Here is a 576,716-nt window from a genome sequence, read left to right on the forward strand (position 1 = left end):
TTTGGCTGGTCGTGCGTGTGCGCTCTTCTGTGTTTGCAGTCAGATGGCAGCTGGGTCTAGAGTTGTCTGGATGCTCAGCACTGGAGCACTGGGCCTCTCGCCGTCTCCATGGAGTCTCAGGGCCTCTCCTTCCCACCAGGCCTTAAGGTAATGAAACTTCTTACCTGGCAGTGCGGGGCTCCCTAAAAGCACATAGGGGAAGCTGCTGGACCAACTGAGGGCTCAGGCATGGAACTAGCACAGTGATTTCACTTGGCTAAAGCAGTCCCAGGGCCAGTCAGCCCAGGGGAAATAAACTCCACCTCTTGATAGGGGTGTGGGGAGAGGAAGACTGACGAAGAATTTACCGCCATCTTTCATCCACCACAGGTGGGATTTGGAGGGACTCCTTTTGCAATACCCTTCTGCTGTGGATTTCACCAAGTCCTGGTCCTTTGTGTTTCTGCATAGTTCTCTTGGGTTGCATTCTTATTCTTGGCTTGATAGTCCTTAGTATGTTGACATTACTGAGCATTTGGCCTTGCTATCTGTCCTCACTACTCCAGTTCATTAGCTGACGTTTCTTTTCCTTGGAATATGGCAAAATGTTCACGCATGTGTGTATACACGTGTGTGCATGCGCGTGTGTGTATAGTCACTAGGAACAGAACAAACGATAAATAAATCCGGAAAGGAAAGGAGTTAGGTGACATACAGCCCTCTTTGAGGCTGTAAATTCTGGGACTTCAAGCTGTTTTCAGAGGTAATGTTTGTTAGGTTCATAAGAAAAAAAATCTTGAGAGATATTGGGATATTTTAGTCAATAATTAATATGGCCTACTGGTTTCAGGGTCTGTTTTGAGTGGAGAACATATTGCAAGAGGAAATTCCCATCTTCCCACCCTTTTCATCAAGCTTATTAAGCTAATGATTTTATTTTAACAATGGCTTTCCCCACAGCCAGCCTGTCTTGGGTATAGACTGCCAGACATGGTTACTAAACACCCAGAGACTCAAGCAATTATAGAATATGCTATTTTTAAGTCTCTTGTATAGTCTCCTGGGCAATAAACCAGCTAACATCAGTCCCACAGCTTCTGGAAGCTTCTGCTCTCACCAGTGTGAGCCTTGACTTCCTTCGGGTACTTCTGGACACTTCTGCCCAGGACTTATCCAAGAGCTGGATGCCAAGGGGGGCAAGGGACACTCCTAATCCCAGGAAGGATTCTCAGGAATCTGTGACATCGTGGGCAGAGTCCCCAGCGCTAACAAGAGATGCTACTTTTCTTTCCCCGGTAGCTGTCGGTCTCTTTACCAACATTCTCTTCACTTGCCTGGTCCTTCTTGTGATCAAAGATACACGTGTGTGAGGCTTCCAAATTTAAAGGCTCCACGTGAGCCAGGTGGCAGCTTATGCCCTTGGGCAAAATTTCAAAGTAGGTAAGGTTAGTCATTGGTGGCATCATCCCCCTGTTGGAGGTCTTTTCTCCTCTGGACCTCTTCTCCCCAGGACCCTACAACCCCCTGACCCCATTTTAGTGTGAGGTTGCGCATCCCTCAAGTGCTCTCTGATCCATTTCATCACAGTCCCCATCACCACTTGTTCTTGCACCCTAAGGCTTTGCTCACGTATCCCTGCTTCTCTGGCCCCAGTAAGCATTTAAATTTGCAACTGGAGTTCAAGGCAATAGCCAGCCTTCCTGTCACCCTACTTCAGTCCTATTTATACACAGGTGATTGGCTGGTTAATGAGTACCCGGGACAGACTTACAAGGTGAAAATTCAAAAGCAAGAGAGAATGGTCCCTACTTCTCCCCTACCCCAGGACTAGCTCCACCTGGCTCCCACCCCAAACAGTGACCATCATTCCAAAGGGAGGTAATTATCCCAATCAGCCCCATCTTAGCAAATTGTGACAGAGAAATTCCCCTTGGGAGGGTGTCAGATCCATCTTCTCTGGATCCCCTGGACCTACACACAAGCTTTATTTAGCAAGTTATCCTCAGATAACCAGGAAGAAAATACATTGACACATTCTGGAATGTATTTCTTACAGAATTTGAATTCTCCACACCCCCTTGCTCCCACCCACAAATAAGGTGTCAACTGGGCAGCCACCGTCCAAAGGGTGTCTTTCTTCAAATTAGAAGCAAGGGCTTTTCTTTAGAGCAGCCTCACCCCACACGCAGGGGCATGATGGGATTTCAGCACCCCCATCCCCTCCAGTGGGCAACCTCGCACAGAGAATAGTCCCCCTACCGAAATCCCACAGCTCTGGACCCGTCGTCATGTGGCTTGAACACAAGTTTATCATTTCTGTCTACACCGCATCTTGTTCGAGAGAGGACTTGAGGCCATTTACAAGAATACACAAAATCAAATTGAAAAATTACGCATAAATAAAAATCAGATCCAAGGAAAATGCAAATAAAGGTAAGCCTATTTTTTTTTTTTTGATAAGGGAAAGTCAGACTTCAGATGTCCAGGCTGGAGCAGCGGTTCTTAACCACAGCTGCACACGGGAATTACTCAGGGATCTTTAAAAGTAGGGTATGTGGGTCCTGCCCCCCAGAGATTCTGATTTAACTGGTCTGGAGTGTGGCCTGGGCATCGGGAGTTTTTAAAGCTGTCCAAGTGATTCTAACCTGCAACCAAGATTGAGAACCTCTGGCCTAAGTGGAGCCTACCATTATCTTTTCATTTGTTTTAAAGATTGGCACCTGAGTTAACAATTGCTGCCAACCTTCTTCTTCTTTTTTTTTTATTCTTCTCCCCAAAGCCTCCCAGTATACACTTGTATATTCTAGTTGTGAGTGCCTCTGGTTGTGCTATGTAGGATGCCACCTCAGCATGGCTTGATGAGCAGTGCCATGTCTGTGCCCAGGATCTGAACCAGTGAAACCCTGGGCTGCCGAAGTGGAGGGTGAGAACTTAACCACTCCACCACAGGACCAGCCCGGAGCAGACCATTATTAAAATGAGAATACAAGTTCAAATCTGAGCTTCCCAGCAGTTGAAACAAAAAGAGAAACCAGGTGAGTTTCATAGCACGCATTGTCTCAAAGATGGGAAAGCTTTTCTGCCTCTGAAGAAAGAAAAAGTCTGAAGTCTGAAAGAAATCACTAGAATATGTATTCTTCCAACATTTTCTATGCAGTTGTATGTGTACATATTCCTTGCGTGACTTATATGCATTTGGATATACCTTCTTTTTTGTGCAAAAGGAGTCATACTATATTTGCTACCCTGCATCTTGCTTTCCTTCTTACTAGCATGGCAGCACATACAGATCTTAAACAAACTTCTGGCAGAGTTGATCTTGGAGTAACCCAGAAGACAATAGCTGGCATCTAATTACCCTTTGGTAAATTCTGAGAAAAATAATGCTGCTGCTTCTATCGTTGTAAATGGTAAACTGCATTCTCCGCTCTCTCCTGTCTTTTCTCAGCATTTCTGCCTCCTTAATAGCATTAGCAATCCTCAGAACACAGGGTACCCAGAAATCCGGGTTGGTTAATGGATGATGGCTTATAAAGTGCTTGCAAAACCTCTTTGATGGACTACGGATGTCAACAGTCATCACGTTATGGTTCTTACTTTCCAGGGACAAAACTGGACGCGTAATCTGTGACCATTATTCCAGAGTGAGGAACCATGTTACTCTATGTGTAACTGTAAGAATGAGTCTCCTGTCCATAGATAGAGCTTTCTATCCAGAAAGAGATCCCGTAGAGAAAGCCAGCCCCTGGGTGTAGCAGATGACTTCAGGAAGTTGTGATTGGATGTCACCATATCCCCTTATTTTGGCCCTAAGAAAGGCAGCAAGGGGGACAGGACACATATCCCTTTTGAAGCAGTTGTCCCATGAACTAGATATGTGGGCAAACTCGTCTTCACTCACCTCTTTGGGATGAGGGGACAGGGTGCTGGTGACAGCTGTCCAGATGCATTTCTAGCAGAAACAGTGCAGACACTCCCAAATGTCACTCAGTCTTGTCTTAAACGAAGACCAAAGGGTTCTGCTGAACACCTCCTGTGCCTTGGTGGCCCAAAACTTTTGTCTCATCATTTTTCAGAGTCTGCATAGGTCTAGCACAGAAAATAGAGCTTCCCCTACTTTTGGTGGAGATTTTAAAACATCTCCACAATAAGCATGAAGGCAAGCTTGACACTTGTAAGAAGGTAACTCCATATGGGAGAGATTGTGGTGTCTTTTTCAGCTGCCGCATACCAGTAAGACTGTGACAATCGGCAAGATGTTGAAATGCTTCCAGACCAATTAACAATCACCATCCTGAAGCCCTAGTGCCTCCTGCTGCCCTGGCTGCCTCACCCTTTCTCAGGCTTCTCCTGGCCTCCATGATCCAGACCTAAAGGGTTAGTGCCTGGCCCACTAGGCCTTCAGACCCTTGACCCATGTCTGTTCTGGTTACCCATCGCTGGGGCTTGGTGAGCTGTTAATATCCTACAGACCCTTCCTGCTGCAACCCCAGCATATGGAGCTGCACCTGGCACCTGGTAGACCCTCCATAAATATGTGTCGAGTGAATGAGTGGAGGCACAACTATATTCTTACCTTTTGGTAAGTGGACCATGGGGCTGAGCACAGGCCCTGGCCAGAGAACTGGCTGTTCTGCCAGAGAAGGAGCTAAACTGAGAGGGTTCGTTTACTCTTGAAGACTTGACACAACATCTCTCTGGATCAGAGGATGCTGATGGGCAGCCCAGACATGAACCACCCCAAGGAGAACCAGGCTCTGCCTGTGCTTTATCTCAGGGTCTCTGGGGCAGCCCTCAAGCATCTCCAAGTTGCCCACCCCACCACATCTCCAGGCTGAGCTCAGGATGAAAGTTGGGCACTGACAATGTGCTAATAACCTTAAACACACCGATATTAAAATCCCATCCAATTAAACTTCACTCTGTGAACATTGATGTTTGCCAGGAAATAAGAAAGACTCCTGTCCCTACCCCCCTCTTTTCCTCCTCTTTTTCTTTTTTAAAACACATTCAGAAGTGTTTTAATGGCTGTTGAAGGAAATTATTGCTGCAGCAATCACAGCTCTCTGTGTGAAATGCCTTCAATAGTCCGCAGACTCCCTCATGAGGGTGGGGGGGACATTTGGATATTAAAATGCCGCTGAGCTACATCTGCCGACAAGCAACCACTAATCATCTCTTAAGGCAGTGGGGGACCTACCCCAGGTCCTCAACTCACCGATCCCTTCCTTAGGCAGGTTGCAGCCAGATGGTGGTTTCTTAGGCAAGGACAATGGAGAAAGAGAAATAAAGAGGTGGAAAAGGACCTGGCAAGGGTCCAACACAGAAAGAACTGTTTGTTCATCGTCTCTGCTCGAGGTGAGAACAGACCTGCACGCCTGGCGTCCGGGAGGTCCAATTTTCAGTTAAGTGGCGCCTCGGAAGAAGCACGTGGCCTCATTTGCGGTTACATCCAAAGACTATGAATTCTTTTCTTTTTTTTTTTTAAATGCTCTTCTAAGTTGGGCAGCTTCATATGCTGGGTTGGGGATATAGTCACTGGATCCATGGGGTCCCCTCTCCTGCTTCTCCATCCTCCTGTGAGCCCAGGAGGCTGATAGGCATCAAGGGCCCCTTTTTCCTCTGCCTTCCACCTGAAGTGGGAGGGAGCGGCAGGAGTTAGAAAGGTGGGAAGAGAGTAGGTCAGGATGTATAGTTCCCAGCTCACTCCCTACAGAGACTCCACCAGGTTGGCAGCATCCGTCTTAGTGCCGGCCGCCATTCCTGTTGGATGGTCCTCTCCATCACGCCACTTGGATGTGGTATGGCTTCTGGATTCTGAGAACTGCTTTCTCCTCGCCCCTTCAGGCCTTGGGGAGGTAACAGATACTCTCCCATCCCGTACACACCATGGCCAGCCAGGTACTCACTGTCCCTTGTTAGTCTCCCCATCCCTGCCACACCTTTGTAAACTGCTCTTTATTGCACTCTCTCAAATCACCCAGCTTGAGTGTGCCATCTGTTTCCTGTGAGGCCCTGGCTGGCACACAGGTGCACTCAGGTCTTTAGGTACCTTCTCACAGACCTTCACACAAATTTTGCAATGTCATCATAACAATCTTCCTTCACAGAAAGGATGCTATATGATTTGCCCTAGGCCACTCAACTGGGAATTGTGACTCTAGGCATCAAAAGCATTTTGGTCTCACTTCCAAGTTCAGTGCTCATCACCCCCTAGGGTCTCTCAGACATCATGCGGATCTGCCTGTGGCTCCCTAAATCGTTACCTCAATCATCTCACATCTCCAGCTGCGTTATGAACTAAAATTTGCTTACCATTCTTTTTTCAAAGCACTTCAACACCTATGATTTCATTTGAGCCTCAGAACATGGATTTACTTGGATCCAAATCATTCCAAGGTGTACCAAGAACCTAAAAATTATAAGGCATCCAGAAAGGGGGCTGTTGGCAGGGAACCAAAGGGTCTTGTATCATCCTTTAGTATATAGACGCAGTGGGTGCTCAGGAAAGTCATGTGGAGGTGTGGCACTGTCCCAGCAAGTGGAGCCAACAGAGCTATAGTGCAGGCTATTAGAGGGGTCACCTTGCCTTGTCTGAAAGCCCACTATTCCTTTTAATATGTGGCATGATTCATCTGTATTATGGCAAAGCACACCTCCCTAAGAAAGCAAGCTTAAGATGCAGTGGCTGAGGAATACGGATTTTTAAATTTCTTCTCATGTAAGTAACTGATTTGAATGTTACAGGCCAGCAGGCCACTCTGCTCCATGCAGCCATCAGGAACCCTGGCACCTTCCATCTTGTCCCTGCATCCGCTAGGGCAGAGCCACCAAAAGTGTGGACTGCAGACAAGCCCAGTACACAAACTGCTTGGTAATAGTACCATGAATTGAGTCATGACATTGAGTGCAAGCTTTCAGAAACTTTTACCGCAACCTGACATTGCCATGACATCTGAGAGTAGGACCAGTGGACTCATCTCATTGGTCAGATTGTAGAACAAAAGTTGGGTCAGTGATAGATTGGGGGTGTGGTGGTGTAGAAATCCAGTTCTTCAACACAGGTAGTTTGAGAAGCACTGCCTTTGGGCTTGCTACTCTGTCTGGTCAATTTTGTAGCCAACAAGAAAAGGGAAAGGAGCATGGTAGAGGCACAATCCATGTCTTAAGATGCCAACCTAGGAAGGGATCACTGTCTTCTACTCACACTCCATCCATGAGAACTTTTCAATATGGCCACCACCCTTAGCCACAAGGCAAGTTGGGAAGTGAAGTGCCCAACTGGGCAGCTATATTACACGATCATCATGGAAGATGAGGAGGATGGACTTTGGTAGACAACTGGTTGTTTTTATCACATCATCCTTCCTTATCATCCATTCCTAAATACAATCTATTCCATTCCAAATCAGTCTCATTTTTTTTTACAAGCTTGCCTAGCAATTTTTCCTGCACTCTCAACTCTCGGTTGGGACGTACTGAGAATAATACCAGATCAGCATTCAAGGACCCACGTTCTGTTCCTGCCTCTACCAAAGATGGCTCCATGACATGGAGGAGGGTACCTCCCCTCTGTGCTTCAATTTCTTCCCCTGTCAACCAGGGATGGTGATATTTATCAAGTAAAATCATTGTTGGCCAAACACACCACACGTTATTTAATAATAATAGCTAACACATTGTTTTCTAAGTGCCAGGCAGTGTGCTGAGTATGTTAGATGTATTAATTCACTTAACATTCAGTAAGCCCATAAGAGGAGCACTATTATTATCCTCATTTTGCAACTGAAAAAAACATGAGGCACAGAGCAGGTAATAAAGTTCATAGCCACTGCTATTCTGCTTTTTTTAATAAGCAGGTAAAAGGTGTTTGGAGTATTTTATCCTGTTTTCCTTGAACATCCTGAATTTAATTCAGGGGCCATCTGGCCTATCTCCCTGTGAGATGAAGAATTCCTTTAGGAAAGGGATCATTTATGTTTCATCCTCATATCCCCCACCACAATCTGCCCAGCCTGGTGCTTTCACATAAGAAATGCTCGGCAAACGTATGTGGATGGATCTAGGTCGCTTTAACAATCCAATTTTTATTGAATTCATGATGCTGCAGTGGAAATGGTATAAGTTTGCCATCATCAGACCTGCATTCAAACCCCCTCTCTCCTGGGTACTAGCTGTGCTAGATTGGGCAAGTTATTTATCCACCTAACCTCATGGAGCATCCATTTTCTCATCATTAAAATGAGTGTAATAAAGAGAACTGTAGTTCTGGAAGCCTAGGATGGCCGTGGTCGCTTCCTCTGTCTCTTGCAGGTGATAGAATCATTCATAAGTAACACTGGAGAACGGGTCATTAATCCATGCCTCCCCCAGGAGAGATCAGGACGGCTGGTTCCTCTGTGCTGCTCAAAAAAGGGACCCAGAGCGACTGTCCCACTGATGAGCAAACACGCTAACGAGGCTTTAGATAAGCCCAGAGCTGAGAAGGGGAGAGAACTAACTCCTTTTCTTTGCAAAAGTGACTGGGCATTGAGCTGGAAAGGGGAGGAAAAGAATGAGGAAAAGGTGGGAATGGAGATGGGCCTGGAGAGTGTGGAGGGAGGGATTTGGAAGAAGAGAGGGCTTAGCAACAGGCTTGGATGAGAGAGGGAACGAGGGGGAGAGCCTTCTTGTTGCAAATGGCCAAATAAATAAATGCAGAGGGATGCACAATGTTCGCTTCCTTTTCTGACCTGGTACTGTGATGTACCCTCCATCACTCTGAACCTTCAGTAAAGTCTTCTATATACAAATGCCTTGTGTTACTAATAGGCGTTGGGGGGCAGAGTTCCACACCTGGGCAGTGTGATCAGGAACAAGGGCAGCAGTGTGAGATGGGCAGCAAGAGAATCTGCAGTAATTCAGAGAAGTTTGAACGCCAGGGGAAAATATAAGCCATAACCGCCAACCTCCAACCCTCGCAAAACCCCAGAGAGACTGAAGGGAACTGGGCTGGCATTAATCCACACACAGAGCAGCATTTGAATCAATTAATTTGACGCCTAAAAGGGCAGAGGGACTCTGCTGACATCTGGGACATGAGGAGATGTTTATATCCAGGAGTCATTTCTAAAAACTTTAGCAGCCTGTGTGTAGGGCATCAACCATCAGAATTGGATCCTGGCCTGGACACCATCATGGTAGTATCGGGTGAACATCAGAGCTGCCAATATGCACCTCCTAGAGTTGCAAAAATGCAATGACATATGTAAAAACTCAACATATATAAAAATCTGGCACATAGTAGGTCCTTAATTAATGGTATTACAGTCTCCTTTTACTTCAGGTAGGAAAGGGCCAAAAAGGTCAAACAATCTGGGGGAGATGGAGTGGGAGAGAATAAATAGAATTTGCAAAGGGATTCAGAGTTCTGCATCCCCCAGCCCTGCCAGCCCAGGTGCATTCTAGAAGCAGGGACTTTCCTCCTAAGGAGAGTGGAGACCAGATTGGGCCTCCAGCATGACACAGAGAGAAAATGGATGCTTGGGTTATAGGCTCTGCCTCTGAAGTTAGTGTCGAGAGGTAGAACTCTTATTTAGAAAAAAAAATCCAAAATGGTTTAGGCAAAAAGGAAGATGTACTGGCTCCCATAAATTGAAAAATCCAAGTGTTATAACGTTTTCAGGCTCAGTAGGGTCCAGGGACTCTAACAATGTCATCCATTTCTGGGCTCCACTGTCCTCCATTTTGGCTTTATCCTCAGGCTTCGTGTGGTGACAAGATGGCTGCTGACTGCTCAGCCCATAGCCTTCACGGTTCATGTCACTGGTCCATCCCTGAACCAATCACTGTGGCCAAGGGAACTAAGCACATTGGTTGACTTCGACCTCCATCTGGCTCTTGTATCGTCTCTGACTTTGGGTCATCCTACTCTTCCTCTTGCTGACCCTCTCCCAGCCACAGGGCCTTCTTGTTGCTACTCGAACACTCCAGACATGCTCTACCTCAGAGCGTTTGCACTGGACCTTCCGTCTGCCTAGAGCACCCTTCCCCTGGAAGTATATGGTGGCTCCCTCCCACGTCTCCTTCAGGTCCTTGCTCAAGCGTCACCTTCCCGATGAGGACCACTGGATTTAAAATCGAGCTCACACCATCCCACCACCTACATATACTCACACCCTCCGTATGTCTTCCTCGTGTCTTATCTTCTCTAAAGCACATTTCACCATTAGACTAGCACTGAATAAATAAGTGAAGAAAACGGTGTGTTAGTCTCCATCCTCTTCATCCTCTGCCCCAAACTTGCGGAAAGTGAATTCCATGAGACCAAGGATTGTTGTCTATCCTGCTCACTGCTATAGCCTCAGGACCTGGAATAATGTCTGGTACCTAACAAGTTCTCCATAAATTGTTGAATGAATGACTAACAAGGTCACAGGCTCCAGATCTGGGATGTGGTTGGGGCCCCACTCAAAAGCCAGGACTGAGGTCAAGGAGAAGCAGTTCCCTGGCTAAATTGGCGGGGAGGGCTAACTACCAGCAGGAGAGTGACTGGCAGCTTGGCCTCCAGAACAGCAGATGTCCAGTTTCCCTCCCTCTCCACAACACACACACACAGACAAGCCATCCCTCTGGCTTCCACTCAGAGTCACAGCTGGAGCATCCTGCAGCAATTCCCCCTGTTAATGCAGCACCTCTGCATGCAGACCATGCCTCCTCCCAATCCCATCCCCAAAACTAGCCCTGGGAGCCAGGGGCAGAGCCACTGGGGCCCTGGGACGCCAGTGGACAGGGATGTTTCCGTCTGACTCAGTCAAACCCAAGCCCTTTGTTCCCTCCTCCCCTGTGCCCCACTCCCCTTTATGTCTTTTTACATGACAATCAATAGAGGCTGGGCTTTGGGGATATTATCAGAGCCCTGATTGCAACCTCTAACATTATAATCCACAGGGTTGCGGGGAGCATTAGTACATCCCGGATAAATTAATTCAGTGTAAGTAAGCGCTTTGAAGCCGGGCACATCGCTCAGCTTTTGAAGCTTAAGCCCTGTTTAGATTACTTGATTAAAGTGAGTCCAAAGCTTTGGCGATCAATATATTTTGCTTAAGAGCAGTGTTGCTACAGAGGCAGATTTAATTGCATCCGCGGTGCCCTGCCTTGTGGATAGCTCTTTGGAATATAATGAGATATCACAGAGCCAAAAAGCAGGGCTGGGAGGGAGGAGGGAGGGACAGTCATTCAAGTCACCACCCTGGGAATGCAGGGGACACATATTTGCAGGATGTGTGCCTAAATAATCCCTGAAAATGAAGTTGGAAAAAATAAAGATGACAATCATTGCTTATACAATCTTGGCGCACGAGACACGAGAAGGAAGTCTCGGTTACCTGTCTGTTTTGAGGATGGGTTCCTGGATTGTGACTGGGGATCCTATTTAGGCCCCAATAATGTGAGATTTTTAGGATTGCAGGCTGGCACTTAATCAAAGTCATTGTGGTTAATGAGGGGGTTAGATGGCCTGGCCCCCATGAGACAGGAGACAGGCAGTGTCTCTAATATCAGGGACAATCCTCCTGAATGAGCTGCAGGAGCACTGGATGAGGAGTCCAGAATGGGACTGGAAGAGAGGAAGTAGCATGTATTACATGCCTACTGTGTGCCAGATACTGCAATGCTGTGAAATGCATGTGACTATGCCCATTTTACCCATCTAGGCTGGTTGGGAATGAGGTGAAGGCAGAATTTGAACCCGGGTTTGTTTATTCTCAAAGCAATACTCTGTGCCAGGTCTAGTCTCCATTCAGCCGGTAACTACCCATGAGAATGCTTGCCAAGTCATTTAACCAACCGGGGCCAGAGTTTTCTCGCTTATAAAATGAGGAGGACCCTAAGGTTCCTTCTGACTCAAAATCTTTGGTCTAAAATAACTCTGGCTCAGGAGTCAGGCAACCTGGTTTCCAGTCCTCTCAACGTCAAGAACCAGTCACATGACCGGGGTAGTCATTTTGCAGCTCTGCCGGTTCATCCATTTGCAATAAGGGGTAACGACTTTGTGATAGCAGCAAATGAGGTGGCCGATGAGGGAAGCCTCTGACACGCTGTAAATACCACACAAATGAATCTCTTTAAAATATTTTCAATCAGATGGGCTGAAAGTCATCTCCTTTATAAGAGCAGGACACTCTCTATGCTGTCACAACTTGTCAACTCAGGACATGAGCCACGGCAGAGCCAAAAGACTGGCTGATTAGGCGAGACGAGCCCTTGACCAACCAACACTTGTGCTTTCCTCTATTCTAGGTGTTCTTTCTCCTCCCAGATTTCTAGAAAATTCACACCTTGAACCCAAAGAACCTCTTCCTTTCTAAACCACTCCCAGTTGCCTTGGAGGTCAGGGCTGGGGGAGGAGCATGAGGGAGAAAGACGCAAACAGACAGCTAGAGAGAGGCAGCCATGCCCCAGCCAGCTTCCTACAGAGGCAGAGGCTGCCTGGACACCAAACACGTTCTTCCTTTCACAGCTCAAGGCTGCTGATAGAGCATGGGGGCTCCACGAGCCTTCATCCCTTAAGTTTCCACGTAAAATATTTTTATTTCTGTTACAACAATATGACACAGCGCCATATGTCCATGAATCAGACCCCATATAGAGGCTGCAGATGCGCCTCTCAGAGGAGCAGAGAGCTGAGAATAACAAGCTTCGGAAAACTCAGTGGAAGGCACATGTCCCAACTCCCAGCAAGCAGGAAAGGGACTGAGGGTATTTGCTCTTCAGCTCCTAGGGTGGGGCAGGCGGAAAGAACCAACATTTCCTGAGACCACATTTGCTCTCATTCAGAGTTTCAAGAACTAATTTTGACCACTAACTATCAAAATCCCCTTTCGAGATCTTGGAAAATCACCACCTTTTCAAGTATTGAAATGAAAATTGCCAGACACTTGTTTTCCAGCCTCTCTTGCAGCTAGGACGTGAGCACATCAAAGAGGTTCCACCCATCATATGTACCCAAACAGACTATGAATCCAGAGTTAGTGAGATAAGGAGGCAGGAACAGTAGAATATGCAGGAAGATAGAGTTACGGTGGTCTGTGAGACATCAGCCAGGGGCTAGGCGTGGCATTTGGTGCTGGTAGTTTTGGTGGTGCCAACTGTTGTGTCTGGTGCTGGGCAGTGTGAAAGGCATGTCCTGCAGGTCAGTTCTGCTGCATGATCAGAGTGTTGCTCCTGCCTGCATGACCCAGCCTGGTTCTCCAGTTTCTCCAGCAATTCTGTAAGCTCTCCTTTAATGCATTCATTTGGTTTGCATTTCTGTGGCTTCTTTTCAGAAGCTCTGGCAGATGCAGAATGGAAGTTAGAAAGCTGGGTCTAAGTCCTGGCTCCTCCAGCCCTCAGTCAGATGGGGCAGTGGGATCCCATACTCTGCGAATCCCGTCCAGCACTAACAAGCTATGACAGGCAAGGAGAACCTCTAGAACAGGGGTGGCATCCCCAGGTGTAACACCTGTAGGATCCTCACTCAGACCTAAGTATTAGTCTTCTGTCGCCACTACCTACTATCCACGTTCCTTGGCAAAGTTACTTGTGTGTATAAAGTCTCAGTTTCCTCACCTTTAAAATGGACCTAATAGCAGTGCCTACCACATAGAGTTAGGTAAGGATTAAATGAGATAATCCATGTAAAGTGCTCAATAAACAGTATGTCTAAGTCAGAAAAGGAATAGGCTTACATGAGTGGTGTCCTGAACACGCTTCCTAACATGAATTCCTGCAGAGTAAATTCAACTTTCACACTTACTTAAACCAATAATAAGATGCAAGCTGCCATCTTGCATTTAAATTACATTTTAAGACTAGTAGGAAATTTTCACATTCTTACCTCTTTTGAGCTTTCAATCACCCTATGCAAAGCAAATATTCTTATCCCCATTTAGAGAATTGAGAGTTAGGACTTAGAAAAAAGTGACTCACTCAAGATCAATTAACTTGGAAGGGGCAGAGCAGGATGAGAAATCCAGATGTCTTTTGATACTGAAACTTAGCTCCCTGCAGAGGTGTGGCCCCCAAACAAGCAGAATTATCTTTTGTTCCAGTGGTTTTTGCTCTTGTGGCTTCCCAGAGCCCTTGGAATCGAGTCATCACTGAACCCAACTCAACCACTGGATTTCCCAGTTATGTGAGATGGAAATTCCTTGTTTGCTTGTGCTAGTTTGAGTTGGCTTCTGCCATTTGGCACCAAGAGTTCCAAGTGGTACAGAATTATTGCCACTAATGTTGTTTTCTTTTATTTATTCCATTTGACAGCCATTCCCTGAATTTTTATGCTGCGCTGGGACCATGTTGGGATCTCGGGATGCAACGATGAATAAGGTACAGCTCCTGCCCTCAAAATACAACTACCCCATGAGCTAGAGGTTGTCAGATGCTCCTACTTCTATTTTCTAGAACAGGAAACTGAGACTCAGAGAGATTGAAGGACTTTGCTCAGGGTCATAGCTTTTTAGTGGCAGAGCCAAGGAAAGAACCCCAGTGGAGAATTTTCTACAGAGAACATTACTTCACAATTGGAGTCCACAGCTGATGGATGAGGGCATGATTCGACCACAAGTCTCAGGGGTTGCCTCTATCATTTGGAATCCAATAAAGACTGAAAGAATAAATAAGCTCCAGAAGGACTTAGAGGAGCTCACATGAATGATAGAGCCAGAATGAGTTATTAAGGGGCGAGTCAAAGAGGCTCACATCTCTAACCTTTAGAAATCGACTTCACCCAAGGCAACTACCGTCTTTCCCATAAAGCATCCCTTGCTACTACTGTCAGAGACAGAACAAAGAGACAGACCAAATTTTATTCTGTTCTTATTTAGTGGGTTTTATATTTCAGGTTTTATTCTCTGCCTCCCTCAAGAAATAGGACCGACGTGCCTCAGAACTTCTAATCAGGAAACTGAATTCCTTGGAGGATACAAGTAATGGCAGAAGAGAAAGAGATTTGCTCCTGAGGTGACTCAAACAAGCACAGAAATTCCCTACTTGGACCCTTTCTTATAGCCCTAGAGGTAGTACCTATAGTTGGGATGAGAACAAAGAAGGAGGTAGTCACAGCACAAAGCCACACATCACACTGCCTAGCCATCGCCATGGTAACGGCAAGTCCCTGTGAAGCTAGGAAGAGGAAGCTGGTACCACTGCCATTTTCTGCCTCATAATCTAAATGGCAGCCTCTGGGTCATAGGGAAAACTGGAGTTGGAGCTGCCCAAGTACCGAGGCTCACTTTTGTCCTGAGACCCCTTGTTTCCCTAAGTGTCACCCAACCTTATCTGTTCCTTCCCTAAACCCTCCTGAACATTATTCCTTCAATAGAGGTCTTCTTTCTTCTCCCTCGCAGTCAGCCAGTCACTTCTTTTCAAACTTATTGTCTCCCAGAATATCTGAGCTGGATGGAGCCACAGGTGTCATCTATTTCAGACCCCTTCCCATTTTTCAGAGGAGGACATGAAAGCCAGGCAAGCCATGTGATTTTCCAAGGTCTTGCTATGTCTTGTCCCTGGAGAACTGTGACCAGAACACACTTCCTGGCCTCTGCCATGCTGTGATCAGAACCTGTAACCCATATGCCTCCCATTTTTCACATCCCCAATTGGATGTCTGCAGAGTTCATCTTTCCCTCCTTCTTCCCCCAGCAGGTCTCTTTAATGACCAAAGCAGAGGAGCAATGGCCCAAAGACCTTGCCCTCCCACTCTGTGCTCTCACCAGCTCTATAGGCTTGACTCCTGCTTCCCTCCCAGGCTTCTCCACAGCAGTAACTTTAGAAAAGAAACCTCCTGAGGAGAGCCAGCCAGACAACAGCACAGAATTACATTTTCAGAGTCTCTAAAAGAACTCTCTACAAAAAAAGGCAACAGTGGATTTTTAAATGTTGATTTACTAGAATCAGCATTTCAGCACTTTAAACTCTCTCTGTATTCTCAGCCATTTAACGTAACAACTGTTTCCATTTCTTCTATCCCTTTTGCATCATCTACAGAAGGCCCTGTAAGCAGGTGATGTGGCAACTGCATGCCTAACAGATCTTGGTCCTGTGACCAGGCCTTCTCCACAGAAGGACCCTAAGAATCCATACAACACAGACAGATGGAGGGCCCCCTTCTGAGGAGGGGTCCCTCCCTCACTTACTGTCAGCGATGACAAACACCTGCCAGAACCTGAGGCTGAGGGTGCCCTGGACCAGTGGTTCTCAACCTTGACAGCACTTTCAAATCAACTGGACATTAGTATTTTTTTTTTTAAAGACTTTATTTTTTACTTTTTTTACTTTTTCTCCCCCAAGCCCCCCAGTACACAGTTGCATACTCTTAGTTGTGAGTCCTTCCAGTTGTGGCATGTGGGACGCTGCCCCAGCGTGGCTTGATGTGCAGCACCATGTCTGCGCCCAGGACTTGAACCAACGAAACACTGGGCCACCTCCAGCGGAGCGTGCGAACTTAACCACTCGGCCACGGGGCCAGCCCCTGGACATTAGTATTTTTTAAAACTCCCCAAATGATCCCACGTGCAGTTGAGGTTGAACACCATTGCTCTAGGGGTTAGAAATGGTTCCACCAATTTCTGATTCATAGGTGACAGGGAGGGGCTTGGGGACCACCCTCCATTTGTCAGACAGCACCCCCTCTTTACTACCCACAACCCTTGCAAAGATTCCACTTACAGTGAGAATGATGTTTATGAATACGAATTGTTATGTGGGAAGATTACAATGTCACAGGTATTTTTATTAGTTTTTTATTATATTCTATTTTTATAGAGTACAATAAATAAATTTATATTATATAAAGTATAATACATAAATCATAAAAATAAATAAATACATTTATTGTATTTCTAAATTTTATGTTTTTGTTACGTTTCTTTTCTTCTCTTTATTACATGCATACCTATAAATAAATTCATATTTGTAAACTGGCCCCCTACTAGCCCTGCTATGGAAAATGTGGGCACAAGGCCCTGTCCTGGAGTTTGTGTTGCTGGGTATGGCTCCTGCAGGTCCAGCAAATTGTGATAATCTACACAGAACCGTTGCCTGAGAAGATCAGGAGATTAGCTGGAGTTCCATTGGCTTTGGTGTTCCACTGGAAGTTTCCTTTTATTCCCACATCCCACACACCTGCATATTCTATTACTTACGTCTTTCTCTTGAAAGAGGAAGACTGAAGGAGATGTTTGTAGTTGAAAGTCCTGGTGCAATCTATGTTTGGCTGCTCAAGACACAAAGAAGAACCATGGTCTATCCACTCAGTCCAGAGGGAAACAGACATTCCTTCAATATGCAACAAATCATTACTGAGTACACATTAGCTCATTTTATCCTCACAACAACCCCAGGCAATGAGTAGTATTATCCCCATTTAATAGATGAGGAAACTGAGGCAGACAGATTTAGTAGGTTGCTCAAGGTCACAGAGATGGTAAGTGGGGAAGCCGGGAATGGAGGCCAGGCAGCCTTGGTGACACTCACATAAATAGAACGTTTTCATGTAACAGAGTGAGTGATACACTGGCTTCTGAGGTGGCATTTTGAGGGGAGGGGGAACAGAGCCTCAGGGTTGGAAGGGACCTTTAAGAACATCTGGACCAATTTCCCACTGGGGATCAAAGTCCCCATTCAGATGCCTTTACAAGTCAGGAAGTTCTGTTTTCTACTGAGTGAAAAGTGCATCTCCCAGAAAGGGATGTATATTCGGGACCAAAGACTCTGCCAAAGCAGGAAAGCACCCAGGGTAGTGGGTTCAGAGCCAACCTCCCAATGAAAGCTCTGTGTTTGCTATTCTTCTTTTCTCACTCCTGCTGAGAGGGCAGGTGTCCCTGAGTCAAGGTCCCATACTCCCTAGGATGTGGAAGTCTAATTCAATACCAGTTACAGAACACTGAACAGATCCTGCCACCACCAATAGGTCACCCAGTCCCCCATCCCGAACCTTCTGTCTTCCTCGTCAGTCTAAGACTAGCAATGACCCAGCAAGGCAGCCAGTGCTCAAGGCAGCCAGTGCTCATCCTGATGCACAGCCAGCTCTCGCCTGCCAACTCTGATGGGTCAGATGCAGGCAGTTGGAGACAGGTGAGGCAGAACTGGACTGCACGCAGGATGGGCTGGGAGCCAGTCAGAGATTCAATCGGTGTCCCCCCTCCTCTGCGTGCTGACTTTTCTTTCCAATGCACCTGAGTCCCCGAATCCCTGGCCTTTTCCTTTGGATGAACTCTTTAGCCATCACTACACTGAGCCTCCTTTATAATCCAAGAAAAACATAGGTGAAATGCAGCCCAGGACTCCTTTCTCCAGTATCCCCAAGACTAAGGATCTCTCCAGAGCAGGGACCAAATCCTATTTACCTTTACATTTGCTATAGCAAATATTTATGGAACTAAATTAAATTTCAGATTTTCTTTAAAAAGTGAGGCATTTAAAAAAGGGAAAGGTAATATGGAAAGTCAAGATGAATGAAGAATCGCAAGAAAGTAGTATTAAAACTGGGAAGGGATATTCAAGATGCCTGCTCCAGACGTGGCAACTATGTTGTATAAGACAGGAGGATTTCTGCTCTTATTCCCCTGACAGAATGACAGACATCAGTAGTCAATCGCTGCATTGCTTCCCATGGCAGACATTACTAGTCAATCACAGATATCTTTCCCACTTTCCAGATTTAAATTCGGATTCAGCTTCCAAAATTTTCTCAACACAGTGTCCCACTCCAGCAGAGCTGACACTTGAGTTGAAACCTAAAGCTATCCCTGATTTCTTATTCCAAAGATGAAGAAACTGGGGCCCAGAGGTTTGCTTCCGTTGGTTAGTTGCAGGCTGGTGCCAGGACTTGGATCTTCTGCAGACTGAATCCCCAGCTCCCCGACGCTGGTTTCCAAACCTGAGGGCCACGTTGGGGCGGGCGGAAGGGAAAAACAATGGCAGGGCTACGCTATTGCCTAGAACACCAGGATGAATTTTATTCACTTAGAAAAAAATATCACATTGATTATTGGGTATGTGTGTTTTCAAAAGTAGTTGATGGTCTGTAGAAAATTTGAAAACATTGGTAAGTAAAAGGAAGAAAATAAAAACCTTCTGTAATCTACTTCTCGAAGATAACTGCTGTTAACATTTTGGTTTATAATTTTTATTATAAACTCTCTTGGGGGAGTATGTGTATATGAGTGCGAGTATATAAACATACACACATTTTAACAAAATTGGGATATATTTATACACATATATGTGTCTTTATGTACATATACATGTATATATCTTTGCTATCTGAACTTTTTTGCTGTTTGCCCAGCATCCCTGTTGCTCATGCAGTAGGACAGTGAAATGTAGGATGGGATCCAACTTCAAGCATCTGGAAGCAAAACAGATGCAGGCTACTGCCTTGTACTTTGATAGTGTCCTAATCCCCATTTTAGGGCTGTTGAATCAGAATCACATCTTAACATATCAATGTTTTAGCCTATTAGCCAAAGACTTTTTTTTTTTTTTTTTACTGAGGAAGATTTGCCCTGAGCTAACATCCACTGCCAATCTTCCTCTTTTTGTCTTTGAGCTGGTGCCACAGCATGACCACAGACAGACGAGTGGTGGAGGGTCCATTCCTGGGAACTGGATCCAGGTCGCCAAAGTGAAGTGCTCCAAACTTAACCACTAGACCACTGGGGCTGGCCCCAAAGACATTTTTAAGTATTGGTGTACCAAATATACAGGTGTTATGTGTGTGTGTGTGTGGAAACCAGTGCTCACATTTGTCTTGAAGAAGTGTACATTTGTACAATTTGTCCAGAGGGATATCTGTCAATATGTATCAAAAACCTCAAAAATGCACATTTTCTTCGCTTTAGCAATTCTTCTTTAAGAAAATTATTTACAGGAAATAGGGAATATACAACTGAATGCAGGTTCAGTTCCAGACCACCATGATAAAGTTAATATTGCAATAGAGCCAGTCACACAATTTTTTGGTTTCCCAATGCAAGTAAAAGTTACGTTTACAGTATAATATAGTCTATTAAGTGTGCAATAAAATTATGTCTAAAAAAACAATGTACATCCTTACTTCAAAAATACCTTATTGCTAAAAAATGCTAACCATCATCTGGGCCTTCAGCGAGTCATAATCTTTTTGCTGGTGGAGGGTCTTGCCTTGATGTTGATGGCTGTTGACTCATCAGAGTGGTCGTTGCTGAAGGTTGGGGTGGCTGTGGAAATTTCTTAAAATAAGACAACAATGAAGTTTGCTGCGTCGATTGACGCTTCCTTTCATGAATGATTTCTCTGTAGCACGTGATGCTGTTTGACAGCATTTTCCCCACAGTAGAACTTCTTTCAGAATTAGAGTCAATCCTCTCAAACCCTGTCACTGCTTTGTCAACTAAGTTTACGTAACATTCTAAATCCTTAGTTGTCATTTCAATAATCTTCGCAGCCTCTTCACCAGCAGTAGATTCCATTTCAGGAAACCACTTTCTTTGCTCATCCATAAGCAGCAACTCCTCATGCGTTAAAGTTCTATCATGAGATGCAGCCATTCAGTCACGTCTTCAGGCTCCACTTCTAATTCTAGTTCTCTTGCTATTTCCACACCTGCAGTTACTTCCTCCACTGAAGTCTTGAACCCCTCAAAGTCATCCATGAGGGTTGGAATCAACTTCTTCCAAACTCCTGTTAATGTTGATATTTTGACCTCTTCCCATGAATCACATATGTTCTGAATGGCATCTGATTGGTGAATCCTTCCCAGAAGGTTTTCAGTTTTCTTTGGCCAGATCTATCGGAGGAATCACTATCTATGGCAGCTAAAGACTTACGGAATGTATTTCTTAAGATTTTATTTTTTCCTTTTTTCTCCCCAAAGCCCCCCAGTACACAGTTGCATATTCTTCATTGTGGGTCCTTCTAGTTGTGGCACATGGGACGCTGCCTCAGCGTGGTTTGATGAGCAGTGCCATGTCCGCGCCCAGGATTTGAACCAATGAAACACTGGGCCGCCTGCAGCGGAGCGCGCGAACTTAACCACTCGGCCACGGGGCCAGCCCCCGGAATGTATTTCTTAAATAATAAAACTTGAAAGTCGAAGTGACTCCTTGATCCATGGGCTGCAGAATGGGTGTTGTGTTAGCGGGCATGAAAACAACATTGCTCTCCTTGTACATCTCCATCAGAGCTGTTGGGTGACCAGGTGCATTGTCGATGAGCAGTCATATTTTGAAAGGAATCTTTTTTTGTGAGTTAGGTCTCAATAGTGGGCTTAAAATATTCAGTAAACCATGTTGTAAACAGATGGGCTATTATCCAGGCTTTGTTTTTCCATTTATAGAGCACAGGCAGAGTAGATTTAGCATAATTCTTAAGGGCCCTAGGATTTTCAGAATGGTAAATGAGCATTGGCTTCCACTTAAAGTCACCAGCTGCATTAGGCCCTAACAAGAGAGTCAGCGTGTCTTTGAAGCTTTGAAGCCAGGCATTGACTTCTCTTTTCTAGCTATAAAAGTCCTAGATGGCATCTTCTCCTAATACAAGACTCTTTTGTCTACACTGAAAATCTGGAGGCCGGCCCAGTGGCGCAGCGGTTAAGTTTGCACGCCCCGCATCTCGCTGGTTCGGATCCCAGGTGTGGACATGGCACTGCTTGGCAAAAGCCATGCTGTGGTAGGTGTCCCACATATAAAGTAGAGGAAGATGGGCACGGATGCTAGCTCAGGGCCAGTCTTCCTTCCTCAGCAAAAAGAGGAGGATTGGCAGTAGTTAGCTCAGGGCTAATCTTCCTCAAAAAAACAAAAAAAAAGAAAAGAAAATCTGTTGTTTAGTTAGCCACCTTCATGAATTATCTTACCTAGATCTTCGGGGTAACTTGCTTCAGCTTCTACATCACAAGATGCTTCCCCTTGCCCTTTTATGTTATGGAGATGGCTTCTTTCCTTAAACATCAGGAACCAACCTCTGCTAACTTCACACTTTTCTTCTGCAGCTTCCTCCCCTCTCTCAGTCTTCATGGAATTGAAGAGAGTTAGGGCCTTGCTCTGGATTAGTCTTAGGCTTAAGGGAATGTAGTGGCTGGTTTGATCTTCTATCCAGACCACTGAAACTTCTCCATATTAGCAATAAACCTGTTTTGCTTTCTTACCATTCTTGTGTTCACCAGAGCAGCACTTCTAAGTTCCTTCAAGAACTTTTCCCTTGCATTCACAACTTCGCTAACTATTTGGAGAAAGAGGCCCAGCTTGCAGCCCATCTCGGCTTTCAACGTGCTTTCCTTACTGAGCTTAATCAGTTCTAGCTTTTGATTTAAAGTGAGAGACCTGGACTTGCGACTCTTCCTTTCACTTGAACACTCAGAGGCCATTGTAGGGTTATTAACTGGCCTGATCTCAATATTGTTCTTTCTTAGGGAATAGGGAGGGCTGAGGAGAGGGAGAGAGACGGGGGAACAGCTGGTCAGTGGAGCAGTCAAACCACACACAGCATTTATTGATTAAGTTCGCTGTCTTACGTGGGTGCAATTCATGGCACCCCAAACAATTACAATAGTAATATCAAAGATCACTGACCACAGATCACCATGATGAATATAATAATGATGAAAAAGTTTGAAATATTGTGAGAGTCGCCAAAACGTGACACAGAGACACAAAGTGAACAAATGCCGTTGGAAAAATGGCGCCAATAGACTTGCTCAATTCAGGGTTGCCATAAACCTTCACTTTGTAAAAAACGCATTAGCTTTGAAGGGCGATAAAAAGAAGCACAATAAGACGAGTATGCCTGTGTATGTGTATGTGCCTGTTTGTGTGTGTCTATCAGGCTGGAAGTAAATGTCTCGAATGAGCAGCTTTTTCATGAACAGCATGGTAAGATTATGGAGGATTGTTTCTCTTTGGGCTCCTCTGTATTTATCACATTTTCATCAATGAATATGTATTACTTTGGTAATTTGAAATAAAAACGTGTTTAAAAAAGCACCAGCCCATTTGCCACCTGACAGATGGGAAACTGCTCAAGCATAGAGAAAAACAATTGTTTGAAATTTTAAAATTAAAATTAATATTTTTTGAAAATCAGATTGGAGTCCAAAAAGTGAGCTATGGACAAGATAATCAAGGTAGGCCTGTGGTTTCAAAACGCATTGTGTAGTTTTAAATAAATAGCACAAATTCCAATTCACCATTGCTAAAATGAATGCTTTTAAAAACAAACTCTTCAGATTCCAAATCACACTGATTTAAATGAACACCTTCACTTTGCAGGCTGGTCTCTGTGATCAGATGGGCCCCATCTGCCATTTTGTATCAGGCCAGCTTAAGGACAACTGTCTATAAAACTTGTAAGATACCTAACAAAAGCTGATTAACTGAAAACCTTAATTAATCAGACATCAGGGCTTTGTTTTTTAGGAGAAAGATCAAGGGAAGGGAAAAGTAGAATATTAGGGGCTTATATCCAACAAAAAGCACCTCAAGCTCAGCTTTGTGTGTGTGCTTTGTGCTTGCTCCACTTTCTGACTCATCTTAAAATCCAAGCAAAAAGAAACCCACAAAGCAAATACAAGGAAATTAACATAGCCCACAATCTCTTCACTTCGATGTAGCCACCATTTGTGATTTCGTACGCATGCCACCAGTCTTTAATGCATACACAAAACACATGCACGTACATGCATACACACACGTGCACACACATCTGGGAGTCTGAGGGCTGCTGGGGATGTTCCCTTCCTCATGGAAGTTTGTAACTGGAGTAATAATATTTGAACTGTGTTGACAGCTTAGTTTCTGGAGGCGGAGACGTGGAGACGTCATTTCTCCTTTGGAGCAGACTTCTGTTTTTAGAAAAGTGCCAGTTGGGGCTCTTTAGTTACGTAAACGTAAAGGACTTACCAAGGATACTGAAAGAAAGTGGCAAGGTCACCATAAATGCGACCGCAGCTGTATAGTGTGACATGGCTACTAATGGAAACGGGGCGATTCTTTAGCCTGACTGTGCCCTTAATGAGTTGGAGAAGCGATTTTTATCTAAATGAAAATGTAGGTTGGACTGTCGGTGTTCTTTACATTGCGTTATTTACATTTATATAACTGGCTTTGGGAATTGTGCTGACAACTGCTGGTTTTGCTTTTTCTAGGTCAGAGAGGACAGATCAAACCCTGTGTGCCCATAGGCATGTGGGGTGTGTGTCTGTGAGTGTGTGGGTGTGTGGAAGGCTGTAACCCTTGAAGGAAAGAGATCCTCTCTCTTTCCATCATCGTGGGTGGGCGTAAGGATCAGCTCTAGGACCAGGGAGGGGCCGCCTTACCTCATTAGGGCTGGAGGAGGGCTGGGCTGGTGCCTGTGGGGCCCTCTCAGGCTCTGAGCACAGACCCTGAGGGTGGCTTTGGGCCTGTGAATCCCAAAGGAATGTAGAGCCCTTAGCTGCCAAGGCACACACTGCACTTGACTCTGGGTTATTGCCCCAAGCGTTCAGCAAAGATGTGCTGAATACCTGAGCTTGGATTTATACAGTTTGGGGCAGCTCAGGAAGGGGAGCTGCTTGGAGCAGCTGCCTGGAAAAGAGAGTGACTCCCCAAAACAGCTGAGCAAGGCTGCTAGAGATGAGACAGCAAGGAGATAGGACTTTCAACTGCCAAGCATCCCCCAGCACTTCCCAGAATGACCTTGGATGTGAACTGGAAGAAGAATGAATTTCCTGTGATCTTTGGGGTGGGGAGTCTGGAATCATTATAATTTGGATATAAAAGAAAATGTAAACTTATTTTATGCTTCAGCTGGGAAGTGGTGGCATATACTAATAATATGCATATTCTTTTTTTTTAAAAAAAAGAGAGAAATACAATACATTGTGTTTTATAACCTGATTGTTTCACTCAAGAATATGTTATGAAAAGTCTCCTGTAACATTAAATTCTTTGACCCATTTTTAAAAATGGCTGCCACATATTTGAATGCATGGATGTACCGTTATTTATTTGACCAGTTTATTTCCAGTGTCATTATTACAAACAATACCATGATGACTGTCTCCGCTGCCAGATCTTTAAATACGCCCACGGCCATCCATTTAGATGAAAATCCTTGAAGCAAAATTTCTAGGCCAAAAGATGTGCACTTTGACATTTTGCCACCTTATCCTGCCCCAAGACTGTATTTCCACCGGTAGCCCTGAACCCTGAGAAATACTGGCTATTATTGCCATTAAAAAAAATAAGTTTGTGACTTTTGATGGCAAAATAAAAAGGGCATCTCCTGGCAGCAGTGTACGCCTGCCCAGAGGCAGGCAATGAGGGATGCTCTGTCTGCAGAGACTTTAAAAACAATAATAAAACGTACCAAAGTTGGTCTGCTTTTTATTAGCACTATGTGTCAGCAATATTAAATATTAACAGTGATAAATACTCCTTAGCTTTTTTGGGTCTAATTTCTAAACAATTGTTGTGGTTATTGTTGAGTTTCCATAATATATATGTAACTTTAAAATTAGTGCATTTTTATTACTTCTCCTTTAATACAAATTATATTCCATATGGGAGTTAATTTGGAGGACTCCCAGTTATCCAGTCGCCCCCAGTTTGGGACACACGTGGGGCAGCTACTCAGGTTCCTTTCAAGATGAAATTCATGATGGCTTGAAGTCCTTCAAGTATACTTGGAGCCCAGTTCTTACCCCCAACCACCGTGGCAGCCAGATGGTTCCGTCTGAACGGAAATTGGAAATAAATTATGACAGCACAGAACTTGAATGACTTCATTCCATGTGAACACTTGGAATTTTTATTTGTGTCTAAATTTCAAAGGAAACAAAGTACAAACTGCGAGGTGTAGTATTTTCATTTTGACAGAACAAATTTTAGTTCATGCCTAAACTATTTTACTGAGTTTGAACACTATCTTTAAGATTGAGAGGTGCTCTTTTTTTAAAATTGTTGATTGTTTAGAAATGAAAGAACAAGTCAAGAAAATAAAATTTTACTGGAAAATTATTAGTTACTAGATAATTATTTTTATAAAATATTATTAGTTCAAACAGTTGGGTAAAGATAAAAACTGTTGAACAAACAGTTGAGATTTTTCTCTTTTTTGTGCTGTAATATTTATTTTGTTTTCTGTGTTTTTTAAAAAATTTTTACTTATATATAATACACACAAAGTTCAATAAAAGAAAATTTCAATGTTTGCATTTCTCTTCTCAGTGTTGTTATTCACCTCATTTCGTGATTATTGCCAAAAATAATTTTGTCCTATAAAGGAAGGGGGCAGTTTAGGAGTGACCCATCCAGGCAGGACTGGCTGTGTAATTTCAAGAGCCTAGCACAGGTCCTTTGTTCAAAAATGATTAAGAATTTCAAGATGGTGACAGTAAAGCATTAAACCAAGCTTGGAGCCCTTCTGAACATGAGTCCCTGTGTGACGGCACAGGTCACACACCCCTGAAGCTGGCCCTGGCTCTGAGTGTCTTGGATGCTGGGAACACCATTGCCTCCAGGTTGGTTCCCTTCCTTAACTATAGTGAGGCTCCCGTATCTGCTGCCCCTCCACCCTGACCTTTAGGAAAGAGCTGCTGCTCAGCACGACGGTTCCCGTGCCCTTCAGATTCTCCGTCATCCCCCCAGATGACATCAGCTCCGTCCCTCCCATGCCCACCTGAACCAAAGTGCCGGCACAACCGTGAACCTCAGTTCACCAGAAAAGTTGATTTCCCAGAACTGCCCACTCCTGGCTTTTGGAAAAAAAACATTATTTTACCAGATGAATAGTTCTTCCTCTATAGGATCTCTGGAAAAACTGACCACTGGGTAGTTGTTTCCCAGTCTGGGGTCTCTGTGAGGCTGAGTTTTATGCCAAATCTGAGCTGGGTAAAGAGAGTAAAATTTGCACTGCTCTTTCCCCTGCACGCCCTTGTAGGCAAGCACTAATGATGGTCTGGATGCCACAAAACTGGGACTGTCTGAAGATAAAGTGATGGTGATGAAGGCTGGAAATTTTCATTCAGGAGCATGTTGGGTTCCCTGTCCCAGACACGGGAGGGAAACAAAGATGAATAACATGGTCCAGCCCTCCAGGGCTGAGAGGGCTCCTGACGCAGCGTGAGGGGCCCCCATCTCAGGAGCAAGCAAAGACCCACCGGAGAACAGGAGGGGGTGGTGTGTGGGCTCTGCACTGCCCTGATGTGATGGGAGAGGCTGTGAGAGAGTGAATGTCCCTTGGCTTTGATACTTCTGTCTGTAAAAGGAGCATCTATAAACTGCTCCAGGTTTCACAGGTCGCTAGTGAGAAATAACTAATAAAAACCCACTTGAGATTCTTAAAGTGCATTTGACACAAACGGAAAGCATACAAAGGAATGTGTTTCTAGGGTTTTCTTGTGAAAGGCTGGGAGTAAATGACCCACAGCCTTTGCAAAGAGGCTGCCAGAGTATTTCTGAGACAAGAGTCTTGTTTCCATTCATGTACATAAAGGAATCGACTCCTTGAAGCCAAGAATCCCTGATGTGCTGAGTCAATGGCTGCTAGCGTGCCCATTCAGAGCTGGTAAGAAGTTAAATAGAAATTTCAGAAGATTTGTAATTGTAATTTAATATAAACCAGTGATGCAAATGAAGCTGACATTTAATTCCAAGTGGCTGACTGTGTATCATGGTCTCGGGGTCCCACCAGCAACACACACACACAGATTCCCAGTGCATCCTTGCCCTGCACAGTGCCTCGAGGATGGACTCCTCCCTGGATCTGTGTGCCAGGCCTGGCTTTGTCTTGGTTCACAGGTGACAGGGATTCTGCCCCTCAGACATCGGTCTGGCCCCAAGCCCAGTGTGCCTCTGCAGCCATAGATTGGGGGTTGATTTCTGGGAAGTCTGCTCCAGGCCAAGGAAGAGTCTTCTAGAGGGAGTCCTTACACATAGGTGAAGGCCATGTAATTTTGAGACGTTTTATCAGCGAAGCTCATTGCCTGGCCCTTGGGAGTAAATGTTGAGCACTGGCACAGACTTTGGGCAAGTTACATTCTAAACTTCACATTCCTCGTCTGTAAAATGGGTGTAATCACAACATCTACTTTAACACCTGGCACTTAGTAAGTGCTTAATAACTAGTAGAAGAAAAATAAAATTTTTTTCCTGACTTAAACCTACTTAATGCCACTGAGCTGTACACTTAAAAATGGCTAAAATGGTAAATTTTTTGTTGTGTTTATGTTACCACAATGAAAAAACTTTAATTAAAAAACTGCTGGGAACTTACGCTTTCAGGCATGATAGACTAACAGGGATTAGATCTACCTTCCTGCCTTAAACAACTAAAAAACTGAACAAAACATATGAAATAACACTTTTCAGATGTTAGATAATAGGTAGTCCAGAAAATGATCCCTGAGAGAAGAGAAACAAAGAAGAAAAAGGAATTTCCAGCCCACGGTACAGGGAGGGAAATCTGCATGGAGCCTGTTGGTCTCTCTGAGTTGAGAAGACAAAGTTGAGAGTTCGAGAGGGGTTGGGTAGGTAGAATTCACAAGGCAGAAGAGCTGAGAGGGGAGAGCTGCAGGGAGAGGACAGAGCTAGAAAGAGAGAAAGTGCTGAAGATGCAGAGGATTCTCCTGGAGGGACCACTGATGGCTGCATGCCTGTGAGGAAACACCCTGAGGCAGGAAAAAGAATCAACAAAAGGAGCATCCTGAACAATCCACGGGGCTAGCTCAGGACTGGGAGTAGTTCATGTTCCCACCAGTCAGAATGGAAAAAAAATGTCATACCACACAGGGCACAGAAAGAGTCCTCAGAGGGTGTTGTTTCAGTCATGGAAAGAAATTAACCCTAGATTAAAGTGTGCTCTGGCCTCACCGAACAAAGCTTAAAAACCAGCCCCAGAAGGATTAAAGAAATGTAACTATATCCCAGAACAAAGTTCAAGAATATTTAAAGGGATACAAAAACATCCAGCATCCAAAAACATAGCATCTGACATCCAGTAAAAAAAAGATGACCAGGCATGCAAAGAAGCAGAAAAATATAACCCAAAATGAGACAAAAAAAATCAACCAATAGAAACACATCCAGACATGATACAGATGATATAATTAGTGAACAATGACATCAAAACAGTCTTTTTAACTGTATTCATATTTTCGAGAAGGTAAAGAAAAGCACGAGCACGCTAAAGAGAGACACAGAAGATATTTTAAGAGACCCAAATAGAACTACTAAAGATGAAAAATACAATGTCTGCAATAAAAAATATACTAGATGAGAGTAACAGCAGATTAAAGACCACAGAGTAAAATGTTACTCAACTTGAAGACTTGGCAACAGAAACTATTCAAAATGAAACAGAGAGAAAAATGACTGGGAAAATAAAGTGAGAAGAGCATCAGTGAGCTGTGGAGGCACCCCAGGCAGTCTAATATATATGTAGCTGGAGTGCCTGTGGGAGGGTGGGGAGGAACAGAAAAAATATCAGAAGAAATGATGGCTGAAACTTTTCCGAATTTGAAGAAAACTATAAACTCACAGATCCAAGAAGCTCAGTGAATCCCAAGCACAAGAAACATGAAGAAAATGACACCAAACTAAACGAGAATGGAATTGTTTAAAAGCAGTGATAAAGAGAACATGTTAAAAGCAAAAAAAGTATGCATTCCATACAGAGGAGCAAAGATAAGGATGACAGCAGATTTCTCACTGGAACTAATGTAAGTCAGGGGACAGTGGAGACACATCTTTAAAATATTGAAAGAAGGGGCCGGCCCGGTGGCACAGCAGTTAAGTTCGCATGTTCTGCTTCGGCAGCCCGGGGTTCACCGGTTCGGATCCCAGGTGCGGACATGGCATCGCTTGGCACACCATGCTGTCGTAAGCATCCCACATATAAAGTAGAATAAGATGGGCATGGATGTTAGCTCAGGACCAGTCTTCTTCAGCAAAAAGAGGAGGATTGGTGGCAGTTAGCTCAGGGCTAATCCTCCTCAAAAAAAAAAAACTGAAAGAAAAAGAACTGACAACCTAGAATTCTACACCCAATGGAAATATCTTTCAATAAACAAAAGCTGACATACTAAAGCTGAAAGAATTTGTCCCCAGCAGACCTGCACTACAAGAAATGTCAAAGGGAGTCGTTTGTGCAGAAGAAAAATGGTACTAGATGGATATATATATTTACACAAAGGATTTACACAAAGGAGTGAAGAGCACTGAAAATGGTATCAATGTGAGTGAATATAAAAGACTTTTTCCTTTACTTTTTTTGTGTGCGTGTGAGGAATATTGGCCCTGAGCTAACATCTGTTGTCAATCTTCTTCTTTTTGCTTGAGGAAGACTGTCGCTGAGCTAACATCTGTGACAACCTTCCTGCACTTTATGTGGGATGTCACCACAGCGTGGCTTGATGAGCGGTGCTAGGTCTGCGCCTGGGATCCAAACCTGTGAACCCTGGGCCATCAAAGTGGAGCCCATGAACTTAACCACTGCACCACCAGGCTAGCCTCATAAAGACTTTTTTCCTTTACTTTTAAAATATCTTTAAAAATTAAAGCAGAGGCTCTCCTTCTCCTGCCATTTAAATTGTCCATCTTCTGGGATGGAGAATTCACAGGGCCGGGACCCACGATATGGGACGACTCCTGCGTCAGCCGCTAGCAACTGACTGAAGCTGGTTAATTACCTCTCTGGACCTCAGTTTCCCTCAATTGTCAATAGGAGATACTATTTCCTAGCCTGTTTTACGGGGTGGTTGTGAGGATCAAATAAGCTAGCAAATAACAAACCGTTTGTAAAATTAAAGCAGCCTAAACTAGCAGACTGGTCTTGTTTCAATTTTGCAGCCCCTTCCAAGAAAGTGGCTTCTCTTGGCAAGTCTGAGGCCTGCCCACTGATGCAAGACTGAAAGCTACTTCTGGGGCGGCAGGTCTGTGTCTCCGCTCTCATTCAATGGAGCATCTTCCTCCATCCTTTGGAGTAGGAGGGATCCCTTGAGAACACGCCTTCGCTCATAATACAATCCCTCATTCTGGTCAACCCCACCTATTAGTCCTGCCCAGACATCTCACAAACAACAATGGCATCCCAGTGGTTATTGCTGGCCTCGTCCAATGAGGGGTTTGGGCTCATGGAATAATACTGTTTCCTGGCTGGGCACGGAACAAGGAGTTGAGCCTCATCAAGAGTGGCAAGCGGCCAGGCCTTTCCATCTACTGACTCCTCCTGCTTGCCTAGGCCAAGGTGGCCCTGGGGAGTCCCATGCAGGGGGCAGTGGGAGAGATGCCACAACCCCAGCAGGTCATTCAGGACCCTGTCACTCCTGCTTTTCCTTCAACAAACGTTTGCTGAGTGCCGACCACACACCAGATTCATTGCCAAGTGCTGTCTACACATTGTTTAATTTCTTCTTCACAATAGCCCCGTGAGGTTGATATTTACATTCTCATTTCACAGATAAGGAAACCAAGTTTCAGTTTCCTTGATTGGTGGCCCAGCTAGATTCAAGCCCTTTTCTCCCATCGCAAGTACAGACACCTTTCTGAAGCTCCACGTCACCATTCCTGCATGATTTGGATGTTGGATACCCACAGGGCACAGGGGACGGAGAAGGCTTCAGAAGAAGCAGCAGGAGAGTAATAATAGCCAACATCTATGGAAGGGCTACTCTTTGCTAGCCACTGTGCAAACTGTATAAGAACTACCTCATTTAATTCTCAAAGGAATTCTGAGAACTAAGTATTAGTCTCTTCCCATTTCCCTTGCCCAGCATTGCACAGCTTAGAAAGGTGGACTGGGCTTTTGCAGCAGATCCATTATTTTATCCCAAAGAGGCCATGGGTCTTAGGTGGTTCTCCTCAGAGCAGACCCAGAGATGATGGAGTTTTCTTGGGAGAGGATTCCAGGAAGCAGTGAGGGGTAGCGTGAATGAGAATGAACGTGTAGGAAGCCTGTAAAAGAATGGTATGGAGCAGGTTACTTCGATGGGCAACCTGGATTTCATCCCTCTGGGGACCTTAGGGAAACATCATTGGATGGTGCTTCTCAAACTTTAACACATCCACAAATCTGGGATCCTGTTAAAATGCAGAATCTGATGCAGAAGTTCAGGTGGGGCCCAAGATTCTGCATTTCTTTTCTTTTCTTTGTTTTTTTTTTTGGTGAGGAAGACTGTCCCTGAGCTAACACCTGTGGCAATCTTCCTTCATTTTGTATGTGGGACGCCACCAGAGCATGGCTTGATGAGTGGCATGTAGGTCCACACACGGATTTGAACCCACAAACCCCAGGCTGCCAAAGTGGGGTGTGCTAACTTAACTACTACGCCAGCAGGCTAGCCTCAAAGATTCTGCATTTCTAATAAGCTGCCAGTGATGTTGATGCTGCTGGCCCTTGGACCATGCTTTGAGCAGCAAGTGTGTAGCACACATCATAGAATTATCCTACTAGGAGGTTGAGGAAGCTGGGCTACTAAACTCTAGCTCCATCCGTCATTGGCTGAGGGCTGCTGGAGGTGGGGCACTAACTGCCCTGCCCTTCTGTCCCAGGCAGGGAGTTGCAGTGCTGGCAGTCCTGTTGGCAGGGACTGGAGCGCGTGTGCTAAGGGGGCTTGGGTGGGAATCTGACAGCTTCGCTGCATCATAGGATTGTCCTGATCACATTGTCTTCCCCGCTCGGGGCTCCTGCCCACTGTCTGTGTGGGAGAAGCCTAAGCGTGCCCACGTGTAGGTGCTGAGAGCCACTGAGCAAGCCAGATAGAGCCACGCATCAGCAGGGGCCCTGGTCAGTGTCCAAAGGGAACCTCTGGACTCCTCCTACATCTAGTCCAGACCCCCAGATCCCTGAATGGGGGTTCCTCCCTAGTCCCTCCATCACTCTTGAACTCCAAAGGTGGGGGCAGCTCCAAAAGACTCTCCAGTGATGAGTGGGGGGCTTGGGAGGGTCTCGGCCAGGATCCCTGAAAACAGTCGTGCTGGGCCTGGCCTCGTGTTTGGCCTGGCCTGGTGTGACCTTGGGGACTGGGCGTGGTGCCTCCTCCCCACAGCTCAGGGCTCCTGAAGAGGGTGGCAGAACATCTTCCTGGCATGAGACCTGCCCGCTGGTCAGGGTGTAGCCACAGACACTTGACAGTCACCAAGGGCAGACCCAAGGGCAACCGCACACATTTCCCTGGATGAGAGGCTGAGGCAGGAGAACGCTGGCCGCCTCATCCAGCCCTGGGTGGTAGCTGGGGCAGGGCTGAGCCTGCAGGAGAGAGTGGCTGGGACCTGCGTGGAAAGCTTCTAAGACACAGGTGATGACGCAGGGATGACAGCTGTGGGGAAGCCTCCCTCACCGCCTCCTTGCTCTTAAAAAATGACTTGGCTGCTTTTCTTTATGTGAGCCCAGAAAGACCCGGGTTCAAGCCTCGGCTCTGCCACTCAATAGCCGTGAGGCCTTGGGCAAGTGACTTACCCTTTTCCATCTCAACTTCTTTCCCTGGAAAATGAGGACAAGAATCCCCCATCACAAGGTTGTAAGATGAGGCACTTGGCGCAGGGCCTGCTTTGTGGTCGATGCTCAATAAATACGAGCTGTCGTTATTAGCATGAAAGAGTAGAAGATTCCTTCTCCTTCCCACCTCATTTACTTCTCAACTCAGGGGACAGATTCCTTAGCAAAATGGAGTAAAGCTCCACACTGCTAACCCAGTAAAGCCTGGGAGTTCTGCTCTGATAAGAGGTCAATGTTAACAAAAGAAGACATGTTTGTTGTGTACAAGCTCCACCAGGAAGAAACCAGGACATCTAACAATGCTGCAGCGGGATGGGACGCGGGGATCATGCAGTGGAGCCTGCATCCCGAAGGGCAGGTTTCAAGATAAGGAAAGAGGAGAAGAGAAGGAAAGAGACTCCAGAGAACATGGGGCTCCAGGATGCCCATCTGAGGGGCCTCTATGTGACCTGAAAGAGGAACTGACAGCAAAAGCAAAGAATCATTGAGTGCTCTCTCCGGGCTCTGTGCACACGTGACTCGTGCTAATGGGCCTCGCTGCTGCACCCCAACTTGGGCACCTGGATCAGGAGCCACAATACCTGGGTTCAAATCCCAGCTCTTTCACTTACCTCTGTGTGGTCTCTGTGCCTCAGTTTTCTCATCTGCAAAATGAGGATAATAACAATAGCTGCCTGTAAGTTTGAAGAGAGGTTAGGTAGGTTCGTGCACATAAAGTGCTTGCCACAGGCCCTGCGGATAGTCAGCACTCAACAAACGTGCGCTCTGCTGCTGATTTCCCCTAACAGCCTTCAACACCAGGATTATCTTGGTTCCTCTTGTATCTCAAATCCTTTATTTGACAAAAAGGAGCCCTACCCAGGGGAGGGAGAATTCAGAAAACAAGAAGGGTCATTACTTAGCACCCTTCACCCCAGGAGCCGTGCTTTGCTGGGCGGGGGGGGGGCCTCTTGCCCCCACGTCCGCCCTCCTCTCCATCCCCAGTGTGGAACCCCACAGAAACAGGTGGGACACGCCGGCACCCTGGTGACCCTACTCCACACAGGAACCCATGACTAGTCCCAGATGGACTCAGGGTGCTGGGAGCAGAACCCGGCTATTCGTAAAGCTTCTGGAGCAGCCTTGCTGTTTACTCCAGATGTAGAAAGGAGTTAGACGACTCAATCGGGTTCCTATAGAACTGCCTGGCTCCACACTTAGCAGGGACATGAAACAATCGTCGAGAAGATGCAGGGCAACATGCTCCCGTGTCGGCTCACGCTCGTAATCGGTTAACGTGACCCTTTCCTACCATTCTCTGATCTGTCTCCATCTTCCGCCACACGCCTGCAACTCACGTCAGACGGCCGACGACTATACTTGCTTTGGTTTTGTTTGTTTTTTGTTTTTTTTAAGACTAGGCTTCTGGTATAATTATCCCTCCCTCTCATCTCCAAAAACGTCATTGCTTTGGGTCTTTTATCTTAATTTCAATTTGTTGATTCATATCTTGCTTGCTTCCAAAAGGCATTTGAAGTGGCTTATTGTCATACTGAAGGAACAATAAAACCAACTATCACGAAGCAGAAGAGAAGAATGACGTGTAGGAAAGAGAAAAGAGAAAAAACTTACCAGGAAGTCTTGGCTGAGGGAAGTTATGGTCACAAAACCCCAGACTTCCTAGCAATCTGAAAAAAAAAGGGGAGGAGAGACACCATGGCTCTTTCATCATAGACCAGTGCATCGTGGGAAAAAATAACCCCAAAGCCAACTGATTCTTGGCTCTGAGCTTTGAGAAGATTTTGTGACAGGTCATGGGGGCTTTGGCTCAGGATCCCTTTGAGTGACTTAATGAACAATATTTTCAAATGTCACTCCCAACACAGAGGAGCTCCTTTTACTGACAGTTTCTTATATCAATTCTCAAAACAAGATGAGTACGTAAGAAAGCAAGTATCCTTAAAGGAATTTATGAGTCTACCTTATAAGAAATAAAACCAAAAGTTTAAATGTTTTATTTAAAAAGATTTTGTTCATAATATTAATAATGCGATTACAACTCATAGGTGATAGCAGGTTTTCCCCCAAAACCTTAAGTTTCTTCTCAAGAGAGAAATTAGGAAGAGTTTACCTATAATGGCAGCAAGAGGAGTCACCTTCAAGGCAGCCGAGGTGGTTGGTGGCTGAATTAGTTTCCTCCGGCTGCCCCCACCGAGTACCACAAAGTGGGTGGTTTAGACAGCAGACATTTATTCTCTCCCGGTTCTGGAGGCTGGAAAGTCCAAGATCAAGGTGTCAGCCAGGCCACGCTCCCTCTGATGGCTCCAGGGAAGGCTGTGTTCCAGGCCTCTCTCCCAGCTTCTGGTACTTCCTTGGCTTCTGGCAGCATCACTCCCATCTTCACGTGGTGTTCTCCCTCTGTGTCTGTGTCCAGAGTTCCCCTTTTTATAAAGACACAGTCCTGTTGGATTAGGGGCCCACGCTACTCCAGTACGACCTCATCTTAACTTAACTAATTACATCTGCAACGAGCCTGTTTCCAAATACGGTCACATTCTGAAGCGCTGGGGCTAAGGATTTCAACATATGAATTTCAGGGTGACACAATTCAACCTGTAACTGTGGCCAAGGACACGGGGAAACTCTGAAATCGAGTCATGGGGATCAGGCTGTATTCTTAGGAGGGAAAATCGACATGTCACTGAGCTGAAACCTGACCAAATGTCTCGCGTCCAGGCTGGCGGGGAACCTTATAATCAGAACAGCAAGATTCGTCCTGGAGCCTGGAAAAAGAGAAAGTCAAAGAACAAGTGTTTGCTGATGTTTATCCAGCTCTGGCCAAGAGAGTCAGCAAACCTGGCTTGACTAGTTATACTCAGCTGCCGGGCAGGGCGTGCCCACCAGGCTTTTCCATGGCTTTGATGGAACCTCTTTCAAGACCTTCTTGATTCTAATTTCAAGCCCACCAAATTTACTAATTCATCTTCTCAGGGACCCTGATACTGGGAACTGCTATGTTCCTGGTAGTCTATATAAATGCTATCCCCTGGTGTCCAATGCACACCCCACACAAGCTACAATATGGACCCAGGGTCAGGGGCCCTCAACTGACTGCAGAGGGAGCATACAGTTCCCAAAAAGGACTCTCTCCGTTGTCAAATAACCCTTTGGCAATCTGGTTTATCCATCAGTCTTTTGTGATATTAGTTAATGGTAGTCTGTTCTGTCCCACCCAAGTTCTTTGGGTGCCAAAATCCAGAGACAAGTTCCTGGAAGATGTTAATTCAGAGAATAGTTAGAAAAAGACAAGGCTTGAGAGGAGGGAGGAGGAAAGGAAAAATATAGAGAGAAGACATAGTAGTGGAGCTGGTGAAACAGGTGGGGAGGGAAAAAATGTCCTGTGGGCTGAAGTGAGAGATCCTTTATGTGCACTTGGTGGTGGGGGTGGGGAAGTGGCAAATGAAAGGCTTTAAAACAGCACTGGATGCAAGAAAATTGGGAGGAGAGGAAAGCCGATGAGAGAGGAATTAATGATGCTTACATTTTGTTTGTTTGTTCTTCTTGCTTAAAGAGACCTAAATTAACTTAAGCGTTGGAATTCCTAGGGGTTTTGTTTACTGTTTGTGTGGGGGATCAGAATTTCCCACCCCAAAATGTGTCTCTTTGGCTTGATTATTGTTAAGAACAAAAGACTGTGAAAGAAACTGCCTAAAAGAATTTAAGACAGAAGTCCCATCCCACGAAGGAGCTAATGCCATAAGACATAAGTATGATGTAAATAGGTGACAGGAGGGCACTAGCTAGCTCATTTCTATCAAAGATCTCTCTGGAGTCTCACTGTTTATAGACGGCCCAGCAAATATTTGTTTATCAAACATTTGCTTTTCCATCTCCATGTAAATTGCCTTCCTCTCCGGTGAAATCTCAAACCACCACCCCAACATCCGCCTTTGTCTTCACCTGAAGACAGTATTTAAGGTGGTGGCTTTGGCCATTCTGGCGAGTTACTCAGTTTTCCTGGGTTTTTCCCACGTACGCATGTTATTAAACTTTGCTTGATTTTCTCCTGTTATTCTGTCTCACGTCAATTTAATTTTTAGACCAGCCAGAAGGACCTAGAGGGTTGAGGAGTAATTCTTCTTCCCCTACACATGCTTTTTGTTATTTTGGTTTTTGATTACTTTGGACTATTGGATGGGGCTTCTTTGAAAGTGACTCATACAGAAAAGGGCTGTGCAAGAGAAATAGAGTCTGAGGCGCACATGTCATTTAAAATTTCCCAGCAGTAGCCAATTAAAAAAGTAAAAAGAAACAGGCGCAGTTAATCTTAAGAATATATTTTGTTTAAACCAATATATCCAAGTGTTATTGCAATATGTAATCAATATTTTAAAAGCATTTTTAGAAAAGGTATTGATGAGCTATTTTACATTCTCTTTTATATATTAAGTTTTTGAAATCCGGTATATTCAGAGCACATCTCAATTTGGATTCTACATGTCAACTGCTCTACAGCACCCACATATGGCCAGTGGCTCCTATCCTGGTCAGCATCAGCACTGACAGAGGTTGGACTATGCAGTTCCGGGATTCCTAAGGATAAAATAATAATAATAGCAATAATGATAATAATAGCTATTTATTGAGCCTCTTAGATGTGACACGTTATATTAACCCCCTTTCTAATGCATCATCTCATTTAATCCTCTTAACAACCCCTACATGGTGGTACTGTTATTATGGCATTCCACAGATGCTGAAACAGAGCCTCAGAGAGGGTGAGTGATTTGCCCAAGGTCACACAGCTAGTAAATAGCAGAGGTGGGACTGGAAACCTAGTGTGTTTAACACCAGCCACCTTGTCTCATTTACTCAGGGTCAGCAAAGAGGCCAGCCAGTGCTCAGGCTCCCCCACCCCTCCCTTAGAGCCTGTGCACACAGGTGGACTTTCTTTCTGATTAGTGGAGCTGACACGTTGACTAAAAAATAGACCGGAAAGATCATTAATTGTCCAGCTGAGCATCCTGTGTGACTGGCTGAGAACAGAGTAGTAACAAGGAGCTCTGACTCTCCTCAGCTGGAGGAAGCTGCAAATTCAAGGCCAGCAATCAGGTTCACAAAATGCAATTGTTCTCAGTGACACTTACTTAACAAAGAGCCAGAGAGAGAATTGATTGTCATTAAAAGCCGGACAAGAGCATCGATTGTCCCCCCCAGTGATGATTTGAGGATTCTGACTTAGCCATGCCCAGAGCATCGGTGCAGACGTTTGTGATGTGATTTCCCACGTGGGAAGGGGCTCCAGTGTGGCCAGTCAGTGTAAAAGAAGCCAAAAACCAAAGCCTGGCCAAAGGGTGGGCAGCCTAGGTTGTCCCCCGACCTTCCCACCTCTGCCCTCCCACTGCCTCTCCCATCCTGAAGGCAGCAGGAGAGGAGGCAGGCCTGGCTGGGGAGGTGGGAGATCGTAGGGGCCCTGGGGAGGAACTGTCCCTTCCCCTCTGGTCCTGTTTTCCCAGATGCTCTTCGAGTCGTTTGAGCTGTGACATTTCCGGGTCTGGGGCTCCATGGGAGGAGGTTGGTCCTCTCATCCTGCTGGCCACAGCTGTAGCAACATCCAAAAATAGAGGACCTGGCCATGGATGCGGTCTGGAAAAGCCAAGCCAAAGCATTGCCTATTCACCCGTGAATCCCCAAGCAGGGTAGTGAGTGAGGCCTCACTCCCAGGAGCTCTCCTAGGCGGGAGGTGACACTCAGTGCTCCTGAATGCATTTCCAGCTCCCCCTCCAACCTGCCTCTGGCCATCGTTGGAGGAGAATGTGCAAGGCTCTCCTGCAGAGCATCCAGTCTGGGATTGAGCAACAACTTGTTGTTCTCCTCCATCTGTCCATCCAAGAAACACTAATTGAGTGACCACCGCATGCTGGATACCTTGGCAGGCCTTGAGGAGAAAGAAATGCACAGGACGAAAGCCCTGCCTTTAGGAGAACGTGGTACAGACAGACTGGGAAGCCAATATCTACAAGGAGACAGGGTAAGTGCTAGAATACAGGAATTTTAAGTGGAAGTACCTCAGTAGCAGGGAGTATATAAGTTGAACACAGAGAGGAAGACTTGGGGACTGAGCTTTGCAGGATGAGATGACATTCCAGAAAGGCTGAGAGGACTGTCCATGCAAAGGGACAGGGGATACCAGGGGACATCGTAGAAACTGCAACTTACCAAGCAGCTGGAGCTCATAGCGGGCCTGGGAGGGGGTGGGAGTCCAGGCTGGGGGCTGGTAGTGGCCAGGCATGCAGGGCTCCTGTGCCATGCTGAGGAATCACAACCTTAGCCAGAACGTAGGGTGCATGGGAGGATTTTAGGCAGGGTGAAGGGTCAGGTGGGTTACTGGAACGGACACCCTGCTTGTAGGATGGACAAGAGAGGGGCACGGCCAGCGCGCTGGCCTGGGGCCTCCAGTTTCATTCCGTGACCTTCCTTGGCTCAGCTTGGCCTTGCAGTGGGGCTGACCCCGGAGGCTGTGTTCCCTGCTTTCACATCAGCTGGCTTCCTTCTGGGTTTGTCCAATGGGAAGTGATCATGGATCATTAGAAGGTGGAAGGAGGAAAGGCATTTCTTCTAAACTTCTCTGCCTCAGGTGGTGTCTGTCGATGGCTTTGATGCCTCCATGACTCTAGTCCCCGCTGGACAGGCCTGTGTAGCCGCACTTCCTAATAACTCTGCCTCCCCGATCAGACCCTCTAGCATCAGAGGTGCTGAGGGCTTTCTTCTCTGGCTCATCTCTGGGCGGCCTTACTGTCTCCTATGCTTGGCTTCCCAGCTCTTCCCCACCTGTGCAGCCAGTTCTTTGAGTGGTTGGGCTTGAATGTGATACAAATGGAGGAAGGGGAAGCAATTAGTACAAGTTCTAGAACTTTAAGAATCTGAAAGAACAATAATGAAGGTCTGTACAGAAGTTACTACTGTGGTGGGGATGGAACCCAGAGACGCCTAAGAGGTAGAGTTGAAAGGCTCATTGACACAACATGGGGGGTGAGGGCTAAAAGAAATTGTGGATGATTTTAGGGTCATGCATGGGTCAGCAAACTTTTTCCATAAAAGGCCGGATAGTAAATATTTAGACTTTGTAAGCCACATGGTCTCTGTCTCGAATACTCAACTCTGCTGCTCTGGTGCAAAAGCAGCCATAGACAATATATGAAGGAATAAGGATGGCTGTGCCCCCCAAACTTCATTGACAAAAATAGATGGAGGCCGGAGTTGGTCTGTGGGCTGTAGTTTGCCAACCCCTGAGTTACTGCCTTGGGTGGCCGGAAGGAGTGTAGAGATGTGAACAAAATAAGGAATCCAGAAAGAAGAACTGATTCGGGCAGGAGTCAGGAGGAGAGTTGGGCGGTAAATAATGGTGAATCCTGCATCATTTCGGAATTGTGTTTGACTGGAAGTAACAGATCTGAAATAATAATGGTTTAAAGAAGATTGAGGCTTATTCTTCTCTCATGTAGAAGAAGTCTGGAGGTCAGGAGTACAGGGCTGATATGGTAGTCCCATGGTGTCATTGTTGTTTGTCCCAGGCTCCTTACTTGCTTCTCCACCATGTTTAGCACCTGGTTTTCATTTTCAAGGTCATCTCAGTGTTGCCTTATGGCCACAAAATGGCCTCTGTTCTCCAGCTATCACATTGGAATTCCAGCTTTCACATTAGAATTTTCCATTGTAGGAAGGGAGACGGGGAGGCGGATCAGTTATAGCAAGAGATGTGTTAGTCCTCTTTTGAAGAGCTTTCCAGAAAGCCCCACCCAACACTCCTGACCCAACAACTTCCCTTAACATCCCACTGACATTTATCTGCAAGGGATGCTGGAGAAGGTCGTCTTTCAGATGGGCATATTGCCACTCCCAATGAAATCAGGGTTCTGCTGGTAAGAGAGGAAGGGCGAATGGACACTGGATGGGTAACTAGAGATCTCTGCCAACAGTGCTAGTTTTGTTGTGTTGAGTTGGGGGTGCTTGTGCCCTATCCATGTGGGTGTGCACGTTGAACAAGGAGGCTGGGTCTAAGAGACGGTGTAGGAAGTAGAGTCAAATGTGAGGACGGAAGCTCCCTGGGAAAGGGCTCACTGTTCCCTCTCTGTACCCCAGGATCCCACCTGAGGACATGTGGTGCAATCAGAATAGGTGGCTTCCCGTTTGGAAATTCCATCTGACTGTACTGTGGCATCACACTGGCTTACAAGCCTCTCACAGGCAAGCGTCCTCTCTTAGGCATTCTGTAGGCCCAGGGCCTAGCATACATTAGGCCTTTGAGTCCATGCTCAGTATGTGTCTGTTGAATGAATAAATGAGTCTTTTTAAATTCATGCAGATTGATGGAGATGGGGCCCGAAGGCTCCATGTTTTGGAGATCTTAGGGGACCTGTGGGAGAGAAGGGGTAGCTTGGTGATCTAATTTTCAGATCTGGGACCAAGAACACATCTCATCCCAATTTCGGGTTTGATAACGACACAACACCTGTTTTGGGTCCCTGAATTAATTCACCGACTGCAAAACACAATGTTTTCTCACAGAACCACTTCCCGAAGATTCACTTCACGTTTGCTTCACAGCTTGACTAAAGACGAATATTAGGCAACTTTCTTGCGGAAAAGAGACAGAGATACAGCACTGGCTCAGAATCAAAGGCAAATTTGGGTAGACTGACATATCATTGCCAACTCTCTGTTTAGCCAACTGTGGACATTAAAAATAAACCAACACCTCCATCTACAATCACCATAATTTTTATAGAAGACAGGGCATTTGAACACCAATAGAAAAGGGAGGGATGTAATCTTAGATTAAAGGATAGTCTTCTGAATGGAATAATTTGAATTCTTTGAAAAATTCCCTACATCATTCAACTACTCTCATCTTGCCAACCACCAAGAACTTCATCAGGTGCTGGTGCTGATTCACGAACCAGCCTTCAGAACTGAGGAACGAGGCTGCCCTAGACGAGGTAAGTGGCTTTCCCGAAGCTGGTAGAGATGGAATCAGAACTTGGTTTCCTGCTTCACCAAGTAAAATATTCTCACAAAATAAACTGGCCGAGTGTCAGTGAGTTCTCAGTTTCCTTACACATCATGTGACAAAATAAAATGACAGAGTTTAGCTTTTTATTTTAAATACTGTGCGGATAATCATGGACCAGCAAATAAGACCAACCAGTCATTCTGGATGTCTCAAGGTGGGAGAAGTTGCTCCTATTCTGGGTCCTTACTTCCCTTGAATAGAATGTGCCAAATGAACTTACCAACCTGTAAGTTCTTCTGAGAACAGCGGGATATTGGAAAAGTCTAGTAGAGAAAATGGGATAACACTGAATCAAATAAAAAGGGGGTAAGTATCCAAGTGGCAGCCACCGCACTGGGGATTCAGCGTAGAACAAGATCCCGCGCTGCCTGCAGCCAAGAAGCTCCCGTCCAGCGAGAGAGGCGACAAGTAGGCTAAGAATCCTAATTGCCTGTGACTAGAGCCACCACACAGGCAGGACTCTGGTGCTACGGGGACATGGTGAGAGAACAGTTTGACTTGGGCCTTAAAGGATTGACAGGGATTTTTTCATGAGTGGGACAGCATTCCGGGGAGAGACAAAGAATGTGAAGAAGCCCCAAGCCAGGGAAAGCCTGAGAGGTGCAGAGACTGGAGTCATGCAGGGTGGCCACAGTCCAGGTGGGTTGAGGGGCCCAAGATAAAGCTGAAAATGGGGCTGGAGTTCATTTCAAAGGGCCACGGTGTGGAATTTGGCCATTATCCTGCAGGCGATGTGGTCAGGTGTGAAGATTTTGAGCAGATGACACAATCAGAGGTGATTTGTAAAGGTAATTCTCGTGCCTCTGTGGGGGAACGTGTGATCGGGGAGGGCGAGCAGCTTTGGCTGACATCCAGACAAGAGGCAATGGGGCGTGATCAGGAGGGCGGTTGCAGAAGCGGAAGACAAGCAATAACCAAAGGTGGGTTTGAGGTAGAACTGAGCAAATCGGGTGCTGGATTCCACGAGGAGCTGACAGAGCAGGAGAGGTTCAGGATGACTTGGGGGTTCTTAGAGAGGTGAGTTTGGGACGAACAGGTCGAGTTCCTGATAGCACCTTGTAAACACCAAAGAGCAATTTCATGCACAGCGTGTTCACATCACTATTAAATTATAAGTCCTTCATCTATGGAAGCACTTCTCCCCTCACAGGGTAGGAAAGTTAACTCCGCTGTGAAGATCCCTCCTTCTGAATTTTCTTAATTGTCAATTGACTTTTAATTCCCAAGGGATTAGTTATTGCCAATAAAGATGAAAAAATATTGAGTAATTTCCCTGCTAATGGGTCTGATGGATTAGGTGAAATTTTCAGTCTAAAAGAAATGGTCTAGTAGCAAGGATTAAACATCAAAGAGTCATGGCTGCTGTATTGTGTGACCAGACCCCATGACAATCAGCGTGCACAAGCAGGTTGCCTCTGAGCTCAGAGTGGAGTTTGCTGCCATGGTCCACCTATGGGCAGGAGGCTGGACATGATGAACCTTCTTAGGTCTCTGGGTCCATGTTCCGTGAATAAGAGTCTAGGGGAAAAGACTAGACTGATAATCAACTGAATGCTTCACGCATCTTTCTGCACACCCTTGTTAGCCCATACTGGTGGCGGGAGAGTTATTAAAATAAAACAAGAGCAGACTGCATCCCTTGGCTTCTCCAATCTTTTGCTCTTAGAGCAATTTTGAGAAGGGAGTGATGAAGGCTAGGCGGTGGGGAGAAAAAGCAGGGAGGTGGGTAGGGGTAGGAGATGAATGCTTGTCTATGAGTCAAGAACTTCAAGCATTGTGCAGAAGAGAAGGAAACATCCAAAATGATTTTTATCACAGAGCTGGTAACCAGTAGCAAAGATTAGTTCAGTAAGAAATTATTCACCCATGGGAGGGATGGCCATGTCTACAGACGGTAAACAGGCTCTTACCTAACTCTTCACCAGCTGACAGAGGGGAGAAGAGGAGAGACGGGATGGAGAGGGAGACAAAGGCTGTATGGATCTTTGCAACCAGTATGTTTCTGTCTAGAAAAGACCACCCACTACTGAGAAGTCTGGGGAGCAATATACCAGCTGCCAGGATATACCCATTAATCACCACAGCTGGATTTTTGGAGGTGATCACACCTGAAGGAAGGTGTCTTTTCATCTGTGTCCCCAGCACCCATCAGGATTGGCACATAGTAGTTGCTGAAAAACAAGTGTGGGATGACTATGAGTACAAAGGAGAGAATCTATTTTAAAACCGTATTAATCTATTTCTTCTTTAATTTCCTCTCTATCCTTTCATGTTTTTGGCTAGCCTCTTCAGACCACTAAAGTTTTGGATGCTTAAATATATATGACATGCTGTGTAGTGTCAAGTATCTAAAAATAAATAGATGCCAGAAGTTACCAAACTGAACTTTTGAATCTTTTTTAAAGCCCATTATTTTAAATGCATTTGACTATATTTAGAAGCTAACTACATGCTAGATATGGCAGCCCTCTAAACTGGCTTGTACAGAGTGACGAAATACCAGTAAACATTATGCTGAAACTTCCTGATTGTAAAAAGAAGACTGTGTGCAAACCGTAGATTTACAGCCTCAGTGTCGCCTCTGGGCAAAATTCTTGGAAGGATTATTACAAGAACGGTTTGTAAGCTCTCGGCAAGGAAGCCAGCTTGGGTTCACTAAGATATAGTAAGTGAATGAATGAAGGAAGGAATGGATGAATAAATTGTGGTTGGTTTTTATATAAGGCACGTGATTCTCAAGACCTCATGTAATTTAATACATGCATAAATCAAGACTAATTCCCCCAGAGGAATAAAGTAGGATTTCCATTATTTCAAGTTTTGTACATTAAGTGAAATTTTATCCTTTTCCATTGCCTTATTACAAATTTGCATAATTCAGATCAGCATCGAGTATGGCTTTTATTTCCTTTTTGTAAAGGAAGACTATAGACTGATACCCGGAGATCAAGAATGTGTTTGACAAACTTTTGACTGGAGGAAGAAATACAGGCTATATCTTCATAAAGTCAGGCGCACGGATCACTAGTTGCATTATTACTCTCAAAGGGCGCTGATTGAAATGAAAGTTGACCTCCCCAGGGATCTCCAGAACCAGGCTTCATGGCTCCAAGCTTTGTTCTAATTGATGTACAAAAGATATTTTCAAATTTGTGATCGAATGATACCTGCAGGGAAAGCAAGTGTTTTGGATGACAAAATCAGGACCCTTACACCCCACCCCACTGCTCATCCCAACTGGCCTTGAACAATGGACCAAATCTAAGGAGGTGACATTTAATAGAGATAAATGTAAAGTCCTGCACTGAGATCCAAAATGAACATCTGGAAAAGCACACCAACAGCTGGACTTCGCTGTTTTGGTTAACATCAAGTTCCATGTGAATTAACGATGTGATCAGTCTTCTACAAAAAATGAACTCAGTCTCCAGTTACGTTAATAGAAAGAGGATCTAGAATGGAGGAAGTGATAGTTTCTCATCATCAGGCTGTACCTGGAGTTCTGTTTTCAGCTCTCAGTTCCGACCACAAATTGGAACATATCCAGGAGAGAGAAAGAATAGACAGAACTTGGAACATTTCTTCTGCAAAAGACTTAGGGAGGAAATTATTCCTGTTTTCAAACATATAATTGGTTGCTATGTGCAAGATGACTTAGGTTTGCATTTTTGTGGCTTTCCAGGCTAGTCCAAGGACCTTCAGGTAAACGTTTTAGGGAGTAGGAGTTTGTCTCAATACAAAAGCACAAATGTCTGCGATGAAAAGACACTTGAGGTCAGGGGATGTGTTTGGTCATCCTGGCACCATTTAATGGCTAATCAGGAACTTTGTAGAGAGGAGTCGACGGATCTGATTTCCTTCTCTTTCGAACTTTTGGAGAGTCAGTTACAGATGATTCCGAAAAGAGAAAATAAATGGCCAGTAAATTAGGGAAAATAATGTGACTTTGCTAGTAATTAAATAAAAATTCAAACAGCAATAAAGTACTAGTTTTGTCCGGTAGCAAAAATTAAAGAGAAAAATAAATTGCAGTACAGGTAAGGGTGCAAGAAAATGGGGGTTTTCGTTCATTGCTATTGGCACTGATGCCTTTTGGAAAGCCTGTTTGTTTAGAGCTGTAACATAGATAATGCTTTTGTTCCAATAGCCCAACAGGCTATCTAACCAAAAGACAAGTTGAAAATATGCCAATAGCCACATGCCTGAAGATGTTCATTTTGGTATTACTTACAATAGAAACTGTAAGCAATTTAAACAAGGAGAAACAAGCTAACAGTTGAAGATGACAGGTCACTCACTCAAAACAATGTTATATATCACTTAAAAAAATAGTAATCTTCACTATAGCCATATGGAAAATGCATTGGACACAACGTTAAGTGTGTAGTACGTGTTGGGTGTTGCCAGCTATGAATTCTATAGATGTGATGATTATAATTACATACAAATTAATGGATGTGACAAAAGATAAGAAGGAAAATGTCCTCTTTTTATGCCCAGCTCTGCCACTAGCCAGCTGTGCCATCCTGGGCAAATCCCTTAACTTTTCAGTGCCTCAGTTGCTGGGTCTGTAAAATGGGGAGTTTGGACTCAATGGTCTCTAACACGCTTTCTAGTTTTATGACCTGAAAAGAATGGACCCATTCAGTGAAGAAATTGTATCCCAGAGGGACTAAGGAATTAGCCATTGTCTTGGTGTCAGACTCCCCCTCATACTGCACTTCTTCCACATTATATATTTTTAGAAATCAGTCTTGAAATGAGTAACAGATGAGAAAAAATGGAATTCCTTTATCCCTCTCAAATAAATTGCTGTATTTTGAGGGAGATTTAGCCATATGCTCCATAAGTACTTTATTATGGAGTAACTTAAAACAGTTCTCAAGTCACTAGGATACTTTGTCCAAAAATGCCCACGAATGATTGCAAATCAAGATGCTACCACTATGAGCATTATTTAAATGCACTGTTCTGGTACAGTTTGTTCACACAAAACAAAGGGAACGGGTGAACATTTAATAAACTGACTTATTCACTTATATTTGCGTCTTTTTAAAAACTGTCCTTACCCAGTTCCTGAAGCCCTGGTTTTGTATCCCAAACAAAGAAAAAATGGTCAAAACACACATGTTTGAGCATACGTAGAACTGTTTAATTCCTAGGGGGTCTGAGAAACAGGGTGACAGACACAAGCATTTAGGTCATAGACACAAGCCTCCTAATCATGCCAGGCTCCCTCTGAAATTGCCCTCATCTGTTCAGAACTTTCTAGAAGGATGGTGACTTCTTCGTTCAGAACACTTCCATCAAGCAGAGCAGTCAAGAGGAGGAGAACTGGTCAAGGGCGGGGCCCCCTCGCCTTCACCCATCCCACCATCTCAGCGTCAACACAGAAAAGGCCTTCCTGGTCGCTCAAGAGCCTCGGGAGAATTTCACTGCTCTGAGGATTCATACAACTTTCATCTTTTTGGAAAATAATCCATTTTGAACTGTCCAGGAAGAATTACAAAAATGCAGGGAGAGCCCACATCCAGATTACCCAAAATTAGAGGAAAGCTCGCATATTACTTAAATATGCAAATGAGGCATCTTTGCGGCCAATAATTACATGTTCAAGGCAGAGGCCAGAATCTTGTAGTTTGGCCCCAAGGAACACAGACCATTAGACCTACAGTTCTTCAACCAAAGAGACAGCACAGAATCACAAATGCTGCGATTAAAGCCATGGCAGAAATGAAAGAAAGTCACTTAGTACGTTTGATTTCTTCTTTCTTTGCATTTATTTATTTACCAAACTGTTTTTAATAAAATGAAGACAGTGGTCATGCCTTCGTTTACTTCTCAGGGAAAGAAGTGGCGTGTGAATTGAGAGGGAAGAAGGGGCGGCTATGGTATCATTTTGATGAGGGCAGAGAACCCAAATAGGGGAGATATGTAAGGAAGTAAAGCTGTTCCAACACACAGAAGCAGCCAGATACTCTGAGTGCTGTCCTGTCAAACCAGTCACCTGGCAAGACTCTGCACTTATTTCAACAAGATCGCCACTGCTTAACCCTTAGGAAGCTCTGCTCTAGAAAGACTGGCACCAACCCCTGGGGCGTGCCGTGTAAGTACCTGAGCATACACCTTCCACAGAAGCTCTGCGTTCTTCCATTAGCCTTCACATCCCTTCAAGACTGGCTCCACTTGTCACTGTTACCCAGCAATCACTGGGATGAAGTTGCTGCTAAACGAATGCTTCTTGAATTAAAAAGTGAACCACCTCATGAGGGTAGCATATGAATCATTAAAAATCTTGTGTAATACCTAATACGATGAACTTCACATTGGTGGCAGTTTTTTCTATTGTCATGGTGTTATTTCAATTCTATCTTTTTCCTCTATCTCTTTTCCCACTTAAACCACATTGTAGACTAGAGGTCCTCCACTGGGGTCTTCACTGAAGGTAACAAGCAACTACAAGATTGTTTCCCTCTTCTATGGGATGGTCAATGTCCCCTGGAGATCAGATCAGAATTTTGGAGGTGATATCATTTTGACCAGAGTTCCCCCAAATATTCTGACACTCAATCTAACTGGGTGACTCCTCTCTAGTCACCTTGAGAATCACTTACTGAAAACGTTTGACATGGGCTTTTTATGGTGGCCACACCTTTTATTTGGGCTTAAGCATTACCCAACTTGTTCAACTACCTGATTCGTTTGACCCAGATGACCTTCTGCCCCTCTTCTCAATCATTTCTCCTCAAATACTGAAGATTTATCATCTGGGGGGACACACCATAGCTTTGATGGTGATGCGAACAGTGGAAATGGAGACGGCAGCAGCGCCGGCAAATGCATGGGGTCATGGGGTGACCACTCCTTGAAGCCTTGTGGGGAGGAATTTATTCCAGTGAGCTGTTTGAATAGGTGGGCCTCCTGGCCTTACAGTAACACCTTGACCACAGGAGGTACAGCCTGGGCAGCTAGAAGACAACTGTGGATTTGGGGGCCCGGCAAAAGGGTGGTGGCAGAGGCCAGCTCTACTGGGGTCGCTGCTGCTGGTGGTGAGCTCTATGGATGTACAATCACTGAAACAAAATCATCACAAAAGGAACCAGAAAAGCTCTGGGAGAATGTCATCTTTCTGCTCCTCCGGCACAGTGACTGGTGCCCTGAGATCTATTACTTGTCTCAACTACCCCTCTCCCCCATCCAGCTCCTTGTTGGCTCTTGGGTGGCATGTGTGGTGGAAAGCGACTATATGAGTGGTGCTGGATGAAATCCTGGAAGACGAAAGTCTCAGGGTTAGGAAAGTCATCATGAGAAACCCTTAGGACCTGGGACAGGGCTGCAGGCTCCAGTCTAAAGTACAATTTTGGTTTATTGTTTGTCAACTTCAAATGAAAGGCACAGTCCGTCGTAGCCACAAGCCCCAAGGCCTGTGATGGGAGGCTTGCTGTCCAACAGCTTGTTAGACCAGAGCTGGAATTCTCCTGAGATCCACAGGGGAGCCCAGCCTCTGCCTGTGCACTTGTGTATTTGCAGAAAAGTGTGTCACTTTCCACCAAAAGGGAAGCATGCAAGAGGATGGGTACACTAAGTGTAGCTGAGATCCTAAAACCAGACTGTAAAAAACGGAACACACAACCTAGCGCAGATAAGAAATAGAAACGATTTTACTGCTCAGTATTTGCATATGGAGACGCAGTGCACACAAGACAATGCGGCATTTTTCTTCAATTGATGCAACTCAGTAATTTTTATTGCAACTGGAAGACAATACATCACAGAAACGTTATGGTAGGTCTGGGGGAAAGTGTTATTTACAATAAATGATGAAATAGTTTTGTCTTTGGCAATATGATTACATATGAAGAATGCGAAATGCAAGTATGGATCCCTCCAAAGCAACACCATCAGGTCCCTACAGCTGGGCTGATCGCGCCTGCCTCCACACTGCTCCTCTAGGTAACACAAACGCAACTGCACGTCACTTTCTTTCTCCTTTATGGTTCTCCCTTTCTATTCATGATATTGGCAGTTTCATACAGAAAAAAAATTGGCTTTTGAAAAATTATTACTCTAGTGAATTAATTTGGCCATGTAGATATATTGGCCAGCAAAGGTCAGATGACCCCAAGCATCGATAGTAAACCTCTTGATCTTCTGATTGCTTTATCACTTTTTTTTTTTCTGTAAAACAGAAACAAAACTCAGAAATGTTACAGAATCAGAGTATAAAAAAATGTACAAGTGTATAATGCTTCCCAGACACACACGGATACTTTTTTCCTCCACATTTTCACCATGGCAGTGTAAGTAGTGAGTGTGAATGACACAGCATGAAACTGGTTACTGAATCAGCTATGAGCTTTGATGGCCTCAACACACATACTCAAGAAATGCTTAATGTTTAAATAACTGAAATTGTGCTAAGTTTCACCTAAAAAGGGGGGGAGGGGTTGAGGAACTCAGGCCACAGTCATGAAAGGATGAAATACAATTTCTAGGTTTGATAAGTTCACCATATCGAAGTCTTTGAGAATCCAATATGGAATATCAATTATTTGCAAAAGGTAGGAAAGGCTGTTCTCAACTTTTGCAAATGAAATACAGCGGAAAACACTGTTGTATATATCCCAAATAAATAGTCTTGATTTCAACGCTAACGAAACGAACAGGAAGGGTACTTGTGAACGTATCACAGTAAGCCAGAAGTGATCTTTCACCTAGGTCTGATTTTCAAAGTACGACAGACAGCAAGATACAGCACCATAGACACATCGGTTTCGGCCGTTAAAAGATGGATCGTTTTAAAAAAATCGTATTTTCCTTCCTTAATTTTTGGTCAGTGAAGCTAGCACTTGTTTGCTGAACTGTGGAAGAATCGCAAGGTCACACGCATTATTCATGATAAAGCAACCGAGCTGATGAGTCTGTGCTTAATTCAAGGATAACCAGTAGGAGAGAGAAAAAACAAGGAGTGAACCACCACGGCTGGTGCTCTCTCAAAGGAAGAGGGGTCAACAGATGATTCACAAAGGTAGGCGGGTCTATACAGAACACTGAATGCCATGTGTAAATCCTCATGAAACTCCAGAAACAGGAACACCACACAAAGTATATACTTTGATTTACACATTCCGTTACAAAGAAAAAGACACCATTACAAGTTTGTAACTGTGTTAACTGCAATATAAACCAAAGTCCCGAGTTTGGCAGGTAACTAAAAGAGGGTTATCACTTAGGTTATATAGCAAAAGTGTTGATGTATATTATATATAGTAGTATAAATAATAAAAAAGTATTATTTAAATTAGATCACAGTGCTGCATTATGTGCATAACAGTGTTTGATATAGTATTGGAGGGCTGGGACCTACGACACTAAGGATTTAACTGTCAACACTGGTAAGTCACAATCAAGAGGGGACACAGAGTTCAAATGTGTTCTTTTGGTGGCAAAAATCCTGAAGATGAAAGAAAAATACTTCTCTACAGAAACATAAAAATAAATTGCAACATCTGGGCAGCTGTGATCCACCAGAAAGAAATGAGTCCCAACCTGAATCAAGTTTAAAGGGAAAGAGAAGTCACATTGAATTTAATCCAATCCCATATGGAAAGCCTCCCATGGGGGTCACCTGTACGTAACTCTGATTCCTTCTCTGAGAGCCCTTCAATGAGAAGCTAAGGGCCCACACACGCGGTGTGGGGTATTTGAAACGTGATCGGTGGCACGTGGCGCTGAGCAGTCCTGGTGTCCCAAGACTGAACTGGGCACAAAAGCCATCTGCACGGTTTTTGATCTAAGAGAGCCCACAGCCTGAAGCTGTCCGTCAGGCACAACGCCATTCAGTGCAATGGCTTCCTCCGGAACGCCCCGTGGTGGTAACCGCTATGCCCAGCAAAGGCCAGACACCCTAAATGCTTCTACAAGAAAAATCAGTTCTGGGGAAAGGCCTCTGACACATTCTTTCTTAAAAACTCAGCCCCAAGACTGAAACCTGCCACCATTGTCACGGCAATGGTTTTCTCATACCACCATCTAAATGTGGGTTTGTTTCATTTTCGTTTCAGAGAGAGCTTTACCAAAGAACTCTTGAAAGTATACTGATTAAAGAGAGGGAAGGGAAGTAGGAGCTTATGGTATATTATAAGGCTGGGAAAAATCTATGATGCAAACCCTTTCCACGTAGTACTAGATAAAGATAAGACAATTATAGTAGCATAAAAATAACTGTCTATGTGTTTATCATTTAAGAAAAAAGAGCTAACGTCTCTTTCTCTTAAATGTGTCCAAGGGCCAACAGCAAGTAATGGTAGATGTTATGGCGTTGATGTGTTCACGGTTGTTTTCCAAAGCATCTTTAAATATTGCTATAGTTCCCCGTTTCCCCTCCCCCCTGCCCCATGTGAGTATGTGAGATACTGGAATGACACATGAAATGCCACTTCTCCTAGCAGGAGAAATGAAAGCAAAAATACCACACCCCTTGAATGGTGCTCAGGCGATCCGTCAGACTAATGAATACACAGGCTAGTTTGGAAGCTAAAAGAAACACCTGACGTTTGGGAAGGAATTCCAAGACTAAAGTGAATTACACTTGAGCAAAATATTCTTTCACAAATAGGCTTGTGCTTAAATTCTCTACTGCTCTTGGAGGAGGGAGTAAGAGGGTACCTCCAGCCCCTTGGCTTGGTAAAGACATGGACAGCCTCATTCCGCAATGAATTCACTACAAATGGCCACATACACATCGATACTTTTTTTTTTCTCAACAATCAAGATACAAAGTTAAACACAATTGAGCCATTGTTTTGGTTATGCATAATGTGTATGCCTCCAAAAACAGAAGAAAAATAGAAAAAAGTACCCTCACTAAAGTTTCCCCTATGAGACTCCCAGTGGCTCCTAAAAGGTGCTGAGGGAGACTCAGGAAAATAACACTTAGAAAGCTGCCCGATGAGGTATTTATGCAAAAAGAGTGGTTCTGGAGTTAAGAACACACTTTTATAAGATATTTATCTATTTCTGAAAGAGATCAGAAAAGTAAATCACACACATTGCATTTTATTATTTTCTAAAAGAGGCCTTTGCTCCTTTAGAAAAAGGAAATGAGGGGAGACAGCCCACTGTGGGGGTTTTAACTGGAAGAAGTCCCCTGCCAGAAACGGTCCTGAATGTTTACCTCTGCCTTTCAGGAGGGAAGTCTGAAGCTCATCTTGGGGGTGGGGTGAGAGTGGGGAACTGAGGTGAGGGCCTTCTCGACTTGGTCAGCTGACACTAAGCATAGTGTAGCTCAGGTTCCACAGCTGTGGATGGCTTTTGGGGTGTCAGATGTTTGGGGAGACGGAGGGAACAGACTACTTCAAAAATACATTATTCCCATCTAGACCCTGAACAGACAGGCTGGAAGTATTCAGGTTCAGGTAACGAATCCCACCTGTTGTACAGGTGTAGGTTTTTTTTAAAGTTCTCTCATCAGCAACACAGAGGAAGATAAGCTTGGGACATGCACCAGTTAATTTCCACTGTCCCGGTCGATGGAGGTTCTCACAGTGCCTTGGTGCTGGCAGACGGGTTTCACATTGGCCCAAACTGTCCCACTTCTAAAAATCAACCTCACCCCAACTCCCTCCATCTCCCTCAGCATCATATCCTGAGCCAAGGGAGTGGGTGTTTTTGTTTGTGTTTTAAAATTCCCCTCCATGGGTGGAAGATCACATTCTTTTACAGATTTCTCTTTGGATCTCCCCAAATAATTTATTTTAGGCAAAGATAACAGGAGTTTCTGGTCTGCGTGACATCGTCCGGTTGTCTAAATTCAGCTCTCACAATCTAGGTGGGCTCACTTCCAGGTTGGTTCATGTGCTGAGGTGGTAGGGATGGCCGGCCCCTCCTTCCTCCTGTGAGATGCCATCACAGGAAAAAGTCTGGGGCTGGTCCTTCCAACACCTGTGTCACTTCCTCCTTCATGTGTACCCTAACTCACACCCTCATCCAATAAGGCCCATTAGTGTGTTTCCCCTTCTCCTGGTGAATTTGCATAATTAGTCACTGCCTTTTTCCTAGAACCAAATGACGGTAATGGTTTTCTCAAGTCAGCCTCCCACAGTTCTCCTGATTCTATCATACACACTCACTACTGTTTGCCCTCGAATTATTGCGTCATGGTAAACATGTACAGACAGAGAGAAAGGACACACTTTCAACAGAGAATCAGAGGGGGTCGGGGGCTGAAGTGCAGACAAGGCAGTACAGAGCTCCACCATCCAGGCCCTACCAGAACATGAAGATATTTTTATATTGCAGAATAAGTTCCCCAACAGTCAGAATTTGTCCCTGAAGAAGGTTAAACCTTAAACACCTGCTTCAAAAAACCAAAACAAAATAATCGGAAAAAAAATCCAAAAAAAAAAAAAAAATTAAAGAAAGAAAGAAAAAAAGAAAAAAGAAAACCAAAAGAATCTCTAAGCCTAAGGGCTTAAAAATTAGAGGCATAGCCTTTTCTCTAGTTTCTATATTTATATGAAAATAATTCATGCTTCATGCTAAATACATTATTTACCTTACAAGAACTTTGTTATTTTTGAATAAAAAAAGTTTGTGTTTTTGTGATTTTTTTTCTCTTTTTTTCTTTTTTCAAAGGAATCCATGCATTGTGGATCAGAAATTTCTGCTGGCTACACTGGCTGAATGTGGAAATCACTGATTTTCGCAAAGATGAATCCTGACTGACATTAACTGCAAACTCCATGTCGAGGGCAGTATAGGAGTTTGACATTTTTTTTTCTTTTTTTGCCATGTTTTAATTTTTTTTGTCCATCAATGTGCCTTTAATAATCTTTTAAAAATACACTGCAATACTAATGGCAGGTTCCGTAGCATTCTGTTTTTGTTTTCACTTGGATCAAATAGTTTTGACAGACAGAAAAAGATGTGTACCATTATTTCCTTCCTTAACAGCTAACTGCAATTTCTTGAACTTGATTTTCATTTGGGCAGTGAAGAAGACATAGCTTGTTTTCTGTAACAGTTTTCTCTCACTCTCTCTCTCTCTTGTGTGTGTGTGTGTGTGCGCGCGCATGCACGTGCAGGGCCAACCTTCAGGCTTATGGCTTGTGGATTTTCTCTTAATACAGAACAGAATTCAATGATTAGCAACATCACTAAAAATTGACCCCGTTTCTTCTCAATAGTCACTGACACCTGGTGTATATGAACGGTTGAGTGTCCACCTTGGAAGATGTTCCTAGGCTTCAGGTTAAGAAGCACAGAGGACTGGAGACCACCCCCCTGTGCACGCTGCGTGGCAACGCCAAGGGTTTTCCCGGCACAGTTGGATGCCAGGGGCTACAACCTTGGGCCGGCTCCTATCGAGGACAAGGGGTTCTCCCTTCTTGCCAATTGCCTTATGCATATTCACTCAGTGAACCCAACTGGGTGGACATCCTGACCTTTTAAACCTAAGGGTTGGGCCTGATGGATGGTTACTTTGCACACGTGCCTTCTGGGTGCTGGGTGTGTATCCCGCGGCATTATCGTCGACATCCCTGCGGACTCAGCCACGTGTTTCTGACAAGCCGGAGGAAGAAATGGTCATTTTGGCTTTTTCGGTTACATCTTCAGATAATGAAAAGCTTTTGTAAAACAGCTGAGTGTCAGTATGAGTCCTATGGCTTCAATCTCCTTTAAAAATAAAATTCTTAAGGGTCCAAAACAAAGGAGGGGGGCAAATTAAAAAAAAAAAAGGAAAGAAAAGAAAGAAAATCAAACCAAAAAAAAAAAAAAAGAATAAATTGCTGATATTGCCACAAATCATTAGAAATCTCCTGACATGCTGAAACCAAATGGCCATAAGTTCAAAACAAATCGGTGACTTGTTTTTTAATTTTTTGTGGTTTCCTTTTGCTCTTTCTGCCCCTTTGCCGTCCGATTGGTGATGTTATTCAAACAGGACCGGATCCCTGCCAAGTGCAGGAGCGACCCGGCGGCCTCTTTCATCTCCTCATCATCACTCTCGGGGGGCTTCTCCGTGCGTCTCTTTTTGAGGGGCAGCGTGTCGCTGGGGACCTTCCTTGCCTTGGCGAAGTGCTGGCGCTTCTTGTGCTGGGATGCGTAGCCGCTGTCCCCCAGCGCATCCTTGGCCTCCTTGGGGCTGTGTTTCCTGTCGTCCTCCTCCGTCTCGCTGTGGCTCTCGTGGCTCTGGAAGCTCCCCTCGCTGCCTTCGCTGCCCTCCTGGCTCCCCTTGGGGGCAAACTCGTAGTGGTCGTCGGCGGAGGAGGAAGAAACTGAGTCGCTGGCGGGGGAGGCGCTCCTGGCGGTGGAGGATTTGGCACTGCTATAGTTGTGATCCTCCTTGGGGTCTCCGCTGACCACCGGGGAGCCGCACGATGGCTCGCTCTCAGTCCGCATCCGGCAGCTGGTGAGGCCGTTCCTGCAGGATGAGGGCAGTGGGGGAGGGACAGGAGACAAAGAGAGGACATGGATTAAACTCGCCCTGGAGAGACACCTGGCAGCCCCCCTGCGTTCACACATCAGATCCTCTGACGTTCAATCCAGCAATTTGCCAACTGTGGGGCAACAGGTGGCTCTGATTTGCAGACAGGGTCCTAAATCCTGACACCGGTCTTCCCTGTTTATCTCCCATCGATGGCATTTTCACTCAATTTGTGCAGCTGAGACGTCAAAACAACACTCTGAAGTGACAGTGGTGGAAATGCAATCTCTTATACTAAACCATAAAAATCAAGCTGAGCTTGGTTTCACATACCCACCAACACTGTGGAGTAGATAAACACCGCTGGGCGATGCTGGCTGGGTACTTCAGAGAAAAAAGCCCGCTCTCCTCTAATGCTGCTACGTTAGGAGTCTTGTCAGAGACTAAATCCGGTGTTCAGCAAAAAGAGATACCCACCACGTGGCACTCACACACTCTCTCCCTCATTCATTCATTTGATGAACATTCACCTCACACCTAATATAAATGCACGGGCTTAGGGAGGATCCTGGGGGAGGCATCTAAGGTGGAATCAGATACACATGCTCACAAAGATGCTTACAGTCAAGCAGAGAAACAAGTTATGGTTAGATGACCGATGAGAAAGTAGTAAGCTACCATCTCCTAAACTTACCACCTGCCAGGTGCCGTGTGATACATGACTGCATTTAACTCTTTAAGGCGGATATTAGCATCCTTTCTTAAAGATGCTGGAAGTGAGGTCTGGAGAAGTTTAGTGATTTACTTAAAGCCATACAGCTAATTGGCAGCAGAACTGGGATGAGAATCAGTCTGACTCTTCAGCTTGAGTGCTCAGCAACATCAGCAGACCAACTCTCCCTTTTTGCCCTGTAACTACGTTCCCTGCTATACGATCCCATCACGACCCAAGAGCACTCATCACACTTCTGATTATTTTATCAGCTCTTTAAGTCTGGGCAACGAACTGGCCTCCCTTGTGCTTCTTCATCAGCTATGTGGGAACAGCAACCACACCCCCTTCACGGGGTAGTTGGGCTGAGGATGTGAGTGAATGCCTGCAGGTGTCTGGACCAGCGCCTGGCATAAGAGCAAGGACTGATGCTCAGCCCTGGTTAGGCCACACATGCCTTGGGGCGGGCACCAGTTCTGTCCGGACGGCAGCTGTGATTCTGATGGTGCCTGGCACACAGCAGGTGCTCAGAAGGGGCAGCGATCAGAGATGAACACTTGCAGGAGGGAAGAGTTACTTATAGCTGGAGGGACACAGGGAGGGCGCCAGGAAAGGTCTGTGGAAGACAGGGCATCTGAACGTGGACGTGAGTGCCGACGGTTTTGGGAACGAGGAGAGATGTTCTATTGCTCCGCGCCAGCCCCATTTCCTCTAAGCTCATCTGCCTGACTGGAGATTTCTAGGAGATCTGGGGAACAGGAGCACCCTTTTCCTTTCCACACAACCCCACTGTAGGCACTCCTACAGCCTCTCCTTAGGGAGCACTTCCCATCATCTTCACGAACTGTGTGACGACTTCTTCAGTGTCTGTGCTTCCCAGTGGAGTGTTGGCTCCACAAGACAGGACCCAGTCACCGATATGTGCACAAAGCAGACACACAACAGACATACAGAGGAGCAGATGGAATGGTGTGGCAAAGAGCAGGAAGTTTGGGAAGATGACTGTGGGTCTCCACCAACTTGCCTTACAGGACACTCCTAGAGGATACAGACCAACGGAAAGGCTATGAGATTGGGCCCACCAATGAGATTGGGCTGTGAGCCCTCCCCTTTCTCTCCTGCCACCCCTGTGGGTCTTGAGGCTCAGCAAGACCCTGGTTGCAGCCCAGACAGCAAGTGAAAGGGGAGGAGAGTCGCTGGTGTAAATGGTGTAGCAGGGAGTGAAGCCAGGGAGTGAAGCCAAGGGGTCTCCCTCCTTCCGGTGTCCCAGGGTCTGTTGGTGCTCTGCTAAATTTAAGCTGGTGGTGAGAATCCCCACTGTGACGTGCACCAGCAAAATGCATGAGGACCGTAATCACAATCCAGCCTTTGCTGGATGCCTCAAGATCATCATGCTAAACCCCAACAATTACAACGTGTGCATTTGCACAAGGAAGTCCTTGCAGGCTCCAGCTTGTGCCCTGCACTCTATGATCCCAGATCTCCACCACCTCCCCCCAATCCTTATAGAAAGACCCTGGCTTTCAAGACAGACAGGCTTTTGTTCATGTCCCAGCATTGTTTTAGTGACCTTCAGCAGGCTCCTCATCTACCTTAGTGGCAGTGAGATGATACAATGAAAAGAAGCGAAAGCACAGAGGACGGTTCCTAGTGGTGCCTGAGAATTCTGACTCGGTCTCTTCTCTTGCCGTCAGATGGCTCTGCACTGCTTCCTGCTGCTGTGACATGCTCGCCCTGAGCAGTCTGGTTTTTGCTTTCTATTCTGGGTCAGGAGGCTTATGGGAACGCAGCATAAGGTAAGTCTAAGAGCCCTGAGAGTGAAATTCCTCACGGGCTTGCCCGTAAACACGGCCCGAGCCTGGGGAATGGCCTCCACGATATCTGTTTTCTGCAGACGCGCTGTTTCTTGGCTTTGTCTTGAGTGCATAAACGTGCCTAGGAAAAGATTACTTTGAGGTATTACCAAATACGAAACTAGCTAAATGTAATTAATTGTATAGGTAGCTATCGCTAGTTATTAAAGCAAATGAAAACGAAAGTCTTGTAATGGTTCTCTTGGTCTTTGTTGTTTCTGTAAAACCCAAAACAATTAGCCTACTGAACCCACATACAACAGTTTCAGAGCGAACCCAACTACACTGGGACGAGGAAACTGGGCCATGTTTGGCTTTTAGAAAATCAATTCAGTTCTGAATCCTCATTTTTTAATCACATGGAGTTTATGATTTACTCCACCATCACAGTTAAGCAGAATGTGACACCTTCCGGGAACACATAGGGAGAGAGTCACAGAGCAAACGAGTAAGAAATGAGGCAAGTGTTGCAAAAAGTTAGTTCTTAGTGAATCTAGGCGAAAGGCACGTGGTGCTCATTGTGCTTTTCCTTTCTCCTTTCCATAGGTTTAAACATTTTTTAAATGAAAAGTTTGGGGTAGGAGAAATACACTAGAATGAAAGCAATGATGTAACATTTTAGCTCCATACTGTTACCAGAAGGAAGGTTTAGAGCCTGAGACCCCAAACAAGATAAGCAAGTCTTAGAGAGGTACTAACACGCCCTAGAACCAAGCTGAGACTTTCTTCCTAAAGAGCTTGCAGGAATTAGAGAGCAGAAAGGAAGATGACTTCCCCAGCCGTGAATCACACTGCTTGCCAACAGTCATTCCATAACTCAAACCCTGGAACACTCGCCTAGCTCAATCGTTTTACAGATAAACAGAAACTCCGAGAACCCCATGACTGGTCCAGGTGGCCCAGCTAGTTCTCAAAGACGGTTCAAACAGGAATTTGAAATGCCTCCTTGTCTCCCCTGGGAAGGACGTTTACTGCGCTGAAGACAGGAAACCAATATACCCACTGACAATATTTCTGGATGAAAACAGGTACACAGAAGTAGCCTCAGAGACTTAGAATTAAAATATAAATGTCTCTCTCTCACTTGATAAAATTAACTTTCCCTGAGATTTTAGCATGGGCTCATAATCCATAAATTACACACAGACTCAGCAGGAAGGGACAAGCTCCTTCAATTATTAATAACTTGATGCAATGTTGTTCATGATGGTGCAAGCCAGCTGCAATGACTTGGTGTCAAACACCTCCTGAGGCAGGGGTTGTCATTACAGGGTGCCAAAAGCTTAAAAGCAGAAACCAGCCATCCGGAGCACGTTGGAAGGCAAATTTCTAACCACCTCCTCAAAAGTCATTCACTAAAATGAACACGTGATACATCTGAAATGCCTGCAATTTTTCAGTTTTAGCTGAATTTATATGTAACAATACCCACAATTATCACGTTAGTGTAAATTAAAGTCACCCAATTTCACTAAGCCTCAACAAAACCACGTGTTATTAATTCAAATAAAAATCTAGTATTCCTTCTCTCGTCAAATAGATGGGAAATATCAAACATAAAAGATGAGAAATTACATTAGTTCGGGCCAAGACTGAGCAATGCCTGTAACTAACAAGTTAAGGTAGAGCTTCTGAGAAGATGTGGCCGCTCTGCCATGTTCTCTTCTGGTTCACTATTCGTCCCTTTATAGTATAATCAGCACGTGTCCCTCCACCTCACCTGTGCTCTAGAATTGTCTCTGGAACCAATGGCTTTAAATCTAGAGGCTATCATTTAGGATGAAGTTGTCCTCCCAAGGGATTTACTTAAGAACGCTAATCTTTCGCCAAGCGTGAAAAGATGCAGGTGGAATTAGCGGGACTGTAGGGGTAGTCCTAGAGCTGGAGCCAGTGCCATGCTTCTGCCCGAACCCACCACAGGCAGAAAGATGCGGAAGAGAAGAGACGACCTGAGGCTTCCCCTGCTAGCTGCGTGGCTGAGAAGACATCCGGACCGCATTCTCCCAACTATCGCACAAAAGATGCTGGATAAAGGACAGCAACAAATTTTAAACATATTACTGGGTTCACTAGAAAATAAGGTGAATCTTAGAGACCCACATAGATACACACGTATCAAAAGAACTTCACATACACAGACAAAAACATTAAAAAATAAAGGAACAAAATGTGAATTGTGATCAGTAGGCAATCAAGAAAGCCAGAGTTTCCATGGAGCAAACGCCTACACCAGCACTGGGACAGGAGCCCAAACTTACGGTGGTAGCGGGGGTGGGTGGGTGGGAAGATGGATTTTGGCAGCTCCATGGTTACTGCGTCCTCTTGAAGGGGGTTAAAGTGGCCTCAGGTGTACTGGCCCCCAGGCTCCCAGCAGAAGTCTTAAAAGCAAATCTCTGAGTAGAAGCTCATAATCTACAAGCACCAAACACGCAGCTAACAAGCCACGAGGAACGAAGAAATGTAAAAATGCTGTGTAAAAAAAATGTAGGACTCTTGAGTGAAGGCATCCTCCATGGGGACCTAGGGAAACCAAGCGCCCCTCACAGGCAGACAGTGGGGGTAAAAGGCAGCCTTCACCTCAGCCCACATGGAATGGGAGGCAAGAAAAGCCTCCCGTAAGAGTTTTTATCTTGTGGGTATGAGGCCAGAACTCTACTGTGTGGACCAAAAGTCCTCAAGCTAAATTTAAAATGTCCAATGTGTCTACCAGCAGAAAATACAAACTCTTTCTGGAAGAATGTACTTTAAACACAGGCCACAAAGAATCCCCCCCGCCCCCCGCCCCCACAGGGAAGATTTTAAGTAACATAGGTTCATAATAAAAATATCAGTAAACGCAGAAGAATTAAGTCACCATTAGCAAGGGACAACAGAAAAAAAGTACAGAATCTGAACTGCAAAGTCTGCAAATATTGAAACAATTAGGTACAGAATGTAAAGTATGTGTAAAGAAATAAAAGGGGGAATTGAAAAATATTAGAAAGGACAGACTATTAAAACTGAGCAGGCAGATTTTTAAAAGCACCAAATAGAATTCTAGAGATGAAAAATAAAATCCCTGAAATTAAAAAACTCAATGCCACTGAAAGAATAGGAGAAAAGAAATTGGCGGACTGGAAGATGGAGCTGAAGATACATACAAATGCAGCAGAGAGAGAGATGAAGAGGTGGAAAATATGGAAGAAAGTTTTGGGCAATAAGGAAAAAAGTAAGATCCAATATAAATGTAACTGGAGTTCCAGGGTAAAAGGGAAAATGGGGGAGATCTAATAGCTGAATAGAAAATGGCCATGAATTTTTCCAGTTTTGATGAAAAGTACCAATCTTCAGATTCGGAAAGCCCACAAACACCATGGAGGATAAATAAAAAGGAATTCAGATCTGGACACATCATAGTCAAACTGTAGAGCATTAAAAAAAAAACAACAACTAAGGAGACTTACAAGTAGCAAAAAGAAAACATATCATCTCAAGAGGAGTACCAATTGAGATAAAACGGATGAAATAGGTGAAAGTGGAACAATATTCTCAAAGTGAGAAAGAAAAACTGGCAACCTAGACTTGTACATCCTGTAACACTATTTTCTTAGAGTGAGGACAAAATAAAATACATTTTCAGACTGAAAGTCAGGGCTTTAACTAAAAGCAGGTACTCACTATAGGAACTTCTTAAGAAGCTATTTTAGGAAAAACAAAAAAGATCCAAAAAAGAAGGTCAGAGATGTGCCAAGAAATGATAAGCAAAGAAAACGTAATCAGGTATTGACTGAATACCACAATAATAATAACGACTTAGTGACTTTAAGAAAAAAGACACTGAATAGAACCAGAGTACAGGACAAATGCAGCATGTCATTTGGGAGACAGAACTGGAGTTAAAGCACTCCACGGGCCTTGTATTGATCAGGAGGTTAAAGATATTGATTAACTTGAAACATTTTAAAATATTCATGTTAAAAGTTCTAGGATCAACACCAAAAGAAGAGAAACAAAATATGTAACTTCCGAACCATTAAATGAAAAGAAAAAGGAAGGAGGAGTGGGAGAATCTTGATCAATTTAAAATAATGCTAGAGGGCCGGCCCGTGGCCGAGTGGGTAAGTTCGTGCACTCGGCTTCAGCGGCCCAGGGTTTCGCCGGTTTGGATCCTGGGCGCAGACATGGCGCCGCTCATCAGGCCATGCTGAGGCAGCATCCCACATGCCACAACTAGAAGGACCCACAACTAAAAATACACAATTATGTACTGGGGGCTTTGGGAGAAAAAGGAAAAATAAAATCTCTAAAATAATGCTAGAAAGGAAAAAGAATCTGGAAAAAGTGCAACAGACAGAATTGCAAAATAAGATGGCAGAAATAAATCTAAACGTCAATAAAAATGGGCTAAAAATCTTCGTTAAAAGGTAAAAGTCATTAACACGGATTAACAAAAAAAGCCCTATACTGTTTAAGTATGGAGATTCCTCAAAAAATTAAAAATAGAACTACCATACGACCCAGCTCTCCCACTACTGGGTATCTATCCAAAGAGCTTGAAGTCAGCAATTCCAAAAGTCCCATGCACCCCAATGTTTATTACAGCATTATTTACAATAGCCAAGACATGGAAGCAACCTAAGTGCCCATCAACAGATGATTGGATAAAGAAGATGTGGTATATATATATATACAATGGAATACTACTCAGCCATAAAACAGAACAAAATCATCCCATTTGCAACAACATGGATGGACCTTGACGGAATTATGTTAAGTGAAATAAGCCAGATAGAGAAGGACAATCTCTGTATGACTTCACTCATATGAGGAATTTAAAAATGTAGACAAAGAGAACAGATTAGTGGCTACCAGGGGAAAGGCGGGGTGGGAGGTGGGCACAAAGGGTGAAGGGTGCACCTACAACACGACTGACAAACAATAATGTACAACTGAAATTTCTCAAGATTGTAACCTATCATTAACTCAATAAAAATTTTTAAAAAAAGCCCTATGTTGTTTACAAGAGACAAACCTAAAATATAAAGACAAAGAAAGGTTAAAAGTAAAAGGATGGAAAATGTTCCATGCCATAGTGGCATACCTACATTAAAACCAGGTAAGATAAATTTTTAAGGCAAAAATCATTACTAAAGATAGTCTTTAAACATTCATAAAGATACAATTCACTAGGAAGATTTGACAGTTCTAAACACAGAAAGTTCCAGTAAGATAGCCTCAAAATATATGCATCCCAAACTGAAAGACCTACAGGGAGAAACAGTCAAACCCATACTGTAATGGGAGGTTTTAATAAATCATTCTTAGTACTCAATTGATCAAGCTCCCCTTTCTCACACACACAAAAATGTTAGCATGTAGAAGACATGATCTAACAGACATACACAGAACATGTGCTAAATGGAGAAGGCATATTATTTTGAAGCACACACAGAATATTCATAAAAACTGACACACTAGATCACAAAGCATGTCTCCACAAATTTCAAGGAAGCAGTATCTTACAGATCAATTCTCTGACCACAATACATTGTAGTTAGTAATTAATGTTGAAGCGGTAACTAAAAACGAAAATAAGAAACAACCGTCTCCTTGTAGGTTTGAAAATTTAAAAACACACTTCTAAAAATACCTATGGGTCAAAGAAATAAAAATGGAAATCAGAAAATATCTTGAACAGTTAATAATGAAAATAAAAGGTATCAAAACTTATGGGATGCAACCAAGTGGTAGTTTGAGGGAAATTATAACCTCAAATGTTTATAGAAAAAGGTTTAAAATAAAAGTATCCAATCTATACAAAGAAAAAGAGGACAAATTCAAAGAGAGAAAGGGAATTATAAAGAAAATAGTAGAAATCAAGGAAGTAGAGAATAGATACAAGAAAACAACAAAACTATGGCAAGATTAAGCAAAAAGAGTGATGATAAAATGAAATGAGTAAAAAGGGGACACAATTGTCAAAGATATTTAAAAAGATGACAGATACATTATGAAATAAACTTTAGGCCAATATATTTGAAAACATAAGTGAAATGGACAAACTCCTACAGTTACCAAAATGAATTCAAAACTAAAAAATAAGTCATAGTATAATCATTAAAAAATTATATCAATAGCTAAAAGTCACCCCACAAAGAAAACACCAGCCCTAGACTATTTTGCAAGCAGGTTCCATCAAACATTAAGCAGCAGATAACTCCAATCTTACATAAACTCTTTCAGAGAATTTAAGAGTGAATACACCTCAAGACATTTTATGAGAATAATGTAATCTTGACACTAAAACTAGATAAAGATAGCACTAGACAAACATGGGGCATGGACAAAAACGCAAAATTCATACATAAAATATTAGTTTATCAAATCTAGCAATATGTAAAAAATATAATGTATCATAAACAAGTATATTCAGAAATGCAGGTTTCATTCAAAATTGGGAAATTCATAATGTAATTCACCACAGTAAAACAATAAAAGAAAATTAGGAATTATCTTAAATGACAAATATTTTTTTGATGAAATTCAACAAACTTTCACAATAAAATGTAGCAAACTAGGAATAGAAGAAATTTTGGGGTTACAATAAAGTATATACCCTAAAAAAACTATAAAAACACGGTATCAGCTGTGAATCAATAATATAGCTCCTTTTAAAATGGAAAAAACATAAGATGTCTACCATCATTACTTTTACTCAGAGGTCCTGAACTGTGCAATAGGACAGGAAAAATAAAAGATATAAGAATTAGAAAGGAAAAAAACCCCACAATTATTTACACAAGATAAATTATTAGAATTAGTAAGGCAGTTTATTTAGCAAGGTTGCTGGAAAAAATCAATAGACAAATAATTAATTCCAGATGGATCACAGACTTAAATGTGAAAGGAAAAGCTTTGAAAATCTTTTATATAGAAGACTACATAATTTTGGAGTAGGGATTTTTAAAAGACACCAGATTTCATAAAAAATGATTAATAAGCATTAAAATTAAGAGCTTCTGTTCATCAAAAGATACTATTATGGAGAGTGAAATGACCATCCACAAACTTAGAAAAGTTATTGACATATAGTCAATAAGGGATTAATATCCAGAATATACAAAGAACTTCTACAAAGATAGGAAAAAGAGAAAGAACCTAATAAAAAAATGAGCAAAATGTTCAACAGGCAACCCATCAAAGAACACACAAACAGCTAATACAATATATGAAAAATGGCAGTATCTTTAGCAACAAGGAAAATGCAAATTAAAGTACAATGAGATATCACGTATTCATCACAGCCAATTCAGATTGGCTGAAATTACAAAGTATGACAATTCCAAATGTCTGTGAAGCTGGAGAAGAATGGAAACTATCATACTCAGCTGGTAGGAGTATAAATGGATACAAGCACTTTAAGAAACAATTTAATGTTACCTTGTAAAGTTGAGCATGTACATACCCTACCAACCAACAACTTCATACCTGGATATGCATCTTAAATAAAACTGGAGACACGTGCAATAATTTCCATAGCAGCATTGTTTGTAATAGCAAAGAACTATAAATGATTCAAGTAACTTTTTAAAAAGATTATAGCACAGCCATACAGTGGAATATTATACAGCTGTGAAAATGATTCAATTATAACTACATGCAGCAAAACAAATAAACTTAATAAAGTTTAATTAAAAAAAAGCAAGTTAGAAGAGAAGACATATAGTATAGTTCCAGTTACATAAAACTCAAAACCAGAGGCTGGCCTGGTGGTGCAGGGGTTAAGTTCACATGTTCCACTTAGGTGGCCAGGGGTTCGCCAGTTCGGATCCCGGGTGCGGACATACACACCGCTTGTCAAGCCATGCTGTGGCAGGCATCCCACATATAAAAAGTAGAGGAAGATAGGCATGGATGTCAGCTCAGGGATAATCTTCCTCAAAAAAACAAACCAAACCAAAACAAAACAAAATACTCAAAATCAAGCAAAACTAAATATATTGTTTATGGATATCAAAAATAATTTTAAAAGCAGGGAAACAAACAAAAAATTTGGAATCGTGGTTACCTTTCAGGGAAGACAAAGTTATCAGTAATGTTTTCATTTTTAAGTTGGGTGGTGGAGTCATGAGTGTCTTGTAATTATATGCATATATAATTATAGTAGGTCCAGGGCCCTACAATGCCTGCTCCAGCTGGTCAGCTCTTCCCGAGAAGCAGAGAGTTCAACAACTCCAGGAGTTCCGCCTCAAAGGTCATCTCCAGGGTGTGAGGGGTGCATAATTTTCTCCCATGAGCTGCAAATTGTTCCCCTAAACCACTGAGATGGATCTGACACCCCCTCTGCATTAGATCATGGAGCAAAAATAGGAACGATCCTGAAACTCTCTTCCGTGAGTCCTTTTGCATGTGGAACAGGCTGGAATCACCAATTCAGAGGTTTTTAGATACAAAGGAAAAAGAGCCACCAAGACTTTCACATGGCATTTCAATGCCATTGATTTGAAATACGAGAAGCAACTCTAGAATCTTGATCAAATTTCACACAGTCAGTTGACTGGTCCTTGTTTCGAGATCTGGACCAAAAGAGCCACAAGCCAAGACAAAACGCTGAGAAAGGGATTCAGGTGGGAACTCAAGCACATGCTCTGTTCTCCTGATATTTTTTTTTCCCCTTTTCCCTTTAATTGATTCCTTCAGTATTTTCTCCTCTCCCTCCTGCTACAAAGCACAATCTAATACTGGGTTTCAGAACTGCCTTCAAAGACCATGATTTCAAAAGACAAAAGCTGACAGGTGCTTGGTCTTTAAAAACAAAGCAAAACATGATACAAAAAAAGATCAGTGCCAATTTTTCCTCAAGATGTATAAGTGGACCACACCCTATCTTAATACCGTAAGTCGCCAGCTTCCTAAACTCTTGTTACAAACAAGGGGAAAGTCAAAGACAGTTGACCAGGAGCAGATCTTAGGCTGCTAGATGGATTTTCCTGAAGACTAATTGACAGGATCTTAAGTATTAATGTTCTGTGTTACAACAAGACCATTAATTCCCTATTTGCTTCATGTTCCATGGGAATTGAGTTCTCACTTGAGGTCCTTAGAGATCCAAGTAAAATTAAGCAGCTTTACGATGGTGACTGGCCAGCCCTGGTGGTCTAGTGGTTAAGATTCAGCACTCTCACCATGGTGGCCTGGGTTCAATTCCTGGTCAGGGAACCACACTGCCCATCTGTTGGTTGTCACACTATGTTGGTTGCATGTTGCTGTTATGCTGAAAGCTGTGCCATTAGTATCTGAAACACTAGCAGGGTCACCTATGGTGGACAGGTGTCAGCGGAGCTTCCAGACTCGGACAGACTAGGAAGAAGGACCTGGCCACCCACTTCTGAAAAAACTGGCTGTCTAACAACAGACAGATGGTGATTAGATGGAACTTTCTTATAATTTTATAACATGTCATGGTTTAGACTTGTAGTCCAGACTATTGCCATCACTTCTCAAAACCAATGGCTTTTGCCACAAATGTGCACTGTCCTGAAGGTGGCATAAGCGGTTCAATCTAAGCCTTCTCCTGGGGTTTGCAGCTAGGCTGCAGGTGCTCCGACAGGGGACCTGGGAAGCTCTGTGGGGAGCAGGCTGGATGAACCCGCATGGCTCTCCACATTACTCATTTTATTTTTTTTCCAATTTTTAAAATTGTGGTAAAATATACAAACATAAAAAACTTACCATCTTAACCATTTTTAAGTGTACAGTTAGGTGGTACTAAATACATTCATAATGTGCTACCGTCACCACATTCATCTCTAGAACTCTTCATCTTGTAAAACTCAACCATATACCCATTAAACAATAACTCCCCATTCTCGCCTCCCCCTCAGCCCCTGGCAACCCCCATTCTACTTTATGTCCCTATGAATTTGACGACTCTAAGTACCTTATATAAGTGGAATCATATAGTATTTGTTTTTTGTGACTGGTTTATTTCACTTAACATAATGTCCTCAAGGTTCATCCATATTGTAGCATGTGTCAGCATCACCTTCCTTTTTAAGGCTGAATAATATTCCAATGTGTGTATATACCACGTTTTGCTCATTTGTTCATCTTTTGATGGACACTTGGGTTGCTTCCATGTTTTAGCTATTGTGAAAACTGCTGCTATGAACACAGATGTAAAAATATCTCTTTGAGATCCTGCTTTCAATTCTTTTTGGTATATACCTAGAAGCAGAATTGCTGGATCATATGGTAGTTTTATTTTGCTTTTTTGAGTAATTGCCATACTGTTTTCCATAGCAGCTGCATCATTTTATATTCCACAAATAGTGCACAAGGGTTCCAGTTTTTCCATATCCTTGTCAACACTTGTTAGTTTGTTTTTCTGATAGTAGCCATCCTATTGGGTGTGAGGTGGTACCTCACTGTAGTTTTGATTTGCATTTCCCTAATGATTAGTGACACTGAGCATCTTTTCATGAGATACATAACCATTTATACATCTTCTTTGAAGAAAAGTCTGTTCAAGTCCTTTTCCCGTTTATGAACAAATGGGTTGCTTGCTTTTCTAACTATTTATTTACCAAACACCTGTAGAATGCTTCCTATGTGCCAGGCACATAACTGTGTCTTAACCCTAATAACTCATGAGGCAGGTGCTGGTTCTCTCATGAGAAGCCCAGGTGCACTTGCCAAGGTCACATAGTTAGAGGATATGGTTTCAGGAAACTTGGTTCCCAGGTTCATGCACACAATTTCTGGGCTATGTTGCCATATGAAGGACGCCTCTCCCATCAGTTCTTTCTCAATCCTCTGGTGAACCCTGGACATTTAATTCTTCTCTGACACCTGAAGGGTCACTTGGAGTCCCAAAGATCCCTAAGAGTTGAAAGTAAGGTGGCTGAATCCAGAATTGCTATGGCCCTTACCTGGCAGACAGCCCATAAAGCTATGATTAAGAAACCTGGGGCTCCTACTTCCAAGAAGGCCAGGAACAGTTCTTTCAGGTCTATAATTGTTTGTTCCATTCAATGTATTCTCTGCACGGAATTTCACCGGGAAACCAGCAGAACACACAGGCATAGGACCTTAAGATGTGTGAGCAGTTATTTTGAGGATAATGTGTCCTGAGGACTCTACGCCCAGGCAAATTTAAAAATAAGCAGGTTCCTAAAGTCTAAGGATGGGCCAGTCTCTGAGGTTATTGAGTAAAAAGTCAACACTGTAAAGTCAATTACACTATTGACAGATACTCTTACAAGGAGATTTCACATCATAATTATATGCAAAGGAACCCAGCAAACACAAGCTGTGTAATGATCAGCTAATAAAAGTAACACTTCATCTATGTCAATAACAGTTTTGGAGTTAAGACAAACAAACATGGCCTTTGCCACTCAGCGGAAGAAAAAAAATCCCCGAAAGACAAATATTTTCACTTAAGGAGAAGTCGCTTAGACTCACACAGAAAATCTGTCACACAAAGCAGAGTAGGAAATTGGTCTTTAGCGGGTGCTAATGACTCTCCGGCCCTCCCTCTAGCCCCAGCTGAACTGATGGGGGCAGCAGCCCCCATGAATGTTGAACAAATGTTGAAATGTTGAACCCTTGGTCAACACCACGTGGTCTGGCACACAACCTTAGCTGTTGTTCTCTTCTCCGCTGGACTGTTTTCCTTTTAACCTTAGCTGAATTTAGGTTCAACTGACATATGGTCAAATCAAAAAACATTTTAACTTACAATGAAAGTGAAAGAGCAAAACAAGATTTTTTCCTCAAACACTTCTTAATGGGTTTTACACAGACACTGTTTCTGTAACTACCTATGTAGCTGTGTTCATATTCATTCCTTCCAAAAGCATCTTCTGAGCCTACCATTTGCCAGGCATTTGGGATATAAAGGGGGCAAAGGTATTATAAGCAAGGGTCCCTGATCTTACAGAGCTTGCAACACTCCTCTCCCTCACTTCTCTTAAAACTGAGGTGGAAAATGCAGAATTGGTATTTGGATAATGTACTGTGAATGCACAATGGTTTTCTTTACTGCTTATCTCTATTTATGCAAATGGTAACTTGTCTAGTTTCTACAAGCCAGAGTTGTACATTTTACTCAAATGATTCTGCTCAAAACTCCAAGGATGCTCAGGAAGGTCACCTTCAGACTCTGCACGCTTTTGCAGTGGACAGACATGGAGCAAGGTGTGCCATTATGAAGGCACATCATGAATGCCACTCAGCTCCAAACCCTCCCTGCTATACTGTTTTGTGGGCTGGGGCTGAGGCTGGGCTGCGGAAGCCACATTTCTGCTGTCCCACCTGACTCCATGTAAGGCTTGACAACATCGGGTGTCACAGAGAGACTGGGAAGGGGGTGGAAGAAGGGCCATGCTCCTTCCTGCATCCCCCCAGCAACACCTCCTCATCTTTGCAGCAGCAGTTGATTCCAGTACGGGCTGCTGAATCCAGTTCGAGGTTCTTCCACCACCTGGAGAACCAGCTCGTTCCTCTTCCCTTAGAGGCAGTGGCACCAGCACGAAGGCTCCCGTTCCTCCTCAGAGATCCCTCAGGTCCTTTCCTCCCACAGACCCCTCCTCTGAGCTCAGAGACTCCAGCCCCAGTTGAGTGGTACCTCCGCAGAGGTCTGGATCCTAGGCCCCAGCCCTTCCCTCTGAGGCCTGAGTTCCAGCTCCGCAGGGCAATCATTCCAACCTCTTCCCTTTGCTCCCTCAGCTGAGGGGATGTAGCTGCTTCCTGCAATTGATCCCTTCACGACACCTTGAGTTCTCTTTTTACCCTCCAGTTAGCTGGTTAACAGTTCTTTACATTAAAGTCTCTCTATTCGAGTACCTAGTGTGGTTTCTGTCTCCTGACAGGACCTGAAACCTGTTTCGTGGTCTTTTACTGTGGAAGGAGCCAAAGGGAGGCGCTCACCGGATTGAACGAGAGGCAACTCTTTAACCACAAAGAAAACTTCACTGTTTTGGTGTAGTGCCTTATTATCTTCTAACCAGGAAAAAAAAAAAACTCAGTATTTTAGATGATGCCTTTAGAGGGTACTAATCAGTGAAGTTTATAATAATTTATGCCATGAGGGTAATAAATAAAATTAGGAGGCAGTTCCTGCTGAAAGCCAACCCAATCTTGGGTCCCCTTTCCCCTCTTCCTGGCTCTTCTGTGTCCTTCCACGAGGAACGGCTGGAGCCACAGCGAGAGCTATACTGGAGGCAATGAAAAAACTCTCGAGACGACAAACCAGAAGTCTATACTTAGAATCTGCCAATGAAAATAATTGTCCCTCCATGTGGAAATAGTCTACAGTCTCAAAGTCTGCTCAACCAAAAAGGTAAATTAGGAGGTGAGGAAGAAACCATTTTAAGAAAAGAATGGAAAACAGAACATGTCTCTCTCAAAATGTGAGGCAAAGGCATTGATAAGAGGCTAACCCTTTATGAACTTAAGAATTATCGATCTAAGGATAACGAAAAAAGCTACTAAAGAAGTACAAGAAAAAGACCCTTCCCATATATTTTTGGAAGGTATCACCACATCAGGTTAACAGAAATGATAAGTGGTTTTATAATTCTAGTACTATTCTAATTCCTCCCAACTTGCCTCCTGATCAGGTTTCAGACACCTGAAGTCTGCCCTGAAGATTCAGCAACTTCTGTCCCGGCAAAAGTAAGTTAGTTTGCAGGAAGAGTCAAAAGACACAAGCGAGTGGAGAAGTTCCAGATGGCTGATGCACACGAGAGAGCTCGAACTTGCATCTCCTCAGGTCCCAATTAAATGGACTTTCTGGGACGGTTTCCTTTGGGATACGGAACACTATGAAAGCAAAATGGCCTTCAGGTGCGAACTTGATTCAGAAGTGCAGGAAAACAGCAAGGAGACAACGCTGTGAAGGGATGGAGTGTGCAGGTCTTTTCTAAGCAAGCAGCCTGGGCCCAGCACTGTGCAACATGCGATCTCAGTGAGTGAGACCCAGCCCGTCCTCAGCAAGCAAACCACTGAGGACAGAGGGGGACACACAGAGAAATTTACCAAACAGGGTTACTCATCAAAGGGCCACAACCAAAGCACGGGACTTATGGGTTCAAAGAAATTCACGTGATGCTGGCTCAGAGGCCACATTCAGAAAAGTTTTGCGAAGGAATCATTTTTGTGATGGGTCTTGAAGGACGTGCTGCCTTCTGAGTGAAAGTTGAGTGAAATCTACACAAAGGAAAGAGAATAAGATGAGCAAATACAGGACATATCTGGGGAACAAATTTGGCTGGAAGGAGATAGGAGAAGTGGGGGATGTCAGGGTGATGTGGTGGGAGGCATGGAAGGTGATTCTGCAGACCGGGGGAGGCACATTTTAGCAACTCAGTCTGGCGGCGGTTGATGGGTGGGCAGACAGAAAATGGGAGGAGGCTTCCATACTGGCACATGTGAGGGTCCTAGTGGTGGACCCTAATCCGGGGCTGGCAGTGGAGATGAGAAGGATGGAGGAAAGAACTTCCTGAGGAAGCATTCAGGTGATGTGGGAACTGACCTGATTCTCGGAAGCAGGAGAATGATGCCACCTGTTATTGATACAGCACTTAGCAAAGCACTTTTCACACACGATTTTACATTTGATTTTCACTGTAACCTCTCACAAGAGGCAGAAGAGTTTCACGGATGAGGGGACCAAGGTCCAGAGAGGTCGGACATCCGCCCAAAGTCACAGGAGTGGGAAGTGACAGGGCTGGGTCTAGACCTGTTAGCCTAGTTAGAATCGAAGGAACAACTTGCCCACCATTTCCTTCTGCCCACCTTTCCTCACCTTCTTAGAATAAAAAGACTTAATTTGTCTTCATCTGCTTATTGGCAAAGAAGCCAGGAGAATCTGATGGCCTGAGAAGGAGAAGCTGGCATTTGGGTTGGGGTCCCTGGGAGATACTTTAACCTTTTTGAATAGCCAAGCCAGGTTTACTGTCTCCACTAGTTAGAGGCTGGTCGTCTCCACCCCGAGGGCGCCCCACGGGACACACGACGCCCCTCCCACTCCTCGGCCGGGCTTCACCCAGGGAGCACCTCCCTTACCTCACGGCTGCCGTCATTCCAATGGGAGTGATTGGCAATGGCCGGACTCCGGGAAACAGCCCTCGGCTCAGAACCCGCGCTCCGTTTTGTATCACTCCTGGAGGAACTGGAAAAGCAAAGGGGAAGACACCACACATGAATCCAACTGTGAGGATTTCCATTCTGAGTCAGAAATTTTGGATACACCAGAGAGAAAGACAGAGCAGAGGGAAAGAGAACGTGAAAGGCAGAGAGCAAGCAGAGGCAGAGAAAAACACACCCATACACACAGACACACGCACACACGCACACACAGAGGGCAACAGAGACAGAGATCCCAAGAGAGCAAGACAGAAAGAAAGATACCACGCCTCAAGAAGGAGAGTCAGTCAGCCAAGTCAGACCAACAGCTTACAACCAAATTATTGATGACTTCGTGAAAAAGTTGAGTTTTAGAAAGTGTGCTTCAAATCTTATTTTCTTCTATTTATTAAATATAAGCTTTCACCTCCAGTCAGACCCTGACATGATCTCAAGAATGTTGACACAATCGGAGAGCAGGTGACCAAAGAAAAGCATTTTCTCATGCTTCTCCAGTCATGGTCAGAAGTTGAGAATATCTTTCTATTTGTCTTTAATCCAACAAGGGGAAAAGACAGCCAAAATAACAGCAAAGCCGAGTCTGCAAGCTGCTTGGCCCCTCAGCGCTCACAACACGGTTCATCCTCACAGGGATCTCTGCGGCCTGAGGGAAGGCCCCTCCTGAGGGACAGTGGGCATGAAGGGTCGACAGGGAGGTTCTGGCTCCCGCCTCAGAATTCGAGAGGGCCCGACCTCCCCCTTCCCTGCAGCTTCCACCAAGCAAAGCTCCCGAGGGTTCTCTCATCATCTCACCTTCTCCTAAAAACACTCATCTCTGGAGCAATCCTAAACCAACCTTTTCGCCAGCAACCATCACATCCTTTCCATTTTCCGTGCAAACTCACAGTGGCCTGACACCCACTTGAGGATTTACATAATGAGGGAACCACAGAAAATCCTTGAGATTCCATCTTTTTTGACCTTCCAAACAGCAGTTTCATTTGGCTCAAGATGATAGTCTTAAAGCACTACCAACACTCCTCCGGTGTCCATGAGGCCAGGAGTGCGCGTGGAGCGAGGGCACTGATGGAGGGCTGGGTTTCAATCTTAGTTCTTCTTGTGTGATTTTGTGCAAGTTCCCAAAAAGTCTTTTTTTCTCTCCGAACAGTGTCCTCTAAGACCCCTTCCACCATGATGGTCCTAAGAGTCCTCGGGGCTCTGGCTGTGTTCACGCAGCCCCTGGCCCGGTCTCATCCAGAAGCAAGGTGGGTAAACTGTGCTTTCTCAAGCCAAGACCATACCAGAAAGGCTCTAGAAAATTATACATTCAAAGATGAAAACCACTCTGGAGACTCACTTTTAAAAGCTAGTATTATTTGTATAAAATGAATACTTTTCACAAGACATAATTTTTACGCCTATAATTTTTAGGTCTTTAAGAGTATGTTTACATGAATATTCCAAACTTTTAACGTGAGGTCTTTCATGCAGGATGAATGTCCACTCTTGAATATAGGATAATGTTATAGACTATTTCCTGGAGCATTCTATAGCTCTTGCTAATATTTTTGCCATTTCTCTTCCAGGTTTGTGTAAGGCCCTCATTTCTAGGTTTTACAAAAGGTGGGATGGGAGACAAAATTGAAACTAACACCTAAAGCCAGTACTACTGGCAGTCCAGTGCTCCAGAATCTCCCCAGCCTCTTGCCGTATTTAATTCTGAGAGCAGGCTGAACTAGATCAGGAACTCCTACACACCCCTTACCAGTAGCCCGATTTCAGATAACAGATCATCTGAGGCAGGAGACTCACCAAGTATCATAAAAGCATGAAACCTGCTATAACGCGATATTGCCGCTAATTCTATTTTGCGATTGCGGGTTCTCTGTAAGGAAGAGTGTCTAAAATTTCTATTACTTGATTTACACTATCTAATTTCAAGACTTCCTATAAAGCTACAAGACAGTGTGGCGTTGGTGTAAGTAGAGACATATACACCAATGGAACAAAATGGAATTCAAAAATAGACCCACACATATGTGGTCAACTGATTTTTGACAAACCCATCAAGACAACACGACGAGGGAAAGGAGAGTTAGAACAACTGGAGATCCATTTGGAAAAAAATGAACCTTGGTTCTTACTTCATGCCATATATGAAAATTAATTAGAAATGGATTATAGACCTAAATGTAAGAACTAAAATTATAAAATTTCTAGAAGAAAAATACCAGTAATGCCCAAGGACAGAAATATACCAGTAAAACCAGTAGAACTCTGGAGTCTGTAGACAAGCACTTCAGGTTGCTTGAAAAGACAGGCTTTTTGCTTATCTGTCTGTTTTGGGGATTGTGGGAATGGCTTTTTCAAATATCTTGCTGTATGGTACTCTTCTCAGAAGGGTCAGATAAGCCCAGGTTCAGTTTAATTCTGATAATACTGCCTAATATATCAGTCACTACAGATCTCATCTACAGCAGCAAGTGAACCTGACAGAATGGACTACCCAATAAAATAACTTAAATATTTAAAACCTATACCAGTTCTAATTCTCGCCAGTAAAAATGATTACAGTCCCATCTACTGGTTGTATCAAGCAACGGATTAATTTACCAAGTACCTGCCTACGTGTTAGATGAAGGGGACACACGGTCACCACAGTTAAGCAGGACAGAGAGAGAATTAAAGAAGCAATGAAGATACACTAGGGTAACTGCTGGGGCAGGGGGCCTAAAGGCATGAAGGATGGAGACACCCAACCCAAAGTAAAGGGTATCTGGGAAGACTGCCTGTAGGAAGCGCCACCAAAGTTGGGATTCAAAGGCAGAGGAACGGCACATACAGGGCCTGGAAGTGATAAAAAGCAAAGTGCACAAGAACTAAAAAGCAATTTTGCCAAAGTATATAATCCTAGCAGGAATGAGATGCATTTGAACTTCATCCCATGGATACTGGGAAAACCATTAAAGAGTTTTGAGCAGGGAAGTGGTCTGCAGCATAGTGGCTAAGAGCTAGGCTCTAGTGTTAGATGCCCTGTGTCCTATCTCTGTCATTTACTGCCTGTGTCCCCTGAGCAAGCTACTTAAGTAAGATGGGGACAAAAATGGTATGTATCTCACAGAGTATATGGAGATTTAACTGAGTTAAGAAAGGCACGAATATTTAGAAAACATGTTAGTTATCAACGTCATCATCATCCACATCATCAACATCCCCAGAGCAGTCCTGAGGCAGCCCGTGCTTTCTCCATTTCAGGTGAACCGAAAGCCCGTAAGAAGGGAATGAGACAAAACCAGACCATGTTGTAAGACCGTAGCCATCTTCCTGGTCACTGCACTTGGCCCGAAGAGCAATGACTGCTCTCATGGCATTTCCATTCTCCTTGTGCAAAGCACATCAGAGTCCCGCCTGTGGCGAAAATGCCTGAAGCACCTAGAATCCTGGGACAAAGACGAGGGAGCCCTGGAAAGTAAAGAGAGCAGACGGGAATCACGGAACACACGTTCTCCTGGACTCTGGCATGGCCAGAGAATCATTTGCCAGTCGAAGGAGAAAAGCAACCCCATGGACAGTGCCCCATGCCCAGAGTCCTCTAACTCAAGCACCTAGAACCTTGAAGCACCAGGGGCATGTCCAACAGGAGGGGGAACAAAGAAAGGAAGCCAGTCCTCACGGAGCACCCACTGGAGACTAGGTTCTTTTGATGCTCCTTGTCTCAGTCATGCCTTCAGGAGAGGAGTATTCAGCAGTGGTTAAGAACACAAACCCGGGGCAACGTGGCCTCCATCCAAAGTCTTGCCCCACAACTAGCTCTGTGGCTTTGGGCAAGCGCCTTAACCTTTATGCGCTTTAGTTTCCACACCTGTAGAGTAGGCATAAACGTGCCTCAAAGGATTGCTTTGAGGATCATATAAGACAAATTACATAAACTGCTTAACTCAGCGACTGGCACATTATATAAGCTCATCATCACCATCATGTTCATCCTTCCATCATCCTACCTCACCTCTCTAGCATCCTCTTATTAATTATCTATAAGGCGCAGGGCCTGATGGGTGCAGGACACGGGGAAATTCTTTCAGCCTCTTATGCTTTTTGTAGTTATTCCTAACTCTGCATTCACCCATTAAAACATCTTCCTGATGAACCAACTGTATTCATTTCAAAGAATCTCACAGACAAAGCCATCCCACAGCATGAAAAGGCTTTCCCTGAACCTCACAAGACTTCTGGCACATAAACTAGGCTCTTCTTCTGAATCCTGGAGCTCGTTCTCAAATGAGCTGCAACTGAAGGCTCCCTCTGCCAATCCTGGCATTTCTCATCATTGGCTGTGCTCTTCACGTCGGGATGGCGGATGTTCACATTTGCTCACTGGCTGCCAGAAGCCAGCTGTGACGCTTAACTGCTCTCCCATCTTTTCTCCTTTCTGTCTCCATACCCAAGTGTCAGGAGCGAGGCTTCTGAAAAGCAAATCACAGCCAGTCTAAAATGCCTGAGAAAGGCATTCTGAGGTCCATGCTTTACTGCTTTTTTGATTTTGGGATTCTAAAGGAAGCTGAGTGCATCCCTCAGCCCCTTCTCTTCCTTTTACTCAGTATTTCCCTCAAGATGCATCAAAACACTTCAACCCCAAGCCCTTTACAACCAGCTTACTCTACCCAATGTGCTGAAATTATACTTGGGCTCCAGCTAGATGAGATATTAGAAACTGGACGCTTAAAATCAACTTCTAACTCGGATTTGTGGCTCTCACTAGAAAAGGCACAGGCCTCCAGCATCATCTTTTTTTGTTAGACCAGTTAAATATTCGGCTTTTGTAGGTGAAAAGATATACATCTGAGACTCTCAAGTTGCTGGGACAAGGGGCAGGGCCATCAGCTCCTAGCACTTGTTGATCAATCACTTTCTCTTAAATTATGTCGGGTCTCCAAACTTTCTTATTTTTAACCAGTAAGAAAGCAATACACACAAGGAGTCAAATCAAGCTGGACCACTCACCGTAATCTAAATGTGATCAACCTTGAGAACTAAAAAAAAGTCTATGGCACAAGACACACTTTCCTCCACACTCCGCCACCCCTCAGCACGTCCCCAGCTTCCCTCCTGATGCTTCACTTCCTTGATTTTCACAGCTTCTAAAATTAACCTCTGAGCCCCACTGCTGCCCTTGGAGGGCAGCCCTGGCTGACGCTACCAGAGGCCATAAGCTGAGCAGCAGGTGATTCCGATAATCCTTCCCTTTCCTAAAGTCGGCCTTCCCACCTGCTCACTTGGAAGGATGCTGGGGGGGCGAAGAGGGGAGCCTACTTCCGGTTGCCTCTCTTCTCTGGTGCCTGGTGTGATGGATACACACCCCAGTTCCAGGCAAGGTGTGGAACGCTGCCTCCTCCTTGGCCCCTCCCTCGTCTCCTTTTGTTGTTTTGTTTATTCTCTATAGTTTCTCTCTGGGAAAAGTCCAACCAGGGATTATATAAGCCTTTGAAGATGAGTAACAGTGATCTGACTTCTCCTGACTTAATAACAATTCCTCCATTGGGGTTAAAGATGACTCACGGGGTTTGTCAAAGAGGAATTTCGAAGCAGGTACTTAAGTAGACTCTAGAAACTGGAATTAGTCTACAGGGCCACTTTTTTTGGGAGGGGGTTGGTCGATGGATTTGACCAGAAGCATAACCCAAACTTCAACAGATAATGAGGCAGCAATGTTCTGTGCTGATTTTTCTGGAAGTAGTGTCCTATAGAGCATGCGAGACACGACGGGACTCCTTGAACAATGTTCCCCAAGCTGCACACTGGAAAAGTCCCCAAAAGATAATGTGATGCTGGCATTGCTGGGTGTGGGGGAGGGGACACAAAATGTTGCAACCTGAAGTTCTTACCAGAAGTACACCTGCTGCTTCATTCAAAGTGAAGCATCAGATGCAAGGAGAGGCCGAGGGGATCCAGCCCAAACAATACATGGGGTGCTGAGCTCCCTCAGGGAAGTGTGGGACCCCTCCCTCAAAGATAAAGGGGTTTGGCTGACTGGTTCTCACGAGCTTTTTGAGAAGTTTCCTTTGTACGACCTACTCAGCTCAGACTGCGGCGCGTCTGCCAGCCCTGAGCTAGCGCTGCAGATGCTGAGCAAGGGAAGGATGAGAGGAAAAGATCGAAGGGGCTGCCGTCCCGTGACCCGAAGTGGAGTGACTATGAAGGGCGATGACAAAGGAAAAGCCTTTCAAGCCACCCAGGCCAACCCCTGACTGCTGGGAGTGACAATTGCAGGCAGACTAGGTTGGTGGCCCCTGTTCAAACAGGGGCATCATGCAGCCCAGGAGTGAAAACAAGAGGCTATAAATAACACCCCACGAGGAGGCTCTATAAACAGAGCTCAGCCACAGCCCAGCCAGGGGGAGAATCCAGGCAGGCCCTGCAGACAGGAACCCACGCTCCCCACGCGTGGGCACTGGCATGATCCCTGAACCCGGAGGCTGCACGCACACATCCACCCTGGGGGACACACACCCCCCACACTGGGCAGGCTGCCCATCCTCTATCACTGGCTGGGTGTCTGCTGCCTTTGAACCTCACTGCTCACTTTTTCCAGGTCTCGGGCAAAGCCGGCAGGGCAGGGGATGGTGGTTTGATCACTCTATGTCTATAATGCTGCTCCGTTCGAGAGGCAAGGTACTGCATCAAATCCCAGGATGAGAAACTTTATGCAACGTAAAATAAAAACAAAGGGAGGGAAAGGAAGAGTGAAGCAAAGGTGAGTGAACTGAAAGCAGAGTCTAGGAGACACAGCCTCCTGACTACGCTTATGAGGAGGCTGAGGAGGGGCCCCCTGGCTTCCCAAGGGCACAGAGCGGATGCTCAGGGCACGTTCACTGCCTTCCTAGATGCTGCTCCAATCTTTAGGGGCTTTACAACCTGCCCACTGACTCTGCTCTAGCTTGACCTCCAACGGATGGTACTAGGGCTTGGGGCCAGATGGGAAGTTGAATCCCAGGTGGTGTCCCCACCTTCTGCCTAGTCTTTAAGTTGACTTCTCTGCTGCTCCTGCCAATGGGGGTCTCCTTCCATGACTTTTGTGGGCATCCCGGTTCCTTCCTTCCTTCCAGGATCCTGGAGCTCCCACTTGGCATGGGGCCTTCATGAAAACTGTGGCTGGGTTTCTCCTTTCTAAGACTGAGAGAGGAAAGTCTTCTAAAAACGACCCTACAGTTTCAACACATGAACAGTGAGCTTTTAAAACTCAAATTCGGCATTTCAATGTAAGTAAGGCTGTGAATACCCTGAAAAAATAATTATTTACAATTTGAGCACTACAGGGAGGAAGAGAAGTTCATTTAGCCAGGGGAACATTAAAAACAATTAACTTGTTAACTAATCAAGATGAACCCTTTTCCTTTTCTACTTGTGGTCAAGAATCCAGTAATGGATTTTTATGGAAACTGCTGAAGACCCGTTAATGACCAATCTCCTTGTCTCTTCCCCCTTAACTCCATTATTCCAGTTCATCAAAAGTAGTTTTTTAAATCAACGATCACTGTGTACAGCCAGGTGCTAAAGAAGGTGCTTGAATCTTGCACAGCTCTGGTGAAATCAGTATGTTTCCCCCATGATGAGTTATGCAACTTGATTTCAGAAACCCTTTCGGACTGTAACTTGATTACAATCTGGTCTATATTCTTCCTGCAATATCATCTGAGAACAGAGTTTTTAAAAAAATATTTCTCTGTAACTTCAAACATTATTTAAAAACTATACTACAGGTTAACTGCTAGTTATAAGACTGTGTCAGTTACACGTCTGTGTAGTAGTGGTGTTTGGTTCTTAAAGACGTGGGCAGCCTAAGACTTCAATTGCTGGCAATCTGAGGTTAGCAAAGAAAGAATGAGAATTCTGCACCTCTAGGAGCAGGTAATGGCAGCGCCCCGGCAGAAGGACAAGTCTCTCCTGAGAATGTTTGGCTGAATCTCTAGGGTCTATTAAAAAAAGGAACAAGAAAGGATGGAATCAAATTTCCTAAAGCTGTTGGAAAGCTGTGACAAGTGGAGGGCTATGAAGGATGGTCTGGAGCTCCACATCAGTCCACCATTCACAGAAGACACCTGTTGTAAGGCTGAGAACGGACGCTCTCCTGTGGGAAACACTATCGCCTCCAAAAGCGGGGAATTCCCCGTACTCAGGCGCCCATGCAGCCCTCAGAGAGCCAGAGCCCAAAACAAGCTGACGGCCCAGCCATAAGAATGAGCCACATGGGTGCCAGCCCCCTGTGGGTGTTGTAGTGGGGTCTGCCGCCTCACATCACATCTCCACACCAGGGTGTTTCATCAATAGGAGGCTGCAATGCAGCAATGTCTTGACGAAGAGCTGAGCAGACCCCAGTGGAGAAGCTGGCTGGCTGCTCAATAGGGTTCTGGCTGGGGGTGGAATGTGGGCTGAGGAACTAGCCTCATGTCAGGAGGAAAAGGGGACAAGTATCTCCATTGAAGGTCATTTTTCATCACTTGGGAAGGAGACCTTTCTAAAAACATGGTAGCTCAGCTCCAGAGGTGAGAAAAAACATCAGGTGGTAGATAGAAGAGAAGTTCAGGGAAGGAAAAGAGTTGTCTCAAGCTTGACATTCCTCAACAGCCAGCAGAAGGCGAAGACAGGAGCCCTGCCCTTCTCTCTATGGCAGCCTGGACGGCTAGTGCCATGATACAGGAGGGCACCATCGTGGTCCATTTCAAGCTATTCCAAGCTCCTGCACACCCACCTCGCCAGACTCTCCTCTCCTCTCTATCTATAAAATGATAGCCTGCTATTAATGAGGTCCCAAATGGGAAAGAAATTTCTAAAAATGGACACTGCTCAGTTCCATGACTGTTAAGCTGGCCCCATATAGCCTCTTCTAGCAGAAACGACAATCTCACAGGAATAATTCCTGCAGGAGAAAGGAAGGTCTCTCCACTGGGACTCATTATAGGGTCTGCCTCCCTTCCCCCAAGTCTTAAGCCCTGAAGTTATATTAGAACTTTGTCATCTTGGAAACACACCTATGCATTCATTCATACATATGCATGGCCACATGTTTATATGCATATGCATGTAATCATGCACTTAGGTAGTTTTAAAGTGATTCTACAAGGGAAGTTCTACTTGAGCATTAGTTCTTCCTATGGCCTGGTATATAAATGAGAAGGTTAAGTTCACAAACTATGGTGCTGTAGTCTATAGAAATATCTACTCACAACCTGCTTGTATCTCAGGGGGAGTATTCAAAAGCATCATGGCACTGGCAGCATCAATGTCAGGATCTGGAAAAATCAACCAATAAATAACATTATTTACAACGGGGCTGGTGTGTGTGTGTGTGTTTTTCCCCCTGCAAGTTATAGTTTATGAATGCAACAGAGAAGAAAAAATCCAGGATCTAGATGAGATATCCCAAATGGTGACTTTCTTCCCAATTGGATTTGGGAGGAAGAAAAGTATTCTAGAATGAGATTTAAGGAGCAGTTTAGGAAGTTCTTCAGACCGAGCATGGTCTCTTCTCACTTTGCCAATTTCATAATTTGCACTGCATGTTACTGATAAGTTGCTGATCTATGCACCCCCACCGCTTGTTCCCCTGGGGTGGAGGAGCAGGAGAGGAGGGTGACAATAGCAAGTTCAGCTACAGGAATCTTTAATGAACTGGAGAAGCTCGCAGTACCAAGGAGAGAAAGCATTAAATACACCTGCACCTACTGAGATACAAACAAGACGTGGTCATTTCCATTTGTCAGCAGAAAGGAAATTGTATTTTGCAAGATTGGTGTGCGCACCGCGATGGTGGAGGCATTAAAAACACACACACTTAAAATATAAAGAAAAAATTAAAGTTACGATGTTGAGGGCACAATGTTTGCTTCCACATCTATTACTGCTTTTAATATGGGACCAAAAAAAAAATACTCGTCACTTCATTGCTATAATTCTTAACAGGTTTCTGAATCCTTACTGATCCACCGGTTGACAGATGGCAGGTGATATAGAGACAGAGAAAAATATTATCCTTTTATAACTAAATTCATTTTCCTCTGAGAAACAGCAGCGCTGCTGCTATGGAAATGAAAGTCACCATGGCAACAGTAAACAACCCCCAAGAATGGTCACTGAATAGACTGAAAAGAACATCTGCCCGAGCGCAGCGTCCCAGCTGCCCTGGGGCGAAATTCGCTAATAGCGCGGTGATGCCGCGTGACAGAAGCTGCCGCCTGTGCCCTGTCCAAATAAATGAAGTGTGCAATTGGAGTCGACATCAAAATGCCTGCCCTTGTAGATTACTACCTCTGTGTCCGCTAAACCCAATGACTAATGATGGGGAGATTGGGGGGGGGGGCTCGTACTTGTCAGTTTTTGTACAAATTACATACCAAAAAATTCAATTTACGACTAATGGCTCCATGGCACTTTATTTTGGGTATTATGCTAGAAAATGACTTTTTTACTGTTTAAAAAAGTACATTTTTCATACTTTAGATGTGCAGTTTAATTCCAAGGGAGTAATGTGATGCAGGCTAAAAACCCCACAAGCGATTAATAATATGGATGATGCTAGTTCCAGAAGACAATGTCTCAAAAAGGAAGGAAAAAAAGTAAAGGAACTTTTACTCTGCAGGCCTTTTTCTTTCTTTGCCTGTAGGAGGCCCGTTACTTAACACTCCATAGTCGAGTGAAAGTTGATTTTAATAAGTACACTGTATGAGAAACAGGTAAATTAACTTATTTGGCAACTCCCGGGGTTAAATTTCTAAAACAGTCATCGCTCCCCACTGATACGAAAATATATACGTATTATTTGAATGACGAACTAAAAAACTTCAAGTTCTGTTCACTGCTCCCAGGGTTCTGGCTGCCCTGCCTTCTTGTCTCCCCACAGGGCCTGCTGCCGAGCCCAGGACTCGCAGGTTCCAGATATTGCTGACATGCCACAAGCCCCGGGGAGCAAGCAGCTCCTGGAGGCGCTGTGGTGGTGCTGAGACGTTCGCCTCCTACTCTCTCTTTTTGGAAAGGGCCCTTTCCTTTCTCAGGGGTGAGAAAACATGCGTGTTCCTTCCCTCCAAGCAAACGTTCTTTGCCATCTTTGAGGATGCAAGAGCTGTAGGTAGTCCAGGGTTGGCCTGGCTGGATGGTCCCTGCCTCCCCAGGAGACTCTCACCCGGAGTTTTCCTGAGTGACCAGGTGGTTTGATGGGGGCAGAACAAGAGGAAACACAGGTAAGACGTGAGGAGTCTTTTCCTATTTATTTTGCTAGAAAATGTAAGAAAGTAGTTGCGTATTCTTCAAAAACACACTGGACCTCAGAAGGAAGGGGTAAAGGGCAACAGATAGAAAGACATATTGAAAGAAATGAGAAAGAAAGAAGAGAAAGAAAATTTTCAAGGAAAAGAGTATCATCAACATTCACATGAATTTCGCAGAACATAAGAGGCAACCTGGGGAGAGCTTTGGGCTCACATAACATCCACCCAGGACCCCCACCCCAGCTAAGCCAAATAAACACATACACTGAGCAGAAACAGGACGCTTTTGGACAAGTCCTCCAATCCTTCCTTCCAACCAGATTTGCCATGCCTGAGGCCTCCACAGACAAAACTTCTGATGCTACCTTGGCACTCCTGGGGGTCTCCAGGCATTTCCGGTAGACGCAACACCCAGTCTTCTCATTATCTCATTCATAATCAATTCCTACTGCCCCACTCTTCATTCTGAATGGATCAGTTCCTGGGTGGCATAAGCCTGAATACATAGCCCTAAGGGCAGAACGGAATGGAAGCAAGGCACGGGATGCCCAGCTCTTGACATCTTGGCAGGCAAATTGGCAAACATGAGAACTGCAAATAGTCTAAGAAAATGTGATTATGTGTTTATGCGAGTGTGTGCACACGGGTAGCACAGTGCCAGCCCTTCCCCAGGGGCATACAGTGAGTGCCATGCTTGGTGATTACAGTCACTTAACGATGGAGATGCATTCTGAGAAATGCATCGTTAGGCAGTTTCATTATTGTGCGAACATCATAGCGTGTATTTACACAAACCTAGATGGCATAGCCCACTACACATCTAGGCTATATGGTACTAATCTTAGGGGACCACTGTCATATATGCGGTCGGTCATTGACTGAAATTATGCAGCACATAACTGTAGTTTGATGAGTTCTGACAAATTTTACACCAGTGCTACCACCACCATAATCAAAATAAAGAGCACAATTAAGATACAGATTTCCATCACCCCAAAGTGTCCTTGTGCCCCTTTGCTGTCATACCCACCCTTGCCCTGGGCAACTACTAATTTGCTCTTATTCATCCATGATGTGGTGTCAGTAGTTCACTCCTTATTACTACTGTTATTGAGTAGCATTCCATTGTATAGATATACTACACTTTGTTTATCCATCCACCTATAAATGGACATCGGGGTTGCTTCCAGTTTGAGATCTTATTAAAAAAAGCTGCTATGAACTTTTGTACCAGTCTTTTGTGAACATACGTTTTCCCTTGGCTAATGCTGGTAAGTGTATGTTTAACTTGATAAAGGACTGACAAACTCTTTTCCAAGGAGGCCGTACCACGTACGAGAGTTCCAGTTGCTCCACGTATTTGCCAACACTTGAAATTGTCAATCTTTAAAAATTTTAGCCATTCTAGTAGCTATATAGTGGTACTTCGTTGTGGTTTTAATTTCTATTTCCCTAATTACAAAAATGATGCTGAGCATCTTTTCATGTGCTTACTGGCTAGTTGACTATCTTCTTTTGTGAAAAGTCTGTTCAAGGTTGTGCCCATTTTTTAATTGGGTGGTTCCACTTCTTACTGAGTTGTAAGGTTTCTTTAAAAATTCTGGATGTAAGTCCTTTGTGGGACATATTTTTTTCCTCAGCCCATGGTCCATCTATTCAGTTTCTTAATAGTGTTTTTTAAAAAGCAGAAGTTTTAAATTTTTATGAAGTCCAATTTATCAATTTCTTTTATAGCTCAATGCTTTTTGTGTGTTCCAACTAAGAAATCTTTGCCTACCCCAAAGTTGCACAGATTTTCCCCTGAGCAGCAACTTTTTTATTCTCCTCTGTTAGTGTACCAAATACAATGTTATCTGGGTTCAATATCCAGATTTACAGGTAAATGAAAATGAAAGTAATCAACCAGATCTCTTTCTTCATCTAGTAAACTGGTTAGGCACAGACCTTCTAGAATTGTACAGATCAATACCAGAAGGACTCTCTCTGGCTCCAGGTGTATTGGGGGAACACCAGGCAGCGTGACAGAAGCCCTAGTCAGCCATGATTCCATGAAAAAGAGTCTGCTGGACCCTCTGCTAAATGTCTGACAGGCCTTTATGCTTGTGACACCCTGACACCCTGTGCGTGCCTCAGTCTTTAAGAGCCGAGAATCTCCCATTTCTCCTCTCCAAAGGGATGCTACAATGCTTATTCTTATCTATTATTAAAATGTCTTTTTTCCCTTTGTAAAAAAATCATGAAAGGAATTCATGCTCACTGTAAAAAATATACATTAGGTGGATATAATTTCACAAATAAATGCCTTCCCCATAGACCCACTCCCAGATTCACATTTTCTTGTATATAGGTCCAGAAATTATCTCCACAAATACAGGCATTTATGTATATTCATTGAAATATCAACGCACATATATTTATACTCATGCATCTATTTTTTAAAAACTGGCTTATATGGAAAGTACTTTTCTGAAAATAACTTTTCTCCCTATTTTTCAGTTAATGGCGTATCTTGGCACCCTTTCATATTAGTATACGTTATCTGAATTTTTTTTGCAGTGACTTTTTTTGTCCATAAAAACACCACACTGTTTGTACTGACATTCTCTTTCCTTTAAGACTGCAGACTACCAGAAGGAAGAAAGAAAGCATTTGTCATCTATAACCTGTGCCCAGCACACTGCTTCTCCCGACAGATCCTGAGCCCCTGAAGATACTGCCTTGGTACAGCAATCCCCTCCTCCTCTTCCACTGCCACCCCTTCCTATGATGAGCCAGTGTGGCCCCACTCTCTCCCTCCTCTGATTCCTCACAGCTCTTACTTCCTTGACCTCTCTCTGGGGCTCACCTCCACTTGCTACCTTGGGTAATATGTTATTTTTTATGAGCGCACTCTGGGTCTCCCTAAAAGACGCTCCATTACCTGTGGCCGGGAGGGACTAGTAGTGGTGCTTTGTGTCTTTAGGTAACAGATAGACTTTCTGATGGAAGCACATCTTTTTGACCAACAACACTTGTTTTAAAGCTTTTTTGGGTAACTATTTAGCGGTTAGAGGATGCTTCTGCTTCAGAGGCATGGCTGACTCTGAAGGATAAAAGGTTCAGGTCTAGATTTGAGGGAGGGGGAGCAGTATGTTGGCTGCATTGGATTTTCCCTGGGTTTAAAAGAGAGGTTTTCTCCCCACTAAGGTGGATCAATCCAGCTTAGCAGCATAAGAAAAGAGGAAGATATTTTGGCCAAGAACTCTTCAGGAATGAAGATCCACTTGGAAGATCCTTGGTGTTGTGTCTCTGGGGAGAGGCAGGGGGGTGCAGGAGAATCAAGTAGCACGACCCTCTTTGTTTTTGGAGGGGGAGTCTCCCAACAGTACCTAATTCAGCATCCTAATAAAGGCACCCAAACCATTTACCACTGGTTAATTCAGTACAACACCAAGCATGCCGTCATGGATGCTTAATAGAGTTATGATCATCCTCGAAACGGAGCCAATTTCAAATCCCATATTAAAAAAATTCCTCCCTTGCTCATGCTTCAGTAACAAATGTTACTTCTCCTCTGGACTGGTTCCCAGCGGCCCATTTCAATTTTCATCTTTAATGCAGTTGTCTTATCACATTGCCGCCTCTCTGCAGTACGAGACTGAAAAACGGTCACACATCTTAAAGATGTTTTCAAATCCTCTTCTCTTGAAGGTACATACACAATTATATTATGCTGCAGTGAGAGAAATAGGTAACAAGGTTTTTAGAACCAATGGTTCAGCTTTTTAGATTTAAAAACATATTGCACTTCATTTCCCCAAAATGTGGAGATTTTTTTTTTTTTTTTTTTTTGGCATGGAGGGAGGAGACTTCTTCTCTGTGGGTGTGATGGGAAAAGCACTAGGCAAGGCACGAGGATTCTTGGGTTCAAGTCCCGGGTCTGCCGCTAATTAACATGTGACCTTAATTTGGGGACAGAGTTCATTCCTTTTAAAATGATGGTGGGTGGCTACAGACTTGGAGAGGCCAGATTGGTTTTGCTTCTCAGTCTACACAGCTCCTGACTCTGCCCATAATGTCCCCTGACTTCCTCCTCCCTTTCTGGCTGGTGGCGCCCAGAATTATGGACTCAAGGAGCACGTACTAAATGCGGTTTCTGCTCAAATGCCTGTGGAGGTAGCTAACACTCTTAGTAAGGCTGGAGGAATATCCTTTTGTCCCTGGAAAGCCGTGGCCTGTCATTTTGGACATCTGCCGCGTCCACTTCAGAGCAATCCATCCAGTTTGACATGGGTATTTTATGGGTTTCTGTGTGACGTTGTCTATGTTACTCCCTTTCCTCTGGGATGTGGCACCAGAGGGAAGTGACTGCAGAGACCATCCATTTTAACAAACTAAGAATATAAAGGATGGTCGGCAGCCCCTGGTTCAATTCTTACTGCCACAGAACTGCTGCAAAAACGTGAGCACATTCTTAGCATCTCTGAGCTGACTGACCTAACAAAATAACAAAACATGCCGCATATGGAAAGCCTGAGCAGTACAACCAACAATCCTTACCTTCTTAGAAATCATTTAATTTTCCTTAGGGCTAATGTGTTTCCCTATTTCTCCCTGCGCTACCTCATATCTGAAATGTTGTACAGGAGGATGAAAGGTCTTTCTACAACTGAATAAAAGAGATTAAAAGAAGCATAAAAAAACTACCAAACAATGGTTGACACACACTCAGAAGAAATTATCGGATTTAAGGACACAGAACACTCTCAATCAGATATGCATACAGCATCTGCATACAGCATAAATGCATACAGCAAAGTGTTCATATTTTCTCTCACATTCTCTGCTAGAAACTGAATCTTGCTGTAAGGGCTCCTCATATACCTTGTTTATTACTGTGTCCCCAGCACCTAGAAGAGTGCCTAGAACACAGGTGCTAGATAAATAGCTGTTGAACAAATGAATGGATGGCTCGTCCAATGCAGCTGGCTGAGGCTGATGATGATCCCTAGGCATAAGCCCCTGGGCGTGTAGTAGAATCCCCTGCAAACTCTAGAAAACCAAATGGCAGGCCCTACCCTAGACAACCGAATTTTGTAAAAATTCATCAGGGGATTCTGATATGCAGGAAAGGTGAAGAGCCACCTGCAACTGTAATAAATCAAGGGCATGTGAATGCCTTCCAAAGAAGACCACTGGGGATGACAAGTGCTCCCAAGAAATCCTTTATCATCTATAACTTCACTATATCTTTTTGCTTTGAAATATCTTTATCCCTTTTCTGTAACTCTGCATGAGAATGACACATCTGAGAGGATTCGGTTAATCTGTAAAAATGGAGAGAAAAGAGCTTGGATAATTTTTAGGGCCAAGGGGACAAGAAATAGATTAAAATAAATAAACAAGCAAGGAAATAAATAAACAAACACAAATTCCAAATAAGCTGTACATTTCCTGGGGAATTCTAAGTAGATATGCAGGGTTGCATTTATATACATGCCATATACTAAGTCATCGTTCTCACTTGGGGACAATTTGACACCCCTCCCCTCCAAGGGCATATGGCAATGTCTGGAGACATTTTTGATGGTCATGACTGGGTGGGAGGAAGAGGGTGCTAATGGCATCTAACAGGCAGAGCCCAGGTATGCTGCTCAACACTCAAGAGTGTACAGGACAGCCCCCCCTTAACAAAGAATCATCCGGTCCAAAATGTCAATAGTGCCGAGGTTGAGAAATCCTGTTCCAAGCTTACATGTACATATGAAATGGTCAAAAAAGCAATTCTTCGAACCAAATGACCTCAAATAGGTTACAGCAAAAGTAAACAAAGAGATATACAATTCACTTTGTTGTTGATATCTCTCTCTCTTTTTCTTTCTGCAAAATCCCTAGGCGTCGGTCAAGAGAGAGAGGATATCTACATTTGCGGCTTTGAAAGTGTGAAGTAGGAGTTGTACTCTTTGGCTGCTGTTGCAATCAATCAAGATATCTGAAACAGCTGTCTCTGATCTTGAAGGCACCAGAACAGGGAGTGCTGTCAGATCATTTGCTACGAATATTTCTTCCACTACCCTTCTGGCTGAAGGGTATTAAGATGGTATTCACCATGTGTATGAACTGCAAACATCTGAGGGGTTCTCACAGCCTCACAGCCAGACAGGGGGGACAGTGACACCATAGAGACCAGTGGAAAATCTTCACCATTGATGGGATTTTAGGGAATAAAAGCCTCATGCAAAATTGACTCCAAGTTGAGACTTTAAAAATCGTCTATATGGAGGCAGCCCCATGGCCTAGTGGTTGTTCGGTGCTCTCTGCTTCAACGGCCCGCATTTGTTTCCTGGATGTGGACCTACACCACTCATCGGAGGCCATGCTGTGGCAGTGACTCATATACAAAATAGAGGAAGACTGGCACGGATGTTAGCTCAAGGTGAATCTTTCTCAGCCAAAAAAAAAAAAAAAGTCTCTATGATGGAACATCAAGAGGGGCCATTCTCCAAAAAAACTGAGACCAAGAAAACCCCAAACTTGCAACTCTGAAGGAATGAGGCAAGTTAAACAATTAAGCAAGTTGAAACTAACGGTTGTTTGTTGCAACCAAAGATAATCTAAATCACGTTGGGGGGGAAAGGATGAATGATCTATACGTGCATTTTAGGTCTTATCAGATTCCCATTCACACATCTTCTGAGTCTTTCTCAGCTTAAAAACCGTGGTGAACTCTAAATGAGGGATTGATTTACTGGCTCTGAGGAGCAGTGTTACAATCAACTCTGTGAATTAGGAATACATTTATCCAAGTCAGCTCCTCAATCAGGGGCATCTTTACAACTTGTGTAAATTGCCCATTTATTACCCCTAATTCCATCTCATGCAGAAGGGGATTCGAGGAAAAGCTTCTGGAAGATAAGCACTGAGCTCAAAGTGAACCCTGGGATGGGAGTCAGATGACAAGAGTTGTTGTCTTTCTAGGTTTCAGATGCCCTGTCTCTAATGTGATGTTGGGCTGGCTGAGCCGGGGGCCCTCTCAGGGCGTCTAACTCTCTATGAATCAATCACTGTCATTGCTGCTCCCCTGCTTGAGAAGTAAAAGAAAGCTCATGGACACTCCCCATGGCAGATGCTTCCAACTTCTGTTTTCTCCAGGCAACAAGGAATGCTTCAATTTTGACGTCTTCTGAGTCCCTTAATTCTAATGTCCCCTTTGCTTCTGCAGAGGTTTGCGTTTTACTGCCTGTTTTTCCAGATCTGTGCTTCCAATGAACGCAACGCCTCCAGCCCTTTCCTGGATCACTTCAGGGTCCACAGCTCTCCTTTTAGCCTAGACACTGTCACCCCAAAACCTCTTTTATCTGGCACTCCGAATTTTCCTAGTGATGAACACGTACCTTTTTAATATCTTTGACCAGTTGATGGAAATCCTTCTAGCAGCTGCCTGGGAGCAAATGGAAAGGAACCACATGGACTGAGGCTGACAGTACAAAAGGGTCTGAAATTCCAGAACTTGAAGACCAAGGCAAAGGTGTCAAAAGACCCAGAACAGGTTATGACTTCTGTCCCCACGGGTCGGAACTATTATTTAGGACGCAGGGAGTTCTGGTTTGGTTCTGTTTGGCTTGTTAAACTGTGTGGCAGCTGCTCCTCTGTGATGGGTTTCTAAAAAAAATGTTAACTTCTTATAGGTGAATGAGGACCTGTATACTCCTCAGAAGTCGTTTCCCCTTTGCACCTCGTTCAGATGTAAATAATCTACGTACTACATTCTCTGATTTCTTTCCTCCTGGGTACCTGAGGATGCCACACTGACAGCCTGGAGGAGAGTGGGGATTTTGTGGGGGGGATTCTGACACTGGGAGGGAGGAGTGAAGAGGATACATGCTGAACCCTTTTAGACTCTGAAATTCTTTGCTTTGAAAACCTGCTTGCTCCTAGCTTCTTCAACCAGTGATACAGCCAAAGCCCACCACCCAGCTGGGAACAGGAAGCTAGCCCTGGGTGAGGGATGGTTTCCATGAGGTGGTAACAGGAATGGGGACTCCTGTGAGAGCCCTGAGAACCGGAGGGCCTGGTCACACCGATGTCTCAGAGGAAGGCGGTGCCAAGTACAGAAGCCAGAGATAGAACAAGGCCAGGAGGTCCCTGAGACGGGAGCTAAAGGCCCAGGGGGACAATCCAAGCACCGGAGGGCTGGGCAAATAACTGGCAGGAAGTGTTGGGGGACCCGCAGGGCATCTATCTTAGTCTATTTTTTCTCTCTCCATAGTTAGTTCATCTTTCCCAACTATCATTTCTCTCCACCTACTGGAAGATCAGTTCCTGCTTAGTCCCCACTCCAGAAGCCACTTCCTCCTCTAGTAAAGAGCACAGGGTTACTGGCAACCCCTGCACAAACTGTCCCACAGCTCCAGCTGTTCTGATGGTGGCCCAGCCCCCACCAGGCATAGCAATACTTGTTAGTGCCGACAATTGAATATTTCCATGCACAAACCATCTTCAATTAGCTCTGTCTTCATCTGAGTAGACGTGTAAAGCTTCTTTTCCAGAAGCAAAGACTCCATCTCAGAGTGACACTGGCAGGTATGTTAGTGAAAATAAATATCACACAGAACCCTGACATCAGTGCTCCAAGGCACAAATCGACCGCTTACCCCGCTCTCAATTGTCTTCCTCCCAACAGTCCAGGGATGAAGAACTGGAGGGGATAACTGAACACAAGGCCCACCTTGCATGGGAATGTACGTATTATGCTGACTCACAAGAATTTCAAAAGAGACCACGGAACCATAGAACTCAGATCTGACAGTCGACTGACATCAGACAGAACTAAACCTTACATGTGCTTTCTGCGTAAACGTCTACCATATTGAATCACACACGCTGTCCCATGCAATGTGCTTAGCACAATCTAAGAGATGTTAGCACAATCTCTATGCTCCTATGCCATAAACGATTATTCAGTTGAGATGAACTCATCATTGAAAAAGGTTTCTCCTACGCTGAAATCAGTTTCCTTATTAGAGAGCTGCTCCTCAGACATCTGGACAGGGAGGCTACTGCAACTCTGGATCCCAAATCTCTATCATTGGGGTCACTCCACAGCAGTGAGATGCTATGGCCCGGGTGATGGTTATGCTCTACATCCAGCACTTCCCTTTTTACTTCAAGACAAGTCAGAGAGTGTTGTCAGTCTGCACCCTCTGCAGGTGTCTGAGGATGTGGCTGGGGGCAAGGAGAACAAATTAAAAATAAAATAATTCACCTGTTTACAGCCCAGCAAATCAGTTACAGCATCCCCAGAGAAGGGTACCCCAAGAGGCTAGAACCAGAGACTGCAGTAGGTAGAGAGTTACGACTGGATGAGGTGTCGAGGGTTAGGGTCAGAGTTAGGAAACTCCAGAAGAATGAGACCTTGACTCTTTGCATCTGTGCTACGGGGATTTGCGTTCAAGTACACATGGCAGAATTTCCTTACTTTGCTGCAACTGACTTTCAAATGAAAGTTTAGGGTGTTCTCTGAAAAGAAGTCTGACTATCCACCGAGGCTCAGATCTGCTCTCCCTTCCACCGTGCCCTGTGCCTGCAGGAGCTGAGGGAGGCCAGCCCGCTGGGCCTAGGTATGTAGGAGCATTTCCCCTCCTCTGGAAGAGGATGGAGGGCAGGAGAAGCAGCACCCGGTCCACAGCCATGCATGAGAAAACTGAGGCGACAAAGCTGCCCCACAGGGAGCAACGCTCTGAGGAGGAGGAGCGTGATCAGGAAGGCTATCGTGTACGGTATGGATGTTCAGATGGCAGCAAGTGATCACAGTGTGGGACAGGCAGGCTCGCTGACAGGGCCAGGGCCGGGCTGCAGGTGCAAGACCTTTAGGCAGAGAGCAAGGCAGACTCACTGAAGGCTCGAGCAATCTTCCACGGTTTTCCTCTAGCGAGTGTTGAGGTCCCCTTCCATCCAGAGCACCCCAGAGCAGGGAACCTGACGAGGATAGTGCTAGTGAACCAGAGACTTCTACATTCCTTTAGCTCCAAGAAAGCACACGTCATGTCAGTGCTCTTCAGTCACCCTGCACCCAGATGAAATGTCATGAGAATTTACTACTAAAACTTAATGACTTAAGTCTGTTTGGGGCATCTTAACAAAACATCAGACGGAAACACAGACACAACCAGGCCCCATCCCTACTCACACACACACACACACACACACGTACACAAGTCCACACACACATCCTACAACCATCCGCTGACAGGATCATGCTTCCATCGGTGAGTGGGTCCTTGAAAAGCTGATCTCTTTCTTCCTTAAGAGACCTGAGCTTCAGACATAAAGAGGAACCAACGGAGGTGGAAGCACATTTCCCATCAGAAACTTGGCGATGTATTCCCGCTTCGGTCTGTACACACCACACTAATGACGCCACATCACTCTGGGGTGACTGGGGCACGTTCTTCAGTGGGGATGATGTTGAAGGCTGCGGGCCCCATCTCCTGGGCTACTCTACCCAAGCGAATCGGGGCTGCTGATTCTCGCAACAGGATTACTGGTCACTGAGCTCTGTCTGGGCCTCACTTTTAATTCCTAGCCTTTTATGCTTTCTGGTCTAATCCTTCCCCCACAAAAATACATTAGGAAAAAAAAAGATAAAAGCAAATCTGTCACTTGGTATTTTTTTTAACCTTTGCACCGTTCTCCGAAACCCACTGATTGAGAAACAACCTGTGCTATGAAATATATCAATTGAAAAATAAAAACAAAGCACTTATTTTCCTTTATCCTACATGGGAACTACACCTAACATCTGTCTAAAACCTGGACGTCCTACACCATTTAGGGGTTGCAGAGCAGGTGGACACAACGAGGAGGCTATAAGAATATAATTGTCATTAATTGTGTTTTCATTGAATAGTGCATAGTCAATTTCATACAAATGGCACCACCAGCCATCGTTGAGAACAAAAAATATTGTTAACAGCTAACAAGTAATTCATTTTAGACCCAGTTAAATATGGAAATATATGGAAATATAGATTCACTATTAGGACTATCAATAAAGGTATCATGGAAACAAAAAGATTAAGAGTTCCACCAAAGAAGATTTAAGCATAACACTGTGCTACTGGGAAAGAGATGAGAAGGTGCCCCAATTCTGAAGGAGACACCGACCGGCTGAGAAGGCAACCAACTCTAAGGGTAGAAGCCTACATTCTGAGGCTCCGTGGGTAAGGAGGTTGGGAATGATTAGTTTGGGTTTAAAATTTAGTCTAACCATAAAGCAATGAGTTAATCTTTTGGTAGGCAAATGAGAAACAGGTTTTGAAAACAACCCCCACGGAAGTTTCCAGAACAGTTTTTGAGAATGGCTGCAGCCCTGGAACAAGTATTTTTGTTACAAGGAGTCTACTTTGAAGCATCCCTCTTTTCTGGATGAACTTGATTATTCCAGCCACACAGCATACATGGGTAAAACATCTAGTACATAAAAATACTAATTAAGTGCAATGTGGAATAAAGTAGTCCCAAGCGCTGGGGAAAGAGCTTGGTCAGGGAGCATGCTTTTAAAGGAGGTGAGTTCAGGTCAAACCTGATTTGCTCTTGCAGACGCTATATAGTCATTCTAGAACTAAAAATGCTAAGCTAAATGAAAGTTTTCAGTTTGTGTCTGGGACATATTTTTTTTGAAAAAGATCAAGACGGACGACAGTCACCAGATAATATGATTAACAGACCCAGGTAGACTCTAAAGGAAAAAATGACAAAGGGCGACGGTGTGGACGAGGGAAGGTCTCTTCCTGCTGGGGCTGCAGAAAGGACTAAACCATCTGGAGACAGCTTTGCAGGACAGCCTGGCAAGCTGGTGGATCAGGTTACTTCGTGACAGCAACTGGGTTCATTCTCTTACCATGAAAGGCATATTTCATCTTTCAATCGGAAAAAAAAGTTACAGCAAGTATTATACAAGCAAAACCAAACAAAGAACACTGGAAAACGGAGAAGGAAAAATCCACCACAGCAGCTGCCACCATGCCAGCACCTGCGGTTTTCTCTCACCCTTTCAAGATTCTTCCAGGAAGGGATTCAGAGTATTTTTTTTTTTTTTTTTTAAAGATTTAATTTTTTCCTTTTTCTCCCCAAAGCCCCCCGGTACATAGTTGTGTATTGTTCGTTGTGGGTTCTTCTAGTTGTGGCATGTGGGACGCTGCCTCAGCGTGGTCTGATGAGCAGTGCCATGTCCGTGCCCAGGATTCGAACTGACGAAACACTGGGCCGCCTGCAGCGGAGCGCACGAACTTAACCACTCGGCCACAGGGCCAGCCCCTCAGAGTATTTTTCACTAAGGCTGAGCCCTGCCTGGGGAGCCTTCGGACTCTTCTGTGCCAGAGGTCAGGGTGGCCACTGTACTTTTTGGATACCGGCTTTGGGAGGGGAGCAGAGAGGAAATCAAAATGAGTATCTGTTGTTAAGCATATCCAGTGTTTCCCAGTATATATTCTGAAGAAACCTAAAAAGCCTGTTCCCCGTAGGTTCTTACCACCAAGATGATTAATGACAGGCATTCAGCACATCCTGCTAGGTCAGGTAGGCATCAGCTGACCCTACTGCCACCAGCCTGCCTACCCAACCCCCCCCCCCAAGATTATTGCTCCAGAAAACATGTATGTGGTGAGGGGAGGAGGGGTGGGGAGCAGGAGAGCTAAGGAAAAAACATATACTCCAGAAATCTGGGCTGTGGCTTGAATTGTGACAGAGAGAACATGCTGAGAGGCCTAACCCCAATCCCCAACCCCTACAACTCGGTATTTATTTCTCATTCTGTTTCTCCCAGGTAAGGAAAAGAACTTTGTTTTTTAAAAGTTCTTGCTTTTTTTAAAAAAATGCTTTTCACAGAGGCAATCTCACCCAAAATTGAACCCATGTAGTCAACACCGTGTTCCCTGAGAGTTACTTTGCATGCAGTCTGTGGTACTGTGCATGCAGACTGATGGTGATGGCAAAAGTGGAATGAATGAACCTGGATTCTGGCACATCCTGCTTCTGAGCAATGCTCCTCTGAGAGCACCTACCTGTTGCCTCCAAAGCACTTTTAGAATTTGTCATCTGGTGCTGTAATAACCAGGTGAGGGTTCATGGGGAGCCAGCAGCAGAAGGACGGCTGGCCATGCCTGAATGCACAGAGGCAAGTAGTAGATGGAGATGCTAACTGCAACTCCGCCATGAAGCCTCCTCTGAAAACCTCCATCCACCACGGTCTCTCCCTTCCCAGATACCCAGAGCTCTTCTTCCCATGACCTGTAATCTGCTGCAGGTTACCTTCTAATTGTTTGTGCATACACAGGGTTGTCCCAAAGAGCTGACCTCCCTGTCAGTAGGGAGACTGTCAACCCTCTGTATAGTCCCCATGGGAAGTTAGTGAGCATTCACCTTCTGCAACAATACCTCACTTCTAACAAGCCTGCCATATTTACATCCTGGGAAGAAGAAAACATTCTTTCTGCCCTTGAATTCTTAGTTTGGGAAGAATGCTTGGAAGAAGTAGAAGTGGTGCTAAGAGCCACAGGTGGCCACCCTTCTGACAGAGTGAGCCACAACTTCAGACTAGAATGAACAGGAACAGAAGAACCTCTTTTTCCTTGTTGAACTGCAACAGAAGGTCGGCAGATCACAAAGATGGTGACCCTCCTAGGTTGCCAAGATCTGATCAAGAGCTTGCCTCAATCAAGGGTCTTCTGTCCTCAGAAGACCTCAGAACTGGACTTTTAAGGATGCTCCATTCATTCCTAGGTAACTCTGATCAGTTTCTAGGTTCTGCTACTTCTAGAACCTTCCATTCGACTCAACCACAGAGGCTTCCTTGGGGTTAAGTTAGCTCAGGCTTGACATTTCCATACTCTGTGGTCTAGCCTATAACACCGACTTCAAAGGCAAAAGAAACATTGGTCCTATCAGTCTCCAGAAGGGATTAGGGTTGTACACAAACCAACAGGACATACTCCTGAGGACATACTTCTATAGCGTCTAAAATAGCCATACTATTATCAAGGTGCTAAGACGTTATTTGGGTAGAGTCTGAGATCCATAACAAATAGAAGAACAGCATGGTTAAAATCACTGGTGGCAAGAGGCTGTAGTCTCTACCACTTCCCACTAAAAGAAACCAGGGCTTCTTGGAGAAAAGGCTGCCTCCTGGTCTGGAGCAGGAAATATACACGATGAGCCCAATATCACCTTGTGAAACCAGGAAATGAGGATACTAACAAAGTCTATTGGATTCCTGTCAAAAGGACTCAAGAACCTACTTGAAGGCTCTCCCACTGGCTAAAGATGGGAGAATCAGAGCTCCCACAACTGCATTAAATTGATAAACACATCACGTATACTTAAACCAACAGTTTATGATGGTACTTAAAAAAATACTGAAACTCACTGGTCACCTTTGGGAAGCGCTAGGGAACTCATCCATTGAAAATTGATAAAAGAAAGAAGAAAGCGGTTGCTCTGCCTTTCCTATATGAGGTATACCTGAAGTAGCTAGGTGACTGAGGAGATGTTTCTCTTTATTCAAGATAATATGTGAAAAAAGAATGATAAAATTGTACCCCCATTTTGCAGCCCCTAATGAATTAGTCTAAGCAGTAATCATCAATAACTGCTAATATCACAAAAAGAAACATCCAGATATAATGAATCACATGACGGAGGAGGGACGACACCCTACTTACAAGTAATCGCACCTGAAAAACCAGCGTTCAGACTGTATCTCCTCAAGCCTCCAGTGCAGTGGTTCTCAACCAAGGAGTGACTGTGGCCACCCAGGGACACTTGGTAATGTCTGGAGACATTTTTTTTTTAAGATTTTATTTTTCCTTTTTCTCCCAAAGCCCCCCAGTACATAGTTGTGTATTTTTAGTTGTAGGTCCTTCTAGTTGTGGTATGTGGGACACCGCCTCAGCATGGCTTGATGAGCGGTGCCATGTCCGCGCCCAAGACTCAAACTGGCAAAACCCTGGGCCACCGAAGCACAGTGCTTGAACTTAACCACTCGGCCATGGGGCTGGTCCCTGGAGACATTTTTGATGGTGGTGACTGGTATACATGTGCGCATGTGTACATCTAGAGGGTAGAGATCAGGGATGCTGTTAAACATCCTACAATGCACAGGACAGCCGCCCAGCACAGAAATATCTGGCCCCAAACATCAAGGACCCAGGTTGAAAAACTGCTCTAGATCTAGCTACCAATTTATAGAAAATTTAGGGGACGGAAGAACATGTTAAATGACAACACAAGATGAATCAGCAAAATCCAGACTGTGGGAAACTCCACAGAACAAACAACGCAGTTTCTTCAATAGCAGCAGCAGCAGCAAGAAAAGAAGATAGAGGTAGACAGATAATTATGGAAGGGAGCCTATAGATTAAAAGAGACTTAAGGGTTATATCAATTGATTTCCACGTATGAACCTTATTTGGTTCTTGATTTGAAAAACAAATGGTTAAAAAAAACTATAAGGGGCTGGCCTAGGGGCATAGTGGTTAAGTTCATGCACTCTGCTTCCACAGCCCGGGGTTCACAGGCTTGGACTGAGCACGGAGCTACGCACTGCTCACCAAGGCATGCTGTGGCGGCATCCCACATACAAAACAGAGGAAGACTGGCACAGATGTTAGCTTAGCAACAATCTTCCTCAAGCAAAAAGAGGAAGATTGGCAACAGGTGTTAGCTCAGGGCTGATCTTCCTCACCAAAACCGCCCTCCCCCGCAAAACAAAAACAAAACTATAAGCAATTGGGGAAAAGTGAACACCGGTGAATGACTAAGGAATTATTATTAAAACTTTTAAGGTGTGTTATTGATATTGTGGCTGTGCTTTTTTAAAAAAGACTTTCTAGATTTTGGACATACATATTGAAATATATACAGAAGAAATTATATGCTATCTGGGGATTTGCTCTAAAATCCTCATTACTTGAGGCTGGACCGTGGTAGGAAATTAGAGAAGTACAGATGAAACAAACCTGGCCAGAAGTTGATGATTATTGGGAGAAAGATTGTTCTATTTTTTTTTGCAGTATACTGTAATGTTCTATAATAAAAAGTTTTAATAGTTAGGGAAAAAATGGTGGCAAAATATATCAGACTAACCGCACCAGATGCAGAATATGCTCTTTATCAACAAAACAGGGTGCAGCACATGGAGCTCCAGGTGATGCTGAGTTCCGAGAAGGCCACAGGGGAAGAAGTTTTATTTCCCTCTTGAACACAAGTTAAATTTGATCTTCCGCTGGAAGGAGTGTTAAACAGTGGTTATACCCGATGCTTAAACAGCATGATGAAGCCCAGCAGGCCCAATTTAGTTTGTCTTATGGTGCATGCCTGGCTGAGGGCGGGGGAGTGTGTGCCGGGAGGGGAGGGGGTCAGCACCCTTCTGACCCCTAAAGGCAATTAACTTATACTTCCAAGCAGGGGGTGCCATTATCTTTAACTCAGCAGGCATAACTGTACATAATTAGAGATCATAATTACGGTTCTCTTTTTAAAACGTGACCACAGTATCCAAATTGACCTCTTGTGGCAGTGTTGCCTACATGCTGGGAAGTACATAAAAGTCGGGGACAGGCCCCGCCCACCGGCGTCACAGTGATGGGCAGCCAGAGTCCCGGCGCAGTTTCTGAGGTCGGGCGTCCGCGCTTAATCCCTGTGGAACTTCGATCTGTTTGGGGTTTACTAATTATCACTTTTCACTGAGAAACATTTTACTTCTTTAAAGAGACACAGACTAGTCAGAGCTTTACACGGTCTATTTGACCATGGCAAAAAGGCAAAAGCAACCGCTCACATGAACACGCCGGTAATGATGGGCATCTACTGTCTAATTATCCACGTAACGACGAAGTTGAAGAGATCGATTCCTGATCATCTGCCCACTTCCGTGTTTTGTAACGTTGCTAAAGAGACTCTATTTCAGTTTAAAAATTCTGATTTATTATTTTATTACACCTTATAATCGGCCCCACCTAGCCATATTTCCAGCTTATACAGCCCAAGTCATTAGACAGAACAAACTGTTTTGTGGGGAAATAAAACCTAACTGGATTTTCACACAGCCAGATTGCTTTCAGTTCTAAGCAGAGAATAATACAATGTTTAAGCTAGAAAGAGACCTCTGGAAATCATCTTACATATGAAATGCCCGAGGTGGGTCCAGATAGAGGGGAAGCAAACGAGATGGCAGAAAACCATGAGCAGGGGAACTCACAGAAACATTTCCTGACCATCTTGTGGTTAGTGTCTCATTTGGTAGCCATGTTAATTCCAGTTCCTGCTTCCGACCGGAAGCCCAAGCAGCTAATCCATGTCTCTCATATCCCTTTACGTAGGAGCGTCTTCATCTTCATTCTTCACCAGTAGCCATTAAATAGCCCTGACAAATAGCCAACTTCTTTCCAACAGTATTTTAAATCCTCAGCCAGTGCTTGAAAAATTGGAAAGAGAGATGTTGTAACACCAGCTAATCTCTTCCTGGCTGAAAAAAAATGACTGAAAATTCCAAAGTTTGATACAAGTAGTTTCAAATGGATCAGACAACGTCAAGTCACAATATTTACACGGCGGAGCCACCATTCCCACTGGGAGGCATGAGCTTGGCATAAATGGCCCTGAGAAATATAGTTTTTTACCACTATACGTTTCTTGAATAGAACAGTCTGGGAGTGAATGATGGTTCTCCATACTTGTAAAAGCTCCTCTATTCAGAAAAGAAAAACTTAACTACTATTCAGTGGGGTCCAAAACCAGAGTTTAAATAAAAGAATAATTGCCTTCCTGCTTTTAGAGGCATGTCACTACTAAGAAATACTACTTTACTACTATTTTCTTTTGGTTCAGTAAAAGAAGTCAAGGGAAGGAGTCTAAATACATCACAACAAAGGTATTTAATTGAGACCAGCTCATTTGCATCTAAATGTAAAGTCACCGCATGATACCCAATGCGAATGCATTGATGAAGTTCATTCTACCATTGTGGTGAAGAAGGGGGAATGATTCAGTGGTAAATTCTTCAAGTTTACATTATTTATCAGAACATTTCACGTAGTTACTTGGCCCAGAAACTCCAATTCCATGCTTCACAAGGATTTTGCAAAATACATGCCCATATGTCACAGATCCAGAACTGTGGCTTGACACAGCACCTAGCACACTGTTGTCACTCAAACATCCTATTAAAAGAAAAGGCTTGGTTCCCTAGAGTTTGACTTTACTGGTCAGTAAATCAGCATCCACCATATTTACCCCTAAGTGCTATTTGCTGCATTAATTTACACGAAGAAGCCACAAATTAAATACCATCATTTCCTATTTCAATTACTCTTTGGTTCTGGAGAGCACACTTCATTTAGCTGTTTGTTGGCCATGGCACATGGGCAGCCTCAGCACCTGGTGACCGAAAGGGTTAAAAACAGGGGCGCTGTTAGGACAGCCCCTTCCTGTGGTGGTTCATCCGACGGAGCATGTTTCAAAGTAAAACATTCCTTCCACATCATAAAACCCTGGCATCCGCTGAGTGGCGAATCCTGCTCACTCCGTTTTGCCTCATTTTATTCTCAAAAGAAACTATAGTTTGTACTACAAAACACAATTAATTTTTACATTTCTTCACACTCTCTAGCTGCCTATTTTCTCCATCTGAGCACTTTGCAAAAAACCCAAAACTCAAACAGAATAGCTAATGAATCCAAAGCAGATTTAATTTTATTGATTCCATTTCACACAAAATTGTTAATTTATCCGATTCTTTTCTTTATTTCATTGTCTTTCATCTGGAATACACGATGTCCCACCAAGCCAGCTGATGACATTCTCCACGTTTCTCTCTCTGCAGCTTTCAGTGTTGGAAGGAGGAGAGCCCAAACCCGAAGCAATTTTGGAGATTAAGCTTCCCAAATAAATTCATTTTTATCACAATCTTCATGTTTCAAAGTGGCCAAGTCATCTTGGTCATGTTTATTAACTACAGGTAATAGGAAAGATCCTAATCAGAGCTTCAGCGTATGCAACTACACAAAGCAATTCTCTCTCTGTGAGTGTGGACAGACTGTTCTCAACTCCAACCTCCAAATCTCATTAGCGTCCTGGGACCTGATCAGCAGCACCCCAGCTTCTTGACGACCACCCAAACAAAAGCGGTTTGTGAGGAAGGAAAGAGCTGCCCACACTGAAGACGGAGCAGGAAACCATCCAGAAGGAGGGGCAGGTGTAGGCAGTCAGTCCACGGGAAGACTTCTGTAGAACCTGCAGAAAATGCATTCAAATGCTTGGATTTTGTGCATGTTTCTGGAGAGTACCCATGGCTTTTATCCAGCTCTCTTAGGAGTGGATTATACGGAAAAGGGTAAGAATCACTGGCTTTACACTCACTCATCAGAGATTGACACTCATCCCAGAGCGCATCATTAGAACAGGACTAAATGTGCTCTCCTTGGTGAGAGGAAGCATTATGATTCTTTGATCTGGAATGATCTTGAAATCTTGGCGATGCTAAGAAAGTTGCATCCTAGTAAGAACTGAATGCTTGTGCCTCCCTCAAGATTCACACGTTGAAGCCCTAACTCCCATTGGGATGGTGGTATTTGGAAATAGCGCTGCTGGGAGGGAATTAGCGTCAGATTAGGGCATGAGGGGAAGGCCCTCGTGATGGGATTAGTAGCCTTATAAGAATAGGAAGAGGGACATCCCGCTCACTTGCTCTCTCTGTGCACGCAGAGGAAAGGCCATGAGAGGACACAGGGAGAAGGTGGCCATCTGCACGCCAGGAAGCAAGCTCTCAAGAGAAACCAAACCCTACTGGACCTTGATCTTGGACTTCCCAGCCTCCAGACTGAGAAAATATATTTCAGCTTAAGCTATGCAGTCTGTGGTATTTTGTTATGGCAGCCAGAGCAGACTAAGACACATTCCTTGGGGGGTGTTGTATTATTAGAATTCAACAATTCACAAAGATTGTGTGAGGTGTACACTATAGACTGCTCAGCCCCTATTCCATTCGCCTTCTAGCTGGAGAGGCTGGGAAGCTAAAAAAAAAAAAAAAAAAAAAAGAAAAGAAAAATCTTCATTTTCCAGACTCCCTTGCAGCTAGGGCTCTGGGTGTGAATTCAGCTCTGCCAATTAGATGCAGTCAGGAGGACTGGAGGTCCAGGGGAGGAGAGGTCCCCTTTGGCTGTCTGAGTGCACATGTGGCTGCAGAGACGCTGAGTCTTCCCGCAACAGCGGTTCAGGGTCCATTCTCCAGCACCCTCCCTGGGTGTTGAGCAGCAGTTGCAGGAGTGGCGACATCTCTGGGTCACAGATATGAGGCGTGTTGCTGGCTTCATAGCTTCAGTGATGGTGGCCTCCCTGGTGGTTGGTTCTATAGGATTCTGGAAATCTAAGGGCCAGCCTGGACTCCCCTCCTTTGGCTCTTCCAACAATTTTGTAAACACTTAATTCCCTGTATGGCCTCCCTCACTTAGAACACTTGCCATTCCCTGCTCTGTATCCCAAACCATAGAACTGGGACATCAGTGAAGAGGAGCCAGAGAGCTGTTTGCCTCCAATAGAGCAATGAGGGGATGGCTCAGTTGGTTAAATTAGGACCAGTATGAAGCATTTAAAGATACTCTACAGTTTTTATGAAGCTGGCGGGGGGGTGGGGGGAATTTCCTCACTCGTTTTTTTCTGGGAGTATAGTAACCCCTGGGCATAAGCCATTCAGCATCTTCTACATACACAGCTCCTCCTGAGGGACAAGAAAGTGTCAGAGCAGATCAATGGAACGTGACTACACACCTGGGCTCCAGCTCGCCCCCTCTTTCCACACAGTACGGCCTTGAGAGAACCTCGGTCAGCACTGAATCCTTGCTTTTCACCAAGGGCCTTTTAAGAAAAGGGTACGTGCAGAACCTCTGCATCTGTCTTACAAATCCTCTTACAAAGGCATTATTTCTCATCCTCTCTTTCATAAAAGCCCTAACTGTAGGCTACACAGAAACTGAAATATAATGATGTACACCTGAAATTTATATAATGTTATAAACTAATATTACCTCAATAAAAATAAATAAATAAAAGCCCTGACAGATGATCCTTGTTCTGAGTCAGGCCCTTCACTGGGATGTGTGCTTGTACTAGACATGAGAACCGCGTGTACCACGTTTCTCTCTTTGCCTTTGCTGCTAGGAAGCTCAGAGCTGGGTTTTGAATCAATCACTGTTGTTTTCTTAGCCCGGACCCTTGAAGTACAGCCCCTGAGAGTACCCCTCGCTCCCTTTCCTTCTCACATAGCTACTTTAGAAGAAATGCTACACTAAGGACTGCTGATGATGTTGTTTCTTGCGCTTTTATCATTTTAAGTCACCTTCCTTCTTTTTTTGGAGACAGGTGAGGTATTTAGATAAATAAAACCTTTGCTCTGGGCAAGCCACTGGTCTGAGCCTACAACTCTCCCAGCTGACCTCAATGGAGGATAAATAAGGCCGCTTCCCTTTTGTTCCGGAGGAGACAGGAAGACTGCCACCCAGAGGAAATATGATAACCGTGTTTCAAGAAAAAAATGCATGCAACACCAAAAGCTGTGGTGCAGTTGCTCAAGGGCATATCTAATAATTCATTAGGCTACTCCTTCCTCTAAATTTTATACTCGCTTTGAAAGCATCAAAGATGATGATACTATCAACGCCCGGTGTTATATGGATCTTTCCTCAACGAGCCTTCTCACCGATCCTTGAAGATTGCAAAAACTAAGTCTCCTGGGGCAACACGCAAGCAAAAAAGCAGGAAAACATTCTTGAAGAATTTAGAAAATTCCCAAAGATTAACAAACAAGTCACTGTTCGTTCTTTCTCCATTTTGATGATACATCTTCCTTTTATTATCTATCAACTCGACTCAAGCAAGTTACTTAGCTCGAATGGCTTCTGTCACTTGATCTATTAAAAGAGGGAGTTTCCTTATCTGTAAAAGGAGCTGGACTAAGTCTCTAGGATTGATTCGATCTCCTGTTTCAGCGAGCTCCATCCTACTCGTCCCATATGATGTGAGAGGACGAGGACCGGATGTGGAAGACTACCGCAGCCCAGGCCCCGGGCCTTTTCTACCCTGCGGCTGGCACCGCTGGCTGCGCTTTCCAGGCTGGACAGAAAGGGCGGCCGTGCGGGGCCCTCTTGTTTGGTTAATCTCTTCACATCTATTTGCTCTGCTGCCCCGACAACTCAACAGCCAACAAAGACATGGGCTTCGTGCCGCTGGCTCCAAATTGGGAACCTGCCTGTTTTGTTTGCTTTGGGGCACAAGGAGGGAGCAAACAGCAGCTTTTGTACGTCAAGCTGGTGATATTCTTCACTCAATTACGGCTGTGAAAAGATGGAGCGATGCAAAGGCCCCTTTCCAGCGCAGGCACTTCACGCTGACCCACCTCGCCGCAGTTCCCATTCACTGAATTCACCCCTGGAGGTGGTTCAACTTTGCTGGGAACTGACCATATTTTCTGTATTTTGTCAAGTATTTTTCTTCCCTCAGCCCAGTGGGGACCAAGTAACGTGACGCCTTCTATCTAAGCAGAGAATTTTCTTAAAAGAAAAAACACAGGCTACAACTAGCTCCGTGGGAGGAACACAATTCCATTTTCTGATCCGTATCAGAGGGCCAGACACTGCTTCTGACTGTAAAACTGTTTATCGGGTAAGGTGAGGCAAGCCAAGCCCTTTAAAAAAGCCAGAGAATTCAAAACATTTACCTTTAGATGGTTAACAAAAATGGGAGAAAGTACATGAGGCACGGGTGGTGTATTCTACGGGAAATTATTTTGCAAGGTGTCAAAACCAGATAAAAACAGGATTGGTTGGTTAATTATGTAATTAAACTGCAGTCAGCAATAGGCAGGGCCTTCTGTCTTTCAAATCCAAACTAGTTATTCAAGCTTTTATCGGGTACAGTTTAGAGATTCTATTTGGGGAAGGCGCCCAATTTTTCTTGTCTGGATCAGAGTTAAAAAAAAAAAAGCGCTGCTTTGCAAATCTGGCTTTCTAGTCTCAACGAGAGAACAATCGCAACCCTCTCCTCCTTTTTCAAATACCTGTTTGCTTCATTTCTTCAGAGTTAGGAGAATAAATAGAGTTTTTTTTCTTTTGGAAGAAAGGCAAAGTAATATCCCAGCAAGATATCTGACTTCTTTACAGAGATACATACTGTTTCATGCTTGGTTTTGATTTTCAAAAGCAGAACAATTTTCACAACATTATATAAAAGGCTTCCACTATTTAAAGTGTCGTTTCTAAATTAATTTTATACCCTTGAGGCGGAATGCATCTGACCACGCTGAATTTTATCTATTTAATAAGGTGAGAAACGGTCTTGGATGAGAACTTAGTGAAAGTGACAGTAAAAACTTTCAGTCTGGAACGAGAAATTAAAGTCAGTTGTTTCTGGAAGCTTGGTTTTGTTTTTTCCATAGGGCATGCCCCCAGTTGTTTATCCCTGTCTGCCCAAATGCAGAAGGAAAGTGGCTTCTCTGTGCAATTTCTGTTGAATGGCAGTCAAGAGAATTTGCTGGACCAAGAGGCCCATGGTGACATTCGATACATGTGTCTGATGGTGGTGGCGAGACAGCTGAAAAATTTGATGACTTGCGGTCTTAAAATTTTAACAGCTGGGCAGATGCTGATGGAATAATAAAATGGCTCCCTGTATCTAAAACTCTTCATTTCACCTTGAAGATAGACCAGGATCTTCTTAAGAAAATAACCTTATGGACTGGCTGAGAGTCCCTGTGGAGGCATGCCTCTCTCTTCCAATTGAAAGTCAGAAGTGGGACATTTTTGCCAACGAGCAAAGGGGTTACATGACCAGCCCAAATACCTTCCTGGGGCAGGCCACTGGAAGCAAGTCTGGCTCAGATCACCAGAGGCACCTGGGCTGACACACTCTGTTATATGGAAGTTGGTTAATGGGCATGTACAGAGGACTTAGTGTGGACACACACAAGCAGAGTTTGTAAGGAGGCGGGTGTGGCAGGGGAGGGAGGAATAACACAAGTTACAAAAGGCATTCTGCTCTGATTGCGTGTATACTTTCTTTCATCCCTGTTGGATAAAAAACAAAAACAAAGAAGTCCTTGAAAACACCAAATTTTACTCAAGACACTCAATTTTTACTCAGAATAATCTAGAAAGGATAGATCAAGCTGGAAAAGGTCTTGGCAGATAGGGAGTTTCTAACGCAATCGTATTACAAATGTGTTTCGAACGCCTCTAGGCCACCACCCACACTGCTAACCTGGGAGCTCATCAACTGGTGGCAGAACCTCTGGAACCACCTACAAACAGGTCCCCCTGCTCACCTGCTGTCCACATGGGACTCCTTTCCTTCTAAGCTTCTGGCAACTCTTCTCCACCCTCCAGGCCCTGGTCCAACCTTCCTGTCTGGCGTTCAAAGCCAAATGGCTAGCCACTCTCCCCAGATCAATCTCGTCCCTCCAGCCAGCTTCTCATGTACCTGGGCCAGCCTTGGCTCTTCTCGTGAGCTTTTAAATTTATGTTGCTACCATCCTGGAATCCCTTTCTCATCTTTTCTTCCTAAGGAAACTGTACCCACGCCTTAATGAAAATCCAACTTCCGCACATGGTTTCCTGTTGTGTGGAATTGTCATCAGAACCTTCTACGACCATGTGATTTTCAATCATCATGACTCTACGAGGCCAGATGCTTCTTGAGCGCAAGGAGCATTGAATTAGCATCTTACTGTTCTTTGTAGCCACCCTTCCCTTCCCTGAACTGGACCTGTACTGTGCTGATTTTACGAGAGCACCTTAATTTATCTTTCATGAAGCTCCTGAGCAAATGGGATGTATAAATCCTGAAAACTGCTCCAAGCAGGAGCAGGTGTCCTAGGAAAAGGACGAGAGAGTGAGATCTCAAAATGCTTTTATGTGTTGTCTGTCTCCTTACCCCCAACTGCTAGTGAGAAGGATGCCTAAAAGTCTAAGTTCTGAAGCCAGACACGTCTGGGTTCTAATTCACCATTCAGTTGCTGTGTTACTTTGGGCAAGCCACTTCACCTTTCTGAGCCTCAGTTTCCTTTCCAAAGCGGATCAGGCACCCTAGTTCGTAGGGTGGTTGTTAAGAATTAGATGAAAAAAAATTATAAAATAAAAATTATATTAAAAAAAATTTTTGGTCAGTTGCTTTAGAAATATTAGCTGCCCAGTCCACCAATCAGCCCCAGGAAACGGACAAAGTCCACCTCTGCAAGCTTTGAAGTGGCCCGTGTCCCCTCCCCTGAGTAGAACCCTTCCCTGTGCTGAGCCCGCAGCATCGCTGCCGGGCCTGGCTCACCATGCCGTGGCTCCCCAAGGTGCCGATGCACTCAAGCAAAATGAACCTAACATCTGTATTCTATTTGCTAATGAGCAATCATCATTTGTACCTTTCTCCAGCCTGGGATTCAGCTGCTTGGAATACTAATGCCATCAGAAACTGGAGTCTTTTTTGAAAAGCACATACTCATTTAGCAAAACCCTGTTTAACTCATTGACATTTGGACGGTTCCTGGGATTCCTCGGCAACACATAGCTGGTTACGAAGCTCTCGATTCCCGCCTACCCCAACCCTCTTTGCTTGAATTTTGGGTGTTTGCGTGGGGATCAGGAGCCAGGTGACTTGAGGGGTCCTAGACTTGCCTTGTCAACTAACTCAATGCGTACGATTGGACAAGTCAATGCACCTTTCTTTTTTAACTTAATGTTTAATCACGTGACTAATACAAGGATGCAGTCGCATATTTAAAAAATTAGGCAATTACAAAAAAAGGTCACCTGATCCTATTGCCCTGACCTTTCTCTGAAGGTAACCTTCCCCACAAGCTTGGTGTGTATCTGTCAAGGGCTTTTTCTCTGCAGACAAGAATCTTTATCTTTCAAAACTACATAGTGTTGCTGTCTTACATAAATGCACATAGACTTATACACTGCTTTGCAACTTACTTTTTTCATTCAACAAGACGTCTTGGCCTCTATCCATCTGGGGTAAAGAGGGACGTAGCTCATGTCTTTTTATGGCTGCAGAATTTATTTCAATGTTTCCCTGGCCATGGACATTTATTTAAATGTTAATTATAATTCATTTAAATTTAAATGATAAAAGCCAAAAATTGGGTGTTTCCAATTTTTGGCTTTTATAAAGAAAGCTGCAGCAAGCACGTGTGGGACTGCTCTTCCAGAGAATATGCCTCAAAGAAACTTTCTAGGCTTTCCTTGTCTGCAAAATGAGAAGGTAGGACTGAACAGTCCATTGTGACGATCCTTTCATTCTATGTTTTGTGTCATTAGTAAGAAGGTTTTGTCCCTGCACACAATGTCTATTTCCAATCCGGGTCCCAGCTAAGACTCTCCTTATGCTTCCAAGGTCTTCCATAACTTGAGCTCATTTATCGTTATTTTCTGCTTTTCTCTAACACATCATTATTCCTGATGTAAACTTTGTAAACTTCATTCTTCTCCTAAGAAATTCCTGCCCCTCTTTAATATTTGACAGGCATCACTGAAGATGCTCAGAGCTTCTAACTGGTATGTGCGCGCACATTCATGTGAATGTCAGCACCATGGGAAAAGGCCTTGTCTGCTTGCTCACCGCCATATCCCAGTTGCTGGGAGCAGTGCACCACACATAGTGTGCTCTTATCAAGTATCTGGTGAATGCATGTCTGCTACCCTGGCCAGGAGCTAGGAGTGTAGCCTTCGGGCAGGTTGACCTAACCTCTCTGTGCCTTGGTTTCCTCAACTGGAAAATGCGATAATAGCACCTCCCTCCCTTACAGGGTTGCTGTGCAGATCAAACAAGTTGATACGTGAAAAGCCCTTAGATCAATGCCTGGCACGTAGACATGGTCAATTAACATTAGCTGCCATTACAGTTATCATCATAACTTGTGTACATTTGATACTTCATTTGATCAATGGGATGTTGTCCTTGGGGTGCCTGAGATTGCTGGGGTACAGTACTGAGGTATCACAAGCGAGATATGCCAGAAGCTGTGAGTAAGACATAAGTATGAGGCAGGGTCCTTGTCGCTCACAGTACTAATAACCTCCTTGCAATTTATTATCCTTTTTACTATAATAATGTACAATTCCATATTGATAATTTATGGGCAGAACTTTTTGTTTTTCTCTGTTTTATTTTGCTTTTTGCAAATAATGCTTTCTCGTTTAGTTTCAAAGTCCCTTCCTCCTCCTTTCTTATCATCACATTTTTCTTCTTCCTTTTGCACCACTGATCCCAGCAGTTCTCCCAGGAGGAGCTGAGTTCTCTGGATGCATTTGAGGCCTCCCTTGGTTCCAACTGAGATCACAGGCAGAGGCAGAGCAGCTGGAAACAGAGGCTCTGGAGCCAGCTCCAGCACTATTAGTGTGATCTTAGTCAAGATACTTATCGTCTCTGTATGTCAGTTTCCTCGTCTGTAAAACAGGCTGTGGTGAGGATTAAATGACCTGATACATATAAAGCTCGGAGGGGAGTACCCAGCACTCAATAAGTGCTGTATCATCACCATCAGAGCAAAATGATGCAACCAAAGTACCATCATCTTAAGGGCCTGCGATGTGAGCTGTTTCCAGGTAGTGCGATGGATTCTTCTGAGCTGTGTAGTCACATGTAACCCTTTCTACACTACCTACCCCACACCTTGGTGGGTCAGATGATGAGGAGGAGGGAAGCAGCCATGACGACTGTGGCAAAGACAACTGGTCTGGACCCAAATGGTACTCCTGGCTGTGGTCCCCTTGGACCCCTCTGGAGCTAACCACCCAGGCAATGAACTTCACTGGTCAAATCAGAGGAATTTCCATCAATGTGTATGTGTATGTGCACCCAAGCACATACTCTGAAAATGGGATAGACACACTGGAGACCCCACCAGAAGACTGCCCTGAGAATCATCAGAAGGAAAAGACTAGCTCCAGTTCAGATGGTTCTACTAGAAGAGGTGTTCATGCAGAGTCTAACTTGGTATAATAACAACTGAAAAATGACCAAGGGGGGGCAACCTTACCAGCAAGGAGAAACACGGAAATTAAGGACAGGGCTCTATGGAGAAAATGTTCAAACCCTGAAGCTTATGGAGTAGGGCCAGTGACTGAAAGTGAGTTCGGGGAGGCACTAAAAACATAACCTGTATCTCCGCCAACAAGCTGCAGAAGCAATAGGTGCAAACTCTGAGCCACTGCAAAAGCACGTGTACGTATCGTAAGCCCTAGGATGTCGTCAGGACCACTCAGAATTATCACTAAGAAAAAAAAAATGCAACAAGGATTTTACTCTCTGACAGTAAAGACAGTGCTAACAATATTATTTCGTTATAACTGTAATTCTATACTAGCAAAGGGTCTTATGCTAGCATTTCCTCCCTTCTCGGGGATGTGTTCTATTGCTATGACAACCAGTAACATTTTGCACACCACAGAGCACTATATCATGTATCACCATGGCAGAAAAGGAAATGCCATACTGTACTTAAAAGCCACCTTCTCTCTCTCTCTTTTAAAGTCTGTTATCACTCCCCATGCATTATTCACCACACCGTATTATATATAACCTTTGGTTACAGTTAGATTCATGATCTATGTAGTAAATGCCAGAAAGCCTTGCAAATCCCTTAACATTTTATAACAAACAAATGATAACCAAAGTGTATTATTCTGCTTTTTCTTCAACACAGTTATAAAGAACTTGCTTTTACCAACTTCCTCATTGGATCAAGGGCCTTTGTCAGACTTGTACAAATGTTTGTCTCATGCAGCAAGAACCCACTCAGCCACACTGCTGGGAAATACAGCATTCCCTTTAAGAGAATTTTCCAATAGATGAAGTATTGTCTCTTGAAGTGTCCATTTTTTTTTCCACTTTAAATATTCTAACAAAATTTAAAAATCATACCCGTGTACTTCCCTGTCTACACAATCTTTTCTTGAGGACTTAGTCGTCACCATGGAAACCCACCACTGGGCATTGCTGTAACACATGATGTTCTCCAGGGCTGATGTCACTTGTAGAGTGGCCAGCGAGGGAGGGGGAAGCTCTGGAAGGTGAGGACCTACAGGCCTGTTTTAGCATTTGCATCATATGAAGATCACACACAATCCCATAGAGTTTCAAGGTCTCTGGACTCTAATGGAAAGACATCTACCTATATTAAGATTTAGAAAAATGTAAAATCCACTCTAGTGACAGCCACAGGATAGGGGATACAGACCTCTGTGAGTGGATGGAAGAATCTGGTAACGTTTGCCTTGAATCTAAGGGAGTGGGGCAAGTGTAACTTGCCTCTTTAAGTTGTGGCCTCATTTATAAAGTGACTATAAAAAGGGGCTCAGCCCAGCAGTCAGGGGCACAGATATTCAACCGAGCGCAGGCCAATACCCACTGGTCATTAAGAAATCCCAGCAAGCCGAGAAAGAAGCCCCTCCTCCATCCCCCAGAAATTCACTTACGAAGGCAATGCCCAAAATTATTTGAGATGACCTCAAAGAACAATTAATTGTTCTTTAGTGAAGTAAGCATCTTTTTTTTCCTTCCTTCCTCCCTCCCTCCCTCCCTCCCTCCAAGTTCCTTCTTTTAGAAAATGTAGGCACTTGTTTATTTTTATAACTTGTTATTTGGGAGCAAAAGTTTTGTTGAGAATGTTCGAGCGATAGAATGTACCCTTAATGTTTCTATAGGATAAGAAACCATTTGGGCTCAAATTTTTAAAATGTGAACTGAAGAGCGAGATTTGGTCTGACACTTTAGTAATTTGAATGATCATAATGGTTCCGAGCCAGGCCCACACTCTGAATTTAACCTTTGACCACTGTGTACTACATTTCTGCATGAGGAGAGAGAATGCAAGACTGAGACTGGAAAGGAACCTGGTGAGGCTGTGGTGTGTGGTCCTGACGCCCTGCCTCCGGTGGGAAGAGGGGGGCAGGGGCAGAGTACAGACCATCTACTGTGGTGCCTTGGGCAGACCCCCACTGCCTTCCATTTACTGGTGCCCAGTACAAAGGCCGTCATGAAAACGATGGGCAGGTTCTCTTGGGAGATGCCCAGGTGCAGGTAGCTGATGGCTCCCCAACAGTTTGAGTGGGGCTTGTCTGTCTATCTTTGCAAACTTCTTTAGGGTAAGGAAAATTTAGAAAGCCTAAGAATTAAATTGTGCTCCTGGGCAGCCTCCAGAAGCCTCAAATTGCTCAGACTTTCTCTCTCAAAGCTGCTAGAAGCACCTGCTAGGTCCCTTCAAGGAGCATCTGATGGGGATTTGTGCCAATCAAGGGTAGGAGGTGAATGCTGGTGAACAGAAGTTCCCAGAGATCTTTGATGTGTAGAAGGTTCTGGAAGGTGGCGGGGGGGGGGGGGCAGGGTGGGTAGAATGGGGGAGTGTCCTTCTTTCCCTTCTTGGACAATTTGAATGGGCATCTTTTAACCCAAAGAAGATTCAGAATAAAGCACAGAAATGTTTAAGAAAATCAGGTCTATAGAATTCATTTTTAAAATAAGAAATCAATGCAGATCTAGTATTTTAAATATTTGTTCAATTAAGAGAATTGGCCTATAAGAATAATGACCAGACTTGAAACATGAACGTAAAATGCAGAATTAACCAATTTAGACTTTGATTCTAAGTCGAAATCTCACTAAGGTCATATACAGTACAAGAAAACCTAAAAAGATCATAAGGTGTAACATACTTATAAGCTTAATTAGATTTATATGAATTACTTAAGTGCTGTGGGAGGCTTGTTTGTTGAGCCAGGCAATTGAGTACTTATAAATTTAGTATGTTTGATTTCCTTTACAAACGCAGTTTAAAATGTTTAAAGGAGTTTAATTAACTAAGTTTGCAAACCAGACCAAACATTAATAAAAAGCCTCCTTAAGAGTGATTGTTAAAAATTGCTAGGCTTATAAATAAAATCATGAGATCACTGAACAGCTCTTGAAAGCTAAGGAAAGGTAAGGTTCGAGATTTTGTAACTTTAACTAAAAAAAATTAATTTTAAGAGGTAACTATCAGAATAATCTTTTTTACTCAAAATGCTTTGAAACTCCACCCTGCCTATATGACATTTTTTTTTTTTTTAGCTATTTAGTCTTTAGTAGGAATTTATTGATGTACCTTCTATGTGCTGGGTACTGTGTTAGGCATGACTGGATATGTCCTAGCTCTTCCAGTCATCTGGTAGGGAAGATTAAAGCATGTTTACAAAAAGCTACTGTTTACAAAACAGGTGACTGCTGACTAATGAGGGTATAGAGTGATATGGAGTTCAGAGGACGCTATCAATGAAGGCATCATAATGGAAGCAGTATTTGAACTGGATCTAGTTTGGAATTTCATTTTAAGGTTTGTCAGAGACCCCCTACCCCCTGCTGCTCTGAGTTTGCCTTACACACGTTTGTGCTTCTATTACCCTGTGAACTAGAAACTCAGATTTTAAAAGTCTGTTAGAATTATGCATAAAGTAAGGTTAATAGGATGTGAGTGAAAGCCCATAGGGCTCTCTTAAAAAGGTTTATTTCATGAACGTTGTCACATCCTTGCTCAGAATTCTTTCTGTTTTCATCGTGAGTTTGGTTCTCCATTCCCCGCCCACCTTATAGGTGAGGTTGCCAGATAACTGACCTCTGGACAAGGATCCTACCACCAGAAATAGGAGTACGACTGACCAATTTTAGATGTAGAATGAAAACAGCTTTACTCCTAAAATTAAGTCCAAAAGGCAAGGATGCCATTCTCGTGAGAAAACAGTAAATTCTCAAATGAAAGGGAAGGGGAGGGAAATCGAGTTGTTTCTGCCTGTGAATCCACCAGGGAGACTTCCATTTACTTGCTAGAATAGTATGACTCCCGGGAAAATTTTAAATTATTCTTCATTAAGTGTTATAAATTGAATTATGCCCACTCCCCTCCCCCCACTTCATATGTTGAAGTCCTACTCAGTACCTCAGAATATGACCTTATTTAGAAATAGGGTCGTTGCGGACATAACTGGTGAAGATGAGGTCATACTAGAGTAGGGTGGGTCCCTAATCCAACAGGCAGGTGTCCTTACAAAAAAGGGAAACTTGGATGGACAGACAGAAGCACAGAGGAAACACTACGAGAAGATGGAAGTGATGCTGCCACAAGCCAAGGAACTACCAGAAGCCACGAGAGAAGCCCGGAACACAGCCTTCTCTAGCTTCTTCAGAAGGAGCATGGGCCTGCTGACACCTCAATCTCGGGTTTCCAGCCTCCAGAGGAGTGAGAGAATAAATGTCTGTTGTTCAAGCCACTTAGTTTGTGGTACTTTGTTATGGCAGCTCTAGGAAACTAACACACTTAGTACGGAGGCAGAAGAAAAAGCAACTTTGGGAACATCCCATTAAATTCTACCACAGACCAGGGGCTGGCCCCGTGGCCGAGTGGTTAAGTTCGCGCGCTCCGCTGCAGGCGGCCCAGTGTTTCGTTAGTTCGAATCCTGGGCGCGGACATGGCACTGCTCATCAGACCACGCTGAGGCAGCGTCCCACATGCCACAACTAGAAGGACCCACAACGAAGAATACACAACTATGTACCGGGGGGCTTTGGGGAGAAAAAGGAAAAAATAAAATCTGAAAAAAAAAAAAAAAAAAAAAAAAATTCTACCACAGACCAACTCATACTCAATTTTGAACTTTTTTATTAACTCCAATTAGACTCCAAGTAAAACAAAAATGATCTCAGTCAATATGCTGCTACCCCCTCAGTGCCCAGGAATGAGGATTTCAAGCTGTTTTGGGGTTTGGCTGCCTCCCATTTGTCCAAATCATGATTTTCTGTCTCAAAAAAATAGAGCGAATGTGGCTGCAATATTGACATAAACTGTAAATGGTGTTTGCCATGGATCTTCTTCCACACGACCTAGAAGCAGCTCTTTTCTCTCTTTCAATACTTCACCAACTGGGCTCCCTTCCTGGCGCCTACTCCATGTAGATAAAATGAGACTGGTCAAGTTTTTCCATCCAATCATGTCAGGTTTCTTCCTATGGATGTAACGTAACTAGTCAGTGAACTAAGAAAATGTGCCTAGGACGTCAATCATGTCTTTTTTCAAAGGCTCAAGAGCAGTGGTTCTTCTGAGCTTTCAGGAGATGATTATGGCAGACAAATACTAAGGTGACCCCCAGTGTGTCAAGACCTTGTATAACCTCCTTCCCCTTGAGTACAGACAGAATCTATCACTTGCTTATGGCAAAGGCGACAGGTAGTCTCTCCCAGGGTTCTATTATATCATATAAGACGGTTTCACAGCTGAGTGGAACGAGAGATTCTCTTGCTGGCCTTGAAGAAGTCAGCTGCCACGATTTTGAGGGCCTGTCGGGGCCCATGTGGCAGGAACTATGGGAGTCTTCTCTCTCATCTGAGAGCAGACCCCATCTGACAGCTGGCAAGTAAATGGCGACTTCCATCCTTCACTCACAAGGATCTGAACTCTGGCAATAACTGTATGAGCTCAAAGAGGACCCAAGCTCCAGAAAGGACCTCAGCCTGGTGACGGCTGTTTGCTGCCTGGTGAGATCCTGGGCAGGGGACCCAGCTAAGCAGTGCCTGGACTCTTGACCCCGGGCAACCGTGAGATAATAAATGTGTGCTGGTTTAAGTTAACAGATTGTGGCAAACTGTTACATGACAGAGAAAACTGATAGTGATGATATCTCCTTTGAGGGTCCGACGAAAAAGAAGGAATCTCCAATTAGAAAAACTCAGCAAGGCACATGATTTGAATATAATTTCAGGGATTTGTCAACATCCTCTAAAGCTCACCCATGAGCCGCCAAGATGTTCCTGGACGCGGAGTTGTGAAACTTTCTTTTTGTCTAGTCAATAACATTTACTGCAAAACTTGGTAATGTCTGGGAAACTAACAAGGTCACAGTATGTAAGTAAGGATCACCTGTTTGCCCATTTCCACCGTTTTTAAAATGTGAATTTAAGTCATTTCTGTTTTATTCTTAATCTGTAAGATAGAGCCATTATTTTAATATTATATCATCTTCAACTTAGAGAAACAGAAAAGCATAGATTTGATGAGAAGGCAATTTCTTATTTTATTAGGAGAAAATCTTCAAGCCTGCCTCTTCTAGCTTAATTATAGGAACAACCACCAAAAAAGCATGGCTTATAGGAACCTGGAAGTGTTTAAAAAGGACACTTTCAGGAAGATAGGCTCAGGTCATTTCCCCACAAAAGAGAACTTGTTCAGAACTAATATAGTAACACCTGAAACAAATTTACTACTTTCTAATCTAAACGTCCTTTGGGGTCCAATACCGGAAAGAAAACAAACAAATTTAAAAATCTAGATTTAAGTCCTTGTTCTACTACAGGCCAGCTGTGCGCCTGGGAGGAGGTTACTTTATTTCTCTGAGCCTGGGTTTTCTCAACCATTAAATGGGCTGTTTTGAGGACAAGATGAAAAATAGTCATGAAAGAGCCTTGCACGCTGCCAGGCCTTCTAATAAACACCCAAGACAACTGCCATAGGCCTAATGAGGGGAAGGGCATTGGTTCCGCTGCCCCAAATAAGGGAAAGCAGTCCGGATCTATGGTGGGTGTTGATGATAGTCACTCTCCTGGACTGATGTCTACAGGAAAGGAGGTTAAGAGTGGTCGCCCTGTGGACTAACACAGATAAGGTGAAACTCCCCCCACGACAATACTAATCTCGTGAATCCTGACCAATAGCAAAGACAATTCAGACTTAGTCATGGACACTGTTAGACAAAAGAAGTAGACACACAAACGCAACCTCTAAAGAAACAAAGTCCCTATAGCACAAGAGTACTTACTGAGCCCTCGTGACCCTGAGCCCTGACCACGGGATCACAGTAGCTCAGCAGACAGGACTCCCTTCTATCCTGGTGTCTGTGGGATCATGTAAGTGGGAGAAAAAAGGACAACTGGGATCCATCCATCCTTGCCCAGGTTCACACTGTAACGACATCCTAGTTGCCGAAGGAAGATGGGATGTGGGAATAAATATGCTGGGTTTGGGCAGGAATGAAACACTACTGACCCCCCAACAGCAGGAAATAAACTTCCAAGGGCTTTTCTTTAGGAGGCTGGACACCAAGGGTTGTCCCTCTGTGTGACACTCACCAAGGCCAATGAGAGATGAAAGGAGGTGGGGTGACACTCAACAGAAGGAACAATGACTACAGTATAGGCATCGACTGAAGAGGACGTCAAGGGGAACTGAACTGGCCCTACTGGTGCAGATGGGAGAGATCAGCTCAGGACGGCTGAGGCCCTTGGCTTGGTGCCCTGGACATTAACTAACCAAAGCAGTTGTTGGTTTGATCTGCCTCTCACACCTAGAAGCTGTGCAGTGAGAGGATACACCACGGCTCATCAATGGCCTTCAGGAAAAGGTAAGGCAGCCAATGCCATGAATTCACTAGTTCAAGTGTCCCAGAAACCAATACAGTATCTCTGCTGTCCTAGAAAACCAAGGAGGAAGGTGTATCCCACCATGTTATCACCTGGTTTGCTAATACATCTGTGTACCCCTCCCTCTTCCCTAGACCAGGAACCCCTCCATGGCACGGATAATGCCTCTTGTATCCAACACGATGCCCGGCACAGAGCACTCACAGGTCTGCTGGATGGATGATCCCTCACCCTGCTCTGTTCCTTTTCCCATCTGCTCATCACCTACTAACTTCCTGTACGATATTGGCCAGCCTGCCTGAGATTGAATTCCAGCTCTGGTATTACTAGCTGTGTGACCTTGGGCAAGTCATTTCACCTCTGTATAGGCCCTTTTCCCTCAATGGGGTTAATAATAGTATCCACCTTACAGGGTATTTGGAATTAAATATATGTAAAGGGTTTAGAACCATGCCTGGCACAAAGTCAGCACTATTCAAGTGTTAGGTACTGTTATTATTTTTATTTTGATGACTACTCCTTTTTAATTTATTATACTTACTATTTCTCACTTGTCTCCCCAACAAGACTCCATGAGGGCAAGGATTTGTGTCTGTTTTCTTCACTGATGAATCCTAAGCACAAAGAAGTGTGCCAGGCACATGGTCAGCCCCAATAAACATTTATTAAATGAATAGATGAACTTAACTTCTTAGATCGTAGAGGCCATGTCTTTCTCTATGTTAAACTGTATAAACATCCTTATAATGTTCTGCCTTGTCTCCCAGTGTCGATGAGGGTTCCCTACTTTCTGCTGAAAATAATAGCTCCCATTTATAAAGTACTTTCACATCCATTTTCTCATTTGAGCCTCACAACAACCCATCATAAATCCCCATGGTGTCCGCTGGAGTAGCACATACCCAGGAGCTCTGCAAACTATCAGGACTTGAGGTTGATGGTAATGATGAGAACGTCCCACACCATCTCACCTGTGAAAGGCCATTTATTACTTGATGAGGAGGAGAGAGCCTGCCTAATATTTTTGCATTGATTTACCTTGGATGGTTTTATTGTTGCTGTTGTTATTCTATTGAACGAAAAAGATTACTTGTTTTTATTTTCTGTCTCACAAAATGCTGTTTTAAAGTACTATTTTTCTTTCCAATTAAAAAAAAATTGCACACGTCCACTGTAGAAAATCTGATGAAAAAAAGAGTATAAAGAAGAAAATCGAAATTACCCACAACCCCATTTGGTATTAGTACTTGCTTTTGGGAAGCATTTGCAGCAAAATATTACTGTTTTGCAGAAAGAGATGTTAGCATGACTTCTTGGCTTCATTGGCCTCATAGAATTCTGGGAGTCAAGGGCAGTCCAGGCCTAGGGGGAGGAGAAAGCTGGCCGGAGCGAAGGAGCCAGGGGCCTGAGAGGAAGCGCAGCTTAGGATGAAGATGAGTATAGTGGGTCCAGGTCCAATGATCAGGAAGAGGAAAGTGGAGATCTGATCTGATCTGATCCGCCCGGCAGAGTGAAAAGAGTACCCTCCTCAGTGACTGGAGTTTTGTTACAGCAGGACGTGGACACCAGTCCCCAAGGACCAGTGGCTATTCAGAAGGTCCCAGCCACACGGCTGGGGTGCGGGAGACCTGGAAGGGACAAACACAGAACCCTCATCTCTGGAGACAGAGGAAGGTCAAGTAATAGCATGGCTGCCCTATGCAATACTGTTTTCTGGATCCTTCCTGCCTACCTAGGGTACCTCTGAGCTGGGGCACAGGGCAGAGTTGCCTATTCTGCAATCCACCAAGACCAGGTAGATGGGAGTAGAGGGGAACTAAGGAGTAATCGATGTCTAGGTCTGCTCAAAATCTGATTGACTTGGGGGACACCAAATTATGGCTACTGAGTTAACATTTGAAAGAGCGGAGAGGGGCCAAAATGGAACAGCTTCTAGCAGCCACTTCTGAGATCTATAAGCTCAGGGTCACAGGAACGTGTGGACTAAACCTCAAGTATCCTACGTGCCCTTAGGTTGTAATGTTTCCTAACGGCATCTGGGCCAGGTCTGGAAGACGTCATAGGAGCCACCTCATGGTAACCTTAAGACATTACTTTATTGCACTTTTCCATTTCTAGGCCTGCTTCAGGTTTCTGATCAGCTAGAGATATGGGCAGAAACCAGAAGGTTCCTATAAGCCAGACTTTGAAGGTCAGTTCTTTCAAACTGCCCCTCTGTAGGATGATATATGTGTCTGAAACTCATTTCATATTCTTCAAACACAAACTGCTCTCATGGACATAGTTCATCCTGCATATAGTATTACTGACAACCAATAGACCCCCATGTCCTTTAATCAATACAGTTACTGCCTTGGCTCTTACAGGAGACTATGAACTGTTGCTGTCTTCTATCCCTGTTTCAATCGATGTAAACCAGGGCAAGAAAAAACAGGACCCTTAATTATATAACCGGGAAGCATTATATAACAAAGGTCCTGATGCAATGTTAACTGTGTCTGAGCCAACGAGGGCTGAAAGAGTACATCTTTGCAGAAGCAACATGAGCCACCAAGAGTTGTGCAAACCATTTTTCAATATTGGTTTAACTAATCCTACTTACTCACCATCAACAAAAGTCTCTGCCCTTCTAACCTTGTTTTTCCACAGCAGTGGATGAAGCAACCCCATTTCAGGGCGATAGTTTATTAAAGTGACAGCACCCCGGCAATTACAAGACATCCATGAGGAAAGAAAACAAGGGTGTCAATTTCTCCGAGAGGCTGGTCTCCAGTGCCTGACATGGCGTTGATAATTTCATAAGGGCTGCTAAAGCCACTCATGCCATTTCAAAATGGCAGGACGCTGATCACTTGTGACAGGAAGCATTTGCACTGAGAGACTTCTGAAAGACATACAGCATTTCTTTGTGGGAGGAACCCAAGAAACAATAATAGTAACAACAAAAAACAACAACCCCCTCCTTCCCTTCGCCGTGTGCTGCCATGCGAAATGATCCCTCTTCATGTCTCCTTTATGTCTTACTGATAGAAATTACATTCGAGGGCACCCAGCACAAAGGATGCTCATGCAAGCAATGTGCCTTGTATATGACATTCCTTAGAACCTTTAGGAGAGATATTGATTTAAAGCAACCAAGATGCCGTGTATGCGTTGCTGCTGCCATAATGAATCTACCCAGCATTCCACACTCATGATTTAAAGCCAGCCTGGAAAGCTGAAATCTATTGAAACAACATTAGTTGCTCCACTTCACCCTGCAGAAGGACAGGAAAGTCAAAACAGGGCTAAAAGTGCTACTTGGTGATGTCTAAGGTCACATAATAGCTGCTGATTTTATAAATTCTACACTCAATGACACCTGGGCAGGACGGGTCAAGGAACGAAGTTGTGGGCTGGAATTTCCCATCGACTCGAGGGGGCGGGGGGTGGATTTTTTTTGCAATGACACATAGTAAAACGAAATATCCATGGGATTTTTTTAAGTCACATAAACGTATTCTTTCAAATCCCTTTCTTGAAGGTCAAGATCTTCCTCTTTTTGCCTTTTCTATTTTAAAATCCCTCTGCTTCCCCCACCCCCTGAACCCAGTAAATACAGAATAGTCTAAAGGCATAAGTTAAAATTCTGTGCCTCAAAGAAAACTTGCACACGTCAGAATCGCAGACTTTAGAGTCGCGAGAAATCTCAGAGGTCTGCATGTGAGATTTAAGATCCGAATTCAAGTCCCGACTTGGCTACTAGCAGAGTGACCTCGGACAGGTCTCGTGATGCCTCCCAGGACAGTTTATCATCTGTCAAGACGAGGAACTGAATAAATGAACTCTGAGGTCCCTCACCTGGAAACCCTGTGATTCCAGTGTAGCTTTCAGTTTTTCATAGCAATCACGTCACAATCAGCTGTGTGTCTCTGGAGGAGAATCTCTGGAGGAATCAGAAAGAAGCTGTGCCTGCTCACTCCCTTCTCCCTCACCAGATCACTGTCCTTCACGAAGATCCCAGAGACCTCAGCCTACAGGCCAGAAAAACCGACGTGCCCTGAGGATGATCAGATTCTCCCACAAAGGGCACCTGTTACTGGTTACGTAGCAGTCGGCATGCTAAGTAACTCAATGGCTATCGCTGAGGCCTGGCCCGCCTCAACCACAAGTTTGACCTAATGTACGCCAACTGGGCATCCGTGCACTGGTATGCGGGCGAGGGCATGGAGGATGCAGAGTTCTCCACGTCTCGAGAGGACCTGGCTGTTCTGGAAAAGGATTATGAAGAAGTGGATGCAGAGTATGTATACAGCGAGGGTGAGAGTGAGGAGTTCTAGGGGGTCCTGGCACCTGCAACAGCCAGTCTCTCTCCCCAGTTTTGTATTTCTCATTCCACTGTTTCCCTAACCCTGCAAATACAATTGGTTTTGCAAGTGACATGGAACAAAAATTGATGTGACTTCAACAGGCACATCTGAGCTTCCCTGACAGACTAAGGCCATGGGGTAGAACCCAGGTACCCAAGCACTACGAACTGGGTGGCTTAAGACAACAGAAATCCATCTCGTCTGATAGCTCTGGAGGCTACAGGTCCAAAACCAAGGTGTTGGCAGGGCCACGCTCCTCTGAAACCTGCAGGAGAGAATCCTTCCTTGCCTCTTCCAGCGGTAGTCGTCAGCCCTGGGCATCACTCAAGTCTCTGCCTCCATCATCTCATGGCGTTCATTCTTTCCGTGTGTGTCTGTGTCCAAATGTCCCTCTTCTTATGAGGACACCAGTCACAGTGGATTAGGGCCCAGCCTAATGACCTCATCTTAACGTGATTACATCTGCAAAGACCCTATTTCCAAATAAGATGACATTCATAGGTACTGGGGGAGGGTCAGGACTTTAACATCGCCTTTGGATGGGTGGGTGGGGGCACAATTCAACCCATACCACTAGGTGATCACATTTTGAAGACTAAACTCAAGTGCACAAATGCATGAGGGGATGACCATAAAGACTTTAGTTAAAGTGGAAGAAAAATGTAAGGGGAAAGGCCTTATGGTTCCAACCGTCATGTGGGGAGAGGATACCTATTGTCAAGGGTTGGGCAGCCGGGAGCTGGTGAGGAAAGTGGAGTTCTCTCGCTAGTCGAGCCCCGCGTGCTCTGTGCTCTGCTCCCTGCTCCCAATGCCTGTGTCTCCCTCTCTTAGTGAACCCAGGGCTGAAATCCTACTCACTCTTGAAGCTCCAGCTCCAATTTCACCAGCAGGAAGCCAAGTCGCCTGCCTCTGACCTTTGATGGCATTTCGTCTGCTCCTTGGCGACACCTGAACTATGGTCGTTTGTACCCTCTCTGCTTACCACTCCTTGAAAGCAAGGATTATTTCTTTCTTACTCAATCACTGCACCCACAGTAGGTGCTTGCAAACTTTGCTAAAGTAAACCAGCAGGAAGATAAGAGGAGAACGGAAAGAAACATCTATTGTTTTGAAAACTTCACCATGGAGAGGGACCTTTGAAACCAGGCTGTAAGAACCTCGTGACCTATTGATTCCCTCCCCAAATCTCTGTGACCTCTACCCACATGCCCTATTTCTTGGAAATCATAAGAAAGCCCAGAAGATAAAGTAACCATTTAAAGTAAAGTACGGGAGTGTGCTGTGCCTGTGCAAGGGGTTCATGCCAACACCACTTGGCACCAGAAGCTCTTGGGTTCCGTTCGTAACTGTGCCCCGGAGGTTTCCAGCAGGGCTGACACTCGAGTCCCCAGCAGGTTTTTGGGACCGCAGCATGCTTAGTTGGAAGGAGTCTTAGACATTGTGGTAGGCAGACTAATGCCTCCCCATGAAGACGTTCACATTTTAATTTCCAGAACCTGTGAATATGTTAGGTTGGTTACGTCAAATGGAGGAATTAAGGTTGCAGATGGAATTAAGGTCCTAGAGAGGGGGAATTTCTCCTGGATTATCTGGGTGAGCCCAGTGTAATCACACAGGTCCTTATAAATGAAAGAGGGAGGTCAGAGTGATTTTCATGTGAGAATCTGATGTGCTGTTGCTGGCTGTGAAGATGGAGGAAGGGGCTACAAGTAAGGAATGCAGGCAGCCTCTAGAAGCTGGAAAAGGTAAGAAAAGAAACTCTCCCTGAGAGCCTTCAGAAGGAATGCACTCTAAAATCCTTGATTTCAGCCCCAGAAGAACCATTTTGAATTTCTGACCTTTTGAACTGTAAAAAAAAAAAAAAATATTGTGATGTTTGAAGCCACTAAGTTTGTGGTTCTCTCTTGGAGCTGCCCTAGGAAACTAATACAGAGATCATTTACTCGTTCTGATGGGGAAACCGAAGCCCAGGCAGGTTAAGACATCTGTTGTCTGAGGGTACACAGCTAAGGAGCAGCAAAGCTGACACTCACGGCTGGGTACACGGCTCCAGGTTGAGCAGGCTTTCCTCTACATTGCCTTTCCTTCTTGAGTACAGTCACGAGGCCCCTGGCTCTCAGCTGAGGAGGAGCACACATCCCTAGTGATGCATCTGCAAACTGTCCTTCTGGAAAGTCTGGTCACAGTCACAGGGTGACTGGACATGGGAGCTGGAAGACACCTTTAAGAGCAGTGGTCAGCACCTCCTTTACCAGAGAGGATTCTGGTGCCTTAGAGAGCTCCAGCATCTTGCCAAGGCATCACGGGGAGGTAACAGTAAGCTAGAAGAAGGGGGTTCCTGGTAATTTGTCCTCAGTTTGCATGTGCTGATTAGAAGCTGAGCTTTCAGTTATCTTGATGGGGTGGCCTTAATGCCCCTTCCTCCCAAATGTATTCCTATATGGTAGCAATGAATGAGTGAACACCAAAAATTTAAAAATGATATCATTTATACTGGTTCAAGAAAAATGAAACACTTAGGTGTAAATCTAACAGAACAGGTATAGGCCTTGCAAGCTGAAAACTACAAAATGCTAACAAAAGAAATCAAAGAAGATCTAAATAAATGGAGAGGCATACCATGTTCATGGATTAGAAGACTCAATATAGTAAAGATGTCATTTGTCCCCAAAGAGACATACAGGTTTAATGCAATTGCTATCAAAACCCCAGCAAGATTTTTTTGTAGATATGGATAAGATTATACATATATATTATACTATAGTTTTGCAAGGTGTTACCATTGGGAGAAACTGAGTAGAGGGTATAACAGGATCTCTCTGCATTATTTATTACAGCTGCATGTGAATCTACAATTATCTCAAAGGTTTAACTGAAAAACAAAAACTGCTCTTTGCTGCATCTACTGCAAGAATAAAGATCATTCTCAGCAATGGATTGTCGACTTTTCAGAAAATGTTGACATCATTCTGAAGGGGGACACAGTTATTGAGATGGGTCCCAGAGGAAACTTGCACAGGGACTTGAATCTCATCAGTAGAGAACTCAGTCTCCTTGGAAAGAAAACAAAGAGGCTCCAGGTTGACAAATGGTAGGGAAATAGAAAGGACTGACTACCAGTTGCATTATCTGTAGTCATATACAGAACATGATGGAGAGTGTTACACTGGGCTTCCATTACAAGACGAAGTCTGTGTATGCTCACTTCCTAATCAGTTGTTACTCAGGAGAACGAGTCTCTTGTTAAAATCTGAAAATTCTTGGGCAAAAAAAAACATGTCCTGGGGCCGGCCCCGTGGCTGAGTGGTTAAGTTCGCAGGCTCTGCTGCAGGCAGCCCAGTGTTTCGTCAGTTCGAATCCTGGGCACGGACATAACACTGCTCATCAAATCATGCTGAGGCGGTGTCCCACATGCCACAACTAGAAGGACCCACAACTAAGAATATACAACTATGTACCGGGGGGGGGTTTTGGGGAGAAAAAGGGGGAAAAAAAAAATGTCCCAGGTTTGAATGAGGCCAGGCACTGCTTGTTCTGTATCTCAAGCCCAGAAAGATGAGTTAATTCTTGAAGGAAATGACAATGAACTTGCATCAAATTCAGATGCTTTGATTCAGCAAGCCATAACAGTTAAAAACAAGGAGATCAGGGGCCCGCCCCATGGCCAAGTGGTTAAGTTCACGTGCTCCACTTCGGCGGCCCAGGGTTTCGGAAGTTCAGATCCTGGGTGTGAACATGGCACCGCTCATCAAGCCATGCTGAGGTGGCATCCCACTTGCCACAACTGGAAGGACCCACAACTAAAAATATACAACTACGTACTGGGGGGCTTTGTGAGAAAAAGGAAAAATAAAATCTTTAAAAAAGAAAAAACAAGGATATTAGAAAATTTTCGGATGGTATCTACATCTCTGAAAAACGAACAGTTCAGCAGGCTGACGAAGAAGAACTCAGTTGTCCAGCTACAGAAACAATGAGATGCCAGATAATTCCCAAGACCTGTTTGTGATTTGTTTTTTTGGTTTTGTTTTTGGTGAGGAAGATGGGCCCTGAGCTAACATCTATTGCCAATTTTCCCCTTCTTGCTTGAGGAAGATTGGCCCTGAGCTGACATCTGTGCCAACCTTCCTCTATTTTGTATGTGGTACACTGCCACAGCATGGCTTGATGAGTGGTATGCAGGTCTGCACCTGGGATCCAAACCTGTGAACCCCGGGTGGCTGAAGCAGAGCGTGTGAACTTAACCATTATGCCACTGGGCTGGCCCCTGTTCGTGATATTTTAAAGATGCAATAAGAGCCTTGTATTGATTTGGGAAAAAACAAAAAACAAACAAACCAAAACTGACCACCCTTCCCTCCCTTCTTTTCTTCTCATATTGCGAAGAACTAGTAAAGCCCAGAAAGAAATAGTAGAGTAGAATCTGATCAACTCTCTTCCTCTACCCTGCTTTACAATTCTTTATAGCACTATACCTGTACAACATTACATTAGATTACACCACATCTAGCTATCTGTCCATCTGTCTGTCCTGTCTGTCTGTCTTGCTTCCTCCCTTGACATGGAAGACCCACATGGGCAGGGCCTCTGCCTTGTTCACACTCTAACACATTAAATAGGTACTAAAAAAAGTTGGTGAATGACTATGAGGGGCTCAATCGTACCCTTTTTCTGATAGAGTATTTCCAACTGCCTAACTTCCTCCAAATCCTTTCTCCTGTAAGGAACTGCTTTTCAGCATGATCTACCAGCAGGACCCTCCCCGACTCCAGTTTTGATGAACTTTTAGTCTTCAGCTCTACTCTAGACCCTTCCTAAGTCCACATCCTTCTCTGCTCATGGCACCGGAACTGCTCAACCCTGGGAATCGTTCTCAGGGGTGATTTCAAGCTAGAGTGTAGGAACCTCCCTTTGAGGAATGTGGCTTCAGGCAATATTAACAGTCACTCTGTTTACCTAGTCCATAAAGCAAGAACATGTCTCCTAATCCCAGCCCTGTTTCTTGATTGGATCAATTTGCTGTACTTCTAATTTAATTTGCACACAGATCCTGGGGATGTCTGGAACTAATCTGATAATCTTTAAATTATTATGTTTTCCAAGTATGTCTCAGTTGCCAATACCATATAGGAGGACTTTAATGTGAAATAATAACTTTAATTGCCAGTGGCTTCTAATTTCTTACCCTATTCCTCATTATTACAGTGCTGGGAATGCACAAGTGTTCAGCAGCCTAGGGGACACAGACTCATTGCCACCAGCTGGACAGTGGCTGTGGGGCTGCCCTGGGCAGTTCCTTCAGTTACAGAGAACTGCAGGATATTTTATTTTTCTCTGTTGTATTCAGAGATATATCCCAAGCACCCTAGTGTACAGTGGATGCTCAAAAAGTGGTTGTAGGATGAATGAATAAACCAGAATATTAGGTAGCTTTACGTTAGAGTATAGTGGCATTTCTGAGCTTAAAACCCTGACGATGAATATCAATAACATGGCATTTACTCAACTATATTGAGAATGCGAGTGAAATGTACCAGTTTCTAAGTCGTCTGGGGAGGGGGGAATTATAAATTAAGATTCTTGCTATTGGAAGAATTCTAGCTTACTACTCTTGCTGCCACAGAAATGACAAATAGACAACATAATTACAGACTGCTGGTAATTAACATACACCCAGCTATAGCAAACACAAAAATTTAAAATGAACAATTATATACCAAAAAAGAGACTGTGAATGATCAACCGGGGGAAAAGGCAGAATCTATGAATGAGATGGTGTTAAACAGTCAGATGTAATTCACTCCGCTTTCTTCCTCCCTGAGAGCTTTTCTAGCCAGGCGCAGTGAATGTTTCCTGTCAAGCCAGCGGAACCAGAGAGCTGAATTGGTATCTCCAAGCAGGCATTTTTCCTCCTTGTAAATAACCAGCAGCTTTGTGGGAATCAATTAAGAGGCTCCCATCTCTTCTGTGGGAGTCTTATTTCAGTCCATCCATCTTCCTTTGTTAATTTTGTAAGTTGGGTTTAAGGGATACAGAGAGAAGGATCTATTTTTTTTTAATCCATCAGACTTCTCGGGAGGGTGGAGAGGAGAGTTTTTACATCTTTCCCACTTAGAATTCAAGTAGAATACTTTCAAGTCACTCTCTCTTTTCAAGGCCAGAAAACTGGATGGGAATTATGTACTATGTCTACCAACAGAGGAATAGGACTGTAGATAGAGTCGCAGACAAATGAAATCGAGATAGGTGCAAATAAGCTTCTATTGAAAAGATACTGATGGTCTGCAGACCAAATGGCATCCTCTGGAACAGGTTCACGTAGTCAAAGTCCAACAGAACGTGGTTGCCTCGTGAATCAGTTGGGTAGTCTTAGCCCATGCCTGTGATTCACTTGATTTATGGTGATGTCAATAACAGCGATGATCATAACAATAATACTGATGCTAGAAGCCATCAATTACTGAAAACCTATCATGCACTAGTTTCCTTCTATTGCTCGTAACAACCTTGCAGCAACAGTATTACTATTCCCATTTTATAGATAAGGAAACTGAGGTTCAGAGGAGGTCACATGGCTCATAAATTCTGGAGCCAAGAGGATTTTAACCCAATCAATGTCTAGAAGACTAGTTGACTCCAAAGACAATCTTGTCCCACGATGCCATGTTCTCTCTTTTGTCCATCCAGTAAAAAGTGGTCAAGTTTCACTCTGTGTAGTGCAGATACTCCCCTTTTCTAAGTATCAAAAGGCTAAGTCTGAGGCATATTAAGGAACTTGGCATGACTCCACCTCAACACTGGAGAAGAGTAGAGGGACCAGGTAAACCAAGGCGGCCTGTGCAGCTGATGCTGGGCCTTTTCCTGGGTACCCGACGTCTAAGCACACACCCATCAGATCACTCTCCCCATACTAAAATATTCCTAATTGCAGAACTGACCAGCACTTGGATCATTATGTCTTTGGAAAATGAAGTACAGTAAGAAAAAGAACTATTCAATAGGAGGAAAAAAAAAAGATGAGCAGAGGGCATAAGCAGGAAATATACAGAAAAAGAAATACAAATGGCCTTCAACCTCACTCAGTGAAGGAAATAACAACAAAACATCACTTTGCAACACTGCTTGCAGAATGTCCACCACTAGGGGTTGCCTTAATCCGGTGGTGCATCCACATAGTGAAATACTCTGGAGCCCATAAAAAGGAGGACAGCTCTATATGCACTAATATGGAACAATCTCCCCGATCAGAACAATGGATGTGGTATGTGTCCGTTTGCATAAGCTGCACACACACACACACATGTAAAGGCACTGGCTATCAAATAACACATAAGAAACTGGCCATGGTGGTTACCTCTAGGGAGGGGGGTTAGGGAGCTATATTTCTTTGATAGGAGGATGACTTACTTTTCATTATATGTCGTTTTGTACATGCTAAAAAGAAAAGGAGCAGTGGCTTGCCTGGGATCTCATGGATGGTCGGTGGTAGGGCTGGGCCTGGCGTCCAGGACCCCCCAACGCCCAGCCCGCTGCTCTTTCGCCTGCAGCAGCATCTCTATAGACAGTGTGATTTTCTACGCCTCACTCAATCCTTGCCACCAACAGTAATCACTCTTGGAGAAATTGCACCGACCTCCCTGGCCCCATGACTTTGTTAGTTAGCACTGACTCTGATAAGCCTCAATTTTCCAATTAGCGCCATCCTCCATATCACTGCCACTGGTGTCCTTTGAGTGACAAGGAGGGGATGACAGCGGCTGAGCCAGACAGAGCTCTATCCTTGTGACACTCTCTACACAAAGTGTAGACCTAGAGCTTGAGGTCCAACCAAACATTTCGATGGGTTTTAGGTTTCTGGACTGACTGTTCATGCCAGGGCTAAGTCCTCATTATGGGCACGAATATAACTCAGTATGTGGATTATTCCCAGGAAACTGTCCACTTCAGGCCAATGTCTACCAGCTACCTCTCTATTTACTACCTTCTGCTCTGTGTACATACCCATGAGGAGGTCACTGCGAACTCATGGAAATGCCACTCAAACCTGCCACAGAGGCTGGAGCCGACAGACCTGGATTCTGCATTTTGGAGTCAGCCAGAAGTGACCCAGCTTTCTGCTTTCTGGCTGTATGACATCAGGTGAAGCATTTACCTTCCAACTTGTTTCCTCCTCTCTAGAGACCTCAGTACCTAAGGAAGGAACCAGAAAAGTATGCTGGTTCTGCAGATACAGTAACTGGAGTTATTCCTACCACTGATTCCTTTCATCCAGCAGAGCAACAGGCAGTTGACTAGAAATCATGCTTATGGGATTCCCTTCAGAATCCCACGTTCCTCCCCTGAGAGTGGATGCTCTGGGATATGGCATTTGGATTCCTGGAGGAGAGTAGGGGCCATCATTGAAGGCTGCACAAGGTTGGAGTCACTGTCCTTCTCACAAGAAAACACGAATAGGACTCTATTGGGGTTGTCAGCCCCATCCACAATGAAGCCCTTTCCATCCCCCACAGGGAGAGCCCCCTGGTCACCAGGTTTTGGCTTCATGACAATGCTCTCCTGGACCAGGTGACTAGACCAGGGTGGTCACATGACTTCAGCTACTCCAATCAGGATTCCTGCTGCTTCTGCGAACTTGGAACTGAGACTAAAAGATGGCCAGTCCCCCTGGGCTACTCTCTTCCACAGAGGATATTTGGCTTGAAAGCTACAGACAACACACAGAAAGAAGCAGAGAGAAAGCACCAAGTGCTGCTCGCATTCCTGGCAGCCTTCCGGTTCCCAGTTTTGACCCCGGCTACACACTTGGCCTTGGGATCCCAACAGCCCCTCAGTTCTGCCTTCTAATAGGTCTCCCCTCATCCCTACTTCTTCGTAAACCAGTTGCTTTCTGTTACTTGCAACCAAAAGAAACCTCATATTCCTAATCCCATCTTCCTAGCTCCCAATCAGCATTTGAGAAAGGCCTGCAGATGGCACTTTCTATTCTGAGGCAAAGAATTACTACAAAAATGCTGAATTTATGGCATTACCTTTATTTTGCCTGATTGCATTACTCAAACAGAAAGAGCTATGAATAATAATAATAATAAAGATACCATTAAAGTAAAATATTTGACACTCACAAGATTAAAAGCTGAATACAGTAATCTTCTCATAATCATCGTGGGATATGCAGCACTTAATCAACAATTACACTGGGAAAATGCCCGAGACTTGATGCTTAAGTACCAGGAAAAAACAAAGGAGAAAGTCAGAAAATCAACGCAAGGGGAGAAGGGAGCATACCCAATCTAAATACTGCATGTGCTACTGTAAGAGTTCTACATTTTCCTATCAATGCTATGCATAAAAAATAATACAAACAGCCCAAGAATACACACCCTGAACCAAAACACTCTAGCAAAAGAGCTATTTTGAAAAACCACCTAAAGTATTCACATAATGGTGGCACAGTCCATTAATCAGGGTGCTTGATTTTTTTTTTTTTTGAAACAGCTCTATTGAGGTATAATTCACAGTTTCTTTATATAAGAGCTTTTTCAACCAGTCTTGCCCCCTGATGGGAGAGAAGTAGAACAGCCCAAGCAGGACACCAGAACCTGGGAGGGCCACAGACTGGGGTAAGGCCAACTCAGAAAGGACACCAACCCTCCCTCCTAGGAGGCTGGGCGCTCATGTTCCCAAAGAGCCTGCCAAGTCTTGTCAGCAAGTACATATGCATTTTCATACCTAGAACATTAAAATAAAATTAAAAAAATAAAAAGCAAAGCCCAGAGGCCAGGTCAAAACATCTCATGGCCAAGAGGAAGCGTCTGAGCCACCTTGGGAAATGAGTAGCCATTTACAACGCCCGCAATCTCTTTTGGCTGTCTGAGTCAGATTTCTACAACATGGATTTTATTTTTAATGTTCTTTTTAAAGAGCTGATTCTTCATTCAGGATGCATACAATGCAAGCAGCACAAATACCCACACTGTATTATAAATAGCCTCTTTTAGGGAGGGTTGGGAGTATAGCAACATTTTTTAACCTAGATTTAAGTTTTGACAACCCACGTATGTTCTCTCATCACCTCTACGCATCCGCTTGTTGTGTTATTTTATAAGAATACATCCTAGATGGCTGCAACGATAGACAGTGAGGCCATATTATGACTTCATGAACACATAATAATGCTGCCCTTTTCTCTTCTGAGAGGGTTTATTCTCCTTCTATAGGTAAATACAGTAAACCTGAAAGCATAGAATACAACTGAAGTAGCACAGGGTCAACCACAATAACAGTGATTCAAAAAATTACCTCAACAATCCTATATTTGCCATTTCCCATGACCTATGGAGGTAAGGGAGCTCCACGAAGGGGCACTTGGCAACTCGGAGGAAAGAATCTAAACATAGCTGAGTCTGCATTGCATCCGCCGACGGAACCACGTGAGCGGTCTCCCCGGGCTGCATCAGTTCACATAAGGGCTCCCCTAAGCTCCATCTCGCAGGAGAATGAAAACAATAAAAAGCTATATTCAGCCCTGGCTACACAGAAAATCTCTTTGCACTGATGCTAACAGAGACGCTCCGAGAGAAGAGTTACAGCAAACCAACACGCAAAAGCCAACTCACAGTCAACTACCAGAGACACGCAGTTAATCTTAACGCTGGGTGTCTGGAAATTCTCTTCACATAGAATTGAGGCAAAATCACTCTGAGAAACCAAGCAGAATGAAATCAACTTTCTGCAAAAGACAAAATATGTTCTTACACATACATATAGTATATTGCTAACGGCCTTTCCTGGCCTTAAATTTGACCTTATAATATAAATGCAACCCAAGGCAAGTTCCCAAAATATCCCAGGAGTCTTCAAATATTTTCCCTTGTCTAACCCCTACCTACAAATGTCTTCTACAAGTCCTTCCATTGTATCTTCAGCAAGCAAGGAGACACGGGAATCTGCCTGTGGCCAGAGATGTTCAGAGTTCACCTACCAACTGTCACGAAAACCATACATATACATAGTGTGAAGGGTAGGAAAAGGCAAAACTATAAGATTTCTTTTAGGTCTGTTGTCTGATTTCCCATAGGCTCTGGGCATGTGCTAATACATAAGCTGACAGATATGTACAGAAAGAAATTTGCCCTTCAGGATAAGACATGTATAAGAATTTCACTTCAAAGGAGACTATAAGGAAAACCACTTACCTTGTCTTCTTTAGCTACAAAAATGAAGATTCCCCAGACTTAACTTTCTTCTTAAGATGACAGAGAAGGAAACACACAAAAAGTGAAGATTGGGGCATGTGAAAACCCAGTTACCCTTCATACACATCCGAGAATGTGTCCAAAGTTTCCAGAGAGAGAGATTCTGGCATCGATAATCAAAGGCTAAGGCTGGAGGCCCTTCCGACTCATCCAAGTCCAGCTTCTTGACTTCATTTAGCATCTTGTATGTTCATTTCTTTCAGCTCAGACTAACCAAGCACCCATCACATGCCAAGTACCATCCTAAATGCTGGACACACAAGAATGAACGGAAAAGGAAGTCCCTGATATTTAAGAGCTGATATTCTAGGGGTGTGATGAAAAGATGGAAAATAACAAAGACATACATTGTCGGGTGGACGGAACTGCTACGGAATACACAGCAGGTGCCGCTGAATAACTTTTACAGTTAAGCAACTTGAAGCTTCAAGGCGCAAAGCCAGTTTGAAGGCTGCAGCCGAATTAGATAAGCTAAGTTTGGGGCTTTTCATGTTTTTATGCAGCAAAAGAACACTAAAACACCAATAAAGACAAAGGAAAAATTGAGTAGAATGAACACACATCATATTTTTGGGAGCAAAGGTGGGCATCATTCAGAGGTCTTTCCACTTCCATCTTTATGACGTCGCACTAATTTATTGACCAAGAACTGACAATCCTCACCCTGAAACTTGAAATATCAAAAAAGTGTTTCTGGGCATAAAACGTCCCAGGGCAAGAAATGCTTTCTTTGTTTGAAAGCAAGCAACAACATTCACTGTAGGTTTCTCATTTCCAAATTTCTTGGCCTTTTAGTGCTTTAAAAAAAGGCGTTGGAAGGGAAAAAAGAAAGATGGAAAGAAACAGGAGTTTGGTTTCTCCAGTCTCCTTCTCTTTAACTGGATATTTCTTGCTGCATACATTTCCCCCTACTTTGGAGCTTCTCAGCCTCAGGGTTATAAACACTTGTGAAATCAAGTAAAGAAAGCTGTTCCATCCTCCATGGCCCTCATTTGGAAAAGTGGTTCAGTGAGAAAGAAGAAATTTCCAGGTAAAAGGGACATCATAGAAGGCTTCAAAATTCACATTTCTCCTCCTCCACAAGAGTGGAGCTTTGTGCCTGTGCTCCGTAAGTGGCTTGATTAAACAAACAAACTCCTGAGGACACCAAGAGAACAGGGAATCCCATGAGACACGTTGCAAGCAGCGAGGGGATCAGAACCCCACCTGCCCCATCTCCCACCTTGCTGGCTGGAAGCCCACAGGGTGCTCTCTCTTGAGTGCTCAGAATCAGAGCTCAAATTCCAGCAGGTCAATGACTTACAAACTTGATTTAATAAATGATCATTTGGGTGGGTGGGGGAGGAGGTGATGGCTAAAGGGGATGGGTTTTTTTTTTAGATGATGAGTATATTCTGAAATTTATTGTGGTGATGGATTCACAACTCTATAACTATATTAAAAATCATTGAATTGTACGCTTTATATGGATGAATTGTATGGTATGTGAATTATATCTCAATGAAACTGTTACCCAAAAAAAGGTCACCGTTTTCATCAACCCCAAATGTCAATGGTCTTTCTCATTACATCATCCTGACAGTAACAGGCTAAAGCTGAGAACTGCTGTTTACATTTTAATTGTTTTAATCTTTAAGTTAGAAGATATACTTTCCCAAAGCCTGATGTCCTCCAGGCCTGGGTGTCTGCATTACAGCAGGTCACAGGCCCACAGGGAAGACACCCTAGGGGCTAAGGTCCTTTACCCCAAAGCAATGGGTTTCATATATTCACAAGCACAGCGTTCTGACAGCCCCAGTGAAGGGCAGCAGAGAGAGCGGGCAGAGAATCTCGTCTGAGTTCCCCATCTCTTTTCCCATGTAGTTGGGGGATGGAGCTATAGAGCTGAGGAAAAGAGAAGGAAGGCATGATATTGTTAGAAAAGCTCCAATCTTCATTACTGAGAAAATCAAATTAAATGAATAATGATTCCTCTCCCAATTCACCCCTCTAATTTTGAGGAGGTATAGGAGGGGGACGGACTTTATTTCCTCCCTTCCTTCTACCCATCAAATGTTCACCCACCCTATTCTGTCCGTCTGTCCGTCCATCCATCATCTATCAAGAGTCAATCTCCTGTGTATCACTGTGCAAAAACAGTGATGTAAATGAAATAATTTTTGTAAATTGCAAAGTGTTATAGAGAATCTAAGTATGAGTACTGTAATAAAATCTGAAGGGTATCCTTTTTTACCTCTTTGCCCCATCCCTACCTGAAAACCAGTCAAAGGTTATCACATACCCATGCCTGGGGAACAAGAAAATTTTGATGAGTAAAATCCAAAAACTGGGTTGCTAGTGGATTTTTAGGAACCCAGGGAAGCTAGGAGAGGCCAGGGAAGAATTACTAAAAGATGTCAGATTAAGACCTTACTTCTAAACTCAATGAAACAATAAATTCAATAAGCTTAGACTACAGACCTGAACTATGTTAAGGAGAGAGAGAAAAAGATGTACAGCTCCAGGTCTCCACTCTCTAAGAGTTTACGGCGAACAACCATGTTTACCACCCCTACCCCCAGCACCCTGGGCAGACTGCCCTCATTCTCGTCCAGATTATGACAATAGTCTCGTAAGTAGATTCCACTCTTACTTCCCCTGCCACTCTGCCCAGCTACTCTGTTCTCCACTCTCCAGGGTAATCTTTATAAAAAGTCTACCAGATTGAGTCTTGCCCCTCGTCAAACCTTCCGGCGATTTCTCATCACAATTAGAATAAATTGCAGCCTCTTTTTCATGATGTATAATGATCTGGCCTCTGCTCACCACTCCCAATTCCTTCCTACCTCCTTGTGTCCTGCTCATCCCTCTCCAGCCACACTGACTTTGAGATTCTGTCAACAAACCATGTTTGCTCCTGCCACAGGGCCTTTGCACTTGCTCTCTGCCCAGAAAGCTGGTACCTTCTCATCATTTTGGTCTCTACATCAATTTTTCAGAAAGGCCTTTCCCGGCTACTTTCCCTAAAATAGCACCCTATGACCACCACCTTACCTTGCTTTATTCTTCTTTATGGCACTTATTGCCACCTGAAATCATATTGCATATTGTTTCTCTACTTGTTTGCGTTCTGTCTTCCCACTCCAATATAAATGCCACAGGGCAGACATTATTATTTATTCACTGCTGTTTCTAACTTCTTCACTCCTGCTTCCTCAGAGCCTAACACAGTGACTAGTATACAATAAGCATTTTCTAAACACACACATAGATGATTCTGGTTTCAGTTCCATCCTTCACACTTTTGGCATGCTAGTAATATTTTGCTTTCCATCAACAGAAGCAAATCATCTATCATAAATGTCCAGCAGAACAACTTTATAACTTTGCTGTTAATATTTTTCCCATCCCCATCTTCTCCCTTCCCCAATGGCTGGTTTTAGTCAAAGACAGCTTTGAGCTGATATGGGGCCCGATACCTTGAAAACGTAGTAACCATGGTATTTACAGATATGATGCCCAGGGGGAAAAAAAGCCAGAGCCGAAATCCTAAGTACGTGCGTGTGTATAGTGAGCTCTGTGAGGCTTGTGGAAAACTGCCTTGTTTTCACCTGTTGGGGAAGAGATTGAAGTATGAAATCTACTCTACCCATAAAATTAAAACTTCCTTAACTATAGAAATCATTTTGATGAAGTACAATGAAAAGGCAAAAACTTCAATTAAGTAAATCTCAGGAGTAAATGATCCAAGAAAAGGGTGAATTTTTTAAAAAGGCATTCTATTGGTTTAAACAGCTTATTCAAGTGGTCTTACTTTAAATGCCAGGAATTCAATCCTTGATTTAAGAGCTCTGGAATTCAAGTGCTGCAAATTGAGAAAATAATACACAAGCAAACGGTCGTAATTTCTTCTTTGTGCATCCTGGCATTATACCCTCCAGACACACAGCTCTGTGCAGAGTTACCTTCGCTGAGTGCCTTCCACCTCTCTCATGGGAAAGCGGAAGCCAGCACAAACCCACTGTACTCGAATACTGAACATCATGCCTTAGTTGAAATTAGAAAGCTCTTGCCTTAAAATTATAAACAAGGGATAAAATAAATATTTCAGAGGCTCATTCAAACGAGCCTCTCGAGAGGGTGGACTCAACAGATAGGCTGTGCTCTCAAAAGCTTGCCAACAGTGGAGAGGAGCTTATCTAGAAATTTGTGTGGACCCACATGGTATATTTATAGAGCAGCTGTGGCAGTCAGGGCCACTGTTGCTGTCTTCCTTGTCTCTCTTCCAGCCTCCTTTCCAAAGCCCTTTTCCCCCTTTCACCTGACAGTGTCTTCACTTTCTTGGAAGCACAGACACAGAGCTCCTCAGCTGAATAACTTAGAACAGTGGCTGTCAGGTAAGGAGAATTTATTTACAAGCGTTACAGCCTTTGAAAATGCTGGGAGAGCAACTCAACAATGCAGACACGGCGATACTACTAAATACACTTCAGTGTGGATCTATCCAAACAGATGCTGCATTCTAGGAATGAAACAGTAATTTCCCAACGTTTCATGCAGAAACAGTCGTCCTGCAAGTGGAACAATTACTACACCGCTCATTTGGAAGGCATTCAGTAAGCACCTACTATAGACGGTCTCAGAGACCCTGCTCGTGAGATGCTCAGGAGAAACAGACACGATCCAAGGATGGTAGGATGCCATAAAAGACACAACGGTGTTCAGGACTACAACAGGAACTTGGATAAAATCCTGTGGCTGCAGAGGAAGGACAGACTAATTCAGAAGTCAGCAAACTACAGTCCACGGGTCAAATTTGTCTGTCTTTGCCTAAGAGCCAACAACGGTTTGTATATTTTTTAATTATTGAAAAAAAAAATTTTAATGTTTTGTGACACATGAATATTATATGAAATTCAAATTTCAGTGTCCAAAAATAAAACTTTATTGGACAGCCACACCCAGAGTTGAGAAGCTATAACTGAATTGTGTGATCTGCAAAGCCTACAACGTTTATTACTATCCACCCTTTACAGAAAAGGTGAACCCATCCCGGGACTAACGCAGTTGAGTAGGATCGATGTTTGTTGGGTTTGTATTTTAAAGTAAGATATAAATATATTAGTAAACCTCTAACTCCCATTTATCATGTGATAGTTAGCGATGGAACAATTTTGAGAGAATCCACAAAAACACTCGTTATTTATAACGGAAAGCAGCCTTTGACATCCCCTAGACCAACGCTCACATTTTACAGATGAGGAACTGGGCCCCAGGAAATCAGGTTACTCTGCCAGCGCCACAGAGAAAGGCACAGCCAAGAAGAAAAGGTCTCTGCTGTCCTCAAACCCTTAAGTCCCATCCCGCTGACTGAAAAAAAAAAAGAGCTTTACTGAACTATCTGCGGAAAACAAGATTAAGATTTGAAAGTGTGAGTTTATGTTTTTGTCCAACAAAACACCCCTACTGGCGAACTGCTTCTGGAACTCACCATTTCCTCCTTATCCGGCCTCCGATCCTCTTCCCACTACAGCCTACACTCCCCAGACGCCCCCACAGCCCTGCTGCACCAGATGAAGCTAGGGTCCCGGAATACGTCCTAGGCTACCCGACCTCACTCACAAAAACTCAACTCAACCCTTACAGAGCTTACAAATAATGCTATCTCACATGGGAGGTGGGTGCACTTCAGTTAGTTTACTATGATACAGGGTGGGGTTTCCAAATATTGAGAGGACTCAGAGCTAACAAAGTACTTAGATGTCTTGTTGTCCTTCTATATAAAGATCCCTCTCAATTGCCAAGTCCTTTATGCAATATTTCTTTTTTTTTGAGGAAGATTAGCCTTGAGCTAACATCTGCCAATCCTCCTTTTTTTTTCCTGAGGAAGACTGGCCCTGAGCTAACATCTGTGCCCATCTTCCTCTACTTTATACGTGGGACGCCTGCCACAGCATGGCTTGCCAAGCGGTGCCATGCCTGCACCCGGGATCTGAACCTGTGAACCCCGGGCCACCGAAGCGGAACGTGCGCACTTGACCGCTGTGCCACCGGGCCAGCCTCAATTTCTTCATTTTTATGTTATTTTCTTTGTGCCCTAATAGAACATGCTGCTTTAGATCCAGAAACTCATTTTTATACACAAATACTATAACATACTTACAGAATACCAACGATGTGCTATGAGAAATACCAAGTAGTCTTAATACATGGCCCTTGACCTTGAAGAATTTATAAACAACAGGACAAAAGTCGTATAACAAATCCAAAGTTAAACAATTCAAAGGCATAAAGTAGCTTTGCAATAGATCAGCTAAAAATTCAGACAGTAAGGTTTGGTTGAAACTGTCAGGGAAAGTCCTTTGGAAGAATTGCATCTTGAATAACAACCATTTATTGAGTGACTACTAGGTGCCATTTACACACACAGCCATTTAAATGATCATCTTTAATCCTCATAGCAACCCTGCACAGTATCAAGTCTTATACCCATTTGGCAGATGAGGAAACAGAGGTTAAGTAACTTGACAAGTCACTCAGCTAATAACTTGGTGAACTACAAGCCAAACCCAGGCTCCAGAGCCCCGGATTATTTTTATTACACGAGCTTCTCAATGTGGGCCATATGCCAAGCCCAAGGTGTGTGAACATATTCAGGAAGTCAAGATGAAAATGATACATTTTATCTGAGCCTCAATTTTACATGAAAATCTGGGGATAGTAAAAACTAAGCAAAAACATTGTATATTAATAGACACACGGAAACAGTACGAAATAGAAGATAAAACCAGCAGGGGTTTTCCATTAAGAGCATGGAAAACACAGCAGTGAAGGTGCTGCCCTAAAGCCTGAGCACGTTTAGGATGGTGGGAAGCACCTGGTTCACCTGGAGAGGGCAGTCACTTTACAGAGAGACAAGCCACCAGGTCGGACAGAGCTTGGAAGGGGGTTGTCAAGGGCACTGAGGATCTGGTGTTTTGTCTCCGTGTTGACCTTGGGGGATCGTGCCAAGGAGAAGAATGTGCCGCACTGCGTCGGTCAGCCTGTGGCCACCACAGTTCAGCTATAAATGGCTCCCCTGCTGCCCCAGGTTGTCAGGGCTCATCAAGGCATAATGTGAGATGGCCTGGGCCTGGGGGACCAAAAATGGAGGGCGCGTGCATTTGGAGGCATCCTCTTGCCTTATTCACAGAAGGGTTCGTGGGCACTGTGGAAAAGGGCCTCTGGCAGGAACTTGGCATTCACTGTACACAGGGCATGAAGGTTCTGGAAGAGTGAATCCAATGGGCTCCCCAGGGAGAGCTGCCCAGGGTTGAAGCATCTTTGTACTGCTTCGAGGAGGAGATTAGGTTCAAGTTTTCATCACTTGATTAGACTTGGTCCCTCCTGTTTGCCCTGAAATGCTGCCCAAGTGAGAGAGCAAATGGCTCTTTGCCATGAAATAGACTGGGTTGCAGAAATCTCAGTTGAGAACACAGAAAAGATCAGATCTTATTGCATTCCCGAAGTCATTTCTTAAGGTAAAAGTTTGGATAGCGAGAGCCAATGCCTTTGGGCCGGAGCACCAAGAAACATGTGCCAAATGAACAGAAGAGAACCACAAGTCAATGCTGTTTCAAAAGAAGGGAATGTACAGACATGTTTGTCTGGATCCTTTTAATAAATCTTTTGCCTCCTCTTTGCTCCTTCCAGTCTCTCTGTACCCTTCTCACTAACCATCACTGTGTTTTTTGAGCTGCCAATTTCCTTCTTGAAACCCCCTGGGATTTCCTGATTCTGCCACCCTCATGCTGTGTTCCCGAGGAAATTCCTTATCCTTTCCAAGTCTCCATTTCCTCATCTGCATGACTTCCTCATCTGCATGTGGTGCCTGTCCCAATGGGTGGGTAAGAATCTATGGTAATAGCCTGCACAAAGCACGAAGCACGAAGCACCAGTGCCAGCCCATATGAGCGCTCAATGACAGTTAATTTTCATCACTGATCAACAGCATGGGCCCTAGGAGCCAGCCTGCTTGGGCGGAAATCCCAGCTTTGTCACTTACGAACTACATGCCATTGGGCAGTGACTTCCAATTATGAAACTTGCGCTCCGGTTTCCCCATCTGTAAACAGGAGTCCTAACAGCACCTGCCTTTGTAGGTTTTCAAGGGGATGAATGAGTTAAAGCAAGCAGAGTGCTTAGAACAGGGTCTGCACAGAGTGAGCAGTTCTACTTGTCTTCGCTGCCATCATCATGTCGTCTTTGCCATCACCACCGTCCTATCCTACCTTCATCCTACCTTCTGCAGGGGCCCTTTTATTGCACAAACTTGGAATACCTCCCCAACAGAAGCGGAAGCTGGCTCTCTGACCAGAGGCTCAAGGTCAAATGCCTGAGTGAAGCCGGGGGTGTAGTGGTAAGGATCGTACACCTGGACAGCAGTGTGGCCACTCAGGTCCAGCCAGCTGCTGCCCTGCGGCTAGGCAGGCCCAGTGCTGCCACATCTCTTAGTCATCAAGAGAAGCCAGACACCTGGATAATTATGTGAAATTTCCTGATTTTTAAGCATTAGCAATGAACTCAAATTTTCAAAGTCGCTCTCTCTGACAAACAAAACCCACGTGCCAGATCTCTCCCCTTAGGTCATCAGTCCGTGCCCTCCGCTCGGTGGGGTCATTTACAAACTGTGCTTCTGGATACTCATCTCTTCCATGACGCCTTCCCAGGTGGCACTGGAAGAGTCGTTTGTCCTTCTCACCTCCTCAGACCCAGAGCCCTCAAGGCCACCTTCGCTGACCACACCCTCCCGCTGCAGCCCAACACCGACCTTCTGTTGATCGGCTCCCCCCAACAATGCATTAGAGGCACTTAGCGGGGATCCGCAGGAGAGCTAAGTGCTTTAATGAAACTCGTGTATCGATTGAGAGCTTTTTTTATTCCTCTCCTTGGATTTCCCGAACACGGGGCATGTGCAGCAGAGGCCAGGGGCTGCTCCGTGAAGTTCTTCCTGTGGCACAGAGTGTGTGTGACTCGGCATCAGCGAATCCTGATGAAGGCACAGAGGGCTGAGCATGCAGTGCACTGTTAAAGGTCTTTGGGGAGAAATTCACAGTCATGCCCAACACTTCTATCTCCACTAGCCATGAGCCTATCCTGCCACTTTCTGGTCTCACTTCTACAAATGCAGTGTTTCGAGCAGTGCCCAAATCTCCAACTGTGCAGACTCAAGTCAAACACAAGGAAACCAGGCTCTCTGTATTTAAGTCAGGCACAGGCTGCCTACTAAGATGAGTTACTGTTGGTCAGTATTCACTCATTCATTCAGCCAGTCATTCATTCACTCATGCATTCACCAAGCATCGGTTCACTCGATGTCAAACACAGGACTAGGCTAAGGGAATGGCGAGAAAAATTAAGCGCAAAGGTCCTATGATGAAAGGATCTTCCTGCAACCACAGAACACCAGAGGCTCGATGGGACTTTAAGAAATGATGCCACCCAACACTCCCATCCATTGAAGTCCTGAGGCCCGGAGAGTTGAACATCAACGGCACGTGTCCACTTCCTATTAAGGAGTGGTGCAAAGATCAAGCCAGAAGTGCTTGCTCCTGGTCCAACGATCTTTTCAAAGCACCCTACAGTACATTCTAAATAGGATTCTAACTAAACCATTAATGAGGCCTGGTGTCCAGGCTCAGATGTCAGCAAACTGTGACCGTCAAGGAAACAGGACGTTCATCAATGTCCTCAAGGAAAAGGTCTTTGTGAGAAGCCATCACGCATTCTGCATAGTAACCCTTCCCACCACCCTTCTGGAACCATCCTCAAGCTTCTTTTTTTCAAACATCCCAAAGCACCTAAGGGACAAGACCCCTGCCCCTGGGTGATGGAGATTCAAAAGGAGTCTGGAGGACAGAGTCGGGAGGAGGGTCTAAACACTCACCCAAGGGGCACACCCAAGATGCTCTTAATAAAAGGGACCAACTCTGGTTGCCAACAAGGTGGAATCAGTGTGCTGGCACAGCCCTGCCTCCTGAGGATGCCTGCTGTCATTTTCAAAGGGGACATGGAGGAATCTGTCATGGAACAACTGGCACAAAAAAAGGGTCTCCGTACAATGTGTTTCAATCTCCCTCAAACTAAAGTCAGTCAATCAGGAAGACTGTGTCTCCAGTCACCAAAGCCTGTTTTCGCGTGCTCCCAACCTGGGGTCGGGGGGCATTAGACCTGAACAGATGGCTGCGGGACAACTCAGCGGCACAGATCACGGATGTCCTCACAGACCTTGGGGTCTTGCCTTGCTCCATGAGGCCAGGACTAACAGACTACGCATGGATCTATTTTGGTCACACAGCTGCAGACACAGGATTTATGAAGATGTTTGGCGCCTGGCTCCCGAGAGATTTGTGCATCAAGCTGCTGCTCCACCGGCCTGGAAAAAGCTAACACCAGACTGTCTGCCCAACCCCCTTATTCTAAGCGAGCAAGGTCTATCTTCAAGTTCTGATCCCTTATGACTCTCCCCAAGTTACAGGTTTTCTTTTTTTTTCTTCCTTAATTCGTGAGAGTTTAAGGAGGTACATTATCGTGTTTGGCATCCACCGGCCTCAACGCTCTCTATCATTCCACTACAGGCCTGCCGCTTCTTGGTGGAATTTAGCTGTATTGATTTCTATTTCTGACTTGCTCGACACTGACTCATTCATTATTCAGGGAAAAGCTGGCGATGAGACCACAGTTTGATATCCTGCCAACAGGAACCTAGGCAGGTGGGACCTCTGCGACTCTTCTTTTCAAAGAATCAGAATCCATAAAAAGCAGTATAGTTCAGACTTCTCAAGTTCTTCACTTAAGACCTGGTCATTCTGAAAAAGATTATTTTCTGTGTGAGTGGCAGGTTAGCTCAGTAGGAAAAACATGGAATTAAGGACTCTAAGGCCAAAGGTTTGGCTATTTTTGAGCAGAGGAAAACTCCACTGTTTAGCTGGAAAACTAAACATCCATCCTGCAGGTATGCAGTGGGAGTCCCCAGGGACAGGGGCAGGAGGAGGCGGCCCCACTGATCACCATCATCAACTCCTCTGCTGACTCCTATGGACAAAGGGACACACACGGATACATATCCATTCTACTGCTAGAGGCTGAGTCCCACCATCCATCCATGCGGCCCACGGGTGTTTGACGGTGAGGGTGGCATTTTCAAGGTACAGGGGACAAACTCATTTTGTTGTTTTGTCGTTTGTTTTCTTCTTCACAGAGCACAGAAGTAAAGGAAATTGTACTCAAAGCGTAAGAAGAGAAGTTCAAATTAAAGAGTGGGAAGAAGTTCCTTCCAGAAATTCAGGCTTAAACATACTATTGAAAAAAGTAGTAAAATGATCCTCTAGAGAAATATTTTAAGAAGCGAACTAATTACCACCTGTAAGTACCAATTTGTGCATAATCCCATCCTGGGGGAGGAGGCTAGATGAGGAAATGTCTCCGAATCCCCCCCGGGCTTCCCCACTAGGTCGAACCTTCACCATAAAAAATCTGAAACACTCTGGCTGATCTCCGGTTGAGGTCCTGGTGGGAGACGCCACCTGGTCACAGATCTTCGGCCGATTTTAACCTCAGCTCTGCATAAAGGGTGTGGTTAGGGTGCTGGGGAGCACCCACTAAGGTGCAGCATTTCTTCAGGACACAAGGATGAAAAGACAATGAATGGTATGTACATTTTCACCAAACCTTGGGCATCGTATCCTAATGCCATAATAGAGACTTCATATTTGTTTTTCCAGTTTGTAAAAGTAAATGAGATATTGTAAAGAATGAAATCGGAAATAACCATCGGTCTCTTGACTGAAAAACAGACTGTCTTTGAGCACGAACACACACACACACACACACATACGAGCTAGGACAAGAGGGGCTTAGAGTCACATGACGAAAGTGCTGGGGGTCCTGCTCGGGGAGGCAGTAAGATCTTGGGTCAGTGGTGTTTCCACGGCCTGTCGGTGGGGGTGATTGGAGGTGGGAGGCTGAGCCAGGGGACTCTGGGCCCCCACACTCCTCAGTTCAACCAGAACAGTTCTGGTTTCATGTTTTACCTTATTTCCACTCCACGGAAGGTTTCAGTGAAAAAAAAGAAGAAAGAAAGGGAGGGAAGGAAGGAAAAGGAAACCGTGACAACCACAAATGGAGTGCCAAGTTCATGAATTCCCCTAGAGTGGGCAAATCTAGAGTAAATCCCAGTTCCTCCATTTCCCTCCTTAGTTGCCCGGCAGTGACGGGGACAAAGATGGCGCCTTTCCCCACAGGCCTATGGACAGGCTCCTGGGAGGGCACGCAGGCACGCGGCAGGTACAGGCACAAGGCAGGCAACGTTAGCAAGTGGCAGACCCTGTGACACAGTCAGCACCACTGGAGCCCTGTTTACTGGAAAACATCTTCTCAACCTTACTATATTTTTTAATTTAAAGACTTCATATTCAATGGTGATAAACAGAACTAACAGCTAAGGTGGATCCAATTTAAAGATATATTCAGAGTGCTTTACCATCAAACATCTCTATTCACACTACAGTCTCTCACCTATATGGCTTCCCCTTCTAAACTATACTTCTAAAACGAGGTAAGAAGATATGAAGAGGGCTGCGACGGGAATGCACCCGGTTCTCCTCCTCTTCCGCTGTCCATTCAGGCTCATTGATTCCCATCCTCGTTTCTCTCTAGGCTTCCTTCCTTGGTGAGCTTCACCTCTCATAGGCTTGTTACCCCCTGTTCACCAACAACTCACCAACTCAGTGTTTCTAGCTCTGGCCACTCACCTGATTTAGCTACATATTTCTCACTACCTAAAACAGAGGTTATCAGGTCTGCCTGTGGATCAGAAGAGATGTTACAGAAAAGTGCCTATGAAATTAGGCATACTCTTAAGAATGCCTCTTGCTATATAACTAAGGATTTTCTCTCTCTCTCTCTGAGGATCTAAAACACAAATTAGCACCAGGGACCTCTGTGTTTCTTCTTAGTAACAAGTCAGTTTTAATCTTCTGAACATTTAAATCATACAAGTGATCATGTTTCTCTCTTTGCCTTGGCTACTAGGACGCTCAGACCCAAATTCATGATTGACCATTCTACTCCTTAAACCAATACATAGAACTTATGATATTAATTTTATATATTAATGTTACCCCTTAGTTTATCTTGGGTTTCCTATCTTTATTTTCCCTTTGTCTTGATTTCTGCAAGTGCTTTTTGAAAGAATTCTAGTTACAGCACATTTTTATAAGCTATTGCAAATTCTTTTTGGAACAAAATGGGATATGTTAGACAAACTAATTAAACATAGTCATTGACATGCAGTCCTGCATAGCATAACAGCTCTCAAGCAGATGGTAATGAGCACCAAAGTACAGACTAGGGCTCCGAGGAAACTTTTTGGCTTTGGGGTCAGCTCCCCCAACAGAAGCCTTTCTACTGGCTCCAGCTGTCATAAAACATCTGGAAGCATATTGGCACTACATATTAAATATGTTTTAAGATAATGAAACTCTTTTAGTAAAATAAAAACAGATATACACGCAGCCAGCCTGGTGGCACAGCGGTTAAGTTCGCATGTTCCACTTTGGTGGCCCTGGGTTTGCAGGTTCAGATCGCGGGTGTGAACCTATGCACCACTTATCAAGCCATGCTGTGGCAGGCATCCCACATATAAAGTAGAGGAAGATGGGCATGGATGTTAGCTCAGGTGCCAATCTTAAAAAAAAAACAGGGGGCTGGCCCCGTGGCCGAGTGGTTAAGTTCGCGTGCTCCACTGCAGGCGGCCCAGTGTTTCGTTGGTTCGAATCCTGGGCGCGGACATGGCACTGCTCATCAAACCACGCTGAGGCAGCGTCCCACATGCCACAACTAGAAGGACCCACAACTAAGAATATACAACTATGTACCAGGGGTCTTTGGGGAGAAAAAGAAAAAAAAACAAAAAAACAAAAAACCAGTTATAGACATTCAAAATCTGGAATCCCGACATTCAATTCCGAACCTACTGTCTCTCAACTCCATCCAGCAGATCCACACACAGAACTCCTAAAATTCTGGTCCTTCCGGAAATGTATCATGTTGGTCTACAAAATTATAAACAAGAAATAGTAGATACTGGAAGTGCGTGCCCCCGTGTATGAGACAATATGAACGGATCATTTAGAATACCTCAACATTGCTCCAGTTGTTCAAAAACATGTACTAATTTTTAAAAGTCCTGAGTACTCCATTACCCTCCTCCATGCCTTTCACTGAACTAACTATTCAAATACTACCTGTTCCCAGACGTGATCAAAAAGATTGTTATCTGCCATTGAAATGCCTTCCTGTATCTTTGTGAGGATCTCTTCTCTTGGGCGCAGAACCAGGACCAATCCTGATGCAGCCAGGAATCCCGGGGGGGCCAGCCCCCGGAGCAGCCTGGACCAGAGCTCTGGGCTGCAAGGACGACTGCTGTGCTTGTGCTGACTGCCATGTAGTGCTAAAATACAGAGGGGCTCCTGGCCCTTCTGAGCCCTAACCCAGCCCAGCTGCATCAGGAGGGTAGGCACCAGGCAAAAATCTTCTGGCTGGTGTGGCCTGGGTGCCTCCGGCCTTGCCCCTGGCCTCAAGTGTCGGTGCTATTAGCTTCTTTCTTTCACACAACAATTTCAGGATACGGATCATATTTATTAAAAAGTAAGAACTCTCAGGTACAAGGAGGATGAGACCTAAGGTTTCCCTATTCTCTCAGGTTTAAGTAGCCCAGAGTGCCTTAAACTATCATTTTACATTTTTGCAAATATTGCTTGACCTTTGATGACCTACACTAACCATTAATAATAACCTAATGAACATAAACAAGCAGCTGCAAAATTTATTTGATTCTTTATATATTTCAGTTGTGTAATCAATATACCCTAATTGCAGCCAGTATAAAGTGAGTACAAAACCAGCCATCATTCCATGGCTCAAATAACTCCAGTTAGCACGTCAGCATCTGCCCTTCTAGTCTTCTGCTTATGTATGTGTGTTCAGCATCAGTCAGTCATAAGCAGCGAGCTGGATTCAAACCCAGGGCTGGCAGGGGTGTCCAATTTTCCCAGAAGGAAGCTAAGAAGAGCTAGACCCACCAAATGATGGCGTGGTAGTTTCTAACTATGGAGTGCTTACTGTACGCCAGGCACTGAGGTGATATCATTTAAAACTTCCCTGCAACCTACCATAGTGGGTCTTGCTTCCCACTTCACAGATGGAGAAACTGAGACCTGAAGAGACACAATACTGCTTGTGAGAAGACAAGCTGGGATTCCAGGCCAGGCCTGGTGCCTGTATGATGAGAAAGAAGGGTCAGTTTTACACTACTGCCTTTGATTAGGATATAGAATTTGGGGTTTCTTTTCTTCCTTTCCACATCTCACAGCATACCAAGACAGGGGGAGTTTACTCCAAGTTGACAGGATGGCAGGAAAGGAGAGTTGGACTGGCCTGAGGAGGGGCTGGTTTTGCCACCAATTTGTGCTGAGACCCAGAGCAAGCCCTGACTCTCTGGGCCCAGTTTACTTGTCTGTTCATTGAGGGTGTCGCCAGCCAGGTGTCTCAGAAACCTCCCAGCTCTGAACTCCCGTGACTCTAGCTGGCCCCTGCATAAACGCACCCCATGCAAACTGGAGGCCAGTGAGACGTGGGGCACTCTGCTACCACCACAAAAACAACGATCCTAAATACATAGGAAATACTATCTAAATTACTCTATTCTAAGGAAAAACAAGTACTTTTTTATTAGACGCGAGGGGAGGATGAGGACAAATTCGAACAGCGAAAATACGCTAAGACATGTAAGAGACATAAGCAGAAAGAACCTCCCACAACTTAATTTTGTACCATCATGTGACCCCAAAACCCAGGTGTGCACTTTCCTTTACCATCACTGAGATGAAAATAATGGAACACCCGATGTAGGGTCTGAATCCAGGCCTCACTACTGACACCTCAAAGCCTGGGGTAAGTGACTGTCGGGGTGAAGAAAGTCCTTCAGAAACATTTAACGTGAAGGCTCTAATGTGTATTACAGTTAAACAAGTCAAAGTCAGAACATGTGGGTACTTAACTTTAACTAAAAAAAGAAAACATCGTGTCATATTATCTTAACTCTTTTGGGAAAACAAATACAGAGCATACGTGAGATTCCCTCTGCCCCTGAAATATGAGTATCACAGCCTTTGACTCCGGAACATTCGAGACAAAAGCCATGCTTGAGCAGGAATACAAAAATGACACTTTTTTTTTTATGGTAACACATTCTTAAGAGATTTGAAAACTTGAGAGGCAGTATTAGCCACTTAGACAGTATTTACAAAGCACCGATGAATGAAGACTTCACAGTTTACTGAAGATAACAAATGGTGCGGTGATGGGACAGGCCTTCCTGAACATCTCAATCCTTTCGACAAACAGCTCAGAGGAAGGCTCTTTTCTAAGTCGACCTTCAAGGTGCAACCGCGCCGAGAGGAGCTTTCAGTTGAAAAAGGTCTTGGTTATTCCACATTTCACTGGAATGTAACTGGCCTGCTTGCTTTTATTGTTTATCGAGATATAACTGACGTACAACCTTCTACTACTTTCAGGTGTACAATAGAATGATTTGATATTTGTATATATTGTGAGACGATCCGTCACCACACAGAGTTACAAACTTTTTCTTCTTGTGATGGGAACTTTTAAGATCTACTCTCTTAGCAACTTTCAAACATACACCACAGTACTGTTAACGCCTTGCTGAACCGTACATCCCCAGCACTCATTTCTATTTTATAACTGGAAGTTTGCAGCTCTTGACCACCTTCACCCATTTTGCCCGCCCCCCCACTCTGGCCTGCTTGTTTTAAATCTCGAAAGTTTTTCAAACACAATGCTTTCCCCACTGGCAAAATGCTCGCTATGAAGTTTCGAAATTTAAATAATGATTTCTAAATAAATTACTTCACCAACATATTTATCCATCAAGATACTACAGTGGAAGGAAAAACCACTTTGGGTAGAATTTTAAAGTTTGTATGAGTCTCCTGTGTGTTTTGGCAAAGACTTTCTCGAAGTTTTTGCTAAAAAGTTTTCATTTTTTTTTCCAAGTTTCACTAATAGGCGCATAAATCCATCTTAATCTACGTTTAAGAACCTAACTCTGGTTATGAATGTTAAAAAAAAAACCCACTCTCAGTAGAGATTGACATTTCAGTAATCTTTGCGAGCTGGCATGTTCAAAATGGAATCTAAATATTGTATTAACAATATCAATAACAAGCAGGTTCGGCGGGCCTTAATAAAACACGCTTGAATTGGGAGAGAAATTCTTGTTATTTTGTGTTTCACCCAGCTTTAATTTACATTGATTTAATAAAATCTATGACAATCTCACTTTTTAATCACATAAGAATTCTGAGTTTCACTACATGTGCATAATAAAAATGTGAAACCTAGCAGTAGGTGTAATGAAATTTTTGTTGCCCAATCATTTTTGAAACTTTCAACTGAAGTAACAAATCCCCAGCAAAGCCCACATCCATGTCCAGCTCAATTAATTTTCACAAACAGTTTACCCATGTAACCAGCACCCAGATGAACAAACCAGCACCTCAGGAGCCCCCTTCCACCCTCCTCCAGCTACTACCTTACACCCCAAGGATAAGCGCAACTTAGACTTCTCTATGCACACTTTCCCTATGAAGTCTGGCGGGGGGCCACACGGAGCCAAGACCACCCCTCTAGAGCCACAAAGCGCTGGCCTGCACATTATCTCATGTACTTCTTGAGAGGTAGGTGATATCCTCCTGGTCTTACAAATGAAAAACAAGCTTAAAGTCGAGTATTTGACCAAGCCAAGGGGCATATATGTGTATGTGTAAATGAGTGTGTGTGTGTGTGTATATTAGACAGAGAAAGAGATTATGAGGGATTGTCAGAGTCAGGACTCAAAGCTAGGTCTCTCCAATGCCAAACAGTTCTGTAGCACAAAAGCTATTTTAGGCAGTCCCATTTTCCTCCCAATTCACTGACTCACACGTCCAACAAATGCCATTTATAGTTAAATGGCCTTATATAGAGAAGAACTATCCCACCGCCTAGCCCCCAACACACACACACACACACACACACACACACACACAGAGTATGACAGTTTTTGAAATGAAACCCATTTTCTCATTTAGCATCTTATCTTCCCCTCACTACATCCTGGATTGTGAACCATTCTGAGTCTCATTAGAGGTGTCTTAATTTTAAAAATTAAGTTGGGAACTAGCAAGTGAGATTCAAGAGGCTACATCTTTGGCTCTGAACTGGATTTTCATTATTCAATTACTCTTCAAATTATGCTGATTTAAGATGTGATTATTATTATTTTTCCCAAGTAGACTGGGTAATGACAGAAACACAAAGGCACCCTAGACTAAAGGTGATCTGAGGCTTGAATACCTCTCTCATCTGTCCAGTCGCCCCAGCCCCATTTTACTTCCACCCAAACTACTTCTTGGTCTGCTGCTCTCCTCTGGCCTGGTCCATACAGCTGCTCACATCTCCTTCCACTTGAGCCCCAGGTATGACCGCTGCAATTCAAGTTACCGTGACCACATTCCACTGTGATCACGTGACACAGCGTGCATCCTGCACCAGTTTCCCATGTTTATGAACATCAGCTCTTAGTTCTTTACCCTTCTTTCTATGCCTAATTTCAAGGTAGGACTGAAAATGCACCATCTGCCCCAAGTCCCCACCATCCAGCCACCCTTGTCTCCTCAGAGTCAAACCCACTCTCCACCACCTTAATCAGAAGCTCCCCACAATTCTGCCTGGGACACTTACCTTTCACCTTCTCATCTTCTTTCCTATAAGGGATAAAGTAAGTTACCTAAAAAGGACATGGTGACTTTTCCCATCTCCATCCTGGCTCCTCATATTTCTCCTTTGCTTTCAAACACACACACATCACATACCGACGTACTGTCTGTGCACTTATTTGGGCCCTGTGCCTTTGGTGTGGGCTTCATTATTTTGTGCACTTAGCTAAATGAGTGTTTTTGCCATGGCTGCAGTACAATGGCGCCTCTTTTGTATTGGGGCCTGGAGCGACACTGTGATTGAGAAGAGCACAGGTGACCATGTTGAGTAGTTCAGGGGGGCAGATTTAGGAGAAGCAGGGACAGCAGCCTTGCACTGCCCAAGCAACACCCCTCAGTGAAGTCTTCCCTGACTTCCTTCCCCTGAAATCTGAGCCCTCTTGCGACGGGATGAACCACCAAGGCTTCTCAGTGATTCTCTCTCCCAGCTAGATGGAAAATTCCTTGAGGGCAGTGGTCTTCTTATCTCTATCCCCAGCACGTCCGGGGGTACCTAGCTAGCACACTATAGGAAATCAAGGAATGTATGTGAAAAGGATGCATGTAATTCACTGTTATGAACTGTCCCCCCCCAAAATTGACAAACCCCTAATATGACTGAATTTAGAAATAGAGCCTTGAAAGAGGTAATTAAGGTTAAATGAGGACATAGGGTGGGACTCTAATGCAATAGGACCCTAATCCAACAGGACTGGGTCCTTATAAGAAGAGGAAGAGACCACAGGCAACACCTGCACAGAGAAAAGGCCATGTGAGGCCACAGTGAGAAAGCAGCCATCTGCAAGACAAGAAGAGAAGCCCAGGTAACATCAACCCTGCCAACACCTTGATCTTGGACTTCCAGCCTCCAGAACTGTGAGAAAATAAATGTCTGTTGTTCAAGCCCCCCAGTCTGTGATATTTTGTTATGGCAGCCTAGGTGATTAATACATTCACAACCATCCAAGCATCCTGGACTCTAAAGCTGGGACTCCAGGGATCGACTCTGGCTGCTGAGGGAAGTTTGCGAAGACCCCGAGGTTTGCTGCTCAAGGTTAACCCTGAGCCAAGGGCAGCAGCATCCCATCTTCCGTCTCTCCTGTGTCACCAAGTCTAGTGAAGGCAATCGTCTCAGCAATCCCCACTCTGCCAGGGAAAGCAGATGTCATCAGTAACTAAGATTCTGGGCCTCTGGAAATTATTTTTAACTTGACCGACACCACCATATGCCCTGAGACTTTGGCACTCCTGTACACCCTGGATAATGGCCACTATCATGAAAAGAAAGCTGGAAGGGTCTCAAATGGGAGGATGTGCATTCTGGCCTTAGACCTTCCACTTACTGGTTATGTATACTTGTCTAAGAAACCTAACATTTTTGTGTCCATTGCTTTGTTTTCTAAAATGGCTGTGCTGTTGTAATGGATAGTTCCTTTTCTCTTCTTTGGGAACTGACCCTAACTTGCTCTGGAGAACCTTCCATCTCCCCATCCCAATGTGCTTCGAAGTGATGTTTCCACCCCCAGCATAAACCAAACCACCCCTCCCACTCCTCTGGTTACAGTGATGGTTCCAGGCGGCCATGTGATCCAGGCTAGTCTAATTACAGTGCATCTCAGGGCTCTTCCTGGGAACACTGGGGAAACGCCAGATTCAAAGCTGGTGTTTGTAGCCCAAGAGGCTGCCGGCAGCCACTCTGTCAATTCAACGTGAGCCTCTCCGAGCCTATTTCCACCAGAAGCAAAGCTGAGCAGGGAGACAGAGAGAATAGGTATTATGATCATCGTGATCCTACTTTGTTTGCTTAAGTCAAGTCGCCATCTCTGAAAAGCTCTCCAAGCTCATCTTATATTCTTTCAAGAGACAGGCAAGCCACTAAGTGGGCCTCCTCGGAAAACAGAGAGGTTGGAACTTCACTGACACCCAGAAATCATCAGTGATACATATTTAACTGATGCTATTCATTCAGAAATTCTTTATTAGTCAGGACTCTTGGATGCACATACAAAAGCCCAAATCAAGCTGCTTTAGGTAAGAAGGGGAATTTATGAGCTTATCTAATCCAACCATGGGAAGGACAGATGTACAACAGCCCCTCCTCTCTGCTGCTTTGCTTTGGGGCCATTTCTTGTACTCCGGTCAACTCCACGTGGTAGTCCTTGTGATGCGAGCATATCCTTTAGAGCTCCCAGACGCAAGATAAGAAGTACCAGAGCGGAACCCTGGCCTGGACTGGGTCACGTGCCCATCCCTCAACCAGTCACTGAGGGCAGGGAGCTCCCATAAGTTGGAACCTCCCATTTGGAATATACGCTGGAAGTGGGGTGGACGGGTTGGCAAACTGTAGGTCCCAGAAGAGGAGAAAGATGCCCTAGAGACCCTGGTATGGCTGTTAGTACCTGTGTTGTCCCTGTGAGCAACCCAATTGGGGCCTGCTTTCAGTTATGTAAGTTTAAAAGTGAAAACTTCATAATTATTTCATTTCCCAACCACGGCAAAACTTAAAGAATGAAGTCTCTCAGAGTCTCAGAAATTCAGTACGCACGAATGATAAACACAGAATTGGCCTTTCTACATGTCAGGGCTTCTCATCTCTTGTCACAACACCCTTGCAATCTTGCTCAAAATGTGGGAAACGAATCCACAGCCAAGACACTGGGTTAAAGTCGCCCTACAGGCAGATGTCATCAGACACAGACCTGTGGTTCTAACACCTCACTGCGATTTGTGTCAAAGAAGCAAAATGAGATCATCCTGACCACGTCCCATGCAAAAATCACAGTCCAAAGAGTAACCAACTTGTGTGTGCTATGGTGACCATTAGGTGGGGGACAAGTTCAACACGACCCTTCAAATGATGTCTCAAAGTTCTTTATCACTGCAAGTATGTCTCTCCTTCTTTCCTTCTCTCCCTCTTGCCCACCTCTGAAATGAATCTTTGCAAACAGTTCATACTCTGACACAATCAGAGACACTAAGAGGAAGAAACAGGAATAGAGAACACAAGTCATTCGACTCTGTCCCCAAGGAACCTTCTTTTTCTGTGCCACGTTTCTGCAAGATCTTAGTTACTCAAGTGTCACTGAGAACAGCTGGTTAGGCCTCAAGTTCTCCTCCTCCTGTGAGTATCTCATGGGTATTGGTCCCAATGTAGCAGGAGCTTCAGAGAGATTGAACACGGTCTTCAACATTCCAGAAGGCGTAACTTCGGTTCAACTGGGGAAGAAGTTTTTTTATGTTATTGTTGTTTGGGGGTGGAAGGAACTGCAGAAAGGCTAGCATAAACAACGAATTCTATTTACTGAACACTCAGTAATCAGCAGGCACTGTGCCCACCCCGGTACACACACTATCTTTCAATTTGCACAAAATCCCATCAAGTACCACTATCAGTTTGGCTGGAAAGGAAAGGCTTAAACCCATCAGATGAGTTGCTCCAGGTCATACGGCTGGTGGGCAGCAGAGGTTGGCCTTTGCACCCAAGATGGCCAGCTCCAAGGACCATCCTCTCTCCCACTCATGCTGCCTCCTCCAGAGTGAAAGCAGTGGCAATGGCACCTGCTCTTGGAGCACCTACTAAGTGCCAGGGATGCTCCCTAGATTGTCATCATCTAACCCTCACAATAATTATTCTGATCTCGCGAGACTGGTATTTTTGCATTTAACAGTAGCTCAAAGAAGTTTCCATAACTTTTCCGAAGTCAGACAGCAATTAGGCAGCAGGAAGGGAATGGAGCTGGGTATGCTTGATGGGAAAACTGAGGGCTTTTATGCAAAGACCAACAGGAGAGCTGGGTGGCATGGAAACACCAGAGAAACAGGGGCAGGAGGATGGCAGGAGAGATTTATTCTTGCAGACCCACAACGAGCAGTGATAAATCAAGCAGCCTTTATCCATGAGCCACATTCACTCATGCACATGCACACACACACACCTACACACATGCACACACACACACAATTACATACATAGACTCCTAAGCTATCCCACACACTGCAGCGAGTACTACCCAGGAGTTCTCAGCCACACCTTTTGGTCGTCAAGGGAACCAAACAAGAACACAAACTTGACCTCTTGCAGTTTATAGGTGGATGCTTTGAAGTTCACTTCTGGGACTCGTGTGAACAGCTTGCTTAGAGTATATTCCAAAAAATTCTTCTTCATTGTAAGCCTCGTGATAATTGTATGGAAATACTTCTAGACTTCCATCCAAGCACGCTTAAACAGAACTTCAAGGGGAAGGACTTTTCCAATTGTACTTTAAGATGGAGCACTTTGATAAAAGCCAGCTCTGCAGCACAACGTGGTCCAAGGCTGTATAAGCTTTATATTTTACAATCTAAGTGATACAATTTAATAGACAAGAAAAACATTTTAAAATGCTCAAAAAATTCAACTGTAAGGAAGTATTCCTATTGATGGATTATAATCAGTATAAAAATACCTAGATCTAGCTATCTATCTACTAGCAGAAAATTCAGATAGACTCAAATAAAATATTCTGTTAAGGGATGCGTTCCTCTCATTGCATTAACCTTTGAATGACTCATTCCAGGATTTCCCTTTTTCTCTAGCCACAGTCTTTGAAATATCTTAAAGTGAGCTATTTACAGTAGTCACGTGTGGGACAAGAAGAGAAATGAAGCACCTTAATCACCTGAATGAAAGAAGACAAAGAAGTGTTCATTTCTACCTTTTTCTCTTGTCATTATAAATTTCTTTTAGGCATTATAACAGGATTCTCCCCAGCCTCAGTCTGCAAAACACTGCAGAACATCTAGACATCTAAAGCGGAAACTTATTTAGAAGTAGGTATGCCATTTTAAACCAAAGATTAGTGTGAGTTCAGGTTTGTGACCCTGGCTCTGCGACCTTAAGCAAGACAACAGCGTTGGGCCTTATTTTCCTCACCTACAAAACGGCAGTCATAATGCCTAAGGCATAGGCTAACATAAGAATAATGTAAAGATCTCCAGCCAGACACAGAAGGGCACACACTGTATGATTCCAGCTACGTGAACTGTCCAGAAGAGGCACGTCCACAGAGACGGAAAGCAGATCAGCGGTTGTGCCCTGAAGGTCCCAGTGCCACCTTAATCGTCAGAGCCACCAGGTGGCTTTTCTTCAGTCCCATCCTCCCTGGTTCCTCTGCCAGTGGGTGCTCCTGCCTCTCCCCTCTTTCTGAAACTGCTGCCCTTCATTTCAGTGATTTTCCCCCAGTTTCTGACTCAGCTGCTTCTTTGCTGTTATCGTTGTTGCCAGCTACCACCCCGTCTTTCTAGCACAAATGTAAGTCTTCAATATGGACATTTTTCCTCTTCTTCATTCTATATTCCCCTGAAAATCCCATCTATGCTGTAATTTCAATGGTCATTTCCGGATTAATAACTTCCAAAACTCCCTCTCCAGCCCTGACCTCCGTCTTGTGTACTCCAGCCTCCGTCTCCACCTTCTCCGGGACACTCCCCTGAAACAGCAGGGCCAGCCCGTACACGCCCACCAGCAGGTGCCTGGCCCAGAGGACGCTCTCAAGACATGCTCTCAAGGCCATGTCCCCAGCTGAGCCGGCAACTCCTTCTGACTTCCTATTTCTGTCCATAGGAAGAAACACTGGATTCAGGGTACAACACTGGATTTTCACAAAAATGGTTACTACAGACAGTAGTTGAGAGACCAGCTGGAACTGAGGTCAGACAGGAAAATAGGGGCTATCCGACTGATGCCTTCTCACATCCACACCAGGCTGCAGATGCCGGGGAAGCTGACGTAACTGCAGATCGGGCAAACTGGGATTCCTAAGAGACAGGGAAGATCAGAACTGACCAAAGGCTTCTTTTAAAGTTGCATTTCCTTATATTTTTAACTAACTTACGAGCATGTTCTCAGTGACCACATAGAACTTGAGTGATTAGAAGAGCTGAACAGCACCCCTTTAAATCCACCTGACTGTAAACAAAACAGCCAGCCGACTTTCTTATTGTAGTTACATAAATATCTTTACAAATAACTCAGCGCAGAACAATAAGACAAACGATGCCAAGAGAAAGGGACCCCTCCTAAAGACCAAAGGGCTTCCACAGACCAAAAGAGGACAGAAGGCAATTAGGACTTGCGGGGAAAATGTAGAGAGGGTTTCTTCTCCACCCCCCTTTCTGTTATTACTATTTTTCTTGAAATGTGTGTGCCTGGGGGCAAGAATCAGGAGATTTATGCATTAGGTGGATGCCCTTGTTTGCAAATGGACAAAAGAGTCAGCTTGTGGAGCAGATTAGACGAAAGGAGCCAAAGAGCCCGGGGGCTGCAACCAAATGTGAAAGAAATGAGTGGGGGAGGGTCAGGGTAAACCTGAACAGAACCTGTGATCCTGGGTCTTAACGGAGAGGAGTAAAGAAGCACCTGGGACTGGAGACCTGAGGCCGTGGCAGACGAGGGAGTCCAGTGGCGCCATCCTGGTTCTATCAGAACAGAAATGCTGGTGGGGCTGGCAGAGAGAATGGAAATCACGCAAAGGAGAGGAGTTTGGGAACTTTTTCACCTTGAACATACCTGCCAGGATTAATAATCAGAAACCTTGGGCAGGAAACAAAGTCAAACATTAAAAACCTTCACTTTTATCACATATTTGCAAGGTGCCACGCACTGGACCGATGGATGTTTTCATGTTCACACTCTCCTTTAATCTTCACAAAGATTGTGGAAGACATACCTCACAGCCCCATTTTAAAGACAATTGAAACTAAGGATCAAAGTCCATCAGCTGGTGCCCAGTTTGGAGGGGTTCAAACCCAAGCGGATGTGATGTTAACTCTGTGTTCTTTCACATGGCCGTCTACACACCTGCTGTGTATATACAATTTTAGAGCAAGTGGTATAACTGGGTATTTGTGGGCTGGGTGACCTCCCAAGGAAGCAGTCCTATGTAAAAGGAATCCGAGATGAAGAAATGAACAAAAACTGTCTTTCAGATCTGTGTATAAACCCAACAGGATGTGGGGCGCCCCAGTCTCTGCCCTGCTCTGAGAATCGCTAGCCCCAGCAACTGGACACAGGAAACTTCAGCAAGGAAGGTAAAGAGCACGGGGAGACCACATTCAGAGGATTTTAGCCCTTTTCTCCTAAGATTCACAGTCTTGTAAAATGTTCTAATAACTAACTCTGTCAGGAAAGCATGTTCTAGATGCTTTACTAATATGAATTCATTGAATCCTCACAAGAACCCTATGAGACAAGCGTTATTATTAACATCCCCACAGAGAGGTGAAGCCAGTTGCCCAAGAAGCCAAGATAAGGTTTGTTTCCAGTTGTCCAAATCTGTAATATATGGCCTCCCTAAGATCCAGGAGACCTTTGAGCATCACGTTGTTCAAGGATCAGGATCTCCAGCCAACTTGCCACCACCCTATTTTCTCTCCTTAGACCCATCTGCAGATACAGCTGGCTGAAGGCAGCACCCTTTTTGCATTGAGGTAGAGCTAAACCCCAAGACCATTTTGACCTACTTTTAGGGAAGGTGCTAGAATGGAATAGAGCTGGTACTCCACAGGCAGCCTCTGCCAATGCTGCAGTCCACTTCTCCATTCACAGGTGAGAACATGCAACCCTAGGGATGTCATGTGACATCCAAGGTCACAAAGTTCACCAAGTATCAGAGTTGGGACCACAACAAGGTCTGCTTACTTGTAATCCAGTGCTCTTTCCACTATAACTTGTGTCTGATATACTGAGTACTTGCTCTTGAGCCTTTCATGGCATGAAATACAACCAAAGTGAGGTACTGCATGTGTCTTAGCAGTAAAAATGCACAGCAGAGCTATGGAGACGGTAAGGGGTGTGGAGAGTGGGGGATACACAATAATACTCCCAGGAAAGTAAGTACATGAAGTCAACCTAGAACTTGGAAACTGGCATTCCCCAGAGCAAGTCATCTAGTGGTCATGACTTCATGCATGTTTTACCGATGGCAGGCACTTCCTGTGCACTCATAGAACATGCATCTGACAGCAAAAGATCTGGTTTCCTTTTTCCCTGTCTGCTTTCGGGCCTGCAGCAGCACAACCCTGCTCTGTGCATTAAAAATGCCTTGAAGGTCTTCTTTCCATTTCATTAGCTCGTCCAGTGGATTGTCAGAAGTGAATGGAAATAAAAATCTGCTATGCGTGTTATGGAATTTATTTTAATTCTACCAGTGCATCCTACAGAAAGAGACTTAATGATAATTAGTGGCCCAATACTGGAGTCATAGAGAAAACGAAGGCAGATGGAGGGCCAGGAAGGCTGGGGTGGGGAGTTAGTAAGTGGGCAGGTTTGCATGACCAGTGGTGGCATCAGTGCTTGAGCAGCTTTGCAAGAAGGCTGGGCCGCACAGTCTGACCCCAGAATGGGCTGTAAGTGGACAAGCAGGCAGGCCCTGGGCCTCCCTGGGTAACTCCAGCCTAATCCAGAGCCTGACACACAGAGACGGATAATCAATGCTTGCAGGTGGGATAGTGTGGGTGGGCCTGGGGAACACCTGCTCAGAGAAAGAGCTAGAAATAAAAAGATACGTGGGCCCAAATGGTCAGCAGGCATGGAGCTGTAAAGGCAGCAGCTTCTCTCTGAACCAAACTCCACGTGGAGCTCTGAGGCCTACAGGGCCTATGAAGGCCAAAAGGGCAGAAGTGGAAGATCAGATTGGGGGCTGCTTGCAGCAACCTTCTGTAGGAGGCATGAAGTGAACAGGAACAGTGATGCCATATGTAGCTCTGGGACGAAACCTCCAGGGACCAGAGGAAGGGTCAGACCTGGGGTGAGGAATGTCATTAATTAGGAATCACCGACTCATTAAAATAATTCATCTGAGGGTGATGTTTAAATAAAGTAACCTAATTTTAAGTTTGATGGGTGTATGCAATGTGTGTGTACATGGGGGGGCGGAGTTAGGAGTTTGGAAAAGGCAAAAAATATAAAATGCTTTACGCTCTTAATTAAGAAAATCAGAGACATTATTAACTAATACAATAAAAAATGTATTTCAAACACATAGAGACCATAACAGAGACATGCAGAGGGGACGATTGGAGACACGTCTGAATAAGCCACGCTCATCTGTCTGGACTCTTCCTGGGTCCTTTAAACAAAGGGTTTGTCCCCTTTTGGCGCCCAGCAAGGTTTCTATTGTACAAGAACTGAAGTGCTCTCTAGTCCACTGAAACTGCTAACACGCTAAAATTGTCCCTAGCAGCCTAAATGGCATTTAAAATAAATACTGGGAATTGATGAAATGACCAATTATGTTAAGTACTCATGCCTGGTGTAATCCAAACCAAATCTTACCCCATTATCCTCAAAACTCGAGGCGATTCAGCAGGCCCTCTTGCCAGTGATTCTGCAAGAACCAAAACACAGAGGCCACACTAGGGTAGGACCTCGAGCGCTTCCAGTTAATTCTTGCAATTGGTCTTACGCTGGAAAAAAAATTACTGTGCCACATTTCTGCTCAACAGCTTATAAACCAAACAACCATTAGACAGCATACACCGCTTTCCCACTGGAACCATTATGTCACTTTGTTCCACTGATTTCAGGTTTTAACTTCCATTATTCCCTCTTCAGACATCACAGTGTTCTTCTTAAACATACCTGGGAGCACATGATGTCATGGTCCCAGAGTGCCCATGAATCACTCATTTTCCGTCTGCCACATCAAGTCCCCACTGCCACCTCTCTGTGATGCTCTCATGCTCCACGCTCTTGCTGTTTCCCCTTTCTGTTCCCACACGCCCACAACTATTTTTCAAGGCCTCGCTCAAGCGTCAATTCTTCCTCGAAGTGACAACCCCTACGCTCTCACCTCCCTGACAAACAGTCAGTCTCTCGCCTCTAAACAGTGTGGCACGTCTGCTTATTGTGTTGCTCCTGCATTCTTTGAGTCTCATCCCCTAGGGCCACTCCACATGGCAGGTTCTCCCCAACTCCTGTGTGGCCCAGTTCAGCCAGTTCAGACTGTGTTCAGGATCCTCAGTCAGGCTGGGCTCTGTTGGTTGGTCCCTGGGCCCCTGTGTCACCCTGTGTGAGCAAGCTTCACCTTCTACCCCAGTCCTAGGAACTGGTTCTTTAGGGTGTCCTGCTTGCCTTCAATACCAATGCTGGGAGCTGGTACCTCTTAACAGAGTTCTTTCCTGGTCTGATTACCTAGACAAATGCCCACCTGCTTGCTATAGGGAAAAAGAAGGAATGCGTGCATATTTTGCAAGTGTGAAGTACGGAAAGATGAGACAGGGAGCATGAATCAGGCACATTTTCTTCCAATTGAGTCCTACCTAAACCTTTCACCGGCATGACCAGGCAGCTCTCTTATTTCTATACCCCTATCTTTACCATAAAACTTTTGCTCGTGGACACCGGCAACTTCTTGATGAGCCACACCACCCACCAAAGGAATAGAAAAATATTAATTAGGAAGAACACCCACGTAGTTCGAAAAATCTTATTGCAATAAAAGTGTCTCAAGAACTCTACATACAGATACAGCAAATGAAGAAACATCACAGGAAAAAATTGTTAACGCATCCCCGCCCACACTCCCAAACTCTCAGCAAGATTCTTCTGAGTTTCACGTTTATAAAAACATAAATGGGCTGCACTGAATTGGATGTGCATTCAACGAGCATCTGAAATCTGTAATCATTTAATCCGCAATGCCTGGAACAAAGAGAGAATTTTTAACCCAATCAGAAAGACAAAGAAAGTCTACCCCTGATGAGATGCAATCTCATAGTGAAGTCACTCAACTTTAGAAACCTCATGGACATTTCCCCTCAAGCTCCCACCCTGCAGAAATAACCAAAAACTGATTACAGCAAATCTCACCTTATGTGGAACTTAATGAATGAAGATCCCATATGAAAATGCTCTAAGTAAATGAAACCCCTTTCCTGAAAATAATCCACACACGGATGATATTCATATCATTACTATAGATCTAGAGGAAAAATAAAGATGCACATAACTGCAAAATTCACTTGGAAAAAACCCAAAGGCTCATCATAATCGGTTTCCACTTATATTATCAGAAAGGAGAACAGATTTTTTAAAAAAAATTGTCAATTTTTGAAAGCGGAAGCAGTTCCCTTTTTTCTTAAATATTTAGGATATCTATGACAGTCATTAAAATTAGGATTGATCAAATGTGCCTGCCTACATTTCACTTGGACAAAGCAAAAAAGCAAAGAAATTCTTAAGTTCCTGATTTCACAGGCTATTAAAAAGACAATATGCAATTGCATGGCCTATAAAACAACAACAAAAATGTGATGACATCTCTCCCAATTGTTTGAGCTACTCTGGAAATGTGAAGATAAATGTTTCTTTTCTTAGCCACATTTATATTCTACTCCTTCACACCCAGCTGGCCCTCAGAATGTACTTTTCAGGAAAAGAGGCGTCACAGCTCTAAACCAACCAAAATGCACTAAAACTCCCCACTATTGGCCCAGTATAGTTCTAAAGCTCTTGGTACAACCAAATTCATCTGCTTTTGGCCAGTTGTGCCATTCTGACACCTGGCCAATCAACAGGGGTGAAAGGGGACAGGAAACTGGAAGACCCATGGAAGCCAGCCGATTCCAGCTTATCTGCAAAACAGACATCCAAAAGCGATAACCCAAAAGCAATTCTTAAAAGTATTTAGGATTCATCTTATTGCTATTTTTATCCATTTATTCTTCTTTAATTTTATCTGGCCATTTCGAAAGAAACTTAATAGCAGATGCAGAGGTGAAAGGCAGTTGGAATTCCTTGAGAACACTGGACAGGGACTAGTGCAAAGCAGCTAAGGTGGGCTGGACAACAGGAAGGATGTCACCGTGCAAATGATGCTCCTGGGGACAACGATGGGGTGACTGAACTCTGAGCCTCAGAAAAAATCACAGTCAAACTTCCAGGCACACATGGATGTCAGGGGACAGCAAGGAACGAGTGGACCTCCATGATGACCAAAGTGCCAGAACACCCAAAACATTCCTCCTTAGCCCAAGGACTGGAAATACAGGCCAGTTTATGCTACTGTCACATCCTAACTACCACGTAATTCCAATTTCACCAAAGCAAGCTGAACACTTCTGGAATGAGAACTAATGATGATAAACCAAAGAAGCAGTCCTGGTTTCAGACTAACAATTCTCAGTAACAGGAGACGTGAGTAGGAAGAAATAAAGAGAGCTGGACAAAGAGAGCCTACCCACAACAGTCACCCATCTCCAGAGGGTGCCCACTCCTCAACAGGACAGAACTCTCCTGATTGACACCAAGCACCGAGGAGCAGTGAGAGGGGGTGGTGGGAAGGGGAGAGGCGCTCCTAGAGACCTACCTTGCAGGAGGGCTCCATTTCTCTTGAAGAAGGTACTGCCCGGCCAGATGGGTGGACCTGATGTGCTGTAACAGAAGAGAAACCAGCATAAGGGCGGGCTCACTTACACTCACTCACTCGCACTCAGAACAGCCCCTTCTCCAGACATCACCCAAAATGGCCTGAAAACACTTTCCCAGTTAACGCATTATTTACACTCACTGGAAACGCATCTTTAAAAACCATTAGGTTTGTTTTATGATGAATGGGCTTCCTATTTCACAGGGCAGAACCTGTCTGTGTGGGTACTCTGGTTACTCTCTTGACCCTGCTCCCACCTGGGCACTGAAATCATTCGCAGGTTAAGAAAATGGCATATTCACACGGTTCAATATCATAGCTTATAACTTAAGAAAACTGGCTATTTTATTCACAATTTTATGAATTTATGTGGCAAAGAACTCCTATCCACATCTTCTGAGACCAAGTGGGTTGTCCGACACTTCCTGGGGCCACCTGCCTGTTATGAATGCAAACTTGCCTTTCTTGGCGGCTTTTCTACCACCAAATCCTTAATATACAGAAATGACCTTGATCGACTCCCTCCCTCCTCCATCTTGTTTTGTATCTTGTTTTCAATTTCTTGGCTTAAAATGTTGCACTCCATACCCTATAAAACATTTTGCAGATACGTTACCACCCATAGTCTGGTAACAAGAGAGGCAAGAAAACAAGAAAGACCAATACATCACAAAGACACTGTACTGCATTTATAGACGAGCATTTTCACTGTTTTAAGACACCCCGTGAAAAACTTTATAACCAAGCCAGTCTTAGCAAAATATCCTTAGAGTGGGAAGTAGGTTATTTTAAATCAAGGATTGGTTTAGATTCATGGTAGAAAGCACTTAGTCAAAAATGTTATTACATTCAGCCCAAGAGGCAGTATAAATTACTTTCACCAAAATGGTACATGGCAAATGATATTGGTTAATGCATAAACAATCACCTTCAACACGAAAAAAATAAAAAGTTGGTGTGAACAATACATTTGTAAGTTCAGCAGGCACACACATATACAGAATTAGAAAACTGGAGGGCTCTATAAGGAATGCTTCACCAGTCAACTAGGGTCTAGAGATACAGGAGAGCAATACTGTTAACAAGGAGAAATGCCAGTGACACATTCTGCCGACCCAAATTTCATCACCAGAGGTACAAACAGCATAGCAGGTACAGGGACACGTTACATGACTGCGAAGGAGCAGAGAGGGAGGAAGAAAAGAGCAACAGCATAAAAATACTATTAAAAATCAAAATAATGTCAAATGTGCTAGAAAACACACACTATGAACCTTGATGTAAATGAATCTTCTTGTTTTATTTTGTTTTGGATCCGTGACACTCAGAGAAAGCGAGAAAAACGAGTGTCAGCCATGGCTTCTCCTGCAGCCCTGATTCCCAGCTCTGGCAGCTGTGGCCTCCGAGTGGCCAGGAGTTGCACAGGATAATAGTAAATCTGGCTGGGGTCTCAGGGCCACAGGATAATGGCAGCAAGCTGATTTCTCTTCCATCTGATTCCTGGCCTATTCTGCTTTGAGGCTTTTAAGGCTCAAAGTTGCATGAAGAATAATGTGCATTAAAATGCTTAAGATTATCTTTTAACAACTCCGGCCAGCTCCCAGGATTTTACCATCTTCTTTTTATAAGAAAGCAGGAAACAGCAAGCCGGCTGTTGCCAACACTGAATCACCTGATGTCTAAAGATATTTAAAGACTGAGGACTTCATTACAGGGGACGTGGTGCTTCCAGAGAATTCAATAATTGAGTATTACTGCAGGAGCCTGAATATCCAGCTTACTTCCATCCAAATCTCCTCTTTATCCTGATCTTGATTGGGCTGAAAACTGAGCAGACGCCAGGGAGGGAGCAAATGTGGGGAAGCGAGGTCGGGTAAATCCAGTGGTTTAGATAAGGAAAATTCTCTGTATGATAGAAATCTACTTAAAGATTTCTACAACATCCTTCTAATGTACCTAAGTCACTGATCACTATTCTAGTCGCTCTGCCCTGCTGTTCATGTAATCTCTACCCTAGCAGTGGAAAGAGAGTTGGACTGGCCCACCCACCTGGCTCTTACCTGCCCCCAATGTCACTGATGAATTCACCTGTGGTCTCTTGCTAGCTCAAGGTAAGCTGGTTCCTGCCATGCTAAAGCTTTTGAGCTCACTGGCCCCTTATTCTACACTTTTCTTTTGGATGGTCCCTCAAAACGACATCTTCTAACTTAGGAGATGCAAGGATTTATTCAGTGCTTACTGAGGACTGTGCTTGTTGTTGAGAAGGACACAAGGGGAAAAATTAAAAGCCATATTTTATGGCCTCTAGGAACTTACTGCCGTGCTTACCTAGCTTCAACCTCCTAGGATTCTATCTAAAGTGATAAGAAATGCCTATGGAAAGGTTAGTAGTTGTGGATGGACCTGGTGGCTGCAGGTTGGGGAGGCAGCAAACTGATCTTTTTCTCCATCTGGAGATGTCCCTGGCTCACAGCCCTTTAAAGCTCAAAGTTGGTTTTAAAAAATTATACACAAAATTATTTAAAAGCCTATCTTAACCATAGTAACTCAGAGAAGAAGCTAATGGTCAAGGTCTTTATGGGAGGAGCTGAGGCAACCCTGGGAACCAATCATTCATGTGGCAAATCAAGAGGAGGGGAGGGTGGGGGACTCTCTACATCCAGTCACTTAAATGTTGGTGATTTGTGAATGGTAACAGCCATGAGAAGTGGCCACGAGGGCCCCCTTAAACCTATTGGAGCGGGCTTTAGTCACCTTACAATGATGGTTACATTGCTCAACACTGGGAGGGCAAATTATCATTTACAGAGCCCAGTGATCAACACTGTTCCATGGGCTCCTTCAATCCTATGGGTGGGCAGGGCAGGACCTATCTTCCCCATTCAACAGATGAAGAGATGGAGGGACTTTCCCAAGGCATCTCTTGGTTGCTTAGTGATCAGCCCACCATCCCAACACATACACATCATTGGCCCCAACTTCATTGCTCATCTTCCAGCTTTCATCTTCCAGTCTTCTGGCACTAAGCTCTTCGCTACCCTTCTCCACTGAAGAAGGTTGCGGATGGTATTTCACTAAGAATCTCTCCAAGGTAAAATGCCAGGCTAGGCTAGAAAAAGCAATCAGGCTAACCATATATGAAAGACAGATCCATGGGCTCATATTAGCAGAATCAACACAATGCTGGTGCCACAAATATCTCATTTCCATAACTCTAACAAACTCTAACACGACCTTTGGCACTAGAAGCCAAACCCACTTTGTGACAAAGGAAGCTGACCAACAGGTTAAGAGGGCCTTGCCTGCCAGAAAAGCAGTTTGTGAACTGGCATTTGAGCACATTGATCCAGCTCATCACTAAGACCAGAGCTAAGCCAGCAAATCCCAAGAGATGAGCAATACCGTCCTGAACAGCATACCCAGCATCTGCCAGAGACTCACAGCCCTCCATCCCTTCCTGGCCTCACACTCTCAGCTGCATTACTTCCCACTCCCAAGGGAACACCGTGAGTCAACGGGTCATGCAGCCCTAAGGTGGCTCTTGGCATAACGATGTGATCTGTCATGTGTTTTCTCTGTGTCCATGAGCTTTCATCATTGTGAGAACCGGCTGGATGGTAACCAAGACCCTGGGAGGTTCTGGCAAGACCCACACCTGTACTCACCAGCCTGGACTTTCTGTAAGTTTACTGAAAACCAAATTAAGAAAAGTACTTTTTTCTAACAACCCAGCCGCCAAATGTAAACTGGTATATCTAAAAGAGAGTAAGATACTACAACATGGATGAACCTCAAGGACATTAAGTGAAATAAGCCAGACACGAAAGGACAAAGCCTACATGATTATATGAGGTAGGAGAGTGGTCAAATTCACAGAGACAGGGGCTAGAGGGAGTGGGGAATGGAGAGTTCTTTAACGGGTACAGAGTTTCCATTTTGCAAGATGAAAAGAGTTCTGGAGATGGGTTGACAACAGTGAGAATGAACTTACACTACTGGACCGTATGCTTAAAAAGTCGTTAAGATGGTATATTTTGTTATGTGTATTTTATCACAATTTAAAAAAAAAATTTAATGTAAAATGAGAGCGAGAGACAAAGAGAATGAATATAGGAAGGACTCCAGGAGAAGTGAATCAAAGCCTAGAGTTTTAGGCAGGGAAGGACCAACCTACGTGCTGTCGCTAAGGGTCCTGCAGTTGGCATCTCTGCCAGAATGATCCACAGCACGGTGAAAAGCAGAAAGCCCAAACAGACTGGGGGAAAGGAAAGGGATGTAGTGAGACCAGCCTATTCTAATCTTGTACTTTCAGAGGCCAGAGCTTGCCCACTACTCTTTAGGCAACTAAGCAGATTCCTGTCCTATTCTTAGCACTGGAAACAGCATGCGAAGGCAGTCCCTCTGGATGTGTGACACCCACCATCACACTGTGTTTTCCCATGAGAAGTCAGAGCATAGTAATGAAGGAGGAATCCCGGAAAAAATACCAGGAATTCTATTGTTTTCATTCTAACTGTGGATTAATCACCAGGAAATAACAGAAAAACAAATACGACCTATGCCACACACTAGCCCAGACCCGTTGGGTGAAGGATGCCAGTCGCTGAAGTTTGGAACGAAGGAATCAGAGCAGCCTGGATGGACAGACATGTGTGAGAAGGCCTCAAGTTTCACAAAATCTGGTTCACTATCTGAGCATCACCACTAAGCAACACGCTTCAAAGTTCAGAATTCTTGAGGATATTCCTGACGCTTTTATAATCTTCCAAATAAAATAGAAGCATGTTGACATTCAAAGGGAAAGTGGCCACCTGGTCCTATCCGAGGTGTGGTGGGGAGAGCACGAGATTTGGAGTCAGGGAATTTGTGCAAATACGCTAAAAGTCTTAGAACTTGTCAAAGTCTCCATTCCAAGCCTGCAAACGGGGCCATAACAGCATCTAGTGTTTAAGGATAAAATGAGATGATCCATGTCAAGCGGATATTCTAGGAAATGCAAAAATCCCAGTGGTAGTCTTGATTACAAGACGGCTACAGTTCAGAGAAGTTAAGTGACGTGCTTGGTGCCAGCACTTCCTCCTACACTCTGTGGACTCTCCCAATTTGGCTCTTTTCTTCATTCTTGTGATGGAAGAGGTAATGGCACCTTCATCTTCTTCTTTTCCTTAAGGATGCTTTGAGATCATCTCATCGCAAGTGCTCCTCCGTCCAAAGCAGCAATGAACCATTTCTAAGAATCAACAGGTGGGAAGAAGCAGCATCAGAGATGCCACCAGCTCTAAAGAAAGCTAACAAGAAACAGATAACTTCACGTAGAATCCTGCAGAGATCCAAACTGGCAAGGACGGCTGCCCGCAGTGACCTTTCAGGGTCGTGCAATCAAAAGGCAGAAGAGACCGGGTGGAAACATGCCAACCGGCCGATGTTCAGAGGCTGGCAATTGTTGGGAAGGCATTACTGACGTGAGAGCAGGACCTCAGAAACCACAACTGAGAGTGTGGCAAGATCACTCTGAGGAAAAACACGAATTGTGGTGAGGAATGGAATCGCTGTCACTTTAGCCAAATGTTAAAAGTGGAGACTCATCCTGGCTCCAGCTGGATCAACCTGCAAATAGTTCTTGTGCGCCTATCACAGCCAAGGCCCCAGATATGCTGGGGGCTGAAATGGTGTGAGACTCAGACAGAAGCTCTGGAGTAAGAGCTAGAGCTATTTTCAATACAATCACGTGACACCAAACGACATCTCGGTCAACAACAGACCACAGATACGACAGTGGTCCCCTAAGATTAATCAAGCGGTCTCGCCTGACCAACCCGGTTAAGTTCCAAGACCCCCAGTGGATGCCTGAAACGGCAGATAGTACTGAACCCTATATACACCATGTTCTTTCCTATACAGACATACCTATGATAAAGTTTCATTTATGAATTAGGCACAGTAAGAGATTAACAACAATAATAATACAATAAAACCATTATAACAATATACTATAACAAGAGTTACCATCGATCTTAGCAACCTTGGCATCTGATTTTTTTCCTTCTTTATTAAGTTGACCATTCTTACCTTTTCACTTAAAGGAAAAACAATTTACTGCTTCTCTTTGCCATATCTGAATTGCCAGCATCCCTACTCTCGTGCTTTGGGGCCATTATTAAATACAGTAAGGGTTACTTGAACACAGCACTGCAATACCTCGATAGTCGATCTGATAATCGAGACAGCTACTAAGTGACTAACAGGTGGTTAGTGAACACAGTGTGGATGCGCTGGACAAACGGGTGATTCATACCCGGGGGGGACGAAGTGGGACATCACCAGATTTCACCACGCTCCTCAGACGTGCAATTAAAGACTTACTAATTGCGTATTTCTGGAATTTTCCATTTAATATTTTCAGACCATGGGTAACTGAAACTACGGAAAGCAAAACTGAGGGTAAGGGGGACTACTGTACCGTATAGCCTAGGTGTGCAGTAGACTACACCATCTAGGTTTGTGTAAGTACGCTCTATGGTCTTCGCACAATGAGGGAATCACGAGATGACACATCTCTCAGAACGTATCCCTGTTGTTAAGCGATGCATGACTGTATATCAATGTTTCATAACGTTCCACCAAGCACGCTACAAAGTTTAGGGCTTCTCTCCTCAGACACATTTGAGAATTGCTGTTGACCTCCGGCAGGGTTTCTTAACCCCGGCACTACTGATATTTGGGGCTGGATAATTTGGTGTCACGGGGGCTGCCCTGTGCACCGCAGTGTGTGCAGCCACCTCCCTGGCCTCTACTTACTAGATACCAGTAGCACCCTCTCCCCAGCTGTAACAACTAAAAAGGTCTCCAGGTACTGCCATGTGTCCACTGGAGGATAAAACTGCCCCCAAATGAGAACCACTGACCTAGTGGTCAGCAAACCAACTAAGCTGGCCCCAATCTTCTCTCCACTCACCAAGTCCCAAACGTCCCTCTCTACACCTCATCAGGCAACATCACCTCCTCTTTTCTACAACCAAAGCCACTCTCCCTAAGTTCATTCATTCTCTGTTATTTCCCCCAGTGTCTGTATCTTCTTCTCTGCCAAAGTAACTCCCCTTCGGCCCTTCTTTTCCTCTAGAATCTCCTTCCCTCCATTACCCCTCGCCTCCACTCGCCTTCCTGTTCTCAGGACTAGGAGTTTGTCTTATCCATCATCAAACATCCCCTCGCGTCCAGATCTCCCTCTTGGCTCCCATAACCCTGCTGTGCACTAACAAAGCCCACGAGTTGGGAACTGCGTGCCTGACGTCCACCGCTTCACGTCACAGTCTCCCTGGACTGGCTGCAGTCCTCTTCTATCAGGGGTCACCAGAGGCCTCCAGTCACCCAGCTGTCCAGGCCTAACAGCCCTTGAGGGCACTACAGTCTCTCCCTTGCCCCACTCCATACCCCCCACATGCGCTCACATGAGAGGCTTGCTTTATTATTTTTTTCTGATTATATAAACTCCCTATAATTTTTGACATTATCTCTTTAAAATCCTTTCCAATTTTAGCCTCAAAACACCCTCCTAGCCTGGTTCTTCTCCTCCCATCTCCTTTCTAACATTCTGTTAGCTCTTTGTCCAGCCTTGGCCCCATAATTATGAGCATTCCTAGAGTTTTAGTCCTCTTTTCTTTTCTACTCATTTTTCTTTCCTTGGAGAGTTCATGCACTCATGGGAAATTTGGATTTTCCAATTCTGCACCTCCAGCCAACCTTGTCTCCAGACTCTGGAACGTACCTCCGGCTGCGTCTTGATACCGTACTCGGCTGTCCCCCCACTACTGGTCCCCACGGGCACCTTCTAGACTGCCCTGGATCTCTCAGTGTCTCCATTAGTTCTTGAGGGCTGCCACAACAAGTACCACAGCTGAGAGGCTGAAGCAAAAGAAACTTCTTGTCTCACAGTTCTGGAGGGTAGAAGTTCAAGATCAAGGCTGGTTTCTTCTAAGGGCTTAACAAGAATCTTTTCCACGCCTCTCTCCTAGTTTCTGGTGGTTGCTGGCAATCTTTGGCCTAAATATACATCATCATCATCCAGATCTCTGCCTTTATGTTTACGTGGCATTCTCCCTGTGTGTTCTCATCTGTGTCCAAATTTCCCCTTTTTATATTGGCTTAGGGGTCCACCCTACTGCACTATGACCTCATCTTAACTAATTACATCTGCGATGACCTTATTTCCAAATAAAGTCATATTGTGAGGTGCTGAGCATTAGGACATCAACATATGAATTTCGGGGGGACGACAATTCAACTTATAACAGTGTCCACAGCTGCCTTCCTTTCCACATGGTGCACAGACTCCCTGCAACACGGAGACACATGTGTCTTTCTTTTCCTAAATCCCTAGCACCTGCCACAGTGCTTGCAACTTGGCTGGCAACTATCAACGTTTGCTGAGGGAATAAAAGTTTACAATATAACTCATTCCTCATAAATACAAAGACGAGAAAACTCATTCAGCCCTTGCTGACCTGTAAAATTTTTAAGTCAAAAGTCCTGGAGTCTAACTCATTCCTTTCCCACACCCCTGTCTGCTGTCACCCACTCCCGTCAACTCTTTCTTTCAAATGTCTCTGGCACTTTCCCTTCCTTGTATTTCTACTCTACTGGGTCAAGTCATGGTAGATGTTCCCAGTAGGATCTTAATAAGTCTTCCCGCCTCCAATCTCTCCCTTCACCCCAGTCCACCCTGCCTAACACCACAGCAGCCTTCTCAAAGCACAGCGTCTTCATGAGCTCTCCCCTTGGTTTACAAGCGGTTCCCCAAGAAACCCCCAAGAGTTGCCTACAGTGCTGTCAATGGTGGGGGTGGAGGGATGGGTGTCTAGAAGAGGTCCCGCCCCAATGAAAACAAAGGATCTCTTTTTAAGTGCCTTATGCATTGAGTTTTCATATCATTTTTCATTTGAAGAGTTTGCTGGTTACAAAAGTATGTGAAAACCAACAGCTTACCAGGCAGAGTCAAGTCCAATAGGTTCCCTGCCTGACACAGGTCTCCAGAACACACGTGTACCCCATCTATTTCTAAGGGCCCATTCAAGCCAGTTCTGTTTCTGTCTGCCTGGAATGCCCGGCTGCCCTGTTCTCTTTCCTATTCAAGTCCTACCCCTCCTTTATGGGGTTCGACTCAAATCCCAGATCCTGGAGAAACTTTTTCCGGTCAGTTCCACCCTGGGACCTCTCCCACCTCTGAATTGTCTGATAATTACTATCTGCACAGCCAATTTGGGAACTGACCACACTCTGTGGTATTTCCTGATCTGACGTCTTCTTATACCTTTAATTCATTTTCTACAGGTGTGGGTCTTACTTTTCCAAAGAGCGGAAACCCCATGTGGGCAGAGTCTAAAGGTGACTTCCGTCCTAGACCTTGGCCAAGTTCACTGCACACAGAAGACGGTTGTCATTATTCTACTAAGTGATTTTATAAAACAGCAAAAATGCTACCTGCATATCATTCACAGAATTATTTCAAACACTAAGGATTAGAAAATACTCTTGCAGACATTTTTAAGTCTCTTACAAAGGAACTAGCCTATATAGTAACATTTCTTCTTTTACCATCATCTCAGATAAAACCTTAAAAATCTTTGAAAATGGAAGCAAAATTATAAATCTCATCAGTGATGCTAAGTAATAGGTTAGGTAATTTGGATTACTCTTTTCGGTGATTTCTTGATTACTTAGGAATATATAAATAACTAGATAAGTACATGTATAGCTCTCATAACATGGAATGCATGTTTGGGTATACTGAAGACATTCTGCTAGAAAACTCAGCTTCAGTTTTAGATGCATACAGCTCATGATACATCTTATGAACAGATGCAAAGGTGTTTATCATTATCTTCGTGCTACACAGTTTCTAATTTTACATATGAAAACCAAGACATCATTCAGCATAAAGTACATTATTTGCATGATATATTTGCATTTGTAAAACACCCACATTTACTTTTACTGCTTAATGGGCCTGGTTAAAATGGGCCACTCTATATAAATGGAGCACACTGGTTCCCAACTCAATGGTGCTGATAAGAAAACTACTCCTTTTAGATGCAAATGAACCTACTAATCACAATTAAAATGGTGGAGTTGAGGAAAGCAGAGCAGCTGTTCCAAGAGCTACACGTCCAGGGCCAGTTTGGTTCTAGCTTAATCCCTGATGCAGCCTGGGACTCCCCCAGAGAACATCTCCCCAGGGGCCAAAGGGATAAACTTAACTTTTCCAAAGGTAAGGTTGAGAAGAGAATGGCAGTAAGTTCCTGAATCCAGAATCTGGGCTGACTATGGCCCAACCAGTCGATCCACGGTGTTAACCCAAACTTGTCCACAGGGCCAGAATTTTAACCAGTCCAGTTCAAAGGACATAAGTGGAACAGAGGCAGGAGGATTGCATTTGTAAAACTCACAGAGGAGAGGCAAGACATACATACGAAAAGTTAGGTAATTGAGACATCCCCTTAAAACAGTAGTTGCTAAGCAAAACAGTATGGCGCTTCCTCAAACAATTACACACAGAATTACCACACAATACAGTGGTTCCATTTCTGGGTACACACCCAAAAGAACTGAAAGCAGGAACTCAGAGACACTTGTACATCCATGTTCACAGCAGCATATTCACAACAGGCAAAAAGCAGAAGCAACCCAGTGTCCATCAATGGATGAATTGATAAGGAATATGTGGTATATACATACAATGGAATATTATTCAATCTTAATAAAGAAGGAAATTCAGACACATGCTACAACACAGGTCAACCTTGAAGACATGATGCGAAGTGAAATAAGCCAGTCACAAAAGGTCAAATACTATATGATTCCACTTATATGAGGTACTAAGAGTAGTGAAATTCATAAAAGACAGAAAGTAGAAAGGCAGTTGCCAGGGGCTGGGAGGAGGAGAAAGTGGGGAGCTGTTATTTAAAGGGTACAGAGCTTCAGTTTTGCAACGTGAACAAAGTTCTGGAGACGGATGGTGGTGATAGTCACATGACAATGTGAACGTACTCAATGTCACTCAGCTGTACAATTAAAATGGTTAAGATGATAAATTTATGTTATGTGTATTTTACTAGAATTTTAAAAGATAGATAGATAGATGGAAAGTAAATAAATGAACAGACATTTCCTAATGGTCAGCCAGACACTACCTAGGGCAGGTGGCACCTTCTGCTCCTCTGTCCCAAGGATCTGGAAGTAGGAGCTGGTTTTCCCACCTTCTTTTCTCTCACCTGTCCATCCACTGAACAAACATGTTTTTACACCTGCTATGGGGACATGGTAATGAAAAAACTATCCTGTTGTCTAAGACGAAGAGACACGGATGCATAAACAAACAAAAGAAAGGATCTGAGGTTGCACAGAAGATGACAGAAAGCTCTTGATAGACAGCTGTGAGACCACTGCCCTTGGGTCCCTTGATCATTATGCCATGAAACTGGACACTAGCGCCTTCTGGACAACGACCCTCTTGTTGGGCAGAAACCACTGAAAAACTTTCTTCCACGAGGCCTACCCTGACTTGACCCTCATCTGTCCTTTCTTTGAGACCCAACAGTGCCGCCATTGACACATGGACTTCAACACCAACCACCCCCTACCACTGTCCAGCTGTCTCCCTGGGAAACCAGAGATCCTCTAAAGGTGTCATGCACCTTGCTGGGTGCTCAGCACAGGGCCTGGCACCCGGTACCTGCTCATTTAACGCTGGCTGTTATCACAGCCCAGAGAGCAGGCCCTTCATACACTCTCTTGGGAGCACTCCTGGGGCAGTGAAACCTGGAGACTTTCTCAAGGAACTTCCGTCTGAGCCACTGCTCAACGACTATAGACACCGAGCCCTTCAAGGAGCAGCCTGTGTGATGATGGTGGTCTCTGAGATGGAGATGGCTGGAGGCGGCATAGGGAGAGCTCTTAGGCCTTGCCCTCTGGCCGTGCTGGGGTGGAGGGCCTTTGAGACTGAGGAAGCCCAGCTTGCTTCTCTCTCCTTCCTTTGGCAGTGATTTTGTGGAGGTCTTCACAATGGTGCAAAAGGGCTTCAGTTTAACAGGTAGAACCACTTGGGGACTCTAGACAGAGTCAGTGTAATTGGAGACAAGCAATAGTGGGAAATTTTCATCTAAAATCCACTCCTTTAAGAGGAAATACCTCTTGGGCCAGCCCAGTGGTGTAGTGGTTAAGCTCGCACATTCTGCTTCGGCAGCCCAGGGTTTGCTGGTTTAGATCCTGGGTGCAGACCTATGCACTGCTTGTCAAGCCATGCTGTGGCAGGCGTCCCACATATAAAGTAGAGGAAGAGGGGCATGGATATTAGCTCAGGGCCAGTCTTCCTCAGCAAAAAAAAAAAAAAAAGAAAAAAAGAAAAAGAAAAAGGAAAAAAAAGGAGGAGGATTGGCAGCAGATGTTAGCTCAGAGCTAACTTCCTCAAATAAAAAAAAAAAAAGAGGAAATAGCCCTTGAGTGAAAATACCATTTCACCTAGAACTCAGTGGCAGGTTTTAGAAATCCTTGGGCCATCTCCCATGACTAAGAAGTAGGAAAGGCAGGCCACACTCGTATCATCTGTCCCAGGATAACAGTATCCTTTGAGTCCATGACAAACAACCACACTCTGCCCAATACAGATAATGCTAAGGACGTTACCCTTCATTATTCCGCTGAACTAATACAACTTTCAGAGAAAAACCTCAAAAGTCACTAGGACCTATTACCTTTCAGGCTCGTAGAGATCAAGAGATGTAAGTGTTTGATCCACGTTTTTGACCCAGTGTGATTCCCGATACTTCCTGCAATGCTGAAAACCTGTCACAGACAGGAAAATGACCTATTTGTGGGAAAATTGTGATTTACCTTGATTATTCATTTCCTCCCTTCGAGGGCTACTCCCATCCCACACCCCACCACAAAGAGGAGAGATAGAAATGCTGATTTTAGAAAGCTGATGATACAGAGCTGCACACCTCTGTCTAAATATTACATCAAGGGTAGAAATCCAGACACACAAAAAATGCTAACGTTGTACGTAACAATGCAGAAGTTTATTTTTTATGAAACATTTTCCCTCTGGTTTATTGGATCTATTTATGGTTGGCTTTGAAGTGACAAAAAGCAATTTTCCATTTCCAAAAAGTAATCTCTTATATCTGCCAAGGCAATAAATATTATGATTGGCATTGACACCTAAACTGTGTCTTTGTCCTGATACATTCAACTCAGCATAAAGAGCTGGCCCTACCTTCCAAAGTGCTCCCTGCTCTCCACGTGATCCTTGGCCACTGCCCTATCACCTGTCATTGCTTGCTTGTGACTTTCTCCTCTTCTCAAAGCACCCCATGTGTACTCTGAGCCCTGCTCAGGAAAACCAACGGAGCAGTGGTTGGGAAACCCAAGTGCAGTGGGCCTCTTCCCATCTCATGTGAGCTAGGGCCTAAGTAACCGCCTCTTATATGCCTAATACCTGACATCCATTTGATTCTCCTAGAAAACTTACAGAAACATCCATTCCTCTCCTTAAAGGGAAAGGAAGCAAATAATTTTGCTAAACCTCCTTGACAGTATTAAACTCAAAGAGAATACAGTTTCAAAAAAGTAACATTACTTCTTGGCCATAGTTATAGATATGGAGGTGTGCAGATTTCACTTTACCAAATTTGGCAGTACGTGGTGACTTTCTGGACCATTTTTTCCCGGGTATAACAGTTAAGTGTAGCTTTGAATGAGGTTTTTCTGTTTTGCTTTCTTTTGCCCTGCACTTTCCTCTTCTTTGAATCCCCACGGCATTGAAGAGTTACCCCATAACTGAAGCTCTAAGCATATTCGGGACAACCTTAGCCTCCTGAAACTTTTTGGGGGAAACTCGACTCCCAAGTACAGACGGTGCTTCCTGGTGCCCAGTCACTATGCTCACCCTCACGTGTCCACTGACCACATGCAGCACGCTTGTCACATCCAGGGCTCACACCCTCCTCATCGGGGCTAGGTGGCCTGAGGACTCCTGAAGGACACAAGCCATCCTTCCCACTCGCTTGCAGAGACCAGCACTAAATCCAGCTTGCAAAGGTCTTCCCAATATGCTACTTCTGTAGCTTCGACCTGCCCCTCTTCAAGGACAATGCCCAAAGTCCCAGCCTTAGCCTTTCTCGGGAAGATACTTTATGCCCAGGCCATCCTTACAACGCTTGAATGAAAATGCTACCACTTCCTATCTGCAGATGCACAGACTTTCACTCGCCATGGCTCCACTTTATTTTTATATAATCCGGTCAATCGTGTGTTTCAAACCACTCTCTGGCTCCTGGTGGCCTGTGTCACTTCCAAGTTCCTTAGCTCTAAGCAATTGGCTCAACTTGCTCCAGCTTCATCTCCTGCCATCTCTTGTCTTGTTATTTTGTTGTTGTTCTGGCAATACCAAGTTGCTCAGGGTCCCCAGACACACCAGAATGCCTCTTCCCTCTGTCTAACTCACTTGGCTGCCCCTGCTTGAAATAGCCCTCCCACTACTGTCCTCTTTGCAAACTCTTAGGCCTTCTTGAAGATTCTGTTCATCCTGTCTTCTACCACCTCCTTCCATGTGCAGAGCAGATCCAGCCTCTCCCACTGTAATCTATTTGTTTATGTAGCTAGACTGTGTTAAAATCAAACACAAATGGAGCCCAGACTTGAAAATTCCCTGAGCAGACAAAACCAGTTTAGTCATACCAGCAAAGCTTAATTTAGCTTATTTTGCAAGACAAAGGAGGCTAACTTGACCTGGGTCACTTCTTGCTTATGTCTCCGAAAATCATAAGCGAAACCTAAACTGTTACCAAAATTGATATGAGGGAACTGCTAACCAATTCCCTTTCATTTAAGAAAATTCTAACATTGTAACCAATCACTGTGCAGAATAAACAGTCATTGCCTCCACACCACATAAGCTGGGTTTTAACAATACACCTCGGAGCTTCAGTCCATGTTTTGGTTTGAGTGTTTCCAGTTTGCAAACTGTCTTTTTGGTGTGTGCACAATAAACTTCTACTAATTACTACTTCAGGGATTCACTGGTTTTACTTCTGGTTTTTTCTGAACTTTTGATAACTGTGAAGTCTGGGGAAGATTACTGTTCTGTTCGTCTAAAGTTCTCAGTGGCTGGCACAGAGTTAGGTGTCCAATAGACGTCTGCTAGAAAAACTAGCCTTATCAAGTACATAGAACTGATATCATCATCTTCATTTTGCAGCTCAGAACACTTAAATGGGAAAGGTGAAGTCACGAGGGCCCTTCAGCTAGTAAATGACTTGCTCCCTCCACTGTGCCATGAGGAAAATATAGCCCACCTCCCACTTCCTGTTGTCTCGATTTTTGTGATCTACAGGAAATAAAAATTTACTGGATGATTCTGTGCATCTATACAGTGTCTTCTTTTCAGAACGGACACCTAGAAGGACAGTCCTGTAATTCACTATTATCTGCGCATCTAGTTTAACTCAGAGCCAGCGCAGCCAAGCGCTAAATTAACATTACTCTTCTCTGCAGAGGTGACGGGCTCTGAACAGGCACAAGATGCCTGCATAACTTTGAAGAAGAGATTTACACACCCCTTTGTCTCCCATATAAATGGACTCAAGAGCTGCAGCAGGGCATAAATGATCCTTTCTTTCCACTGTTTATAGTTGAAAGCAGCCGTTTTCAGCTTCTTGCTGGTGATCACTCCACTAAAAATAGCTTTGATGCTGTCACATGCAAACTTGAGCAGAACCTGAAAGCAGCTCCCCTCTTAGTTCTGAGCAGGTTTAACTTTAAAAGAGAGGCAGCTGTTAACATACTCCAACGTGTTTACATGATGCTGAAGTAGTTCGGCTCGTAGTAAAAAAAAAAAAAAAAAAACACTGAAAAGGGACAGAAATGGGTTTGCAGGCTCTGGTGATGACGCTTCTTTCTGCTGAGCTGGAGCCCCGGGAGAAACACTGAGGCTGGCAAGGAAAATCCAAAATGTCCAGGTTTAAGGGGAAACTGTAAGCACATCCGCGGTGAAGTCAAGAGAGAGATGCTCCCAGAGATATGAGAGTCTCGACTCTGCTAGAGGTAGTAGCAGGGAAGGTGGCAGAGAAAATGATAATACAGAAAAGAGGACTAATAAACGTGGGGTACTTTTATTTATCTTGCTAAAATATCTAAGAGCGGGTTATAGAAATCAAGAAAACAAAGAAGAAGACATACTCAACATCTTGGCCATTCCTTTGATGTCTTATATTGGTTCCCCAGGCAACTGGACCTCTCTTCCCAAGGTGTACCTTCCACCTGCTTGTCTTCAAAGACAATGCCCCACGGAGTCACATGTCATCCAGTTTCAAGACTGCTATTCCAGCCTTAGCCTCTCCTGGGAAGATATTTCTGAAAACTAGACCCAAACAAACTGAGGGGACAGCACAGCATGGGCCTGGAAACCAGAGGAAACTCGGGCTTTCAACCCAGCTCCTCCTCTTGTGACCCAACAGACCTGCTGTGTCTCCCCTACCTTCCGTACAAGGTGTTGAGGGTTAAGCGAGAAAACGCGCACCAAAGTGCCAGATGGAGCACGCGACCCAGAAGAGAAAATCAACGTCCTTTAGAAACATGTAACCAGAAAAGAGAGTGCCTACAGCGGTCTGGGGTCAAATCTGGGATATAGTGCAGTTTCGTTTTAAAAAAAAAAAAGTACCAACCAAATAAATAGTGGTTTTTCTTCCTTCTTCATTCTACATGTCCAAAGGATGACTCACACCATGTTTGCTAATGAAGTGAGAATTAGTTTTACGAGGTTTGGTCCTAGAAAACTTGCTCTGAGCCTGGCTGAGCCGAGGTGGAAGGGGACAAGGGCCCCGGCTGTAGCAGGACTGAACACCTGCATTAGGAGCTCACTCTCGGCCACAAGGAGACAGAGACTAAGGTCAAGAATGGTGAACTGGTGGCACGTGCTCATGAACCAGAGTCCTCACGCGGGGTGTTTATGCAAGAAGTCCAGATACATTTCACAACTCCTAATTTAACAAAAACCTCAGATTCTTTTTAGGAGACCTTGAGAAAACAATGCCTCTATGACATCACCGTCCCATTCTATGAGCTTAGGTGCATGAGTGGACGACCTGTGACTCAAGCACAAGAACGAACGAGTTCTCTAAATACGCTATAAATTTTAGTAGCACACCAAGGTTATATTAGTGCAGGAATTTATCGCCTAAGTTATATATATTTGAACAACAGAACAGACTTTATATACTGCTGCATCGTTAACACTCATTTTTTTTGTTAACAAGACAAAAGAATTTACAGTTACTGCCAACAGCTTGCTGGCAGCTAATACCATGATTAGCTGTTGCCTGGCAACAGTCAAGCAAGCTTCCTCCCAATCAGGAAGAGGCACTGCTAAACTAGACTAATTATAAAACGGGACAAATGTTTAAGAGCTTTATATTTATTAAGGATTTGGGGAAGTGCATCCTAATAAGAATGACTCCTATTAAAAAAGATCTAAACTAAATACAATGCTTATCTGTCTTTGTTTCATTGTCACATATTATGGTGATCATTTTAGGAAAACTTGAGGTTTTTTGCAACTTTCCTAATTTCCCTAAATATTGTACTAAACACAACCATGTGCTTGCATGTTACGGGAGCATGTCTTCTGCCTACTCCTCTAAGAATAGGATGAATAGTGACACCTAAGCCTTTTAAAATATATATGTTTGCAAAGAAATTATGAGGATACAATCCCCATTTTCACAACTCTTATAGAGGTATCTGGAGGAAAAGCCAAGAGCTTGGCTCTTAAGTTTCTACCTTCGCCTGCCTTCTCAATTCCCTCTATTTCAAGCGTCACTCAGAATTCTCTGCATAGAGAAAAAATGGAGAGTTTTTCCAGTCCATGAGGCTGGCGTCCCTGCCATCGGGGCTGTGTTGCTGGTGGCAGTTCTGAACAATCAAAGTGGTAAACTTTAGAGACCCTGCTTCATCTCCTAGAGGGGAGGCTGGAGGAGCAGGAGAACACACACACACACACACACACACACACACACACACACAGTATGGCCCCTTTTCATATGCAAAGTGTAGGAATACTCTCCCCAAAAGACAAGACACCAACTAACAGTAGAATAGAAACCAGACAGAGGTTGGCCAAACCATGGGCCACACTGCACTGCTCTAGAGCTAAAAACGGCTTTCACATTTTTAAGTGGTTAAAATAAAAAAAAAAAAAATCAAAAGAAGAAGAATATTTCATGACACATGAATATTATATAAAATCCAAATTCCAATTTTATAAATAAAATTGTATTGGGATACAACACATTCCTTCATTTATCTATACCCTATTTTGTGCTAAATATTTAGTATTTGGCCCTTTACAACAAAGGTTTGCAGACTTCTGAAGTGGAATAAAGACCAGTGACGTTTTACTTCCTGAAAAAGAAACTGATTTTGGATTATCTCTAAACACAACCAAAACAAAGCAAATAAGCCATTTCCTACCAAATGGCCTCGAGTCTGGGCTGTTTAGTGAATGCACTACCAAAACCCCCCTGAGAAGAGTCTCTGTGGAATGCTAATTTAATTAATATTAAATTTAATATTCAGTACTTGGAATCTTTCTGATTTCAGCTAACCAATCCTTCCTCCCTCTCCACACACACAAATTGTCTCCAAAATGTTTTTCTTCGATTGTCGCTCCTCTACGTTGTTATCACCGGAACAATCTGAGTAACGCATCGGACGATCTAGGTAAATCTACACCATTCTCTAAACTGAACTAATTTTATTACTAAAAACAAACATGAGTACTGTTTTTAGGTCTGAGAGGAATATGGAATCCATTATATTGTGAGTGTAAATAAGCCTGCCCACCAGATAATGCTGTATGTCCATGAACTTTCTTAGGAAAGTGCTGATTCAGATTAAAATTTGGATGTGCTCTCCCCGAAGTCTGAAACAGCCAAAGGTCTCTGCTTTTGCAACCCTCTCCCTCGAGTTCTCCATTTACCAAGCCACAGTCTTTCCTTGAAGGCCATGAGCAGCCCGCACTTCTGCTTATATTTTAGAGACATATGTTTTGCATCACATTACAGCCCATGGTTTTTGCATGACTATGGTCCTCACCATCTAACTGTCCTTCCCAATTTCACTGTCAACTAAAGCTTAGAAAAAGTGTCATTTTTCAAGCCTTCCAGGATCACTTACATACATGAAATCCTAAAGCAGTCTCCATTAATTACAACCCAAGTGTCCGCCAGATCTAAGTAACTTTTGGACACGCTGCACCTGACATAAGAAAGAGAAAAGATCTAGTTCTGTCTGCATTTAAGACTGGCAATTTTGGGAGAAGAGCATGAGAGGAATTAATACCAAAATGAAAAATAAAAAATTGTATTTATCCCCCACCCCACTCTCCTAAAATGCCCTTGAATCTTCTGGAATTACCTTAGGATGTCCTGCGCTCTTCTCTGCAGATGGAGACAGTTGCTAGCGCCACTGTAGGCCCACAGACTTCCATGAAAATAATCTTAGTATTTTCAGGCTGAAGTGGGGAAAGTGCTATTCTGTGATGGAGGATACCTGGTGAACTCGATAGCTGGAGACCTCGGTGGTCTTCTGTGGGCCACACTCCACTCCGGAAAATGACCCATCACCACATGATGATGTATGGTGGCCACGCTTTATACCACACGAGCCTACATCAATGGCCACAGCTGACTGGGCCAGGGTAGAACCTGACCCAGGGCAGACCACAAGGGACACCAGTTCCGGTGACCTTTAACCTACTAGGCCTAGCTCAAAACGAAGAGCTGAGATACTGAGTTCTCAGTCCTGGAATTATCTGAACAGACTCTGAGGAAGGGGTCATGGAAGCAGAAGCCGCTAGGAAGCCAGGAGGTAGTTGGGGTGTGAGCGAACTTCACGGGCTAGCTGGAGCTGTGAGGTTCTTGGAGGTTCAGCAGAGGCCTGGCCACAGGCAGAGGAGGCCAGAGAGGACCGAGGAGGAGGGATCTGAAGCCCCTGAGGGAGAGCTCGCTGGAGCCTAGGTATTCCCTGTTCCAGGTGCTAGTTCCCGTGACACCTAGCTGCATTGTGGTCCCAGTGCATGTGTATGGGATTTCCTTGATGGCTACAAAAACCTTTTTTACTTGCAGCAGTTTAAATGCTATATATATATATATATATATATATATATATATATATATATATATATATATATATGGCATGCTGACATGGAGTATATTTACTGGTTTTCGAAGACTGAACCCACCTTGCACACCTGAGATAAATGCCACTTGGTTGTGGTGTATTACTCTTATACATTGTCGACTTATTTGCTAATACTTTGTTGAAGATTTTTGGATCCTTGTTCACGAGAGATAGTGGTCTGTAGTTTTCTTTTCTTGCACTGTCTGTGTCTGGTTTTGGTATTAGAGTAATGCTGGCTTCACAGAATGAGTTAGGAAGCATCCTGTCTGCTTCCATCCTCTCAAAGAGATTGTAAAGAATTGGTATAATCCCTTCCTTAAACATTTGGTAGAATTCACCAGGGAGCCCATCTGGGCCTGGTGTTTTCTGTTTGGGAAAGTTATTAATTATTGATTCAATTTCTTTAATAGATACAGGCCTCCTCAGATTGCCTATTTCTTCTTGCATGAATTTTGGTAACTTGTGTTTTCAAGGAACTGGTCCATTTCATCTCAGTTATCAAATGTGTGGGCATAGAATTGTTCACAGTATTCCCTTATCATCCTTTCAAGGTTCATGGGCTCTGTAGTGCTATCCTCTCTTTCATTTCTAATTTAGTAATTTGTGTCCTCTCTCTATTTTTCTTAGTTAGCCTGGCTAGAGGCTTATTAATTTTACTGCTCTTTTCAAAGAACCAGCTTTTGGTCTCACTGATTTTTCTCTACTGATTTCCTGTTTTCAATTTCATTGATTTCTGCTCTAATTCTTATTATTTCTTTTCTTCTGCTTACTTTGGATTTAATTCGCTCTTCTTCTAGTTTCCTAAGGCGGAAACTCAGATTATTAATTTTAGGTCTTTCTTCTTCTCTAACATATGCATCTGATGCTACAAAGTTCCCTCTAAGCCCTGCTTTCACTGCATCCCACAAATTTGACAAGTGTGTTATTTTTAATTAGTTCAAAATATTTTTAAATTTCTCTTGAAATTTCTTCTTTAACTCATGTGTTATTTATAAAACGTGTTGTGTAATCTCCATGTATTTTGGCACTATCTTTCTGTTATTGATTTCTAGTTTAATTCTGTTGTTGCTGGAGAGCAGACATGGTATGATTTCTATTCTTTTAAATTTGTTAGTGTGTTTTATGACCCAGAACATGGTCTATCTTGGTGAATGCTCCATACAAGCTTAAGAAGAATGTGTAATCTGCAGCTAACGGATGAAGCAGACTATAGACGTCCATCATATCCAGGTGGTTCATGGTGTTGTTGAGTTCAACTATGTCCTTACTGATTTTCTGCCTACTGGATCTGTCAATTTCTGAAAGAAGGGTGTTGAAGTCTCCAACCATGATAGTGGATTTATCTATTTTTCTTTGCAACTCTCTTAGTTTTTGCCTCACATAGTTTGACTCTCTCTCGTTAGACACATACACATTAAGGATTGTTATGTCTTCTTGGAGAACTGACTCCTTTATCATTATGTAAGGTCCCTCTTTGTCCCTGACAACTTTCCTTGCTTTGGAGTCAGCTCTGTCTGAAATCAATACAGCTACTCCTGCTTTCTTTTGGTTAGTGACAGCATGCTATACAGGCATACCTTGTTCTACTGCATTTTGCTCCATTATGCTTTGCAGATACTGTGTTTTTTTACAATTTGAAGGTCTGTGGCAACCCTGGATGGAGCAAACCTACTGGCATCATTTTTCCAACAGCATTTGTTCATTTTCTATCTTATGTGTCACATTTTGGTAATTCTCTCAATATTTCAAACTTTTTCATCATTATTATATTCGTTACAGTGATCTGTGGTCAGAGATTTTTTTTTTTTTTTTTTTGAGGAAGATCAGCCCTGAGCTAACATCCATGCCCATTTTCCTCTACTTTCTATGTGGGACGCCTACCACAGCATGGTGTGCCAAGCGGTGCCATGTCCACACCCGGGATCGGAACCGGCAAACCCCGGGCCGACGAAGCAGAATGTGCGCACTTAACCGCTGTGCCACCGGGCTGGCCCCACGTGGTCAGTGATTTTTGATGTTACATTCTAATTGTGACCATGAAGCGTGCCCATATAAGACGGCGGCGAACTTAATCGATAAATGTGTGTGTGTTCTGACTGCTCCACTGACCAGCTGTTCCCGTCTCTCTCCTTCTCCTCAGGCCTCCCTATTCCCTCAGACACAATATTGAAATTAGGCCAGTGAATAACCCTACAATGGCCTCTAAGTGTTCAAGTGAAAGGAAGAGTCACACATCTCTCACTTTAAATCAAAAGATAGAAATGATTAAGCTTAGTGAGGAAGGCATGGTGAAAGCTGAGATAGGCTGAAAAGCTAGGCCTCTTTCTCCAAACAATTAGCCAAGTTGTGAGAGCAAAGGAAAAGTTCTTGAAGGAAATTTAAAGTGCTACTCCCGTGAACACACGGATGGTAAGAAAGCAAAACAAGTTTATTGCTGAAACGTAGAAAGTTTTAACGGTCTGGGTAGAAGATCAAACCAGACACAACATTCCCTTAAGCCTAAAACTAATCCAGAGCAAGGTCCTAACACTCTTCAATTCTATGAAGACTGAGAGAGGGGAGGAAGCTGCAGAATAAAAGTGTGAAGCTACCAGAGGTTGGTTCCTGACGTTTAAGGAAAGAAGCCGTCTCCATAACATAAAAGGGCAAGGGGAAGCAGCAAGTGCTGATGTAGAAGCTGAAGCAAGTTGTCCAGAAGATCTAGCTAAGATAATTCATGAAGGTGACTACAGCACACAGATTTTCACTGTAGACAAAACAGCCTTAGATTGGGAGAAGAGGCCATCTGGGACTTTCATAGCTAGAGAGGAGAAGTCAGTGCCTGGCTTCAAAGCTTCAAAGGACAGGCTGACTCTCTTGTTAGGGGCTAATGCAGCTGGTGACTTTAAGTGGAAGCCAGTGCTCATTTACCATTCTGAAAATCCTAGGGCCCTTAAGAATTATGCTAAATCTACTCTGCATGTGCTCTAAAAATGGAAAAACAAAGCCTGGATGACAGCACATCTGTTTACAATGTGGTTTACTGAATATTTTAAGCCCACTGTTGAGACCTACTGCTCAAAAAAAGAAACCATTCCTTTCAACATATGATTGCTCATCGACAATGCACTTGGTCACCCAAGAGCTCTGATGGAGACGTACAAGGGGAGCAATGTTGTTTTCATGCCTGCTAACACAACACCCATTCTGCAGCCCATAGATCAAGGAGTCATTTCGACTTTCAAGTCTTACTATTTAAGACACACATTTCATAAGGCTATAGCTGCCACAGATAGTGATTCCTTTAATGGATCTGGGTAACATAAAGCAAAAACCTCTGGAAAGGATTCACCATTCTAGATACTATTAAGAACATTTGTGATACATGGGAAGAGGACGAAATATCAACATTAACAGTTTGGAAGAAGTTGATTCCAGCCCTTATGGATGTCTTTGAGGGGTTTAAGACTTCAGTGAGGAAGCAACTGCAGAAGTGGTAGAAATAGCAAGAGAACTAGAATGAGAAGTAGAGTCTGAAGACGTGACTGAATTCCTGAAATCTCATGATAAAACTTTAATGGATGAAGAGTTGCTTCTTACAGATGAGCAAAGAAAGGCGTTTCTTGATATGGACATACTCCTGATGAAGATGCTGCGAAGACTGCAGACACGACAACAGAGGATTTAGAATATTACATAAACTCAGTAGATAAAGCAGTGACAGACTTTGAGAGGATCGATTCCAATTTTGAAAGAAGTTCTACTGTGGGTAAAATGCTATCAAACAGCACTGCATGCTACAAAGAAATCATTTGTGAAAGGAAGTCAATCCATGCGGCAAACTTCGTTGTCGTCTTATTTTAAGAAATTGCCACAGCCACTCCAGCCTTCAGCAACCACCACTCTGATGAGTCAGCAGCCATCAACATCGAGGCCAGACCCTCCTCCAGCAAAAAAAATCATGACTTGCTGAAGGCTCAGGTGATTTTTAGCACTTTTTAGCAAAAAGGATTTTCAATTAAGGTATATACATTGGTTTTTTTAAAGATATTTTTTAAGACATAATGCTATTGCACATTTAAAAGACTAAAGTATAGAGTAAATAAAATTTATAGGCACTGAGAAACCAAAATATTCATGTAACTTGCTTTACTGCAATATTCGCTTTATTGTGCTGGTGAGGAACCGAACCCGCAATATCTCCAAGGTATGCTTGTATTTTCCTTTATCCACGCAGTTTTAATCCACATAGGTCTTTGTATTTAAAGTGGGTTTCATGGGGCTGGCCCTGTGGCTGAGTGGTTAAGTTCGCGCGCTCCACTGCAGGCGGCCCAGTGTTTTGTTGGTTCGAATCCTGGGCGCGGACATGGCACTGCTCATCAAACCACACTGAGGCAGCGTCCCACATGCCACAACTAAAAGGACCCACAACGAAGAATATACAACTATGTACCGGGGGGCTTTGGGGAGAAAAAGGAAAAAAAATAAAATCTTTAAAAAAAATAAATAAATAAATAAATAAAGTGGGTTTCATGTAGACAACATATAGTTGGATCCTGTTTCTTGATCTACTCTGACAATCTTTCTTAATTGGTTCATTTAGACATGCCATTGAAAGTGATTACTGATACAGTTGGATTAATATCTAGTATATTTCTCATTGTTTTCTATTTGTTGCCCTTGTTTTTTGTTCCTATTTTTGTTTTCCATTCTTTTTCTGTATTTTGAGGTTTTCACTGAGCATTTTATGATTCCATTTTCTCTTCTCTCTTAGCATATCAGTTATACTCCCTTTTTTTACTTTTTTTCAACAGTCACCTTTGCTCTTTATGCTCAAGAGCCCAAACTAAAACACCAGGTTTGAGTCTGTTCCTCCAACGTCATTCCTGATAGGCCCTTGAACCTCACCAGGCCTCTACTCGGGTAAGTGAGAGGACTGGACTTGCCATTCTACACAGCCACTGTGGACTAACATTCTGGAACCCTACTTCTGTGCTTTCTGAGGGCACCTCATGCCACCACTTCATTTTATAGACGGGAAAACAGAAATCAGGAGAGGTTCTGTGACTCACTCACAACCATGCACTGGTCAGGAGCAGAGGGAGACATGGAAACCAGGTCACTGCTGTTTCCATTACATGGGTTGCCTCTGGTATTAGAATTAAACATTTATTTTAGGGGCTGGCACCGTGGCTGAGTAGTTAAGTTCGCGTGCTCCACTTCAGCAGCCCAGGGTTTCACCGGTTGGGATCCTGGATCCTGGATCCTGGGCACGGACATGGTACCACTCATCAGGGCACACTGAGGTGGCGTCCCACATGCCACAACTAGAAGGACCCACAACTAGAATACACAACTATGCACTGGGGGACTTTGGGGAGAAGAAGGAAAAATAAAAAATCAAACAAAACAAAAAATTTATTTTAAAAAAAGGGGTGGGGATTTATTTCACATTAGAGTCTATGCTTTAAGCAAAGAAAAAGGAATTTTAGTAAAGTCTTCATTAACTGGGCATAGTTAACCATTTAAGCAACAGCAAAACCCAAACAACGAGAGGCTGAGGAGGAAAGGCACTTTAGCCAAGGGCGGGGGGAGGTCTCCGGCTTTCTGGCCCTGGGTGTGCAGTTCACCCCTGCACGGTGAGCTGATGCCCAGCCTCTGGAGAGTGATTCCTCCAGGGGTGCTGAGGAATCACCTTCTGGTTTAATACTGAAATGGCAGGCTTGAACTCTGCCTCACTCATTAAAAAGGTGAGAACCCCACTAAGTTCTGCCAAGAGTCACTGATGGCCTCAGCGTCCCCAGGTTCTCCAGATGGTCCACAGACACAGAATTACTTGAAAAGGGGATTCCCCTGTCCTCAAGTCACCAGCCCCGGGCAAGCCCCATTCTCTAAAAACGGTTTCCTTTCTGAGGCTGACATCAAGAACTTTCTCATCGTGAAAATAAAACATCAAAGCTCATTCTACCAACGCTGAGTGTCGAGGGCATTCGCTGATATTCCCTGGCCAGCCAGCATCCATTCCCTCTTCTTCCAGCAAGAGCTCCTCAAATTCCCCTGAGTGGCAGCCCTCCACCAGGGCAGTGTGGGCAGAAGTCAGAGCATGCACTGTCCTTTGCTACGGGGACTGCTCTTTAGGCCAATGGCAGACAGGCCCAGATTTTGGGGTAGGAGATCCACGCTTTTTCCACGGGACCTGACTTTCAAGGATTCTGGCTGAACTGGGCAGCCATCTTGCCTCCAGGAGGTGAAAGCTTGCCTAGGATCGGAGCCAACACAGAAGAAATGCCAAACGATGGAGAGGGAAAAACCGATGACTGTTGAGCAACGGAGCAAGTTTTGCCTGAAGTTAGACCTACTTGGGTGTTCTAGTTGATAAAGCTACCAGGATTTTCATTTGTATCTAAGCCACTCTGCGTCAAATTCTCTCTCAACTGCAAATTTAGTACTAACTGATAGACTGAGCCTTCAAATGGAGACTAAGTTCAAGATTACTTCTCCCACGACCTTTAAGGGAAGGTTCAGTCCTGCAAATGGAAGTAACACAGACAGGGCTGAAAAGAGGAGTGGTGCCCTCACTAAAGAAAAGTCTGCTGATGCCCGAGTGCCACACACACCATTACTAATGGCTAATAAAGGAGTTTTACCTTTTCTTATTTGGGGCTGGATGATCTATACACGTCCTAGACTTGGCAGCCTTTAGTTAGGTTAGCATCTAGCTGACAAGAGAAATCCTACAAGTTTATGTCTTTCAAAATAAGCTCTACAGCAATTAAAAGAGTATGCTCCTAGCAGAAGACTAGACGGAGAACTCAGTGGAAGTCTAGAAATAGCACGAAGAAGCACTGGTGCGAAACAAGTGTACTATAAATGCAGCATTTCAGATCCCCGGGGGAGATCCGGAAGATTGAAACACAAGACCAAAGGACCATCGAAAATGAGCAAAAAGGCCTTAAACCAAAACCAGGGCCTTGAGAAAAAAATACAGCTGGCTAATAAACACGGGGAAGGGTGCTGATCTCAGTGATTATAAAAGGAAGGAAAATCAAGACACAAGTCTACCGATTGGATTAGCAGATATTTACAAGATTGACAAGACCCAGGGATGGCAGCAGAACAGTCAAAGTGTTGGCAGGAATATAAATTGATAGCACTTGGGGAAGGGGTGGGGAGAGAAACTTGGATATATGTGTGTATCTAAAATGTCTATCTCTTTGGTCCAGCAATTCCTCTTCTAGGAGCTAATCGTTACATTCTACAGCCCGCCAATAAAGAGATCAGACTCTAGTAAAGGACAGACCCGAATCTGCTCGCCAATTCTAACCACCCCTTACCAGCTGCGGGTCACTAGGAAAGGCACATACTTCTCCCAATTTCAGTTCTTCATCTGTAAACTGGAGATATATGAGCACCTGGCCCACAGGGCTATTAAAAATGCATTTATGTACTTAGCATCATTGCAGGCATATAGAAAGCACCACAAATGTTTTTAGCACTGAGGTGATATCCTCAGTACCAGGGGCTGCCCCACCCCCCAACTGCTGTGAGGGCTGCACTAACAGCCCACACTCAGCACCTCGTCAGAACCACCCTTGGCTGATGGCTACAAGTCACAAGATAAGTGGCTGACAGGCCCCCTGAACCCAAGGAGGATAATTCTGCCAGTGTGATTACATTCCCATCAGGCCTAGGCCAGACTTCAGGACTTCTTCGCTCAGCCTCTTCCCCATCCTGCCTCCCTCACTCCTTTTCTCCTGACCACACTCCCTTAAGTCAATCACTCACACCCAGATATCCCTGTCTCAGGCCATGCTTCTCCAGAATCCAGCCTGAGACCCGACTGTGAGGACTTTTATTACTAGGCAAGGGGGCAAAGGTCTAAGTCATGGCATGTTCACTGAGGCACGGTTATAAATCAAGAAATGGAAAACCACCTAAATGTCCAACCACGAACAGATAAACCCATACAGGTGTGCATACGTTATGCACATAGTCAGAAAGAGTACTGCATATCAATTTCCATCAAGGGAAGATGCACATGGCACAGTGCTGAGTGAAAATGCACATGACAGAGCAGTACAAAGTATCAGCCCACTTACAAATAAAGTTCGTGTGGGTAAAGGGATGTGTTAAAAGGTGTTAACACCCATGTTCACAGCAGCATTATTCACAACAGCCACGAGGTGAAAGCAACTCAGGTGTCTACAGACAGATGAACAGATAAACAAAGTATACATACATACAATGGAATATTATTCAGCCTTAAAAAGGAAGGAAATTCAGACATACAAAAGACAAATATTGTATGATTCCTCTTATGTGAGGTACCCATAGCAGTCAAATTCACAGAAAGAGAAAGTAGAGGGGGGGTTGCCAGGGGCCAGGGGGATGGGGGAATAGGGAGTTGTTTAATGGGTACAGAGTGTGAGTTTTGCAAAACAAAAAAGTTCTGGAGGTTGGTTGCACAACAATGTCAATGTACTAAATGCCACTGAACGCTACACTTAAAAATGGTTAAGATAGTAAATTTTACATTATGCATATTTTACCACAATTAAAAACATTTTTTCATAAACGTTAACAAGATGGAAATAAGGGTACTTTCACTGAATTCCCTACAGTGTTTCACTGTTTGACCATTCTACAGAAGTATGTATTAACTTAATAATCAGAAAATACAAGGAAGCCATTTGAATTCTAGAAAATATAAACACACTACAAAAAGATGGTGTGCTTTTACTATAGTAGGCTGATAAGCTAAATAACTTAGGTTTTTGGGTTTTCAGCAGTTAACGTGTGTTTGTTTTTAATAGTGTATAAATTTAACTTTGGTCACTTGTTCAGCCAGCTTCCTTTCATTTCTTATCTCACCGGCACCAAAAGAGCTTAAAAGACATCAACAGCCGTTGTTCTGTGACTGATTAAAATGTCCAGGTTAATTCTGTTAAAATTACCACGTAAAGATGCTTTTAAAAACACTTCCCTTCCAGCTTTTCTCGATTCGTTTCTTCAACAAATATTTAAGTACGTAATAGGTGCCTGGCAACACACAATGCCTTGGGGACACAATCGTGGCCAGGATGAGCTCAGTTCCTGGCTCCCAGAGCTTGGCCATAACTGAGAAGACAGACATGAGGTGGACGGGCTGGTATGGAGCTCCACTGTGTTTCCACAGAAGGCTATGTGTGCGCACATGCACGTGTGCACACACAGTCCCTCAAGGCATCTTTCACACTCAATGATATTGATATTATCCAAGCTAGAACATAAAACCTTCATAGTTCCCACCAGTAAGGGCTCTTGACTTCCAGTGACCATAACAGTTGAACTTGCTCAACATGAGACAGTCATAATCCCAGACTAAAGGAACAAAAAATTCATTCTTGCTCAAGTTTAATTATTCTTCCCTGCGGCAGAAGTCACCTCCCCAGTGATCAAAGCTCAGAAGCCTAGTCATCTCCTTGAACTATTTCCCCAAATGTACTTGGTAGAAGTTCTCTGACACCTGATCAGCCCCAAGCCCCCTCCCCTGGCTCAGCCAAACAAGGAAAGGGATGATAAATGTGTCTTTGATGCCCAGGGCCCAGACTCATTCTGGGACCCAAACACCATCCATCCTTCTCATCCCGTCCCCTACTCATCCCAGACTCTACATCCAAACACCTATCTGATCTCAAAATCTCTCCCTCAATTCTTGTCTCCTGGTGCGTCACAAGGCACGTTTAAAATTTTTTATAATATTTGCTAGATACAACCTTTAACATTAGTACGGCCCCCAAAAGATACACAACTTAAAATAAGATGATCAGAACTGGGATGAAAGCAGATGCCATCTAGTCGGTCAGTCCCCCCGTCCACAGCCCCCCGACTTGCCCAAGAGATCAAAGTCACCTGGTGTCAAACCCAGCTAAAGGTTCTGGGTGTCCAGGCAAGTCTCCCTCCTTCTCTCACCCCCAGACGGTTCTCCATTGCTCTGCTGTCCTCAGACTGTCGTCCACAGGGCTATTAGGGGCACAAAAGACAGCTGCTGGCATTTCCTCAGAGATGCTCAAGAATGGAGGGAGGAGGCAGCCCAGGCTCAGGGCAGGCTCAGAAGACTGTGGAGGATTTTGGGTGCCATTTTGTCAGAACTATCTGCGTGGCCTGTATTTGATATCAGCTTGGGGTTCCTCTTTCAGCATTAACGTCAGATTTGTGCTGATCCAGCCACACTCTCCTGATGAGCCCTCTGGGACTAGGAGTGCCCAACAATCTGTGAGCCAGATGGCTTAAGCCTTTGTAGAGTTGCTGGTCATAGAGAGAAGTGGTGCTAAGGAGGCCCATGTGGACCAGTGAGCAGAGTGTCTAATCCACTGACTGTGCCCATCCCAGGCGACTGTCTGAAGGAGAAAAGCAAGAGAGCCGACAATGATACAGCTGCTTTCATTTCTGGCAAGACCCTAGATAAACTTCTTGATGTAGACTACTGCAGAAATAGCCTACAACAACCACGCTTCTCAGAATCCACATCTGCAGGTGGGCCCCGCCAACAATGGTTCTGGCTTGGCCTCTTGGCTTGCTGTGGCCAAGGGGACATTAGGAAATATCACACAAGCAGAAACTGGAAAAGTGCTTGCGTATTCAGGCTTGTTTTCTCTTGTTGCTGGGAACCCTTCGCGACCATGTGAATCAGCTTGGAATAGTTTACCAAAGGATGTGAGACCCCATGGAGAGAGCTGCCTCAGCCATACCAGCTGAGGATCAAATATATAAGTGAGCCCTACCAACACCACAAGGAACAGAGATGAGCCATCCAAGCTGAGCCCAGCCAAATTACAACATGATGAATGATGAGCAAAGACATGTTTATTCTTTGAAGCCACTTGGTTTGGGGTGTTTGTTATGCAGCAGAGACTAAATGACACACAGCTCATGCCACAGAACCTGCACAACAAACCATGATCCCAGGACTGCAATGCGGCTTCAAGACGTACCTTTCCATGGTGACTTTAGTGGATGCTTAATGCAAAAAAAGCAAAGCAGTAACGGCAGTCTCCACACCACTTTCTGCAATCTGGCCTCTAGCAGTTACTAAGGAAGCTCATAGGACAAAATTGTCTCCACACGGCGCAGCGCAGTACATTCAACAGCAACTTACTCAAGCCAACTGTTCCTACCAACTCAGGGATGCAAGACTTGGTGATATTCAAAATTACCATGAGAAATCACCTCACATCCACCAGAATGGCTCTAATTAACAAAACAAGAAATAACGTGTGTTGGAGAGGGTGTGGAGAAAAGGGAACCCTCATACACTGCTGGCGGAAAGGCAAACTGGTGCAGCCACTATGGGAAACAATATGGAGATTCCTCAGAAATTAAAAATAGAAATACAATATGATCCAGCAATTCCACTACTGGGTATTTATCCAAGGAACATGAAATCAATAATTTAAAAAGATGTATGCACTCCTATGTTCATCGCAGCATTATTTACAATATCCAAGATGTGGAAGCAACACAAGTGCCCATCAATGGATGAATGGATAAGGAGGAAATATATCTATCTATCTATCTATCTATCTATCTATCTATAAAACACACAATGGAATACTCCTCAGCCATAAAAAAGGACAAAACTGTGCCATTTACAACAACATGGATGGCCCTTGAAGGTATTATGCTAAGTGAAATAAGTCAGACAAAGACAAATACTATATGATTTCACTCATATGTGAAAGATAAACACATGGATAAGGAGAACAGACTGGTGGTTACCAGAGGGGAAGGGGGCAGGGGGAGGGCAAAAGGGGTAAAGGGGCACGTGTCTACGGTGATGGACAAAAACTAGACAAATGGTGGTGAGCATGAGGCAGTCTATACAGAAACTGGAATATAATAATGTATACCTGAAATTATATAACGTTATAAGCCAACATGACCTCAATAAAATAACTTAAAAAAAACATTTGGTGACAGGCAGCCCAATTCCTCAGACATGCTATAGAAGGCAAGGGTCCTGGGAGTTAGTGCTGGCGCCGACATATATTTTCTCTCTCCAAGAGTTCCTTCTACCTCAGAGAGCTGGGAGGAAATCTAGATACCCCGGAGAGAATCGTTCAGAAATCATTATTCAGTGATTCTACTCTTGGAGGTACACACACCCGATTAAGCAGCTCAAAATGTCACCCTAGAGAAAGGCAAGTTTCAGCAGGGGTAGAAACTAAGGGTCCCGCAGGAAGACTTCACTGTTATGATGGTTTCTTAGAAGCACACCAAATCCTGACACTTTCTGCCTCTCTCTGTGGGATCTGAAATGGTGGCAAAGCAGGAGTTTGGTAACTTTGCTTAAACAATTTGGTTTGCCTTCTTTCCCACCCCACATAGACCCTCCTTTCTGAATTCTTTACAGTCTGCCACTAGTTGACCCATATTCCTCCTGTATGGTTAGTTTAATGTCTTAGGGCACCTTATATGCCCCAACTAATTAGTAAGTTTCCTGAGCGTACAAATCAAGTTTTAATGAACCCTCCTTTCTTCTTCTTCCTCCCTCCCTCCTTTTCTCTCTTTCTCATTCATTCATTCATTCATCAATTGATTATTAAAGAGCCCATAGCCAGACACAATGTTAGGGACAGCCCACAGCCAGAATGCCAAGAGATAATTATAAAAAGCACTGTTAACAGTTATCAAACACCTTTTATGTGCCAGGCACTGTTTTAAGGATTTTAAACACAAACTCATTTAATCCTTGCACCAATCCTAGGAGGACAGGACTGTTTTTATCCTCACAAACAGATAAGGATACTGATGCAGAGATGTCATAACTCGCCTGTGGCCGCAGCTAGTGGGTGGTGGAGCTGACAACACAAATCTGGGCCCTAATAATACTGGCTCAACACAAGGTTGACATAAGAGAAGCCATATCGTAGAAAGGAAACCATATTGTAACTTTAAATGATCTACGACTAACTAGCCCAGACATGCTCTGTAGATTTTGTGGCCCCTCCTAGCTGCTTTAAGATGATAACTTTGTTCCTTTGAGTTGCTTAGGAATGTGATGACCCCCCAGGCAGAGAGCCTCTGCTGATAGCCGTCATCAATGACAAATGAAAGATCAGGGTATAGGGCCGTTGCTCCATTCTCTGATGCATATCCAGTAAAACAAAGGACTATCAGGCATATCCAGTACAACAAAGGACTATCAGGAACTGGGACCAGATGTCTGTCCCCACCCACAGACCAGCCACCTCCCCACCTGGAGACCAGCCCCGTGTATAACTGGCCTGTAGTCTTTGTTGTGTAAGATGGTTCTTTCGGACATGAGTCGGCCATCTTCCCTCTTGCTAGCAAGCTATAATAAAGTCCTTTCTCTCCCACCACCTTGCCTCCTGACTATCGGCATGTCTTACAGCGAGCAGAGGATCCCCCTTGGGCGGTAACACTAACTGCTTTGTAACACCACCGCCAGATGAAGCTGCATACGGCCCTGGGAGGCAGATCTGAGGCATATGTGTTGTATCCCACTGGTACCAGTAACTCGACCTGGGTTTTGGAGTAAAGTGATATGAAAGACAGGCTAGAATGGAGAAGAGAGGCAGCAAAACAGGACGGGGAAGCCGCTGCAATAAATCCACAGAGAGGCAGTGAGTGTCAAGACTAAGACAGTGACAAGAGCTATAGAAAGGCTGGATCTGGGGTCGGCCCAGTCGTGTAGTGATTAATTAAGTTCGTGTGCTCAGCTTCGGCTGTCTGAGGTTCATGGGTTTGGATCCAGGGCGTGGACCTACACACCACTCATCAAGCCATGCTGTGGCAGCGTCATACATACAAAATAGAGGAAGAGTGGCACAGATGTTAGCTCCGCAACAATCTCCCGCAAGGAAAAGAAAGAGGAAGACTGGCAACAGATGTTAGCTCAGGGTCATCTTCCTCACCAAAAAAAAGAAAGAAAGGCTGGATTCAACAGATACTTCTAAGGCAAAATTGACAGCATTTGGTGCCTGAATCAAGGGAAGAATCAGATTATTCTGAGGTTTCTGAGTGGATACTGGGTTGAAGGGAGGGAGTTGCCAAGATGGAAAAATTCCAGAGGCAGAACAGGTTTGGAAGGTGTGTTGGGATCCCCAAGACACCCTCCAGGTTGGGTGATTCACTAGGAGGACTCACAGGACTCTGCATATAGCACATATATGTTCACAGCCATGACTTATTTCAGCAAAAGGATACAAAATGCAATCAGCAAAAGGAAAAGGCACATGGGGTGAAGGCCAGAGGAAACCAGAGGCAAGCTTCCAAGAGTCCTCCCCCATGGGAGTCACACAGGACACGCTTAATTCCCCCAGTAAGGAGTCTTGAGATTACATGCACAGTGTTGTCTACAAGGGAAGCTCATCAGAGACTCAACGCCCAATGTTTTGATTGGGGACCATTCACATAGGCACCCCCTAACTAGTGCATATGAAAATTCCAGATTCCTTTCATCAATCACATTGTTTATACGACTGGTTTAGCCTCAGTGAAGCACTCTTATTACAGTTCTGGGAATGGTGGGGAACCTCTCAAAATCTAAGTCCCCAGACACCAGGCAAGGGACTACCTTGCAAGCAGGACTTTCTAAGGAGAACAGCCTTGGGCCTGCTCCGTTAACACTTTTTTGCACAGAAAGACAAGTATTTGAGTTTTCTACAGGCGATCTCCTATCCAACACACAAGCGCTCAAATTTTAGACATTATCGTGACTCTTGAGTAATGTTCAGATTATGAAGCTTAAATCAGCACTCTTCTGAGATCTGAATATAACACCAAAGCAAACAGCAAATACAAATGACTGGGCAGGCTTGGCGGGTTTTGAGGCTGCCTTCGCTCCCCTTGCTGTCCAGTAAGAGAGCGAGCTCGAAGATGGTGACACTTTGCATTTCATTATTAAGGTCAGTAAACATTAGATCTGCTGTGTGATCAAACACAATTAAAACTTTAATTAACTGAAACCCAACTAGCCCCAACTTCAAATAAAAACACTGGCAGGCGATAGGGCAAGGGGAAGATGGAGACTTCATCACTTCTAAGAGAAAGGGGCAAGTCAGAAGCTTCCATCAGAGATTTGTTCAAAACAATCCCTTACTGTGGCCAATTAGTTGTTGTTGGTGGTGCCATGGAGTTGATTCCGCCTCCTAGCGCCCCTGTGTATAGAATAGTGGAATCCTGCCCCGTCTTTTTTTTGCACCATCCTCTCACCTTCCGGCACTGTATCAGACAATGCTCTGCTGCTATTCACAGGGTTTCAAGGCCAACTTTTTCAGAAGTGGGTGGCCAGGTCCTTCTTCCTAGTCCGTCTCCATCGGGAAGCTTTGCTGAATCCCGTCCACCAAGGGTGACCCTGCTGGTATTTGAAATACTGGTGGCATAGCTCCCAACATCACAGCAACACGCAGCCGCCACAGTATGACAACCAACAGACGGGTGGTATGGCTCTCTGACCGGGAAACGAACCCTGGTCACAGTGACGAGAGCACCAGGGCACGTATTTTACATGTACGTAATTACAAACCGCACACTGAAGGGCAAAATGCAATGTCCTCCGACACATCGAGTATTTGTTCAGCATACTCTAATCGTCGGCAGAAAACAGACTCCTAGATTCAGAATAAATTTCTAACAATGGGAGTTCAAACACAAGGTTTGCCAGTAAATTTTATAGCCAAGGTACCCAGCTTTCCCAAATTTTGTGTTAACTCAGGGTTCTATGGTATGAAGCCTCTCTCAAATGTTTTCTTTGGAATCACGCACAAACTGTTCCCCTGGCTGGAGATGGAATAAACCCAAGACCCTTTGAGTTGAGTTTCAGACAACCTGGCATTCCCTTGCATATCTCAGCGAATTAGCTCATCCCCAACCAAAATGCAAGAATTGGACCCAAGTATTATCAGCAGCGAGATAAATCTCTGTGGATCTCCGTCATCATTCTTGGAAGAACAGGAAGGCCCGCTCTCATAACAGCTAAAAGCCACTTCATATCAATAAAAATTTCAGATGGGGAGGCCGACAGTGTGGGGCAGAGGATGCTGACTACGTTTAGGGTTAAGAGGCCTCCCGGCCAAGAGCAATAGAAAATATACCTCCAGGAAGCATGAGAAGTGAAAAAGACTTTAAAGCATTAAGAGAATTGTTACAACGGCTAGGAAACCCACCACAAATGGCAGAGGACACACTGGCTTCATAGCTCAGCCCCAACCTAAGCTGCAGGCTTTTCATGAATGATCTTACATGCGGGAGGAGCTGGGGTCAGGGGAAAGGACCCTTCTTCTCCGAGTTCAAAATAAAGAAATTCCATTCTGATCACACTACCCCATTCACTTTCTAGACTCTGGCTCGAAGACACACCGACCGAAGAAGATGTTCTCTAAAGGGGGCTGACTCCATGTGCTCTTAGGAGATCTTCCGTTCAGTTTGGTTTCGAGTACTTTTACAAGCTTTCTTATTTCTTTCCATTCCTGTCTTTCCTCTTCCTTTTTTTTTTTAAACAAGAAGCCCAATAAGTACAATTACAGATCAACTTATTTTTAAGTATCTGAAGAACCCCAGGACGTTGATCTACCACTCCAGGCCCTAAACTGGATTGTCTCGCTGCCTGGAAGGAAATTGGTAAATTATTTCCTGAACAAAAGCAAGGAGCTTTTAGGTCCCATAAGCTCATTTCAAATCCTTTTACCCACTCTCTACTCCTTTGGCCCCCAGATCGCAATCCTCTTTGGGTAATCTGAGGGCCAACGGGTGCCAGGGCCATAGCCGTCCTTGCTTTCCCTCCTTGCTCTATGGCATTGCTTTCCACTGGAAGGGGGGCATCATGCCAGGGTTCAGGGCCCCATAATGGCTCTGTTCTTACAGGGCAACTGTTAATAATTAGCAGGAAGCATTTTGTCTTTAAATCTCACAGCTTGAACAGTAAGACCTCATAGCGCCAAAGAAACACTTAATTCTAGAGAACTGAGACTTGCTTCCAACAAATTCTGTGTGTTCCATGTGGATCTACTCACAGAATTAAATGGCTTCGTTCATCCGCCAACGCATAGCTATCAAGTGCCTCTTCTGTGTGGGGTGCTAAGCCTGGAGGTGGGAGCGAAGGGGAGCAAGACAGCTGGTTCCTGCCCTCACATAACTTAGACTCGACTGAGGAAGAAATGACTGTGAAGTGTAAAAGCCCAAGAGATGAAGCTCAGGCCTTGTGAGGACACAGTGCCCTGGTCTGCAGTGGGTCGTGGAGAGAAGGCTGCGGAGGGAGAGAATAGAGGGAACAACATGGCAGCACAGTCCAAAATGAAGGAAATTCAGTAAGGCTGAGGGAAGGGGGCTAGTGACATTGTCAGAAGCCATGAAAACAAGAACCCCCTGGAAGGAATTGTCAGTGGCAAGTAGAACTTTCAGAGGGATCACTCAGGCCACTGTGGGGAGCTCACCAGGAAAGAGGCAAGGAGGCAACAGTAGCTATCCGGATTAGAGAGTCATTCATTCATTCACTCGGTCCATTCAAAAGTATTGATCTAGTGCTGTTATGGGTTGGGCACTCTTCTAGACCAGGAGGATACAGGAGGGAACAAAATGAAGTCCCTGATCTCAAGGGATCTACGTACAAATAAATGTATAAGATGTAGGTAATAATAAGAGCTAAGGAGAAAAATAAAGAAGGGCAATGGGAACAGAGAATGACAGTGGGAGTGTGTGTGCGTGCACACCGCTCATTTTGACAGAGCAGCTAGGGAATGCATCTTTGAGAAGGAGACATCTGAGCTAAGGTCTGAAGGCAGAGAGGATCTGAAGCAATGACAAGAAGGATCTGAAGAAGGAAGCACAATGGATATTGGAGGGAGCCATTCCTGGCAGAGGGCAAAGGCCAGCGGCAGGTTGTGAAGCATGCATACTCTGGGTGAGTCGGCATGGTGTGTTGAATGAGTGTGGATGTGTGTGTGGGAGGGTAGATGGGTTGGTGGGTGTGGGTGTTGTGTGTTGTATGGGTGAGGATGTGTTGGGTGGAGTGTGTGTACATACCCACATCTTTATCAGTTCAAGGCAAAGTAGTAGGAAAAACAAAACTATAGTGGGATGAATGGGAAGATAAAAAGAAAGCTACCTTTTTGGGAGAAAACATGGGAATACAGAGATTAAGAAGGCTTATAAGGAGGAATAAGCAAAATAGCATTTAATCCTGAGCTAAAAGCTACCTAACTTTTCTCTTTGATCTCTTACCCCCTGGGATGTTCAGAGACCCACCTACATGGGTCCCCTGAAAACCACATCAGAGTGTGCAAAAGGCTGAGAAGGCAAAGATGACAGTGACAGCCCTGCAGCACCAAGGGTCCATCCTGTACCAGCACCACAGCTGCACAGTCTACGGAGAGAATGGAGCACGCAAATGCCAGCCAGTGTTTCTTAAACTCAAATGTGCACGTGAACCACCTGGGGATCTTGTTAAAGAGCAGATTCTGATCTAGAAGGTCTGGAGCGATGTCTGAGATTCCGCACTTCTCACCGGCTCCCAGGAAACGTACAGACTGCTAGTCCCTGAGCGATAACAAGGCCCAAGAGCTGCGCTGTCCAACGCACTTGTCACTCGCCACATGTCCGAAGCACTAATTCAAATTCAAATGAAATGAAATTCAAAACTCAGCTCCTCAGTCAAATTGGCCACACTCAAGTGCTCTCAACCACCCCATGTGGCTAGTGGCCATGCACTGGACAGCACAGATGGAGAACATTTTCCACCATCACAGAAGGTTCTATTGGATGGTGCTGCTCCTGGGGTTCTCACTCCCCTCCCTCATTCACCCCAAAACACACTACTACCACCACCACCAGCACCAGCACCAGCACCTAAGATAAGTCCTTCCTGCATTCATGCTTTAGCCTCTCAATGCACGAAATCAAAGATTTCCTAAAGCACCAAAGAACCAAGGCTACTGGGGCCCTCTCTCCCATCTTCCCCACTCCATGCAAGAGTAAGAGGTAAGTCGTTCAGTACAGAGGATGGTGGGGAGCCACCATATCCATAAAAGCCACACACCACTAGAAGGTAAACGAATTGTAAAGGGATACATTTATTTACTATCTCAGTATAGAGGACAGTACCTGCTATCTCGTCTAATACCCACCGCCCACCCTGGATGGCAGGATATGACTGGCTCAGCTTTAAAGATCAGGGAACAGGCAACAGGAGAGGCTACACTATGGCCCCAATGTCACAGAGCTGGTAATGGCGGCAGGCAGCTTTGGGGTGGTGAGTGTGACTCCCAAGCTCATGCTCCATCCTTGGGGGCGTGTGAACTGTGCTGGGCATCACTTGTGCCTCTTGGGGACCAGGCCCAGCCCCCCACCCTGCCATGTTAGATAGCATACCTGCAGCTCTTGAAGATAGGTGTGGTACTGTCTCCCAAAACTGAAAAGCAGCCCCATCCACGACATTATTCATGGAGACTTAAGAGACACAGTCACAGAGAACCTCTAATCCAGAAAACACTCTTCTCAATGATAGAAAGCCAAACTAGCTATTTATCTCATACATTCTCATTCAACAAATATTTACTGAACAGCTACCATGTGCCAGGCACTGGGTGGGTCCTGGAGGTAAAGAAAGAAGGAAACTACAGGTTCCTGCCCTTCTGGAAAGTACATCTTCTTTCATAGGTGCTATCAAAGAAAATACCTTTCCTAAACCAGAAACCTACACGTATTCCACACCTAATCTCAATTCTCTGGATACTTAAGAAAATACTAAACAAGGAGGAATGAATAAGACATGCGGATATTTTTCAATCCCAAGACTTGCACAGAATTTTAACTTTGCTTCATGTTCTGCTCTAAGGAGGACAATGACCAAATCAAAACTGGTGGCTCAAAAGGATCTTTTCTCCTAGGCTACTTGAATACTCGCCCGTTTCACAATCCACAATCCTCCGGCCGCCTGAGACACCATCAAGAGCAGTGCGTCCACTCACGGGCGCACTGGACTTTAGTCAAAAGTAATGAATTTTGTGATAGAAAATTGATCTCTCTTGTTCCCACAATGCAGGCTCTGTCGAGAGAGTAAACAAACAGGCCTGTAATAATTAATTGAAAAGAAAGGGTCTAATTAAATTTTTATATTAGTGTACATAATAGCCAGAAATAATAAACACTGCTTTAAAAAAAACGAATCACAGCTGTAAAACAGCTAAAGGCTCTATGACTCTTTAGATAACCAGCGACCACTTATCATTCTTCAGTGCGTACACATGGCTTCAGCTTACTGTCTAACCCGTACTAAATGGCATAAAGCAGGAAGACTAGAGAACTGTGACATATTTAACCACTTATAATTCAGTCCAACTCTACAACTATTTACTGAGTGCTTCCCAGTGCCTGACACTGCAACCCACCAGCGTTAACTGGCGATCTAACACACGCAGGCACCTACAGCCTGACCCAGGCCGCGGGGTCTTTCCAGGCGGTTAAATACACTCAGGACTCTAGCAGATGATTACAATCTTGTAAGAGAAACACCACATGTACACAAAGGACCACAAGAGAAGGCAGTATCTGTCAAGGATCATCCCAGTGATTCAGGAAATTTATTCTGATGTGCCGTGAGAGATCACATGATGATTTCATGGAGAAGAAGAGATTACCTGCAACACCACAACTGAAATGTTAAGAAGTATGTTAAGTTGTCTTGAAGAAAGAGAGAAGAATGCTCCAATTATTTCTCTCTCATTATTAGAGGACAGGCGTATGACTACAGATCTAATCCTTGACTGAGCATCTTTCGCCATGAGATTGTCTATAGCCATCTTGAGGTTACCAGCCCTGGAACACTGGGGATGGAGCTTACAGGATGCAGAAGTGACAAGTGTGGAGACAAGGTTTAAACTGGAGAGCAAACTCACCTACAGCTTCAGGCGCAGAAGGAATGGATAACCTCAGCCTAACAAGTTTATATAATTCTGTAGATGGACAGAAAGATACAGGTAAAAGGTGCCCCTACCCCCAAAGGCCCTGTGGAAAAAAGCCCTCTGAAGTTGACGCGTCTGTTTAGAGATAGTATCTTTCTTATGGAGCAAGACATCTGTTTCAATCTTTCAGACTACTGGTTTACCCCTTACACGGGGCCTCCAAGTGTTGCAAGGCCTCTGACCTTACGAGTCGCCCAATTCCCCACCAGGCACAAGTGAGCAGGGAACCCATTTTAAAAACTTACAATAAATCCTCCTCACAAAGACTGGCTAATTATGAGATTTCTAGCTCTAAAACATATTATAATAGCATTTAATAATTATAATATGTTATCATTATAATAAGCATAGACTGCTGGAATCAGAAGGGACCTGAGATGATCCAGCCCATCCACACCATTTTACAAACCTGGACACTGAGATCCGGAAAGATGAAGTGACTAGGGGAAGAGCACACAGCTAATCAGGGCCAGTGTCAACAGAAAAAACCCCAGGATTTCAGACTCCCGGAACAGTGCTCCCCAAGACTGCAAGCTAACGCCTTCCAAAAGAGTGGCCACCATGCTCAGTTCTTGCGACTTAGGAAGAGCTTCCAAACAGGGAGGAAGGTTAAACCAGAGCACTTTGTACAGGTGGTAGAAAACAGTTCTCGTGTTACTATAGATTTATTAAGTCCACCTTTCAGACTAGAGTGTGATAGGAAACCTTCAACATTCTATGATGCAGAACAGTAAATCTCAATGTGACTTTCCTGTTGCATGTTACTGAGAGAGGCAAATACCCCCCACGGTAACTAGAGCTCACTAAGGCACCGGTTTTAAATACCATACCTGACTCTCCAGAGTCAGAGAAATACATACAGAAACTGATTTAAAAATAATACATTTTACTTTTTAGAGCAGTTTTACGTTCACCGCACGCTGAGCACCCTGACACACAGAGCCTCCTTCACCATCGACAACCTATATAATTTCTAAAGCTCGTCCAGCGACTCTGACACCCCATCCCTTGTGCCCTTAACGCTAAGCTAGAGACTTTGTTAAAACTAAATTTTCCAAGACTAACAGCAAAACAGTTCAATGGGCTGGCACATTAATTTCAGTTGATTCAACAACTTAGCATGATCCCGATACCTTCAGAGATTACTGAAAACATTCTCACATGTTGCATTTTGCCACCCAAGTAGTCCATTCGACTTGGCACATACAAACCAAAATGGTGAGCCGCGCTTACCACTTGCTACAATCTAAGCCTGACCTTCCCAAATACGCCATTTCAGACCATGATCTTGATAGTCAGAGCTTAATTTTTATACACTTGGCTCAACCAGAATTAGCCAGGTATTTTCGGAAGAATCTTCCCTGCTTATTCTTTAACAAAAATCAATTGTCAGTGTTTTTAATCCATTTTATGACTTCCATGTCAAATAAAGGATGCTGATTATATTTATTCATTTTTATTTCACAGATATTTACTGAGCGTGTACATGTTGGAAGTTCAGGAGAATGGTTAGAGAGTCTTTTAAAAGAACGTTAGCAAAATATATTGCTTTAGTCAGAGAAAGACGAACTCTATATGACTCCAATCATAGGTGGAAGTTAACATATTGACAAGGAGATCTGATCGGTGGTTACCAGGGAAAAGGGGGGTGGGGGGAGGGCACAAAGGGGGAAGAGGTGTACCCACAACATGACTAACAATAATGTACAACTGAAATCTCACAAGGTTGTAATCTATCATAACATTAATTAATTAAAAATATATATATATATTGCTTTAACAATAAGCAAAAAACCTACTCAAACCCAAAAGTTGTTTAGCCTTTGTCAATTCTCCCTACAGACATATAAAAAAAAAAATTACACAGAAGAAATGATTAGAAAGATAGTTGAAGTATGGCCATTTATTCCCAAGGAGGATAGAGTATTTAAGCAGGCCTAGAAGAAAAAACAAAACAAAATCCTAATTAACTCTAAGAGCGGAACTCATGGACAAGGCAAGCTCTTTAATATTTCAAACTTTGGATTTTTTTTTCTTATTAACCAGTCTGTATAAACAATCTCCAAAATCACAAAACTCAAACAAGTTTGAGAAAATGTATGATTCTCCCCCATTCCACATTTACTTTTCTATTTTGTCTAAAACAGAAGTGATCCTTACACATACACACGCGCACACACACCATGATCCTTAGTCACTTCCCTCCCACCTCCCACCAGCGCCCGCCCGCCCGCAGCCACAGCAGTCAGAACCCACTCAGCTTCCCCTCTACCCCTTCCCCTACCAAGTCCCATGGACCTCCCTCCAGTTGTCTTTGTTCCCTTCTCTCCACCCCCAGTTCAGACCTTCATCTCCACTGGCTTGATCTGTTAGAGCGGCCTCCTAACTAGTCTTACATCCATCCATCTCACCTTCATTATGCTACAATACTTGTCCTTTAAAAAGTGATAGGATATGCCATTCTTCCTTTCCCAGGCCTACCTTTTCAACTATTAGACGGGAGAATATTTCCACAGAAGACAGCAACCTGGAGGTGCCAAATTACGGTGGAAGAGCTCAGTCTCTGGAGTCAGAACAGCGAGGCCGTCCTGGCTCAGGTCCCAGCTCAGCCATTTGCAGCTGTGTGACCTACCACTTGCAGGCACGTGACCACCTCTTTTAGCCTGAGTTCTCTCAAATGTAAAACAGCGATAAAATCAATCTCATCAGATTCTTGTTAAGAATTACAACACTGCATCACATATGATGTCTGCTACCCCAAGCCTGGCACATAGTAGGTATTCAATAAATGCTTGGTTTTCTTCCTCCCACCCAAAATGCACAATGGTTTAGGATCCAAAGCAGGAGGGACTAACTAAATTTAAAATTCTTTGTGACCCTACAGTGCTAGAGCTTACATTCATAGTTCATTTCTTACAAGTCTAGACTATCGGGTGGAAATAGATTTTTGTTTTACTCTGCATCAAAGAGTTGTAGTGCAGAAATCCAGGTTGGTTTTCCTATAACTTTGACTTCAACAACCCTGATGACAGACCATCCCACATCTGAGAAGCGAGGGTAAGAGGGGGTGGTGTTAGAAAGAGAGAACTTCAAAGGGCTTTAATAAGAATAAAATTCCATTAGAGTCACCATATGTCCAATCCTTCCTTTCTCAAGAACCGTCCATTAAAGAGCTGGGAGGAGAGCAGCTCGAGGGAGGGGTCCTCAGCCAGTCAGGCCATGGTACACGGCTAGAATACATTCCACGGAATCTGGAGCCCGTGGTACCACATACCTGTGAGTTCTGAACACAGATTTCAAAGTACAGAGAAGGAAGATTTTCATCTTTTAGCAGGTAGGGAAGGCTAACATTTGGGTGACTTTCTTCTGAAGGGATGAAAGCGAAACAGTGAGATTTCCTGGGAGAAAGAAGCAAGATGTGGAGCAGGGAGCAGACGGGCTTTGTTCTCATCAAAGAAGAAAAGAATGTAGGGGGAAAAAAACTAATGAGTTACTGCCAAGCGATTTAAACCCGGATTATGTATCTGGTAGAGAATGAACACAATTGACGGCTAGAGCCAGCCTGGGGTGCAAACTTTTCCCATTATGATTAGGGAAGGGAGAGCCGAAGCGTCTTACCTTTCAAGTGCTCTGTTTGGCAGTAAGTGTACAGAGGATGCTTCTTTTCAGGAAGGAGCAAAGGGAGCCTTCTTTTCAATGGAATAACGAATGAGACAAAGCTGGAGCAATTCCTGGCTGGCACCACCTTAAGTACATTTGCATTTTCTACGGCAGCTGCAAAATGTTTTGTCCTCTGACAATATTTGGTGCCTTGGAGTCAACAGCCTGGAATTTATAACCTTTCCATCCCAGAGTAGCCTGATGGGTCTCTTAGGCTTCAAGAATGACCTGGTCCAAATCGTCAGGCTTTGTGGTACCCAGAGGTACACCAGGGCCTTGGCAGACAGATGGGGAAGGAGATGGAAGGCCAGAAACACCAACGCTGCAAAATCACTAAATTATCTTTAGAGGGAAGGGATATAGAGCGCAGCTTCTCCCTCCCCCTCCATCACCCCTTGCCTTGTGACAGTGAAGGGGAGGAGGGCAGCCAATTACTTCTGGCATCCCTGAGCAACCAGAAGAAAAGGTTTTGTACTCTTCTCATAAACTGTGCTGTGCTTTCTAAGAGAAATCATTGATAACTATCTTCTGAATAACACCTGTTTGCAGGGTTCTGTTTAATGCACAGGGAAAGAGAGTTCAAAAAGAATCCTGGTTTTCACAGATCTTAAGACTAGTGGAAACTACAGAATATAAAATATAAAAAGATACCTGACAATGCAAAACTATATATACAAGGGCCAAATTGCTATGCAGCATGTGCAAAAAACACTATACAATTATCAAAAGGAAGTCTAGTGATGGTGAGGAAGGAGAAATTAAAATGCACTGATTTTTGTGGCCCAGGCGCAAATACATTTTATACAGCCTTGTACTTAATTTAATGCCTAGAGGACTCCTTCGGTATTCTTATGCCACAGTAGGAATGACAGAATGGTGGCTCAGAGAGTCTGGGTAACTTGTCAAAGGTCACACAGCTAGTGAGTGGCTCACGCGTGGTTATAACTTACGCATCTTTCTGAGACTTACTGGGATTTGCTGTGGGCCTGGATTGATGGTAGCCAGCCTCTAGGAGCTGGGAGGGAGCCTGGGGACCCTCCAGTCCCAGTCTGTGGCAGCAAGTGTAGGGTTCACAGGTCTTGCTCCACCATATGCCCTCTTACGCATGAGGAGCTGAGGCCCAGGTAAGCAGAAGGACCTGCTCAAGGGCACCAAGGCTCATCAGAGACAGGCCCAGGATAGAGACACTTTGTCTGACTTCTGGTCTACCTAAGGGGCAGGATGCTGTGACAGGCAGGAAGGCGGGAGAGAGCCGGGGACACCAGCGCCACACTTTGAGAACCTGAGATCTTCAGATCTTTTTCATGTCTCTGCTCCCTGCTTCCCCAGACTTGCCTCTTTCTCCTGAGAACATCAGAGCTGCCATATCCATCCACCTGCCTGCAGGACCAGCTGGGGTCAACCCCACAGTGAGTGTGGATGGACATAAGGCCGGGTAGGGGATCTGTGGGCCTGAGGAACTCACCAAAGCCAGCCAGAAGAGCCCCCTCCAGTGGGTGACTCTGCTGGAAAGATTAAAAGAGGGGAAAGTCTCTACGGGCCTCAGTTTCTCTATAAGCAGAAAAGAAAAATGGAGCAGGGTCAATTTGTAGCTTAAAGGAAGCCTAATATAAGAAACTCTCCTCTCTTTATACTTAAAAAAAAATTCCATTTACTCAGAAGCTCCACAATTGCAGAGGGAAGAGGAAGAAGGAGAGACAAAGGAGGAGGAAGATGAAGCAGAAGAGGAGGAGGAAGAGAAAGCAGAGGAGGACGAGGAGGACAGGAGGAGGAGAGGGGAGGAGGCAGAGAAACCTGCTAAAATTCTTTAGTTTCTTCCTCTGAATGTGTTTTTTCCCATTCACTTTTATTCTTGCCAAACTACATGGGGAGTGCGCGTTGAGGGGTGGGGGGTACTAAGTTTGTTAGAGATCTGGATGGAATAAGCAAGCTGGCAAACAGACTCTGACCAGAACTTTCCGTTTAAAGTAGACAAACACACAATGAACATGTCTCAACTTGGACTATTGTGATGAAGCAACTCAGTCTAACAAGATAAGGATGAAAAATGTATCTAAACCTTTTCTCCAGGTAATTAAAAAACCAGCAAAAGTTAGCAATCAATGTGGAATTTCTGATGCTTCTCACACTCCTTCTGTACCCTTCACATATACGGCAGAGTCTCAAAGATGGTTTGACAAGTAATGCGACATGGCCCCTACAGAAGAAAAGCAAGAGGTTGAGAATGCGATCAGAGACTCCAGCCAAACACACGTGATTCTACAGAACAAGGATACCAGCTTGGCTCTTCCAAGGAGATTTATACAAAGGGTGGGTGTTGCTCTCATTAATTCAGTGGATAAACAATAGGGGGAAGGTCGGCCTGATTTGATGGACAGCTTTTGGAAATGATCTTCTGCTTGGCAAAACACTGCGGTGATAATTTTATTCACACGGAAGGAAATGCAAAGAAGTGTCTCGAAAACAAGGGAGGTAATTATAGGGCATGAATCAAAAAGCTGGATGACACAGAATGAAGAGTAACTAAATCAGTCCCATCACAGTCTCGAAATCTGGACTTAACAATTTCAAGAGAAGAACTGACCTTTCCTTTCTGAGTAACAAAGCCATGCCTATTTTCCCTAATGTTTTGTTTCCAACCTACACCGTGGGCTTGGAGAGCCACAAACACCACGCCACAGAGTGATAGTCCACCATTCTACCGTTGTAACAGCTCGACAGATTTAGAAACAGAGCATCTCAAGAGTTGGAAGGGACACCTTGCAATTCTCCTAGCAATAATTAAATCTCTTTGAAAGACCCAGCCAGCTGGCCATCTAGTCTTGACCAGCATCCCCATGGGTAGCTCCTTTACTCATCAACCCAAACATTTACCCAGCTCCTGTTATGAATCTGGCACAGCGTCAGATGCTGCTCTGTTAAGAGAGATCTTACCTTATTTGAGCCCAAATCTTTCTGTCTATAACTTCCACCCACTGGACCCAAATCCCTCCTGGCTAAAGCTGAAGACAGCTGGCACGCTGACCTTCTGAAGGTGTTCTTCTCTAAGTTACACATTCCCAGCTCTTCAGTAGTAACACTTGGATCCCCTAGCCAGCCTGATCGCTTTCTTCATTATCTCAAAGAGCCCGTTCCACATCTGGATAGAAACTTCCTTGCGAGGTCTGATCCACACTGAAAGTGGGAATTACTGGCCATCACATCACTTGTTCAAATACTCACCTTTTATTAATATTACCTAAGACTACCTACAGTACCACCTTGACCAACCTAAATTCACTGTTGACATACTCACGGTCAACTAATCCTTCCCTCATTCTATCTTCCTCAAATCTTTTATGAATGCGTTCTACTGTCCAATCTAATTACATTACACTTCTCCTTCTTAATCCCCCTCCTTTTTTAATCTATAAAATCCCTCTAAGTCTTGAGTGTAACCGGAAGTTGGAGAAAAAAGAGGCTTACACACAGCCTCTTTGGCTAATAAATAAAAAGCCTGTAGCTTTTTATTTTCTATGGTGATGAGAAATTTGCCAATTTCACATGGCTGCCAAACAAAGAACACAGTGCCTGTTGTTTCACATTGTACATGGTTGATTTCAGGCATTTTTGACAGTTCCTTCCTATTTCTAACATGTAGGTCAATTCACCACCACCCCAACCCCCACCCAGGTGAGAATTTGACAAATATACAGAAGCAGGTCAGCTCCACTTTGCAGACATTTCCCCCCTCTAACAATGCCTAAAATATTCTCATAAGGAATGTGCCAGGTGATTTTGGAGATGCAAATTAACAGGAAGCGAATTGGCAAAGACTGTAGACTCCTACTGGGTCCATCAACACTTCACTTTCTTCTAACCAGGCATTTGGGACCCAGCACCTCTTTGTCGTCCATCATCTCAGGAATTACATCAGCAGAAATTTATCAGTGGTAGATTTAAAGAGATCCTGACACTTCTGCTATTAGAATACAAATCAGGGACTGAGGGCACCCCAAGGGTTCAGAGGACGAAAACTCTGTGCGGTTCTCTCAGGGGAGTTTTACTCTCTCGTGAGTTTTACTCAGCACCTGAGTAAAACAGAGATAATCAGCTTGGCTGCTTAAACTTTCAGCTTTCAAAGTGAGCATGAAAACAATGAAATTGGATGGCTGGGCACAATCTTTATGTGATACGCCTAGAATATAAGTGCTCAAAGATAACAGAGACTGTTTTCCATTTAAATAAAATAATATAGGATTGAATGAGAACAAAATGTACAGTGGATAGCATACTGAAGGAAAAATGCTGAGATCAAAAATACTCTGAGACCAACTCAGAAAGTATAACAGAAGTCAATAAATAATAAGATTTGATATGCAAATAAAATTATAGCCAACCAATAGATTTCTAAAGCTCACATTGTAAATGAGCACTGTTTTTTTTATATGAGTGAACCCCTACAATTTTAAGCCTTTTCTAATTATCTGACCCTCCAATTTCTTCTTTTTTTTTTAGATTGGCACCTGAGCTAACAACTGTTGCCAATCTTTTTTTCTTTTTTCCTTCTGCTTTTTCTCCCCAAATCCCCCCAGTACATAGTTGTATATTTTAGTTGCAGATCCCTCTGGTTGTGGTATGTGGGACACCACCTCAGCGTGGCCTGATGAGCAGTGCCATGTCCGCACCCAGGACGGGAACTGGCGAAACCCTGGGCCGCCGAAGCAGAGCACGCAAATTTAACCACTTGGTCACCGGGCTAGTGCCTGACCCTCCAATTTCTTAACAAAACAAAGTTTACATTTGCAAGTACTATTACTAGAAAATCTTGTCATTCAATCCCATATCCATTTTACCACATTAATTTAGCACATCCTTCTGCATATTTGGCACAACAAAACTTCATATTGATCTTTTAAATTTAATATTCTTTTAAAAATGACACTAAGCAAAAAGTTGCAGTTTAAGCATACTCTTTCAAAGTATATAATATCTTACTCTTTTTAATTAAACTTACACAATAAATGTACTGAATATGAGAAGCATTTAAAAAACTAGCTATGGTCAATATGTCACTTTCAAGTAAATATAAGGAGTGTAATACTGATGGAACTAATGTAAATTCTCACATTCTTTCTTTATGCTTGACTGAATTAAAAGTTACAATGACACAACAATCTAACAATGAAAACTCCTTCAATGCAAGTTAAAACTGATTTTATTGTGGCTTTGCAGCTCTTCTGCCAACTCTTAAATGCACACCACTTTGAATAACTGGAGTGAAAGATGTTTTAGATGTTAAAAAAATTACTGGATGTTATCCAAGCAATGAATAAGCTATTGCTCACTGTGTGCAAATTCAGCATTTTAGTGGGGGAATTAACATCGTCATGTTAACAAGCTTAACATTCTAAGGATTTTCTAATCTTCTAATTGTCTAAAAAGATAAGCTCCCCAATACCTCACCTCCTCCCAATGCAATCCCCCGTCTGCCCTCACCAGTTCACTCCTTCAGCCAAAGCTTACTCACCTGGTGAGACATCACTGATGACTTCATTAATTCAAATACATATACCAACCACTCTGTACCATTTCTACATCCTTAGCGCTATCACTCTGCTATGTGGGTATTTAAAAAAATTATAAAGAATAAGCTCAAAGCACATGAATAGGGCAGCAGGCAAGACAAAAGAAAACCTTTTGCTGAGTCAGCACTAAAATCAGCCATTTTCATTAAAACTCTCAATATCTAAAAGGCCAAAATCTTTGGAGAGGCCATTAACATATTTTTTGCGGCTCATTAAATTGCTCCGAAGAAGCAAAAAGAAACATACAGAGCTTTTAAGTGGTAAGTTTAAATGTCCAGGATTTTCTTTATTTACAAAAAAAAAAAACCCACGTGAGAGCAACAGAAACTTTTTGGAAAGATTTTGACTCTACAAACTTTAAAACCATCCAAAAAAATAAATCTTTAGAGCTGGGTCACCAAATAAAAGGCTCGTGGATTTTTCTTCATACATTTTAGGCTACAGTACTTTTCACAAAATATACAATATCCTTATAATTTTTAGAGTGGAGATATTTAAACAAAGAGTGGAAGGTGTGCTGAGGAACAAAAGTTCCCTCAATCAGGGTTTATGCTCATCTAGAGGCCAATTGTGGCCAACCCATCACAAAGACCAGAAGCAGACAAGATGCTGAGATTTCTTTGAAGGTACCCAGGAAGCACAAAACTATACTGGCTCAGGCTCCCAAATTAGGAATATTTTATTAAATTTCCCTTCTCTGAAAACTGATCATCCAGGAAACTATAAACCACACTGTTTGATTAATTGTAAAACCTGTTCCCACCTATGGTGAAAGATGATTAAAGTGTTTTTTTCTATAAACTGATTTTGAATTGTTACCTACAGTGGAATAACGTCTGAAAACGGCCTGTTGTCATCAACATTGTTTCAGGACATCCGGTATTTACAAGGCATTAATCCAGTGTTATAAAGTTTAAATGCCCTCACTATAAATCAAAATTGCAAAATTTGAGGTCACCCACTGGGGAACTGTGTTTATTTAGCACAGACAAGGAGAAAGGTTAGAAAACTAAAACGTTGGTGGGAACGTAGATTGGAATAGAGTGTAAAGTGGTAAGGCAATTTGGCAATATCTATATCAAAAGCATTAAAACTATGCATACCCTTGAATGAGAAAAGCCACATGTAGGAAGGAGGGGCGTATGCAAGGTAAGCATGAAAACAGATAAGAGGACCTCTCTGAAGGGGTACGGGCAAGAAACCCAAACATACTCTCCCTCCTTCTTCTTCCCAGATCTAGAGTCTGAAGGCCACACTGGCCAAGGTTGAGAGTCCTAAATAAAGGAAGCTGACTTGCTGCATCCAGCCCGAGTTCCCTGAGCTGGGCCATGGGATCCTACCAAGCACAGTGGAGTGTCATTTCACAAAAATAAAGTTTAAAGTCCAAATAACAGCGATGCGCCTTGTGTGGCTCAGCAGATCCTACAGAGAATGAGGTGCAAGCAAGGGCTCCAGATGATCAGCTCTTCAAAGGTGTCATGACGATGACAGAGACAGGCACTGAAAGAGGGCAGGCAACTGCTCAGCGATGCACTGACTTGACTTTTCATCGCACCCAAAAGGAGGTGGATATTTAAAACTGATAAACTCGACTAGTCTGTGTGTTGGGGACTGCTTTAACAGAAAGGTTACAAAGATAGCAGAGTTCCCACATACCCTTCACTCAGTTTCCCCAGTGGTAACATCTTACTTTACTATGGTACATTTGTCACAGTTAAAGAGGCAACAATGCTACATGACTATTAACTAAACCGCACACTTGATTCACATTTCACAAGCTTTTCCCTAATGTCCTTTTTTCTGTTCTAGGAACCCATGCAGAATATGACACTACCCATTTAGTCATCACGTCTCCCTAGCCTCCTCTGGTCTGGAACAGCTTCTCAGACTGCCCTTGTTTTTGATGACCTTGACAGCTTTGAAGAGCGCTGGTCAGGCATTTTGAAGAGCGTCCCCTCCTTGGGGACAACAGTATTGTCTGATGTTTTCCCATAGTTACACTGGGGTTACGGTTTGGCAGAAGAAGCCCACAGACGTGAAGTGACAATTTCAAGACAACATATCAAAGGTACGTGCTGTCAACTTCACATCAAGAAGAGCTAGCTTTGATCACCTGGCCAAGGTATTTCTGGGATACGCTTTCTTTTCCGCCCCTTTCCATACTCCGCTCTTTGGAAGCAAGTCATTAAGAACAGCCACTCAGGGAGTACAGAGTTAAACTCCAACTCCTGGAGTGGAGGAGTCTTTACAAGAATTACTTGGAGTTCGTCTGTATCAGAAATTTGTCTCTACTCTCATTTATTTACTTATACGATCATTTGATTATATCAGTGTGGACTCACAGATATTTATTTCATATTTTGGGTTATAAGTCAATACTATGTTATTTATTTTGCTGGTCAAACTGTCCCAGCTTTGGCCACTGGGAGCAATTTCAGGTTGGCTCCTGTGTCCCTTTGACACATCCATCATGTTGTTTTTTGAACATTTCCTTTCTTTCTGCTTCCTCATATTTTTTTTTTTTTTAAAGATTTTATTTTTTCCTTTTTCTCCCCAAAGCCCCCCGGTACATAGTTGTGTATTCTTCGTTGTGGGTTCTTCTAGTTGTGGCATGTGGGACGCTGCCTCAGCGTGGTCTGATGAGCAGTGCCATGTCCGCGCCCAGGATTCGAACTAACGAAACACTGGGCCGCCTGCAGCGGAGCGTGCGAACTTAACCACTCGGCCACGGGGCCAGCCCCCATAGTTGTATATTCTTACTTGTGGGTCCTTCTAGTTGTGGTACATGGGACGCTGTCTCAGGGTGGTTTGATGAGCAGTGCCATGTCCGCGCCCAGGACTCGAACTGACGAAACACTGGACCGCCTGCAGCGGAGCGCACGAACTTAACCACTCGGCCACGGGGCCGGCCCCGCTTCCTCATATTTTTATCAGCAAAAATGCCTAACTTAAGAAAAGGGCAGTTATGGGTTGAATTGTGTCCCTGCAAAATTCACGTTAAAGTCCTGGCCCCACTACCTCAGAATGGGACCTTATTTGGAAACAGAGTCACTGGAGATGTAATGAGCGAAGATGAGGTCATACTGGAGTAGGGTGGGCCCCCAATGCAACATGACTAGTGTCCTTATAAAAAGGGGACATTTGGACACAGACAGCACACGGGGAGAACACCATGTGAAGATGACTGAGGCTGAGACTGAGGTGATGTATCTACAAACCAAGAAAAGCCAAAGATGCCAGAAGACCCCAGAAGCTAGGCAAGAGGCCCCGAACAGATTCTCTTTCACAGCCTCAGAAAGAACCAACCCTGCCGACACCTTCATCTTGCACTTCTAGCCTCCAGAACTGTGAGGAAAGAAATTTCTGTTGTTTAAGTCACTTAGTTGTCACTGTTATGGCAGTCCTAGCAAATGAATACAAGGGCCACTGTCAGTGAGCTCTGCATTGCAGTTAAAAACAATTCACAGATGTGGTATCAAAAGAAGCAGGTACAGAGGAACATCCCAACATACGCCCAAAAGGGTACACTGGACAACAAGGGTACGAGTCTTATGTATCACAGCATTTAGCATCGTATCTGGACGTGAACAAGGTTTGGGGCAGTGTTTCCAGAGGCCTCATTTTCCCTGCGGTTTTCAGCCACCTGCGGCTCTGTTCAGAGCGCTACTTGCCCAGCACACCTGCAAGTGCTAGCAATAACCACCCATCTAGTATAATCACCATCTTCAGCATGCTAAGTACCAGCTCCGTGAAAGCCAAGCACTTCCCAGGTGCCCTGCACAGCACCCCATGCAAGGGCTGTCAGGTGACTCCTTGCATCACAGCCGGTAACGTCAAGGCGGCATTTTTGGTCTCTATTTAATGACTTGCTTTGTCCCACTTCCATCTTCCCTACGTCGTATCAACAAGTGGCCTGATTGCTTAGAATCAAACTGAACACCACATCGTCATAAGCTACATAAATATTGTACCATCATCCAGTCTTTAGAAGCTTTGGTACAATTTTACACACTACAGGATACTGAGGCAAAGTCTAAGCTTTCAGATGAAAGGATTAGTCTCCAGGAAAGAGAAAGTGACTTGTTCTCAGAGTTGAGACATGGAAGAGGCAGGCTAGAATCTGATATGTCATCTCAGTCCACATCCAGTGACCTTTAAGGGGGTGAAATCTAAGCCCCTGCAAGGGTAGATTCAGAAACTTTTTTTTTCCCCTCAGTCAACCAGGAGAAAAGGAACTGGAGGTGACAGAATGAGATCTGAAGTATTCGTTTGGAAATTATTTTCATTACAAAAGCTCTGGTTCGTCTGCATTTTTACACCTACATTAAAAAATCAAATGAAGTCATTAAGCTTAGGCCAGCTCAGAAAGCCTCTCGCCTGAGTATGCATTCCTCTTGCAACCCCCAGAGCTCTGCTATAATCCTTCAAATTATTAAATAATTACTGCGTTTCCCCTGGGGTCATATTTGGCAACAAAATACTGGTCTAAATGAACCAATGATATAACCCAGCGAATTACACTTATGTTCTCAACTTCCTAGAAGCAAGAGACTATGAAATACTTCCGAGGTACAAACTGCTGGGGAGAGTGAAGGGTTTTCTGCGGGGTTTGCAGGGTGAGGGGAGTAGAACAACAAAGGAACATGAGAATCTGGGAAATATTCCAATAATTAGTGTCATCTCCTCCCCGACCATGCTTTCGTGGCAGCCATTCTCCACTCTAATCCCAGCTCCCTTCCATTTCAGGAGTGGCTACAGACACAAGGAGAAAACCAAGCATATGGCTCCGTCCTTCTGGACATTTCTACAATGTTGGCTGGGCAGCTTTGGAAAATCCCATCTTATCTCCTACAGCTATATGACCTCAAGTTGTCATTTCCAATAAAGTATGCTTCCAGTGATTTTTATGAACATAGACAAAAGCTGCTACAACCTTTTTTTTTCTTCTTCAAATCTTTCAAACCAACTGTAGTTGCTATGTAGGGTTATTTGTTTCTAAGGCAACAGCGTATATCTAAGTACTAATGGCCTGTCCTTTTGCCAGGCAACAAACAGCCTTGTGATGCAACTGCACCTGTCTCGGCTACGCGTTACTATGGAGACGCTCCAGTTGCTATGGCTACCATCACGCTAATCGCCTAGCAAAGGCAGACATACAGCAGTCTTCTCAGAGAGCCCAGCTGTTCCTTTCCGTCTCTTGCTGAAGACTGATTGTCTCGGGCCTGTGATGGAATGCTTCTCAACTGAGATGCACAAGAACTTCATTAATGCTGTTTCAGAGGATCACCTGGTGCTCCCTTCTGCAGAGCAAACCCCAGACTAGAGAAAGAATCTGTAAAGAAGTGGATTGTAAAACAACTGAAACCTAGGAATTCACGCCACTCCTCATTGGCATAAACCTGTGGTCCAAGGATAATCTCTCTTAACTGGATGGTTACAAGAGAAACATTTCCATATACCAAAAAAATTTTTTGTAGGATTGAGGGGTACGTTTCAAACCCAAGCACCATGTAAGATAAAAGCAATCTTAAAATTTGGCTTTGCGTTAGGCGGTTATCTTTTATTTTATTTTTTTTAAAGATTTTTTAATTTTTTTCCTTTTTCTCCCCAAAGCCCCCCGGTGCATAGTTGTATATTCTTCATTGTGGGTCCTTCTAGTTGTGGCATGTGGGACGCTGCCTCAGCATGGTTTGATGAGCAGTGCCATGTCCGCGCCCAGGATTCGAACCAACGAAACACTGGGCCGCCTGCAGCGGAGCGGGCAAACTTAACCACTCGGCCACGGGGCCAGCCCTGGCGGCTATTTTTTAGAATCTAACACTAATACACTTTTTTTAAAAGGGACAGCTACATACCCCGCCCTGATGATATCTTTGTAAAAATGGCACCCATGACCTCACTGTCTCAAAACAAATGGGCATGTGAGGAGGAATAAAAGTCTTCATTGTTCTCTGCTGTTCTCTTTGAAGAGGCAAACACCAAGTAACCACAACAAAATGATCTCTCAAGCACCGTTTACATGGAGACCGGGAACGACAACAATTGGGTGAGTCCTTCAGTGAACACCTGGAGACACTCTCGGGCAGATCATGGGACGACGGCATCGCTTATTTGACTCATTCCTATACTTTTAACCCAACAAACCATCACACATGGAGATGTTAAAGCCGTCAACTTTTCTTTGTAAATGTTTCTACCCAGGAAGACATTATTTCACCCACCATGAAGTCTTCTGGAAACACATTCCTCCGAAGCAGCAAAAGCGGTAAGGTTTTCAGGACATACAACAATGGGTGTGCCTCCAATAATATCTCATTCCTTTCTTAATTATCCACAGTTATTTTTAAAATCAGATAGCCTGTTAAATTAGTTTCAGTGCCTATCTCAACCAAAATAACGCAACTTCCGTAAACAAAAACAATAATAAGTCTGAATCGCTTACCTTTGATATGCCTGAGGAGAGGCGGGAGGTGTACTGAACACGTGTGGGTGTGGGTGATAAGGTGTCTTTTTCAAAGCCTGAATTAGATTTTGTCTATACTCTGGGTCTATGCACCACAATGACCCTTTCCCAATACTCTGCAAAGAAAATTAAAACATAAAAGTGATTAATATGGAAACATTCAGTATTTTGCAGTAAGTAGATGTATCGTTATTATCATGGTTACTTGTTTTTAAAAACTTCTCACTTATTTGTTAACTGTTAACAGCCTTAAATATTGTATATTATACTCTGACAATAGAACACCATAAAATGCACTTCAGCCTTACTCGTATTAAGTTTGACAGAGAAAATAAACATGTTATTACGAGGTGATGCTGTACAATGATATTGTAATTTTCATATCCCAACGACCAAAAGACTTAGATTCCTTTATTATTGTTCAGTGTCAACTCTGAAAAACATGTATTCTCTTCCAAAAATGAGTTTTAAATTTGTCGGATTTCAAATGTTGAAAGAAAAAGAGAGCTGAGACACCCTCAAAACTCTGTCTGCGCTTTAAAAATTTGAGAGTTAATGTTTTGAAACCATATTACATTGGTACCACTTTACAAAAACAGAAAAGTAATCCACTTGTTTTTTCCTACTTACTCACAAAAGAATGACATTTAAGCTTCAAACAGAATTCTCTAATTACCTTCCCCAAGAAACAAAAGAACTCAGGCGGCAGTGGTAAACCTAAGCCAGAATCCACTATTTATTTTTTGGATTCCTCAGTTCACAGCACTCTGCTCCAGGCCTAAAGGAGTGGAATCGCTAGAAGCCAAACTTTAAAATGCAAATTTTCTAAGACTGGTTCCAAGGAAAGAGGGAGCCCAGCTCTGAGGCCTACTTTCGGTTGGAGACTTTTGGTCTGCGGACAGCACTTTCTAGAAAAAAAGGGAAGTCCTTCCTCTGAGGCCCCCGGGGAACTGGCAGCAGGCTGGCAGGTAGTCACTGCTGGGACTGCATGCTCTCAAGTGACCGAATGTACCCAAGCTGTTTGATAAGGTCATCTGTAAATATTTACAGATTTGGAGAGAAAAGAAGTCAAATTACACAAACCCGCGCCCACCCCATGCTTCCAGCCAGCAGCTCTCTTATTTTCAGATCTATTGTGCTGCAGGAAGATTTAGAAAGCAAACAAGAAAATTGTTTAACTACTATAGGGGGGAAAGTCCAAGAAAATCCCTTAGAAGAAGAACTAAAAATAAGTTATTCCTAAAATCTTTAAAGCTACTTTAAAAAATTTGTATTTCAGTCATCAGTTCACCAAATAGTTTACTTACAAACTTATTCACAGAACCCATTAAAATTCTTGACTGTCAACAACACCAGCAAACAGTGAAACTGGAATTGACTCTTTCTGGTGCACTGAGACAGAGAATTGCTCAAAGCCAAGGTCAGGGGCTGCAGCCTCTGATTCCCGCCCCCCTCAATCACCCACCCCCAGGCACAGGCCTGACCCCAAACCCAGGTCCCAGTCAGGCCGACCTGCCTAAGCTAAATGCTTAAGTTCCTAGTTTAATTATTGGGATGTTTAAAGGCACGGAGGAGTTCAACTTTGGAACATCCAACATCCTGACGCGGCCTTTCCTTTCACGCATGCATTTTCAAGCCTAGAATAGTTCAGAGGGACTGAGGAGACTTCCCAGGTAAGGGAGGCAGGCCACCTAATAATCTGCTCTGGACCCTCTGTTCTTTCCTTTGGAAAAGAGCTATGCAGCACACTTTTTAGAAAAAAGCCAGAGCTAAGGGATGGAGAGGTATGGGGGAGGAGGGGACAGACCAGTAACTACCAAATTTGGCTAACGTAAAACAAACCAAAAAAGCCCACAAAAGCTGGTAAACTCCACAGCAGTGGGGTCCTGGCCTGACTCCATCAAAGGCTCCCTGTGGACAGAGCCCTGTGCGGGGGTGGGGAGGGGTGGGGGGGAACCTGCCTTTCTGATGCACTGGAACACAAGGCCGCAAACCAGCCTCCTGGAGGGCCAGAGCCCATATGTAACCCAAACATTTCTGCAAAGAGATTATCTTAGTTCTGGGAACCTAATGGCCTTTGTTTTGATCAAGGTGGCTTTCAGGGTGGGGCTGTTTAATCTTATAGGGAATAAAATACGACAAAGAAATGAAGGACAACTGACCCTCTAAAAGAAGTAACAATAAGCCAAGAATGCAGTTTCTCCTAATCCTGACCTAAGCATCTTGTTTATTACACTGCCCTACTATTTACAAAGTACATGGAAAAACACCACAACCACAGGAGTAGGGATAGGGGTGGGGAAGAATTTCACAAGGTAACTGATCCAGGAGGGAGAGGCAGGTGGAGTTATACTAAGAACTAAGAATGAGAGTTCTGGAACCAAACCGGTTTCCTGTGTGGCCCTGGGCAAATCACAGTCCCACAAAAAGTCTTGGCTTCCTAGCTGGTAAAATGAAGACCCCATTAGAGCTTGTGAGGCCCAGCGATGGCATGCTGGAAAACACCTAGAACCCTCGCAGTGCCTCCAGGTACTCAATAAATGGTGGGCGATGTCATGAACATCATTCTGACGGAAGAAATCGAGCAAAGCTGGCTGTACAAGTCTTTCATTCAATCAAATCTGATTTTCCCAAAGCCGTCCATCATAAAGGAAGTCCCAACTCCCATCAGTGGCAGTGGGAGGGGCCTCCAGGCTGATGTGGCAAGTGAGGAGTAAAGTGACAGTCTACGCACGTGTGCTGTTGGTCCTGGCTTAGCAAATTCACCGTGAAGAGCTTTTCTACTTTCTAAGATGCCCCCTTTATTTCCATCACTCTCCCGCCATGTGCCTTCTAAGCACCCCTTACCCCATGCACTCCCTACGGAACTTCTCCCTTCTCAGGAAACTGTGACTCACGACAACCTAGCTGCTAGGAGTTTTCTTTTGCCCAGGTCTTCGCACAGTGATCGTCAAGCCCAGGTTTAATTCCACACTTGGTCAGCACACATTCCCAATATTCACTCACTGCAGACATCGCCCGGGCTTTGGATCACAATGGTTCCCACCTTGATCAGTCCTTCACTTTCCAGCGAGAGGTCAAGAAGCGCTGATAGGTTTTCACAGATAAGACACTAATTTCAGTATCTTGTACTTAGAATTTCCAAAAGGAAAAAAATTTTAAAAAGCATCTTCAAGACACACTCATGGGGACTCTGTGAATCCCTCTCACCCATCCAATGATTTCACAGCAGAGGGTGCTGGGCAGGACTTGGGAGGAACATGGAAGAGGCTGGCGCTTCATCTGATTTGCATGCATTCTCCCCAGTTTCACGTAGCAGTTCAGAAGAGTAAAAAGACTGACTTAAAAATTTTAATGGAAATATGCAGAGAGAAGGCTCAAGTTTCTTGGGCCCGGAAAAACCACATTTAATGCTCCTAAAAAGAGGAGAGAAGGATGCAATTTGATTATAGTTGTGTAATAAATTTGAGAATTGGAGCTTTTATCTCCATCTCATCTGAAGAATATGGATTTTTTTTGTTTTACCATAATAACTGTGACGGCCATGCACTGCACCATTAAATGTTAAGGAATTCAAAATAATAAGGGAAGAAAGATCTTCATTCCTAGACACATTTTCATGTGTGTATATATATACACACACACACACATACACATGTATATACCTATATATACAAACACACACATATATACATTTTTGTGTGTGTGTGTGTGAGTGAGGAAGATATGCCCTGTGCTAACATCCGTTGCCAATCTTCCTCTTTTTTTGCTTGAGGAAGAGTGTCGCTGAGCTAACATCTGTGCCAATCTTCCTCTACTTTGTTTGTGGGACACCTCCACAGCATGGCTGGTGAGTGGACTAGGTCCACACCTGGGATGTGAACCCGCGAATCCCAGGCCACTGAAGCAGACCGCGCAGAACTTTAACCACTCGGCCATGGGGTCAGCCCCCACGTGTATATTTTTTAAGATGACACATACATACATATATATATATGTCTGTGTGTAAAGACAAAAATGTGTCTGGGAATGAAGATCTTTCATACACACACACATACACACACAGTTATCTATAAATAGTTTGAGAAAATTAATGTGAAAAGTAGAGAGAAAAAAAAAGAGTAAAAAGTTATGGACAAGGCCAAGTTTTTTTTTTTAAATTAAAAAGCCCTTGGAAAATAAGAGATAATTTCCTGTTAGCAATAAAAAATATCAACACACAAGAGGAAAAAAAGACAAGAGCCTATATTATAGAAAGAACTGGTTACTGAGAACGGTTAAAAAAAGAGAGAGATAAGAATAACAACTAAATTGACTCTTAAATCTAACTTTTAAAGATAACATTTTTTCCTGAGTGGTCTACACCTGGGGCCATCTCCGGCAGCTCACAATCTCTCCCACAGCCCACAGCTCTCTGGACCTGCAGAGCAGTACTTGTCAGTCGGCCTTACAACGGGTCTTCATGTTGGGTCTCTTCCCTAGGTTGTGAGTTCCTGAAAACAAGTACCATATTTTAAACATTATGTTCAGAGGCCAGCCCCATGGCTGAGTGGTTAAGTCGGCACGCTCCGCTTCGGCGGCCCAGGGTTTCACCGGTTCGGATCCCGGGCGCGGACATGGCGCCACTCCTCAGGCCATGTTGAGGCAGCATCCCACATAGCAGAGCCAGAAGGATCTACAACTAGAATATACAACTATGTACTGGGGGGCTTTGGGGAGAAGAAGAAAAGAAAAAAACAGATTGGCAACAGATGTTAGCTCAGGTGCCAATCTTTGAAAGAAAAAAAAAAACGTTACTTTCAAACTGTGGGCTACGATACATTAACGGGTTGTGAAATCAATGTAATGGGTCACAATCAGCATTGTTTTAATGGAACAAAATAGGACCAAACAGAATAGACTAGAATAGAAAATATCTGTAGTAAAGTAATATTTTGTGTATGTGTGGATAAATGCATGTAGGTGCATACTGGATCACAAGGTAACACACACTTCTTACCAGGAACCTGGTCAAAAAAGTATGGCAAACACTGGCCTTGGACAACGGTTTCCCTTTGTTTCCTTTTCACCACTTTTGAGGGATAAAGCCCACTTCCAGCAGTAATGCAAGACTCTCAACACAACCCCAATGCAGGCGAGGGGCTGTGCTTGGGAAGGGGGATAATGAGGCAGGACCTGTATCAAAATGGAGCAGGGAGGCGAATGTGAAATGATCCCTCCTCTTGATGTTTCTGAGATGCCATTTCTGAGGGTGTTTCCAGCACCCCCCACCCTCGTCCATTCCCTCCCTCCATATGGTACCCACTACATGCCACGCACCACGAGAGATACATTAGAGAATACAGAACAATGCAAAAGGAGACTGCTCTCTTGCAGCTCGGATTCTAGACGGAGGAGAAGACAGTAAGCAAGTAAAGAAATAAATAAGCAAGATCAGGACAGACTGGAATGCCTACTGTGAAGGAAATAAAGAGAGTGATGAGTTAAAAGAGAGGAATTTGCTGCTGTGTGAAGAATAAATGGGTCGGAAGCAGCAAGAGGACCCGCAGAGTTCTGTTATGAGCTGAGGCCGCAGTCCAGGCCCGAGGTGACCAGGTGGCAGCAGCAGTGGAGATGGAGAAAGGAGGACAGCTTCAGGATGTATTCTGGAGAACCAATTAGACCTGCTGATGGATGAGAAGTGGCAGGTAAAGAAAAGAGAAAAATAATGGCTTGGTTTGAGCAACTAACTAGGTCAAAGATTGGGAGAGGGGGGAAAATCTAGTGCTGGTTTGAACGTATGAGCTTTGAGATGTTTATGTATTAAGAACTCCTGATTAAGGGACTTGAAAGAACTCGCTGGACATATAGCCACCTCTCTTCCCTCTGCTGTACCCTCACTGACCTCAACCTTTACAGCAAAAGCTCACGAATGTAGAAGGTAGATCTGAGGTGGTCTGGCTTTAGAGGTTTAACATCAACTGATTCTTTTACAGCAGGGGTTGGTAAACTTTTTCTTAAGGGTCAGAGTAAATATTTTAGTCTTTGCAGGCCACAAGGGCTCTGTTGCAATTACTCAACTCTGCCATTGTGGAACGAAAGCAACCACAGACATAAACGAATAGATGTGACTGTGCCTCCATGATAGTTTATTTCCAAAAACATAGTTCAACGTTCACTGCCCCGCGCCCTACAGCTCCTACACTTGAACCCAGGGTTCGGGCTCAAAGCTCCTGTAGTTTTGGGAACCTAAAACCAGGTAAGGGGTCTTCAGGAGCTAAGAGTGTTGGCCTGGGTCCTCTGAGATTGGGGAAGGGGTGCTGATGATGCCTCAAAGCAGGAAAAGGGGGACACCTGAGGGGATGGGGGAGGACGAGGAACAGACACAGCCTTGGATGCGGAGGCCCATCAGAAGTAAGAATCCATATTATTTGTTGAGCTGCGCCTTCCATCACTGCCTTCTGAGATCACTGTGTACGCGCAGCTCACGCTCCCTCTCTGGATCTCAGTTTCCTCATCTATAAATCAGGTGGTCGGACTAAATCATCCCATAGGCTCATGACTCCATGCTCTGAGAATGTGTTACTACAGATTAATCGGTACACATGGGCCTTCATTTTTCCCTGTCCTTCTCAGCTTCCCCACACCGCCATTTTCCCATCTGGGCCAGTACCATTCATCAGTAAAGTCAGTGAGAAGCACATTACTGAGTTTTCAAAGGGAAGCCCTTAGTCGGTTGGCATGAACACTGGAGTCAGACAGCCTCCAGCCTTATTTCAGTGACCTTGGGCAAGTTACTTAAATGCTCTGAGCTTTGGTTCCCTTACCTATAAAATGGGAGTGGTTAAATGATACCTGTTTCACAGGATCATTGTCAGGATATAAGATAACACTGTGCTTGCCACATAGTGAAGCTCAAAAAATACTGCTCTCATTATCATGATGGTAAAAATATCAAATAGCCAGCTTTCTTGACATTGAGCCCCAAAACACACAGCCCTGCTCTGATGGTGCAGGTACTTGTCAAATTGTGAAATGATGCAAATTTCATCTACAAAAATAATCGCACACGGCTGTTTGATTTCCATTGTCTGATGATTCTCTTCCTTGGTCCCAAAGAACCATTTTGTATCACACGCTCTAAGATGGAGGTAGAAATGGAAGGATCAAAATAGAACAAAGCAAAGACCTGGCCAATGGAGTGATGCCAGGAGGGATAAGGGACTTTGAGGAAGCCACTCACTTTAGTCACTTCGTGAACTGAGGCCCCCTGGGTGCCAGGACCCTGTGGCAGTCCAGGGCTTCCCAAGATAAGCTTAAGACATGGAACATCTTTCTTTGAGGTGGAAAGGCCCTGCCCTGACAGCACCCTGGGACAGGGTGGGTGAAGAACGGACTTAGAGAACAAAGCTGAGGTGGGCAGAGTCGGGATGGACAGAAGGAGCCGGCTTTGCATAAGGGAAGGGTTCCCCAGCAAGGAGGGCTGGGCCTCCAGGGCCACTGTCTGTTCTTGCCGGGATCCATGGACTCATGGTGGGAACTGGAACTGATAAGGTCCACTCACTATGTACCAAAAGACACCTGTAGCCTTATAGACAGGGGGCGCCCAGAGTTGACCCAATGGTTGAGTACCATTCTACTCAACATATGGAAAGTGTCTTGTCCTGTGTTTCTGCTCCAACCACACAGGAGTGTTCTCTCTTCCCGTCGCTGCTGGCTCCTCCTCTACTCTGGGCCTAGCTCCTGCTCAGGTTCCTCAGGGCCAAGCTGGCCTAAAGGAGGAAGAGAGGGAGGGAAGGAAGGAGGGATGTGGGCTGGAGGAGGAGGAGGATGGGGGGCAGGGGGAGGGGAGGTATGGGGGGCTTGAAGAGGGGTGGGATGTGGGGCTAGGGGAGAGATGGGGGCTCGGGGAGGAGCAGGAGGGGGGGCTAGAGAAGAGATGGAGGCTGGGGAGGAGCAGACAGGTGCTGATTCTCTCAGAGCTACAGGTTCCCCCATTCCCACAAAACTCATCCTCAGGCACCAGACAAGGCCAGAATCCAGACTTCAGTGCGTCACAAACCCATTCAAACTTTCATGGGGCTAACGAAAGGACGCCCCTTGGGTCTCATTTTAAAGCAGGTCATTTAACAACACCTGTAACCATGACACATCATGACACAAAGGGAGGGTCCATTCTTTACAGCGTAGAACGTCCAGAGGAAGACAAACAGTAACAACTATAAAAGACTGCATAAGCTTGCCAAAGGGCTATAGGACAACAGAGGAGGAAAAGATGAGCCCTGAAGGGGCGGACGGTGTTAGAACCGTACAGGTGTGCACGCACACACACACACACACACACACCTGTGGGCGCACACACACTCTTAGGTCAGCTCCTCCTGTGGACCCATTCAATGCCCACACCCCTGCTCAGGGCAGCCCCTCCCACCCCCAGCTGGGCCCACCCAGCTAGAACACGCAGCCTCTGAGACTGTGTTCTCATCACACCTCCTCTGACTTTCCCACCAAACCCCCTGTACAGAGTCTCACTCCCTTAGGTTCATGCTCTCTGGGCCCTTCAACAGGGTGAGAGGCAAATACTGCAAACTGACTCATGCAGTGTGCCCATGAGAGGGGCCAGAAGCAATGCCAGGGCTTTCCCAGGGAGCATTCCAGCAGGCATCCCCACAGGAGGCTCCAAAGCAAGGGATCGATCAACCTTGTCTACACTGCAACCCTGCTGGGTTCCCAGGAATAAACCACTTGTCCTCTCAGACTCGCAGTTTCTTCCCCTTTATTTTACACTATCTCCCAGTCATGTTGGGCTTAAATAAGGTAATATATAGAATGTTCCTAACCCCATACGCAGCATGCAAAAGGCAATTACTTTAATTCTCCTCTCTGCCAAAGGAAGTCCCAGAAGTTAGATGATACTGGAAAACCACAGAACAGAGAAGAGTTGTTCTAACAAATGACCATGACGTCATACCACAATATAATGCTGAGCAAGTGAGCAATTCCTAAAGGCCCTTTTTGTTCTAAAATCCTGTAATTTATAATCTAAAGACATCGGGGGGATTTTTAAATTTTAAAAGTATTAAGAAAGTGATCTGAGGGACCACCCAAGTACAGAAAGAGGGAAGAAGAGAGAGAGAGAGAACAAAACTGACCACCAAGAATTTTTTTCTAGATACATCACTGTTCACTTCCCATCACAAAATAGACAATTCTTCCAGAAGAAAGATTTGAAAAAAGAAGTCATGTCAGACATTTGGATTTCCCTCTTTGCAGTGTTTTAAATGTCCCACTTTGCTCTCTAATAGTCGTTTGTTTATTTTTTCCAAAAGCAGGAGGGATGGAAAAGTGAAATTACACCCCTGGTCCAGATGAGAATTTCTCTCCCAAGACCCTGGCTGCATTCTTGGCGGGGGGGGGGGGGGGAGGCCTGCAGGGCCAGCCCCAATGCCTTGAGGACCACCCCAGCTTGTTGGCATCAGGAGCTGGATACAGAGCCCCCGATAATCACAGCCACTGAATATGTCAAACTCACTCACAACATGTCCTCTGAATATCAGATACGGAAATCGCCTCCACTCCCGCCATCATCTTGCTGTTATTTCACAGATGTGTTCTAAAAGCTATGAAGATGGAAATCATGATTAACGTGTCACCTGCAGGATATTCAGATACATGAGCTCTGTGATGATTTTAAGGTCCATGGCTCCTCCAGAAGCACACCTCGACTCTCCCTGAGCACCCTCTCCCTTGCTGAGCGTCTGCGGATACGGGGACAAGGGAATGCAGGTGGGGCACCTGGGGAAGGAACTGTTTTAAGCAGGTGGTAAACGCTTCAATTACAGTGGAGAAACTGGACAGGTTGTGTGTGTGTGTGTGTGTGTGTGCGCGTGTGCACACAGGTATGTGTTTTAATCAGTGCAGGAAGAATCAACAATTTCCTTGTATTAACACTAAATAAAACCAAAATAGCCCTTGCAAGATTGGCCTAACACCAAATTGCTCTCTAGGAGAACCCTGGCGTCGTGAAGTTGGTGGGGGGGGGGTGGGGGGGTGGGGGGGGTGGGAATCGGGAATGCAGACTCGTTTATCAACAGAGTTACCAGGGCTTTCACTTTGCAGGAATCGCCCCTCAGTCACTCACTGTTTGATGTGGCCCCGTTTCTTCTCCTTCCCTCCACTCCCCATCAATGTGATTTCCATGGGGCAAAGGCCAAAGGGAGGGCAGATGTGAAGCATGTCAACTCAAGAAGGCTGGCAGAGCTAGTGAGCACTTGTTTGGGTTGAATTGATTTGTTTTTTTGTACTCTCCAGACTATTGTTTTTCAACTGCCAAAGGGAGTCAAAAGCCAGTGCACTAACAACAATTAATAACAAAACATCCAAAATATATTTACTTATAAATACCACCAAACTCTACAGGAGCTCACACACACATACACACGTGCACACACCCTCATACTCCAAATCAGAAGGCCAAAGAACTGGCATCTTCGTTTTGCTTATTTTTATTGTTCTTATGAGGAAGATTAGCCCTGAGCTAACATCTGTTGCCAATTTTCCTCTTTTTTTTCCCCAAAGCCCCAGTACATGGTCGTATATCCTAGTCATAAGTCCTTCTAGTTCTTCTATGTGGGATGCTGCCACAGCACAGCTTGATGAACAGCGCGTAGGTCCGCGCCCAGGATCCGAACTGCAGAACTCCAGGCTGTCGAAGCGGAGCACATGAACTTAACCACTATGCCACCGGGCCAGCCTCAGAACTGGCATCTTTAAAATCACTTTCTATCCAACTAAATCTTGGGATTCTCCCAAATTAGTTTCCCCAATCTGTCCTTTGAGGGCTCTTAGTAAATAAGGGTTAACTATTCTCACCCACCTGAAACCACACAGTATCACCTACACAGGCTGAGAAAGATAATAGACATAGAGAAGTTTACAAAAATTTCAAACACTCACAAAACACACAAGAAGTACAAGAAGCTGGTCATTTTTATATACTTCTAATACCAGTCATGCTATACCCATTCAGAGAGTGGAACTACGACTCAGATGAATTCAAGGTATTGTGTGGCATCAAACCATACACTCACTCACATACACACACATACATACATACACACACACACAGAGGATAAGTGAATATGTAAATAAATTCTATGTGACCATTTAACTGCTAATAACTTTATTACAGAAACAAAGACATGCACATTTTAAAAGTTTTGACACATGATATGAAACAGGAATGAATAATGATGTGATAAAGTTGTCCAGAGTACTGGATATATTCCTTTTTTTCAAATTTTTAAATAACACTTGCTTCTATCACACCCACAATGTTAAAGTTGAAATTGCATAAGCAAACTACAAAGAGGATACATGGCAGAATGAAAGACATATAGTAAATGGCCTTGTTCATGCTTTTTTTTAGTTTAAAAGGCAAACTGAGGGCTAGCCCCAGTGACCTAGTGGTTAAGTGTAGCACACTCTGCTTTGGTGGCCCAGGTTCAGTTCCCAGGGGCAGACCTACGCCACTCATTTGTCAGCAACTGTGCTGTGGTGGCAGCTCACATCCAAAAGGAAGAAGACTGACAGTGGATGTTAGCTCAGGGCCAATCTTCCTCGGGGGAAAAAAAAGGCATATTAAGTCAATAGGCTAGGAGCTACAAGGGGAGATAAAATTCACCATTCATTACATTGCCAGAAATAAGAACCCAGTTACTTTAAAAGTTCAAGATCCAGTAAAGATCTATAAACATACTGTACTAAGTGGAGAGGGGAAAACCTGACAGCCAGCTCTAGCTCTGGACTGAACTTGCCCCTTCCCAGTACCTCTATTTTCTTTAAAGTGATTCAAAAGCCATAAATGATAATTAACGCAATAATGTTTTATGGAGGGCAATAAAGGCATGCGTGGGTCTGAAAAACAAGAGACGCCCTTGGTTGGATTACAACTGGCCCACCTAGTGCCACTTTATCTTCTGGTTGTCAGTAGTTACTCATCTATTTTTAAATGTTCCAATGTGATCTTATCTAATTGGTACATATAATTTGATCGCCTTATTTCCATAACTAAAAGTTGCTGAAGGTACCTGCCCAGGTAAAAGTTACAGTTACAGGGCATGTGTACTAGGCTGGAGCTTAACAGTTATGGCCTTTTAATTAAAAAAAAAATCATAAAGACCCTCTCTCTCAGTATAACACGCACACAGGGTTCTTGGTTGGCTGCTTTGTTTTCTAAGGAGTGGCCATCAGCCATGGGACCAACCAGTTACCCACTCTCCCTGGTGGTCCACAATGGGCCTCTGCTGGGAGCTCCTGCGTGGGGAATCCAGCTTTTTGCCACAGCATCTTGCTACAACCAACTCGGCCCACTCTGAGGGAGAAATTGCCTTTGCAGTGCCCCGAAATTATAGCATAAGCATTCTGAAGGCAAAGGAGAGCCTTTCAACAAACAGTGTCTGAGCACAGCCTGGATCCTTGATGCTGGGGTATCTGCCACGAAGATAAACCTAAAACCACCCCTGACCCAAGTGGGAGACGTGGCAATGACCGACAGCATTGTAAATGTTATGGATCCCTTTTAAATTCTTGCGGGTGCTAAACAAGATACAGACAGAGCCCACGGGGGCAGAGGGCGTGGGTGGACTTGCTAGGGGAGAGGGGGCGGGTTAGGAAAAACTGCAGGAAGAAGTGGCTGATCCAGAACAGTCTACCCTAAAAGACTAGCTGACCTGGACCCTGGGACCCACATGGAAACCTCAGCGGTCCAAGGCTGCCAGGGCACGCAACGTCTGAATCTTCCCTTCCTGCCCTCACACTGAGCCTCCCTGAGGCCTAGTTCAGAGTAACTGAAAGGCAAATTACACTGGTCCTCAATCTCATCATCCTACCTTCCTCGCAAATCGTGTTCCGTGAGGTCCCGCAGAAGAAGGGAGCTGCCACCCTTAGTATTTTCCTATCTATCCCACAGATGGCGACTCTTGGGGATGACAGGATGAGTGTCACCTGGAAACGTCAGTGTCAGAAGTGAGCAGAGGTCACTATGCCAATTCACCTGTGCTACAAGCACAGTGACCTAGAAGATCATTATAGGGTCACCTGGGATGGCACACCTGTTTCCCAACACTTAGCTCACCTGAGAACTGACTGCAACCTGAGGTGCAGACAGCAAAGAACAGTCCTCCAGAAGGTGAACCAGAAGCTCATCAGGTTGATGAATAACTGACAATTACGCAAGGTGACATGATCATAAACAAGAGGACTATCTGCCAAGGGTTATGAGTTACCTGATTACGAGGCATAGGGGAAAAATCTCCGGCTTAACAAACACTTTACACAGTGCATTTGATCTGATAGCGTAAAAGGACTCTCTGACCATTTCATTAGTCCTGAACTGCATCTCAGTAAGGACTCCTGCAGCCTGTATTCTGATCTCCACACGGGAGAGGGGAGGCGCAGGAAACCAGGTACCGCTGCCCAGGAACACACCAGGATATGGACCAACCACGCTCTCAGACCATGCTTCGACGATTAATTAAGGTTTCCAGAAACAGCCAGCCCTTGGTTATCCATGGAAATTTTAGACACAAGAAATTTTGACTCACTCCCTATATTGCTGAGTCACCTGGCCTAAACGTGAGTCCAACCTGGAACTCAGGGTACACACAAATATTTTAGTAGGAATGGTAGTGGCAGCAGTAACACCAATAATCATCGACAGTGAGAAGGGACCATGCGCCAAGCACTATCCTAAGCATTTAACGTGCATTATTTCATTTAATTCTCCCAAGAAATCTAGAAGGTAAGTAGTATCACGACCCTACAGATAAGGAAGTTAAGGTTCAAGCAAGTTAACTAACTTGCTGAAGGTCAAATGCAAATGGTTTGCTTCTGGAACCTGTAAACCTCAGCACCAAAATGGAGAGTGTGCATACAAATGTTCTCTGATACACACACACATATGCTTCATACACATTATCTTTAATCATTCATGTCAGATGAAAAAGTCAAGTTATTATTATTATGACTTTCTATTTATGTTCCTGGCACATGGGCATTGCAGACAAAACACCTTTCCATTTGTCTAGCAAATTTCAAAGGGCGCTCAACTATCTCAGGTGGCCCTAAACAACCTGATGAAGGAATCTGAGAAGTTTAAGTCCATTTATCGCCAAGAAAACAGGCTCCGAAGAGAGAGAGGCTTGCCCTAGATCATGATCAGCAAGAAGCCGAAGCCGGATTCAAGCCTCAGTCTCCTGTGCTGCCTCCCTCTTTCCACCAAACCAGGTTGCTTCCGTGAGAAAATCCAGCCTGCTGGAAATGTTTTCAAATCTACATGTATGGGTCAGAGGGCTCCAACACCTGCGTAAAAGGCTGTACCAAGATAAACAGAATCGCACAAAGTGGGCAACTTGTCTATGCAGCTGCCACTGCTTACACCCTCCCTCCCCAGGTGGGACCCAAGTCTCTGAATTCACCCGGCAGGAAGGAGATTCCAAAAATCATGTGCTACTTTAGAGAAACCTTTAAAGGGAATGAGGGAAAGAAAGGGCTTTGGTTTGACGGACATGGTCTAAAATGGCTGACAGAAAGCTCAACTCCAATATCATTCTGCTGGAATTATCCACACTGCATTTGTTTGGCAAAACAAACACAGCCCTAAATTACACTGAACTCCTGGGGTAGGGTCTCCAGGATCTATGTGGTCCACACATCACAGTGAGGACGTGATTTACATTTCTGATAAGTTACATCCTTGTAAGTGCATGTTGAGTACTTCTACGTGCATATATAAGAGACTGCTATTAATCTTTTAAGACAACAGAAAGAAGCGTTGCACTTTGGGTCTCCCAACTGTGCAGCTGTTCCCCACAACAGTGCATCCATTTCAGTAGCACTTTCTTCCCCCACGCGGAAGCCCTAAGGACAATTTACAGCTAGCGGGGCACCCTTGCTTGGTAAACTTACTCTGACCACTTAGGCTGCGGTGAATCCGCATGGCAGGCCCCAGGCATCACCCAGCAGAGAGGCTCTTCACAAATACCCGACGGCTTGTGAAGATGCCCACCGCTCAGAGACGCCAGCAGTCTTCTGCATCCCAGAGGCGGCCACGCAAGGAAGGGGGTCTCTTCTTGGGAGAGCGCTCCTCTGATTGTGTACCACCTTCCAGCAATGGGAAAGTAATGATCAAATGCTTGCAAATGAAGACTCTCAGAACCTAGCTGAAATGAGTCTGGGGTTCTGTTTAGGTGTTTTAAAGTAAAGAAAGATCCTTTGATATTAAAAAACCTCCCCTAGCACTCCACCTGCCCACCAGGAGCCCCACTCCTCTCTGGTATTTGCCAGGACTAAGCATATAAAAGCACTAGGTATTCAGGGCACATGGGAACCACTGCATCGGTTGTTGGTCCTCCCCATTCTGTAGCATGTGAGTGTGCTGGTATACTCCATCTGCCCCAGAGAGCCACTCCCTACCCTCCTCCACTCTCCTCCCAGTCCTAGGAGACTAACATTTGTGGATGCCTTGACAGGCTCCCTTGCCCACTGACTTCCAGTCTGGTTCCACCAAAGGGAGACACTGGTGAGAGAAGTGAGGGTGGGAGGGGACTGAGGGCAGGGTATACATTCCCCTGGCTCCCTCCAGCGAGCTACATCCTGCTACCAAAGGCCATGCCCCTTTGTGGGCCATAACCTCAGCTACTCTCTCCTCTCCTTCACCCCCTCAGACCTGGGGTGAGGAAAGTTCCCTGGTGTAGCCAGACATCGCCCCTACCCAGGGGTGGTACGCCATCCTTGCAGGGTTCCTGGATCCCTGCCCACTGCTATAAACTGGCTCTTTATTAAACGCTCCTCAGTTACTTCAGTTTGAATGTGCCATCTGTCTCCTGCCAGGACAGTGACTGACAAAATAACAACTGAATAGATTGCCCTAAAATTTTACTCTTGGAATCTACATACTACAATATGTGCATAATTCCCTTGCAATTTCTCCAAGTCAGAGAGGATAGCGCTCAGGCAGGAGGAAAAATGCCACCAATACTTCCATAATAATTTACTATACCTTGAAAGGGCCGAATTCATCTTCTTAAAAAGTGAAGTAAGCTTTCAAACATGAAAACTCGATTACAGTATTAGAAAAGTATGTTGTTACTAAAAATATTCTCCGTAGAATTCCTCTATAAGTGCATCATCAATGATTATTATTATGTTTCAGTCACTTTGTGCATAAAAATTGCAAATAGGACAACAGCGTCAGTGAAGTTTCCAGTTTTAGAACAGCCAGTTGGAAACTACGTCTCACCAAGAACACTTCACAGAGTAGATAATAAAAACATGGTATGAATTTGATTATTATAACAATAATGTTGAATCAAAATTCCTAGGAATTTAAGACCTAACAGTCAACCTGATCCTCAAGACCACTGGTATTTTGTACTAGGTCAGGGTGACCTTCAGAAAACTAAAACATAAACCAAAGTTTCAAATCTAAAAACTATGAGCTGTCTCATATTGGGCATAGAGCGGGTAAGGGAGAATTTCCAACAAAGCGACAAGATATAACGAAAAAAACCCAAAACACTGATAACCTAACATGCACTGACATTCTTTAATCACCAAGGAATTATTCAAATCCAGAGTCAATATTCACAATGTCAAAAAAAAAAAATTAAAAGGGGCTTTTAACAAACTAAATGTAAACGATATGCTTTAAAGACACTGAAAGTGTGTGTCAACCAGGGTTCTGTAGGGAACAAGTTTACGAGTTCATCTAAGGCCAAATGATCGTGTGAAGGCTGATGATCATGGCTTTTCCACAGCCCTGGGTTCCAACAGTGGGATGTTGGTTCCCTTCCCAGGGATGAGCCTGTTGCTACAGGTCCCAGAGTTGCGGCATTTCAGAAATTTTGCAACAAGTATTAAGGGAGGGAGCACGTAAACAATGTCTTTGTCTTGGGAAACCATGATGACATCCAGACACAACAGCCTCAGCCCCTCTCCTTCTATCTTTCCTACACGGCACACAGCAAAGTTACGATTTTATATTTAATTGTGAGCTTATTTGATTAATGTCTATCTCCCCTTGCTAACATGTAAACTCTAGGAAGGTAGAGACTATTTCCATTTTTGCTCATGACTCAGCGCCTCAGACAGACAGTGGTACTCAACAGATCCTCCAACCATTTAAACCACACTTTTTCATAGTAGGTTTGAGAAAAATAAGTCTAAGACTTCACTAAACATACTGTTTCACAGACTTCTGACTTTGGAATTAAGAAATATTTTATTATCCCAAATAGAAGTGTAGTCAAAAGGAGAACAATACAAATTAAAATCATGAGCTATGGCAACATGCTAAGTGCTGATCACGATCTGAGGCTACTGAACACAAGTTGTTGGGAGGAATGGAAACTAGCACAACCACTTTGGAAAACAGTTTGGCATTTTCTTATAAATTGAACATATACTTGTCATGTGACACAGAAACCCCACTCCTAAGTTTACAACCCGAGAGAGATGAATTCATATATCCACACAGAGACTTGTACAAGAATGTTCAGAGCAGCTTTATTCATAAAACCTAAATACTACACGCAATCCAAAATCCATCAGCTGGTGACCAGACAAACAAGTTGTATCTCCATAAAATGGAATACTACTCAGCAATGAAAAGGAATGAATTACTGACACACACAACATTTATGATGCTCAAAAACATTGAGTAAAAGAAGCTAGACATAAAAGTATACCATTCTATGATTTCCTTAATATGAAATTTTAGAAAAGGTAAAACTAATCTACTGAGGAAGAAGGTACATCAGTGGTTGCCTGACGGTTTGTGTGGAAGGAGAGGGATACTGAGACAGAGGCACAAGAACACTTTCTGTGGCGAGGAAAGTGTTCTGATTTCCATTGTTTTGGTGGTTATACAGGTGTATATGTATTAGTCAAAACACTTTAGTGGGTGTATTTTACTATAAATTTATTAAATTATCACTCATTAAAGGTGAATTTTTTTAAAAAGAGCCAACCATAAATCTAAAATTTAAAAAAAAGAAAAAGAGCGAACAAAATAACCTAACTAGAGGATCAAGTTGGCAACATAACTTCACAGGGAAAAGAATTCTTTCACAGGGCTTCTGAATTCAATACTGACTGTCTATGCTAGTGGAGTGTATACTAAAGACAAAATGAACTATAAAGCAATACAATTTCTCAATCAGAACTGTAGTATGAATAGGAACAGAGAATATAATTTTGAAACTACTTTATGTATTTTGCAGAATAAAGCAAAGAGTAAATGTGTTGATAGCATTAACCGTATTAGAAACCAAGCAGAGAGCTATGAATACAAAATCAATTATTTTAAGGAAAAACCCAGTAATGTTAAATATGATTTGTAAATATCAATAAACTCATGATTCTATTTTTCCTTAGCTCTGTCCACTGAAAGCCCTGAAAATAATAACACCCCCACCACTATGAACACACCTAGAATCCAGATTTGTTTCTAAAAAATACCATTTGCCACTAAAAGGGAACAAAGCTTTCTGGAGTAATGGATGACTCCACATTTGGAAATGGAAAATATAAGACGAGCTTAGGATGTTTCTACACAAGAAAGTATGAAAGTACTCGAAGTACTCAAAAAGGCATGTTCAAAGGACATAAAAGGAAGCTTGAAAGGGGCCTGACTGGTCAAATCTGTGATAATTTGAACATCAAAACAATGATTGCAATTGATTATATAACACTGACTAAATAACAACCTATGAGTCCACAGTGATATTCAGAGAGAGAGATTTATTTGCCACCAGTAGAAGCGATTATTACACCAATCCTTTTCTCTACAAATCGGTCATTACAGTTCTTTTAGAAACTGTAATGCCAACTAATGATAGAATTAGAAAAATCACCATTTTGCAACCCCCATTGAAATAATTCAGGCAAGAATCATCAACGGATACACACACAGTGCCAAATTATCCCCACATAGATTGCAGGCTAATTGCAAAGGCAAAAAGATAACCATCCAGTGGGGAGATCTGGCATCACCCATTATGCCCCTATTCAAACTTAGCATCACTAACAGTGGGACAACCTGGTGGGATGGGATGGTTTACGAAGCACCCAGCATCACCTGGCAACTGTCTAAATAAGCATGAACCCAAATAAGCATTTGGATCTCACTTCCAGGGGACACAGGGACAAGTTGAACAACATCACAAGGAAATAATCAGCCAAATTCAGGATGTGAGACATCCCCCAAAACAACTGGCCTTGGCCTTGATCTTCTCAAAAAAAAAGGATGACAGGATCATTCCAGACTGAAGAGACTAAAGAGAGATAAAAATCCAGTCACAATGCCTGTGCACTGGATCCTGTTTTTAAAAGAACACGAAAAAGTTATACAAGGCTCTGGGGGACAATGGCAGAAATCTGAATATGGACTAGATATTGGCTGCTGTAAGGAATTATTTTAAATTTTCTTCGGTGTGATAATAGTGTTGTGGTTATGCAGGAGAATGTCTTCATTCCTAAGAGATCCGTGCTGAAGTTTTAAAGGGTGAAGTCATAATACCTACAACTTTCTTCTAATTGGTTCGTATAATCAACACATAAAGATGACACAAATACAACACATTAACAATTATTGATCCTAGGTACTGGGGTATACAGCTGGTCACTGTGCTCTTCTTACAACTTTTCCATGTCTGAATTTTTTCATAATAAAAATATGAGAAGAAAAAAAAGCAGCAGAGATGACATTACTACCATCTGTAAGGTCTTATCCGAGACAGAACCAGTACTCTACACACCTCCATAGGAGACATGAGCTGAACTACGCCCCCTCCTGTAATTCCTATGCTGAAGCTCTAACCCCCAGTGCCTCAGAATACTGCATGTGTGCGTGTGTGCGTGCGTGCGTGTGTGTGTGCGTGCGTGAAGCGGGTGGGAGTTGAGATAGCTCTTCGGAATGACTTCATGTCTGCAGCATCCGCGGGGGAATGCCCAGATGTCCTGGAATCACAGGTTCTTGCGCACTCACAGGACTCCTCTCTGAGCCAGAGACGTCTGCGGAGATCCCTGCAGCCTGGGCGGATCCTGGGAGAGACACTTAAAATGCACACGTCTGTCTGCTGCAAGCGATGGATGAATTTTCATCACTGAGCAGAAATGTTTCAAATATACGAAAGTCATTTCTCCTTGAAATAAAAGAAACGTTCTCATGTTCATCATCATGGTTCTTATTTATTAAAAAGAGAGGACATTTTAAATACGTTTTAATATTACACAATTTTTACCTTTACAGAATCAAAACATGCAAATAAAACCTACTAAGAAAAGGCAAGGAAAATGCTGTCTCATCAAATCTCTTTTCCCACATTATTTGCATCACGCTCAGGTTATGAGGATAGAGTGTCAGTTCTAAAATCTTGGGATGTGAGAGCTGGAAAGAGTCTTAGAGATCTCTGGGTCAGCTCTCCTCACCGGACATTTACGGGACCTCAACCCTGACAGGCAGGCCTTGCCGCGAACACACGGCTAATGGCCTGGCCCGGACTCCCTGCCATAGCCATGCAGGCCTCTCTCCACCCTGGCCTTCACTCAGGGACCTGCCCTCGCTGTCCCGAAACCCCACAGCTGTGGTAAGAGCCCTGAGTCCTCCCCAGCAGACAGCAGTAAAAGATTTTGCTGGAAGGCTAGCCCACAGTTTCTCAGCCTCAGCCCGATTGGCATTTGGGGGCGGGCTGATTTTGTTGGGGGGCTGTCCTGTGTGTTGCAGGAAGTTTAGCAGCATCCCTGGTCTCTACTTACTAGATGCCGATAGGACTGCTCCCCCAGGTTGTGACAACCGAGTCTCCAGACAATGCCACGTGTCCCCTGGGGGGACAAAATCACCGCCAGTTAAGAACCAGTGCTCCAGGGCATGATAAACTACTAAGTTATGGAAGAAGGACAAGCCCCAACTCCAAGCTCGACTCGAATGCAGAACAGCACCTTTTCCCACATGACTGACTACCCGTGCGGACAGCTGAGGCCCTCTCTTCCCAGACTCGTCCCTGGTAACGATGGGACACTGAAGGACATTGGTCCAGCCTCACCTCCTCATCCATGGTAACATCAAAATGCAGTCAGCTTTCCTGAGGAGAACGTCTCAGAAAGAACTGCGCATTGATGACACCCGCCACCAGCCCATGCACCTGTCCCCGGTGCACCCAGAGCACAGGCCACTCGAACCACATCCCTTAAAAGCCCTGCCCATTAGAGCGATCACCTGCTTCTCAATCAGCACTCAGGCCATATGCCAGGTGCCCCAGCCATCTTATAAAAAGTAGCAGCAACAACCTCGCTGGCCCCACAGACCATGGACAGTCCCGGGAATCACCTTCAGAAATCGCTGGTGAAGAGGCTCACCCATGTGGGCTAGAGGTAAAACCAGCCCAGAGATGCCTAATGCTCTGGAATCAAGCTCAGCAACCACCGGAGAAAAGCCCCCTTCACCACGAATAATCACCAAGACACCAGCAAGGGAAGTGAACTGCCGTCTGCAACTACTATCGGTAAACAGCGATAACAATTCTCTGCTGTAGACTATTTACAGCCAGTATTCCTGAAGTGACTCACAGAAGGATTAAACCTCAGACCAAGACCTCAGCCTGTAAAACCACACGGATTATAGGTTTGTCCTTAATTTTATAAAGCCTCCCACAACATCTGGTGGCATGACCATAACAGCCCTTCCCAACTAACCCCACACCCCCCCAACATCCCGGCCCTGCAGGGCATGCTGCCAAGTCTAGCCAGCCCCAGTGCCCACATTCCAGAAAGGACGGTGTGAAGTTTGCTTAAATGAAGGTAAAGCTGGTCCCAGGCGCTTTGCTTGATCCTCTCAACTATCTCCAAAGCTTCACTTGGCCAGTCCACAGCCCACACATCTGGCTGTCTACCGGGCATCCTCTCTAGACGACCCTTTGGTGCCTGAACTGCCATGGTCAGATGAGAACCCATCATCTCCCCCAACGGCCCCTCAAGCCCACCCTCTCCTCCTTGCTCTCGTCATATGCCTGATGTCACCAGCCTCTCCTCTAAGCAGACTGAAACTCAACTCTTAGTTCTTTTCCTTGTCTGCCCACCCCACGGCCCCCAGCTGTCATCACAGCCTGTGGATTCCACCTCCGGGACAGCAGGTCTGATATCACCTACGTCTTTTCTGCAGCTGCCAACCTAGTCCAACCCCTCATCTCCCACCTGAACCCCTGGCCCCTCCTGGACTCCAATCCATCATTCTGCTTCCTGCTGCCAGGTGTAACTACTCCAGATGCCACTCCTGTCACATTCCACTCCTCTCCATGCTCCAAGCCTTCGACAGCTCCCCAGTGTAGACAGAAAACATCCTACCTGCCAGGCCTGAGGGTCAGCCTTTCACTGCGTGGCGCCCTCCTAGCTTTCTGGTCTTACCCCAGGCCACCCCTTCTCTGTCCCCTCACCTTCTCCTATTCCACAGCCTCCTCTCCAAACGCAGCTAAGCTCATCCCAAGTTTGCTCAAGCCACTCTTCCTACCCGTCCCACTGATGCCTCTGACGCCCTCTGAAGTGGGGTAGGAGGACGTGGGCCAAAGAGTTCGTACTCTGCTCTGCTGCTCACTAGGCATGTGACCCGTGATGGGCCACCTAATCATCTCGCCGAGCGTCAGTCTCCTCATCTATAAAATGGGACTATAATCACCCACTTTGTAGGGCACTGAAATCATTAAATAACAGGAAAACACTGGATAAAGAGGGGGTAGTATCTGAGGCAGGGAAAACATGGATGAAAACTTGCAGCTCACGTTGAACAAGACACGTAAAAGGACAGTGCAGAGTCTCCCCTGTCTAGTGGGAGGGTGTCCTGCTGGGTCCAGAGTGGGAGAAGTGGGGGGCAGGCCAGGTCTGTTCCCTCGACACCCTATTGCCCAGAACACTCGAGTAGTTTTATATTTTGAACACAGGTTTTTTGTGGGGGGTTTTTTCCTGTCTTTTTATTTTCTGGCTAGAGCCAGTACCATCTGTGAATTACCCTGCAGAGGCCAGGTTTTTGATAATTTGAATAAGACCTCAGGGAGTCTGAACTAAACATATGTCCCACAAAAATATAAAGTAACTCATATGCTTTCATCTATTAATTGGGAAAAGGGGCTTTTTATCAACGTCTAAACTTTTACCAACAGTCAGAGGAATGTCTGGTTCTTTCCACCACACACAACCTGGCAAAAAGACATCTTCTAACATGTCAGCCCACTCTAGACAGATGTGAGAAGGGACATACCAGCATTAGGAAAGTAAACACAATGGATGGTTTTAAATAAAAATGAGACGAGTGTACTGGTTTCTTAGAGCTGCCCTAACAAATTACCGCAAACTTGGTGGATTAAAACAACAGAAACGTATTGTCTCACAGGCCAGAAGTCTGATCTCAAGATGCTGACAGGACCACGCTCTGGCTGCAGGACCTAGGGACCATCGTTCCTTGCCTCCTCCTAGGCCTGGTGACCCCCAGCAATCCGTGGTGTTCCTTGACTCGTAACTGCATTCCTCAATCTCTCCTCCATCGTCACTCTGTCCCGTGTGTCTGAGTCCTCTCTTCTTAAAAGGACACCAGTCACTGGATTTAGGGTGCATCCTAATCCAGCATGACCTCATCTAAACTACTTACACCCACAAAAAAATCATTTCCAAATAAGGTCTCATTCTGAGGTTCCAGGTAGACACGAATTTTGGGGGAACACTCTTCATCCCATTACAGTAGTAACAGAAGAAAATCATGGAAATTTCTAGAATCATTCGAGCTGAAAAGAACTCCAAAGAGAACCACAGATGTTAAATAGGTTTCTTCTCTGATACCAACCCCAGTGGATTGGAGATGGCTTCCAGGAGTGATGCTCAGAGAAGCAGCCTGCCCCTGGATCTGCTCGTGGCCGATGAGGGTTGCTCACCCTGGGTGTGGAATGTGGGACTGGAGACAGTTTCCACATCTCGGCGCTCCCCGACCTGATTCAACATGCTCACCTTGCAAATGCGGAAACGGAGCTGTGAGATGTTCTACCTGGTGGAAGACTCAGGACCAGAACCCAGGTCTCCTGAGTCTACACCTGATGACCAGCACTTCTAACAGCTACAATGGGATGTACAACTTTCCTGTGTCACAGACAAACGGCTTACTATACAAACACACTAAAAATCAGCTGGTGACTTGCATTGGCAGAAACTGGTTTCATCCAGTTAGAAAAGTGTTTTTCTAACCTAGATCAATAAATTTCCTTCCTTCAACAAACATTAGCTACACCCCTACCCACAATACCAGGAATGAGTCCTAGGAACAGCTACTCTAGCTGTAAGAGACAATATAAAGCAATATGGACACGCAGCAGCAATAAAGATGTGCCCATAGTATTACGATTCCACCGACGCGAGGGACTAGGCCCAGCCTGGGCAGAGAGCATCATGAAAGACTTCCTGGAGGAGGTGACCTCTGTCAAAGTCTAAAGGATCAACGAGAGTTATCCAGGGGCAGAGAAGAATAAGGCCATAACTAACAGCATCAGCAAAAGCCTTCATCAGTTCTTAAACCGTAGTGAGGGTTGCTGCACATGTTGTAAATTATGTGGTTTTATGTTCCTTGGAGAAAGAGCCCCACGATGTATTCCTTTTAGAAACTGGCACCTCAGGATTCTGACTCTCCTGAACTGGGATCTTACCAGAGAAGGAGAATTATGTGACCTGCTGAGTTTCCACTTTCACCTTGGCTGTCAGGGCACTCAATCACAGCAAATATATCAGCTTAAGAATCTGGAATATTTGCTTTCCCCCTCGCTCTACAGGGTTTGTCTATTTTCAGCTTTTACTTTAACAGCCTTATTGGAACATGTCTTATATGTCATATGGTAATTCTTATTAAAAGGAAGCAGGGTATAAATCATAAACATGCTGATAAGGGACATTGGCCACTGTCCACGTATATGGTCCTGGAAGTCTAAAAGCTAGAACCCCATCACCTTGAACTGAAGTTAGACTCCACACGGCTAATCTTTTCCAGAAGCCCAAAGCCATCAACTTCTGAGAGGAAATGGGGTAATTAATTACTAGCAAAGCCAGCTGGGTCCTGAGGAAAGTGAAGCAAATTTGTCTCTGAATAACAAAGGCTGGGGCAAAAAATTTTAAAACGAGTTGATTAATGTCCTCTCTGGTCTCTTAAATTTAGCTTCCACAAGAGAGGGAGAAGAAAGCAAAGGAGAAAGAGAACAAGACAAGAACTACTTAGACGACCGACGTGTAAAAACGCCTCTCTGAGAGCCATTCTCACAAAGACCCTCACTTTTATACGCTGAGAGAATCCGAGAATTGAAGTTCAGACCTACAAAGGCTTTAATATCCCACCAGTGAAGACTCGCTCCTCCGCCACTCTCCTCAGCTCAGCAAGTTCTTAATAGGGGGTCCACCTCAACCTCGATGCCCTCGCCGACAGCAAACAACTCAGGGAACGTGCTAGGGAACTGGGGTGGGTAGAAAATGGCACTCCCTGCCAAGGTGGAGGAGATCTAACTGTGTGGGGAAAATTAATCAGCCCAAAATTATTTTTTAATTGCTTCCTGTGCAACGTAGCACTTGCTAAGTGCCACTGGAGATCTAATACAAGGAATCGTTGCTGACGTCAAGGAATTCATCCTCTGCTCCCTGGTGAAAACCAGGCGCCCTGGAGTCAGAGATACGGGGCCTCCCATCCGGGTCACTGTGTAGGGTCATTGCGTAAGGTCTTTGTGTAGGGTCACTGCATAAGGTCACAGAGGCACACACTGCACAACTCTAGGAGGCGCAATTTCACAAAGGCTACAACGTGAAGGTGAGGTTCTAATCCTGGCAGTGCCCGGCTGTGGGAACCTCAGCAAGTTACCTACCCAGTCTGCTGAGGTGGTGATGAGAACTGAGAGATCAGACACGCGAGGTTACACGAGAAAGTGCCCGGCACATAATGAGTGCTCAGTGAACACTCATTATTCAATTAGTGAGAAAGCCAACTGTACTAGTTGGCTCGGGCTGCCTTAACGAAATACCACACACTGCAGGACTTACACAGAAATGTATTTCTCATAGTTCTGGAGACGACAAGGCCACGATCGACGTGCTGCCTGACTCACTTCCTGGGGAGGCCTCTCTTTCTGCCTCACAGAAGGCCACTTTCTCACAGGGCCACTGAGGAATCTCTCTCTACCTCTTCCTATAAAGCCACCAATCCTATGGGATTAGGACCTCACCCTTATGACCTCATTTAAGGCAACCTCAATTACCTCCTAAAAGCTCTAACTCCAAATACAGTCACATAGGGTGTTGGGACCTCAACATATGAATTTTAGGGGCACAATTCAGTCCACAGCAACAGCACAGGGGAAATGACCATCAGTATGATACTGACTGAGTGTCTACTACATACCAGGAGTAGGGCCATCATTATATCACTTAATCTTTAAACAACGATATGAGAAAGGCATCATTATTCTCACATCACAGATGAGGACATGAAGCTCATTGAGAGTACTTACCTTGCTGAAGGACACACAGCCAGCAAATGGTGAAACAGAGACTCAGGCTTCAGTCTCTGACCCCGACCTCACACTCCTAAAAGTCACCTGCCCTGCTCCTCATTTCATTAGATGACAGACTTTCTAATAAAGTGTATTATAAACTGCACAGACAGACTATAAACGCCCAGGGCCAGAGAGAGAGATTAATAAGATCAGGAATAGGTTCCATTAAGGAGATGGACTTTGAGCTCTTAGCAAATAGCTGGGTTGGGGTGTACAGAAGGGAGGAGGAAGTGGGGTCCAGGCAACAACAGCATGAATGGACCATGCCTGGCAGGTTTTGTAGAGTGGGCAGGGACCCACCTGTCCCCAGTGGTGGGCGCATGTGGAGAAGCAACGTGAAGTAAAGATAGCTTAATGGGTGATGACAGACTCTGAAGGGTCTGGAAAGTCAGGGTGGAGATGGGAACTTATTTCCATGGGTGGCAGCAACCAACGAGGACACCTGAGCAGAGGATACATTGGTGACAGTGCTCGGACTACAGGTGACAGAGCCTGGAGATGGGAAAAGCTGCAGCTGAAACCCAGGGATGGAGGGGGTGGGGCCATGAGCAATGTGTGGGACCTGCTGGGCGTGGTCCAGAGGGCCAGGTGCTGGGCTCTGCTCTTCCTGAGTTCTCAGGAAACCAGGGAGAGGAATCAAAGACAACTAACTGTCAGGTCAGTGCCTCGGGGATGGAACAATGGGTGTGCCATTCCAACAGAACTTCAGGAGCCTCCTGTGCAAGGCACTGTCCTGCATCTGGAGAAGGAGACAGACGGTAACCAAGAAACAAATAAATGTATAACTACACCCGGGGCTAAGTGCCTGTGGAGGAAAAGTCCTGATGAGCCTAGCAGGAGGGCTTAAGGAAGACCTCTCCAAAGAGGTGTCGTCGCTGAAGCTGGAGCCTGATAGACGAGAAGGTGCTAGTCTGGGTGAGAACCAGGAAAATCAAAAATGAGATGTCTAAGAGGCCAACAGCAGAGCCTTTGAGGGGGCAAGATGTGATGAAACTGGATGGATTCCAGGTGTCAGAGAGTACGGCTCGAAGGCTGGCTCACCAGTACCAGGAGAGCACCGGCCCCAAATGGCTCTGTGACACCAGGCGGCATCCACAAAGAGAGACCGGAGAAATGGGAGAGTCCAAAGTCAGGAGATCCAGAAAGAAAATCCTGGGAAACTGGACATGTGCGGCACTGGGCGAGGAATTAGGGTGACTCAGGAACCACCAGGAGAGTGGACCTCGAGGATGTCCTGCTATTATGAAAAGGAAACATTTATCCGGAAAGCCTCCAGTGGGCAGAACTGCAGCCCGTGGGAAACCTGCAGGAGATCTGTTTGGGCTGCACAGGCAATTCTTTTTATTCCATCTGTGATGCTTTCCTGAAAATGCGTCTACAAGTAAAATGCAGGAGAGTCAAAAAACTTACATGCTACAACGGACACCTCACAAATATAAAGGAGTGTTCCCTCCCAGAGTGCTTAAAACAAAAAAAAACAGAAAAGAAAGTCTATAACATTCTGAATATACCTAACCTTTCGGACTCGAGCATCCACAATTCTTCCGCAGCACGTCACACACGCCCTGTCATTTTCTTCTGTCCCATCACAGCCATGGACTCCCACAGTTACCCAAACAAGACCCGAGATTCACACCAAACGATTTCCATCTATTTTTCAATGGATGTGTTTGGAGAATGATGCTCTTCATAATCTTATTATTAACCTTTTTAATTTATCATTTTCATTTTTATAAAACAAGGGCAGAACACATAATCCAAATGATTGCACAAAAAACTGTGCTAGAAGGAAGATAAAGATGGAAAAGCTGTAGAAACTCATGTGTTGGCTGGCAGGCCGGGTGGAATGGCTAGAAGCGTTTACTGGACGAGGATGTACAGAAGGCAAATTCAGCACACAAAGGGCAGTCTGGAGGAGTCCACCCACGACATCAGCAAGCCAACCATGGAGGTCTCGCAGAATTGACCCAGACTGGTCATGGCTACAGAGGGGACTCCTTTGGCACAAGGCAGGGGGTTACATTTAAAGAATAATGAGGTTCCAACTACACAATTTTATGAAATAAAGACTTTTTTTTCAGTTTTGTAAACCACAAAAAAATCTGCACTGGGAATGTTTTTGGCCATATGTTTCAACAGCAATATATATATATATGTTTTAAAAATAAGGAAAACTGTTACTTTAAGAAAATGATAAAGCCGTGAAATCCACTAATATATTTTTCAATCAGGAGACTATGTTCGGGGATTTTCTCTAAGCTGCTTTTTTTTTTTTAAAGAGGAAATCCCAACCCACAGAGCAGACAATTTGCTTTTTCTTCAAACTGACAAGCAGTATCATTTTGTACTGGATACTAGACAATTCTTGTTATTGAATGTGCCTTTATTCTAGGGGGGAAAAGCCTAGCAAAATAAAATACAAGGTATTACAGAAAATAAAAAATGGCGCCAGGAAGCTCCAAAGTAATTGAATCCACTCATCTGACCCAAATCTCCAGAAACCCTTCTGAAGCCCCCGCCAGACCCTGGTGATGCTGGGAGACAGGCCACTGCTGAGACCCTCATAGATATGAGGGGTGACTCGCTCAAAGGCAGAGTCCACAGTGACATTAGTCCAGTTCTCAAGAATGTCTGCCCTATCACTTAGGAAAGAACGGCACCGATGAAAGAAAAGCTCAAAACTTCGGACAGGATGAGCTGAAAACAGTGTCAGTAGGCGATATCTCCAGAAAGTTCTCTTTCCAGCTGCTAAGCTGAACCGTGGATGCAGCCCGCCACAGTCCAGAGGCGAAGAAGACGGGCGTGAGGAACTGGGGCCAATTAAGGAGGGTGAAAACTCTGGGGGAGAGAATCACCTTGACCAGAAGGAGCAGCAGCCCGACCGCCCATCGTCAGCTCTAGACCGACCTGGGCTCTCAAGGGTGGCGAGTGACTCCTCCTCCTCGAAAAGCAGCCCAGGTTAAAGGCCACGACTGTGGCTCAGAAATAAAAAGCTGTCAGACTGGGCAAATTGAAGACACACTCGACAAAAGTGCGTTCAGATGCTCAGTAAAGCTGAGGTCATACAAACACTGAGTCATCGTGAACAAAGCAGCCAATACGTTAAGAACTCTCATCCAGCCAGTTTCTCGGCCTCCGTACCAAGAACTCATCTGACGTGAGCATCTGTAGTTGTGCAAACCAAGTCTCATGATTTCAGGTTTCAATCAAAAGGATTTTCCGCTGAAGGACATACTCCCAACAAGAGTCACTCCTCCCAAGTTCGAGGTTCAGACAGGCCCTGAGTAAGAAACGGCGGGCAGGTATGGCGCCTATAGTTGCGCCAACTCAAGCTGACCTCCAGGCAGCAAGAACCACCTTATGGGTTCAATGCATCTAAGATCCTGCCACGGGCATGGAGGGTCCCCCTGAGAAGATGCCTGGGGGGCAGGAAGCAGCCCAGGATGCGGGCTTAGCACTAGCAGTTTGGGGAGAGCACTGAGCCAGGCCCATAACCACCTCAACTCAAAGGAGGGAGTGGTGGACCAAGAAAGTCAATGCCTTAAAGGAAGGGAGACTTCTGAAGAAGAAGTCGAGTTCTGAGAGGGTGAGGTGAGTGTCAGGAGGGTAAAACAGGCTGCCACCTAAAAAGCTAAGCCTTCCTCCTGCTCCATCACCCCCTACCACCTTCACCTAGTGGAAACAATGGAAGAGCCTTTTATAAAATGCTTTCATTTAAAGAAGGGAGGAGAGAGAGAGGAAGAAGAAAAGGAACACACTGGCACTGAGGACAAATCATTTCTGATAAAGAAAAGAAAGCTTAGGGCAGGCCCCGTGGCCGAGTGGTTAAGTTCGCACGCTCCACTTTGGCATCCAGGGTTTCGGTGGTTCAGATCCTGGGCATGGATATGGCACCGCTCATCAACCATGCTGAGGCAGCATCCCACATGCCACAACTAGAAGGACCCACAACTAAAAATACACAACTATGTACCGGAGGGCTTTGGGGAGAAAAAGGAAAAATAAAAAAATCTTTAAAAACAAGAAAAAGAAAAGACAAGAAAGTTCAAGGGCATGACATTAAATAAGCAACAGTCCCAGAATAATGAATCCCCATTGGTTTGTGCCACAGTGCCCTCCGCTCACAATTTGTGGCGCAAATATAACCAGAACCCTATAAATTCTCCCTACTTTGTTATTGAGGTCCACGGTCTCCTCATTCACTATCAAAAAGTGAAGAGGAGGGGCCGGCGTGGTGGCGCAGCAGTTAACTTCGCACGTTCCGCTTCTCGGCAGCCCGGGGTTTGCCGGTTCGGATCCTGGGTGCGGATATGGCACTATTTGGCAAAAGCCATGCTGTGGCAGGCGTCCCACGTATAAAGTAGAGGAAGATGGGCACGGATGTTAGCTCAGGGCCAGTCTTCCTCAGCAAAAAGAGGAGGATTGGCAACAGTTAGCTCAGGGCTAATCTTCCTCAAAAAAAAAAAAAGTAAAGAGGAAAACAAACCATTTGCCCCCTAATTTGGCTTCTTTTTCTTTAACGTGAACGAGGGCAGATTTCAAATGTACTTGAACAGGCAGTGTGAGGAGTAGAAGTTCTAAGCTCAGGAGATGTGGGTTCTGGATCCTTGCAGCCAGCAGCCGTCACTGAGTGGCCACCAGCACCTGTCTAGCCTTTAGCTCCCTCCTCTGTAACAGGACACATTCCCCCTGCATAGCTCCTCAGTACCTTTGGTTTGGTTTGACTCTTAAAGTCTTGGCGTCGGCAGAAACTCACTGCAACTTCTTTTTGCTGCTGTCTTAGTTTCCAAGGACTGCTGTAACAAAGTGCTCTAAACTAGGATGGACCAAAACAATAGAAATTCTCTCACAGTTCTGGCTTGAAGTCCAAAATCCATGTGTCAGCAGAGCTAGTTCTTTCTGGAAGTTCTGAAAGAGAATGTGTTCCAAGCCTCTCTCCTGGTTTCTGGTGGCTGCTGGCAATCCTTGAGCTTCTTGGCTTGCAGACACTTCACTCCAACCGCTGCCTCCAGCTTCCCCCGGTGCTCTTCCCTGTGTGTGTGTCTCTTCTCTCCTTCTTATATGGACACCAGTTATACTGGGTTGAGGCCCAGCCTAACTCAGCACATCTTCATCTTAACTTGACTACATCTACAAAGACCTTATTTCCAAATAAGGTCACAGTCACAGGTACAGAGGGCTGGGACTTCAACATCCCTTTGTGAAGGAGACAACCCACAACGCTTCTTAGACAGGCGGACGCAGGGCACCACGAGAAATCCAACGACGACACCACGTCCATAAGCTGCCATTCTGAATAGATTATCTGAAAACCTCCACAGCTTTCTCCAAATTGCTGAGGGTAAACATTGCTCTCCATTAGCCATGGCCAGGTGACAGCCATGAAGAGCTCCCCACCAAACCCACACACCTCAGCATCGGGGTAAACAAATGGCACACGTGTGCAAACCAAACATTTGACACAGAGGGAAAAAAAGACCAACTGGGATTACATCTCATAAAACCTAACCACTGCTAAAAAATAACCATCTGGCAATAAAGCACGCCTGCACAGACGGCAGGCTTGACCGGAGTGAGGCAGAAGAGATCCAGGGATGGCGACAGAGGGGCAAAAGTGAAGAGAAAGCCCAGAGGTGCGACTTGTCTTAAGCAGGAACTTAGGGAGGAAAGATGAGGAGGATCACAGGAGCCCCACTCAGCCTCTGAGTTCAGAATGTTCAAGAAGGGGACATCATCACCAAGAGAAATGCACACAGAGAAAGAAACCAAGAGCCCACTGAGGACATGCCTAGCCCAAGAGATCTGACCAGGTACACACGTGTGTCAAGGGTGCCCACGTGGCCATGCACACACCTAGAACCCCATTTCCGAAGGAACAGGATACGTGGAACTACCATTCTCCAATCCAGGGATCCCGTGAGCACTGAGGAAGTGTGCAGAAGAGCCGGGTCCCAACCGCTGACTGTGAGACACAAGCAAGAAGCCAGAGGGCCCCAGGGAGACACAAAATCCAACTTCAGCCCACCTAGTGACTTTCCCACTATGCAGCTTCACGGAGTTTTAATGATGGCACAGCAAAGGGCTTGCCGATCACACACAACCTAGTCCTGTTGTCCCCAAATGGAAAAGGGTCTCCTGCAGAGTTAGCACTGTGAGGACAGGGCTTCATGCTGACACGTCCCCAAAGCCTTTTGGAAATCACACATTGATGCTCAACGTTGCTGTGTAAACTCCCACATCCAGCCCCTGTGCTTTGGGAAAAGACGTCCTTAGCACACCATGTTGACAGTGGTGATCTGACGCTCGTCAGAACCTGAGACTGGCAGCCATCCCAAAAGCACAGAGTAGGGAGCATACTAACAGTGTAGTCCTCTGTGGTGAGTAGTTTGGGAACTGTGGATCTAGGCCAACTCAGCTTATAGATGAATTACTGAACAAACACATTGGATAAACACAGTGGGCTCACAAGAGAAAGTTTATTGAACTGAATGGAGAAATCTGAGTGGCAGAGAGAGGCAGGAATTTGCCCAAGGTCACAGAGTTGGCTAGTGACCAGGTTAGCTCTAGAACCCAGAGCCCCTAACACCAAGTTCAGCGCTCTGTGCACCACCCAAGCTTTCACTCTATTAACCCTCTCTGTGCAACAGATAGCTTGTTCGTCAACTCATACAGAAACCAAGAGGCAGTCACCCCCTCCCCTGCCTCCCACAGCACTTCGTATAGATGACATATGCCACGTTGTGCAACTACTTTCTTTTTTAAAGATTGGCACCTGAGCTAACATCTGTTGCCAATCTTCTTTTTTTCTCCTTCCTCTCCTCAAAGCCCCCTCAGTACCTAGTTGTATATTCTAGTTTGCAGGTCCTTCTGGCTCTGCTATGTGGGACACCACCTCAGCATGGCCTGATGAGCCGTGCCATGTCTGCGCGTGGGATCTGAACCAGCAAAACCCCAGGCCGCCAAAACACAGCATGTGAACTTAACCACTCAGCCACAGGGCCAGCCCCTGTGCAACCACTTTATATGCTGACTTCTCCCACCAGACTAGAATCATCCAGATGCCTAGTACAAAGCCTGATTATAAGCATGAAATCAATATTTGCTGAATGAATGAGTTATGAGAAAGTTTTGGGCGCCATACAGGCCTGGTATCATTACTTTATTACTTATCCATATTATTTCAGAGAAACAACGCTTCTTCAATATAAACTGATCTCTAAGGATGGGGGGGAGGGACCGTTAAAATAAGGCAAAGAACCAGAGATAATGAATGTAGAGTTAATCAAGACAGATACTTAAGTAAAAGCCTTCCAACAGTCCTCCAATTACGCGTGTCATTGCTTCTGGTCAGTCTGCATTCTCTACACAAAATATCCATGCTAACAAATGGGATCGGGTCCTTTGCTCACCAGGAAGGATCTGTGTGGATTGCACAGATGGCTATAATACCAAGCAGCAGGTACCTCAAACTAGCGTCCACAGACACATTCAAAGACTAAAATTCAAGGACATTCTGAGTAATTAATGAAGTAAAAATCTGATAGGTTTAAGCCTATTTTCAAAGGTCGCAAAGTGAAATTAAAACATTTAGTATATACCAGTGACTCGAAATAACACACATGAAGGAAAATGAATCCCACGTAAGTGGCACAACTTCATGGCCATTTCCAATTACTCAGAGTCCTTGAAGAACAAGTGACGCAATGAGATGACGCAGAGAAAAGAGCATCAGACCAAGAGGCAGCAGACCTGGGCTCTCCACCCAGAGACATGGGTTTTCAGCAGGTCGCCTGCAATATCTGGACCTCAGATTCTTCATCTATAAGCCTATACCATCTTCCAAGATCCCAGGGAAGAAACCCCTATCAAAGAATTATAGGAAACGCCATCAGCAAATAACATCTGTGCTCGAGATCGCTTTAACAGAAGTGACAGACTATGAGGTGTTACCTACAACTAAGCAAATTTCACAGGGCAGGAGTCAGTTCTCCCCTATCACTTGAACCACATCTTGGTCCACCAACTGTAAAACACTCCTTGGTCAGCACCTTCAGTGCTAAGACTTGGGTTTCCTCTGTTCCTTTTGTTAACTCTTGATAACAGGGCGGCAATGACGGCAACAACAGGAAGCAAGGTGGCTGTTGGCCACTGAAGGTAGACAGAGGCAGCTGTCTGGGCAAAGCCAGTGTTATACTGGATTGAAAGAACTAGGAAGCAGCGTTCTTCCTAATTAGAGAAAGCTACTCACACAGGGTACACAAATTTTAGTAACAGTAAATAGTCAAGTGCTCCAAAAACGCTGAACCTAAGTTTATCATAAAATACTTGAATTGGTGGCTTATGGCTTGTCCATTCTCTCATAAGGTATTTCAAGAGTATTTACCATTATGCCAGAAAACATGCTGGTCCCAGGGGATGCAAAAATGGCTACCATGTGGTCCCTACCCTCCATCTCAGGGTGGGGAGGGGAGTAAAGGAAGACAGCGGCAGGGACAGATACTAAGGAGGTAAGTGCACTACAAAACAAGGGCTATAAAATAATGGGCAACATGAGGAACAAAAACTAAAATAGGAAGGGACGTTTTGGGGAAGGTTTTGCAGAAGTGCAGGTCAGCTGGATCTTCCAATGTGAGAATGCAGTGTCCAGAGGAGAAAAGGTGTGGAAGAACATTCTAGGCAGAGGGAACAGCATATGCGAGTGAAAGTCAGCACGAGAGCATACGGCCTTTTGCAGGAACAGGGAGTCCTGGGACATGGCAGAAGGACTGGAACATCAAAATAATGAGAGGAGAAAAGGATGAAAAGAGAAGGCAGCTTCCTTTAAATGGTCGGGGAGAAGAAACGGGAAGGGGCAGGAGCAAAGATCAAGACGAGATTTAAGAGACACATCAAGCAAATGTCATCTGTGGACCTTCTCTGGATTCTAATTTGAACAAAGTACTGCTGATTTTTTTTTTAACAATCAGATAAATTCTAAAACAGACTGCATTTTGGAGGATAGTAGACTAGAATCATGGTTAATTTATTTTTAGGAGTGATAATGGTTTTGTGGTTGTGTGTGTCTGAGAGTTCTTATGTCTTAGAGATATATTCTGTAATATTTGCACATACAATGATACAATACCTAGGATTTGCTTTAAAATAATCCAGCAAGTGGGGTGACAAGGAGCAGGGGGACATAAGATGAAACAAGATGGGTGACACGTTAATGGTACATCTTATGTGTGGACTCCCATGATGGCTACACTGTACATTATAGTCCATTATACAACAGTATTGAAATCTTCCACAATAAAAATCCTAAGTAAGGCAGACCTAACAAGCCCTGCAGAGGGGTGTGAACTTGATCCTCTAAGCCTTGCTTCTCAAATTTCAGCATAAGAAGAATCATTTTGGGGACCTTGCTTAAACGTAGATGCCCCGGTAGCAACCCCCAGAAATTCTCAATCAGTAAGTGTGGGCTAAGGCCCGGAAATGTGCATTTCTTTCTTTTTTTTTTTCCTTCTTCCCCCCAAAGCCCACTGGTACATAGCTTTATATTCTAGTTGTGCGTGCCTCTGGTTGTGGCATGTGGGACGCTGCCTCAACATGACTTGATGAGCGGTGCCATGTCCGCACCCAGGATCCGAACCGGCGAAACCCTGGGCCGCTGAAGTGGAGCGCGCCAACTTAACCACTCGACCACGGGGCCAGCCCCTGCATTCCTAATAAACACCCTTGATTACTCTGAAGCTGGTGGTCAGAGCCACACTGTGAGACAAACCACTCCAGGTAATAGGAACCACAGAAGGGCTGTGACAAAACGGGTGTATGTACTAAATGAGCCCTCGGCGGCCCTGTATTAGCTGGACTCAAGGGGAGACGGTAAAGTGGAAGGAGGAAGGGTTAAGATGCCAGCACACAATGAAGATCAGTGGCAGTGGGGTTAGAGAGGAAAGGACAGCCGGAGAGACATTTAGAAGGCAGAATCAAGGGCCTTTTTGCAACTGACGGGTACAGAGTTGAAGAAAAGGGAAGCATGAGGGATGACCCCATTGTCCCCCAAGGACCAGGTCTTACACCTCTTTGGGTCCCCACAGTACCCTAGCCCAATGCCCTCCACACTTCAAGAACTTGGCATGGCTGATGAACAAAGGAACAAATAAAGTCACCTACTTGACCCCGTTTCTTGCAGAACAAATGTTTAACGTTACTGTGTTTACCTACAAAGCCAAAGGGAAAAAGATGTTGCCATCTGAAACAGGAAAAATCCACCCCAACACCAAAAAACGACCAAATCCAAAGGGCAGTGCCAGGGGGATGGGCCACTCATTTCATGCGTGTGAACTCCAGAGTGATCAAGATATTAACAGGGTGGTGGCACCAACCAATAAAAACAATGGTCGATGAAAACAGGACCCATTCAAAAAAAATAAGAGCAAAACACTTACAACGAACGATGAGCTGCAGAATGTTTTTTTGTTTGTTTGTTTGTTTGTATACAAATCTGGTCCAAGTTAGTTAAACGTATGGAAAATCAATCATGCAGTGACAGTTGTGGCCTTTTTCTCCATAAATTTCTGGGCAGCAGGGAGTTGTGCTGTGCAGAACAGAGGTGCTCAAAAACCCTCTAAGACATCAGCAGGATCACTTGCCTCCTGCTTTGTATCTGTGTGTGTGTCGTGCCTACACTCAGAAATGTCTAAGGGCTCCCCACCACCTTCAGAGCACAGTCCAGACTCCTCGGCGTGGCACTCAAGACCCCAGAGCCCAGCTCAATCGACCTTCCCAAATCTTTTCCCCCGTCTCACAGGGGCCCTCTACTTCAGCCAACTGGGGTCAAGGAAAAGCAAGGAAGTCCCAGATCTTGGTTCAATATCTGGCCATGTCACCTTAGCAAGCCACTGAATTTCTCTGAGCCTCAGTTTCCCCACCTGTACAAAGAACATAAGATCTACTTTACATTCTTTGGGAAGCTGTTAAGATCATGGATACAAATGCCACACACGATTCTAAACAGCCCCCAAGGAGGACTGGAAAATGTCAATTTTCATTTTCACACTAAGTCTTCCCCCATATGCATTCCCACCGCCGTGTCCAAGCTAACCCTGATGACCCAAATGACCTCCTCTCTCCCCGTACCAGCCCCCATCCTGGCCATCCTGAAGGATCCAGCAGATGAAATTCTGTCTCCTCTCCAGGATTCCTCCCCTGGTTCTGCTAATCCTTGGGGATCATTTTCTCCTCTGGATTCCCAAACCATGTGATCCTGGCCATTGGCCAACCCCTCGACAATTGGCAAATGCCACTTTTAACCTTCCTAGTCTCTTTTTATCTTTGCCCGGACTACTCCACCCAAGTTGTGCAATCTCTTTGTATCTCCAGTCCCCAGCATAATTACATTTTTTCCCCATGTTGAAAATCTCAGTGCGATGACATGGGCTGGTACACAATGGTGAGCAAGAACTATTACCCAACCCCTTGATCTTGAAAGTCAGGACAATTTGTGTTGGTGAGCTGACATTTATTCTTGTCTAGAACGGGGGTCTAGAGTTCATAATTTTTGGTGCTCTGCTACCCTGTGATTACAGGCAATTTGAGGGCTGCTGTCAGGAAGAAGTAGTCACCAAAGAAAAACCTTGCTAGTCTGGGAACCACCAGCCCAGAAACTATGGAAACGAAATGCGAGAGAGATGAAGTCATCCCAGAGACGAGAAAGAAGCAGAAGGGGGCTGAGGACAGTCCCAGGGTGCTCTGGCATGTTAGTCTCCATCACCTGTGAGAGATGTTCACAGGGGACACAAAGGGAAGCAGAAAGTACAACATACTCAAAAGTTCCTTATTATTTTTATTGTATTATTCAAATGTTTTGGAAAGACCAAATGCTTTGCAGAAAATTTTTTGTTGCAGGCATGTTTCAAGCCCAAGCCCCACCCGAGATGAAGGGACAGTCCCAGCAGCCATCTTGACCCAGGGGACCGTGCCCCAGTTTTGACCAGGGCTGAACATCTAACTCAGGAGGAACAAGTCTGTGTGTCTGGAACTAGGACAAAGACGCGCACAGAGATGATGGGGCCGACGTCGCTGGGCACTGGGGCCATCACATCACAGGCATTGAGGCCAACATTCCACCACATCAAGCCAATGGTGTGAGGAAGCAGAAATCAAGAGCCACACAGAGGAAGACAGGCTGCAAAGAGGCGACTGGAAGAGATCCCCAGAGAAAGGCAGGGCTGAGGGTCCATGTGGCGGCAGAGGGACAGAGGGAGCGGTTCCGGTCACCGAGGGCCCGACATGTGCTTTGTTCCTCCTCCTACCGGTCCGTGGGAGTGATTATGTCCTTGGAAGAAGCCCTCTTTTACTTAAGCCAACTGGGTGGCTTTCTTTTCCTTGCAACCAACTGTGGCCTGATACGACATTCTCCTTTAAGTGAAACTAAATAAATTCCACCAGGAGATCCCTCTTATAACCTATCTCAACTGACAGCAGCTACTTCTGTCTGATTTATTACCTCTGTAAGCGTTCCTTCTGGTGAGGGAGGGGACGCGATCTCTGTTAAAGCAGGACTGATTTTACCCTGGCAGGGCCAGCATGCACAGCCCGACATTACAGCCCCTCCACGATGCATCTAAACTAGTCTGGTCAGCTTATCCGTTCCCTGAAAGCAGGGGAGCCACCACATCAGCAACTCCGTTGCTAAGGCAACTGCTTACTTTCCATATCAACTGCAAACTCGTTGCTATGGAGACACATATACAAGAAAAATTCCTCTCTCCAGCCAGGGACCAGATGGCAGGGAACTCGCCGAAGTCATGGGTTAGGGGGCTTTGCTAAATGGGATGTTTACTAGAGTGCATTTCTTTCATCATATCGGAGATACCACTGGCCCTGAGCACATTTAGAAGTTACGCCCTCATTACAAACAGGAAAGGTTTGTTCTCTGCCTGCAAAACTACAGGCAGTAACTACAATAACTACAGGTAAGTTATTTTTGAAATAATTCTGAGTTTCTCCCTCTAAATATAAACTTCTTCTGTTTTTATTTGCCATGCTGAATATACTCCAAAATCAATTCTCTAGTCAAACACTAAGGGATATATAATCTCCTACAAGAATTGAAAGACAGGTGTGATGTCACCTCTTTCTGATGGAGAGGTAATCCAGAAGTTCTCTTTAGTCTTCCACTAGGCACTAACGCATCCCAGATTTCTATCTTTACTCTGACTTCTCTACTGAGCTTGAAACTCAAATATTAAACTTCCAACTTGATAGCTCCACTTAGATGTTCAAAAGCCATCTCAAATTTAAAATGGTCAAAACAGAATTTTTGCTCTAATCCCCATCCTACTTCCCAACCCAGATTTCCCATACACCTTCACCTCCAAACCCCAATCCTAATCTAAGGGAGCATCATGTCCACCATCTCTAACCTGCACCACTGGAACACTCCCAAACAGATGTTTCCCCCTTCTGTCCCTTTAAACATCTCATTCTCCCCTCTTTCATATACTTCCTGCAGGCCTTCTTTTTGTTCCTTGGACATTTCAAGCTGTTGCTACCTCAGGGCCTTTGCACTTGTTGTTCTTTCTGTCCCAGGTCTTTGCATGGCTGCAGCCCTCTTGCGATTCAAGGTATGTCTCAGTCAGGTCCTCTGGGAAGCCTCCCACCCCCCTCCCCACCCATCTTGAGTACATTATCCTGTTTTATATTCTTTATTGCATGAATCGCTATCTGATACGTTATCTATACGTCTCCATGTATAGATCTACTATTTAACATGTGCCTCCCCGCCATCCCGCCCTGTGGATGTCACAGGTCACCACCATATCCTCAGCACCCAGGACAGTGCCTGGCACTCCACAAATACGTGTGGCACAAACGAACCGCTGCTGAAAATGCTTCTAAAATGACTGAAGCTACTTCTTTTTGGAAATGCAGAGTCTAATTTTTACTTTGCAATGTAAGGCTTCTGCAGGGTCTCAGAGCCATGGCTATGAATGCCAGCTCTCATTTTACATGACTGCATCTCTGGAAGTTTCTAGAAGGAACTCAGCATTCCCTAAAGTATTCTGGGAGTACTTACTTTGACTCTGTACCCCAGCTCTGTGCCCCACTGCCTCTACTCCAATTCCAGGAGACTTTGGATATTTTTTCCTCCGCTATGGCAATGACTGGATCAGTGCTCACGTGACTTGGCCTTTTATTCCAAAAACAAAGTATGTCCAAATGTTCTGCTGGCTGTTTTCTGTCTCACGACATTAGTTAAATCGCTTATTGGACCTGTCCCTACAGGAGCACAGGCCCAGCTTTCTATCAGGCACTTCACGGAGCTCCAATAACTGGAAGGCAATGCTGACCTGGACCCCACTGGGCCCAGAGGGGAATCCCACACACCCTGCGGGGACGAAAGGAAGAGAAGGAAGGGTAAGCGAGCGCCCCTCCCTCTGAGCAGCAGCACAGTCCCTCTGCCTGTATTTATTGGTCTCCTGCTGAGTTCACAAGCAAAGAGACTCACATAGCAACACATACGCACACACACAAATCAAAGACTTCATTCTGTTCTTGGAACTGCCTGGAACCTCAACACAGCAAACCATCCAGTTATTATTAAAAGAACGACTCTGCACTACTCTCTATCTTCGGCCATATACCTCCTTGCTTTTCTTCTTATCATACTTGGCACAGACCACATCTTCACCTCTATCAAGCTATTGCTTTTGAAGATATTAAATGCAATTTAACCAGAATATGCGGAAGCAAAACTTTAGTTAACTGGACTGTTTAAAAAAAATGGGTCAACATCTCCGCTTTACTTAAGTCACTGGAGCAATGTGAAATTTTCCCCTAGCATCCCAGCTCCCCCACCAGCTCCTCATACTTATTTACATAACCTCCCCGATCACTCATCTCTCCTTCCTTTTCTCTGATACTGTTCCAACATACCCCTTGAGTCCAGCAACCTACATCTCCCGAGCATCTAGGCCTCTGTGGCAGAAAATCCTACGCTTGCTTAGTAACAGAACCAACATTTTATTTGGGAGTTTTTTTCCCAGCCTTCTTTGCAGCCAAGAGGGGTCATACGACCAGGCTCTAAGCAATAAAATGAAAGCACAGTATGGGGTTTCTGGAAAAGCTCCTTAAAATTGATACCTCAATGGAACCCCCTTTGTCTTTCCTTCCACGCCTCTTTCCTGCTTCCTAGAATGAGAACAACCTGGCTGATGCCATCTTGGACCATGAGAAGACTCTGAATGGAAACCAGCAGCGCACGAAGAACAGGAGAGCAGGAAGGCAGACGGAATGCGGGTCTCCGTCCAATTCCCCAAGACTCACTTTATGTGACCCAGCGATACACTTCTAGCTGTTTAATTCACTGTTATTTGGATTTTCTACAGTAACCAGTAAAACCTCATCCTAAGAAATCCATTCTTGGAGGTCTCGTGCTCATTCCCACACCAGAAGAATGCTTTGTTAACAATTTATTCAAGCTCTCCCCCATAAGGAATATTCATAACTGGCCTGTTGCCATCTTTTCTCTCAGCTCCAAATGCCCCTCTTTGGGGAAGGGAAGTCTCCTCAAATAACACCGATCACTTATTGATCTGGAACGCTTCCTAAACCTGTAGTACTTTATTCTTTTTTATTTTTATTATGTCTCCTGTTTCTGTGGAATATCAGCTCCTAAAAGGCAAGAACCCAATCTCACTTTTTATTTTAATCTTCGACATCACCAAATAATTCTACTGAATAAAGCAATAGGCAGAGGGCCCTCGAAGTCCTCAAAATTGTAGGTAATGAGATACTGATGGCCTACAAACAGGGAGGCATTCCGCAGGAACGACCTGAGGAAATTCCTACAGTCTGAAAACTTCAGGCCAGTACCCCAGCAAATGTGGCCAAAGGATGAATTCTTACAGGGCCAGTTAGATGTAGTCATTTAGAGAAGCGGCAAGTAAGTGAAAAGCAACAAGGCGGGGAACAGAAATAAAACACTTAAAGGGGGCCATGAAACCCAAATCTGTAAAAAGACCTGTCTAATAAACAAACTGTCATCAAAACAAACATTATATTAGCCTTTAAAAATATATATTTTCATCTTCTTTTTCAAGTGCAAAAAACATCCATTCAGAAGGCAGTGGGATTTTCTACAAAGGCTAAAACGTTCCATCATCTTGCCAAAGCTTGAGAGCGTTAAGATGACCAAAGGCTCCATGAGAGAGTATGCCTTAATCCAACAACCCACCACTCGTTGTGAAAGAAGCAAAACCCATGACTTTCAAGTAGGAGGTCAGTGGGCCAACTTCCTGTATTATTTACTGCAGAGAATTACCCTGCCGCTAAAGCGATTTCAAAGGGAAATCCCAAAGCCTCTGCAGCTCAACAGGCGAGGTTCTGAGAACAATTTCTTGCTGGTTGGATACTCGGGCAGCATATCAACAAAGAAGCATCTCGTGGACCTACCCAGGTACCACGAAGCCCTCTCAAAGAGAACGCCACATTCCTGAACAGTTAATGGGGGGTGATGCTGGACAGATACGCCGAGGCGCCCCTCAGGTCCAGAAGAACCAAGCTTTCCAGAAGACTTGCAGAGCCTCAGCAAGGTCAGTAGGAGAGTCACTGCAGGGACTGGAAAAGCAGTGCATCCTTGAAACAGCAGAGCCAGAAAAGAAATGATGTGAGAAAGAGGAAACAGATAAACAAAAGGGAGAGAGAGGGGCCGGCCCGGTGGCGCAGCGGTTAAGGTCGCACACTCCGCTTCGGCGGCCCGGGGTTCACCAGTTTGGATACTGGGTGCAGACCTATGCACAACTTGGCAAGCCATGCTGTGGCAGGCGTCCCGAATATAAAAAACAGAGGAAGATGGGCATGGATGTTAGCTCAGGGCCAGTCTTCCTCAGCAAAAAGAGGAGGATTGGCAGCAGATGTTAGCTCGGGGCTGATCTTCCTCAAAAAAAAAAAGGGGCAGAGAGCCTGAAAGAAGGGCTTCTGCTGCTAAGTTCCACTGGCTGCAAGGAAAGTCTATGGATAGGGCTTACTTGATCGCAAATGCCTTCTAGGCTGTGGCCACAACACATCCAATTCTGTATCCTTTTAGGACATAGGATCGTAAGTATAGTAGGTACTGACCACAGCAGGTACTTTGAAAAGTTTGTTGAATGAATGAATGAGCAAACAATAAACAGCTGGCAAAAGCAAGCAATAGAAATGTCCCAAAGCCAAGGCATCCAACGCCTGGAAGAATCAGGACAGAGCAGCGTCTGGAAGGAGGAAATGGGCAGGATCAGTGGGGCAGCATGGCCAAGAGCGGTACATAGATTTGCGGGGATCACAGAAGACGCTGGTAAGAATCACTTCCTATTCCGGGGCCTGTGACGTGGGGTATGTTTAGTCCAGGCCCCTCAGAACCCTGGCAAAGTCTCACCCTTCTGAGGCCACACAGTCTACAGCACTGACAATAGAAAGCAGCCTGCTAGGCGGCGGGCAACAGTAAGAGCTGGGCTCCTGCTGCAGTGGTGGCAGCCCCCGCTCTGGGATGAACAGCGTCGGCACTTGTCCCAGAGACCACGGAAGAATCTTGTACACCTCACCACATTTTTGCAAGTCCCACCACCCAACACTATCCTGAATTTTAGGAATTTACCCATCAGGACCCGACTGCAATAGTCTTTCAAAGAGCTTTAGTTATCCTCCCAAAATAAATAAATAAATAAGTCCTCTCTTCTTCCCCAAATGACCGTCAATTAAATACATCTGTCGACTAATGTCAACTGGGAAAGGGAAATGCTCTTGATTGTGTGTTTTTACCACCAAGAGGAGAGAATGAGAGGCAAGTGCGCATGTGGGGGTGCTGCCACAGAAGAGGGGCTGCCCCATTTTCAAAACTGCCTTTGAAAGAGAATCTCATCCACCAGGACAGAAGAGCGAACATCAAGGGGGCTGGGAACCGGAGGGAGAACTTGTATAAACAGTGTCTATGCAGGGAGGAGGAGCTCTGAACTTGGACCAGATCTCAGTGGAGGGGCCTGGGAGGCAGAGGGCCTGGGACAGAGCCTGGAAACAGGAAGCTGAGGGCAGCAATATGCTTCATGCAAATACCACTGCTTCCCCTTTGCTGACAAAGACAGAATTTGGCCCCATCTCAACAGCACAAAAATATTCTCTATACACCTTTCTCTATCCTGCACCTCTACAGTAAATTCTAGGTTTATTTAGGTTATTTTAGTCCCCAATAACTCACGTTCATAAAATATTTTGATGAAGCACACAGAGGTCACCTACAATAGCCTCTATACTGAGAAGGTGTAATCAAGCACCAGCGTTAAGAGCACGTCCTTCAGAATTGGAGGGAATCCGGGTGAATTCCTGTTCCACCACTTACTAGCTGTGTAACCTCCAGCAAGTTACTTAACAACCCTGAACTTAACTCCTATCTATTTTAAGAAGGAAAATAACAGGATCCACCTCATAGGGTTGTAAAGAGGAAGAAATGGAATATTCCATAGGGAAAGCACAAAGAAGGCAGTCCCTATTATGCCCACTACTGTTGTTAGAAAATACCAAGTGGATCTTTAGCATTCCTGGGTCAGAGGTCCCAGTAAGAATCTAAAAACTAAAATCTACTGAAAAAGGTCATTAAAGGGATATCCAACAAAAAGAATAAAAAAGATTCTAAAAACTAAACAAACAAAACCCTGGGATCCTCTAGGAAATGCAATATGCATAGTCACGTGACATGGTCAATAACTTCAGCCTGTGTGCAGAGCCCGTGACACTCCAAGACGCCAAGTTAAGAAGCTCTGAGCAACTACAAACTCCTGCTTCTGGATGAGAAAAGTGAAGCCCAGGAGACCCAAGTAGCCCAGCTGGAAGCAGGTGTCCTGTCTTCCAAGCCAGTCCTCTTTCAACCATGACGAGCTGCCTATATTTATAAGCTAAAATTATATTGAAAGCTCTCAGCCCCGGATATAATAAACAAACTTTTGTACAGTGTTTCCTTTATATGACAGCAAAGTTTTTTGCTAAAGTGGCAAGAGGGGAAGTAAAGAAAAACCACAGAAATAGAAACACACATACCTGAACCATTGTAATACAGTCTATAAAAAAGAACTGCACTTCACTTCTCATTCACAAGTACTCAGGGAACTTAGCTGGTGCTCATCTTATAGTCCTAACTAAGACCTGTATTTAGGAGGTGTAAAACTTAATCCCAGACTTTGAAACTCTATCTTGATCGATTCGGGCAAAGGTCCTCAAAAGATGAAACTGCAAGATGAAAGGCTCATGGGGAACTTTGCAGAGGAGGGAGCAGCCGACCCCACGTGAACCCACAGCTCAGTCTCAGGATCCATCCCCAGGAATGGGTCAACCGGGCTTCCTGATCTGAGAAGAGACAAGGCTGCCAAGAAAGTATTCTTGCGGGGAAAAAAGCCAGAAGGTGATCGAGCCTTTAGTGCTTACCTCCACCACAGAGAAAATACAAGGGGACAGAGGAACAAGCTAAATGAAATCCCAGTGAAGCAGAGAGAATGTGGGCATTCCACAGCCCAATGGATGGGTCTCTTTATCAAGGAAGAGCACGAAAAAGCGGGGAGGGGTAGCTCTGCTGGGGATGAAAGCAGACTCAAGAAATCTAACAGCGAAATGCAGCATATATCCTACCATGGTTGGATAATTCAAACATTTTGTAAACCATCGGGGGTATCTAAATATGGACCTCATATTAGGTGATGCCAAAGAATCGCTCATTTTGTTAGGGGTGACCCCGGCAGAGTGGTTATGTAAGAAATTGTGACTTATTCTCAAGCACACCGAAATATGTTGGCATAAACTGACATGAGGTCTACGATTTGCTTCAAAATACTTAAGCAACAGCAAAACAAAAAAGAATGAATGAAATACGCAAGGCAATCCCTTGTCAACTACTGAATCTGGTCGTGAGCAACGGCGGTGACGGGTATAAAGCAACATCATACTATTCTCTCAGCTGTGTATGTTCGAAATTTTCCATGATTAAAAAATTTTTTTGAAAACCTTTATCTTTTAAAGTCCTGTGAGAGATAAAACAGAAAAAAAGAGAGAGCTAAAACGTAAGCAAAATTGTCTATTCTCCCGACTTACTCATTCATGAGAATATGTTCTTGATGAAATCTCGGCATTGGAAAGAACCCAAAGGGCATCTAGTTCAGAGATTCTCAAATCTGGCTGCCAGTCAGAACCAACTATGAAGCTTATCAATTTTCCCCAACCCACCTCAAACCTACTGAATCAGAATCTCCAGGGAGGGGCCGAGGAATGGTAATTGTTTATAAGTGCCATAGGTGATTCTGAAGCAGTCTAGCATGTTCCTTCTCCAACATCACAGGCAAGCAGTTGTCCAGCAGGTTTTGTGTTCCAGCCCCTCAGGGACAAGGATTACACAGGCTTCTGCATTCTCACAGTTATGTCAAGCTTAAAACTGTGTCCTACACTTTTAAAAGAATAAAAAGGGCGGGGGGTGGGGGCGGGTGGCTAACTCTGTGAATACAGCCTGCAAGGTTTCCACTCTCCCCTTCACCTGACACATTTCTCACCAACATCTGAGTGCATTTCGTCGTGTTGCAGCTGAACCTCAGTGGGGGAGCCACAGCCAAACGAAATCCCCTGGGAAAAAACACGTTTACCTGTCGAGCCGAAGGGGCATTCACCGGGCGAAGCGTCAGGGGGAATGCCTTCCCCTTTACTCAGCTAGTCAGTGTAGAAAGCTTCAAATCAATGGATCAGGGCCAGTGCCCTGGAAGTACTTGGAAGTACCTGGGAGTACCTGGGAGTCTATGCCTCTCAGCGCAGCCACCAGCTGGCCGGAGGGTAACCCAAGGAAAGAGGGGAAAAGGGGTAAGTTCACACTCCTCGCTTTGTTCTCACAGCATCACAAACACCGGAAACAAACTCCCAACCACAAAACTGACAGGTATTTGACCAAAAACACGTCAGTACAGGTCAGCATGGCTAGGAAGCCAGAACTCAACGTTTCATAAGATTAAAAATCTCCAGTCCTTAAAACCATTTTCTTTCAACAGGCGGTATCTGCAGAATGACACCCATCACCCCAGGAAAACATGACGCCCAGAGTCGGGGGATGGGGGTGGGCAAGGGGTAGATGGCGCTTTTCCCTCTGTGCCTTGATGCACACCATCCAACACCAGCTCGTCACTCCCAAGGTTGATGAATAGCCCTCCCAAGTCTCTCTGCACACTTTGGAGCGGCTCTTCTTTAACATCGCAGAGTGTGCATTTGCTAAATGGCTTTTATGCGCACCGGTGTTATGGCAGACAGGGAGATGAGGGCATGCAGAAACCTGCAGAATCGTTTCACACCAAACTAAAAGCCCTGTTTGTTGCTTTATCAGTGACAAGCGGCTTTGGGGGGACCTGAACAGCACTTTCTTCTCTAAATGCTAACCCTGGAACTGCTTTCCAAGACTTTCTCTTTCTCAAGGAGCCACCTATACGGAAGCTTTTAATACCACAGACTTGGTTCTCTACAAGAGAGCAGCGAATATTCTCTGAGTTCAAGAAATGATCTTAAAACACTCAACAGAGCCAAGCCTGGAGGCTGGTCTCCAAAGGCCCATTCTGAGAGGTGGCAGCGAGGAGGAAGACTAGCAGACACCTGGGGACAACAGCAGTGCCCTTTGATTGTTACAGTTATGTAAAAATGAGCACCCGGGGAAGGAGGGGCCCAGAACACACTCACAAATATTTGCATTTACACATGGATCCAGGCCTCACCGCCCAGTGATCACAGGCAAAGCTCCGAAGTGCCCACATCTTTCCTCTTCCCAGGCAACACTCCTTAAACCCTGCATGCCCACTCCCCATCCTGAACACTAACTCCGGGCGAACAGTAGTTGCAGACAAACGTGTACAGTTGCAGCAAGGAATAACAGGGGCCAGCCCAGTGGCACAGTGGTTAAGTTCACGTGTTCTGCTTCGGAAGCCCAGGGTTCATGGGTTCAGATCCCAGGAGCAGACCTACACACCACTCAACAGGCCATGCTGTGGCAGCATCCCACATACGAAATACAGGAAGATTGGCACAGATGTTAGCTCAAGGTCACTCTTTCTCAAGCAAAAAGAGGAATACTGGCAACAGATGTTAACTCAGGGCCAATCTTCCTCACCAAAAGAAAAGAAAAGAAAAGAAATAAGGTTTTGCCGCTTCCTATCCACATTCTTCCATGCCAAAAACAAGCAGAATTTTCTCAGGCTGGAGACTCTACCGGAAACAGAAACATGTTTCTGGAGAGAACAAAATTAAAGGCCCCAACCCTGCACAGCTGGTGACACAACAGTGTTCCTGAGCCCAAACCTGAACTTCAAAAGGGTGAAAGCAGACCGCCAGCTGCACACCGCAGCCTTATGAATACGAAAAACAAAGCTGGGAAAGACGGGCACACAAAAACTTTGTGGAGAGAATGTTTTCCGGCAAAGAGTTTGAATTGTGGCTACGTTACTTTTCAGAAGTCCAAGTTAGGTCACGATTCTGTTTTCGAGCTCAGTCTGATCTTATTGCTATTGGACCTATTCTATTCCTTATAGGAAAGGTAAAGCAAATTATTAAAACTCTTCTTTTAGCAGACCATGAAGCTCAAGCCGAAGGCTTTACAGTGAAAATTCAATGTTTTTGAAGTCAGTCTCTAAAGGGAACCTTACTCTAATGTTTTCATAGTCAGGGAGTGTCAAAGTGGCCAAACACTTCTGTCTACACCTGATTTCAAGAGTCACCTGGGCAATTTACATCTCCGCTGCTGGGTCACCCCCCAGTGTCCACTCCTGGACATTTATCCTAGAATTCTGGAGAGGCTGCCTTTCTGCAACTTAATATTCAGAAAGAAAACAAACGCCATTTTTCTCTAGCCCTTGGCGGCAATCTTCCTCAAGTATACGCACACACACCTCACGGTGAATGGCTGCCCTTAAAATACAGACCTTTGTTTGTACTCCAGACCCCAAGTGACCCACCCACACTGAGGGATGACACTAAACCGATCAAGTGTGCAAACGAGTTCTGTGATTATGTTCAGACACCACAATGGCCAACCCTGAAATCTACCCAAACACCAAAAACGGTATTTAACTAAGACACTTAGAGAAGGGAAGCTCTTTCCAATAATCTAAACGAATGAAATAAAATAAAATCAAATGATCCATTTATAAGTGCTACTTCAGTGTGGTGGACTTACATTCCTTAACATTTTCTTTTTAATGGAGAAAAAATAAAAATTGAAACCAGAAAAACTTGAGTTCCAGACACAGAGGCTTACCTGACTCCTCTCTTTGTCCACCTTCTTAAAACACTTATTCAAGGACAAATTATGTCTCACTGAGTTTTTCCACCCAGTAGGTGCGTTTGCAAAATACGGAAAATGTTCCAAGATCCAGTTGTAGATATCCTTGACTGGCAGGCGCTTGGCTGGGGAGTCTTCGATGGCCATAAATATGAGGCAGCTAAAGGAATAGGGGGGTTTGCAGTTGGGGTTCTGCCTGGCATCGTAGGGCATGTCAGAGTGGGCGGGGGACGGGGGGGTGTCATCGTCCAGGTCCTGGACGGGGCTGACGCTCCTAAGGACAGACTCCCCAAAGCTCTTCAGCAAGTTCTTGCTCTCGTGCAGCCAGTTCAGGTTGGTCAGCTCTTCATCTTCCATGGCCCCCTCTTCTAATCTGATGTCAGGCAGAGAAAAGTCGAGGTCATCGTCTTCCTGAAGGGCCTTGGAGAAACCGCTGCCCCGGTAGCACTGACTCAGCCCACTGGAGACACTAATTCCTGAGCTTTCTGGCTTCTTACTGGGAGGCATGACTGGACCCATTTACGTGAAGGCTCCTGGTTAAACACATCACAGAGAAAAGACAAGTTGGTGAAATCCAAAACAGAAAGAGGGCTGGGCCCTCCTAATTCTTTCACCCCCCCCCCCCGGACTCCTGTCCCACTTCTATAGACCCCCTGCCACACAGGAACACCATCTCATGGCTCCTACACTGAGTAACACAAACCTACAATTCCACCACATAGAGATGCGCTAATAAGCAAAATCGGTGCACCGTGCAAGGCATGTGGTGACCTGTGACCCCTTAAATACGAGAACTGGAAATATTGACTGCACCTTTAATATGCAAATGCATCATAAAAAGAATGGGCAATTCCATAAAGGCTTCTCCCTAAATCTATGAAGACTCTCGCTGTGACCCTGGGAAAATCAGTTATTTCTTGCTGCCTCAGTTTATCTATAATACATGAATATACACACAGGTAAAATTCTTTCTAGCCTCATGACCAACACTACAAAATAAACTCAACGCACAACTCCTGTCACTTTGGGTTATAGATCTCAGGGTTTATCCTTCCCAAGAAAAGAAAATATCTGCAAGTTTAAGGCCAGTTGTTTCAGATTAAGTCCAGCTGTTTCCATACAAAGACCATCACAACGGCCTCAGAATTAAAAGTGTGGCCATAGTGAGCATCAATTTGGTAGTGTTTTATTGGACTTTTTCCCCTCCATGATGAAAACCTCTGCAACTTTAATTACATTTGGCCAGTCTACAGAGGGATGCCATGGAATCCTGTGGATTCGAACTAGAGGAAGAAATACACAATTTTACTGGGACGCTCCACTCTGAACGAAAAACTGAGTAACTTTAGGCACCACATAAATTAATAGGAATGTGAAGATAAACCATTAACTGAAATCAGAATTGGTGCAAAAAGTTAGGAGAGCAACTGGCAGTTTCAAGACAAGAAGGCAAATTCAACAAAAATCGCTACAGAATTCTATTCTGCCCTCTCCCCTGCTGCCACCACCATTTTTATCAATGACCTAGAACAGGGAGTAAAATATCTGAGAAAAGAAAATGAGGAGGTGGCAAGTCCACAAACAGAAACACCCCCACAGATACAAAGCATGCTCAACCCCCTAGTACTGAACGTAAGATAGAAAGAACAGGAGAGATAAGGAAGAGCTCTCCCACACTCCATCTACAATGCAGGGCTCAAACAATGCACTTGGTTTAGGAAGCGTGTCAGTTTTATGCCCACCACCCTCCCCCCCCCACCCCCCCCCCGGCCCCAAATCCACCTAGGAAAAAAAAAAATGAACACATCAAAAGCAAAGGCATGATCACTCAAAATGACCATGGACAGTATACCTAAAATAAATGCCACTTCAACTGCGGAAGCTCTAGAATGAGATTCTAGAAAGCATAACGTGGGGCCCTAAACAGCCAGTCAAGGATGTCCCCGCGAACTGCAGCACCCTCCCTCTTCCAAAAGGTAGACAAACAGAACCTGATGACAGAGAGCTGAGGGGAGCTCTCTGGAGCTGCCCTGAGAAGCCCAACTCTAAGGAGAGAAAACTTCCACCGGCATCAAAGTCGGACGCAAGCAAGGCATTCAGATCCCTCCGCTTCCTCCACAGGGAATATTCCTTTCTGTCAAAGGAAGCTAACCTACGTAGTCCATACACATTTTAAAGAATAAGCTAGTACCTTTAGGTTTGGGGGTCTAACAGAGACCAGCCTGATGCTGCTTTTTCCTTCTTTATGAACAAATCAAAGCTAGGCCTGTCTCTCTCAACGTTTCCTCAAATCTCATTAAAAAAACAAATTTTCTGGTAACCAGAAATATCCACACAGTAGAGTACAAGAGAACAAGTACCCAGCCACTTAAGTCAACTTCAGCTCCAGATGAAAGTTTTATGTCTCCTGAGCTTCCAAACAAGAAAATTATATCATGGCTGACGGTAAAGTAATTTAATTGCATTGTTGCTATGACAACATGCTGCTCTCTTTCTTTTTAATTTGCTTATTTGTCAGTAGCTTCCCAAAGGAACTAACACGCTATTCTCCATGTTGTCTTTTGTTTTAAACAAACATTGCCAGCAATACGGTTTTATTAGAAAAATGGCACTGTCAAGAAAAGAGGGTGACGGGGGGTTCAGTAGTCTTGGAGCATTTGCCTGTTTTGCGTTTGGGTGCCCCCAGCCCCTCCCACTGTTAACTGCATCCCCAGAAATCCCGCGTTCTATAGCAACAGTATCAAGAGGCGCTGATCACCACAGTTCCATTTTAAAAAAACAGTTCCCAGAAACCACAGCTGAGGAGTTTTCCATTATTATACTCTAACTACATAATTCGCCAAATCTTTTTCCTCCTATTTTAGAGGGGGGAAAAAAAGAATCCGGATCATGTGAGTCTGCAGTTAAGCAAACATTTTTAATATGCTGCCAATAAGGCTGCTCCACCAGACACGCAAATAGTTATTCACTAGTGACCTCCTTACAACTTTTCGGTTTGCTATTGGTTACGTTCCGCGCACGCACACCCTCTTGTTGTTTTCTTATGACTTGCTGTGTTTTGTTATCTTTTTTGCTTTTTACAGACAAAATGCGGCAGGAAAGCTAGTTTCTTGCCCGCTATCAGAAGGTCTCCAAACAACTGACAAAGACATTACTGGTCCAACTCTGAACAGATGTTCAATGTGAACTTCAAAAAGTTGAGAAATCCTCCCCAAACCGAGCAGGGCAGTCGCGAGTTTGGGGGGGTCGGGTAACCCCCCTCCGCGCGCGCGCGCGCGCACGCACGCGCTCCACTCCCGTGTACTGTACTTGTCAAAAACATTTCAAGGGGACCTGCAGGAGCGGCGATTGGCTGCGTCCCGCGTCAATCAGCGGCGTTGCCAGGCAACCGAGAAACTGCTCTTCTCTCCGTATACAGGGCAATTGGGAGCTCGCATACCTTCACTGCCGGTCAGATGTCATAAACCTTTTATTGGCCGCACCGCGGCGAGCCTTAAAAACACATCAATAAAAGCCCGCCGTCCCCCAACTTCTCCAGGGCCCAAGGAGGCTTTCAGAGAGGGCCGGTGTGAGGAGGGGTCGGGCCTCGGGGGGTCTCAGGAGACACTCACTGCCGGTGCCAAGCCTGCACAGTTTGGGGGAGGGGGGATCTTTGTTAGGAGCCTGTTTCTCATCTTGGGGTCTCCCCTTGATTGGCACCACCTCTCCCGGCCCGGAACGGCGGGGATCCCGTCCTCCGCGGACAATACCAACTCTGTTCCTTTGGGGCGTCTTTTCGGAAATCGAAGCACCAGGAAACAGCCCGCACGTCGGGGCAGGAAACTCTTCGGACCCGGCAACTTCCCCGCTCGGGGCTCCCGTCTCCCCGCCCGGCCAGGCCCCCCATCCCGCACCCTCCCCCCGGGAACGGCGGAGTCCCTCGTCTGCCGGGAGCGGCGAGGTCGCCTCCAGGACGGCCTCGGACGAGTGCCCCCGCCCCGAGTTACCCCAGTCCCACTCGGGGGCCGGCGGGAGCGGGGAACAAACTCACCTGGCCGGAGCGGGGCTCGGGGGCGCGGGGACGCCGCTGCCCTTCAGCGGGAGCCGACAAACTTTCGTGGGCGCCCAGCGGGCATCGCTTGGTGGCCCGGCTAAGGGCGCGCGGGCGCGGCGCGGCGAGCCCGGGGCGGCGGGCGGCGGGGGGCGGCCGCGGGCGCGGGCGGCAGGGGCGCGGGGGTCGCGGCGCGGCATGGGACCTGCGGCGTCCGCCGGGCGCGCCGCGCGTCCTCCCGCCGGCCCCGCCGCTCTCCCCGCCCCGTCCCGCCTCCCGCTCGCCTCCGCCGCGGCGCGTCGGGCCGGGGCGCGCCGAGCGGCGAGAAATTGTTTCCACTGCAAACAAAAAAAGGCGACACATGACCAGCCAGGAGGAGGGGAAGCGCGGGGAGGGAGGGGAGCGCAGGGGAGGGACGGAGCGGAGGGGGCGGAGGGAGCCGGAGAGAGGGAAAACGTGGGCCGGGCCGCCGGCGGCCTGGGGCGCGGGGCGCAGACCCGCTGGGGCGGTCCCTCCCCGCAGCCCCCACGCTCCGATCGGCCCTGCGCCCCGCGCCCGGACGCTCCCGGGGCGCAGCCGGGGCCCAGGCCGGACTCGCCTCCTGCGGCACCGCGGGGCGGGGGTGGCCGGCGCGGGAGCCGGGGCGGCCGCGCTCGTGGGCGGCGGGGCTGGTGGGGCAGGCGGCGCGCGGCCTGTCCCTTCCCCGGGTCCGGCCACGCGGGCGGGCCGGCGCTGCGCCGCTGGCAACGTGTCGCCCGGAACGCTCCTACCCCATCCGCATGCCTTACATGGCTCGAAAGTAAAAATAAAAAGAATTACGATGCGGGCGAGGCTTGCGAGGGGGAGAAGAGATTCCACTTCTCCCCAACTACGGCGTCCTGGCGGGACTCCCAGGGCCGTCCCCAGCCCTGCTCCAGCGCCCACCTCGTGCCCAGGGAGGAAAGGCACAAAGGCACTGCAGCCTCCCGCCCAGGTGACTGCTCCTCCTGTCGTCTGCAGGCGCGTGTCTGCCGAGGGAGGGTGGCCGTTACAGATCACAGAGCGGGAGGCCCGTCCTAAAGGCCACGCCGGTGGGGCCTCTCCAGTGGGTTGTGCTCAACACCCTGGCAAACTTCTAAACCTCGACTGAACACAACTTTCATCGCCTTCACATTTTGAGCTCTCAAGAACCGCACGGACAAGTCGGAAGGCCGCCCAGCGAACGGCGCAGCCACCGCTCCAAATCTTTAGGCACCTCCAAAGATCGGCCACCCACTGCTAAAGCCACACCAAGCACCTTGCCTTTGGAGAGGATGCAAGGAGAGAGACCAACAGGACACCCTGGTGGTGACATAAATAAAAATATGATTGCACACCACTCCCAGGTAGCCAAATCAGTAAGCTCCTCTACAGACGAGCAGCCGGGCTCACTCCTCCCATCCACTCCCTAACCCCCCGAGCAGCGGACAGGCCATTTTGCGCCATCCGAAAACTGCAGGAAAGCCAGTGAGAAGGCGCAGAGCCATCTCGCTTAGAAATCTCTCTGGCTTATTGTACCTTGTAACCCAGCCAAAGGGGAAGAAAAATCCTACAGGGCTTCTCATACATATGTATATATTTTTTACTTTAAAAAATAAGGAAACGCCATCAATCTGAGAGTCATGTCCCCTTAACAAAGCTTTAAGATGGCGGGTGGCGAGTCTTCAGCAAGGACGCTCACCACAGGCCTGCTACTCACCAGCGCTATGGCAGATCCCACCCAGGGGATGATTCAGAGGTGGAGGCCCAGGGCCAGCTTCAGGTCATCCAGCCCCACCCCTTTAATTACTGAGCACTTGGTATGACCTACCCAAAGTCACCAAAGCCCCAAAGCCAAAGGTGTGAGGTAAGAGAGACAAGCTAGATCATCTGGAAGTGTCACACCAAAGATCCTAAAGGTGAACACTGCTATCAAAGCCAGGACAAGAGCTCCTCTGGCGCATCCATCCAGCCCACCCCTCAGTCAGCACATCAGTTGAGGGTGCTGAATCTCCCATCCAAGGAACCAAGCCAGAGACCTTTGTCCCAGCCCCTTACTGGCAGGGAGAGAAAGAGACAGTCCCCTTCCATCACCAGCTCCCAGCCCTCCCAGTCCCCAACCACATTCACACCATAGCTAGAAATCTCTTAACACAAAGTAGAGGTGGCAGGTTATTTTCACCGGGTGCTTTCCTTCCTCCTCAGAGTTCAGAATGAGGGGGTGGGAGCCAAAGGTTATTGCACATGGAAAACATCATTCTTAAGACTCCCAGTGCAAGCTGTTGAGCTCTAGTGTCTGAACCAGCCATCCTTGGTGAACCAAACCTTAGACAGAGCGAGCCTTGGGCCAGGAGAAGCCATAAGCAGAGAGTAGAGAAAGGGGCCTTTCATTAGCTCACCTCTCTTGCCCTCTGCATGTTTTTGGTTTCCTCTATTCTCAAGCGTATTTCTGAATTTCTGTCTCATTACAAATGTGGCAAGAGACGTGAGAAGGTGTCAGCCTGAAGAGGAAGTGGTGGACCAGCCCTGCCTGATGTGGAGAGCAGAGGACACATCTGCTTGTCTGTCTGTGTGCTTGCAATGGGGGATCCAGACCTTCGCTGAAAGCAGAGGAAGGGTTAGTGTGGCTTCCACCTAGACCCCCGGCTCTGGGACATGCTCCCCGACAAAAGGGTGCAGGGGCCAAATTCATTTAGGAACAACCTCATTCTCCATTCCTCGCTGGAACTTTCAAAAAGTACTTTTATGCCTTAGACCCTGAGAAGTTTAAACCATTGTTTTACAAACCTGTTTGACAGCAGAATCCTACATGTACCCTAGAACTCACTTTGGGCAACACTTATTTCATGACTGGGGGCTTGATGGGACCATTCCGTAGCCCCATCTGGGCGTGAGCGGGAGAGCACATTAGTAGCTGGGAACAGCAGGACCTGTGTGGGACCTGAGGCTCCTCCTCCGTGGGGAGGAATGGCCCTCCCCTTGATGTTCGGTGCTTTCTTCAACACGCTTCCCTGCCCTGGAACATTCGACCCTCTCCCTCCATCACTGCTTATTTGAACGACGTGATTATTTATGGGATTTTTGTTAGTGCCCTCGAGTTGACCCCTACTCCTAGCAACCCTGTGGACAGCAGAGCAGAACCCTGCCCGGTGTTTTCGCACCTTCCCATCACCTTCCGGAGCTATATCAGACAGTGCTCTGCTGCCATTCATCACAGCCAGTTTTCTCAGAAGTGGGTGGCCAGGTCCTTCTTCCCAGAAGCTCCGCTGAAACCTGCCCACCATGGGTGACCCTGCTGGTATTTGAGATCCCAGTGGCATGGCTTTCAGTATCCCAGCGACACACAGCTGCCACAGTATGACAACTGACACATGGGTAGTGTGGTTCACCTGACCAGGAAACAAACTCAGGCCGCAGTGGTGAGAACGCCAAATCTTAACCATTAGACCACCAGGGCTGGCATATATTTATGGGATTGTTCAGCGAAAGCCCTGTGATCCCCCGGAAGCAGTAACAATTGAACAGATGAGCCATGAGAGAGCACTGCAGGTGGAAGACCTGAGGGACTTTCAAATGTGAGGTGGAATCTGAAGCAGGCCTGGAAAGATGGTCTCCTGCTCAGGGATCCTTCAGACTGACTCCAGTGATACCTAAGAGGGAACTCCAGTCAGCCCGGGGCAGGCAGCAGAGCTGGGCTGCACGGAACCAACGAGTCATCAGACAGTTTTTCTCTCCATCCCTTTCTTTCCCTCTGAGACCATGTTGTCTTTCCTACTTCCCTCTATTTATCTGTCCCACTCTTTTCCCTACAGGTAAGCTTCCTCTGCTCGCTTACAACCACACCCATGGCTGCCAGCACCAAGTCCAAAGGACCTTCTGACTTGCAGCACCCACCACCTTCAGAGCGCCTCAGTCTTCCACCACATAGTTCAGATTCTCAGTGAAATAATCTGATTGACTTAGCCTGAGTCACGTTACTTCTCCCTTCTGCCCACCCCCTCCTAACAGCTAAGGCAGGAGGCATGGTGAAACCATCTGGAACAAGAGGACTCCGGAGGGGAGGGGAGATGACTGTGGAAGGAAGATATCTAATAAAGACGGGTGGGTTTTTGACCTGTGGAATGTGGAAGGGGTATTCTAGACCTGAGCTTCTCAACTAGGGATACCCAGGAAGCCATGCCGAAGGGATCAGCATCTCCTAGGATGGGTCCCAGGCATGTGCCTTGTGAGAAAGCTCCATAGCACCAACTGCTGTTCCAGGTAGCAGAAATGAATGGCACATGGAGATCTAGCAAACGTGACTTGATGGTACTAGAAGATGCATTCACTCATTGAACAAATATTTACTGAGTGCCTGCCAAGCACATGGTATTGTGTCAGGTGCCAGAGACACAAGGTTTCTCTTCCTTAGGAAGCATACATATGAGTGGATTTAGTGGATAAGAGGGGAAACATCATATCACAAAACTTCTTGAGTGCTAAGATGAACAGTTTATATGCACTAATTCAGAGGCCAAGAGGAACTCACTGAATATTTTTGAGTCCAAAAGTTGCGCTATCAGAAATATGCTTAAAAAGAATGGCTTACAACTAGTAGATAAATAAGTCCTGGAGACCTAATACACAGTACAGTCATTATAGACAGTAAGAATGTATTATAAACATTAAGCTTGCTAAGTGACTAGATCTTGATTGTTCCCAACACTAGAAGAAATGATAGTTATGTGACACCATGGAGGTACAGCTAACGCTGAATGGCAATCATATTGCAATATAAATGTATCAAATCCATGCCATTGTACACCCTAAACTTACATACAATATTGTATGTCAAATATATCTCACTTAAAAAAAAAGAATAGGGGGCCGGCCTGGTGGCGCAGCGGTTAAGTGGACACATTCCGCTTTAGTGGCCCAGGGTTCACCGGTTCGGATCCCAGGTGTGGACATGGCGCCACTTGGCAAGCCACGCTGTGGTAGGCGTCCCACGTATAAAGTAGAGGAAGATGGGCACGGATGTTAGCTCAGGGCCAGTCTTCTTCAGCAAAAAGAGGAGGATTGGTGACAGATGTTAGCTCAGGGCTAATCTTCCTCCAAAAAAAAAAAGAAGAAGAAGAAGAAGAATGGGATCTTGGACCTAAGATGAATTTTGGGAAAGGAAAGGAGAAAATGGAAAACCCGAAGCAGGCAGAATCACTCAGAAAGCATTGCAGTAATCTATACAAAAAGGAATAAAGATGATTATTTTTTTAATGTGGTTTTTAAAATTAGAAAAATATGCTAAAATATTAAAATAATGGTTCTCTCTGAGTAGTAGAGTTATGGGGTAATTTTTTTGTCTGCCTCTTTCATATTTCTCTAAATTCTCTCCAGTGAGCACCCATTACACTTATAGTGTTCTAATGATAAAGGGAGGGGTCCATCAGAGTGGTGGTTCTCAAGCTTTAGCGTACATCAGAATTACCTGTAGGGCTTGCTAAAACACAGTTTGCCGGGGCCCACCCCCAGAATTTCCGATTCAGTAGCTCTGGGCTGGGGCCTGAGAATTCACATCTCTAACAAGCGCCCAGGTGATGCTGCTCCCAGCTACTGCTGGTCCAGGGACCAGACTTTGAGACCCACTGAGTTAGAGAACAGCCAGTAAGGCTGGAAAAAAACGAATGCACGAGAGCCTTCAAAGGAAGAACCAAGAGGATGTGTCCAATGATTGAATGAGAAGAGAGGGAGAGATTATGGTCAAAGATCACTCCTTAACCGTGGGTTGACTAAGAGTCTCTTTGAGATGACGTATTGAGAATGCTGTTTGTAATGGTAAAAAAGCTCTTCACTTCCTTCCCTTCTGTGCGCAGGAGAGAGAGACCCAGCACCTTGGCTGGAAGACCCTCCACCTCCTAGTGAGTTTCAAGGCTTGCCCATGCATCCTTTGGGCTTTCCGGGTTGTCCTCTCTAGGGGTTTTCCTCTCGCACATTCTTGGTGTTTACGTGACAGGTTCTGAAGGGTGGAGCCTGGGAAAAGGCTTATTAGAATTTCTCCAGCAGGGAATAGAGCCTGAGGCTTATTTCAGGAAGGAAGAAGGAGTGCGTGGTAAGAGAAAGTGCAGCTGAACTGGTGGAGTGAAGTTCCTTAGCGCAGGTGCCCTGGCCAAACCTGAGCTTATCAAGTCTCCTGCTGGAGGCAAAATGGAAATACAGAACCTGTCAGCTCCTCCTTGAATATAAACAAAGTGTGAGCTGATGATCCAGAATCCAAATTTAGTCAATTCATTCAGTCCATAAGTATTTATTAAGCATCTTGCTACCCTATGCTCAGTACTGTGTGGAAGGCACTGGGAAGGAACTGGAAGAAATAAAAGACATGGCACTTGCCTTCAAGGATGGGGGAGACTCAGCGACCATTTATGAAGCAACTGCAAATACACACACACACAGCCTGATACCAAGGCCAGAGGTGGTGGAGCACACTGCCTAGCATTAGAACCTGGGACTAGGTTCATGTTCTAGAACTTTACCACCTACTAGCCTGGTACCCTTACTCACGGTACTTAACTTCTTTCTCTCTACCTAGTTTTCTCATCTAAAAAAAAGAGGGAGCAAGGGAGAATAACAGCAATACTCACTTTACAGGGTGGTAATGAAGATGAAATTAAATAATATTTGTACAAAACATACAATGGTGCCCCGGCACGTAGAACTATTTTCTTTAAGTAAATAAATCACAAGGAAAATATTGACATATTTGACTGCATAACAATTTAAAATTTGTATGTAGTACCAGAGGTCATAAATCAAATTAGAAGACAAACAAAAAACGAGGAAATATTTGCCATACATATGAAAAAGGGTTAATATTTTAAATTTATAGTCCTTACAACTCAATGAGGAAAAAAAATTATCACCCTAATGAGAAAAGGGGCAAATTCACAAAGGGAGAAACAAAAATAGTAATATATTCATGGAAAGATGCTCAACCTCAGCAAAAACAAAGAAATGCAAATTAAAGCAACTGTGAGATCTCATTTCATCTATCAGATTGGCACAGACTTGAAAAGAATAACCATACCAATGTTGGTGTGGGTGTCTTGGTACATCTATTCAAGAGGGCTGTCTGAAGAAATGAATTAAAACTTAAGTGAGCATAGCCATTGACCCTAAATTTCCAACTTCTGGTAATTTATCCCAGGGAGATACCGTAACAAGACAGTGAACTTCCCCACCAGACCGCCTACCCCCAGGAGGCAATAAGCTCCATAAAACCAGCAACATACACTAGCAGTTAGTTACTCCAGTGGCTGACACACAGAAGACACTCAATCAATATGTATTGAATGAATGCACTGAAATACACAACAATGTATTTAGGAGGGTGTTTGCTGGGACATTGTTTAAAATTGTGAAAACTTGGAAATTGCCGAAATAAGAGGCTAGAGGCATGTTATTATATTATACGGGCCACTGTGGCCCCCTGTTCCCTCTGTTCTCTGCCATTTGCATTTTCCACTGGTTTAAGGGAAGCTTTCTGTTCTCTGAATCACTTTTGCATTCTCATGTACTGTATGTGCGAAACAATTTCACAAACATTTCACAAAGTAAGAGCTTGGGGGAAAATAAATATGTTGTCAATGCTTTTCACCAAATTGAAGTATTTTGTGATCTTTTCAATCAGCAGGGACAAAATGATCCCTTTCTGAAAAGGCTGGTACTCGGAGCAAACAGGAGAATTGCTAAGTATAAGAGACATGACACCCTGCGTGATGGGGTCTACTGTCTGGTTGTATGAAGGCTTTCAGTGTATAGGTTTTGAGTATCAAACTTTCTCTACAAACTCTGATGTAGGCTCAAAGATGAGGGAAAAATACTCTTGAATTAAGAATTTGTAGGGGACTGGGAACATTTGCTCTCTATTTCCAGATTGATCTTCTGTAACAACTTACACTTATAAAAGACCAGATGTGGTTACATTGGAATTTTTTTCAACTCTGACAGGAAATCTCTGCCCAGCTGAGGCACTCCACAGGGCCAGAACTACTTCTGCTTCTCCTGCCCCACCAGGGAGACCCCCCCAGGAGTCCGGAGCTTGCCCTAAAGGAGGCTGCCACTCTGAGTTCTTGGATTCCACTTAGCTAAGTTGATTCTCATTATTCACAGTCGTTATGTTCTAGAAAGTCTCCACAAACGCTGAATTAGCAAATACTGACTCATTGCTCCTAGGGGAAATACAGGGTTAGGTTCCTGAGAGCTGCTGGTCACAACATTTTTGTTCACTGATCAGTGCATAACCTTATTTTATCTATGTTTCCATTTAAAGACATCGTATTGATTTACATGGTTGACTCATTAACATTGAACTGACAGCCAACAGCACTACAACTCATGTCTGAACAAAGCTTATCTAACACGTATTTTCTCCACAAGGCAATCACAGCCTTCTTGTGCTGGGGAACACTAAACAATACTTCAGCACTACAATTAGGGGAGATTTTAAACAGCAAACTCACCAACAAAAGCACAAGAAACATGGGACTAAATAGACCACGAAAAAGCCACTTACAGCATGAGAGCTGAAACAAGAAGGCAGAGCACTGCTTTGTTAGATCTGAGCTGGCAACGTGTGCACTGGGCAACTCAAATTTTTGGCCACTCTGTACATGTCCCCAAATGACCAGAAAAGCACCACAAGTATTGATTTGGGGGTTACAAATAAATTTTAGCAAGTAAGCAAATTCACAAATACAGAATCCGTGAATAATGATCAACTGTATTTAACAAACACTTACATAGCACTTATTCAGTGCCAGATAGGGTTCCAAGGCTTTGCAAATATTCACTCATTTCAGCCTCACATGAACCATGTGAAGTAGGGACTATTATGATGCCCATCTTATAAATGAGGAACGCAAGTGACAGAGAGGTTTAACTACTTGCCCAAGGTCACACAGATGGTGCGATGGGGCTAGGATTTGAACCCACACAGTCTGGCTCCAGAGTTTGGAGGCATGCTCCAGGTAGGAACCAAAGGAAACTTCAGCTCAATCCAGAGCATCTGGCTGCTTCTCAGAGAAACTCTTGGGGGTCAAGGACATGAAGGAAAGGAGTGGTGGAGTTCAAGAGAGGAAAAATCGTGGTCAAGAAATAAAGGAGGAGGAAGGAAAAAGGGACTTTCAAACTGAATGAAAAGGCACTACTTACAAAAAACCAAAGTTCAGCCTCTATGTCATAATCAATATGGTGTGCGCGGCGTACCTTTGTAACAAAGCATGTCAACTCGATACTGAGCATGAAACAGACGTAAGTGCCTTTAGTGTCAAGGACCCTGCTTATACCTCTCTTCTGCCCACAGCACGTGGCACAGTGGAAATCAAAAATATTGATCACTCAACAGAAAAAACAACTGCTCCTATTTACCCCTCTCTCAAGCTGGTATCTACTAACTACACAGATTAGTCAAAGGCAAGTAGCATCATCAACCTTTTCCTCCTCCGAAGTTTTTAAGAGCTTTTATTGTTTTCCTCTCTTCGGCGAGTACACCAAGTACTACAGTCTCGTGGGTTTCAGTGGCTAAGTCTGCCAAAGTCTTAACCATGCCAAGAAATAGCTTTCCTCATTTTACTTTTTCAGAGGGATGTGAAAGAAAACAATCAACCCTTCTCTTTAAGATGGTCTTTGAAAAACACAGTAAAATCTCCGAATTTGATGAACTCTCTGGGAAACAGTACATAGATGAAAATATTACCAACGTATTTCCCTGCTGCACGAAGTTCTTTTTCAGAGATTAGCAACTTATTCAACTTATTACAACAGCCAAACCTAAAGTCTCTTCCTCTCTCTTGGAGAATGCAGTTCGCCAATCCCCTCTGCTTTGAAACCCTACTCCGTCCAAAAGTAGCATCTCTTGTGCCTTTAATACAGGTATTGTGATTTGGATGCAAGCAAATTGTACCCATAAATTGTGAGGCATGAGTGCCCGTGAATGCTCAATTTCCTAAGCGGTAGTGGGTGGAAAGGAAGTAGCCAAACAGACCGCTGTCTTTCTGTGGGTGCAATCAACAGCACCTCATTTCTCTGTCCCCAGACATGTGACTCTGACTGGCTTCAAAAATTTGGCCCTCAAACAACCAGGCATCCTTTTTAAGTTGGCATTTCTTCCAGAGAGGAATATTGAGCATCTTTCGTACATGCCGCATACGGTGCTAGGCCAGCTGTCTAACAATATGGAACCCCGGAAGGGGGTGCTGCCCACGTTGGTGACGGCAGCCATTAGTGCCTGTTGCTCATAGCAAACGTCAAAGAGACCTCAGAACAGGGGTCCATTTGGTTGGCTGAGGCACCCGGGCAAGTATCCATGCATCCTGAGTGCCAGCAGAGGTTAGCCGAGGGCCAAGGTGGGCATGCCACAGTGTCCTGGACTTCCGGATGGAGTCCAGTCCCAGAGAGTGGATGTCACAGCTCTCCGGAGGCTGCCCTGGCCAGGTTCAAAGGGAGAGTTGAACCTCATGACATCCGTTCCAAAGAAATCCCACCTGCTACTGGCATGCCCGAGCTCATCTTCCCCACATACCAGCCTCCAGGCAAGCCTCCAAAGGCACGGTGAGGAGGCAGCTGCAACAGTTTGCTTTCTCTTAATGATTTGGACTGGGAAGACGTAGAGATGGGGAAGAAGTAATGGCCATTCCCAATGAGCTGGTCCCTAGAGTTGGCTGGGATCCTGAAAGGTCATCTTGTCAACCCCTCTATAGGAAAAAATGTGATTTTCTTTGGCCCTGGAAATCTGGCCCGGCAGATTTGATGGAGTAAGTTTCTTCATCCACACACACCCAACGTCATATTGGAGTTCGGGACTGTAACAACGCAAACCTACTACGAAACATCCTTCTCCCTCCCAACTCCAATGACATCCCCTTGCCTGACATCCCTGCCTCCCTGTGAGAGCCTGGCTCAGCCAGTCAACCGCGGACTCCCCGCGCCTGGTGAGTAACGTAAACATCAAACCACGCACAAAGCAGCGGCTGGAAAAAGCTCCCTCCATCCCCTTCATTCTTTCTGGCAGACGCAAGTGAAAGATTTTTTTTTAAATCCCCGAAAAAACTTCTCATTGAAACTTGGGGTGCAAAAGGCATCTGAAATGTGAGAGTCCCTGGACCAGCACGGGGACAGAAAGGGAAGGTTTCAGTGAAATACAAAAGCAACGCAGACCTGAAGGGGAGCAGGCTGCCCGACAACAAGGCACCAACTGCCAAACTGTCATTTTGCTCGGCGGCTGAACAGAAGGCTCGAGTAATGACAACCACAAAACTCATTTAAAGTCTGAAAAGGTGACTAATGAGCTCATTCATGCTGGCTATAAATTATTCACTACAACACTGATCCCACTCAAGGCAAACAGCAAAGTAAACTTTAAACATAGACACCGCCGGCCTCCAAAGGAGAACAAGTTCTGTCTGTAAAACTTTACACAATGAGAGGGATGCTTGTCTCTCCCCCTATATTGTCACATTCATTCTTCTGTTTACTTTTTTTTACTGCCTTTAATCAAGTTTAAGCAGACACAGCTGTTACACATTTATTTCTCTGTTGAGTTTTTTCCATTAGTTATTACGAGCAATCATGACGCTCTAAAAATAGCAGCAAATTATATTCTCTAGAAATTGAAGGCTGACCTTAAAATGAAGCCCAGGTCTTCAGAAAGAATATTCATATGCACATGTTTGGTGAGTGACAGCCAGGCACAAAGGCGAAAGAGAAGTGCAAAGCATTTTCCACTCTTAGAGAGGTTTTCAATTTGCTTCCAAATTTCCTTTGGTTCTAGTGAAAACGAGTTGCTTCAAAACCTTACAATACAGAACCTGCTTCCAACGGTCATGTTTTGGTTACAATTTTCATGGAAACTCACAATCTTAAGAGAATAAAAAGAAAAACGTCTCTTTTAGGCTTTTCAGCACAGATAAACCCAGCAGCAGGTTTGCTGAAAACCCACCACATGCTACAGACTACTTTCAGTTTCCTGTTTAATATTAAATAAAGAATTTTAGCTCTTCTGTTTTTATAAACCGTGCTACTTGCTACTCCTGTCACTACTACAAGCACTGTGAGTGTGGAAGTGGTCTCGTGTTTTTCAAACCTTTTTTTAATCTTAGTATCTATTTCCAAGACATAGTAAGAGTTAAGAGTTTCAAATCTGTCTAATAGTTGTTTTTTTTTCTTTAAAGTAGTCCCCAAATAAGTACTTACATTAGCTCTTGGTCAGATCGCTGAACATTATGTATTTTTAAACTGCTTTGAATACTTTGAAAAGGAGCCACAGAAAAGCCACAGAAAGCACTCATATTCAAACACCACCAGATGCAGTTCTGACTAACCAAAAGTGAAAGCAGAAAGGTCTGAAGCTGAGCTGTGCCCCGAACACACCTCGAAATGACAGGAAAAAATGAATGGTCACGGGCCAGGGAATCTTGCATAACGTATGAGAAATAACGCACGGAAGGCAAATGAAGACCGGGCGTTAACTTCAACCTGAGCCAGGGCCAACCTCCATCTCCATTTAAGGAAAAGCGTTCACGTTGTTTTCAGTTTCTTACCCATGAACTAACGGCTGTCCAGCCATATCTGTTGTCTGAACTGCAAAGCAAGTTTCTTTTAAGTAGAGAAAGAGGGGTCCTACAATATTTATAGCAAAGTCCTTTGCCACCTGCCGACAGCAAACTTCACGTGTTCAGTATGGTTTTTTATTCAAGTTTCTGTATCTAGTAAGAAGCCATTCTTTCAGTCCTCTGTGCAAGGGTTCTTGCAGTTTTGTTGTTGTTTTTAATCAAACCACGTGTGAAAACCCAACTCCAACCAAAGACATGGAAAAGTCTAAAAGGGCATCCCGTTGATGTCTCAGCCGCTCTCCAACTCTCCACTAACCAGATTCTTGTCGCCTCCCTGCAGAAGGGGGTGGGCAACATATTGCTTTGAAACCGAGCCACATGTCAGGGCTTCCCTAGTAACATGTCTGACAGACACAGCTCACCTCTTCTTTCATTGTTACTAAACCTGGCTGGTCCAGAGACCAGCCCAACACCACCTTACTCCTAATTTTCCCGAAGGGGACCAAGGGTAGTGTCAATTTTGCCCGAAGATGTTCAAGACATCTAAACAACAACAGCCAAAACAAGGAAGACCAAGGACCCAATTACTGCCATCCAGAGAATTATAAAACACACACAACAACCAGAGCTCTCCAAGGCTTCCTACAGGCCAGACACCGCACCAAGAGCTTTACCTGCATTATTTATTTCATCCTTCCACCACCCTTCCGAGGTGGGAGCTGTCATCCTCCTCTATGGATAAGGACACCGAGGCTTAAGGAAGTTACATCACTTGCCAATGGTCAATAATTGGCGCTAAGAGATGAAATACAAGTTCCAACTCCTAGTCTTTTGGCCTGCAGAGCCCTCCCTCTTAATGGCTACACTCTCCTATCGATTTATACTAGCCAAGATCTCATTTCCAAGATCACGGAATGTTACTTGCTGCCTGCAATTGACCTCTTGGGCTTCTTCGTTGGAGTTTTTTGGGTTTGTTTGGTTTGGTTTTTGCATAGCATTTTTCAAGTGGGCCCCTAAACACAGACATGTTTTCTACTCTCAGAGGCTGGGCTCCTGATGCTCCCGTGGAAAAGGACATCATTCACGGAATGGACAGACATATCCACAAAAATACCAAAAGGCCCAGGGCAATGGTCACACAACAACACTGTGCTCCTCTCTGAATCATAAAACACAAAGATTTTGACTAAAAAAACTCAAGACGGGCCGGCCCAGTGGCACAGCGGTTAAGTACGCACATTCCGCTTTGGTGGCCCAGGGTTTGCCGGTTCGGATCCTGGGCGCAGACATGGCACCGCTTGGCAAGCCATGCTGTGGCAGGCATCCCACATACAAAGTAGAGGAAGATGGGCACGGACGTTAGCTCAGGGCCAGTCTTACTCAGCAAAAAGAGGAGGATTGGCAGGAGATGTTAGCTCAGGGCTGATCTTCCTCAAAAAGGAAAAAAAAAAACTCAAGGCAGTTGACAACTCCAGAGGCCAGGCCTGAAACTCCATCTCCCCTCTGGACTCTCAGAAGGAACAAGAAACCGTGAAGGTGCCCATTAGGCAACTGGTGCTGTAACTTACTCTTTCTCTAATCCTTACCCTCCCCTCCCCCAATCCAACACACGAACCTTTTTTCAGTATTCTACAACCACAGGGATTGATTGCAAAGCACAGACACGTGACTAGAAACCATTTTAGAACTATTTCTCTTGTACTTCACACACAAAGTTATGTGGTATTGTCTGCCAGTTTAGAAATACCAATGACAACCACACGAGAACTATTTTCCAAAAGCTATATTTCAGAGAATTAGATCAAGACACAGATCCACCTTTGGGAACTCCATAAGTATGTTCAAAAATTAGCCAGCCACAAGGAAAATATACTGACTGTACTACTAACCAGATTAACTTTCTCCCCATAGAGCCTGGACAGGAAGGTAAAACTCCCCTACGAAGGCAGCCCAATGACCCACAGGTCCTCCGGAGTCCTCACACAGCCCTGCACCCTGGAGATGGACGGGAGATATGCTCCTCTAGCTCAATGACACCTCCAGCACCCATGTCATCTTCACGTCCATGGCACTCCCAAAAAGATTTGGTACCAAGGCCGCGGAGTTCATTCCCTCATGAACCACACCCAGATGCTTCCTTGAAAGCTTTCCTGGTGCCACGACTGGAATCTCGTCTCAAGACTAGCCAAAGGCTCCGTAAAAAGTGGGTGAAGTAGAAAGCTGAGGTCTGTGGTTTCATTCTTGAGAAACCCTCAGCTATCCACAGGGAGCTGATTCCACTGCCATTTAGAGTCACTCTCTGGCTTCTGCCAACACCAGCTCCCTCTGAATCCAGATCAAACCTCTCTCAGCTTCTTTGTGATACCAGCATCACAGCAAAGCCACCAATGGTTATGGGAAGAAAAATAAGCCCTACCCAGACCTTCCCGGATCTCCGGTGAGTGAACGACCAAGTTACATTTGCTGCGCCGAAGATACGCATACTAAGTCAGAGCAGGAGTTACACGCGGCTTTCCAGGGCTTCTCCCTCACATCCCCCATTGCTCATTTTTGTAGATCACAATCTACAACTCATGGGGAGGAAGAAAGTTACTAAGGCTGACCGCCCTGACTTATCATTTAATCTAAACAGAGCTATTTGCTTACTAATTACATTCTTAGCTTTACATTCTGGCCAGAAAAGGTTTGTTTCTTTATTACAAAAGCCAACTAATGTAAAAAGAAAATAAAATCTTAAAGGTTACCATTTAGGAAGGACTTTACTAATGGTGTCAGACAAGCCTCCGGTTTAATGAGGCAACAGAGACCCATAGAAGTGAAGTGACTTAGGGCCATGTGTCAGAATACACAGCGGTAGTTTCCTCTCCAGTGTCTATTTTTCTGCTTTCCCTTCCCAACAACACCCCAAGTTTCTCAGCCTTGTGGCGTAGGTGGGACTGACCAGCATCAGCTCCAGAGGCGCTGGACCGCTGTTGAATGGCAGGACCACTAGGAGTGAGTGCAGGAGCCAACTCATTTCCTCTGTTGTTTAGACACTGTGAGTTGGCTTTTCTGTCATTTATAACCATAAGCATCCCAACAGATACCCACACAGACTTGGTGGCAGATCCAATTTCTTGACTCCCTGTCCACGGGTGTTTCTGCCATAGTAGAGTCTTCAACATTACAAAACAGAGAAAATCATATTTTGACAAACTTAGTGGCTAGACTTGATAAAAAGAGAAAGATCTGGGGGCTGGCCCTGTGGCCTAGTGGTTAAGTTCCCATGCTCCACTTTGGCGGCCTGGGGTTCACAGGTTGCGATCCCAGGCACGGACCTACACATCGCTCATCAAGCCATGCCCTGGCAGCATCCCACATACAAAATGGAGGAAGACTGGCACAGATATTAGCTCAGCGACAATCCTCTTCAAGCGAAAACAGGAAGATTGGCAACAGATGTTAGCTCAGGGCCAATCTTCCTCATCAAAGAGAAAAAAAAGATCTGGGAGAAAAGCATAGAATTTAATGTTATCATTGAGCACTTCAGAAGTATGGCTTAATGTATACATGTGGCCATATTAATAGAGTATTACTGATGAATGGAAAATTCATGAATGGAGATTAACTGCAGAGAATTCATGGTTAATGGGGGATGACAGCTCTATTTAGGACTTGAGACAAAAGATGACTCCCCCTTAGGTTTCAGAGTTTGACCCGCAGTTGGACCCATTCCTACCGCCTGGAGGGACAATGTCGCAGCTCATTGTCCCCAAATGTCCAGCACCAGATTGGGTGCTGCTGGACAGGTGATGATAGTCATAATGGCTAAGTTTATTGAGTAGTTACTACAGGAAAACAGAGCTGTGTTTTATCTGCTTTATGGCATTGAATGCTCCCAACAATTAATGTCAGGTAGGTTGATCAAAGTAGACAGTTAACAAATGATACTGAATGAATGACTGTTGCACAAATTTAACTATATTTAGTGTCAATGAGAATACATTCTTTAGTAATTCTAAAACTATAAAATGAAAAAGATGAGTGTCGATAAATATAATAGGGGCCGGCCCCATGGCCTAGTGGTTAAGTCCAGTGCACTCTCCTTTGGTGGCCTAGGTTCACTTCCCAGGTGCGGACCTACACCATTCGTTGGTGGCCATGCTCTGGTGGCGACCCACAGGCAAAACAGAAAAAGACTGGCACAGATGTGAGCTTGGGGCAAATCTTCCTCAGCAAATAAGTAAATAAATACAATAATAAAATATGATCTAGTTAACACTTATTGGGTACTCACAAGAAGATTTACCATGAAATACGGAAGCTTAAGCCTCAAGACCCCCTCACTCGCACAGGCCCCTTCCACAGCCCTGGGAAAGAACCCAGAAATGTGTTGAATGAGCATCTTCAGTATTCCAGATTAGTCACTGCACAAAAAAACTTAAAATGCCCTGAAACCTTATAGCTCATATACGAAAGAATCTTGAGAGTAGCTTCCTCAAATTTGATGATAATCCTAAAAATTTACATGACATTACCCACAACCACTTGTGAAGCTAAAAACCTTGTTTTCTAAACTATCAATAATAAAAAACAAATTCCAACCAACCATGCTAGAAGAATGAATTATCTTGCATTCTCTCAAGAGAAAATGGCATTCCAAAATCATTGTCACATGAAGAAATGATCAAAGAGTACACGGCGCAAAAAATGTAGGAAAAAAAGTAATGCAGACATCTGTGAAAAAACTAATAATATTATGCTTTTTTTTTGGATTTTGTGATGTTTGGGATGTCAGCTTTTTAAACATTTTTTGTGTGTTTTCCTCATCATTTGAAATAAATGCTCACTCATATACCTGGTTTCATATTTGTAATTTTACATCCTTTTCTTAAGGAGGGCCCCAAACTAAATAGGCTTCAGGCCATACAAAGCCCACATCCCCCCGTGTGTGCCTACTGTGTGCCAGGCTCACAGCTTTTCTTAGGCGATCTGCTCTCAGTCAGCCAACACCTCTTTGAGGCAGGTACTATTATCCCCATTTCTCAGATGAGGGATCAGGGCCTCAAGCAGGCGAAGATGACCTGCCACATGGTACCCAGCTAAGAAGTGGCAGACCTGAGAGTAAACCCCACAGTCTGATCTAAAGGGCTCCTGCCCAGGGTGCCATCCTGCCTCATCAGTTCTGCTTCTGGGCCTGCCCACCCCACCAAAGGCAAGAAAGGAAAGGACCACCTCTTCTCTGACGTAGGTGTGCCTTCCTGGCCTCTGGCTGCTGCAACACTTCCTAGCAGGGCTGGGGGCGAAGGGGACACCTCACACCCATGGAGCAGAGAGAGACCTATTTCAGTTTACTGCAAAGCTGAGGGTTCAACCCTCGTCACTGGACAACAGTGGGACTCTGCAGTGGGTCACCTTCTGGCCACAACCTCTTGGTCAGTGACCAGCCCTTTCCTTTGACGTTATTTATAGTTCAGGTGATGCTGAATAGGTTACAGCAAGACAGACATCATGGCGACAGTGGGTCCATGTGTCCAAGACTTGGTAAGGGCTGAACACTGACTGTTTAGGGAGGAACACACGGAGAGAGGATGAAGCATGGATCTGACTGCAGCAAAGAAAGCCCTGAATGACAGCTGAGGCTCCAGCTTGCCTCCCCAGGGTCTCACCCTAGCCTCGACAAACCCTCCTCTCTCAATTCAGAACAACTGCATTATCTGCATGGTGCTTTGTGTCTGATGAACGTGGTCCCTCCTGAGGCCCTTCTCCCCGACTACCTGAACCCTCTGAGATCTGTCCTCCCGTCCCCGGACCCGCTGTTCTTCAATACTACTCCTTCTATGCTAAAAATGGTGAAATTGCAACGCGGTATGTGATTTACCTTCTCGGAGCAGTGGGTAGCTGAGTCAAGAGGAGCCCCAGGAACCAGTGGGAGGAAAGGCCTTTGACTTCACCTTTAAAACAGTGTCACTGGTAATCACCGGGCTCTGAAGCACCCTCAGGGTCTCCATCAGCTTCAACAGAAAGGGTGGTCCTTCTGCAAGATTGGGGTATAGATATGCAAAGTCCCAGGGAGAGAGACCGCCCAGTTCTCAGCCTGCAGGGTAGACTGTGTTAACATACCTAAAGAACCAAAGCGTCCTCCTGAAAGGGGCAGAGAGCAGAGTCGGGGTACTGGAGGCCCCTACAGATTCTGCAAAGGTGAGACCTGTTCCAAGGCCCACCCAACGCACCGGCAGCATGAACGCTGTCCTTGAGATTGGGGTCTCAGCAACCGCGACATCCAGTGACACAGGGGGGCAATGACCAGTTGCCTTTTCCACCGGCATTCAACAGGAACCACTTGCAGCAGTAGCATTTCTCACCGGAAATTAAGACACAGGCTTTCTGATTTGCTCCGCTTGTCCCGTGAGTTCAGTTTACTTCAGCTTCCGGGCCGAAGTCAGTTCACAGAGGGAGGCGCACATCACACGGGGAGATGTCCTTCACCTCACCCCACACTGCAGTCGGCCATGATGCCGCACTGGGACGCCCCTATCTTCTGAGCAAGCTGAACAGGCAGAGTCCTGCCCGACAGACGGAAAGTATTAGAAATCTTTGCCAAGTCAGGCACTGAATGAGGGATTGATCGGTCTGCTCTGGGAAGCGACGGATCCATTAGAAGGAATACCCTTGTACTTTCGACCGCCACAACATCCATTTAAAAGAGGAGAGGCCAGGCGGCAGGATGGGTAAGCACACAGGCCGCGCAGCCCTAGCCAAGCTGTGAGGGTAGAGGCAGGTCATTTCACCTCTTGGTGCCTTCCTGTCCTCACCTGTAAAATGGGGACACAAGACGACCTACCTGATAGGGCTGCTAGGAGGATGAAATAAATTGACATGTGTACAGAAAGCTGGATGGCGAAGAAGCCTGACAGGAAAAAATTGATTCATTTGAAGCGTGGTGTTGGAGGAGAGCCGTAGGGATACCCTGGACTGTCAGACGGACGAACAAGTGGGTCCTAGAGCAAATTAAGCCTCAACTATCGCTGAAGGTAAAACTGAGGCTGTCCAACCTTGGGCACGTCATGAGAAGGCAGAATTCTTTGGAAAAGGCAATAATCCTAGAAAAGTAGAAGGCAGCAGGAAAAGAGGAAGACCAAACAGGAGATGGATTGACTCCATAAAGGAAGCCATAGGCATGAGTCTACAGGAGCTGAGGGGGGCTGTTGAGGACAGGATATTGTGGGCATCACTCATTCACAGGGTCGCCAGGAGTCGGAGCCAGCTTGAGGGCACACAACAACAAAAGTACCTAGAGGGGTGTGCGGCACAGAGTAAATACTATACAAGTGTTTACTATTATTATGTAAAATATAAAGAGAACCATAACAGAACAAGAGTTAAGAGCCAACTTAAAGAATTATTTGCTCATTATTTACATGAACTTTGCCTAAAATTGGTCCATTTTCTCCTAAGCCCAACGACTAAACTTTTCCTTCTTTTCTTTCTTTATAGTTTAAACTCTTAAGAAACCACCGAAATTCTGTCCTGGAATTAATTAGGATTTCCCGATATTTTCCATAACTCCCTGAAAACCACTGAAAAGCTTTTCTGTTCCTGGTCCGGGATCTCCTGCTGTCTCCTGTCTCTGTTGAAAGAAGGCAAAGAGCACTCGCTCTCAGAACAGCAGAAGTGGATAAACTTGCCAGTCCTCAATGACGAAAACCTCTGATTCCAGCCTGGTTTGTAGGACACTGCCCTTGGAAAATGCGCACATTCCTAGGCAGGAGTGAAGGAGCTGAGCTGAACACAACGACAGTTGGTTTTCAAGAGGTTTTCTTTCCAAGTCTACCTGTTCCTCTCCAGGGACAGGGATCAGCCATCTCTAGTAACACTTTCCCACAATGCACCATTACCTCGATTCTGACGGATCACATCACTGGCCCTCTACCGCCAATAAAAACTGCTCATTGCTCTGGATGAACATGCCACCAGGGAGCTCCTCCTAACACATTTGTCGTAATTATGACTTTTCTTGGGGTCCATATTCAGATGTGAGAAATGGGACAGCCTACGGATTGTAGGAGTAGACTTTGGCCATAATGGAACATTCTGGCTGTGTGGGGAGATGATGCAACTATGCCCTTCAATAGTGGAGAACACCCCCAGATTGGTTAGTTCATGGGTTCACGTACCCTGAATTCTCCATAGAGTCTCCCCAACACGTCTCCTTGAGATCAACGGCCACATGCATGGGAAGACTGGCTGTCTACTGCTGGTTAGGTACATGGTCTATGACTTGAACATCCACAATGTCCTAAGTTTGTCCTCGCCAGCTGGTCTCCCCGCCACGGACATAATTTACACATTAGCCATTATACACCCAACCACAGGGTCTGCTCAGTATTCAAACTGAAAACTTCTTATGGCTAACTTGACTTTCCAACCCAACATCAGGAACAAAGAGGAGGGAACCTTCTAGAGTAGGGAGTCAGCAAATAACAACCTGCAGGCCACATCCAGTCAGCTGCCTGTTTTGGTAAATACAATTTTATTGGCACACAGCCACACCCATTAGTTTATGAATTGCCAGTGGCTGCTTTCCCACCACAGGGGCTGGGTTGAGCGGTTCCAACCGAAACCGTACAGCCTGAAAACCCTAAAATACTTACTATCTGGCCCTTTAGGGCAAAGAAGAGAGGATGACAAAAGCAACCAGAATATTTACAGAAGTTTCTGAAGGTCTGTGACTCATGGTTTAAAAGGAATAGTGGTCTAATAAGTTAAGAGAAGGAAATTCGGGTTCAAGTACCAACAGTCAGCTTCGTGAGCTCATACAAGTATTTTCACCTCTCTGCTTCCATTTCATTCATAAAATAGGTTTAGCCACAGGTGGCAAATGCATGACAAATAATTAGCTAATATCCCAATGTTCGCATTTCGAACGCGCAACAGGATGAATTGGCTATTCGTTTTCTGAAGGGTAAGAGGTCCTCTCTTGGTAGAGCAGTATTTTGTGGCTAGGACAGGAAGCGTTCCTTTCGAGCCAGCTGTACAGTACATATTGTCTTCATTTGGTGCTTATTGAGCCCCCGTGATATGCAATGCACTAAGCTAGTCACAGCCCCATGTGCCACGGGACTCCGCTGAAGATAGTATGCGATAAGGGAAACCCAGGTCACCCCAGGCTGGGATATTCAAGGCATGTTTGTTTGTTTCTTTTAAAAAAGGAAAAATATGAACAGTGCCTGAGAGAATGAGTAGGACTTCAGAAAAAGGGAAGGGAGGATATGCCACTTTATTCTTTACCGCAGGGAGCAGTAAAACAAATGCTCAAAGTGAGAAAGGTCGAGAACGTCTTCAGAGAACCATGGAATAGACCGGTTCATCAGAGCAAAAGGTCACTCAGAGGAAAACAGCAGAGATGGCTGGAAACAGATTATGAAGGGATCTGAATCCCAAACCCACAAGTTTGGGTTTTAGCCTAGACAATGGGGAGCTGTTCAATGTTGCAGGAAAGGTAGGAGATGACATCATGAAAGTGGTATTTTACAAAGATTAATCTGACCGTGGTATATAAGATGAATCAGAAGAAATGGAACTATGGAGGAAGTGGAATTGAAACACAGGAAACAGTGTCTATTATATTGGAACATTCTTTTGACGGGGAAGAGAAACAATTCTTTATCCTCATTTTAACTTAAATTTTCTATCTGTGTGTCTCTGGTATCTCCTATGTGTCTTCTAATCTTTTTCTTTTTTTTTTTTTTTAGGAAGATTAGCCCTGAGCTAACATCTGCCACCAATCCTCCTCTTTTTGCTGAGGAAGACCAGCCTTGAGCCAACATCTGTGCCCATCTTCCTCTACTTTTTTTATATGCGGGATGCCTGACACAGCATGGCTCGACAAGCAGTGCGCAGGTCCACACCCGGGATCTGAACCAGCGAACCCTGGGCCGCCAAAGCAGAATGCGCTAAACCCAACTTTTGTGCCACTGGGCCGGCCCCTCTATGTCTTCTAATCTTTTAATACCTACTGAATAAGCAAAGCCGAAACCTAGCAAGGAAAGTATTTCAAGGAAAAAAGTCAAACAACAAAGGCTAGGTCTTGGTGTAAGTTATGAGTCTTTGGGGGGTACAAGTATACAAAGTGTAATAGCTGGTCTTTGATTTGAAATCACAAGCAAGAGGAAAGGTTATTATACGGAGCATGAAGGTGGATGTATTCTGTCTCTTTCTCTCTGTCAAACCCCAATTTCTTCATCTATAATCCCTCCCAAAAGGCAGCGAAGAGTAGCTTTCTCCGCATCAGGTTTCATCAGAAATAAGATTCTGTCCATTGTGAGCCTCTGCATTCCTCAGGTTCCCAATGTGCTGCCACTTGATGGGTGACGACACCCTCATACACTCCCCCAGTGTTAGACACCTGTTTTTATGGCCAGAGTAGAGCTTGCCTCTGGGAGTGGAAGCGGTGCAGAGCAGAAATTAAAGATTTTGCTTCAGAGCAGAAGGACTGGGGTTTGAATCTCAGCAGCTTCTACCCGAGCGACCTGCTCAGGTTACATGCCTTCTGAGCTCAAGGTCCCCACCTGTAAAACGGGGGTGATGAGTACTGACTCAGGGAGTGTCATGAACCTCAACCAGGAACATGCCTGCAAAATGCTCTTTACGCCCTGACTGGCACCCGGGTAAGGCTCAACCGATGGTGCTGCGTCATTTGCGTTCTTGGGGCGAAGTGACATTTGGCTGAGTTAGTCTGAGTCAATCATGGCTAATTTTTATTTACTAGGTGAGAGGCACTTCCTTAATTTAATTATCATATGCCTAATACAGAAACTCTTCTCCCCATTTGAGTCCATCACCAGATTCCTGGAGGACCAGAGCCCTGCAGAGCAAAACGCCCAGGGATTGGGGGTTCAGCAGCCTGGCTGCTTGCGTCTCGGGAAAGCTCAGGGCCTGCCAGCCCTGTCACACAGTCCCCCAGTGTCCTCAGAGAAGGCAGGAACTTGAGATCTCTGCACCTCTGCTGTTCAGAGGAGATTAAGGATGGTTCTCTGACTCACTCAAGATCTCACCACAAGTTTAAGAGTTGGGTCTAGAACCCAGGTCTGCTCACTTCTTTTTCTCTCTTTGCCAAAGTCACCTTTTTCTTTTTTCTTTTCTCATTTTTTTTGGTGAGGAAGATTTGCCCTGAGCTAACATCTGTTGCCAATCTTCCTCTTTTTTGCTTGAGGAGGATTAGCCCTGAGCTAACATCTGTGCCAATCTTCCTCTATTTTGTATGTGGGTCGCCACCTCAGTGTGGCTGATGAGTGGTATAGGTCCATGCCCAGGATCTGAACCCCCAAACCTGGGCCACCAAAGCAGAGCATGCCAAACCCAACCACTACACCAAAAGGCTGGCCCCTCAAAGTCACTTCTTTTTTCTTTTTTTTTTTCTGAGGAAGATTAGCCCTGAGCTAACATCTGTTGCCAGTCCTCCTCTTTTTGCTGAGGAAGACTGGCCCTGAGCTAACATGCGTGCCCATCTTCCTCTACTTTATATGTGGGACACCTACCACAGCATGGTGTGCCAAGCGATGCCATGTCCACACCCAGGATCTGAACTGGCGAACCCTGGGCCGCCAAAGCAGAATGAGCGCACTTAACCGCGGCGCCACCAGGCTGGCCCCTCAAAGTCACTCATTTCCATGGAGTCATTTTTTATAAAAAAAAATTATAAAAATCACAAGGGTCACTGTGGAGAACTTGGAAACTAGAGAAAAGGAAAAAAAGCATGTATATAGCCCCAAAGCTTCTATACCTGTTAACAAGTCAGACTGTCTTCCGGGTGTTTGTCTTCCTATCATGAAAATGAGATCACACTGTAAAGACTCTTTGTACCCTGCTTTTTCCACTTCACAACATATGAAATCTGTTTCTACAACAAATTTTGAGTGTCAAGTTGGGCTGAGACTGTATCAGCCGTGACATCACACCTATCAAGTGCCTGGCACACAGCAGGCACTCAGTAAATGGATGCGGAGGGAGGGAACGCCTGCGCGACATTACTTGCCATAACCAACGACTTAGCTACCCTCGTTCTGTTGGATATTTAGGTTATCTCCAACATGAACACTGTCGGGTAAACAGCCTTGTTCATACATCTTGCACACAGCTCTACGTCCTTATACTGATTCCTAAAGCATAACTGCTGGGTCAGAGTATTCAGATTGTAAGGCCTTGAACCCCTGCTGCCAGACGGCTCTCCAGAAAGGTACTCCTCATTTATATCCTCCGCTGGTGGTAAAGGAGAGTGGAAGCGTAGAGTTTTCTCCACAGAGTGAGTATGGGAGCTAAGGGCTAATTGTAGAACCCCTCGGTAGGTGTTTTAATGGGGAACCGAGGGCTGGACTTGAAGTTCATTTGCTATCTAGCAACTCCACACAGTATAATGACTTCCCAAACTTCTACCAGCCCCTCCGACGCTGTGGAAAAGTACCGTGCGGTAGCTAATATTGCCACAAGAAGAACGATCAACTCCCTACCTCCAAATACTCTACCAGGAAACATACCCCAGGCCCTCAGCAGCCCAGTAGGTTTCCTAGGACGCAACACACAAAAAAATCTTTCCATATAAACAGTGACCCACATCCAATCTGTGTCTCTGGCACCAAGTCTGTTTTGCTTGAACTCGTCTATAAATATCTGCAGTTAAAAGTAAATGTCCATAGTGGTTTCTAAATGCCTTTTTTCATACATGCATGCGTTAAAGAAACACTGTTAACCTCGGAAACACACTTTTAATGTTTGTCTCTTAGAAAAAGTTTTGTTCTTCTTCATATAAAATCAGCAAAATAAATTTCACATGAATACGTCTATCCGAGTGTTTTAACTGACTTTTGCCCTATTCAAGGAGGTCATTTGTGAAAGTGAAAACAGGGCTGTAGAGGTCCTGATCCAGAAAGCCCCATGCCCACACTCTCTACGTGGCCCGTGCTCACTCGGAAGCTAGAAGAAGCATCTTGGCAATGAAGAGGCTCCAGCGTCTACACGCGCTCTCTGTCCTGCCACCCCACCGTGCTGTATACCAGGACACTCCTGTAGGATGTGGTGGTAGCCTGGTTCCCCTGCCCCTTCTCTCCCTTCCCACTCCTCCCTTCTCGCTTCTCACAATGCTGAGAGTTGACTGCCCAGGGCAATCACTAGCTTCCCTCTAAGGCCTTTTTAGACAGAGAAAAAAAAAGGAAATATTATTTATATTCTCTACCTAAGAAACCCTGGATTGAAATCCCATCTCTGCCCCAGAATCACTGTGTCAACCTTACCTTCTGAGTCTCTGTTTCTCTGTCCTCAAAATGGGGTGATTTCTGCATCAATCTTGTGTGTTTCACAAGAACGTGACAGAGAACTGAAGCATAAAAATCTTTCATGTGTTCTGAGAGGCAAAGCACCTCTCTAAATTCAGTGTATTCCTTTGTTATGACTTCTTTCTTGACTTAACAATCGAACGCAGCTCTTCCACCCAAATCTCCCCCATTCCTTAGTTTCTGAGGGCCATGTTCTCAGGATATCTCCTAACCTTCTGAACCATCTGTGATTTTTTTAAAGTCCATATGGCTCTTCACAATCAATTCATATTAGCTACTTCTATAAACACACACACAAACACACACACTCATACACTCACACACAATGGAAGTCCAAATTCTTTTCTTTGATTCAACATAAACCACAGGCCTCCAGTACTCAAGAGATAAAAAATCTCAAAGTCCATGTTCACATTTATCCATGAAAGAAGTTTAATAGTTCAGCATGTCACACAACAAGTCAATCAGAGGACAGAGAAATAAGCGCAGAGGTCCTGAAGCCCATGTTTCCGGTTTTCTTGTGATATGAACAAGACAGAATTTATTTGAGAAGAAAATGCCAAGGTGACATTTGGAATTACCACGTTTGTGGGGGCAGGAGGCCAACTTATAGGACATTTTGTATTCTCTTTGGGAGTTGTGGCTTTGCCAGATCCACAACCCCGTAGGTATACAACTCAGCCAATTCACCATGGGGGCCTGACAGCCTCGCCTGTGGACTTCGGCCTCCTTCAGCAGCTGAAGGGGAGTTTGCCATCAGGCAGCCTCTTAGGAGGGTGGGCTTATGGGGAGAGCCAGAGAGCCAGCCTTCTAAAGAAACCCAGTCAGCCTAAAGGTCAGGTTACTTGAGTTAAGGGGAATAGACTATGGGTACCAGGGTTAGAAGTGGGTGGCCCCACAGGAGGACACAGTGGAATATCAACATGAGGGCAGCCCTGTCACTCAAAGCATACTGGCCCTGTCCCCTTGTTCCTAAGCCACTGGCAATGCTTCCTTGATAGGAGAGCTGCTTATTTCATGGGGGCAGAGCCAATGGGCCTGTCCAGTCCGCTTTCTCTCCTGTATGGGCAATCACTCTGGACCCGGGCTGGGCAGAGGAGTTATCAGGCAGCTCCTGACACACACTACCCTTGCATTACTGAGCCAGGGGAAGGCAGGAAAGTGGCCAAGACAGCTGCCTGCGACCATTCCCACCTGTGGGAGCTGCTCCCTGATGGACACAGCTCTAACCCATATCATGGGGTCTTCACATTCTCCCAACTGCCACAGAAATGTTTCCAGACCAGGAGTTAATGAAATGTGTTCTGCAAGATGCATTAATTTTACTGAACTCCTAACATCACTGTCTCGTGGAGGGGCAGGCCAGGCCGAGAGCACTATAAGTAATTATCCCTTCAGTACTTATCGACTGAGGTGTGGATCTGTAAACCTCTCCTGTGGCCCACAGCTTCTCCTAGGTGCTCAGAGCCCACAGCCCCCACTGGCAGGATTCCCTTCCTCCTCCTCTTTCCTCCACGTCTTCGTTAGCACTCTTTGCTGAACCTTCAACAATTCCCTGGAACCCAATCCAATCCGCCATAAGTCCACCTTAGAGCTCTGTCCCTTCAGATGAGCCCGGGATCACTCTGGACTTCAGTGTCTTCATCTGACAATGAAGGCAGGAACAGCTCTTCTCCAAAGTTCCTTGAAGCTATGAAAGTGAATATTCTCTATTTTATCTTCTTAAAACTTTGCTCCCTGTGCCTTTGACAGAAATAACTTTCCAAGTTTGCCTGTTAAAGGAATCTGGAACATGGAGCATGCCAGGGAAGTCCCCCAGGGCTAGCCTTTCTTTCCTTGGTATCTTTGGGACATTGCATGGCCTGGAGGTAACATCCTCCCACCACTGGTTTAAAGACAGATGTCTCAGTTTTCCAATTTGCAGTCAGTGGAGCAGACTGGGTGAATCCTAAGGTCTCTTTCAGAGTGAAGAGCCCAGGATTCTACAAACAGAAATCCCAAGCTAACCAGGACAGGAAGAGAGAAAACCCAGTATTCGCTGGACACCCCAGAGCAGAGTCAAACTTTAGCTACGTCTCATTTTGCTGAGGCCAGGATGTCGATGACGTCCACAGAGGTATAGGGTGAGTCAGCTGGTTCTCTACCGCCAACCCAGTCCTGGAGGCTATCCGATGGTGACCGGTTACTAACCAGCTAAGGCAAAGGCCATCTGGTAACATGACGCTCCAAACATCCTGCCTGGTTGTCAGGAAATGTAATTCCTCAAACTAGGCCCCTAACCCTAAAAGTGACTGCTAGCCACCCACGTCCTGGCCCTGGGCCAACAATTCTGGAAATGGAGCTTCCAGACCATGTTCCAACTTAACAAGGCTTTCCCTGGGCTGGCCTTTGGATGAATGTTTTCAGTTCTTTGTGCTACCTGTCAGTAACGTGTCACCATGCAAATGTCAGTCAGAGAACAGGCTGGGATGTATGAGATGCTGCCATATCTCTGTGTCCATTCCGGAGAATTATTGTAGCTTGAGGGTGACAGTCCCACGAGTTAAATCTTCATCACCCCTGCCTGCTTGTCTCAACACTTCGCATTCACTTTTTCATCTCTGAAGGCTTGTGTGTGTATATTATATAGTTCAAATTAAAAGATACAAAGTATATTTTTGAAAGCTGTCACTCAAGCATGGGTGGTTGGGGACTGCAGAGTTTCCAGAATCATTCAGATTCTAGAGGGGGACACTATTACTTTGCCTCCCGCCTTGTCAAAATATCTCAGCTCACAGAATCCACTGAACATTCAGGAAAGGATCATTTCCATGGAGTCATTTGCGACAGTCAGAAGGAACTATGCCTTCAAAGCCACTCCCTGAAGCTCATTCCTCACCCCCATTGCCTAGTGCGTAAAATCCAGTACCCTACATTCATACTAGTGTGTAAATGACTGATACCAGGGTCATTCTCTAGAACAGGCTGGAGAGAAAGCAAGGATCCCTGTGTCCCCAAGAAGTATGAAGGTGTGCTGTCAGGGTGTGTGCTAAGAGGCAGGGAGGGGGAAAGGGCAGAAAGAATAAGGAGGCCACTGCACTATTTTCCTTAGAAATGGTCTTGCTTCTTCTGAATTTGGCTTTCAAAAGAGGGGCATGCCATAACAATTACCCAAGGAAGGATAATTAATCCCCTCTCGGCTTAACTGGTGCCTGAGCGGAGCCACCCGCCATGGAAAGGCACCCTGGCCAAGCCCATCCCCATCTCCCCCGCATTCCTGGGGGAGGGCAGGAACGAGCACAGCTGAGACCATCAGGCCATCACGGGAGCAGCGCTAATGCGGACGCAGGAGGTGCCTGCTCATTCTCCCAGCCAGGTGTCCAGGCTGCCAGGCCATCTGGGTTAGGAAATGTGTGCTCGAAAGCCTGCTGGGGGAAGCCCATTTTGATGGGGAGCCGAGCTTAAAAATCAACCAGCTTCAGGAAGTTTCCTCAGCTCTGGACCCCATTAAGATGTGAGGCCTTGGAAATCGGCTATTATGGAGCCCTGAGAAGACAGAGGCATCCACATTCAACAGCCTGTGGGCCAGAGTCCAGTAAAGAAGTCAGCTCCAACAGGAAACACCAGAAAAAATGTTGAGAAGGGACTAGACTTCAGTTCCGGGTTTCCAAAAATCTAAAGATATAAACCAGAAATGAACACCTTTTAAGAAATGCCTATCTAAAATGTAACCACCATGGGGCCAGCCCAGTGGCACAGCAGTTAAGTGCGCACGTTCCACTTCAGCGGCCCAGGGTTTGCTGGTTCAGTTCCCAGGTGCAGACATAGCACTGCTTGGCAAGCCATGCTGTGGCAGGCGTCCCACATATAAAGTAGAGGAAGATGGGCACGGATGTTAGCTCAGGGCCAGTCTTCCTCAGCAAAAAAAAGAGAGAAAAAAAGTAACCACCATATCTTTAAATGCTTTGTACCCTGATTGAGGACATTAACTTTTAAAAATGAACTTAAATTGTACCAAATGATGATGTTGTCTCTTTAAAAACACTTAGCTCCAAGATTTGAAAGATTGGTAAAAACCCAGTGTGGGTGAAGATGTAAAGAAACTGGCACTCTCATTCAAGGTTGCTGAGAGTGCTATGGGTCTCTCATTTTTAGAGGGATATTTACTAACATCTATTAAATCTAAAATGCACACAGCTGTGACCTAGCAAGTCTCGTTGTAGTCATTCATTCTCCAGAAATACACAATTGTGCAAAAATACGCACGCACAAGGATTATTTAGCATCATTTATAACAGCAGAAAACTGGAAAGAACTCGATGTCCATCAAAAAGGGATCAGTTAGCTAAATCCTGGTTCATTCATAGAATGGAAATTGGCAGCTTTTAAAAGAAAAAGGTAGACTGAGGTGCTGATGGGAAAAGACGCTCAGAGAGAAAAGCATGTTGCAGAACTGGATATCAAGTCTCTTTTTTGTCAAATAGTATTAGAAATGTTAATACATGTACAAAAAATTTTCCATGGGTGGATCATTAGGGACATTAAACTTTCTATGATAAGCACTTCTAAGTTGGTTACGATTTTAACGTTTTAATTTTTTTAACATTAAATAATAACTTGTAATCAGAAGGGGAAAAAATGAACTCCTCCGTCTGCACGTTGTTTAATTATCTACAGTCCCATCTTTCCCCCTTATCTTATCCTGGAGGTAGAGTGAGAACTGTGGGTTCTTGTGTGTTCTAGAGAATAGTGGCCACGGGCTATGAATTTAATCCTAGCAATTCCACTTGATAAATGGCTCAAAATCTCAACTCTTCAAAAACCCTCACACTAAAGATACTTTGTGCGCGGGGAGTGGCCAGTGTGATGGACAGAGCGCAGGACTGTGACACAGGAGTGTCAGCTTGGACAAGTTTTCTTCCTGTGTCCCAGCTTTCTCATCAGTCAGATAAAGGGCTTGAAGGGAACCATCTCCAATGTTCTCTCATGTGAAGACCCTGCCCTGCCCTGACCAGGCTCTCCCTGGGCATTTGCTGAAATACCAGAGGAAAGAGACAGAGTCTGACATCAGGAAATGGTGGGAAAAGGAACGATCGGGAAAAGTCCTACTAGCATCATGTGGAGTGTAGAGTCAGCCAAGTAAAAAGAGAGAAAAGGTTTTGAGACGGGGGAAAAACAAGCACATTTTTGACCTTCTCAACGGGAGACTTGAATGTTTGGAAACAGTATGGAGGGGTGGTGTTGGTTGTCACAATAATGGGGAGTAGGCAGACACTATCAACATTTAATGGCTGGGGGCAGAGATGCTAAACTCGCCACAAAGAACGGGACAGTTCCACACCAGTTCCATCCAAAAGGCTCATAGCAGCACATGGAGTACCACTGAGGGGTGCCAGCTAGACTAGTAGCCAGTTGGGTGAGTGGGCACATAACATGTAGTCTCTTTCCTTTATCAGCTCCCTTACCTGATAAAAGGGCTGGGGCCAGGGCTGGGTGCTGGGTGGATGGGTGGCGAAGGAAAGCAAAGAGGCAAGACCATCAGGATATCAGCCAGACTACACATCCTCTGCAGCCTGTTCCCAATAAGTCGTAGTCTTAAAAATGCAAATTGCCTAACCCCAAAATGCCCATTCTGGATCTTCTGCGATAATCGTACTTTGCCTTTAAGAAAACTGATAAATAATTAAACCTCCTTAAAGGACCCACATCTCAAAAGTTACATGACTGATTAAATCCTAACCACAAAAGAGGCTTTGGGCTCTCCAAGTTCAACATCTTCATATTACATCTTGGACCCTGTTCTCCCACTTGTCTAATTTAAGTGGGGGTACCAGGCAGGGCACAGTGAAAACAGAGATGGGTCTACCATATTCCACATAGCATCCCCAGCATCGAGAACAATGAATCGCACATAGTAGGTGCTCAGTAAATATTTTTATGAATGAACAAGGTAGTGGAAAGGGCATAATCTATGGAGGCAGTCAGAGCTGGCTGATCTATTCATCATTTGCGTGGCCCTGGGCAACTCACTTATTTTTTTGAGCCTTTGGTTCTTCATCCATGAAGCAAAATAACAATAACCACATTCCAGGGCTTTGAGGAAGATGGGAATAACATATGGGAGACGCCCAGCATGGGCCGCCTCGTTCCCAGTGGGTTCTTGGAACTAATATTGTATCGCCATGATTAACAACTCCAAGTCACACCCATGCATCTTCTGCAATCACAAGCATCACACAGAAGTTACAGAATTCAGTTCAACTTGCCCTTTGGGAGCTACTAGTTAATAACCAACAAAGCAAGAGCCTCTTCTTTAGATGCAATGTTTCTCCTGCCTCCTTCAAAGCAGCTTTACTCAGAACATTGTCTGTTGGTCCGTCGTCTCCAGAGACCTTCATGAAGCACCCCCAAAGGTGTGTGTGGCAGAAGGACACGCAGACCAGTCACGAGAATCAGAGGGTTTGTGGGCATTCTGGTTCAGCCAAGACCCAAACTGTTGAGGTTTGCTTCTGATTTGGCCTCCTGACATCTGAGCCTGTTCACTAAGGAAAATCTAACACAGCATAGTGGTTGAGAGTGTGGAATCTGGAGCCGGATGCTTAGGTTCAAATCCTGGCTCCATCACTCTCCACTGTACGACCTTGGGCAAGTTACTTAAACATCTGAAACCTCAATGTCCTCATATGGGCAACAACAATAGTACGTACGTGGGGAAAGTGGGGAAGGAAGCAGAAGATAGTATTTCTCCAGGCTTTGCGGAAAACTACGGAAATCAATGAGCCTCTCGGCAGAGACCCAACTGGAAGAAATCTTTGCATGGAGACTATCTTTCCCACATTTTCCCATTTTTATTAGTCATACAATCATCTTGAACCCTCTCTGAGGTGTGGAGGAAAGAGTTTGCTGGTGATACAGTGGATGCCTCTACAGAACAGAAGCAGAGTGCTTGACAGATAGTGGATCTGCAATAACCGTGTTGAACAGCTGACTGAATGACTGATCCCTAAGTTGAAATAGTCTGACAGTCCATCATACCAGTTTGACCCAAGAAACCAAGTGCAAACTAAGGTGAGTGAAGATCTTGGCTTTTTTTCTTTTGAGGAAGATTAGCCCTGAGCTAACATCTGCTGCCAATCCTCCTCTTTTTGCTGAGGAAGACTGGCCCTGAGCTAACATCCACGCCCATCTTCCTCTATTTTATATGTGGGACGCCTACCACACCATGGCTTGCCAAGTGGTGCCATGTCTGCACCCGGGCTCCAAACCAGCAAACCCTGGGCCACCGAAGTGGAACATACGAACTTAACCACTGAACCACCGGGCCGGCCCCAATCTTGGCATTTTTGAAACCGAGGCCTGAAGTCTATATTAACAAAAATATCTTTTTATGGTTACCTTTTTTTTCTGGTGGGACACTCGCCAGCTGAAGAGTATGGGCATTTAACTATGGACAGGTAATCCAGAGAAAGTATGAGACATTTATCCAGCCAGCAAATATGTAGTGATGGCCTCTTAGATAGAAGAATATGTGCCATAAAAATGAACAAGTCCATGTGAGCTCCACGAGGGCCGGCCCTCATTTCTAATGTCTACTGTCACATCTTCAGGGCCTAGTGAGCCCAGCGTATACAGTCATGCGTCGAGTAACGATGGGGATACGTTCTGAGAAACGCATCGTTAGAGGATGTCATTGTTGTGCAAACATCATAAGCACACTACACAAACCTAGATGGTATAGCCCACTACACACCTAGGCTACGTGGGACCACTGTTGTACACGCGGTCCATCGTTGACCCAAATTATGGCGCATGACTGTAATAAGTGCTCAACAAATGCATGTTGAACATAATTGAATGAACAGAGAAATGAATGAAGATACGGAAGGAATAATCAAAAAGACAGTTGTTGCAGAGTCTAGGCCAGGAAGGAAGTTTTCTGAAGCCTTTGCTACTTCTCCATGCAGCTTTTAGAAGAAGTGGGAGACGGCAGACACAGAGAACCCTGGGCGAAGGAGACTCGGGAGAAATAAGACGCGGATGCAGATGAGTCCACAGGGGTGTGAAGCTCAGTCAGAACATTTGTCTTGTCTGCACCAGAATTACTCCTGACGTCAGAGTGACTCGGAGATTTGGAGGAAGGCGGGTGGCCTGGTAAAACATCTGATCAGAGACCACTATGGCTCCCACTGCTCCTGCAACCCAGGCCCTCCGAGGCTTTTCCCCTTTAAGAAATATCCATCATTTTCTATGTCTCTTGCCATCTGCACCTCTTCCCTTCGCCCTGACCCAGGCTGGCTCTCTGGCCTCAAAGGCTCAGCTCCACTTGTCCCCACATTAGAAAGACGCCGGACACATTTTTGGAGACAGCCACTCAGGCTCTTATAGAGGGACTTCCTTTCCTCCTGGGATGAGTGCATTGTTCTCCCCAAAAACTCAGCATGTGGGTCAACTGTGGACACCAACTGCCTCTCTGATGCCCTTTTATCAAATGTTTTCCTCTGCACTTCTCAGAAAATTACCCCATTCCTTCTGTACTCAGCAGGGAGATACGACGTGAACGGAGAGCTTGGCTATTATGCTTGTGAATAATTTGAGTTTCAAGGGCGGCCTTGGCATGCCTGAAAACAAATAATTACCAAAAAGTTATCCAGCGGCCCTCCCAATCTGCCGGCTACTTTGTCTTGGGTGTGAAACCCTCTTGGCTGGCTCCGTGTGAGCCCCAGCGAACAGAGCCATCAAGGCCCCCTCTAGGTCCCAGTCAATGACTGCCATGAAAAGTTTTGGCTGATCTGGCCCTGGAGAAGATAAAGCCCTTAAAGAGAGATTAGCCACGCTCATTCCAGCCCCACTCACAGCCAAGAGTCAAAGTCGATATTTGCTGAGTGGAAAAGGACAAAAGGAAACAAATTTCGTTTGCAAACTCTCCAAACAGACCAGAAAAAGTAATTCTCTACTGCTCACTCCGTCCGTCTGCTCTGGTGGGAAGGCCAAGCTACTATGTCCCTACGCTGAGGGAATCTCAACATTTTGCTCTTGGAGTCACAAACTCTCACTTGGCTTTCTGCGTAAGGTGTTCAGCAAAGAGTTGTGCAGGATGTGTACTTTAAAAAAGCAACAGGGCCACTTTAAATGACCTTATGACGACATAGAATGACGACACTGTTGCTACCTCGGACCAGTGAAGGCGTGGGAAACCTTACAAGGAAACTGCTAGAAGATCACACTATTCCTTGACAACACAGAGGAGCTGGGTCATTAAAAGCACCCTTCTAATCAGAATGAATTTAAATCTGCACCCAAACCATTAGCCTTTGGTGTACAATGACAGTATCTTAGTTTTGGAAGAAACCTTGGGATTATCTAGTCCACAGCCATTAATTTACACATGGGGAAAATGAGGTCCAGCGAGATGAAATGACTCAACTTAGAACATGCAGGGGGCTGGGGGCAGCACCAAGTCTGGAACACTAGTCGCTCAGTCCAGCTCTTCCTTCGGCCTCTGGCATCTGATACCAACACACTGTGCACCACACAGCCCTGTCTAGGCACCAGTGGAAAGCGAGTGCTCTTGCAAAGTCACTGCTTGCTCATCCCCCTTGGCGGGGCAGAGAGCAAGTCCCTTCTGTGGGGCAGCCAGAAGCATGCCAGTTCTCACTCACGTCAGCCACAGCTTTCCCTGCCTCTCCTGTCTGTGCAAGGGCGGCCTGGGTTTAGAAGGCGGGTCCATCACATGCATCAGGAAATCCAGAACCCTTTGCTAGGGAGGTAATTGCCTGTATGGTATCAGAGTCCCCACTGAGGGCTGCATTCCACCACCCGTGACCAAGGCCAGGCAAACAGCTCAAAGGGGATTGTGTGATGCGTGAGGGGGGTGCGGATCTGTGTGAGATGACGTCTGGCTTGGAACTGTCAGCCAGACAGCAGGAGGAGAAGACATTGCAAACTCCGCCAGACAGCTGCTAAAGGAACACCGAGATGACCCCTGGCAGCCCAGTCTGTGCTTATCTGGGATCCGCTATTCACTTTCCTTTCTCTAGAAAGGCAAGCTACTCGTGAATGGGGAAAGTAGCGGGGAGGGGCTTCTTTTTCTTGTATTTTGTTCTAAAAGACAGGGACATCCTAGTTACACCTTTTTCACTGAGTGTTCCAGAGAAGCTGTGCAGGCTGTGTCTAACACGGCTGCCTCCCCAATACGACATGCTGCAAAGGTCAGACCCAAGTACTAAGTGCTTCGATTAAAGGCGAACATTCCTTTTCTGGTGGATGGGTGCTGTTTAATCTGTGTGGATCCAGTAATCAACAGGCATCTCTCTCCCACTTCAGAAAACTTGAAGGAAACATCTAAATAGCATCCAATATCTAGTTTCTTCGTGTACAACAAATGTCAATGATATGCAAACACAGACACTTTGCAGGCAAACACTGGTTTTTCAGAGCGGATGGTGAAGGGGCTTCTCGTTGCTCTGCGCTCTGCCTAGGAGGAGGGACCTTGTTAGCTGCATCCAGGAGTCTCTCTCAGGTCAGATCTGCACACAGTAGACAATGACTTTATTGCTCAAAAGGATGAATCAGAGAGGAAATAATAGAGTTATCAATCACAATCATCCTCTGAGTTTCCAGCTGACTAGGCACTGGGGGATCTGCAAGGAGGTTCAGCCCCAAACCCCCAGCCTGGCACTCTGGACCCCTCATACTCCAAACCTGCTAACCTATCCTGGCCAACTTCACCCACTTCTCTCCCCCAGCATTTCCAGGATGGGCCATCCTTCCTCACGGCTAGACCTTCTCACCAGGCTAAGGCCAACATTGTTTTTGGACCGCTTTCCTTGGCCAGTCACTGAGCCCCCTCAAGAAACTCTGCCTGTATCCGGATCATTCATCCTCGTATCTCCAGTACCCAACACAGAACTGATACATAGTAGGTGTTCAATTAATGTTTGCTGAATAAATAAATCGGATGTTACTGAAACAATGAGCAAGTTAAGTTTAAAAGAGAACAGAGGAAGAAATGCACACATTAAAAATATAACAACGCACACACACCCCTCCTTTACATGCAGTGAATACATATAAAAACGTGAAGTCCTCTAAGGTCTGTAGTCTAGTTGATAGTATTGTACTAGTGTCAGCATCCTATTTTAATGAGGTACTATAGTTATGGAACATGTTCTCCTGGGGGAAGCTAGAGGAAGGATGCATGGGTCTTCTCTATTCTTTTTTTTTTTTTCTTTTTTTTTTGAGGAAGATGAGCCCTGAGCTAACTACTGCCAATCCTCCTCTTTTTGCTGAGGAAGACTGGCCCTGAGCTAACATCCATGCCCACCTTCCTCTACTTTATACGTGGGATGCCTACCACAGCATGGCTTTTTGCCAAGCGGTGCCATGTCTGCACCCGGGATCCAAACCAGTGAACCCCGGGCCGCAGAGAAGCGGAACGTGCGAACTTAAACTGCTGAGCCACCGGACCGGCCCCCTCTATTCCATTTTCGCAACTTCTGAGTCTGTTATTATTTCCAAATGAAAAGTTTCAAAAACTATACCAAACAAAAAAGGCGAGATGTTCCAGGTAACAAATGAGCAGTGAAGCGAAGGGTTTTCAGCATCTTCCCTGAGGGACCCCATCCTGTTCACCCACCTGACAACTCCCACGTTAGGGCTGATTCCCACTCTTTCTTTCCTTCTCCCTTCTCTTCTCAGCTGAAACATCCTCCCTTCCGAGAGGTCTCCAGACCACCAGCCCCACAGGCACTTCTCACACAACCTATTTACATCCTTCAGTGCATGGATCATAATCAGAAATCTCTTGTCTGTTTGTTGTGTCTTCCTGCCCCAGAATGTAGATGCCACAAGAACAGGGACCTCAGCTGGGTGTTTACCACTGTTTCTCCAGTACCAGGTCATACTCTGCTCCACAATACTTCAGGAATATTTTTGAATGAATAATGGATATGTTAATGAATTAATGAATAAATCGTATCAGAAACATGCTGAGAGTGATGTTATTGGCCTTAAAGCCATTCTAATTAAAAAAATAATAATAAAAAGCAAATCTTTTGCAAAATATAGCACTTTAACTAGGATTTGTAGGAAATTACTTGAACATACTATGTGATGTCTGGAGTAGGTGCCAGAAGGACGCCATCACCCCTGGAGCTGGTGCAATCAAGAGGGGCACCCAAGGGGCAGCTGTCTGGACAGACATGGAAGATAGATAGGACTTAAAGAGGGGGCAAACTGGGGAAGGGGAGAAAAGAGTGTTTCAGAACTTGGGAACCAGCATGAAAGAAAACCTTAGTGGCACCCAGGTCCACATCTGTCCTCCTAGGAAGCTGGTGACCTCTATGAGCAGTGCTGTGGCCATGACAGTGACTGAGACAGACAGGTCCTGCTCACACGAGCTTCCGCTCTGGATAACCAGCTGTCTAGTAAAATAAGGTTTGTAAATGTCACTTTTTTCATTAATGTGTGCTTCCTGATTGTAAAGGAACCCAGAGATTACCCCTCGATATTTCTGAGTTCTTACTGGCTGGAAGAAATTTCAGAGGCTGTTGAAATTGATCAGGGAGAAGCCAGAATGCTTGCCCCTTTGGGGCAAACCCCTCCACTGTGGGGAGGGCCACTTTGGTGAGCTCTCCCGATCGTGTAGACAGAAGTCAAGTTCTTCCTCTTCTTCCTAGGGGAACCTCTGATATTGGCAAAGTCATCCAAGGTCAAATACATCAGACCAGGATGTTAAGGAATCTGGCTAATGCTGTCAAAAGCCATCTCACAAGGGGCATATTCCTCCATAATTTCTTTTTTCTAACATGCCCACCACCCAGCTGGATTCGGATTGTGGGAGAAGGTATCTGGCAAGTTATTAGGCAATTCTAGAAGGGCAGGTTTAAAACTAAAATCTGCACCCCAACCCTCACTACAGAAGGCTGAAGGTTGGGTAATTCTGAAGCCCCCAGTTCTTTCCCGTAACAGGTCTTCCAAGCCAAGCATGACTGGGTTTAAGCTATCCCCACAGCCCTTGGTTCTTCTAGCACAGACAGGGTGAACTTCAAAAAAGCCTTTATCCCACAGAGGCATCTGATTTCTGAGGCCTCTTCATGCCAGCCTCAGCCACTGGAGCCCAGACATGGCACCACTGCTCCAGAGCCATTAGATGCTGGGGCTCCCCTGATGGTCTGGCTGTGGACCAATGCCTGGGGCATCAGAGATACACAGGGCTGGTGGTCTCCCAGCCCACTGTCCTCTGCCAAATGCAGTACAGATGGAACAGATCCCAATCTTCTCCAGATTCCATCAACTGATGCCTCTTTGAGGGCAGCAAAGAATAAGGAAGTAGCATGTATGGGAGGGGCTATGAGATGCTTCTACCTTCTTACCATTTCCCAGACCTGGGGAGTCCCTGTGCTCCCCTGGGGTTCAGAGGCAGCTCAAGTGCCTACTCTTCTTGCACACTGCCTTCCTCAGAATCATGGACAAGAGTTCCCATCCTCACGGCCCCCTGAAAAGCAATCCTCGTGTCATATAGACATGGCCATAGTGGCCAGTTACCTTTCCAGCAACACTGGAAAATTTCTGAATGATTCCTCCTTCCCAGAAACCTTTGCTGAGAAAGCTTCCTTAACTTAGTTTATGAAGGGGGCTCCACTCTCTTACTTAACACTTCAGTAATATCTGGTAGGAAGTTTTCAAGACGGCCACAGGAGGTATGTTTTATACCACTGACCACATGCAAAAGGGGCTCCCTGAAACCCACAGATTTAAGTGTTGCAAAGAATGTGAAGAGTGATTGAACACCTCCAACCTGAGCTGTTTATCATTTCAGATTCTGAGAAGTCACATTCCATTCTCTCCAGGAGACGAAGATTTGTTGCTGCCATTGACCGAGGTGGAAGACACTCTTGGAATCTTCCACTTAAATCTCAACTCTGGAGCTATCTAGATGCAATAGGCTTAGGACGTCATTCTGGATGGTATCGTAAAATTAATTTTAAATGCTTATTCCAATTTTTAGGTTTATGGTGAACAGTGTTCTTTTTACAGGCTGATTACTTGGGTAGAATATTGGGGTGGTCCCCATCTCATTAGCTTTATTCATTTTTATAATTAGGCACACGCACACACACAAAGAGTTTCTACCAGCTGCTCTGAAATGAGTCACAGTGTGAATACCACAGAGCACGTGGGCAGAGAGAAGTCAGCCAGCCAACGAAGGGCCTCTCCCTCCAGGAGCCTCCCTGGTACTTCAGCCTCCAGCGGCTGCCTCTGGTTCATGGCTTCCATTTATTTTTCCTCCTTTTCATCTCCTTTCCTTTCTTGTCTGCCCTTCCTAAACCACAGCTTGGTTCACTGAGGCATACAAGTGACTCTGCTCAAAGCAAACTGAGATGGGAGTAACCAATATATTCAGCCCCCCGCAGGGGCAGCCATTTTGCTACCGAACATGACTTTGCCAAACTCAAAGGAAACTCCGCTCATTTCTCCCCTTTTCCATCTCTCTTCCAACGGACGGCAAGCACAGGGGATATATTTTTTGCACCACTTGCTTTCAAGTGCCTCTTGACTGCTCAGACAATTGTTTTGCCCACCAGCACTAATCCTACCTAGGCTGGTAATGTTCTCGGAGTCCTAATTAAAGGATAGTTCTAGGCACAGATCTGCCTCAGTGGGATGAATCGAGATCTTGCCCATCAGGAACCCACAGCCTAGTGAAGGACACCACCTTTAAAACCGTTACTACGCAATGTGGTAAGTGCTGTAATGCAGCTATGAACAGACTGTCACGAGGGACTGTAACAGACAAGGCCCCTCTAATTAAAGCAAACCCTTTAACATGAGATGGAAAATTACAGGGGGCCTGGGGCAGCTGACCAAGAATCTTGACCACTCTCTGAGTTTTTCCCTTCTTTTGGGGCTTTTCTCAGTTCAATTATTGTTCCAGTCGCCATGCTGACTGACCTGGGGCATACTGCATGGTGGGGGGCGCACTCTTTCATTACTGAAAAGCAAGGCAGAAGCAAGGGGCACATGTGAATCTTCTATAGACTGAGCAGAAAAATGGTAACTACAGCGTTTGCACATAAAAAGTTTATGACAGCGCCCAATACAAATTAAGTGTCAGCTTCCACTGTTGGTACATGGCCGCTGCTGGTGGTAACAATGAGGAACTCAGAAGGATCCAGGCCCGGCTGGAGCCTGCCCAGCTCCTAAGCACAGACAGCCACGTATCACTGGCCCCTTCTCTCAGTGGCTCTTCTCCATGCCAGACTCAGACACAACTGTCTGCTGGGGAAGAAAATGAGCGCTGGCCCGGCAAGACAAGCCAACCTCTGGCAGAGAATGGTGTGATCCTGGTGCTTCACAGCTCCAGGTGTGTTTAGCCCATCCGCCATCACCTGCTCCCACCCTAAGCGCCTTGCGGGCAGAGAATGTGGTTTCCTTACTTGTTACATAAGAAACAGGGCTGGGTACACGCTCAACAAATACAACGAGGAAATTTCTAATCTGGACCAGGCTCTCGGAGAAAGTTATGTCCAATCTTTTCATTTAAAATACAATTATTTACCAGATAATTTTTAAATACAGAAAAGTTTAAAGAAAATGTAAATGGCCCTTAGGTCCCATCATCTTAACAGATTAGCATCATGTAAATATTAAAAAATTAGAAGAGAGGCCAGCCCAGCAGCACGGTGGTTAAGCTAGCACGTTCCGCTTCGGTGGCCCAGGGTTCGCGGGTTCAGATCCCAGGTGCGGACATGGTACCGCTTGGCAAGCCATGCTGTGGTAGGCATCCCACATATAAAGTAGAGGAAGATGGGCATGGATGTTAGCTCAGGGCCAGTCTTCCTCAGCAAAAAGAGGAGGATTGGCAGCAGATATTAGCTCAGGGCTAATCTTCTTCAATAAATAAATAAACAAATAAATATTTTTAAAAAATTAAAAGAAAAGTGATAAATGCGCCTCGTTGCTTTTTTCTTAAAGAGAGAACAGTACAGGCATGTGTAAAAAGTTGCCTTCCCTCCTACCTTGAACCCCCAGTCCTCTCTACTTTTTTCTCATATCCTGCCAAAAGTAATTACGATAATATGAGCATAAACATGCATATACATATATACACACCTCTAACTGACTTACTTTTTTTACATATATAGAACCCACTTTCCTGCAACTTGCTTTTTTTTTACTTAAGAAGGTGCTATAGCCTGAATGTTTGTGTCCCCCCTCAAAATTATATCTTGGAGTCCTAACCCCCAATGTGACGGTGTTAGAAGGCGAGGCCTCTGCAAGGTGGTGAGGTCGTAAGCATGGAGCCCTCACGGATGGAATGAGTGCCCTTATAAAACGGACCCACAGGGGCTGGCCCCGTGGCCTAGTGGTTAAGTTCGCGCACTCTGCTTCAGCGGCCCAAGGTTTTGCCAGTTCAAATCCTGGGTGAGGACATGGCACCACTCATCAGGCCACCTTGAGGCGGCATCCCATACGCCACAACTAGAAGGACCCAAAACTAAAAATACACAACTCTGTACTGGGGGGCTTTGGGAGAAAAAGAAAAAAAAAAAAAAAAATGGACCTCACAGAGTTCCCTAGCCCCTCTACCACGTAAAGACGCAACAGGAAGTCTGCAATCCAGAAGGGGGTCCTCACTGGATCATGCTGGCACCTTGATCTTGCATTTCCAGCCTCCAGAAGTTTCTGTTATTTATAAGCCACCCCGTCTGCAATATTTTGCTATAGCAGCCTGAACAGACTAAGACAGAAGGAAATGAATAAAGTTCTGAAACCAGAATGCTTGCTTTGTACCCCTCCACCTACCATGCTACTTTCTAATTAGGTTATCATCTTGAGCATGTTTTCTAACCTCATTGTGCCTTAGCTTTTTCATCTGTGTCATGGGGATAGGCACGTTAATGCATGTAAACTTCTTAGAATGTAGACGGCACTCCAAAAATATGAATTACTATTACTTTTTACCATTATATCTTTACATCCTTTCCATGTCATCCTATTTAAACGCTGCCCAGTGTGCCAAGGATACACACTTACCCAACCCCCTGGTGATGGGTATTGAGGTCGTATCCAATTTTTGGCTATTGCTGTTACGAACAATATTAAGATATGCTCATCCACCAGTTTTTTGTATTTTGGTGAGAAAACCCGTAGGATATATTCCTAAGGTGAACTTGCTGGGCATGTGCCTATAATTTTGAAGGATGTTGCCAAATGCCCTCCTAAGACACTCTGTCAATGCATCCTGCCACAAAAACTGAGGAAGGGTGCCTGTTTCCCAACTCCAACCCAGAATTGGATATTCTCAAATTTTTTAATAATTGCCAGTCAGACAAGTGACAAATAGTATCTCTTTGTTGTTTTGATTTGAACCTCTTTAAATTACGAATGAAGTTGAGAATTCTTTAATTTACAGACGAGAAAACTAGCGATCCAGAGGTCCCCTAATTAGCTTAAAGTCAAACCCTGACCCAGCGATAGAAGAGATGAGCCTGGACCAGATACGGGTCTGGGAGCACCCCAAGCACTTGGAAGAAAGTCTGATGACCTTCGGTCAACCCTCCATCTCTTCCCCCATCCAGGGCGCGCTGGGCTGGGTAGGCAAGTGGGGCTCTCTGCTGCCCAGGTTAAGCTGAGAGCCCCCCTCGGGACCAGCAATCCCAAGGCATGTGTTTCCCCTCCCAGACAGGGAAGTCTCAGCTCGTCCTCGGCCCAGGAAGCAAGGCTATGGGGCTCTTCTGACTGGACACTCACCGACTACAGCTAGCAGATAAAGAAAGCCTTGTCTGCTAACTGCCTGAGGTTCCGAGGAGTTTTTTCTCCTGTTCACGTCATCTCCAGTGTTCCATATGAGAGCAAAGGGGTTCGTGTTGTGACTGTGCCTTCACATTCCTCTTTCTCCCCTGTGGAATTAGACCTTTTTACCTGGGAAAGAAAGCTCCTTGGAGTAGGGAAAGGATGTCCTTCGATTCCCCTCTGGGGGCCCTTCCCCAGGCATGAACAGAACAGGCGTTCACAGAGCGGCGCTGGGGTGTGAGTGCATGGTCTAGGCAAGGACTCGGATCCCGCTTTTCACCCGCACTGTGGCCTTCGGTACCTCCCTCTATGCATCGCTGTCTCACCTGAATGATGGAAATGACACTGATGTCTGCTTTGCCTAACACGCGGGATTGGTGTAAGCAAAGTAGATGCTGTACGTGACAGTGTTTTGAAAGCTGTGAAGCTCAACACAAATGGAGGATCTCGGTGAATGTCAGTGAGCTGGTCGCCACTGGCTCCCAAGACGGAACTTTCCTTTATGGAGGAGTTGTCCTCAGTCGTGTCTGTGGGACCTGAAGCCATCCACCTCCCACCCAAGCATACTAGAACCAGGCTGATCATCACACAGACTGAGTCAAAGTTTCATCTTGATTGTGCAAAGAAATATTTCATAAGCGTCTATTTATACACCAGTTAAACTAGACGTTCAGCAAAGAGAACTCCAGCAACTTCATACTCATTTGGCAGAAGCAGGAAGCACAGTTCCACTTGCTGGAATTTCTCAGCCAAATGATACTCACGACGCACTAGAATTAAAAAATCCAAGTGGCCATTTTGAAGGGAATCGTCCTACAATTATTACATATTTCTCTACTACCTTCTAAAAAAAAAGAGTTAAATACAGTTCAACCTTTCTCCTTATCTCCCTGCCACCATCATCACACTGATTATCCTCCTATGTCTAGAATCTAGAATCGTAAGAACCTGTTCTACCACTCATAGCTTGGAGACTTCAGGCAAATTATTTAACCTCTTTGTGCTTCAGTTTTCTCACCTATAAAAGTAAAGAGAACCAGAAAACCAAATTAATTAGGAGCGTGGCTACATTAAGAACACAAAACCAGGAAGGATCTACTTCAAGTTTAGCTCATGAATTTGGAGAAAACTATTTTGTTCTCTGAGATATTTTTTGTTTCTTCCCAATTCCTGGCTATACTCCACAGAGCTGAATTTGCTGGCCAACTAAGGCTCTCTAGTGTGGGTATAACTTCCTTTGGGGGCCTTCAAGAGCATAAATGAGGTGCTGATGGAACTCATTACACCAACATCCCAAGCCCAGGCCCAAGCATTCTGTGCCAAGCAGGGGAAACTCTCAGCAAGTGCCCTGGAGCAGCCTGGTAGAGACGACAGATGACCCAGAGAGAATGGAGGCAAGGACAACAGGAGCTTCTCTGAGCCTGATGAGTGAGGAGCACTTTTCTAGTTGTCTGTACGCACAGACCAATGCCCCAACCAACTGGGCCTTCTGTAAAAAGAAACTTTCAGATGCCCACTTAGGAAAATGAAATATAAAGGATGATTTAAAACACTGAGACATAGGGCTGGTCCCGTGGCCGAGTGGTTAAGTTCGTGCGCTCCGCTGCAGGTGGCCCAGTGTTTCGTTGGTTTGAATCCTAGGCGCGGACATGGCACCACTCATCAAACCACGCTGAGGCAGCATCCCACGTGCCACAACTAGAAGGACCCACAACAAAGAATATACAACTACGTACCAGGGGGCTTTGGGGAGAAAAAGGAAAAAAATAAAATCTTTTAAAAAATAAATAAATAAATAAATAAAACATTGAGACAGTCCACAATGAACACCCAAGAAGGGGAAACCAAGGAACCGTGGTCTTTCCAAAATGTCTGTGTAGGAGGAACTTAGAGGTGGCCATTGAGTTGGCCAGGAAGGGGATGACTGGGGGACTCCATGTGATGTTGCACCTGCATAACCGCCACACCGAATGTTTGTATGAGTGGCTTACAATTGTGTGTGAGATGGAGAGTAGTGGGGGTTGGGGGCTAGAGCCCAGAGTCATCCCTTGGTTTAATCCCTGGAAAGAATAGTATGGAAGAGGTGAAACAACCCCACTTCAGATGACTAGTCCATTCTTCTGAAGGATGTAAAGAATTCTCTCGTAAATTCTACTCACTTGCATCAGTTGAGTTAGGTTTCTAGAGTTCCATCTATAATATTAAAGGTATATACTGTGTATTATGGTGTATATGGTGGTGCATACATCATAGAACCATTTATATATATTTCAGCTCTCTCTCCTTCAAGTACGTGGTTGTACTACATTTTCCCACCCACCTGAACTTAGGTGTGGCTATGTGATTAGCTTTGGCCAATGAAATGTGAGTGAAGTGACATGTGTCACTACTGAACAGCTTTAAGAGCCAGGACGTGCTTCACCATTTTCTCCTTTCCCTCAACCCCGGTGATGGGAATGTTGTCTCAGCCTCCATCTGGGATTGGACTGAGGATGACAGAGCAGTCCCCAGCCAACTTCAATAGATACGTAGAGTCAGCAAGAAATAAACCTTCATTGGTTTATGCCCCTGAGTTTGGGGGCTGTCTGTTACCCCATAACCTAGCCCACCCTGAGTGACACATACGCACCAATTAGCCAGCAGACTGTGATTTTCTTCTTCCAAATCAGTAACTGACTGTTAAGTGTTTAATTGTATTAAAATAGATTGTGTACCCACAGAGTTCCCAGTATTAGAAACTGAGTTATTTGTTATAGATATAGACACAATTTGTAATTACAAGGAACCAAACTTTTTTCCAAAAGGTAAATTATAAAACTGAGCTCTCAGACAATCCCCATAAACCCTGATTCTTTCCTCAGCCTCAGCAAACAAGTTCCCAGGTGCAATATTAAAATCTGCTCCAGGGGCCGGCCCAGGGGCACAGCAGTTAAGTACGCACGTTCCGCTTCGGCCGCCAGGGGTTCGCTGGTTCAGATCCCAGGTGCAGACATGGCACCACTTGGCATGCCATGCTGTGGTAGGCATCCCACATATAAAGTAGAGGAAGATGGGCATGGATGTTAGCTCCGGGACAGCCTTCCTTAGCAAAAAGAGGAGGATTGGCAGCAGATGTTAGCTCAGGGCTAATCTTCCTCAATAAATAAATAAATAAATAAATAAATAAAACCTGCTCCAAATGCATTATCTACCAATGGAAGAGAAAGAAAGCATTTTAATAAATCCCAATTTCTGACATGGAAGGTTTCCTCCATGGCATTCTTTTTTTTTTTTTTTAAAGATTGGCACCTGAGCTAACAACTGTTGCCAATGTTTTTTTTTTTTCCCTCTGCTTTTTTCTCCCCAAATCCCCCCAGTACATAGTTGTATATTTTAGTTGTAGGTCTTTCTAGTTGTGGCATGTGGGACACCGCCTCAGCATGGCCTGACCAGTGGTGCCATGTCCACGCCCAGGATCCAAAGCAGCAAAACCCTGGGCCACCGAAGCGGAGGGTGAGAACTTAACCACTCGGCTACGGGGCCGGCCCCTCCCTGGCACTCTTGATCAACACAGGCATTCATCCTCCCAGATGTCAGGCTGGGCTGGCCAAATGAAATTTTTTTGTTGGCTTTCTTTTCCCTGTGGAACTCACAGTTTCAGAATGTAGTTCCTTGGGGCCAGCCCAGTAGTGCAGAGGTTAAGTTTGCACATTCCCCTTTGGCGGCCAGGGTTTGCCAGCTCAGATCCCGGGTGCGGACCTAAGCACTGCTTATCAAGCCATACTGTGGCAGGCATCCCACATATAAAATAGGGAAAGATGGGCACAGATGTTCGCTCAGGGCCAACTTCCTCAGCAAAAAGAGGAGGATTGGCAGCAGATGTTAGCTCAGGGCTAATCTTCCTCAGAAAAAAAAAGAAAAACCCACAAAAGAATGTAGTTCCTTGAACATCACTATAGGCGACATCTGCCAGAGTCCACCCATTTCTCATGCCTCCAAATGCATATTTCAACTCATCATTTTATTCAATACATAAAACATGAATTAGGACAAAATTTATAGTACTCTCCTACACTAAAAAAATCCACAAACTAAGTTTTTCTACAGCAAGACGTCCCAAAACATATGTCTTACACAGTTGCAATGCAGTCTAGGAACATCAGCTAAGCTGTGACCGATAAAAATCCTCCCATTTCTAAAGAACAGGCCTCATAGACACAGATTCTATTTACATGAAGCCACTGATTCAATCATTTGGGGTTAGATTTATTGTTTTAGCCATCATTACGTTTTTCACTTATAAATCAGTACCAATCTAGTCATTTTAGTGACTAAATAACTATACCATGATCTAATTTCTTAGGTTGTTAAAATGACCAGATCAGAGTCACTGCTGGTGAATCAATAAAATGCTTGGAAATAAATATGAGGGGAAATGTACAGCCAACCAATTGGATGTCAAGGCCAAAGGACCTGCCTACCACCCATATCCCCACCTCAAACCTTATAATTTATACCTAAATTCTGACTTCCCAAGGGGCCCAGGGCCAAACTCTAAGTACTTTGCTGTGTGTGTCACAGAACCACTTGGAGGTATTAGTCAATTAAATTATTAATGAAAGAACTATACAAATAAAAGCATCATGCTCTTTTATGTAGTAATAATTATTATCGTAAGCAATGCAAATTGAATAATAAGGATCATCAGGACAGTTCAGTGATAAGCTAACGATCTCCGGCAATCAGACCAAACATCTCCACTCAAGCTGTTTAATAAAATAAACAGCAGCTTGTTGACATCTCTGTTTGGTTAAGCAGATATACATCCAGAGACTACTTATGTGTCCTAGGGAGAAGAGCTAAAAAAGAAGTAGAGGCTGAATGACATCAAAGTGGAACTAGTTACAATGGTGGTCATTTAGCTATTTCCACATCGTAAGACGACAATGAATCCTACAAACTGTCTCAGAATCGAATGACATTATTTATTTATGTATACACACATGCATATATTCATAAGCACATATTTACATATACATATGCAGTACCTGAATATACATATATATATATATAACAATAGATTCTTATAACTAAGTATAATGTTTCAGTTACATTCACGTGAGAGATAAAGTTAAATGCCATATCACTATTCAGAAGCATTTATCAGGCACCTAGCTACCTATCACACACTACTCTGTAAAAGAGTAGGCCATTTCCTTATTTACCTCAGAGCACCTCATGGAACACTCTAGAAACCATACAGTCTTCAAACAGAATTCAATATTGCCCAATTCTCTATCGGTTCACCCAGGACTGATTCAGAAGAGAAACTGTCCGTTCACCAGATCAAACTAATCACAGGGAAAGTCTATTAAACTCTAATTGGTGAGTAATTTGGATCTTTCGGTAGCTACTACAATCAATTTCCTGCCTCTTTTTGTTCACCTGGAAAAATATGTATTATGTGTGAGGTAATGATATCCTCTGATATTCAGGGAAAAAAAAATCAAAGGCAGTGAAGTCTCTTCAGCCTCCAGCAAGAATAAAGTAACGCTGAAGAGGAGGCTTAACCTACTTGCAGTCAGATGTGTTCATCTCACAAACAAACACATCTTCCACTAGGGTCTGAGGCTTAGTTAAAAGGCCAACTGTTCAGAGGCCATTTGACTGGGCTTAAGGGTGACATTATGTCCTTTACAAAAGTGCCTGTCCCTCCTTCATTATGAGCTGTCATATTAATGAGGCCAATTTGGACGCCATTCTCTTTCAAGGGGTATCAATTTAAAACAGCTCTTTCTCTTCAGACTCCCCGGGAGACGCCCCTGTTTTGAGTTCCAATAGCTCCTTTGAGCCTAATTCTATCTTATTAAACCAAAAAGTTCTCACCTATGCTATGTTGCTACCCCTCTGATGGAGCTCTGAGCTTTGAGCACGGTTATGAGTTTGGGCCCAAACGCCACGATCCCTGGTTAAAGTCAAATATCCATTTGGGAAGTTCATGTGCACACACCTGAGGGGGAGTAAAAATTAATGTGGATGCATAAATATGTCCGCTCTAGGGAAACAGTCGGCACAATATAGCATTTCCCGTGGGGACTGAGAGAACAGCTCACCCTCCGCCTTTGCGGGGGACGGGTCTGCCAGATTTCCACCAGGAGACAAATGTGTGACCGTGCATTCTTAACCCAGAATGCCATGGACAGACACCTCCTCACCTTTTCAAATGCTTTTTATTTTCTCCTCCTTAAATTAGGAAGAGAGTCTTAATTGCTGGTATGTCTCTAACACTTGCTAATCTTCTTTTTAATAAGGAGGGTAAGCCACAGGCTGTGGACCTCCAGTAAACAGCAGTGGGAGCCAGTGAGGAAGATAGAGAGGGAGGTGAGAATAGCACCCAGGAGGAGGGGCAGAGAACCCAAGTCAAGGAGGCTCCCAGATCGTGATTTTGCACTGCAGTAAAATCTCAAAAATAGTTTTAGGGACAAGCATAGGTTGCCAACTTTTTATTTCGCCAAGTAAGGATATCAAACTCATTATCTTGAGCTTATTTTTCTCTTTGCCTAGGACTGGGCAAAAGTTCACCTTTGAGCACTAATTTGTGCATGTTGTGTGTCCTCCCCCCGCTCCCCCAGGCTATAAAGTCAAGCAGGCACCTCAGAATTCCCTCTGCTTTCCACACAGGAGGCCCCTTGGCATCCAGGAACCACTGAAATGGACAAGACCAGATCCCAAATCTGAGAATTATTCTTATTTTCTCATTTCACTTGAGAATGTTTCACATTTCCTTATCTTCCTTCAGAGAATTTCTGTGAAACACCTTTTCTAAGGTGATATAACTACACAGCCATCTCAAAAAAAACCCCAACACATTTTACATTGGATTCATTTCAACCCTTGATAAGAAAGCAGCATATATGCTTCTAATGGAAATGAATTCTAACAAAAGGGTCTATTCACACTTTCAGCCTAGGGGCCTGACCCACAACGGCCAAGAACACATGTGCAAAGAATGCGAATGCCTCCTTTGCAGGCAGAAGCAACAAGAAGGAGCAAAGGACCAAAGACTTCCCACCCATTCGTCTTGACATAAACCTACTCTACAGCCAGCCACGATGACTGCTGTGAAGGGAGCCACCTTGCAGAGTCCGGACTAGGACCAGAACGGGCAGTAACAACTAGCGATTTAGACCAGCTTAATTTCTGAATTCCTGGAAGACAAAGACCATGTATATTAAAGTCGCCTGCGCAGTACAGATTTGCTATGGGTAGAAATCCCCCTATCCCTGGAGACCAGAACTCTGGCCCTGGCTTCTCCATCCCTCGCAAACAGCTTGCGAAGGGTCTTTGACGTCAAGTGCTGTTTGTTGAATGGACAAACGAATGAATTCTCATATTTATCTTGTTATCATTCGGTACTGAAAACAACTGATTTAGAAATCTTTTAGAATAGTTCTCATTTAAATAAAAGATGGATTTTAATCTCATTTCCAATGATCCGTCAGGACCATACACTCTTAAGTAATAATAATTATAACCACTTTAGAGCTACCTTAAAATGAGTGTTTACTATCTGCCAAGCACCGTGCCAGGTATTTTATTAAAATTATTTAATCTCATCCCATCTCCATAAAGTAAATACCATTATCCCCATTTTACAGATGTGGAAGTGGAGGCTCAGATACCTTACATTATTTTCTAGGAATCCACATCTCAGAAATCACACCCGCAGTCTTTCAGCTAGGAAACAAAAGGACTGGAATCTGAAACTATGGCTGATATTCTCAGCCCAACATCCACCGCCTCACCCTGGGAATCTTGGGCCAACCCTGCTATAAGCGGCAGCTTCTACGGCGCATGCACTTTAACTGGGGCTGCTGAAAACCCGGGCCGTCCTCTCCTTTCTGGAAGCCAGTGTTGTTTCATTCTGCTTTAAATGCCTGTTCAGGCTTTATGCCCTCTCTCTCAGGAGCCCTAACTTCAGCCCTCAGGCCTTGGCCCCACTACAACTAACGACCCAACTGCAAAGTCGTTCTGTTCAATTAGATAAACCCATTTCTCTCAGGATAGTTGGTGCAATTCCAAAATGGCTTATCATGAACCAAAACACTGAACGTGTTTTAAATAAAGCAAGCTCTCCAGAAGTCACAAATCTCTTTCATCTGCTTTAGTTGGTGACGACAATGGGAAGAACATTAGTGTGGAAGCTGTCCCCTTACTCTGCCGATGTCTTGCATTGTGACCTCACTGTGACTTCTGTGGCTCTAAGTTTCCCCATATGTAGAATACAAACTCTTACCTACCTCACAAAAATGATTATGATGACCAAGAGTGACAGGAAAAATACTTTGAGAAAAAAAAAATCAAATGCCTTCCAAAACTAAGGTGTTAATATCATACCTTTTCCAAATAGTACAGGTTATGGCAAATTATTCTGGGCATTTTACAAGGCCAAAGCATAGACCTAGAAACTCTCTCTGTTACATACATGGGGATTTCCACTTTATTAAAGGTTTGCGGGAAACACCTAGAGTCATTATCAAAGGTCCTAACTGGACAGCCAATAGGAAAACTCCCTGTCTATGAATCAGTCCTTAGGAGAGTTTTTGTTTTGTTTACTAACATTTGGGCCCCATTCATGACTCAAGCATAATTTTCCTTGGTATTAAAGTAACTGGGAACTGATATTAATTGCCCAATTTTTAATTACACTTGGCCTCTTTGTACCCTATGTTGTAAGCGCCCTGTCTGTCAGGGCACCGTGAGAATAAGTGATCTGTCATTGGCTACATTGAAAGGGTTTTAGTGTCTGAGTGGTTTGTGATCACTAAAATAAGGGGTTCCAGCCCTCTAAGAATCTAATACACACACTCTTGGTTGTGGCTTTAAAAATAACTTAAATAGGGGCTGGCCCCGTGGCTGAGTGGTTAAGTTCGCACGCTCCGCCGCAGGTGGCCCAGTGTTTCCTTGGTTCGAATCCTGGGCGCGGACATGGCACTGCTCATTAAACCATGCTGAGGCAGCGTCCCACATGCCACAACTAGAAGGACCCACAATGAAGAATATACAACTATGTACCGGGGGGGCTTTGGGGAGAAAAAGGAAAAAAATAAAATCTTTAAAAAAAAATAAAATAAAATAACTTAAATAATGAGACCATCACAGGAAAACATATTGAATTTGTTGACTGTTTACACACCCTCTAACCTGTCCAGCTGTCTTTGCCTCTTGAGGCATCAGACTCTATTTTGAACATGGACTTCTTTTTCCTTCCTGGAGTCTCTCATTTTCTCCATTGTATTCATTCAGAGGGAAAAAAAGACCTCATAAATGTCATTTCATATTCCAAGCAATTTGCTATAGGCAACTACACCATTACTTTGTACAAATAAATTTACATAAATCATTATTAGAATGTTTTATCTTAGCAACATTATTTGGTTCCCAGAGCACAAATTAAATGCATGCTTAAAGCAGAATATTTTAAAGTTATTCCTATATTGTTTATGAGACAGGATTAGAAATTTCCATCTAATTTTTCTTTCATAATGGAATTCTTTTAGTTTTCTTTGTACATTTAGAAACCACGTGTATAATTTTCTGGGGGGTTTCTTGAAGCGAGTGATGCAATAGACAATTCTGCCACATTTGGTTCATTTTTCAGAGACTGTTCCTTTGGATTCCATGGGTTTGGTCTTGAACCCTGATTAGGAAGGCAAGGAACCAGGGAAATTAATATTGTCTTGTGAGTAGATGGGTTTTTGTTTGATGTTATAATCACCATGCAAACTGGTCTTTGGTTGTGGTTCAGCCTTTTTTTTTTAAGTAAACAAATTTGTAAATGAACTCCCTGAAAACAGAGCTCAGATTCTCCTAGCCATTGGTGTTGAGAAGGTGCCTGTCTGTATAAATTGCCTCACACATGGCAAGTCTTCACTGGCCAGAGTTCTATTGCACCCTAGATTTCAGTATAAAATCACTTCTCCCTACACAAAACGCAGCCCCAGTTTTAAAACAGGCTGTACTTGTCAATGTCACAGTCAGGGGTGGAAAGAGATTGACTGGAAGTCAGGGGACATGCTCGCCAGCCCTGGTCCTGCTACTTGCTGGCTCTGGAGAACCATGCCGTGATTCCCTGTCTTGTCTCTCATTGGGATCAAAAAGGGCTGGACTCACCATTCAGGGCTGTAACCTTCTACCAACGCATCGTCTGGGAACAGATTCCCAAGCCAGTGTCAGGGAAATAGAGCTCCACGTGGTCAAGGGCTCAATCCTCATAAAGTATGAGGGAAGCAGCCCCGGTGAGCGCTGAAGAGCACAAAGTCAGACACACCTGGGTTCAAAGCAAAGCGCTACCATGCTAGCTGTGGACTCAGAAACAATGAAACCTTTCTGCACCTGTTACCTCATCTTAAAATAAGGAGATTAGTTTGGACCTTCTGCACAAGTTTGTTTGGGGGATTAAATGAAACAACGCAGGCAAAAGCTTAGGACAGTGTAACGCTTAGGAAAAGCTCAATAAACAGTAGGTAACAAAATCTTGAAGGATGACCAGTGGCGTCAAGCTGGGGTGATCATATAATTTATTATGTATACCAGGATATTTTCAGGTGTGAAAGAGAGGACTGTATGATAACTATGTTGGGTCAGCTGGCAAATGCCAGGACGGGGGCGTGTGTGATGAACCTGACTGCAGCCCGTCACTGTTCCACACCTATTATGAAATCAGGAAACAATTCTGTCTTATATATGTTATAACTTGTTATACCTTTTAAAGTTCCTTCATACCTATTATTTGAACCTTTCATAAACCATATGAAAAAATGTAGGGCTGAGTTAATTACCCTTTAATGATGAGCAAACAAAAGCACAGAAAACGTATGGGCTTTCCCACAATGACCCAGTGTTGCAGGGGCAGTGGGGACACCGAGTGTCTCTCATGCTCCTCCCTCCTTCCCAGCCTCCTGGTGGAGAGATAGGGTCATAGGACTAATTCTGGCCAATGGACTGTGGAAGTGGAATTGGTCCAAGTCACTTCCAGTCTAAGGCACTTAACAATGAGTGTGTGTTCTCAACTCTTTTTTTCACACATCGCAGCCACCAGGAAGCCACATTTTGAGATGTAGGTGTCGTAAGATGGATGAGGCTTGGAACCTCAGAACATGGGATGCAGGACTGCCACACTGGTGCAGTCCACCTCTGGGTGAGTGAGAAAGACACTTTGATTGCACTAAGCCCTGAGATCTGGGGTGTACTTTTTACCCTGGTGTGCCACAGCCTGCCCTGACTCAGCTAGTTCGTGGGACTAGAACCGGCATCTCCAACTTTCACCATAGTTTTCACTCAACAATATCATCAAATCCCACCAGATTGGGAAAATGCTGCCAAGATTAAATGCCACAGCTCACTCAAGGTAAGTCTTCAATGCTCACTTGATTTAAAACAAGACATTTCTTTGGTTTAAAATAAAATAATTCACACCAATGCCAAGTAAAAAGAAAATAGTTCCAAAATGCAGGGTGCATTTTAATTTGGTGCTGATTTGTTCCAACATTTAGGTTAACCCAGGAGGCCTGGATGCCTCATTCACAACCCTAATAAGTAGGTTCCTGAAAGGAAAGAGGCTCAATGTCATATCTAGATTTAACTGAAGTTAAATGGATAAATAGAAAAATCCAACTAGAGTATGACCAATTCTCTATCTCCGTCTAGAAGATTCCTCTCTTTCTTATGCAAACCCTACTCATCCTTCAACTGCATTTTCTTCATGGGGGAAAAAGTTCCACACCTCAAATTTTGCAAACACTTGTGTCACACAATTGCTTAGGCCAGAAGATGGCACATTTTTTTCTATAAAGGGTTAGAAAGTAAGTATTTTATGGTTTCTGTTGCATCTATTCAACTCTGCCGTTGTAACACAAATGCTGCCATAGGTAATCCGGAAATGAATGAACATGACTATGTTCCAGTAAAACCTTATTTAGGAACATTGAAATCTGAATTCCATATAATTTTCATGAGGCAAAAAACATTATTCTTGTTTGAATTTTTTCCAATCATTTAAACGTGTATTCTCAGCTTGTTCTCACACACAAACAAGCAGCAGGCCATACCTAGCCGGTAGGCCCTAATTGACTGACCTCTGGCCTAGACTAGGAAGAGACAAGGCAACGATCAATTAGGCAATCGCTTTAGTGGAAGGGGAAAACAAATACTGTTATTCTAGTTTTTCCACTTCCTAGTAGCTAGTGATCCAGGGCTCTGATTCCAGGAAGGCCCAAGCGCCTGGGACAGCGGGGCCTCAGCTGCAGGAGCACTGGAGCGTGCTAAGACAGGTGGACGGTGGCCAGGGCAGGCCTGACAGGAAGAGCAGGAGGCTCGGCAGGCAACTCTCAGTAGCATGAACAAGACCCAGGACAGCGAAAGCCACCACTGCTTTATCCGAAAGCAGCATTAGAAAAGAGCCAGGAGCGGGCAGGATTTCCTGGGCCATCCCAAATTAATCAGCGCACTTGGCTCCTGGCCCCTGACTGTGGCCCCAGCTTCAGCCTTGAGACCCTCCCTGAATTCTGGCTTTCAGAACTCTTAGACAGTCTCTCGGCATCAACTTACAAACTCATGTTCTTGACTTATGCTTCCTACCCTTCAATTGCACTTCTCGGCTCAGAATCACACCTTGTGAATCACCAGGTACTGACCTCACACAGCCCCTGGTTCATCCTGGGGCCTTGTGAAACCACACCTGCCAGGCAGCGCTGGGAGGGGAGGGGGCAGGTGTGTAAGAGAAGAGTAAATAATCAGGTAGACGGGCAGAGGCCGTGTGTGGACTGGCCCAAAGAAGCAGAAAAGGCCAGCAAGGGAGCAGCCAAGCCAGGGCTGAGGTGACAACGTCCACTGTCCTTGAAGGAAGCTGCCAGCCAAGGCCCCTCTATAACAGGGAGGGTGGGGTTTCTCCAGGGAAACCTTAAGGGACCAGGCTCTGAAGGGGAGTCTGGCTCTCATTGGGACAGAACTCAGGGTCCTCCGAATCTTGTCTAGTGCAGGCAGCCAGGGCCCTCACTGCTCTGGCTCATAGCAGGCTCATTCCCTGCCTTCCTGTCCAGGCACCATGCTGCTCCTCTTCCTTCCTCCTGGCCAGAGCCCATCTAAGGCCCTCCCTCTTCCATGAATTCTTCCCTAATTATTTCAATCCCAATCCTCAAAAATCTCTCAGTTCCCTGAACCAGAGAGCTACCGTTAGCACACGGCCCGGCCCTACGCTGAGCACCATCTACCATTTTCTTAGGGGTGAGTCCTGGATCCTCAGCTAACCCATGAGGTCCATGAGGATAGCTCCATGTCTTATATTTTTTTATCCCAATTTGCCCCAAGAACACATAGCAGATACTCAATAATACTTACTGAACTCAATTAAAAGGTACAATATTAGAAAGATTAACACAATCCAATAAAACATGGCATTATGGGAAAGAAAATGATTTCGAGGAACTACAGTGGAAGCTAGTTTTTAAATGAAAATTCCCAGCAATGTTCCTGTTGCTTTGTGTGTCTATGACACACACCAACATTTTAAATAAAGATGTGATTCAAGGTTTTCATTATCTTAATGCCTAAATTGGATTGCGCACAGTGTCAGTCTGATCAGCTATATCAATTGATCATTAAGAAGATTGGGAGGAAGAGGGGGAGGACACCAATTGATGGAGAAACAATCAATTTGACATTTGCATTTAAATATAGCTTTGGCATTTCATTTATTCAATGCAATCTCCGTGAGGTGTAAGCGAGCTGGGAAGGCAGAGCATAGTTACCTGAGTCAGAATGGGTCCAGGAAACCGAGGTCAGCATTGCTCCAGTCACAGAAAAGACAGAGAGGCCTCCATGATCACAAGAACACTGGTCTTCTGGGAGATGATGCTTCTAGTGGCTGGTGGAGAAGAGCAGAAGGAAGACGGGATTAGAGTAGAAGAGGAAAGAAGATGCTCTCAGCCACAATGGATGTCATCTCTGGCCTGACTCTACAAAATGACACACTTCAGTGAAAAAGTCAATTGCAACAGTACCTCTTTATTTCTTGAAAAGTTATTGAAGCACTGGGTCTCTCTCAATGGAGTGTTCTTGAAACTGCCTCGTGGGGCATAAAAGGACCCAGAAATTTGAAAATACATGTCATTGAGACATTTGTGAGATCATTTTATTTTACTACAGCTGCCACTGAAACACTCGTCTATATAAAGGAAAAACATCAGAGCACCAACAAGCATTCAAGGCCAGCGTTCCACCATGTGGACCAGCCTTGATCCACTGGGGTGCACCAGGTACACAGGCTGCGAAGTCAATGACTCTCTATTCTGTTGCTGTAAAATAAAATTACTCTGGCTCCTCTCCTGGGGAAAAAGAGCCCGTCAAGCTCAAGCTCACTAAATGGGCTGCAAGTTATCGGGCCACAGTCAACCAATAATCTTGCAAAATAGCAAAGCTGGTACATGAGATAGATGGCATAATAATTTCTGATGGAAGATATGTTTTTGGCCCACATCCTAAGGAAGACAAATCAATAGACCTTCTAATGAAAAGAACAGTATTATCCTAGGAGCTTCAGTGTGAGAATGTTAGGAAGTAAGCTCATTAGATCAGTGGTTCTCAGACTATGGGCCCTGGAACAGCAGCGTCAAATCACCTGAGAGCCTGTTGGAAATGCAAACTCTTGGCCCCCACCCAAGATCTACTGAATCTGACCATTTGGAAGTGGGGTCCAGGGATCTGTTTCAACAAGCACTGCAAGTCATGCTGATACACCTTTGATCATTAATTTATCCACCCATCCAAAGACATTTATTCTGTTGTTGTAAACAAAATTACCCTACTCTACTGCGTGTGAAGCTCCACTTAAGGGCAAAGTGTGGAGCTAAGGATTGGGGAGGGAAGGAGGGAGGATCCGAGTGAGAAGATGATGAAATCCCTGCCTTTGAGAAATATATTGTCGACTATGGGAGATAAGGCACGTACACAGGCAGCTCAAATACAGACAGACTGTGTTATTTCCTCTAACAAGTGGTTAGAGGGTTTCCGAGGAGATGTTTGTTTCTGGTTGGGGTTGGGGGCGGGCAGGCATCAAGACAATGACAATAATAACGGGCCTTGAGATCTGGACAGGATTTTGACAGGCGGGAGCAAGCAAAAGGTGAAGCAAAGATGCAAAGGTAAGAAAGCGTGAGGGCTCTTCAGGTGCATGGAGCAACCAGGTCTGGCTGATGCGTGAGAAACTTAAAGCCGAAATGGGTGAGACAAGGTTACTTCCAAGTGCAGACAGGTAAATGCTAGGGGCTTAGGGCTTCTCTTTCTTGTGTGAAGACCACCCAGGTGCACCTATTGCTTATGTTTAGAAATTGACATCTGATAAACTAGATGACTTCAAGATTTCTAAATCCAGTTTGCTTTTCTGTACTTTTGGAACTGCGTTTTCTAGAGGGGAGCACCTCAGCGGCTTCAAGAATTAACTGCTGCAGGTTTGCCCAGGAGGAAGACACAAAAGAAAATTTTAAAGTAGGCACAAGAATCTGGATGTCACAGTAGCCTCGGGCCATTCTGCAAAGGGGCAAAATGTTACCACACCTAAAAGGCCCCTGAGGACACCTAAGGTTTCAGCTTTATAAAACAACTCAAGTGGATATAGTGTGCCTTAGTCACAGGACAAAGTTAAGCCAGGAGGGGCAGGGAGAATGGGTGAATGGGGTCAAAAGCACACACTCCAGCTATGAAATAAGTAAGTCATGATGTACTGTACAGCACGGCAACTACAGTTAATAATACTGTATTGCATATTTGACAGTTGCTAAGAGAGCAGATTTTTCTTTTTCTGATTTTTCTCCCCAAATCCCCTAAGTACATAGTTGTATATTTTAGTTGTAGGTCCTTCTAGTTGTGGTATGTGGGACGCCGCCTCAATGTGGCCTAATGAGGGGTGCCATGTCCGCGCCCGGGATCCGAACTGGTGAAACCCTGGGCCGCCAAAGAGGAGCACACAAACTTAACCATTTGGCCACGGGGTCGGCCCCCAAGAGCAGATCTTTTTTTTTTTTTTAAGATTTTATTTTTTTTCCTTTTTCTCCCCAAAGCCCACCGGTACATAGTTGTATATTCTTCATCGTGGGTCCTTCTAGTTGTAGCATGTGGGATGCTGCCTCAGCGTGGCCCAATGAGCAGTGCCATGTCTGCACCCAGGATTCAAACCAACGAAACACCGGGCCGCCTGCAGCGGAGCGCACGAACTTAACCACTCGGCCACGGGGCCAGCCCCAGAGCAGATCTTAAAAGTTCTATAGATTTTCCTATATCACAAGAAAAAAATTTTTGTTAACTATGTAAGGTGATGGATGTTAACTAGACTTATTGTGGTGATCATGTCCCAATGTATACAAATATTGAATCTTTATGTTGTACACCTGAACTAATATTATGTTATATGTCAATTACACCTCAATTTAAAAAAAAACGTTAAATCGATGCTTAACAACTCCAATTAGAGAAAAAATACTTTTCACGATCAAGAAGGTACGGCTTTTGCTTCTAGAAAACTGACATAAAGAGAATGCTTTATTTCCTGATGCTGCTAGATGAATGATGGCATACTGAAAAATGTTTTTGATGTCACCCAAGGCTCTGACGGAAACAAAGCTGGATTCAGAATTGGCGCTATCTGGCTGCTCATCCCAGCTCTGCCATTGAACCATCCAAATCATTGTGGGCAAGGCAATTAACCCCCTCAAACTCGGTTTTTCATCAATCAAGAATCAGAGGCACTAACTTGCCTCACCTTCTTTGAAATTTAAATAAGAAAATAGATATGAAGCTGCTATAAAAATTATAAAGTGCAATACTACACAGAGGTATAGAATTACCGTCCTCGTGGAGACATTTGGGTACTAATTAATACTTGTTACTACATTGGCCTTTGAAAATATGAAAGTAAAATGTTTCTCGTGCCCTTGAGACTCTCATTTTAAATATTTGCAGATACAGCAGTTCTAAGACATCAACCAAACCATTCTCCCAAGAAACATTTCAAAGTCAATTTTTTTACTTGTAATTTTTAAAAAAATTTTATTCCTCTGACCACTACAGAGCATCCAGTTATCTTTCAGCAGCTCCTGGTGAGCACAACTCAGTCTTCAGCAACACAGACAGAGACGATGGCAATAATTTATCATCTCTGCAATAGTTTAGTCCCAGATGGACCATTTACTAATTTATTTCCATATGTAACTGGCAGCGAGATTAATCAGGCTTCCAACTCGGAAACCTGAATTGCCTTTATTCCCTTAACAGGCTAACTCTGGACAAGAGGAAGTAGACGTTTATATAGAAAACCAAGAGTTCCTCTTAAAAAGCCTGTCGACCTGAGACGCAGGCCTTTACACACTACACACACACAGCTTGCTCCTTATGTCACTTGGAGGGCTGGTTCTTTCTTCAGATACTCCTGGGCTTCCCACAGGAGCTGTGTCTGACAGAACTGCAGGCCGAAGTAAGCCCAGAAACGTAACACAAAATCAGGTCCAGTTGCAGCCACGTTCCCCTCGCTGTGTGCAAGCCAGGGGTCTCATATTTCTGAAACTGAAGCGATCTTTTTGCCACGGTGCTGCGCCCAGCTGGCCCGGCTACGTGGTGCCCGGGCACTGGAAAGTATGTGCTTTCTTTTTTCCACTCTTTTTAAGGGTCTAAAACTTGACTGAATTCAGCAGCTGCCATATCCTCAGCGAGGCGAGGGCTAAGGAATTGTTAACATTGCTTTCAGTCCCCCTGAGTTCAACTCTCAGTCCACTTTTGTTTTTAATTCTATCCAGCGGATGACGGTGTTTACGTATGGAAAGCCAGCCAATCCCCACACGGGGCAAAAAGCTCGAGTTGCCTGGTGACGTCTTAAGTGGAACCCAAGGTCACTGCCAGGAAGGCTCAGTAGACAGGACCATACAGAGATATTATCAGCTGGATCCACACACCTGGGTCACGAACCAACCACGTGGCTTTGGAAAAGTCACTTAACAGTTCAGGCTCACAATTCTTTCTTCTGTCATATGAGGAGTTCAGTTCCCTAAGGTTCCTTCTGGCTCTCAAATCTTATGATTCTATAAGTATGGGAAAAAAAATCAGCCAGTCACCTGGTTTCTGGGTTTGGATGATGCCAAACAGCCAGCATTTTGGAAGCATCTGAAAGTGGCTGAATGGGTCCAGATTGGTGCTATGACAGACACAGCCTTCAGAATCTCAGTATCCAAGAGACTCTCTTTGAGCACAGAACATAAGCCTTTGAAGATTGTTCAACAATGTACATTTTTACAAGGTTTTAAGAATTCAGTGAAATACAACATTTTGAAGTACTGTTCTAATATGGCAAAAATTACCAAAGTACATAAGTCACGGTCCTTTGTCTCCAATACGCTTACATCTCAGTTAAGGAGAGACACAACTAATCTTAACATAGTGAAATAAGTGTTCTAACTGAAGGCAAAGAAACTGTTACAGGAACACGCGAGATGGAGAAATCCCAATGGAGGCGAGCCGGGTGGATCTGTAAGGTATGTATGGAGAAACTGGAGTTGAAGCTGGGCTTTACAAAGCAAAGATGGGAGTAAAAGCATCCAGGCAGAGGCAGCATCAAGAGCAACGGCCTCTAAACTTCCTGGCATGGCCAGGACACAGTATTTAGTACCCTAGGGCCACACCACAGAGTGCTCAAGGAAGAGAAGACCGAGTGAGAGGGAAGGCTGGAAAGGGACTACTGCTGGAAAGCCCTAGAAGCCAGCCTAATGATTGGCGTTTACCCTGTGATCACCAAGAACCTTCACAAGTTACTGGCAGTGGAGACTCCAAATGAGCTGTGCCTCAGGAAGTTGATCCTGGCAATTCTATCACCATTTAAGATTGGTAATAAGATCAGTGTGTACCTTCATTTTTCTCTTATTTATTCCATGCGGCCACTATTTGGGAATCCCTCAGATTAATTTTTTTCCAAATGAATTTCCTGGCCCTTCCAATGGAAGCAGTGGAGTTTCCGATAAGCACCGCCAGGGTTCTACATTTGAGTGACAGGGTCGGCCTGGGCTTTACATTTAGGTTGAAGTCTTTTTCTCTTCTCAAGAAAGAAAGTTAAAATAAAATGGCATCGACTGGGGGTTTTTTTGGTTTTTTTTTAACACTGGAAAGTATTTCTGGTTGATGAAAAAAATATACAAATGTCCTGACTGTTGGAAAGGTTTGCTTGAGCACTCCCAAACAGACAAATGTCGAACTCATCAGCCAAAGTAGTTCATTGAAACTTTTCTGATTTCTCCTTTCAGAGGCCAAGGTTAATGAGCCCAAGCCTTCCAGGGCCCCTCAAACGTAATAGCAGGATGTCATGTAAACCCTCATACCAATGGTATTCAGTTCCTCTGCCTCGGGGGGCCAAGCACAGGTGGCTTCCTGCAGCTGTCACAGAGAGAAGCTGCCCACCATGATACACAGGGCCGGCGCCAGGCAAGCCAGGGCATGAGGATGGGGTCTGCAAGCCTGTCCTTCCCTCGCCCCCAAATACGGGCTTGTGTCTCGAAACTCCATAGGGGTGAGTGTGGGAGTAGTCTGAGGAGATCCTCCTCTGAAAAAGGAGCTGCCATCTGTATGAGCCACCATAAAAACAAATCCCCCAGAGAAGACGCAAACTTCACTTCCCATCTCTGGGTGGCTAAGACTACAGATAAGTATAAATGGGAAGCTTCAACATTAGTTTCATTTTGGATCACCTTATTCAGAAATGCAAATTGGATCTATGCACCAGGGTGTTGAACATTCTAGGGGTCAAGTCCCTGATTAATAATTCAAAATCTGTCCAGCCCTCCACATACCCAGGGGTTCAGGAAGCTCCAGAGCCCCCCCACAGCTGTACCCTTAACATCTAATCAAATAATTACTGTGAAGGACAACATGTAGTAGGCGCTGTCGATAGTTCCCTGTGCACATAAAAGACAGTCTCATACATACCAAAAGAGTTGCATGTCTCAGAATGCCACTTTCTGTCAAAGTCCACCTATGGTCAGAAAACAAATCCTCCTCAAACAAATAGATTAGCTTAAATTACCATGCCATTTTACATTCTCTTCACTGACACATGAATTATAAAACTATAAGGTAAATGCAGGCTTAAACTGAATAACGGGCATAAATAAAAATATTTTGACATTAAAAACTCAGTATAAATTGAACTACAACATGCTTGAAAGCTCCTGCAATCATAACGTACACATTGAAATCCATTAACCTAATACCTAGGCTGCTATTCAAACACAGAGGTCTAGCATGTAAATAAACACTCATTTGAACACTTCTCCTCCTAAATTACTGTACAATTTGGCTGCAAAGTCACACACTTACAAAGTCTATCATCTTAACTCGGTAGCTCTCTAACCAACACTCAAGTCTTATCGAGCTATAAGGTGGGAGCACATAGCGTGAACCAGAGATCAGCAAATGGTACCAAAAAGTAGCAGCTGATGTCAAAGACAAACCAGGGTCATCCCGGCGAGAAGAGAGATATTTACATAAGCATTCAGAAAAGACAACGGAGCCCCAATTTCCCTTTGACTGCACACCCCATCAACCTTTCTGCTCTTCACCTGCTCATTTTTATATAAAAGCAATTTCTACAACGATACATTCAAAGACATTACTTGCCATCAACTCAGCAGCAAAGATTCTGTTGCACGTTAGATTTGCTTTAAGACTCAGCTATTTTCAACCAAAGCTTTCATTCCTTTCCCATCACTACCCCCCTCCAAAAAATTAGCTTCCCTAATAATATATTTCTCAAATATGTCACCTGCCAAAGCCATTTTCTTACCTTTGTAACTCACTCACATTTGTTTCATTTGATGATATTTACCCAAGCAAGGACAATTGTTTGACTGGAATCTTGCAACTTTCAACTTTGCCCAGATTTTGCTGTCGAGAGGAAGAGGAATGCCAAACCCCCGACACACGGCTCAGCTGAGCTAATATACATCTGAATCAGAGCTACATTTTAAATTCTTTTACACTTACTTAATATAGTGCGTGCTGCCTGTCCACTGATGCGATATCAGAAACCTGCAAGCTACTATTTCTGCAACTGTGTCACTGTAGATAGTCTGAAACATGTACGTAGCTGTTGCCATGGAAACAAACACAGCTAGGGTAGAGTGCCACGCTGTGTTAATTCCTTCACCCATGAACCCCAGGGGAATGCTAACATTCATCTTCTCTCTCCTTTCGTCTCACACTGCTTTAATATTTTTTAACATTATCAAATGATGTACTAAATACATATGGTACACCAGAAAATACGGATGGCTGAAATGAGCTGTGTGCCAAACTAGCCTGCTGGGTATCTGCTTAAGGTGGTACAGCTGTGCAACGGATCCTTTCACTAACTTCTCCTGGGAGAAAAGGAGAACTTTGTTTCTTTCTTTTAAAACGGTGTGGGGAGGACAAAAAAGGTGAGCATCCTGTCTCACCTAAGAAGAACAGTTATGGAACTGCACCGGAATAAAGATGCTATCAGCAACGTGCCTTATCAGTTCTGCGAAAGGCAGACGGAGGTCTTGCAAACTTTCTGAAGTGGATCCAAGCTAAGAGCTGCTTTTCCTTCCAACTAGAGCTGCATGAGCAGGTTGTAAATCCAATAGTTCTAATGAGGCAAAAGCACAAATCCCCAACAAGAGCTTTATCTGTCCCCACTTGGTCTTTGTTCCTAAACTCATGGAAGAAGGTATTCGAATGAATGAGTGAGTAACAAGGTGGAAATCAGCCATCATTCAGAAAACAATGCGTTTGTCCTGGAATCTGAACATTCTCTTATTTGCTACAAGTTCACATCTCTGCTCTTGTCAAATGTTTGGACTGGTGGAGAAAAGTCTCTTATTACACCTAAAGGACAGAATGTGAAGATACTGGCACATTGGACCATCTTTCCATTATTCAAACCAGTAAGCCAATTTAAATATTGGGGTTACACATCGCTGTAGACAAAAGTAAGCTGTTCAAAATCTTAATTACATCCTATCCCTTGGGCTAGTTAATAATATTCAATCTAGATGAAAATGGCCATACTTTAGATTTGCATGCTGGTGTGCCTCACTTGAATACAATTTTCGCACTAAACAATCAATTGCAGGCTTTAAAAGTGCAGATCCATGACTCTGAACTGGCATGTTTTAAAGAAACCACTACCTCATTTGCGGGGATTATGGCAAAATAGTCTTACAAAAGATAAGCAAAATTTTCCTGTTATTTCCTAAATTGAATCATTCTTGGCTATATACTCTGATAATAATAATCAACTCATCCCTAAGAAAAAGCAAAGCAGAAAATAGATATGTACACCTTAGTGGTGAAAGAGACATGTAATTTTTTTTCTTCTTCTCCCCAAAGCCTCCCAGTACATAGTCGTGTATTCTAGTTGTAGGTCCTTCTGCCTCTGCTGCCTCAGCATGGCTTGATGAGTGGTGCTAGGTCTGCACCCAGGATCCGAACCGGCAAAACCCTGGGCCATCAAAGCGGAGTGCGCGAACTTAACCACTCGGCCATGGGGCCGGCCCTGAGATATGTCATTTCTCAAGAGATATGTCAAATCTCAAGACGCTGTTAGGGTCCAGTACAAAGCCTAGCCTTCGCGTATTAGGAGAGCAGGTAAAGATCACCATTTAACTAATCCTGACCAGTACTTACAAACCTAAGGAGCAGAGCCACAGCAATAAAAACATCGTTCCTTATAGTTTGCATTTCTGTATCTACAGTTGTTGAGTATTACCAAGCATTTTCACATAGGTCATCCCATTTGACCACGACAAGATTGTACTATGAATTAGTCTGGCAACTATCACCAATCTCATCTCTCATTAGAGAGCACTTAGGTTCTCAAAGTCAGTGACTGGCCCAAGGTCACACATTAAGTGGCAGAACCCCCTTGTCTTCTGTTACTTGATCTAAAGTACTCAAATATTTGGTTAAACATGATTCTGGGTGTGTCTGTGAGGGTGTTTTCTAGATGAGATTAGCATTTGAGTCAGTGGACTACCCAGTCCGATAAAAAGCAGACTGCCTTCCCCAATGTGGGTGGGCATCATCCAATCCATTGGAGGCCTGAATAGAACAAATGGCGGGTAAGGGAGAATTCACTCTTTCTGCCTGACTGTTTTCAAGCTGGGACACGGGTTTTCTCCTGCACTTAGACTGGAACTACATCACCAGCCTTCTTGGGTCTCCAGCTTGCAGACAGCAGATTGCGGGAGTTCCCAGCCTCCATAATTACATAAACCAATTCCTTAATACATATATTAGTATATATATACATATATATATACTATCTATGTATGCAGGTATGTATATTCTATTGGTAATATTTCTCTGGAAAACTGACTAAAAGACCTCCCTAAGGAAGTAAGTTATTCTGGACTTGCAGCCACCAGATAATCAAAAGTGGATTTCATCATGCTTTGGGTTATTCACGAACTCCTACTCACATTACCCTGGATATCAAGAATCAACTGGATTTGGTCATGCTACATTTTGGTGAAAGAGGGATTCCTAGAAGTAAGTTTACCCAGACGACTGAATTTGTTCTAGGCTGGCTTGGGGCTGTTCATGAAGCAGCAGAAGGCATCCTTAGGGGGCGGTGTTCTGGAGAGAAATCCCATAGGGGCCGGGGGAACACTTGGTGCCTTCAAATGGCTGCTCCAACTCAAGAGTCAATGATTTGGTCCCTTCTGATGAAAAGCATTCTAAAAGGGACTGTATAAGAAAACAATGAGTCGGGCAAAGTGCACAGCACGTGATTTAGCCTGTTATAAATATTTTTCATGACTTGGCTGGCATTATGCACATTCTGATACAGAGGCACTCTCAGAAGCACGGGGCAGGAGGGGGAAGAGGTCACCCACACAGGAAAAGGCCCCACACTACCGCGATTTTCTAAGCCTTGTATTTACATTTTCATTTTCTCTGCCCTCCGCTTGCCCCTCCCTGGCTGTCAGGGTATCAGCTGGCCTTCTCACCATGCAGAGTGGCCTGGCTCTCGCTGTTTCCATCCTGTTTTGATTCACATCTAATATGCCAGGGGCTGGGAAACCAAATAAGAGAGTTGATTAGAATTTTGTCTGAAATAAGATGAAAACAGGCCTCAGAAAGTGTCCCTGAGCACAAAAGTGTCGACTTCTGGATGCCATTGACTCTAGGTCAATTAGCCTAAAGCCAGCCACCTAATGAGCAATTTGCCTATAATTTAAAACCTTTTTGAGTGTTTTTACATAGCAATGTCCTTTGCTCTTTTTTTTGCCATCTCTTTGGTTTTATAAGGTTTATAAATTTGAGGCTTCAAAGGGTACACTTAGCTTGTTTATAAATTTTAGTTTATGTTTAATTTTCATTTTTAAATTAAATAATTTTTTGAGATACTGGCAATGAATGCAAAAACACTCAAAACGGAATTGAATTTCTGGTGAACTGGTTATTAGGCAAATCAATAGGAGAACTAGTTTTAAGGGAATTTTTACTTCTAATCTTCATTTTTTAGGACGCAAAAACTGGCCAAGGAAATCTGCAGCTCATCAGACGAGAATGCACAAACCGCCTTTCGCATGCCACCGATGTCTCTCTTCCTTCTTGCCGCACAGGATTCTGCAGACTTGAGTTTCCAACCTCCAGTGAAGGGAAGGAATTTTGTATTGCTTGGCTTTGTTTTTTTCCACCATGAATTTAATTTACGGGCACTACTGAGCAAAGCTCGGCTTGCTGAGTCTCACCCAGAGCAGCGCTCACCGTCCCACTCATTCCAGGAGCCTCTGTTGCATGTTTTGAAGTTGTCGGCACAGATGGCCTAAGAGGCCCCCACGATCTTTTGCATCACAGCAATGCATAGACTGCAGAAGTCTGAGACTCACTCATCTGACAACCCAATTCTTAATGCAAAGGGGGAAAAGGCCCAAAGTCAAGGTGTATCCAGTATGATCGGAGCTGATGGCACCAGCCCCATTCAAAGGAGAGGCTAGGTGCCTTGCAGCAATCTGTTCCAAACACCCTTTGAGAGGAAAACCAAAGATCAGACCTCCCTTTACGGCCAGAGGCCAAGATGACCTTCGAGATCAGAGACAAGCTATGGGTGTGCTCTTATCAGGTAGCATCAAGGCTGCAAAGGAGGACAGGAAAGAACTGGAGATGGTCCCTGTGCCCCAGTATTACCCACCTGTGGCTCTCACACAGACACTGCCCCTCGGGGCGGAGCCCCTGAGCCACTTAACCACTCTACAGAAACCAAGCATTCCAACCAGCATGGTACCCTGGCATGGTGCTGCAAGAAGGCCGGCCAGATAGTAAGGGTCATCTTTCTCCCGGGGCAGCCATCCTGCTGTTTGTGGCACAGCTATGGGGAATTACGGGGCCAGCTCTCGGAGAAGAGAAATTGACCTGGGAGGCCTCACTCTTGTGGCGCTCACATGGATGTTCAGTCAGGGTCTGGGAACGAAATTCTCCTGGAAACTGAAACTTTTCCTTTTCAGTCTGAAATGTCTCCAGTTGGAGACAGAGCAGCTAGCTGTCCTCAGTGTGTATGAACTTCCTCAATGTCTATATGGAAGATACTCAATGAGCTCAATTCACGTGCCCTCAATGGGGTTATGTCCACTCCAGGACTGGACACTAATACCTAGCCATCGAGGAAGTTATAAATGTAGGGTTTTCTTCTTTTTTAATCTGAGGATGCAATGAACTGCATCGATGTGTCTTACCCGAACCTTCCCTACTTAAGAAAAATGGAAGTTTTTAATACAATAAGTAATGTACATGATCAGAACGTAAACCACTTCTATTAGAACATTTTGGGAGCTGTTTTAACAGAGATCAAATAACACTGACTTAAATAAAAACACGGCTGTTCGTTTACTTCTCATGAAACAGCCTGAGAGGGTAGGCAGTCTGGTCGGGGGGCTGCAGGGTGGGTGCGATGTGGCTGGGCAGCTGCCACCCTGCAGGCAGTCTCCCAGGATTTTTCCGTCTTGTGGCTCTGCTATCTCCTAGCGTGTTTTCCACATTTGTATGGGCTTTAGGAGCTCACTACCACCTTGTCCCTGTCCTAACCAGAGGCAAGGAAGAAAGAGAATGTGAAGGGCTTGCTCCTTCGTTTTAAAGGTAAAATCCAGATGTTGTACCTGTGCCTTCCATGTTCATCCATCAGGCCTGAGCTTAGGGACTTAGTCATGGCTGGCAGACCATGCTCAGCTAAAGCTCAGGAGTTCTACTATTGAAAGGAAGAAGCAAGGAAGGGCTACTGGTGGACAACTAGCAGTGTTTTAAAAACACTGAATATATTTACGGATACAAAGATAACAGTAACAGTTTATAAACATGCATGGGAATGATACGCACAAATTCAAGATGATGGTTATGTGGGGGCACAAGGGAGAGAGGAGTCGTGGGGCTGAAGAAGGGGGACATAGGGACCTACAATGGTATCTTCAAGGTTTTATTTTTAAAAGATATTTGAAACAAAAACAGCAAAATGTTGAGTTCGGCCAAAGTTGGGTAATGGGTACATGGGTGTTTTAGCTTTGTAAAAGCTACAAATAAATCATAAGAAAATCCACAAAATTTAGCACCTCGACAACCCAACTGCAACTCAACTCATAATTAAACCGTATTTCACCAATTCGCTTTTTTTTTTTTTTTTAGGAAGATTAACCCTGAGCTAACATTTGCTGCCAATCCTCCTCTTTTTGCTGAGGAAGACTGGCCCTGAGCTAACATCGGTGCCCATCTTCCTCTACTTTACACATGGGACGCCTGCCACAGCATGGCTTGCCAAGCGGTGCCATGTCCACACCCAGGATCCAAACCAATGAACCCCAGGTCGCCAAAGCAGAATGTGCAAACTTAACCACTGCGCCACCGGGCCAGCCCCACCACCAATTCTAAAACGCACAATTTTCTATATTTGAACTCTCTGAAATGAGTGCATCTAATTAAAATAACAGGCAGTAGTTTTTCTTAGTGGTACATAAAATAATGTTTTATTTGACAATGAATGGTAACTTAGATTTGAAGATGTACAATGTATAAAATTATATGTCATGTAGACGGTAGTGCATTTTAATATGTTTAATGGGGGCGAGGGGCTCCCATAGAGGGCATCTCAAGACTTATGAAGCTCTTAGAGCCCCAAACCTGGGCTCCCTCTGTCGGGTGGTTTTCTGACTTCCAAGCCAAGGTTCTTTCCAGAGATAATGCCTCTGATTGAGGTCATGCAAAACACACATTTAGACTAATTTTCTCTGTAGCTGAGGAAAATCTAGCAGAAAAAGCCCTCCTTTATTAGTTCTAAAGTGTTCAAGAAGCATAAGTAACACCTACAAACAAAACAACTCCAAATGGGAAGAAAACGGAGTCAGATAATTTCTGGACCAAAATTTTGGACAGGCTGAGAGGACACGGCAGACACAGCTGTCTGAGGATGACAAAGACTTCTCCACCCACCCAAAGCTAAGTCCAGGCTCCTGGCCAGCAGAGGTCACCAGAAAGACCGCCAGGGTCCATTTTCCTTTGATATCTGATAATCTGCTATTGTGGAAAGTCTTGTAGAAAATTAGCTAAGAAGATACCAGAAACATTGTTCCCTCAATATTATCAAGATGCAAATGAACCAAAATAGAAAAAGAAAAAAATCCATACAGCTGGTTTATCTGAATGCAGAAAAATAAATCACCATTTATTTTTTTAAAAAAACATTTATGAAAGTTTTCTTCGTTTCTCACATTTAGTTAGTATACAGTTGGCATTTTCAAAATTCAAACCTGATAGGGATTTGGAATTCAATGAAGCACACTGGAAGACATCTGAGTGAAAAACTAAGAGTTCTAGCCATATGCTACTGGTGCATGAATTTGAATATTTGAAAGGTAATCTAGAAATGAGAATGTTTCCAATTCTCCTTACCGACAACAGTAATACATAGCAACCACACGTTTTATAGATCCAGCCACTTCACCATCTGAGAGACAACAGTAGGACAGACGGAGTCAGGGGCTGGGGTTCTGTTGCAGCCTGACTAGTTACAAGCAAGTGAATTTCACTAGGTCAGGACCACTCCTAAGCTCTGGTCACTGAGGAGGATGCAATGATGACTCTTGCCTCCCGGGGCATATTAATACAAAAAGGAGTTTCTAAATTTTTCAAGTTTGGTTAACAGTTTGATGAAAAACCAGAAGACCACTCACAATGGCTGCTTCCAGAGACATATGCGACACTGTGAAACAAGGTGTCATATCAAGTCCATCAGATTTTCTCTTTACTTCTATTTATCTATGTAGCCAGAAAGGAAATGACCCAGGGTCAAACCAAAAGCAGGGGCTCTCCCCCTTGCTCTGACACTTGTTTGCACCCCTGACTAGGATGGCAGGAGCCCCCACACTCCAGCTGGGAGAGTTCCCTGACAATGTCCAGCTAGCCTTGCTCATCCTGTCCCTGGGCCAGGCCTCTAACTGGGTCACTCAGTCAGGGAATACACAAGCCAAGTGGTCATGTGCATTGCTAATCCACTCACGTGCATTCGGGGGACACCAACCCGCAGAACACTGAAATCCGAGGCATTATGCTAGCTCGCTTTCCAAGCCACGTGTCGAGAATGCAACCCATGTGTTTGCTAGATGGCTACAATGCCATGGGATGATCCAAATGCTGAACGTTTTGATTCCCATGCATTTGGAAATGGGAAGTGGGTGGCAAGACTTGTGGCAGAAGTGAGCAATCTTTTACCAACCTGTTGATAAGCTGGGAGAACAAAATGATAGCATTTCTTCTGGATCTGTCCCGGCAATAACTCACAATGGACTAATCCTTCAGTCTGCTCCAGTTTATGTAGACTGGTGCTCCTCTCAGGGGCATTGGAGAGGCCCAGAGCAGGGCAAAGAGCCACAGCACTGTGTGAGGAGAGTGCTGACAACCTGGTCCAGCTGTCAATGTCTCTACCCCATTCCTCCCACCACCCAAAAGCCTTAACCCTCATCAAAGCCCCAGGTCTGGGGGAAATCTTTGCGGAGTGGCTTCACATTGCTTGGGAGAGACCCTCTTCTTGGTGTAAACTTTCTGTAAGATGACACATTATAATATTACCAGACCAAACTCCGTCCAACAGCAGCCACGGCCTGCAGGACCACTTCTTACGACTTCCTCAATCCCAACCAGCTCTTCTAGAGACCGGACATCCAGAGCTCTTGGATCTAATCTCCAATCACCCCAGGAGCTTCCAAAGTTCCAGACACGAACTTGTCACAAAGCACTTTCTTCCTCAACAGGCCTTTAAGCATCCTAGAGGTCCAGGATGATCTCCCTCCCGGGCAGTGAAATTGAACATAAGGTGGAACATCAAAGGGCTGGAAAAGATGTGTGATCTGTGAATTAGCCCCCTATATGGTTTCTGCTTGGCTAAGTTGTGATGGTCGAATCTTATTTCTGCAGCTTAAATTGGACTGGAGACACGGTGTGACCAAGGGAGTTTTGATGGCTGTTGTTTATGTGTTGTTGGCTTGCTTGCTTTAATCTGTAGTTACCGAAAATTACACAGCTAATGAAACACCGGCCCTGAACCCACCTGCCTCATGCAGCCAGACAGCTGCTGATTAAGCAGTCGGTCAAGTAAGTCCAGAAGGCCATCTAACAACACAATGGCGAAGATCTGAAAACACTCGACCCCAGCGGGCGTTGGGCTGATCTGGAATTCCAAGGTGGTAAGGTAAGATGCAGTGCAGCGAGCGATCAGTTTGCCGCACCAACAGAAAACGGCAGTGACAAATGAAGATGCTCGTTCCTACCGTCCTTAGCCAGCCAGGAAACACTTGAGAAATCTGAGAATTTGACCACATCCAGAACCCAACGTTCAATAATAACTCCCTAGTTGAGCAAGGGCTTTGCCGAAAAGGTCTTTCGATTTGATTGCAAGCCATACATCAGCTTGCCTTAACTTTATTGTAAGGAGAAATCCAAAATATATTCTGAAAGAGATCAACCTTAACTTTATTTAGGTCAGACTGCTGACACACACAAATAATGGGAAGCGTGTGACTAATTCAGAAACAGCCAAGAAAGGTCAATGCCTCGTTTGTTTCTTAACCCACAGTAATCCGTGAGTAACATTAATAGGCATTTGCCACTATCTGCTCATCAATGCCGCAGTCATTAAAGGAACAGAAGGAGGGAAAAGATTTCACACTCATTGAAAAAAAAAAAAAAGGTATGCTAGTAGGTAGTGACTTAAGCCTGAAAATCACACATTTAAGAACAGCTCTCAAAACCATTTATATAACGAAGGCCCAATAACCTGCTTGTGAAGTAGAAATGATTATAACCCCATTTTATCAATAAGCAGCCTGATATCCAGACACGTGAAATGATTTGCCCAGAGTTCCTCAGAAGTTAATAATAGCCAAGCCAAAATTAGAGCATGGAGACTCCAGGCTCCATACCTAGGCCACAGAGCTGTGTGCTTTGTCTCAGGAGGGTAGGCGGAGGATATGATGCCCGATCCTAGTATGGACCAGTCGTACAATGTAATATCGATGCTCATCCTGAAAAGCGACATTCCCACGTGCTCTCAAAGACAACTAGCCTTCCTGCATCTGGAACCACTGGGCCTATAAGGGACCTGGCAAAAGATGATGGGAACTTGGTCTATAAAGGAGCCACACCACGCATGCGGCTCCACTCAAAAGCCCACGCCCTGCGGAAGGCAGGTGAGTAATGGTATGTGCACACAGAGAAGGCAGCACTATGTCCCGTCACCTTATAGACTTTGCATATTTGTGACACACTGCTAAGAGGAAAGAACACCTTCTCTGAGGACAACGAAGAGACATCCTAGAAATTCCAGAGCCCAGAGTGAGCGTCAGCTCCCTGATGCACCTTCCCGTCCTACGTAACCCCAGACAGAGTTTGGTCTGATGGGTAAGGAAAGTGATGTTGACAGTGGCACACACTCAGAAAAACAGAGGAGCTCAGCTGGGGCAGAGCAGAGAACATCTGCATCATTCTAATCTCCTCCTTTCACTTAGGAAGAAACTGAGGCCGACAGGCAGCGAAGAGCTGCCCAAGGTTGCCCAGATCATAAGCGGACACGCTTTGAGCAGATTCCCAGGCTTCTCACACCCAAAGCTACAGACAGCTCTAGACCAATGCTTCTCAAACTTGAATGTGCCCAACGGTCACCTGCAGGCCCTGTTAGAAGCAGGTTCTCACTCAGTAGGTCTGGGGTGGGGCCGAGGTTCTGCATTTCCAGCCAGTGCTCAGGGGATGTCCATGTTGCTGGCCGGTGGACCACACACGGAGTAGCAGGATCTGGAACACCACGCATTCTGTGACCTTATGATTTTAGACCTTTCCCTTGCTCCAAATGATAGGCTTTGCACATTGCAAAAATAAAATGATTGCTATCAATTGGCCCTTTAAAAGTACATGTCCTACTATTTGCAAATTACATATCTTATTTATTTTGGTCATTGTCCATCTCCCCACTAGCATGTCAGCCTCCAGAGGGCAAGGATGTTGTCTACTTCGTCCACTGCTGTATCTATTCCAGGGTGTGGCACAAAACAGGCACTTAGATATTTGTGGAATGAAGAAAGAATTTAATTTTTAATGAAAATTTTAAAGTGCCAACCATTATCCTCAAGGACTTCATTTGCTTACGTCTAATGTGAATGGTATTTTTCAATCTGAAGAAACTACTTCTTGATTTCAAAAGGATCCGTTGTTACAGATTGCAGGAGATATTTTTATCTTGTCATGCAAGTATGGGCTTCGTGGAGAAAGGCATTCCCCATGCCTTCCAGCTCTTATTCACCATGCAGCCTGGATTCCTCCTCCTTTCCCCTCGTAGGACCCACACAGACAAGAGGCAGGTCAAAATTGGCAGGCAACCTCCACAGGAGAGGGACCTCCCACTCCCACACGCAAATGGTGCTGATTTGAGAAAAGCCAGGAAGCGGGGTGAGAAGTCCTCATTGTGCACACAAAGACTCTGAGGCTCAGGCACGTTAAGACACTTGAGCAGGGTCCCTCCGTTACCTGGCGGTAGGGCTGGGTCTAGAACCTGCGCCTCCTAACTCAACACTCTGCACTCTGCTCCTCTTTATAAACAGAATCTGGGATGTAGTTTGAGAAGGGCTTCAGCTCCAAAACCCAGGGTCTTGAATAAGTGTCATGGAACCAGAGAAAGTCGCATCTTCTCAGGAGCCGGGCCTGCATATGCACTGAAGGCGGCTACAGCTAAGCAGAGAGGGCCGTGTGTGCAGTGTAAGCCCGGGGCCCACGCTGCCCTCTGACCTGGCCGTGCATCTCACCAACACACATCTCCAGTCATGCAGGAGACCATGTGGGGTGTGGGTAGCTCCACCTGGACCCCCAGAAGATCCGTGATCAAAGTCACAGTGACATTCAGAACAACAGCACACGACTGGACCTCAGAGGTTGTGACTCTGGAGTGGCAGATTGAAATGAGTGACCAGGTTCACCACCACTTGCCTTTTCCCGGGGCTATTCTGCTCCCCTCCATGCTGAATGTGCGCACCCGGCCAGAGCAGACCTGGGGGCATTCATGAGTGTCCAGAGGGTTCCTCAACTCACATTCAAATTATCCAGGAGTGAGGGTCCTCAGAAGCCCTGTTTGGTTTATAATTCACAATATAAGTCACATTCACTCAGAGTCCAGTTTGCCCTGAAGCCTAGAGGTCACCCCCTAAAGGCACTGGACCTAAATCAGCCCAGCCTTAATGTCATGATATGACAATATGCCACTTTCTCAGAACGGCATACCCCTGTTCTCAGCCATTTGCCTACAGCATAAAACAAACAACTATGTCCGCATCCCTCCAGAGCAGGGCAGGAAGCCATACTGGAAGAGGGGGACGCAGCAGGACCAGCTGTTTGGGAACTCTAGAGGAAGAAAGACTTTTCCTCTACCCTATTAGGTTCTGTAATTGGAGCCTCTGAATTAAAGCGACAAAGGACAGATTAACGGGAGAAAAAGCATACAAATTATAATTAGTGTTAATATTTTTATGTGGCAGAGGGGGCTTCATAGAAAGAAGTAAAAACCCCAAAGAAGTGATTAGACCCAGGGGTTACATACTATTTTAACAAAGAGTGATAAATTGTGGAGATGTGACAAGACACAGGATAAAGGGGTTTGTGAGAAAGTGATTAGGAAAATATGGGAGAAAGGGAGACCAGGGTTATTCTAGGAAAGTTTCTTTGTACAGACTCATTTCAGCTTCAACCTCTATCTCTGGTAAGAATGTTCACCTCTTCCTAGTACAGAGAGGGTGCCTTTCGCACAGGAAAGTTATGCCTGGCTTTTAGGTAGCGACAGGGAGGGCAGAGCCCTTCCTGCATCTGCTAGGGCTCAAGTGCCTTCAGCTCAACAGAATCACTATGCCTAAGTGGCAGGTTCAGGGATGGTACGTTCTGATCCCCTTCCGGACCATGAAGCCAGGGCTGTCGGGTGGCACGGGGACTGACTTTCACATGTCAAAAGCGGTAAGAGTGAAACATAAGAAAGAAACTAGGCAGTCACAGCTTCCCCAAAACTTACTTCCCACATGCAGCTTCCACGATGTCTAATGCTGTTTCCAAATATTATCATTTTGAATTTGTTTAGTTTTTTTTTTTAATCTCAAAACCCATCCACTGTTATACCAACTATGACCATCTCTTTCTCTTTCTTTCTCTCCTCTCTCTCTGTCTCTGTCTCTGTCTCTCTCTCACACACACAGACACACACACACCTCCTCCCCTACACTTGGAAAAAGCTGATAGCATTTCCAGATGAACTAGAAGGCAGCGGACATCGTTCCATCTTTGCTTCTTTCAGAAGCTAATGTGGGAAGGCTGCTAGAGAACCAGGTGATGACGCTGATAATGGAAAACAAGATAATAGCGAGGTAAGCCAGAACAGAGAAGGAGGAGCTGGAAAAAGAGGAAAAGGGTGAGCGAGGGAAGAGGAGGGTGGAGAAGGGGAGATCAGCTGTCCTAACCGCTGGGCAAGCAACCACTCCACTCCCACCGCACAGGGCCGGAGCTGTCGGGAACAATGGAGCAACAGTCTGCTCCTCCTCGAGCTTTTCTGCTGCCGGTCTCAAAGGGAGCTGGCCATTGTAAGTGAATTTGCCCTCGGCCTCAGCATCAATCAGACTCGAGACCTTAGCGTCTGTGATTCCAAGCTCCCAGCTGTCCCCAACTCCTCCCCGGGGTGAACCTCTGCGAAAATCACATGCCAAGACAGCAGCAATGTTGTCTCAATTAAGTGCAATTAAATTGCCAAGGAATGCTCCTCATCACACAACCTTAGAGCTAGAGCGTTAGGACTCAGAAATGGACATCACCTCCTAAACCAGATTTTATTGATATAGAAACTGAGGCCCGAGGAGGTCAGTCAAGGCCAAGCAAGTTGTCGGGAGCAGAGCTGGTGCTGCCTGTCAGGGCAGCCCTCTTTCCACTACTCACGCTGCCTAGCGCAACTACGTTTAATTTTAGTTCATCACACATTCGGCTTGTGCTTTCGAGGAATTTTATAGTCCCCACTCCATCTGTGCATTGCGCCATTCTACAAGCTTCGCTGTATTCAGCGCTCCCCATGTCTCTATCTATCTGTTGCACTCTCCTTAAAAGAAGAGAGGTTCAAGAGTTTAAATCGGTCGTCATCTGTTTGTCATTTCGACAGCATGGAGATGGCGAAACATTCACCTGGGTGTGTTCCATGTTATTCTGAAAGGCCAGTTCCAGAATGACAACCCACTTTGAGAAAGGGCAGCAAGAGATTTCTTCCAAGATTTACAGTCACAAAGAATAAGGTCACCCTTGTCAACTTATGGCATACACTGTCATTTAGAAAGGTATTAGGTTTTACTTTTCAGAAGTGCTTCAAATACAGTGAAGACCATCGAGGTGGAAATCAACCACTCAGAATGTATTCAAAATGTGCATAACTCTCAATATAACACATGTAATGAAAAGTTCAAGGCCCAGTTTTTAGACTGCCCCAGTCATGAACACTGAGGGTGCCGAGCTGCGGCAGAAACCATTCCTGCGGCCCCTGGTGCCCAAGAAGCGTTTAAGCGGCCATAATTGTGACAGTGTGGTTGCCCCTGGGACCCAGGAGCAGGTGCGCTCCTTATCTCTGCCAGAGCATCGGTCAAAAGCCACACCTGAAATGACAGCAGGGTTTTCAAAATGCCACCAGGTATGAAAAAAAAAAAAACCCCAAAAAATCCAGCATCCAAATTGTCCAAATTAAGCATCCAAATTGTTACAGAATTGTAGTTTATTTCATCCGCAAGTTGTGCTTCTTGGGGAAGCAGCGTACACAGCATTATTGTTCGAGAAGCACCTACGCACCAAAGACATTTTATTTGCGTGCAGATACCGTCCAGACAGAGATAGGTATCTGTGCAGATAAATGCTTCAGGGACTTTGAGCTTTAGAAAAATGGGGTCTGGCTAAAGTTTCTCTTCTCTCTGTTGCTTTAATCTTTTATATCCTTACAGAGGCCAGATGGAAATGGAAGCTTCCACTCTTCTAAGGTGCAGAAGCAAATAAGCAAACAAAATTTCAAAGAGGAATGCACATTTAGTATTCTACAGGCGAGAACCTGTCTTTCTGCTGTGACATAAGTTCTGACATCTGTGATTAAAATGTCACTCGGGGGCTGGCCCCATGGCCAAGTGGTTGGAGTTCCACATGCTCCACTCTGGCGGCCCAGGTTTGTGGGTTTGGATCCCCGGTGTGGACCTACTCTGCTCATCTGCCATGCTGTGGAGGCATCCCACATACAAAGTAGAGGAAGATCGGTACAGATATTAGCTTAGGGCTAATCTTCCTGAAGTGAATAGAGAGGAGGATTGGCAATGGATGTTAGCTCAGGGCCAATCTTCCTCACCAAATAAAATAAAATAAAATAAAATAAAATAAAATAATGCCCCTTACAACTCAGAAAAATACAACAGTATTTAGTGGCCTCCTAGTGCATGCAAAGCTCTGTTAGGCTTCCAGTAGCTTTGTCAAGCAGACACCCTGTAGAAAAGACACTCTGGCTAGTAGTCACTGTTCTCTGTCTTGGTCCTAAACTGCTTATCTTGACGCGTCCACAGATCTTGGCCTGCTCTCTTCCACACTCTGCCCAACACTGACTTTGTTACTTAGCCTCCTGTTTCTGCTGCTTCTCTAGGATCAGTCACATTTGGTTGAGTTCTTGGCCACCAGTAAGGCTTTCCTGAAACATGACTGCAGTTCCAGACTGTGTTCTTCCCGCTCACATGAGGACCAGGTCCTCCATCCCATGTGCCCCAACCAAATGAGTTAGCGTTCCCCAGTTCCGAGAAGGGCACGACTCTAACAATGTCAAAGATTAAAGAAATGGATGCCATATCTCAAGCCTTCCAGAAGTTTACAATCTCAGTAGGAGTACAAACATAACCACACAAGACGGCATGTGTCAAAGGAGTGACATAGAAGAGCCTAGAAGAGCTCTTGAAGACCAGTCAGGGAAAGTGCCACCAGGGAGAAGACTTGCACAAATAGATTTGGGACAGATGTAGGGCATTTCAGAGAGGAAGAAAGCAGTCATTCATTCAACAAACATGATTTCACATTGACCACGTATAATAGCGTATAGGGTACTTGAGCTAACACACAGATAAATACGCCAACGAGCTTACAGGAGATGGTATGCACACGAACATCCATAAGGCTTAGATGATTGTGATGAGGGCAGGAAGAGCAACTGCAGAAGCCTCGACCTTCCTTGGAAACTGTCTCCTTCTCTTGTCAGTTGCCCTCCCCACTATCAAGATCAACCAGAAAAAGTCTAGGTGTTACATAAACGAGCCAAAGATGACCCATGTGTATTGGCCCCTAGGGTGTTTATTTCTTTACTGCAGTCTGAGACCTGTTAGCTGGTGCCAAACTCAAATTTTTACACATCCAGTTATTTTAAAAATAGCCCAAACAAACAGACTTTTAGCCATTTAGGGCCTGCCTGCTTTGCATACCCCACACAACTACACCCAGCCCATGCTGACCATGGATAAGACAGAGCTCTGTGGTTATAAGACCCTACGCCACATGGCCCTTTGGAGCTCTGAGACCTACAGACTCCCCGACATGTTGCTGACTGACATCACCCCCTCTCCAATCACCCTCAGCCCTGGAGTTCCCATGCCCTCCTCCCCATCTGAGTACCTACCCTCAACCACCCTGCTGTAGTTTCTGGACAGACTCCTGCCCTGAGGGGCTCCGCCCCTCCTCCCCATGCAAACCTGCCTAAGTATTGCCCAATAAAGCTTGTGTGTGCTACTGCCACCTCGTGGTCATATCTTTTTCCTTGATCAGCCCCTAAGTCACTGGAGCTCCTCACACCAGGCTGCCATGTTTATAGTCATGTGACCTTGCTCTCCTGGCCTGGACTGATGGCAGGAGGGGTGCATACCTGACCCAAGCCAGGCCAATCAGATTATATTTCATGGGAATATAAACTCAAGATATAGAGGATGGGAAACTGCAAGTTGGATACCCAAGGCTCCTTATGACACATTCCCCCCCGCTCCCAGAAAAACTAAGTGTGTTTGAAGGCTCTCTGTTACATGTAATGAAATCATGTTAAATAATTTAAAAACATAAATAAAAGGGCCCAGCCTAGGGAGAGATGAGTTTCAACCACAGGCAATCAGGGAAGACTTCATGAAAGAAAGGAAATAGGAATTGGAATTAGGCCATAAAGGATGAGTTCTTCACAGGCATTCATCCACAGACTGTAAATGAGCATAGCATGCCTGCTCAAAAGAAGAAGGGCCAAGCTAGAGGAAATGGTGAAGCTGGAGGGGTCGCAGGGACTGAGGTCAGACAGGCAGGCTGAGCCCAACTGTGGATTCTCAGGCTACAACCCAGAAGATGCCAGCATACCTGAAGGAAAACCATGTTTATCACTGAAGTTCTGAGGAGCTTGAGCTACATGCGAAGAGTGACGTCCCAGCATGGAGTGGAGCTGAACTGACATGCTTCTCCCTTATCTTCAGAGAAGCTGGAAAACTACGGAGAAAAGGTTGCAAAAAGCAGTGCAAGGGCAGCCGACCTCCAAAACTACTGACACATCACCATCTATGAGTGAGGAGACCACCATCACAGGTAGCGGATCTACCGAAGGAGTCTGAGCAAGCCAGGAACTGTGAATGTGGGACTTTAGGATGTTTTGGGCCAAGGTGCTGAAGATGGTTTGGAAGAGGAGAGCCTAGAGCCAGAAAGTGAGGTGTGAAGGGATAAAGCCTGTCCTGACATGATGAGGCCAATGAGAATGGAGAGACTAGAGTCCACAGTCCCTCAGGGAAAAGGAGCAAGACTGGACTGGCTAGGTAGGAGGGGGGCAGGAGTGCCTTCACTGTAGGAGTGAAGCCATGGGAGACTTAAGAACCTAGAGCCAGCGATAAAATTTTAAAAGTTAGGGAAAGAAGAGGGTTTTGCTTCTGGTAATAGCAGAGTAGTTTCTAACAGACCAATCCTCTTGTAGGTAACAACTAAAAACCTTAGACCAAAAAAACAAACATATGAGCAAACAAACAAACAAAAATACCACCTGAAGGCAGTGAGAAGCACAAAAGTGGCAAAAATATTTGAAAGAAGGGAAAGGCAACAGGTGGACTTTCTGTCTTTAAAGACTTTTCACTAGTCAGTGCCACATGGGGCACTTAAAACATGGATAGAAACCCAAGGTGTTACTGCCTTGAAGAGCTCAGAAGACAGAGTCCAAGGAAACCACAGCAGCTATAAAGTGATAGATGACATCTCAGAAAGGAGAGAGGCTGACAGGTGGAAGCCCCAAGTTTTGTATAAAAATTCTGCCAAAATCTGTGGCTATTCATGTGTGGGGAAGATTAAAAGCAGACAAGCTAAGGCTAAAAGAACTGAAAAGAGATTTAGCTGCTGCCCACTTCAAGAAAGACAGCGACTGGAATTAGTGTTAACTCAAGAAAATTGCCTGATGAAACAAAACAAGTCAACATTTTTCAAGAACAACAGAATCCAGAGTCTGTACACTGTATCATTCGCAACATCCAGTTTACCATCCAAAATGACTAGACATGCGCAGAAACAAGAAAATCTAACCTGTACTCAAGAGAAATGTCAAAAGTAATCAAAAAGACTGACTCCAAGATGACACAGATGTTGGAATTAACAGACAAGAATTTTAAAAGCCTATTAAAACTAGGCACATGATATTTTGCCACAAGAAAATTATATGCATGACATAAACAAAATACGCTCGTTATGAACAAGAAACAAATGGAACTAAATGAAAAATAAAGATCTGAAATTTAAAAATCTGAATGGGCTTAAGAGAGAGCAGAATGGAAAGAACAGAAGAGAGTCTATGAGTTTGAAGACAAAGCAGACTTATTCAGTCCATAAAACAAAGAAATAAAGACCAGAAAAGATTAGAACCTTGGGGACCTATAAGACTATCTATCTATCTATCTATCTATATATCTATCCATCCATTCATGTATAGCAAGTAAAGTCTGAGGAGGAAGGGAGGGGAGGAAAAGAGAGAAAGAATGAGACACAAAGATTATTTGAAAATACAATGCTCAAAATTTCTCAAATTTGGTGAAAGATATAAATTTTCAGGCTTAAGAAGATCAATAAAAACAAAGCAAGACACATACAAAGAAAATCATGCCTGGGCAGACCATAATCAAACTTCTGGTAAAAAAAAAAAAACAAAAAACAAAGAGATTAAAAATAACAAAAACAGAAAAGATGGTGAATGCACCCAGAAGGGGCAGACAACACATTAGGTATAGAAGACCAAAGACAGTGGAGCCACATCTTTTAAGAAAAAAAGAAAGAAAGAAAACCTGTCAAATTAGAATTTTATACCCAGTGAAAATAGCTTTTAAAAACAAAGTGAAATAAAGACTTTTTCAGACATACAAAAGCTAAAAGAATTCATCACCAGCAGACCTGCAGGATAAGAAATGTCAAAGAAAGTCATCCAGGTAGAGGGAAAGTGATACCAGATGAAAATCTAGATGTACACAAAAGAATGAAAAGCACCAGAAATGATAAGTATGTAGGTTAATATAAAAGACCTTTTTTCTTATCATTTACATCTCTTTAAAAGACTTGACTGTTTAAAGCAAAAACAATAACAATGGATGGTGGGGTTTATAACAAACATAGATATAAAACATATGACAACAATAGCACAATGATCAGGAGAAAAGAAATATTAGTGTACTCTTTTAGATTCTTATACTATATATTAACTAGTATAATGTCATATAAAGGTACACTGTGATAAGCTAAAGATGTATACTACAAATGCTAAAGCAAGCACTAAAATAGTACAAAGAGATATAGCTATTCAGTAAACAAAGGAGATAAAATACAGTTAAAAAAAAAAAGAGTGCTCAACCCAAAAGGAGGGAGAAAAGAAGAAAAGGGTAACAAAGAACAGGTTGGACAAACATAAAACAAATAAAGTGGTCAGTCCAGCCAAATAATAATCACATTATATGTAAAAAGCCCAAATATCCCAGATTTGGGCTGTTTGAGATTGTCAGATGAGAAAAAACAGGATCAAACCACATGCTGCTTTCAAGAAACCCACTTTAGGGGCCGGCCCTGTTGCCAGGTGGTTAAGTTTGTGTGCTCTGCTTCGGCAGCCCAGGGTTTCACCAGTTCGAATCCTGGTCGCGGACATGGCACCACTCATCAAGCCATGCTGAGGTGGCATCCCACATGCCACAACTGGAAGGACCCACAACTAAAAATACACCACTGAGTACTGGGGGGCTTTGGGGAGACAAAGGAAAAAAATAAAATCTTTGGGAAGAAAAAAGAAACCCACTTTAAATATAAACTCACAAAATAAAAGGGTACAAGAAGATACACCACACTAACATTAATCTAAAGAAAGCTGGAATGGATCTATTAATATCAGACAAAATAGATTTCAAATCAAAGAATATTACTACAGGAAAAGGGGTAATTTCATAATGACAGAGAGGTCAACTAATCAAGAGAACATAACAACCTTGAATGTTTAGACACCTAATAACAGAACTTCAAAATACATAAAGTGGTAGAACTGCAAGGAAAAATAGACAAATCCACAGTTATAGTCTGCGATCTCAGCAATCTTCTCTCAATAACTGATAGAACAAGTAGACAGAAAATCAGTAAGAACAGAAGACTTGAACAACACTATCGACAAAATTGATCCAATATCAAAAACACTATACCAGACAACAGAGCACTACACATTCAAGTACATATGAAACATTCGCCAAGACAGATCACATTCTGGGCCATAAAACATATCAATAAATGTAAAAGGATTCAAGTCATACAAATATGTTCTCTGACCATAAGTGAATTAAATTAGAAATCAATAACAAAATGATAGTTGGAAAATTCCCAAATACTTACAAAGTAAGTAACACATCTCTAAATGACCCATGAGTCAAAGAAGAAATCAAAAGGGAAATTAGAAAGTATTTTGAACTAACTGAAAATGAAAACACAACATATTAAAATTTCTGGGATACTGCTAATGCAGACTTAGAGGAAAATTTAAAACACTAAATGTCTATATAGAAAAAGAAGAAAGGTCTCAAATCAGTAACTTCAGTGTCTTTTACCTTAAGAAACTAGCAAAAGAAGAGCAAATGAAGCCCAAAGCAAGCAGAAGAAAGACAATAATAGAGTAAAAATCAAGTAAATAGAAAACAAAAAAACAGGAAAAAAATGAATGAAACCAAAGGCAGATTCTTTAAGAGATCAGTAAAACTGATAAATCTCTAATTAGCATTATCAGGAAAAAAGGGAGAGAAAAAACAAACTACCAATATCAGGAATGAGAAAGCTGATGCCACAACAGTCTGTAAATATTAAAAGTATAGTAAGCGGACATTATGAACAACTTTATGCAAATAAATAAATGCAATACAGTCATGCATTGCGTAACGTTTCAGTCAACAATGGGCCACATATACGACAGTGGTCCCATAAGATCATTACTATACAGCCTAGGTGTGGAGTAGACTATACCATCTAGGTTTGTGTAAGTACACTCTATGATATTCGCGCAACAACGAAATTGCCTAACAAGGCATTCCTCTGAATGTAATCCCCATCGTTAAGCTGCATATGATTGTAATTTAAATTAAGTTGACTAATCCCCTGAAAAACACAAACTAACGAAGATCAGCTAGAAAGAAATAGATAATCTGAATAGTCTTACATCTATTACAGAAATTAGTTTGTAGGTAAAAATCTCCCCACAAAGAAGACTCCAGGTCAAGATGGTTTCAGTGGTGAATTCTACCAAACATTTAAGGAAAAAATAATACTAATTCTACACAAACACTGCCAGGAAATTGAAGAAGAGAGACTAGTTTTCACTTTATTCTATGAGTCCAGAATCACTATAATACCAAAACTAGACAAAGATAGACAAGGAAAGAAAACTAAAGACCAATATGCCTCATGAGCGCAAACGCAAAAATTCTTAACAAAAAAAAAAGTTTAACAGGTCAAATCCAATAATAAATGTGAAGATAATACATGAAGAAGTGGGGTTTATTCCACGAATGCAGTGTTGACTTACCATTGGAAAAATCAGTCAATATAATTCACCACAGTAACAACTAAAAAAAAAGAAAGTCATATGATCATCTCAGTAGACACAGAAAAAGCATTTGTCAAAATCCACTATCTATTCTTGGGAAAATCTATCAGCAAACTACAAATAAAAAGGAATTCCTCAACTTGATAAAGAGCGTCTATTAAAAAACAAAACAAAACCCTACAACTACTATCATACTTAAAGACGAAAGACAATGTTTTTCTGCTAAGATCAAGAACGAAGTAAGATTTTCTGTTGTCATCACTTCTGTTTTACACTGTATTGGAGGTTCTACCTAGAACTATCAGGCAAGAAAAAGAAATAAAAGGCAATCAGATTGGAAAAGATGAAGTAAAACTATATTTGCAGATAACGTGATCATGTTTGTAGAAAACCCAAAAAATCTACAAAAAAGATCTAAAACTAGTAAGCGAATTCAGCAAGGTTGCAGGATACAACATCAATAAACAAAAAGCAGTCATATTTCTATATCTTGACAAACAACAATCAGAAATTGAAATAAAAAATATAATTTACAATATAAAAACTCTGAAATACTGAGGGACGGATCTGACAAAAGATATGAAAGACCTATATGCTAAGAACTGTAAAAACATTACCAAGAGAAATTAAAGACCTAAATAAATAGACAGATATACCATATTCATGAATTGGGAAGGTATAATATCATTAAGATGATAATTCTCCTCAAATTGATCTAAATATTTAAGGCAATCCCATCAGGCTTCTTTGTAGCAGTTACCAAGCTAATTAACAATTCATCTTTAAGTACAAAGAACCTAGAATGGCCAAATAATTTTCAAAAAGAACAAATTTGGAGGAATTACACTATATGACCCTGAGACTTACATAAAGCTACAATAGTCAAGATAGTGTGGTACTGGCATCAAGATAGACAAACAGATCAATGGAACAAAATAGAGAGTCCAGAAATAGATTCACGCATGAATGGTCAATTAATTTTAAACAAAGGTACAAAAGTAATTCAGTAATTCAGAGTTTTTTCTACAAATTGAGAACAGATTGAAATCAATATGTAAAAAAAAATAAACTTCAATACATACTTTGCACCGCATACAAAAATTAGTTCAAAATGGATTACAGATCTAAATGTGAAACTATAAAACTTCAGAGTAAAAAAGGAGAAAATCTTCGTGACCTCAAGTTAGGCAAATACCTCTTAGACATAATACCAAAAGTATAATCCATAAAAGAAAAAACTGATAAATTGAACTTCAAAATTAAGAAAGTCTAGTCTTCAAAAGACACTGTGAAGAGAATGAAGACACAAGTCACAGATTGTGATAAAATATTTGCATATCACATATCTGACAAAGAATACACATCTAGAATATATTTTAAAACTCTTAAAACTCAATAATGAGTAAATAACCAACCCGACAATATAATGGGCAAAATGACTCAAAAGACACTTCACTAAAGAAGATAGATGAATGGCAAATAAGAACATGAAAAGATGCTCAACATTAGTTAAGAGGCAAATGCAAATTAAACCTAAAATGAGATGCTACAATTACATACCTTTTAATAGAATATTTAAATAGAATGGCTAAAATTTTTAAAAAGTCACATCAAATCAAGTTTCAGCAAGGACGTGAAGCAACTGGAACTCTCATACACTGCTGGTGGGAATGTAAAATGGTACAAGTACTTTGGGAAACATTTTGGCAGTTTCTTAAAAATTAAACATACACCTACCATATGATCCAGCCATTCCAATTTTAGGCACTTACCCAAGAGAAACAAAAGCATATATTTATATACAGATTTTACACAAAGTTCCCAGTAGCTTTATTTCTGATACCATAAACTGGAAACAACTCAAATGTCCACCAAAGGTGAATTGTGGGCCAGCCCAGTGGCATAGTGGTTAAGTTTGCACACTCTGCTTCAGTGGCCCAGGATTCATGGGTTTGGATTCTGGGCACAGACCTAAACACTGCTCATCAAGCCACGTTGTGGCGGCATCCCATATATAAAATAGAGGAAGACTGGCACAGATGTTAGCTCAGGGACAATCTTCCTTACCAAAAAAAAAAAAGGTGGGGGGAGTGAATTGAAAAACCAATTATGATATATCCGTACAATGGAATACAACTTGGCAATAAAGAAGATTGAAGAGTTAATACATACTACAACACAGATCAATCTTAAAATAATTATGCTGAATGAAAGAAGCTAGACACAGTGCCTCAAAAAGTACATACTATGTAATATCACGTATATAAAATTCTAGACAGTGCAAAGTAACCTATAGTGACAGAAGGCAGATTAGAGGTCACTTGCCTATTTGATGGAGGATGGGGAGGGATGAAAGGGGAGATTACGAAGGAGAACAAAGATGCATTTGTGGGTGACGGATATCTTCATTATCTTGATTGTTAGGATGGATTCACAGGTATACACATATATCAAAACTTATTAAACTGCACACTTTGAATATGTGCAGTGTATCATACATCAAGAATACCACAGTAAGGTATATTTTTTTAAAAGATTACCTGGTATCTCTTAAGACATGCTTCCTAAAATTTCCCATCAAAGTATCCCTATAGAATAAAAGGAATAACACACATAGGGTCTGGGGATATAACCCACAGCAGCCAGCCACATAACCAAATTTCTCGAAGTCTCATGCTATATCTTTTTGTTCGTTTGTTTGTTTGTTTGTTTGTTTGTTTGAGGAAGATTAGCCTTGAGCTAACATCTGCCACCAATCCTCCTCTTTTTCCTGAGGAAGACCGGCCCTGAGCTAACATCCGTGCCCATCTTCCTCTACTTTATATGTGGGACGCCTACCACAGCATGGCGTGACAAGCAGTGTCATGTCCACACCCGGGATCCGAATCAGCAAACCCTGGGCCGCCGAAGCGGAACGTGCAAACTTAACCGCTGCACCACCAGGCCAGACCCCATGCTATATCTTAAAAATTCGTACACATGTTACTTCCAAGTCCATAAACAACCTGTTTTGCTTTGTTTTATTTTTTTCCTTTTTCTCTCCAAATCCCCCCAGTACATAGTTGTATATTTTAGTTGTGGGTTCTTCTAGTTGTGGCATGTGGGACGCCGACTCAACATGGCCTAATGAGCGGTGCCATGTCCGCACCCAGGATCCGAACCCGTGAAACCCCGGGCCACCAAAGTGGAGCACATGAACTCAACCACTCGGCCATGGGGCCGGCCCCAACATCTGTTTGTTTTAATACAAACATAATGTTTAATATTAATTACTAGTTAGACTGTATAAATTCTTGCCACCCCCCACCCTGCCATCTTTAGGTTAATTAGATCCCACAAGCAGACGTACCCTGTTTTCTTTGTGGTCTTGTTTACTCCAGCACACATCTAGGAGGAGGATAAAAAATTTTTAGCAGCACAACTGCAAAGTCTAGATGCTTTACCGTCTTTCCGTAGTTTTTCTCTCTCCCCTTACTCCTCTTCTTTTAACTTGTAATTACTGGGAAAGTTGAGGAGGAAAATCTATTTGCCAACATTAGACACGCTTTTCCTCTTTAAGGAAGTCACACCTAAGAATTCCAAATATTTGTCATTTAATCAATTTCAAAGAAAAAAAATACATTAGACTCTTCATTTATCCAGGAACGGGGCACTTTTGGTTCTGATTAGCTGAATAGTCTAGACATTCCAGAAAATCCTTTTTGTTATTGTTTACTTTCCACTGGATTAGACAACGCCTCAGGATCCTAACTGAACTTCAGGCCTCATCACACAGTCCTGCGGCTGCTGAGACAGGCAGAGAGGAATCTGCAGAGGAGTGGCCCTCTGGACAAACCTCCTAGGTCTGTAGGCTCCCCTGTCTGCTACGGTCTCTTGAGTACTTATAAAACTTGTGGGTCGAACACACAATGAATGAATCTGATTATTCAAGCTTGCTTTTTAATGATAATTTGTAATTTGATGATACTTTCAAGTAAGCGATTTTAAGTAAATACACATCATTTTCTCTGGAATTAAAGAAATAATTAAAAACTACTTTTTGGAATGGTACAGAATTGAATTCATCTAAGCAAGTTCATCTATGGTCAGGGTGACCTTCACTTGCCAGAGAAGATGCTGTCAGAAAGATTACGTAAGTTCCTAAGAGTTCTAATTTCTTTAGGACTTTCTCTTTCCCCTTGCCTCAGTGCTTGTGAAAGCTCAACGCCATCCTCAGAGCATTTATGGTGTTGTAAGTGGCTTATAGGAGGGCTTCTCAAACTTGACTGTGCACACAAATCACATAGGATCTTGTTAAAATGCAGATTCTGATTCAGTAGGTCTGGGCTGCAGCCCCCGATTCTGCATTTCTGACAAGATCCCAGGTGATGCATCAGCAAGGTATAATGTATACGCTGCTGGTTCCAGAAAACACTTGGCAAGGGCTCCAACTGCAATGGTTCCCCACGTGTGGTACCTGCACCAGCAGCAGCAGCATCACCTGGCAACATGGGACAAAGACTCCAGACCTCCTGCATCAGAAACCCTAGTGCTGGAACCCAGCAGTTGTGTGTTCATAAGCCTTGCAGGTGATTCTCATGCACACTGATATTGGAGAACCACTGGCTTAGAGAATGAGGAATAGTTGACCATAGTTGGTGAAAAACAGCTCAATTTCAAAAGGTCTGCAGCCTGAGAGAAAGCCATGGGAACTTCAAGAAGAAGCCTAGTTAAAGAGGACTATTTTAAACCAGAATCTGTTTAAGTTTTCCAAGAGACATCATCAGCTCTAATTTTTTTTAAAGAAAGAAAATACTCCGTTAAATACACAAACATAAAAGCTTTCTTGTTGACAAGGTACAATATATACACCACCAGCATAATCACGGGCTCCATTTTCACATGTTTATAATAAACATGTCACAACCATATTTTTTAAAACTCTCTTCCCCTTCCAAACTCTGTTTAAATTAGAACACATAAAACTCCATCTATTCTTAAACTTTACAAACCTTAAATAATGTGTGAGAACATTACAAAACGATCAGGAAAACACAACACAGCCACTGATTTATAGTGGCAAAACAAAAAGCTATCGGTTGGGCAAACAAGATAATTGTTGTTTTTAATGCCATGGAGTCAATTCTGACTCCTCGCGCCCCTGTGGACAGCAGAGCAGAACCCTGCCCAGTCTTTTTGCGCCATCCTCTCACCTTCTGGCACTGTTATCAGACAATGCTCTGCTGCTTTGCGTAGGGTTTTCATGGCCAACATTTTTTGGAAGTGGGTGGCCAGGTCCTTCTTCCTAATCTGTCTGAGTCTGGAAGCTCCACTGAAACCTATCCACCATGGGTGACCCTGCTAGTATTTGAAATCCCGGTGGCATAGCTTTCAGCATCACAGCAATACGCAGCCGCCACAGTGTGACAACCAACAGACGGGTGGTGTGGTTCCCTGACCAGGAAACAAACCCAGGCTGTGGCGGTGAGAGCACCGAATCTTAACCACTAGACCACCAGGGCTGGCAAACAACATGATTAGAAGATCTTATTTATAACAACGTTGGCAGGCTAATTTTACCCAACATTTCCACTGATAACCCAATGAGAATGAGGTCAACCAGATGATTATTTTGAATCATTCTTGCCGCTTACCTAGATATTTTTTTTTTTAATCACTAGGCACCGATAAAAGAGACCTAGCTGTACATGAAAGTAACAAAGACTCAGCTGTTATTAGATGGAATCACAAACAGAGAAAGGTAGGGGACTGAGATGTCAGAATTCGATAAAAATGGGAAAAATTAATGGAGAAAAACTAAATTTTTATACCCAGGCTCCCCTGAAGGTCATGTAGAGAATGGAAAATATATAAAAACAAGTATCAATAAAAAGGGCAGTCAAGAACATAAATAGGCATTGATCACACCAAGCTGCTTGGGGCCACATGGACTCAAAGCCAGAAAGTTATTACGCTGCTGGTTCTTCCTTCCTCTCATGCCCAGAGGAAGCTACACAACACCAGCCTTCTTGGTCCACATCTTATTCTCTTCCAGCTACCCTAAGAAAAGCGTTCACGCCAGCAGATGTTCTGAACCGCTGTGCCTCTCATAGTGTGAGCCACGGATCGACGTTATCAGCATCGCCTGGAAATGCTGTTTGTGGGAAATGCAGACTCTCTTGGATCCCTCCCTGGACGTGTGAATCACAATCTGTATTTTAACAGCATCTCTAGATTGGTGGGCACATTCCATTTGAGGAGCACTGCTCAACTCTGCTTTCAGTCTTGGACCCACCTGGATACCCCTCTGTGACTTCCTGACTTTATTCCTGGTTGGTGTCGAGGTGAAGACACCCATTCTCAATCACCCCAAGCTAATACATTGGCCCGGGAGAGAGTTCATTGTAAGGAATTAAATGTCCTTTATCAAATTATATCTTATTTTGGAGGAGAAGGTAGAAGGGACAATATTATTCCTGTTTTACAGAGAAAACTCAGTCTCATAAAAGCTAAGTGAATTATTGAAGGTCAAAGCTTATCATTAGCAAAGTAGTGAGTAAAAGCCATATTTCTTCTTACTTACATTACACCATACTGTCTGGTATTCCCTGGAAATCCCAAAAATGAAAGAGAAAAGCTCCCACTTAAGTTGAGATATGTGGGCCTGACCTATAATCAAGAATGTAGCTCTATTTCTTTTTCTTTTTCTTTTTTTTACAGCAGCAAATTAGGGTCAAGACTCAATTCCCCAAGACACTTTGATCAATATCACCTCACCCATCTTCCCATTACTTGGAATTTTGCCTGCATCTAGATATGGTTGTTTTCTTTTTTCTTTTTTCCTATTACAGAGTTCAGAGAGAATATTCTTAGGCTTTCTCTGTGATGGAAAAAATCTCAGGACTCATTTTTCAAAGGAACACTGGAATTTTACTTTTTAGCCCTTAAAGAGAGAAATCTATCAAACTGAAGACTTAGTCAAGCGCTCTCGGAGCCTGGCTCTGAAAGCTTCTGCTCCCCACTCAGAGAAGGGCTTCCAAACCTTAGTCCCCACAGCAAACTGCCCTAGCTTCAAAGAACACAGGAAGAGAAAGCAATTAGTCATCTTCTAGGCCAGTGGTTCTCAGACTTTGCTGTGCATCAGAGTCCTCTGGAGAACTTTTAAAATCCCCATGCCCAGGCCTCACTCCAGACCAATTAAGGCAGAACCTCTGGGCATGCAACCAGGTATTACATTTTTTCAAACTCTCTAGGTGGGTGATTCCAATGTACTTGCAAGTTTGAGAACCCATGAGCTAGGCAGTGACACCCAGTAAACCTCACACTGATGCCATGAGGTCAGTTCTATCCACGGCTGCACACATCCTATATTTACTCCACCCTTCCAACGTGCCAGGCAGCAGAATCTCGGGGGATCTACTTTCACTCGTGTTCCAGAACCTGCGCTTCGCAAACAGCTGCTTCAATTGGGGGTATAATTTTTTTTTTGCAATGCTCTTCCATTTAAGAAAGAAATTCCTTCTCATTCCCTTAATATTCCTTCCCATTAAAGCATAACTTATACACAGCCAATGAATTAAACTTAAGCAGTGAGTATAAAGGACAGCTGCTCTATCTCAATGGAGCATTTTCTCTTTACGATTCCATTATTTTACTCTGGCATGACATGCCTAATGTTTTAAGTAAGGGACAGCTTTTCTTTGCTTTGCTTTTCTTTTTTTTCCAAGTTGAGGTGAAATTTCAGTGGGAAATCTACTCTAAAAGATCTTCAAGAAACAGCCTGAGTAAGAACACGGCAGTATTTATTTTTTATGAGCAGCTGAGGCCTGATCAAAACGTTCCTCCCAAGCCAGAAAATGTGTAACCCTGGCATTTTTCAGGGCTATTTTTTGGCACACTGAACACAGGTCAAGAGATGAAGTGGCATTTTATCTTAATTATTCTTCTTGAACCTCCTGAATCCTCAAGCAGCAAGACTTAAAGACACTCATTCATGGTGAGCACATGATACAGCCTTTTCTTCACCCTGCAGTGACCGGGTACATGGAAAATATAGTGAATAAACTTTTCACCAAAGAGGTGCTGCTAACTTGCCCTTGGGTTGCAACTGCCTGTGTGTGAACTCCTAGAATATTTTCCAGACCGTCTTTTCAACAAGCAGAGCTTGCTAAGTTTGCCAAACCTACTTCCTTACCTTTGTCTGCTCTGTTCTTTGGCAACTCCTCTTGACAGGCCTACCCCATTCAAGGTTTTTTCCCTGCTCTAATCCATCTCAGTACCTCCTCTTCAATTTTGCTTTTACCTAGTCATAATATGGATCTTCCAAGGAACTCCCCAAAAGGATGGAGTCAGAGTCACGATTGATTTTCTGTTCATGGCGGAAGGAAGATTTATGGATATGCCCATAGAAACATACATCGCTTGTAACACCCAGTTAGTACAAAAGAATTAAAGTCACATATTCTACTCCATAAATTTGATTCTATTTAACGATAAAAAAACCACATTATTAAAGACAAAGATTAAATAGTTGTAAATAACGGCACATTTGTTTGGTGCTGATCTTGAATCTTTCCAATACATCAACACTCTGCCAAGGTCACTAGAGGCAAAATACAGCCACCAGCCAAGACATTTCAGGTGAGAAATGACAGGCAAAGGAAAGACTTGCCAGCATCTTAACAGCATTGCATGGTGACTAAGGGCATGGGGGCTCCAGAATCTGGCAGACCTGGGTTCAAATCCTGGCTGAGCCACTAGTACTAGCTGTGCGTCTCTGGGTCAGATATTCAGCCTATGTGACTATCCTCACCTCTAAAATGCAAATAAGAGCAATAACAACCTTCACGGGTTGTTGAGGTGCTTAGAGAGTAGAGTGTATGTTAGCTATTCTTACTGCATTTTAGAAGGAGAAATGCAACCCAAACAAATCCGTGAGGCAAGAGGAGTAGGTATTATTTGTGTCCATCTTACAGATGGACCTTATAGGAACTTACGAAGAGGCATAAAGTCCAAACTCCTTATCATGGCATAATCCTCAATCATATCTTCCTCCCCCAACCCCCAAAACTCAACCCGAAATCACTTCTGCCATGAAGCCTTTCTACAGGCCACAGAGAGTTGCTCCTCCCTCCTCTGGGCTCCCACTCTACCTGGACACACTTCCAACAAAGTATCCATGCCATTTTTCTCTTTTTCTTTTCTTTTTTTTTTTTTGAGGAAGATTAGCCCTGAGCTAACTGCTGCCAGTCCTCTTCTTTTTGCTGAGGAAGACTGGCTGAGCTAACATCTGTGCCCATCTTCCTCTACTTTATACGTGGGATGCCTACCACAGCATGGCGTGCCAAGCAGCGTCATGTCCACACCTGGGATCCGAACCGGTGAACCCCGGGCCGCTGAGAAGCAGAACTTGTGAACTTAACTGCTGTGCCACCGAGCCGGCCCCGACACGCCATTTTTCTGAGTGTGTTGGTTTATGTGTCTGAGGCTACACTCTAAACAGGAAGCTCCTGAAGAACAAGGACACCGTCCTTTCATCTTTGTAGCCCTAGCCTCTAGTCTAGCACCCAACACCTCGTAGATATTCCACACAATGCTTGATGAATGAATGAACGAATGAATGAATTGTCTAAAGCCATCCAACAGGTTAACAGCAGACCCCACATCTTCCAGTTTCCTCTTGGGCCATGGTTCCCTGGGACCACACAACCTTTGCCAATGGGTGGGTGACATCTAGGAAAAGTCTTAAGGCTCAATCTCTGTACCTATAATGGACTTACCATATAACCTTAGGCCATGTTTTTTTGTTAAAAAACAAAAATAACAACACAACTATGTGCCTCAATTTCTCTATCTGTCAAAGGGGGCTCATACTTAATACTGGGCCTTAGAATACACAGGAGTGGGGGAGGAAGAAGAGGAAAACTAATCAGATAAACTTGAAAAGCTCCTTCTTGAAAAGCGCCTTAATTTAAAACTGTCACAATAGTAAACATAATTAGATAACAATAATAATACCAAATGCCACAGTTTATTACAACCCTTTCTTCTGAGGCTTCCAGTTGGAACTGAAAACACAATTACTAATTAAATTAGACAACAGGAGGGATCATTTTCCAAATGGAGCCCTAGTGACACAAATGAGTTACTGCAGCTTCTCAAATTTCTCACTGTCACTCAAGGAGAGGGTGGTTTAGTTGGCCGGAGTCAACTCAGAAAAACAGACCCATAGACCGCATCTGTTCTTGTATTGGAAATGCAGTTCATTTCTGTGTTTTCTGTGTAGTTACTGAGCCACTATAAGACCCCAAAGAAGTCACAGCCCAGTTCGTCCCCTCAAGGGGCTTAGTGCACAGTGGTGGGTGGAGAAGCAGAGACGGTGAAAAACCTAGTCATGACCTGGGCAAAAAAGGAAAAGTCTCCAGGCAGGAGATAAAGAGCAGGGGACTCACCTTTCTTGTCTTCGAGGAATCTGGGTGAAAAATAAGGACAGGGCTTTAAAGTGGAACAGGGTGAAGCGGGAGGCTGGGATCTAAGGCCCTGAGAACATTCTGTTTTCTTTTCTTCTTTTTTTTTAATTCAATTGTATAGCGGAATGCACCAAGCTCTTTACTTGTCTTTTAATTGAAGACTTTTTCAAACTGTACTTTTAAAGGCATTAGGAGAAAACAAAAAAAGGTTCGATGGTTAGATGGAAATTTGGGAAAATTAAATAAAAATTAAATTTTAAAATAGGGGCCGGCCCGGTGGCGCAGCGGTTAAATGCACACGTTCCACTTCTCGGCGGCCCAGGGTTCGCCGGTTCAGGTCCCGGGTGCGGACATGGCACCGCTTGGCAAGCCATGCTGTGGTAGGCGTCCCACATATAAAGTAGAGGAAGATAGTAATGGATGTTAGCTCAGGGCCAGTCTTCCTCAGAAAAAAGAGGAGGATTGGCAGTAGTTAGCTCAGGGCTAATCCTCCTCAAAAAAAAATTTTTTTTTGCTGAAGGACATCTCAGACCTTTGGATATGCAAAGGTGAATTCAGAATTTCTTAGAAGGGGATATAAAGTGCAGTTTTGACAAATTAATTTAATGTAAGACTTTTTGCTTGTTTGTTTTTTAGAAGCATCTTGTTGGCTAGTGTTCTAGAAAACAAGATAGAAAATATTAGTCTAGTGAAAATGATACATACCTCACTTACCCTTCTTATTTTAAGGACTTTGTCACAGTTTAAAAGAGAAAAGGGGGTGCCTTTAATGAAGAAATAAAAGTGGCATTATAACTATGGTCTATAGAAGCAAAGGGACTTAAAAATTATATAAATACAACTTAGGGTCCTGCTCACCGCTTATACTATGTGACCTTGGCTTAAAAATTGCTTAAACTTTCTTGGCCTCAGTCTCCACATCAGTCAAATGGGAATAATGGCATTATCTGCCCCAAGAGTGAGTGGGAGTATTTATTGAGTCAAATCATCCAGCAGAGTACTTAGCATGTTCAGAAACCATCACATGAGATACTCAAGAGCAACAGAGAGAGGCCCGTTAGGGTTAAGTCCACCACGTCTTCTCACACTACAACAAAAGTACATTCAACTTGAATGCAAGTGAAAAACTTCACATAGGCCACATGGAAAAAGAAAAAGAAACACACCAAAATGGAAGAAAAGTCTGAAGAAAACTCCGCTGGAGCCAAATTTGCAAGGAAATGAATTTAATATGAAATCACAAAAACAGTGCCCTCAGCTGTTCCTACTTTTCTGTGAAATCTGATACCCAGATATCACAACGTTTTAGGAGAACAAAGAAAATGCACAGAACAGCAGGATAAACAATTTCAGTTGTTTTCTCCCTCCCTTCCTTCCAATCGAGTTTGCAGCACTGCAGCGGGAGGAAAGGCAATATCCATCCATGGTAAATTTACAGCCGATTTCAGGATCCAGGACATTTCTGAGGAAATAGGTAGAGAGAGTGGCAAAGCCAGCAACAAGTGGCCATGTGGTGCATGGCAGATCAAGATTTTGAAAACAGATGCTTCACTAAGCCAAGTAAATTAATTTTACCACTGCCCTCTAAAAGACCTGCTTAATACAGACCTAAAACTAAGCAAATCTTCCCACTAGAGTTTCATAAGAAAAAAAAACCCTGGGCCAGCCCCGGTGGCCTGTGATTAAGTTCAGCGCACTGCACTACGGCAGCCTGGGTTGGCTTCCCGGGCGTGGACCTACACCACTCCGTTAGCAGCCATGCTGTGCTGCTGGCCCGCATACTAAAAAACAGAGGGAGACTGGCTTTGATGTTAGCGAAGGATGACTCTTCCTCAGCAAAACAAACCACCCAACAAACAAAAACCTTGCATGAAAAATTGCAAGGGGCACTAAAGCAACCAGTTAAAAAGAAAAAGGGGCCAGCCCCGTGGTCCAGTGGTTAAGTTTGTGAGCTCCGCTTCAGCAGCCCAGGGTTTCACCGGTTCGAATCCTGGGCACAGACATGGCACCACTTGTTAGGCCACGCTGAGGCAGCGTCCCACAAGCCACAACTGGAAGGACCTACAACTAAAAAAAAATACACATCTATGTACTGGGAGTCTGTGACGAAAAAAAGGAAAAATTAAAAAATCTTAAAAAAAAAGAAAAAGAGTGAATTATATGACTTTAAAAATAAAATGTGTTAGGATAAAATGTCCAAAGACTGCTGCTAAGAGAAGTTTGTGTAGAATATTCCTAGATAGAAGTGTGTCAACTTGGATCTTGGAAATACCCTTGTTGTGCAGACTTCTTCAACAGTAAGTTGGAAATGTCTAATAAGCATTTGCAACGTGAAGGAACTGAATGAACAAAGAAACAAAGAAACGAAGTGGCTGAGTCACCGGATCCATGAGTTGGAAGAGTTCTCAGATCCCCACCAGTTTAGAGTTCGGTTTGTACACTGTGTCACGGGAAGCTCACTACCTCACCAGGACCATCTTTCCATGGTGATGCAACGTCACGTCACGTGTAACATGGAAGGAATCACTTCCAGGGTTTCAATTTATGCAAGGTTTCCCTGTGAGTGATAAGAAGGCAGGTGCTCCCAAAGAATTAAGTACTTTGACAGATAATACTTTCTTATCCAATTGTCACCACACTCCTGCGTTCACCTTCTGCCTTAGCTAAGTACTTGTCACATCCTGTAATTTTTGTACTTATTTCATTGGTGACCGTGGGGTTCCCCACCTCTAAATGTAACTTCACGAAGGGAAAACTCTTGCATTTCCTCAGCACCTAGCCCCATACCTGCGCATACACACAGTAGGTGTGCTTGAAATATTTGTTGGCTACGTGAATGAAGTCAGAGCTGTGGAAGTAGGAGCTGTGCCTTCCTCATTTCATTTTAAACATACCGTTTTGGAGGTACTGTCATTAAGAGTCACTCTGCTAGGGTTTTGGTCCCTCCTTTTCCACTCTCGACACAGCTGTGCATCCTTGAGCAAACTTCTACACCTCTCTGGTTTCCTTCTTTGTAAAACTGGGCACTTGAACTACACTCTCAAAGGTCCCTTGCATCAGTAATATTTTAAGATTACTCGGGAAAATATAACCCCAAATAGCTGAGTTATCATAGTTAATAAAGTTCAGAATGATAGAAACAAATAAACAAACGCATTCCAAGATTATCAAGTTAGTCGTGGTTTTATCAAGTTAGCTCATTTCTCTGCCAAATCACAAACTGTACTTTTCTGTATTTGGCCCTTAGAAGGAGTAGGATTAATGAGGTGGCTAATGTCCACTCATTGAAACAGGAGCAACCGCCCCTCTCCCATCCAGAGAATTTCTGCAGCTTGTTTGCAAGATTTCTACCATGAGGTGCAAGTGTTATTTAATCAAGTGGTTCTTAGAGATTTTGACTTTTCCTGCCACCCATGGGTTAACGTGCTGAGATCTTCCTTTGTTTTACAAAGAGGCAGGAAAGCACATTGAGCTGATACAGTCCATTATTAAAATTGCATTGCAGCAGAGGCAAATAACTCCAGCCACCTGACGCTGGGCTTAGCCATCATCTTCCCTTGCTACAACCCAAAGCTATTACATTAAGAGCATGAGCAGAACAATAGAGCTGACAGCACCGCAAACTCCCCTGGTAGATGGAAACCATCAATCCTGCTGGTGAAGTATTTAGCTACAAGAGGAGAAAAGACATTCTTTGATTGAAGGATAAGAGGAAGAAACACACAGCCACTTTTCAATCAGAGCAAGATCGTGTATACTTAAAGAAATAACCGCTTCGACAGCCGGATGCTAAGTTAGCTTCTGGAAAGCACGAGCCGGCAGGTACACCTGGTGAGGACTTAGAAAAGTTTGGGGGTGAATGAGGTCATTCTCGCCTGCTCCACATTCAACTTGGATGTGCATGGTCTCCACCCATTCGCTGTGTCGTAGTTTCTACTGAAATTAAATAATGAGCTTCTCTAGGGGCCAAGGAGACACAAGACTGACCTCGTTAGCTTCAGCAGTGTTAAGTAATATTAATAAACCCTAAGTCTTTATTTAGAAGTCAATGAAATTAGCAGTGGAGTTTAGAAGCCAGAAACACGCTGCTGGGTTATTAAAAAAACAAAACCAAAAAACTCCGACCATTCTTTTCAGCTAAACTCCAGCTCCGGTTCTCTGGGCTAGAATAGTGGTGTTAATAGATTCCACCTCGACTAAAAAGGGAGCCAGTGGCAGAAAATCTATTCCTCCGGCAAGGTTGCTGGGCAACGAGCAAGCTTTTGGCATGTGGCTGATGTCTCCAGGCAGCCTGGACTACACAAAGTAAGCTCTCCCATCACTTATAACTAACTTGATTTTGATGGATTAAAACCGAATCAAAACGTACTGTAACTCACTTGCTTCCAAATTCAGGAATCAGGGAGAGAGAAAATACCCCAGCACCCAAAGACTAACTTATCAGGAAAAGTAGAATTCACGAAAGTTCGGTCTACTGGTGATAAATCTCTTATGCATTCTAGTATACACATGATTTTGCTTTCAGACAAGATCATCCAAAAGCAGTGGGGAAAAACTGCCTTCAAGAATATTTTGGAAAAATATTAGTGTTATAAAGATGGAGCCTTAACATAATCAGGAGTTCTGGATTCAAACGCATCTTTGCCTCTGGTGTTGGGGATGGTGTCTCTACCTTTTGCAAACAACTGAGCACACTAGTCAATAATCAACAAGCTCTCACTAAGGGCTCGGCGGTTCCATCCCTGTGCTGTAAGGGGGATAGAAAAATATAACACTTTGGGCCAGGACTTATTGAGAATACATCTACTATTAGGACATAAGGTAAAATGCATTTCTTCTAACTAGGTTTCTTCCACAAAAGGTTAGTTTGGAATTTATTGTGTTCGTTTATGAAACCACCTCCAAGATATACTGACCGGCCTGTCTACACTCCCCAAATGGTCAGTGTTGACGTCTCAAAGGCCAGGCCTGTCCTTTCCCAGAGTTCTGGTGTGAAGCAGACCAACCTGGCAGGGCTGTGAATGCCATGAAACACACTCACATTTGATCTCAAACTCTTCTTTCTCTATTAGAAAAACATCCTTCACAGCATTCGTAATGTATCATCTCCTTCAGTAACAGCCTCTTCAGAAAACTACACACTCGTGCATTGACAGAGCACTCTTTCTCACGCAATCCTGAACCCGTGATCATTAGTGGGCACAGGGCCGCCACAGGAGACACTGAGGACAAATGCAACCAGACCACGCAGACCAGCAATTTTGCCCACACATCTCCTAGGAGTTCCGGGCGAAACCAAACTGTGCTTCTAACGCGGAGAACGCCTATGACTTCAAATGAAGCACTCTCTTGTTCCAGCCATGGCATGTCCCATTTGTGGCCTCGTCAGCTCCTCGTCCATTATGGACCCATTATGCCTTTAGTCGGTTTCCATGTTTCTTGCAACACATTAAAATGCACTGCAGGAGCTAAAAGCAGCCCCCTCTGTAACCATTATGATGGTAAAATGCAACTTGATGGAAATTGATATATGATTATTGCTCCCTAACAAGACAGATGCCATCAGGAAACAAAGAGTTAGTTTTAAGATAAAACAGAGGCTGAATGGGTTTCCCATGAGCTCGTAAAGGTGGCTGAGCAGGTGCTGGCACTGCCAGTCTCCAGAAGTCTAACACTTGCCCACTGATTCAGGTCCAGTCCAAATGCCACCCCAGAAATCCTTTGCTGAGCCCCCCAAACCAATCTCTCTGTTATCTGTGGCTTCGCCCCTGCACTGAACCTCTTCTACTTGATCTTCATTCTTTGCATATAACTCTCCTCTCTCCTACGAGGTGCATGCTCCCTGACTGCAATCTCAGGGCCATATTCAGAGTAGATGTTAGATGACTTTGTTTTCATTGGAAGAGAATGAAATGGCATGTAAACATAACTCCCAAAAATTAAAAATTTTTTTTTTAGTTTATAGATAATCTGAGCTATCTGGTCAACCATTAGTGCTATGTCATGGAAAGAGGAGTCTATGGTATGAGTGTGAAGTCGGCCAACCGGCTCTACCCTTCCTACTGGAGCACGCTTTGCTCCCCATAAGTAATCAAGTAAACGGTGGCTTTGCAGAGGAGTTCTTCAGTAAGTAGAGGCCAGGAGAAAATTGAGAGTTAATGATTTTTTCTAATGGTTTTCTTTTTTGGTTTAATTTTTTACATTATAAAAGCAATACAAGTGTATTATAAAACCTTTCCCTTTTTCATACATATACATATATATACACACACACACAATATTAATTGTCAATTATTGATTGTCGAATTTTCTCTTCACCTGGTAAGCATCCAAATTACTTCCTTCAAGCTTGTTGATAATAGCACTCCATTTGTTTCCAATCCAGGACTCATCACAATTTGTGATTAACTATTTGTTGCTTCCTAGTGTGTCCCTCTCCCCAGTCGACTGGGAGCTCCTCAAGGGTAGAAACTATTTCTCTCTTGCCGTCGACTGTATCCCCACTACCCAGCACCACGGCTGACATGGATGAGGCCCCCCAGGAAATATCTGTTGAATGATCACTGCCTAAATTAATTAAGTGATTAATTAATGCCTAATTGAAGTTCTAGCTTGACTGGGGGTCTTCAAAATAAGACTGCTGATTTACCAACTAGGCTACTGGTCTTGCAACAGATTTTGCTTCAGAAAAACTCTTGCAAACCAGAATACCGAAGCTAGCACCCTCCTTTGGAGAACCTTAGGAGCCTAAAATCCTAGGGGAGCAAGTAGGAGCTGGCAGGAGAAGCTGGCAAAGGGCAAATACTTTATTATCTTGTTCATAGAGAACATTCAAAATTAGAAACATCTATATTCAGATGTTCAAGATAGAGACACTTGAGTTGAAGTCAAAACATGTATTTGTTTTTAAATCCAAGTTTGGGACTAGAAACACTCCTATTCACTTAGAGTAAAAATTCTCTCTTTCATTCATCCGCCCTCTCTCCCACCTCCTCCACCCCTTAATCTCTGCCCCACATGGTCCTCAGATTTTCTCATCCTGTATTTCAGATCCTTTTATTATTCCCCACATGTATAGTTATGTTTGTCAGAATATATGTTCTGATTTTTTATGCAGAAAAAAGCATCATAAATATGTGCATGTACGCGAGTAGGCTATACGTACGGTTATGAAGATGTGTGCATTTCGTCAGCGTATGATGTTTGTTTATTCTCACTAATGCAGCAGGGTAACAGAGACATGGAAAACCCAAAGCAGCAGAGAATTTTTAAAATTATTTATATTTGACTCTAGGACACAACAGTTTAAACACTAGACTTTCTATTCTTAATTCTCTTTTTTTTTAAAGGTTTTATTTTTTCTTTTTCTCCCCAAAGCCCCCCGTTACATAGCTGTATATTTTTAGTTGTGGGTCCTTCTAGTTGTGCTATGTGGGACGCTGCCTCAGTGTGGCTTGATGAGCGGTGCCATGTCCGCGCCCAGGATCCGAACTGGCGAAACCCTGGGCCGCCGAAGCAGAGCGTGCGAACTTAACCACTCGGCCACGGGGCCGGCCCCTATTCTTAATTCTATTTCGCTTAGGTTATGAAGACTAATTTATGTTTCAAAGGCATACACTAACTGATCATATGGGATAATATATGTAAAAGTACTCTGTAATTAAAAGTCTATTGTAAATGTGTTATTACCATAATAACTATGATTTTTGTTTCAATTTATATGCATGTATGTATGTCTACATATTACATAATCTATGTAGTCTATCACAACAGTTTTTAAATACCTGTTCACTGGTCAGTGACAAAGTTTTTACAGGCCAGAAGCAAAAAGAGAAAAATCATATCAGTGTATTATGCTTTTTTTATAATGCTACATGTATTATATTTAAAAGACTACTTTTATTCTGAAATTAAATTCTTACTGATTTTTTTTTTTTTGGTTTGTTCGAAGGTCCATTGTTTTCTGAAATTATAGTGATAACAAATGGTAATTTTTAAAGCCCTTATTTGCAAAAAAATAGGAAATTTTCTTTTGAAATTTTCTTAATCCATGAAATCTGAGTCTGAAAAAAGCTGATTCAGACGACACCACCACCATTTCCATATTCTGTTGGAGGAAAGAAAGCGAGGCTCCTGCTCAGCCTTAAGCGGTACTTCCTCTACCGTCCCCATCACAGTAACATCTGGAACAGAACGAATGCTCCATCCCAAGCGGAGCCCTCTCTGGCTCCCAGGACTCCAGCACCTATTTGGCTTGCATGTGTTCACTTCATTTTTCCCAACAGCCCCAATAAGAAACGCCACTTTAGAAGAAACCCCAAATCTTCAACTAGTCCAAGGTGGCGGAAGGGCGAGGCAGGAATTGAATCCAGTTTATTACAGGCAAAGAGACTTCAAAGTGTCCATCTGATGGCTCAAACATCCATAACAGAATTGGTATTTCTTCTCAGATTCAAGGCATGGCCAAGTCACACAGGCTCACTTCCAGGGTCCAGTTTTCATCTTGGAGGCTGCAACCCAGGCAGGCTCTCTGCCCTTTGATCTGGTTGGAACCGGAGAGTTACAAATATGCTTGTATTAAGCTATCTCCAGTCTGCCTGAGGGCATGAGTCTGGAATGCGAGAATGGCAGCTTCAGACTGTGAGGTTCCCAAGTCTTCATTTACTTTACATTTTTTCTGGCAGGCCGGCTAATGCTCCATCTACAGAAGGCAGCAACTGGATGCCCGTGGACTCAGTAATGCATAATGGCATCATAAAGCAGGACTCAAGACTTCTGTCTCTATCCTCAGGGCCAGGAATTCAGAGAAAGGACAAGGGAACTACAAGCCAGCACCAGAACTCTAAATTACACTTTCATTAAGCAACCCACAGGCATTCACTGAGCAACTAGGAGCTCCACATACTGCGCAAAGGAGGCACCCTCATCTTTGGCCATCAAAGCACCCAGGTTCCACCACCCAGCTCTAGGGTAATGAGTCATTTCAAGGACTCCATCCCTTCTATTCCAAGGTCTTATCCTCCTACTCTTGACAGTGCAGGCCTTCATTTTCAAAACCAAAATGTATAAAAAACTTGTTATAGCTGGAAGATATTCTGCGTGAAAGAATGTGCAGTCAACAGCAAACATTTCCAGCAGCACAACCAGTATTTCCCTATTTCCCAGACTATTTATTAAAAATCTTCCACCCCTTCTTTCATAGGTTGAGGGTGTCTGTTATGCCAAATGGTCTGCTGGTGACAGAGAAAAACCAAACTATTCTGCATTGCCCAGGGATAAAATGGAAAGAAGAGAGAGAGAGAGAAGCGTCCTTGACAAACAGTAGACTCTGAACTACACCTGTGTGACCTGTCACCAAGAGACTCTAAGTGGTAGATGATCAGAGATGGTGAGAAAGCAGCTTGCTTATTTTTCACCAGCTTGTACGGCACTGGTCATAATCCAAAAACACAATTAAGAATCCCCAAGTCCTCGGGTGACTGCTTTATGGAAACATGAAAATGGTGCAATGGAGCCCACTGTTTCTTTGACTCCTCCAGACAGAAAAGATACTGCTTTTAACACCATGTTCACTGGACATCCATCATCCAAAGCACAATGCCATCATTGTAGGGCAGTGAGAGAGAATATATTCGGTGGGGTACAGGCATGCAAACAAGAGCCTCAACAGACACGCAGTGAAGAAACAGTCTTCTACTTCTCATTGGAATAATGGTGGGACGGGCACACGAATGTTTCTGGCTGGCCTTAAAAGAAAGAAATTCTTTCAGAGAGCAGCGACCTTAAATATCTTATCAGCCTTTGAAGTTATGCACAATGACATCCTTTGGTTCCTTGCCTGGGGCAGAGGTTTAAGCTTTAAGACTCCATTTACTTACCAAGAACTGGAGAAATATTTTCACTGCAGCACAAGGCAAAAGAGCCAATTTTTTAAAACAGCAAATGAGAGGATGGGGAGGTAGGAAAAAACAAGCTTTCTATGGGGCACCCCACTGTGCTAAGGGGATCAAGAGCTACAGGCCTGACTTTCTGGGGTGAACCTCCTTTATTTTTACTCTTCTGTACAATTCAGATCAGTTTTGTGGGACTCAAGTTAAAGTCACAGAAGCAGAAGTAGGTTCTGATGCTTCCACCCTCCCTGTCACGCATCCATGGTCCAACTGGCCCTACCTACGCATGTCCTTCCGACCGAAACCGCGATATCCCTACAACCCATCTCACCCCACCCCGCAAAAATAAGGGCACTCCCAGCAACCCCCCCCCAATGTTGCCTCTCAAGTGGGAGTCCGAGGTATGATATTATCTCCCACACGGGAGTGAAGGGGGGCCTTGTGCCCACTGCTGCCTCCACACAGTTCTCTAGGCATCTAGACTGTGTTTATTCCTTATGGTGGTCTATCTGGCAGACCACTCCATCCTGGCACACTGTGCGCCCAGCCGGCTCGGGGTTGAGTATATAGTGAGCACTCATCAGCTGCTTGTAGAGCAAAGGCCTGTTACCCTACCCCCAACATTCTCTCTTTTCTTTCTGCCAGATATCTGCTTGTCTGGGGCGCACTCTACTTTTACGGCCTCACCCACTCAGTCTCGGACATCAGCACCTACTCTTGCCAGAGCTATTTGGTTTACTTGTTTTTGTTTTAATCGCATGCCATAGCAAAAGTTCGTATGCAAGACCCCCAAAAAGCCAGAACCCAGGGATTCTGGGGACCTAGTCATAGTCACCTTAGAAAAGGTAATAATATTATATGCCGTCATTTTCATGATCTGATGATATCCGTGAAACTAATTACTGAACTGAAGCCAAACACTTGAAGGGAAACAGAAGGAAATCTGTTGCCTTGAGATTTATCTTTCTTCTTCAAAGAACTAAGAGTTGCTTCTATAGTACATGATGTTAGGATAGGCCTTGGGCCAATCATTGTAAAGAGCATCTGAGAAATCACTCAGAATTGTGTGCTCAGTTGTTTTGTGAAGGATATAACTATTTGTTTGCTTAAGCGAGGTTGCAAGCATTGCTGGAAAAGTTCTGTGAAAATATTAGCTAAACTCCAGCCCCCACCAGCAGATACAGGCATGCCCTTCACATATGTGGCACAACCGCGCCTGCTGTCTCTGACTTATGGGTAGGAATAATGTACAAACAAGCTGAACCTCACTCAGACGAACAAGTGACTTCAGTTTGCAATGGAAACGTAAACATGACCCTCGGGTGAAGTTAGTCTTTAACTCCAAATTGTCTATCTACACAATCAAACAAGCTCTTCACTGGGGCCTGGAGGGTGTCTCCATGTGGGCTGCGGTGCATTATTCTAATTGGAGGCGATGGTAAGTCAACATGAAGGGGCTCTTTCAAAGCCCCTACTTGGCACACTTTCATGGAGGGCCTCTTCATCCAAAAATCTTCAAGGGACCCCGCTGGATCTGGGGGCTCCGTTTGGCCTTCACAGCAAAGAGACCACACAGTTCCCCATAATTACACGAAGGGGACAACGTGGGAAGGAAGAAGTATAAAACAGGGCTTGTGGTTTAATCAAGTTAAAAGACAAGCCCAATCAAAGGAGATTAAACAATATGACAGTGAAAAAGTCAAAGAGAGCCAAATTCTGGAAGTACAATCTCCAAACACACAACTCGTAAGTTCTAATAAGCAGAAAGGCAGAACTTGAGTCGCTTAAAATGTTCAATATCCAATTAGGATCCGAGGCCCCTGAACAGCTATCTAATTACCCTGGACATTAATTCCCTCGGCGGCAGGCCCCACGGGTCCTTTCCAGCCACCTCCATTGCTCACTGGGAAGTCCGAGAAAATGAATATCTAGGTTAGGTTTGATGCTCACAACTGTTCAAGGGTTACTCAGATCTCAGAAATAAAGATTGGCAGATCAAGGGAAAAGCACAGACATGACCACTTGGCTCATTAGAATCATGAAAATAAAATCACTTTTGCAGTTGGAGGAGCCGACTCAAGTTAGCTTTCCAAAAAGGCAAAGGAAAATACTGTAACTTACTCTAACAAACAAAAAGGCACTGAAAGACAAGCATAGTAAAGGGCAAAAAGAAGAAACCTGACTAATTCCCCTTCACTGACTTTTTCCCTTTCCTTTTATTTTATTTTTTATTTTAGTAAGAGGAAAGTAGGAAAGTTGGGGCTTTGTCTATATTTTTTGTTGTTCACTTTTTTTTTTTACTTTTGTTTCAATTTTTTAAGAAAATTCAGTAATATCTGCATATGGTACAAAATTCAAAAGGTTCAAAAGGATACGGAGTGGGGCTGGCCCCATGGCCTAATGGTTAAGTTCGGCGCACTCCACTTTGGCAGCCCAGGTTTGGTTCCCAGGTGTACACCTACACCACTTATCATCTGTGCTGTGGCAGCGACCCACATATAAAATAGAGGAAGACTGGCACAAATGTTAGCTCAGGGCTAATCTTCCTCAAGCAAAAAGAACAGGAAGACTGGCAAAAGATGTTAGCTCAGGGACAACCTTCCTCAGCAAAAAAAAAAAAAAAGATACATAGTGAAAAGTAAGTAATCTTCTCACTCCTGTCATCAGCCACCCAATTCCACTCCTCAGCAGCAAAAAAAGCCCAAACAAACAAAAAACCACAAATACTACCAAAGGGGTAAAAGAAAAACAAAACAAAGAAAAAAATAAAAAATAATTATCTAAATCTGGTATATCCTTTCAAATATAATCTATGCAAATACTAGCATTTCTTTCCTTGGTTAAAAAAACAAACAAACAATTGCTATTATAAACTGTCCTGTACTTAGCATTTTTTACTTAACATATTCGAGATCATTCCATTTCAGGACATACAGAGCTGCCTCATTCCATACAAGTGCAAAGCACATCTGTAGGGTAAATTTCAAGAAGTGGAATTGCTTACCCAAAGATACATGCATTTTCTATTTCAATTAATATCACCAGTGTATTTTTCCTAGAGACTGTATCAATTTATACTCCTATCTCAATGTGAATCTCTGCTCCTCCTCACCTTGGCTGATACAGAGTATTATCAACTATTTTGATCTAACAGGTAAAAATGACCTCAAAGTTTTCATTTACATTTCTCTCATTAGCACTGAGGGGAAGCACCTTTTCATGTTTAAGAGCCATTTATTTCCTTTTCTGTCAACTGCATATTCATATCTTAGCTGATCTTCTACCACTTTCTTTTCTTTATTAAAGGCAATCTTTCTCGCAAATAATATTCTAACTGATCTTTTGCCTACTGCTTTATAGTTCTTTAAGCCTATTCATATACTATCTAATTTAATAATTGCAATAAGCTAGAAGGAGGCATAAAAATATTATTCCTACTTTATAGCCAAGGAAGCCAACGTTTAGACAGTTAGCAGACTCGACCAAGGAGATCAGTGTACGTTCACAGCCAGGACAAGGATTCACATGGTTTGCCTTCTAGTCTAATGATTTGGGTGTGCACACATGCATATGTTTACTACATCAAAAAGCCTCTTAGACTGTAGAAAAGATTAGAAAGGCATATTCTCTTTTTCTCTGATGATGAACTTGCATTTTCTATTTACCTGGCCTATTTTCATTGTATAACAAGCAGATAAGGGATACTAAAACTTTATTTGTTCTCATTCTGTTGTTTGGGCCAAAGCCTAGACAAGCACTGACTCTCTATGTACATCAATGTATCAACCTGTTATCATCAACCTGGGTGGGCAGAGTATTGGGGTGCAGGGGAGTTAGAGGACTAATGCACACCCTCCCTAGGAAGTCAGGGACCCCTGGACAGGCCTTCCATATTGAATGCCGTGGGAGAGAGAATGAATACATGAACTCCTACGAGGGGGCAGAAGGAGAAGCCTCAGGAGGGCAGAGGAAAAAAAGGCGACAAGCCACATGGGTGTGTCATTTTGGCTCTTGACAAAGAACGCTTCTGGGTTCAACCTAGGATGTTGATTTCCAAGTAGTCTCTGGCCTGTCTCTGGGGATCTGGTCTCTAGTTTACCAGAAAGGGGCTTTGGGATGGAAAGTACCCAGCTGATTTGGGAAAAGGACAAGAAAGAGCTAAAAAAGCTGGGAGCTCTGTATTCTGCCCCACATTGAGGGCTGACTGGGCAGGTAACCTGGAGCTGTGAGCTCAGGGACAAAATCAGAAAAAGGTAAACACAATCAGAGCTGCCTCTGAGGTCCTAGCAGGCAGCCACCAGAACCTGCAGGGCAGGAAAGGGCTTGGCGGGCGTGGCCGTAGTGTGGTCATCTGAGCAATGGCTTAGCACTCTAGTACTAAATTGCACTGGGTGGGGCTTTGATCCAAAACCCTGCGACTGTCACCCAAACTCTTGACTGGATTTCAAGACCAGTGTGGCCAGAACATATGACGACCCATTATTTCATAAATTTGAGTTTACACAGTTAGTGAAAGGTACCAATTTCACCCTTTTAGTTTAATTACTACATCAATTTGTTCATTCCCTTCAAGAGTAGCCCTTTCCACAGAAATATAGGAAAAACTCTCCCCCCAGTTCCCACTCTTACTGAAGGGTTAGTACTCACCCGGTTGAAAAATCCTGGGAGAGTAAGCATGTTAGGATTGTCTGGAAATTCCATTACAGTATGATGGTGCTCCTGTCCATACAGGAGGTGGGCAAGACGTGCAATGCAGCAAAACACCTGAAAAATGGACCATTCCAAGGGACTCTAACTAGCTCTTGGTGGCACCACTACTGGCTTCAGCTAGCCAGCCCCAATAGCTGGTCCCTATCCCGCACGACAGCCTCCCTTCTCCCGGTTAGCTGTAGACAGGGCCTCCTGGCAGGGCTTCCCAATAGATCTGCTCACTGGGGTGGAGAAGGTGCTGAAGGCAAAGATTCCACTGCAAGTACTGCAAAGAGGTCTTGGACATCACACAAAACATGGTCTCATGTCACACAGCTGTTAGGAACTAAATCAAAACACAAGGCAAAAAACAAGTGCAGACAAATTACTTTAAAATAAAACAATTACTCTAAAATGGAGTAACCTTATAGACATAGAAATTCACAGTGTAGTAACTGATGGGGCCAAGAAGATGGATATTGAAGACTTGCTTCTACTTTTCCAGACAACATCTATCATCTATCTATCTATCTATCTCTCTACCTACCTATCTATCTATCTATCGTCTTTCTATCTACCTACCTACCTACCTATTTTAGCCATGAGCATAGGCTAAAACCTGAATCAAGTCTTCCATTGTATACAAAGGGTAAGGCGGTAAAAAAATAAGTGGTGGTGCAGGAAAAAGGTACTGTGAAGTCAGAAAACAGGGCATCCTGAGATACTAAGCAGATCAGGAAAAGGGTCATCCAGGAAGTAGCGGTGTAAAACTCAAAGCTGACAGGCAGACAGTCCTTTGCAGCGAGCAGAGCCCTGTCTATTGGGCTGGTGACAAGAGTCAGGCGCTACTGTGCAGACACGGCAAGGCTGAGTACAGGCCCCTTGTACCCGGGGTTCTCAGCCAGGAAAACAAGACGGGAGGTTTGGGCTCAGAAACAGGGTAGGGATCTGGGGACCAGTCTGGGAAACCAATAAAAAGAACCAAGACTCAACGTTAAGGTTGGACTATGCAACAAAGATTCTGGGATCGAGTTCCTTAAACACTGCCTCAGGTCAAGATTCGTCCTAGGACTTGGGCAAGCCCCATCCCTCAGGGCACGCTGAGCAGGCTGTGAGTGAGGACAGACACCTAGGTCTGAAGCCCAGGGGCAAGGGAGGAAGCAGGCCAGACAGCACCATCATGGTGGCTACAGCAGGTTCTGGGGAGCCAGCTGAAAAGGAGGGGTGACGACAGGGTAATGTGGGCCGCAGCTTGACTTTCATCTCCTGGCTGAGATGCTCAATGCATCTCATGCAACCTACTCACATTGGAGCAGGCTTGGGCCTCTCTTAACATGAAACTTCTTCCTACTTTTCACTTCAGATTCTCACCTGCCTTCTCTGGAAGGTACAGCATTACCAAAAGGTAATAAGGAAAGTGTGATCACAAAGTCTTAGGACTCTTTTTTTTTTAACGCAAGTATCTGAACTTCTGCATACAAATAGCCTCTGGGAGCAAAGCTCCTCTTAACACGGAGTGGAAGGTGTTGAGACTGGGCAAAGTTATTCTCTTTAGCTCTGAGACCAGGCAGCACCACCTGAGGGGACAGAGGTGGTTTGTACTAGCTCAAGTACACACTTTGGGGGAGGGGAGTCTTCCAAAAACAGTAAGGGTCTTCCAGGCACAAACCAGTAATGAGCATAGGCAAGGGGCCGGCCAGGTTGTGGCCACATGCAGCCCCTGGATCACTGGTGAAGGGATGGGGAGAGAAAACGGGGACCGCCTCTCACACAGCCTCTCTTGACTGGATGCAAGGAGCGGGGACCATACTCTGCCCCCAACTTACCTACACAACTCAATCCTGGTACAGGAGCTTTGGGTAGCAAACATCTAGTCCTGGACTACATTGGCTTTATAAACAGTAGTATATCTTGTCACTGATTTTAGAAGCGACTTCAGGGCCAGTTTACCAGTCTTAGCCTCATTACTTTATAATGACCTATAGTTACGGACCCAAAATTACATTACCTGGCAAGGATTACCTGTTTTCAAGTGATTTACTTTTTGCTATCTCTGAGGATATTCAAAAGAAAATTAAAACCAGCTACATCACTTATTGAATGTGTGCTGCGTGCCAGTCACCGGGATAAGTGCTTTCCATAAATCCATTTGGCTCTCAGAGGACAGAACTAACTTTGTCAAGATCACACAGCCCATCCATAGACAAGCTGACATTAGAAACCAGGTCTCCCCCTCCTAACTCTACTCCGTGGCCTCCAGATATAGCCTCAGTTCAGAAATGGCCAACAGAGGTGCTCGAGATTATGTAAAACATGTAACAAGTGCCATGCCCCACGCCTAGACCAACGGGAGAAGATGCTGGCAGTAAATGACAGGTAAGAGAAGGTAGGTGCCTTCTGGCTGAAAATCAGCACTCAGCGTAACACCCAGGAGTACAGGAGGTACGGCCTCAACTGAGATGACTGGGAACGCAGAATGGCTTGAGCAGAAGGTGGGGATCCATGCGGGATCTGGAAAGGAAGGAAGGGAGGATGTCATGGTTGTCGGGCATTGCCAAGAGCTAGCTTCCACAATGACAGTGTGAGGCTTCACAGTGGCCTTGAGTAACCTTGATGACTTTGGAGCACCTTCAAAGGCAAGGCGTAGTTTCACAGGCGTCAGGGACACCTGACACATCCTTGAGGCAGTCCTGTGAGATCTAAACAAGGTACCTACAAGGAATTCTATTGGGCTTCACTTAGGAGGAGATCACTTCCTATTTGGGCAGCATCCATGATGAAGGGGTGATGGATAGGAGTCCTTGAGAATAAGTTGTATTCAGAGGGACAGAAAAAGGGCACACCATTTCAGATGGCAAGAGGAGCCAGAGCAAAATATGGCAGTGGACAAGCACACGGTATATTGGGACATCAGGAAATAGATCCTTTTAGTTTGAGAGAGGCTCACTGGGGTAACTGCAAGGAGACAACAATGGCAGGAAATGGGGTGCCATTATGGATTTTGTGCAGAGCATGATAAGATCAAAGAAATTAAAATGGTCAAGATTTCCAGAAGGTGAATTTAGAAGAAGGTAGCAGAGGAGGGGATCTTCCAAAAAACACTTGAGAAGAGTTGTCTGTGCCATTGTGAACAGTGGCATTTGTGAGAAGGGCTGTCTATTACGATTACTGTTGCTCTGGTTAGGTTGGCGTGATCCCGTTACAAGGCTTGGAAGGGAGGAACACCTGTGCGTGTGTGTGTACGTATGTATGCACAGGGCTTCCAGTGTGATTATCATATTAATTCACAATCACATCAAAATGACAAGGCCCTTTTTTGTCCCCTCCTGGGCCCTCTTTGCAACAGCACTTACTTCCCCTCCTTGACCTGTATCTGTGAAGTAGGAGTTGAACATTTCCCGTTCAGCCTCTTACAGAAAAACTATTCCGAAATAAACATCACTAATTTTGCTGCCACACCATCAATTCTCAGTAAAATTACCCAAATCATATGTCCTAGGAAGAGAATCAGTTGTCAACAGATTCTGAGCATCAGTACCATTCAGAGCATCCTACTGGTATATGGAAAGAAAAGAGATACATTTATATTTGCCCCAAAGAAATTCCTGTCTTTACATCTATGTAAAAAATAGAGATGGCAGACTTGGACTTGGTGAGGAAAGTGTATTGGTATGACTTATCCAAAGGGAGGGGAGTCAAAAGGAATTCAAAAAATATACTAATATCAAGAAGTATATAATTGGCAAAATTTTGTATGTGTGTGAGCAGACAGTGCCATGTATTTTTAGGCAAGGTAAGTTTTACTTCCAAGTAGTCACTTACAAGGTTTTCCTGTTTCTTCTCATTTACCCACTATCACTTATCCAGCTACCCTACACCAGACATGAAACAGAAAGCTGTACCAGAAATTTTCTGCCCCAGCAGGGTGTAGAACAATTCTGCCCTCGTATAGACACTTCAAAGGGTTACTACGAGGACATCACACAAAACTCGATGCTGTCAAACTACGCTCAATTAAACTAATAGAGGAGGCTCCATTTCAAAATATGCCCACGTTACATCCTGATGAGGAGGTATCAAAAGGAAATGAATCTGGACCACTTTTGAATGATGACATCTGCATTACCACAGCGATTCACCTATCAAACTAATTTAGGTTTAGAGCCAAAATCAACACTGCTGACAGACAGTTGATTTCTATTCATTTAAAAACTTCCAGGCTAAAGAGTGATCAGCGGGAATTTTAATGTCTTAGGAAAAGGGAGAAAAAAGAATGTAAGTACTGCACACAACAAGCATGGAACTCCCAATTTCGCCGAAAGTGTTTACTGAGCATCCACTGTAAGGTTCAATCCTACACATGAAGGAGATTCTACAACCCAACCTCTGTCCTAAAGGGTGTACAATCCTATCTGCAAAGATATTGATGATGATGAAGACGATGATGATGACAGCTAACTATTATTGATGAATTATTATAAGCCAGCTAACTAGCCTATCTGCTTACTAAATCCTCACCAGGTACTATTATTAATAGGTCCATTTTACTGGTGAGGAAATTGAGGCACATTAATAAATATTTGAATAGTACTTCTCCTAGAAGAGTTTCAAATAATTTTAATGTTCTCTCTCATCCGATTGTCACAGAAACACAGCGAGGCAGGTAGTATTGGAAGTGTCCCACAGCCGCACAAAATGGTAATAGCACAACCATGAGTAGAAGGCATGTGGCTGCCGATCTACTACCTTTATAGAGATGGCATTAACAGGCAGTCCTATGAGATCCAAACAAGGTACTGGACTTCACCCAGGATAAGATCACTTTCTGTTTGGGCAGCATCCATGAAGAGGAGGGGATGGAGAGGAGCCCTTGAGGGTAGGTTGCATTCAGAGGAGCAGAAAGAGAAGAGGACAACATTTCAGCTGGCAAAAGGAGCCAGAGCAAAGTATGGAGGGGGACAGGTACAGGCATATTTGGAGATCAGGAAGTACATCATTCGGCTTGAGGGCGGCTCACTGGGGAAACGGCAAGGAGACAACGATGGCAGAAAGTGAGGTGCCATCATGGATTTTGTACAGAGCATGAGAGGATCAAAGAAATTAAAATGGTCAAGCTTTCCAGAGGAGAATTTAGAGTGAGGGGATAGTGAAAAAATAATAGTTAAGGAAAGAGGTAGGATAATTGTGATTGCTGAATAAACTATATAGAATAAATTATTGCATAGTCTAAATTATAATTATTATTAATTATAAAAAATAGAGAACGAATATAAAAGTAAATAGACTCAACTATCCAAATTGAAGGGCTTGAATGCGGACTGAAAAAGAACCCAGAGAATCTCTACGAAAATGTCCACAACTCCAATCTTGCCTCTGAACTGTTTCCAACTTTATCTTTTTTTATGGCTAATCCTTGGGTTGACTCACAAGCTCTCACTCCTTGCTAAAAAGTGAAAGCCACATATCATCATCATTAATAATAAATGGAAAGGACTCAGGTTCCTGCACTTGACAGGAAAAGCACAAAGACAGAACAAGCACTGAAAGTACAGTTGAAGGTGACAATGATTCATCACAATTAAATGTCTCCAAAAACCCTCCGTGGAAAACCTTCCCCAGCCCCACCTGTTATGCGCTGAATTGTGTCCCCTAAAAAGATATGTTGGAGTCCTAACTCCTGGAACCTCCGAATGTGACCTTATTTGGAAACCGGATCTTGCAGCTGCAATTAGTGAAGATGAGGTTATACTGGAGGCAGGTGGGCCTGAAATGCATGATAACTGGTGTTCTTATAAGAAAAGAAGAGATAAAGATAGAGACACACACAGGGAGAAAACCAGGTGATGCTGGAGGCAGAGAATGGAGCTATGCTGCCACAGCCAAGGACTGCCAACAATACCAGAAGTTAGGGGACAGGCAAGGACAGATTGTCCCACAGAGCCCCAGTCTGCATGGCCTGCCAACACCTTGACTTTGGACTGCCAACCTCAAGAACATGTAGAAGAATAAATTTCTGTGGCTTTACGCCACCCAGTTTGTCGCATTTTGTTACAGCAGCTCTAAGACACCAACTCACTAGCTTCATTTCAGCTTTTGAGAGGATAGAAAAGGAAACACCAGGCTCATCTGGGGCTTGGAGAACTGAGGTCCAGGCTCCATTCTGTATCTGCCTCCCAGGTTAACTTCTCTGGACCCAGTGTCCTCCTCTTTGAAATGAATTATTTGGGCTGGATGAGCCATAAGTCTTCTTTTAGGTTGGAAACCCTATGATTTTATCACATCCTAGCCACTTGCGCCAGTATCTCCTCAAGGTGAGAGTATAATGGGGCTGAAAAAGGGAAAACACTTTCAAATTCAAGAAACCTCCGATCACCAGTAGAAGTCAACGAGAAAGTGAAAAGAAAGAGTAATTAGTGGTGGTTGTTGCATTTACCATATGCCACATAATCATTCCATCTTCACGTCAAATCTCGCCCGCAGCCCTCACGCCATGGCGAGTTAATACAAAGAGACACTGGGAGCTGCCAGATGCAGAAAATTAATACACAGGATGCAAGGAGGATCTCTGCAGCCTACCCTTCATTCCCCAAACCTGCTCATGTCAAGGTCATTTAACCCCAGAAATACGAAACCTGCTGCGTGGAGAAGAAGGAAAAGAAAGAAAAGACAGGCTGGCATTGAAATTGTCCCCCAACCCTCACCCCGGTAATACAACGTACTTTCCATCTCACATAATTCCCGGCTGGTGGCCTCTTTGGAACTGCTAGAACCTAATGATTAGTAAAACAAACCCACAAATAAAGACCAACAAGAAATTCCAGTAAAAACCTCACACATACACACTATTCTATTTTACCTTTTTTTCAAGAGTAAATTGCGACTGTCAAATTACACCCTTTCATTACTGTCACGGACTCTTTTAAGAATAGCTAATCAGAAAAGCCTACAGAGGTATTTAATCAGATTTTTTCTTCAAATGACCTAATGTTTTGGTATGAAACGGCTGCCAGCTCACGCTGGGTAGAAATTTAGCACTGTCAGCATTTAATTATTATTTTATTACGGATTTCTTTACTTTCCTACGGGGAAGAAATAACTTAAATTTTTTTAAAATGCAACAAATGCTTAGCTTTTACAATCGCAAGACACTGCCCTCATTATTTTGTTTTGTCAAAAATTACTAGTTCGGGACATGGGACACATCACAGAAATGCACTTTTAAGTTAATGAGTGGTGCCACTATCACTAGCTTCAATCTTCTAGAACACTGAAACCATGAAGTGAAAATTATGTTCATTTGCTGGTTTTCAGGAGATCAAATTATTCATGACTCATTTATGTTTGTGTGTGACAGCAGCTACGTTTTCTAAACAACGTCCCCCTACCCATGACACCTGAATAAAGCCTGGGGCTCCGCTCTCCTCCCTTGCCTCCTCCTCACTTTGTCTTTTTTCCTCTAAGGTGGGAATAAGAAAGCGGGGAGGAGAAAAGAAGGACAAATGGAAAGAGAAAGAGAAGACAGGTGCGTATGTACAACCCTGACTCCCAACAACAGCTGACCCGAGGTTAGAGGTACAGAGGCCAAGAAAGATGGCGCAAGGGCCAGACGTCTAGGTGTGTCCTAAAACTGGTTTCTCCTTCATGGCTTCCTCATCATTCATCTAAAGTCTCTTTTTAGAAAAACAGTCATTTCATCATCAACACCACAAAAAGAAACCCTCTGTACTTGCCTCTCTTCCCCTTTAACCATGGTTCCTTCTTCTCTGCTTGAGAGTCGAGCTCTTTGAACAAGCTGGGGATGCTTGGTGCAGGCTAGCCATCAACAATTATTTATTGAGCATCTACGGCAAGCAAGCAATTGTGTTCACTACTATGGGTGCGATGTCGTGTAAACCTAGGTGTCAAGTGGTATCCGGGGAAGATTCCTGGGTAGGAGGAAGGCTAGGTGTTTATCAGAACATGATACGATTCACGACTGGCAAGGACAAGAAAGGTTGCTCTGATCTGCACTTACCAGCTCCAAAAAGTGCCTTGTGCCACCAACACACTTGCTTTCAAAGCAGAACTTTAGACTTTGCCCCCAAATTTGCCCTGCCACCAACCCACCCCCCAATTTTTCCCCTCTTAGTAAACGCTATCTCCTAGATGTCAACATCCCAGGACCCCCTTGTCCCTCCTCACTTCCATTCCAATCCACTAGAAAGTTCTCTTCATCTTCACTACTTCAGTACTGCACCTTATTCTATCTCCCTTGGACCCTGTGATTACATTCTTGCTCACCTCTTTACACAGAGCAGCAGAAAATGATGCTCTAAATAGAAACATGATTGTGCCATTCCCATGCCTGAAACTGGCCAATGGCTTCCCACTGCAGCTAGAACAAATCCAAGCTCCTCAAAGAGCAGCCTGACCCTGACCTCCTCCTGGGCCTCCATCGGGCCACGCTCTCCCACATTCACGCTGCTCCAATCCCACAAATGAGCCAGGCTCCCTCCATCAGCCTCGGGGTCTTTGCACATGCTGGGCCCTCAGCCTGGAAGCTCTTCTTTCCACCATCTGCATAACGAGTTCATTCTGGATTTTTAAGACTCTTTGTAAATGTCACCTCCTCAGAGTTGGCCCCTATTTTTGTGTCCACTGCTTCTTATCACAACATGCAATTATTTCACTTGTTTACTTATTATGTATAAATTCCTTGCTGGCAAGGGCCTCTCCTGTCCTTTTTACTGCTGTAACCCCAACAACTAGCATAATGCCTGGCACAAATCAGAGATTCAAGATTTTGCTAAAAGAATGAATAAAGTGTTTGTTATTTGTTACCCAAGAAAGTATATGGAACAGGAGGAAGCTCCTAAATGTATTTACACATAGTTTGGTTCATGGATGGTTTGGCCCTTTCTTAGATAACCTTCAGGCTGAGTTGTACATTAGTTTGTCTCTTTTTGGTTCCCACTATCTGGTCCAGATTACCCATTGACAGCAGAAGGGCAAAAGGGATGGAAGGGAGGAGTGGGTACCAGCCTCGGAGTCAGGGAGAGGATGCAGGCTGTGGAAACACGGTGATCTTGGACAAGTAGCAGGCTAAGAGAAGACTTCCCGATAAGATTTCAGCCCAGCTCTGCTGTAGCTGCAGCTGCTGTCTGCCTTCTCTTTCTATCTCTGAAGGGAAGGGCTACTTCCTCCATGAGGTGGCTGTGTTTTCACACTGAGCACTGTACAGATGTGTGGCTGCTACCTAGATACACAGTCAACATAGTCGACCTCAAAGAAACCTTTACGCCACCAGAAAACCCTGGTCATGACAAATCAATATATATTTGTTGAGGCTAGACATTGCTCTAGTCAACAGAGACGTGGAGCTAAAATAAAAAATAGTTTCTGCCTTCAAGGAACTTAGAGACTGGAGTAGGAGGCAGTCATCTCCACAGCATCTATACATACATGGGCTCAGATGCATGCCCACAAAATAGCACCATCATCAGTAACTGACGGGAATTGGGGTTGATGCTATTATGACTAGGGACCTATGAATGCCTCCATCTTGCCCCTCACCCTAACTCCATCCCTTGACCACCCGGGGAATTATACACAGGAACAAGGGCCTAACAGGAATCAAAGTTTGACTTTATCAAGAGCTGAGCCAACACAATGCTCTGGCAAGGCTCACTCACCTGGCCACCCCAAAGAGAGGAAACATGTGGAGTCGCTTGGTAATTTTTAAGGCACAGTGATCTTGTTCCACCACTGCTTGTGGGCCATTTCACGTTCTATAACTCGACATATCAGTTTCACAACTGCTCCACCCAAGTGGCAAGACAGGCAGTTGAAGCATGGAGCTGAAACACCTGACATCCCTTGCAGCACATGTTATGATGTATTTAGTATCTTTCCCATTCTCCAGATGGAGAAACAGGCTTAGAAAGCAAAGAGACTGCCTAACTAAGGTCATACAGCCATGGCACAGTAGAGCAGGATCTAAACTCAGGTCTTTTGATCTCAAGTTCAGCTCCATATTTCTGCATGGAGCCTAACCATGATAACAATGCCACGTACATGAAGTGGCATGTATATGCTGGAAGCGGATTTCATGGCAAATCCACAACGACTGTCAATAAAATAAAAGTAACCATTTCTAGAAATTTCAAATTGTGGTAAGACTTCAACTACATAGAATAACTATCCAGAATGACCCAGAAATTTAAACAAGAACAAAGGACCTCTAAGTAGCTAAAGATCCCATGCATTCAGTCTACACCAAGATTGTTCCCTTGAACACTTGTACAGAACCTATTGACTCTTACTTTGAACATAATCCTAACTACTTGTGTTGTCTGGTTTCTTAGCCTCTAGCCAGGTAGATGTGGCAAATTAAAATGGATTCCTGGAGGGAGAGAGAGTGATGACAATGAAAAGCGATAGACTGAGAGTGAAAATAAAGGAATAAAGCCGAGGTTGGCAAACTTTTCCTGTAAAGATAAAGATCAGATAGTAAATATTTTAGGTATCATGGATCACATCTTCTCTGTTGTGGCTACTCGACTGCACCACTGAAGTCCCAAATAAGCCATAGACCCATGTGAAAACAAATGAGTGTGGCTCTTTTCCAATACAATTTTATTTACAAAAACAGGTGGTGGGTCAAATTTGCCCCAGAGGCTGTAGTTTGCAAGCCATGGAACAGAGAAAAGCTTCAAAGCCAACACAACATCTAGAAAATCTTAGCCATTTGGAGTCATAATCCTAACCTCAAAAACCCTTAGGAGAACTGGCATTACAGAGTAGCATGCTTCTTCATCATAAGATTATAGAACTTTAGAAATCTAAACAACCTTGGGAATATTATGGTCCAACTCCTCATTTTTATAGATGAAGAAATAAATTCTCAGAGAGGTTAAGAGACTTGCTAAAGGTCAAACAGCTAATTAATGATTAAACTTAAATTAGAACCAGAGTTTTGACTCTAAATTTAGAACTGTTTCCATTATTTCAGGTCTATTATTTTAGCCTTTTCGGTAACAATGGAATGGAGGAAACGCTCATTTAATTAAAACACTACACCCTTGAGATTGTTAAGATTCTGGAATCACTAAAATACACAGTTCTTGATGTTTATAAAAATGATTCTGAATCATCAAGACAAAGGTTAAATTAGGTTTAATGCACTCTGAGAATATAATTTCAGAAGTAGCGCTAAAAAGAATACATTTCAAATAATTAAACAATTAATATATGTGGAAATTCTCATTCTCCGCTGTGCATGGGAAAACGAGGTATCACTGTCCATTAGTATAAGAAGAAAAGCTCGCCATCATCTTTGATCAGTTTAGACATGTTCATAAATTCTGACCAGTTTCAGGACAGCCCAAGAATCATCAAAGCGTTGGCAGGCCTCAAGTGATTTCTCAAATTGCTGGGCCCCACATCCATTCAATTGCCTTATCTAACAGGAAAACAAAAGCCACCCTCAGCCCTACCTGTTCTTTTCTCTTTTCTATCATTAGCAATGTCTTCTGCTCCTTTTCTGAATTAATTAGGAAATAAAAATAGAAACCCTGACATGTTTATAAAGATTCAGAGTGCTGGTTAAACATGAAAGAACAGAGGTTGGGAACACGGAGGTGACAAATTTTATTTCTGTGATGACAAGTTAGAGTCCTCCTGCCAGCTGGCCCTTGCAGCAGCCAGAAGTATACACCTGTCTGCAGAGAAGTCAGAGAGGAAGGGGGAGTGAAAAAGACTCGAGGGACGGTGGCCTTCCACGCCATGCAAATGAGCTCTAATTGCTCGGGGTCACTGAACACTGTTCAGCACGGAGAGGTTCCCGACAGAGAGGACAGCAGGGAGGCCACTTCGGTTTTCCTGACCACAAAGGTGGTCGTGTTTCTGTTTACAGACCCTGGAGCACGGCTCAGGGCTGGCGAGTTCACTTCTTCCAACCTCCCCCAGTACAGGAAAAGGGCAAAGGGAGGGGGTTGCCTATTGCTTCTCTGAGTGTCCCTGAGATACACTTCCCAGGGTGACCGACCTACCAAAGGAAATGAGACTCGATAAGCGATTGGGGCCCGGATTAGATCAGCCACCTTGGGAGAGGTGCTGAGCCAGAAAGATTTCACCGAAATAAGGAGAAACCTGGGAATAGATTTCTGGCAAGCAATCCCGAGGTAGATATGGTCTGAATTGGGAATGGATTTCACAGGCAGATAAAGTCTAATAAATGGCAGGTCACTCAAAACTCATATATCATCAAGTCTCATACAGTGTCTGTGGAGTTTGTTATCAATAATTTAACATCGGGAGAACCTAGCCCTTAGCAAATATTTAATTTCAAAACATACCCGCTGATTTACTCAGATACAGCATACATAGTATATTAAAAATATATTACAAGAAGCCAAATGACAATAAAGCTGCACTTAGAGACCAGCTGTACTTGTTGCTTTTTGAATATTTCGTTAAAGAAGGATCTGGGCCCTCCATCCACAGGGCTAGTCGACTAGCAATTTCTAAATCATGCTGGAGAAGGAAGCTTCCGCATGAGCTACCCTTCACACAGTATGGACATCACCTGAGCTCCCATTCCCGGGCCAAAAAATCAGTCAGATGCCATATGTACCAGTACTGGGGGACAAGAACGAGGGCTCCCGTCAGACCAGCTCTCCGCGCCAGGCCTGAAGGCTAAAGGAGGAGGCGGGCATCTCTATAAACCAAGGTCTTTAGTAGCAAAGAGGAGTCATTTTTAAGGAGATAGGAGGCAGACGCGGTCACTGTCTACAATTGTTGTTGATCTGTGTCACGCCCCCTGTAGCCCCCACCCAACCATTCAGTCCACTCCAGAGTAGACCCTCACCACTTCCTAGCTGAGGGGTCACCCCTTGCTATGGTTTGTATGTTTGTATCCTCCCAAAATGCACATGTTGGCATCCTAACGCCCAATGTGATGCTGTTAGGAGGTGACGCCTTCGGGAGGTGGTTAGGTCGAGGGCAGAGCCTTCATGAATGGGATCAGTGCTCTTATAAAAGAGACCCTACAGAGCTTCCTAGCCCCTCCACCATGTGAGGACACGAGACGTCTTTGTGCCATTCTGGCACCCTCATCTCAGAATTCCATCTCCAAACTGTGAGAAATAAATTCTGTTGTTTATAAGCCACCCAGACTGTGTTATTTTGTTATAGCAGCCTAAACAGACTAAGACAGCCATGGGCAGCTGGCGTCAGCAGCAAGAGCTCCAGAGAAATGGCTATTTTCTAAGGGAACGGTAGTTCATCTAACTGAGTTAAAAACAGAGGCATGGCTTAGTAAGGACAGATGAGTTCCATGGTAAACACTTCCCTAACAAGGTTTCAGGTCTTCTTTGGGGTCCATAAGCGCCTGGCAGGGATATGTTTGGTGTCTGGCAGGGAGAGAGAGTGCCAACGGGTGCCTCTAATCATCTTCCACCCAGAAAACGTTGAGGGTATAACTGAACTAAGGGCTTGAGGGCAGCTCTGCCATCCAGAGCCCACGGCCTCAGGATTCGACTCCACAGTCTTGAAGAGCCCTTCCATTCTAGGATGCTGGAACATATCATCTTCCCTGATAACATTCCTACTGTTCAGAGACATTAAGTGGCCAGCCCACCACGGGGACCCTCAGGAGATATCGACTCCAGGTGGTCATAGTTAAAATAACTCTAGTAATGACCTTGAGGGACCTTGCCATCTAGACAGGTTCCCAGGTCTACTGGTCACCAACCATTTGACACTTCAGATTCACGCCAAAGACAGCATGGAGGGGACTGGAGTGTTTGTTTTGGGTCAATAAACCCTGGCAGGGCTGGGGGGCCATGGAAGATAGGGATGAACACTGGAATGAAGACAAGCGAAGGGGCTTGAGAAAATGCCCACTCCCTACTTGTGCCAAAAGCGAGTCTTCTCCAACACTGGTGAATTCTCGGCCAAACAAAAGCCTGCTCTGCAACTCATCGTTGTAGCCAAGCGCAAAGCACAGCATAAGAATGCACAAACCAGAAAGTATGTAAAAGTCAGCATTTTGGAACCAAAAGGAACTGCCACGTTCCATCCTTTAGATGTTCCTAGGGCTAGCTCCTTTCCTCTCCCGTGGCATCCACTGATTCAAAATTCAACCCAGACCCCCAGGTCAGAAGATATCGATGTTATCTAACAACCTTTCCTTATTTAGGGTTAAGAACCCCAGAGCGTGCTTTTGCCTCCTTTTGGAAGCCCTATGCAATGCCGGGGCCACGTGGTCAGAGAAAGAAATTAACACCCGATGCTTAGATGGGGCTCCGAACCGCCCTCCCACCTCAACAGCAGCGTTTGTGAAACTCTTCATTTAGCAGAACTGGCAACTGGACACACGTATTGAACTGATAAACTCCTCCCTCTGAAGTCAGCATAAGTGGGAGAAGAATTAGGTCTTTGATTTTTGCAGCAGGTCTCACGTTAGCAACTTCCACTCATGACGCCCTAGCAACTTATTTCAGTCTGTTTCTTTTGCCTCTGATGGCTCCCAAGTTGATTTTCCAGAGACACTATTTCAGTCAACTCTGGGAACCCTGGAGGAAAAACGTTAGAAATATCAAAACGGCCACGTGCGCCAGTATTTAGCGCTTTGTAGAACAATTTAAATTTAGTGCCTTTAGAGTACTTTATATTAACTAATTTAGAAAATTTTGCTTTAGCAGACTTAGCTGGCTGCTTTTCACTGCCAAACTAAATACTCCACTTTAAAATACTCTCCTGTGTACGCATGTGATTTCTCCTTTTAGGCTAGGAATGTAATGTTGACATAAATGTCAAATAAAATTAATGAGAGAATGGGCCCTCAAATGGTACTCCTGTGAAGGGAATTTGTTAGACTGGGACCTTTGAGCTCAAATGTATATATAATTATATAACACTCATATGAGGAAAGACTCTGAATGTTAAGCTTTAGCAAATTTATCACCTTTGTCAGAAATGCTGTTACCTACAAAAAGCAGGTTGCAAGTAAATTAAGACGAAAATACCATCAGATTAGAAGTGCATAGTCTGTCACAGCAAGCTACTGTAGCATGAGCAGGGTGGCCCATCTGTTGAGTATCAAATCCTTCCCTTATCTAGACAGGATTCAGATCAGATGTCTACTGCTCTGCCTGGATACTTCCGCTGTTGACTTTGCAAATGGACTTCCTCCTGCCGAGCCCAGCTCCTTACCCCACCCCTCATCCCAACTGGCCACTTAGCAAGAGTAAAATTGGCAGTTACAGCAATAACAGATATTTTCCCTCACTAGTCAAAGCACTGGATGCTAGCAGAGCGGCTGCCTCCATCCATACACTGATATAACTATTTCATCTTTTATTTGTATTCTCAAAAATCTTCCCCAAGTATGGTGGAATCATGGAAAATCACTCTAATCATTGAAAAGAGCCCTGTTCCCAGGAAAGCAGCAAATCCCTCGTTAGAGTAAAAGGCATGGAGTAAAATTTCCTGTAAACACGGGGAAACCTACATTTACCCCCACGCCAGGGAAAATGGCAAGCAGGACCCACACGCAGCCACACTAGCGTTTATGCAGAGAACCTGCAAATGTCTGGGGTGAGCGGATGCCTCAGGGGGAGGAGTTTCTAAGAAAACAGTTATTGTGTTCTGTTTCTTCCCAGTTCAGAACTGAATCCTAAGCACTAGATACCACCCACCATGCTCCTTTTTTTCATATACTGATCTCAAATATGATCACATAATTTTGAAAATCCATAATGTTTTCCCTAAATAAAATTAGAAGGAATAAGGATAGGTTTCTATTTCTTTCCAGTTACCTGGATACCTGTCTCCTGGAAAAGCCCCAGAAGATGAGCACGCTAATCACGAAGGTCCTAGGGGTGCTTCCTCCAGTGAGGGGAATCATAGACAAATCCAACAGACCCCCCAAATTCCTTCTGTTGTTCACAAACATCACAAACATCTTTAAACAGTTCACAAAATCCACATAGGTGGGGCAGTCCTGGGGACTCTCACTAATTTACAGTGAGGGGAAGAGAAAACATTTAACAACTGACTTCAAACCACTTACACTCCTTCTGTTTACCATGAAGTAACCCTCACTCTGGATAACACGAAATGTCTGCATGGGACCCAGGAACGGTCTCCACTTTTATTCTTCTTCTCCAGGCTATCAGTTCATAATGAACAAATATGGAAATTTTTCTGAGGGGGAAATCCATGTACCAAAATAACTCCTTCATAATTCATATGTGCAATCACAACAGTGATTAATAAAAGCCCGAAACAGCTCCTAAAAGCCTAAAGCATTAACTACACTGTTAGATGTCGGGACTCTAGGAAAACCTATGACAGCAGGTTACTCAGGCAAATTAAATCCTGTGAACTTAAGGCGGAAAAAGAGAAATCTTCACTTGGTGGATTCGCAGGCTGGTAAATGTGTGCTTTTGAAGAAGGGTGACCAACCCATGACTCTTCAGGGCTCTATATTTCAACCTGGAAAGACATAGGAAAGATGAAAAAAAATGCCATTGCAAATTGAATTTATGCTGGGATGAATGGTAATATTACACCCTTTGAAAGACCTAAAATAAAGGAATGATACTATTTCCACTTAAGGGGAAACTAACTCTCAACGAGTGTCTACTGTGTGTTCAGCACTGGCTAGTCAATGTGATTCCTCTCGTGCTTCTGACACCCCATGCCCAATTCTCGTTCAACTTCAACGAGAGATTCTTCTCAACGATTTTTGCTAGCTCCTTTTTTTTCTTGGTCCAATCTCGAAATTTTAGTGCTCGAGGCTCTGTCTTCAGTCCTTTTCTCTTCTCTGCCCTCTCTCTCTGGATGAGCTTATGCAATCTTACATGTGTAGACACACCACCTATGTGCCAGGGACTCTCCTCCTGAGCTCTGGATGTAAATACGCAGCTGTCTTCCTGACATCCCCAACAGGCATCTCAAACATAGGCTGTCCAAAACAGAATTCGTGATCTCCAGCTCCCCATCCCAAGTCTTTCCAATCTCGGGAAATGACACCACCTTCCAAAATCCCAAAATAATCTTCCATTGATCCTTTCCCCCATCACCCTCCACTTCCAATCCATCAACTCTACTTCCTAAGTATATCCTGAGTCTTCCTACATCTCACCATTCCACTTTATACCACTCTAATCAAAGCCCTTCTTCTCTCCTAGACACTGTCATACCTCTTAACTGGTCTCTCTGCTTCCATCCTCCACACAGTAGCCAGAATATTCTTTGAAAAAAAAAAAAAATCAGACTCGGTGACACCTTTGTTTAAAATTCTCTAGCAGTTTCCCATTACACCTAGGAGAAAATCCATACTTCCCTTGACGGTAAGACCCAATGTGATGGCCATTTCGTCTGCTAGTCACTCCCAACTCACTAACCTCCAGCCACACTGGTCCTTCTTCCTGTTCCTCAAACATGCAAGCTGGTTCCCCTCGGGGTCTCTGCATGTACTGTGCCCTTTGACTGGCCCCTTATAACTACGGGACCCTTCTCCGGCTACTCTTAACGAACAGCCTGGGAAGTTGTATTAGGCTCAGAATTTCTTCCTTGACCACAGCTTCCTCAGCTATAAAATAGGGGAACAAAAGGAGTTTCTCACAGAGGTATGAGGAGGAATCATTTCCTTCCAGATTATAAAGAGTTTTGTAAACTCTCTGATGACTGTTTTTCAGGACTACCATGCTGCATAGTTTTAACCAAAATTTGTTCTGTGCACGGGGACCATCGTGTGGGGTTCTCACTCAAACTGGGTAGTTAGACAAATATAAGCAAGAATTATGGACCACAAATTACTGCCAAGTGTGGACTCCACTTTCCCAAACCCTTTAAAGGGGATGTGATCTCATCCCACTGGAGGATTTTAGGCCAGGGAAGGAAATAGGTGATTTCCAGGGGGCCACCCACCCTGGCCCCATGCCCACCTACACGATTCTTTGTACCTGACTGCCTGAACAACTGTCCAGAAGTGGTACTGCTCTCCCCCAAATTTGGGTTCCCTGAGGATCTTGACCTGGTTTTATTTGTAATAGGCATACATTTGCTCCACAATTGGTACAAGTTGAGTGCAAGGGACATGACATTATTCTATTTCTTCTAAATCAAATTAACCCTAGATCTCAAGGCCTCACTTGGTGCAAATTTAATTTCATTTATGTTTTTAGGGACCTTTCCTTTTTCCTAGGGTTAGAGGAATTTCTTGGGGGATTTCCTGGGGCCCAGAGGACAGCGGAAAGCTCTGTGGGCATCGGTTCCTAGAGCCACCTCCATGATGTCCGTCATCCACCCTTTCCTCACACCTGCTCTTTTCTCTCCAAAACTAAGTGGGGCCACAGGAGTACTTGGTTATGGCTCCCAGGGCCATAGTGCTTGGTGTTAAGTCCTTCCACCATCCACATGCCACCCCATCATAGAGTTTAGCACATTCTCATGTGCTCGAGGAGAGTGGGCATGGGTCCTGCCATTCCAGGGATCCCCCAAATTCCCATTCCCTCTCCTAAAGTCACAGAAATCCACCAGCCCCTCACTACCCCCATCTTTAATACTGAGCCATTTCTGTATCCTCAGCTCCCAGCATCTGCCTTTCTTACATCTTTGACTCCCATCTAGTTTCCTAACAGAAGTCTGAGTGGAGGTTGACTTCTAGGTACTCGGAAACCCAACACTCAGCCCCAGGACACAAAGAAATTGTAACAATCCTCTGAGGCAAGGAAGTCCAGACTCACAATCCAAGCTTTTCACTGTTTTCTTGGGAAGAAAGGAAGACAAAGAATTCTTTCAGGTATTTTGCTTCAGTAAGAATAAAACACACACTAATACGTTCATCAAGTTTCATGCCAAACGTTCTACATGTTCCACTTTAATAATCCTAAGTCTCACGGCTGCAGTAATCTTCTCTCTGTGGGAAGTATCTAAATTGTTTCTCCACTCCTGCTTTCTTCCCAAGCAAATCTTGGTATTTCCAACTGCCTGCTACACATCTCTGCTAGCGTTCCTCAGACAGTCCAAACTCAGCACGTCCAGAAAGTCATCATTTACTTCCCACTTCCTTCTCCCATGTTCTCTATTTCTATTAAGAGCCACACACAGTATTTGGCACCTCATTGGCATGCAATAAATATATTTTTTAATTAATGTATGAATAAATGAACAGCTCCAGAGAGAACAGAAACACCTTAGCCTAATCACAAAGACCTCAGGTCAGTTGACTCCAACCTTATCTTTTTAAAACAGCTTTTTTGGGATATAAGATATATTTAAAGAGTACAATTAGGTAAGTTTTAACATATGTGTACATCTGTGAAGTCATCATGATGCATATTCATCACCTCCAGAAGTTTCCTTATGCTCCTTTACAATCCCTCCTCTTGCCATCTTCAGGCAATCACTCATGTGCCTCCTGTCCTTACAGATTAGTTTGCATTTTCTAGAATTGTGTGTGTGTGCGTGCGCATGTGTGTGTATATATATACATACATATATATGTGTATATATGGAATCATACAATATATCTTCTTTTTCTTTCACTCAACAAACTAAGTTTGAGATTCATCCACGTTGCTGCATGTATCAACAGTTCATTCCTTTTTATTGCTAACAGTGTCCCACTGTGTGGATGCACCATAATTTGTTTTTGCATTCACCTATTGATGAAGATTTGGGTTGTTCCCACTTTGGGGTTATTCTTTTTTTTTTTTTTTTTTAAAGATTTTATTTTTCCTTTTTCTTCCCAATTCCCTTGGTACACAGTTGTATATTTTTAGTTGTGGGTCCTTCTAGTTGTGGCATGTGGGACGCCACCTCAGCATGGCTTGAAGAGCAGTGCCATATCTGCACCCAGGACCCGAACTGGCAAAACCCTGGGCCGCCGAAGCAGAGCACGCGAACTTAACCACTCGGCCATGGGGCCGGCCCTTGGGGTTATTCTAAATAAAGCTGTTATGAAGAGTTAGACACAAATCTTTGTGTGAATGTATGTTTTCATTTCTCTTCGGTAAACACATAGGATTGGAATGGCCAGATCACATGGTAGGCTCATTTTTAACTTTTTAAGAAACTGCCATACTGTTTTCAAAGTGGTTATACAATTTTACATTCCCACCAGCAATGTATGAGAGTTTTATCCACTCTAATAGGTGGTGTGGTATCACATTGTGGATTTAATTGGCATTTCCCTAATGACAAACCACAGTGATGGTATTTTCATCTACTGATTTGCCATCCATACACTTTTTTGGTGAAGTGTCTGTTCAAATCTTTTGTCCATGTTTTTATTGGCCAATCTCATATTTCTTCCTTATTTTTCTAGTATTCTGCTTTGTGTATCATTTGCTCCAAACTCAACTCATAAGCCCCTACACTCACACCTCACACTTTCCTCTAAATTTTTGCTTATGCTGCTCCCTTTGCTTTAAATGACTTAACCCCTCCTTCACCTACATTTTTGCCCAACAAATTCTATTTATCCTTCAGGCCCCAGACAAGGTGCTACTTTCATCCTCAAGCCTTCCTTCAGCCCAGTTTGGGAGTAATGGTTTCCTCATCTCAACCGCCATAAAATTCTCTTTCTTCTGTCATTTCTAATTTTCTACTTTTGATTCTACTTTGTTGTTGTTGTTGTTGTTGTTTTTAAGTAAGAAAATAAATGTTTTAAGAGAATGTTTCTTTTAGTGTATATATATTAGAGAAATTTATTCCCCCAAATCTTTGAGGTTTACCTTATTCAAATTTATTCATTAAACAAATATTTACTGAGCATCTACTATGGGTCAGGCACTTAGTAGACATCAGTGAGAAAAAATAGATGGAAACATCCCTGCCCTCATCGAGCTGACATCATAGCAGAGGAAGGCAGACAATAATGATAAATAAATAATAGACACAACAGATACGTAAATTATATAAATATGCTAAAAGATGAAGAGTACTTGGCATTAAAAAAAAGTAGAGTGGGGTAAGGGAGATTGGGAATGCTAGGGATGGCAGGAGGAGGCAGGTTGCAATTTTAAATAGAGTGGTCAGGGTAGGTCTAAACGAGAAGAAATCCATGAGGAAAAGCTTGAGTGAAATGAGAGTGCAGCCATGAGGCTATCTGGGGCTACTTACTTGTTTTTCACACCTACGATCTTTCTATAATCTTTCTAATTCAGCTTTGTGTTTCTCCTCTCAAATTACCCTGCAGCAGTGTCGGGCCCAGAGACGGGGGTCAAGAATGTTTGTTGTATGGCGAACGGATGAAAGACTGAATGGACAGGCTTCAAATATGCTGGGCAAATATCCAAAAATGAAAAATAAAGCAAAAGCAGAAGTGAAAGAAGAGATGAGAAAGGTCACTATGAGGTAGAACATGCTAGGAGCTGAGGCTAAAAAAGAAAAAAAAGAAAGAAAAAGTTACCAAAGCACCTCTTACCGTGGAAACCTTATTAGGGGCTCCATTGAGGTTTTAGGTTTCTGATCAAAAAGCCAATGTCAGAGATGATGTGGTCTACCGTGCTTACAACGGGCTAGTCTAAGGCTGTTATCTCTAGACGAAGACTACTAAACTGCTCAATTGGAACTACCTTCCCCGACCATAATCAAAAAGTGTATGCTATCTTAAATACATGGATGAAAAGGCACACTACATTTTGTTTATGCCTCTACCTTGTTCTGGAAAATATTTAAGATGGCTTACTGCTATAAACTGAATGTGTGTGTCCTCCAAAATTCATATGTTGAAATCCTAACCCCCAGTGTGATCATATTAGGAGGTGGGCCTTTGGGAAGTAATTAGATCATGAGGGTGGAGCGCTCATGAACGGTATTAGTGCCATTATAAAACAGACCTCAGAGAGATTCCCAGCCCCTTTGGCTACGTGACAGCACAGCAAAAAGACAGCCGTCTATGAAAGGAACTGGGCCTTCACCAGGCAGTGAATCTACTAGGGCCATGATCATGGACTTCCCAGCCTTCAGAACTGCAAGAAATAAATTTCTGTTGCTTATAAGCCCCCCAGTCCACGGCATTTTGTTATAGCAGCCCAAACAGACTGAGACACTTACAAATACAGGAAGTAGGGAGATGGATTCAAACTAAACATGCTAACCAAATGCCCTACAAATACAACCTGAATACGGTATTCCCTACCACCATCCCCTCAGCGTGCCTCTACTACCACTGGTGGTCTGGATCCATCAGGATTTACTTGCTAAAACTACTAAAGTTAAGACACAGATTTGGTTCTAAGCTTTCAAAGTCCACACAGAGGGAAATGTGTTCAATTACAGGACTCAGTCTCCATAAGATAGAAGCAAATCAACTGTTTGCTCCTGCAGGTCTCTATAGAGTTCATTGTGTGTATCAGTCAAGGCTCTCCAGGGAAACAGAACCAATGGATGTGTACATGTGAAGAGAGAGAGATTTATTTTAAGGAATTGGCTACCAAGATTATGGGGGCTGGCAACCCCAAAACCTGCAGGGTAGGCCAGAAGGTTGATGATCCAGGAAACAGTTGATGTTGCCCTTCAAGTTCAAAGACAGTGTTGAGGCAGAATTCCCTGTTCCTCAGGGAATCTCAAGCTTCTTCTCTTAAGATCTTCAACTGCTTGGATGAGGCCCACCCACATTATAGAGGGTAATCTGCTTTACTCAAAGTTTATTGATTTAAATGTTAATTTCATCTAAAACTACTTCCACAGTGACACCTATATTGGTGTTTGGCCAAATATCTGGGTACCGTGGCCTCACTGAGTTGGCACATAAAATTAATGAACACTGTCTAAAGTAGGATTTGCAAACTCAAATGCCCAGAGAGCCAGGAAGATAAAGTAACTGACTGGAGCCAGTGTTAGATGATAGGGAATGGTGGGGCCTGGGGACAGCTGGCAGGTGTATGCTTCACCTAAAGGCAACCGAATTCAAAATTTTTAAAATCACTGTTTGGAAGAAACGACAAGCATCTGCAGGACAAATAAGGCTCAGGAATCACAGTTTGAACAGAGTAACAAACACAGCAGTGGGGTGCACGGGGGACTTTTTGTTTTAGCATTGCCATCAACACCGCCAATGGCATCAAGATAAGGCAGACTTCAATGAAAGCTCCAAGCTAATATCATGTCAGATACGGAGCTTTCTGATAGGCTGAACTCAGGAACGGGTCAGACGAGCGGCCATCCTTCATAAACACCACCTTGCTGCAGCAAAGGTTTGGTCAGTGTTGGGTAGTAGTATACTGGAGGTTCAACCCCTGGCCGGCATCTGGAATGCAGCTCTCCCATGTTCCTAGTTAAGCATGGAGATATGTGATTTAAGACACAGCAGGGCTATGGGGTAGAGCTGCCGTCTTCCTGCGGAAGGGCCTGGCAGAGATACAAGACTAAATAAAAGACACTCAGCACTCACGGGCAAAACCAACACTGCCTGCTGCAATGGTGACTCCAGCACACGTTAATATACAGACAATTGGGCAACCAAGTTTCCATGACCGAAATACTTCCAGCCTGGAATTTTGTGAAACATAATCAAATACACATCTCTTAAAGGGTGTACCATGTAACTTCTTGGTATGCCTTCAAAGATTAACATATGCCACAAATTAAGTGACCTGCTGTGTGGTATTATTAATTATAAGCCTATTTAGGATTGGGAAACACCTACCAAAAAATTAAATCATTTAAGAACATTTGAACTGCGGCCATTCTTTTTTCCTGGCAATAAGTCAGTAGCAGAGCTGAGTGTTTACGATGTGCACTTCCAAATTATGAGACCTAAACCATGTTGTCTTTGTATAAGATGACGTGTCCTTATAACCTCAGGAAAAGAGGCATCCTTCCCTCCGGAACACCGTGGAACCAGACTTACTGAAGCATTTCAAGTTCACCTACAGGTGCGGCCCATTTAAAACACAATGCTTTCTCTTTTTTGAAATTATGTCCCAGGGTCCTAGTCTTGGGACAGCAGACGAAGAATACCCTGATGCATGAGATGTTTTGGAAACAGCAAAACACAATACTCTTGTCAGAACCTTTAGCGGTTTCCACCAAATCAAATTACTGATCAAAGTCAAGTGGGTCTCATTAAAAAAACTCAAGGGGCCGGCCCAGTGGCGTAGCGGTTAAGTTTGTGCACTCTGCTTTGGCGGCCCAGGGTTCGCCGGTTCGGATCCCGGGTGCAGACCTACGCACGACTCCTCAAGCCATGCTGTGCCAGGCGTCCCACATATAAAGCAGAGGAAGATGGGCACACATGTTAGCTCAGGGCCACTCTTCCTCAGCAAAAAGAGGAGGATTGGTGCTGAATGTTAGCTCCAAGCTAATCTTCCTCAAAAAAAAAGAGAAAAATCTCAAGACAGCCAAAGAAACTGACCATGCTTAAGCAACCTTCCAGTTACTAAGGAGGAAGAGAGAACAGAAGGGTTCAGAAGGGTCCCACTGATCACTGAGCATGGTCTCGATGCTCTTTATGATCCAAAAATCTCACAGCCCATGCAGCCTCAGAAATATTTCACACTCCCAGCTTCAAATGCAAGAGGACAGGAGGGAGAAAAACCTACCCAGCTGAGGTCTACAGGAGAACAGTGACAGCAACGCCATGCAGCATAAATCAGAGATGTTGTGAATGCCAGCCCAGGACTGGAAGTTGGCTGCGCTCTACCCTGAAGCCACTTAGCAACAGCCGTCAAGACGCAGCTTCTCAAAATCTGCCATGAGAATGAAGCAGGGCGTGTGTATTCCCAGAGACTTTTATTTTCAATACTCAGCAAATCCTGAGAAGGGCTGTGTGGCTGTACTCACACCACAAAGCCCCAAAGGCTATTTTAAGAGCACCCTGTTTCTGCTTAGGAGAGGAAGAGAAACTCAGAGCTGTCCCCACTTCCCCTCCCTACTCCTCCTTTCCAGACAGTCTGAAAGCAAGGCAGCTTAGCCAACGGAGGCAGAAGTGCTCGGCAGATGATGGGCTGACGCCTGGCAGAGTCCAGGTTTGCTGGGCACCCAAGCAACAGAAAGGAGGGGGAACCTACCAAGAGTTGCATATAGCACCCAAGTAGATGCTATTATCTGCATGGTACCCACCTGCAAATGAGAAACAAGAGAGAACATGGGAAAAAATTTCAAGGAAGCAAGAAGAGCAGAGTACTTCAATCATTAGAGAAGTGGACATCCATCAGTCATTCAATCAATGTTTCCCAAACCTTCATGCTTGCCCCTGCAAGTAAACTAAAGATATATACACGTCACGATTTCTGCCCTCAAAGAGTTAACACAGACCTCCAAGGACAAAAAGAATGAGAGAGCAGACAACAGCAGATGAGAGATGTCAAGCAACGTCTAGAAGATTGCAGGTGTATGGAGGAGCGATAGCCAAATTGAGGCAAAAGGAAGAAAGTGACACTAAAACTCCAGCAGAGGGGATAACTGATCACATCCAAGTGATTAGCTTCAGAGAATCCCAGAAAGTCTCTGGACTTGGAGGCGTCAGACATGGTGGAAGGTGGGAGCGAGGCGTGGAAGTCAGTTAGGCTCTACAGTGAAAAGACAGACCCTCATGTTCTCACCCCTCCTGGCCATAATCAGGCAATTCCCCCTCCCTTCCCCATACAAGTCAAGTTTAATGGAGAAATTAAACCATGGCATGGAAGAGGACAGGGGTAAGACACCAGATTGAAATCAGAAGGCGAACTGAACAGTGCGAGCCTGTGTCCCCTTGCCTACTCGGCCATCAGAACACCAGCACCCAGGCTTCTGTCACTTATGCATGATTGGAAGATCCTTTTCGGAAGAAACAGAATGGACCCAGAGGAAAACCTCCCGAGACATACTGACATTTGAATGCAATGGCTCCTCGCTGCCCAGCTACTCCACAGGGAGTCACGCCCAGTTAGAGAGGCCCCTCAAGCTCATAGCTTCCAATGGGCTCTTCAGAACCTTACATTTAGATAGGAAAGGAAAACCTACACTGAAAGTCGGACACCTAAACAATCAGGAAAACAAGAAAGTCTGAGGAAACAGAGAGAATGCAGGAAACAGAAGAAAATATCAAAAACCTGAATTAATATATCCTACAGGATAAGAGAAGGGATTGCTTTTGTTAAAAAGAAAAGAACAGGATGTCATAAAAAGAAACAGGGACAAATTTAAAGTTCTTGGAAATTAAAAATATGACGGACAACATAAAAAATTCAATAGAGGATTTGGAAATAAAAGAAACCATTCAGAAAATAAGGCAATAAGACAAAAGTGATGATCAAGAAAAGAGTTAAAAGATAAGAAAATAAAAGGATTCAGTCCAAAGTTAAACTACTAGAGTTTCTAAGTGTTCAAAGAAAATGATCAAAAACCAACACATAAACACAAAATCCATTAGAAACTTTTCATACAACAGGAGCAGAAGTCTTTCAATTGAAAGGTCTGATTAAATCCACAGCAAAATGATTTATAAAGACACAACAAAGGTCTAATATCATGAAATTTCACACCAGGGATAAAATTAAAATTCTAAAAGCTTCCAGACAGAACAAAAGAAATCTGTTCACATAGAAAAAGTGACCAATCAAAATGGCATATGACTTCTCACCGGCAACAATAGCAGTTGGAAGTCAATTCAGTCTTGCCTTCAAAATATGAAGGGAAGATGATTTTCAACCTAGAATTAAATGCTAGCCAAACTACTGACTAAGGGGGAGGGTAGATTAAAGACATTTTCAGAGATGAATTCTTGGAAGATTTACCTCCTGTGCTTGCTTAGCAAACTGGTATCAGATGTGCTCCACCCAACGCAGCAAACAAAAAAGAAGAGAACATGGGATCCAGGAAACAGGAGACAAGTGAAAACAAGAAATCCCTGCACAGAGACTGTTCCAGAACAGGCTTATAGAGCAACCGGGTCAAATTAGAGCAGGAAAAGCAAAATGGAAATGGTCCATTATCTGATATGTTTGGCCCAGAGCAAAATGAGATCAAGAAGTGCTGCTGGAAGGCATGGGAAGAATTAGAGAGAAAGAAAAAAAGAAGAAAGGAAGAAAGGACGCAAAGGAGGGAGGGGGGGAGTTTATATATATACAAACATGATACAAACACACAAGTCAAAAAGAGGCAATGTTTATTAATAGGAAAAAAACTAAAAAGTTGCACAAGAAAGGATTTCTAATCATAGTATATCATTGGTCTCATTGAAGAACAGTGTTTACATAATAATATAAACAGAGTGTGGAGTCAAAAGAAGGGAAGGGAAAAAGGTCTAAATTATCCTAACAGTAAGTCAATGGGTAATATTTTAAATTGATTAAAAATCAAGAAAATGGTGGTAAAGTTACGTTATTTATTGATTTTTAAAATATTTGCATCGGTGAAATAGAACACATACACAGAAAAGTGCCCAAAACTAACGTACAGCTCAATGATTTATCACAAAGCAGCATCCACGTAATCATCACCCAAGTCAAAAAATATAACTTTGCCACCACCCCTGGAAGTCTCAGCATTCTTTCCCCTAATTAGCATCCCGGTCCTCCCTCACAATTATTCACAGCAATCACTTTCTTTATAGTTTTGCTATCTAAGAATGCATCCCTAAAGACTACAGTTTCGTTATGCCTGTTTTTTGAGCTTTATATAAATGAAACAGAGATGTGTGCGTGTGTGGTTTCTTTCACGCATTAATGTCGAGAAGGCTCATCTAGGTTGTGCAACTATAGTGTTTTGTTTTTATGGCATACTGTTTTTCATTTATATAAATATACCATAAAGCATTTGTGTGTGTTTGTGTGTGTGCATGTGCACACATTATATTGTACTCTTGATGGACACTGGGTACTTTCCATCATTAATACTGCTGCTATAAACATTCCTAGCCATAATTTTTGGTATATGTATTGCATTTTTCCATTGACTCTGTACGCCAGAGTAGAAGTGCTGACTCACAGAATGTGCCTCTGTTCAATTTTATTACACAATGCTAATTAGTTCTCCAAAGTGGTTGTATCAGTTTTCACTCTCACCACCAGTGTATGAAAATTCTCACTTCTCCAAATCTAAGGATTTGGGACTCACTTCTTGGTACCAAAAGTCTTCTTTTTTTTTTTGAGGAAGATTAGCCCTCAGCTACCTACTGCCAGTCCTCCTCTTTTTGCTGAGGGAGCCTGGCCCTGAGCTCACATCCATGCCCACCTTCCTCTACTTTATACGTAGGACACCTACCACAGCATGGCGTGCGAAGTGGTGCCATGTCTGCACCCGGGATCCAAACCGACGAACCCCGGGCCGCCGAAGCAGAACGTGTGAACTTAACTGCTGCGCCACCGGGCTGGCCCCTCTGAAAGTCATTTTTAATTTTAGCCATTCTGATGGAAATGTGGTCACATTTCATGTGGTTTCTAATTGACATTTCCCTGAAGACTTAGGAAGTTGAGTGCTTTTCCACGTTTATTGGACATTTGAATATCATTTTTTGTGAAATCCCTGTTTAAGCCTATTATCCACTTTTCTGTTTTGTCTTTCTTGCATTGATTTGCAGGAATTCTTTGTATATTCTTCCCATGAGCCCTTTGTAAATTACAGATGTTGCAATTATCTCTAACTTGCCTCTCACTCGGTTAACTGTCTCTCTTGATGGACATTTTAATGCAGTCCAGTTTTATCTGTCTTTCCTTTATGACTGGTTGTTTTGGGTCCCACTCAGGAATTCTTTTCCTAGTCAAAATCATGAGTATATTACCCTACATTATCTTCTGGATATTTTATTATTTTTGTCTTTCACATTTAGATCTCAAATTCACTTGGAATGGGTTTTGGTATATAGTGTAAGCTTAGGGTCAAGTTTTACTATTTTTCTATATTGACGTCCAATTGTCTCAGGACTGTTTATTTTAAAAAGCGTGTCTTATCATCAATGTTCTGCAGTGCCATTTTTCTCATTGAAAGTGTGCCTGTATATACACAGGTCTGTTTGGGGACTCTATTCTTCTTTTTTGTGTATGTGAGGAAGATTGGTCCTGAGCTAATATCTGTGCCAATCTTCCTCTACTTTGTATTTGGGGTGCCACCACAGCATGGCTTGATGAGCAGCGTGTAGGTCCACACCCGGGATCCAAAGTTGTGAACCCTGGGCCGCTGAAGCAGCGTGTGTGAACGTAACCACTATGCCACTGGGTCAGCCCCTAGACCAGCCCCTGGACTCTATTCTTTTCCACCAGTTCATTCATCTATCCTTGCACCAATGCCACATTGCCTCAATTACTCCAGCGTAACAATAAATCCTAATACCTGGTGAAGCAAGTCCTCTTATCTTATTCTTCTTCAAAGTATCTTGGCTATTCTTGGTCCTTCATGTTTCCACACAAACTTTAGGATGAGTTTATCCATTTTCACAAAAACCTTCTTGAGATTTTGATTGAGACTGCACTGACCCTATGCAACGGTTTTGAGACTGACATCTTCAAAAAACAGAATCTTCCATTTCATGAACATGACATCTCTCTCCATTTATTTAGGTCTTCTTTAATTTCTCTTAAGAATGTTAAATGGTTTTCAATATAGAAGTCTTCATATCTTTTGTTAGATTCTTTCCTAGGCATCTGATTATTTTTATTCTAATTAAAATTCATTTCCTATCTGTTTATTAGTGATAAATAGAAATACAATTTATTTTTTCATATTTACTTTGTACCCAGCACACTTGCTAAATTCACTTTTTAGTTCCAACAATTTACCTGAAATTTCTGTTGAATTCTCTAATACGTAATAATATAATCTCCTGACGATTACAGTGTTTTTGTTTGTTTGTTTTATAGGGAAGAATTCGCCCTCAGCTAACACCTGTTGCCAATCTTCCTCTTTTTTTCTCTTCGCCCCAGAGCCCCAGTGCATGCTTGCATATCCTAGTTGTAAGTCCTCCTAGTTCTGTGTGAGTCGCCACCGCAGCACGGCAACTGACAGACGGGTGGCATGGCTCCACGACCAGGAAATCAACCTGGGCCACTGACTCAGCCAGAGCACCAAATTTTAACCACTAGACCATCAAGGCTGGCTCGCGATAATTACAGTTTTATTTATTCCTTTTTAATCCAAATATCTTTATTTCTCTTTTGTGCCTCATTGCATTAGCTAGGATCTGCTATGCAATGATCAATAGGAGTGGCGATAGCTGGTATATTTGTCTTTTTTCCTACTCTCAAAGAAAAGTCCTAACATTTCAGCCATTATGCATGATGTTTCCTACTTTTTAATGACGTAGGGTATTTTCTGTAGATACTCTTCTTAGAGTAAGAAAATTTCCTTCTTGTTTATTAGTTTGCTAAGAATCATTTTTTAAAAAAACATAAATGTTGGATTACATCACATATTTTCTGCTTTTATTAATGATCATATGATTTTTTTTTTTATTCTGTTAATATACTGAGCTACACTGACTGATTTTCAAACATTATTACCCTAGCCTTGAATTTCTGGAAGATGATCAACTTAATCATGATGTGGTAATTTATTGCTGGATTCACTTTGCTAGTATTTTATTTAGGATTTCTGAATCTATATTCAGGACTGAAATTGGCCTGGAATTTTCCTTTCTTATAATGATCAAGTTTTAGTATCAAAATTCTGCTGGGCTCTTAAAACAAATCAGGAATGCTCCTTCTTTTCTATTATCTGGAAGAGTTTGTGGAAAAGATGTGTTATTTCTTCCTGAAATATTTAATGAATTCAACAGAAAAATCATCTGAGTCTGAAGTCCTCCTTGAGATAAAGTTTTTAATTACATACTCATATAAGTAGAAATAAAACTACTCAGACAGTTATTTTCTTATGTCAGCTTTGATAAGTGGCATTTTTTTCAAAATTGTCCATTTCTTCTAAAATTTCACTTCATAATATTGCCATTGGGTTGTCATATTCCTTATTATCTTTTAAATGTAGTGATGTCCCTTGTTTCATTCCTATTATTAGTTACCTTTGGGGTTTTTTCTTGATTAGTGTCACGAGGATTTATTCATTTTATGAGTGCTTTTGGCTTTGTTGACTCTCCCTAAGGCATGTTTGTTTTCTATTTTGTTACTTTCTTCTCATTATTTTTTCCTTCCTCCTTTGTTTAATTTAATTGTTCTTTTTTAACCTCTTGAAATTAATGCTTATTTATTTTTAAGCCTCTCTTTTTTCTAATGTATACATTTGAGGCTATAAATGGCCCTCTAACATGGCTTTAGCTGCATTCCATATTTGATATGTCATATTTTCATTGACAATAATTTCTAAATATCTAATTTTCATTGCCAATTCTTCTTTGACCCACGATCAATTTCTAAACATATGGGGATTTTTCAGTTGTCTTTTTTGTTATTGAACTCTAGTTTAATATCACTGTGGTCTGAAAATATACTCTGTATGATTTTAATTGTTTGAAATTTATTAAGTTGCTTAATGACTCAGAACATGGCCAACATTGGCAAATATTCTATGTACACTTGAGAGAAATGTGTATTCTATATTTGTTGAGTACACTGTTTTATAATTGGATCCGGTGTGTTAATTAACTTTGTTCAAACTGTCTATATCCTGATTTATATTGTCTGCTGGTTGTATCAATTACTAGGAGAGATATGTTAAAATTTATATCAATACATCTATTTTTCCTTGTAGGTCTTACAATTGTGTGTGTATAATTAATGAGTGCATATAAATTTAGAAATATTATATGTTCCCAGTGAATTGAATCTTTTTCATTATGAAATCTCTCTCTTCATCTCTAACAGTGTTTCTTGCCTTAGAGTCTACTTTACCTGATATTAATATAGCTATACAATCTTCCTTTTGGTTAGTGTGGGCATGCTATATCTTTTTACTTCCTTTTATGTTTGGTCCTTCTATATTTTTTTAACTAAGGTATGTCTCTTTAAAGCAGTGTATCGGTTTTTCAAAATCCAGTCTGATAATCTTTGACTTTTAACTGGAATATTTATTGTTTATATTTAATATAATTGCTGATATATTTGGGCTTAAATCTGTTATCCTACTATTTTTTATTCATCTCACCTACTCTAGGATCCTTTTTCTGCCATTTTCCAATTTCTTTTGAATTATCTGAGTATTTTTTATTATTCCCTTTCCCCTTCTCTCAGCTTATTATTATTATTTATTTTCTTTTTACCAAATCCCATCCATTTGGTCTCCACAATGTCACCTGGATATATTACTCTCTTTTTTTGGTGAGGAAGATTGGCCCTGACTTAGCTTATTATTTATATATTCCTTCATCATTCTTTTGAAAGTTATCTACACTTTAAAACATGCATCCTTGACTTATTAATGGCTAACACAAATTAGTTTTTTTAATCACTTCCTATGCAATATAAGGACCTTTAAACAACTTAACTTCTCCAGACTTAAGTTCCATTTTTATCATATATTTTATTCCCTATATATTTTAAACTCCAAATGACATCATTATTATTATTTTATACAGTCAACATTCATTTATATTTAACTGTCTGTTATTTCTATGGCTCTTCATTCCTTCCTACATTGCTTAGCTTTGATCTGGAATAATTTCCTTGTGTCCAAAGGATGTCCTTTAGTATTTCCTTTAGTACAGATCTGGTCATGATAATTTTTTAAAGAAATATCTTTAGTTTCCTTTCATTTTTGAGGAAGCTATGAGGTAAGTATAGAATTTATGGTTAACAGTTGTTTTCTTTCAGCAATTTGAATATATCATTCCCTTTCTTTCTAACTTCTATTGTTTTGGTTGAATTGTTTGTTGTCAATCTTATTGTTGCTCTGTTGAAGACATGAGGTGCCCACTCCCTAGCCCTGTTTTTTAGCTCTTCTCTTTATTTTTATTTTCAGAAATTTTACTATTTTGTTCCTAGGTGAATTTTCTTTGAACTGCTTGGCGTCCTAGGGCTTCTTGATTCTATGGCTTTGTGTCATTTGTTAGTTGGGAAATTTCTCAGTCATTTTTTTCCAATTATTTCTTATATCTCATTTTCTCTCTCCTCTCCTACTGAAACTCCAGTTACAAATACATTACACCTTCCATCATATTTCACATGTCTTTCAAAATTCTGTATTTATTTTCCATCATTTTACCTCTTCCTACTTTATTTTGGATATTTTCTTCTACGCTATCTTCTAGTTCACTAACTCTCTCTTCAACTGCATCTACTCCACTGAACCCACCCTTTTTTTTTAAACAGCTTTATTAAGGTATAATTTACCTACCATAAAATTCACCTATTGTAAAGATACATTCAACGATTTTAGTATATTAATTCAGTTACGCAACCATCACAATCACTGCAATCCAGTGTTAGAGCATTTCTATCACCCCAAAAAGTTCATGTATTTAGGTTTTAACTTCAGTAAGTGTATTCTTTCAGTTCTAGGTTCTTACTTATAACTTTCAGTTCTCTGGTAAATTTTTCAATCACCTTGTAATTCTTTGAATATATTAATCACAGTAACTTAAGAAACCACATCTGATTAATTCCCTATCTGAGATCGCTTGTGGGTATATCGTATTTGTGTGGTTTTTTTCTTGGTTTTTGATCGTGTCTTGTCTTCTCATATGTCTAGTTACTTTTTATTGGGTGTAAGATACAGAACATGAAAAACTCTACTGAGGACATAAGACTCTGGAAGATGCATCTTTCTCCAAAAAGGATTTTTTACTTTTGTTTCTGGCAGGGATCTAAGCTAGGGACACTAATCTGAAATTACTTGATTTTTGGCTTCAGTCCCTGTGAGAGTTTTTCTATTTCTGTTTCATCTTGACTCAGGGTTCCAAATGAAAACTCAGGTTGTCTACTAGGGTTTCCACTCCTTGGCAGGACCTGAATATGTTTACCGTGCTCCCAACCCCAGGAGTTTGTTGAAAGTTCTGCTAAGTTTCTTAGTCTCTTAGCCACTATTTTTCAAATTGACAATTGTCTCAAAAAGAGATCCATAAGCTGGGCTCACCTCTTAGGTTTTCCTCCCCCTCAAATCCTGTCTGCAATTCCACCCCACGTCCCCCATCTGCAAGTCCCCATTGCCTTGATGGCTCTCCAGTGCTTCCAAACTGGTATTTTCTTTCTAATTTTGAGCAGCTTTTCTGAGCAGAAGAGTTGCTCTGAACAAACCCTATCTACTATTGCTAGATGCACTGATTACCAGTATAAGAAATCTGACTATAATTTATCATATAAACCACGACAGTTTTGAAAATGACAGAAGACATTATTAGTGATTACATTGGGGCAGTAGGTATAAACCAGAACTATCACAAATCAGATATATGGTCACCCCAATAATAACGCATGGAGCACTTTGCTTAAAAGTATAAACTGATTTAAAAATCATACTGGCCATATCAAGAATACGGAAATCTTGTCTCTTCCCTTTGTAGTGACTGGATATTTGGTATGAAGGATAGAAATGAGCCCTTTCTCAATGTGGGAAGAGACCACTCAGCAGCCACTGTATCAACGGAGGGAGTTAACTATTCCACCAGCCTGCTGGTTCCTGGGCTCTACAGCTCACTAATGTCCTTGGCTGAGATTTGGTACCTCCAAAGGAATAGTTTTGGAAATGTTTCCAAATAAGATATAAATTTTTCTAAAAAGATAAGAGAGAAGCCTTAGAATTGACAAGAAAGAAAACACAATTTCCAAGAAGAGCCCAGCACACACACAACCTTCACTTCTTTATTTTATTAGAAATGCTGTATTTTGCTCTCATCTGCCAGAAATTTGATACTCTATTCCATGAAGGAAACAACATTATAAGTGAAGGGCTTGGTCTGTCTTGGCTTTTGAAGGAGCTAGATTTGCCACCTGGGTCATCTTCTAAAGTGAACTAACTCCTCTGGGCTGAAGAGCTGTTCTCTGACCAACCCCAGAGCTGAGCCCATGGAGATGCTCAATCAAATAAATCATGGTCAATGCCTAATTATAGACTGACTACATCTTGTATTTTGTAGCCTGACCCTTCCTGGAATTTTGATGATGCTATTCAGGATATCATTTCCTATTCTTCATCAGCATATTTTAGATGGCTTGATTCAAAACAATGTTTTGTATATAAACTGCCCAACATTTTTCCAAAACACAGCCTTTATCGGCATATAAAGTAATTTGCCACATGCATTGTGTTTGCACCCGAGCAGGTGGATAATAGATTAGTTAGAGTTACTAAGATGTCAGTGCATTTTCTCATCCACAGTACAGTGCAGTAGAGAAAGAAAACTGCTCAACGAAAAGAAAACAAAATATGATTCCAACAATTTAACTCAGGTCCATATGTCATTCTCATTTACTAAGACCAATAGCAACAGGAAATAAAAATGAAGCATTGGAAACACTGAGCCTAGCAACGACATAATGAGTTAAACTCAAGTAGAGAGCGATACTGAGGCAAAGGACCCAGAGTCCAGTTCAGCTGAGATTATCTGTGGCCCTGGGGAATATTCAAGAGCTACACTCCTCTGCTTGTTGATTTGCTAAATACTGGCCTGGAGAAAGGCTGGCCTCCTTAAGCAAGGTCTAAAGTCAAAGGGAAAAAGAGTGCAGGGCCTCTACTGAAGGACCTGAGATGGCACCAACCCTTTTCCTTTCACAGCATACAAATAAACCAGAGCCTCACCACCACTATATCAATCACAAAGTCAACTGTAAAGGTCTTTCTCCACTCAAAGCCTTTTCTACACTCCCTCATCTAACTCCCTCTAGGGCAGGGTCTTATCTGTACTGCTCACCTCCCTACACCCAGACCCACAACAGTGTCTTGCTCTCTGTAGACCTCAACAAATATTTCCAGAATGACTGGATGAATTCTCATGACAAGCAAAAGGGAGCTGAAAGGGCTGATTTCAACACAACATTTCAGAAGAAACCACCGAGACAGATTCAATTGATTCCCCATGGAAATGCCACCACTGTCGTAGGGCCCCCTTCAAACTTCAGAAGTATAGCTTTTGCTCTAAATTTTTATTTTGACAAATTTCAAACCTAAGAAGGAATAACACAATGAATAAATTGCAGACCATGACACTGCATCCCTAAATATGTTAGCAGGTGTCTCCTTAGAACAAGATGCTCCTTTCATTCAGAGGTTTAATTTTTTAGCACATATTGTGTGTTCAAAACTGAGTGGTAGGGGACATTTTCAAAAGTCCAGCACAAAATTCACACCTTCAAGGAAGCTATTATATAGTTGGGGATTTAGGCTGTACAAACATAAGATAATTTCAGGATAATTAGATCCTAAACTTGGTGGCACTGATCGTAAGTGAAATAGGAGCTCAGAGAAGTGAGAAATCAGATTGGGCTGAAGTTTCAGAGAGGACATACACGGCAGAGACTGACTGTATTAAATCTGTTTCTTCTTCATCCTAGGCACACATCCAGACTACCTTTCCCAGCAACCTGCTCCTCGCAGTCAGATGTGGCAATTTTACCAAGTGTTAGCTAACAGAATGGGAAAGGAAGTGGAACGTGCCACATCTAGGACTGACTGGTAAAAATCTGCCATTCATGTCTCCATGATCTTTCCCTTTTTTGCTGGTGTGACCCAAATAAGCGCAACGACCTTGGGAGCCATCAGTGAAAATGGCAGGGCCATAGAATGGAAACCACCTGCTGCCCTAAATCACCACCTGAGCAAGAGCCATCCCCTAACCAGGACACCCACTTTTGATATGTAAAGAATAAAGTTCCGTTGTTTTGGTTCATTGCACTGTGTTGCGTTTATCGAAGCAGCGAGTGTTACCTCAACTAATACAAGCAAAGCTAAAATAACCCTGAATATGCGTGGAAGGAGAGAACATTTTGAACATAATGGTTGTTCTTTTTCTCTATTGCTTTCTGCACATATGATCTTCAGCCTGGTCATCCAGAGGCATTCATATTTCAGAGAATATCAGGATTATTAAAGAAGGACTACAAAGAGAAAGAAGGATGAAGTTCCTTTTCTGGCAGCATGGCAGAAAAGATAACTGTGCAATCCTCTAAAAACAACTGAAAATGCTGGACAGAACACTTCCTCAAAAATAGTTTGAAATGTATTTATGAGCTGACAAGAAAATGCAGCACACTCACAGCATAACACTTATACCAGCTTTCACCTTGAAGGCACTCAACAAACTGGGAGAACTTGAGCTTCTGTTTTTACAAGTTAGCAGGGGACAGGGGACAGCAGATAAACTCAGTGGCATTGACAAAGCCAGGGCCCACCGAGGTATGAAATACAAAAGGAGCGACCCTACTAAAGCTAGGACTCCAAAAGACTACCAGGATTACCTGTCTCAAAAACGAGTGCTGAGGAAAGGCGGGAAAGTCTTTACCGAAAATTTGTCATCACAGGCCAGTCCTCACGTGGGTTTCAAGTATGAATTGATTATGTGGCTGGTCCCTAAACCCTCAAGTTGAAATTTTAAGCCCTTGCTTTGCATGTTGGTGATGACCCCAGGCACCTGGCAGAAACAAATGCAAAATTGAAAGAAACTCACCTTCAATCCAAACCTCAAAGAAGCCCCATTGATAAAGTCTCCAAAAAAATAAATAAGGTCACAGTAAAATAAAACAAAGCAAAACAAAAACCACAAACACACACATGCATAAGGAAACAAAGCAGCATGAACAACAACTAGTAGAAATAAGAGAAAGTAGAACTAGACCCACAAAGACTTCAAATTTTAAAATGATCAGACACACAGTATAAATTTTTAAATAAATAATAGAAGGAAATAAGTATATAAGCTGTGAGCAAGATTAGACAGATTAGATGCAGGAAACTGAAAAAGACTGAAAAAATTATCTAGAGTGTCAGCATATAAAGATATTATACACAGAGAAAATATGGAAAAGCAGTTAAAACATAGAGAAGACAAAGAACGAAAGTCTAACACATACCTAACCTGAAATCCAGACGTAGAAGAAAACAGTACAGAGTGGGGACAACATTCTGAGAATCTTCCAGAACTGATGAAAAAAATCAACCCACAAATTCACAAACTCAAAAATATCACAAGCCAAATAAATACATAAAAAAGAAATTCACATCTAGACACTTTCGGATAAAACTGCAGAATACCAAAACAAAAGAATATCCTAAAAGCAGCCATAAGCACTATTGAAGAAAGAATATCTTCAATGACAAGTGGCAATTAGAGGTAGTATTGATTTCTCAGCAGAGGAAGCCAGAAAACAACGGAACATCTTTAATGTGCTGAGAGAAAATAACTAGAATTTTATACCTAGCAAAAATATATTCTATACCCAGCAAAACTATACTTTTAGAAACCAGGAAAAATAGAATTTTCCAACAAACAATAACCAAAATAGTTTCCCTCAATTGATCCTCATTAAGTGAAATCTGAGAAGTGATCCAGGAGGTAGGGCTGGCAACAAGGGAAGGAATTATAAGCGTAGAAAGTAGTAAATATGTGTGTACATCTGAACAAACAGTTATATTTTAAAATGATAATAATAATGTCAAACCTGTGAGATTGAAAAAAAACAAAACAGAGCTAAAATGCTGGGCAAAAATGGGACCTAATTTGGGGAGGTGGGGTGGTGACTGCAGTTAAGTGATCTAAGGTCCTTGCCTTGTTTGGGAGGAGAGGAAAAATACGAGGTAGCTTTAGACTTTGGTAAGTATGCATGCTAAAACTTCCAGAGAACCACTGAAAGAACAGTAATAGAGTATAAAACTTCCAAACTACTTCAGAAGAATACATGAAATAAGAAAAGAAAGCTCACCAGTTCAAAAGAAGGCAAGAAATGAAAGAAAATTAAAAAAACAAGGAAGAGGCAGGACAAATGGAAAGGATAAAATAACGTGAAGAAATAAACTGAAATAAATCTGTAATTACAATAAATATAAGTAGATTACATATTTCAGTTAAAAGATAATTACAGACTGCATAAAGACAATATTCAGCTATTTGTCATATGTAAAAGGTACATCTGAAATAGTAGGATACAAAGAATTTGAAAAAACAAAGGATGGAGAAACAAATAGCAAACACTAATAAAGAAGAAACTGGCCTACTGTTGTCTAGGATTGTTGCATGAACATGATACAAAATACACTGTACGACAGAAAGCACTGTGAGAGTTAAAGTGCACTACTTCCTAATAATAAAAGATTCAATGCTCCAAGAAGGTAGAAGAATTTTAAATGTGTACACACCAAATAATGCAACTTCAAGATATATGAAGAGAAGTGATAATCCACTATCTTAGTGAGAGAATTTAATACACTTCTCTCAGTAAAAAATAGATCAAGCAAAGAATCAATAAGGACAGAGAAGATTTTAAAAACTCAGTTAACAAGCTCGACTTAATGTTAAAAGATTGGCATCATAAGACTATATTCTACGACTAAGACGCAACTGTTAGAAATCAATAATGAAAAGATAACTTGAAGAATACTCTAAGTTTGGAAATTGAAATAAAACATTTTTAAATAGCTCATACAACAAAGAAAAAGTCATAATAAATTTAGGAGTTATTCAGAACTGAACGATAATGAAAATGTTACCTATTAAAACTTCTGCGATAGCACTAACACACTACTTAGAAGATAATTTATAGCTTACATATTTATATTAGAAAAAAACATCAAACCTGCCATCTTAGGAAGTTAAAAAAATAAAATAATAAACACAAAAGAGTAAAAAGAATAAAGATACGAGCAGAAAATAAACAGAAAGAGATACAATGGAGAAGACCTAAGAAATAAAAGTTTTTTGAAAACACTATATGAGAGGCAAATGGGCCATTTCACAAATGTAGAAACACAAATGACCAATAACCTTACAAAGAGACACTCAAACATATTAATAACCAAGAAAATTAAAATAATAATGAGATTAATCCATACTTACTAAATTGGCATAACTTTTAAAGTATGACAGCATTAAGTGCCACGAGAACATGAAACAACAGGAAAACATATTCACTGCTGGCGGGAGTGCAAATTGGTACCAGCACCTTTGAAAACAATTTGCAATAAGATGCTTCTACCCTATGACCAAAAGGCCACACCTAGACAGTTACCCTAGTGCAGAGGCTTTCCATTCTTTCTGTTCCTGGTTTATAATAAGAAACACATTTTAAACCATGACCCAGAACACACATACACATGCATACACTTATATAAAAGTAAAATAGAAGCGTTACGAAACCACATCTATCCTTGTTATATGAGATATACTCTATATTTTCTATTTTATTCTTATTCTTTCTCTTTCATTTTTTAAAAGTGCTGGTTGGTCAGAACCCACTAAACTGACTTCATGACCACTAATGGTCAGACCCTAGAGTGTGAAAAACATTAACCGATAGAAATATTTGCATGTGTTTGCCAGAAGACATGTAGAAGAATGCTCACAGCAACACTGTAATAACAAAACAAGCCAAATGTGCAGTGATGATAGAACAGACAAATGTTAGCATACTCACACCAGAGAATAGCATACAGCAGTAAAGAAAGGAATTAGTTACATTACAAACATCAACATAGGTGTTTCTCAGGAACAGAATGTTGAACGAAAACAAAAGAATGAAATAGATGTCTATATCTTTATATATTTTCTATATATCTTATATACATATATATACACAAACACACACACATGCATATCTATAATGTTTCCATTTAAATGAGAGCATTCAAAACGAAACTATATATAGTTTCGGGTTTAAAAACACATGTGGTAAAACTATAGAGAAAAACAAGGACACAAACCAGAAACCACACACTTCACATCCACTCACATCCCAGTAGTTAGAATTTGCCACTCTAGGCTGCCAGGGAGACTGGCAAATGTGCTTGGTAGCTGAGCCCAGCTAAAATCTGGAAAGAATGGACACAGGTGGGAAACTAGTAGACTCCGCCACAGGCAGAAATTCCACAGCCTGGAAAGGCAGCCTTTGTCCTGGGACAGGATTTTCCCCCTTTACAAGAGTCTGGAGGACCCAGCTCAAAGAATTCACCTGAAGGCGGTAGAAGATGCTGCTTTCACCCATTAGGGACAGTGAAGTCCCATATCTTTCTGCCTGGATGGTAGAAAGATGAAACGGTGGAGGGAAGTAAAAGAAGAGCCTGCTTCTTTCTGAGTCCAGTTAATTATGGGAAAGAAAAAGGAGACACGAAAAGACGACAGCGGAGTGCTCGGCTGCTTGTCCTGACTTAGCCCTGGGTGATCCCACCTCCTGAATGGAGAAGGGAACACTGAGTGCAGAGGATGTCCTTGTGCGCATCCCCCTGCATCACTGGGAGCCCTGGGAAGAGACAGCTCCACCAGCTCGGGACACAGCTTCATGAGCCTGGCACTGCAGCCTGACCAAGCAGAGGGAGCTGTGAGGCATGGTGCCTCGGTCAGCTGTGGCCAGAGGAGGGCACCCCTTGCAAAGACCATCAGGCCAGTGAGCTGGATGGAGGGTGCAGCTAAGACTCAGAGTTCACTGCCAACAGGAGCCAGGTGGGACGCAGCAGGGAGTGCCACCCCTGGTTCTGATAAAGCCGAGAGGACAACCAGATGAACGATTTTTGTAAACTGTGGGTCACTTACTGGGTCCCAACCTGTGATTTTTTTCCCTAAATAAAATAGAATGGAAGAGATGAGAGTGCATCCAGTGTAGCAAAAATAATATCTTGTAAAACTTACATTTCAGCTACAGGTTATTTTGTAAAAACTTTTATATCATCTGTCCCTATATACATATGTCCATATGTGTTTCCTAGAATCTCATGACAATGTATTTCTATCTTGCTGTGGGTCTTTGAAAACCACAGGACTAGACTATGTGTTACAAGAGCCAGAGAATTCAACTGCTAGTAAAGAAGAAGCGGCACCAGTGGGCAAGAGACCTGGCCCCGGCAGCAGAGGCCACCCCACCGAGGAGCCTGAGTTTGCTTGTCCTCCATAAGAAATAAAAGCAAGGAGCACCCTGGACACCCCTTCCCACACACACCATTGTCACAGGCAAAGGATGGGTCGGCGCAAGAGGAAACGGGCATTGTTTTCCTAAGAAGACTGAGAATGATCTTAAGGAAGTTTAGATTATCAGATCGAACTAAGTTTTCAAATGGATGAAAGCAAAAGCTATTACTCTTTTTGCTGATAATCAATGGGTGTGTGCTGGAGAGAAAAGTTTGCTGTAGACAAAATGAACAAATTGCACTTTCTCTGCACACTGGAGTTGTGGAATGGATGAAACTGATGACTCTACAATATGCGAAGGAAGGAAGAAGAGGTTGTGCTCTGAGGTGAATATGAAGAAAGTCAGGGGAGCTGGAAGGAGCAAGGCAAGTTCAAGGATGAATAAACCCTGACCAGATCCCAGGGCATTCCCTGAGCATAACGGGTAGGGCCAGATTATAGAAGGAATTAAAAGTTAGGCAGAGGAGGACAGAGTTGGCAAAGTGAGCAACAGAGAACCACCATAGGTTCTTACTAGATGAGACACATAGCAACAATAACATCATAGCAATAGAAATAGCTACAATAATTTAAGGCGTAACTACATGCCAGGCTCTGCGCCAAGTGCTTTTCAAGGACTCTATCATTAGCCTTCCCAATAAGCCTTTCAGGATTTCCACATTATTGGGTCTTATTTCCACGTTACTGAGTCTGAGTTAAGTTACTCACCTGAGGCCACACAGCTCTAAGTGGCAGAGGGAAGCTTTGAAAGCAGGAAGCTTCAAGCTCCATACTTCTGTAGTGTTTAGGGATAGAAGTCTTCAGGAGAACAGAGGAAGGAAAGGAACCCGGAGGGACAGAGCACCCTCGAGCTTGCCCAGCACATTCTTGGAGTGAGGCACCAGAACTCAAGGCGAGGAGGTGAACGCGATGTGGGTTTCAAAGAAAACAGCTAGCAGCCCTGGTGATGAACTAGCTATGTGGACTGTAAAACAAGCGGGTGTCCAAGTTTTCCAACCTCGGAAACAAGGAGAATGGTTGTAACAGAAAAAAACACACACGCACCACAAAATGAGCGCCCTTGTTAAAAACCTCTGCCTGAATACTTAGACTCTGATCTTACGCCAATTCTCTTTTTCCCATTTTTCAGACTGAAAAACCCCTCTCCCAGGATCCTCATTCATTTTGAAGTTCAGAGGACCATTAAGAATGATTCTTCTAAAACATCTACAAGTCCGAGACTGTGGAAGGAGCCAAAGCATAGAGTGGTCCCTGAAGCTGCTGATGCCCTGGCTGCGTCCCTTTCATGCCTTACTATGTCAGCCCACACTAGCCCAACCTCCCACTGCTACCAATGGCGTCAACAAGACGACAATCTTCTCCAGCCAAAGCCTTCTCTGCCAACTCGCATGTCAACCTCACGTGCTGGGAATTGACATTCCTTGAAAGCAGTCATCAACAGTGACTGAAGGCAACATGTCGGACACAGCTCTCCACGGGCACCCCCGGGCCTCAGCTCCCCTGCGCTGGTAGGGACAGGGGTAGCCGGAGGGACAACTCACCACTGGCTGGCTTCTCTTCCCCGTCTCCCACTCATGGCCCCTACTGGTGCCTTCCTGGGATCGTCTCCCCAGTACACTACCCACCCTGGAATCCTCCTTGCAGGGTCAGCTTCTAAACTAAAAAAAAAGGCATAAGATCTCAAGGAAGGAGCTCCGGGAGGGCATCGCTTCCATCTGTCTCTATCAGCTTAGAAAACGAACTTCAGAAGAGCCACATTTGGGGATACTTTCAGTTTAAGAAGCCAATTCCATTTAGGGAACCAACGGTCGGCTGTCTGGGAATGATGTCTTCACCCTCCCATCCCTCTCATAGGGCACAGTTGCTGGTATGCAGTAGGTGATTCATAACTGTTCACTGAATGAACAGGTGGATGAGTTGTTTCCCCAACTGGTGCATATATATCTTCAGCACTTTTCTAGATCAATTCTTTTACATGATTTCGTACCTATGAAACCTGTGAAAGCAGACATGTGAAATACGAATTAGTTTTATCAATTACAAATAACTTGTAATTGTCCCCTACACGAGCACAGGAGCAGAGCTCCCTGCTTAGATGAGGAAGACAAACAGCCCCCACTCCACGTGGTCTGTATAAACTCATATGGGGTTTGTATGACTTAGGGGTGGGGGTGCCCCAAGAAGGAGATACTGGACATCCTGCCAATCTGACAACTTAAGCTCGTTGTTTCTTATTCAGAAAGAAAGGGAGATGTCATTGTATTTGTACCTCTGAGTTTGTTGGGCAGTTCACACGAATTATAAAAGTGAATGCTGTCTAGAAAAATCTGTTTTTGTGGATGCCACCAATAAAAAGACGAAGTGTAATATTTGAGTAATTCAGGAAAGTCAAAGGTGTGTGGACAGGGCCCTCCTTTTACCAAGTAGGTGAATGTGCTCAGGGTGCCTGAAGGGAACTTCAAAAGATGAAGACAAATTAAGGAAGATATTCACTGACAAGGGAACTAAAAAGTTCCCCCAATCACTAATGATCAGACACGAGAACAGAAAGTAGAGAAGCAAAATCCTAGTTCTTGCTAGAATCAAAACATATGTTCCCCATGTCACCCTGCAGTTTTTCCCAGAAGGCTCCATTTCAAGTGTGGAAGCGGGAGTCAGCAACCCTGGAATATAGTCAGAGGAACAGCTGGGAGGTGGCCAGTGGGCTGGCAAATGCCTGGAACTTGGAGTCAGGGGGCCTGACGCCTGAGGGTCAGAACTAGTTGGCCACCAATGAGTGTGTGGCCCTGGGAACATAGTTGCCTCAGTTTCTTCATCTATAAAATGGGACATTAACGCATATTATCACTACTTAGTAGTGGTATATTAATACTAGGTTATTACAAGAATCAATTAAAATAATATAGGGGCAGCACCTGATAAACAAAAGCCCCTTATCAGTGTGATGTGGTTTTTCTATATTGCCCAATATTACCAAACTTACCCAGCGCAACTTATTTCTTTTTAAGAGGCCATTCTAAACACTAAATCTAGTCCCAAGGAACAAAATGTCTTAATTTAGAGACCTTTCTTAACTAGTCATTATATGATCATTGTTTTCATTTTAAAGGCTGCAAAAGCATGACGTTCATTGAATCAGAAAATTTCGGGGTGCTAAGAGATATGTGAGGTTATCTAAAATCTAACCTTGCACAATATCCTAAAACCCCTTCTTCAAGTAGGACTTGCTACTGTCTGAATCTTAAGAAAGTGATATCTGCACAGGTACCAGGCACACCCTCGTATGACATCTCAAGTTGTGCATCACCAACTTCAGCAATGTCCTGGTAACAAAATGCATCCTTGAGTTCAAAAACAAAGTCCCCAGGGCCATCGGAGTTTAAAGGTTCACTCAAGAAGAATGACTGTCTACCATCACGAAGGCACCCTGGGACCATTCCACTGGCTTTCCATGGCCGCACACACTCATTCTTCTTTGAAATGCAGGTGGCAGGAGGAATAAGACAGCTTTAAACAGCCTCGACACGGAAAGCTTTATTCAACACAATTCAACAAATGAAGTTAACCACAGTCATTTTCATCCACTACCACAGCCAACTATTTTGTGCTTATACTAGTTTCATCTTTGTAGAGGAAATATTTTCTTAAAAAAGTTCCAGCACCAATTGTTGGAAGACCTGTGGCTTCCCGGAACATTGATATTTTAATCGCCATCTCTAACCCCATGCAGGTAACAGAAACACGGCAAGCACAGTGGACGTAGTAGGAGAGTGTAGAGAGATGCCTGTCCTTCCTACTTGTACAAACTCCCCACCTGTACAGCCTCCAAGAAACAACGCAGCGAGGCTGGCCATGGCCACGAGAAGCACAATGCTCCCAGAGTTTGCCTGAAGTCTCTGCTAATTTCTCCTTACCTCCGTAACCCTGCATATGGAAATCAAACGGTTGTGAAAATCAAGAGTGAAATTGAAAGGGATTCCTCTGTCTGCCACCCCTTAACACTCAAGAAGAGAAGTGAGCCCAATCCCAATACTGCCATTTCAGTAAATCTCACAATAGAGGCTAATGCGAAAATATTTGATGATATTCAAATATCATCTGTGTGTTATCATTTTACTCAACACCCAAAACACTACTGAGTCTGCCAAGCAGATTATATAGCTTGGAAAACTTTCATTTCATGAATGACACTTAATATGAAATAATTTTCACTGACAAATAAGATAACAGTGATATCACAGATCCTGAGGTGGTAACAGAATAAATCCAGGCATCCCATACAATCATTACCAACTAACCTCAAACACCTCCGCGCAAATGTTCCTATAACTCATAAGGAAGAGGGGGCCCTGGCTTGTAAGTAACCACTCAAAACATCCTTTTTCCTTCCCTCATTATAGACTGGTCCAGGGCTGCTTCTTACTTATGGCGGGTCCAATCTTTTGCGATATACACTGTTGGCTCATTCGACTACATTGTATTACATACCTTTTTCCTCCTCACTCTGAGCACAAGCACCTTCTTAAATTGTCAAGGCAAAAGTTCTCTCTTCAGCCAAGAGGCTCCAAGACTCTGCAAGCAATTCCCTCAGGCCTTCTTTAGAAGAGTATTCTGGGCACTTTAAAAGCAGTAGTTTTCAAACGGTGTTCACAGGGGTACCCGGGTTCTAAGGAGGCCCTAGGCACAGCCCAGGGGAAGACAGCAGGCTCTGGGCTCCTGGCTCCTGGTTCCCCTAAAGCAGCTGTTTTTATCCCACTCATATATTAGAGTCTTGCATAAGATTCCACGGCTGTTAAATATAAAACCAAAACGATGTCTTCAAAAAAGTGTGAAAACCATTGCAACAAATGGTTTTCTCTCTCTCAGGCCCTCTAAACACCCCTCCAGGGGCCATTCTCTTCAAACGGAGATGTATGCACTTACTTTCCTGTAAAGAAGCTTGCCCTTTTTATCTCTTCCAGAATTTGAAACATATATGCATTGAAACAATTAAATGTATTTAATTTACAAAATCCAAAAAATAACCCAGAGTTTTGCACAATAAATCTTTTCAAGGTTAAGATTTGTTTGTCTCTCATAGACTCTAAACTGGCTTTTGCACCTCACCCCCCAATATTCGACTCTCCTCCTACGCCAATTTTTCACCATCAGCAAAGTAGGCACATACCAGACATGCAGTCTTCATGGATCTTTTTCTTAAAAGCAAAGAGGAGAATGAAGCTGCCTCTCTCCCTTGACCGCTGTGAGCTAACCCAAAATCAAGACTGGCATTTGGTTAATAATCTGGACTAATTATCAGAAATTTGGTATAGTCATCCCAAAATGTCAGTTTCAGGGAGTCTGCGTGTATCTGACAACTGAAAATGAACTGGAATTTTATTGAACGTCTTGCTAATTTGTATTGGTAAAATAAGTTTGGTAAAATAAATTTGTTTTGGTAAAATAAGTACTTAGTAGTACAATGATTAATTTTTCTAATCCCAAAGTCAAAAATAAACAGAAATGCCCAAGATTTGGAGTGATTTAATTGTACTTCTCAAAAGTCTCTTTAGAATGAAGTGTTCTGAGCAAACTATTTGACAGACAATGGAGAATGAAGGCAAATTCTAGAAACCAACAAATCCCATTCATTTCCTTCAGTTTGTAAAAACAAGCAACTGACATGTTTCCTGCCAATGAACATAGTTACAGATAAGAAGGCTCCTACAGGAAATCCTTTGCTAAAAGAGAACAGTTGTGCTATTAAACTTAACCTTTTTTACCAAATCCCAATCCATTAAATATTTGACAACGTGGGATGGTGAAATATCACCCCAGAGAGGGTATATCGTTTCTAAAGTCTCTATTTCCTTTGACATAGATGGAGGATGTTAAATAAACATTAAAATATAGTTAGGATTCCTTCCATCTCCCCTTTCCCTCCATGCAATTAGTTGATGAAAACAAGAGAAATTTGCTGCTTTTTTAAAAGATCAAAGTATTAATTAAAAGAGATTTAAAACTGACCATTTTCAATTAAGATAAAGCAATACAATGCGATAAATCATCATGAGTGGAAGGAAGATATTTCTAAATGAACATCAAGAACTTAAAATTTAAAGACACCATTGACAAGATGAGAGAAATATAAGAAATGCATTGGGTTTACATTTAGAAGCTTCCACGTTAATCCCCAAAGTCCAAATTTAGGAAAAGGCCTCCTTGATTATTTTTCACTCAGCAAAGTGAAAGAGGGAGGGTTTCCAAACTTTTCTCTTTTCTTTACCCCCCTCACTGAAACCATTACCAAGATACTGAACATCATTGCAACCTTGATTTGGGGCACCTCTCAGTTACCCTAAAAACTAAAGCACTGTATCCACAAAAGAAGAGGAATTTTTCTAAGTTAACTGAATAGTAATCATCGCAGTTTTGAAATCATTCTTATTTCTGTTTAGGAGTTTTCCTCTCCCTGCTCAGCTACTGAGAACACCCTGCCTTACTCTCCCCAGAGCACCAGGGACAGTTGTCATTTATTGCTGCACATGTAGCTTAAAGCTCGGGGTTCCAAAGTGCCACAGATCTTTGAATTCAATTGCTACAGTTCAACTTTGAACCCTCTGCAAACAGAACCTCTTCATCATACCTTCCCCAAGTGACTCTTGATCCACAGGTGACAGTCTAGTCTTTAGAGCTCTCAAGAGTTTCGTTCTAACAGCAGACATACAAATCAATTTGATTCCACAATTAAATGCTCAAATACATTCTTAGCCTTTCCTTGCCCAACTCAGAGGCAGCGAATGGCTAAGTCAGCACGTGTGCTCATCCTTGCTTTAAGGTTTTTCCTCGCATATTTTCAATAAAAATACAGTTATGAAATCCAGGAGACTGAATTTTTGGTTGTTGTTGTAAAATGACCTTGATTTGACAGGCCCGGTCTCAGGTTTCAACAGATGCTGTGGGAAAGCTTACAGAAGCCAATATGTTCTCCAGGCATCTGTGATGACATGCAGGGGTTTTTTTCTTTTTTTTTTTGAAGTGGTGGTTATGGTAGTGCATGGGGGGGGGATACTCTTCCAGGTTTCCACGACAACCATGTCTCCACTCATCGGTTATTAGATACCATCCACTTCCTGTGTCTAAATTTTTAAGCCAATCAGAAAAGTGTTTATACATTTAACAAGTTCTGGAACAGTGCTTCTTTAATTGAAGTGCTTTCAGGCTCAAATGAAGATGTCCACGGGCCTGATGTTTTTTGTCTTATAGATATAAAATTCCACAATATTTACTAATTCATATTCTTATAAGGTGAAGAATGCCCTTTTTCTTGGATGTGAAATGCATTCTCCTCAATCCAGATGCCACAATTTCTTAGAACAGTGTGTAAGCCGATTTTGATTGTTGCTCTTCATTGCCTTTTTCTTCCACTGTTACAGACTTAAATTTAGTGGGTGATACACGCTAATTCATAAGACACTGAAATTATCAACGTAAAGATACAGTTAAGCATCCATCTGCTGATGGTACTATCTAACTATCCAGATCAAAAGACAGTTAGGAAAAATTGTGCTAACTTGAACAACTTTGCATTCTACAACTCATGAGGAGAAATCCGCGAGAATGGATTGTAAAGTGATCTGTGTATAAATGTAAGCTAGTAGCTGACGTCTGCAAAGAAATTTGTCACCAAAATGGCCTACTTGATCTGGAGAGAAACAACAACAAAAAATTAAACATTGCATCTCAAGCAAGTTGCACCCGAACGAAAAATCAATCTTGCAGAAATGCATCCACGCGAAAGCTAATATGAAATTACAGCAGGATTTTAAAAGAAGGTTTTGGGTGACTGTTTTCCTAAGTCTCAATCTAACTGACCAATCAGCGTGAGAGTTCAAGTGGGCTGGAGTCATCTGTGCAGCCTTCCAGCTCTGCACTCTCTGAGCTGCTCTCCCCTCTCCAAGGCAGAGCTGGCGATCAATGAAGAACAGGGAACAAAAGGAATATAACAGGATGTCTTCCTTAGCTAAGGAAACCGATTCCCTTTTTCCTCAATGAGCCAGTCGCTCCCTGGCGTCCACATGGCAGCTCCCAGCAGATCAGTCCTTTCCGCTGAGGCACATTTTACATTTGCCATGATGTGTCCCAACTGCTAGCAAATGTGTCACCTCAAGCACATCCTGTGACAGAGGGCTCCCCAAGCCCAACCAATTGAAACTAACAAATTAAATTAATTAATAATCCTACAATTGAAAGCTGCCCAGAAAGACTGCCTTTCCCTTCCCCAAATGTCATCCCGGGAATATAAACAAAGCATGAAAAATAGTCTCTTCGGCTTCCCCAGCCAGTAATCACGGTCTTCTCCCCAAAACAAGGTTCCTCCAAAAAGAGAAATATTCTGACCGCCCTCCAAAGAAACTCTCATCTGTATATGTCACATCAGGATAACCAGTTACAGTATCTGAAAAGAGGTTTACACTGCCCACAGATTTGACACTCTGTTTATAATTGATAGCAAAACAGTTGCGACAGCAATGCTGTAAACTCTGCCCATGCCAAACTCCACATTTAACACGTTAGTGCCTTGAAAATAAAAGTAACGCCTGACGAGCCCACAAGAGTAAAGCCCGGGGAAGTAATTAACAGATTTACAGCAATTATTTGATAATTTCTTTTAATTATCCATTTGTCTGCTATTTAAAAAAAATTTTTTTAAAGACTATCCACAAATTCCTGAGAAACTTTTTTTTTTAATGAACTTACTTTTGAGACAAAACTAATGAAAATATGCAACTTGCCATCCCTCGATCTTTCCCATTTGGGCTGCAGGCTATAAATCAATCTGAAACCAGGTGGAGATAGGGGGGCGGGCACCTTAAAAAGCAAAGGGTGCCCCCAAATGCAGCAGCCTGAACAGCGAGGGCTTCTCGTGACAATGCTGAGCCAGGGCAGAAGATCAGGAGGCAGGAAACGAGCCCCATTTTCGTTACCTTCGATCGCCGGCCCCCCCGCTGCTTCTCGCGGCCGCATCGGGGGCTGCGGCGGCGCTGCACTCGCGGTGGCCCCGCCGCCGGGTCGCGCCGTCCCCCGGCCGAGCTGCCTCCGCTCGCGGCCGGAACCCCGGCTCCAGCCCCGCGCCCGCCCGGGGTCGGCGGCGCGGCTCCCACCCGGGCCCGGGCCCTGCTGGGTCCTAGCGCGCGCCGCCGCCGCCCGCGGCCGGGCTGCAGCCCGCACGTACGGCGGGCAGCTCGCGAGCACGGTGACTGCCCGGGAAAACCGAAAAAGCCGTCAGCCTCTTTCCAAACTGGACGCTGGAGGTGCAGAGGAACTGGAGCTTAATGTCAAATCCTGGCAGAAGATGTCGAAAGAAAAACACTGGCTCCCACTGAACTCACGGAAGGCGGATGTTCGTATCTGCAGCCCCAGGGTAACGCGGCGGGCAGTAACTGGTTCCCGTAGCTTCGCCCCGTGCGCTTGTGATATTGTACGTTCACAGACGGTAAGAGAGTGCGGGATCTATAGAGACAGGTTTCAAACATATAACGCAAAAAAAAAAAAAAAGAAAGAAAGAAAAGAAGAAAAAAAACGTTGAAAATAGTGTTTAAAACAATGTTTTAAGCAGTTTTCCAATTATCTTTTTCCTTTTGGATTTTGCTTTCTCTTATTTTATCATATGCTATTTTAAATAACAAAGACCCATATGGCTAAACACGTAGTCATTTGATTTTCAAAAGACCTCAAGAATTGCATCAAAATATGCACTCATGTATCTCCTAAGAAATCAACGAGAAAGAATTAATGGTGGCATATGGTGTGCCTCACAGAGGAAACTTAATTACAAATTAAAACAAATGCGAAAATTCACAAATTCAGTAAACTGAAAGTAAATTATGTTCCTAGATGTATACACAAATCGACTTATGTGCAATTAGGAAAAACGTAAGTTCTAGAGTTCTCTTTTAACTTTGGACAGGGTGTTGCTTGAACCCCTATAACAGATTCCTCTCATTGTCCCCAAAAGAGCTTTCAGCAACCTCTCAGCACATTCATTTACTGCAGCCCACCTGGAAGGCAACTTTTAAACTTGCAAGTGCTCATTTAAGCGGACAATTCTGTTAGCTCTTAATTCAGAATAAAAGTGCTTTAGTTTGAAAAGCTCGTTTGAAAGGCTTCAAGACTGGGAGCTTGCTTTCAGTCTTTGATAGCACCAAGTTTGAAGGTCACAATTCTGTAAAACTGCTAATAACATGGCCCTGTGGTTTGACACTAAAAGGAAAATCAAATATGTGTTTTCTGAGTTCTATTTTTGGAGCAGAAAAAAGTCCCTTTGAAAATTACTCTTGCCCTCCTCCTTCCCGATTATAGTTAAATAAATGTAATGGAAGATTTTTAGTATTAATTAAACATCAAAGACACCCTTTCGGCTGCCTTATGTCCACACAAAGAGCTAGTTGTAATATGTTACACTTGTCAGTCTTCAGAGTACTCACGCATACGTCTCATGTGATCTTTACCATACCTCTGTGGTAGGGCAGACATTGTCATCTCCGATTTTCAAATGAGAAGGTGGAGGTTCCACAAGATAAAGTGACTTGCCCAAATTCACACAGCTGGTACACAGAGGAGCCAGGATCTGAACCTCAGTTTCCATTGCCGAGAGACCTCTGCTTTTTCAAGTGCACCATTTAGCTTCCCAACTATTTCTCTCTAACTATGGCGGAAAATGAGGTATTCCCTCCCAAAAAATGCAGGTAGGTTTCTGTGCTCATTTCTTACCTGTGTTAAAGCAGTGATTTACCAGAATGGAAGTAAGAGGCTAGTTGAAAACATTTTAGTCTCTGCTAATTGAGAAAGCTGGTCGTTCAGATTTCTGTCCCGTGGCTGTCCAGGGCACCCTGGCGGACAGAAAACTGGAAGCTCTGGGGCTGAGCAATGCTCCTGTCAACTGTGCACCTTGTCGCTCTTTATCAGAGACTAAGAACTGACTGCACTTTGTACGCGGAGGAGTGAGGTTATCTCAGGTGGAACTTGGTTTTCTATGTGCAGCCCGAGCTCTGAAAATCCTTGAAAACCCTGGGAGCTCAGGTATCTCAGATACCAGAAGTCTATTAGTGAGCTCTAGGGCGTCCCTGCCCAGCATGGTGACAATCAGGGCGTTGCTTCTCAGCCTTCCCGCACCCATGGGAAAGTCACCAGTCACTTCTGTTTGTGGCAGTCCACTTCCTCCTCCCCTCTGCCGAAAGGAAATGTGACTTCTCTGATGATGTGTCCCAGCCCCCCTAAACACCAGCCAGGTGAGGGTTGGGTGCCATTGCACTGAAAAGACAGAACCATTCTGTCCTTAGAAATGCTTCATTCCTTTTCTTGTGCAGCTCCTAAGGAAGAGGCTAAGCTTGGCAGCATCTTTGGAAGATGTGGATGACTTTCCTGGGGAACTACTTGGAAAGATTAATGCAAAACTCACTGGATGAAGGGGCTGGCCCTGTGGCCGAGTGGTTAAGATCACGCGCTCTGCTTCAGCGGCCCGGAGTTCACTGGTTCAGATCCTGAGTGCAGACCTGAGCACCACTCATCAAGCCATGCTGAGGTGGCATCCCACAAAGAAGAATTAGAAGGACCTACAACTAGAATATACAACTATGTACTGGGGCTTTGGGGTGGGGGAGGGGGGAAGAGGAAGATTGGCAACAGATGTTAGCTTAGGGCCAATCTTCCTCACCAGAAAGTATACTTTAAAAAAAACTTTCTAGATGAGTTAATGTGATCCTTTCAGTGAAAACTGGTCTAATTACTTTATAGTCGTATCATCCATTTGGCCTTTAAATGTGACAAATGCCAGATTTGAAGGAATCTTAGCACCAATAGGAAGTGATGAGAAGCTCAAAAGAAATGCTGGTGGTGAACCATTTCTCAAGTTAGAGCACACCAGAAGAGGTACTGGTCAAAAGAAACTGTCATTCATTCATTCATTCAGTTGTGTATATCTCAGTCATCAAAAACCTGATATGAGTACAGCACTGTTCTAGGCTCTGCATATGAACATTAAGTAATGCCCTCAAAGCACTCCTTGTCATACGGAGCCCCCGGAAAGGCAAACAGTTGCAGAGCAGTGGTGTAAATACTGCAGCAAAACCATGTCACAGGTGCACTGTGTTGAAATGCCCACTAGCCCGGATCTTGGCCAGTTTGTCTTTAGAGCCGTTCTCTGCCCTGCCCTCTGCTCTGTGTTGCTAGGGGCTGACTCTAGCAGGCTGAGTTTCACAGACTCCTGAATCCATTGGCCAATGGCTGGGTATGGTCAATGGGAGGCACTGGAGGGAGAGTGCAAGTGGGAAGAAAGGAGAAGCCGGGGAATTTCTTCACCTCCCTCTTGCCTCTGGTAGCATCTCCAGTAGTGGCTGGATCTGGCTGAGGCTCCTGCCAGGTGACCCAGCCCCTGGCTTAGGTAACACCACCACTTCCTGTTAACTCTCCAGTTTAGGGATGTTAATGGCTTTCTGCTGAAATTACTTTTGGGGTAGCTTCACCTTCCTCTGTTTGCATCTCACATCCTCCATCACCTGTGTGAGCAATCCCCTGTGTTAAATTCCTTCTGTGCATATCAGCAGATTCCAAGGGAAGGGCATCTTACAAAAGGCCTGGGAAGTACTCCTCAAAACTATCTAGATCATTGGGGCTGGCCCCGTGGCCGAGTGGTTAAGTTCGTGCACTCTGCTGCAGGCGGCCCAGTGTTTCATTGGTTCGAATCCTGGGCGCGGACATGGCACTGCTCATCAAACCACACTGAGGCAGCGTCCCACATGCCACAACTAGAAGGACCCACAACGAAGAATATACAACTATGTACCGGGGGGCTTTGGGGAGAAAAAGGAAAAAATAAAATCTTTAAAAAAAAAAAAAACTATCTAGATCATTAAAAACCAGGACATGATGGAGAAACCGTTACAGCAAAGAGGAACTCAAGGAGAAATGACAATTAAATGTATTGTATGCTGGATGGGATCCTGGGACCGAAAAAGGACATCAGGTAAAAACTAAGGAAATCCGAATAAAGTGTGGACTTTAGCTAGTAATAAAGTATGAATATTGGTTCATTAATTATAACAAATGTACCATCCATTCACAGGTATGATGTTTGTAATAGGGGAAATTGGGTATGACGCATGAGGGAACTCTCTGTACTATTTTCTCAATTTTTCTGTAAATCTAAAACTCTTATAAAAAATAAAGTCTTTTTTTTTTTTTTTTTTAATTCCTTCTGTGGTAAACTTTGGAAGTGGTTTTGTTTTCCTACTGCAGAAGCCCCATGGCCTCCCTTCCCCAGCAGGGGCTAAGCCTGATCCAGCAGGTCCTGGGCTTTCTTACAGGGAGTTTAACAGTCAAGACATCAAGAAACATCCCAGCAAGGGATCGAGCGGCTCTGGGAAGCCAAGAAAAAGCCTGGATCTGCAGCCAGAATGTGGTCTGGGATGATGAGAGAAGGGTGAGGGATGTGAGTGCAGAAGCCAAGCCGGCCAGGGCGTGGAGCCAGGGTCCAGGGCAACGGCAGAGAAGGGAGCTCGCTTTCATCAGCCAGTCAGCATGACTCTGATGGTGGGGCCAAGGGAGCCTGGAGAGAAGAGGGAGAGGGGAGGAGGAGCCTGGGGAGGAGGAGCAATAATCATAGCAGCCAAGAGTCCCTGAGTCATTTTACCTGCACGTTCTCATTTCGAGTCCCTTGTAAGCAGGGTACTATTTTTATTCCCATTTTACAGATGAACAAACTTGTCGTAAGTTGCATAGGTACTTAGGGGCTCAATTACAGCTCAAATCTCAGTCTGTTGGACACAGAAAGAGGGACAAGAAATCACCATGCTGGGCAGCCTTGGAAGAAGCCATGAAACAGAATCTTCAAGGACAAGGAGGGGTTAAGATGTAAACAGGAGTGGGAAGACGGTCTTGAGCGGGGGGACGTCCTGGGCACTGGCAATGGCATGGAGGGGTGAAAAAGCGAGGCAGGTCAGAGTGCTACAGGGAGGGCAGTGTGGCTGAGACGAAGGTTTCTAATGAGGAAGTGGCCGCCGATCCTGCTGGAGATGGGGGGAGGGGGCCAGCAGCCACCTGGGCTTGTACTTTATCTTGATTGCCACACAGCAAACCCTTTTCTCTCCCTTCAGGCTTTGCTCACGTGTCCTCTTCTCAGAGTCTCTTGATCCTCCCCATCCTGCTCGACATTTTTTCTTTTCCCTTGCACTTAACCACTTTCCAGTTTACTTATTATTCATTGTCTGTCTCCCTCCACCCGCCCTCCCCCCCCACACACGAATAAAAGTTCCACAAGGCCAGGAATTTTTGTTTTGTTCAGTGGTAGTTTCCCAGAACATGAAATAGTGTCTGGCCCATCGTAGGTGCTCAATAAATATTTTTTAATGAGTAAGTGAATAAAGTTGGTAAATAAGAAGGTATTTGTATCAGTCAGAGTTCTCCAGAGAAGTAGAACCAATAGGATGTAAAGAGGTGTAGAAAGAGATTTCTCATAAGGAACTGGCTCATGTGATTATGGAGGCTGACAGGTCCAAAGATCTGCAGTCAGCAAACTGGGAGCCCAGGAGAGCTGGTGGTGTGGTTCCAGTCCCAGTGCAGGCAGGCTCAAGACCCAGGAAGTGCTGATGTTTCAGTCTGAGTCTGAAGACAGGGAAGAACCAGTATCCCAGCTCAAGGCAGCCAGGCAGGAGAGCTACTCAACCTCCTACTCAATCTTTTTGTTCTATTCAGGCCTTCAACTGATTAGATGAGGCCCACCCACATTAGGGAGGGCAATCTGCTTTATTCAATCCATTGATTCAAATGTTAATCTCATCCAAACGCCATCAAGGACAAAACCAGATGTCTGACCAAATATCTGGGCACCCCATGGCCCAGTTAAGTTGACACATAAAATTCACCATCACAGTATTGAAAGGGACTCTGTGTTTTACAAGGATCATTTTGGGACCTGTATAGAGAGTGATTTAGAAGGGAACAAGATAGAGGCAGGGAGACTTATTAGGAGGTTATTATTATACCAGTTCAGGAAAAAATCGATACAGACCTGAAGGAAGCCATCGTTAGTGGCTTCAGATGACCCTTCACTGACCCATGGGCAACATGTGATGTTTCATACACTGAAGGTATCATACAGACACAGTTCTAGGAGGAATCATTCAGAGGTGCAGGAGTGAACAAACTGGATGACTATGGTGGGTCCTGGCCGTTGAGAAGTCCCCTTGCTGCAGGCTGGGGACAACAGCATCCTCTGGCCTCTTTAATGGCTCACTTGGAGTAAACACAAGTGTGGAGGATGGGGGAGGCTACCTGATTCTCGTTTTGGAGATTTTCCATTTCACATGATGGTCCTGGGGTTGAACTGGGGCTGGCATCTTAAAGTGTGATCCTCCCCTTCTCTAACCATAGGACTGGCCCTGGGGTAGGCCCTTGACCCCATGCCAGGCCGATTAGAGTCCTCTGGAATTCTCTGACTGAAGCCAGGGGAAGCTGCCCTCCTTCCGCTCTAACTGCCAAGCTGGAGGGTGCTGCCAGCAGCCACATCCTCAGTTTGTGGGCTCAGAAGATGGATGACAACCCAACTATTAGTCCAATCAGGACATAAAAACATGATGAAAGCCTAATATAAACTTTGGATTATCCAAACAAACCTTTTCCCCCTCCATCATCATAAACAGTTTAGAATAGGCTGTATAGATAGCCACCGTTTATGTACACACAGAGATGCACAGAAATCCCCGCTCTGTTGGAGAGAACTCCAGACCGCTCTTTAACTTTCTAGATACAGGAAGTCTCAGGTTCCCTTGAAAGAAAGATTCTCCACTTGCTCCTTTGTATGCTTTAAATTGCCACAAAACGCCACCCGCTTTCACCCTATGAAGTCACAGACCTTAACATTCTCCGCCAAACCCACAGCCCTGCCCTTTTACGAGCACACACTTAGGAGATGGTGAAATAGCACGTGACTCAGAATCCGTTATTTTTACCCACCACTTTCTACGAGATTTATTGCCTCCCACAGATGACAGCACTAAATCATTGCTATGAATCCGTGCTCATCAAAAGGAGTGAACAAAGCTCGCTTTGCTTCATTCATATCTTTGATATTTATCACATTTACTCCTTCATTGACCAAATCCAGTAATTTGCAGATGGTCCTGTGCTGGCAATGGTGGAAGATGGGTGGCATCTCGTCCCCTTTGCTATAGGTCTACTTATTGAATTAGCTGCAATTTGTGTCCTCAGACCCATTTTCCTCAGCTCCAGCTTAGCCTTTTAGGAATTATTTATCCTGGACTCTGACTCCTGAGCAGAGCTGAATGTAGACCTTGAGAGGAGAGCTTGGGGCTGAACGCTGCCAGAAACGGTCCCGTCTGGCTCTGGGCCAACCAGCTGGCTGCTGCGCTGAAGGCCTCTCAGTGTCTCCCCACTCCCCCTTTGTCTCTCTGGGCCTCCCTGTTTCAGCTGTCTCGCCTCAGGTAGTCATCGACACTCTGCAGCTCCCCAGCCCTTTATTCCTGCATTTCAGATCACTTTACACACTTTAATTAAGCCTTGTAACACTCAGGAAAGAAAAGCAAAAGGCGCGTGGGGATATTTGCACTGCTCCTCCCAGCTGCTCCGGCCCCAGAGCGGGCCAGTAACGGGGCAGCCCCACTCTCATCCCGGTGAGGAAGGAGCCAGGGAGAACTCCCTATTCGAGCAGGCGGGGCTGGGGGATAGACAGCTGAAACGATTCCACACATCACAGAAAACCCATTTCATTCGGAGCCACCTGTCATCATTACAGGAGAACCTCCCACATTGGGGTCACCCACCACAGGTGATCCAGACAACCTTTGGAAGGTGGGTCCTGAGCAAGACTGCTGATGGAGAGGCGGTCTCTGTTTCACACCTGTGATAAATGCCCTCCGTCTGTACTCTAGTGGTGACAGTCACAGTCCTGGGCTTCAGAATGAGAGAGGCTTTAGTTCACATTCCGGTTCTGCCACTTCCCAGCTGAGCTGCCTTGCTAACATTGCTTGGCATTCTAAGTCCCATTGCTTCAACTATATGACAGTATCCACCCCCTTTGATTTCTGGGGAGGATGAAATCAGGTCACTCATGAAAAATATTTGGGGACCAAAATTTAAAACATACTTCGGTTTGCACATAAAGTGGTAGATTTTGCAGTCTTTCTGAGCTCTCTCTATGTCTAATTCCAGTCTGTCTGAATTGGTGTCGTTCTCCGATGGCAAGCTAGACCTTCTAGCTCAGATTAGTACTGAAGTCTCTCGTTGACAAGAAACGGTGGGGAAATCCAGATGAGGTCTGTAGTTCAGTTGACAGCTTGTATCAATGTCCATTTCTTAGTTTTGCTAAATGTCTCACAGTTATTTAGGATGATATTAACGTTATAGGAAGTTGGGCAAGTAGTATACAGGAACTCCTTTGTTCTTTCTTTGCAACAAATGCTCATATAACTATAACAATAATCTTCTTAAAATGCATCAAAATCAGTAGCGCCTACACAGTAGGTCGAATACTTCACCTATGAGTATACCATATTAAAATACCTTTTCAGCGTCCAAAAAAGGTTCCAAGCTTTTTGTTACCAGAATAAGAGACAATTTATGTTGTCTCTAGCTGTTATCGCCACCAAGAAAAATTCATTGAGTTTCCAATGTCTGCAAGGCACCATACTGTATGTGAAAATAGCAAACATTACTGTCAGCAAAAAAACATTGCCTCTGTGGAAGTCATTTTAAGGTAGCTGTTTGGATCTAAGATATTTGATAACTTTACCATTTAAGTCCTCAGTGCTTTCCTTATTTCACATAAAATGGATGGCTTGCCAGTCAATCAGCTCCACGCTTTCCCTTTTGGTGGGGACTGACAAGGAAGAACGATCTTGTCAAAGATCACCACAGACTATACTGCTTGCCACAGCTTTTGAGAGGTTCATCTTAAAATGCTGAGGAGATCTTTTCCTCTAACTTAATAGAGACCAGAGCATTTAAATACTTTTATTTCCATATTTCTTATATCGTGCAAATTGTTATGTACTCATGAGGGTCAGAAGGAGATTTGCAGTGAGAGGATGGTGAGTTTTGTTAACAGCTTTGATGGATGCCATAAAAAATGTGAGGGCCGGCCCTGTGGCTGAGTGATTAAGTTCTCATGCTCTGCTTTGGCCGCCAGGGGTTCACCAGGTGGGATCCTGGGCGCGGACCCACACACTGCTCATCAAGCCATGCTATGGCGGCATCCCACATAGAAGAACTAGAATGACCTGTAACTAGGATACACAACTACATACTGGGGCTTTGGGCTGGGGGCGAGAAGAAGACTGGCAACAGATGTTAACTTAGGGTCAATCTTAAAAAAGAAAAAAGAAGTGAATATAATACGGCCCCATTATAAGAGGTTCAGCAAAAGAGCCACAGCTTTAAAAAGCAAAGACTGCACGTGTCATTTAGTTGCTCAGCTCTCTAGGCTACTAGTAATCTGTGAGGTGTAACTTATTTGCAAACGTATTTTGGCAAAGCATTCATGATCGAAGGTTTTGTTGGCACTTGCTGTGTGCAGGGCATTGTGCTGAGTCTGGGTCCAGAAAGAAGGTGAAGACATAGTCTCGTGCAAGAATGACATTTGTCACTCTTTTTAGTCGTCCAGGATGTGACCTCCTTCCTGTGCCTGGGGAACTCTGAGCCTCAGAAGGTAAAGTCACCTTCCCAATAAAGACTGGAAATGCCGAATCCATAGGAAAACTATTAGAAATAATCAACAGCTACAGCAAAGTTGCAGGTATAAAATTAACATACATAAATCAGTAGCATTTCTATACTCTAACAAAGAACTAACAGAAAAAGAACTCAAGAACTCAATCCCATTCACAATCGCAACAAAAAGAATAAAACACTTTGGGGTAAATTTAACCAAGGAAGTGAAAGACCTATACAACGAAAACTACAAGACCTTCCTGGAAGAAATTGATGGCGACATAAAGAGATGGAAAGACATTCCATGCACATCAATTGGAAGAATAAACATAGTTAAAATGTCCATACTACCCAAAGCAATCTACAGATTCAATGCTATCCCAATCAGAATCCCAATGACAGTCTTTACGGAAATTGAAGAAAGAAGCCTAAAATTCATATGGGGCAACAAAAGACCCCAAATTGCTAAAGCAATCCTGAGAAAGAAGAACAAAGCTGGAAGCATCACAATCCCTGACTTTAAAGCATGCTACAAAGCTACAGTAATCAAAACAGCATGGTACTGGTACCAAAACAGGTGCACAGATCAATGGAACAGAATTGAAAGCCCAGAAATAAAACCACATTTGTATGGATAGCTAAGCTTTGACAAAGGAGCTGAGGGCCTACAGTGGAGAAAAGAAAGTCTCTTCAACAAATGGTGCTGGGAAAACTGGAAAGGCACATGTAAAAGAATGAAAATTGACCATTCTCTTTCATCATTCACAAAAATAAACTCAAAATGGATCAAAGACCTAAAGATTAGACCTGAAACAATAAGTCTTCTAGAAGAGAATATAGGCAGTACACTCTTTGACATCAGTATCAAAAGGATCTTTTCAGACACCATATCTCCTCAGACGAGGGAAACAATAGAAAGAATAAACAAATGGGACTTCATCAGACTAAAGAGCTTCTTCAAGGCAAGGAACAACAGGATTGAAACAAAAAAACAACCCACTAGTTGGGAAAAAATATTTACAAGTTATTTATCCAACAAAGGGTTAATCTCCATAATATATAAAGAACTCACACAGCTCAACAACAAAAATCAAAGAACCCGATCAAAAAATGGGCAGGGGAGGGGCCGGCCCGGTGGCGCAGCCGTTAAAGTTCGCACGTTCCGCTTCTTGGCGGCCCGGGGTTCGCTGGTTCGGATCCCGGGTGCCGACATGGCACTGCTTGGCAGCCATGCGGTGGTAGGCGTCCCACGTATAAACTAGGGGAAGATGGGCACGGATGTTAGCTCAGAGCCAGGCTTCCTCAGCAAAAAGAGGAGGACTGGCAGTAGTTAGCTGAGGGCTAATCTTTCTCCAAAACAACAACAACAACAACAACAACAAAAAAAAAAATGGGCAGGGGACATGAACAGACATTTCTCCAAAGAAGATATACGGATGGCCAATAGACACATGAAAAGATGCTCACCATCAGTAATCATCAGGGAAATGCAAATCAAAACTACACTGAGACATCACCTTATACCTGTTAGATTGGCAAAAATATCCAAAACAAAAGGTGACAAATGTTGGAGAGGTTGTGGAGAAAAAGGAACCCTCATACACTGCTGGTGGGAATGCAAACTGGTGCAGCCACTATGGAAAACAGTATGGAAATGTCTCAAAAAATTAAAAATAGAAATACCTCATGACCCAGCCATCCCACTACTGGGTATCTATCCAAAAAACTTGAAATCAGCAATTCCAAGAGTCCCTTGCACCCCTATGTTCATCGCAGCATTATTTACAACAGCCAAGACGTGGAAGCAACCTAAGTACCAGTCAACTGATGATTGGATAAAGAAGATATGGTATATATATATTATATATATATATATATAATGGAATACTACTCAGCCATAAAAAAGGTAAAATCGTCCCATTCACAACAACATGGATGGACCTTGAGGGTATTATGTTAAGTGAAATAAGCCAGATAGAGAAAGATGAACTCTGTATGACTCCACTCATAAGTGGAAGTTAAACAGAGAGACAAAGAGAACTGATTGGTGGTTACCAGGGGAAACGGAGGGGTGGGGGGAGGGCACAAAGGGTGAAGTGGTGCACCTACAACACGAGTGACAATAATGTACAACTGAAATTTCACAAGGTTATAAACTATCATTATCTTAATAAAAAGTTAAAAAAAAAAAAAAAAGACTGGAAATGCCAAAGACCACCTTCCCAGCCTTCCTTGCAGTTGAAGGTGAGGAGAGCAACGGAGGCTCCCCCTGCAGCTGATGATAGGGAGGAGTGGGATGGTGCAGAATCCAGTAGCCATAGGGTTTGGCAGCAGCTTCTAGGGCAGAGCACAGCATCACTGGGGTCCAAAGCAGGGTCATCACCAGGCCAGCCACCGCGGGACTTTGGGCTCCGAATCAGGCTGCACCACCTCCTTGTTGGTCCACTGGCCCTCTGGAGGAGTCTTGTCGGTCCCCCACCATGCTGTACATAAATGCCCTTTCTGCTTAGATCATCAGAGTCAGCTTCTGTTGACAAGGGCCTTGTCCTATAGTCTCCCTTGTGGATACCAGTTGTACCAGTCAGCCATTGCCTTTCGAGCAGTAGCATTGGGTTTGCACTGATCCCTCACTCTCTCACCAGACCCTCACGAATGAGGCCTTCTGTGGCCATGGAATAAGCCAGTTGCTCCCAAGGGGGATTTAACTAGTTACTTTTGCGCCTGATGCTAAGTGAATCGACCAGAAATGTAAGCAAATTAAATCTTAGATATCTTTCTGCCCGGGTAAAACGGGGCATGCGTTGTACACGTGTTTCTGGTCATACAGGCAGCATCCGGGCTTTTCTATGACACTAAAGAATGTAATACACTACAGTTTTGGCCAAAAACAAAAAGCAAAACACAAAACACAACCCCACAGTAACAGATAAAACATCATTTTTGCTGTTTTTTTTCTAAATAGAGAAGAAACAGTTTCAATATTCCACTCATCTTCTTTATTCTGCCTTCTCTCTTTGTCTTGCAGAAATCGCATTGTGGTGAATACTTGACTCCTCTCCAGGGCATTGAACTTGACAAGAAGACACTTTCAATGTGAGATGGATCATTTTGTCTCAAAGAGCAAAGAAGTGATTCCTTATAAGATTGAGAAAATAGGAACTTCCGTTGAAAAAAGCCAGGAACGCAAGTTTTTCCTATTATTCTCCCAGCAGGTTAAACATGGAAGTGGAATAATTTCTCACAAAACGAGAAGGCAAAGATATCATTAAGCCTTTCACTTACACTCCTGTTAGCAGCCATAAATAAACCCAAGAACAAGTGCTCAGGGTCTTAAATGGGAGCAGGGTGGATTGAAGAGAGCTGGAGCAGAGGTCTCCGAGGGAGAGGCATCACCTTCTGCTTTTCATGTTTAATTCCTCTGCGTTCAGTTGTCCTGAGACTCTGTTACAAAGTGAAGAAGGTGGTCATCCTTCCACCGTGCTACAAAGAGTGGGGGCCCTGGGGTCCCCCTTCGCTCCTCCCACGCCAGCCTCAATGTGGCTTCCACTGATGGCTCTCACTAGCTCACTAATGAATCCCCAATGGCTCACTCTACCTATCTGTCTGTGAAACACTGCACAGTGTTTCACTTTCTGGGAACTCTTGTCTTTCTTGAGCTCTACTTTCCTGTGGTTTTCCTCCTCCCTTCCTGGCCAGTCCTTCTCAGTCTCTCTCGCTGGCTCCTCCTCCTCTGCCTGTCGCCTAATGCTGGTGTTACATCATTGGCTCCTCTCTTCTTTCCACATGCACTCCTTGGGTCGTCACCTTTGTTTCCGTGTATTCAAATGATCACCAATAACCAGCCACCAGCACCTATCTCCCTCTTAAATTCCAAATCTTTGTCTCCAGTAAGCTCCTAGACCCCTCCACCTGGAAACTTTGCTGTCACCTAAATTCAAATTCAGTATGTCCCGTTCTGAATTATTTATCATCCTATTTCTATACCCCTGTATTCAACCCTAAAAACCTCAAAATTATCCTTAACGTGCCCCTACCTCCTATTCCCCATTCATTCACCAAATTCTATAGATTCTGCCTCAGAAATTGTTCTTAAACCTGGCCCCTCCTCTCCATCCCCCGTAGCCTCTGCCTCACTTCAGCCCCCTTCATCTCCCGACCACTGCTACCGCCCCCAGGGTACCCAGCACTGCTTCCCAGTTATCCTCGCACCAGATGAGATGTGCCGCTTGGGCAGCAGAGGGAGAAAAGCCCATCAGACCTGGGAGTCCGAGCAGATGGGAGCTAGAAAGAGAACAAAGATTTCCCGGGGGGTCAGGACCCTGGGTGAATCTGATGCTTGAATGGAAGATAGTTTTGAGAGCTCAGCAAGTCCTGTCTCTAATAGTGACCAGGTCAATCCCTGGCTACTCCCAGGGTTTGTACACAGTTGCTTGACTCTACTCACTTCCTATGCCCAGGGAAGCTGCTTGTGGCCATGTAATTAGTTGTCCTAAAATACCACTTAGATTCCATCACTCTCAGGCCCCCAATCTTTGGTGACTCCCTGTCATCCACACAGTACACAGTGTAGCGTTTACATACCCTCCGAGCACTCGGTGACCCCCATAATCTCTCATGGCTTTGCTTTTCAGCATATTGCTGCTCACAGACTCGCCTAGATTAACCTTACTCCTCCACCATACATAACCATTGACCTTGATTTTCCAATCTCTGAAATTTTGCCCATGCCTTTTCTTCTCCTAGAACCCTGTCCTATAATTCCTCAAATCTGTCTGTTTAGATCACACATGATTATTCATTTGTTCAACCAACATTTATTGAGAACCAACTATGGGCCACTCGATTCCAGTGAAGAAGACAAATATCCCGCCTTGAGGAGTTCCTAATCCACTGGGAAAGATGGATGGGGAAGGAAAAGGAAGTTACGTTACAATGCGATCCATTCTGCAATGTCCTGGGAGAATCCTTCAGGGCATCTGTCATAACTCGTTGTCACAGAGACGTTGGCATCACCTTCTGGAGGAAACATTCTCTCTCTTTGGAACTCCAAGGCTGTGGTTCTCAACTGTGTTGTGCAAAGATTCATCTGGGGTGCTTTTTCAGCACACAATTTCCAAGGTCTGACTTCCAGAGATTGTGTTTTAGTGGGTCTGGGGTTGGGTCTAGAAAGAAGCATTTTTAATAAACCCCTCAGTGATTCTAATATCCATGAGGCCACTGGGCATACTTGGAAAAACATTGCTGAGGTGTTTCTTGTTTTTGCAATTCATAACACACCAGCTACTGTCTTGTAATCTACATGCTTACATGTATGGCTTATATAGTTTACAAAATAATAGCTCTTTAAAAGCAGGGCCCTTTTCTTACATCTTTATATTCTCCAAGAGCACAAAAACAGTGCATGAGTAATTGCATAAATTTTGTACCTTCATAAGTCCTTAATAATTTTAGTAAAGTCTTTTTTTGTGTTTGAATTTTTATAACTATATATTGCTTTGATAAATTAAAATTTTTTAAAAAAAGATTTTTCTGGCAACGTGCCGCCGCTGAGAGGCTAAGAGTTATTAGCAACAAGGTGGGATGGGCATGAGGGCTCCTACCTCATTGCTGAGGTCCAGAGCCCCTCACACTGGGGCAATGAAGTCTGGGTGCCTGCTGCATAGACCACTCAGGGACAGCTAAGGCTGCACCAACACGATGTTAAATAAATGTTTTGGAAAAGTGCCATTGGGCCTTGGAGAATGATGTTCTTCAAAGCCAGATCTGATGTCTTCTAGCACAACTGTGACTAAGCATTCTTTCAAATAGGCTTTTCAGTGGTCTTTCATGAAAATGCAGAGGGAGGCCCAAGAAGCTCAAAATTTCCTGGCCCAGCTGGTAGAAGTCCATCTTCGTTTGCTTGCTGCCTCCACCAGGGCACCGGGCCTGACCATTCTTGCCTGGAAAGGCTGTAAGACCACAGGACATCCTGGGGCTGCTATAGCGAGGTGCTGGACCCAAACAATGGGTATGACTCTGCCCTCTATGCTCCCACTGGATCCTTTTCTAGACGTGAACATGACTTCCCCCGTGATGCCACGTGCCCTGGGCCACTGGTTGTGGCATCCTCTACAGTTGTGTTTCTGGGGGTGCAGTCCCTGGACTACCCATGTCAGAGTCATCTTAGTAGTGATCCCAAGTCCTGCTTGGGCCTGGGAATCACCAGAAGAGAAATAAAAGATGAAGATTAAGCTGGGGTTAAGAATCTCTATATTGTTTGTTTCCCCATATTTCTCTTTCGGTTCTCAGGAGAGGCATAATTACTACTCCCTGACAGCCCTCCCTTCCCCCAGCTTCCAGCTCTCCTCTCCTTGAAGCTAAACCCATTAATCACACCTGTGCAACATTAGCCCTGTTCCAATCTTTAGATTCTACAAAGCTCTAGAGTCTAGAACAAGTCCAGATCTTGGGCAAGAGAGTTTTAAGGATTTACTCTTGAACAAGGCATATTTTGTACCTTGGGACCTAGTGGGATGAAGCCTAGCGGCTGTAACAGGAAAGGTAGGTTGGAAGGTATCAGGACCCAGTGCAGGACTTAAAATTGGACTCAGAACTGGACCAGGATGGAGCCGATCCAGTCACAGGTACTGTGATGGTGCCCACTGGAGCAGGTGTCTTACTCTGCAGTGGGTGCCATCCCAGGGAATACTTGCATGCTCAGGTGTGGACTGAGCAAAGCACCAGGGACCTAGCACTCTGGTCAAGTAGGCAGAATTAAGATACTCCCTTGGTGGGTAAAGAATCTCTAGACTCTGGGTTGTTAGAGGAATTTTTCTTAGAGAGCCACTGCTACAAGGTAATTTAATAGGCAGGGAAACAACACACGACTCCAATTATCAATTCTGGGGGTCAAGGAACATACCATGATTGAGAGCAAAGCTAGTTTTGATATTTGAACAAAACTAGTAGGAAGAGGGACCTATGCAGAGGGCTGAGGTTTGGAGACAGTCTTCAGAAATCATCCCTGCCTGTGGTCCTCTTTGTAGGATTCAGAGGGGGAGCCAGCACCCTGGATACTCTCCTGGGTCCAAAGGCCAACCAATGCCTTAAACATTGTGATGTGTCTTTACCATAAAGATGGCATCCTTCCTTATCCTCGCATGCCCTGGCTCATGCTATCTGAAAATTGGAATTGATCACCACGTGTGACTCTTCAGAATATCTGCAAAGCAAAATGGGAAAATGGGGAAATTGGATTAGAAACAAAGTTAGTAACACAAACAAGAGCCCTGAATTCATTCCCTTAGGCAGTGTTTCCTTTCTGCTGGAATTTAGTGGAACTGCAAACCTTTAAAAGCATCAATCTAGTCCATCCCACTGATGTAAGCGAGGGCTCCATATAGTCTATTATTTTAGTTCCTAGAACGGAATGCTAGACTTGCCAGTCTACAGATGTTGCCAAGGAAAATTAAAAAATGAAAAGCTCGTCACTTGTTGGTAGTTATGAGTGTGAAACCCCATGATGTGGTTTATATTTTTTATTGGCAGGAGACTGTATAGGCTGGGTTGTATGGTGGGATTTGCTTTTGTTAATGTCAAAATAGGAACTTTAATTTATTTGGGTGGATATGTTCTAACATTGCTCTGAAAATTATTGCTGGGCCTTCGTACTAGGTTGTATGTCACCAGAAAATTCCAGTCTCCACTCTCCTTGGTGGCTTACTCATTGTCACACGGCTTGTGGAAGGTGTGCCTCCCTACCCCCCACCACTTCCCAATTCAGCTCACAGCTACTTTATATAAGCTACTTACTTCCACCCCCCTCCCCTTCTCATTGGCAAGAGGGTTTCCAGTCATTCCTTCTACTGTATCTTTGAAATTATGTCAATGAGGTTCATACTTCACATTTCTTTTAAGATGTTTATTTGTGCTAAAGAACTCATACAGAGATTTTTTTTTTCTCCCAGGGGATTAGCATTTTAGCAAGAGCTGAATAATAAAACTGGATTGTAAAAGCCTGTCAGAAACGTAGTGGTGCATGTCTTGCGTCTCATAATTGCCTCGGAATGATTAGGATTGAACTTTGCTCGTTGTTCCACAGTGAAAACAGGCACTTTTTCTCTGCCAGGCCACGAGGATGGGTGTCAGGGGGGAAATGGCCTATGATGCCTTATAAAATGTAAGTTCGAATTTTCTAGATAAAAAGGAAGATGTGGAGCAAAGTGAGACAGGGCATTAATGAGTAGACCACCAGGACCGCTTAGAATGTTTCTTATCCTTTGGTGGATCTCACACTCCTTGGAGAATTTGAGGCAATCACATACATACACAAAGACATGCAAAATATGGCAACTATTTCAGGGGGATTGTGGACTCCATAGCCCTCGGGTTAAAAAGATCTTTGTGGGGTCACCAAAATGTTCTCCCTCTCCTTCTGGTTCAACCTTAACCCAGAGTTTAAAATAGATGGATGAATCTGAGATTCCAATGAAGCTGCAAATATATAATAATGCTCAGCATTGTGCTAATACGAAAGAATCCAGAAAAATTCTAAGACCTCATCCTTGCCCTCTAGGTCTTTGAGGAAGACGTCACACAACTTTCAACAAGACAATCTGGAGTTCAGCGCTAACTTGTGTGGTACAGATGAGGAGCGCTGCAGGCCTTCCAGAGAGGAGAGTCACCGGTCTAGTCAAAGAAGATTTCACAGAGAAAGGATTTCAGTTGTACTGGAAAGGATCTGTAGGGCTTAGATAAACAGAAGGGAAATGCGATGACATTGCACGGAAACAATATGGCTCAGGAGAGAGAATATGAGCTTTGACATCTGACACATCTGGGTTTGAATCACCACTCTGTCACTTACAGGCTCAGTAACCATGCTAAATTTACTTGATATCCCTGCATTTAAATTTTTCATCAGTTAAATGATCATTTTTGTAGAACGCATGGGAATAATAAATGAGATAACTTTTTAGTAGTATATAGAGCAGTGCCAAGAAGGTAAAACCTACATTTCTGTTGTTTGCTACCATATTCCAAGAGCATAACCCAGGGGCACATACACAGAAGGTGCTCGAATAAATTCCTGCAAGAATGGTTGAATAGGTGAGTGAATGAATGAAGGAATGAATGAAAACTATGTTGAGTAGTAGGCAATAATGGTGAATCCAATGCGTGGCAATAGACAATTAATTTTTTCAAATATATCATAATAAATAAAATTGTAGTTATAGCTATAACTAAAGTGGAATCATATTGTGTTCTAGATTATTCAAGGACAAACTACTCAGTTTCTGGGTTATCTACGTCCTTTTCAGTTTCATCTCTGGCTTCATAACTTTAGCTGATTTTAGTTTTCTTTTTCCTTTGTCTTTGGTTTTCAGTTTTCAGGAGTTTAATATGATGTTCTTAGGTGTGATTTCACTGTATTTATCCTTCTTGGGATTCACTGAAGTTCTTTAATCTGTAGGTTGATGTTTTTCATCAGTTTGGAAAATGCTTGGCTAATATTCCTCAAATATTCCTTCTGTCTCATCCTTTCTCTCCTCTCCAAGTCTCTGATTACCCCTATGTTAGACCTTCTCACTGTGTCTCATACATCTTTTATCTGCTTTTCTGTTTTTCCCATTCTTTTATTTGTGTTTCAGTTGAATATTTCCTATTCACTTGCCTTTCAGTCACTAACTTTTCTTCTGTGTCTAATCTATTAAATTCATTCAGTGGTTCTTAATATCAGCAGGCTTTTCAATTCTAGAATTCTTGTTTTATTCTTTTTTAATAGATTCCAAGTTCCTGGTAAAATTATCCATCTTTTCTTCTATTTTCTTGAACATAGCAATCATAGTTATTTTAAAGCCCTTGACTCTATTTCCTATGTCTGGATTACCTGTGGGCCTGTTTCTATTGCCTATTTTTTCTCTTGGTTTTCAATCCTATGGCATGGGGCTTTAACAGCTGTATCATCTATATGACCACCTCTATTAGATAAATGCTTAGGAGATCTCTGGATATTTATAATGTGTCCATAAAGCAGAAGCTTCTTTCCAAAATCACAAGGACATCTACCTGTGAGCAAATATGTAAGGGAACCAAAATCATTATCTGGTTAACACCATGTAGGGTCCTTAAAGTTCTGAAGGATTTCCTTCATTCAACATTCGCTCAACAAGTATTTGAGATCCTGTTATGTGTCAGCACTGTTCTGGTGCTAGGGCTGTCTTGGTGATCAAGATAATGTCTCTGTCCTCATTGAACTTGCATTTTATGAGACAAAGTCAGCAAACAACAAACAAATAAATAAGTAACAAGGAAACTATCTGATAGTCATGAGTGTTCTGTTGATAATTAAAACGGAACGACATGGTAATAATAACTTAGGTGGCTACCTTACACTGGATGGTTAGGGGAGGATTCTTTTGGGGAAGGTGGCTCTCAAGGTGATAATTAAATGAGAAGGAACCAGCCATACAATTACAGGAAAAGCATTTGAAGCAGAAGGAAGTAGCACAAGGGCCCTAAGTGAGGAATGAGTTTGGCCTGTGTAATGGTTAAATTTCTGTGTCAACTTGACTGGGTCATGGTGTATTTGGTTGCCCAGATATTTAGTTAAACATTATTTTTATGGGTGTGTCTGTGAGAATGTTTCCAGATGAGGTCAGCATCTGAATCAGTAGACTGAATAACACAGATTGTCCTCCCCAATGTGGGTGGGCATCACCCAATCCGTTGAGGGCCTGAATAGAACGAAAAGGCAGAGGAGGGGAGAATTCGCTCTCTCTGCTTGACTACTTGAGCTGGGCCATTGATCTTCTCTTGCCCTCCTGCTGGGATTTACACCATCAGCATTCCCGGTTCTTAGGCCTTCAGAGTTGGACCAGAACTCACGTCATCAGCAATCCTGGTTCTCAGGCCTTCAGATTCGGGGTAGAACCCACACCGCTGGCTCTCCCGGGTCTCCAGCTTGCAGATGGCAGGTCATTGGACTTCTCAGCCTCCATAATCACGTGAGCCAATTCCCTATAATAAATCTCGTTATGAATATAAACATAAATATACTATTGGTTCTCTCTGGAGAACCCTGACTGATACACACGTGTTAAAGGAAAGGAGAGAAGGTCAGACTTACTGGAGTGAAATGGAGGATGTTAAAATGGAAAGAAGTGAGACAGTAGACAGAGACAGGAGCCAGGTCATTGACAGCTGTATAAGTTAGAGTGAGGAGTTCAGATTTATCTTCAGTGTGATGAGAAACCACTGAAGAGTTTTAAGTAGGAGAGGAACAGGATTTGATTTATCATTTTAAAAGCCAAGAAACATGTTGAGCTGCAATTGCAATGGCCCAGGAGAGAGATGGTGAGGGCATGGATGAGGGTAACGGAAGTGGAGACGAAGAAGAATGGAAAGACCCACGATGGCTTTTAAAGATAAAATCAATAGGACTGGCCAATAGCTCGATGTTAGTGGAGAAAGAGAGAGAGAAACTGAGGAATAACTCCTAGATTTCCAGCGTTAGCTCTTAGGTGGACAATGAAGCCATCCCACTGATTTGGGAAAACTAAGGGAAAGCTAATTTGCAGGTCGCTGGGGTGGACGAGGCATTCTGCTTTTGCCATGTTAAATCAATGATGCCAATTAACCATCCAAATGGAGATAGCAAATACTTTGGTACCTTCATCCAGCGTTCCAGAGAGAGAGGGTGCTACTGGCAAAGATTTGGAAATCATTCACATGTAGATGCCATTTGAATCAGCCTTGGGACTGGATAAGACTCCTCTATTTCTTGGCCAAATATATAGAAACATGACATCTTGGATTGGAGGAGACATTAAAGATCCTGTAGTCCAAATCCTATTGTTTTAGAAACAGGAAAATTGAGGCCTGGTGGGTTAAGCGCTTACATCATAATCACATGGTCCATCAGAATCTGGGATTTGCTTACTTGGTTCAGCACATTTTTATTTACCTTTTGTTTCTAAAATGGTACAACTTAACTCCAACATCATGACAAATATTTGTTGAAAGAGAGAATTACACTCTGTAATATTGCATTTTAAGTGATCAAAAAAGGTAAAAAAGAAAAGAAACCACAAATATATTGCTTTAAAATATTTCACTATCCATTTGAATTCAAATAAAGCAGCAGCTTGGTTGGCAGACTGCTTGGCTCAGTGAAAAATGAATTAGCAGAAACATTTTTATCCAGAATTTATTGTAGCTGATGCAACCTTCTTTTTAAGAGAAGGCTTTAAAATAAAAGACTAATCGTTTCCTCATATAGAAGGGAAAAAAACTTGTAATGTAAAATCCCATTTACTGAGTTGTTAAACTGGGTGGTGAAATTCTGTAGACCACTGGGTTTTACACACACACGCATGCACGCACACACACATTTACAATTTTACCAGATAAACAGCAAGTGTGTGTCCTGCTGCGAAAGCAAAGTGGTGCAGAAGGAAGCTGTGAGATTCAAAAGAACAACACTGTACATTCTGTGTTGGCAGACAGAGAAAAGTGAAGAGGCAAAGGTTGAAATTGATGTTATCTTCTATCGAATTTAGCAGAAAAGAGCTAACTAGGTGCAGATTAAACTGCAGATAAAGCGATGTGGCAATAACTGATCAATAATTCCCTTAAAGAAAGGACCTCTGACTCGTTTATGAAACTCTGGGCAGCTGTATAAGATATTCCAAATATCATGTTCCAGATGTTGTTCTGCCTAAGAGTCTTTTCTGAGAAAGGAGCCACAGCTGCCGCTTCCCCCATGCCTGTGTCCAGTACACTCTCTGCTCCCATACAACAGACCACCGTAAACATCATTTAACCTCTTTGAGCTTCAATTTCCTGATCAGTAAAATGAAGCTAGTGATTGCGTGAGAATCCCCAGGGTCTTTGAAATCATAATCCCAAGACTTGCCAAGGCCAAAATCAATACAAAGAAGAAAATAAATTCTAAGATAACTTCTTTTTCTATGTTTGGACAGAGCTACAACTGGCCATTTGGAACACCATGTGCCTTTGACTTCTTTTCTTTATGCCCCAAATCAAAGTACCTTTTCTTTGGTATTCTATTGAGTTTTAAAAGTAATAAACACCATTTTTAAATAAGGTCATCTTCTCTAGTAACTATAACATATATATCCATCTTTTAAACATGATCTCAGATAAACACTTCAATGCAAATATACATGACGGATTTTTTTCAATGCATTTTTAAGATATGGTAGAAGACCAGCCTAATGTGAAGTCTTGCTCTAATGCTGGATTGGTAAACAAGGGACCACTTGTCAAAACCAGGGGTTGTACCCTTTTAGTAAGAAGGACTTTCTCTTCTGTTGACCTAAAACCAATCTGTGAGGTCTTTGCAGGGGCTGATGTCACACCAATGACTGACAGTAGGTGAGTGGAAGAGAAGAATTCTCCTTGTTGATCACCCATTCAAGACCAAGTCCTCTGTTCCCATTTCTTCCTTAGCTCAGCTTCTTCTCTATATTTGGGAAAAAATTCAACTCAACATCAACACTGATTCCCTCTGTCACCAGAGAGAATGACTGTGCTGACAGTTCACTTAAAAGTCTCCCCAACTGGCTCCACATCGTATCTCATCAGGGAAATGCAAATTAAAAGAATGAAATACCACTGCACACCTATTAGCATGGCCAAAATCTGCAACACTGACAAGACCAAATGCTGGCGAGGCTGTGGAACAAGAGGAATTCTCATTCATTGTTGGCGGGAATGCAAAATGGTATAGCCACTTTGAAAGATAGTTTGGCAATATCTTACAAAACTAAACGTGCTCTTAACATATGATCCAGCAATTGTGCTCCTTGATATTTAGCCAAAGGAGTTAAAAACTTATGTTTAGGGGCTGGCCCGGTGGTGCAGCGGTTAAGTGCACATGTTATGCTTTGGCGGCCTGGGATTTGCCAGTTTGGATCCCAGGTGCGGACATGGCATCGCTTGGCAAGCCATGGTGTGGTAGGTATCCCACATAAAAAGTAGGGGAAGATGGGCATGGATGTTAGCTCAGGGCCAGTCTTCCTCAGCAAAAAGAGGAGGATTGGCAGCTGATGTTAGCTCAGGGCTAATCTTCCCCCCCAAAAATAATAAAATAAAAACACACACAAAAAACTTATATCTACACAAAAATGTACATGGATGTTTATAGCAACTTTATTCTTAATTGCCAAAATGTGGAAACAACCGAGATGTCCTTGGGTGTATGAATGAATAAATAAACTCTGGTATATCCAAACAATGGAATATTTTTCAGCACTAAAAAGAAATGAGTTATCAAGCCATGAAAAGACACAAAGGGACATTAAATGTATATTATTAAATGAAAGAAGCCAGTTTGAAAAGGTTACGTACCGTGTGATTCCAACTATGTCACATCATGGAAAAGGCAAAACTATGGAGACAGTCCAAAAATTAGTAGTTGCCAGGGTTTGGGGGTCAGGGGCTCCTGCTCCCGGACAGGTGGAGCACAGAGGATTTTTAGGGCAGTGAAATTACTGTGTTTGATACCATAATGATAGTCACTTATATTATATATTTGTCTAAACCCACAGAATGCACAACACCAAGAGTGAAGCCAGTATAAAGTATGGACTTTGAGTGATAATGATGTGCCAATGTAGGTTCATCAATTGTAACAGATGTACCACTCTGGTAGGGAATGCTGATAATGGGGAAAGCTATGCATGAGTAGGAGCAGGATGTATACGGGAAATCCCTGTATCTTCCTCTCAATTTTGCTGTGAACAGTAAACTGCTCTAAAAAAGGTCTATTTTGAAAAAAAAAGTTAATAATATTCAGAAAAGAGCTATGAGGTGAAATGCTTCCTGTATTCCCTTTTCCGAATTTAAACATGGAGCCCAATGCGGACACCCAGTTTCTCCACTCAGGTATAAACTTCAATTAAACTATTGTTTAAAAAACAAAATTCCCAAACTGGCTAGCATCCTTAGTAGTTCCCTCACCATCTGCAAGATAGGTTTGGGGAACCCCTCCTCCTTCCCTTATGTACTGTGGCCTTTAAAAATCCTCTTACAGGGGCTGGCCCCATGGCCCAGTGGTTAAGCTCGTGCGCTCTGCTTCAGTGGCCCAGGGTTTCGCCAGTTCGAATCCTGGGTGCAGACATAGCACCGTTTGTCAAGCCATGCTGAGGCAGCGTCCCACATGCCACAACTGGAAGGACCTACAACCAAAAATATACAACTACATACCGGGGGGCTTTGGGGAAAAAAAATCTTTGGAAAAAAAATCCTCTTACAGCTTACCCCTGAACATACTACCTGATCTTATCTTTCCTTTGTCACATCCTTCATTTTTAATTCTACTCTTTTCTCTCTGCTCATACCTTTTGACTTGACACTTCAGACTGCTTTGGGGTTTCCAGCACCCACCTGTATTCAGGCACAGGCATTTATAAATATTATCGCCTTAATTTCTCTATTTTATAAATAAAGAAATCAGACTAAGAGATGTCGGGTTCCACAGGAAGTAGAAATGAGTAGGAAGCCAAAAGATCTGTTTTGCTCCAAAGCCTGTCTTTCTCTCCATACCACCTCCAGGAGTCCTCTCCAGTAAATTACATACCCACCTCTTCTAAAATAGAAAATATTGAACATGAAATAAACTTGATGACTCAAAGACGTAGTTAGGAACATGATTTCCAGGGTGATGGAGATCACTGCAGTATGTAGGACTACTGGGCCAAGCATAAAATGGTCCCTAGTTGCTGTATTTTTTGCATCCTTGAGTTTGGTTCTTTTTCTACCTTCTCCTTCGTTACCAGCCATCATATTGTTTTCTAGAAGCCTCTTGATCTCCTCCAACTTGTTTCTAATCTTCGGTAGGCTAAGAAACTAGGAAACCAGGTTTATTCGGATCGTGTCTACAATGGGAAAAGACTGTTGCTGAATGACAGTAAGGTGGACATAAAGTGCATGAGTTTAGTGAACGAGATCTATGGTATTTATTTCAACTTCTCAGAGGCCTTTTTCTTTGAGCTGTGTTCTCTGTGACTGACATTATTGGAAAAATGACCTCTGGATAGGTGAGTTATTGCTGCAAAACAGTGTTGTTTCCTTTAAAATGAATAAGAACGGCAGCTGATACTGTATTCTGTATTTCTTTGCAGAATGGATTCTTCGTTTAAAAATAAACAAACAAAAAACCCAACAATAAGAAAAAGATGGAGCAATATGCTCTAGGAAAGAAGACCTAAAGTGAGTCACGTTAGCTATATGAATAGCTAAGTTGATAGGAAAATAAATGTTGTTTTGCTTATAACATGGAAAAGTCAATAAGCAGCAAATGAACTTCAGAGCACCAGAGCCAAGATCCATTTAGGCATCCTTCGTAATTAAAAAAACAACACCCAGGGGCCAGCTCAGTGGCATCGTGGTTGAGGTCGAGCGCTCTGCTTTGGTAGCTTGGGGTTTGTAGGTTCGGATCCCGGGTGCAGACCTACACACTGCTCACCAAGCCATGCTGTGGAGGCATCCCACATAGAAAACAGCGGAAGATTGGCATAGATGTTAGCTCAGGGACAATCTCCCTCACCAAAAAACACAACACCCAAGCAAAACAAAGCAACAGCAGTAAGCACAATGCCTGGAAGGGTTACACATGCAAGGGAACAAACTGGTGTATAAATACATTCGTAAAACTTATTCATGAGACATCAAGAGCTCATTAATGGAGAAGATGAGGAAGAGCTTCCTTTATCCACAGCAAGTTCCGTTATTTGAACATTCTGTAGATTAAAGCACAGTAAGAAATTCAAATACGGAAACTTCTGTAAAATATTTAGGACACAAAAATCGGAAGAAAAACTTCTATGTTTATACTCTTGGTAACAGTTCAATAAAGATTTAATGAATGAATTTTTGTTTAAGTTTTAATGCCCTTGATCTGGCTGCAATTCTGCCCATTCTTCACCTGCCTCAGGACAGTTCATCTCCTTTCCCCCGGCCCTTCCGAACTTCTTAAGACTGTCTTCAGGCGGCCATAAAGGATATTTTATTGTAGAATATAAGCAGCTTCTTATCTTTTAACCACTGTCTGGGACTCTAAACCCTTACTCTGTATACCACAGATGTTAAGTAGATCTTAACTTGTACGCCTACTCCCATTGTTTGATAGTGCCTTCCTAGAGTGTTACATTTAGAAAGTTTCTGTGCTCACATTTGTGCTCAGCAGGAAGGAATGTCGTGGTTGATTAATGATGTCTGCCGTGGGCTAGGCCGAGCTGATGGAAATATGCATGCCAAAAAATCACCATCCCACTCCTATATCCTGCCTACAGTAAACCAAGAGAGCCCTGGTTCATGCTAAACTTCTCTCTTTGGCACTGGGCTCTCCGTTTATTAAAAGGATCAGCTATCTCTATCCAGTACGTACTCGTGCAATATGCAAGTATTTTGTTTCTGTATTTGAAGAGGACGAAGTGTTTCTTGGCCACTTGGCAGGTGAATTATACAAAAGATGGAAATAATTTAAGGTGACTGAGGAGCATTTAACGCAAATATACTTTTAATATAACCAACACACACACACACACACACAACAAAATCTGTGTTCCAATGAAGCTTTCTCCATTTCTTAACTTAGCTCCTAATATAGTAAGAATCTCCATCATCTAAGTATTTTTTTAAAAAATTGAATCAAAGAGAACAAATTTTCAACTAGATTATAAAGAAGGGGAAAGACTGACAACTTTTGATTCATAGCATAGTAACTAATTATCCATATAATCCATATATGTGAAGGTTCGTTCGGCTGAAAACCAAATGGACAGCTCTTTAGAAGAAATGAAAGGAGGAAAGAGAAGGGAGAAGAAATGGTACATTCAGATACTCAGCCATTCAAGGAATGTCCAGTTTAGGCTGGTGCATATGCACACCTGGGCCATGCATGGACAACTACCAGGTAGTGGCTGCTGACTTTTTCTGGTTAAAACAAGGCAAGTACGTACAACATGTTTTGAAATTGAAATCTCCTCCTATCTCCTTCTTCAACAGTTCTGTTTATGATCTTGTCGTGCTCTGGTAAGTGGAGGTTCCTTCAGAAGTCTAGCAGGCTTTTCCTAATGTCCACCATCACTGCACCTTTGAAACTTAGGCAAGTGTAAAATAACCACATAAGTATATAAGCATTTAAGCAAGTTAAATTCTTTCAGAACAGGGTCTCTGTCTTAATTACCTTTGAATGACCTATGCAATTTTTAAAGTTGAGTGAAAGTTAAATGAACAAATGAAAATAAATTTCAAAGAATGCAGAAGGTCATCTCCTCTCCCTTGCTTCTAGGTCTGCACAGTCCAATGCAGTAGCCACTAGCCTCACACGGCTGTTGAGCACTTGAAACGCAGCTAGTCTGAATTTAGAGGTGCTGGAAGTATAAAATATACACTGGATTATGAAGACTTAGAACAAAAAAGAATATAAAGTGTGCTATTATTAATTTTGTCTGTTGATTACATGTTGAAATGATAATATTTTGGAGATACTGGGTTAAATAAAACACATTACTAGAAGTAATTTCACCTGTTTCTTCTTACTTTTTTAGTGTGGCTAATAGAAAATTTATAATCGCCTAAGTGGCTAGCACTATCATTATATAGAACAGCACCGCTCTAGGCAATTTTTTCCCTAACACATTTCAAGATGGATGGTCGTATAGTTTATTTTTGAAAATCCACAGAAATACAGGTTAAGTCGTCAAGGTAAATTCATCCTTTTAGTCCAAAAAATCCCCTCTATCTGTCAAAAGGACAAAAAATGTGAATGTCTATAGCAGGGGGTCACAAACTTCTCTATAGGCACAAATAGTACATATTTTAGGTTTTAAGAGCTAAATGGTCTCTGTCACAACTGTTCAAATGTGTCCTTACAGTGCAGAAGCAGCCACAACCACGACCTAAAAGGATGCGTGTGGCTGTGTTACAGTAACGCTTTACCTACGAAAGCAGGCGACCAGGCCATCAGTCACAAGGAATATCTAAGTACCTAATAACAGGCATGACAAAAACATCCCATAAGATGAGAAAATTCCACACAAGTGGTCAACTTTTTCCTATTCAAAAATAGGCAGTGTCTTAGTTGGTAATTATTGGACTAATTTGGGTTAGGGGAGACACTGGGTCTGCAATCGTGAAAAGTCTGCATCAAAGATGAAGTATTTTAATACAAAATAATTTTTCAAGTACAGGCACACTACATTTAGTACTATCTCATGCAGCACTAATTTGTTATAAAGCTACTTGTCTCTGAAATAATTTCATATTCACAATTTTAAAGGAAAAATATCTATCTCCACACACAGGCCATTATAGTCTCTAACAACGTCTGTCTTCTTCACGCGCTCAGGCGATCTCAGCCAATGAGAGAGGACGTGACAGATTGTGCTGTATGATCCCGTCCAGTGAGCATTACTGTACTAAAAAGCATATAATCTCAACCAATCAGCTCTCTGCTGTGCTAGTTGCACGGGTTTTATAATGTGTGATGTCGTTTATGATGGCTTCTCTTTTTGAGACTTGTTTTGTGTTCTGGTTAATAGTTTTGACTTATGAATGACTGGCAAAAGTGTACGTAGGAGAAGACTAGATCTGATTTCAAGGGAAGAGTATCATGAAGGATTTTAAGCATTTTATTTTTCCTTTTTCTCCCCAAAGCCCGCCAGTACGTAGTTGTATATTTTTTAGTTGTGGGTCTTTCTGGTTGTGGCATGTGGGACGCTGCCTCAGCCTGGCTTGATGAGCAGTGCCATGTCGGCGCCCAGGATCTGAACCGGCGAAACCCTGGGCTGCGGAAGCCGGGTGTGCGAACTTAACCACTGGGCCACCAGGCCGGCCCCATCACGAAGGATTTTAAATGCCAGTTTTACAATAGCTTGAGGCACCTTCTTGGAAATAGTTGAGTGAAGATCAGCAGATTATTGGAATTGGCGGAAACCTTTGATGCTGCGAAGGGTATCATGAACATTGCTGCTGCCTGGATGCGGAGAAACCGTGGTGGGAGGCTTGTGCCCTTTCTGGAAAGAGTAGACATGAGATTGACAGCGCGGCAATGTGTGTGCGATGCTGGGCACACAACTCCACAGAAACCTGGCTGCAGTCTCCTCCACTACTGGTTGGGGTAGCAGTCCCATTTCTGGAAAAGCAACCCCTGTGATAAATACGTTTATAAGCAATATAATCATCCAAGGCAGACTTACGAAGTTTCTTCCAGTTTGTTTTGACAAATAAGACATCTTTGGACTTGCTTTAATCTGTTTTAAAATGTAGTGTAACTCACACGTTTCATTAATTGTATAATTCAACCACCTAACTGTCTTGAAAACGGATTGTTTGTTTTCTGAAGTGTGTTTAATATTTTCCTCTGAAATATTTTTAAAGCCTTCGTTTCCACGACAAACCCTGTAATACAAAAGTAATCTCTGAAGCTGTCTCTGACCAAATCACGACAAATTCTGAATCAGCAGCATCTAAGTTAGTGGACCCACCAGCTAAACAGCAGTGTCAGGCATTAATCTCTTTGTAAAACTGCTCTTCTTCTGTTTAAAAGAAATAGTAGAACTGTGCTCTTGTAAATTGGGGTTTAAAATTGGAAAGGCATATATGAGCCCTTTAAAGAAGAGTCTGTTTCAGAAGGCAGTTTGTATTCCATTGCAGGTTAGAGATGGTTACCAAGGAGACAGCTCAACTTCCTCAGTAGGCTTCTAGGATGGAAGATCTGGTGGGCTCTCAGGAAGTGTTTGTAGAAAGCAAAAGAGGGAGAGGAAGAAAGAAGAAAGAAAGAACGTTGGGGGGAGGGCAGGCTTTCTCCTATTAGGAAAGCACATTATGAGGGTTAGTTTCATGTGTCAACTTGGCTAGGCCACAGTACCTAGATATTTGGTCAAACAATATTCTAGATATTTCTGTGAAGAAATGAGGTTCACATTTAAATCAGAAGACTTTGAGGAATGCAGATTACCTTCCAGAATGTGGGTAGGCCTCCTCAAATCAGTTGAAGGCCTGATCACCCCCTAAGAAGAGAGCATTCTGCCAGAAGCCTGCCTTTGGAATCAAACTGTAGCGTCAACTCTTCCCTAGGTCTCCTGCTATACTACCTTCTCTCTCCTGGCCTACCCCTCTGGCCGCATGTGGCATTCCATGTGATCACTTGGGGGAAGAGAACACATGGGTCTTGCATGATGTGTAGCCACCCCGTGGAAGCGGGCAGCTGCAGCGCTGTGGCCCCTTTCTGGGGGAGCCTGAAAGACTGTGGTGAAAGGAAATCCCCACAGTGGGCAGGACTTTGAGCAGTGTGCCTGCAGTTTTGTTTACTTTGCTTGGAAGGGGAAGTGGCCAGATGTACAATTAGATATCGATTCATGGTAGGTGGCCATGTGAGTTCTGTGGTTTGACCTGGAAGGTACGTGATTGGAAAAATGCTGACCAGGAGGTCTGGAGAAGAGGTATGTGGGCAGAGCTCTCTGAATGGGCAAAAAAGTGAGGATATCTGTGTCCCTTGTGAATGTTCACCAAAGGATAACTCCGGTGAAGGAGGATGTTAACAATCAAGTGGATAGGATGACCCACTCTGTGGGTACCGGTCAGCCTCTTTCCCCAGCCACCCTTGTCACTGTCTGGTGGGATCATGAACAAAGTGGCCATGGTGGCAGGGGTGGAGGTTATGCTGGGGCTCAGAAACACGGACTTCCACTCACTAAGGTCAACCTGGGTATAGCCACTGCTGAGTACCCAGTCTCCCAGCAGCAGAGACCAACACTGAATCCCTGAGGCAGCATCATTCCCTGGGGTGATCGGCCAGCTACCTGGTGGCAGGTGATCACGTTGGACCACTTCCATCATGGAAGGGGTAGTGTTTTGTTCTTACAGAATGGACACTCTGGATACAGATTTGCCTTCCCTACATGCACTGCGGCTGCCCAAAATACCATCCATTGGACTTACAGAATGCCTTATCCACTGTCATGGTATTCCACTCCGCATTACTTCTGATCAAGGAACTTGCTTCATAGAAAATAAAGTGTACCAAGGAGCTCATTCCCATTGGAACTCACTGGTCTTACCATATTCCCCACCATCCTGAAGCAGCTGGTGATAAAAGGGTGGGATGGCCTTTTGAAGAGTCAGTCACAGCTTTAGTGGGATGTAGCAGTGAGCGGTGAGAAGTGAGACTCTCCAAATAAGAGGCACCCCAGCCCCCACTGAAGGAAGTTCAGAATAGGCCTTAGATTTTTTTGATAAACGAGAGATGAATCTGATGGTTTCAACCTTGCAGCGGGTAGGTGAGAGCAGAGGAGCCAGCCATTTGCACTGGAAAGTCCATTTCTTTAACTAATCCTACCAGCCATACAAGCACATCCAATCCTGGAGAACCAGGAGCTTCGGGAAAAGCTACAGGGCTAGTCAGACACAGCAGCCAGAGGCTTTGACTGAAAGTATAAAGATTCCAATGACCGAAAAGGAAATTTTGTACAATCTTAAAGAATAAAACAAAGATAAACAATGATTGATAAGAGTTAAAGATGGGTGAGAAATGTAGCAAAAATACTTAGGTATATATTTTCTTTAGTAATTTGCTCTGTGGGGCTATCTTCTTTGCTTTTTAATGTTTGTTATCTGTTTTAATAAAGAGATCTCTTTGCAAAAAGAAATTATAATTAGGTTGTAAAATAAATTAATCTTTCAGCTAATCATACCTTTGGGGGATCTGGGTTTTTAGACTGTAAACCTCGAACGTAAGAATCCTCACTTCCTTGGCAGTCAGTACCCTAATCATATGCAAAGTAGTAGGAGGAACTAAACAATCTTTTGAGCGCCAGGCTTCCAAACTCAAACCCATAATGAGAAAGAAATATCCGAGACCCAAAACAACATTAAAATGTCCATATCTATGTGAACTTCCAATGTTGTCCTGGGTCTCCAGTACTAGTACTGATAACAAAAAGACACTCAAGATACCATATCTAGGGGTGTGAATTTTTTCAAGTATGAGTACTCCTTCATAATATTTCCAAAATTTCTGGGATTTTCTGTAGAATGGTAGCCATATTTTCACATCCGATGCAAAAAGCATACTGGTGCAAAAGTTACTAAGAACTTGGAAGTTACTATAAATGGCCGCGCCTATTCTTACTCAGAAACAACTGTGTACAGTTGAGAACAGTGGCACACATATGTGTGAGCTCCATGATTTATTTAGCCTAGGTGGGTACATGGATTCATAAGCCCCTGGTAGTAATTCTTCGGTAGCCTCAGGGCTCCTCAGTCCCTGACTTAGATAATGGAGTGTGTGAAGCCTCTTAATAACCTATATGCCTTTAAGGTCTCTGTATCTCACTCAGAGGAAGTGCAAGATCCTCCCTCTGGCTCCCTGGTTACTTACCATGGCTCACACTGATGCTCTCGATAGCTTCCTAACTGATCTTATTACCTCTGCTCATTTCTACTCCCTCTCCCAATTCTATTCTACCCTCCACACCACGGCCAGAGATAACTTTCTAAAAATCTCAATCTGATCCAGCCACTTCCCTACTCAAACATATTCATGGCTCCTCATCGCCAAGAGCAGTGGTTCTCAAACTTGAGTATGCATCAGATTCATTTGGAGGACTCATTAAAACACAGATGATCGGGCTCCATTCCCTGAGCTGATGACTCCATAAGTCGGAGGTGGGGACTAATGATCTGTATTTCTAACAAGTCTCTGGGTGATGGTGATAGTGCTGGTCTGGGGACTACACTCGGAGAACCAATGTCCTAAAGTGTAAAACCCAGACTTCTTAGTATAGCAAAGTCAGTGTCTCATGAGCTGGTCCCTGACATCTCACCAATTTCATCTCCACCTGGTCTGCCCCTCACTCTTTACCCACTTGTCAAATTCCTACTCATCCTAAACAAGCATCACCTCCATCTTAGAGTGTCCTCCAGGAAAGTTAATCAACCCATCTTTCAAGTTCCCACTGACTTTGCACACATCTCTCTCTTACAGCATGCATCACATCTCTTTGGAATCATTTGCTCACATACCTCTACCTTACCTGCTAGATTGTGTGTCCCATAAGGACCGGGATGTGGTCATTCATCTTAATATTTCCAGCACCAGAAGAGAGTAGGTGCTCAATAATTATTTCTGTATACTTTTATGTCAGTCTAAATAGCAAACACACAACTTTTAAGACACTGTCCTAAGGCACTCAGATACCCTGTGCCCTGCTGGCTTGCATCACTACAATTAGATTGTTGTCAGTAACTCAGATTTCAAGATGGTCCTTGTAGCAAAGAAAGTAACATGTCGTAACCGCCCTGCAGCTATTTGTGATCCTGATTGAAAAGGACATATATACATGTATACATCATGTGTGCAAATACAATGAAGAAACAGATGAACTCTGTGTTGAAATCTTGGACTAACTACACTAACAGACACCAAACAAAAAACTTGTGTTTGTCTCTGAAAGTCTCTATGGTTCAGTGAAAATCAAAGATGGTTTCACATTCACCCCAGCAACTCAGCATCTAAGCAAGGGCAACTATATTTCAATGATCCTTTCCATATACCTTTTATGAATTCCCAAATAGTAGAATAATTCCCAAATAACACTGCTGAGAAACATTGCTGAGAATTCCCAAATAACAGAATAACTGGAGTATGGCAAGAAGAGATGGAGGGACTTTTTAGATTTTTGAGATTCTGCGTAGCCCATGAGGTGAAGAGAAAACAGAGAGTCTGTAAGAACATCTGATATGGCTGTAAATAAAAAGTGGACTTTATGTGTACTGGGCCTTAGGACTATTTGGTTGTGCGGTTGTCTCTGGAGAGGCACCTGCATACCCGAAAAGGAACATCTTCAAGCGTAAATAATATTATATACACAGAGTCCACTCTTCTATTATTGGCCCCTATATGAGGTATATTCTCGTTGACTACTCATTGACTATTAGAGGGTTTTTGTACTATAGTTCCAAGGACTGATATACCTGGTCTGTGATTGCTATACCCTGTCAATTCCTCCTCCTTTCCTTCCTTCCTCCCTCCTTTCTTCTTTCCTCCCTCCCTCCCTTCTTTCCATCCTTCCTTGCTTCTTTCTGACTCTCTTGCCTTTATATATTCATACACACACATGGAAATTTTATATATACATAAATACATAGACATCCACACACAAATGTTCTCCTATTTTTCAATTACTTCTCTTGACTTTCATAAATTAATTTGTTAAATGACACTTCCTCGTGTTCTGATAATAGCCACCAAATTTTACTCAACCTTTAACTATCTGTTATCAGATCCTGCTCATCAGAACATATTCAGCTATTAAAATGTTCTTCAGACGTTTTGTTCATTCATTTATTCAATAAATAATTGAGTGTCAGAGGTTCTGGTGACACAGCAGTGAATAAAATAATTACAATTCCTGACCTCACTGAACTCACAGAATTGTGGGGGGAGACTGTCAGTAAACACATACTCTCACAAATAAATACACAATTACTGAACGCAAGTGCCTTGAAAGAAAAGTCTTTCCTATGAGCTATTAAGAATGAGGAATCTAATCTAAATGAAAGAAATAAGGACGTTTCCATCCCTGATTCCAATTCTTCACCCTTCCCTGTTCCCAGCCCTTTGCCATACGACTGTTGCAATACCTCCCACAAAAGGGACGGAGTAGACCTCCCACCCTTTAACTCTGGCTTTGGCCTTGTGACTTGGTTTGACCCATAGAAGGAGGCAAAAGTGATGTTGTCCCAGCCTCATGAGTCCGTGTGTGTTTATACCTGCATATTGCATTTCTGTCATTGCCATGAGAAGAACATGCCCAGGCTAGCCTGCTGGTCCCAGGAGCAGGAGAGACATCCAGAGTGACCTGACCCCACTAATGTGCTCTAGTCAATCCCAGCTTAAAGGAAAGCCTCCAGCCCTCCCATAGGCACATGTGTGAGCTCAGCTTGCATCAGACAACCCAGCTGATCCATAGGTGCACGAACTACAACAAAAAATGATTACATTTTTTAGCTGCTGAGTTTTGGCATAGTTTGTTACACAGCAATAGCTAACTGATGCAACATCAGGGAATTCTTCTCCAAGAAAGTGACATTTGGGCTAAGAACTGAATGTTAAGTAGGTATTAGACAGATGGAGAGTGAAGAGAAGAGCACCCTGATGGAGGGGAGACTCTGGGTAAGGAAGAACTTGTTACACTCAAATAACTGCAAGAATCCCTCTGGTTTGGAAAAGGGAACGAGCTGAAGACAGAGGGCGGGGGCTAGATCAGGCATGGCTTCTCGTATGGTCTTCTTAGAGAATTTGTTTAAGATTAAATTTCAAAACTTGAACTCAGAGGAGACTTATTTGTAATCAAGAATATTAAAATAAAAAAGATTGTTGTCTTTATTATTATTAATCTAGAACTATACTGATATGGCCACCGCTAGCCACATATGGATACTCAAGTTTAAATTAATTAAAACAAAATAAAATAAAAAATTCAGCTCCTCAGTTGCACTAGCCTCCTTTCAGATGCTCAGTAGCCCCATGTGGATAGTGGCTACCATATTAGCAGCACAAATAGAGAACATCTCCATTATGATGGAAAGTTCTAGTGTATCTATTAAAACAGGACAAATTTATTATCTCACTGTTTCCATAGGTCAGGAGTCCATGTACACTTAGCTGGAGCCTCTGCTCAAAGTCTCATCAGGCTGAAATCAAGACCTGGGCTAGGGTCTCCTCTGAGGTTTGGGGTCTTCTTCCAAGCTCCCTGGTTGTTGGCAGACTTCACTTCATTGTCTCTATATGACTGAGGAACTGCTTGCAGTTTCCTAGAGGCCACCTTGAGGTCCTCACCGTGTGTCTCCCTCCTCTTACAACATGGCAGTTTGCTTCTTTTTTCTTGAGGCCAGCAGAATCTTCTCTCTCTGGCGCTTCACCTTCTTTTAAAGGGTTGCCTGATTAGGTCAGGCCCACCCAGGATAATTTCTCTTTTGACTAACTCAAAGTCGACTGATGAGTAACCTAATCAAAGGAGGGATATCCTACCATACTTACTGGTCCACCCACACTCAAGAGGAGGGGATTATACAGGATGTATACACTAGGGGGGGGGCGAGGAATCTTGGGGGCCATCTTGAAATTCTGTCTACCACAGATAGAAGTGATCTAGAAAGTAGAAAAAGGTTAAATAAATTAATAAATGGAGAAGGCAAGTGGTGGGAGAATTTGGAATGATTAGCACAGGCTCAGAGCACAGGGTAATTAATTGCCATTTAAATAATCTCTCCATCACCGAGGTCTGTAACAGCCTTCTTGTAATTAAAGGCTGGCTGCAGCCAGGATCAAGGTTTATCCACAATACTTTCACTCTCAAAGTAGCTGTAACCACTACTCTGCATGCAGCCAAGGTGGAATAGAAAGAAGACCGGCAAAAGCAAAGACAAATAGCCATTATTAATGTCCTTTATAAATCTACGTTACCTTAATGGCTGACATTCCTGTATTCTACTTCCTTGCTGTTCACTAACCTCCCAGAGTTTCTGACCTTCTGCTAGTCTTGCTCTCCAAAACTCAATTGCTCCCTCTCAGATGAACCAGTTTCCTGGCTGACACACTCCAGCTTTGGCCTGAACTCCCTGGCTTCTAGACCCTTGGCCCTCCCAACTCCCAACAACTGTGGAGCTTCACTCCTTGGCTTGCCAACCTGAAAATGGCCGGAGATTCTTGGGCACAGTCCCCCTCTCCCACAATCCCGTCTGCCTGCTGCCCATCCCTCAGTGTGACTTGGGTTTAGAGGGAGGAGAGGACGAAGTATTGATTTTCAGGGAGAGAGGAGCTGGCAGAAAAAAGCATTCACACCATTTGACATGGTTGCTCTGGATGTAAAATTCAACCGCTGATCATAAGGACTCTATGAAGCTAATTATTAATTTTAAAGAAGTATTCATTAAAAATCATGTAAGGAATATATCTGTCATTTTGATAAAGTTAAATCTCTCTCTATATTTTAAATTTCACAAAGAAATTTTTCAAATGTTGCATTTGGTGATTTTAAGAAATTCTATTTCAAAGTTGTATTTGACTCTGAAATAGCCTCTATAGTAACACTTTCTTTAAAAAATTTTTTTTCTTACAAGTGAAGAATAAGCATTTGCATTCTAACTACAATCGGTGTTTCAGTAGAGTAGAGATATTCTAATGCCTTCAGTGGGCATTTATCTTCTTGCCATCAGCACCATAGAACAAAAATGTACCCATATTAGCATTAATAATAAAACCGAGTCCATTATGCAGACTTTCCTGTCAGTTAAATTTGTTGCAGGCTCCGTTTTGGATTCAATTTCATACATTTGGAAGTACTTTTGCTGTCAAGCAAATTTTTGTTTTATCATTTTAATTTGGGAGGGTTTTTTTTTGGCTCTCCTGTGTCTGAATTACCTTTTTAGATGTTGGAAAGTGGTTCTTCCCCACTGATAGAGGAAGGATTTGATTTGGCAAACTTAGATATTTTCCCTGTGATGTGAATAGAGTTAATTTTAACAGAGCTGTTTCATTTTAACAGCCTCAACTTGCACAGTGTATGTCCTGCCAAACAGCTTTGTGTATGATCGTCGACTGATGTCAGCACAGTTCTAGAAATAGTATTTGATAGTTAACAGCTGCCATAGAGCCAGAAGGGGAACACGAGACATTGCGCTTCAGGAGGGTTTACAAAACCAGTGGCTATTGTTTTTATTTATTTATTTTATTTCTTGACAACAGAAGAAGAGTTTAAAATACTAAGCATAGGCTTTTTAAAAAGACGCGTATTCTAAGTAGGTCAAGTGGGACCTAGAACCTTGACACTGTATGTAACATAAATATCGTGCTCTGAAATAATATTTGATTGATTTAGTATAGGTTTTACTCATTTTGCAATTGTGTACATGGTCAACAGGTATGGAACAAAGGTTTTTCTTTAGACAAAACTTTTCTTTAAAGAGCCAGATAGTAAACATTTTAGGCTTTCTGGGCCATACAGTCGGTTGCAATTACTCAGTTCTGCTGTTACAGAGCTAAAGCAGACACAGGCAATGTGTAAATGAATAGGTGTAGCTGTATTCCAATAAAACTTTATTTACAAAACAAGCAGGGGGCCGGATTTGGCCGTAGGCTATAGTTGCCCCACCCTTGCTTTGAATAATAAGTGGGGATATGCCACGTATTTCCGTGCAGCAGCCCATAAAAGTTAAAGGTACCCACACTCTCTTATAGGCTTATGAATCAAGCTCCACACACACTCCCTGTGGAAACACGTGCAGTCTTTTTATGGCCACAGAGGGGTACTTAATTATACACGTATATGTGCTCTACAACCATTCTAATAATGGTGTGAGAGTAACTGAGCAATAGATATGCTTTTATGAACTGAGAGGATAAAGATCATGATCTCTGGTGTACAATGAACCTGATTTTTCTTCCCTTTCTTGTTTTATTTAAGTTAATATCACCCTTAAAGTTTGAATTATCCTGCAAGAATGTAGGTTCATTAACTCCAGCTCAGCTTGTGCATCATCTTAATGGGACGTATTTTGTAAAGATGTGAATCACAGAACCGTTCTGTGCTCCAATGACCTAAACGTTTCACTGAAGTCATTACGAGCAGTGCATGCTAGCAAGAAAAAGGACTTTATTATTTAAAGATAACTTACACAGGGAAAAAAATTCCTAGGAAGACAAGTTAAAGCGTAGTCTAAAATAAAAAAGTCGAAGAATATGCCGGTTGTAAAATGTTATTGCGAAAGCCTTTATATGCCCTTCCTGGGCCCACTGTCAACCATGAAATTATTACCATGAAAATTACCAAATTGACAGTATACAAAGATAAGGGGAAAAAATGCAACAGTGACGTACACTTTACATTTTCCTGCATCCAAGTATCACATTTGTTCTAGAAATGCCATTTTAGCCCTTGGCATCTCAAAGGCAAAATGATGGTCTCAAGTCTGAGAATGTCTGCTTGGATAGGATCCCACGCACTAGCAACCTCCTAAAAAGTGATCACTTTTTCCAAACACGCCTGTTGCTCCAGGCTATATCTTCTTTAGCAATAGTTTTTCAAAACCTTTCCCTCTCTTAACGTCATCATAGTTTCTTCGTTGTCTTGTCTTTTCATGTTTCTCCCATATGGTACTTTCTAGAGATGGAAATGTCATCTATTTGTCTAATGGAATTCAGAATGGTTTCAATACTGTAGCTTTTCTTTTTAGCTTGGTCTGTTACTTGCCTTAGATATATATGCCATAAAACACCATAATGTTGCACCATGTGAAATGCTATAATGCCATCTTTTTCTTTAAGGAGTTATTCTTATAGCAATTTAGGTTAAATAAACAAATCATTATACTCTAAGTTATTTCTATCTGTGTATATAACTTATAAAAACTATGCCTGTTATTGTGTTGCTCATTTTCCTAGTTGGCTTAGGGCCATCTGTAGGTCTCTTTGGCTCTAAGTTATCTGAGGGACACTGTGTTGTCAGCAAACATTTTTCAATTTACTCTCACACTGTCATGAATAAACATCACTGGTCTCAATACCGATTGCTAGACTATCTCAGCCTTAACTTCATCATCACACTCTTCAAATGGCATGGAAGTGTTTTTATGGGTACTCTTCTCTCTCCCAAACCCTCCATTTCATCCTCCAGAATCCCTGTTAAATGCTAAGCAAATTTATGACATGTTCCACTTCTTCACAAAATATTCCCTCCACTTGCTAATTATAAATGAAATCTATTCTCCTTTGAGGACATGGATGTTCTTTATACAACTCTCAAGCAGAAGTTGTTCATTCTCCCAGGACTGACATATGACAGGGCAGGGGGCTGGAGGAGGGGTGAAGGCAAGAAGGGCTTGATATTCTCTTAGCTTCTCATTGTGGCAGCCAAGTCATCACTTCTCTACCTTCACATGGACTTCTCTTCCTCTTTGAACTTCATGCCATCCAATTATGTAGCATCTTACCACTCCTTATGTCTGTCTTCTACTGGTACAAAGGTTAACATGGCAGAGGCACTTCATAAATAGGGAAGGAGTTCGTGAAATAATCAATATAATTCCTCTTCAATCCCCATATTCATCAAAGATAATTCAGCCTCCCACTCCATCACAGGTCCCACAGTCATTTCAATGGTCCTTGATTTCCAAGTGGGTAACCTGTCTAAAATCCTCACCTCACTCTTTTTTCACACCTCAACTCCAATGGCTTTTACCTCACACTCATGATTGCACTGTGCTTTACCATCATTGAGAGCACTATACTAGCTCAAACAACTTAAAATTCTTCAAGTTTGTTCCAAATCTGTCCTTGACTCTCTTTACTTTGCTCCCTATCAAACCATCTACCTAAGCGTTTCTCTGAATTTTGATAACTGAGGACAACTTTATGGCCATTTAGAATATATGTGGATATTCAATAGTAGGAAAATTGTTTTTTAAAAGATTAATCAAAATTTCTAGCAATGACTAATGAGGTATTTTATAAAAATGCTCTTTCTGAGAAAAATTTTGAAATCTAGAGAGAATATTAAAACACACCCTCACCCCCACCCCCCCAAAAAAAACTCTGAGGATATTATGGAAATATCAGAGCAGAGATAATTTGTAGGATCAAGATCTGAATAAGAGGAGTCATCCCTGATGGCCTAGTGATTAAAGTTCAGCACGCTCTGCTTGGGTGGCCTCAGTTTGTTTCCTGGGTGCAGAACCACACCACTCGTCTGTCAGTAGCCATGCTGTGGGGGTGGCTCACATAGAAAAGCTAGAAAGACTTACAACTAGAATATATGACTATGTGCTGAGGCTTTGGGGAGGAAAAAAGAAAAAAGACAATGATTGGCAAGAGATGTTGGCTCAGGGAGAATCTTTCCCAGGAAAGAAAAAAAAAGATCAAGAGATCTAAATAAGAGGAAAACCAAAGAGAGGTAAGCCTGGTTTTTCGAGTGGAATGTGGATAAGAGAATGAGAAGGTAAGCAGAGATGTTAGTAGTCTCCTAGATTCAAGAAGTGCTATGAGCAGTCAAGCACTATATATATATATATATATATATATATATATATATATTTGTATTCTCCACTAAATATATATACACTATATACTATAACTATATATTAGTAAAGCTGCTAAAAAACAAAGACAAAGAGATCATTTTGAAAGCATTCAGAAGAAAAATGATATATTAGTTTCAAAGAAGCAACATAAAAAAACTTACAGCTGATTTCTCAACGAAAACTATGGAATCCAGAAGACAGTGGAATTATATCTTCCGAGCAACAAAACAAAATAGACGGCAACCTAGAATTCTATGCTCAGCAAATTTATTCCTCAAAGATGAAGGTAAAATAAAAGCACTTTTAGGCAAACTAAAATTATCTTTTTTAGCAGCACATATGCTCTAATGCAAATATGAAAGAGAGATTCTTAGGAAGAAGGAATATGATCCTAGATGGTATTTGCAAGAAAGAATAAAGGGTAAATATGTGAATAAATTTCAATAAATATTTATGCAAGAAACAATTATAATAATGTCTTTTGGGGCTTTATATATATATTATATGTATATATACATATATACATATATATATACACACATACAGTTAATGTACGTGACAACAACAACCCCAAATGAGAGGAGTAAATGGAGTTAATGTATTTTAAGTTTCAAGCATTACCAAAGAAGAAGTAAAAGTAACAATTTATATCATACTTTAAATAATTCAGGAATGCATGTTGTGATCTATTGGGCAACTACTAAAAAGAATAATTAAAAGTGTACAAATAACAAGATAAGGGAGCTGGAAAACGTAATAATAAACATGGAATTAATTAAAAAGAAGACAGAAGGAGAGAAAAGGGGAATAGGGAACATGTAGAATCAATAGAAAACAAATGGTAAGATGGTAGATTTGAATCCAAATATGTTGGTAATTACATTAAATGTAAATTGACTAATTACATTAAATGTAATTGACTAATTGTAAATTTTTCAATTAAGAAACAAAACATTTCAGACTAGAGTTAAATAACAGCACACTGCTTGCACAAGTCACATTTTAAGTGTAAGGATACAGAAAAGTTGAAAGTGAAAATATGGAAAAATATATACTATGCAAACACAATGAGAAGGAAGCTGATATAACTGTATTAATATCAATCAGAGCAGACTTTAAAACAAGAAATATTACTGGAGATAATGAGGGATATTTAGTTATACATGTCTATATGAAAGAATTAAAAAGAGAAACAGATAAATCCATAAACATAAGGGAAAGTTTTAACATACTCTACTCTGTAACTGATAGAGCAGCAGACAAAAAGATCAGTAAGACTACAAATTAATTGAATAGCATAAGTTAAGAAACTTAATGAACAAATATAGAACATTTACCCGACAACTGTAGAGTACACATTCTTATCAAACATATATGGAGAATTTACCAAAATTGTCTGTATGTCAGGCCACAAATTTAAAATAATTAAAATTATATGGAGCATTCTTAGGCTGCAATTGAATTAAACAGAAATTAATAACAAAAAGCTAGAAACCCGTAAAATATTTTGATATTTTTTCCTCCTAAAGCCCCAGTACATCGTTGTATATTCTAGTTGTAGGTCATTCGATTTCTTCTACGTAGGATGCTGCCACAGCATGGCTTGACAAGTGGTGTGTAGGTCCGTGCCCAGGATCCAAAGTGGTGAACCCCAGGCCACTGAAGCAGAGTGTGTGAACTTAACCACTCAGCCATAGGGCCAGCCCAAATATTTGGACATTAGACAGTATAGTTCTTAGTATAGGTTAAAAAGAAAGAACAATGCAACAGAGGAAAAATTTTGAAGTAAATAATAATGAAAACACAACATATCAAAACTTGTAGGATACAGCTAAGGCAGTGTTTGGAGGAAAATTTTATTATTAAGTGCATAGATTTGAAAAAATAAAAAGGCTAAAAATCAAACAGCTAAGCAACCATCTCAAGAAGTTAGGGAAAGAATAGCATAATAAATCCAAAGAAAAGAAAAGGAGGGAAATAACACGAGTAAGAGCAGAAACCAATGAAACAGAAAATGTATAATAGAATCAATAAAGTTTAAAGAGCTGATTCCTTGGAAAGTCCAAAAAGTTTGATAAAGCCCTAGAAATACTGATCAGGATGATGTTAAAAATAGTTCTACCAATTCACACACTCCACCAGCATTTTCTCAGAAGATCCATTGTTCTAACCAACACTTAGTACTGTCAGTTTTTTTTTCTATTTTAGGCATTTTTGAGGGTGTGTAATGGTATATTATTATGATTTTAATTTTAATTTCCCTAATGGCTTATGTAGTTGAGCTAATTTTTATATGTTTATTTACAATTTGTAAATCATTGTTATTATTTGTTCATATTCTGTTGCAGCATTTAGATGTGACTTTTAAATATACCCAATTATATATATCTTTTTCTTCTGTCTTCAACAGATTTTTAAAAAATCAAATGTAAAATTGAGAAATCATCAAACATTTGGTGATGAAATCTTTTGGACTTGAGTTTGTATTCCTAGGAAAATCTAATATCTGGTCCTCTGCCTTAAGAATTGTGGTTTGGGTCCTTAGTGAGAAAAACCAGTTAAGCAAGCCACTTGGTAACATAAAAATGTCTTCACTGGCACTATTAGTGTCAGGAAGAAATAGTTTCACATCATCCCTTATTTTAAAATGTTATGGGCACACCCCCCCCACCCCCCCCCCCGTCCTCCAATGGCCAAGATACTTTAGTGTGGAAAAGCAGAGTCTTCATTCACTGTCCAATTTTTTTGTATAGCCTGACAAAAAAGAAGTCTATACTCAGCGGGCTCTATGGAATCATATTCATAATTTTCACTATTTTCTTCAATGCTGTGACAGGTGGGTCCCCGTCTTCCATTGAGGCAGAAATTGGCATGCAGGAGATTTATTTGGGGAGTGCTCTTGAGATGAACACCTGTGGGGGAAGGGAAGGATGGAAGATTGAGAAGCGAAAAGTTGAGCTGCAGTGTACCACCACTAGGTCTCATTCAACCCCCCAGGGAGCTCTGGAGATGGAATGGCCCTTCAGATCTGTTCCAAGCTGGGGTTGGCCCTCTGTACCTTGGTGACCAGCCATTGGCTGTGGGCTGTCTTGGAAAAGGACTATGACCTTGGGTGAGATGGGTCTCTTCAGCTTCGGCTATTCAATCTGGTCACTGCAGCACAGCAGCCACTGTGCACACTGAATCAAATTCAGGAGGCATGTTGTTGGCCATCTACCATGCTCTGTGGACACAGCAGTGCTTGGGCTGGCCTTTCGGAGCAGCATCTTTTATTTGAGTAGTCCAGCTCTTTCCTTGCTGTGCTTGTAGGTGGTGATCTATATGAATATTGAACCCCAAATACCTATTCCAACTGACATCATGGCTTATGGAATACCTCATATGCCCAAATATAAGGGAATTGTGTGTAAAAGACAATACTCCCTGAGAAATATAAAACGAAAGCCTTTTGGCAATTTGAATATAATAGAAACTTTTAGGAATGTAAATGAAATAGCCAAATACCTACTTTTAATATTTACTTTGATCATATATATTTAAAATCTCATGTTATAAACTCTCATGCAATAAATTTATCCAAAATCTTCATATGCTTTACCATATCTGTCATCATTCCAGTCACTTTTTGAGTTTTCTAGTGTTTTTCAGAATACACTAACTTGTTTCTATCTAAGTTGTTTAAGATACAGCACTTTTGGAATTTCTATAATAATGATCTTGAAAATTGTATCCTAAGCCAAAAGTCACCATTTACTCTTCGTGAATTCCACAATGTAATCACTTAATTTATTGCTTCTTAAAGTGTTTTCTCTTTCTTTTTTTATTGAGATATAATTGACATATAACACTGAGTAAGTTTGGGGTGTACAGTGTGTCGATTCGATACATTTATACCTTGCAATACAATCACCAGCATAGCGTTAGCTAACACCTCTATCATGTCACAGATTTATTATTTCTTTTTTGTGGTGAGAACAATTAAGGTCTGGTCTCTCAGCACCTTTGAGGTTTATAATACAGTATTGTTGGCTATAATCACTATGCTGTGCTTTAGGTCTCCAGGACTTATTCATCAGCTAGTTGCTAAACTAAGTTTGTACCCTTAAACAACAGCTCCCCAGTCCTCCCACCCCCCCACCGCGAGCCCCTGGTAACCACCATTCTACTGTCTGTTTTTACAAGTTCAGCTTTTTTACATTCCACAAATAAGTGACGTCATACAGTATTTGTCTTTCTCTGTCTCACTTATCTCACTTCTTAAAGTGTTTTTAAAAGGCTTATTCTCAACAATTCCCAACATGTGTAATTGAGAGGTCATTTTGCCATTAATAATTACTAAATCTACGTTAAAATTTTCTTTTTAACTATACCATAACTTACCACTATAAGAATGTAAAACCAGCAATGGCTTCTCCCCATGATATTTATTATTTAAAATAAAGTAACTCAGAGGGCACCCTGTAATATGAGTGATTTTGTAAAGATTCTACTTAAGACATCTGCTTCTTTTCTGAGGGAATCTATTGAGGGGAAAATGCGGCAACTGTGAACTGAATGAAAAACTCTTCCTCTGTATAATGGTTCCCAAAGATACACAGATTGAGACCTGCCTTAACCTCCCAGTCTCCACTGTTAAATTTACCTGCATCATATCTTCCGTCTAGTGGCAGATGAAACTTACGAAAGGTAGGAAGAAGAAAATACAAACACGTCACTCAAAGTTGCTCACTTGTGGCAAAGACAGAGCCAAGTCACAATATTGCAAAGACTGGGAACCTGGTAAAAACAAATGACAAATTGCTGAGGAGGAAAAAAACAGAAGAAGAGGAATGAGCTAGTGGCGACATTCCTTTATCAGAGAAATCAATGGACGTACGCAGTATCAGTGGCCCTCAGCACGGGAGAGTCCAGGCACTCCTCCTGAGCCTGAATCCCTTTCCACAACTACCCATCGGCTGCCTGTCCCCACACCACCGCCGGGTGCTAAATGCAATATTCATTTATCATTCCTCCTTCACTTGGCCTCCCTGTGAAATGTGAAAGATCGCCCCTGGAAACGCACTCCTCTCTCAGACTCACTTACCCAGCTTCTACACAGGTTTCCTCCTCTCTCTCTAAACTCTCCCTTTCAATCTTTTCCAAGGACATCTCTTTTCGTGATTTACCAGTAAACATTCTTCTTGCCTACACTTCCATTGCCTGCCTTCTGCTTAAATACATACGCTGCCTAAGCAAAATTACTTATCCTCCTAGCTTTACTTGTTGCCTGTGAAGTGAAAACCTACAGCCAGACTGTTAGGATTGAAAACCCAAATTAACCCTTAGACGTTCCAGCTATAGAATCTTGGAAATGGGTCTAATGAAAGGACTGCTCTCACAGGACTGACTATGTCATGATGAAATGAGATCATACATATAACATGCTTAGAACAGTGTCGGGCACATGGAATGTTAACTACTCTTCTTAGCATCTTTATTTCCCCATGCCCAGGACATCTGTACATGCTGTTCCCTCTCCATCCACCCCATTCCCACCTTGTCAGGGCATATGGATCCTTTGAATCCAAAGGGAATCCTTGATGACACCCTGTCCCCTGAGCACTTCAGATTCCTTATACACCCAAGTTGTCCTCGGTTCATTTTTCTTCAGAACACTGAAGTAGTTAGAACTTTATATTTATGTGAGTGATTGTACGATTAATGTATGAAACCCCAAGTACAATAAAAGCTCCAGAAAGGCAACAATCATGTCCATTTTAGATCACCAGATCACCAGCACCCACCAGCACAATGAAATAATTTCAATAGTTGTGATCTGTCATCTCAACTTCCATTTTGGCTTCCATTTCTGATCTAAAATATACCCTGTCAGCTGAACCTTCAAAATAGATCCAGAATCTAACCATTTCTCACGACTTTGCCAGCTATCACCCAGTCTCTCATCGGGGCTGTGACAACAACCTCCCACGTGGTCTCCACCCTTAGCCGCAACAGTCTATTCTCCACCCAGCAGCCAGAGAGATCTTTGAAAAACATAAATGAGATCTTGTCACTCCCCTGCTGAATATCCTCCAATGTCCTTCCAGCTTACTAAGAATAAAATCCAAAATCCTACTGTGCCTACAAGGCTCTCCTTGATCCCGGCCCTAGCTACCCTTGGGATAATTCAAGGAAGGTTTAATAAAGGGACTGTGTGCATAGGAGTGGACAGAATGTAGGGAAACCACAGGGACAGTGCCGTCCCTGAGAGCTGTTGCCACCTGAAGGAGGGAGCGGTTGCAGGACCCTGAGAGTTGGGTGGAGAGGTGTCCTAGGACACCACCAACCAGCCAGAAACCACCCCACAAGGACCTGGACTCACTCACCTTCCTCCATCCAAATGTCTTCTTTGCAAACTGGTGCAGCAACTATGGAAAGCAGTATGGAGTATCCTCAGAAAATTAAAGATAGATCTACCATATGATCCAGCTATCCCACTGCTGGGTATTTATCCAAAGAACTCGAAAACACAAAGGCATAAAGATACTTGCACCCCTATGTTCATTGTGGCATTATACACAATAGCCAAGACTTGGAAGCAACCTAGGTACCCATCAAGGGACGAATGGATAAAGAAGATGTGGTATTTATACACAATGGACTACTACTCAGCCATAAGAAATGATGAAATCCGGCCATTTGTGACAACATGGATGGACTTTGAGGGTATTTTTCTGAGTGAAATAAGTCAGAGGGAGAAAGGCAAATACCATATGACCTCACTCATAAGTAGAAGATAAAAACAACAGCAAACAAACACATAGCATTGGAGATTGGATTGGTGGTTACCATAGGGGAAGGGGGGAGGGGGGAGGGCAAAAGTGGTGATTAGGCTCGCATGTGAGGGGATGGGCTATAATTAGTTTTTGGGTGGTGAACATGATGTAATCTACACAGAATTCAAAATATATTATGATGTACATCCGAAAATAAATAAACAAATAAATTTTTTAAAAACCCAAAAAACAAATGTCTTCTTGGTGCTCCTCATTAGCTGAATCCAACTAGCAGCCATAGAGAACGTTGGTGCTCACCAGTGTGGTCCCTGCAAGTCGATTTCCCATCAGAGAGCAGAGACTAAGGATGGAAAGTAGACTTTGAGGAGCAGATGAAAGGAATCTGGCACAAGTACTTTAAACAGGTCCGGATATCTCTCAAGGGGGCCTGGTGTACGAACATCCTTCTATCTGGATCACCTCTTTCCCTCGTGCCCCCTCCCCAACACTCTCTCCAACCTTCATGTCCCTTCCCTGGGCTAGGCGTCCCTGCTATGTGCCAACAACACCCTGAGCCTCCCCTTACCACGCTCTACAGTAAATATATTAATTGTCTGTCTCTTCCACTGGATGGTAACAGCCATGAGGACAAGCACGCTGTACATCTCATTCATCATTATTTACCCACCAGTAATCTCTATGCCCACCACATCGGCACTTGATCTCTACTTGCTGAACTGAATTAACGAAAATTGTTATTTTATTTTCTTAATCTCTATTTTAGCCAGAGTTATAATACTCATTGACACCCATATTTTTACCACATGTTTGAGCAAAGAACAGGCCCAAGTGCTAGCTTGGACATATTCAAGCCACAAAACTACTGCAGTATTTACTAAATGACACTGTCAGCATTTATAACAACCAAGTCATTATTTTTCTCTTTACGTTATTGTCTATACTCTTGTCTACCATATACACTGAGGATAAGACACTTAACCCTCTTTAGGCCACTATTTTCTTATCTGTGACAAAAGGGAGTTTGGCCAGTTTCCACGGTGTTTTCCAACTCTAAATTTCTGAGGTTCTAGGGAAGCCTGTATAATCTCCTTATGCTCAGTATCCTACTCATCCTTTCATTCCCAGCACTCAGCCCAGGGTTTGGCACACAGCAAGAGCTCTAGAGCACAGCCCTGGGATGTCTCCCTTCAAACGCAGCTCTGCGGCATACTGGCTGGGAAGACCTAGTCAGAGCCTCCGGCCCCTCCTTTGAAAAGTCTGGATAATAATGAGATAATGTTTGCAAAGAGCTGAGCACAGAACCTAACTCCTGGTAAGCTGTCATGGAATGTGCAAGAATGTGCGAGCCAATGAATTTGGACTTCTAGACCAATTGCCTAGATTAAACGGTAGACTGTGCATTATTTCTTCAGTATCATGTTCTGAAGTGATGTACTGAGTGATTAACACAACTAACTGTTTCTACCCTCCAGTTCATAAGTAGATGTAAATTAGTTCCTTGCATTTGTGCTAAAACACCAAACATTACTAAAATGTACAGTTATTAATTACATAGATATTGCTAATACATTGACAGTAGTGGGCATACACTAAATTTGCCTTATTTTTTACATATAAGTATATATATAAACTGATTATTATACGTCTAAATGAGCAACAGGATGAACATTTCCTGAAAGTTTTTCAGAGGCAAGAATTTTCTGTTTCTAATAAAAAGAACTACTTAGCTATCATATTGTTACCTAATTATTCCAGAACAAAATAGAGTCTGAACTTTCATTAGGTTAAATCAGAGCTGAGGAGTTACATTTTCTTACAAACCAAGTTTCTGATGATCTCATTAAATAAGGGAAGGTGTAACAACAAATGTAATTATCAAATGTGACTTTTTCTGCCAATTTTCCCCCTCAACTGTTTATGCTGTCGGTTTGGCCCATCTGGTTTTCATTTGAGAATAGAAATCACTAATCCTACAAACCATCCACTGGTTCCTAATCCTAGAAAAGACTGGTATTACTTTAGGAGCATAATATGTTTTTCTTTCCTCCTGTGGAAATAAATGTGCAGCTTCAGAGTGGATTGAAAAAGACAATTGAGAAATTTCCTATTATAAACATGTATGGTATCTTAATTTCCTAGTATAACAGCAGGCAGACAAACATAATTAATTGTATTTTAAATGCAAATTGTTGACAACAGTTCATCTGGTTGAAATTATTTAAGCCACATCAACTATAAAGTCCTGCTTGCTAATTCCTAACTTTTTTTAATAAAAACAATTCCAGTCTCTCCCATGCCCAGCAGTCCCTTAAAAATTTTGCATGATATTTAAAGCACCATTGCTGCAACCCCATAGAGACAACGAGGCAAATATAAGTGATTTATATGCAGATTTCAACCTATTTACTGAGCTTAATAGTAAGAGACAAAATATTATATGCAAAATGCGTTCATTTAAATTTTTGATCAGATCTTTCTGCTGCTTGATAGAACAAGAAAGTTATATGGGTATAGGAACAAATACATTTCGGAATAGAAGTCTCAAACCACATTTACTTGTAATGAGAGATCTGCACAACAGTGTGGCTAGATGATCCATGGGTTTCACTTATCTTCTTGACTGACAAGTGTCACTGCAATGTGAATCAATCCTGAAATTTCCACAGCAAGCATTAAAGTGACTGAAATTATGACAGCTCTCAAATCAACAATGCTGTGCAACGCAGAGTGATCACCTCATCTGTAGGATGCTAGCCACGTGTGATATACAAGATAATTTTAGGACGTACACACACATTGGTTAAATTTACAGTTATATTTGTATATCAATGTGTATTCAGAAAAAACCATAACTAGCATGTTGAAACTTTGATTTCATAAGATGTGATCGCTTAGGAAAAGGCTCTGTAGTTAAGTAAAAAGAGACGAGTTGATTAAAGAAAAATATTAAGAAAATAGTGCAAATGGCATACAGAAATGACAAAAAATAGTGATGGTCATTATAGAATGACTAAAATTTGGAGAACACTGACCTAATCCAACCCCTAATTATATAGGTGAGGAAAACGAGGCCCTGAGTGGTTTTAAAGGTTTGCCCAAGATGCTACGGCTGGACAGAGAGAGTTTAGACTCTGTAACTTATATTCCCACACTACGCATAGCATTTAAGACAGACTGTCTTTTCTTTACACTATTTATTCTGGGCTCACAAAGCACACACATTGTTTTTTCCTGGAGGAATGGGTCAATGAGAAATTCAGATAAATTTTCAAGCTATTTATGTATTTGATGTTGTTTCTTTTTATGGAATGACGGGTGGTACAGTTGTCATCTGACCAGAATAAAAAGGAGCTAATGAAAGCTGATCTCACTTTCAGCTACATTTTTTTAATTGAATAAATTTAACATGCAACATTGTATAGCTTTAGGATATGGCATGTTATTTTGATATACATATTTATATTTTATAATATGGTTGCCAGTGTAGCGATATTTATCACACTCCATATTTGTAGCATAATATTATTTTCTAATTCATTATACTGTGCATCAGATCTCTATGGCTTATTCACTACCCTTACAAGGTTGTTCCTTTAGACACCAACAATCTTATCCCCACTCCCGCTCCCCCATTCCCTGGTAACCACCATTTTACTCTCCGGTTTTTACAGTTTTAACTTTTTTAGATTCCACATATAAATGACATCACACAGTACTTGTCTTTCTCTGTCTGACATCTCGTTTATCATTTCAGCTACATTTAAACAGAGTCATATTGATTACATCTGTATTGTTAATTATGAGGATAGACATGGAATATAAGAATGGTAAATTTATAATCCTCTATATATTTTGTTAAGCTGACTTCTGAGCCTTCTTACTAAATTCAACTATGTTTAAAGTCTCACTTTTACCCAATATACTGAGGCTATTGGACATTTTTGCTTTGTATGTGAGGGATATCCTATAGGTTCCTGAAAATGGGGGTGGAAAAAAGTCCACTTATACTTCACTATGTTCCGGAGACGTGTTGGAGCCATCTCCTACCAGATTGTGAGCATCTCTTCCCACCTCAATGTTCAGAGATGTCATACTGGTATCTTGAAATCATTGACCATGGTGGGGGTATTTATACCACAGAAACTGGTAAATGCTACAAATCAGGGCTTCGTCAAGAGAGGCGGTTGTGAAACATTTACCAGCACATCACCTGTTTGAGCGATTTTGAGGGTGGGTGCAAGGCAGACCCTTTCAAAATGAGGCTTGGGAACTTTAAGGAATGATATGCAAATTAACTTTTATACCAGCGGGAGAGGCAGCGCTGGATGCTCTAGGTGAGTGGATAAGCCGAGGTACAGGGAGACGATTTGACTGTGTTTTCTTTGCTTTCTAGGGACTACAGTACAGTTTGAGCCCTGAGGAAAGACAGGTCCAAATAGTCAGAAATGGGTTTTCTTGTTATTCTGCTGACTAGAAAGACACTGCCCAAGTCTCTTTGGAAAGTCAAGATGACAGGTGATGCCTTCTTCAGAAAGACAAATTTCTAGATAAAAATCCTCATGAATGGGCTAGACATGTGCTGTCCAATAGAACTTTCTGTAGTAATAGAAATGTTCTATATCTATGAGTCCAATAAAGTAGCCGCATGCCACCATTTAACATTTGAAATGTGGCTAGTCTGAATTGAGATGTGCCAGAAGGGTAAAATACACACTGGATTTCCATGACTTAGCATAACAAAAGAATGTAAAATATCACATTAAAATGTTTATATTGATTACCTGTTGAAATGATAATCCTTTGAGTATACTATTAAATATTATATATTATTAAAATTAATTTCCCTATTTCTTTTTCCTGTTTTTGATATGGCTGCTAGAAAATTTAAAATTACATATGTGGCCCACATTGTATATTTATTCGACGCCACTGGGCTAGATCACAAAGTTCTGAATCAGGTGCTGGAGAAGGCATGGGGTTATGGAACCAAAAGGGAAAGACAGGAACAAACAAAGCTGAGCTGTGCACACCTCCTAAGAAAAATCTTGCAATGCAACCCCTCCTCTTCCACACTGAGCGTTAGAATGCCAGGAAAATGCATAAGGAGTTAAAAATATATTGCAGAGGTGGAGAGGGTGACACACCCAAATATCTGAAACCACGAGCAGTAAATCTGAATCTCGAGGATAATCTTAAACCTTCTTCCTTTGGTCGATAGGATTATGACACTGTTTGAGAAGGTTCTATGGAATTCTGTGAGAAATTAGGGTCAAATTTTCAGCCCTGCTTCCAATATCTATGTCCTATTTCTAGCCTCAACAAAAGAAAGAACATTATTGTGCTTGAGAATTTATGTCAGATCATCACCTACCTTGAAATCCAGCCCCTCTCTTTCTGATGGGGAACCATAAGGCATAGACTAAGGTAAACAGTAAATCAGAAGAATGGCTGAGGCCATATAAGACTCAGACTTCATTATTTAAATTTCAGGTCTTTCATTTCTCAAGAAGTTTTAAGAAACACAACACAGTAATTCAAACGCACTTGACATCAAAGACATATTTTTTGGTCCATTTTTCGGAAGTAGGCTCAGCTTCTGAATCTGTCATCAAAAGCATCTCATGGAGGGCAAAAGCTGCAGTCAGTGGAAAAAGTTTAATTTCAACATTTCAAAAAAAGGAGGGTTGGGGAGGAGAAATTTATTTTTTATACTGCGTAGAAATCCAAACTTTCAAGACTTCAACTGCCCACTTTATTAGCATCTTAGGAGTTAATGAGACAAATCATATTCTAATTAGGAAACTCATATCCCACCATCCACACCATCTGCAAAACCACGAAGAGAAAGGCACACCATGAACCCCTGAGAGGCAGGGTGGCTGGGACACAAATTCCTACTTTCTCAGCAGCTCCTTCTGCGACTCTAACATTCACCGCAGAGAGTGGGAACTGTACAAACAGACGCTGTGTTTCTGAAGACGTGAATGACTCACGGCAAGATGGTGGTAAGCTGGGGCTGCTAGCACAGAATGACTGTGCGTGCAAACATGAAACTCAGCAAACAGCTACCACTCCAGACAAACGTATTTTGTAAAATATTCAGCAGCAAGAAAAATGTGTGAGTGCCTTCGAGTAAAAGCCCTGTTACCTGATATTGGGAAGATGGAGGGACGTTAGCTAGTCCAAAGGTCCGCACAGCAAATCTGGCTAATTCATGTTGACCTCTCCCCCGCTGTAAGTCTCAGGTTATTTCTCCCTTCTTTACTTCCTTTTAACTTTGCGAGACCTATACATATGTGGACAGGAAATAATTTGTAAACAGAAAGTATTGATTTTTGCAGAAGCCCTGTAAGGCAGACATCTATGGCTCCCTTCCTTTTCATCCCCGGGAACAAGAGGAATGAGAAAAACATTAAGACACGGACAACCATCAGGGAGAAGAGGATCTCCTGCGGCCAGTCCTGTGCTCTCTGCCCTCTCCTTTGCCATGTCCTCTCCAAGGTTTCACACAGCCTCCGAGGATCTCTGCGAGCCTGTTCTCCTTCTGCTGAGTCACCCAAGCACACAGCAAATATTAAGCAACTTCTATGTGCAAGTCCTGGACTAGGTGCTGAGAGAGGGGGCTGTGGGGAGGGAGGGGGAGAGAGAGAGATGCAAAGACAAATAAGATACAATAACTCTCTTAAAAGAACTTAAAATCTAGGGGAGGTAGATGCGAAGATTGTAATAAAACATCCAGTGTATCAAGTGCTGTGATTGTGTGGCAGGCAATTAGAAAATGCCCTAGGAGAGGGTATGTCTCCATGTGCCTGGAGGTCCCATGAGTACTCCTTTGGAAGTCTCTTCCCAATGAATCAGGAGGCCTTTTGGGAAGAAGTAATCACAAGGGGAGATAAAGATGCATAAGATGGCTGCAAATTCAGTGCTTCCAGCTCAGAGTAGATGAGACAGGTTGAGTACAACATGGCCTTCAGCCATGTCCCTGAGTCTTAAGGGTTGAGGCCCGAGTGGATAAAATTTTTCTATCAATAACATGTCCATGGGGCATCTAGTGCCCAAGGTCACATTGTTTCTTTGTTGGTGGAAGAGTCCTTCTCCCGCTGAGGTCATTTTTGGATCCCATATGGACATGGCACTGACCCACTGTTTTAAGCGGCTGGATAGCCCAGCCAGAAGCTGCATCAAACGAGATGTATGAGAGGACAACGTATGTCAGCCATTGTGATCATCAATGGCATCCTGGTGGCCTCAGAAGGTAGGAGTTCCTTTGGAAGGCTTCTCTTTGGCAGCCATCAGCGATATTGTCCTGACAGCAACTGGCAGCATCACAGGTGGCAGAACAGGAGTAGGGGAGATGAGAGACTCTGGAGGACAGGCTAACTGCAGACAAACAAACCTGGGGCATCTCAAGGAGTCTGTGTTCATTTATGACCCAACTGTTTACTGGGTGTCACCCATGTGCCCAGGACTGGACTAGACCCCAGGGATACAGTGATGAAACAGGCAGACACTGGCCCCTGGCCCAAATGGCTTATGGGCTGCTTGGGGCAAACAGATATTAACTCACACTTGCATAACTGATTATTTCATTGGGTATGTGCTATAAAAGAAAAGTACTGAATTGAGAAAATATACAGAGGTTAGGGTCAAGGTCATCTGAGGGATTATAAAATGCTTCCTTGAGGCAAGAAATAGGTGGGCAAAGACAGCGGGGTGGAGAAGCTCCTACAATTGCAGGCAGGGACAGGACTGGAGAAAAGCTGGTTGGGACTGCTTTTTGGCTCTGTTATTGCACCAAGTCTACGTACACTCAAAAACCCAGGTTACAAAATATATAAACAGGGAGCTGGGGAAACCCTTGGGAAATTGACTTGCAAGATTGGGAAGGCTTCTTAGAAGAGGTGGCATTTTAACTAGGCTTTGAAATACAATAGGGTTTTGACAGGCGGAGGATAGAGGCAAATAGCATTCCAGAAGGAGAAAGAAAAAATAAAAGCAAAGACATTAAATATGAAGGGATGAGATGAACAATTACATATATATGTATATAACACACATGCACACACATTTACATATATAACCCAATACCATGAAGTAGTTGTTATTTCCGTTTTTCAGATAAGGAAATAGAAGCTCTAGAAGATGAAACTGAAAGCTCTGAAAGACTTGCCCAAAGTCACCAGGGCATTAGGTGATAGAGCCCTAATTTAAACCCCAGTCTAAAGCCTCATGTTGCCTTCTTGAAAGCACATGGCACATAATAAGCTGGCTGTCATTACAGATATAAATGTGGAACAGCAGAAATGATCATGCTAATGTGCCCAAGGGCAAGTGAATGAAGAGGGAGGTAATGGGAGACGGGATGGAACAGCAGGAAGAGGCAAGGATTGAAGGGTTTGAAGGGCTGTTAATATAGCCCTTGGGCCATGGGCATCAAATGGTCAAACAGCCAAGACTCAGCCAGCTCCATTCTCCCAGGACCCCGTCAGGTGGAACCCACTGTTTCAGGGCCTCAAGGAATTTGTCCAGAATCAAAAACAATGCGAAAATAGGAGTGGATTATAGACATATATGAATGATGGTTCACAACACTCTATAATTGAGGCAGAAAGCCTGAATTTTAAGGGTAGAGGTCTGAGAAACTGCAGACAAGATAGTGTGAATGCTTTTAATGAATTAGCACATTTCAGCACCAATACAAAAAGGGGTGATGAATCTCATGTGGACAGGGGGAAGTTTCCAGAAGTTAACTGCAGACAATGTTGAGTGATGAGAGGGAAGAACACTGGCGATGTAAATACAGGATGCTGGCTGAGGGCACTGAGGAGAGGTGAGTGGTTAAGATCACAGCTGCGTATTGCACACCACAGGTCATGTTAGTAACATGCTTCGTTTCAACCGATGTTTGTTAACACACTGTCCCATAACTGAGTATAGAGATTCAGCCACAGTATTTCTTTAGAAATTTTGCAATAATCCCTTTTTATTGTCGTTCTGATTTTAGGAACTCTTTCAGATTTTTAAAGAAGGGAGATCTAATCAACAGGTATGGTCTCTATGATTTTGTCCTGGTAAAAATGCTTCAGAGAATTTGCTTCCTAAGGAGAGAGTTGGGGCAAAGTGGGGGTAGGGCTGGGGTCATTCCTGTCTGGATAAGCCAGATGAACATCCCTTATATTAAGGAATTTCATATTTATTCTGTAGGAGACAGAGTCATCAAAAGCATTTGGCTAGGGGGTGTGACATAATCAGCTCTGGATTCTAGGAGGAGAATTCCTCCTCCTAGAAGGATGGATTAAGCCTTTCATACACTTTACTTTATCAAAACTTACCTGCTCCCTTTAATCAGTACAAGGGTGATGTGTATTATAATGGGTATCCTAGTGTTTTATTCCTAGTAGCTAATAAAAGTTAATTAAATTGAACTTCAGTTGAATTGCACTGTTCCTGGAAATGCAATGACAATCCTCCAAAAACCTGGCTTTCTTATGAAGAGTATTTCAAGTTCTAGGAGAGGAGAAAGCAGAGGAAACATCTTGAAGAAGGAAAAGATTTGGTACTAAAACCACCACCAAGCAAGTCAGCCTTTGTTCTGCCATGCAAGTTTTCCACCGCTGCAGATCACTCAGATGTTTTTGCTTCAGTATGGGATAGTGCATTCATTTGAATACTTACATTTTAAAATAGCAGATTTTTCCTAGAACTTTTTTTCTGCGGTAAATTTCTGGAAAACGCAGCTCTTACTGTATTTAAATCAAGTTGCTATAACTGTAGGCTTGAACGTGCCTCTCAGCTCTCCCATCTTTCACAGTTTTAACTGGGACTGGGGTCTGTTCAGAATGGACATGGACTTTGGGTAAGAATCTGTATAATAGATCTCTCAGTGGAGGCCGAAAAATAGATTTCATTTCAAGACTTCTCTGTGTTTAAAGTGTTTGAATGAGTGTTGGCTCTCTTGTTTTCTACTTTCTGAAGTATGCTTACCACCTGGCACATTTTTTCCTTTCCTTCTTTGAATATCTATTCAATCATTCAGCTATTCATTTAACAAATACTGCTTGAGGTGTACTGTGCCCCAGGTACCCAGGGGTAGAGAGAGGAAAGGTCCAATATTTGCCATCCAGGACTGTATGGTCTAGTGGGGAAGAGAATGTGATAGAGGCATGAAGGGGGCTCCAGAAGCTCAGAGGAGCCATGTATATCAGAGATTGCCCAGTCAGGGACAATCTCAGAGGACCTGGTGCTTGAGCTGGGTCTTTAAGATGAGTAGATGCTAGTGTCATGAAGAGGAAGAGAGAATCCTAGACAGAAACAAAGAGATACATTTCCTCTTGCCCCTTTGAAATTCTTATCCCACATTAATTCTCTTTATCTTTTTTAAAATTAATCATCCGAAGTGGATAAAGGTGGAGGGGAAAGCACTAGAAAGCAGCAAAGGAAAAATATTTTTGAAAATGTTTTTATCAAATGCCAAAAGAATATGGGACTCTGTGTATGTTCATAAAGAATGCAAGTATGTAGAAGACTGGGCTGTATCTTTCTATATCATGAGTAATTCCTGGACCTGCCATGAGTTTTACTTTCTCAAGCTAGAAATTGAGCTCTACGTACTCAGTAGATCATCTGCCTCTACTGCCATACTTTCTTTGTTCATCATCTTCTGTGAATGCCTTGCGTTACCACTCAGGGCATTGGTAATGTGCAGTCTTGAAAGGTCTTTGACAGTGAAGACCTAATGAAAACCACAAGGGAGATGGGAAGGAACAGATAAGTAAGGGGCATCACATTTCTAGGGCATAATTCCACAAAATATATTCAACTCTCCAAAGGCATTAGAAAGATTGGTTGGGTTTGGGGGAAGTGTGGAGGGGTTTAGAGGGAAGGTAGACACTGTTTTTGTAAAACTGATTAGGTGTTTACTGCTGGTGAGTCCCAGGATTGATCTTAATGAGAACCCTGTATCTGAGGCTCTTAGAACTGATGATAAACCTGCGCAGCAGTGTAGGGAGGGACCAGACATCGATTTGTGCACGGGAGGCAATTTTGCTATTTTAAAATCTTTTTGAAATGCAGTCCTTGTGAGGTTTTCTTTTTTCTTTAAAGAAACACCAGCTAATGTGCATGGATAATTATTTTTAAATCCTTAAGAAAACAAAATAAACTACCGTTGTGATGCTTTTCACTATCAGTCTATACTAAAAGATTCATGGCCCATATTGATTTTTCTTCCCCCAAAGACATCTCAATTTTCAATAAGCCTTTACGCCCCCATCTTCACATATGCTCTTCTCCTTGCTTTCTCTGCTATCTCTAGCCTCTGGCTGCCTTCCAGGGCAGCCCATTTTCCAAACATGTACGCTTTTAAAAAATTGTACTGATGATACCTCGTTTGAGATATTTTATTGCTCATTTGCTCTGTGAGGTTGAGTTGAGACGGTCAGGGTTGAACAGGTGACATTAGATATCTCTGTATATGGATAGACTTGAACCTGCCCGTGACGATGACATGGACAAAGCTTCTGTAGAATTAGAGAGACAGGCAAGGGAATTAGGGCATCTTCTTAAGGTAGCCACAGAGAAAGCACCAAGATGTGAAGTTTGTCTTCAAGACATTCTCACCTCCCCATTTGACACCATTTCTGTCTCTCTGGTTTGGGCACTCTTGCTCCCAACCCTAAACATCTAACCACTTCAGGGAATTAATTTTATTTCCTTACATGTCAGGTTGGCAAGCAATTCCTGATAGGGTGTTAGTAAAACAAACAAATAAACAAACCACAGTAATAATAAAAAACAAAACCACCACAACAAGAAAAGTCTCCTAAAGGTATTTGCACCGTGATTCAGTTATTCCCTCAACAAGTGGCTGCTGGGTGGCTACAGCGTGCCAGACAGAGTGCTAATGAATGGAGATGAAACGATGAATATGCAGAATGCAGTATGCTAAATGCTACGATAGACAGCTACGCACAAGGTGCTGTGAAAGCTCAAAAAATCAAGCATCGGGGGCCAAGCTTTGCATTCGTTATCTCATTTCCTTCTCACAAGAGTCTTAAGAGGTAGATGCTTTCATTACTCCCATTATACAGATGAGGAAATGGAGGTTAGGAAGGATGCATAATTTACCCAAGGTCATACAGTTAGTACATGGTAGAAACTAGACTTGACTGACTCCGAACCCATGCATCAAGTTTTAGCCAGGCTGCTTTTCAGAAGAAGACACATTTGGACTCAGTTTAGTAAAGAAAGGGATTAAGAACTTTCCAGGCAGAGGGAACAACATGTTCAAGGATCCAGAGGCAAGACAGTCACGGCGTGTTCAAGGAACCCCATCTGGATCATTATGGCTGAGAGTGATCTCATTACAAGAGCCAAGGCCAAGGGCAAATCTGGGGAATCCCAACATTTTAGTGGAAAGGGGGAGAAACCTGAGAAGCGATCCGAGCAGGAGCAAACTATAAGAAAGGGATGCCACTGAAGCCGAAGAACAAGAAACCTTCAAGCAGGAAGGAGAGACTCAGCAGAATGAGGGATGAAAGCCAGCGAGTGAAGGGAGGGGTTTCGGGCACTTGAAGCCCAGGGGCTGGGGGAGATGCTGTGGAGTAGAGGCCCCTCCTTAAATACACAAATGAAGACGTACTGCATAGGTGACCACCTGCTTCCTCTCGTGTTGCCCAGTGACAAGGACTGATGATGGGTGGACTGAGGGATGGAATCACAAAATTTTAGAGACGGACAACGAGATTATTTGATTTGATCATCTAGTTTTCCACAAGAGGAAATGGAGACTCAGAACTCTGCAGAGATTCTTCCTGACATCGCATAGCTAATTAGGGATAGAGCTGTGATTGGAATTCAGATCATCTGACTCTCTTTCTCAAAAGGAAAGATTTCAGACATGCATTCTATGCAAAGGACGTGAACAGACAATCCACAAACGGCTAACGAACATGAACAAATTTGTTCAGCTTCACTTGTAATCAAAGAATCCTCAGTAGTACAGGGAAACAGGCACACTCAAGTACTGCTAGTAGAAATCTAAATTTAATAATATTTTTAGGAAGACTTTAGCAATATGAAAGTGGCAATATAGTGCAGCGATGAAGAGTATCAGCCTTAGAACCCTCAGACCCTGCTGGTGGCAACGCAGCCACTATGGAAAACAGTACGGAGATTTCTCAAAAGATTAAAATTACAAATGCCATATGACCCAGCTATCCCATTACTGGGTATTTATCCAAAGAACGTGAAATCAACAATTCGAACAGACTTACGCAGCCCTATGTGCATTGCAGCATTATTCACTATAGCCAAGAAGTGGAAGCAACCCAAGTGCCCATTGACTGACGATTAGATAAAGATGTGGTGTATATATATATATAGACAATGGAATACTACTCAGCCATAAGAAAATACAAAATCCTCCCATTCACAACAACATGGATGGATCTTGAGGGTATTATGTTAAGCAAAATAAGCCAGACAGAGAAAGACAAACACCGTATGATTTCACTCATATGTGGAAGATAAACTAACACATGGACAAAGAGAACAGCTTAGTAGTTCCCAGAGGGGAATGGGGTTGCGGAGTGGGCACAAGGGGTGGAGATGCACATTTACATGGTGACTCACAAATAAGAATGTACAACTGAAATTTCACAACGTTATAAACTATTAGGACCTCAATAGAAAAAAATGAAAAAGAATATCAGCCTTAAATTCTGACAGACCTGTGCTCAAATGCTGGGTCTTCCAACTGCTGTCATTTTTTAACCATTTTTCTTGGCACAAGCCTCAGTTTCCTCTGAAAAAATGGGGATATTAATGGTACGTATCTCATAAATTTGTTGTGAGGATTAAATGAGATTATCTTTATAAAGCATTTAGCACAGTGCCCAGCATATAAAGAGTCCAATAGATGGTACGATCGTGATCATCATATATAAAGAGTTTTACAAATATTCAGTTCCTTGGACTGGCAATTTCATGCTGAGGAATTTATCTTCCAAAAATGATCAGAACTGGGCACAAAGATTTATGGACACGGATATTCATCACAACATTATTTATAACAGTGAAAAATTGGAAACACAAATGTCCAACAATAGAGTGGGTAAATTAATGATGGTACATCTGGTTGATGGAATACCGCGTGGCCATTGAATATCATGCTGGGAAAGAACACTTAATCATTGGAGAAACATCCATAGTAAGTGACAAAACCAGGTGACACCACAATCTATAAGCATAATGCCAATTTTATAACAAACCATATATAAATAGATGTATTCGATAGACAGAAAATATTGGATGGCAATTTGGTGAGAAAGAAAGGATTCCCAACATAAATCCATGTTGGCCACACAAGTGCATGTCTGCATGAGACCCCGTCCCTCAAATGGAGGAAAACCCAGTACGGTAGATTGTGTCGTAAACTCTGTAACAAGACTAAGATAAAAGAAAGAATGAAAAGAAGTTCCTTTTTCTGATACTATCAAAACTATATAAATATTTGAGTTTAAAGCTGCTCTCAATCTTCCAGATTTGAAAAGATTTGGAAGGAAATTACATTTTACAGTTGTAAAGTTGTCTCAGCATGCTGGGATTCCACATTTAACTTCTATTAATGCTTTTCAGTGCAAGCATGAAAACACACACCTTAGACAGTCTTCCTCAGTGGGACGTCTTACAGGGAGCTGATTAGACTAAAGAAAATAAAGTAGTAGACCGAACAGGCAGATCCTCTGTGGACAAACCCCGAAAAAGAATGTTAGAGTTGATTTGTTTACTATTTTCTTCTATCAATACATCCTAGGAAAACTACAGAGGAATCATAGTACAAATGAGAAAACCCAAAAAGAACCCAAAGGAACGAGTGATCATTTTTTCTACACATATAATTCCAAATAGTTCACTTTAATAGACTTTGAAAGGACGGTAGTATGCATTCCTAGCTGTAAATTACTTACGTACTTTTTCTAGGCGTATATTATTTGTGTAAGGTTTGGAATATACACACCTAACAGATTCTACAAACACAAAGAACCCATCATTATTGATTTTGTGTTTAAATGTATAACATAATTAAGTTATAAATGTGCTCCTAATACAGTGCCCTTGGGCAAGTCATGTGGCCCATCAAATCCTCAGTATCCTCATCTGGAAACAGTTGTAGGGTTGAACGGAATGATTTCTAAGACTCCTTCGAGCTCTAAAATTATAAAGCAAACTATGGTGCAAAAACGTGAATTAAACTTAAAAATTAGGCTTTTCCTGGGAAAGAGGTTCATCTTAAAAAGAATCCATGTTGAATCTATTGAAATTATAAAGTATGTTAATATTTTCAATGTTAAAGAGACAAATTTTGAGTGTTATATTCAAATTCTGATTAGCAGCATATCATAGATTAGTTAAGACGAAGATGAAAATTTTTCAAGTGATAAATACGGTAAGAAATTATTCAAAATTCTTGTTCTAGTAGGTGGACCAACAATTTGTGTAAATGCATTAATAGTTTGGTTGTAGTAATAATAATAATCTACTTTTGAAAAGCACTTTCTAGTTTCAAGATACACTTTTATGGAAAGTCTCGTTTGAATACCACAACAACTTCATGAGTGCAGGTTTAGTGGAGATTGTACTCTTTTTACAAAGACCAGAGGCTAAACGATTTTCTCCAAATAGCGTAGTTACTGGAATAACAGAGCTGGACCAGAAACTAGGTCTCAAACTCCAAAATTCATCCTCTTTCTGCAACATCACATTGTGTCCTAATGTCATCTGGCTCATTTCAGTGCGAGTTTTTAGATGCCTTTGAAAGCGACTTTTGTGCATGGCAAAGATTATCTAGTGGATACATTTGTTTTTATAATCAATATTTAATTTATCGAAGTTAGAAATTTCAAAACTTTTAAATTTAAAAATCTTCAATCTTAGATCAGAGGTTGGAAAACTACAGCTTATGGGCCAAATCTGGCTGGCAGCTTGTTTTTGTAAATAAGCTTTCATTAGAACACAGCTACACCTATTCATTTACATATTGTCTACGGTTGCTTTGAAGCTACAAGGTCAGAGCCAAGTAGTTGCAGCAGAGACCACAGGGCTCACAAAACCTAAGCTACTTACCACCGGCCCTTTACAGAAAGTTTACCAACCCCTGTCTTGGATTCAATTTACAGACGTCATTACTCTCTAGATAAAGCTAGCAAATCTTGACAACTGCTTTTAAGAAGGCTTTTGTAATTCAGTTAAAACACCTTTAAACATTTTTAACTACATGTATATACTTGATTATTAGATTTCCTTTTAACGTCACTCAGGTGTTTATCTTAACAAACAAGCTTCTCAAGTGTTTGTATTATTCTTGTATATCTAATAAACTACGTTAAATCTTATAAATAGTACATATAGTCATATTTATACAACTTATAACTATTACTATAAGTTGGGTCTTAAGTTCTCTTAAGTGTTCCGATACTTTGTATAAATGCAGAAAGATTCCAACTTAGAAATCAGAAGCCTAAATCAATTATAAGTTTTATTTAGGATAAAAAGACTGACCTGTTTAACCAAGAGGCTAAATTCTCTTAAACAAAAATGAACGAATATGAACTGATTCCATCTTGACCTAAAACATAAACATTATAGGTTGGATCCCTTAAATGTTTCTACACTTAGTTCTAAATCACCTCAGAATTAAATTATGGCTACTCATTAAAGAAACAATTACACCATCCCAAATAGTCTTGGCGGCTCTCTTTGCAGTCGTAGGTATCACCGAATGATCAGTAATAGCAGCGGAGACACTGACTGGACTTCGCTTGGTAACAGTGATGGGACTTACTGAGCCCCATTGATAAGCCATGACAAAGACACTATAAAAAAAAAGGACATTATAAAAAAGATGGGGGTGGTCACAGAGTTTAGTTTGCTAGGGCTGCCATAACAAAATGTCACAAACTGGGGGCCTTGAACAACAGAAATCAATTGTCTCACAATTCTGGAGGTTGGAAGTTCAAAATCAAGGTGTCAGCAGGCCATGCTGGTTCCTTCTAGGGCTGTGAGGGAGGGAGCTGTTCCAGTCCTCTCCTCTAGCTTCTGGCGGTTGCTGGCAATCTTTGGCATTCCTTGGCTGGTAGAAATATAATCCTGTTCTCTGCCTTCAGCTTCACATGGTGTTCTCTCTGTGCGAGTGTCTCTGTGTCCAAATTTCCCCTTTTTATAAGGACAACAGTCACATCGGATTAGTGCCCACTTTGATGACTTCATCTTAAGTTAAGTAATTACATCTGCAGTGACCCTATTTCCAAATAAGATCACCTTCTGAGGTGCTGGGGGTTAGGAATTCAACATACGACTTCTGAGGGGACACACTGCAACCTATAACACAGTCTATGTCCGCGTGCTTGAAAATAGAGTCCGGAAAGCTTAAAACTATCTTACTTGAACTTTCTGGAAGGTGGGATGATGGCTATAATGGACCTTCAGCACTCAATAAAATTTGGAAGGCAAAAATGAGGCAGAAGTCCTGCTCCTCCTGTTTCCTCTAGCAAGCATGGTTATGGAGGCATTTTATTATTTTTTTTTAAAATGGGACCTTCTCTCCTAATTCTCTAAATTCAGCTGTAGAATCCTACATGCTATTCTTTTTGTTTTCTTGAAAGATTCGCCCTGAGCTAACATCTGTTGCCTATCTTTCTATCCCCCTTTTGTTCTCCCCGAAGTCCCAGTACATAGTCGTATATTCTACTTATAGGTCCTTCTAATTCTTCTATGTGAGCCACTGCCACAGCGTGGCTATTGACAGATGAGTCATGTGGTTCTACACCTGGGAACCGAACCCAGGATGCTGAAGCAAAGTGTGCCACACTTTAACCACTAGCATCAGGGCTGGCTCGACATTCATTTTTCTAAGAGAGTTTTCAGAGGACCATGATGGTTTGGAGCTAGTGGTTCTAGTGGAGGATTCTTGGCTGTGGTAGCTCCCTGAATATGGCAGCCTTCCAGATCATGGCCATAGTAGATGGTTCTGAAGGAAGCAACCTACACTGTATTTGGGTGTCCGATCCATTTACCAAGTAAGCTGTTGGGCTATCAAGTAAGCTATGCTGAGCGGGGATGAGAGCAAGAGAAAGTTCTTAAGTTGATCTAATACAAGCAGTTCTGCAACTTGTCTCTTATGATCCAGAATATCTAACGATGTGCAAAGCATCTGTGATAGGTAAGGGTGCTCTGTGGAGCCTGTGATGAGCCCCAGTAGGAGGTTCAGGGCATAGGATTTTAATAGTTTGAAATAAAGCCACACCCTCTTTGGCAAAGAATTATTCCCTTTTTAAGAAAGAGCTCCCAGCTTGCTGCACGGTTGACAATGGAAAACCAAGTGATCGTGTGATCTGTCTTCCCATTATGAACTGGGTGCCGCATGGATCCACTTGTCTCCAAGTTGGTATAAGTGGAAGCGGTGTAGAGGATATTGATACTGGGCAGGTTTTGATGGTCCAGGGTACATGAGCAGGTGCTTCATATTCCCATAGTGCCTTCTCTTGTTGTACGTCTCCTTCAACCCACAAAATATCCTCATAGAGAGTACCCTATAAAAAGACTTTTAAAAAGATAAAGATAAAAGGTAAAAAATCGAGCCAGGTTCATGGATGGTTCTGCACAGCATGCAAGCCCCATTGACAGTGAACTGCTCCAGTCCTACAGACTCACCCAGAGGTGGGGAACGGCAGTTCTCCCAGTGGTTAGAGCTATAAATGATTCATCTAGTTGTTCACTTTGTATGGAAAGAGAGACGATCAAAAGTATGGGTTTATGTGACCAGATATTTAGGGACTCGGAAAAAGAAACTGGATGATTGTTGACATGGTGGTCTGGGGAATAGGCATGTGTATCGACCTCCTGGAATGGAGCCAGGGTATGACGTATCCCGTGGATTTTTCTCACCAAAGGGCAGCACTGCATTGGAGGATCCAAATAATAACGCAGAGAAGATGCCGTGTTCAGTGGATGTGAGCCAGTTGCTTCCCTCCGCCACCCCAATGTCCACGGAGAATGTCCACGGAGTAGCCGTGGTAGCAGGGCTCGGGGTTATACCTGGGCTCAGTCACGAGGACTTCCCTGTATCAAGGCAGATGTGGATACCTCTCACTGCTGAAAGCTGTCTTACAAACAGCAGACTAACTTTGAGCCCCTGGCGGTACATCCTACCATCTTGTTTCAGGTTTTGTACAATTGACCTCTTCTGTCATGGAGCGGGCAGCAATTTGTCCTCTCCAGGTTATTTAGATTTCCATTGGGATTTGCCTTCTTTGCCTGCCATGTGTCCACAAGCAATACCATTTATGGACCCAACAAATGTGTTATTTCTTCTCACAGTATTCCACACAACATTATTTCTGACCAAGAAACTAATTTTATAGCCAAAAAAAACCCCCAGGTGACTGACCTTCAAGGGACTCACTGATCTTACTATGTGCCCATCACTCAGAAGGCTGCCATACAGAAAGAGAAACCGCCCACTGGAGACGGCTGAGCCACACCTCACAAGATGCCTTCCTTCAGGATGTGGTACACGCTCCAAGCCAGGTGCCATTATATGGTGCTGTTTCTCCCACAGGCACATCTCTTAGAGCTGGAAACCAGGGCGTGAAAATAGGAAAGGAGACTCCCATGATTGTTCCTGAGGACATACAAACTTTTTTATTTGCATCTCTGTGACTTTGAGTCTTTATTGATTTAGATGTTTGTGGACTCTTCCATCAGGGAATGCATGGTTCCACTGGGCTGGAAGCTGAGGCCTCCACCTGGTCATTGGGTTCCTCATGATCATTGGCCTCCGGACTATAAGGGAAAATTAAGGTTACTGCTACACAGTGAAGGCCAGAAGCTTCTCTGGAGTGCCACTTAGTATTGTGCCATCAGTGCCATTCAGTGGAAAAAGTTAAAGAAGACTTCAGGAACCCTAGAACTCAGACGCCTTAGGAATGAAGGTTTAGGTCATGCCACCAGGCAGAGAAGTCTGGCTGATGGAGCAAACCTGCTGAGAACAAAGACTACACGGAATGGGTAGTAGAAGCAGGAAATTATAAATAGTTAGGGAAGACGTGTTGTTGTTATTGCTATCATTTGGAAGCTTACATTTAGGAAGAAGAATATGTATGGACTTTTTTTTTTTTTTAAAGATTTTATTTTTTCCTTTTTCTCCCCAAAGCCCCCCGGTACGTAGTTGTATATTCTTCGTTGTGGGTCCTTCTAGTTGTGGCATGTGGGACGCTGCCTCAGCGTGGTTTGATGAGCAGTGCCATGTCCGCGCCCAGGATTCGAACCAATGAAACACTGGGCCGCCTGCAGCGGAGCACGCGAACTTAACCACTCGGCCATGGGGCCAGCCCCTATGTATGGACTTTTAACTGCCAAAGTGGTGGCCTGTAGTGGAGAAGGTAGCTGAGAGCTCCATTGCCATTCCAACCTCCATTTCGTATGAGTTCCGCTACGGCAGAGGTGGGAACACCACAGACTGATTTTTCAGACTTCCTTGAAGCAAAGTTCTGGATATAATTTAGGTTCTCATGGTGCACTTGCATGATTCCAGGTTCACTTCTGGGTTACACTGTTTCTACTGGTAACCATGGTCAAGGAGCCATTGAGTGTTTCTTTAACAGGTTAATACAGGTGCCAGGGTGTGGTCACCAGCCTTGCAGGTGTCAAAGGAGGGCATCTCTTTTGTCGCTGCAGGTTCCATGAGGGTGCCATGGGTCTGGAGCTGGCCGCAGTAGTAGAGACCTCCTGATGTCGGTGGTTTCCTGATGGTGGCAGACTCCTGATAGGGGCTGTGGCAGTGTGGCTCCCAAGCCAGCAGCTGTAGGGGCAGCTTCACGACGGGGCGGGCAGTGTCCTGTTGCACAAAGGGCAGCAGCACCTGCCATGGCCAGGCTGTGTGTGATAGTTTGGAGAGTCGGTCCTGAAGCTCAACCTAGAGAGTGTCCTCAATCCTAAAAACAAGCCTGGAAGCCATTTATCACCCTCTAATAACTTCTTTCTGCTTCAGCTCCCTAGAGTGGATTCTGATCTCTGCCAGGGAACCACGACTGATAAAAAATCTTCCCCTCTAGGTCTAAAGTCTTTAGTATGCGTCAGAATCCTCCCTTTTTTCATATTTTTCCTATATGGTAGGTCTCATAATCTTATATATACTTAAAAATCCTATCTCTCGCGGCTTTGTCTGACTACGTCATGACTAATTTTATGAACACCATTCTACTTTAGCTCTATTTTTCATTCCACTTTATCTCCTAAGGTTCCCGGTGATCCCGTGCTATGCTTTAGCTTCCAAGACATCTATGCTCACTCCCCTCCAGCCACTGGCTCATGCTCTGGACTTTTCCCTTCTCCTGTGCCCTTCCTCTCCTTGATAAAACTGTGTTTTACATCCTGTCAGGATCTTGTCTATCTGTGCATAGTCTAAGCTAACAAACTAATTCAAGTTAAGTTGTGACAGTGGAAACAATGTTTTAGTATTGATTATAATAACGATGATGATAGCCAATCCTGGCATTTATTGAGTGTTGACTGCATGCCAAGAACTTTACAAGAGTTATGTCATTTAATCCTTAAAAATCCCCGAAACTAATAAGTTAACTGCTACTATCTCCATTTTATAGATGAGGAAGCTGAGGCCTAGAGAGGTTAAAAAAACTTGATTAAGGTCACACAGCTAGTGTTAGAACTAGGACTTGAGTCTTGGTCTGAGTCCAGAGTCTTGTCTCCTAACTACTACACTATATTGCCTCTTTGAATCCAAAGGAATGACTTGAGAATATTAGGTGGCCTTACAACTTGTTGGGAAAAAAATATTTTAAGATTTCAGGATGGGGGAGTCTTCTGGCAACAGAAGCATTTATATTTTACTGAGATCAGGGGAGCTAAACATGAGATGTTAAGGCCTAAACGAGAACATCCCACATTTTGTGGTAACATAGTCATTTCTGTAGCACAACATAAGTATTTTGGTTTATTCCATTGTATAAGAAATGAAACTGTGAAACAGGAATATTTGAAGAATGATAGAGGTATAAGGGTAAGTGAGCAAAAGTAGAGGAATCTGGAAAAATGGAGAAAGGTTGGTTTATTCTTATGATAAGATATTTCATTAAAGAGTCCATATTATGATAAGCCTCTAAAAGATTAAAGTAATATATAGATAGATAAAGCAGTAAATCGAGTTTAATTCAGGATTAGATAAGAGGCTGGTAATAACGCTAAGATGCTCAAAGCTTAAGGTCACTGATTATTTGGAAATGAAGAAGAGATGAGCCTGCGAAATGGATCTCGTGTTTGATAAATATTAGGTTCCTGAGGAAACAATAACCATAAATGATAAGCTAGAAACCCTGTAAAATGAAACTAACTGGAGTGGCTGTACGGACATCATTTACACATTAGCAAATTATGCGGAGAATCTAGCAAGGTTCTCAACATTCGAATATTATTAATAAAGTAGGGCATGCAATAAATCCTATGGGCTCCCCTGGTGTCTAACTCTCCAAAGTGGTCAATGGATTCTAAGCAGTGAGGGCTGGGCTAACGCATGTGTATAACTAAACTTCTATCTACAGAGAACAACCAACCAGTTAAACAGTTGATCTGGTCAGTTCTATTTGCCACACCAGGCATAGTAGACCCTTACCAACAACCTACAATCAAGTTGGTCTGGGCTCATACTGACAACCCCTGTGAAAAGAACTTTAAGATGATGATGAATAGTCAGACACTAGGAAAACTACCAAATAAAAAATAATGTTTGCAAATGCTATTATTTTATTATAAAATTCATTGTTACTGTTGCTGCTACTGTAACATTTAAACTACCAAATCTGCAGCAGAATATTTCATGATTTGCCTCATGCACAAAAAAGTTATTAGGTACACATAATTTCATAGGGTTTTTCCCCCAACAGTGCTAAACATGAAACTATTATTTTCAGATCTTGGATTTATCTTTCAGAATTTATCCTCTATTCTCTACCACACAAATAAAAAGTTCTGTTTTTCTTTTTAATTACTTTTGCAATTATTTTTTGGAGGAAGATTAGCTCTGAGCTAACATCTGCCGCCAATCCACCTTTTTTTGCTGAGAAAGACTGGCCCTGAGCTAACATCTGTGCCCACCTTCCTCTACTTTATATGTGGGGTGCCTGCCACAGCATAGCTTGACAATCGGTGCACCCCACCTGGGATCCGAACCGAGAATCCCGGGTGACTGAAGCGAACAGTGCAAACCCAACCACTGCGCCACTGGGCTGGCCCCAAAAGTTCTGTTTTGAAACTGGGAAAAAACGGCCTAGGAGCAAGAGAACATATATATATATATATAAAATTGTAGAATATATATAAATTATATGATCACTTGCCCAACTACAATCACGTTTTCAAACTAAAAAGTATGTGAAAGTGGTTTTCTAAGAGATTAAACACTCTGACAAAGCAAAGAATGACAAAGTTCCAAGTGAATGATCTTTTGGAGTGGAAAAAGGTTAGCTGAGAATATGCTTGAGAAATACATTGTGGAGGATTCTCATTCCAAAATTATGGTCGTTCTTGCCTCCAGGTTCAAGTGTTGCTCAATCAGCAAGGTGCTCAATTCACAGTGATTGCTGCGCATTTCCCTGTTGATCAAGAAAAGGCATAATCTCAGCCTAGACACATTTACCATAAAAATGAATATAAGAAATAGGATTTTGATTTAAATTTTCCTGTTGCAGCAGATCAGAAAAATATATGCAAGAGAAGATTCCATTCGAAAAGCTCTGATTCAAATAAGTCCGAAGAGAAGGCATCTATGTACCTAATGCTGTCCTCGCATTAGAGAGCAAGCTTTTCGAGCTCAGAGCCCTTGTCAATTTGATTAAACTCACAAACACGTGACTGACTCCGCCTCTGTTAAAAATACTCTCAAGCCAGAGAATGACTGAGAGCCGTTTGGCTTTGTCTTTGTGAGTGGGTCTTTTAGCAAAGCAATCATAACACTAGCTAGAGGGATAGACGTTTACATTTAATACCCTACAACTGAATTCTCCAAACGCAGCTCATTGCAGAGAGGGATTCAGAAGAATGCAAATTCAAGTAAAGATTCAGAATACCCTTCCAGGCATGGACGTTTTCAGTTTAAAATGGCCCTCGAGAAACATACTTATTTTGTGTTATTTTAAAAGGCTGATTTTGGAAGCCGCTCCGTTTTCTGCAGATTCTCTTCACAAATTAAAGATCCTTTACGTGAAACACTTGAAAGAAGAGGACGGGACGCTAAGCCGCGTGTCTGTGTGTGTGTTTGTGTGTGCGCGTACACGTCTCCCGCGTAGGTGGGAAAAAAGGTCCGACAAGATTCCAAAACCAAAGCAACACACTCTGCCTAGACCTGGCCCGGACGACCGACTCCGTCCCCACGAGACAAACTGGAAAGCCTCCAGGCCGCTAACTCCAGGCCCCCGGGGAGGGAGTGGGAGCCAGCAGACGTCGCGGCCCGGCCACACTTGGAGCCGGTTCGGGTCCCCCGCGGCGACCAGCGAGCGCGTGGTTTGGTCCCGGCGGGTGAGGAGGGGACGCCGCCCGGCCGCCCACGCGGGGCGCCTAGCCCGCGCATCCCGCAGGCGCCGCCGGCGTCGGGCGCGGCGGCCGCGCTGCCATGGCAACGGCGGCCCGCCCTCCGCTTCCCGGCGCCGGCGCGTCACGCCAGGCGGGACGGGGCGGGGCGGGCGTTGCTAGGAAACCGGCGACGGGCGTCCGCCTCCGCTGCGCCGTCTCTTGGCTTCCACCCTTCACCTACTTCAGCCCTGCCGAGACGGAGGTGGGGGAGGGTCGCGAGAGGCGGTCGAGGAGACGCGTGGTGGGCAAGCGTCTGGGGCCCTTCTTGGTCTAGGCCAGTCCTTCCGGCAGAGATGACGTCCTCTTTTCCTTGTGGCTTACAAGTATTGTGTCCTGGGAGGAAAAATGAACGACAACACTTTGGCAGTGCCTCTTCGCAGGCTGGCTCTCCTAAGGACGGTAACGTCCCCAAATTCCACTGAGGGGCCCTTTACCCCTCCTTCTCCCCCCTCCGAAAGGAACCATTTCTTGTGCTTTACTGTATCAAGGAGCCACCTTAGGCACTCTGCATCCGTTAACTCCTGTTCAGTCCTGTGTAGAAGGAGCATGAAGAAGATGTGGCCAAGGTCACACAGCTGGTTGGGGTGAAGCCAGGATTTGAGGTCCGGTCTTGCTTAACTTCAAGATCTCTGCTTTTCTTATAATGCTGAAGTGTCGCCCCTCAGCTGCCTCTTGGCTAGCACATCGTCCCTTTTGCTGTCCAAATACACAGACGTCCACGCCAACGAGGACACACTGTCTGGAAATGATCTGACAAGGGAATTGAAAGACAAATCAGGATTGTCCAAAAAACCTGGGACATACGGTTTACCTTGGTGTGTCACTGAAAATTTACAGAAGTCCTGCTCTGAAATATACTAAAGCCAGCACCACTCAGAAGCCTCAGATTCTTACTAAAGGAAGAGAATCTGAACCAAAGAATTTGCCAAAACCCATATTTACTCCGGACAGGTACTCCAGGCTGGGCTAGATACTGTAGGAGATTAAAGATTTTTTTCCCCAGTGTCCTCAAAGAGTTTATATTCTGCTAGGGAATTGTCTTCTGTCATCAGGGATGTGCGTGCAAGCAATTTATTGAAGATGTGCTTCCGCGAGAAACTAGCAAGGGAGTAAGGGAAGCAGAATAGGGTGGGAGGAGAAGGCAAGCAAGGGAGCAATTTAAGGTCAAGTTCCAGCCTCAGCTTGATCCAAAGGCAGCTCTGGAGCACAAATTACACAGTGAGTTGATCCCACCTTCAGGCAAGGGAGCTGCAGTTTTATATCCCTGCACCAGTCGGTCACTGGCTATGGGCCTTCCTGGAGTGGGTGGAGGACGCAAAACCCAGCACTTCTGGTTCTGGAGTGAGTCTGGGTGAGGTGGCTCCTCCAGATTAAGGGGAGGTAGTTCCAGGACAGAGGTTGGAGGTGTGAGCCATTAGGAGAGAAGCACCTGGAAGCTGGGGGATGGGTACAGTGGACCAGTCAGTAAAGGGGATCTGAAGGGATTTGGGCAGAACACCGAAAGCATCCACTATAGTCCACTCCTTGCATTACTCAGATCCACACATTCTCACGTTAAGCCTACTCCATCTTGTCACAGCATATTCAAGATTGTAACTGGTCACAAACCTAGTGGGACAAACCACAGCCCTTGCTGCTGCAGCTGGTCCCAAGGTTATATAATATTCATCATCTCTCTTCTCTCCCATCCATTCTAGATTCCCCTTATCCTCAGCTGGCCCTCTGCCAATCTAGGTGGCTTGCCTGGTGGAGTAACCCAAATCTTCATCCTTGAGAGGTCTGAGCTCCTTACTACCGTGTCATTATCAGGTAGTGGTTGCTACACTTGCCTATTTCCAGTTAAAACTGGGCACAGGAAAAGCAAGAGCGATTTCAGTGGATCAGCTGAGTGCCAAACATATTTCTCCTCCAGTGTGTAACAGCAGCGCTACCTTCTCATGATGGTCAGAAACAATTACCTCTGCCGGTATGGTGATTGCCTTCTTGCCCACACAGAGTCCAAGATGATAGGACTGCAGCTGTAGCTTTGAGTTTAGTGAGAGTCTTCCTGTGTCCCCTCGTGTGAAGCATTTTCCCTCTGGGAACTAGAACTTGTAGACCTAATGGCCTAGATTTGTGAGGATGGGAAGGATGCATTCCCCAAGAGGTCACTGAGGGTGATAGTGAGCCTGGCTAGTGCTCTTTCCACCCCTTGGTTCCCAGACCCTTGTCTTCAACTCACTGGAGGTGTAACACGATATGATGGCTATCAGTTTAAGGCACATACTGTATCCTGAACAATCGTGCCTCCACCTTATAGGGTACCATTTCTAAGTTAGTACCTGCCTATACCTTCTGGAGTTGATTACAATATATCATGCTACAAGCTTCTGAATGGTGTGGTATGTTGTGGGGTTGGTGGATCGCATAGTCATGTGCCCATTACCCTACCTGTTTTGCCAAAAAAAATGGGCAAAGAATGTTTTGTGGGATTCTGCGTCAGTAAATCAGATATTCTGAGTTCTCAAATAGTGGATCTTGCCAAGGTGCTGCGGGCAGGAAAGGCAAGTTCATACAGTGAATTTGTATCAATCTCAGTGAGAACAAAATATTGCCATTTCCGGGGTGAAAGGGGTCCTACATAATTAGCTTGCCACTGAGTCTCTGGTTGGTCTCCTGCAGGAATGGCACTACTGTGGGGACTCAAAGTCAATCTCTGTTGTTGACAGGGCAAACATTCAGCAGTGACAACAGCTAGATCAGCTTTCGTGAGAAGGAGCCCATGCTGTTGGACTCATGCACAGCCTCCATTTCTGTCACTGTAGCTACTACATTCATGAGCCTTTTGGACAAGGACTAAGGTAGCTACTGGCAAAGGCTGGCTGACTCTACTGGAGGGAGTCATTCTGCCCACCTGGTTGCTTAATGCCTCTTCTGCAGTGAATGCTCTCTGGCAGGCATTAATGTGCCACACAAAGATTGTCACGCCCATAGGTGCTCTTCCCCCAAACCTCCTTTTCCCTGTAGAGGAGGAAGAAATTTTTCTCTACTCTTCTGGGTTCTTCTGGCTGGTCTAAAAATCAGTTGATAGGAGAAAGATGAACAGAAGAAAAATCAAACAAATACTACAATATACAATAAACAAATATAATAACATGTATACAGGAGAGAGCCCCAGGAAAACTGACTAACTCACCAAAATGGCCAAAGTCACCTCCTTCAATATCATCTTCAGCTAAAGGCAAAAGAGGATGTTGGGGCTACGTAGTGGTTTGGGACTTCGCAGGGGACAAAGGCAATTCATATGAGGATGGAAAAGCAGATGTTTGCCATGCCACATAGAGACAATGGGACATGGAGAGGACTTTGATCTAATGGGCCTTGCTAGGTTCCTCCCTGTCTACCACACCTAGTTCATATTATGCTGTAGTTGTCTATGGTGATAGCTCCCGCCTGGAACAGGCCTTCTATCTTAAATTCTTTTAGGTAGTTAGGGGGAAGGTCAAAGTTTCTTCCTGGGTCTTCTGTTCTCAAGAATAATCAAGTCAAAGAGACACATTTTGGGGTAGCAAATTCTTCTCCCCTACATCCCCCATCTTCCAATTGTGCTCCTTCCAGTCCCATGACCAACTAGTGGAGTCATTTGCTACTGCACAGAAGTCTGTCTATATCTTTACCTTGGGCCACCCCTCTCCCCATACAAATTGGATCACCAGGTACAGTGCCCAAAGCTACGCCTATGACAATGATTTATCCTCATTGGTCTCTTCAGAGCCCCCTCTGGGTGGGGCTACAGTGCAGCAGCTGTCTGTGTTCAGTTTGCACCAGCATGCTGAGTCAGCCCATCTGTGAACTAGACTTGGGATCTTTCCTCTATCAGCTGGTCATAGGGGAAACCCATAGGTGTGAGCTGATGGAGATGCATTGGTTGGTGGGTCTGGGTCCCCACTTCATGCAGTTTACTCATATGTTCTGGACCTTCTCAAGCCCAATTCCACCCACTTACCTAGTCCTTATAAATATCATTTCCTCTATATTTCTCAAAAACTAAAGATATTGCACAAGCCAATGCATTCCCTTCCATCTGTACCCCATCACAATTCACCAAGAGTGAAAGTCTTAGTAACTGCAATGATATGAAGAGACAGGATCCCACAAGTAGTGTTAGGTACATTAAAAGAATTCTGCTTTCTTGATGCTTCATCGTATAGTACTAACTAAAGGTTTACTTGTATATATGTTCTTAAATTTAAGTAGACTGAGATATTATTGTATGCAATTTTCTTCTTTATAAAGATGTGCTGAATTTCTAACAAATATTTAAAAAATCCAGAATGCCACCTACTGTCATGGATGGGATCCCCATTTTTGTCTTGCTGGTGAATGAGCCGCATCCTGAATCCCATGCTTATAGTCAGCTTCCTGGGACTATTTGTGGCACCAACCGTCTTAGGCAGGTTCCCCAGAGGCAGACCCTGAGGAAAGGATTTGTGTACAAGTAATTTATTAAGCAAGTTACTCCAGGAGACATTGGTATGGGGTGTAGGAAAAGCAGGATAGGGAACAAAAATTTGCCAAGCAAGGTTGTGATTTCAGGTAAATTTCCAGACTCAACCTGAACTCGCAAGAAGCTTTTGAGAATAAATTACACAGCAGAGTTTATCCTGCCTGAAAGTAAGGGAGCTAGGTTCTTACACTTCTGCACCAGTCAGTCACTAGCTACAGGCCCCCATGGGGATTTGTAAGTTCCCAGGCTCTTTTGGTTCTGGAGGCATCTGAGTGAAGTGGTTCCAGGGCACCAAGAGTAACTCTCTGAAGAAAGTTACAAAGGCTTGGGAGCAAAGCCTATAGAAACTGGGGATGGGTACACTCAACCAATAATGGGAGCTCATGGGGATCTAGACAGAGTACCACAAGTGCTACAGGAGCTAATACTAATATATGAACAACTGACATAGAGCTTCCAGTTGCTGATAAAATAGTAAAGTAAGTTGAGCTTCTGCCTGCCACTCAGAATCTAACTCTGAAGAAACCACTGGGGAGACAGAGAGAGGCTGGGCCCCCACGTGTGTTGATGGGGGCCACAGCTCATGCAAGCTCAGAGCACCAGAGAGATGGGTGCTGTGGAGAGTTTTGCTTCCCTCACTACCCTGAGCAGATTATTACCTTCTGTGATTAGGTTATATAAGATTGTGACTTTCATCTTGCTAGTAGACTCTCTCTATTGCATTTTGTATTGCATGCTTTGATAAAGCAAGCTTCCATGTTTGAGAGGCCTACATGGCAAGGAACTGAGGGAGGCCTCTAGCCACCAGCCAGCGAAGGTCTGAGGCCTTCAGTCCAACAGCCCTCAAGAAACTGAATTCTGCCAACGTGAGTTTGGAAGAGGATCTTTTCCCAGTTGACCCTTTGGATGAGAACACAACCCTGGCCAATACACTGATAGCCGTCTGTGAGAGACCCTGAAAAGAGGACTCAGCTCAGTTAAGCCCAGATCCCTGACCCATAGAAGCTATGAGATAATAAATATATGTTGTTTCAAGCCACTAAGTTTGTGGCAATTTGTTACACATCAATAGATAACTAATACTAACATTCTGCAGTTGGCCTATGGGCTTGAACACATCTGCCTTATCTATGGTTATCTGTGTACAGGTTATGTCTACAGGCTGGAATACAATGCTCACCTTTGGGTCCCCGTGTGGCAGCGAGGGCATTGCCCTGCACATAGTAGTCACACAATGCATGATTCCTAGGCAGGAACTCCAGGCATTTATGATAATAACAAAAACTGATGGAGTCCTTACTATGTGCCAGGCCTTTTTTAGGCACTTTACAAATCTTAATTTATTTAATCTTCACAACAACCATATTAGGTAGCCTCTATTAGAATTTCCATTTCGGCTGAGAAAGATGAGGCTCATAGAGGACAAATAACTTGCCAAGGTCTGACACTTGTGAGTGGCAGGGCTGAGATTCACTCCTGGACAGCCTGGCTCCAAAGTTTGTGCTTAGAACTGAGAAGAGGTGTAGATCGGTGCCACATAAAAACCGTCCTTTTCTAAAGCACCATTAAGAATTCCACCTCCTCAGTTGGAATTGTCAGCTGTTGGAGGTCAGGAATGTACTTTGTCTGACATGAAATCCCACCTTTAACATTCAAAACATGGCTATAGAAGAAGCCTTGAAAAATTGTTGGAATGAGTGAATGAATGAATGAATGAATGAGATGCCTTGAATAGGAAGTGGGGAAAGAAGAAAAGGGGAACATATAGAATGCTCTATTTTTAGATAATCTGCCAGATATTTACCACATGTCTCACCCCAACACAATTCTGTACAGTTGCTATCAATTTTATTAGCTCTTCTGCTGCTTATCTGATAGCATGAGTTAGGAAATACGATGTTTTTTTCCTGATTTGGAATTGAGAGCAGAAATAATTCATAAGAGGTAAGTGAAGTGAAAGGCAGCTATTGTTCCCAACAAGTATGTTTATTTCTTATTGGTCTGACTACAGTGCATGCACAGAGAACCCTGGATTATACCTAATTCTGCATTTATAGCAGTTTATTACCTGCAGGGATAAGTGACGTTGTATAATGGGCTGGTTGAAAGAATGTGCTTGCTTGTATATGCAAATATCTGTCTAAATTGCTTAAAATAACAAGTTGCTTAACGTCCTCCACTGAGGGAATTTGGTTTGAAATGTTCAAACATCACCCTTCGTTAGGCCTGCCTACTACAAGTAGAGGAAATGAAAGATGGTTCCTTTTAATGCCAAGTACCTTAGCCACACAGTGTTTTCAGAGTAAGGAAAGAAGCTAAAGTCTCGTATTTCGTTGTTTTCAGGTACTAGAGTCAGAATAATAGTTTATTTTTTACAGCTTTTATGATTAAGTTACTTGGGTTTTTTATTATAGACAAAATGTGTCTGGGAGAGTTCCACTAATGATGTGGTCACCCTTTACTTAATAAAAGTGGCGTCTGCCATTTTAGTTAGTGTGCTTTGCTCCCTAATAAGACTGGTGCAACTGAGCTTTATTTCCTTAGCCTTTCTTTTGTCTTTCTCCCCTGTTTTACTGTCATCCTGACTGTGGCACACAAATCTAGTCACACCACATCATGCTCAAAACTTTTTAGTGGCTTTCCCAGTCCCCTCAAGAAAAAGGGCACACTTCTCGACCTGACATCCAAGGCCTTTGACATCCAGCTCCTACTCCTCTGAGGGACTTCATCACTCTGTGGTTTTCCCCACTCCTCAACCTCCATATTCCCACCCTCCTGCTCTATTTTTTGCTTTCTCAAATTTTCTATGATCTCCAAAGCTGTTGGCCTTTGCATATGTGGTTCCCTCTTGTTCACCTTCCTTTCCCACCTCTCAGCTCTGACAGACTCTTCAGGTTCCTACTAAGATGGCGCCACCTCTGAAGCATTCTCTCAGCTGAGGCTGGGCACCCTCTTCGGGGCTGCCCTGGTGCCAGCATGCACCCCACCATGGTCCCACTTCGTTAGAGTTGTCTGACTCTCCTGCTGGACTACGCTGAGGGCTAGAACTCTCTCCTGCTTGTCTCTGGTGTCCCTGCCCTCAGCACAGCGGCCTGATTCATGGAAGAAACTAAAAAAACACAAAATAAAAATCTGTTGAATGAATGTTCTCATTACTCTCCTGTAACCTTCGTTTCCCCACTTCGGGTGGATCTAAATTGCCATTAGTACAGTTTATAAATTTCATTCAAAATGAATGACAGTTTAAGTAAAATAAAAGCTGTTAGCACAATAGAAAATTTCCTGAAAACAAAATTCACTTTTGAAATTTAAACCACATGAAATTCATTGTTGCTATAGTTTAAAGCACAAAGTTGAAAACTGGTATGTCAAATGTTAGCCCCTAATACTGCTTCCAAATGAATCAACTCTCAGTTGTTAGAGACCCCAGTCATTGTATGGGACTACGCCCGAGCAGATGACACAGCCTCTCACCTTCCCAAGCAACTTTTCTTAGAAAGTGTGACATGCATTTTTTTCGGCTGGCTTAATAATGAAAGGAAGGGTAAATACACTAAGATTTTGCTTCATGTAGTGCTAATACAGGGCAGAAAAATAGCTAAGCAGATCTAAAGAACTCTTCTAAAATATAGTGTTTATGAGCAAAATTGATTTTTATTTAGAACAGAATTCTCTCTGTGCAGTGCACACTATTGCCTTTGGTATCTCCCCAGCGATTATCAGCAGCAATAACAGTTGGACTAAAGAGAAGAGATGAGCCTTAATTATTTAGGTGTGTCTCTAATGGAATCCCAGTGCTCTCCTGCATGGAGATGACTTTAGAGTTGATACTGCGAGTTGGTGATGTCGTGGCTTTATTTTTATTTTGATGATTCTAATGGTCTTTGGTTTAAATACTTTGTAAACTAGAAATCGCTGTTGGAGTTTTGCTTAGAGACTTAAACTGTCCTTATCAGTTTGTACTTTTGGAGCCAGGGGGCCCTATTTATGCATCATATAGTTCTTATTTTGGGAAAAACTCCAATGACAGTCTTGTTCAGGAAACTGAAGTAGGTCTGACCCCACTTACCAAGACTGACTTCTTAAGTCTGCTGAAAAAGCATTCAATGGCTCACCAGACAAGTCAGGAAACAAGAACAAAATGAAAGAAGAGAACCTGAGATATTGAGAGTGTATTAGCATCTTAGGGCTGCCATAAGAAAGTACCACCAACTTGGTGGCGTACAACAACAGAAACTTACTCTCTCACAGTTCTGGGGGCCAGAAGTCCAACATCAAGGTGTTGGCAGAGCTGATTCCTTCTGGAGGCTCTGGGGGAGAATTGGTTCCATACCTTTCTCCTAGCTTCTGGAGGTTCTCAGCAATCTTTGGCATTCTTTGGCTTGTAGACACATCACCGTGATTTCTACTCCCTGTGCAGACATAGCCTTCCCCTCTGTGTGTCTCTGAGTCTATGTCTCAAATCTTCTACTTTCTCTTATAAGGACACCAGTCATCGCATGTTAGGGCCCCACCATCTGCAGATATGCAAAAGTCTTATCCAGGATGACTTTAAGATCCTTGACTTAGTTGCATCTGCAAGGACCTCCTTTCCAAAGAAGGTGACATTCACAAGTATCAGGGGTAGGACGCATCTTTTGGGGAGGTACAATTCAATCCGCTAATGAGGGAGAGTTCACCTGGGTAAAAATCCTTCCTACTTTGACCCTCTCAAGAGCTCTCTCTATTTTGACCCGAACTTTCTCCCCCAGCCTGAGCCCTGCCCCGCCCCCTCTCTTATTCACACTGTTTACAATAAAACCAGAATCTGAGATACCATTGTGAGGAGACTTTAGAGACTGAAGAAAAGAAACATAACCAAGAAACAAACAAGGAAGGAAGATTGGTCCTAAAATCCCAAAAGATCAAAACTTAGAACTAGTGATATATAACATGATTTGACAAGCAAAATTGCATATATGTTCATAGAAAACATCTGGAAGGATATATACCAAAAAGTTAACAGAGGTAATCACTGGACTTCGGGATTATGGGATCTTAACTTTCTTCTTTTTGTGTGTTTATACTTTATAATTTTAGGTAATTGTAAAACACCTCTTTAAACATTAGAACTATCAGTTTATTAAAAGATAGTGAAATCCAGGAATGGTAAAGAGTCATTCACCTGGTCTGGTTTTTCCAAGAGTCAATTGCCCTGAAATCAAGTAGAGAAGGTGGAACAAGAGTGTCAGTTGGCATCTTTCCTGGAATCTCCATTTATCACTATGAATTCCATACACCATATCCTGGTGTTTGGTCATTATCTGGATGATCTTACTGAATTGTAGACATGAGAGCTGGAAGAAACCTCACAGATCATCTGGTCTAAACTTCTAATTTTACAAACCATGAAAGAGAATCCTAGAGAGGGTGGTAGACTCTCCTAAGGCCCCAAGGACGGAAGTGGAACTGAGACTCTAGGTGGGGCTTCTATTACTGCAGGTGGCTGCTGTCAAGGTCTTGCACACGGACCCCTCGACTAACAAGAGTCATAGTGTCTATTTCCAATTCAACCTCTAATGAGTAAGACACTTATTTATGTCACTACTAGGTATACAACATTTGTGAATGCTTACTCATTGAACAATTACTGAATATCTGTACCCTGTTCTAGCATATGCTGGTCTCTGGGTATGAAGATAAATAGACAAGTCTTCAGGATCTACCTAGTTAAGAAGAAATTGTAATCTAAATATCCCCAGGCCTACCTAGGTTGTGGATGCAGATGTGGTCATTTTAATATAAAGGCTCAGCTCTCCATGACTGAAGTTCCCCATTGCTATCCAACACCTTCACCTTGGTTATTTGAGGGAGTCTCATGTCGTAGGGACATGAGGCTTTGGTTTTGCTGATGGTGTCTCACAGACACTCAGCAGCAGCTCTGCTCATGTCCCCCCAGGGCCTCATTTGGAAAGTCAGTAGTCCAAAAACCATTTGAGGAAGTGTGATGGTTAATTTCATTTGTCAATTTGACTAGGTCACAGTACCCAGACATGTGGTCAAACGTTATCCTAGATGTTTCTATGAGAATGTATTTCAGATAAGATTAACATTTAAATCAGCGGATTTTGAATAAAGCAGATTACCCTCCATATTGTGGGTGGGCCTCAATCCCTCAGTTGAAGGCCTTAATAGAAAAAAGACTGCCCTCTCCAGAGGAAGAGGGAGTTCTGCCAACAGACTTGGCCTTTAGACTTGAACTGCAGCTCTTCCCCAGCCTGTTGGCCTACTCTGCAGATTTTGGACTTGCCAGCCTTTGTACTCGTGTGAGCCAATTTCTTAAAATAAATCTTTCTCTCTCACTCCATTACCCCTTGGATCTCTTTCCTCCTTACCCCATGGATAAAATGGATAGATAGATAGATTGATTGACTGATAGATAGATAGATCTAGATTTGTATAGATATAGCTATCATCTATCTATAGTGATAAAGGAGATATCTATCGTCTATCTATCTATCATCTATCTATCTATCTATCTATATCTAACTATCTATCTTCCAATTGGTTCTTTTTCTCTGGACAACAGTGACTAATATAGGAGGACTAATCATCACCAGTAGTCCAGCCAGAGAATCCTATTTCCTTGCTATTCTAGAAGTTAGGAATCGAGACCCTGCAGCTTTGTCCTTTGATGGAAATGGGAGAATGCCACCATCCTCAACTCTGTGTCAAACTTACTAGCTAGAGCCCTGAAACAGCTAGTATGACAAAAGAGGGTAGTGCCTAATGGAAAAAAGGACTTATGCAACTTCTTAAAACATTTTTTTTTTTACTAAAAGGAAACTATAAAAATAGCAAAATAAAAATAGCATTAATACTATTTTATAGATTTGAAATTATTCATAAGGAGTACTGCATACTTTTCCATTTCCCGTCTTTTACCATCTGGACACTTTTCAGGATTGGCTTCCCCTTTGGTTTTACAGTGATATGCTTGTAAATCAACACTTATGCTAAAAAGTTTTGTCTGTCTGATTCCTCATCCACATATTCAATGTGTTTTGTACTTCTTGGCATGGATTTGTTGGCTTGCTCTCTCATGTCCTATTGTGGTCCCCAGGGTACAGAGTAACTAGAATAAAATACTAGCCTCATTACTTATTACGGGGGAAAGGCAATACTATCCCTATGGTACAGAAATGGAAACTGAGGCTCAGAGATGTCAAATAACTGCCCTAATGTCCCTCAGCCTGAACATACCAAAGCTGGCCTTGAACCCAGGGCTGTGAGAATCCAAGCCCACACTGACTTTTGTGATTTAGATGCTTTGGGGAATTTTTAGTTAATTAGCTCAGGGTAGCCAAGTAGTGACTTCCCAACTTTGCGCCACCACATAGAAGGTTATTTAGGTCCTTATCCATGTCCACGATAAACTCCGGGCGTCGCCTGTGCTGTCTGCTCCTCTTACATGTGAGCTCATTCCCTCACTTCCTCCTCTGAGACTCAGCTGGCTGCTCTCCAGCCCTTGTTTACTTCCCCACAGCTACCTTGATCTTTCCCAAGGCTTCAGTCCTTCTTCTCTGCCTTCTGTTGTATCTCAGTTTTGTATTTCCTACTCCTAGGTAACTCCCCACAACTTTTTTTTTTCATCTAATTATTCCTAATAGAAATAAGTTTAATGTATGCCAAGCACAGTTCTCATGGTTGCCAATAAAGGCAGTGTATTAGCACGGGTGACTGAAACCCAACCCAATCAGCTTTAGGGAGGTCTGGAACCTCCTAGGTTCCTGGGAGGTCTGGGGGTGACTGCCTTCAGGCATGGCTATATCAAGTGGCTCAAGTAACGACATAAGGACTTTGTCTTGACTTCACTCCCAGATAGAATCTCTCCAACATGGCAGCAAGAATCCCCTGGCGTATCCAGACTCCCATGTTCCTTAGCTCTCTTGATCCCAGGGCAAGAGAGAGTAACTCCCCCAAAACTCCATCCTGACCCCCAGCTCTCATACAAACCCCCTATAATGATTTAGATTCACCCTGCTTGGGTTGCATACCCACCCCTTTGGCAACGGAGTGGCTATATGTTTGACAGTCTTAGTGACATTATGCAAAATGGGTGTAACGTTACCCATTCTCATCAGAATGGGAAGGAGAGGAGACTGTCAACAAGTCCACCTCAGGTCCATATAACGAACTTTCTGTGAGGGACACCCATGACAGCAGAGAGAGCGCAAGTTCTTTACTTAACCACTTGGACCGCCACAGGCTGATCTGGGAAGGTTTACCCCACTTCCAGTTGGACTGGGATGGGAGTGTGCCCAGCATCAGATCCAGAGAGGCCAGGAGAAAACAGATGGAGGCAACAGGCACACTCAGTACCCTGAAGCCCCTCCCTGGTCATAAATGTCCCCTCCTCCCAGGGGCCTGCAGAGTCTCTGTGGAGAGTGTCCAGTGTCTTCTTCCACTCACTGACTCCAGAGCAACCTCAGGGACTGTTTGCAATAAGCATATTCCCAAAATACTTCTTTTTTCTCCCAGATCTAAATGATGATGCTGCTGGTGCTGCTGCTGATAGTGACATCATAATAATATAAAATTAAAATGTATTGAGCACCAACGACTGGTCAAGATGCTCTGTATGCATTAACTCATCCTCTCAACAACTTTGTCTACAGGTAAGAAACTGAGGCATAGAGAAATTAGGAAATTTGCCCAAGATCATATAGCTAGCAGGTGAAGAGCTGGCTTTGCACTCAATTAGTCCCTCAACCAATAATGAAAATTAACATTAACTGAGCACGTATTATGTCCCAAGTGCTTTATATGGATTATCTTCTTTAATTTTTACAGCAGCCCAACAATGCAGTGCCTATCATCCTCCTCACTCCACAGAAGAGGAGAGTGAGTTGTAGGAGGTTAATGAACTCACTCAGTCCCCAAAGCCTGCAGTGGACTGACTCCACTATGCAACCGGGAGCCAGTGCCAGTGCCAATGGTGAAGAGCAGAAAGATAGGTTCGAAGCTGCACTGTGGGAAAATCAATCTGGCAGCAGTGAAAAAGATAGACTGTCTTTTTTCGGCTCAGCAGCTCCAGCTGGAAGGCCTGACCATGGAGCCAGCAAGTGGCCCAGCTGGGGTTAGGACTACATCTGTCTGATTCCAGGGCCGGGCTCTGATCCCCTCCGCCAGGCAGGGGAGCTGGATGACGGCCTTGGGCTCATAAGCCCACTTTCCTCATGGTGGGTGCTTTGGGCCTCCCTTCCTTGCTGCACTTTCTCTTCTTTCGGATCCTTCTATTGGCCCATCTCAGGAGTGGACAGTTCTTCTGAGTAGATGTGTCCTGAAAAGCCCAAATCCACCACCAGCTGGAGCTGAGAAGACTGCAATACTTCGTGTTGAACTGGGTCCTGGGGGCGGGAACCGCGTTGTTATTTATACCCTAAGCTCTTTATTCATGGTGCTCCACAAGATGCAAAAGGCTAAGTAAGTCCGCTGTCTTACGGAGCCAACAGGCCGCAGACATCCAGAAGACGACAGAGAAGAATAAACTCTCCTCTCTCCTTCCACCGTAACTTCCATTCTGCCCCTTTTCTTTCTTTCATTACCTTTCCCTGAGCAGTCCTGTTACTGAAATAGACTCCTAATTAACACATCAGGTTTCCCCTTATCCAAAAAGTCCCTGAAATTTGCCTGTTCCGCGATGCCGTTCGCTCAGAACACCCCCTGCTGTCTTTATTTCGTTCTGCTTTTCCGTCCTGGCTTGTATCATTTGTTTCTTTGTATTGAAAGCTTGTCAGCTCATGGAACCTGGCACGTATTAATTAGGGGGATGGTCCAGCGCACGCCACGGCTTGATGGAAAGCAAGTCTGAGTGGGGAATTGGGCAGAGAATCAGAAAGAAGCTGAAGTGAGGGGGCGTGGGGAGACAGCTTAAGACCATGACCCAGTTTTCAGACCCAGGGCGACCAACAGTCAGGCTTTTGTGCTGCGATTCTCCACGTCAGCTAAGCTGGTCTTTGACTTGTGCCATAAAAGCGCATGTCAGGTCTCACCTCTCTGCCTTTGCCCAATCTGTTTCCCTCTGCCAGGATGCCCTTCCTGGTCTCTTCTACCTGTCCGAATTCTGCTGATTTTCAAGGCCAAAATGAAGTCCCATCTCCTCCCAGAAGCCTTCCGTGGCGTGGCCCCTCCAGTCCTAATTAACCTCCACTTTCATGACGTTCTGACAGTATTTGTGTCACAGAATCTAGCCCTCGATTATGTAGCCCTCTCGATGAGAACTGTGTCTACCTCTCCAGTCATCAGCCAAAGAGAAGAGGGGGTCAGCCAGACACAGGGGGAATAAGAAAGAGGCTTGTTAGCTGCTTCAGTTCAGACGTGCCTTGGGAGCAGTCCTGCCCCCACCCCTCAAGGGCAGCAGGAGGAGAGGGGCAAGTGCAGCAGGGACATAAGATTGCACAGCAGCTGGCCTCCCAGCATCGCCCAGGGAGTCACCAGCCGTTGTTGAGAAACGTGACTAAGTATGTGAATCTCTACCACTGCCGGCTGCGTAGAGTTGCCCGTGTGAGAAGCAGCTCCATTGCAAACCAGCTACTGCGATTTGAAGTGTCTGCCCTTGGAATTTGGGACTCATATCTGAAATATCTATTTTCTGTCCTGTCCACAGGTTTTAATACATGTGGTAGACACTGTTGGGGCTCCATCTGTCCCCCTCAAAATCCTTTTTCCATTTCTGGGTGCCCTACCATTGGCTTCCATGTTTGCTTCCAACAGCCAGCAGCAGTGACTCTTCAGAACACTGGAGCCAGAAGTGCCCAGGGATTTAGAGCCTCCCCAGGGGGCCCTCCATCAAAGACTGGCTGGTGCCCAATACGAAAGCCCGGATCTCTGCCCAGAGTGGGGACAAAGTCTGACAGGTAACTTAGACTCCACAGCTCTCCACGAGGTTGGGCTAAGGCTGGGACTTGGCCTGAAATGGCTCCCTGGCTTGTCTTCTTCCTGTTCTATGTCCTACCTATGTGTCCTCCATCCCCCATGTCCCCCACCCTTCCCACGCCCCAGGGAGCAGTTCCTTAAAAAGTCTTTGCAGTGGCCCAGCCCTGCGACGGAGTGGTTAAGTCCATGTGTTCCACTTTGGCAGCCCAGGGTTTCGCCAGTTCAGATCCTGGGCGCAGACATGGCACCGCTCATCAGGCCATGTTGAGGTGGTGTCCCACATAGGACAGCCAGAAGGACCTGCAACTAGAATATACAACTATGTACTGGGGCAGGGTGGGGTGGGGCTTTGGGGAGAAGAAGAAGAAGGGGAAAAAAAGATTGGCAACAGATGTTAGCTCAGGTGCCAATAAAAAAAAAAAAAATCTTTGCACATGGGCCTTCAACTCCATTTCTGGGAAAACTTGACCTAAGATAATACATATGGCGCATCTCTTCATTGACCATTGGCAGTCAGGCACCCCCGCCCTGCCAGTTTCTCCCTCTTTGAGTGATGATTGTCATTCTCTTTGAGGTAGCCCTCCGGCACCTAACTCCAAGTGAATTTTGTCCTAGCTGCAGAGCTCCTATTTTCAGTGAGATCATTCCAAACGTGGCCTCCAATACAGTGAAAATCCCCCCAGGCACTCCTAGGTGATGTGATAATAGAGACGCGGTCAGAAACTTATTTTTATTTATTCTATTTATAAGATAAAATTTATCCTTTTTTTGGACTTTCTCCATTTAAAAACATTTCTATGTAATACATTTAAGGATGTCAATGTTCTAAAATGTTTGGTCTGTGAAATAGCGGAAGCATTAGCACTGAAAGGAGTCATGGAGCGTGTACATATTATGAAAACAATGATTGTCACTTTTGGTCATGGGTAAAAGTTTTATTTCATTTTTACATCCCCATGTTGGCAAAGATAGCCAGTTAAATGTCATCATTCATCCTCCTAGGAAAGAGCAGGACCTTCCCCCTTTATGACTTTGGCTGCTGCCAAGGTAGTCACAGATCGATTTCATTCATCTTTCTGGATCCTACATTCTTCATGTTGTAACTTGCTTCTGCATCACTGGCCCTGCTCCAAATCCTTCTGATAAGCTACCTCAAGTACCCAACTGATCCCTAACACCCCGCCACCATGTTGTCACCCTTGCTGCCGGTATGCATATTCACTCTCTACCCCACAAGCCCGAAGCCAGGTCTTGTAGTTTCTTGTCCCCCTATTTTGCTTGGTCTGGGGCCAAGGTCACACCTGTCAAATGCATCAATCACCTGGAAAATGAAAGTCACAGACTACTTTGTCTCAAGCCAGGCAAACAGAGTTTGTCCAAGATTCAACCGATTCACGGGTCCAGGCAGCTTTGCAAAGTAGAGTACTTTTGGCAACTGAAATGTACTTTTCTGAAATGTGATTTCTCAAACTTCTTTAGCTATCTGCCGTAAGGTGTATTTGGGTTTTCTTTCCAGCTCTATTTTTCTACAACTTATCCCTTTTCCTGCCTCTCTGAGAAATTCAAGTTTTCCTGAACTTAAGGATTTTAGTACTTTAGATTTCTAAGAAAGGCAGTTTATTAGGAAAGCTTGTGTTTACTCAAGTATGTGGCAAGTCCCACTTGGCCAGCAGGCTAAATGTGATTCCTTGAAATTCTGTTCCAAGCATGGACTCCCGGGAGCTAAATGTAACATTTAGTCATCAATAGGATAATTTAGGTTCATTCTTTCTACGTGCTTCTTAAGAAGGGATTGGAGTTCACACTGGTATTCTCTAGAAAACGGAACTACCTTCCCACCCTATTGAGGTATGTTATTATTGAAAGAGCCACCTATTTCCTGTGTTGGCTCCCTCTGTGCTTTTGGATTCAAGCATAGTGTCTTTTCAGACGTGCTGACTTTTCACGGCTTCAGCAAGGTAATAGTGTATAAATGCCGTTGGCCGTTTACCATTTGGGATTCAAGTCCACGTCTGGATCTTGTTATGGAGGCATTTTCAGAGCATTACAGCTCAGCTGTGAAAGCACTCTGGCTTGAAGCGAAAATGCAGTAGAACTTTGCTAATCTAACAACTTAATAACGCTTGCCACCCCTTCACAGCAAGGAGTTAATAGTAAGACTCAAAGTGAGGCTGCATGTTTTCGGAATGCACAGGAACACATTCCACTGATGACTGTGTTATCATAAATAATCTCTAACTTTGCTTATTAAAGCAAATGGGACAACATTACTTTACCGCTGCGCTATCCTTTTAATTCAGCCATCAAGGACAGCCTCGAAATGCCAGAAAACTTGACTGAGACATTCTGCTTATGCTCTGCCTTCTATCCTTCAGTACCAAGACTCTCTGAGAAATACGCTGGGGTACTGGAGCATTTGGTGTGTTCAGGTGTCTGAAGACAATCTTTTGAGGAACATTTTAAACCGCTTTCAGTACAGAAATCCAAAATCCATAGTAGAGTACTTATTTTACTATTGACTTTATTCACACATACATAATTCTAATTATTTGGCCAGAAAAGGTCAGTCCATTTTCTCTCTCTGTGGTGGCGAGGGAAGCTTTCTTATTCATATTAAAGTTGTTTCTAGTTATCTCTGAATGATTTCCATGGCACATACTAGTTAAATTTGTTTTCTGTTTCCATTCTTCCCCTTCATAAAACAGTCACTATATTTCGAAAAGAAGAAAGACTGAAAAAACTGACCTATTGTTATTTGTGCAATGTAACTGATCTCACTTATAATTTTACTAACTCTAATCAGGATATTACAGTTGAAAGTTTCTGTGTGCGTGTGTGTACGCATGCATGTGTATCTAATATTGTTATACTCTTCTATCTGAGGAAACTTTTTACAGATCCTGGAAGGCAGCCCTGCGTAACAAAGTTTAGTGGAGACAGAAGAGGGAAAACGGATGGCTCATGTTTACAAGTTCCCATGAAAATGACTACCAATCTGTCCAATGAATGTGCTTTCTATTGAGTATAGTGCTTGTGTCTGAGTACAACATAAATACTCTGTAAAAATGGATATGACCATTTTAAGCAACTTACACATCTTGATGGTTTGTGGTATGGACCAGTGTCATGCAGGCTTCCTGTATTCGGGGCTTTGCTTAATTCACAATAGGGTCTAGGTATGATGCGTTGAACTGCTTTGTGGAGATCCCTTATGTTTTGGCAACGATTTGTTCAAAACTTCTAAAGCAACTGTTATTCACCCTCTTGTTACTCCATGTAAGTCTAGAAATGGTGTTTGTCAAAGATGGGAAAGACACCTCAGAGTTTGCCCTGCCTTGAGTTGTCCTAAGTGATGCCAATGTAACATCACTCCTTATAAACAAATTACTATGGACCAGATCATCATAACTGAAGGTTTTCTTCAAGAAAAGGGTATTTTTCCACATACGCAAATTGAACCACATATTTCTCTTAACTCAGAGTTATTGAATGTGACAGGAGAAATCTCAGCAGTAATCCAATATTCCAAATAATTCTTAGCTGATACCTTAACCCTTGAGAGAAGGAATTCCTAGAAAATCAATGGAGAATAACCTCTGGGGTCCGCATCTTAACTATTCCGAAACTTTTCTGGGTTTCATGATCAGTATGCTCTTTCCTGATGAATTCTTGGAAACCTACAGAAAATCTGTTGTAAATTTTTAAATTATCCTTTAAAAAGATATGTGAGATTATGCCCCCGTCTTGCTCAAAACACTCCTATGACTTTCTATGACATTCGAAAGAAAATCCAGTCCTCACCATGCTTCTAAGTTTCCTCATGAGCCAGCCTCTGCCTGAATCTGTGGCATCCTTGCCTCCCTCACTGGGCTCCCTCACCATGGCCTCCTCTCTACTCCAGCCTCAAGCCTGTGCACTCACTGTCCAGAAGCATCCTTTCCCCAGATGACTCACCGTGTGGCCATGTCTCGTTCCCTTATTCAAGTCTCTGCTCAGATGTCTCCCCTCCTCAGAGTGGTCTACCCTGACCCCCTGTTATGGGCTGAATTGTGTCCCCCGCCAAATTCATATGTTGAAGCTCTAACCCTCAGTATCTCACTACTTGACTGCATTTGGAGATAAGGCCTTTCACGAGGTGGTTAAATTAAAATGGGCTCAGTAGGGTGAGCCCTAATCCGTTATGACTGTCGGCCTTGTAAGAAGAGGAGATGAGCAGAGACAGAGACACCAGACATGCGCACAAACACAGAGACGACCAGGTTGACACGCAGTGAGAAGATGGCCACGTATAAGCCAAGAGGAGAGACCACGGAAGAAACCGAACCACCTTGATCTTGGACTTCTAGCTGCTAAAACTGTGAGAAAATAAATTTCTGTTATTTAAACTACCCAGTCTGTGATACTGTGTCATGGCAGGCTGAGCTCACTAACACTGCCCCAGTCTAAGAGCCCCTCCTCTGACCCTACCCCACACACGGCTTACATCTCTTCACAGCACACGAGAATCCAAACGTATTTATTTATTTATATTGAGGTATAATTGACATATAACATTATATTAGTTCTAGGTGTACAACATAATGATTCGATATATGTATATATTATGAAATGATTACCACATAAGTCTAGTTAACATCCGTCACCTCACATAGTTACAATTTTTTGTTCTTGTGATAACAACTCTTAAGATCTACTCTCTTGGCATCTTCAAGTATAACTATAGTCACCGTGCTGTACAGACCATCCCCACGACTTACTTATTTTAACTGAAAGTTCATAACTTTTGACCACCTTCACACATAGTAGGTGTTCAATAAACATACGATTAATGAATTAATAAATATATTCAATAATGCACAGTAGCCCGGGTCTACAATAACTATACTAGGAGCTTTGAGCCATGAATAAACACAGATTTCGAGGTCCTGGGTTTAAATCAAATGAACCAACTTATTCCCTAAATGTGTAGTAAGTTGTATTGAAATAACTATAATCCTGGCAGGCACCTTGAAAATGACATTGAAATGAACCTAATAACTAGAGAGGTATTACGTGAAAGCTGTGAACATGAAATCAAATTTAAGAACATAAAATGGATTTTTTGTAGCTTTCGTGGTCCTTATACTATATTTGGAATAATTAGGAAAAAACATACCACAAAGAAGCTAATGTTCAAAAAGGCAGAGATACTTGAAAGTCTTTGAACACCTCACCAGAAATAATTTAATCCAATAAGATTAAAATTCCAGATCAAAGGTAGCAAAAATATAGAAAGGGACGTAAGTTAGTTGCCTGCTTTCCCATTCCCACACACATTTACCACCACACAAGCGACTCATAGAGGTGGGGTTCCTATAGCAAATATTTCCATTTCTACAACCAGTAAGGAATAGCGTTCTATTCCTGTTCTTGGAAACATAGCCACTAGTTTCCATCACACATGATCTGATTGTACTAGGAAGAGATAAACAATGGAGAAAAAATAATAATGATACAGAAGGATGAATCTTTATCATCATATAATCAATCAACAAATATATATTGACTACCAGCTATTATTTCAAATTCTATCCGTAGTGTCATAAGAAAATCTGACATTATATGCAAAAGCTTTATGTGATTTACATAGTAAGCAAACCTACATTCAATGGCAACGGACACTAAGCCTGTCTCTGGAATGTAACCTGGGGCCAGGATGCTGATTCATTTCTGTATTTCAAGATCCTTACATATGGCTAAGGCTCCATTAATATTTGTTGAGTGAATAAATGAATATGAAAACAAAAGTGAAAATACGGCAGTGGCTCAGTTTGTTGAGTGATCCATGAGTCACAAATTCAGAGTTGTTAGAATCTTTCAAAGAACTTTAGTCAGCAAGCTTTGTAGGGGAAAAACAGGCTACTGGAAAACCAGTCCAATGGTGCAGAGACTCCCCACACTCAACTTTGTGGTCAGATAACATCCAGCGTCTACCCCTCACCCCTTTACTGGCACCAGCAATGAACGTCAGTTGTTTGTCTGCCTTGCCTGTATCCTTCTTTGGGTAATAGCATCTCAATTTGCCTTCTCACTCTTGATTCACAGTTTAGGTGGAGCCAAACCCCTCCCCGACCCCCAGACACGAAGATGGAAAATTGGCTCAGGTCAGGCCAGTCCGAGGTTTCCTTCCACTTGATCCAAGTGGTTGGTTTACAGAAGTTAGGTGACTCAAGATAGGCCCACAAGACTTAATCCCAGGATTCATGCTGGGACTTTTGAGGGGAAAAAAGCCCTGTCTTTCTACCAGACTTTAAACTTTGGATTTTGGCCTGATGCTAGTCAGTTTAACCATGTCAACAGAGAGGTAAGCAGACTCTTGAGCTGGAGAAAGTGTGTGTGTGTGTGTGTGTGTGAAAGAGAGAGAAAATGAGGGAGAGAGAGGCAACCACCACCATTCTGTCGCTTGGATAGAACTGTGCCTGAGACGGGCTATACCCATTTGTCTTGGTTATATTCCCAATAAATTCCCATACTTGCTTCAGCAAATTTGAGTTGATTTCCCACGGCTTGCTAACAAAATACTATGAATAATACAGCAACACAGAGCAAGCCTCAAACTGGTCTGCTTCTCAGTGGAGCATCCCATGGTGAAAGTACTTGTCAAGAGACAGGGATACAGATTTATGGGCCAGCATGTAACCTGGAAAGTTACCTTGCCTCTCTGTGCCCGAGTCTCTGCATCTGTGAAATGATGACAATAATAAAACCTGCCTTATAGCATTATTGTGAGGCTTAAGTAAGTCAATATGAAAGGTATTATATGAAAGCATCCCAAATGTTAGCCAATATTGGTATTATTGTTGTTATTCCCACTTTAAAAATGAATTATGTCAACGCCAGAGTTCTGTTGCTCTATGTGAAGGTACCACTTTGGCATCAGATTTGAATTGTTACCAAGTTGAATTAAATATCCAAAGGGTCTATTATTGGATAAATTGATCATTTATTCGATCATTCCAAAACGAGGTCCATATCCAAGTCTGGGATCTGGCCTGACACCTGAATCCACAAAGAGCACTTGTGGATAAACAAGAGGCCCCTGGAGGACAGGGTCCCTTATCACTGCAACAGCCTCTAAGGACCAGGAGGCCTGGAGCTCCATCTGCACCTGTGGAACCAGACAACGTCCCTTTTCCTGGGGAATCCAGTAGGGAGACGAGTATTTTTAAAGGAATTGAGGGAAAAGGATCATGGCAGCTTTAGCTTGAATCTTGAGGCTGTTGTAAGAGAAAATAACAGTGTTGGTAATTTCTCCTTCCTGTTTAAGCACTTTGGGGAAGTGCTGTCCTCTAGATTAAACTGGGAAGCAAGAAAAAATGAGTCCCCGTGCCAGCATACGGACCCACAGGCCCACTAGGCCACAGATATCTAGCACGGGGGAGCTCTCTTAGAGGGAAACTGGGGAACTGGGCCAGACTGCAATACAAGAATTCCCTTCTGATGTGGAAAAAAAGAACAAGCAAAAGGAATTTAATCATCTCAGTCAAAAGCAGATTGAGATTTTCTTCCCAAACCCTTTGTCTTTCTCCTCCTTCACTCCTTCCTCCTCCTCCTCTTTCTTTCTCTTATTGTGGGAACAAAGACATAAGATAAAATTCACCGTATTAACCATTTTAGAGCAGAGAGTTTAGTGGCATTGGGTACATTCACATTGTTGTGCAACCATCACCACCAGTTATCTCCAGAACTTCATCTTCCCAAACTGAAACTCTGTCCCCCACGAAACAATAACTCCCCTTCCCCCACCCCTGGCCACCTCCATCCTACTTTCTGTCTCTATGAATTTGATGGCTCTAGGAACCTCATATTAGAGGAGTCATACAGTATTTGTCCTTTTGTCCCTGGTTATGTCACTTAGCATGATATCGTCAAGGTTTATCCATGTTACAGTTATGTATCAGAATTTCCTTCTTTTTTAAGGGTAAATATTCCATTGTATGTACCCCATTTTTTGGCCATTTACTGTTGATGGACACTTGGGTTGCTTCCACCTTTTGACTATTGTGAATAATGCTCCCATGAACATAGGTATACAAATATCTTTTCAAGTCCTTGCTTTCAATTGTTTTGGGTGTATGCCCAGAAGTGGAATTGCTGGATCATGGAGTAATTCTATGTTTAATTATTTGAAGAACACTCATACTGTTTTTTCCATAGCAGCTATACCATTTTACATTCCTACCAGCAATGCACAATGGTTCCAACTTCTCCACATTTTCACCAGTATTTGTTATTTTCCGATTTTTTTTTTATAATGGCCATGTTAATGGGTGTGAAGTGGTATCTCATTGTGGTTTTGATTTCTATTTCCCTAATGATTAGTGATGTTGAGTGTCTTTTCATGTGTTTATTGGCCATTTGTATATCTCCTTTGGAGGAATGTCCACTCAAGTCCTTTGCACATTTTTTTAAATTGGGTTGTTTGTTTTTTTATTGTTGAGTTGTAAGAGTTCTTTATATATTCTGGATATTGATCCCTATCAGATATTTGATTTGCAAAGATTTTCTCCTATTTCGTGGGTTGCCTGTTCACTCTGTTGATAGTGTCCTTTCATGCACAGAAGTCTTAAATTTTGATGTAGACCAATTTATCATTTTTTCTTTTGTTGCCTATGCAATAGGTGTCATACCCATAAAATCATTGCCAAATCCAAAGTCATGAAGTTTTTCTCTATGTTTTTTCAAAGAGTTTTATAGTTTTAACTCTTATGTTTAGGTCTTTGAGCCATTTTGAGTTAATTTTTGTTTATAGTACAAGGTCTAACTTCATTCTTTTGTGTGTGGACATCCAGTTTTCCCAACGCCATTTGTTGAAAAAAAAAAATCCCACTATTTTACCTTTGAAATCACTCATAAGTGTGAATTTAAAAATCTTTTCCCAGTTCTTTCAGTGTTTGCTTTGTGTATTTTGAAGGTCTGGGAATAGGTATATCCACTTTTAGGACTATTGTGTTTTCTTAATGAGTTGACCCTTTTATCATTGTGAATTGTCGCTCTTTTTCTCTGGTTATAGTCCTTATCCTGAAGTTCACCTTGTCTGATATCAGTATAGCCACTTCAGCTTTCTTCTTATTAATGTTTGTATGTTTTTCCCTTCCTTTATTTTAACCTATCAGTGTCTTTCTATTTAAGTTAGATCTCTTGTAGGCAAAATTTAATTGGTCTTGCTTTCTTATCTACTCTTATAATCTCTGACTTTAATTAAAGTGTTTTATTTAATATAGTTACTGATATGGTGGGATTTAAGTCTACCCCCTTATTGTTTTGTTTTCCACTTGGTTATCTGTTATTTTTTTCCCTCTTTTCATGTTTTCTCTTGGATTGAATAGTTTTAGATTCTATTATCTCTCTATTGGCTTATTATCGATATCTACCTGCTTTATTTTTTTTTTGGTGGAGTATAGAGTTCACAATATGCATCTTTAACATCACAGTCTACTTTCAAATCACAATATATGTTGTAATATGTATTCTAAGAACCTTACAATAGTGCACTCCCATTTCTCCCTTTGGGTCCTTTATACAGTTGTTGCTGTACATTTTACTTCTACATAGACAACAAACCCCACCATACATTGTTATTATTTTTGCCTTAAACATTCAATTCTTTTTCTTTTTACTTATTTCATTCTTTTGGTGAGGACGATTGGCCCTGAGCTAACACATGTTGCCAATCTTCCTCTTTTTTTTTTTTTAGATTTTTTTTATTTTTTCCTTTTTCTCCCCAAAGCCTCCTGGTACATAGTTGTGTATTCTTCGTTGTGGATTCTTCTAGTTGTGGCATGTGGGACGCTGCCTCAGCGTGGTCTGATGAGCAGTGCCATGTCCGTGCCCAGGATTCGAACTAACGAAACACTGGGCCGCCTGCAGCAGAGCGTGCGAACTTAACCACTCGGCCATGGGGCCAGCCCCCACCAATCTTCCTCTTTTTGCCTGAGACTGTTAGCACTGAGCTAACCTCTGTGCCATCTTCCTCTACTTTGTATGTGGGATGCTGCCACAGCATGGCTTGATGAGCAATGTGTAGGTCTGAGCCCAGGATCAAAACCCACAAACCCTGGGCTGCCAAAGCAGAGCATGCAAACTTCACCACTATGCCACTTGACCAGCCCCATTCAACTCTTTAAAAAATTTTTTTTAATTAGGGAAACATATTTCATATTTACACACACATTCACCACTTTCAGTGTTCTTCTTTCTTTTGTGTAGCTCCATCTTTCCAGCTGGAATCATTTTCCTTCAGCCTGAAAAGCTTCCATCAACATTTCTTATAACATAGGTCTCCTGGATGAAAAGCCTTATTTTGCTTTCATTTTTGAAGGTTATTCTTTCCCAATATAGAATCCTATTTTGACAATATTTCTTTCCTTCCAGCACTGTGACAATGCACTTTCATTGTCTTCTGGCTTGCATTGTCCTGACAAGGAGCCTGTGGATATTCTCGTCTTTGTTCCCTGTATATAATGTGTCTTTCTTTCTCTGGCTCCTTTTAAGAACTTCTCTTTCATCACTCCTTCTCAGCAATTTGATTATGATGTACTCTGATGTGCTTTTATTTGTATTTTTTCTGCTTGGGATTCATTGAGGCTCTTGCGTCTGTTTTTATATCATTAAATTTGGGGAAATTTTGGCCATTATTTCTTCAAATAGATCTTCTGTTGCCCCGTTTCTAAGGCTCCCATTTCGTATACATTAGACCACTTGATCTTGTCCCACGGGTCACTGAAGTTCTTTTCATTTTTTTCAGACTTTTTTTCTTTGTATGTTTCAGCCTAGATAGTTTCTTTTGTGATTTCATAAAGTTCAGTGATCTTTTCTTCCGTCCAATGTCTTGTTAAATTTATCCACTGAATCTTTCATTTCATTTGGTTCCATTGAAATTTTACTCATCTTTTTAAAATAGTTTTCATGTCTCTCTTCATTGTGTCTGTGTTTTCCTTGGAGTTCTTGAGCATATTTATAAGAGTTATTTTAAAGTCCTTGTTTGATAATTCCAGTATTGCTGTCATTTCTGGGTCTGTTTCTATTGATTAATTTTCCTCCTGGTTGTAGACATATCTTTCTGCTTCTTTGAATGTCTAGTAACTTGATTGTGATTATAAACATCACATTGCTTTGTGTCTTGATTGTGTTGTCTTTCTTTAAAGAGTATTGGAGTTTATTTTGTCCATCATTAATTTACTTTTGGATTAGTTTAATTCTTTTGAGCTTATTTTAAAGTGCTGTTAGGTTGGGTCTAGAGTAAAGGATATTAGTAGAGTAGGGCTAGTTTATCTCTACTACTATGGAATAACTGTTCTGAAGTCTTCAATAAATGCCTCAGTGGTTGTAGTGAGCAGAATAATGGCCTCCCCCAATGTCCACATCCTAAACCCTGGAATCTGGGCTTATATTAGATTATATGACAAGGGGAATTAAGTCAGCATCTGGAATTAAGTTAACTAATCAGCTGAGTTTAAAATAGGGACATTATCCTGGATTATCCAGTTGGGTCTTAGGGTCTTTAAAAACTGAAGAGGGAAGAAGAAGAGAGAACCGGAGAGCTAGGGCATGAGAAGGACTCAGCTCAATGTTGTTGACTTTGAAGATGGATAAAGGAGACCATGAGTCAAGGGAAGTGGGTGGCCTCTAAAAGGTAAAAAACGCTGAGAAATGGATTGTTCCCTAGATCCTCCAAAAAGGCAAGCACCATGCCAACACTTCGATCTTATCCCAGTGAGATCTGTGTCAGACCTCTAATCTACAGACCTGTGAGATGATACATTTGTGTTGTTCTAAGCCACTAAGTTTACAGTAATTTGTTACAGCAGCCATGGGAAACTAATAGAGTGGTCAGTGTGATTTCTCCACACTGGCTGGGTGGAACTCAATTGTTTCTCAGATATTGTGAATGCTGAGACTGTTTCAGTTTATCACTCCCTGGTGGTTCGTCCACCTTGTTTTGTTTCCCTTCTCTCAGGGATTATGGTCCTGCTGCCCAATGTCTGAAAATGATTGTATCATATATTTTGCTCAGTTGCCTAGTTGTTTCCAGCAGGGAGGAAACAAGTAGTGCTAGTTATTCCCACATGGCCTGAAGCAGAAGTAATATGTTCAATTTTACATATTGAGAAACAACTTTATTTAAACTTTCCCTTTTTTTTTTGGTGAGGAAGATTGGAGCCGACATCTGTGCCAATCTTCCTCTATCTTATATGTGGGACGCTGCCACAGCATGGTTTGGTGGGCAATATGTAGGTCTGCACCTGGGATCCGAACCTGCAAACCCTGGGCCACCAAAGAGGAGCACTCGATCTTAACCACTACACCACCAGGCCGGCCCCTGGTCTGACTTTTTAAAAACTTCCTTCAGTGCAGAACTCAGTCCTGTGTTGCCAAATTATGGCACTGCCTTCTTTCGGCTTTGGCAGCCACTGCTGAGGATAAAAGGAACTCCCTATGTCTTCACATGGTCTTCCATCTGTGTGTATCTGTATCCTGATCTCCTCCTCTTTTAAGAACACCAGTTATATTAAATTGGGGCCCACCCACATGATCTCATTTTGACTTAGCCACCTCTTTAAAGACCCTGTCTCCAAATACACTCACAGCCTGAGGTACTGGGGGTTAGGACTTCAATGTATGAATTTTGGGGTAGGGGAGACACAACTCAGCCCCTAACAGTGCCTTCCTATATTTAAAATTACTGTTTCAAAAAAGATTGGGAATCTTTTCCCCCTCTGTTTCTATGGCCCATTGACTCTTCTTTATCATTTAATGGCAGCAGCAAATATCTAATGACGTAAACTTGATTTGCTGGATAGGGTGCCAGGATATGGTCAGGATACAGTTTCTGCCCTCAAGGGGTTTTCTTTTTCTGGTGGCATTATATTTTTGAAGTATTAACTGATTTTTTTTCCTTAGTACCTTCATCTACCTATTGTCCCACAGACAGATTCCCATATACCTTGAACTCACACATACCTGTGAAAGTGGCTGAGATCTGGACCAGTTTGGAGGGAGGCCTTACAGTCAAGAATGAGTGAAAACTCCACGGTTGACTGACAGTGAAATATGAAAGAGAAATGAGGATGCCTGCATCAGATGACAACATTGAGGACCAGATGCCCACCCCCACAACTGAGAACTTAGATGCAACTGCAAAAAAAAAATTAACCTCCAATTAACTAGAGTTCCTTTTCTACTATGCAGAGGCATAGGAACTCAAGAAAGAAATAAAATCACATTTCTTGCAGCCTGAAATCAATTCCTATGATATTATCTAACTGGGGAAGCAGGACATTTCCACAAGAAGAGAAGCATTAACACAGGCTGATAGATACAGGGAGTAAATAAACTGTGGGGCAGACACTTTCTACAGAAGTTCAAGGCCTCTGAAGCCTGCAGAGGTGGAGAGGACATCACGAATGGTCAGTGACCTTCTTCCAATATTAACTGACCATACTGGTTAAGGTGATACCGAGTGCCTAACAAACTAGCTGCTATAATAAGGAAACCCCACATTTCAAAGGTTAACTACAATAGAAGGTTACTTCTTGCATATGCAACAATTGACAAGGGTGATCCGGTTGCTAGGTGACTTCTTCCACACAGTCATTCAGGGACCCAGGATGCTAGGTCTCCCCAGCTCAAGGAGGAACGTTGTACCAACAGTACAGAGAATAACTCATGAAAGGAATCATCCTAGTTCCCATTCACGAGTACTTCCTGAGTGCCATGCACCATGCTGGGGCTCCCCATTCAATCCTCACAATAACCCTTTGTGAAGAAGCCGGGCTTGGAACGGCTCACACCCAATGCTGGCCAACCCCAGGCCAGATTCTTAAGCATTCTGCTCTACGTCAGCCTTTTGATTTACGCTGATGTTGCATTCCTGAGAAGTGACACTTAACTCAAAAACGTGTAGAGCAAAAATGAATTTTCTCAGGAGAAATCAAGGGAAAGCCAAGCAGAAGAAATGCTCTAGGAGATTGCAACAGATTCCAGTGGTGTACATGTTTTTGCCATATTGCCCTAATATGAGCAGTCAATAAACAGTTTAAGGAGAAAATTGAATATGTTAAAATTTATTCATGGAATAACAAGAAAAAAAATGGCCACTGACTAATGGAGCACTGGCCAAGATAGCCTGCAAATGCTGGTATGAAGGTCTCCATTTTCCACATTGTAAGGGTTCTAATGTGTGAAGTCTGTTGTCATATTAGTGATGTTCCCGACTGAACACTCCATTGCTCTTGGTGGCTCTGCTTAAACTTTTCTTAGTGTTTTCATCAGAGTGAAGCACATACACCCAAAGCCTGTGACAGTAGTAATTAATAATCATCATTGTAATAATAGTCAAGAGCAAACACTTATTGAGCACTATGTGCAGACGTGCTCTAAACACTTGCACTGATTCATCTAGTCTTCACGTTCACCCAATAAGATAGGTTCTCTCATACTCCATTTTACAGATGAAGGAACGGAGGCACTGAGAGATTGAGTTACAATGGTGACTTTATGTGTCAAATTGGCTGGGCCACAGTGCCCAGATATTTGGTCAAACATTATTCTGGATGTTTCTATGATGGTGTTTTTGCATAGGATTTACATTTAAATCGGTGGACTTTGAGTAAAGCAGATTGCCCTCCATACTATTGGGTGGGCCCCATCCAATCAGTTGAAGGCCTGAATAGAACAAAAGGCTGACCTCTCCCTGAGAAAGAGGAAATTCTGCCAGCAGATTGCCTTTGGCCTCCATCTGCAGCATTGGCTCTTCCTGGTTCTCTAACAGACCACCTCTGGACTTGAACTGCCACTCTTTCCTGTGTCTCCAGCCTGCTGGCTTCCCCCGTCAGATTTTGGACTTGCCAAACCTCCACAATCACATAAGCCAATTGCTTAAAATAAATCTCTTTCTCTCTCTATATATATACACATCACATCCTATTGGTTCTGTTTCTCAGGAGAACCCCACCTTAGACCCTTGCCCAAGCTTATATTCCCAGTAAGTGGTAGAACTGGCTTTCAATCCTACAGTCTGGTGACAGAATCCATACTCTTGATGGGAACTGTCCTGTCAGCCTTTATCAGTGCAGTTGGTAACCTCTATTTTGATGCTAATATTACTGCACAATCTGCTCCCTGCAAGACAAAAGCCAATTGTCAAGAGGCAAGATGGTGGCAGAGAAAGGGCATTTTATTAAGTGATAAGCTAACAAATTGCAAGATGGGGGCACTAGTGTCCTAAAGAAACATCTTAAGGGAGGCACAGAATCTTGAAGCAGTTATATAGGCCAGTGGGTTATAGAGGATGGGGTTAGGAATGTTGACCCTCTGGTGTTACAGACTGGGAGTGGCCACACCAGATAGACTCCCTGTCCGGGGGCCATCCCATTCCTAAGGAACTCAAAAGAACCAAAATTGTCATCTTATCGCAGCTGGGAGGTACATACACAAGCAGGCGTCATAAAACCTACAAAGCATTTAGATCTCCTGGAGGGTGCTTATCCAGCTGGGTTAGTCAGTCACAGGTCATTCTAAGTTACCATATGGTTTCTCTTCTACAATATGGCTTCCCTTATGTCAACCTTGTGTTGAGCAGGTCTCACTAATAGTGATAACTTTCTTCCACTTCTTCATATTAACTGACCATGTTGGTTAAGACCCTGCAAACTGCCTCAGAAACTACTTGCTATCATACACTAACCCCAAATTTCAAAGGCCAATCACAGTAGACGCTTACTTCTTGCATATGTAACAGTTCAACAGGGTCCATCCTGGTTGCTAAGTGACCTGCCTCCACATACTCATTCAGGGACCCAGCTGCTAGAAGCTCTGCCATCTTCCATGTAGCTTCCAAGACCACCTGGGGCTTGACTCCATTCCAGCCAGCCAGAAGGAGAAAGGGGCATGATAGGTCAGGCATAAGAAGTTTTTATACTCACTATTGCTAAGGAATTTTTCATAAAAAAAGGAAAAATTGGCAGGCAGTTTAAATTCTGTTATTCTGAAATTATTTTATTTGTATATATGTTTTGCTCCTTTCTCTTTCACTTTAAAAAGCGCTATTCTTTAAAATCACGTTGAAAAGCACATTTTTAAGTTGTTCACTTCTCTTTCATTTTATTTCAAACTCCTTAAATCAACAGGGTGTAAATTGAGAGGCAGGTATATTTCTTAAAGAATCAAGCAAATTGGCTGGAAGGGCTGCTTTATATAGCAGATGTTAGGAGAGAAGTTTGGAGATAAAATTAGGGTGAGATTATGGAAGGCCTTAAATGTCGGGCCAAGGAGCTTGGACTTCATTCTGTGAGAGATCTCAAGTGTTAGCTCTTTCTCCCGTGAACTAACAGCCCTTATTCTCGACACCGACTAATCATAGGCGATGTCCACCACCATACTCGAGAGTGCTAACATTTTGTTACTTGTTTGTTTCTTATTTGCCCTCCTGCCTCCACACCCATCACCCCGATAAACTGTGTGCATCTCAAGGGCAAGGACCATGGCTTACACTTTTCTCAGTGCTGCACGAGCCTAGCAGAGCATTTCACGCACGAAGTTTAAGGACTACATTCTGTTGAAATTCAAGAAGTATAAGCCCCTATACCTTCAAATAACCCACAAATTGGTGAATACAACTAGCGTATAATTTCTTCCCAAAATGCAGTATATTTCAACTGAAAAATATGAATGATGCCTTGAGGTTTCTAATGACTTTGTACGTTCTGCCTGGGGTCTCACCAAAATGGCTTAACAAATTATGCTCCCGGGTTTCGGGATTGCATCCTCCAAACTGTTTTCACGTCAGAAAGCCAGGCCACCACATTCGACATTGTGTTCTTTGAAATTTCTATTATTGAGTGGGGAATCCCTTAGGCATCTTTACTTTCTCATTTTTATCACTAAGACTAGCAGTTAGCTGATATTTTTTAGAGCTTTTTTTTAATAAAGGAGGAAAGCATTTTTTAAAAAATTACAACATAAAATTTATTGCCTAAGCAACTGTTTGTAGAAAACAAAATCCTGTTTGTGCTGGTAGTCAGCTAGGATCGCTCACTAGCTGAGAAACTCACTCCGACCCACGAGCCTGTGACTCAAACTCATGACTTGGCAAAATGACAAATGGCCATGGATCTGGGGATTTGCAAATAATCAAAACCATGCATGCTGATCTTAGGGATGGCAAGTGTCTATGATATAATAGTAAATGTGACAATAGTAATGATTCCACGAGTTACCCAGCTGTGTGACTACGTGTGCGTAAAACAGAACATATGCCTGTACGAATGTACATGCATACAGATGTGAGCTTGGGCATGCGTGTATTTTCACATTCTTCATTGCTACTTAATAAGCTACTTTGAAACAATGGCTTCAATCAATAACCATCACTTCTCTCTCACAGTGCTGGGAATTGGCTGAGCTCAGCTGGGTGGTTCTCACTTGGGATCTCTCCATGGTTGCAGTCAGCTTGTGAGTGGAGCCGGAATCATCTCAAAGGCCTCTTCATACTCATATCTGGGGCCTGGACTGGGAAGATCAAATAGCTAGGAGCTAGGGCTGGAAGGCAGGTGGCTCCTGGGGCCTCTCTCTCTAATTCTATTTGGTCTCGCCATGTGCTCATTCCAGCATGGTGGTTTCAGTGCAGCTGGACTTGTTACATAGGGGCTCCAGGTTCCAAAAACACGTGTAGGGGGGACTCTAGCAAGATGGTGCTATGCTCTTCCATAATCACATATATCCCGTTACCTCTACCACCTTCCATTGGTTAGAAGCACATCACAGGTCCCACCCACCCTTGTGGGGAGGGGAATGAAACAAACGTGCATCATGGGGGCCCCCTTAAGTCTATCTGCCGCTTGTGGTGAAATTAATCAATGTGCTCTAGGTCATACAGCTAGTGAGAAGTACAAATAGGATTTGAACCCAAGTGGTCTGGCTCCAGAGTCCCCGTTCTCAATTATTATACTAGATGGACTCTTGGTGTGAGTGAATATTTTTTTCTTATAATTCTCTTTTTAAATGAATATGCTCTCCCCTGTGGCCTCAGTTAATAAGAGACTAAGCTGACGCAATCATGCTTCTGAATCTGCAAAGCTGATGACCAGACCTGGGAACATGGTGACTTCATGCAACTGAGTCACTCCACATCCATCAGTGAGGCTTCCCTCGTGACCCCTGCTCCATGGCTGTTGCTTCAGGTCACAATAATATACCTAACATATTTGTACAAACAGAGAAAGAGGTCTTGTCAGACGGCCATAGATTTCCTTGGAAAGCCTTCAGGCTCAAAGGCAGGCAGGCAGGAACATGTGGGTAGTGTCGCAATGGAAGCAACTGGGGGACCTCTAGATGCTGGGACTTCAGCCTTGGAAAGGACTCCAGCAGCAGCTGATTTTCTACAACACAGCGGGCTGAAAAAATACATCTCTGTAAAAATAAAGAAAAGCCTAACCAAGTGCAGCTGCCATCCTCCCAATAATTAGATTTGGAGGATTATTGCTGAGATAAATGGAAGATATCATATGGTCACTGCTAGAAATGTTTGCCATCCCTGTCTAACTGTACTACTAGACACTGGAGTTCTTAGCAGACCCACATATGTTTGTTTTTAATTAAAACGTGCTGAATGAACCGTTAGCTACACTGAAATAATGAAGAAAAACAACACACGACAAATCAGCTAATTGACAACTCCAAACAGTCTATTTCATACCCTTCAGTTATGTTAATAGAGATTCCCAATATGTTCTGGTTGAAATAATAATTACAAGACACAGTTACATAATAATTGAAGAGGTAGATAAAAAATTTGTTCTAAGTAACTACAGCAGCAAAACCCACAAATAGGTCAAAGGATTACAAATTCATTTACTCAGTCTCTATTCTGATGAGTATTTATTGCCTATTATGTGCGGGGCTCTTCTAAGCTAAGGCTTATGATGAAATATTCCTAGTGTTTTCACATATACGTTTTTGTTTAAGATAGCATATTCTACGGGTATCGAGGTGTGATGCAGGGTATGTCTCTAACCACGTGATGAACAAAACAGCAAGCAGCTCTTCAAAAGGAGAGGCTGCAACTTTAAGTTATTTCAAAAGCTAGTTTATGCGAAGGCAGAGAATCTGGCCAAGATCTGGACAAATTACATTTTATTCAGTGCACAAGAAACTAGCACAGCTGCCTGAAGGAAAACGTGTCCTGGGATTGTGTACACGGAGCGAGGCCAAAGGGCAGCCATATTCCAAGTAGACCGTAAACAGAGGTTTATTGGAGGCCTCTCCAAAGATCATGGCAGAATTTCAGCTGTGAGATAACTAGAATTCTGGCCAAAATTGGGAGTGATGGAAACTGTCACATGCCTTTGGATATTTTGTAGAGATTTATCCCTTGGCTGGGTTGTCTCTGATGAATGAAGGAGAATAATTCAGAGTCAGTCACTGAACACCCTCGCTCTTAACTAGAAGGGCAGGATATCAATGAGGTAAATTAACTCCAGTGTATTTAGAGTTTATTTACAACTAAACTGCAAAGCCTCCATCTCATCCATATTCAATCAGGGAAAATTGTGGCTCATCCAAGAGAAGACGTGCGCCAAATTTGGGCAAGGCGAAGGGTGACATCATCTGAAAGGGCTGGAAATGAAGTGTAAATTTGAATATCATCTGTACATAAGTGATAATTAAAGCTGTGAGACTCAATACGTGCCAAGAGAGAAAGTCAATAAAAATGAGGAACAACAGTGTCCTAAGCCACGTTACCTCTGAAATGGAGATTTTTAAAAATAAGGTGGTGAACGCAAGATTTTCTTTTCTCCTGAGCGATCTCAAAAGAGATGCAGATCACTGGTAAGAAAGACTCTCATCCTCTGCAGATAGTCACTGAATCACTCGATTGTTCGACAAAGTAGAGTTTTCCTGTACGATTTCTATTCCAAGGAAGTAAGTCATTTCATTTAGCTTGAGGAAGACCACCCTTCCTCCCCAAATAGATCATCTTAGGGAATAGTAACAAAGAGAATCACCAAGACAAGCTGACATTTGATTGTCCTTTTGAAGTCTGGTGTTAAATTTGGACAGGAAACACAAGTTCTGATCTGGGTGTTCGATGATTCATTCATTCAGTGACGAAATAGTTTCTCTTTTCTCAGCTGTGTTTGAACACTTTAACAGTAGCTAACCAAAGTAAGATGCAACGTGAGTCAAGTGAACTGGAGACTGGTTCATAAGGAATTATTCATTATGAAAAGGGCAGCTTTTGCCCTAATCATCCCTCTAGAGATCTTTGACTTAGGGCTCTTTTTTCTTTTCCTTTTTCTCCTTTCTTTTTCTTTGGACTACGAGCTCTCCAGACTGTAGACGCTTCTTAAAAACATTCTGTTTCTTAGTAGTGTGGGCTGAGCACAGAGCGAGATTAACTGTGACTGATGGGTGTTATGGGCTGAATTATGTCCCTCCCAAGTCCATGCGTTGAAGTCCTAACCCCCAGTGCCTCAGAATGGGACTGTATTTGAAGACCGGACTTTAAAGAGGTAATTAAGTTAAAATGGGGTCATTAGCACGGGCCCTAATGCAATCTGACTGGTGTCCTTATAAGAAGAGGAGATTAGGACCCAGGTGCGCACAGAAAAGGCCATGGGAAGACACAGGGACAAAGTGGCCTTCTGCAAGCTGAGGAGAGAGGCCTCAGAAGAAACCAACCCTGCCAACACCAAAGAAGTAGGGCTAGCATATATTTTCCATGGAAGATCTTTACCTTGAACATTTTCTCTCATTCTAAAAATAGACCTACGTCATTGATTCATCTGTTGTGTCATCTTGACCAAAGAGAAAAAAAATTTTTGTTTTTCTTCTCTGAGTTTTACTTTCCTCATTTCAGAATTGGGATGACAAATCTTTGCTTCCTAGGCTTGTTGCCCCGGAAGTAGATTATCAACAAAGTAACATAGACTTGTCTCCTTCCCTTCCTCCATTTCCTGTATGATCGTAAAACACTATGGCTTCCCAAATATTTTTCCCTCAAATATCTTATGATGGTTTGAAGTTAACTTGGTTTAGTCCCTCACTATGTGACTCTGGACAAGTTACTTAAACTCATTGTCCCTCATAACCTGCTTCCTGAGGTTACAAAAATTAAAATTCCAATGACAATTATTGAAGGCCTGCAGCAGAGCACCTGGCACGTGATCAGAGTTCAGTAAAGTTTTCTTTCTAAAGGCACAAGCCTGTTACCACCCAGAGAGAAATGGTTATTGCATTTGAGATTATACTCATTTATTTATTTATGCGCCTCTTCATTCTAAAAGGATTTTAGTCAGCTCATAAAAATATCTCCAGAATGAATTAGTCCTCATAAGGGAAAAATAGCATGAGGTGGTAGACAAGATTATTGGCCGCCTTCCTATAGCAAATTCAAAAGCAAGCACACAGGGCTGATTCCTAATGCATTCTGCAGGTGCGTGACCCCAAAATGCAGTGAGGAGCAATGTTTTGCTAGGGAGCTAGAGGTGAAATGAAGTCCTACTTAGCCACTCCTTCATGGTTTGAATTCACTCAAAAATAAAATTAAAGCATCTTGAGGAATGGATGAGTTGGTCTTCCCTATGGCTTTTTAAACTTTAAAAATTTAAGATATACAGAAAAATACAAAGAATGTAATAACCGAACTCCCATTTTCTACTACTCAGATTAGAAACAATTCACATTTCACCATGTCTGCTCCCAAGACTTTTAAAGAAATAAAACACTACAGCTAAAGTTATGTTTAACTAACCAACATAGAGACAATCTCTAATGTATTTAAATTGATCTTTCCAGAATATTTAACTGTTTATTTACATACATAAAGTATTTCTATAGGTTCAAATGTGTTTCACGTCCATAGGGGTGAGTGGTAGCATATGGTATGTACTTATTATACATCTCGCCCTTTCAACTCCACATTGTTTTCTGAGTTGAAGCCACATTGTTACATGGTGATCTCACTCATTCCTTGTAGGTGCAGAGTTATGGAATGAATTGTGTGCTCCCCCACCCCGCCTGCCCCCCCAACTCATATGTTAAAGTCTTAACTCCCAGAGCATCAGAATGTAACTATATTTGGAGTTAGAGTCTTTAAAGAGTTAATTAGGTTAAAACGAAGTTATTAGGAGGGACCCTAATCTAATGTGATTTGTGTCCTTATAGAAGAAGAAATTAAGACACAGACACACAGAGGGACGACCATGTGAAGACACAGGGAGAAGGTAGCCATCTACAAGCCAAGAGGTGAGGCCCCAGAAGAAACCAACCCCGCCAACATCTTGATCTTGGACTTCTCCAGAATTGTGAGACAATGAATTTCTGTTGTGTATGCCATTCAGTCTATGGTACTTTGTTATGGCAGCCCCAGCAAACTAATGCAGGCAGCCAAGTATTCCACAGAATACAAATCCACACTATTTTTAGCTATTCCTCTAGTGGTTGACATTTACGTGGAAACTAATCACAAAAGGCACCCTTGCACATGGTTCCTTGTGCACTCACGTGGGAGTATCTCTAGGGTAATTCCTAGAAACGAAATTGCTGTATCACAGGGGAGGCACGTTTTCAAATTTACAAGATGCTGCCAAATTACTTTCTAAAGGATCTGTATCACTTTACACTGTCAACAACAGTGAATGAGAGTGGCTGTTCCCCCACATCCTAGCTATCATTTGATATTCTCAAACTTTAAAATTTGTGCCAATATGATTGGCAAAAAATAAAATCTTATTGTGGTTTTAATTGTACTTCTCTAATTATATATGAAGTTGAATATCTTTTCATACGTGCATTGCCCATTCTTATTTCCTCTTTTATAAATTCTCAGTTCATATCATTTGCCTATTTTTCCTTTGGGTTGCCCTTTAAATACAATCTAGTTAACAATCCTCTGTCTGCTGGCTGTTTTGTAAATATCTTCTCCCAGGCTACCACTTGTCTTTTAATCTTGTTCATGCTGTAATTTTGACAAAAGGTTTTTAATTGGGTGTTCTCAGATGTACCTCTACTTATAGTTTGTCTTTTTGGTGTCGTCTTAAGAAAAAAACCTTTCCTCTCCAAAATTCATAAAGATGTTCTCTTATATTTTCTTCTAATAGTTTTAGAGCATTTTCCTCATGTTTAGATCTTCAGTACATCTTTAATTTATTTCTACGATGGGGATAGGTAGGAATTCTCTTTCTTTTTCCTTTTTTTTATTTGCAGTCACATTGGTTTACAAGGGGAATTTTCTGTCTTATTCTTTCCTATTCGAGAGTCAATTGTCTCAATATCCTCTATTGAAATACCAAATACTTAAAAAAAAAAGTCTCAGTGGAGCACCCACAGACCGTCTCATTTTAAGTAGTGTAATTTCCTGAAAACTCCTCCAAAATGTATTAGGAGAAAAATGTACCCCTAGGTAAGTAAATAAGCTGACCTAATGGTATTTTGGAAAGTAGCCAAGCAAATGCTAGAGGTTGTCTGCCAAAAAATGGTTGTGATATTGGAAGAGTTGATGTTAAGTCCTTCTTCCTGACAGTCATTGGATAGCGAGGCCAGGTGTCTTTCCAAGGCTACTCTGAGTTGGTAATGACTAAACCATCAGTGGCGTTTAGAAGGCTTGTCCTTCCATTGTCCCTAGCAAAGGGATGTGCCTCCTGCCCACCAGAGCAGTGACCCCTGCACGGAAATCTCTAGAATGACACACTGAAGCTGGCTACGGTATTGTCCCTGGAAGATGGGGATGGGTGTTTGTGGGAAGGATAAATTTTTGCTGAATTCCTTTTTTTGACCATATGCATATATTACCAATTCAAAATAATCGTTTCTTTTTAAAGCCACAAAAAGGGCAATATGTCACTGAGACGCTAAGTAAAACCAGGAGAAAACATCCCTGTGCTATTCTTAAAAAAGAAACACAGATTGATGAGAACTTTTGGGGGGAGTAATTTGAATAGAAATTACACTCCGCTTTAATTATTTGAATAATTTAGACCATTGGTTTTCTAATGTTTCTTAGCTACAAAACACTTTGTTCAAACTAGACCTTTCTCAGAAGACCAGCATATAAGATAGATGAAATAAAAGTAGTCTTATTTAAAATAGGGATCCTCATTGGGGACCCTCAAGGCAGCTCTTTGGGACCCTGAGGGCTCTTTAGAATCCACTAAACATCTTTCTTTAAAGTCAATGTATTTGAGAATTAGAGAAAAGTTATAATTATTTTTTCACTTTCTTCATGTAGTAATTCTATTCTGCCTCTGAAATTCACAGCATTGTGGATTCATTCATTCTGTAAACTTTCTTGAGCACACCTACTGTTTTCTAGGCCCTCTGATAGGCACCAAGGAAGAGGTGACTTAGAGATGGTGAGATCTGAGCAAAATTTTGAAGTGCACCTAGAAGACAGCTGAAAGTCAGGGAGGGCTTTCCAGGAGACTGCAGGGGGAAGCTGGAAGGAAGCAGGCTGGCAGATTAGGGACATGGCGGGTGCGGGTGGGGGGCTCAGTGTGGTGAGATGCACAGGGCATCTGCTGGCGGTAGCAGGTGCTGAAACCCGAGAGGCAGGGAGGAGTGAGTTACTACGTGCCTGGTGGACCTTTCTAAGTTTGGACTTGGAAGCCCACAAGGAAGTGATTGAAGGGTTTTAAGCAGGAGATTGACACAGGCATATTTGTGCTTTGGAACAATCACTCCGGCCAAAGTGAGCATTGAAAGGGGACATGATTAAGGCAGGGAGTCTGGCTAGGAGATTACTCCAGACATCCAAGGAAGAGATGATGATGGACTGACATGAGTCTGGGACAGAGAGATGAAGCAGAAGGGGGTTGGCTGAGACAGAATAAACTGGATATTGGTCAGAGGAGGAAAAGGGAAGTGTCGAGGGGATTCCTGGAGTTTGGGTTTGTGTAACTGAATGAGGTTGGATAACTGGTGCCATTCAACACAGCAAGAAGGATGAGAGAAAGGGTTTGGGCAATAGATGCTGAGTTCCATTGGGGGACAGGTTTTGTTTGAAATACCTGTGAGACATCAAAGTGGAAACGTCGAGTAGGCAATTGGATATCCTGTTCTGGAGCTCAGGAGAGAGGTCTGAGAGGGAGGTGATGATTTCTGAGCCATCCTCGGTGTGATAATAATGGTGATCAAGAAGCTAGTTAAAATCCCTGAGAGAGTGTGAACAGTACAGAGAAGAGAGTCCCAAGAAGGCAGGAGAAGGGTACCCCCCATGAAGTAGACTGAGATGGCTCAGCAGAGAGGAAGAGAATCAAGGAGAGTGGGGATCAAGAAACCAAGAGAGAGCGTTTTAAGATAAGAGGAGTCATCAGGAGGTTCAAATGCTGTGCTGAAAGAAGAAATGTGACCGCTCTTGCAAGGACTCTGATGATGAAGGGAGTGTGAGCTGCCTTGAACCGGACCTGCTTGACGTATCTGATGAGTAACACACGGGATGACTCTGGTCAAGGATGGTCAACTCTAACCACACGATAGAACACCTGGGGAATTTTTTTTTTTTAGTATTGAAGCCTAGACCATAGATGTAATTGGTCTGGTGTGGGGCCTGGGCAACAATGTATTCTTAAAGCTCCACAAGAGGGCCTAATGTGTGGCCCCAGTTGGGAACCACTGTTCCAGTTATTCTGTATTTCGATCAACAAAGGATTGATACAGGTTATTCCGGGAGAAGTCAGATGACTCTCACATTGATCCACGTTGTCAGGACACAAAGGAGTGGTAAGTACAGGAAATAGAATCCAGTAAATTAAAATGGGTCTGTGTGGACCCAGCTCTTTTTGGTGGAGCCAGGTCCTGAAATTGGGGGAACACAAAGAAGTCTTCCCCCTTGCTGGTGAGGGGAATTTCACGACGCTCTCCCAGAACACGAGAGAATGTCCCCAAATCATGCTGCGTCTATACCTACCAAACATCCTTCTGCTTAATAATTCAGCTTTGCCTGGTAATTTTAAAATCATACATATTTTTCAAAATTTGAAAGGAATACATATAAAAGATAAAAAATAAAATACTACAGAAGTAACAGTCTCCCTACTCAAATTACCTCCACCCACAACCACATCCCAAAGCCAGCCACTTGACCATTTATGTTCTTGCGACTTCTGCTGGTTACCTCATGACCGTGAATAATATGCTCATTCCTCTCTCTGCTAATTTATTAATACTATACATTATCTATCAGTACTTGAAGATGAAAGCTTACTTCCTCTGCCTTCACTTCCCCTTCTCCCTTCTAAAGTTTGGAAGTCGCAATATTATTTTTAATTCTTCTTTTGGTTACTTTTATAACTTCAACGAATGTACTTAAAAATTCTATTTCTCATTCCATGAACTTGACATATTATTTCTTAACTGTACATAGTGTGAGATGAAGATATCAGTTCCCCCATTTTCCTCTTTCAACTTCTATCACTTTGATCTCTGCTTTTCCATTGTTCTGATTGACAGCATTACTTTCTGTTCTGTAACCACGATAAATCCTCTCTGTTTGGTCTGCAGGTTAATCTTGAGTTGAAAGCCAAAAAAAGATGCATTTAAATTATTTCCAGTAGGTAGATGTTGTTCACCGGAGAGCCAAGGACTGTGTTAGGACCACGTTTCTTCCTCCTGAGTCCAATGTCACAACTCTTGGGTGACTCAAAGTGGTGTTCCAAGTAGCATGGGAAAATTGATTCTCTTTAATTACACTCCATCAATGACTCAAAATCATGGTTCATTTTAGTTTGCCTCTATTTGGACCATGACTTTCTTGTAACATTTTTAGTTGTTCCTAGACTTCTCTTTTGTATTCACCATGCCGTAAAGATTTCCACCTTCTTACTCATTCCATCTAATGCATTGAATGCCTTCAATTTTTCCCTTACAGAGAGGATTCTTGGAGCCCACTCACTTTCTCTTTCAACTTGGGCCTGGGAAAAGGAGTATTAGAAATAAAGAACACAAACATTTTGATCACTGCGAAAGGATAGTCTCCTTGTAAACAAATCAATTTGCCATGTATTCATTAGTCTTGTCTTAATTTAGTTAGTGTGACTTTGGCGTGGAGGAGCTAATTGTCTAGGAACATACAAAGAAAATTCAGGTTCTGGATCTCAGAGATTAAGTATCAGACCCTGAGGGTCTCAACCACAATCAGCAAAAATCCTTCAGTGCACCTGTAGTGGATACCGTGATGTGTTGCCAAAATGCTCAAAGGACCAAGGCACTCAGCCCCTGGCCCCAGTTTGAGACATCCCTGAAGGGCCATCCCATCTTCGGAGTTCCCCATGGGATGGGTTGAGGCCTCTTTGGCAACTGCTTTGAACTTCAGCTTCTTTCTCTGCCTAGTCTTTCCCTCACTCTCTTACAGGCGTTGTTCCCCAAAACACTCCCCAATAAACATCTGTCTCAAAGTCTGTTTCCTGAGGAACCTCACCTACAATCCTACTTTTCTCTCATACCCATAAACAAACAAAACAGTATAAACAACAAATATAAACAAACGAAAAGGTTAATTTCTTATGGAGGCTATTGCATTGCTGGGGGAGGGGGATGTTTTCCAAGCAGGCGATGGGATGAGAGGTGGGATTCAGTTTCGGGAGGGCAGCAGGGGCTGGGATCCAGGACATCAGGGAATGGGAAGAGGAGCTAAACTTAGTCAGAGACAAGAAGGGAGGACGGTGAAGTGTGGCTGATGATTGCAGGGACTCTTATGGGGGAGGAAGTTGATGGTTGTGACTCTGAATTTGCTGGGAGAGAAGAGCACTCTTTCTAAACGCGCTTTTCCCTCTCTTATACCTGTACCTAGAGACGCTGGCAGACCTGAACTGAAACAACGGCATCAATTACAGCATGTTATGGAATAATCAGTTTGGTGGATGGGCTTAGAGTAATTTTATTAAGGTCCTATTAATTTAAATTAGAATTAGTCTATATATAATCTATGCTATGGAGAGGGGCTTGGGAGGAGGAGCCAGCTTTCTGAGGTCAGCATTACTTATATGTCAGTCCCTGCTAAGTTAGTTGAAGTTAAATTCAGCTTAATTCAGAATGATGGCAAACCTCAGATATTAATAAATTAGCCAAGATAGAAATGTATTTGTCCAGGATAAAGCAAGTCTGGAATTGAGCAGATCGGTGGCTGTCCTGGTAGTTTTACAATCATCAGGGACCCAGTCTCCATCTACGTTCTTGCTCCACCAACCCTAACAAGTGGGTCCACCTCACGGTCTTAGATGGCTGCTTGAGTTCCACCCTTTGCATTCCCACCAGAGGAAGGAGAACAGGAGAGGAAAGGCATGGCCACACGGAGCTGCAAGGGAGCCTGGTGATCATGTGTCCAGCTGAAACTTGGGAGTTCAAGCACCAGGGCAGAAGGAGAGAATGGCATTGGGGGCCATCAGTGGCCTCTGCCATAGCTACCTTCCCCTGTCCCTGACACCTGGATCACCCATGCCCTCTCTCTGCCCACCAGCCCCACTCTGGTGCTAATACTCAGGCAGAGCAGTCAGTGGATCAATAGCTGAACTCACTGCTGCAGGGCTGCTGCATGGCATTTCCGTGCCTGCATGCCAGAGACTTCTGACTCAGTTTCCCTCCCAGAACTCCTCTTCCATGACGGTGCTCTGTCAAGATCTTGCCCATGCCCTCCCTTGGGAGTCTGGTCCCTCTCTTTGCCACGCCGTCAACGCCTCCAGACACAGGCCAGGGCCCTCATCTGATGAAAGAGATCACATCAGATCCCATCAGGCCCTCTTCCGACGGAAGACATACACCTGAAGCCCAGTGCCAGGCCACGGAGCTTTCAGGATCACTTCCTGCCTGGACCCTTGCTCCCCTCTCCCCACCTCCCCATCAACTTGCTCAAACTACATTTGAACTTGACATGCTTATCAGCTTCCCACGAGTGATGAGGATGAGCAAAATCTTTTTCTCCCCGCAATGACAGACTCGGTAAAAATGAAATTTTTAGGGAATATATTTTTTTTCATTCAAAACGAGAACCTGAATCCCATGGGAAAATTGACACCTTTGTGGCTTAGGTCACCAGCTTTGAGAGGGTGTGATGTCTCAGCTCACAGAACGTGGACTGCAGTCTCAGTTCCGCCTCTTGCTAGCAGTGCAACTTGGGCAAATAACGTACCATCTCTGACCCTCAGTTTCCACATCTGTAAAACTGTCATAAGTACAGCAGCTACCTTTCAGGGTTTACGGAAAATTAAATGAGACAACCATGAATAGTTGCTAGCACACTGCCTGGCACATGGTAAGCACAAAGTAAATCTTGTCTATTATTATGATTATTATTATTGAATTTTAAATATCAGTAAATTGGCACTGATTTTTAGTTGCTAAAATGCTACTACCTGGGCCTTTGTGAGAAGTAGTTATATGGAGTCAGCTTTCTAATGTTTCATTCTGAAATTTTGTCTAATTCCTTACTTCTTCCTTCTCCTTGTAGATTCCAGCTGTGGAAGTCCCAGCCTGCCTTATACCCAAGGAGGTGTTGTATGTAAAAATCAAGACTTCTTCCTGGGGCTGGCCCCGTGGCCGAGTGGTTAAGTTCATGTGCTCCACTGCAGGCGGCCCAGCGTTTCGTTGGTTCGCATCCTGGGCGCGGACATGGCACTGCTCATCAAACCACGCTGAGGCGGCCTCCCACATGCCACAACTAGAAGGACCCACAACTAAGAATATACAACTATGTACCGGGGGTCTTTGGGGAGAAAAAGTAAAAAAATAAAATCTTAAAAAAAAAAAAAGCCTTCTTCCTTTGGTAAATACTTCCACCATCCCAAGCAAATGCCTGCATGCTCCAGTGAGGGAGATGCATCTTTGCAGACCCATCAACTCAGTGATCAGTTTATCAGCCCACACCACATGCACGGCCACGGGACCTTACATCTTGGAGTGGCACTTGAGGGCCTGACCTGGGGGAGACCTTGTCCTCTGGGCACAAAGTTGCGTTCTCCCCCCACCTGTCCTTTCCTTCCTACACGTAAGTTTCTTTCTGTCATCTTATTTTGTCTTTTTTTTAAAATTATTTTTGGTGAGAAAGATTGGCCCTGAGCTAACATCTGTTGCTAATCTTCCTCTTTTTTTTTTCCTCCCCAAAGCCCCAGTGCATAGTTGTACATCCTACTGTCTGGTCCTTCTAGTTCTTCTCTGTGGGATGCTAGCACAGCATGGCTTGATGAGCTGTGCCCAGGATCCCAACTGGTGAACCCCTGGCTGAAGCAGAGCACGTGAACTTAACCACTTGGCCATGGGGCCAACCCCTATTTTGTCATTTTTGCTTTCTTTTGCTACACAATTATTCTTTTTTACGTGTTAAATAGGTAACATATAGTTCATTTAGAAAAGCAAAGAGATGGGGTAAAAAACCATGTAAGCCCACCACCTTGGTGTGTATCCTTCCAGAACACCTACACATGCACACAATTTTGTTTTCATGGAAATCAGATCTTATAGGCTACACCAATGGTTCTCAACCAGAGTGATTTTTGTCCCCGTCCCAGGGGACATTGGCAATGTCTGGAGACATTTTGGTTGTCAAAACTTAGGCAGGTGGTGCCACTGGCATTTGGGGTAGATGCCAGGAGTACTGTTAAACATCCTACAATGCACAAGACAGCCCCCACAGCAACTAATTCTCTAGCCCCTAAATGTCAAGAGCGCCAAGGTGAAGAAACTCTGGCCCAGACCAGGGTTCAGCAGATTACAGCCCCTGCTGGGTAGCTGCCTGTTTTTATAAATAAAGTTTTATTGGTACACAGTGAGGTCCATTCACTTCCTGTTGTCTACAGCCACTTTTGCCGTATAATGGCAGTTGAGTAACTGTAGTTGTAACAGAGACCATGTGGCCTGCAAAGCCGAAAATAAATGCGAGCCACACATGAAATTTTAAGTTTTTCTAGCAGGCACTCTTCTTCAAAGTACAAAGACAACTCAATAGCAAAAGAAACAGCATGGCTGAAGAAGGGGCAGAGGACCTGAATAGACATTTTCCCAAAGAAAACATACAAACGACCAAGAAGTACATAAAAAGTGCTCAGCATCACTAATCATCAGGGAAATGCAGACCAAAACCACATCTCACACCTGTTAGGATGGCTATTTTCAAAAAGATAGAAGGTAAGTGTCGGTGAGGATGTGGAGAAAAGGGAAGCCTCATGCACTGTTGGTGGGGGTGTAAATTGGTACAGCTGTTATGGAAAATAGTATGGAGGTTCTTCAAAAAGTTAAAAATAGAACTACCATATGATTCAGCAATCCCTCTTCTGCACACATATCCAAAGGAAACGAAATTGGCACCTCAAAGAGATATCTGTGCTCTCGTGTTCACTGCAGCATTCTTCACAAGAGCCAAGATGGAACCAAACCAAGTGCCCTTTGACAGATGAATGGATAAAGAAATTGTGGTATATATAGACAATGGAATATTATCCAGCCTTAAAAAAGGAGATCTTGCCACTTGCAACAACATGAAGGAACCTGGACGACACTTATGAAGTGAAATAAACCAGATCCCCAAAGAAAAACACTGCATGATCTCACTTACCTGTGGAATCGAAAATGTCAAATAAATAGAAGTAGAGAGTAGAGTGGTGGTTAGCAGGGGCAGGGAGGCGGTGGAAAGGGGGAGATGTTGGTGAGAGGGTACAAAATTACAGTCACGTAGGATGAATGAATTTAGAGATGTAGCATATGGCACAATGACTCTAGTCAATACTGTATTGCGTATTGGAAATTTACTAAGAGGGTAGATTTTAGATGCTCTCATCAAACAAGAAAAGGAACTATGTGAGGAGATGCATATGTTAATTAGCTTGACTATAAGAATCATTTCGCTATATATATATATATACACCAAACATGTGTACACCTTAAATATATACAATTGTTATTAAAAAATAAACTAAATAAACATTTAAAAAGTGGAAAGGAGTAAGTGAAATTAATTTGAATACATCCAAAATATTACCTCAACATTGTAATCTACATAAAAATTATGGAGGTTTTTAAATTCTCCCTTCTTCTGTGCTGAGTCCTCATTTACAGCACACCTTAATTCAGACCAGCCACTTAGCAAATGCTTACGCAGCTAGCGGCTACTATACGGAGCAATGCAGGACTTTACTATTATCAGCTACACTATTTAGTTAATGTAAATAAATGTCTTTCCATGTCCACTGTACATTTTTATATCACCTTTAAGTGACTCAATTTATTTAAAAGATCCCCATTTTCTGGACATTTATATTGATTCCGAGTTTCATAATTATAAACCATGCTGCCGTCAACACTCTTATATTAAAACTTTTATTTCCTCAGCATAAATTCCCGGATGTGGGTCAAAGAGCAAACATAAATGTTTAAGGCTTTTGAAATACATAGTTTAATAATAATATCTCCCTTACGAGGTTGTTGTGAGGGTTAAGTGAGCTAGTACACATAAACCAGTTTTACTAATTCAAGTAAGGTTAATAAAACTTCAAGTAGTAGTGCCTGGCACATAAAGGCACTCTATAAATGTCATCTATTATTATTATTGTCAGTATTACTCCTGAATTCGTCTCCTGTACTGTTACACTAATTTATACCCCAATTAGCAATGTCTGAGAAAAACTGCTTCCAGTGCACGCTCTCCAATACAATTATTTTTATAGCCCTTGCAAATTTCATACACAAAATTGGCTGCTTATTATTGTTGCTTTAATCTGACTGTAGTTCACTAGTTTTCTTATATTTGGGATTAGTTTTTCCTGGATAGATTTGTTACAACCTCAGTCTATATCCACATAGATATGGAGTTGAACCATTTTTCAGTGAAATGTTTAGGACAGTACGTGACCACTTGTCAGTTTTCACTTGGTTATGTCATTGTAACAAACAAGCCTAAAATCTCAGTGACTGACAACAACACATACGTATTTCTGACTCATATTACATGTGAGGCCCTAGGCTGAAAGAGCGGCATCGACTGGGGACATGCCATTCTCATGGCCGACAGAAAGGAACAGATGAGCCAGAGAGTAAGAGTGAAGTCTCCTGAAGTCTCTGCTCCTACCTGGTACCCAAACTCTTCTGCTCACATCTCATTTTGCTCAGGACAAAGCAAGTCATGGCGCCGAGTCCAATATCAATGGGGTGGAGAAGTATATTCCAACTATAAGAGACCCTGCAAGTCGCATGACAATGGGTGGGAATTGAAATAAGGAGCAAATGATTGAGGACAATAATACAATCTACCCCACCAGTCAAATCAATCCACCTAAGTTAAACTGGTTATGTGACTCTATGCCTCTGAAGTCAGGAATCCCCCTTAGTCCTTACAGGAGTGTTATACCCCTCCCCGCTAAGGGAACAGACAGTAGATGCTGATCTGCTGGACCGCTTCCAGGGTGTTCTAAGGAAAAAGTGGTCCAGGGAGACTCAGCTTAAAGCAAACGTGGGTGAATCTCCCACTCCCTGCATGAAGGTGCAAACTTGCCAGTCAACGGAAAGAGCTTTGTACCCAAAGAAATCATTTCATCATCAAGCAACTAGGAAACAACAAATCCCTGGGGGCTCTTACAGCCATCAGACAAGGTAAAGGTAACTTGATTCTTTAGGAAAGACAGTGTAACAGTCTCCTAGGACAGGGCAGAGTGGGGTTTATAACCTAGCTGCATCATCTGTGAGAGCAATAGCTGCTGTCATCATCATCATCATCCCCATCTTCTTCCTCCTCCTCCTCGTCCTCATTGTCACCATCACCACCTTTTAAGATCAAGCCAGTTACCATATTGCTGAACCCAGCCAATAGCAACCTGGTTGGCCAAAAGGGTGTTTTCATCCCAAAGATCAGACCCCTCTACTGAAGAAATGAGCCACAGACTCCAGTCACCTCGCTGCTCGGAAAATCTAAGCTGTTTGAAACCTCATAAAAATGTATTCCTAAAATCCTAACACTAGACAGTTTTGGAATTAGTAAATGGGTATTAAAATTACAAGCCTATTCCACCCCCAACCTGAAAGAAACATTTCTGGGAACATAAAAAACAAAAAGGAGAAATGTCTATTTCCTAAGGTAAGTCACTTCAAATTTGAATCATTTATTTATCTAACAAGGCTTTCTGGACTGATTAAGGGAACTGCCAGTTACGCTTACCAACCTTTCTCCAGGTTACAGAGCAGCACGTTTTCTCGCTTTGTGCAGGACTGCCCGGGTTGGAGATTTGTGTCCTGACAACCAGACTCTTCCCCACTTTTGCTGGTCTCTGGAAGGACTTGGTGCTCAAGGAAACCCCTCTCATCCTGAACCAATGGCAAAGGGACGAAAAGTCACACCATCCTTTCCATCCCACAGGACTGCGGAGCTTGCTTGAGCCTTTGAAAATGGCCAGGAAGGAAAGCACAGTGTTTTCTTCTTTATCCATTTTTAAACTCTAAGTCCTTCAACACCCAGCTCAGATTGCACCTCTGCTGTGAAGCCTCTCCGAGCTACCCCAGGGAGAATGATTTTCCTTCCCCTGAACTCCAGTTGATCCTTCCTGACTTTACCTGACGTCGGCACTGTCTTCACTCCTGGCAATGTTGGTTCACTTCCCGAGTGGACTGTAGCAGTTCCTGATTTTATAGATTCACTCCGCTCTCCCTCCTTCTGGGGTTCATAGCAACTGGCCCTGGGGTGAGCCTGTGACCCCACCAGGAACGTTCAGCATTTGCTCTACATAATTAAAAACGCATGTTGAAAGAGAGAAGCTCCTGTCTTCTCCTGGGTCATGAACTGTAGGGAAATTGTAAGCCTGGAATTTCGTAAGGCCGTCTTCCCCGGACTTCCACAGAAGCCAATGTGGAGAGATAGAAAGCCCTAACGACATGGTTTGAACCCCTAGATGCAGCCGTGCCTGAAATTCTTACCCTGGACTTCCCAATTATGTGAGCAAATACATTCCCTCTTCCACTTAAGTAAATTTGAGTGGGCCTTTATTATCTGCAACCAGAGTGACTAATACGCTCACCCAGAACTGCTTAAGAAAAAGGATGCTTAGGGTACAGTTTCTCTGGACCACAAAGTCTCCAGAATCTTTCCATCTTGCTGCTCTGCTCCTGTCATTGTGTGGTTGAAGCTGGATTGCCTCCATGTTTGGGTTCTAGCTGGTGACAAAAGGAAAGAGTCCATGAACGAGTGTGCAGCTGGTGTTTGTAGGCCCAGCTCTGGGGCTGGCACGACAGATTGCCCTCCCAGTCATGTGGTCAGTAGTTAGTGACACAGCCACCTCTGACTCCAGAGGAGGCTGGAAGATGTAGTCTGTCTGGGCAGCAGCGTGTCCAACCATGACTCTACCTCTGAAAGAAAGAACAGATGTTGATGCACAAATGTCAGTCTAAGTCACACTAGGTGTTTGTGGATTAAAACAATTGAAATACCAAGTCCAATGTAAGTGCATGCAGGGTCGGGGTGAGATGAGGAAAAAGCCACATCGTCGGTGAAAAGAACTAGGGGGCAGAGCTCCGTGTGGTTTACTGTGGAGGTTGTGAACCATGTCAACTTTGCTCAGCTGGAACCACCTTTCCTAGAGTTCCCTTCCCTGGACGGTTCCAAGTTAGGTTGGCCATGAGATTCAGAAGGTGGCAGTGTACACAGCAGCAGCCATTACACTCTGAAGTTTGGTGCAGGAAACCATACACTTCTGCAGCTCTCACGCATTGCTGCTTACCTGCTGGCTCACCTTGTTGCGCGGAGCAGCAGCCAGGCCTGCAGCTGCTCAGCAACTGCCTCATCTCTTCCTTCAGCTTCTCCAAGTCCTCAGCCTAGTGCAAGTGTAGCTCCATGGCAAAGGGCACCAGCTCCTTCTGCGGGTCACCCCTCCCATTGAGGTTGGAGGCCATGGGAGACAAGTGTGGGCTCCAGCTGGCCTCGCAGGTCCTAGCCTTCCTTCACACAGGGGTTTCTCAACCTCGGCACTATTGCTATTTTGAGCCAGATGATTCTTTGTTGGCTGGGGCTGTCCTGTGAACTGTAGGGTGCTTAGCAGCCTCCCTGGCCTCTGATCCATAGACACCAGTAGCAACCCTCACCCCAGTTGTGGCAAGCCAAACTGTCCCCAGACATTGCCAAATGTCCTCTGGGGGGCAAAATCATGCTTGGTTGAGAACCACTGTCTTCACATCCAGCTTTTCTTCCCACTTGCTGGCCTTGTGACCTACAGTAACTTCAGGCCCACCTCCATACGCAGAGGCCCACAGAGGCTTGCTGAGATCTCTCCACTAGCGCCCACAGTCACGGAAAGTCTACCCTACGATCAATCCCTTATCCCATGTCCCTCACTGCTGTTTCACTCAGGGCTACTTGACGACTTTTGTGGGCCTGAGACACTTTGCCTTCATGGGCCTCATCCTCCATTAAAAAAAACTAAAAATGATTTTTTTAAGGCTATGTTGGTACACATACAAATATTATCTAGGCTGGATTCATTATTAGACTCGTTTTAATGAAAATTAAGCTTCTGTGAGCCCCTACTGGTATGGCGAGCCCTAGGTATTGTGTATCTAACGAAGAAGTGGGCCCTGGGTCTGCTTCTTTCACTGAACCCTGATTGTCAGGTGCACTCATTTCACACAACTGTCTTCTTTGTAATCAACAAAACACACACAGCAACGATTTGCTTCTTTCAAGACCTGTCTGAGTTTAGGGGAATAACTCCAAGTACTTGACACTCAAAGGTAGCAGAGTAAAGTTGGGTGAAGACCCTCCGTCAATCTGCTTTTTAGTCTACTAGCTGGGTCAACAGGAATGATAGCTGCTATTTAGGGAATTCGGGGGAAAAGATGAGTGTGAAACAAAACTCCCTTTTAAAAACACATCAAAGAAAACAAGTATGTCTCAAGGTGAAATTGTAGACATGTGTTTTCTATGTATTTTCCATTAGACTGTTAATAATCAGATATAAATCATCGAGTGGAATCAGATGGACCAATCCCGGGGTCTTGTTCCCACCCAGTGACAGCTGTTTCTGATTAGCTTGGAGCCCCCTGCCCTGACGAACGATGGGCGCCTCTCGAGATTTGTGGAGGACAGGAAATTAAGCCATCAGGCATCGTGCCTATTATTCCCACGCTTTCCTCAAGCTATAAATCCATCAAATATGAAAGGGAGAAATATAAATTGGGCAAAACGAGAGGAAGTTGGGGGTACAGTTTTATTCCACACCGCCCTCAGCGAGTTTGTCCACAGACGTTCAGTATTCACTCTGGAATTAAAACACCTGCTTTACCCCAGATGTTTTATAGACCGGCGCCATTGTGGATGGTAGGGATTTGTATCAAAGCGCCAAGTTCTTCCTTTAGCAAGAACTTTGCTCTTTCCGTGGAAAGATCAGGAAACCATTTTGAGTTGAACAACCAAGCTAAAGGTGGTGGAGTTTCAGATAAATGTTATGAAAATTGCATAAAATATGATATCAAAACCCTTGGCATGTTGAAAAGCAAGATTTCTGAATTCAAGGAGTAGCTGAAGAAGAAAATTCAATTCCATTTTTCACTTTGTTGGCCAATTTTATAGCACTTCATTTAAAATGGAATCTCTAAAGAATCAATTCAAATTAGCTTTACAGTTTTCCCCAAAGAATCTGCTTTAAAATAAATTGAATTGGAGCATGTGACATAATAAGTGAGCATAAAATTCATGTTAACTCGTCCAAAGGAAAAACTTCTTATAATAAGGAAACAAATAATCTCACACGACTGAGCTAAAAATAGTCTTTAGATTGTCAGTTTCAAAGTTGAACAAAAATAGGAGGAGTTGTTATAATAATGATACGGCACGTTTCTCCTAATGAAATGGCCTTGAATTTTGTAATAAATTACAGAACGAGAATCCTTTGGGCAAAAAGAAGAAACCAGACATGAGTTGCTTTCATAAATAGAGTGACAGCAATGAAAATACCTTCCAGCTGGGACTGAGCAGGCTCGGTCATTCTACATGGCGGCTTCACCGTTGAAGACGGGGCAGAGACAGGGTGAACAATGGTTCGGCGGACGATGATCTGTCGTTGTCTGCTGCCTCAAACAGCTTTTGCTGCTGTATTTGCTTTATTTTGATCATAGATATTTATTTAAAATCTCTTCATAAAGTTTATTAGGACTCAAGCCCCTTGAGGACAGGATAACATCTTATTTGACTTGGTCACCACCCCATACCTGTCACAATGACTGACACGTAGTAGGAGCCCCATAAATGTTTGAGAAAAGAATACACGAATGAATAAATCAATAAATCAATTTATTGTTTAAATCAGATTAAACTTATATTTTGATTATCACTTTTTAAAAAATTCACAGTTAAGTTGGAAAATATGCAGTCAACTGAATTAAGGAGGGGAAGGTTGGGTTGTGGTAATTTTTTTCTTTTCCTCTATTGGAATCCAGAAACAAATAACTTGGTTATCATCAAAGAAGGCTTGATGGAGATTCCTTAAGACCCCGCCTGAAAGCAACCATACAGGATTTTATCTTAATGGAATGCAACGTCTTGGAATTAAGCTACGTCTTGAAGTATGGCCAGCCCCTCTTCCCACAATAGCTTTTGGATTTCCCTACTTTTCCACTGTGCTCACTCAACATAGCTTAATAAAGATAGTGTTTTATTAAAAAAAAAAAAAGATAGTGTTTTATTCTATGCCACCTTACCTACCCTCCCATTCTTCAATCCATCCATTCATTGGTCCATCCATCTATCTGATCATCTGTCCATCAAATACTTAGGGATACAGCGATGAATAATAATAACAGCTAACACTTATTGAGTGCTTATTATATGTCAAGCACTGTTATAAAAACTTTATGCCAATTAACTCATTTAATCATCCCAACAATTCTGTGAAGTATGTATCATCCAAATCCACACTTTATATACAAAGCAACTGAGGCACAGCGAGAGTAAATACCCTGCCCAAGTTCACACCACTAGGAAGTAGGAAAGTCAAGATTCAAACCCAGAGAGTCTTGGCTCTAGAACCACCAGTCTGCTGTACTCATTAGACAGATATGGTCTTGGCCTTCATAGGTTTTACACTCTAGTGGGAGAAACAGAACTTAAACAAATAATTATGTAACATTAGCTGTCACAAATGCTTTGAAGGAAAAGTTCAGGTGTTCTAAGAGTGTGTGGGACACATAGTCTAGTCTAAGGAATTCAGGAAGGCCTTGCTGCTGAGGAAGATGACTCTTAGGGCTGAGACAGGAAGGGTAAGTGGGTGGTGAAGTATAAGCAGGAAAGAGCGTTCCAAGCAGAACAGCAAGTGTAGGAGAAAGAGATATATGTGTTGAGGCACAAAAAGTGGCCAAGGGCTTTTAGGTGTCTGCTGATGTCAATGTGATCAAAACTCAACTCAAACACGGGCCTCTTCCAGCGTTCTCCATCCCATTCACAGGCACCTCATTTGCTCAGTGACAGAAGTCAGAAATCTGGGAAATAACCTTGTCATCTTCTCCCTCACCCAGCGCCCACCATATCTAATGCACTGTCCTCCATACATCTATCAAATCTACTTGTTTCTTTCTAATCCCATCTCACCTCCTGCATCCAAGCCACTTTCATTTCTTGCTTGGATGCCTGCAGCATTCTCCTGTACCAAATTCTCTGCCAGAATGTACTCTAGAACCCCTCGCATCTGTCTTCCACACTGCAGCCAGACTGATATTTCCAAAAGGCAAATCTGGTCATGCCACCCCTGCCCTCACTTAAAAACCATCAAGCGTCTCCCATTGCTCTTGGGAAAAAGACAAAACTCCCTATCCTGTTCTACAAGGCCCTGCATGGCCCCCCTCTGTAAAGTCAGCATCATCCTAGGCCCCATGTTCTGGCTTTTAGCTCCTCAGCCACCATGGTCTGCCTCCCTTTGGTCTCTGCTACTTGGCATCCCTCTCCCATTGAAGGGCTTTGGCAGGAGCTCTTCCCTGTTCTTGGAATGTTCTTCCTTGCCCTTTGTTTAATTAGCTCTTAGTCATCTTTTAGATCCCCATTTAATCCTCAGCAAGCCTATTCTATGCCCTCCTTGGGTATCTGACCTGTCCCCATTAATATCTCTGTACCAGATACTTCTCTGTTATGGCAGAATTGAATCCCCAAATTCATATGTTGAAGCCCTAACGCCCCAGTGTTCAGAATGGGACTGTATTTAAGAGATAGGGCCTTTAAAGAGGTGATTAAGTTAATTTGAGGGCATTAGGGTGGGCCCCAATCCAATGTGACTGGTGTCCTTATAAGAAGAAATTTGGACACAGACATGCACGTGCACAGAGAAAAACCATGTGCGGACACAACCAGAAGGCAAGCCAACTGCAAGCCAAGGAGAGACGCCTCAGATGAAACCAAATCTGCCGGTACCTTGATCTTGGACTTCTAACCTCCAGAATTGTGAGAAAACAAATGTTGTTTAAGCCACCTAGTCTGTGTTATTTTGTTATGGCAGCCCTAGCAAACGAATACACTCTTTTTCATAGAACCTGTCATAGTTGCAATTTAACTTATATTTTGTTCTTGGGTTGCTATCTCCCTGATAAAAATGCAAGCTCCATAAGGACAAGAACTGGGTCTGGTTTTGCTCACCATGGTATCGCCAGAGCCTGGCATGGTGCCTGGCATGTGGTAGGTGTCCAATAAATATTTGCTGCATGAATGAATGAATAAGTGAGTGCATGAACAAACAAGTCAAAACATATGAGTAAATGGATGAATGTGTACATGAAAGAAACAGTAATTACACAATGGTTTTATTTCTGGGAAGTTTCACTTCTGGCCTGGGTCACACCTCGCAGAAAAGGCACCTTGTATTGGCTAATATGGGTATTAACATGCATTTATATAATCTCACTAGATACAGAGGATTCCTGGAATTTCAAGTTTTTAGTATCCCAGAGAAACACCGTTCATAAAATTTTATCTCATGGATTTTGTTTTGAAAGAGGCAAATCTCTCTCTCTACGGTAAAAAAGGTAAGTCTAAGAGACATAAATCCAACATCCATGCAATTGGAAGAAAATATCTTGTTTGTATTAAACCACATTGATTAACAGCATGCTTGACTCCGGCTTGGAAAATATTCCTGCTGGTTTCCAAGGGGCCGATGACACAGTAAGAGCAGCGTGGAATCACCGCGCCGGAGCGAGGGTGGGACACACTTGGGAATTTCTGTTGAAGTCTTCAGAGGAGTCTTCTTTTTCGAGAAACTCATTATTCACTTAATTATTCATTCTGTTTATTTACTGTATAGTTATTACACATAAATATGGTGCAAATCCCCAGAATCCTCAAACACCAGATGCCACTTTCCCTCTGCAGTCCCAAAAGACATAGCCAAGCCATCATTGTGAGAATTAAAACAACAACAACTAAAACCCAATTAAAATTGTGCCAGCATGTTCATTTCCAAAAGAAAAACCCTGCAAATGAATAAGCTTTTAGTCACTCCCCTGACTGCTCCTGCAAAGGAACAAACAAAAAACCTTAAAACTAAAACTGGCATATAATTTGTATTTAAATCACAGCTACAATGAACTTCATATTCACAGAGAAAGGGCATTGGCTTAGTCAACTTGGTATCAATTCTCCCATTTTCAAAATCAAATGATTGAAGAAAATGGTGTTTTGCTTTTCAGACTTGTCTGGCAAAACTTAGTGATGGCGGTGAAGGGAGAAGCCAAGATGGCGACATGGTTGTTGGGGTCTTGGAATCCGTGGGTTACACAACCTCTTTCTCCTGTTGATCTGAGGGGGCTGAGGCCAGAGGACATCTCGCCCATCTGAGGATATAACTGAATGTACTGAGAATGAACATGCGGGCCACGCCCTTTGAACAAAGTCTAACATAGCACAGGTCACCTGCTAAGGGAAAAGGAAGTCAGTCTTCTTGAGAAATGGTTGGTGGTGCAGAGAGAACTACAACGACCGAAGGCAGTGCAGGGCTGACTGCTGGGAGAGAGGACGTATGTGGGGTGTGGCAAGAAGGGTGTGGGTGTGTGTGTGTGTGTATGTGATTGCTTACAGGTCACCAATCCTCTGGCGATACTGGCCTCATGAAGAACAAAGTGGCCTAGGTGAGTGTGTGACTGTGGTCACCTCTAACAAGATCCCCCAGTCACAGGGTAACTGGGAGATCTGTTGGACCACTACACCCATACCAACATAACAGTCTGCCTGGGGGTCACTGTGAGACCCGCAGTGACCTCTGAGATGCAGGCAAATGAGTCCATTACTGGAAATACTTGAAGTTCTTCTGGATAGGCCAGGGGCCTGAAGTGCCTCCCCAAAGCCGGAGCTCAGACCTCAAAGGCCAGGGGCCTCCATTCTCAGCCTTGAGGCTATGAGGATGAGCTCAAGAGTCGGACTGGCCGGGTTCAAATCTTAGGTCTGCCCCTCACCTCTAAAGGCCCTTCACTTCTCTGTGCTATGCCCCCTCCTCAGAACAAAGATAGTGCCTCCCTCTTAGAGTTGCCACAAGAATTAAATGTGACAACGCGTGTAAAGTGCTTGGAACAGTGTCAGCCAAGGGCAGGCATACAATAAACATTGATTTTCGCTATCAATGCTAGTAAGTTCCAGTGCGTGTGGTAATTTAGCCCAGCTTCAACGTAACGCTATTTTTTCCTACTTTTTATTTCCAAGGCAGCTGATAGAATTGTTCATTTCACTCTTGAGCAACGAGAATGTTGCTATTCCTGGCACCTCAGATTAAAATAAGTTCACCGCCTCCTATCCCATAATGCCTCATGGCCATTTTTGTTACCTGTAGCAAATATTTTCTATTCAAGTAGCCTGATTTGGGGCCTTTTTGCCAAGAAGGCAAAAACATTTTATAATCTATTTGGCAACCACGTCATAAAGTATCAGACCCACCAAAACACAAAAGGTTTCCATTAATAATATATGGAATAGGAATTCTTGAATAGTTCATTGATGCTATCTTATTAACATAACATTAATAATCTGTTCCTGCTTTGAGAATTCACCGGCATGAAAGCATGGTATATTAAGTTATGGCTCCAATTAGATATATTAAACGTTGACACCCATGATATCAGAAAAGAAATATGGTAGAACTGAGAAAATCAATTTTAAAATAAAATCATTCTCTGTTTTATGTCTCAATTTTCAAAGCAGCTGCCCTTTTAGATTAGCATTGACATGACCTCACTATCAGAGGTCCAAGGTTAAATGCATGCAGCCCCTTCCTTCCTGACAGGCATTTCAAGTAGGGTTGCTCCACTTTCTTCTCTTGGGTGGGGCAGGGGGTTGCAAGCGGAGATGAGGAAGTGGGGGCCGAGGGAGTGGAAGGTTAAGTGTGTGGCTCTGTGAATTCACAGTCACACCACCATTCAAGTCAGGCACCACGGATGGTAAGATTGAGCAATGTCTTCATACCAGTCACAAAAACATGGAACTGGGAGATCCCTTAGAGATCAGCTAACCAACTATTTCCCAAAGTATGATCCATGGAACATTAGTTCTTTAAGATGGTTCCCTACACATGAGCACACACACACGCACACGCACACGCACACGCACACGCACACACACGGTTCCATGGTCCATCAAGTAAGTCTGAGAAACTCTGCACGTTCTACCTATTTCTTGGAATGCTATAATGGACTTTAGCATTTTAAAGATTCTGCGAACTCTTACAGTAAAAAAAAAAAAATACCCATTTATCATCTTTGACCAAGTATTTCCCCAGCTTCCTTGGCAACGGCACCCTTTGTCCATATAACACTTATTTATGTATAATAGGCAATGAGCGACCTTATCTAAGTCAACCTCCTCACTGGAATTGATGAGGAAGAGGAAACTGAGGCCCAAGAAAAGTGGTTGCCTTGCTGAAGAGCACAAGAGTAGGGAGTGAGTGGAGAGCAGAATTCAGATCTTCTGATTTTTAGCTCCATATCACATTGCCTCTCAGAGAAATTTCTCTCTTATTCATCAATGTACCCACATCTGTCATGAACCAGGCATGGTGCCAGGCACTAAGGACACAAAGATAAAAAAGAGTCATAGTCTTAGCCTTGGGGAAGTTGACAATCCAGAGTTGGAGACACATATGCAAAAGTACCAATCACTACAATGCAGAGAGAACTTTGAAGAGAGTCCAGAAGAAAGTATGACTAATCTCCTAAAGGAGTTAGGAGAGTTGTCATACAGAAGGTGATGTCAGCATGGGGCCTTGAAGGGTGACCAGGTATTTGCTGCAGAATGTTTGTCTTTCCCTCAATCCCTTTCTAAGGAGTTCCCACAGTAGCCCCCTTGTACGGGGTAATGTTTGCATAAATCACCATGCTGGTGCGCATGACTCTGTCACCTGACTGGAGCAGGATCAGGGCCCCAGTGTAGCTGATCTAAAGGCTGGCCAGCACCCTAAAGGAGTGTCTAGGGAGTGCTGTCCAATAGATCTTTGTGTAACGATGGAAATGCTCTATTGGTACATTTGTTCAATATGGTAGCCACCAATCACATGTTGCTAAGAACATTTGAAATATGGCTACTACATATGGCTATTCAGTGAGGAACTGAATTTTTAATTTTATTTAATTTTCATTACTTAGAAATTAAATGTATATAGAGGATGGCCCCATGGCCTAATGCTTAAGTTCGGTGCACTCTGTTTTGGTGGCCTGGGTTCGGTTCCTGGGTATGGACCCATACCACTCATTGATGGCCATGCTGTGGTGGCAACCCACATACAGAATAGAGGAAGACTGGCACAGATGTTAGCTTAGGGAGACTCTTTCTCAAGCAAAAAGAGGAAGATTGGTGACAGATGTTAACTCAGGGTGAAACTTTCTCAGCAAAAAAACCCCACTTAAATGTATATAGATAGCCACATGTGCTGCACATATCAGACAGCACAGCTGTAGACTGATCAACAGCCTCACTTTGTGATTCCACTTTAAAATACAAATTGGTTTCAATTTATTATTTTAAGTTGAAATCTGAGTTTACAAATGCTATTGAAACATTCAAGAGAATCAAGACATCAGATTATAGAGTTTATACTTTAAAATTTGTTTAAATACATGGGAAGATGTATTTGTTGACTGGAGAAATGAAGGACTTAAAAGAGAATTGATTCAAGGATTTAAAAACATTCAAAAGAAGTCCTCTGAACACAGTGAAATTTGCTAGAAATCAATAATGAAAACTAGAAAACCTACAACTTTTGAAAATTTAAGAATTCATTTCTGAGTAGCCTGTGCCTCAAAGAAGAAATCACAACAGAAATTAGAAAATATTTTCAAGATAATGACAATGAAGATAAGACATATCAAAACTTGTGAGACGCAGCTAAAGCAGTGTTTAGAGGACATTTATAGCCTGAAATAGAAGTACTAGAAAAGAAAAAAGGCTGCAAATCAAGATCTTAGTCTTGCAAGTAGCTAGCAAAACAACAACAACAACAAAAAAGAGCAAAAAAGAAAGGAGAAGAAAGGAAACAATAATAATGACAATTAGGGCAGAAATAATGAAACCAAACATAAAGAAAAGCAACAAGCTGAAAAGTTAATATTTTGAAAAGATTAATAAAATTGATAAATGCCTAGAAAAACCAATAAAGAAAAGATAACCAAATATATTATTTTATACATGCAGTTAAAACTTAAGGAAATGTAACATAACTATAAAAGCCATCTTAAAGTGTTTAATAAAAATTTATGGGGGCCGGCTCCGTGGCCAAGTGGTTAAGTTCGTGTGCTCTGCTTCGGCGGCCCAGGGCGCGGACATGGCACTGCTCATCAGGCCATGCTGAGGCAGCATCCCACATGCCACAACTGGAAGGACCCACAACTAAAAATGCACAGCTATGTACTGGGGGGCTTTAGGGAGAAAAGAGAAAAATAAAATCTTAAAAAAAATTCTTCTCTTCTTTAAAAATTTATGGATTTATAGGAGCCAGCCTGGTGGTGTAGTGGTTAAGCTCATGCACCCTGCTTTGGCAGCCTGGGGTTTGCAGGTTTGGATCCCCGGCATGCACCTGCACACTGCTCATCAAGCCATGCTGTGGAGGCATCCTACATACAAACAGAGGAAGACTGGCACAGCTGTTAGCTCAGGGACAATCTTCCTCACCAAAAAAAAAAAAAAAAAAAACAATTCCAGATTTACAAATAGAATATCTGTATATAAAATGAAAGCTTACAGAAGAACTAGACTTTTTACCATTTGCTGTGGTCTGATTGTTTGTGTTCCCCTTAAAATTCATATGTTGAAATCCAAACTTCCAAGGTGATGATATCAGAAGGTGGGGCGTTTGGGAGGTGATTAGATCATAGGGGCGGAGGCTTCATGAACGAGATTAGTGCCTTTATAAATAGAAGGCTCCCTCACTCTTCTGCCATGTGAGGTTAGAATGAGAAAATGGGTGTCCATGAGGAAGCAGGCTCCCACCAGACACCCATCTCCCAGTGCCATGATCTCAGACTTTAAGCCTCCACAACTGTGAGCAATCAATGTTTGCTGTCTGTAAGCCACCCAGTCTATGGCATGTTTGTTACAGCAGCCCAAACAGACTAAGATGCCATTACAATTTTAGTGAATAAAATGTAAACTTTGTAAAACCAAGCTTGTCCCTGCGCGATCTCACAGTGACCATGCTGGCTTCCAGGGCTGTGAGGCCATGCCAAGCTGAGGCTGAGCCACCACCACCGCAGAGAGCACAGTCAGTCACAGTCTGCTGCTGTCCTCCATCCCGAGCAGGCCTTTTCCCCCTGCTTTATCGAGATACCATTGTCAATACGTCAATTACACTATAATATAATATATTATATTGACTTATAACATTGT

General features: G+C 43.6%; 2 protein-coding genes and 3 long non-coding RNA genes across 23 annotated transcripts; 3 read left to right on the forward strand and 2 right to left on the reverse strand.

The window, feature by feature from the left end:
* Positions 1–31,336: 31,336 nt before the first annotated feature.
* Positions 31,337–35,952, reverse strand: LOC103550295 (uncharacterized). Its single transcript, XR_544749.2, has 4 exons — positions 35,558–35,952; positions 35,059–35,114; positions 34,059–34,091; positions 31,337–31,904 (listed from the first exon to the last, which is right to left on the reverse strand). It is a non-coding gene; the product is annotated as an uncharacterized lncRNA (long non-coding RNA).
* A 14,272-nt stretch (positions 35,953–50,224) lies between these two features.
* On the reverse strand, positions 50,225–441,375 carry FOXN3 (forkhead box N3). 15 transcript variants are annotated; one of them, XM_008519089.2, is made up of 8 exons: positions 441,235–441,375; positions 336,418–336,533; positions 274,911–275,467; positions 225,009–225,145; positions 168,109–168,173; positions 83,825–83,890; positions 74,544–74,649; positions 50,225–56,924 (listed from the first exon to the last, which is right to left on the reverse strand). In XM_008519089.2, exons 3-8 carry the CDS (start codon positions 275,451–275,453, stop codon positions 56,375–56,377), a joined length of 1,467 nt encoding a protein of 488 aa, XP_008517311.1. In that variant the 5' UTR covers positions 275,454–275,467; positions 336,418–336,533; positions 441,235–441,375; the 3' UTR covers positions 50,225–56,374. The 15 variants fall into 15 exon arrangements, with proteins under 15 accessions (XP_008517311.1, XP_070449806.1, XP_070449804.1 ...); XM_070593705.1 differs by lacking the exon at positions 441,235–441,375 and adding an exon at positions 343,682–343,769; XM_070593703.1 differs by lacking the exon at positions 441,235–441,375 and adding an exon at positions 343,482–343,738.
* On the forward strand, positions 224,617–240,865 carry LOC139079347 (uncharacterized). Of its 2 annotated transcripts, XR_011532917.1 has the most exons (4): positions 224,624–224,831; positions 230,406–230,716; positions 234,615–234,794; positions 237,979–240,865. It is a non-coding gene; the product is annotated as an uncharacterized lncRNA (long non-coding RNA). The 2 variants fall into 2 exon arrangements; XR_011532916.1 differs by lacking the exon at positions 237,979–240,865 and having other exon boundaries at positions 224,617–224,831; positions 234,615–234,986.
* LOC139079346 (uncharacterized) lies at positions 441,022–445,512 on the forward strand. 3 transcript variants are annotated; one of them, XR_011532915.1, is made up of 3 exons: positions 441,022–441,743; positions 442,775–442,995; positions 443,617–443,751. XR_011532915.1 is itself a non-coding variant. In XM_070593713.1 (2 exons), exons 1-2 carry the CDS (start codon positions 441,144–441,146, stop codon positions 443,713–443,715), a joined length of 699 nt encoding a protein of 232 aa, XP_070449814.1. In that variant the 5' UTR covers positions 441,022–441,143; the 3' UTR covers positions 443,716–445,512. The 3 variants fall into 3 exon arrangements, 2 of the variants coding, with proteins under 2 accessions (XP_070449814.1, XP_070449815.1); XM_070593713.1 differs by lacking the exon at positions 442,775–442,995 and having other exon boundaries at positions 443,617–445,512; XM_070593714.1 differs by lacking the exon at positions 442,775–442,995 and having other exon boundaries at positions 441,022–441,728; positions 443,617–445,512.
* An 86,076-nt stretch (positions 445,513–531,588) lies between these two features.
* On the forward strand, positions 531,589–559,653 carry LOC139079303 (uncharacterized). 2 transcript variants are annotated; one of them, XR_011532821.1, is made up of 3 exons: positions 531,589–531,727; positions 552,086–552,166; positions 559,359–559,653. It is a non-coding gene; the product is annotated as an uncharacterized lncRNA (long non-coding RNA). The 2 variants fall into 2 exon arrangements; XR_011532820.1 differs by lacking the exon at positions 531,589–531,727 and adding an exon at positions 536,077–536,222.
* Positions 559,654–576,716: the final 17,063 nt, after the last annotated feature.

The sequence above is a fragment of the Equus przewalskii genome, chromosome 25 (genome assembly GCF_037783145.1).
Source record: "Equus przewalskii isolate Varuska chromosome 25, EquPr2, whole genome shotgun sequence".
Taxonomy (NCBI): domain Eukaryota; kingdom Metazoa; phylum Chordata; class Mammalia; order Perissodactyla; family Equidae; genus Equus; species Equus przewalskii.

What these genes read in the sequence shown, in the direction of transcription:
- FOXN3 (XM_008519089.2), bottom strand. Translation starts at nt 275,453, where the DNA reads ATGGGTCCAGTCATGCCTCCCAGTAAGAAGCCAGAAAGCTCAGGAATT. An exon ending in TCTCCTCAGGCATATCAAAG is followed by an intron (nt 168,174 to 225,008) that starts GTAAGCGATTCA and finishes CTTCTGTTACAG; the next exon opens with CACATCAGGTCCACCCATCT. An exon ending in CCCTGAGATACAAGCAGGTT is followed by an intron (nt 74,650 to 83,824) that starts GTGAGTAGATAT and finishes TTGCTTTTCCAG; the next exon opens with TTCCTCCAGGAGTGATACAA.
- LOC139079346 (XM_070593713.1), top strand. Translation starts at nt 441,144, where the DNA reads ATGCAGCAGCCTGAACAGCGAGGGCTTCTCGTGACAATGCTGAGCCAG. An exon ending in ATATTGTACGTTCACAGACG is followed by an intron (nt 441,744 to 443,616) that starts GTAAGAGAGTGC and finishes TTTCTTGTGCAG; the next exon opens with CTCCTAAGGAAGAGGCTAAG.